A 576,716-nucleotide genomic window follows, 5' to 3' on the forward strand; every position below is an offset into this window, starting at 1 on the left:
TGTGACCCATGGTTGAGAAGCACAATAAAGAGCGGAGCTTTAACAGTTGTTGAAAAAACAAAGAAACAAAAGAAAACACGCGTTTGTAAGATGTCTCGATGCAGTAATTAATCTTTGGCCCATGGAAAAGGTTAATCATTTAGAGGTACTGTGGTCAGAGTATGATCCAGTGTCCATTTGCCTGAGAAAGGCAGAGATTGAAGTCATTGTGTGGGCAAAATACTGTCCCCCTGTAGACCCAGTGCAATTACTCTTCACTCCCCACGCTGTTTTATCTGCTCCCTCATACATCAAAGCAATAACTTCTTCAAAAGGCCAGCCTAGGCAAAGCTCTCTGCAGGGCTGCTTTATGGATCCGCTTTGGGAAGCTCTGTCAAGACATATTATCTTGGAGAATTAATAAGACAAAAATACTTTGCCTAGCACAAGCAACTCCAACTGACTATTTAGTTCCAAAAGAAATGTCACCGGTGTTGCATTACTCCATCAGGATCAGTCAAAAAAACACTGTCACATGCCTGTATGCCTGAGATAGGCAGTTAAAAATTCAATGCATGAGAACTTATTATAGAATCTAGGGGTCTAAGGGGAAAAAAATAATGTCATTCTTTCTTAATCTTTGTAAAAAAATTGTACAATTCAGTTTTATATATAATCTATATTGTCACAAAGTAGGAATGCATGTTAACTGGAATGTATTAAAAAAAAATTTATAGAAATTTGAGCGTAGACGTCATGTTAAAAAGTAAAAGTCAAGTCAAGGCAAATATATTTTTAAAACACATTTAACAAAGTAGAAGAGCAATGCAGTTATGTATACTTAACATCTCATTATTGCGGCTCATTATTTAAAAAAAAAATTATATTAAGATATTAAGATGTTAAGTGGAAATAATGACAATTATATTACTTACCAAGTTCTAATAATGAAATGTTTTTGTACTGTTTATAGCATCTTCGCATCTCAAAATACAAGCAGACAGCAATGTGTAATTGTGCAAAAGCACTTTAGAAAAATAAGATAATAACACAACAGATGATTGTTTTATGTCACAATATTTGCTGTGTCTTAAAGGCCACCCATTTTTAAGACTACTGTAATCCATCACCATTATTGCATCACATCCCAGACGTTCCCCCAAAACCACAGGCAAACAATAATTAATATCAAGGACATTTAGAGTATAGCATCGAAACAAGTTAAAAGCTTCCCTTGACAAAGTGAAAGTGGTAGGATCTCTGGGATGGCTGGGGGCTTATCGGTTGTGGTGGTGGTGATGGTGGTGTCGAAGGGAGGGCTGGGTTAATTGCAGGCGTCGCTTGCCTTGCACGGGCTGATGTGCACTGACTGGCTGTCGCTCCCTCTCGTCCACAGGACCTTGCAGTTTGTGTTGATTGGTGACGAGGGACACTGACAGCACCCCATTTTGTCAAAGCACTCTTGTCACAGCCCGCTCTAATGCTTGGTAAAAATAATTCCCCTTGTTCCACTTCTGAAGGTTTTCCATAAATATAGGTTTGTGGTGGATGACACTGCTCTTAGCTTTGTGGTCAGTCAAAGAAAAAAAAAAGGAGGGGGTATTTGTTGGGCAGATAAATACCAAATGAACAGTTGTCTATAGTGGGCTTTATAGAAGCATAAAGCCACCATAGATTTATTTTTTAAACCCTTGGGTAGACTAACCTTTGGGAGAAAGTGAGTCATCACTCTACAAGACTCAATTAAAGCATTTTACAGCTTACAGGGCGTATGTGTGTGTGTGCACGCGCATGTTCGCACGCACTTGTGTGTGTGTGCACGTGTTTGTTTGTTCGTGAAGGGCTTCTGCAGCAACCCGAAATTACGGTGCCACTCTGTGTGCTTGTAATTGATGCCCTACACTTATTTGCTGTATGAATACGCTGTTTTCTTTAACAGGTGGAATTGGTGTAATTCTTTACCATTATTGATTTGTTACTGTCTCACCAACTTGACTAATGAAGGCGATTAAGAGGCCTATTTTCCTGATGATACAGACATTAAGGATACCACAGGGAAGTGGTCTCAAGCACAAGCAACAGATGTGTTTAGTTCATCTTTTCAGATGATGCACTGTATCTCTCTCTCTCTCACACAAAATCATCTCCTTCAGTCATTATGTACATAGAGATTAAGGTATTTGTTAAACCTTGGAAGCTCCTTGGAACACATTGATATACAGTGGAAGATTTTCAAGAAGTTGGGAAAAGTTTCTGGTGTTTACAGAGACTACTGATGATAGCTATGGCTTCGTGCGCTTAAAAGCATTTCAGTGTAAAAATGCACAAGGGCAGGATTCAAAATCCAGACTAAAGACTTCTCACTGAAAGCAGAAATATATTATGGTAACCACTTATACAGACTAAATTATGTTTTTTCAAAACATTTGCTCACTCTCAATTATCATCTATACCGCTTTGTCTTATATTCGGGGTCGCTTGGGCCCTGCAGCCGATCGCAGGAGCATAAGGCTGGGTACACCTTGGATGGGGTACCAATGCATCGCAGGGCACACACTCATACACACTCATTCATGCACTATGAGCAATTTGGGAATAAAAATTAGCCTAATCTGCATGTTTTTGGACCGTGGGAGTTAAACCGGAGTACCCGGAGAAAACACACCAAGCATGGGGATAACATGCAAACTCCATGCACACAGAGCCGAGGAGGGAATCAAACCCTCGACCCTGGAGGTGAAAGGTTAAACTTTTGTCCATAAATGCAGATTCAGACATCTCCTTTAGAATGAAGCTGGAGTTTAACATGGTGGTTTAACTCATGGGTAATAAACAGCCTAAATCCAGAGTCAATTATTTTAGCTGAGCCACCAGGTCTACATGAGTGCATTTAAAAAACTGAAATATGTTTAGATTTATTGTGTGTATAATGCATAATAATTTACTCATGAACTGTCAGTATTAACAGTCATTTACTATTAAAAGATTGTTAATTGTATTCTGTGATGGTTATTAACAGGAGTTCATTTCCTGTGTTCTTCTCACTTCACAAATTAATAGAAGAGTCTGACGATAATAATAGCCTGAATCAGTTTATATTGGAAATATAATAATAGTTATTGTTGATAATCTCTAAACCCCCATGCTATCATAAGTTATTGAAAGTTAGTCATCATATTGTTTGAAAGTTAGTTTAGATACGTTTTATGTTGTTAAAGACAGAAATCAGACATTTGTTGAGAATTAGTTAATATTAGTGTTTTTGATCCTCCCCCTTAACTATGAGGGTGAGTCAACAATTTTAGGAAAAGTTTTATGGCAACTTTTATTGGCCGCACTGTCTTATTAGTGCTTTCCGTTCAAGGCTACTGTCTCCCCAGTCACTGCTGTCCAGGTGTGACCCTGTTACATCAGTTCATTTGTAACAAAAATGGACAAATGACTAAACAGAAGTGTTCGGATATCTGCAAACAAAATTTGTACTGATACTCTAAAGAAAGTTTCTTAAAGAGAATCATTACTGGTGTCGAGACATGGATTCATCACTACTGTACAAGCCTGGGAGTAGACGGCAGAATATAGAACAGAAACATTCTCGATCACTGACCGAGAAAAAGTTAAAAAGTCAACTATCACCTGGAAAATCAATGCTTACAGTTTTCTGGGATTCTCAAGGGCAAGTATTGGAACATTATTTAAAAAAAGATTTAACAATCAACAGAGCTCGTTACAGTGAGATTCTTATTAAAAGAGCTTAAACTTCTGATTAAACACAGAGGACTGCTATCCAAGGACAAATTGTTTATTTTTCTTTTCTAAAAGTTAATTAAAATAAATTCTAAAGCCAGACTGTAGACAACTTTTGACTTACAGTACCCTCATATATTAACTTTGGCGCGCTCTCCCTCTGTTTCTTCAAGTTCCTTATAATTCCTTACTATATATGGCAATGCTTCCCATGATTCATCACCAGATAACTAAAGAATATCCCGCTCCTCGTTTCATTGAGTTCTTTCGCATTCCTTAGATGGCAATACTTCCTGTTTTACCGGATATCTACAGAACATGAGAATAGCTCAGGTATGCTTCATGTAGTGGTGGATGTATCTCTCATGCTCCTTTTATGTAGCCTGCATGGGGGTCGGTAATAGGACAACATATTTTCTTTGCGTTTACTCAGCGCTTAAATTATTTCTTTATTTTTAGGTACTAAACCAGAGAACATTCCAACACTCCATTCTTTGCATGTGTGTGTTTCTCCCCTGATTGGTAAGCATTTTAATGCAAAGTGGCCAGAACTGGCAAATCCATCATAAAATGTTTAACCTAACAGTTAATATCTTGGCTCATAACAATCTAAAGAATTATGATGCCTATACATTTTTTAAAAATGTTTTAAACATAATCAGGCCTACTTGGCCAAGTTTATTTATTTATTTATTTTTTTTTTAGATTGCAATAATGTTGCACATTATCCAGTTTCATCTGTTACAAAGCTGTGTGGTGTTTAGTCAGCTTTTTTTTTTTTACTGATGCAAACAAAGATTACTTCTTATTATACAACAGTTATGTCCGACTGGACTAAATGATCTGATTTCACAAGGGGAATTCTATGGGTAGTGATAATGGATGCTTACAATACTGTAAAGTTTAGCTATATGTATCACTCCACGTGCCAGGTGTTTTACAGTCATAGGGGTAACTGGTCATGCTCTGGAACAGTACTACACTATGTATTTTAAAACAACTTTCTCAAATTTTCCAAACTGATATGGTCTTTTTTTTCTTCTTTTTTTTAGTAGGACCTCCTTTAGTGGACTCGGAACTAAATCCTGCAAGCTGCACCAGTATAATCAAATGGGGCAACTGGGGAAATTGTCCCAGACCTGAAAGCCTAGGGATTCAATCATCTGTGGAATTATGGAATTATGCTGGTAGAAAATGTAGGTGTTGTTGGGCTTTGGCATGATGCATGGCAGACCAGGTGCCACTGCAAGTTATAATTCTTACTAAGTCACTTTCAGTTTTTGCTTTATCCTGGTCTGAGTCATGGTGTACCCATCTACACTATACTGCAAACACTGGGCAGGAAGACACCCTATAAATGTAACGCCAGTCCATCACTGTGCTCCTTATGGACACTAATTTAAGTAACCTAGGGGGAAAATATCAATATTCAGTTAAATTAAACATCATTTAGCTTTAAGGAAAAAATAAATAATTCCAACTATAAATTTGTCCCAAATGGCGGCAAGGAAAGTCTTTGACACAGCATGAGTAACAAATCTTTAGAGAAACCTGATTCAATAGAAACCACCCTCATCATCTGAGAGATGACACATAGTGTGATTATAATTCGTTTGCCTTCTATATACTATGTAGTCAAAAAGTGTAACCAGAAACTGAATGTATTCTCTTTATTGCTGCTGGTCTCTGATGGCTACCAGACAATGTTCTTGTATAATTACAATGACAAATGAGTTATTCTTATAAGACTCCAGTAGAATCTGAAAAGCGAAAACGTGGGACATGTAACCCATGTGGAAAAGTTTAACTATTTTCTGTGAGTGTTATCCCTCCCATTGAAGCACGTATTAACACTAGATGATATGCAGATGGATTTGATGTAACATGCATCATCTAGTTTTACACAGACTTCTGGAGTCTGCCTCAGCTTGACATACCAAATATTAAGAAATTCTGAAATTATCATCAACATTTTCAGAATTTGTGCCTGATGATATAATTTATAATGAAACCCTTTGTGTTCACTTAAAAACAAACAACAATGAAAAAGGAAGCATTTCCACTAGTGGGCTCAGACTTTTGGACTGAAACTAAGCTTGTGTATTTCAACACAACATAGTTAACCTTTATAATGCCCCTATTCCCTCCTAAACCTACAGTTACACCCATTCAAGGGTCCTTCAATTTGTCCATAAGTAATTGAACAGGGACAACTACGAAATAAGACCCAAGTGAGTCCAGTAAAGTCTCCTATTGCTCAGCCTGTGTGAAACCTCGTCTGTCAGAAACTAAACCCTTCGATCCATGAATCTGTCTATAAATGGTACTAGACCCTGAGGAGTGAAAAGAAAATCGATAGCTGCTTTCAGACTGGGCATGCCAATGCTCAGATACACCACAAGCCAAGCTTTGGGAAACACATCTGAATGACATATTGCACTTAAAAGAGTGTTTTATGATGAATTTCACTAAGAAGGTTGGGGACACTTTCAGCATTATGAATGTGACAGTTGCACTAACATTGGCTAACAAAATGTCTCACAGTAGGGACAAGCTTAAGATGGATACGTTGATTTGCATATCTTGTTCATGCATTTAAGAAGAAAGCAGAAAATCCTTAAAAATATACTGATTATAAATAAATTTACATGGTCAAATACATACAGTTTTCATTTTGATGAGAGAAGTTAAATACAATGAAATACTGACTAATGAACACTTCAAACGTGGTTCTCCAATGCTCACCACTTTTTTCCCATAGTAAGAATGACATTTGCACAGAATTACCTTTAGTCTGTAATAATGCAAAAATAATGTTATATAAAATGTGACATATTAAGGATTTCCTCCATATACATTAATGGCATTTGGCAGACGCGCTTGTCTAGAGGGACTTACAAAAGTGGTTTGAAGTCTCTATCAATGAATATATCCTGATACTGGCTCACTAGGTCAAGTACTTGGAGTACTATCAGTCTAAAAATCATGCTGATTTTATATTATATATAAAATAAATACTACTTAAAAAAATAACAATTTTAAAGTAGTATTTATTTATTTCAAAAAGGTAATATTTGAAGGGCTTTGTTAAGAGGGTTGGTCTTTGGTTCAAAGACAGCCAACTTTCTTTGAAGATGGTTCCCAGTGTTCAGACATATAGAGAAGGTATACTTCACTGCCAAGGCACTAGAACAGAGAAGAGCCTTAATGCATACCTTTTTTTTACTTTAAGAGATGGTGCAACCAAGAACCAAGCAGCACTAGAGGATCAGAAGGTGTGTGGTGCGTGTATAAATTCTTTAAAGTCCAAGGTACCAAACATGCCTACAGTATATATTGTTGAGAAAGTATTTTGCTAAGTGTACATTTTTAGCCATAATCTTGAAATTTGCTTGGTTCGGTTACACTATATAATTATAAAATATGCAGCCTTGCATATCTATTGTTGGCATTGTTGCCAGTGATGGATGGCCATGATGTATATTAAAAAAAATAAAAAAATAAAAAGTTACCTACCCACCCTTCAGCATTACTATTATTACTGAATCTCATACATACTGTAGTCGCAACTATTGTTCATACACATAGAAACATGTTCCCTGCCAGATAGGGTGCCTTTTAAGTCAAATGATTTGTATTGAAATCATAAGCATGTCATTCTGTCATCATGCATTAATAGCATACAAAAAGGCTTTATTATTCATCTTTTTCATTCAAAACACACAGTACTTATGAGTCTTTTGTTTTTCTCTTTGTTTATTTGAACATTGATTGACATTTTAAATCTTTGAAAAAGTAATCCACCTTGTTCTTACTGATCATACTGTGTATTGTATTTTACACTTTGTTACTCATTACTGATAGTGTGTTCTGGATGTTTCAATAAAATGGGATTAAATCAATTAGCCCCAAAGCACATGAAAACCATGTGGCATTTTAAACTCTTTAAACTCCTAAACTCTTCTTCACACTTAGCCTTATCGTTTGGACTAATTATAAAACATTTGACTTAACACATTATGCACAATATAAAATTGTTAACACATGTAATAGATCATGTAGCCTGTCAGCATCCATAAAACTTTTAACCAATAATGAAAAGAATGAAGGAGACTTTGGACACAAGGTGGGGTACACTCTGGACAGGATGCCAATCTATCACAAGGCACACACACTCACTTGTAGACTACGGGCACTTTGGAAAAGCCAATTAGCCTAATGTCTTTGGGAGAAAACCAAAGTACCCAGTAGAAACTCACCAAGCAAAGAAATGAAACACACAAACTTATGCACACAGATGCGAGGTGGGAATCGAACCCTTTGACCATACAAGTGTGAGGCCATAATGCCAACCACTACGCCACCATGGACAGCATTGATCTTATTAATTAGCCATACTGTATACTTTCAGTTGAATTCATTGTATAGGCAACATTTAACTCTCTCCTTTAAAAAAATTAATTACCAAACAATGTGAAAATGTTTTATTTAGATGACTTTTTAACCTTGCCTAGGCCTAGGGGGAAAAAACACTCATCTAAAACCTTGAAAGGTGTTGTTTTCTCACACACTTCAATATCACACTTTCATCATGTTTGTGGATAACTACATGCCATAGTGAAAATCTAATTAGTTAAGTTAAAATGAGATACTGACTTTTTTTTTTTAAATATGTGATTTTAATTTTTAATATGGTGATTAAAATCTATTAAATTGTTTGTAACAAACAATATCACTTACAGATGAAAATATTTTATAGCAAAGTGGGAACCATCCAAAGGGGGAAAAAAAAAAACAATTGCACTATTTCTCTCTCACATGAATAGTGAATTGAAACCATCTGTTACTGCCATGGCAGGTACCCCAGCAGTCATGAGCACTTTTGATGAGGTGCTATCCTCCTGAACTAAAACTGAAACTAGTATAGGCGGAGGCTGCTGATGCATTGTAACCTGATGTGTTTGTGTTGTTTTTGTATCTAGTGTAGTGTTACAGTAGGTGACATACTGTACTGTATCTATCAAAGGAAATAGGATTTTTAAATGGGGTACTCTCTACTGTTTGTAGTAAATAATGCAACATTTTCCCCATGTCACATATTTATTATTAGTGTACATCTATTTATTTATACAATATAATTGGGATTGTTTTGAAAGAAACATAATTAAGAGTGTGATTAGTAAAAAAAAAAAAGTCAAGCAGTCATCTGATTCATAGCACTGCACGTGTCAAAACGTATTATTGTATTTATACAATGTCCAGTCAAAGGATACCTAAAGCTCAGACAATATAACATACATAATAATGTAAAATTAGTGTTAGGATTTTCTGATATTGTGTGACTTTCCCATGACTCTTAGTTACATATCATACAGTCTGTCTATAAACACAACCACCTTATTTTGCTTCTTCATTCCTTATATGGTAATACTCTCCACAGCTCACCGGAACCCTTCTGTTTCTATACAACATGAGACGGCTTTAATGTAGTAAACTCAGAAAATAGATTTGTGCTTATATACATCTTTTTTTATGAATAAACCAGAGAGAACATTCAGACACATTATGCATGCTCTGTGAACATGCTTGAATACAGTACGTGTGTGAGTCTCTCTCCTCGCCGACAAGTGCATCAACATATCGAGGTGCGGCAGAAACATCAGCATTTTTTAACTTAATTTCTCACAGACATTTTTCTTTGCTGCCAAATTGTTCAGTACAAGCAGAGGTGAAGTGGAATCTAAGTAGATTAACGTCATTAATGTACTTAAGTAAAGTTTTCACATATCTGTGCTCTCTCACTCATTTACCATCTATACCACATTATCCTGTATATAGGGTTGCAGCTTATCCGAGGACAATTCCAAAGCAGGGTACACCATGGACAGGGTGCCAATTCATCACAGGGCACATACACACACACACACACACACACACACATTCATTTACACACTACAGGCAATTTAGGAATACCAGTTAGCCTAATCTGTCCGTCTTTGGACTGTGGGAGGAAACCCGCCAAGCACCGGGAGAAGATGCAAACTCCATGCACGCAGACCTGAGGTGCAAGTCAACAGCGCTAACCACTACACCACCATGCGGTCACATACCTGTATTTTACTTGAGTAATTTTATTGGTTAATAATTTTTGTCCATAGCATTGCTTTACATAATAACAGTGGTGTAGCTTTTAAAAGGAGTAATATGTCCACCTCAGAGAGAGAGAGAGAGAGAGAGAGAGAGAGAGAGAGAGAGAGAGAGAGTTACTTTGAACTAATGCACGCTCAGTACTTTTGATACTTTAGTAAATACATTAGAAGTTTTTCTAAAGTAGAAATGCAAATAGAGAACTTGCCTGTGGTATCTCTACTTTCACTCAAGATTGGTGTACTTTGCCCACCACTGAGAGTATAAGGTACTTGCTTTTGTTCATGTGCATCCACCATTGAAATTCACTGACAAGATGTTCCTCATTTTGTTTAATATCACATGCTGCCCATGACACAGCAAGAAATACTATTAAAGACATCTGTGATGATCCATGAGAAATATCTGTAACCAGAAGCACCAGTCGTTACTGGTCAAATTGGTAATGAACCAATAGCACTGCACAGTAGTGCTGCATGACTTGTTAACTTTGAAACTCATTTTGTCCTCAGCTGGGAAGGCTCCCAACATGAGAGTACAAATTCACTGTGTGGTCTGGGGTACTCTCTTTCTTTTCTTTTCTTTTAAAAGCTGGATGATACCCAAAGTGGTGGAGAGAAGAAGTCATCAAATCTTTGTGGGTAAGTAAATATGCAATAATTTTAGTTTAAACATTTGAGTAAAATTAGGCAATCACATATAATTCTGGTCCATATTAGAGTCAAAGAGTGGTTTAATGACAACCATAAATGCATGTGTTTATGTAGGCTGTGTTTAGGATTCAAAAACGAATATGAAATACAAATAACTTTGAGTTTGAGTTATTACTTTAGTAAATTGATTTATTTCTTTTATCATATGAATGAATGAATGAATGAATGAAGAAATGGATGCATGAATGAGAGCAAATGGATCAGAAAAAAATTGTCAGAAAAATATGTTATTTTTCAAAATATATGAGCTATAATATTATCATTGTCAATACTGCTTAATCCTGCATACAAGGTAGTGGGGGCCTGGAGCCTATCCAAGAATACTTAGGACACGAGGCGGAGTACACACTGGACAGGGGGCAAATCCATCGCACACACTATGGGCACTTTGGGAACGCCACTTAGCCTAATCTGCATGTCTTTGGACTGCGGAAGGAAACGGGAAGAACATCCAAACTCCACGCACACAAACCCGGATCCTGGGAGGTGCAAGGCGACAGTGCTAACCACTAATCCACCGTGCCGTTGCTGTATTATTAATAAATTTTAATCATATAAATGGTACCAAACAGAAAAGTCTCATTTGAAATACTGTTACACTTTGTATGACTATATCTACATTTTGAGAACAGACTGAACCTGTTCGTTATACTTCTATAAATACACAGCAGCAGCATTTTAAAGAATAGTCTATTTGGCAATGATGTTTTCATTTATCAGAGAGAGAGAGAGAGAGAGAGAGAGAGAGGGGGGGGGCAGAGAGGGTGTGGAAAGCAAAATAAATGAGATTGAGCATCTGTGTAAAAAGGTTTATGAATATGATGAACAGGATCCTGCATGGTTTAACAAATCAATTGCACACACTTCAGAGGGGAAAAAATATGGGTCTAGATTGAAATAATATTTAATGAAAACCTTTTATGGTAATTTAGGTTTTACACATTTCAATAACTTGGGAAGGGCGGGGAAGCTTTTAATTCAAGCACAAGTTTTAAGGGCAGATTTAATGTATCACTGCCTCAATCTTAAGCACTTTCTTAGCTTTATTGCACTGTAAAATGAAATGTTGGAAATGTCAAGATATGGCTTGTGAAACTGAGGGGTACAATGGTGTTTCTTTAATCCAGGGTTATATTTGAGGGCTGAAGCGGTCTTCTTAGCTAAAACAAAGAGTAACAGATAGCGCAGACATGAAGACTCAGACAACAGTTAGAACAAACAGAAGCTCTCAGTGCAAACTGGACTGGTCAATGCACACAGGAACACTTGTAATGAACAAGAACAGCGAGTACGACGAGGAACAGTCGATATGAATAAGAAAATATTCATAGGAAACAGGAACAATCAATACAAAACGAAGCGGTGAATTTACTATTTAAGTAGGAACAGACAAAACAAACAAGAATAGTCCAAACAAACAGGACACATCATAAACAGAAAGTGTCAATAAAACAGGATTTTTCTAAGCAAATTTTTACAAATTAAACAAGAATAATCAAAACAAACACAAGCAATCAAAACAAACAGAAATGACAGGAAGAACAGCAATAGTGAGTACAAATGGGGAGATTCAATAAATTAATTCAGCAGGATTAGTTGAAGCTAACAGAAAAAGGCGATATAACCTGGAACAACTGACACTAATACTGTAGGAACAGTTATAAACAGGCTTATAAAAATAGGAACTGTTAAAAAAAAAAAGGATTAGTATAAGTAGCACATTAGCACAGAAACCCTTTTACAGAAATGTCACATTTCAACTCAATTCGATTTAATATTATTTGTATAGCGCATTAATAGTCATTGTCCCAAAGCAGTTTTACACAATCAAAAGAAAATTATGGAAATGTGTATGAATTGAAATGATAAGATTTCACTTTTTTTTTTGCCTGAAATGGCATGTGAATAATTTTCGATACATTAAGAAATAAATAAAAGAAAAAAGCATTACTTTAAAATGAAGGGAAAAAAGTAATTTAAATAAATTAATAATGTGACAAAAAAAAAAAACAGAAATAAAAAAAAAATTGATGTGGAAAATATTTTTGGTTTTTTTTTTTCTGCAATTTTAGTAAAACCAAACAGGGAATAAATTACCTAAACAAAATATCAACAAGGATCTGGAGAGTTGCATCAGGACCTGGATGTGATTCAGGACTCTTCCATTTCATCCTGGTGTCTGCCACTTAACCAGATGTCCAGCAACATGCCGCCACTCGGTTGCCGCCTTTGTGCCGCTTGCCAAAGGCTGCAGGAATAATTGAAAAATAGTGCTCATCTGGCTTGTCGGGGGGCCAGGCTGCTCCCATGTGCACATTGTTGCTCTGGAAAAAAACAAAAAAAAAAAAAAACACGCCTTGTTGATGTATGGAGCAGCAATGCTGAGGAACCGCACCATACTCCATCACATGGCTCAAAAGAATAAAGGAGTCTCTTCATCTTCTCCGTACACCAGTGCATACGGAAAATGCACAAGTTAGCATTAGAATCGACCTAACATTTTTGCATGTTCATCCTAGTGAAGGCCCTGATTTCATAATGCAATGGACAAGACCAGTATCCTGGCCGGGGTATCAAACATTATTTTGATAGAAATACCACGCAGGACAAAGCTGTTAATCAAATAGTAAATTGAAGCAGTGTCAGCTTATGGAACCTCAACATGAAGCAGCTAAATCGGGATGGATGGACCATGCCCGTCTTTATCTCTGCCACTATTATTCTTAGTCCGACAATGTTGTCCTGGATACCAGCCCTGCCATTAATCAACGCAACGAAAATAATGTCAGCAGCCTCTCGTAGACAGTAAGCAAGAAAGAGAGGGTAGAGCCAGTCAGCTCTGATTAATTTGCTTCGTTCCTTAGGACAGAGCTAATTGTAAGATCCATTAACTTGTTATTTAGGCTTGCTCTATATTGGGCTGATTGTCAATACAGTGCTCTTTATCCAGATCGAGTGCCCTTTCTATAGCTGACATCTTCGGAAAACATTCATTTATAGCACATGTGCCCACCAGATAATCACCGTGCTGATGTTTCATGGTTTACTCATCTCTTATTTTACATAGCCACAGTGGGTGTCACTATGAATAATAAAAAAAAAAAGCTAATATACTGTTTTTACCTTGCTAATATTTAGGACCTAAATAACAAGCAATGCAGGATAATATGTGGTAGTGTACATTTTAATGTGCTGTTTCTTTGCTCAGACCATGTCGTGCTGTATCATCTCCTTATCCAAATGAATGCTCTTTCATCTTTGGATCAAAGGACACCGTTCTGTCCTCTGACGGAAAGAGGATAAAAGGCTTCCTGTTGACCAATGTCATCCAGCCTTTAGAAATGCTGCTCTTACGGGCCTTTCTGCAAATATGAACGAAATGAGGTTCGATAAATTGAGATTAGATGAGCGTGCCACCCTGGTCTCCCCTCTTGGAGCTGTTAATGACTTACAGTAGATTCAGGTACTGTATATAGGACTGTGATGCATACAGTGTTTGTATCTAAGCTCTCCACTAGGAGTAGCTCCAGCTCTTGTGTAAGTTCAGCTCCTTCTCTGTGCTGCAGTGGTAGATAAGGATGTGTAGAATAAAATAAAATAAAAAAACCCAGACCTTTTAAGCTTCAGTGAAAGGCAAACTAAATAGGTGCAATCTTAAAGCAGTGGTTGTCAAAGTCACATTTGTGAAGTGTAGTCAGACGGTCGAGTGGTGGGAGTCACATCCCAAACTTTATTCATTCATTCATTCATTCATTCATTCATCTTTTATACTGCTTATCCTGAGTACAGGGTCACAGGGGCCTTGGGCCTATCCCAGGAGACAGGGCAAAGACAGGGTACACACACACGCAATTTGGGAATGCATAATCTGCATGTTTTTGGAGTGTTGGAGGAAACCTGAGTACCTGGAGAAAACCCACCAAGCACTGGGACAACATGCAAACTCCATGCACACAGTCCCAAGGTGGGAATAGAGGTGTGAGGGCAAAGTGCTAGCCACTATGCACATCCCATACTTACAGTATCAACCTTAATACACTACAGTAGGTTTCTTGCACTTGGTTTTTTTTATCACCAGAAGGACCAAAATAACCATTAAAAATGTCATCTGTTAAATTACTTTTCCAGTTTGTTAACATTACATATGACTTAGTTGAAGTGCATGGTTTGTTCATTTGGATTAATTCTGTAAATAACGGTAATTAAAAGGAGCCAAAATGTAAAGCCTTGCTAATGCATTTAATCCAAACCTCAATAACCCCAAAACAATAAGAGCTCAGGAATCAAAAAGCTGTACGGCTCCAATAAATAGCTACTGCTAAATACTATTGTGCACATTTAAATAATATTCTGGGTTATTTGAATAGCTTGATTAGGTTCATTTATTTAATATGTCCTGAGGAGATTTTTTAATACTTACAGTACATCCTGGCTGAATTCTCATCTTAGATTATTGCATATTACTGCATAAATGGCTAATCATACAACCTGATGGCATGATTGTAAGTATGCAATGACCTTGGGAAAGTACTGAATTACCACCTTAGGACTGTTTATTGAAGAAAATGTTTAATGAAAAATCTGTGGTATACTATTTTCTTCTAAAATGTACAGTAGATGCCAGGTGAGCACCATGGAGGCACTAGATTCCACCATGAGTCACATGTTTGTAATTGTGTGCACCTGGTTAGTCTTTATTTCCCAATTGGTTGGTGCTTTTTTTTTTTTAAGTCCTCTTAATGTCATGCGTTTGTCAGCGTGAAAGTGAATGTTTACAATGCGTGTTCTGTTTATTCCCATAGTTCATGTTCCCGTCATGTTCATCATGTGTTAACATAAACAGCTATAATTTGCATTTGCAGGTTTGCTGATGTTCACTACAGACAAGAATGTAAGACTTATATGCAAGACTCAGTCATGCATACCGTCTGATATTTGCTGCTTTATTTTTAGATAACCTAATAAGGAACAATTTCTCAAATCATTTTCCATAAATGCTCATCAAAACCTTTTTAACTTGATTTCAATAACAAAATGAGTTATTATCAGATGTCCAAAGTTTAAGCGCAAAGTGCCATTGTATTTTCATGGATATACAGTCTTAGAAAAACAGCCCTTTACCTTAATAAATTTTGTAATCTTAACGAATGTACACTTCTACATTTACATTTGACCCAGAATATATTTAATTTAATTCTATTATAAAATTTTTGGAGGAGGGCCCCAGGGAGGAATAATGCCAAATGGCACTAAAGAAAAAAAAAAGTGATTTAAGTTAATCCGTACAGAATTGTTACAAAATTCAGTTTATTTTTGTTTATTTAATTTTAATACCCGTGATGAAATTTTTCATGAATGAAGGGATAAAACTGATCGACATTTACAGACGACTTCAAATGCAAAATATAGTGATTAAACTCATACTCTTCAATAGTCTGACGTTTGAAAGGTGCGAGCGTTTTAAAGAAGGCCGTACTGTACGTCCGTAAATGACGATCCCGGCTGAGGTGGCTCGGAGCCCACTGCGGTCGTTCCCTTGAACATTCTGCGAGTGGATCCTTGAAAAATTTAACATACCAGAACAATACATCAAATGCATCCATTCACAGTGGCTGCGTTTAGGAGGTAAAGAAGGACACACATACGCAGTCGTGTACTGTTAACAGAGAACACCTGTTCTTCACCTTACACACAGCTTGTCTGAGCTGCTGTTGGAAGAAAACAGAATATAATAAACATATTTTACATTTGCAACAAATGTCTGCCTGCTAAAAACCCACTGCACTGGATATCCGTTCACGTTAAGTAGGAGTAATAAAAGGGCAACACAGACGTTTCAGATACAATATGCAATGACTTAGAAGCAGTTAATAAGGAGACAGAGTGTTATTTAAGATGGCGTGATGTTAGCAGATGTGATTTCTTGCTGAAAGTGTTACAGTGACCATCTTTATAGTGCTGGGTTCCCCCACTGAGTCTTTTAGCGGTATGCAGTAACGTTACCGTACTGGCCTACTTTCACCCATGATGATATCTCCGTAAGTCTTATTGCTCTAGTTCAAACTTCAGAAGCAAACATCATGCACCTAATACCCTAGCTGATCGATTACATCTGGATTGAAGAGGTAATTATGATTTAATATTTCATTACACCATCCCTTTAATACTCTATTACTGTGAATGAGGTGCCTAAGGATAAGATAATCAATATGTATGGTTTACATTTTTGTAGCGAAATAGTCAAAATGATACATATAGTGAAGAAAATGTTAGATTCAAGGACAATGCAGGTATTTTTCATAACCGTTATTGATCTCAGGATATCCACAGTAGAAAAACATTGTGTTCAATCTCCTAATTATTATTATTTTTTTATTATTATTTATTAATTATCATGGGACATAGCAAGTACTGCTTTTGCAATAAAACCTGACGGGAGATCAGGTATTCAGCAGTGCTTACCGCAATAAAGCAGGCTGCTGTATGCAGCATTTGGAAAAGGTCAGCCTCAGCTTGCTGGTGTGCTGCTACTGCTGGGCCACAGGGGGCACAGGGAGAGGCCGGCCTTTGTGTGAAAGACAGATAAGTCTACACCAGTGGCTTGCATGCATTTCTTTTTTTTTTTTAGCCATTTCACTGCTGTATGTCAGCTCATTAACTTTATCATGCCGTACTGCACTCAGGAAATGTCCTCTTGGCTGCTGTGGGCGAGCAGCGCTGGAGTCAGAGGGAGCTCCAGGACTCAGGCCACTAACACGTTCACCTTATTCTTCCTCATGGAGGAAAAGATGATGAGAGATGTGAATCAGAAGGCCTTTGAAGGTCTGTGGCTTAATTTAAGTATCAGAAAGTTATATTAAAGTGAGAGGGTAAATGTCTAGAAACGCTTGGAACTTGTCCTACTTTAGTGAAGAGTTCTACTAAACATGGTCCTGTATTTAAGCTGTGAATAGTGCAGCATTGTCAGATGTCTCTTTAAATTTGAGCTCTTCATATTTACACTCGGATGGCGTGATGGTGCAGCAGGTTGCATTGCTCCCTGACGGCTCCAGGGTCCCTGGTGCAATAACTGCTTATGTTGGCTTGGGTTCTCTCTGGTTTGTTTCTGCCTAAAAAACTGCCAGTATGTGGATTAACTGCTCTGAATCTTTACATGTGAATAGCTGTGAGTGTGTGTGTGTGTGTGTGTGTGTGTGTGTGTGTGTGTGTGTCTATACGTATAAGACAATGTATGCACTGGAGTGCCATTCAGGGTTTATTTCTACCTAATGCCTTTTGTACCAAGGACTGGCTTTGGATTCACAATGACCCTTACCAGGAGAAAGATGATGATTAATTAATATCTGTACTGTACATGCCTGAACAATAAACGGTCAAAACATTTTTATCAGATGAAAAGAAACATTTGCTAAACATAATTTCATGCCCCTTTATGTAGTATGCGTAGGTTTTTTTTTTTTTCCAACCTTTCAAATTACCTTAATTGTCATTCAGATGAAACTTGGCCAATTTAGATTTCACATGAAAAGACATAAACCTGAGAAAAGTGTGTTATTCTTAAATGCAAAATTGTTTAGATATTGCAACATGAATTTAACAATACAGATTTTTTTTTTAAGTTTTTACTAAAAAACTATTTTTACAAGCCATATGTTTCTACAAGCTTACAACAAATTTTGTATCAATACTTATAACATAAATAAACTAATTTTTCATTTTAGAGTTCGAAACGAAAGGTGGTGTAGTGGTTAGCACTGTCGCCTTGCACCTCCAGGGTCCGGGTTCGTTTCCCATCTCTGTGTGCATGGAGTTTGCATGTTCTCCGTGTGCTTAGTGGGTTTCCTCTGGATACTCCGGTTTCCTCCCACAGTCCAAAGATATGTAGGTTGGGCTAGTTGGCCTTCCCTAATTGCCCGTAGTGTGTGAATGAATGTTTGTGTGTGTGCCATTCGATGGATTGGCACCCTGTCCAGGGTATACCCTGCCTCGTGCCCTAAGCCTCCCGGGATAGGCTCCAGGCCCCCGCGACCCTGAACACAGGACAAAAGCGATATATGCACCATGAGTGAGTAAGTGAGTTTGAAGCAAGACCGTATAATGCTAAGAAATTTGCCATTTTTGTAGCACATATAAAAACATATTTACAAAATGGCTAAAGTTAGCAACTTAATTTTTTTAGGGAAGCTAAATTGGTCACTTCCATGCTGCATAAACTTTGCTTCTTTGGCACACACACATTTTCTTTATAAAAAATAAAACAATCACTAATACTGTTTTGGGCATAAAGAGTTCTACATTTGCCCCAAAACATCAAAAGATTGTACGTATTAAAGGTTGTGTGTTCTTTTTACCCCATAGTGTCTGGAGAATTAGTTAAATTCTACTACACATTAATGCATTTTATTTATAATGACTGTTACCTGGACTATCAGGTTGCTTATGACATGTCTGTCTGTAAATATGAAAAACTCATTAAAGCATCTGATTTTGAGCTAATTCAGAGTGGGTATCTTTAAAGAAGAAATGTCTATTTCCGGAATTGTACTTTACGACTAACTAACAGAGAACAAGTTAATACTGTTGAAGATCAAAATAATAATAATAATAATAATAATAATAATAATAATAATTCCATTTCAACTGGAATGCACAATCATAACATGCTGTGTGACGGTAAACTAGCAATGGCAAAAGGTCAACTTATGTTCTCCAACTAATGTTTGCTCTCAGGGTCTGCTGTTTCCTGTTTGTCATTTTGGAAATAACCCTTTATTCCCAGGACATTCTGCTAAGTCAGTGATTTTGGGTCTGCTTGGAAAAATTAAACATTACATTGAAATTCTCTAAAATCTGTACTACTTTGGAAAAAATCATGTAGATCAAAAATAAACCCCTTCAAATATTGCCAGTAAATGGCTTGAAACTTGATCCATAGAGAATTAACTGCATTTTACAAAGAAGAGGCAACAGTTTTAAGACCCAAAGTCACGGCATGCGCCAATGATGGGGTGCACAATCTTTTTTCATTCTTCACTCACTGCTTAGGCTCACTAAGTAGACGACCTTCCCTTCTGCATGTGTGCGAAGGATTGGGTCCGCGGGAAACCTGGCATGGCTGGATAATAATAAATCGGTAATGGATCTTGGGCTCCTCTACATGTTATAAAAACAAGGCGGGGAGTGTAGCTCAAAAAGTTCTGGAGGTCTACAAAGCAGAGTCGTGGCAGACGCTTAAAATGCGGAAGAGTGGCATGCGAGCAGGGTGATGTAACGAGCCCCAGGGACTTCAAAGGCTATAGAACTGAATACCGCTGTTTGATCTCCATGTTGAGGACAACCGTGAAAAAAAGACTGCGTGATCTCCTGCGGCATTTTCACGTTGCCCACGCAGGCCCACTGCCATCGCTTGCCAGCCTTGTGCCTGCATGCCAACTGGGCACTGCCTCCAGACCTGCATGTGCACACCTTCACAACTTACTTTCCCTTTTCCCTCCTTAAACTCTGTCCTTACCGATTTTTCTAAATAAAAAAGTGTCCATACAGTATGTCTATGGTGCCATCTGGGCGTTAAATCTGTTATACCAGTTAATCCATAAATGGGCAACCTATTTACTTCAGTTATCACAAGCTAGCTACATTAGCTTTTACTGTGGTTAAAGCTAATTTATATGCCAACTTACTTCACTTTTGTTCGAACTCCACCATTCATCCCCCTATACCTTAATAAGGTAAACCAAAAACATTAAACTGCATCCAATTAGCTGGTTATCAAAATGCATAGCAGCTGTCACTCAAAATGACCACACCCCTAATTATCCATAATTTTTTAAGCATATAAAATATTTTTATATGATTAATGTAAACTGTTAAATGATGAGACTGAAAGACTATAGCTAGCTATAAGACTAAAACTGTTTCCCCTCCCCTCACTCACACACATAAGAAAGGGGAATGGCCATATTTTAGGAACCTATGGATTACAATAGGTTTTCAATATTTTGCCCAGGAAAACCAATGCATCCATGTGGCCCTACTTTGCAATTTCTCCAGTAATCTATAGTTTATTATAGTTTTAATTGCTTTTTAATGCCCTGGTATTATGCTATGGAGAGAGCGCGTGGTGTTAGCGATTGTCTAAAGAGCCCGTATGCAGGGCGTCAGAGGGGAGGCCATGTGTGTGTGTGTGTGTGTGTGAGCTGCAGAAGTGCTTGTGCAAACTTTTCAGGGATGTTTCCCATTCTGAGGTAATGATGGATTTATCATTAATACTAAATGAACTGAAACACAAACGTGAACGGAACTCCCCTGCTTTCTCTAAACATGGTTAATCATTTTCTCTATTTTCAATTATATCTTTTCTCATTTCTTTTAAGTTTTATCATTTCTCTTTTTTTAAGTTTTTTTTAGCTTTATCTTTTCTCTACTTTTTTCTTTTTTCAGTTTTATCTTTCCTCTTTTTTCAGTTTTCTCTTTTTTTAGTTTTATACATTCTCTTTTTTCCTCTTTTCTTATTAGTTCGCTTTTTTTTTTCTCTCTAGTTGTCTCTTTTCTCCCTATACCAGAGCATTGCTCCATGACCTGGTGCTTCCTAAAGGTCCGCATGTCTACTGCTTTGTCTTGGGGACCTATATATACATTTATCCAGGTGTTGTGCATTGTCCTTAATTGCCATCATGGAAGTGCTGCCTAGTGACAGCATGAGAGGGTGGCCGTGGGCCTGCCTGACTGGAAACCCGTGGCACAGCTGCCCATGGGTGTGCCTGTCGCGAGATCCACTACGTTACAGGTATAATGTTTAATTGTGAAATGTACTATATAAATATGATTAACTTCTCATGACATCATTACTGGCATTAAGAATGTCCGGCCACTCTGACCAACTCACAACCTGCTTTTTTTTTCTCAATCTTTTCCCCTGAAAAAATAAAAATTGACTTTTTTTTATGTCAGCTGATGATAATTTGTTTATTGTCCTTCGTGTCCAACAACAATAAAACAAACAACATACAAATAAATCCTTTTACAAGTACACTTCATTAAGGAGAAGAACTATGTGTTGCTCAGTGCTGTCCCAATAATAATTTACTCACCATCATCATTTGTCATCATGGAAGAAAGAACAAGTGATCAAGTGAGTGCTAACAATTATTTGACACTTAAAATGATAAAAACTAATCTCGAATTTAACACAAGACAATGTTCATGTAATACTATTAAGCTTTAAAGTTTTTGGTAGTGTGTAGTTCACTGTTTTCCAACAAACACAGCTGGTATTATCTTTGCTTAGTCTTTAATATAGGTGGTTTCATATTCGATGCCAATTCAGAGATAATGAATGTGGATACTGTCTATGCACAGAACGTAGGACGTACGGTTTACAGCAGTTATTTTGCAACATAAAGCTTCATATGTATCCTATATTATAATCCAAAATTTGTTGGATCAGTTGGTCACAAGTGTTTTCCTGGAGCCTATCCCAGGTACCTTCGGGCATGAATCGGGGTACACCCTGGACTTGATACCAATCTATCGCAGGGCACACTCTCACACATACACTACAGGTAATTTAAGAATGGCAATTGGTGCAACTTGCAAGTCTTCATACTGTGCGAAGAAACCAGATTACCCCCAGGAAACCCACCAAGCATGGTAAGAACTTGCAAACTCCACATGCACAGATCCAAGGCCTTGTGTACAAGGCCACAGTTTTAACCACTAATGTTTTTATTTGAATTTTTCTTGTTAGTTCCTCTGCAGAGATGGTTGTCCGTAGGAAAATTTAAGCAAACTGCATACGTTTAAATCTCTAAATCGATAACACTTTCACGCTACATGACTTTATTTAAGGCTGTGCATGGGACGAGGTCCCTGACACTGCACAGTCTTTCACCCTGGGAGATCCCCGCCGAAGTGCGCCTGATCCCCAAATCACTCTTTCTCACAAAAAATAAATAAACACAAGAGCTCTTTATCATAAGACTTTGTCACTACTTTGTATGGTAATAAGATAAGAAATGTTGAGAAAACATTGGTTGGGGGTGGAGGTAGTCAGAATTGTCTGTTCTGCAAAGAAAACTGGAATTATAGTGCAAAAAATAGTTATTTCTGATGTGCACTGGGAAGAATCATGTCATGTTTGTTTTGATTTTTGCTGCTCCTAACAACCATTTGGATATGACACACCACTTATTTCCTAAGAGAAACATTGTAAATTATATTACTATAAACTGGATGCAGGGATCTCCTGCACATGATAGAGATGAATTTGATTTTCTCTCATTGGCTGACTGTCATTGCTGTACTTGCAACTGCTCACAGAGGGATTTACACAACATGAGACATTTACAAGAAAATCAAAGATACTTGAATATATTTCACACTTTCACACTATTTTTCAGGTATCTTTCTTCCTCTCATATACAACATCATATTTCTCATATTCCTGTGCGATGTGCAAATGATATTTTATTATTATTTCCTATATACAGTACAATGATTAGCCATTACTGTACCTTAAACTCACATGACTGATGTTGTGTAGGTCTTCCTTGTGCCACCAAAACAACTCGGATCCATTGATGCATGGACTCCAAATGACCTCTGAAAGTCTGCTGTGGTGACATTAGTACAGCACACATAACAGATGTATGATCTGGGAAATTTGGAGTCCTTGACCTCTTTTTCATGCTCCTTAAATCATTCCTAAACAATTTTTGAAATGTGGCAGGGCATATTATCATGCTGATAGATGCCTTTGCCATTAGAGGATACCATGTCATGATGGTCTGCAACAGTGGCTAAGTAGGTGGAACGTGTCAAAGTAACATCCACATGAATGTCAGGACTTAAGATTTCCCAGCAGAACATTGCCCAGATCATCACACTGCCTTCGCCAGTTTGCTTTCCTCCTAGTTCATACTGGTGCCACCACTTACACAGGTGGAAATGTGATTCATCAGACTAGACTAGTGGGCGTAAGTGCATTGCACCCTACCCAAACATGCCCATCACTCTGGAATAGGGTCAGTCTAGACACATCTGACCTCATGACTGGTATCTACTGCTCCTATGTTTCTAGCAAAATTGTAGCCTTTTTTATAGGCACAGAGTCAACTCTTTAGTTGCAATCCTGTAAATATTTATCACACTAGGTTTGCTATTAAAAATAGCTAGTTCCTACTGTAGTTTTTTTTTTTTTTTTTTTTTTACAATGCAACTTCACCAAGCACTTAAGTGACCTCTTTTCATGATTTTTTTTTTCACCACATTTTTTTCCATGACGCTCAGTGTTCAACACTATCCTTCTAGTTTGTAATAATGCACAGGTCGTAATCCGATTCCAGTCATTTCAGATCTCCTTAGATCTTCTTTGCATGAATACAGGATACATCTTCTGATATGGTTGTCTAAAAAAATATAAGCTACTCACTGCATCACTTAGGGTTTTGTTGTCAGCTAAAGCACTACAGTCACTGCAGTAATTATCCTATCACTAAAGTAATTATCCTATCAAGTATACCATCTGAAGTATTGTATTATTTAAATATAAAAGGTGATGTTTTTAGCCATAAATTTCTAAACAAATTGAAAACAATAATAACCTTTGGTGGGGAATGTTGACTGTCATAATACTGTATATCCAAGCTAATGCATAAATAATGACATGACCTTTCCTGGAAGTTCCAGTCCCACACCATGGTAAAGGAAAGTTCCTGTTCAAAAGCTACAGTCAATGCTGTGTGAAAATGCTAAGGGAACATCTCTTTGTTCAATCGATTGTGAAGCATGTGTGTATCAAACACGCCAAATTTTGGCTTACAGTATATAACCTCAGTCAGGTGACGTCATCTGATGAGGTGCACCTGCAGGTTATAAATAAGAGTGAACTGGAAGTTCAGTATTTCCTCAGGTCTTTTTGTCTTCAAGGACCGCATTATGTTTGCGGGTGTTTGTAAGCCAATATACAAACAAAAGAAAGAAAGTGTTAGATAACTCACCAATATGGCAGAGTTTGATAGGAGATGCGTGTCTCCACGTGACAGATCTCTTTCGGAGGGCGATCTCCACACTTTCTGTCTTAAATGTTTGGGGGAAGAGCACGCTCTCCTTGGGCTCGAGGGAGAGTGTGAGCACTGTGATCTTCTCGCGCTATTCATGGGGTTCACATGCCGATCTGGCAGAAGTGCAGGAGACGGAATCCCCCCTTTCTCTCGCTGGATCAAGAAGTTTTAGCATCCACTTCTCAAGCGCGCTCCGGTGCTTCGTGTAAATGGGCAGAAGAGACTTTCTCTCTTGCTTATGCGGAAAATGAGAAGTAGTAACACGTGCGGTCGAACGATTACACCTCGACTGGCCGCAGGAAAAAAAAATTTAAATCCCCCAAGCGCTCAAAGTTAGATGACAGGTTTCTGTCGGGTGGCCGGGGGAGGGGCTTTAATGACAGGCCCTCCCCTTCTTTGGCGACCTCTCTGACGAGTTAACTCATTCATGGAATAAGCCCTATTTAACCTGTGTTTTTGTGCTATTGACATTGATTTATTTGAATGTCCTTGATGCAAAAGCACGGTTTTATATGATGATGCTCCAGATTGAAGAAACGCTCGCCCACACACCCCACCAAACCAAGTAGACTAACATCTTCGTTGGTGGGAAAACCTTTTTTAGGCAGCAGGCTAGTGCTGCAGGCACCACTCATATTTCGGGGAACAGCGGTCTCCAGCGAAATGTCAGGTGCTCAGTTACTTGCTGTCAAAACTTGTCAACCTTTTAGAGAGGCTGGCAGCAGGGAACCTACTGCCAGGTATGTCTCCTTAGGTACAAAGCACTGTAGATAGAGGCTACAGGATTCGTTTTGCACATCGTCCGCGTTTTAATGGCGAGGTCTCCACTTCTATTAAACCGAAACGTGCTCATTTGCTGACATAGCAATTACAGTCTTTGCTGAAAAAAGGGGCCAGACTATTAAAGTCAGTATTTCCTGGTTTCCAAGAGAGACAGGAGGGGTTGCGTCCATTTTTACATCTTCATGGGCTGAACATCAAAATGTTGACTGGCAAAATGATTGTTTCTCAAATCCAACCAGAGGATTGGTTTGTGACAATCGACCTAAGGTTTGCATCTCCGTCTATATTTTCATATAGAAATATTGCCACAACACAAGAAGTTCCTATAGTTCGCTTTCAGGGGTGAAGCTTACCAGTATCGGGTACTTCCATTTTGCCTAGCCCTGTCACCTCGCACATATATAAAATGCACGAATGTAGCTATGGCTCTATGATTCCAGGGCATCAGTATTCTAAATTATAAAGACGACTGGCTAATCCTGGCTCAGTCTTAGCAGCAAGCGCTTCGACATCAAGATGTCATCCTAGCTCACCTCCATTCTTTAGGATTGAGACTCAACGCCGGGAGAGGCATTCTCTTTTCTGCTCAGAGGACAACGTATTTGGATGTCACATGGAATTTGATCGCAATGCAGGCACAGCTGTCTCCTACTCTAAAGGAAATCAGGCTAGGCCAGAAAGTGATTGTTCATTACATTCAGAGTGTTTTAGCTCTCATGGCTGCTGCATCCATGGTGATACCCTTGGGCCTTCTGTACATTAGATCGTTTCAGTTGTGGCTAAGCACCAGGGGATTTTATCCAAGGGCCAATCGCCAGAGGCAAATAAGGGTTATGTGGTTCAGACCCCCGGTTTCTGACTTTGGGTCACACTCTAGGTCTGTCTTGTTGTTGCAAGAAACTAACGACAGACGCTTCCCTCACGAGCTGGGGTGCAGTCTTAGATGGCTGTCCAGCCCAAGGGATCTGGAGAGGTCACCTTCTCGCGTGGCACATCAATTGCCTCGAAATGATGGCTCTATTTATGGCCTTGAAATACTTCCTCCAGCAGTTGAGAGGCTACCATGTACTAGTGTGGCGGGACAACACTACGGTAGTCACATACATAAATCGCCAGGGCGTACTGCGCTCACCCCGCTTGAACAAGCTAGCGCACCAGTTTCTGCTCTGGGCACAGGACAAGCTTCTGTCCCTCAGGGCGATTTACATTCCAGGGCATATAAATGTGGGAGCAGACTTGCCGTCCAGACGAGCTGTGACACTTGGGTTATTAAAACTCCACCCCGAAGTAGTCAGTCAAATCTGGGAGAGATTTTATGTAGCAGAGGTGGACCTCTGTGCCTCGCAAGAAACAGCCCAATGTCCCCTTTACTCTCTGACTCCTCCAGCTCCCCTGGGTCTGGACGCAATGGCCCATACGTGGCCCAGATTATATCTTTATGCGTTTCCTCCGATAGCTCTGCTCCTGGGAGTCCTGGCAAAGGTCTGTCAACAGGGTTTGCATCCTTATTGATAGCACCCTGTTGGCCGGATGTTCTCGGATCTAATATCTCTCCTCGACAGCTCACCATGAATGATTCCAGTAAGGAGGGATCCTCTGTCTCAGGAGCAGGGAACAATATTTTATCCCTGGCCCGAGCTCTGGAAACTTCACGTCTGGCCCCTGAGGAGGACCAGCTAAGAGTTGCTGGTCTTCCAACCAGCATAATTTAAACTATACTAAGTGCTAGGGCTCCCTCCACTAGAAGAACTTATGCTCTCAAATAAAGTGTATTTAAAAGTTGGTGCATGGCAAAACATGTAGACCCAGTCCACTGCCGAATTGTTTCAGTGCTGGAGTTTCTACAAGAAAAGTTGTCCTCGGGCTTATGCCCTAGTACTCTCAGAACGTACGTAGCCGTTATTTCGGCTTGTCATGTTCTGACTAAGCGGTTTCTTTGAGAAAGCACCCTTTAGTTGCCCACTTTATTCATGGAGCTAAATGGTTGAGGCTGCCCACTAGAGTGACGGCCCCTTCTTGGGACTTAGCGATTGTGCTCAAAGGTCTGATTAACACCCCTTTCAAACCACTAGAGTCAGCACCTGTCAGCACTTCTGACCCTTAAGATGGTTTTTCTTATGGCAGTTACTTCTTTAAAGAGAATTGGAGATCTGCAGGCTTTGTCAGTCTCCCCATCCTGCCTAGACTTTGAAATCAGGGCCTATTCGACCAGGGGGATTGTCTCATCAATTGCACAGGCAAGAGGTGTCCCCTTGCAGCAAGTGTGTGATGCGGCAGGTTGGTCCTCTCCACACACATTCTATAGTTTGGATGTCCATGCTGTCTGGGCTCGCGGGTCCTCGTGTCAGCATCTGAAAGTTATGTCGGAGACCCCTTTGGCTATTGTGCACATGCAACACAACCTTGGGGGTCCAGACACTTGCAGTGCGGCTGCGTTGGTATTCTCGTTCCCATAGCGTTTTCACGCAGCATCAAGTGTAGCTTTTGACATGGAACGTCTCGGGTTACTTTGCTGTAACCCTGTTCCTTTAAAAAGAGGGAACGAGATACTGCGCTCCAATGCCGCAATGCTGGCTTGACTGGACGTCCTTTCAGACAAAAAAATTGACCTGAGGATGTTACCGGTTCACTCCTATTTATAACCTGCAGGTGCACCTCATAAGATGACGTCCCCTGACCGAGGTCATACAGTATAAGCCAAAATTTGGCGTGTTTGATACAAACATGCTTCACAACCAGTTGAACAAAGAGATGTTCCCATAGCATTTTCACGCAGCATCTCTTTCCCGCTTTTTTAGGGAACAGGGTTACAGCTAAGTAACCCGAGACGCTTTAAATACATAATAATAATAATAATATAGTAACATTTGCTTCTAATAACCAGAGTGAGAGATGGAGAGTAGCGGTGACTTTATTCCTGAGCGCTCTGTCTGCATAGGTTTGGCAGCAGAACATCAGCAACGTCACACATCACTATTACACACACAACTCCCGCTGATCCACAAACTGCTTCAATAAATTAACTCACCTCATGTGTGTACTTGTGCTGCAAAATGTGGAGGTAAATGTTCATGGACTCCACCATACCAATTATCTGGATAGTTTGAACCAGACCTCATTGTGAAGACAGATGTACAGTACAGTAGTTACTGCTCCTAGTGGCTACCATGTGGGAATCAATGACACTAGCGCCAATGACAAGCAACCATTATTTACTCATAAAGGTTTATGTGGTCAAAACTACTTAGAAGGTGAGCGTAGGACGCACTAAAATGGTCCCATGGAAATAGCTTCAGTAAAGAGGGAATAATGATAAAATCACTAGACTTTATTTTTCCTTTCCTGTTAGCAGATTCTCGTCAGCTGGTCTAAAGTCCAGTAACTTAATTATATGTTTTAGCCCTACTTTGCTGTCCTGATATGGAACTGAAATCTGTTGTACTGTACACTCTTAATTGGTTATAGAACCATTGGCTTGCCTCTAGGGGTAGATGTTTAAAAATTATAAATAAAATGCAGGAAGAGCCTCTTTAGGATGCCAACAACCCTTAACTATACAAACAAAAGCATTAGATAAAGAGCCTATTTACTGTAAAAGTTTTGTACAAATAAGGAATAAAAAAGTATGGTTAGCACTGCCGCCTTGCACCTCTAGAGCTTGGATTCGAGTCCCATCCCGGGTCTGCGTGCATGTTCTCCCCATGCTAGACGGGTTTTGTCCGGGTTTCTCCGGTTTCCTCCCACAGTGCAAAGACATGCAGATTAGGCTAACTGGCATTCTCAAATTCCCCGTAATGTTTATATGTGCATGTAAATGTTGATCAGAGGTCTTACCATGGTCATAGAAATGAGAATAAATACAAGGGTCACTATTGTCCTCCATGGTGTATAGTTGGACTATAGAGGCTTCTAGATGCATTGAAGAAGACACAAGAAACAATGGACATGGAACAGTGATGTCTCAATCACTTACAAAGTAGGCACCTTGAGACCTCACAGACATCAGACATCTCCAAGTGCCTTTTTAACTGTTCAAAACTAAAATTCTTTGTTTGAATTTCTTCAATGGTCTTGAAATCTCTTCCCTTTTAAAGGTGATTTTAGTTTCGGGAAAAGCCAGAAGTTGCAGGGAACCGAATCTGGGCTGTAGGGGGGGCTGAGTCACCAGGGCAATTGGATGCACTTATTGCATCATCCAAGAAAGCCTTCTGAATCATCCGAATAGTTTCCACATGAAGAATGTTAAAGCTTATCGAAAAATCTGATGCAGATTTGTTGCCTTACTCAACCAGTCATTTTGAATACGACAGACACACAGTACATCTGCTCACTCATTAGTGCCCCACTGATTAGAAGAGTAAGGTTGTCATTGTCCACACATGTGCATTTCCACTTTCCACATTGTCGAACAGGTCACATCAAACCATTCTTATTATAGTATTAACAATGGCTGCATGCTTTCCATACAGACCTTGTATAACACCCAACGGCTATGTTCATTACATAATTCATTTATAGTTTCATGTGTTATTGAGCGAGCCTCGCCACTGTGGAAAAATATTATATTTAAATGCATCAATACATTAAATTAAATGTATTGGAATGAGCACATTAATATACTGTACACATTTTATTTGTCTTGGAGCCTAAACTACATTCAGAAATACTGTAAAATAAAATTAATCAGCACCTTCTGAACAAAATAAATAAATGCATCAATTAACAGCACTGTCATATATATATATATAGGACATACAATGCAAACAATCTTTTACTTGCACTTCTTCTCGTACTGTCACACTGACCATCGTCTTGTCCCCATTTTGCAATCACACTCGATATATTGCTCTCCTGCTTTTCCTTTTGTTTCCTAATATAGTCAGTGTTTTCTGTTCTCGTTATCCTGTTACCATGGTTGTCCTTTATCCTGTCTCCCTTGAAAATCCCTCAAATTTCACTGGTATTTGATCACACGGTTCTGCTATGATTCAGTTCCTCAGCTGCACTTTTATAATGGACTTCAAAAAATGGATCTGACCTTCACATCCTTGTCTGCCTGTTTTCACCACTGCCTACACTCTTACAAAAAAAAAAAAAGGTTTCCGCCAGGGTTTATTATAATGGGTTTCTATTACCCTAAAAAAATTACTTGAAACAGAGAGTTAAGGGCTCTCCAGAGAGATAATTGAAGAATCTTTAATTAAAGTTCTAGATTCAATCTATCTTTCAATAGTGTAGTGATTTTAGTATTAAGAATAATAAACACTTTTTAAATGCAGACATTGACCTCTCAGACATGGGTACAAGAGCATCCTAAAGCAAGAGAAACCTAATTATAAGTGCACGTTTAGCGAGGGGGAGAAAAGCATGTATCATACTTGAGCCAACTTCATTTGAGCCTCTGAGGAAACTCTTAAAGGTTAGATATAAAACATAAGAATTAACTGAGAATTTTCCTTTCAGAGAGGGTTGCAATTAAAACTTCTTTAGGATACTAAGATCACATGAGCATACAAAGGACCATTAAGAAGCTATTTCCCCAGAGTAGTAAAAGTGTGGAGTTTTGTTGGTACATGATTAGTTCCATAAAATGACATTATTACAATAATGCCATAGCTCTAAATACTTCTTTGTTATCTCTGAAGGAGCCCTTAGACTTTCTATAACGAGTGACTCTGCCAAAGTATACAGTAATAAAAAGTGGAAAACTGTGAGAAAGCAAACATCTCTTAAGAACACATTGTTCACTCATCTTCAACATGCACTTTATTATTGTCAGGGTTATAATATTAGGGTTATACATAAAATAGGGTTTTATATTTAAAAAATCCAGATGAGCCAAAAATGTTAGTTTTCTTCCAGTACACATGTAAATTTCCTCTGCCTTCTTAAGTTTAAATAATGCATGTGATGTATGTGGCTTGACTATGCTAAACTGCCCCAAATGTGACTCAGCGTGTGAACATAGTGCCTTGACCTTGAAGATAAACAAATGAATGAATAAGCTGGATTTAAGTAATAGAATGTTTACTTAATATACAATCCTAGACAAAAGTTTGGAAAAAGTTTGGTGTTTTGATTTTCTGGGAATCATTCTAGAGCAACTATGAAATAACACGTGAAATTATGAAATTAAGTAAACATTACACCAATCATCACAGTCATTATTTTACAATGTGAAGGCCAGCTGTTCTGGAACAGTTCCTGCAAGAACAGTATTGTGTCAAGTGCATTTGCAAAACCCACATCAACTGTTGAAAGGAAATTATTACAAATTTTGGATGCTTTCAGCACAGAAAAATTAAATTAAAAAAAGTCCACGGAATTTGAAGTGTTCAAACTTTTGACTGGTAGTGTACACACAGTATATATATTTAGGGAATTGGCAGATACCCTTATCCAAAGCAACATGTTTATCTTGTTATATATCTGAACAGTTGAGGGTTAAGGGGTTTTGCTCAAAGGCCCAACAGTGGTAACTTGGTGGTTGTGGGGTTTGAATAAAGTGATTACCTATATAAATGGTGTGACCTGTAGAAAGAAAGAAAGATGGATGGATGGATGGATTGATATGTGTGAAGCTGATGTACGTTCTGTGTTTTTTCCCCAAATCTTCAGAGAGTAACCTAATGAAAAAGAATTTACCTTATGATTTGTCAGAAAGTTTCAGCAAGATAGAACAATGTTTAAAATCACTTTTGAAAAACTTTCCGCACTTGTGTCTGTGACAGAGGTTCATTGCTCTATTCCTAAAGTAATTTGTAACGAGAACACTGGCTCTCCCTACTAATCTCAGATTATAGATTGCGTCTCGGGATCTGGCCTAGTACTGATGAAAAAATCACTGTGGCTCAGCAGGCTGCTTAGGAAGAGAATTTCTTGCACATTCATGCTTTTCACCAAGGGCTCTGTGACCTTCATGACACTAATAAAGGGAGGTGATTGCCTTTAAAAGGAAGGAATTATGGCTAATCGTTGAATCGGTAAATAAGACCTTCATATGACTCCAAAACACAGAGAAATGACTCAATCTCACACGTTCCTATGAAGCACCGCTCAGATCCAAAACCTTATATTGAGTTTAATACACTATTCCACCATCTCACTACCTGGAAATCTGTAGCAATTTCATGAATCAGTCTCCTTTTCACCTATTGACCCGGCGTGCACTGTGCAGAGGGCCAACACCATTAAGACCTTCTATTGTTGAAGTGAATGATTTCCACTTTCTTCCTACCAGCCATCAGTGAGTCCATTTAGCCCCTGTAAAGGGTAGTTTGGTGTCTATAGATGGCTAAAATGGAATTCATAACGTGGCAATTTGTGGCGACTCAGTGAGTGCTGGAATTATACCACTATTTTGTGTTATTCTGCAAGGAAACACATCTGAAAGAATTTAAACATGTATAGTTTCAACTCATCTTTATAAAATCCTTATGATGAGGGGAATTTGAATATGTACCTCTTGAATAAAAAGTCATGAGAAATGTAATAGTATAAATAGCATTGTTGGTAAAGCATGGCTACATGATGTTTTCTGTATGTACAGCTGTGGTCAAATGTTTACATATACTCTTCATGGACATGAATGTCATAGCAATGTTGGCCTTGCAAAGATGTTTTTAAACTGGACCTTTTTTCTTGTGGTCGAAGTACAGCAGAAAGCCAAAAAAAAAAAAAAAAAACTCCTTTAAACAAACCACTGGTTAAAAACTTTTTCTAAAGGCTTTTTGTCCATGTGCAAATTTTAAACCCCTGACACACTGAGCCACATTCCCACTACATCCTCAACCAATTGAGTGAATTGGGTAAGAACTTGCCCAACTTGGAAAGAACAGTCTCCTTTTTTGTTTTTCTGAGGACGTGGTTGAATAAAAATGCGGGAAGAACATAATAAGGTTGTAGTAATGATGGGATTAACCAGATAATGACGTAACTAACACCTCTTTGGGACTTCACTGACGAATCACAAGCATGTCGCATATGGGAAAGATTGGATGGCATTCTATTGGGATGTCACTTCGTTGTTGCTACATCTGTTGAGATGCCACTGGGATGCCATGGCGTATTTGCTGCATCAATGGAGTTCTCATAATGACCTCATCAGACTTGCTATGACCATGGTAGGTGCATGACATGGTGTAGCAGACTGAATTAACTTTATATTCTGTTGCTCTGGTGATGACCATGTTTAGACAAGCACTAGGTTATTAGTGGGTTTTTTATCATGTTTAGAGAATTTCGTAAAAATACGGAATCCAATTCCTGAAACTATCACTTCATAATGAGAAGTATAGGATGCAGTGGGAACTTCATGGTCTTCAACGGAGTGTGATGGGGCATTAGTCAAGGTTAAAAATTCACATTTTTTGGAATATAGCCTTTTAGTCCATGGTGATGCTTGATTGTATAGATAGTGCCACTGGTGTTCCTGTGCCTTGATAGGTCCTGGATGGGGCTGACAGTTTTTCCCTCACATACTGTAGCTTTACTTTCCAATAACTTTTATTTATTCTTTTGTAAATCTCTGAATCTGCAGTTGTTTAAAAATGACTCCAAGAGACATTACTAACTTGTGTGACTTTACAATCCTGAGATCTGCACTGAGCTCCATGGACTTTTCATTTGTACTATGAGTTGGCAAATCCAACAAGTGCTGTCGAACAAACTCTTTGTAGAATTTTGGCACAGACAGGATGTAGTCAATTAGGATCACTAACAGGAAGCCTATAGACCTTGGGCTAAGCAAACTTAAAGACATTTCTGGGCTTTCAGCATCACTGAATTCAAAGTCTAAGTATGTAAGTGTATATATATATATTTGATCCTGTATGTATAATTTTGCCCATATGTAGACATCAGTTAACCCTAAATAAATTAAACCTTATCCTTCAAAATCTTTTAGATTTTTCTTTAAATAAACATATATATGGTAAAATCATTTTCATCCAGAAAAGCTCCATGTTCAAAGAAACCACTGAAAGCCCAAAATTGCCATGACATTTTTTATAAATAAAAAATTTGTTTGTTTGTTTGTTCATTCATTTTACATACTGCTCGTCCTGTTTTAGGTGTGGAGGAGCCTGGATCTTATCTCAGGGAGATCAAGGCATCACGGATGGGGTGCCAACTCACCACAGGGCACAAGTGCACTCTGATTCACACACCCAGCTATACAATTGAAAACAACAATCAGCTTAACACGTACAGTATGTCTTTGGGCTGTAGGAGGGAAACCAGAGTATGAGACAGGTGTGAGACAACTACCGTGGCACCACACCTCCCATTTGACTTCATAAATATTTAAAATTATTAGTATTAGTAATAAAAGTATAGAAGAAGACGTTGTAAAATATTATGGAAAAAGGAATTCATTTCCCATTTAAGTTTTTTTTTAAGTGCAAAAATAAAATAATATTTTCTTGTTTTGCCACTTTCATTTCACCATAAAAATAAGCACACATGCCAATGCTACTCCACCCCGTTTTATTTTTTTAATTATTATTATTATATTATTTTTTGTATTTTTTTGCCATCCCACCATTTTTTTCTCCTTCTTTCTCTCCCGACTGGAGATGTTACCACCCGACATATGCTCAGGCAGAAACACCTTAAGAGTCCTTGCATCCAGGTAGAAGGTGACATTGAAATTTGGCAGTGTGACAACCCTGGTGCTGTGCTCATGCACAGGCAATCAAAACCAAGCATCATACAAACCAGAGAAATAAATAAAAATAATAATAATAAAAAGGCCAAAACTCATGGTCAGCATCCACCGAGTGATTTGCCGAGTCTGGCAGGGAAGCGCAAGGTTAAAACAGGAGCATGAGGCAGCTTGAGGATGGAGCACTGGGGAATTTTCTCACTTTGAGTGCTAGACTTTCTGTCATCTTTGACACTGTGCTGAAAACAGAGTGATGTTCGGTGCAGAGTGTACGACGGAGCCCCGTATAATAAACGCCGGATATCAGAGAGTGGCACTGCCGTGAAGAATCTTTTATTAATTCAAAAAAATAAATTTACGATGCTTTAAATAGTCACAAGGTGTTCTAACAAGCGTTAATGTTAGTGTTAACTGATGCTGCTGAATTATGTCTGAGGGAGCTCTCAAATTTAACTGGTTCCAAGAGAGCTGTAACATCACACAAGGAAAGGACAACCTTGAGACTTCTCCGAAACATAATAATACCTCATGGATCATTATGCATTATAACAGAGTGCTGTTGAATTCCTGAAACTGGTTAGTCAGAAATGTTGATTAATTTCGTGTAGTAGCAGCTTTGACGGTAGTTTCAGTTGCAAGGCAAATCACAGGTTTAGATATTGGTGCTAGATCTAGTACGTGATGTGTCATTTATGATATTGTGAAGGGTTTTGTGATTCTATTTACTGTTCTGGACAAAAATAAGATTTTTAGTAACTGTGATAGACGACATGCTACAACATTAAATGTACTGTGATTATGAACAAATAAAAGTACAAGTTATTGTTTATAAACAAGACTTTCTATGCCATAAGAGTAAATCGGTAATAATTATTTTTCTTTACCAGCATGCCCTGTTGTTATTTTTTTAATTATTACTTAAAACAAAGAAAGCACGATTATGTAAGAGTATTATTTCCACTTCAGATTTTACTCATATATGTCAGAAGTTATGTTGATGATGAGAAAAAAAGAGCTTTATGATAATTAATTATAATTAGCTGATGGCACAAATGGTCATATTTTCATGCGCTACTTTGATTTTAACACCATTTGATTTTAGAAACATGAAGCTGGTTTATGTACTGTAGGAAAGAAAAAAAAAAAGAAAACACCAAAAACAATAATTACTTTGAACATTAATATCTTTTCTTTTTATTAAGACAAGAACTCTCCATTTTTGTAAAAATGTCTAAAATGAACCAATACAAAATGTGTATGGGAATGTGGATATTTTTTGTTTTCATTAATACACAGTAACATTGCCCAAGTACAGCAGAAAGACAAAAAAAAAAAAATCAACCTAAACTATGGGTGATAAACATCCAAAACTTTCGAGTGATCCAACGCATCTGGAGCCAGACTGATAACTATGCTTGAGTTTGCTATGAGATTGTAACCGATGCTTGTCTTTCAGTCTTTTTACATAATTTCAGCAGTTGTTTCTTCATGAACTAGGTCTAAAATTAATACTCAGCATTTTGTGTACAGTGCACCAAATATTAAAGAACTACATAAAAATGTACAACTGTAATGCAAAAATTTTACCATTTCTTTTCTCTCGACTTCTGATTAAAACGTATCTACTCCATTAATAAAAGGGGGCTCGATGTTGCAATCTACCTGAGATGCAAACATAGCATTCATTTGTTGTACATGAACCTGAGGCAGGGCAGAAACAACTTAAGAAAAATCAAGCAAGAAATTCTGTACTGTAATTAAAATACATCATTAACACTGTTGCACTCTCTCTTTTTTTTTTTTTTTTTAAACAAGGGGACATTAGAATTAGCTGAAACGACGAATGTACCAATATAAAAGACAAAATGCGCAAAAAATCCAAATCCCCAAATTCACACTTCACCACAGGCAGTTCGCATGTTTTGGACCTTTTTTTTCTCCACTGTACAAATAACAGACAAAAATGGAGGTGTTTAAAAACAACAATTTTGCACAACGCTGCATTTCCATAGAGTCCTATTTTGGACATTCAAGTCCTTAAAAGACCACAACCGACACATTTAAAATAGGTCTAACATATCAAGTTTAACAAAATGTACACCGGCCCAGTCTAAACGACCACTGAATCAGTAGAACGGTATGTTTTTTTTGTTGTTTTTCTTTTTTTTTTCCACATATGCGAATGTCGAGTATGGACTCTGAGATCTTGCGTGAACTGAAGCCACCAGACTTTTTTTTAACCAAAGCTAAACAAAGTCCACTATGGAAACGTCATACAATCGCACATGTCTACTTACACCTTGGAGCTGTAAGACATTCTTTCTGTACTGTGCTATAAAATATTAAGAATAAAGAAGCTTTCTAATGGTCAAATACATACTCAAGGTTTAGTGAAGGTGTATTGTTTTAAAATAACAAAAGAAAGCGAAGCGTGACAGTAATATCTCCTTAACCTCATTTGTCCTATTTACACACAAGAGGTCAGCAGGGCATGGTCTCTACTCAACAGCACAATGTGACGAGCAAAAACCATAACTTTATTAAAAGTACCTTCAGCTTTACACTGATTGGTTTGCACTTGACATGAGAGGAAGAATCTGAGTTCTGGAAAACGACATTCACATACACTTTTGTCGGCTGAGCTACAGATGCCTATATATATATAAATTTCACATATGTGAAATGAAGCTTTTCTATTCATCCAGAGGGTACAGGATGCGCTAGGAAGAAGGCCCTGCTTTCTTCATGTTTTTATTTTTTTTTTATATTTTTTTTTAACCAGATGTGTTTGACGTGTTTGTTTTCTGTTAGCTTCAGCGATTAAGTGTAATACACAGAAGTTGAAAGACAGTGAGCGTTACATTAATGATGAGCATATATACATTGCGGGGCTGATCGATTCTACCAAACCATCTGGGATTTCCTAAAGTTAGTTCGCTTTCAGAGGTTGTGGAGCTGCACGCAAGGTTAAATACAGTACATTAATCCTGTTTGTAGTTCGCTATAGGTTCACTAGTCCAACTTCCCCTCTCACCCTTTTATGTTTGATTAGCATGCTGTCAGCATTCAAACACTTGTGGCTGTCTTCATCGTCATGCTGGTGAAGTGAAATTGAGGGCCAGGGCCAATTTATAAAGCTTTGACTTGTTTATTGATTTTGATTGTAAAAAAAAAAAAGAAAAAAAAGGACTTGCTCCAAAAAAAAAAAATCAATTTGGTAATTCACGCATATACAACTAATATAACGAGTTATCTACACACTCCAGTGTAAACGAGGTTGAAATCGAAAAATGGTATGTTCCTTATGCTAATGTTGAATCTATATTCTTAAAAATCCTGTGAAACATAATAATAATAATAATAATAATAATAACAGACTTGTTTTGCTAAAGCTAAACAATGTCTATTGTGGAAATCGATATTTATCCCTTGTAGAAGGAACATTGATTGATTGAACATTAATTAAACACGCAATAAAATGAATTTTATTTGTCTAGTCTAGATCACTAATCACCAACCATTTCCTGAAGAATTCAGTTCTAATCCTAATCCAGCACAGCAATCAGGTAGGCTGATTATTCACAGAGTGTGGAGCACTGGAACTGAATTATAAGCAAAGTCAAAAGTGATAGTTGTTCTGTTTATTTAATAATAGAATCAGTTACCTTTGACTGAAATTCCGACATTTTTTGTCCTAAAACATTAGAGTCAGCTTTCGGATTATCTGCACTGCTAATAAAGCTAGAGGTAATCACAGAAGTCATATGTATTGTAGCGGATCGATATGTACCTTATCACAGCAGGGGCTCGTCATCGTTAACATATAACTACAATGTCTACATGAGGAAACGTATTTTGGCTGTTTATGATTTGTCATTAGGTAGTATAATTATATTAAACAACATCCCACAGTCCAAAAGAAACATCATGGTTGCATCCTACACTGTCAAGTCATATATACTGAAACCAAAATCTAAAACCTAACTAACAGACCCACAGTTTGCGTTGACAATATTTTAGGTAGTCAGATAAGCATGTGCTACAGGACCATCACCACCAGCTCAAGAAAGCTAGAGCGTCTAATTTAAGAGACAAAATAATCCTAAAAGCATTTGACCTTTTTTATGCCGTGACAATTATTTCACTGGTATGGATTTTTTTTTTTTTTTTTTACATTCCTGGATGAGACAAAAAAAAAAAAAAAAAAAGACAACATTATACCAAAGCAATAAATATCCACAAAAGGCTTTCAACACCATCTAGCTGAGTGCAACCAAACAACGTGTCTCTGTAAGTGCAGCATGTCAAGATGAAAATAATTCGCCTGCACGTCTGCACATTCCAGACGAGTAGCAATGCCTCAAGAGTACTGGCACATGTAATTTGAAAAGAAACTGATGAAAACGAGGCAATGTTTCTTTTTTTTATTTATTTAAAAAAAAAAAAAAAAAAAAAAAAAAAGGAATTTTGCTTGAGGCCTGCCAGGACAGAAACAGGTGCAGTCCTATAGTACTAACATGTAACCAAGTGGGAGTTTAACGCATCATACTTTTACTTTTGCTCATTTGAATTCTTGGATATTTATAAAGTGATGCACATGTTCTGAAATTTACTAAAAGGATGCAGAAATGATGCCATATAACCTGGCCTTCTCACAGTATAGAAGATCGGATATGATGGGATTTTGGTTTGCAGTAGAAGAACTTGATGCCTACACAGTGCAGGAGTGTCTTGAGGCGCTGTGTATATTTACCCTCATAGGAAAGCAGACTGCGACACTGGTTAAAAGGAACACAGATAAAGGAACCGGTTGCGGTTATGTGTGGGGAAGCATGACACTCGGGAGTTCGAAACCAAAAGCTTGACAGAGAAAAGAAATTCAGAACAAGGCACAGAAGTTTCTGCAAATGGTCAGAACCAAAGGAGGAAGAATAAAAAAAGAGTACCAGCAGTTTGGGAGGTGTTCAATGGTGAAGCTTTCTATAGTGATACATGGTAACATCTAGCAACCACAGCCCATCCCTTTCCCATCCCTCCCACCCCACCACCAACCCCCTCAAAGACAATGGCTAAATCATCTCAGGTGTCCATGTAGTCTAGATTAAATCAATCCCCAGGAAGAAGAACAAAAATACAGCAAAGCATTCCCAGTTCTTAACCCCTCCATGCCCCACCCGTCCCGACCATCCAAAAACAAAACAAAATAATAATAATAATATTAATATTAATAACACCACCAGAGATTTGTACAATCAGATATAGTATTCCTTCTTTTCATCCGAGTTGTTGTGTCCGCCTTCAGCGTTGATGATGGCCGTGTCGGCATCGGCTGCGTCGTCTGCCCCTTTCGCTTCATGTGTGAAGTAGGTACCTGTAGGAAGTTAAAAAAAAAAAAGCATGATGATAAAAGTAATACTCCCCGCATACCCTGCGGCATCTGATTGATGCAACCGGTAGATCTTAAAAGACTGTCTGGAGTGGCTTCTTTTAATTTACAGCGAGTGTCGATCACACAGACTTTAAAATGCGACTGGGATGCCTGTAAGTAAGGTGTGCGCAGCGCTGCAGGCTGTATCACTACGCTGCTTTTTATATGCAAACGTAGCAGGCACCTCAAACCAATTTCAAATGATAAAACACGGGAGACAGTTTGATTACAGAATACATTTCCGCAGCTCTCATTTGCAATGGCAAATGAGCACCATTAAAACCTGCAAATCACTGCAAAACGGCCATGGCACATGTTTTTAAAGAACAAGCCTGTTGATCGTTTTGTTCAAAGTCACCATTAATTTATGAAAATATATTCTTCAATTTCCATGAAAAACCTCTCCAAATCAGAGACGCTGGTGTTTTCCATTCGCCGCGACTTGCGCTTCAAGATTAACCTTCAAAATGTAACAAGGTGGTGGGAATAACAACGCCACTTCAAACTTCATTTCCGAGTGGTATTATTCCTGTCCCTACAGTCTAGCGCTTGATAATGAAAGCAGTAGCCTCGATGAAAACCGGACTCTCTCATCATAATAAAAACACAGAACTACACCGAGCCTCCCCCCACGAGGGATGCCAATCTTAGCCACGCACCAGCCACAAAGAACCGAAGCTCTTCCACAGCAAGTCGAAGGACCTCCGCGGAATCCTTCCGACTGAAAATCTTAGCCTAAATAATTACTAGGTCTCTTGACCTCATCATGGAGAGATTGTGCAATTTGTGTGAAAATGAGCTGCCTACGTACCTTTGTGTCTTGCGAAGTATCGGCCCAAAATGATAAGAAGACAAAGCATGGCGAAGACCACGACCGCCACCACTCCACCGATGACGGCGTGATCCACCGCTCTTTGAGCTCCTGCTCCTGCTCTGGAGTCTACTGGGACAACGAAAGCCAAAAAAAGTGGATGTTTTAAAATGGACTGATAAAACGTTATTGCAGCAGTCTTAAAAAAGCCAAACGGTAGGGGTTTGAAGATTCTCAAAGGGTTTCATTCCTTGGAGTCTGTCTTAAAAAGCAATTTACAAGTGTCATAAACAATTTACAGTACTACAAAACAGACTCTCTAAAGTCCGGGAATTAGGCAGTATCTATATTCCAGGACAAAAAAAGTCTTCTTTTTAATGGAATTGATCGTTACTTTTTCATTGTGTTTAATTATTCATGTTTTTTCATTGACAGATTGGCTTTTGTAGTGGCCACTTCCATTCAAACGATTTTTTAATGCACCTCTGAGTCTTCAAGCACCTTTTCACACGGAAAGTTAGGAAAGTGGAACAGTTAGAATGTTATACATACAATCACATACAATGAGCATTTTCACACAAAGTAGTCAATTAGTGTTTTACGGAAATAGTATATTATTAGTAGTTTCATATGTCTCATGGACCAATTAGTTGAACCCTTTACATAAGCAAGCAAACAAACCCCCAGGGCTGTTGGGAAAAAAAAAAGAAAGTATCAGAAAAGCAGTTAACAGGGCACCGATTCTCATGAAACAGATAGGGTTTGACTTGAAATGCCCACGTCTTCATATCAGTGGCATAAAAGCCGAGTACTACACCTTAAACGAATGTGGCACTGAAATACACTTTGCCCTCGAGACTAAAATGTGAATCACAGGCAATTTTTAAGAAAGATTTCTACCACTTCAGGCCGAGAACAAGGCAGGCACCTCAGATGCAGCCCGCTGTAATGATATGTGAAGCTTATTGATCAAGTGTAGGGATCCATGACAACCCAAAGTTAACGCCGGTTTGTGGACTTGATTGGTTCTTTCACGGTGAGAAGGAGCCTCAAAATTTTTCATCAATATTTTACACTCGGCTCGGAAATTAAAGAGTTTGGTGGGAGATGGGAAAGGAAAATGGCTTGGAGCCTGCACTCTTGTCAGGAGCCGACATCATCTTCACCCCACATCTAAGACAGTTCAAGCTCACTAGTAAAACCAAACTCGTCACTGGTAAAAGCAAAGGACTGAAAATCATGAATCTTACAACAGACACATCCACTAGTGCATTTCAAAAGTCTATATTTACTGTTCCGTAAAGCCTGGCCAAAAATTCACCCTTCGAGTTGATTGAAAAGGACAGCGAGGAGAAGGAAGAGAAGCGAGGATTGCCGGAGCGGCCGAGCAATCCAGCGCTTGGTAATCCAGTCACGAGGAGTTGATCAGCCCTATGTGTTTACTCACGGCAATCTCCCACACTCATCTCTGGTCTAAATCTGAGGGCTGCTGGATTTCCTGAGGGAGTTCAAAAACAAAAACCGACAGGCCACAACTTATTAGAGGATAACAAAAACCGTGAAAACACACATCGGTGTGCTTGTACAACATCCCACCCAATCTCCCCTTATAAACAACTTGTGTGTGAGACTGGGAGCAGGGGGAATAATACCACAGCGGTAGCTGCCAAAAACGACCAAATATTACTTGATAAACCTGATAGCATTTTTTTTCTTCTTTTTTTTAAGGAGACATTTTTCCCTGTGCACACAGCAGATTCAATCAACGTGAGCAGCAATCTGCCTAACACCAAACTGGCACTTACCGATGAATATGGACAATGCTTTAACGCCCCTTCTTATTAAGATGTTAAACCAGGATCCAGGATTTCGATAGAATTATTGATTTCCAGTTTACCTACACCTAGACAGTGGATATTATATGGATGCATGAAGTCAGATAAATTTCAGCAAAAACAGCAGCTCAGACCTGAGCTAGCTGCAAGATTTATATGAATCTACTCATTATAATAAGTTTCTATGGTAACAGCGTGGACAGGTACTTGTATGTACCGTGACAGATACATAAACATAAACGTACATAAACAGATTCGGAAACATGTAATCAGAGATTGTAGTGCCATTTTCTGTAAAGAGATGTTTCTTTAGCTTTTTGGAAGGAGTTAACAGTGATAAGGTTTGGTAACAGCTACTGTATGTACGATCTGATCAAGACAGAGCTGTCACTGTTAAGATGAGCTTAGTGCTGTCATTCATTCTGCCTTGGTATATGGGACAGATAAAAATGCTAAGTGTGTTATTAGTCATTTGATATATTGCCAGTCTAACCATAAGCTCTGCTACGCTGCAGATTGAGTGAACTTGATAATAATTAACATAACAAATGGAGTTAAAGGTGTGGAAAGGCCTGTTCTATTGCATTCAACCTCCTCTCTCTCTCTCTCTCTCCAGTCATCCATGCACATAAGCAAACCAAATTCTCTTCACTGTCAGAAGATGAATGAATGGGTGTGCAGAGAGCAGCCACAACAATGAAGGAGAAGATTGAAGCTTGTTCTCTTGCTTCATGTAGCAGTACACATCCAGGTATCCACAGCCACTCTTAACACAATGAAGGATTTCTAATTCAATAAAGGTCCACTGTGAGCCTACCAGTTTGGGTAATGTGTAATTTGAGAGGCAGATGGTTTAGAAGTGAGTAATTCTCAAACAACCACATCTAATCTCATCTAGACCGTTTGCCTCCAGAATATTCAATAATTTTGAGAAATTGGCATCTTAATGAAAGCCCTGAAATTCGCTCTCATCTCAGTTGAGTGCAATAGATAAGATAATTAAATGTATTGCATGCTGCTTACTGGTGAATGATTACCACAAACAGTACTTGTGTTTAACAATTAAAACTGTAATAAAAGGGACTGGAAAACCTGTGGAGTTAGAAGAGAGTGCGAGGGTAGGTTGTCAAATTCTTTAATTTTATGTGCCGTTAGATCCTTGGGAAGGATATCACCTTCTCCTACATTGGCAATTTTGAAGTTGCATAAATTAACACCAAAAGTAACTATTAATGGAAGATTATTGGTGCATATTAACGCCTACTTCATCTTAATCTTCTCAGAATCTCCACGGAGAATCTTTTTTTTATATATATATATATTCACATATAAAAGCGTTCCATTATTTAAGAAAACCCTGCAAACTAATAAATAATTCCAAATATATGCTTGCTTTCCAGATGCAGTGTGGAAGAGATGGAAAGGCATAGCATAAACATAGCTCTATCCAGATTTGGAAGAGAGAACACCTTAAAAAATGTGTATCCTCTAATGATGTAGGATTGTCATGGTCTCCTTGCATCCACGCCAAAGACTAGCCTGAAGACTGGATGCACTGTAGAGACAACCTGTATATATATACTGCAAAGGAAAACCTATAAATGCACCAGTCAGGCCCAAGGCAGGCAATTTAAAGTAATATTTGTGAACATATTTTGTATATCAAAGTATTCTTCAGTGTAAGTTGAAAATATTTTGTTTGGACACATTGAAGGGGAAAGTTATGTCTAGAATGTACAGAGTTCCTCGGGGGGGGGGGGGGATTGGGGGGGAATGGCATTTAAAACAATCAGCCTTGAAACAAAGTTTTCTTTAAAAGACGGTGTTTTAAGACACAGGACACCTTGTTATTAAGATAAAATTTTCATTTAAAACACCATTCCTCAAACAAAATGATTAGGTTCTGATCACACAGCGGAATGGGTCACTTTCTGGTGTAGAGCCCCTCCCAGAACACAAAATCCAAAATTGCTGGTGATGTGGTCATGAGTTATAAAGTTGAGCAGTGAGGGAATGGATTTTCCAATTTAGCGCCGTTCCTTAGCAGACATAATGTCCAGGATGGTTTAAAATGGTGGTTACATTCATACAGAAAATATGTTTCAAAACTTGTTCATTCTTCTAGGTTGGACTGACTTATAGGCAAGAGCTGGATAAAAGGAGTCTGGAATACCAATTAACACTGAATAACACTAGACACAAGCCCTGTAACGAACCCAAATATCTGTGCATAAAACCAGTTTGTAGCAATCAAACCACTCATTTAAAATGCACTGGCACAGGTGTTTACATAACATCTCTGAACCTGAATGCTCTCTGCCATATGGTTTTCTAAATGTGCCTGCACCAATTCACTGCATTAGCTTTTAGATTGAGTGGAAAATATGATTAGTATCAATTTGGGCAGCTTTGCAAGAGGACTCACTTTTAGCTCACATAAATAGTGAATTCAAAAAGAATATCAAAATAAAAGCCGGGGCATCACATCTGTTTGTAAAGCTTCAAACTCAAACCCTTTGGGAGAATGATATGAAAGAGGTATGATGTAATGGACAGAACTAACAGCCGCACAAACTCTCCACAAGTCCCATCTCGCAGCGGCACAAAGGGAAGAGGAAACCTGAGGCTGACATTTAATTCCGGTGTTCAAAGTCCAAATGAAGACAACCAGCAGATGGAAGGCTACTGAGTAAACAAACAAAGCTGGGTTTAATGCCAGGACCAGTGAAGTACCAGAGCAAAAGCAATCTGGCCTGAATCAGAAGAGCACACACTTCGCTCCGAGGGTCTCTGAAAAGGTCTCGGGGGGGCATCCAGGCTGGTTCACATTGGAACTGGCTTCTCATGATGGAGTTCATCAGAGACACCTGAGACAATAAAGTTGATTTGTAGTTGGAGAATTGACCAGAGAAGGTCATCGAATAAATGTAGCACTGTCTCCCTGAAGCACATCTTCAGACATGCAGAGGAAACAAAAGGGATGACCTTGTCTGTCATCATGCTCACACTATTGTGGCCTTTAAAACATGGTGCACGGTGGAAAGAGAGATAAAGCAAGTCAAACTATCATGTATTGATCCAGGTATTCTCTTGCTTTATCACAATCCTACAGCATAACCCCAACATGTCTTTATCACCTCACAAGCACTTGTGAATGTCTTTGACATAAAATAAAAGAAACGATTCATGCAATATAAATTGATAATTGAATAAAAAAACATTGCAAGCTGACAGAAAGATCTGTGACCATAACCATACTGTATGTCACAGTGTTTTCAAATGCAGAAATACATAATCTTTCACGGTCATTCGATGCAAAATGCAGAGAGGAAATGTGGGTTCCTACAAGCCTGTAGCTACATTTGTTCCTGCTCTTGTAGGTAATTACTTAACATCCTGTGGGTAAGACAGCTGTTGTTTTATCAGCATGGATTCAGGCAATCATTGGCCAGTTCTAATAACATTCTCAAATGAAATTCAAGAAGAAAAAGAGATTATCCTCTAGTGAACAATTAGAATGGCCTTTGCTAAACCTTTTATACTAGTTTACAACTTGTGTTTAAATGTAATACATATTGGATCCATTTTATGCAGTTTGGTTATAAATGCACCAGTCAGGGCCAAGGCAGGCAATTAAAAGTAATATTCGTGGACACATTTTGTATATCAAAGTATTCTCCAGTGTAAGCTGGAAATATTTTGGATAATTTAAAGGGGTTGAAAATTTTGTTTCGAATGTACAGTATACCTGAGGGGCTAGGGGGACTTGTGTATTTAAAAAAATCTGTTTTCTTTAAAAGACGGTGTTAATAGACATAAGACAACGTGTTTTTAAGATAGAATTTTCATTTCAAACACAAACAAAATGATTTGGTTCTGATCATACAGCGGAATGGATCACTTTCTGATGTAGAGCCCCTCCCAGAAAAAAAAAAAAAATCCAAAATGGCTGTTGATGTGGTCATGAGTTATAAAGTTGAGGAGTGAGGGAATGGATTTTCCAATTCAGCGCCGTTCCTTAGCAGACATAATGTCCAGGATGATTTAAAATGGTGGTTACATTCATACAGAAAATATGTTTTCAAATTTGTCCATTTATTTTTTTTATGTGGATCTAGATCCCCTTATTTAGAAAATCATTATTTTTATTTCACTATATCACTATATCCACTAGGGGCGCTAAACTGCACCATAAAGCTGTTATTTCATGAGAAGTGCACTTACTCTTATCACATGGAAGTTTATAGGCAATGATTTGCCAGTATCTGTCAAAATGCAATTAAGTTAAAATGACTTTGAGCTGTGTTACGGACACGCATCCCACATCAAAACCCATTTGCTGGACACTGGAAGAAACGCCACCAGAAACACGTGGTATTCAGTAGTTGATAAACTTTTGTTACTTGAAAAGGTGCAAAAATGAATACAGATCTAAAAGAAAGCTTTCCCATAGCCATCATCTTTTGACTTTTAGAAAAACAACTGAATTATGACATTTTTTTTTATGAATGGTTTTGTTGCTGCTTGCCTTTGCTATGACAGACAGAAATGGCAATTCCCAGTATAGAGTAAGGCAGCATTGCAGTCTGCCACACTTGCATATTGCCTTGGGTTAAAGTGTACTATTTTTACACTAAGTAATGAGTAACACAAAAGAGGCTTGTAGAAGAAATGTTAAGAAAAGCCCATAAGCATGGCTGATACTTTTATTTGTGGTAAATGGCTTTCCAGTACCAGCTATGCAAATGTGCTTTCCATTTCTTCTAAGAAACCCAAATCTCTGTTGAAGGATGGCCTGGCCAGTGTGCCTACAGGCTGGCAGAAACCCATTGCACTCGCTCAGGCACAATCAAATTGACAAGAAGGAAATGGCGACCCTCAGGGCAACAAAAGTGTCTCATTTCAAAGGATGTGTTGATCTCTGAGACAGGAGATCTTCTAATTGGATCCTCTAATCTTCTAATTAAGCAATAGCGATTGCCGTTGTGAGCGTGTGAGCAGACTGTAATGAAAGAGCTCTGCTCTTGGGCCTATGGGCAGATGGATGACAGATGTGTTATTACAAAGCCTGTCTGCATTTACCTGTGTCCCTTCAGCCCAGAAGCAGTCCTGCGCCTTTGTGAAAATGTAATTAAAAATCTCATTGACCCAATCTTTTCCTGTCACTTAAAAGAGAGGTTTATGTATAAGGTTTTATCCCACTCTACCCACCCAAAGGTATGCACTGGGTTCTCACTGTAAATTTGGATTTGAATGGATTTTACATCGATATATTTCACCGAAATGGGACGTCATGTGTAGTTGAGGGAAATGGGTTTAAGTATAAAGCAGTATGCCACTCTCTAAGTAGCCTAGTTTATAGTTATTGCAGTCTGCAGCAATCTGTAGCTCCCATTTAGTGATTTACCATTATTCAACAAAGGCTATAACATAAGGCAATCATTGTAAAAGGCAAGCAACATTAAATCTGGAGAACCTTTTGAGTAGTCCTCATGGCACAACATCTGTCCAAATATGCCACGTGATCTGAATGCAAATGAAAACAACAACAGACTCCCGACAGGTCCGTGTTGTGAGAACAAGGGTCCCCATCTCACTTTTTCTTTGTTGTTCAGACAAATTGTGATAATTAGTGATTACACTACAGCATCGCCCATTGTCGGTGACAAACCCTGTCCAGATTCAATTCAATTTCTACTCAATTTCCTTCTATGAAATCCCTGGGGTTGTTCTGAAAGGTTGCTGGTTAAACATATTAAAAATGTAATTACATCAGAAATAAAGAAACTTGATGAGGATTTCTTTTTTAAATACAAGCACAAATCCAAACCAGAATGCTTCCTTATCTGATTTTCAAAACCACAACCTTTTTATCTGGCAATTTAGGCACAGCGACAGCAGTCTAACGGTCACACCAGCATTATGGGAAGGAACCCATTACTGAGCTGTGCTGCATCTTACACTTTCAAAGGGTCAGAACCTATCTTTCATGTCTCAGTAATGCAATCCTGCAGAGACGAAGAGAAAAACAATGGAGCCATAACTGACTTAGCTTCCTAGTTGCCCTTTTCTCTGTTCAATGTCTGTTCATCTTCTCCTTTATGCCAGCCAACCCTTTCTGCCTGGAACTCTATCATTACTGCCAGCTATGGTAACCCCCGCAGAGCCATATTTACAGTATGCAGGGGTGGACAGAACTGGGCCAGGGTGGGTGACAAGAGACAGGACAGCAGAAAGAGTACAATCTATACTACATCAACAGACATGAATTTTTTGTTTGGTAAGTGAGTTTGTACAGTATTTCTTGACATATGGAATTTAAATATAGTGTCGGTTTCTTCCTTTTGCTCACATTACAAACCACATTGCTCAATTCAGATTTTTTTGGCCAGATCGGATTTGCATGTCATAATGGTTTACATTCATAATTACACATGACTTTTATTTAACTTTAATGTGGCCACATCTGTCCTCTGAAAGGGCATGCATGCCTATATGTCTTTGCTTATGTCATCTGGGATGAAATGCACCATGAATTCATAAAAAAATTAAATAAAAGGAATTTTAGCAAAATCTTGGGATATGACTTGTAATTTAGATCTGTAATTTAGCTCTATATTTGTTAAGGTCCAGGAGAAGGAAGAAAGCCAGATGCCTCATTTTAGCTGCAAATGTTTAGGCTTGAAGTGACTTAATTTAGATTTTTACCCCAAGTCACTTCAGGCTGATAATTTGAACCTAGCCTTTGACTGTCTCTCACATGATGGCTGATCTGGTTTTGTAGATTAATTTGCATCCGTTTCAGTCCAACATTATGTAGTTCTCAGAACAACACATTTAACACAAGGAACTGTGGTTGCCCTGATCTTTAAGATGGAAGGAAGTGACGTTTGTCAGTGCTAATCCAGGATAACATGTACGTTCCAGGATGATACAAACCTAGGTACAGACTGAAGCTATTCCTTAGATGCTTCCTTCATTTCCCCAGAGTAGTGTTATCAGTTGTAATTTCTTCTCCCTGATTGACAAGAACACAGTCGTCCTCTTCAGCATGGCCAATTGCCACAGAGAGCTACCATCTTGACAAGCTGGGATTCAGTGCATGTTAAAGAGTTGCCCTAAATATCTTGCTGCCTTTTTTTTTTTTACCAGCACAGCAGAATACAGGGCTCAGAAGTCCATGAGAAGCCTTACACCATTACAGATTAATAAAATGTCAGCAGGTGCTTTATAAGAAGTCACTGCTAGCATGTGTCCTAAAAGGTCATTTTGTTGAGTTTTTACTAAAATTCGGGCTGCTTTTAAGCCTTGATTGGTCTAGTCCTTGTAGCAGGCCTAGCTCACAGTAGACAAGCCAGTTCCTGCAAATAAAAACCTTTGACTTTCTGAGTGGGTGGAAGCCTGAACAGGTGTCTCTGATATACTCTTCACATAAAAAGTGGTTTGGCTCACCAAAATTGAGCAGGAACTACAGAGCAAAAAGTTTTTTCCTTCCAGCACAAGCTTTTTGGCCAGTTACTAGCTTTTTAGGTATACAGTAGGTCCTGTGACAGCAGCTAATACTCCATAAGGGCTTTGTGACTTTGATCTACTGTGAGATACTTAACTGATAATAAAGAACATCTAATTTCCAGATGTAATAAGACAGGTAAAAGCTGTATTTACTGTGAGCCTTATAGCTTAGAAGTTGCAAAAAAAAAAAAAAAAAAAAGGCAGATATAGTATGATGCAGCATGGGAGACAGGGAAGCAGTAATGAGGCTTTCTGCCAGCAGCTCCTGCTCCAGCACATGAGAGCCTGCTAAAGCCAACAGACTGAAGATCATGAGATGGAGATTACTGTAGATTGAATTCCTGAACATATGGATAGAGCAGTGGCTACTGGGAAATCAGCTTAGTCTCAGACCTAGGTTTGTTCTGCCTCTCCAAATGCAACACTCCATCCACACTGTGCCTTTAAATTCTGCTGACCAGCTAGTACTGGTGAAGCAGAAAGCAGATAGGAATGTTTGTGTGAGGTCGTCCCAGTCCACCCTCCCAGACTAATTAGTGCAACATGCGTGTAACACCTTTGAGCGGGCTTCAGGCAGTCCTACCTATCCCACCTAAATGACACTCATATGACAACACACCAACCAAAAGCTCTTCTGACAGTCATACACACCGATCAGACATAACATTACATTCAAACCCACCCGGTTTTAGATTTCCCTTGTGCCACAGAGGTGGCTCTGGCCCTTTTGGGCGTGGCCCCGCAGGGCCTCTGGGGTTGTGGTGTGGTGTCTGGCACCAGAACATTGGCAAGGGATCCTATGGCTGCTGTGGGGTGCAGGGTGAGGTCTTCGTGGATCAGACAGTTTCATGAATGCTTGATGGGATTTGGGTCGACGGCTTTGGGCTCTCACGTCGTGTGCTGTAATTATTTTTTTGGGGGATTTTGTGCCTTATTGGTTTTTCCATGAGATTGGAATGCCCAGGCTGGTCTTTGGTCCCCATAAACATGGAGGAGCCTTAGGTGTTCATGATCCTGTCATCAGATTGCTTTTATATAATTTGGTGATCACTGTTGTGCACCAATGTTTGGACAGCTTGAAAAAGCATTTTTGAACCTACTGAGAAGGCTTTCCATTAAATCGATGAATTCTGTCTGTAAAGGCATCTGCATGTGATAATTCGAAGATATTAAAGGCGCAAACTCTTCAGCTTCACCTGATGTCGTCCAGCTGAGAGCAAAGTGGTCATTATCCCACTGCATTCTGCTATGGTGCTCCCTGTGGTTCAGAGACTGGTCAATTATCTTCTCCACACACGGCGAGCCTGACAGGCACGTTGGCAGGTGTGTCCTTTCCATCATGTTCGCCTCTCAGATAGAGGATTAGAGTGCCAACTGGGCATCGACATGCAACACCGCTCTGGTAACATTAACATCCTGCTCGCTTTCGGCCAGTGAACAGGGAAGAACATAAGATCAAATTCTAAGATGATCTTGGTCTATGATAATATATAAACTGTAACTACTTTTATTATTATTTTTAAGTGCGTTACAATGACATCTGATAGAGGTACATAATAGTAATTATTGTCCACTGAACTTCCAACCTGATTTATATACATTACAACTGTCCTTTTTACTTTTTCTTTTAAGAAACTGACTTATTTACCCTGATATCACATGGCAGCTTTCTATCCATTTATTTTTGTACAATAGTTAGTTAGTTCATCAAAATGTTTGCCAGTGGAAATGATGAAAATGACAATTGTTGGCAATGTGTATGGTCATACTGTATTCGAACAGCAAAAAATTACAATTATCTACCTAAGAATTATCATGTGACATGATTTTCATCTCACTTTTTTTTAAAGCAGACCAGCTGGAAAACGAGGGTGGCAGCAAAGCACGACAGCTGGTCAATATTTGATGAGGAAATACAGCATACCAAAAGGGCAGCTCCTTGTAGTTTGGTGTAACCAATAAAGCAGCTAAACACATTTTTCCCATCTTTGCATGTTCACTGTGAAGATAATACTGACAAGAAACTGGCCAATATTAATCAGCGCTCTATCGATTCTCTCTATTATGTTTTTCTCACCTTTATCCAGCAGGGATGAAAAAGTTGCGAACCCAAGGAAAACAAAACATTTTGATTTAATCATTTATAATTGTTGTTGACGGCTATAGTCGGGGGGAAAAAAAAGCAATTTCTTAAAATTTTCATGCCTCTGTTGATATATAGTCAGAATGTGCCCATATTTGAAGAAATTCATATTAGAATTGGCCGTAACTTTATATGTGAATTGTTTGAGTGGTTGTTCATGGAGATAGGGAGAAAAAAAATACTCACTAAACCCTTGCTTGATTTTGGTTTTGCATGTAGTACTAGCAGCTTTCTATTCATACGTTTCTAAAGCCCACTATTAATTTTACGTGCTTTGTTTCATTTAAAGTGACTTCTGCATTCAAAAGAAAATTTAAGTCATTATTCATGAATTGGTATTATCAAAGTCGAGGCAGAAATTTGGTTAAAGTACAGGGGGAAAAATTTAAATCCTTTTCTCATCCAATATGTACAGAGAACTGTTGAATTGAGAAGTAAGAAAGGGATTTTTCTTTCTTTCTTTCTTTCGCTCAGTTATTTTTGTGCACTCTTACTTTGCACTTGGCTAGAGTGCAGTAATTTCATATCTGGGAGCATCGGAAGTACCACACAGAGGTTCTTTTACACCTGGCTTCTTACCGATGCTCTCAGTGTCACCGAGCAACTAGCTGAGACATGCCAGCCCGGTGTTCGCTGGGTCTGAATGCATTGTGAGGTACTAAACAAAAGGATGATGCAATAAAGAAGAAGTGAATGGTGTTCAATCATCTGGTCTGAAAATGAGGAGGAGAATAAAAGGCATGCTTGGATGGGGTGGAATAATATTGGGAAGACAGAGAGAGAGAGAGGCACGCGAGTGTATGAGCAAGCTCTGGCAATCAGCACCCGGATGAGATCCCTTGGTTCTAATAGAAGGAGATAGATTGGGGAAAAGGTCCTGTCCATTTACTGCTCTGAATACAGTGACAGGATTGTGATAAATCAGACTATAAGGGACAAGGCTAGGTGTGTGTGTGTGTGAATGTGTTTGTGTGTGGCAGTAAATACTGTACATGCTGGCTCGGGTGAAAAAGGAGCGATTAATAGTGGGCACGAGCGTCAGGGTATAGAGCCAGTGGGAGACAAGGACTGACACGCTGATAAGGATTTGATCTATCTGACCCACAGAGCCATGTTTCTTCTCACCTGCTGCGTGATTCATATTCCAGCTGCAGCTCCACTGAATGACACGCTCATCTAAAAAGATGGGCATTTTTATTTATTTTTTTTTCCCCAACAAGGCCAAGCTCTCAAATAATACAAAGCCTTTTATATATCTCTCTCCTGACAAAGGAAGAAAGAAGTAGCAAAACAGCCAAAATACTCAAATGGGACTACTTTCAGTGGTAATGTGCTAGCTTTCTTTTGCTGAGGAATCCTCCCCCAATCACCCCTCCCTCAATACACACACACACACACACACACACATCAGTTGAAAACCTCCCTTATTCCTTGAACAGCTTGTTGCTAGGCTACACCAGAGAGACTAAAAAAGACTGTTATCAGAGAAGAGAGAACTCTCCCCAACAGTGAAAGTAGCACAGTCGAGAAAATAAGATGGTAAACAGGGTTTGTGCTCGGGCTACAAAAGAGAAGGGGTGTGAAAATGGACACTGATGCAAAAGAGAGTGTGAATGGACAAGATGTGAAAGAAAGATAGCACAGGTATGTATTACTCTGCACACATTCCCGAAGAATAAAACACACAAACAAACATGTATACAAACACACAAACAAACAAACGCTAAGAACACTGCATATTAAAACCAAACAATTTATTATATTTAATTATACTGTTAACTAACAAGGAATATATTAACTATTAAACAATATTCAATATAATTAATCATGTAGTTTAGTTTATTTCTACTTGAAATTCTTTTTAAATTATTGACTGAGCTCCATTAATTTAACAAATACCTTCAGGAGTGATTTAAAAGGAGAAAAAAAAAAAAAAAACGAAATGACATGAGGAAGAAACCTTCGGACGAACAAACCTCCAAAGCTCCAATTCGTAATGTGGAATTCTAAATTATAACAGCATACAAGTGTAGGAAAGTAAATCTGTGTATTAGCCTGTAAGCTTTTAATGAAGTTATGTTTTTTTTTTTTTTTTTTTTTTGCTCCATCGAGCAGACATGCAGGGAAGCCGGTAGTTTGAATTTTTGGATGTTGTCCATCACAATTACTTTTCTTTCTATTTAATATGTAGTTAATAACTTAATTAATTGGAGGAAAGCCAACATGCTAGTAATTATATATTTTCTGTGAGTAAATCTACTTATAAACTTGTTTGCATCACGGTACAATAAATAACACCAATTCATAATTATTAAAAAAATTATAATCAAACTTAGTATTAAACACTGAGTTAGTGTCTTATATTTCATACATACTATAAAATACCTCATCTACAGTATTACGTGGTGCTACAGTAGTTTGCTGATATTATATGCACTGTGCGATTATGTGTTATAATATCTATAAAGAGCTAAACCTTTTCTGTGGAGAATTGAGCCTACACAGTATGTGTCCATCTTTAAACTAGCTCTCTTTTTGTGTGTTACTTTTATATATAAGTAAACCTACTCATCAATTTTTCCCTGCTGCCTGATGTGATGCCAGGCTTAAATCCCAACATGCTTCTACTTCTTTGCCTCCTTTCGCCCTCCGGACTTGCCTGATCCACACTGATACTCTATTTCTGCTTAGAGCTTTCTGCACTTGTGTTTCTCTTTCTGCTGTTGTGTTTAGCCGCACATGGATAGCTTAAAAATTTGCACTTCCCTACACCAGTTAGTTGCTCAAGTCTCATCCTTGCTTCAGCGTTCAGAGTATCTCACTTGAATAGTGCTGATTTGTATCGAAGAACTGCTGCAGTAATCATAGAGGCTGTCATATGCTTATCGTATTCACAATACGTCTGTACTAAGCACGCTTTTAACATATTTTTCATTTACAAGTAAGTTTATGGCATTTCAGTCTATTAATAACTACAAAAAGATCCTGATACTGGGTTATTACGTCACAGACTAGGCCATTGTAATACTCAATAGAAAAAACAAAAAAGGTTTTACTACTCGCTAGTTACTACTAAATCTAGGACTTAATTTGCAACTATGTTAAAATGCATAGCGTCTTTTTTACATATTAGCTTTTTTAAGTGAATTTAGACAACAGCAATGACTAAAAATGCTCTTGTCCCCTTTTCACATACAAGTACAGACCAGAGCTCGATAAAGCAATAGCTCGCTTACGGAGATATAAAGCAGAAAATTTCAAACCCTGTAGATAAAAATCACATTTTATTTCACCTTCTTTCCTTTGGAGGCACTGGAAGGTGTGCGTGATTCGTTCTGTACTTTCCAGTAATCCTGAGAAACATGTAATGACACAAAGGAAGCTCTCTTCCAGGCATGGTACTGTACTGTATGTGACATTAAACTGTACCGTGTCTCAATTAATACCATGCACTCTGCTCTGTTCAGCATCCATACATCCAGGTCTGGGCATCTTTACTCCTCAAATACATTGCTTCTGCATTATAGATGTGTAAAAGAATGAACACTTCACATCTACCTCTTGTATGAGATTCAAGCCTTTTTTTTCACCCCCTATTTAAATATAAAATGGTGCACATGAATGAGTATGCAGCTCAGCGTACAGTATAAAATAAAATTTTCATGACGAAAATAACATCAGTGCGTGTGAGGTGTAACGAAAGGTGCGTAAATGAAAACAAATTCAATAATCTGAGTCATTAAACAGAAAGCTGACACTTTAGTGGAATATCTTTGCATAAGAATGCAATTATACATACGTTAAAAAGTCTTGATGAGATGATTTTGGTATTATTATTGAAACATTATAAAGCCTGCAAGTTATGCAAATGAAACTCTGTGTATCGTTTGGGATCATGAGGTACGGCTTCTGCGATGTGGTCCTGCTTTACTTCCTTGGAAATAAATGAAGAAATCAATAAAAAAATGATAATTGGCCATTTGGAGAGCACCAAACTTCATGGGATATGATGCAGGCAGATTAGGGGAGTGCGACAGGAGCAGCATGAGGACTCGCAAGGCTTAGAAACTCATGCAGCCTAAGACGGAAATACCTGGTTAGTGCTCTTGTTAGACGACCAAACCTGTAGGTGAGTGAAAGTCAAGTGCAAAAGACCAGGACAAAGACGAAAGATGATGACAATCACAAGACAGGCAGGACAAACAGATGGGGTAGATGGATACAGACAGATGGGCGAGGTGGACAGTCACACAACATGGCATTTTCGTCATTTCAGTGCCGCGCTTGTCTCCAGCTGCCTGGAGAGGCAGGGGGCACTAAGCGGTGCTCGGAGATCAGCTGGCATGCAGTGCCAGGCATGCTGGGCTAGCAGAAGAAGGAGGGAGAGGTACCAACCGTGAGCAGCGGGTTCAGTGCTGGGCGCAGCGTCTGAGCGCACGAAGAGAGGTGTGACAGGCGGTGGTGGGAGGAGGGGAACAGGAGAACGGCATGCAAAAAAAGGAGAAATGGGAGAAGGGGGGACAGAAAACAAACGTAAAACAATAAGCAAAAGACATTTACACACAACTAAGACCTTGCAACAAGCCCAGGAGAAAGGGAAAAAAAATCAAAGAAAGCACACAGGTTATCCAAGAGGAATACAAATATAACATCGTACATCAAAGTAAATAGAGCATCACTATCCAACAGGCAGCACAGTCAGAACACACTTGTTTGTTTTCTAGGAAAATGGGGCAGCATTTTTTTTTTTTTTTATATAGATTTGCAAACGAAAGGCTGATAGCTGGTATATGAACTGCAAACTGTTGATCTTTTTCAGGGCAGCATGATTACAGCACACCTGCAAAACTATCAAAGCATGAAGCAACATTATACCACAATATTATTAAACGATTGATTCTGGACAGAAGGTCATAGCCGCGCTGTTAGTTCAATCAAATCACAGGTTTGTAATAATGTACTCGTTTTAATAGGTTTTTGAAGGGTACCATAACAGCTAATTCACATGGACGTGTATAATGTGGTTTCACAAAACCACACGAGTTTTAAATGCATACAAAAAGATTTTTTGTTTTCTAAAAAAATTTGTTCTTATGGTGATATGGTGAGCTTTCTCTCAGGAGACATACCACTTTTGAAAGGAAGCAGTAAAATTGTGACTTTAAGTTTTTTCACCATGATAACACATAAGGAGTGAGAACTTTAGGCTTTGGGTTTATGTAAGTAATAACAGCAACTAATTTTATGAACTTTCCACAACCTTTAATGTTACTGTAAACAGATTAAAATTATAATGCCGTTCTCTCCTTATTAAAAATTGTAATCGTTGGTACATTACAGTGGTGTACAGTACAAGGAATAAAACACTGCAGGAAATGTTTTTATAAAGAAAAAATACTCAATAATCTTTAGCGTGCAGGGGAATCTTTAGTGTACAGAGGATGCAATTAATCTAATACACCTCAGAGGACATTTTACATCAGTGAATGTTTTCAAGTTTTCCAGATAATTAAATTAGGCAAGATTTGTTGTTCATTCCATCTACTTTACAGCATACCTTGTAAGTATGAATCCTTGACTATATCTACCTGTTACAGCAACACTGCTTTGGCGGTCATATTGACGCAAAAACACTGTAGTATTAATAGTCTACGGTGCAAATATGTGGTCATGATGAAGGGATATTACAGTCGGTAAAAGTGATGTATATGATTATAAGATGAAATGATCATCGAAATAAAATGGTCATCAAAATGGGACACACACTTGTGTCCGTAAGCATTGGCTAAAGTGGGACAGAACAGGCGTTCAGGTACAATTAATTAATTAATAAATAAACTGCCAGTTCATACCAAAGATTATGAAGCACTAGACTCTTAATCTTTAATCTTTGGTTCATACTAATGTTAAGCAAACTGTTGACACAATTAATGCAACCTGTTAACACATGAATCTAAGGTATTTTGAGATCATTTGTTCTTGCTGTATCACTAAGCTGGGGTTTAGGGTTCCCCAGTTCACCAGTCTGTATATATTTGGACAGTAACAGTTTTTATAAATTTGCATCTGTACATCAAAGAATTTAAAATGAAGCAATCATGATATGATTGATATGTAAACCATCGGTTTTAGTTCAAGGCAATTACCAATACAGCATAAACGGTTAAGAAATTTCATTCCATTTTCACATGCCTAAAATGTGAAAAAAAGAACATAATTATTGATATTAGGATGATTTTTAATACTTGAGTGTAAATCCTTCGGAGTCTGTATGAAATATAAAACCCATGGATATCCACAGATGCTGAGTCTCCGCTCTTGACCTGCTTTACCAGACCTTTACTGCAGCTGCATTCAGCTGCTGATTGTTTGTGGGTGTATGTGCCTTCAGTTTTGTCTTCAGTAAGTGAACAGCATCTCATTTGGGTTAAGGTCGGGTGACTTCTTGCCCCTTTATCAAAATTACATTTCTTTGCCTTTGCTATATATTTTGTATTGTAATTCATCTGTGCTGAGAAGCGCCAGCCTCAGTTTTAGCCATCGGTTTTGCAGCATTTGACTGAATTAGATTTATTGAATCAGCAATCACAGCATCAATAAACCCAGGTGACCCAGGTCCATTGGCAGCTATACAGTACATGTGCAGGCTACAGTATAATACTGCGTCCACCAAGTTTGACAGATGATGTGGGATTCTTCCGATAATGAGCCTTTTTTCCTTTTCCATACCCTCCCTTTCTATCATTCTATTACAAGTAAATCTTGGTGTTACTGAACCTGTCCAAGGAATCTTATAGCAGAACTCAGCAGGCTTCGTAAGATGCTTTGTAGTGATGTTATGAATTTCCCTATCTATCTATCTATCTATCTTTCTATCTATCTATCTATCTATCTATCTATCTATCTATCTATCTATCTATCTATCCAATCTGGCCTTTCTGTTTTTAAGTGTCAGTGGTTTGCATCTTGAGGTAAACTGACTCTTTTTGCAGTCATAGAGACGTTTATTGATTGAAGACAATGATATGCTTACCTACCCATGCCTATTTTTGACTTTGCTAGATGTTGTGAATGGGTTTTTCCTTCACCATAAATTCTGCAGTCATCCACTAGCTGTCTTTTGTGGTCTTCCATGCATTCTGTAATTCCAGTGCTCACCAGTACATTCCTTCTACAACACTGCTGATTAGAACTCCCAGAGTTTCTGTTATCGCTCTGACAAATCTTTTTTTTTTTTTTTTTTTACCTGCTTCACTTGCATCAACACCTCTTTGGACTGCACATTGAGAGTCCCCATGAATAGCTCCAAAATGCATATTTAACACTGGAATCAATGCCAGACTTTTTGTCTCCTTAATTTGTCCTGAAAGAACAAGCAAACAGGCCATGAATGTTCATCAAGCTGCTTATCAGCCAGTTGCCCAAGTACCAGAGAGCCTGTGAAAAATGAAGGGACTTGGTAAAAATTACTGTAATTGCTAAATGGTTAATGCAATATTTTTGTTCATCTTAAAGTCTACAGTTCAAGCACATCTTGACTGCTTCAATGTCAAATTCATTGTGGCGTGCAGAGGCAAAGAAAGAAAAAAAGCGTCACTGTCCAAATACTTATGGACCATTAGATGCTCTTGCACACTTGTTGCTAACAAGTCTTGAACAAAGCGTAATCCTTGAATGTGTCTTTAATGAGCAATCCTTAAGTGTTATCTAAGATCAGAGACTTTCTTTACATTCTAGTTATTTTAGGCCAATTTCTATCAGTAACTGTACAACTCTCCCCTTTGGCTTACATCTGAGCCGTGCTTTCCCCCTGCCATGTATTAATGATCTACTCTGAAATGTAGAGGTATGTGCGAAGAGCTAGAGCCCTCATTGCAGTGCATTACCTTAGGGCACAGAACACGTCAAACACACCAGGAAAGCTTCTCTGCAATGCAGAGGTGCTTGTTATGGGGTGGAAAAAAAACATTAGGGATGTCAGTCATTGTATGAACATCAGACACTTTGGCCTTGAAGCATAACCTAACGCTCCCTGCTCACTCTCTATTAAGATTAAGCTGAATGTGTTGATGGATGCAGGGTCGGTTTACCTCTTTTCTCTGTGTTTACTGGAGCTGGTCAAAGTACGGAGATGTGGGGGATGCTTAGCATCTGGAGCACAGCACACTGGGGGAGATGAGAGTGGTGCACTCTCTGCATGCTGAGATGAGATGAGGCAAACCTGTGGCAGGTGTGGTTTTCAGGTTTCAAGTCAACTGCTCTTCAATCAAAGCAGCATGCAACACTACACGGCTTGTGTCAGCAAGAGTGAAAAACTCGACAATGAAGTTGTGCCTGGAACATGACACCGAGTTGATGGATATTCTTAAAAATACATTATAGTAGTGTTTGGCAGCCATTTTAGGGCTCAAAAAGTATTTCTGCGGCATGAGACCTACGGTACTATAAGAACTATAAACAACTTTCATCCTCTAAGAGTTATTTAGTCACGTTCAATAATCTTTGTGATTGCTGCTGCAATATATCTTAATAATCTAGGTAGGTGGTTAACGGGAGCGAACCTAATAAGATTTCTCAAAGGATTTATGCTGCTGTTGGTCTTTTGCCTGCTCCCGTCAAGGGGTTGCCACAGCGGACCATCCGATTTATGTTAATGAAATATTTCTCTGAGACTTTTATGGATTTTCACAACCGGCACTGTTAATGCATGCTAACTGGCTAATCCTGTGCACTAAGTTTATCTAGTATCACTTCAGAGGAGATACATCTTTTCCGAATCACTCACTTACTCATCTTCTATACCACTTTATCCTATATTCAAGGTCGTGGGGACCTGGAGCCTATTCCAGGAGGCTTAGGGCACACCCTGGACAGGGTGCCAATCCATCTCAGGGCACACACGCATACACACACACACTCACACACTACAGGCAATTTGGGAACACCAATTAGCCTAAGCTTTGGATTGTGGGAGGAAACCCACCAAGCATGGAGAGAACATGCAAACTCCACGCACACAGAGACAGGAATTGAGCCTGGCCGGGAATCAAACACGGACCCTGGAGAGGCAAGGCGACAGTGCTAACCACTACACCATCATGCCGCCCTTTCCAAATCACAATAATGAATATTCATATCAACTCTAAGGTTAGCGCTAGCTGTCCCATTCTAAGAGGATTTTAGAGTTATATTTATAAATGTTTGTAATGCTACTGGTAGCCTAGTGTGAAAAACTAAAGCAAACTAGCCTGACAGCATTTCTAGGAGGAATATTTTCATCATTTTTCATTAATATTCATTTTTATTCAATTCTAAGTACAGCTAGCAGGCTAACATGAGGTAGTTTACTTTTTACAGGATTTCTGGGGAGAATGTTTTTCCATCATATTCAATAATATTCATAATATTTACTCCTAAATTTCAGTTCTACAGCTAGCTGGCTAATGTGGTAATTTTCCAGGGATTCTAAGAGGGAAATTCTGCATCATGTTAATTAATGTTCACAATATTCAATTTTAAATACAGCTAGCTGGAATACATGACATAATTTATGATGATTTCCGAAAGGATTTTGAAAGTTTGTTCATAAATGTGCATAATTATAATAATCGCCACTGCTTGTTTGCACAGGCTAACTGGAAATCGGTGTACACTTTACTGCAATCATAAGTTTCAATTCTGTCAGTCTCCATATGAACTCTATGTAAAGTCTTTACACTCTGAGAGCCACTGGATTGAGAGCACCTCTGCCATGTCCAAAAGCAGAGTGGTTATCAAAGACAAACAGCTGGAGCCTTTGAACGCATGCTTGGTTCACTCCAGGCGAGCAGTTTCAGCTCAATGTCTTGAGATAAAACATGAGTAACTGAATGGGGGGTGGTGATCAAAGTAACAAATAACATCTTTAGGTTATTATTTGACATTGAGAGGAATGAGAAAGATTCCCACCCTCTTATGTATGCTGAGATTTTCATCAAAAAGATGGTTTTGAAAAGACAGACCCAGAACAGATAGTTACACCGGAGAAGCCAGAGGGTGTGATTATTCACCTCTCCTATGGGATAGGAGGAATACAGAAGCTTGTCCAAAATAAGTATTGCAATCCACTGCTTGTCCTCCACCCCCTCAATCATGGGAGGGTTCCCTGGGAGCCTGCTAACTCTGTTACAGTTAAAGGCTGCGGGGCAGGAGCATATCAATGCGTCAGCCGAACAGCAGTGGCTATCCTGCCTCGGCACAGCCCTTTGTCTCAGCTCGGATCACCTGAGGCGCTGTCCTTGCTGACATCAGCAGCTGATATCAGCAGACATGACAGCAGACACATAGTGCCGTGGCTAATTGCAACAACGTATTTCCACCAGAGACTATAACAGAACATGCACCTGCAGCACCGGGAAAGGGCACGTGCTAAAACTCAGCAAAATTATGGCACTGTGGGCATAATATTATATTATTTTTATATACAGCCATAAAGATGTAAACCAAAATCTAATCAAGTGAGGACTGAATTAGAACAGAAGAGTAAATTTGGTAAAGCTTAGCCGTAAAACTTTTTTGCTTTGTCTGCCTGGGGTGCAGACTGAAACTGCATTATTATTATTATTATTATTATCATTTTTATTATTATTGTTCTATTTATTTATGCATTTTATTTGACAAACCGTGCCCTCCTCCAGCCACTCTCTAAAAAAAAATTATAAGGTGCCAATTAAAAGAAAGGGGCGGCATAAACTTGTCCCATGTTGGACTAATTTCTGGACCAACTTCTGGGTTTCAATTGAACAGCAAATTGTTTTTTTCCAAACCATCTTTACAATTATATGATAACAGGTTTAAGGCACCTTTAAAAAAAATCATTCCAACTGAATTCTTACGTTGCCTCAGCAGAGCGAGCTAATTTTGTGGGGGGAAAAATGCAAATGTGTATGGACACCAGAAAATATGTAAGAAATGTACTGTATGAGCCAAGGCTATAATTTTACAGCTCTCCTGAAAATTGTAGCAGTCACCAAATGAGAGTAGGGAAATGAACGAGAAGAAAACAAACTGAAATGAGCAAGGAGCACTTTAGTTATTACAGTCTTCAACTTTATACCAAGTTTGTGGGAGCTGAAATTGTGCAGAAGTGAAAGGAGTTCAAACAACAAAAAGCCACCTATGTGGTCAAAATTGAGACTGTGAGGAGGGATAAAAAAGACTCCAACAAAAGTGTGAGTCAATACCCTCAAGCTTCATACCAGGTTTGAGCGATCAGGCTTTGAAGTGGTAGAGTTGGAGAATTTAGTCAAAAGGATAAAAACCTCTCAGAACTGGAGTACAGTACACCTTAGAGAAAGCCTGTTAGAATTAGAAATGATGATTCTGATTCGGCCTAACGCCAAGATTGACAGGTGAAGCTTATTAGCTAAAATACCAAAATTAAAAATGAGTGGCGACTGAAATTAGATCATTAATACCTTAAATTTTTTACCCTCATCCAAATTTCTGACATGATGAGCATTACAGCCTGAGTGCTGAAGATATTACAGCCATGCCGATACTCAGTACAACAGCACAACCTCCAGTGTGTTATTATCTTTATACAGCTATTCCACAAATAGCATTTTTTTATCAACGTATTCATTTTTTAAAATATTTGTTTAACTAGTTCTTTTTTTGCTCCCCATCACATATCCTTTCACAATTGGTAAAAAATCTGTTAGTGTAATTAACAGAGATAAAAAGTTTTAAATTCTTACTGGTGAATAAACCATGGGGGTGGTAAAATTTCTGAGAAGCTAATGAGATTTACTTTATATTTCCACTTATTTCACTTTAGAATATCGGCGAACTTCCGTGGTTCTGAGGTTGAATCCCAAATAGCATTAAATGGAAACTAATTCGCTATGTAGGTATGTAGCTCATGTTAGCCTTAAACAGAATAACACGCCGGTTTAGATGCACTTTGGAACGACTTAGTAGCAATAAAGAGACAAAGTGTTGCTTAAGATGATGACATAACGTTTTCAGATGTGTTATCTTGCTGAACGTGGTTTTGTGACTGGTTTCGAATGTGGGTTTTGGCAGCTACATATAGTTAAACATCCCAGTGCTCTTATGCTGTATTATCAGCACTCGTGGAATGCTTCTCGTCCAATCAGATTATTCGGTTGTAACTAACTGTTGTATAAAAGAGTTAAAGAATTATTTGGCCAATCAGAAATAAGCATCTCTCGTAGAAATGGTATATTGTAGCTTACACAATAAAACTGCTGGTTTTCTGTGCGGACAACTTGACGTATGACATTTTCGGGAGAGTTTGTAACTGTGCATAGTAATCACTGCTAGCAAATGTAGCTACAGTAAATGGCAGTTTGGTCAAATGCTGATGTGCAGATGGGAAAATCAGGCTGAGCTGAGCCTCTTGGTTAAGCGTGTTTGTGTTTCTATGTGTGTTTACTCAGCCCGTAATGCCTGACAGATTCACACTTGGGGTGCTGATTACCAGCAGGCCGCCTTTATGATCCCCATCTCAGCTTGGCCATCATAGCTTGCAATCATGGCTCCCATAACAATACAGCTTTATATAAAAAAGACTTATTGGATGCATTTCTGTGTTTGCATGAGTGCAATAAATGCTAAGTGCAATAAATTCCAAAGGATGGTCTTCTCTGTGTGCCGTGTATCACGGCACTGCAGTCGTTGTTTTCCCGCTGGTAATGCAATTGACCTTTAGTGAATTAGCCTTTTCTTTGCCAACAAGCCATCCTTCTCTGTCTATGCTGTACTCCACAGCAGAAATCAAACAGCGACAGAAATGGACTTCTATCTTGCAAGTGCTTGTACAGGGCAATTCATAATTCCAACTTCAAAATAGGTTTACCAGATGGTGTTTATGCCATTTCCTACCCAGCATACTTTAACTTTTTTGTTGATTGCTGAAATGAATTGTTTGCCAACTCGGCTTATGGCTTTGCATCAATTAAAAAAAAAAGGCATTTAATTTAGCTGCATTTTATTAATGAGGGAGAACAATTATTTAATGACATTTCTGTTGTGCATTTTGGTGTAACCATTGTTTGGGTTGCTATTGTTTTCTTCAACAAACTCTAGTCATCCGGCAAATTGCTTTTTCTACGAGTAGGTTTAGGAATACACTTGTCATTTTTCCTGACAGCACAATTGCCAAGGTCATCAGTCAGCCACTGTACTTGTGTCTGTGAGATGAACGGGGATGAATAAGCACCTCTGTGTCTGGGCGTCACCCCTTTTTTTTTTATAGAAGCGCTGAACTAAAAATTAGTGGTGATAATAAAAATTGAAGGGGGAAAAACACAAAAGGACTATAATAAACTAAATGTGTATTTTGGGATCAAATTTGCAAAGGCCTTTTCAAAAAAAAAAAAAGAAATAAAGAAAGAACTCACGGAAAATCAATAAACATCTATTTCTGAGCTGTGTTTAGCAGGGGAAAAAAATTGGCAACACAAATAGCAATGAATGACACTGGCCCCCGTTACGTATGGCGCCCAGCAAAGCCTCTCCATGTAGCCATTTATTTTTCGGTCTAAATGGCAATTTAGTCATCTCTAAATGTCACCTCCTGAAGCTGCAGAGCACTTTAGCCTTCTGTTAGGGCTTTAATAGATTTTTTAAAAGTGCAGTATAGCCTATTCCATTCCTCTCATAGCCAGTTTATCAAAAATGTATTAAATCTCGAAGTGGCCTCTACCTCGGTGGACTGATAAATTCATTTGGTGTTCCTGATCTATACGCATCCCCTGAATGGATAAAAGAAATCAGAGCTTTACAGCAGGGTAGCAGCCAGCTCCTGGTAGTGAAATACGCAGGAATAATTTCTATACGTTCAGAGGTAAAAGCATAAATCGGGCCTCGTGTAGAAGACCTACAGGTACGCGCTGTTAGAACTGCGGAAACTCGACCTTACAGGATAAAATTTGTAATTGAATTGCATCGTCCACAGCATTGTCGAATTTCCGGATCTGATTGGTCAGAAGGTTTTGGTAGATTTTTCTTTAACAGTTCAGGTTTGACTGTAAGCAAGGTGCCATTCTAATACGTTATCATTTATGTAGGAACAAAATCTAAGACTAATAGACTAATTATAATACTAATTAAAAAAAATCTTAACTTGATAAAGAAATGATATAGTGAAGTTTTCTGTAGGGAGACATTTATATAGCCTTTATGGTAGGTGTCACCGGTGTCAGCTCATTGCAATAGTCATGAAGGTTTTTTTCTTAATAATAAAAAAAAAAAGACATGTCGGTGAGTGAATTGACTGTTGATGGTGGATATTAAATAATTACACAGACTAACTTGTCTCTCAAATGTTCTACAATATTAAATGATGCAGTTAAAAAGCATAATTAGATTTTTTTTGTGAATTGCAGTGCATAAAACTGCATAATAATTGCATAAAACACCGGTTTGACATAAAGCGATCAGCAAAAATTATCCCTAATATTGTGCCCCACCTGGGCAGCTTTGTCCACTATGGGCAGCATGACTCCACAAACCTCTGAGGGAGTGCTGTGGTGTCTGGCAACACCTTTGATCCTTTGGATGCTGTGGGTTGCAGGGTGCGGCCTCGCGCCTCCTATTGGTGCTTAATTCTCTGCCGGGTGTTCTCATCCCCTTCCATCCTGGCAAGCATCGACTTTTTCCGTGATTTGTGCTGCATTGGATTTTCTGTGGGATTGGAGCAGGCAAGCTAGCCTTTGCGTCCCACGGGAATAAATGAGCCTTGGGTGCCCATGATCCTGCCAGTTAACTGGTATATGACTGATTATCAATCATAATGCAGTAATATTATGGCTGATCAGTTTATGTAATTAAAACGGGTGTAAAAATGTATCAAGGTGACGTCTGCTTGCCGTATCTCTGAATTACAGTAGATGAGCCTAATGCAGGTAGATTGTTTGGTTCTGGTTGAGGGTGTTTTTTTTTTTTTTAATGCTGAGGACAGGGTGTGTTTAATCAGCATGCATCACTGGTGCTTTCATTAAGTGCAATCATGCAGCCTAATCAAGCCTGATTCATTTTTATGCTTTTTTACAGATTCACTCAAATCATCCGCACAAGTCAGCCCCGAATGTTTGATTGCACTTGTAGCTGAGGGCTGTTCTGCTTCGACTCAAAAGCGTGCACAGACACACACACACACACACACACACACACACAAAAGGCAGAAGAAAAAAGTGCGCATCACATCTCTGCCATACTGCGTAATATAAAGAACTGCCCTGAGGAACACTGAAAATGGAGAGCAAAATGATCTAACTTGCTCGCTTCAAAACCATAATTGTTATAGGCAGCAAATCACATCAATGGCCATTTTAGAGTTTGGAGCCAGCAGCAACATTGAATTTGCTTTCTATTATCAAAAGTGGTATTAGCTCACCATATTCTTTGAGAACCGAGCAAAGCCAAGGACCGGCAAAGGGTAATGATGGCGGCGGAGAGATCACAGGACCATTTGTATTACTCAGCGACTCCACAAAACAGAAAGCCAGTCGGTGGAGTTAGACCGTGAGTGATCGACAGAGCTTGGTTAATTGTGTAAGCTAGAACTGCACTGCATGCTATTTTTAGTCGAAGGCCTTATTCTATTAGATTTCGTGCAGCGTACGTGCAGCAAGACCAGGCGTTTGTCTTCTTTATGAGGACAATACAGCCTAATTTTTTTTAATGAACGTAGGAAATTTGGGCATTTAGACGAACAGCAATAACCATATATTTGAGGGGAAAAAAGAGATCCTATTAAACGTTAGTGATGCGCTACAAGTGGATGAGGCAATGCAGCTCTATGTACATGATTACAGGAATGCCTGAGTTTCCAAATGTGCCTAATCAACTAAGACATTTAATGTTTTTTTTGTTAGTTTTTTTACGTTTTTGCACTGGAGCTAGTGTGGAAGTCAGAAACACATCCACTGTTCTTCGCTGATAAATCACAAACACTGTGATGTAATTTATGATGATTATTAACTAAGTGACTTCTTACATCACTAATCATATAAACTGTATCTGTTATCATGATCTTGTGCCATCTAAGGAGTGCAGTTATAGATAAATAATCAGAGACAAGGTAATGTGACATGATACACTGTTACTATAACCACCACAAAGGTTTTTTTTTTAATCAATAACATGTCCCAAAATGTGTTATTCCTTTTATAGCACAGACATTTAATCTATTATTAAATACCACTTCACTTTTTACCCATTAATAAGTATAGATTTAGGTTTAGATTATGTGGCTCATCTGCCATACAAGTCATAGTGAGTGAGTTGTTACTAAAAAAAAGATCATATTAGAGCAGGTGCATTAATATAAACCCATGATTTGCCTTGCAGCTGGCAGCTGGCACTATTATCATAGCTGCTCTTATAAAAAAATGATCAATGCCTTTTAACAAATCAGAATTGAGAATTCTGAGCAGTGATAAAATCTTTTTTTTTTCTTCTTTTCATTATTATTAGCGCAACAATGTCTTCGGAAGATTTACGCCTGGATTTATGAAAAAGATTTTGGATGAGATAGACTGACTCACATTAGTCACATAGCTCCGGTGCAAATGTAATGAATTTGATGAGTCTTAGCTGGTGGCCGAGATTTTGGGCGTGATCATTGGGTGGTCATTTAAGAAATATTCTTCGAAGGGGAAAAAAAAAGAAGGGAAACTGAGCGCAAATATTATTGCCATTCTGCTTATCTATAAAAGAAACTCTATAACCGGACGGGGTCATGTCTGAAAGGAAGGAGGAACATGAATGCTTTTGTGTAACCCTTGCCAGACAGGGCCATCGTTGTCACCCCTCCAGAAACACAAAGGGGTTCTGTAATCCTGGCAGCAGACAGGCCAGGATACAGCTCCAGATCCTGATAAGATTAGCCTGCGAAAGGAGCAAACTGTGCTAAAAATTTGAGAGAAACATGATGGCTCTTGGACCTGGCGCTGCAGCAAGGCCGGGACTGGTCTGACCACAGATGGAAGCAGCAGCCACTCATTATCAGCAAGAGAATCTTATCAGGACTGACTAGCAACCAGCAGTTTTCTCTTTCGCCCCCCCTTTCTTTCTTTCTTTCTTTTATTCGCTCGCTGCCTCTTTTGCTCTCTCTCTCTCTCTCTCACACACACACACACACACACACACAAAGGTTGGTAGGCGGGCGGGCGGTTGGAGGTCATACTATACCTTGGGTGATACCAGGGAGAGAGGTGGTGGTATACATGGTGGTGGTGGCTGTAGTGGGTATAGGGGTGGTGGTGGGGGCATCTGGATGGGAAAACACAACATACACACACACAAACGCACACACATACACACGCACACACACACACACACAGGCAAAAATGAAAAACGGGGAAATAACAAAAATGAAACAAATAAAATTAAACTCAACACAATTATGGTAAACACCATCACTTAGCAAAGAATGCAACAAAATCAAAGTCTGCATTTCAACATAGCAACAAAGAAGCAAGTGTAGGTAATTACTAGCGCATTTGCAGTGATATGTGGAAAAAATGATTAAATAAATAAAAAGCGGCTCATGTGATCCACCACTCGCTGTATTTATGTTGCCTATATTTTTATTTCAATTAGATTTTTTTTTTATTATTAGCAATTTGTTTTAACTCGGACTCTAGTCTGAGTGCAGCCACAGTTAAAGTGGGACTTCACACCGCATACAAGTAACCTAAAGGCTACAAGCTTCAATACAACATTAGAATATTGTCCATAAACCTTATTATATTCGCTTGCAAATAAGACTAATGTTTACTTCCCTGCCTTTTGTCCTTCTTCTCGTCTGAGCTGTGACCCGATTGATCCAGAAACTAAAACATTCGATTTTGTCATTTGCCAATTCCCACCCATTCATTAGCTCTCCTCATCATATCGCAGCACCCAACAGGGGAGGGTGAAAACTAAAACTTGCTTTCTTTCATAAAGAAAAACACTCTACCCTTGTTCTTATATGCTGGTGAACGGCTAAGTGATGCTGTGATTGACAGGGGAGAGATTAACACCATCATCACCATCATCACAGCTATTTTCGCTCCTGTGGATTCCCGGCCATGGATATCTGTGGCACCATCACGATTCATACTTGTTATCTCCTGAATGTTTCTCTGTTGCGCCATTCAGGACCCAAAGTTGAACTTTTTTTTAACTTTAAAAAGTAAAAAAAAAAAAGAAGAAGAAAAAAAATCAAAGATACTGTCAGCAGCCACTAAATAAAAAAAGAGCATGAAAGCACATTGAAGATGAGAAGCCAAGGAATGAAGGCACAATGAAAGGAAACAATAACACAAAAGGATGAGAGTAAATGTTTGGAACAAAAAAAAAAAAAAAAAAGGGAGCCCATACCACCAAACCATGATGTTGAGGTATCAACTGTATCACTGACATGCTCTCTACAGGGGGTTGTACTGGTACCTTGTTAGGATTTGGTATGACCAGATGCAAGTTTATTAGCACCAGCAGTGCGAAAACTAATCACGCCATGTGTACTAATGAAATAATTCGTTAAATTAATTAGAGTTAGGTGACAAGATGAGTGTTAATTTGTCATTCACCATCTAGAGAGCTTGGTGATCGCATTCTTGAATGTTATTCTCAATTCAACTGGAGCATAATTGCACCCCATAAAAAAAAAAAATAATAAAAAAAAATGAAGGCTGCTTTGTCTGTTTCTGGAAATGTTCCTTTGCGTGTGGAGTAATCAGGACAGACAAACAGGTGATAGTTAATGAAACGAACAAAATGAAAGCATACGAGGCTGGTTCTGGTTAAGGGAGGCTGTTTGTGGATAGCGTGCTTGCCGCTGAGATAACAGGCGTGAAAAGTGACGCAGGCGGCGCCACTGTTTGCCCGGCGCATCCAGACAGATACCACTGTGTTAACATCTGTGCTGAGGAAATTGGCCGGCTGTCTCCCCTCCCAGCTTTGTTGTCCGCGCTCCATCAAAAGAGCGCGGCGGGAGCCCGGGAACACTTCCCTTCGCTAATGATAAAATATCCAGGAGGAGGGAACACAGCCAGGGATAGCGAGAAACATGCAGAGAGAGAGAGTAAGTTTCAGAGCTGCCTCCATCACACACATGGCACGCTGCAACAACTCGGAAAATGGCAGCCGCTACCTGTCTTTCAGTGCATGCCTCACACAGAGCTCGGTCTGGTCCCAAATGAGAAAGCTAAAATTCAATTCCAAAAAAAAAAAAATGATGCATAAAGACACTGTGTTTTTAATGATTATTATTTTAGATCCACATTCTATCAAAGGTTTGATCATTTATTCACCATGTGTGTGAAGGGCAGTTATAAATAAATTAAAGGCTGTGTGATGGCTTTACAGTACGTCTGGTCATATCTGGTTCTTTTTACATGCCAATGAAAAGTTCCTCTGAATCACAGGTTAGTAGATCAAATTAATTTCTGTCTCAAACTACAATGATTCAATCAACCACCTGTAGAGCTACTTTAATTTGGTTTTTACAAAGAGAGCGCGTCGTCTGAAGTAGGTGAGTGATTGACACTCGACACCTGCCTCTAAAGTAATTAATCTTTGATGTTATTACTTTTAAAAGAAATGGATAATATACTCAAACTCTTACTTTACATTTATTTAGAAAGCACGTCCAGCTTTTAATTTGATATGTCCGGGCCAAAAAAAAAAATTCATATATTGCGTAAATTCATATATTTTTTGGGGGAGGGATCAGGTTAATTCAGGATTTCTTTTAGTGACAACGTAATGTACCATACTAATAAAAATCCCATCCGATAGGACTATTGTCCTTCTTGGTTTTTGTGTACTGTCCTATTTAATTATTGTTTATTGTATTTTTACCCTTTGATCCACATTGTTGTTTATGCATGACTCTACAAGACCTCTAGGGGTGTCCCGTGGTGTCTGGACGTACTGTACAGTAAGTGGTAGATCCCTTGGGTGCTATGGGATGGGGACGCCATGGATCGCGCTTGTTTGTCCGGAGATATCCATGGTTTGTTCGGACTGAGATCCGGTGAATTTGAAGGGCAGATCAACAACCTTAAACTCTTTGCCTGTTAAGCCCCATATGTGACAAGCTGTACTGTAAATGAGCCTTGGATGCCCATGATCCTGTCACCAGTTTACTGGTACATAATCGATCATCAGTGATATTCACTTTACCTGGTGTATCTAAGTGTGTCTCTAAGTGTATACGAGTTATAAGAAGAAATGTCAATAAAACCCACTTGACAACAAATAATAGAGACTCATATGGATTACCTGTTCGATGCTTTTGCACATGCTTTTATGTGCAAAAACAAAAGGCATTCTTTCATAAAAATATCTATGTATCTATTACTATACTGTAAGAGTTTCACTGTTTACAGAGTGAACTTTTCAGATTCATATTTGCCAACGTTAAAGGAAAAACAACATCCTCACCACACTGTTCACGTCAATCAACAGAGGTAAACAAGCCCTGATCGGCACGGCCACAAAACCAGTTGGATTTTGACACTAATGAGCTATCATATGAGCAGCAGGTAAATTACAATTAGAGATTGATTACTGTGTCTTTAGTTTAACAAATAGTGTCTCTATTTCAGTTCTGCTCTTAGAAATTAATTATTTAAGATTCTCTGGGCTGAAATGGTTATGACCGACTGCTACTGTATGCTGGCACAAATAATTTTTTTTAGCCTTTCTTAATTATAACACATAAAAGGAATGTGTAAAGTAACAATATAAAGCTCTAAATGTTTACCCTCTATAAACATCAATGCTTTGCCAGTTCAGTCTATTTTTACTAAATAAATTTCTTATCATCCAATATTGCAAAATTTTGACAACGGCATGCTCTTATTTTAATTATCTACAATATTAATAATTAATGACAATAATTTGACCCTTCTGAAATAAAGCAACATCCTTTCCACGACCACTGGATGTGTCTTTTGGCAGGGGTGATAAATAAATAAAAAGCTACTCAAGGCATCAGTTAGGGTTAAAAAAAAAATGTTAATTGTAAAAAAATGGATTAATCACTGCAGTCATTTTCCAATGAAATGCTCTTGAGTTGTTCTGAATGACAACAATTTTGGCCATGTGCAAAGTGTACATATATACAAATGATCAGGCATAACATTTAAACATAATGCTTAATATGGTGTACACCTTGTGCCACTTAACCTACAATATGACCCCTTGAGGTGTGATGTCCCAAGACCTCTGGGGAGGCAGCAGATCTTTTGGGTGCTGTGGGTTGTGGGGTGAGGCCCCCATGGATCTGACTTGTTTTTTCGATTTCTTTTCAACGGTTCCGTTGAGGCCGAAACGACAACCTTGAAGTCATGGCCTGTTGAGCCCCATACGCAGCAGGCTGTAATGGACTGGGTGTTCTGATACACTTCTATTATAGGCAGCATTAGATTTTATGTTGGATCAGACCAAACAGGCAGGCATAAATAAGCCTTGAGTGCCCATGATCCTGGCACCAATTTACTGGTATATAATTGATAATCAGTGTTAATGCTATGGCCGATCGGTATATGCTTACATTTAAACAATTTAAACATATATTTCACAGTTTGACTCAAGGTGGATCAGGCAGTAGTATGTAAAGCAAATATTGAGAAAAAAAACGTAATAACTTAAGAACAAAGCTGGATTTTATGCACATTATTAAATTTCGCAAACAAGCAGCAAGGCCTGCCACCTTTATTGTTTATTTGCCGCCATGCTTAACCAATTACAGACACTCCTGTCACAGGGAAAGGTTTGGGCAAGAAAAAAAAACCCAAAATCCTGACTGACACACACACATGGGAAGCTGACTGACTGCGTAGAATATGGTGTGCTATGAGCTTAAGACCAATCTCATCCTCGGTGGTGGGCCAACTTAATTGGCTCGATCCTGTTACGAACTGTGAATGCCTAGCAGATGTTTGGGATTAATAGTGTCAGCGGCTCATTAAAAATGTGACAGTCCAAAAAAGAAAAAAAAAAAAGGAGCTCTAGTCTATGCTCCTTATCGAGGTCTACTAGGTAAATATTTAGCCATGTCTCTTTAAAGAGAACGCACTAACCCTGAAGTGAATCAATAAGTTTAGGGCTTTTTACCTTTTAAACAGCAGGCGCGCTCCTGCCGTGTCACGCTTGTGTGGGTTTATCATAGCACATTATGAATCATCTCAGCAGGCTGAGATGTGAGGTGTGTGAAGCAGGCTCATTAAACCTGGGCCATGGCAAAACACTGCCAGTTAAGCCAATTCCCCAGACGTGCGCACGCAGGAAGAAGAGCTCATCATACGGCATTTTGGAGTCCCTCCCTCGATCCCAGCTCTCTCTGCTTTCCCAGCGGACCACTTGCTAAAAGGGTGCATCTTCTACCCGCGATTAGGCATGCATAAACAGTGGGGAAGCGGAGGAGCACGGGGCACCGTCGTTGTCTGCCGCATAGCGGATGCCGAATGGTCATTTAGGATCGTTATGTAAAAAACAAAAAGGACACGTGCAAGTAAAAGAGTGATCAACATCTCTGGGCAGTTGATTTACCCGAGAACCACCTTCTATCCTGGGCTTTGTTTGTTTGTTCGAGAAAGGCTTTTGTTTGCGTGTAAAGGGCAGAACCTAATCCTGACAAATATTGCAATGGTTCTGATGCTCTGGGGGTATAAACACAGAGATACCCAGCATCTCGTCCTCTGTCTGTCATGTGCCTGTGAAAGAAAAAAAAAAAAGATATAAAATACAACCTATTTGGATCCGTGTGCTTTCCAGTGGCAGAGACAGATAGAGGCATATGCAGACAAATTCATCCCATCTGTTTTTGGCAAAACAGAGAAACGTTCCATCAATAAGTGCCAGACATAGCACACTTACTCAGTATAGGGAGTAAATTCAATTAGCTCTGTGCATTCTTCTTGCCTGTTTTTTTTTTTTTTTTTTTTTTTTTGAGGATCAATGGGTGAGACAGACGTTGAGTGAACGGCGTGAAATAACAATGAGTACAGTCAAATCCAGCATTGACAAGAATCCTGGAGTGATTGACTCCAATTAACGCCTAATGAAGGAAGGGCTGGGGGGAGTCCGCCCCCATTAATGATCCCGGCAAATAGAGTGAGATGAATGTGCTGCTGTGGAGAGACTCCTCCTGCTGGGAGATGCAGAGATAGAGAAAGGTAAGGGAGGGTGGGACCACCAAGCCAATAGGTGCCTCATAAAGAAAAAGAAAAAAAAAAAAAGGAAGGCACCCGCCCAATCCGCTGGCTGCATATCATGACAGGAGACTGATGAGTCCCCTCTGGCCTATTAAGTGATGACTCTATGACAAGGCTAATGATGAAAAAGAAGTGCATGCAGCATCCTGGCCAACTTCGTGACAATCAAGAGCGGGTGTACACGTTAATGAGAGTATTTACAGGTAGGTTGCATCAGTGGGTCAGCTGGAGGCAGTCGAGTGAGAGTCTGGCCGTGTAGTCATCATTCTGCTCATGTTTTTTGCAAACGGATATCCAGTTTGGGCTCTGCTAACGGGGCTTACTGGAGGATAACAATTGACACGAGAATCCAGCATAGTGCAGGTGTCTGCTTCCTCCTTTTCCAACCACGACTTATCGCACCCGGTGCGGACGCTCCGACTTTTATTGTAAGGATCTTCAATTGCGCACAGAACTGAAAGACGCGCTTGCACGTGCCATCCATCATAATGAATCCAAATCAGAAGCACAGGAAATCACTTGAACTCCTGATAATGTCAAGCAGCCTTGGTTAGCAGCTACCAATCCACCGGTTCATTGTTATGAAAGTTCAGCTCCATTGACATGCATGTAATTTGCCATGCATTGCCGTTTCTGACACTTCCGGAAGCGTTTTTTACATTACCGAGTCTGATACTTGTGCATTTGCATTTCCAGCTGGGTGATTTCTTGAGAGGCAAACTACCGCAGCCATGTTTGACAGCAGCCGAGATGTATCGTCGAAATCTGACTTTTAAATGCGAGTGTCACGACTGCAACAAATTGCGAGGGAAATATCGGCGGCTCAAATGTAATGAAAGTGAGCGGGGCTGTAAGAATGAAGGGAGAGTGTCGAGCGGGGCGAATTTACAGCTTCATTATAATGACACAGTGATGGGATTTGGCCCGCAATGGCAGGACTGCAGATCTTGTGTTTTTTTTTTTTTTTCAGAGCAGATTTTTAAAGATTGCTCGATTGAGCCTGGATGCTTGGGAGTTACTGTATGTGTACTTCTGGGAGAAGTGTTCTTGCCTGCTTCAAATTAGATGTTGAGTATGTGGAACAATTAGCTCTCTCAAGTAGTCTGTAGCTTGTTGCGAGACGAGGCGGGTTATCAATCACAGCTTTTGTCTCTGTTGCGAGAGTCGATCAGCGCTGGCTTTGTGGCTGGGGAAACGAAGCTTGTGCTGTGACGAATATCTTTTTATGCGCCCTGGCATTTACGGAGACATATGGAGCTCTTCGGTGGAAAGAGCCTGAGCCAGGACTGTATTATAAGCTGTAATCCACAACAACACTGCAAAACCCATTCTTTCTGGAGTTAGGCTGCATCTCATGCGTGTGCAGTGATCGATTTTTCGCAGGCGGCAGCACGATGACAGAGGAAAGCACTCTAAGCACTAGCGGAAGTGTTACGGAGCGGGAACGAGAGCGAGGGTGACAAGCGGAGGAGGAGGGTGCAATAAAAAGGGTCTGGGGCTGTGGAGGCGAAAGCTAGTCTCTATTAGGTTAACGGTGTGCCGTAAACTGGTTACAGCCCTGTATGCTGCCTCTCATTCCCCCTGCAAGGCTCTTCTAGCACTGGAGCTCTGGAAATGTGTCTCAGGGAATGTCGTTTTTTTCTGCCCATAACCTCTTTAGTGCCAGCCCTCTTCTGAGCGTTCTTCATCACTTAGCTTCCAATAGCTGCATTAGAAAGGCATGGCTGCTGCAATACATATGTTCTGGCGGAGCGTAAGAAAAGGCCACGAGAGCTGATGGCTCGGTCCATCTGATTTGTCCCTTTCGACAAGCAGTCGTTCAGAAATGAGCTCTAAGGTTACAGAGACTCTCCAATTATAAACGTGTGAAGTTATTCTTGGTGTTGTTAATCTCGCAGAGCGAGATGGAAAAAAAGAGAGAGAGAGAGAGCTCTCGTTTTCAACTGACATGCGCGGTTCTAATGGAATATTTAACTTAACGCATTTACTTTTCCATGACAAAACCTTGAAAAGTGTATTAAAACACTATGGAGATGGTTTCTATAAGATCATGCATCAATGGTTTAACAATTACTGTTCTGGTATGCTATTTAATGCATGTGCGGGATGTCTGAAAATGTGCCATGAGCTTGACAACTTGCTAAACAGCCATTCTGTCACAGTCTTTCTCTCTCTTTGCGTTTCAAAAGCCTCTAATTGCACCATTCTTTAACGGAATTTCGGACTATTTCAGACACTCGAGGTGACTTTTTAGACCACGCCGACGGAGCTCAGGAAAGTGACAGGACGGCTGTTTGTAATAAGCAGATGTCATTGCGTAAAAAAAAAAAAAAAAAAAAACGAAGGAGAATAATTATAAGACTATGAAGCGTGCAGATGTCATCGGTGGCTGTCTTTATGAGCGCAAGTGTGGCGCTTGTAAAATACTGGAGGGTGTCAGAGCGCTCTGTTAACACACTGTGTTCAGGTGGGAGGCTGTGCGGGGTTGTCAGAGCAACATGACGCAAGATTAAGCGCTGACAGCCCGGTCCCAGCTTCCAGGCTCCACACTCCATTTGCAATTCTAATACTAGGACAAGATATGCCCGTGAATTACAGTAGACATTTAAAAAAGTGGCGGCAGACATCAAAGCCATCAGGAGCCCGGCCAGACGGGACTCCGTAGGCCCACGCTGCTTTTAATAAGGCTGTTGATCTCACCTCAGTCTGGGTGAGAGGTGCGCATGGTGTGTGTAACTCCCCCTGTCCTCTTCTACAGGCTGGGTGCTTGTGAATTCTCCACCTGCAATGTCTGCCAAGCTTCTCGTGGGGGAGAAGTGCGAAAAGCCTGGCAGCTTCGCACAGCGTTCTAGGGAAAGGATTTGGAACACACCTACTGGAGCTGGATATCTGAGTTTACCACGCAAACGGCGCAGCATTCGGGAACTAAAGCAAGGCCAGTTTACCGCATGGATTATTGAACCGTCTGGTGACGGGATTATGGATCACTAGTGCAGCTGTCCTGTACCGGAGGATGCAGTTGCATGGTTGGGTTTCGCACCAAGAGAAACTGACGATACTAGACGGTGGGGTTTCCAGGATTGGTTGATGAGGATTAGTTAAGCATGAATCTGAATAATTATAATAAAAAAATTGAAATCTTATAGAATAGTGCTCCAATTGGCAATCATAAACTAGCTGACTTTTTCGTTTTCATCTTCTTACAGTACTTTTTTTCCTGAGACGTTGATAAAGTTCCCAGGTTTCCGCTCCCTTGTTGTTCTTCCTCCATTCATTATATGGTAATACTTCATACAGACCTCATCCGGATGGATCTTCCTCTGTCTTTCTTCTTCTCTGAACATGATAATAATTTATTGTTCTTTGATGTAACAGATATACGTGACACAAGGCATCCGACTAATATGCTTTCTTTGCTGTTAATAAACAGAGAACATCAGACAGTGCCACCAAGCCTACTGTGTGTATGTGTATTTATGTGTGTTTGCTGTCTCTCCCGGCCGGGAAGGATGTCAGAGCTAGCCGCTAAGCGTATCGAGGCGCAGCGGAGGTTACAAATAATTCTTCCCCCATTTTAAACCTAACGATATGGGCTTTCAATCTAGTCGCATTATTTTTGAACTTACTTTAAACTGACTTCGTTTTCTTTAACTGCTGGCTGCGGTACAAATCGCAGGTTTATATAAAGGCCCTTATTTATGCTAGCATTTGTTACTATATTTACAGGGACTATAAATGCATATATAATACAATAAATGCATATAATAACTGATATTTTTTCTTCTGTAAGGAGACATCAGTATAACAAGAGAATATGAAAAGGAGTCTCCAGTGTCAAAGTGTTGAAATATACAGTATTTATAATATATAATTTAAAAAGTGAAAACTTCCTGAAAAAATTCTACAATATTTACCGTGGCAAATGACTGACTAACTGAACAAAGTGCCAATTATTAATGAAAAACATTGTAATCGTTGGCAAATTGCTGTGAAGTATGTCGCAGTTATTTTACTCCTAATCTAAGCACTTTTTTTTTTTGCCAATACTTTTCGTGCAGCAAATATGAACCGAACAAAAAAAGAAACAATGTTCACCCAGGCACATCTTCCATGTTGAACCGGCACAGCTGCACAATGAAAAAGATACAGCCAGACACTTTCACTGTCATATTTTGAATTTCAATTGCATTTAGGTCCGGTCCTTGTTTCTAATTACGCAGTTAAAAAAAAGCAAAAAGAAATCCACAGACAGTTGCCGTAAGTACTTATCTATTACATCACTTACTTTAATGATTTCTCATAACGCTTTATTACAAAAATACAGCAAAACCGAATCAACACAGTCAACAATGAGGAGGTGCAGATGGTTTCCGACGAGTGCGCCTCTTTCCCTTTTTTACTCGCGCAGCTGTGCATTGTAAATACTACTATAGCTCACCACTTAAAGACTCTCCGCACAACACAAATCCTTTTAAACAGAGGTCGATTATTGCAATCTAAGACCAGACGCGAGTCATTTCTCCGCAGGCTTAGTGCTGTAAGCGATATCAGAAATGAGTTCTGATTTTCAGGAGAATGCTCAGATCGGGGTGTGATATCTTAAGGAAAAAGGAAGCGTTGTTGAGATCAAGCTTATTGATCTCGTATTCAGCGCCAGCGAGGGTGAGCGAAAGGAGCTTGAAGATTGCTTTCACTTGGTGAACTCACCGTACACGTAGAGGATGTAATCGTCGTAGGATTCTCCCACTGAGTTCGAGGCCACGCATCGGTAAGTACCGTTGTAGGACTTGTTAAGGTTCTCGATGTAGAGGTCCGAGCCGGTGATGACGGCATGAGAGGGCACGTCGTCATCCACCTTCACCCAGTTCACCTGCTGAGGCCTACGGTGAGAAAGAGGACACAGCAAACTTGCTTTAAAAAGAAATTGGGTGGAAAATATGCTCTACTTAAGTCAGCTGGATCGCTGTAAGCAGGGCCAAAAAGAGCAAAGGTTGATATTTTTCTCTTGTCTATTGCCATTAAGTGCCACTAACGGTCTTGTTTCTCTGTCCTAACAGCTATTGTAAACAGGCCATGAAACGGCCTTTCCCCATTTTCACAATGATGGGCAGACTGAGCTAAAGCCACTAAAAGCCTCTCTTTAGCTCTCTCAAGGCTCAGTGGTGGTGCTCTAGCCTAGTTATTTCCCTAGAGTTTTTTTTTATTTTATTTATTTTCTTTTTGAGGAAGGGGGCTTCTCTTGTTGTCGTGTTTCTGTGATTTTCATTTCCGAAACATTGAGAGGAACTAAAGAAAATGAATAAGTAAGTATGAATGTGGGCATGCTTTTGTGTTTTTTGTTTTTTCATGGAAATATGTCTTTCTTTTTTTTTTAATCAAAGCTGAAACTTTTGTAAAATAGCAATAACAACAAAAAAAAAAACTGAGAATCTGAGATTAAATATAAATATACAGTATATACACGCGTGGAATAAAGATGCAGGCATGGATCTCGCGATGGTACTGTAGAAGAGAAAATGACCTAGAAAAAAAGTTCTTTATTTTACTGAAAGGAAGAGAAGAGAGAGAAAGAGAGAGAGAGGCACAGTAGAGGGGCTGAAGAGAACCTGGGGTTAGAGGCAGAATACAAATGGCCCCTGAGCACCAAACCCAACGTTATATGACAGTAATGATTGCAGCCCCTTCTCCTGCATCTAATGAAAATGACTTCTAATTTTCGGGCTCACTGTATTGATTGTATTCTCATGCTTATTAAATGAATGCGTGAGGAACTCTAGCTTCCCGCACAATAAAGAGTTTGGAGGGAAAGGAGGTGCTGGGGGTGCATAGTCGCATATGAATTACCTCTCATTGTGTTTGCACACATTTGCCCAATTGTCTTGTCATCCACAGGTTATTCAATTAGACACTATAGATGCTTCTATGTGTGAGGTAATGTTTGATGGCGCAGGGTTTGATGGCACGAAAGCAAGAAACACAGTGTGTGATTGATGACATCATTTGGCTCGAGCTTGCCTCTTCAGTATGCACATGCAAATCACACTTAGGCTCAGAGCCTGGGCTCCTGAGGACTGATTACCATACAATTACCAGACGCAACATGTGCAGTCTGCTCCGGCCTGCGTTTCTGCTTTAGCATTCACACAGCACATGATACGATGTCTGATGGAAAGGATGTGTTAATTCCATCCTGCTAAAGATGGTGGAGATGCTGCTTTTTAACACTGGGCCTACGAACAACATTTACCTCTTTTCCACTACACTGGTGCTGGTGCCAGGTGGTTCTCGGCCGGTGCTGGACTGGGAACCACCGAGAACCGGCCCGCATTTACACTAGACAGGAGCTCAATGGGAGCTGCATGATAATACGTCACAGGCCACGCCCACTAAACAGAAACGACCATGGCCGAAGTCAGTTTACTGGTTATTCTCCAAACTAGTATGAAAATGTATTGCCAACTAACACACAGTATGAATGCAAATCCTCTCAAGGTTTCGGCCTACTACCATCTTAGGGAGTTTTTTCTTGCCACTGTTGCCCTCGGCTTGCTCCCCAGGGACTATCTGACCATTTTGATTCATACACATTCAAATTCCATACAAACTTAAATAATTCTTTTGATTGTGTGAAGCTGCTTTAGGACAATGCCAACTGTTAAAAGCGGCAGCTTATTCAACGTGTTGTAACCGCTGAGAGTCTTCCTTCAGTTTTTTTAGCTTATTCACTATTTGGTCGGTTGTTCATGTGAAGCCTGCGACTATTAGTTCTTCTCTTATTTCCTCATACACTTTTTTTTCCTTAAAGCACTTTCCAATTTCTGCTGAATCTCTGCGAATGTCCAAAATGCCAAAAGCGCTTTTGTTTCGCCCGCGCTCCACATTAACGGACTTTGGGTCTCCGCCATTTTTTTTTTACGCTCCCTATAACTAATATGCTTATTTTAGGGCACCGGCACCAATCTTTTTCTGTGGAAAAGCGCGGCACTGGTTCCAAAATTGGGAGCCGGCACGGGAACCAGAGCAGTGGAAAAGGGGTAAGAAAGCACTGGGGAATTCTCTAATCTATGTGGATAAATATATGGTTAATTATGGTTAAAATTAGTCTTTATAACTTAAAACCAGATTGCTGTGGGATACGTGTAATAAACTACAGGGGAATGCTGACATAGAAAACATCACCATACAGTAATTGTGCTTCAATGTAAATTGTATTAAACCACCCCATGATTCTTTATTTCCATATTAGAGCATGTTTTACTTCTTACTTTACTATCATTCACTCAATATCATTTCGATATATGGAAAACCAACAACTCTACCTTGACATTTATAGTACGTCAAAGGGATTTATGGATATTGAAAAAGAATGAAAACCCTCTCACTCTGGTTTGCCTTTGGTCTTGCACATCAGCTCCAGGTTTTCCCCCTCTCTGGTCAGTCCTTGAGGAAACCCCACGACAATCTTCACTTCTGGTTTATCTGCCGAGAAGAAAAACGTAAATCTTGAAACAGCCATACGTTCGATATACTTATTTCATTTCCATCTCCAGCTGAGAAATTCCTCAGCTGGGTTTTGTTTACAGCTTAACACCTGATTTCGAAACCTTCTTCGGCTGCCATGGTGGATATAACAACAAGAGAAGTGACGAATGCAATTTTGGCCACTGACAGCATGCCGGCATAGGTTGCAATAACACACCATAACCTCCTACACACAATGTTGACCTTTATGCTCCCTCACTACTGTCCTCTTCCTGATCCATTAGAGTCTGTGGCCAATGCAGGCCTTGCATCAGCCAGGCTTCTGTCATGGTCAGTGCTTTCAGCATGAAACGCGCATCCTTCCCTCGCCTGGCTTGCTTTTCCCCACAATTCTGCTGGGATTAGGCCTCCTGCTGCTTCTGTACCAGGCTACAGAAGCACTGACATTCACAATGACGTTTGACATGCACTGATACACTCTCGCACAATGACATTATGGATATGAGGCCATGAATACGACTGGGGGACAGTCATGCAGAATGGTCATTCACTGCATGAGCGATGAATAACATTTCATTCAGCCATCAAAGACTGTTTCAGTCTGCTTAATCCATCGACCAGAGTGGAATACACAGGTATCCTTCTGCCAAACTTCTCGGGCGCAACTCAAATTAGCCAGCTTAAAAGCGCTATTTGACTTAGTTCGCCTACTATGGTGCCGCTACCTTTAAATGTGTTTTATTGAAGATAAACGCTAATAAGACCACCCTACCGATCCGTTTCAGCAGGTGGTGCTTACATGCAGAGGACTTGGGGAGGTAAAAGAAAAAAAGCAACCTCTGTGTTTACACAGAGTGCTAACGAGAGCATGGAGAGAAGACATAAGGAAAAGAGTAAAAGAAGAAAGTGTTCCAGGCTTTTCATTAAGCACCAAAAGACCCAGTAAACAGTAGTTAGCCAGGGACCAAGGAAAAGCTACCCAGCTGAGAACTGGGGTCTAGGATAATAATATACATAAACAAAATAATAATAACAACCACATCAACATTAGGTTTGTCTGTTCCTGCACATCAATCCAAAGACTGGTCACTTTATTAAATACAATAATACAGTAAAGGAATATATTAAAGAAACATCATTGTCTATAGCGCTTTATCCTGTATACAAGGTTGTGGGGGACCAGGACACTTAGGGCACGAGGTGGGGTACACTTCGGATGGGGTGCCAATCCATTGCAGGGCACACACATACACACACTCATTGACAGGCAATTTGGGAACACCAATTAGTCTAATCTTCTTGTCTTTGGACTATAGGAGGAAACTGGATAAACCCACTAAGCACAAAGACAACATTCATACTCAATGCACACAGACATGAAGAGGGAATCGAACCTGGACCCAGGAGGTGCAAGGCGACAGCGCCAACCACTATGCCTCATGCCACCCAATAAAGAGAACAAATATATTATAATATAAATAGGCTATATTTTTTACGCCACAAACAAAGCTTTGCACACTCTTTGCATTCAATTGTTCTCGCTTTCTTACTCCTGGAATGTTTTTCTTACATTCTCCAACCACTTCCAGCTACATTTCTCGTGTTCTACAATGCAAGAGCATGGAATTTTGCTCCTTCATGAAATTTAGCTCTAGCTCTTGGCTGAAAATTGTTGTTGGGAGCCACTTGAAAAAGAACATTTGGCGAGATTGGTTATGCTGCTTACTTTTCCATGCATATAAACCTGAGAGCTACACGCTGAACAAATCATCAAAATTCAAGGCAATCTGCACACTAAACAGGGTGCCTAAGGGTACCTACTCTTTCATGCTTTTGTCACGTGACTCTCATAGACATAGCGTCTATAAGTCTTCTGGTCCGAATCAATCGTTCTTTTGTCTCATGACTCTCGTAGACATAGCGTCTATGAGTCCTTATAAGTTTATGAGAGTCACTTAACAAAAGAATGAACAAGTAGCTTTGTAAATAAATCCGAACCTACTCTGTTGTAAAAGAAAGACTTCTTCAATGGTTATTTGACTTCTTAACTATCTCAACAACTAGTTGTTGTTAGACTTTCAGAAGCTCCTGTCAAGAGGTCGCCACAGCAGACCATCCAATCCGCACACACACTTGCCACAGGTTTTACACCGCAAGCCCGTCTTTTCACAACCCTTCCATTTTATCCAGGCTTGGGACCAGCACTGCATCCAGTGACTGAGGTTTGGGCATTGGCTGGGAATCGAACCCGGGCCTACTTCATGGTAAGTTAGGAACCTTTCACTAAGCCACCAATGTCATTATTCCCAACAATTAATAACTGCTCCAATTGTGACATTTTAATATTAGATACCTCCTGGCTATGCAATGGTGCTGAAGCAATGCAACATATCAAACTTATGTTTGCAATCATGTTTTGTCTTTTACTTTGCATCCAAAACACTCTGGCTAAGATTGTGCATGAGACCTAAAGCGTTCTCCACATAAGGTCTATAATTTCAACATCGATCCCCTCAAATAAGAAAAACCATTTTCCTGACACCATGTTGCCGATGGCAATGTTACAGAAAACAGGAAAGAGTGCAGTGGAGTGCTGGCAAGATTAAGATTAAGACCGTCTCCCCACTCCCTAGCACTCTACTGTCTAACATTCAGTTAATGGACAATAAGATGGACAATAAGATGGACGAGCTGCTTTATCACATATACTCACAATGAGAGGTCAGATACTGCAATGTGCTGCGCTTCACTGAAACCTGACTAAGCCCTTAAATCCATGAGTCGGCCATGCAACCGCAGGGATATACTCACTACCACCACCTCAACAGAATGGCTGAAACCAGTGAAAAACCAATGGAGAGTTTTTTTTTTTCTTTTAAAGCATATGAAGAATAAATTTGAACTTGAACATGACCTTGTACACACCAAGCGTACTAATCATGGGAAGATCTGAAAAAAGGGACGGCAAGGTGGGCGTACCTATGATGCATTTCAAGTTTAACTTGGAGTAAAGTTCCATTCGTAAGCCTATTTAATGAGATAATATTAGAATAAGAACAGGTCCGTGGTCCTTTTTTGAAGCCAGGTAAAACTTTAACTGAAAAACAATGTCCATAAATATCCTTCTTCACATTGTTATATTTGATGAACTATTTCACAATGTACTTTATTTAATTTTTCAAATTATATTTTGGATATTTTTCTTTTTTTAAAGTACATGATCATTTCATTAATTAGGTTTTGGCCAATTCCCACCCATGGAACAGCGCACCTCTATAGGATCACAGCTACAAACTAGGGACACTGAGAATAACTTATATTTCCTTTAAGACACATGATGGCAGCATCTTTATGAACAGTTGCTCATACTTCTCTATATCTTGCATCAGAGGGCAAAGTAACACACCCAGAGTCAAGCACTATATGCCCTCTTTCACTTATATTAGGTCTCAGAGCTCCAAGATGGACAAGTGTCTCTGTGATTAATGGAGGAGAGAAAGTATTCCATTTTCCCCAACCAGATATCACATCCAATTTTGCTCTCTTAGACTCTTAGACTCACATGGCGACACTGGCTGTATTGGATGATGAAGAAAAGATTCCCAAAGAATGCAGTGCTAGCTACCTAGCAGACTCAAAGCATTGTGTTCATGTATAGTACATATATAGTACATCTGTACATTGTGAGTACATATATATTTACTTTAAGTAACATTAGCCAATTGGATTTGATTTGGAGATCACTTAAAGTTTTAGGGATTCATCAGGAGCTTCGGTACAGCGCATTGTGCTTTGGGAGAAATAAGAAAGTTTGAAATTTTGAAATGGTGGGAGGTAACATAGCACACGTACTCCCTACTTCACTTGAGTAGTTTTATTTGAGGATACTTTTTACGAATATTCTGCTTAAAAGTACCGCAGATATACCTGTACCTTTACGTAACTAAACTTTTGAAAGTTACCTAATGCCACTGATGGGTAGTATCTGAAGTGGGAATTTTACCACCTGCTGACTATTAAGCATAATTGCGTGACTTGTCTTTCCTTCGAGACGCGCCTAATAACGTAACAGGTGTTTGAAATCAGAAGAGGGGCTGGTTGCAGACAGAAAGGAAAACAGCACGTTCACAGTCTGGAAGAAAAGTAAGCAAGAGAGTGAGATTTTTTTTTTACTATGACGTGCTTATACAAGATCCCCGTACATCTGATACGTAAGTAAATTTGAAGGTGAGTACTTTTGTACTTTTATTCAAGTAAATGGAGCGCTTCTACTTTGTGTTGAGTAATATTTGCCCTGGGGAATTTCTACTTTAACAACAGTGCAGGATTTGTGTACACCTTTGAGTTTGAATTATTGTGGTTTGTTGGTGGTTCGATGGATTATAGAGTGCAAAAATATACCAAATCTCTTGACATGGACAGCCCTGATCTTGTGCTGCCAGGGCATTAGGGGGGAAGCTCCATGGGAGTTCTGAGGGTGTGATGGGGTGCCTGGAACCGCGACATTAGCATGTTTTGGGTGCTTTGGGTTGCGGGGTGGACCCTCTGTGGATCAGGCTTGTTTAACCAGAGCATCCCATGGGTGCTCAATCAAATTGGGATCTAGGGAATTTGGAGGCCTGGTCAACAACTTGAACTCTTTGCCCAATGTGGTTTCGATACCACTCTGCTTTGGCTAGTATTGATTTTTTTGGCAGTTTGTGCTGCTTTGTTGGTCCGGACTTTTGGTCCTGCAGGCATACATGGGTCCTGGGTGCCCAAGATCCTGTCGCCAGCTTGCTTGCATATAATTGATAATCAGCGTTATTCAATGCAGCCAGTGGGGGTGTTAGTTTTATGGCTGATCAGTATAAATATAACAGCTTTCTATATTATATTATATTATAAAAAGGCCACATTTACAGTGAAAATAATGAAAAAATAATGGATACAGCCACATAGACTGAGTGGCACAGCGCTTGGCTCTTGGCCTCTTGTAATGGCTGACCTGTCCTGCATTCCATAGGCTGGCCTGTAATGCATTCCACAGGCTGGCCTGCTTCCAGACCTGCAGTTTCTCCAAGGGCTTCAAATCTAATATTCGCTCCATAATGGAGCTTTAAGTGCCATGCCTGTGCTGTGATGCATTGTGTGCCCAGCTGTATGCACAGCCGACACAGTGGTAGATTACAATGTGAAAACTGTAATGACATTGATACAATTATGGGGCATTTCATGTGCGCGAAGCAATGCGTTCCTTGGAAAGAATTCTCGTATTTGTAACAGCAGGTTAATAATGTAAATTGGCCAGATTTCGCAGCATGCACTGTGAATTAGCATGGAGACACAGAGTGGTTTTGTTGAGCAACACCCAAATAGAAGGAATTTAGCTCCAGCTTGTGTTGACACAAGCTGGGAAATCTGGAGGTCTTAACAGATCAAATGGTGTATGATAGAACAGATCAGTAGTGTATGACTTGAAAGTTACATCTCTGCCAAAGTCAACAAAGACTTGTTGGAAAAACTGCATGTTTCATTACGTTTAACAGCACTGTGGACAGTACTGTCAATTCCTGTATGCTACATGGTTCCTTTACACTGTCCCACACACGCACCAATATAGGGAGACTTTAAAGATTAAAGGGATGTTGATTAATTTTCTAAAACAGCAAGTCTGGCAATAGCTTCATCTGTAATTCAAATCACAATTTTATACTAATGCATTTGTTCTAGTAGGTTATAAATTTTATAGTATTCGCTCATTTGAAGGGACGTTATACAGCTACCCCACATTCATATGCTCTTCTTTAAGAAATAAAAAAAAACAAATAAAGAATTTTTTATATGGTAAAGGAGATGTTTCTGTAACATTTATGACAAGCGGTCTCTTATGCCATTGCCTTATAACAGAAATAGAAGCTGAGGGAACAACTGTTTGGCTGCTATACCCTATAACAGTTTTAGACAAACCCTTAAAAAGTGCATAAACATTAAATTGATTTATAAATAGAAAAAAGCTTAATGTGCTAATCATTATTAACTTAAAACTGTAACTTCAATAGAACGGTGGCTTAGTGGTTTGCAATGTGTCCTCGCACCTCCAAGGTAGACGGTTCGATTCCCAAATTAGTTCTGTGTGAGTGCAATTTGCATGTTCTCCTTGTGATTGTTGGGTTTCCTTTGGGTCTTCTGGTTTTCCCCCACTGTCCAAAGACATGAAGATTAGGCTAATTGGTGTTCCCGAATTGGCCGTAGTGAGGAAGTGAGTGTGTGGTGTGTGTGTACCCTGCGATGGATTAAACTTGTGCCTGTAGTTTCCTGGGATAAGCCCCAGGCTCATAGAAGTGAATGAATGAATGAATGAATGAATGAAGAATTGTAACTTCTTGCAGATTGCTGTGGTATAAGTGTGATAGTTTAGGTTAGGATGTGCTGTTTTTGGAAAATAATCAACACTCCGAGGCACTGATTATTTTCATATAACAGCCCAAAGCTCTCTTCCATCATGAAATTTGTCAGGTCTTTTGGTCAAACAAATTTTTGTTGCCGTTATGACCTTTGTGGTCTCAAAAAAAAAAAAGATTCATCTGTCGCTTTCTGTCCATCTGTCCAAATTACATGCTGGTGGTCTGCTCTGAAGCTCTAGTTAAAATGGAAATTCACCTGTTTGTCTCCAGCAGTGCAGTGGAGATGCTTCTCGTTTCTCTCTCTCTCTTATCTTTAAGCTCTTTGCATGAAAGGCACAGAGCGAACGCTTCTAGCTTTGAAGGCGCCCCTGTATCAATTCCTCTGAGAAGCGTCCCTCTCCTAGGTGTTCAGGTGCAGAGACCGGCTAAGAGCGCTCGCTTTTGGATCAGCTCGCAAACCATGACTGGAGGGTACCAAACGAAAAGGTCAGCCTCATTTCAATAACACAACCATTTGCCGGCGCTCTCTTCAACACCACTGGCATTTCCCTCAAGTTGCCAAACTTCATTTCCCTCAAGCCAAGGGGGGTACAAAGGTGCTGACGAGCAACAGAGTGAAACTGTTGCAAGGCACAGCTATCAATATTTCTGGACTTATTTAATATCCAGAGCCATGCATTTTACAATTCTGTAAATAAACTCTCCACTGATGCTGCCCACACTCATAGATTTATTTTCTAGCTGATTATTTTACTGCTGCAGGAGCCAGAATTCAGAGAGAAAAAGTAGTGTTTAAACTCCATGGAGGGAATGGGTTCATTTTTCCTGCTTTAAGCTGAGTCAAGCCAAAGGGCAGTTGCCAGTATGATGATCTGGGCTTGTCTGTGCCAGAGAAAGGTCAGGCACAAGCACTGATTTGCAGTCAATGCTCTATGGACAGTGTAGTAGGAAGTGCTAGCCCTGTCTTGGCATGAGATGAAAACAAACAAATCTCTGGAGAGAAAATCAGCAACAGCGAGAAACACAGTTGGGTGATATGGGGAAAAAAAAACCTTGTGTTTACCAAACTTTGGACAGTAATGGTATTTTTGTGAAAATGCAATCCAAGAAAAATCTACCTACTATTGTCTCTGGAGAAACCCTTAAAGGTTCTAAGTATAAACCATAAAACAGAGTGCTTTCCTTGCATTAACAGAAAGAAAACCCTCTTTAAAAAAATAAAGACCCCCTAGGAGGAACCACATTCCTTAGGGAATTGTAGGAAAGGTATAGTGATCACTTAAAAAGAGTGATTCCCTTTTAGATGCAGTAACAAGAACCTTTTTAAGAACCAAAGTTCCCCTATGGGGAATCCTATTTGTTTAGAAAACAGATGGCATGTAACGAGTAAAGATAACTCTTTTACTTTACAAATTCTATACAATTATATATTTTTAAATATAAAAGCTATCCTTTTTCTATATTAGAGGGAAAAAACAGATGACTCAATGAACCCTTGGACAAAAATGCAGTGCAAAATAAAAGAATCTACCATCGGTCTCTGGATCCTAATACTAAACGATTGCTTTTCTTGCAAAGAGAACCAGAATAACCTTAAAAACACCTTAAGAAGAACCCTACTGTTTAGGGAATTTAAAATAGAGCATATTGTAAGGTTCCTAAGGGTAGCCTACAACAATCAGCAAACAAATTTAAGCCACATATCTTTAACCTTTTTACATTGATTATCATTTATATACCAGTAACCTGGACCTAGGATCATGGGTACCTATTCCCATGGAGACCAAAGACCAGTCTGTCCAGGTCCAGGCTAATGAATCGGAACCCACAGGAAAGCCAATGCAGCACAAACCAACCAAAAAAAAGTTAACGCTGACCATGATAGAAAGGTACCAAAACACGCAGTGCACTATAGCCTCCCTAACACAGGCAGGCTGGCAAAGAACCCAAGACCACCGACCTGGCTTCCAAACTCCCCAGATAACAATCCAATTTTGCACCGCTGCTGGAATCCGCTGGACAAACAAATCCGATCCATGGGGGATCCACCCTGCAACCCATAGCACCCAAAGGATCTTCTGCCAACATCCTGGTGCCAGACACCACAGCACAACCCTAATGGCCCTGAGGAGCAACACCCTGAGGGGTCATAGCCACCCTGGTGACACAAGGGGAACCCAAAACCTAGGTTGTTTTAATGTTCATGTTTTTAATGGGTAAATGTATGAGGGAAAAAAAAAAACAGATAACTCAAGGAACCCTTAAACAGATTATTATGTCTCTTTCACCTTTAGAAACTGAGCCTGCCCTATAAAGAACACTGTTTTGGACTGACAGCATACAGGATTCGTCAAACTTTAAACAGAGTTTCTCCAGTTTGGAGAGAGAATGGAAGTTTAGTATGTAAATGACCCCTAAAAGAAACCCTATTGAAAGATAATATATTCAAATATAATCAGAATGTGCCTGAACACCTGAGCACCGTGTCACTGCTGTACAAATGATTTTGGAACTACTCGGATCATCCACTCAAGACCAAACAAACTGGAATGCAAACTGGAGTATCAAATTGCAGGGGCATTTTCTGGTCTTAAGGAAAAATGAGAAGAAAAAAATGAGTTTCACCAGTTGACACATTTCCACCAATGTATCTCCCACTGGTAGCATAGAAAAATGAGGCCACTGGAGGCAAGCAGCATGAGATAGTGTCAGTGCTTTATTACTGAAGCGTGGAGGCCTGCTTAATTCTCTGGCACTCGCTCAGCGCTTGGTCTGATCTAATATGTATGTGCAGAGAAAAATGCAGACAACACCATTATTAAAATTAGTGGGAGAAAAAAAAAAGAACAAGCAAGCAAGTAGATCTTTCCCTTTCCTGACAAGGCATTTATTTCTGAGTTCCAAAAAAAAAAAAACCAAATTAGCACGATTACACACCACTAACCTCAAATTTAGCTAAACAGACAAGGTATGTTTAGTGTCTCGTGATAGTTTTTTGGTTTTCAGGTTTGCACTGAAACTACATTGATAATGGCTGTTGAAATGTGATTTACGGCACTGCATCACTTTTCGTAGTCTGTAAAAAATGACTGAAAGCTGCATGGTGCAAACTGTGATGTTATGGAGCAGCAATCTCGGACAAGCAGAATCACTTTGCTGTAGTGGATTTTGGAATCATTCCAGCCTACTGAAATTATGGAAACAGAAAATTCTGCTGATATTTACATAGTTTCACTTAAATCTGTAAATACCTAGAAGGGGCAAAATTGTTAACAAGCAAATCCTACCAGATAGAGAAAGAGAGAAAGAGAGAGAAAGAGAGAGAGAGAGAGAGAGAGAAAGAGAGAGAGAGAGAGAGAGATGTGCATTTATATGTGCACCAAGCAAGAAGAAGAAAACGGCAAGGCAAATAGTGTACCACTTATAAACACTTAATAATAAGCAGCTCCTTCACTGTTTACGCCAACCAAAGAGACCAGGGTCCTGCCTTCTTATTTGTATTCAGGTTTGTAAATTCACGAGATAAAGTTCAAATAGAGTTCGCACAAAAGTCAAAGTAATCGCTACCAGAACTAAATGTGCATGTCTTTCACATAAAGCATCCTTTCCCCTGAAATAGCCCAAAAGCGTAGTTTTCAAGTGTCTCCTGTGTCACCGTAGCAGGGAAACAACAAAATTGGAAATAGAGTGGCTTCACTCTAGAAGAGCACCACCACGTACAGAGTAAATCATTCCATTTAGTGAATACCTAATACTTATGGAAAAGCTTTTCTATGACATAAACATAACTCTTGATAAAGTACATGGTCAAAAAAAGTTGGTGGACACCATAGTCATAACATAATAGTCATCCTGTATGTGCTTTCTGAACATCTCATAAAAGGTTTGTTATAATAACCTCCATTCTTCTTGAAGGGCTTTCCAGCATGACTGTGAGGATTTGCTCATTCAGCCACAAGAGCATTAATCAGGTCAGGCCCTAATGTCAGTTGAGGGGTCCTGGGGCTCAGTTGGCATTCCAATTAATCCCAAACGTCTTCAAAGGGGTTGAGGTCAGGGCTCAGGGCAGGTCACTAGAGTTCTTCCTCTCTAATCTTGGCAAAGCATGTCTTCATAGAGTTTGCTTTGTGCACAGAAACACTGTCATGCTGGAACCAGGGAAACTGTAAAGCTATCAGCCCATGTTACACATATAATGCAGAGTATGTGTGAAGAACCAACTTCTGACGTTTATGGAACATGGAAGCGACCAGTCTTTTTTACAAGTCGCTAACCTCAGCCCTTTTGGAGAGATGATTTTATGTGCCCCAAAACTGGCAATTTTTCAGCCTTATACTGTCTCACTCATTTTTTAAACAATAATAATTAAAAATGCAGATTTTTCATACTTCTTTATGATACTAAAATTGGTATAAGTTTCTAGAAGCATATGAACTGTTACAATGCTGCTTAAATTAAGTCAAGCTAAAAAAAATCTGTAGTGTCTGTAACCATGTCAAATTTATTTCTTAACAATTTAGCATTTTTAAAATAATACACCTTTTAAGGTTTCATGTGAAATCTAAATTGGCCAAATTTCATCTGAATGACAATTATAATCATTTGAAAGTTTTGAATTTTAAAAAGTTACGACATTAAAGGGCATAAAATTGTATTTAGTGTATGTGATTCTTTTTATCTAATAAAAATATAAATGTGTAAGCATATTAACAAAGCAAAAAAAATAAAAATAATAATAAATAAAAAAAAATAAATAAAAAAAAAACCAGAAGCATTTGGTATTACGAAAAATGATGTTGTATGATCCTATCTGAAAATTTACTTTTTCAACTACGTGAGACACTTTTTAGCACTAATACCATGTTCTGGCCGTGTACAACTTTGTGGCAACAAGAACTACATTTGGGTGTAAAAATGTGTATATATATATATATATATATATATATATATAAAGTATAAGATAAAAAAAAACATGTTTTTTCAGATTGAATAAATTTGGAGAAAAATATCAAATTTTAATGTCATGTTGAATAAAAGGTCAAGACTGAATCAACGAAAAGCTATTTTAGTGCTCCAACAAGTAGTGTTTTCCCTATTTAAAGCAGATTTTTATTTTCGTTTAAAGCACTGCACACTACTTACACTGCACCTCCAGGTATTTCTGGGCTTGAAAGTCCTTGACTGCTGGGTGGTCTACAATGCAGACAACAGGAACACCATCGTCCTCCTTTGTAACAGTGAGCCTTACCGAGCTGGTTACAGTGTACATCCTGTCATCTGTGGCCTCTGCTTTGGACCTTCCTGTGAGAGCAACAGGGAAAAGAAAAAAAACAAAACAAACAGTGTATTTAAGGCCAATGCAGAATCTTCCATCCTCCTTTCCCTTTCTCTCATTTCGGTATATCAACTGTGTATTTATTCATCTGTTAAGGAGGAAAAACAGCAGCAGTCTTGCAGTGCTAGTTGCTATGCCTCCCTAAATTTATTCAGTCGAGTTAACAACAACATAAACAATGCACAAGGAGACTAAATGTGCCTCTCAAGGATACATAACACAACTCAGCACTTCGGTATTGTGTAGAGTTAATAACCCAGTGTAGGGGGAGTGGGCTGAAATAAGGACTGAACAAACTCAAGCTATGCCCCATCAGGGGCTGGGCCTGCTGCACAAAACCTATAGGGTTTCCGCGTTTATCATGGAACAGGAGTGTAGCGGCTCTGCAGGACACTCGGTCGACAGCAGAACTAGACCAGGAGCACATTAAGGGCTCAGAGCCACAGTACAAACTGCAACCACAGAGAGAGAGAGAGAGAGAGAGAGAGAGAGAGAGAGAGAGAGAGATGAAAGCCAGGTGGGCAAAGAAACCAGAAAACGCAAAGAAGCTATTGTGCTGTGCTGTGACTTTGTTCACCACAAATCCTGAACTGGAGAGAAAGAGTTGCCATGATAAATCATTATAATTGGTGAAGTATTAAACTTGCCAAGGGGGATGTGGGGGGGGGGGGGGGGGGTGAAGAAAGAATAGGGCAGGAAAAAAATAAGAGCACTAGAGATTAGGGAGGAAAGAAAGATGCAAAAATCCTCTTAAAACATACAGTACTGTGCAGAAGTCCTTCTTTATATTATTATTACGTTAAATTTAAAAAATGCAACAATTTTTTTTTGTGACTTTACCTTAGTAACCAACTACATAAAGATACAATTTAAAGATCCAGTTGTTTATGTAACAACCTCAGGCAGCAGCCTTGTTTCCCCTCTCATCTGTTCCCAGCACTCAGCACTCAGCATTCAGCCTCAGCGGTATACTAGTTACTTTATGCTTAAATGATTCATAGAGCACTGTGTGGCTTTTAAAAATAAAAAATCCTCTGGTCAGGTACAGAGACTGGACTGAAAATGAGAGCCAAGAAAAGTCCTTTAGGAAGCTTGGAGAACTATTCCTCATGATTACAGTACTGTACATAAAAAAAACAGAAAAGTCTGGCTCTGTGGAAGCAAAATATGAAGAAATAGCAGGTGATTTAAGACGTTTGCACAGCACTGTACTTCAACAAGAAGGAAACAACTGAATAAAAACTATTTCAGACCACTGACCTTTTCTGACCCTGACCCTGTTTACCTCACTTCCAAAATCTAATGAGTTTATCTGCTGCTTACAATAATAAATTCATACAAATACTATATTCATTTATTCATCCTTCACTTAGTATAATTAGGCGGAAAATAAAACAAGTAGAAAACTGATAAAGAAAAAAGCAAATGAATAAATCGTGCAAATATATTTACAGACAAATGCATAAAAATGTCTAAAACAATATTAACAAATTATTGACCAAAATTACAGAGCAAAAGACAAAAAAAATCAACCAGGCAAAAAAAGTTACATTACATTTGCAGACAAGCTAGAGAGTGAGGGAGAAAATAAAAAAAGAAAGAAAGAAAGAAAGAAAGAGAAAGAGTGCAGGTTTCACTCATTTTTAAGTAGTGAGTCTGTGATCCATATCCGAGTCTGACAGCTGGCATGCAGAGACGAGCCACGCTGCATAGCTGCACCTGCAAATCATCTCTAACACACTCACCAATAATCCATATCCATACACTTTTAATGAGCGACTTTTCACACCATATTAACAAATTACTGCAGACAGCGCTGTGAAAGCCTACAGTAATACGAACAGCTTTGCTTGTTTCTGGGCTCGAGCTGACTACCTGTAGCCTTCTTACAACCTGAGGGATAATCAGAGGGAGGAACATTTCCAGCCTGTGATTACGCACCGTGCTTCATGAGTGCTTTAATAGAGCCTGTGTTTTCCTCATTCTAATGTCAACCTCCCACAATGCCGCAATCACACCTGCTAGAGATATAATCACAGGTCAATCACTGTCATTCACAACTTTTCTTCATCTCAATATCAGTTCAGCTCTTCCCCCCCTTTTTTTTTTCTTTTTTAAATGCAAGCGTGTGCTCTGATTAGGTCTGATAACACGATGCTACAGTACGCTGAACATCAAAGAAGGCAGGCTTCTGACTGATTTCAGCACTTAGCCTGCTCAGATCCTGGCCTAGCTCATGCTCCCTTCATCCTCAGTTCGTTCTGATGCTCCATTGTAATTTTACCTCATTAGCGAGAATGAGCTGAGGATTTAGGGGTGAGCTTGTGGAACTGAGGAACCTCTTTTATTTTTTTATTTATTTAATGCTACACACCTTACTTAAAATAGATTTCTTATCCATTTAGCACATTTTAGCTTGTTGGCAGGTTAACTGAAATGGTAGGTTATATTTTTAGGTTTAGACAGCAGGCTAATGACTGTCTAGCCTCCCGCTGGCCATCACCCATCCTGCCTCTGTCTCTCATCTGGCAGCAGAAGATTAATAACTCTGAATTAAAAAAAAAAAACCTTTATCTTTCATTTCGCTCATCTTACTAGCACCGGGCATATCGTTGCATGTGCCAGTTGCAAATTAGAAATTTGAAAAGCAGCACAATACAGGACTGAGAGATGGGTGTGCATGTGCGTGCGTGCGTGTGTGTGTATGTGAGTCCAGAGCTTTGCATGGCAGGGCAGCTGAGTTTACATTCCAGGGCTGGATGGGTGTAACCTTTAAATGATATTTAAAAAAGCCTGATTATCCTGAAGGTAATTAGGCTGAATGATGAGAACATTTAATTAAAAATAAATCCGCAAGGCGCTGAGGCCAAAAGCAATTTCCAGACGGTGAGCACTGGCACTAGGCTGCTCGTGTTGCTTCCTTACTCCATTATTTTTCTTGCTCATTTCCCATCTTGCTGTTTATTCCTGTCTTTAAAAGAGTGCAGAACTGTCACATACATCTGTCCATTTTTAATAACATGTATATCTCTGACACTCATCTCAATGATCGCCTGCATGCTAAAAGGAAGATGAGCATGGATGGTGTAGGGCCAGGCTGACTTTATTCATATTCCATGGATAAAGCATCAATATTGTCTTTCCTGAATGTGCCATCACAAATCCAATTTTAAAACATAGTTATTTTAAATAAATATACCGTGGGGCACTAGGGGGCGCTAAGAATGGATTTCCAAGGCTTATTTGTAAAGTGCAATGTTGCTCTCTTCAACAGTTATGCCAATGACAAGAGTCTAAATAAAAATCTCTTAGATGGATGGATGAGTAAATGGATGGACAAAAGGAAGGAAGGAACAAAGATATCGGTGAACACATTTTCGTTTATAACACAGTGAAACCTCGGATTGCGAGGAACGCAGTTTGTGAGTGTTCTGCAAAACGAGCAAAAAATTTTTATAAATTTTGACTTGGAAAACAAATAAGTCTTGGTTTTACGAGTACCGAGTATCATGTATCACGCATGCGCTTCTTGTTTTGACGCTGAGCGACACATGATCATAACTGAGCCAACGTTTTTTCCCTCTCTTGTGTTGCGGAATTGTGGGTCATCGTCTCCCCTGCTGGGTCTTAGTGCTCGTCTCTTACTGGTATAATCAACATCTGTGCACACCTGTACTGTTTACTATAACACTGTAACCACGTGTGTGCGCGTAAAACACATTTTATTTTGTGTCTGTATGCAGCGCGCATGTAAAGCAAAAGCAAGTCTCATTAGGGAGGTTAAAAATCCATTTTCTCTCTCTGCTCAACACTTACTCTGCCCTTTGCCTGCTCTGTGTGTCTGTGTGCGTGCGCGTCATTGGACACCGTGCCCCCCCCCCCACACACACACACTCTTTCTCTCTGCTCTACACAGAAACACTGCTCTGTTCGCGATTCTTTTTAAAGGTAAAGTGCAGGTTAATTGGTTTTATTTTTACTTTACAGCAGTGATTCCGTTAGTGTGTCGCTCAATCGAGTGTCAATAGAGAGATTTCTTTTTTTTTTTTTTCGATGAACCAGTGTTTCCATTGTGTGTGCGCGTGTTTGTGAAAAGAGTGGAGGAAGGGTAACTGTGTAAGACGGGAAGGGGAAGAGGGGAGCTTACTTTAGATTCACACACACACACACACACACACACACACACACACAGCGCAAAAAATTTGTCGGGATTTATTTTTCCTTTATTTTAAGGGTAAAGTGCAGGGTAATTTGTTTTATTTTGATCTAATATTTTGTGTTAATTATTTTTATGTGTTGATTGTTCTGGGCTGTAAAACGAATAAATTAAGTTTCCATTATTTCTTATGGGAAAATATAATTTGGTTTATGAGTGTTATGGAATACAAGGTAAACTCAAAACTGTGGTAAAGTCAGGACTGATGTAAAGTCAGGATTAAGGGAAATTCAGGTTGACGTAATGATGGATTCGAGGTAAGCTGAGGTTCGAAGTAATATTACACCTGAGATAAATTTATACCCGCATTACATTACAGGAACACAGGACTGAGGTAAAGTCAGGATGAGGTAAAGTCATGTTTGAGGTAAAGAACGGACTAATGTATAAATAGGACTGAAGTTAAACAAAGTTAAATATAAAGTCAGGTCTGATGTAAAGTCACTGTAAATTTTGTAGTTTTATCAGCTCCTTCTCTTTTCTGCACTGTAATAGGCAACAGGTGGAGGAAAAAAAAGTGTTAGAACAGCACCTTTATCCAAAGAGCACGAAACTGCCAAATCAGTCAGAAGGAAAAACATGACTTGACTGCCAATTCTGTTCTAAAGCGTTAAAAGAGCTACTGAGTTGTGTTTTATGCGCAGGACACATACGTAATATCCCACCTTGCAGCTCTTTGTCTCCTTTCATCCATCTGATGGAGGCGGCTGGTTTGCTGCCCATAGCTGTGCAGGTCATCTCCGTCTCATTGCCCTCGCTTACAATTTCCTCACGTGACTCGATGATTGGGTTGCCTGGTGGGACTGGAAGGAACAAATGCAAACATCAGGACATTACAGCGTTGATCTGTTAATAACATACATGACAACTATGCAAAACACAGTCAAGAATTCTATATTAACCACATCTCAAGATTGCCCTCTAGAAGGTTCTTTAACCTATGTACAGTAGTATAAATAAAGTGCATTTGACTCTTTGTGACTCTTTGTAATAGTCGCTTGCATGATCAGTTAAAAGTTGATGGAGTTGTTTGGAAGAATCACAACAGTAATCATCCACCAAAAAAACAACAACACATTAACACAAAAAGTTATCACTCGAAAAAAAACATTTCATGATTGTTCTGAATTCAATAAAACATCAATGCAGCTTGTGAAATTAAAATGCCGTCCTTTGTCCTTGAGACTCCCCACAATGGAAAACAGAAGAGAGATTTTTAAATAAAAGTGCTAAAACTGAGACTTATTTTATAAATATTAAATTACCTTTGCTGTTGCAAAAAAAAAAAAAAAAAATCACTGCAGCAACAACCCTATTTTTTTGTTCAATTTACTCTAACAGCTCTATTTTTGAACACAATTTATTTAAACAATCAGTTTAGAATTATACAACCAGTTGTTTACTGTAATAAACTTTATTATTAATTATATTACTAGGACAGGCACATTAATATAAACATTATTTATTATTTACCTATGTTACCTGGAACATAAATAACAGTTAATTAAATTAATATCTTTTGATGTACAGCGCTGTGCAAAAATTTTCAGTCATTCCAATTTTTTTATATTAAATTAAAATCAATTAAATTCAATTATGTATATAACATGTAAAAAATAGAAATGTTTAAATGCAAAAAACAAATGTTTAACTGCAACAGGCTGGAAAGTGCCCAAAGATACAGTTAAAAAATTGGTTGTTTATGTAACAACCTCAGCAGCGACCTCATTTCCCCTCTCGTCTGTTCCAACCACTCAGCATTCAGCATCACCGGTATACTAATCACCAGCCTGAACATCTGTCAACATCTGCACCGGTTTCTCACTAGTTCATGCCTTAAGTCAGATGCTTTTTAAGGCTTGAGTTATTTAAAGGTCACTGTGTGGCTTAACAAACCAAAAACTTTCCTCTGAAACTATTCAGGTGCAGGGACTGGACTGAAAATGAGAGCCAAAAAGTCCTTCAGGAAGCCTGGAGAACTATTCCTGAAGACTTCATTAAAATACAAGAAGGTCTGGCTCCTTGGAAACAAAATATGATGAAATAAGGGGTGGCTCAAGACTTTTGCACAGTACTGCACGAGAATCAAAAATCCACGCGTTATATATATTTTAGACACTTTCTAACTTTCACTAAAGCAGCATTTTGCTTTAACGTTTTTACCGTTACGATTTTTACCATATTCACTCAAATAACTACTTGTGACACTTTCAAAACTGCATGCATGCAAGAGCTTCTGTCAAGCTTTTCAGGTGTGATGCTCATGCTCAGTTTAGCATATGCTCATCTTTGCAAAACTCTACCACCTAGTCCTAGTGTGTATACTGTAAGTATTTTTAGCATAAGAGCATACTCTTATAAGAAAAATGCTTCTCGTTATAACAAACGCAGACAGACGCAGGCCAAGTCTCATGATTCTTCGGCATTGTTAATGGAAACCAAATATGTGTTGAACTTTCTCAGCTATGACAGCTCATAAACACTGCTCTGATAAAACATGATGAAGCCCCACAGCTTGCGATGCTGCTTCATTACTGCTGTGCCCCGAACCTCAGGCTGTTAAAACGAATGAGACAAGGACATGTTCAGGGACAGAGGTGTGTTGCAGCCTGTTTGTTTCCAGCAGGATGGATGGCAGAGTTTGTGTATGTGTGTTTGGCTCGTACTCAGCACAGTGATGTCGGCGTAGGCCTCCTGCGGAGGGTCCGTGTAGAGCTGACACACGTATCTGCCCTCATCCGAGAGAGACACGTTGGACAGGGCCACGCGCAGCTCGTTGTCTGAGAAGTTGACCAGCTGAAAGCGAGAGTCCTTCAAGGCTGAGGAGAGAGAGAGAGAGAGAGAGAGGGAGAGACTATGGGTGAAAAAGCATAAGCAAACTTAACATCTTAAGGAAGTAAACATCATTGTACACCTTGATTTTTCTGTGTGTGGAAATTTGTTTAGACCTTCAGACCAAGTGTCCACTTGCAATATAATAACATGGGTGTACATTTTTTGAATTGTTGAGGTTAAGCTTAGTGTAATGCTCGGTTTAAGTGATGGGTCGTTTTCACACTGAGGTCTGGGAATCGTTTCCGAGAACACTTGTCTCCAAAAACAGTTGATTTAAGTCAAGTAAGAATGCAATCGTTTCGTGCTCGGGAACCGACCCCAGGACCACTAGCAGAGGTGGATTTTGGTGAACGATTCATGTGTTCCTGAGCACGGTGGGCGGGCCATGTGTTAGCAATCATTCTCAATAGAGGAAGTGATGCAATAACTATTCAACTCCGTCACCGTACACAAACAAATGTGGCTGTGAAATGATAAAGTACAATGTTTGCTCGAAATTTGGGCGGACGAAAAACATTCAAAGATGTTGGAACTGGACACTATATTTGTATGCATAGCTTACATGATTTTAACTAAAGTGAGAGTAATTAACTTTGGTTGGTCCATTCAAGGAAAACCAAACATAAACTACAGTTTTTCCTAAAAGAAAAAAGTGGTACTCTGGTTAATAAGTATGTTTACATTAACTCTTCCTAAGGGTGATAAAATAAGCATGTGATTATGTGTGAATGTGTGTTCCTACCACTAAAGAGATGTTTGAATGGTGAAACTGGTTCACCAAAATGCTGCTTCTATGGAACCAGAAACCAGCTTGATATATGACATGGACAGTGTGCTGTTTTTTTATTCCTGTTGCAGAATCATTATAGCAGAGAGCTACATGGCTAATCCTGTGAAAGAGCTACGCACTTGGCACCATCGACTAAGAGCAACAAAAGCAATAAAACCTGTGACTCTTAAAACTCTTCGCACCCACGAGACTCTTAAGAAAAAAACCTCAGCAGACACCTTTATGATCACAGCTCAGATTAATTATGCATATCAGGCAAATATGTACTCGCAGATTTATTTACTGGAGTCACGACAGCTTTTTGTTCCTGAACTCTCCGCCCACGGTCGTACTGCATTAAAATGTAAATGCAAAACCTTTTGAAATCACATAAACACTGTTTCATTTCATCCGTTTCATTTTTAAGGAACACTGCAGGTAGATTTGAGGAAGTTATTTAGACTTTTTTATAATGACTCCTAGGTGTTAGATTAAAGCCCATTTAGTTGGATAATTGTGACCAATTATAATTAATACTGTAATAATTAAATAACAATTTTTAATAACATTAGAAATTACTAAAATAGCCATAATAATAATAATAATAATAATAATAATAATAAAAAGACCTACTGGTGTTGAAATAAAGAATAAGACGTACTGTTTATCAGTAAATTCTCACATCATATTATTCACCAGTTTGGTTTAAACTAATATGCAATAAAAACAGGAAATTTATACAACTTAAGTAGTTCATGCTTGTTTATGTTGCCGAATTTAATTTTATGGTGTAAAGTAATATTACAGTACTCATGCTCACACTCATACTTTACTTTACTGTTTATCCTGTACAAGGCGAGGGAGATACAGTACCCTGGATGAAGTGCTAATCCATCACAGGGCACAAGCATGCACACACTCACACACTACGGGCATCTTGAAATTGCCAATTAGCTCAATATAAATGTCTTTGGACGGTGGGAGGAAAAACGGAGGAATCCCACCAAGCGAGGGGAGACTTGACAGGACACTTGAGACTACTGATGGGACAATCGCCTATTATGAATGATGATCGTGGATTTCCTGTGCATTTCAAGCAATCGATTAGAAAAAAAACAGCAATCAGAGGTTATGGTTACGAAATTCCTGATAGACGTCATGTTGCATTTTTTAATGTGTCCTCAGGAAACTGCTGTGCAGCGGAAAGGTGATATGCAAATTTAGTCACAAGCAGTATGTGTGCAATGGTATATACTGGTTGACCTACAAGGACACTTATACTTGAGTTTGGTAGCTGTCTGGTGTTTGTAATGTTTGTATTTATTAATAGATGCTTATGCGAGTAATTCTAGTCGATGTATGTGTAATGTACTCTGGGTGTAGTAATAATAAATGGCATTGGGATAGATTTTCAGGAACAACGAGTTCAAGAACCATCGCATTGTGCGGTTAAACTGATTATTAATCGATCATTAATTGGTTCGCTCAAACTGATGGTTGATAATGGAATCGTTTCTGACTGGCATCACTAAGATCACTGCAATCTGTACAAAATCCAGTAATAAAGTGCTCGCCCTATCATCCGGAGATCGCAAATTCAATTCCTGGGTGATGCTGTAGCCTCTCGCAGCTGATTGGCCGAGATCTCTCAGAGGGGAGGGACGAGAGATACTTAGTGCTCTCACATTAATTACAGCTCTACAGTTAATCAGGGGCGTCTGTGAGCTCGCGGAAGGAGTGGATAGCGTTGTCCTCCGAGTGTGTTACACCGCCCCAAGCGGAGCGTGAGCAGCAGTTAGAACAGATGCGGTCGGCTGGCATCATGAGGTTCAGAAGAAACACTTGATAGTCTTCGGCTCCCGAGAGGTAGTAGTAGCCTTAGAAGAAGATATCTATATATTTAAATGTTGTCCTAGAAGTGGCTAAAGCTTTGAACTGAAATGTGTTAACGTGACTGGCTCACTTCTTAAAACCTCCTACCTATCGTCTGAGTGAGCAAGAGCACTGTGTGACTATAGGTGTCCATGTGTTACTGGTTGTCAAACGTACTAGACACTTCCTCGCTCAGTCAATTTAGCAGAAGCAACCTCGTTTCTCCCTCAAGGAGGAAGTTCTAGTAAGAGGCACATGCTGATCACAACTTCGTGGTTTTCAAATCAAGTTCAGGGCCTCGCTCCTAATTATGTAGCATCGGGGAAACAAACTTTTTCTGAGTCCGCTCCCCCAAGAATAATGAGGAGTCCATTAGGCTTGTTTTCACGCTGAACATGATGGAGGCAAGCGCAGGGCATAGGGAGCGAGAGAGAAATAGTAAGAACAAACCAGAGAAAAATAGAGAGAGATAAAAGGATGCCCCCCACCGCCGAATAAATTCCTGCAGAACATTCATGACAATGAGAGATGTTCTCATCAGCACTGGATAAAATCAAAGACGCCAGAGAAAAGAGAAACGGGAATATATTTAATGTATATGTGTATCCAGGGGATATAAATAAAGAAATAATCAGTCATCATTAGAGCTTTTTGGGCCGATGAGTTCCTGCGAGCAAATGCTAATAGAGCGGCGTGTTGATTGTCCTGGGCTCCAGCTGGTTAACCATGCTCTTTAAATTTTATAGCCCAAAAGAGAAAAAGAATCCCAAAGTGTTCTACAGCTATTTGGGCTGTGGAATAAAGAAAGACGTCTTTATCGGTGCTTAAGTATGATTGGACTTTTTTTTTTACTTTTCCTTCCAATCCTTTCTTCCAAGCATGACCCCCACACACACACTTTGCCTGCAGTTGTTCAGCCATCCAGAGCACATGAACTGGATTAACCAGCCTCTTTGTCTGTATTTCTTTCTTCTCTCTGTGTCAGTCTTCCTTCTCTCCCATGGCCCGTAGCCTTGACATGAGGTGCCAGCACTGGAGGAGAAAACGTCTTTCTCACCTTTGATCGTGTCTTTGGATTGGTGTGATCTTCAGACGAATACACAAATAAATAAAACATCCCGGGTGTGTAGCTTTATGCGCACGAGCTCTCAGGTGAACGAGAGTGTCAGAGTGTAAAGCACAGGGCCTTCTTTGCGCTGCAGACTTATCTGAGCTCCAGCTCCTTTTCCTCCACCCCATGTGGCATGTCTTTTATGTGCTATTAGAATAATGTGGGACTAATTAGAGTGGCCGGCTTGAAAGCTGGAATCTGGCTGTCAGAGGGAGGGCAGGGAGGCGCTAATGATTTAATTTAATTTATTGATTGGGAATGTGCGGGGGGATTAAAGCAAACTGATAAGGGGCAAGCGGCCAATGCAGTTTGTAATCTATTGTGACGGAGCGTCAGGTGGAGAGACAGCAATAATTAGAGCGTTATGGATACATGAATAACTGCAATGTCAGCTCTAATGGGGACGGGATATGAGGCCTGGGGATAGCAGAAAGGTCCATGTCAGGACCGTGCGCCAGGCTGTGGGGTTTAGGAGTCAGGGGTGATGATGGAAATGGACCTCGCTCTACAAAAAGGCAGGGTCAACTCATAAAACATCCACCAACCTGTCCATCCTTTAATCTGTTATCTATACTATTTATCCTGTGTAGGAACGTTTGTGGCTGGAGATTATCGCAGGGAACAACCCGGGATGGGGTGCCAACCCATAGCAGGGCTCAAGTGCACAAGCACTCACACACACTCATACACAAGGGGCAATTTGGAAACATCAGTTAGCCTACACCACATGACTTAGACGAAACAGTGGGAGGAAACCCACCAAAGTACGGAAACGACATGCAAATATCCACACACATACAGGACAGGAAGTGGGATTTGAACCCCCAACCCTGAAGTGGTCCTAACCACTAAGCCACAATGCCATAATAATAATAATAATAATAATAATAATAATAATAATAATAATAATAATAATAGATAAATGCGTAAAAGAAGAAGAAGACGACTGGGCAGCTTGTATTTCAATAGAAAAATGTTCCTTCCGTTCCTATATTCCAGGATCATCACATTAAGTCATTTGATCAGCAGGATCTGGTTCAGGTTTTACACATGATGCTCTTCCTTTTGCAACCCACCCAGTTTTAGGTTTAGTGCCGAGCTTTGGGCTTTGATTCATATACATTTTAGCAGTTGCTGTGCATTTAAGTAGTTGCAGTTAAGAACCTTGCTCCAAAAGTGGAGACCTGGTGGTGGCGACGGTGGGGGGAGGAAGCTCAAACCCTGACCATCCAATCAGCAACGACCTTCACCTACTCGCTTCACGAGACACCAATGGACTTAATGTAAATGTAAACCGTACAGTAATAATTCAATAAAAATTTGAAATAACTTGTGTAACTAATGAGAGGTAATTAACTGGTAGTTAAACTACTGCACTGTCCAATACAATTCTCTATTGGTTGATTAATTTTCTTTAACAATAGTGCTGATGCTGGCTGATGTTTAGTAACATACAGTAATATCTAGTTTACGCGAACATGCACAGACAGACTTTCACATTATTTAATAATACATACATTAATAAATGTGGTTATATAACTCCGTAACACAGAAAAATGTTGCTCTGGTCAAGCATCCTGTAAGATGTTTAACACTCCTGAAAGAAGATTTTATTCAGTCTTAGTGTTTTTGATGTAAAGCTCAAGCTGTCTTTAGGATGAAAGGCTTTCTGTTTTCTCTGTAATATGACAAGCAGGATTTGGAATATATCTCAGAGAGAAAGACAGACAGAGAGAATGAGGGAGAGAGAGAGACCTGATAAGGAAGAAACTGTTTATAGCTGCTATGTATGATTTACGAGGGTGAGTCGAAAATTATCTGCACTCTGGATGTAGAATTTATTTAGAATCAACTTAAAGTTTATTTACCTACACCATTTTTTGACATGATCTCTTTGCCTTTTAAGACACTTCATCCATCTGACAACAAGCTTATGTATTTGCTCATTAAGAAATATTTTAGGCTGAGCTGTGAGCCATGAGAATTCATCAGAAGTAAAATCTTTGCTCTTATAGGGCTGCTTTCAAGGGGGCTTGGAGACCAAACTGGTGAAAGTCAGATGGAGCAAAATCAGGACAATAGGGAGGATGCTTTAACACTCAAAACAAAGTTTTTAGAGTGTGTCGACAGAGTGGACAGAAGACTCACAATGGGCATCCCACTGTAGCACTGTTGATTGTTCAACCTTTTTTGTTAATGTTCTAATGCTGGCCCTTGAGAATCCCAGAAAACTGTAAGCACGGGTTTTTCCAGCTGATGGTTGACGTTTGAACCATTTCTTGGTTGGCATTTGAGAATGTTACTGTCCCATTCTTTGCTGTTTACAGTACTCTCAGGCTCATTGTGATGAATCCATGTCTCGTCTCCAGTAATGATTTTCTTTAAGACGCTTTCACCGTCCTTATAGTATTTGTCCAAATTTAGTTTGCAGATATCCATGCTACTTTATATATTCTCGTCTGTGAGTTCTTTAGGCACCAGGTACGCCTTTAGACCACAAAAAAAATTACTGCACACTAATTTCCGAAAATCACATTGGGACATTGATTTTTGCTCGCACCGCAGTTACAGTACAAATGATCTGATGTAACAGGTTTTCACCTGCACAGCAGTGACTGGGGAGATGGTAACCTTGAACGGAAACCGCTGATAAAACAGTGAGTTCATCTTCTATACCGCTTTATCCTGTAATTAGGGTCAGATTATAAATCCTACATATTAGTACATTACTGAGGTATAAGAGGAATAAAACACATCATTACATGCTGTTATTTGTTGTGGGAAAGTTTGTTCTCTATCTTTCTGCATTCAGTATTTTTCTTAATGGTTATCTTAATGGTTTTCTTATGGTATCTTTTGATAACTTTGACTGCATGAACTACTTTACTAGAAGTTATCTAGCTGGATAGGTTATCTATTATCTGCTTAGCGATAATAGTCTATTTAAATAGATCTACACTACAATGGTACATCTCATGCTGTGAGGGTGGCTTTTGACTTGACAGTCCTGGCCTGACAGATGATGCTGCTTGCGTGATATCCCAGAATGCCACGGGGTGGCGGTCCCCCAGCGATAGGAGGATGGAGGTGCGTGTTGGGGCTGTCCAGCTCTCTGCAGGGGTGCAGGAGAATGAAGCCCAGCTTGGCACTGAATATCCCACTGAGAGCACACTGCCTCAACCCGAGTCCTCCAGAATTCCTTATTTTTCTCTTTACATTTGCAGGCTTTGTTTTTTGTGCTTTACTCTACAATGCTTTGAGTCTTATTCTGACAACAATCTAAGGGAATTGGAACAGACAGCCTGACCTATGCTGGCAGGCCACAGAAGTGGATGTCTGCTGAGGTTTTGATTATGATTAAGCTGAAGAGACTGAGGTAGCGACTCTGTATGGCACAGTGCAGCGCGACACAAACAAACAAGAGCGTCTGGGTAAAAGACACGACAAAAGCAAGGACAAACAGCCGGTGCGATAAGGCCTCAGAGCCGCTCGGCCTACCCAGCATGGAGGATTTCAGCTGGAGACACTCGAGTATTAGGCTGTTTTTCTCCTCGCATGTTATGAGGTGTTTTTTTGGTGAACAAGAATGAATCTGACCCTTTTCTATCTCCTCATTCTCCATGAAAGATTCCAAACGCAAGACAAATCCATAATTGGCACCGCAAGACAGCTAGCGGGACCAAACAGAGAACGAGAGCTGAAGAAAGACAAAGAGAAATTCAGCTGTGATCCAAGAGCTCTTCTCAGTCAGGTGGGTGTTGGTGTGTGGAGTAAGTTCCCAAGAGTCTTAGAAAATTTAAAATGTTTAGTTTCTCCCACTGAGCTATCTCTAATACCGCAGAGAATTTTCACGCTTCCCCCCCTTTTTGTTAATCTTGCCCACTCGCCTGTACTGATTTTCTAAAATATGAAGTAGCAAACCTGTACAAAAGACACATCAGAATTGATTAAGCCAAGAACGGAGTTTTTTTTAATTTTTTATTTAACCAAATACATGTCCAAACAGGTGACGATTTAAAGGGAAAACCAGCAAAATGTAGTGCATCCCGGCTTTACTTGTACAAATGCCATAATTTTTGCGTGTTTAATTGGTTCTAATTAATATCTGGCAACCATCAATACCATAATAGAAGATCTTACATTCACTTTTACATCCTCATGAAACCATTAAACTAAGCTTTGTCCCCTCTGAATAAGGACAGAGTCATCTTGAAGAATGCACTCCCATCCGAATAGAAGTGTTATAGTCGAATCTTGGTCTGCAAAAGTTTTGCAAGACGAGCAAAATTTTTAAATAAATTTTAAGTTTATAAATGAGCGAGGTCTTGATATTTGAGTAGTACACATGCGTTTGTCTGCCGAAGCGTCACGTGTTCACAAATAAACCAACGGTTCTTCTCTTTCGAGTGTAAAAGCAAGTGTCATTGGAGAGGTTCCTTGTTAAAGATCCAGAGTCTCTCTCTGTCAGAAAGCAGCGATTCTGTCAGTGTGTGCGTGCACGAGTGTCATTATAGAGGTTTCTTGTTAAAGAATATTCCCAACAGAGCAGTGTTACCGTTATTGTGTGTCTGTGTGTACACTAACAAAAACACTGCTCTGTCAGGATTCTTTTCAAATGTAAAGTGCAGGTTAATTTGTCTTATTTTTACTTTTTGTATTGATCATTTTTCTTTGAATATTTTTGGGTTGTGGAACAAATCATCAGTGTTTCCATTATTTCTTAATCACTTTGATATACGAGTGTTTTAAAATACAAACATGCTTCCCGAACCAATTATGCTCGCAATCCAAGGTTTGACTGCATATCAGAGGATAAAGAAAACAGTCCCATGCATTTCTTTGTGATTTTCCTTGACTGTTTCTTTTTGCACAATAAATGAAATGCCCTCTTAAAGTATATGAGACACCAGTTCCTTCTTTATTTGTTATATATTTGTTATTTGTAACTAAGAATGCCTACATTTTCAGGATTTCATTCAGGACATTATTTAATCCTGGTTTTAATTTCAAGGAAACTGAAAATAATTATTTATTTTGGTTTTCACTCAGGCCATAATAATGAACCTGCAGCTAAGATGTTTAAACACATATATATATATATATATGACTGTATGTATATACAGTCAAGTGCTATCCACAAAGGCACTGTGCTGCCTACAGTATTCTTATCATTATTATTTGATTTTTTTATTTTTTTTATCAACAAATTTAGCTAATCACACCTGGTGCAACTAACCCCAATTTTTCTTTTTATATTATTTTATTGTCATAACTCATAACTAATATAGTGATTATAACATTCTTCATTGCAAGACTAAAACGACGAGGAAAATAATCAGCTTAAAATATTTTTTTCTGCTCGTTCCTCTGATTGTCCGCTATTAACCTTTCTTAAAAAAAAAAAGCCCGGAGTCGTTTTCTAAACAAAGCAGCTGCAAACAAGCTCAATTTGAATCTCTTCCAAAATAATGGCCTTTCCGAGCTAATGCTTTCTCCTTAATTTGCTGTGGTCAATCTGATTGTATTTATTCTTCAATCATTTCCATTCATAACATTATGTAGCCTAAAGACACATGCGCACATACACGCACACACACACAGAGCTCGCGTTTGTGTTATCAGAAAGCAGAAGAGTGTGTGATGATGAAACAGCTAGAAAAGAAAGAAAGAAAGACAGAAAGAAAGAAAAAAAACACAGTTAGTTCACATTTTTTCCGCACTCCATCTAGCTGAGCCGAGGCCTGCAACTGAAATGATGCTGGCTGTAAACACAATGGCGAAGAAAGGAATTCCCAGAGAGAGCGAGAGACGAGAGCAACTTTCTTTGTGAGGAAATAGCTGATAGTTGCTGAGGTGATGTCTTATACGCGCATCTCCTTCAATCTCCCTGACCCCTTCTCTCAATCTCTCACTCATGTTCTCTCACTTTTCCTTCCCACCCCTCTCTCACTCCATTTTCTCCCTCACCCTTTCTCAAAGGGTTACAGAGTGCTTTATTGTCATGGCTGTTAACTATTAACAACAAAGCCATAACAAATTAAAATAACAGGGCATGTACACGGGCTATCTTTAACAAATTATAAGGAATAAAATATGAGTATAACAACTAAATACAGTTCCTGGAGAAAATGTAAAATGGGGGATATTGTAGTTAGCGTAAATGCTAAGTTTCTAGGCATTATGTTTACAAAGATATGACTGTGATATCAGGAAGTGAGTCGAGTGGGCGTGGCTTGCTGCAGCTGCTCCTCCCCTTTACACAAAACTCACAGGCACAGAGAATGTATCCATAAACATCAAAGCCACTGGCGCTCTGTAATACTTTTATTTAATACAGAGGAACCAATAGGTGCTAGAGAGGATGTCAAGTTTCATGTGTTTTTCAAAAATTGAGCTCAGGATGGCAGTTCTCACAAAGTGGCACCGAAGTGTTTTTTTTCTTTTTCAGTGTCTGTCCACTCTACAAATCCCCATTATAGTCTACAGTATGAAGTAATTTTTTTGCAGAATACAGAGCTATTTTCAAAGGTGTGAATTATTTTGGATCAACATGATTTTGACCAACCAAGTAGAGTTTTTCGAGCCTTTCATGCTCCGATCGGACCAAAAGAAAGAGAGCGCTAGGAAATAGGGGAGCAAAGTGGTTTGGCACAGGTACCACCAAACAGATTCTCATAAATCACAAAAGGGTTTTGTCTCTAGGGTTTTTTTCCTTTCCATTTTGCTTGGGAGACCTGGTGAAAGTTTTTATATTCACTATATGGATAAAAGTACAATACTTGGCCAAACCTGTTGATAATTTAATTCAGGTGTTTTGGTCAGGCCTCTTATCCCAAGTGAAGGGCAATCTCAATGCTTCAGCATACCAAGACATCTTGGACAATGGCCCTTGGCCTATTTCGGGGAAGGCCCTTTTCTATTCCAACATGACTGTACCCCAAGTGCACCAAGTACAGACTATAAATTTGATGAGTTTGGTGTGGAAGAACTTGACTGGCCCTAACATAGAGCCCTGACTGCACCTCTTGGATGAACTGGAGTGGAAATTGCGAGCCAGGCCTTCTCGTCCAACATGAGTGCCTGACCTCATAAATGCGCTATAAAATGAACGGGCACGAATTCACACAGAAACACTCTTGTGGACAGCCTTTCAAGAAGAGTGGAAGCTGTTATAGCTGGAAAATTAGGACCAACCCAATATTAAAGGATATGTATTTGGTTACAATACCACTGCAGGTTTGGCCAAATACTTTTGTTCATATAGTGTATGTTTTGTTGGGGTGTGTGCAAAATTTGCGGCCCAATCCTGCATTTGTGAATACCATCAGGCACACCCGATAATAATAAAAAACACTAGAATGAACAGACATTAGCAGGTGTATTATAGAAAGAAGTATCGATTAATTAATTGAAATGACATAGCATAGATAGTGTTAGAATTAGATCAGATTAGATTAAATTACACTGGAAGTGATCAGCGTTTATCACATGCTACAGAGTGGATGTACTGTAACAGTGTCTGCCAGCCGAGCACGTCCATCTTGTTCTCCTAAAACACATCTTGGTTTCTACTCAGTGCTCAGAGAGGAAAAGATTGTGATTTTGACTGTGAATTTATGGAAATATTCCAGTCAAATCTGGTGGTATTTTGGACAGATCACACTGAAATGTGTTTCGATTTCTACTTCCTGTAGCTTAGAGTGTTTACACAATCTCTGTTCTAGGGATTTATAGGTTTCGTTGTCTTCCTTTTTCAATTTTTAAACTGTGATCCCCTACTGTGTATGTAGAACTAAACTGAACTCTGAGTTTGAAAATTCTCTCTCACTCTCTCAAACCAAGACTTAAAAAAGATGTTAAGTAAAGATAATGAAAAGAAAATCTTTTATATTATTAATAATAAATGTAAACACATTGGGAAATGTATTGTATATCATTTAAAAAATGAAAAAAGTCTAAAGTCTTCTTTACCACTGTAGATAATAAGGAGCATACCCCCGTCTAAATAAACTGCTCACTGTATCTCACCTCTTTTCTCTCGCTCGAGTCTTTCTCTGTGCCTGTCGCCTCCATTCTCTCACCTTGTTCTCTCTTACTGTCTCTCACCCCTTTTCTCTCACTTCATTCTCTCTCAAAGTTTCTCGCTTTCTCTTTCTCATCCCATTCTCTCTTGCTGTCTCTTGTCCCGCTTTCGGCCTGCCTCTCACCTGCATTGCTATGTCTCCTAGCCCTTCCCTCTCGCCCTTTTTTCCTTTGTCTTTTACGGGTAATTGTCTCTCGCTCCTTCTCTCGGATTTACTTCTCTCTCTGAGTGTCTCTAGCCCGTTCTCTCTCTCTAACTATTTGTTGTCTGCTTATACTCTTATCCCTCCACTCTCTCTCTCTCTCTCTCTCTCCGTATCACCTCTTACACACTCATCCTTTCTCTCTCACACTCTTTCACCCTCTCTCATTCCTTCTCTCGCTCTTTCTCACACTCCCATAGTATGCTGTCCCGCTCTCCCTTGACCCCTTCCCTCTCGTTCCCCCGACCCTTCTCCTTCACTTCCCAGTCATTCTCTCACCCTTTCTCCCACATTCCCTTGCCCTCTCTTCCGACTCTCCCTTGACCCCTTTCCCTCCTTCGCTCTCCTCTTCCCTTCGACCCCCTTTTTTTCTTCTTGCCCCTTCCCTTGCTCACTCCCCCACTTTCTCCCCCGCTCTCATTTTCCTCAGGCTGCTCTTCTTCCGCATCTAATTTGTATTGTTTTCGCAGGTTTAATCCTCCAGGCCTTGGGGAGACATGCCGTTCCTTCTAAATGGCAGCAATCAATTTTGATTACCGGTCATGGCGATTTGGAGAGGAGCCCATCAAACTTTTATTAAGGCGTCGAGCAATAATGACGGCCTTCTCGGCGCCATGCGGCATGGATTCGGAGCTCCTCTAATGATTCGGAGCCCGGAGACGAACTGACAGCCGAACAGACGTGCGATCCACATGAAGAATTTACTGAGTGAGGGTGTGATTATTAGCCTCTCCTTCTTCTCTTTGCTCACAGACCGAGCTGGAACGTGGGTACAATGACTCAGTCTGGCACCACCTCCACGAGTGGAGGGATCATTACAGAGACATGCGTTTAAAAAAGAAATGAGCAGATCTCATATAAAAAAGTTAAAAAAAATAAAAAAATGCAGGCTGCACTTATGAGACTGTAGACTAGAAGCATTCATCCATGTGAGGATGAGGAGAAAGGAGTAAGCATTATCCTTGGAAAAAGAAAAAAAAAAACACTGCAGAGTGAATGCCTGATTGAGCCTGACTGGATTTCATGCTACTTTAATATGCTTCTTATTTCAAATCTTTGAAGGAAAACCATCACCGAGGCTCGGGCTAATTTCGCCTCAGAGGAGAAAGAGATGGCGCGGCGGCATCGGCTCTGATGAAACGAGCGCAGCTGCGCCGAGTGCCGGAGAGTTCTGAGCCAGATCACGGAGGATCAAGGCAGGCCACGGAGAACAACGTGCCCTTGGCACACAGCTGTGACGCTCTATCAGCTGTCCTCGAAAACATACTGAATTAGTCTGATGCTCTCAGAGCCCTCCTCGTGGAAATGGAACCCATCTCTTAGAGAGACATGCCAGACTAGAAAGAGAAAGTGTGTGCCGTGTGTGTGTGTGTGTTTTGGTGTGGCTGAGACTGAGAGAGTGTTTTCTACTTACGTCTGACATCTCTAAAGAAGATGGTCTGTCTGTTGGGGTTCAGGAGCTGGATGACGGAGTCATCATTATTTTTGACTCGACAGCTGATAGTGGCCGTCTCCCCCTCCACCACCGAGATGTTGTCTGTCACCAGGTTCTGGCTTTGGACTGCGGACGAAGAAAGGCAAAAAGAGAAACGGAGACGGCGGATGTGTTAGAGCCATTTCCTTCACACAGAGAAAAAGAAAAAAAATATGAAAAAAAAAAGCCCAAGAGCGGCCAAAAACCTACAATCTAACACTTACAGGAGTGCATGATGAGGAGTGAGTGACAAAATGCACCTGGGGCGAGTGTGAATACTCAACAGAGTGTGAAAGTGGGTTTTTGTTTCCCTCGCCTCCCAGTGTGGCGTTTCGTGAGCCAGGCTGTGTCCGTGATACACACGCCTGCGCGATCGTGATCGCAGCTCACCAGCTCGTCTCGGTGGTGGTCAGAGGACGCGGGTTCGGTCGTGACCCGAGCGCTCTGTTTTAACTAAGGACACATACTCTACTGTTGAGTGAGTTCTCGACCCAGCGCCCCTTTAAGGAACAAATGATCTTAAGATAAAATATGAGCCTGTCACATCAAATACACATTTTGGGTGATTTGAGTTCTGCATACTTTTAGATTATTTTTTGTTTAAGGTTTATTACTATATCATGTTCATCATATTATTATATCTCCTATTTTTTAAAAATATATTTGAATAAGACGCAGTAAGACAGAGGGAACCCTCAGCCTCATATTGACACCAGGATTTCCCTGCTAACCCTAAAAATAACTTCAACACCGTGTGGATTTAAAGGCAAAAAGCATGTTTTTCTATTACGTCAAAGAATTGAATCTAGGATTGAAATTACTCGCTCACTCATCGTCTATACCACTTTATTCTGTCTACATGATCACATGGGTCCTGGAGGACTTAGGGAATGAGGCGGGGTACACCCTGGAGACACACACAAATTCATGAATTTAAATTATTATTATTTTATTTAAATATACATAATTGGGATATTTAGAAAATAGTGACACTCGATACGAATGGAATTGGCGCCTAGGGTTCATGATAACGTTCTATTGGCTGGTCCCTGGTGATCCCCATCCCTAATGGATAGTGTTTATTACCAGTGTTTTAAAACAATGTTTGGAATTAAAACTTTTTCCCAATACTGCTGAAGGATCAGGAAAATAAAGGTTTATCAACAGATTTTTTATAAAATTGAATATTTTACACATTTCATATTGGATTTGCACTCTATAGGCCGTAGCCCAAAGCTATTCTTAAACCTAACCTAAACTTAAAATCTGACTTGATAGGACAGGTCTCATACTTCATACACAACTGTTTTACATGACACAAAATATAACGGATCAACCAAGACATTGTGTTTTCAGTTTCCTTCTTGTAGCTCAGAGACGCTTATAGTTAGTTATAGTTTCATGGGCTTAAATCATTCGACACACAACATACTGAGTTTAGTGTAAAAAATTAAAAAATAAACAACAACAACTTGTGGACTGTTATATTTATAAAAATGAAAAACCCAACATAACATCGGGTTACATCACACCACCTTGCTGCCGATTTCGTCTTATAACAGCACTAGTGTTTTATTCCTTACTTACTCTGCTGTCTTGTGTATGGCCGGTGTTCGTAAAGCAAGTTGATAAGTAACGAATAGGACGTGGAGCTTTCGGAGTAAAAGTTAAACTGTTACCATATTGAAGACGGAAACCAAGAAAACAGTGACTTAATTATCGTATGAAAGGGTAACCTAACGAGGTCTCTAATTTTAGAAATCGTCTCCGCATGGGGGTCGGGAGGGGGGGGGGGGTTTTCATGATTTGCATGCTCCGCTTGGCAGGCTCCTCTAAAGAGCCCTGTCAGTTTAAGTAGACGAGAAGAAGGCAATCGGATCCTCTGATGGCGCCCGATAAGGAGAGACAGTTTAACAAAACTGATTTCAATCAGGCTGCCAGGAGTGGAAAGTGAAAACAGAGCAAACAAATGAACCTCGAGAGATAGAGGGACAGAAAGAGAGGAAGAGAGAGAGAGAGAGAGAAAGGGAAAAAGACAGAGAGATCCTTAAGACTTGTCAATGGGAAGCAGGGCTATGAGGAGAGAGGTGGTACATCGGAAATGCAAATGTGGCCCGTGTTTATCGGTGAGGTTACAGATGAAGGTTAACACTCGGCGGGCCACTGCGGTTGTCATGGTGACGGAGTTAAACGGAGGCCACTCCGTGACGCTTTGCTTCTGAGCGCAAAGTGACAGAATATGCAGTGTACAGTAAACACACTTTAGCATCTCGGCTCTGAAGTGTGGCGTATAGCTGCTGATATCTAATCCTGTATGCTGGGAGCGTGTGCCAGTTTCTGTCCGTTTGACCTCAGGTTTATTACACAAATAGCCAAAGACCATTACAAAAATTAATAAATGGCATGAAGAAAGGAAGGAAGGAAGGAATCAAGCAGTGGACGAAAGAAGGATGCTAAGGGGTAAGAATGGGAGAAATGGAGGAAATACGTAAGGAAGGATGGAGAGAAGAAAGGAAGAAAGAAGAAAAATGAAAGAAAAAAGAACGAAGGAATGGAGTTAAGGAGGGAGATTATGGAAGAAAGGAAGAAAGAAAAAGAAAGAAGGATGGAAATGTGTAAAGGACAAAGAAAATTTGGAAGCAAAGGAACAATCAAATTAAGTAAGAAAAAAAGAAAGAAAGAAAGAAGGAGAGAAAAAGGCAGGGAAATATGGAAGTAAGGATGGAAAGAATTAAGAAATGAATGAGAGAAAAAGAGAGGAAATAAGAAGGATGCAAGCATGAATCCAAACATGGCTAGAGGATGAAGAACTGTGAAAGGAAAAAGGAGGAGTGTGAAATGAGGCAAAGCAAAAATTAAGAAGGGAAGGAATAAAAGTAAAGGGTAAAAGAAAAGAAAGACGAGAAGGTGGAAGGAATGAGCAAGGGTAAGAGAGGAGAAAAGGTAAAAAACAAGGAAGGAAAGTAAAAGGAACAAGTTAAGAAAAGTAAGAAGAGTAATGGATGTGATCAAGGAGAGAGAAAGGGAGGCAGGAAGAATGGAAGTGAAGGAAGGAAGGTAGGAAGAGAGGAAAGAAGAAAGTAACTGTGTTGCTGCATGACACACTACAAGGTACTGTAAGGTTCATGTTTACAGCTTACAGTAAATCCTATCTCCATGTGTGACATCACTGAGGAGTCCTGCTGAGACATACTTACTTTATTTACTGACCTCAAGTGAAACCGTGGAGGGAAAGACACCAATTATGTGTGGGGTGACTTGGGGTTGTGGGTAATTGTTATTTATATACTTATTGATATTTGTTTTGGGGGGTGTGAGTAGAATAGTTAATTTGTACTATTGACAAATTGTTATTTTAATGAAACAAAAGTAAGAAATCATATGTAAGGATTTGATTTGGGGGCGTGGTTAAAGGAAAATATCTTACGAACGGGGTGCTTCAATGCGTTATTAAAATCCGACCACATTTCATTTATAACTGCAGAGTTTGTGGCGAGATGTCACTTGGCTCTGTTGAAAAGTGATGAAACACGTGCAAATGCTCTGGAAACTCCATATGGCTCCCAGAAATGTGCGGCAGAACCTCGGCACGATCCGCAGCACACGCTACACCTGCAGCTTCGGGAAAGCATCAGGCCTTGGAGTGATAGCAGCAGAAACAGGAAGCGCCAGCGCTCGCACGCACACACACATGCACCCACACACACACACAGACTCTACTGACCCTCTGGTGTGTTCTGTTTTTCTCGGGAAGCGCGTACGGACACGAGTGTGCATTCGTATTCAGGAGGCGTCACGCCTCCTCAGTGCGTTGGTGCTTAGACGAGTAGTCTTAGGAAATTGCTTTTAATATACGACATGTGAAGTAAATCTCGCGCACGGATCGCGGTGAATAAAAGGAAGGATTAAACTTGATTAGCCTCTAGACTATTATTGATTATTGGCACGCAGCTCGGCTTAATTAAGATAATTGTTTGTGTCACCGCCTCCGAAATAGATGAACTGGTGATTAATTCCAATTCAAACAAAGCCTTCATTAGCCTTATTGCTTAGGCGAAGGCCGTCAGAAAGCGAGCCTCGGTGAAATTAGCTTGCAGCTCGTGCGCCGACAACCAACAAGGCATTGCGGAAACTCCGAAGAAGCGTGCACTGCGTATTTGCATAACTTGTTCAAACAGATCTGTGACATTATCTTTCTATTTAATTACCGGCATTCAAAAGCAGTAGCACAGAACACTGATCATTTTAGCCTAGATTAAAGCTGTCAGAGCAGGCTGCCGCGCTCATAGCCGGGCCGACACGCCATTTATATCACTGCGAGTCCAACGCCACCCGCACTGCCTCATACATCAGGCTGAAGAAAAACTCGCAGCAAGAACGCATGTGTGCAAGTCCGTGCGTATGTGTGTGCGTGTGTGTGTCACGCCCGGTGTGCCGATGTCACAGCAAACCGCTGTGCTGAGAAGGTCAAAACGGACTGGTGTCCCCCTCTAGAACCAGTATTACCTCTCTTCCTGACAGACGGAGAGAAAAGAGGAGCGCTGTCAAATCAGAATGTAAATGATGGCGGATGATAGAAGTGAGAGACGCACACACACACAGCAACACACATCACCAATACTGCAGATGTCTGTGTATGGATTAATATGTCTGTAATCTCCTTCACTATTCCCAGGCTGTGGTCCTGTCCTGTGTGGCCGAAGAGTCTGGAGAGGAACTGGGTTTTAAGGGATAACGGGCTTTATCACAAACATGTGCCCTTCGATCAGTCTAGCTGTTCTGCTGGCATGAAGATGTTATCTCGTATCTAGGATCATGTGAACACACGGGAAAGAGGTTTAAACATGCAGAATGATTTGTTTGCAATAGATGGACAGGCTACAAAAGATGGTCAGAACCAGAGATCGATTGGGGATGACTAAACGTCTTTAAAAAGTTTTGTTTTTTTAAATGCTAATGTGATGACCTTTTAAGGAGTCTTAATTTTCCGCAGACAACTCTGATCAATCCCCCTATCCTTCCATCCATCTATACATCAATAACTCAATCTATTCATTTGTCCATCCTTCCATTCATCTATTCCTCCATCAACTCATCCATCTCTATCCTTCAGTCCATACAACTATACAACTATGCAATCCTTGCATCCACCCCTTTATCTTTTTTTTCATCCATCTATTCATACATTCATGGATCCAGCATCCATCTATCCTTCCATCCATCCTTCTCTCCACCATTCATTCTATCAACCATCCAAAACTAAATCCATCCCATCTATCCCTCCATCCATCCTTCTGGCCCTCTAATCCTTAAACCATACTTCTGCCCATCTACTGTATTCACTTCTTCATCTATCTATCCCTCTATCTATTCATCCATTTAACCCTCCATCCATCCATCCATCTATCTATCCATCTATTTATAAATGCATTCAGCCGTCATTATTAACTACTTTATGTTGGTGTATCCTGAGACTAACCCCAGCATAAGGCATTTCATGAGGGAGTCCACTCTGGAAGGTGCCCTAGTCTATCTCAGGACAATGCACACGAACACACACACACACATGCACGCGCACACACATGCACGCACACACACATGCACGGACACACGCAGCATATTTCTGGATGAAATTGGAAAACCTAAAAAAAACACCAATGACAAAATCTACTCCAACTGTTATAGACACTTCCCCTTATCTATAACTGGATGTTTTTTTTTTTTTCAGAAAAACAACAACCCATTTGAATATATTCATGATAAGACTTAGATAATGTGGCGCATCTGCTGTAAAGGAACTACTGCTGTAGAAATGACACAATATTAGTTCTAGCACACTGAAATGAATAAACCTGTAGATCAATGAAACTCAAAACTACTGTCAGAGCTTCTGATACTGTATAGAAATGAACCTATAGAGAAATGAATTATAAAAATGTATCTCTCGAGCAGTCCGAATAAAGAATTCTACCGAGCTGTGGTTAAAAATACATGCATCAGAAACCCTGCATACCCTTTTCGGTGAACAGCGGGTCAGCAAAGCGGGAGCGCTAATGCCACTGTCGTCGTCCATCTGTGTGCTAAATGCCATCCCAGTACTCACTTCACCAGAAATAACCCTCTTAAGAAAGTGTCTCCTAAGAAGCTGCCTCTTGATGCTTTATTCCAAACGGATTTTTTTTTTAAATCAAGTCCAATTAAAACGTGATCTTTTAAAATTGGCTAATGATAAGTTTCATTATGGAAAAAAAAAAAAGTATAAATCTAAACTAGATTATTCTTATTGAAATTGCTCTTGCAGTTAATGTAATTATTATAAAATCTTTCCAATTAAGAATTATTAATGTCAAATGAAAAAGTCAACAACACGTCATATTTTTAACTTAATAATTAAAAAATAAGACAATATGCAGTAACGTACCGTAAAACAAATTTTAGTTTTTACATAAATAGGCATGATCTTTACAGAAGTCTCATCGTGTACAGTATTATTAATGAATTAAATTAATCACAGTTGTAGCAGTGCGCACTAATTAGAGAGGTACAATTAAAACTACAAAGGCAACATTAATAATATTTAATAAACAATCACATTCAGGGATCATTAGATATTGGAAATGATTAAGTGCAGATAGTTTTGTCCTTTTTTTTTTCTTTTAAGCGAATAAAATATAATTACAACATTCATGTCATCCTCATGAGCATAGTGGATCATTAGCAGCATGGTGGGCAAACATATGGCTCATTCTTTATACAGTATTTTTGTAATTGGTGATTTTTGAGGCTGGTAACTTTAAATGAACTTCTGCAGCAGAGGTAGGTTTTAGATCTTGCTTTCCTGGGATGCTCTTTATGAGAGCCAGTTTCATCATGGTGCTTCATGGGTTTTACAAATGCACTTATAATGAACGCGCAAGAACTTTTCCAGAATAACTAACCTTCATGTCTTAAAAAAAACAACTACGGTTGTTTTTGTTGTTACTTAATTACCTAATGCCGTACGCGTTATTTTATAGTACATTAACAGGTTATTAAATAAATTAATAAATCCAATATTGCTCTAGAATGTAGAAAATAATTCATTGCGTTTTTGACTGGCACAAAAAAATTTATAAACACTGCAGCAAAAAAAATAGTATGATTTATGTTTATATATATTGTAACAAGAATGACACAAATAAACCTGTGATTTTATTACCTTTGTTACAGTAATTTGTATATATCTAAGTTTATTTATCAAACTAAATTAATAGCCGATTGTATGCATAAATAAAAAAGAAAAAAATTGTACTTTAAAAGACATAGAGTTGCCCAAAGACTAAAATTTATGATAATTAATCCAAGAATGCAGGAAGACTTTTAGCAACACTACAACCTTAATGCCAAAATTAAAATAATACATATACATATATACAGAATCTATAAGACAGACATCATGCCTTTAATTTGTTTATTATGAGGCTTCGAGTATATGGCTCATGTGGCCCTTAATGAGCTGTTATAGAAATGATGTGAATCCATCGTTTATATTACGGTCTTAAATGCTGTTATATAAAACAATTAATTAACACTTTATGACTCAAGAATTCAACCACACTGTGCTATAAATATTGTGTTATAGTTAACACATTCCCTGACAAAATAAATAAAAAATACATTTGAGTGTGATGTTATAGCACATACTCATTTTAGCACCCGCAGTGTAAACTGTCTTGCCATGTCCCTCATGTACTCAGTTATGTATATATTTGTATAGTTCACTCACATTAATTTTAATATTAATACTAAAGCAGCATCAGAGACAATTTTGCTACCAGTTCTTTCCCCCCTGTACTACGGTTCGATATGAGCACCGTGGAAAGCTACGTACAGTTAAAAATAGTCTAGAATAGCACACATATATGTGCAATTTGAAACAGCGCTGGATAAATAAAAGATGCAATGCTGTGAGAAGGAAAAACAGACTACAGACTAAGAGAGGAGAAAAAAGAAAGAAGAGAGAATCTAGGAAAGAAAAGTGAGCAGGGAAAAGATTCATAAACAAACAGGTAAGGGAGCAAAGAAAAATTGCTGCTGGAGCCAGAAAACCACGGGAAGAAGGATAGAGTGCAGCAGAACGGAAGGGGACCTTTTCTGCCCTCTCTATCTCTCCTCCTGGATCATCATACCTACTCAGTAGGAGAGGGCGCAGGGAGGACCTCCAGCAGCTGTCCATCTCCTCAGGTCTCAATCTGCATCGCTCTCTAACTAAACAAACTGTCTGGACGAGAGATTGGCCCAGACGGAGCTTTGTTTATCCTGAACCATCTCTCCCCGTGGCTCCTGATCCAGTTGGTGTCTGAGCACACCCTGAACCGGCCTTTGTATATCGATCGTTGCACCTCACACACACACACACATATTCGGATGACAGCAAAGGCGAGGAGGAGGAAGAAAGCCTTCCTTGTGGCAGAGGCACGTCCTTGAGGTCAGCGGAGAGCAGGCTGAAGCTGTCCGACGACACATAATTCCTGACACGCTTTTGGCATTAGTATATTAGAGTTTGCCTTTAAATTAGCCCCTTCTTTGTTCCCTCTCTAATAACCTTCTCATCTAGCAAATCAAAAGTCCTCCCCTCCTCTTTTTCCTGAAATATGCTCAGAGGCCAGAAGAACGCCGATCTCTCCGTCACACGGAGCAAATGTTCTTTCACTGCAGTCGAGCTCTAATGTGCTTAGCTAACGCTCTGTTCCCGGGAGCCTTTTACTGTAATTTTACAGGAGCCGACGCTAATACCGTAACAGTGGCCCCATCAGCGCTGCTGCGGAATAAAGAAAAAGTCAGAGAGAGAGAAAGAGAGACAGAAAGAAAGAGAGAAATGGGTAAAACAGAGCGAAAGTGCTCTGGATAAACCAAAGCAAAAGGCCGATGAAGAGCTCGAGTTCTTAACAAGGGCTGGGTCTCATCCAAATCCCTAACAGAGAGTCTTTCTCTGCTCAATCATAATTTATATACATATAAATAACTTGGCTGCAACTAATAATTGGATTGAAATGTATTAAAAAAAAAAGGCAAACAAACCAGGAAACCTGCCAAGTGCTGTTTCATATGTGTGTGTATGTGTTTGAGAGAGAGAGTTTGTTTCCTCTCTGTCTCAGCATGGTTGTTCTGATTGACTGGGTATGGAAGGGTATTAATGGCAGAAATCTGGAGCAGTGTGGGCCGAGGCGGTGGATATAAAACATATTGGCTGAATCACTCAATTGCTAGCTTTTCCGCTTCTGCTTTTAACACAGCCTGCGCCACAAGAGTGCACCTATTCCTCCCTCAGTCTAGAGAAGTGATAGGCGGAGTTCAGGACAAGGTTAAATAATAATAGCCTTGCTTGTGAATTGTGCACAAGCTTAAATATGTGCTTATCCGACAGTCCTCATATTCACTTCCCTAATGTACATAAGAGAAATGTCACTGTATGTGTAATACTGAGAATACATTAGAGACCATTTTAGACCATCTCCAATGGATGCTCACCAATCCACAATCTCCCACATCATACAGTATACATCAGCCATTTCATTAGGTACACCTGTTCGACTGCTTGTTAACGCAGATATTCAATCGGCCAAATGCATAGTAGCAACTCAATGCGTTTGGGCATGTAGACATGGTCAAGACGATCTGCTCAAGTTTAAACTGAGCATCAGTTATATAGTTAAATAGCTAAAATCATCTCAAATGGATTTGATGAGCATGGCAATGAGTTCACTGTACTCAAATTATCTCCACTGCGTCTAGATCTCAATCCAATAGGAGCACATTCGGGTTGTGATGAAACCGCAGATTTGTATTGAGGACTTGCGGCCGACAAACACAGCAACTGAATGTGGCTCTCATGTCAATATCTTGTGAATGAACAACTCTAAGGAATATTTCCAGCACCTTCTTGAATCTATGGCATGAAGAATCGAGGCAGTTCTAAAGGAAATAGTGGGTCCAAGCCAGTACTAGCAATGTGTAAGTAATGAAGTTACCGGTGAATTTATGTCACCATCAGGGAAATTGCTGAATTATATTGATTAGGCAATAAAACAAAGAAATGAAACATGTGAAAAATTAGGTTTGGGCATATAGCTTGGTTTGATGTCTGACTTTTGACAATATGGAAATGTATTTTAATTTTTAATTCTAGCTGTTCATGGATTTCCTAGATCTTGCTGTAAAAACTGTGTTGGGGGAATGAAGGAGCGCTATAGTACAGTAAGTCCCCTACATATGAACGAGTTCCGTTCCATGAGCTTGTTCGTAAGTCAAATTTGTTCACAAGTTCAACAAACATTGTCTAGGTAATAGGATAGTAAAATAATTGTCTATACACAGTATATTACTGTACAGTGTGCTTTAGAATAATGCAGATGGTTGAACAATTCATGTTAAAAGAATGAGCAATATTTTTCATCTTTTCACCTCGCTCCATTCTCTCAATTATTTTTATTTACTGTCTCCATTGTTATTGCTTGCCGCTTCATAGCAGTACCAGCTTCATATTTCAGTTAAGGGAAATATTGTCATGTTTGTAGCATAAGTTAAATGGGTTGTTTTGATAAAAGTAGGTGAATATTAGCAAAAATGACACAAGATCGGGACCTGTGTGTGACCTGTAGTTCCAATTTGCTAGGGAGCATTAGATTAAACTTTTGTGCAATAAAAAATGTCATGTGGCCTGATGTGTTCAGAATCACCCTGTTCCAGAGTTATAGATGTGTCAAGGTCAGAAGGGAAGCACATAAAGCGATGCATTGTGCCAACTGTACAAGCCCCTGGAGGAAGTGTTATGATCTGTGGTTGCTACAGTTGGTCAGGTATAGGCTTAGCAAAGTTTTGTGGCAAAAAATGAAGTCAGCTAAAGACCGAAAAGCACTGAATGACCAGGTCAATGGAGTCTTTTCTTATGGCTGAGACATATTCCAGGTCTCAATCATTTTCACACAAATTGAGAGCTGAATTAAAGCTGAAACAATGGTCACTGAACAAACTGTTTGGGAGTATGAGGATTCTTTTTTTGGCCAGGCAGTTTAGCTTTATATTAACCCACTTTAAAGTCAACTTTTCCACTTCGCGGCTAAAAATCTCAGCTTCGGGAGACCGAAAGCCCATAGTGAAGTTGCCACAAAATCTGTCTTATCCCACATATTATAAAGTCATCTATTTCACAAGTTGTTCCATAAGTGGGAAAAAACACAACAAAGTGATGCACACTCTTGACCTTCGGAAAGGCTACATCAGCAAAAACTAGATTTAGAAGCACACTTGGCATTAGCTGTCCTTTAGGAATTTTTATCCTTTACATTGTGGATGGCCTTCATTTCTATGCGAACATTTTCAGTCAAGGCATTTAGTTGTAACTCTAAAGCTATTGTGGATTCATGGTATTCCCCTCACTATTAAAAACACACAAGCTGGTAGGATGATAGTCCCATAATTGTTCTTCTTTCTTAGATAGTTTTGACAAATTACGTTTCCATAAAATTTTTCACATTGTCAGTAATTATTAAATAAGCTCTAAAAGAGAGTGTCAGAGAGAAAATGTGGCATGCTGAGAAGAAAAAAAAATCTAGTGAAGAGCGCTGCTTAGGCAGGAATAAAGAGCTGTTCGGTTTAGTTGTGGAAATCAATGGCGTGTTCTGGGCCTTTTGATATCTGTCAGGTATGATAAAGTTACGAGCATGCTGGGAGGTGAAGCACAGGGAGCAACACGACATGCTTAAAACAGTAGTAGACTGCATAGCCAAAGGGTTTTCAGGGCAGTACATATCCCCTGTGCAGAGAAACAGTTGCGCTGTAGTATGATTTGGCATGAGCCTTATTTAATTCTAAGGAGGCGACATATTTTTGGCTGCGTAAGGACAAGAGTAAGGACCTCAACTAGGTAAAAAAAAAGAAAGAAAAATAGATCGAAATGCATTACAATTAATATTTTAATAAAAAGTCTGTGAGGTGGCACGGTACAGTAGGTTAGCATTGTGTCCTCACACCTCACGCCTCGATCTGTGTTTGATTCCCGCCTCATGTTCTCCCTGTGCTTGGTGGGTTTCCTTCGGCTACTCCGGTTTTGTCCCACAGTCCAAAGACATGCAGATTAAGCTAATTGATGTTCCCGAATTGCTCGTGGTGTGTGCATGTACTTACTGTGTGCGCTGTAATGGATTGGCCACCCTGTATGCAGGACACAGCGGTATAAAGTCTGCTGTCAGGTATCTATCCTGTTATACATTGTGACTATGAATGAAAACATAACATCCCTATTCTGTTGAAGCTTTTCTGTTCTTCTAAACATATCCGGCTAACTAGCAAGAGGAAGTTTGTTAGCATCTGCCACTTTATTCTGTTAACTTTTTTCTTCTAAATAACTTAGTACTTTGGAAGAATATATCTTTTCCGCTGCTTGCTGTATTGCTTGTTGTATCAATTAATATATGTCAGGTTCCATCTGATATCTTGGCTAGTAAAGTCCGGACTGATGATTTAGACGTGTTTAAATCGTTCGGTGCTAAAAGAAACAGCACAGCTAGCATTCAGAAGCGTGTTTTGATACTTTAATCTAGGTCTATAAGGGTTAATTAGTAAAGATTATGACGAAGGATTACAGTTTCTAAGACAATTCAATAGCGCTAATATTTCGTATTTTCCGCATTTACTTTGCTCGATCAGAGCTTTAAAGCGGGATCTGAATAGTGTTGACTGCAGACAGCTAGCACGGTAGTTTTAATCAGTTTCGTTTTTTTTGACCCCCTCAAAAAATTAATGACTGAAGGAGAGGCTCTCAATCCTTTCAAAATTTCATTAACTTTTACTTGCCCCTCATTAAAGTACAAATGATATTACGAGAAATTCACTTAGCGCCCCCCTTTCAGGGCTTTGCAGGAAAGGAATGTTATAGAGACTTTTTTAAGACATTGGTGAAGTCTTACTTTAAAAGGACACGTTAAAAGCAGGTTTTAATAGATGTAGGTTTTCGGGGCAATACACTGATGTGACACAAACAGAATTGTGCATTTGAGCAAAAAACGTAAGGCATCACCATGTTGACCAAAGACAAATTAAGATTACATTACATTTTTACAATAAATGTTTGCAACAAATGCATTTTTTTAAGCTATTAAGCTTGCATACTAGGTCATTTTGCATTGCCTATCACTTACTAGCACTCTAGTGCTGTAGAGGGCGCTATTAGAAATTCTTGAATACAGGAAGATAATCAAATGCTGCAAACTGCTGGATGCATATGGTGTAAACAAATGATAAAACATGAAGACAAATATCTGGTTATGAGAAAAGAAAACGATAAATGAGATGCAGGTGGTAGGGGATCAGCATGCTAGTGAAACCTGTATAATACTTGGAATGAATGAGCACGAGCATGCCATGTTTGTAATGTTATGTGGTTTGTTTGTCTATGGAGTTCACCCAGCTTCCAGGTATATGACTTGGCAAGAGTAGCCACCGCATGATGTCCGGTTGCCAAGTATGTCTCATTGTTTGTGGAAGCAGGTAGCATGGTGGCTTAGTGGTTAGCACTATCGCCTTACTTGGAGTTGGGAGTTCAAATCTCGCCTCCAGTCCTATGGGTGAAGTGTCCTATGGCACCTGATCCAGGGTGGGTCCTGATCCTGGAACCATCCCCAGGAAACTAACGGCACAAGTCAGGCTGACTTGTGGCATAGGTTCCCTGGGGATGGTTCCAATATCCCAACAGGCTACACTGATCGGCCATAATATTAAGATATAAAAAATAAAAAAAAAAACACCAAACTCAATATTGTGTAGGTTTCCCATGTGCCACCACAGTCACAAATGAACCTTAGGTGCCCATGATCCTGTTCTGTCAAGTTTACTGGTGTATGTTAACGTTATGGCTAATTGGTGTCGAAAATGGATGGATGTTTATGGAAGCTAAGCTACATCGCTAAACATATTTTGAGACAGAAGCATGGCAGGTTATTTCACTGATCACAAAACATACTATGCATGCTAAAATTGCCCCTACTTGGCACATAATTCACTTCTTATAAATAACCCAATGGTACCTTTAAATACCAAAAGATAATGTATCCTGTAGAAACGAAGACAATTAATGGATGAAACAGCAGGGGGGGCATGAGGGCTAAACTTAGACCTGTAAGGTGAGAAACGGAGTTAGAACAGTCTGCAGATGTGAAAAATGGAACGAACCAAAGAGCAGCTGCACTGCTGGAGGCTGAGGAGGAAGCAACAGCAGCAGCAGCACAAGAAGAAGAATGAATGAATTATAAACTCAAGAAAATGGAAGATGGTTTTGGTTATGTCAGGATGCGAGCTTTTAAGACCCGAGGAAAATGGGGATCTTAGGAACGGAACATACATGACAGAAGACGAATGGACACGCAGATAAAGGAACACAGAAAAGTAAAAGGTAGGCATACCTGGATACTGAGCTGCTCCTGCATCAAAAAAGGGGGAAAGGAAAGGGAGAGAAAGAGAGAAGTGTTAGCAGATTGAGATTCTTATAAAACCCCTGTGCAATTAAACACACTTGAACCAGCAAAGCAAAGGTGTCAAAGAGCTATTCATCCATTATAGCAGTCTTTAAGTGTGTGGGAAGAAAGTGCACTAGGGACATTATCCAAACATGAAAAGAGAAGACATTTCGTGACGTTCTCCTGTCAGAAGCGGAATACCAAAACCAGAAGATTTCATGGCATATTGTAATCAGATGATAAAACAGCAGGAGACATGAATTTTAAACTGGAGAGAGAGAAATTATTCAAGCCCTGCATGAAGTCTCCTGCAGAACATTACCTTAACACATTTGCTGCTTTTTCTCACTCAGGCAAACCCTGAAACTTCATTAATTACAGCGTGTCAACAGCACCTGGGTTCAGCCTCTCCCTCTCTCCAGCCACTGCCACAACTGAGAATCTAAGGGCTGCACTGGAATCCACGGCACCATTTTAAAAAGCACTTACAGCCAAAGAGAGAGTGGATGAATTGTGCTCCGAGTCAGAGCCTGATTAGAAAACCAATTTCCTCCTTCGCATTTTTGCCAAATTTGTGTCCTAGCGGTGCATCCATTAACATTCTTCCTGCAATATGCACAGAGACAGGGAGGCCACAGCTATTCAGTACTGAGCCAAACTTCATGCTCCAGTTCTGTTTCAGAGAATGTCTCCTCTCTTTTGTTACATAGAGCCTATTAAATCAGAGTGACGCTGGCCAAGATAACCGCTGTGGTCTGAGATACGTACCGCAGATATGCATGATGTCATAGGTCTGCCTCACTACTGGAATGCACACAGGAAATGATATTCCAGCCTGTTGCCATACACAGCGGCATTTGTAAAAGACCACGAAAGATCTTTTAAATTCACTAGATAAGGTGTAGATGTCCATTAATAATTTTTGCAAAAGATGCCAGGTACAAAATTACCCTTGCCATTGTGTGTCTCAGGTTGCCTTATTATTATCTTTTTTTTTTTAATCTGACAAATGCTAAACTTTTTTAGGATTCATGACATAGGCCTGAGTACAAACACTGAATGATTCAAAGCCACAGGAGATCAGGGGCCACCCTGGAAATCAGTCCCTATATACCCTGACTCTGGTCACGTTAAATAAATGCCACACCTCATAGGAATAATGTTGCATTGGCTTTTCAACCCGGGCCTGCTGGGGCCTAGCTGGCGCTGTTAAGGCCGAAAGATGGCCATGTCACTTCTTTGCACTTCTGCCCCCAATGTAAGGTTAAACGCTCCAGAGGAATGCATTAAGCATGAGTTAGCCCCACACGAGACCAGCTCCTTACTCCAGAATGATAGCTGCATTAACTTGGCGGTCAGCGTGCCTGAGCTGCATTAATGAAGCCTAGTGCTTCTCTTTAACATTCCCATCAACCCAAGAGCACTTCAGATAGACTGCTTGCATGAGGCCTGAACACTAGATACAAATAAAACCACACTAGCAAGAGCTTTGATTAAGAACAGAGAGAAGGGAATGTCAATGAGGCCGAATAGGACAGGGATGGATAACAACAACCAAACGTTTCACGACCACCATTAGCATAATAAATCAACATTAAAAGATACTACATCTAGCCTAACCTCTTTATACCATATCTAAAGATGCTTTATTACTGCAACCTCTTGAGCAGTCCTTAGGGGCATGGGCTATAAATGAGAGCAAAAGTTGCTCAGGCTTGCACCAGAGGTCTCATAGGTGATTAGTAAGTCCTTCTAGCAATCTCTAGATGAGGCCAAAGCCAAGGACCTGCATCAACCCAATTCGCACTAAGTGGTCAGTGAAGTGTGTATCATACAGCAGTATGAAGACGAAGATGAGGAAGAGCCTCCCCTCTCCAAAACTATCACGATTCCACAGCAGCGACTAGCAGGTGTTAAATTAGACGCGATAAATAAACTCCAACCCAATCATTAATATCATTCTGAAAAGTTTCACCTGACATTCAAAACTCGAATGTGACAAAGGAGAGAAAACAAAAGGAGTTTCCTAACCGAACAAGAAAAAACAAAAGCAAATCCGAAACTAAAGGCATTTAAAGAGTTCGACAGAGCCCTTGTGGCTTTACAGAGATCCCATCTTAAGTCGGAGCATCACATCCTTTTCTCTCCACCAGATTTTTTTTTGTATTTCTCTTTTCCAGTAAGTGAAAAAAAAAAAAAGGAAGAGATTAAGTTTGGCTGATTTGCAAAAGAGTAACGCAGAAGCTACTCAGTTTAGCTGCTTTAGACTGTGAATGACTGGAGCAAGTGTGTAAACCTGAGCCATAATAGGGAGGGATTTATGGTCTGTCTGCCGGGCTGTGATTAGACACCACTGCTGACACTCTGATAAGCTCCTCATTGATGGGAATATTCACCCTGGTGTCCTCGAGTCACCTCACAGGAGGGAGGGGTGAGGAGAGAAAGATGCTCCTCCAGCATCTGCAACCCCATCAGTCTCTGACTTTGAAGCGACTTTTGAGGTTTCGTACACTTTGAGGGCACTTATTCAGAGATGCCACCGTGTCTCCATGAGCTGAACTGAGACAGTAATCCAGCTGGTTTAAAATTCAGCATGCAGCACCCGTCTTCTTTTACCGTTCCAAATAATCTCGGGAATTCATTTCCCCAAGAAAATGAAGCCTGCTACTGCTGGCCAGTGGTATGGGGTGCAAACTTTTTCGAAACAGCTGGCCTTTTCAAAAATACTCCAAAGGCTAAAGGTCTTACTTGCTTTCTGGTCGGAATCTACATGCCCGGACCTATTCAGTCATTCAGCACACAGACTGTTGACAGTAGACTACTCACACGGACAGGGGGCTTGAATGGTACAGGCCAGACCTTCATGTAATTAAAAGGTTACGAGAACAGAATCTTTTTTTTTTTTTAACCTCAAAAGGAAAGTGGATAGAAAGGGCAGGGTTGTGTGGCACGGTCAGCATAGTCTCGACAGGACAGTTCAACCGTGCTATTCTCAAAACCATGCCAATGACAGCCATTTAACCACATCAATTATAAAGGGAGATTCACCCATCAGATATCTTTTAGTGAAGGAGAAAGCTGAGATCAGATCTGAATCTCAGTCTGAATTTCAATTCAAGGTGACATTTGCTATGTACTATACCTCAGTCTTGCCTTCAGAAAAGCCCTCTATAGGTGCTTTTACTTATGTAGTATTTATTCCATCTGAAACAAACTAGGGCGTGTTTTCCCCTTTGTTGTGGTTTGTTTCAGGAGGTGAGAACAAAGCCATCACACATGGGTGCAGACCAAACCAAGCGATCAGAGACTGTCGAAGTGAGGTGGTCTCTGTCCAACTCCAAGTGCAACTGGTTCGACAGGAATCGATCACGTAATTCAATCGGCCTTTTGTTGGTCGATTCAATTAATTGAATTGATGGGTTTTTGATTTAGAATTAATTCACACTTAACCTTTTAATTATTTAAGCAAACATACAAATGCTTAACGGTCTAAACTTCCTTAAATTCCTTAAAACTATAGGAACACAGCATTTTGCATGTATTTTTTTTCTTACCCTTTTTTTTGCCGTTATACTGTCTTATTTCAAACAATTATAATTTAAAATGCTAATTATTCACATTTTTATGGGCATTGATACTAAAATCGGTGTAAGCTTCCAGAAGCATATGACCTGTAAAAACTCTTGCTTAAATAGAAGCATTCTGTGCAAAATTAAGGATTTTTTTCCCCCAAAAAAATCTGTAGTGTCTGTAACCATGTCAAATTTATGTTGCAACATTTGAACAATTTAGCATTTTAGAATTTTCACGTTTATGTCGTTTAATTTAAAATCTAAATTTTCCAAGTTTCATCTGAATGACAGTTAAGATCATTGAAAGCTCGGAATCCCAAAAAGTTACGGACACTACATAAAAGTGCATGCCATCGTATTTAGTAAATGCGTTTCTTTTAATCTGCTAAAAATATAAATGTGTATGCATATTTACGTACAAAAAACAAAGCATGGATTGGGAGATAAGTTGCAATTAATATTATTTTTTAAAATGGTGTTATATGAGTCTGTCTGAAAATAGGGTTATTTTTCACCTACAGTAGGTGAGACACTTTTTAAGCACCAATACCATGTTTTGGCCAAGAGCAATAGTGTTTTTTATTGCCAGCCTCACACCCGAATCTCCTCCTCCTTTCTCATGCAGGCTTTGGGACCGACAACAGCAGAGTAATTTTTGTATGGCCATATTGTTAAGAACCTTGCCCACGTGACCAACAATGGCAACCCAACATTACTGGGGCTCAAACCCCTGACCCACTGAACAGCAACCCCAAAACCTCAACTGCCTGAACCACCACTGCTTATATTAGATACGTTTAGTTTTAAATGCTTTAAAACCTTAAGACAAATCAGACAGTAAGCATAATAATCGAATAAAAAATCTCTGTGCCCAGATGTCAAAATGAATCCTTTACAGAGATTCAAAGCTCTAGATTTACCTCTAAATCAATGCAAATGCAGGAAGTGACCCAAACAATTTGTGCATTTTTGGTTGCAGGAAGTATTTAAAAAATTTTTTTTGCATCCATCATTAAGAGAAAAATGGCCCTCCAGCTAACAAGGCCTGCCTAGCTTGAAGTGGAGGCACAGACACTTACTTTCAACAAGAGTACTTGATTTGAGTTATATTAGTTAATCGACAGCCACAGGTATATTATCGTAGGAACAACTGGCAAAGTTGTTGCTGTGTTGCCACTTCATAAATACTCATAATAATTTACAGCATACTGACTAAGGTAATGTACTATTTGAATGCATATTGTTCAGGTTTGTTGATATCCTTTACCAAAAACGGCAAGCAACATCAACCCCCTGGAAAATTACTTTACGTCTATGTGACCGGTGAAGGAGCTGCTTCATAGGGTTATAAGAAGCATATTTACGTCTATGTGTATTTACGTCTATGTGACCGGTGAAGGAGCTGCTTCATAGGGTTATAAGAGGGGGAAAAAAAATAAAAAGATTTTAAATGGAATGTCAGTCACATATTTTAAATGAGTGTCCTTGAGCTGGCACGAAAAACATGCTACATTCAGTGCAAAATCAATATACTGTAGCATGCTGAACAACAGACCAAGCGGAGACCATGAAGAGCCCACACTTGTAAGCTCTGTGACAGCCAAAGCATTTTTTGACTATTATAGCGAATGAAAAGGGTGGCACGGTGGTGTAGTGGTTAGCAATGTCGCCTTGCACCTTCAGGGTCCGGGTTCGATTCCCGGCCAGGCTCGATTCCCGTCTCTGTGTGCATGGAGTTTGCATGTTCTCCCTGTGCTTGGTGGGTTTTCTCCGGGTACTCCGGTTTCCTCCCACAGTCCAAAGCGGGTTAGGCTAATTGGCGTTCCCAAATTGCCTGTAGTGTGAGTGTGTGTATGTATGTGTGTGTCCTGCGATGGATTGGCACCCTGTCCAGGGTGTAAGTCTCCTGGAATAGGCTCCTGGTCCCCGTGACCCTGAATACAGGATGAAGCGGGATAGAAGATGAGTAAGAGTAAGCGAATGAAAAGATCAGTTCACTGAAGGGCGTGGGGTTATAATTGCAAGAAATATATAAATATAAAAATAACAGCTCCTTGAACATTTTTTCTGCATGGAAAAAAAAAACAGAAAAAGCGGAAGAGGACGAGTTTAAGGTTAACGTTTGCATTCTGTGGGAATTGAAACCGAAGGGGCACGCTGCAGAGGCAGCGAGACAAGGAAGAACCGCGAGGTCATTGCCATCATCATTCAAACTCTCCCACACGGCGAAACATCGTAAGCCCTGCATTTTTTTTTCCAGAGGCATCTGCATCTATTCATCAATGCATTGTCGAGAGGTTTGGATGAGATTCATTTTGTTCAAACATTCCCACGGAATTCAGCAGAGTAATGACTACGCTTGGTTCCAGAGCTCCTACACAATGCAGCCAACTCCCCCTTCTACTAACCACCCTCCACCCTTCCCCGCCCTCTATTGCTTTCACTCTCCGGCCTTGCTTTTTACTTAATTAAATCAGCCTGCCCCTCATATCAGATGTTCTTTGATGGAATACTAAAACATATCCAATCTTCTAATGCCATTACAGGGGCAGAGAGACGGACGCTTTAATCCCCAGGATCAGCCGGTTGAACAAAAAAGAGAGAGAGAAAGAGAGCGAGAGGGAAGAAGTGAGAGAAAGCGTGTGTGCGAAATAGAGAGAGGGGCTCACATTCTGCCATTGGCTACATATTTGCTCCTGAGATAGCAGCTCCAACCTTCAGCCTGTGTTCTCTTCACTGACAGATATGACAAGCCTCTCCCTCTGACACTCAACACGCTTTCACCCTCCCTTTTTTGTTACGGTGCACTGGAATGAATGATGTTTCTGACATGGCACAGTAGTTCCCTATCTGACATTGCCTCACCTGCACGTACTGATGCAAACAAAAACGAGACTTCCAAGTGTTCCCATCATACGGCTGAAGGAATGGCATCACAACAAGGTTTAAAAAAAAAAAAAAAGGATAAGAAAAGGAAGAAGGAGAAGAAGAAGACGACGACGAAGGAGGAACCGCACGCAGAGGTGGATGCATTTTATTTGCCGGATGAACACATCAACAACAGGTTTTAGTAACACTGTGACTATATTGGGAATCTCTCTTTCCTTTGATACGGAGGAGAAACTGCTGAACTCATACAATAAACCTTCTCGGTGACAGGAGCTGCCACCACCCGCTGAACGGAGCGTAAAGCAAGTCAGGCTTGAAACCCGCGTCTCTGTGATTGTGTGTGTGAATCCCGTACGCGTCACCACCATGGCACCCTGTAGAGGTGGAATGCAAAATCACGATGCGCTTCAGTATCTGTTTTGTGCTCCAAATAGCTGTCTATAATGCTGTATTTACTCTCACTGTGGGCGTGGTCTAAACCAGAAAGTATATATATATTTTTTTTTTACTCTACCACCATGGAAACAAAAGCTCTGATGGTTCCTCACCCTTAGCTATATCGGTACAGTCCATAATTGGTCCTTGTTTATGCCTAGGTTGTACGGTGGCATAGTGGTTAACACTGTGGCCCAGCATCTCCAGGGATGAGGGTTCTATTCCCGCCCTGAGTTAGTAGTTTAATTAGCGTTAGAATGTGTGGACTGGCACCTTGGCACCCTCATGCTCAAAGTCCTCTTGGATACGCTCTAGGGCCTCGTGACCCTGCACATGGTAACCGCTATAGAAGATGAATCTTTATGCCTACACCATATTTTTCTTGCATCCTGCAGGATCCCAATCCTAATACTCACCTCTAATCTAAACCAGATGTTCTGTAAACCTTTCTGGCAAAGCTTAGAAAAAAAAAAAAAAAAAACCCACACACCTTATATTTGTATCTATTTGGAGCACATTATCTGCTCGTTTTGAATTCACACTCCTAGTACCCTGGCACCATTTACAAAGGAGTCGTCACGTGGGAAGGGAAGAGACGAATGTGTGTGTGAGGGGACTACGTGAGGAACCCAGGTTATTCCTTGTGGCCTGTTAGCGCCCTGGCAGGTAGAAGTGTGTGTGTGTGTGTGTCGGAGAACCCTGCTGCTCTCTGTGCCCATTATTTCGTGCTCCACACATTCCTGGCTTAATCCCCTCATTTGGGAGGTCAGTGCAGATCATTATACAGTAGCGTGTCATTACAGAAACACTCCAGCGGACTTATTTTCCACCCAACATAAATACGCGGCTCTGGGGATCCGCTTGGACGCAACCTCTTTCTCTCTCAGCCTAGTCTCTCTCTCTCTCTCCCTCTCTCACACACACACTTTTTTTTTTTATATGAATCCAGAAAGGCGTGTAATTAAATCTGCAGAGAATGCATGAGCAGGAACAAGTGATGCAGTCAGCCAGAATGTGTGCACTGCTGTACACTGGGATGAAGAGAGGCAGAATGAAACGGAGGAGAGAGAGTAAGTTTGTACTGTATCTGACAAGGCAAATGACACGCACTCACACGTACACACAAACACACACGCACACATGCTTCGCTGCAGAGCGAGTTCTTTTTTTTCTCCCACTGCAACCCGACAAGAAAGAAAGGTACATTCATTTGCTACATTTTACACACACTGCAGCTCGAGAGTCCCCGAATAGCCTTCCGGAAAAACTGGCAGCCGATAATGGCCTCGCCTAATTTCTCCATATTTGAAAAAATATGGCACGGCTTGTTTTATTTCAAACGTGCGAAGGAGAGGAAGGCAGGGGCATGGTGACTTGCTTGACTGATTTGTAAACAACCGTGAATGCATTTTCATTGTCCTAAGTTTAATTGGAGTATAAAGGCAGGTCGTTAGTGGCGAGAGGCAGAGACATTTATTTCATCCCTGGAGTCGGTGCCACAGATGGGCCGACAGTCTGCTTTCTGACTCCGTTGTAACTCTTACATAAATGAATCAGTTTCGATCTCTGCGGGGACATTACAGCCGAGCAAGAATATGAAAGGCAGAATGAGGGGACGCTGGCGCTTGTCACAGAGGACAGCCATAAATACTTAATGTACACCAATTATCTGCATATATGTATGAGAGTGTGGCTCCAACCTATTATCGAAAGCGGCCAGAAAGCGTGAAAGATTCCTGACTTTAAACCCGGCGCTTGAAAGAGGTCTTGGGGGTGATGTTACACCATTCAAGACAATGTTCCTTCCACATGCATGCGAACTACAAGGTCTTTTGAAGACTTAACATGCATGATTTCTGTCCTTAGCGCTTAGTGCTGCAACGCACCATCCTTCTCGTCTCATTCCGTGTCTGTGTGCGCAAGTGTGACATTGTTTGGTTGGAAATGGGGCAGCTGCTCTTACACGAGGCATCATTCATCACTGGCCCCGGCTGTCTTCATCTCGCCTTGCTGCACTCAGGACTAAAACACATTTACCTCAGAGGATTACTGCGGGCTAGGGGCATGCTCATTCTCACGAGCTGCCTGTGTGTGTGTGTGTGTGTGTGTGCGCGAAAGTGTGTGAGTATGAGTCACAGAGTGAAACAGAAAGAAAGTGAGATTGGGAAAGTGTGACTTAAATGAATGAGAGACAACAAGCAGTAAAAGTGAGATAAAGAGTGGAGGAGAAATAAAACGGAGAGACGAGCAATAAAAAAAAAAAAAAAACAACAACAACAACAAAAAAAAACGCACAATAAAAGCTGAGAAATATGTCACCAAGCTCGGTTTTCTGCGAAGCTGCGCCCCTGCCAGCCACGATGAACGAAGGCAGGTGAGGCGACACGTATTAATCGTCAATTTTAGTTTTAAATCGCAATTAATCTACTGACATTAAGCTACAAAAGGACGGATTATGAAGGAAAGGTTACAGCTACACTGGAGCTCTTAGATGGAATCCGGAGCACCGCGTGATGAACTGCGAGCCCATGTAATTTAGATTGAAAGCCAAGCTAAAGAAGAAGAAGAAGACGTAGAAGAAGAAGAAGAAGAAGAAAAAAATGGAAAAAGGGAAATATTCTGCTCTCAAGACTCAACCAGTCGTGTGAACAAACAGTGCCGACACTTCACACCACCTCATTTCAGACTGAGGACTGATTGTATGTGCTTGTCAGTTCCATCTGAAGTGCTGCTTTGCTGCTATTATATAGTGCGGAATCTTCTCGAATAAGCACCGCCAGACCTGGAAAAAGCACTCACAAAATTGAACTTTCATAAACACTCCATTTTTACATGGAAACTAAGGTAAAAAAAAAAATAAGAGGCTGTTCATGGAAAAAAAAGTGGAATGAGGTGAGAGGGGGAACATAATGCGTGCCAGTAAAGGCTGAATAATGGATGTGTGGACTGGCCCATACCTAAAGGAGGTCGGAAACAGACATGAGACGTGGATTACATAGCTACTGCTGCAGGACATTTATATTGTAGTAAATGTGCCATTCTTATGCCAGCCTTGTCCGCTCTGACAGAATGGGCTGTTTGTTTTGCACCACTGGAGTAAGCTATTGCTCGTGCATTTGTTCCAGAAGGGGGGAGGGAAATAAAAAAACAAAAAAAAAAACCTACAGTTTACATTTAAAGTGCTGGCAGGCGTGTGTGCCAATGTTGACAAGTGCCACTGCCAAACAAAGTGATATTGAGAGTGGTTTGTTTGCTTGTCTCCACAAACCCACGATGGCTTATCCGTGTTGTCAAATGAAATAACACGAGCTGTGGTCTGATACCCGATTTGGACCACATAAGGTCCTCGTTCATGACGAAAATGCCATGGGCGGATGCTCCTCTTTTTAGATGTTGTCTTAGGGTGCAAATCAGCATTCACAGCTGCCACCAATCAACGGTGTCCACACAGACAGGAATGCGTGCACCTGCCATCCTGGCACATCACGCCCGTCCGTTAATTCAATTTAACGCTCAATCCTATTTCCATGGCATGTCATAGGTATGGCAGCCAAAACAAAAGACAACAACGCGGGGGAAAAAAGGAAGAATAGAAAGGAAGGAAATGCCCTATTGAAAATGCGAGGTGAGAAAGAGCTTGGTGATGTCTCAATTGGAAAAGGTTGTGCTAGAATTTAGAATTGGATTACTGAGGGAAGTCAATGCTAAACAAAGAGCTTTGGAGTTAAGGCACAACTTTACAAAGGTATTAAGATGAGAAGCGGTGATAAATGTAGAGTTGTTCCAGGCGTTGTTCTTTTGGCATGGAAGGAAGTCCGATTATTGCAGTCGAATGCCAACACTACTCTGAGGCTTGCACATGATTTCTATGGACACTGCTGTAAGCCATATGGATTTTTTTTTTTTTTTTTGCCTTGGCTTGGGCCCAGGTGCATCTTTGCAATCCAGTCGTATGCTAGGCAGAGGGAATGTGGTAGTATAAGCCTTAAAGAGGCCGATGAGGTGTCATTGTTTGACAACGGTACAGATTGTGTACATAACCCACCTCTGAAGTGTCATTTCTCCTCAATTCACTCTCTCTCTCAATACATGGTCAAGAAAAAAGAAAAGCAAAAAAAAAAAAAAAACTTGTCTTTTTTTACTCTCCACAAATCAGTCCAGACACCAGAGATCATCTTTTCTAATGTCACCTCTTTTTATCTAGAGCGGACACACACCCGGCACACTGCGAGTCATTTGTCCTATAAAGGTCACACTAACGCGGAGAACAAAGATTTCTCCGCTGTATAACTCTTACTTTAGAGTCTCCAGTATATGTGCATTTGAGGCGTACTGCAAGGCTGTATTGTGGCCGCCTGACAGCTTTGTCCTGCAGTTACGAGTGTTCTTTTTCCTCCTTTCCTTTCTTTCCACTTCCTCTGCACCCCTTCCTCAGCACCTGGGCTCTTTGGCCACTCAGCCTAGTCACTGCATCCCGAGCTAGTAACATCCATCACCCCTGACACCAATCACCGGAAAACTCCCCCCAAACACACACACACAAAACGCTTCCTCCAATTTGTTTCCCATTTCAATGTGTTTCAGCTGAGCCTACTTCAGACACCTGTCCCAGCCACCTGCTACCTACTTCCCTGGAAAAAGTGTAAACTGTTTATTATCAACATCAGACTTCTAATTTTCAGCTATATATATATATATATATATATATATATATATATATATATATATATAAACTCAGCAACATCCCCCTAAGGCCCTAAGAATAATACATATGTGCAGGGAGCACGTTCTCTTGCATACACTGGCAAACACTTCTATCGACGGGTATCACAGCTATCAATCAGCCTTAGCTTCTGACAGCGAAGCCGAGAGCACTTCAAAAGGAAAAGCGACATCTGCTGCAAAGCAGCTCTATTTGCTCGACATCTCGAAGGAGGAGCGCATGGAGTCAGAGGCAGGATTTCGTGACCAACGTCCTTTAACAGCTGAGACAAGGAGAAGACAGACGGGACAGACCAAATATATATTAGGAAACATTGCACATATTCTATTTTGCACACAGCAGCGATATATTCATTTCCAGAAAATGCTTTACACCAGATAACAGCAATGATGGACCAAGTAGTGGGTTAGACCTGGTACTGTATTTTGTATCTATGGAAAGTTATAATGTTCCCCTGACCTATTTCCGGAGGTAAACCCTTAGGGTCTACTACGCCTTTAGAAAAAAAAAATAGCCCATGGATTTCAAGGAAATAAATCTTACAGTCATGGGTTACTCCCTTTCGCTGTGTTTTTGCATTCATTTCCTCCTAGTTCTTCGACTTTCCCACCTCTCAAAGGTGGACTGGCAACACTAGATTGTCTCTAGGTGTGAATAAATGTGTGAATGTGTCTGTGTGTGTGTGGTGCAATGTAATGGTGTCCCAGGGTGTTCGGCAATTATCCAATCAGCCAATCATGTGGCAGCAGAACAAAATCAGGCGGATACAGGTCAAGAGCTTCAGTTAACTTTCACATTAACTATCGGAATGGGGACAATGTATTCTGTGTGATTTTTACTTTGGCAAGGACGTTGTTACTGGGCTGGCTTGAGTGTTTCTGAAATTGCTGATCTCTGGGAATTTTAACATAGCTTCTAACGTAGTTTAAACAAAATGGCACTCAAACATTGAGTGAGCAGTGGCTATACAAGCTGTGTTGATGGAGAAAGGTCAAAGAAGAAGATCTTGACTCGTTCTATGAGTCAGCAACTCAAGTTACCACTTTTTACAAACGTGGTTAGCAGAAAGGCATCTCACAACACATTAAACCTTGAATGTTGAATTTGACACTCACCAAAACTGGCCAACTGAAGTGTAGAACAACATGCCGATGAAGTCTTGGGATGGAATGTAGCTGGATTAAGTTGTCAATATAGAAGGAACAGCTCCTCAGTTACACTGTTAGTATTGACCCTCACTTTTAACCTACACTGCTGTTTCGTATTTCCTAATAGTCTACAGGTTTCCTTAGTGGCTGGTCACTTATCATGGGATTTATCTAATTCAGTTGGTATCTGTTAGGCAATAGTCTACTGACTGACTGAGATTTTCATTAGTGCATACACAGTTGTTAACCCATTGAGTGATGTTATAAATGATATTATTAACGTAATTAGTTTACATCAGAATTCAACTGTCTGCACTCACACCCCTATAGACTGCTAGTGTTTTCTATGATCCAAGCATCAGAGCTGGATAACGGCTGATGGAATCAGCTCATGTGTGGGTGGCTGGGAGGCTGACAGTGGCCTGACATTACAGCGCAATTCTGACATATTGCACTTCATTCCTGAACCCGAGTGCCAAAAACAACATCGGATGCCGAGTTTGAGTCCATCACGTCAACAGAGAGAGTTTCGGACAAGAAGATGTCACCACATGCTAAAGACTTTCAGCTGAGCTCTTGACAGGTTATGGCTGATTAAGACATGCTGCAGACACACAGGCAGACAATGGACATGGACCTTATTACCAGCCAAGCCTCTTGTCCTTGAGTGACCAGTGCCAAGCAGACGGCCCTCATACTGGGCTGGGAGCCACAAAATCTTGAGTCCTATTAATGTAAGTACCTTATATGAAACTTTGGGAAATTGGCTGTGTCAGATACAGATGTCAACCAGAACCACACTGGACCACAATATTCGATTTCACTAGAGACAACTAAATATGGACATGCTGTCCCTTGGCTGCTGCTGAGTAAAGTTGCCTGAGTAAGTCAAGAGGGTGGAATGGTCTAGGAAGCTGTATTATGGTGACATTTTTTAGGGTAGTTAAGGATCTGTGCTCCTGATATGAAGTTCAATTCCAGTGCTGGCAACATATCACTTCTGGACACCTGAGCCAGACCCTTACCCCTCTCTGAGGCCTGTGCCTGTGCTGTGCCACTTGTTGCACCCAAGCCATGTTTTATCCAGTCTGAATATAAATATATATAAATAACTTCATATATTTCAAATAACTGTTGGATTGTTTACAGACAGCACTGTGGTTCGAATCTCACCTTGGTCTGAGTCCATGGCCTTTGCATGTTCTCTGGTTTCCACGTGCAAAAGTCTGGGTTGATTGGCATTCCAAATTGATCATAGGGTGTGATTGTGTGTGTGGGTGTGTGCCCTGCAATTTGTTGGTATCCCATTTAAGATCTACCCTGCCTTGAGCTCTAAGTTCCCTGTGATAGGGTCAAGGGGGCCTAAAAACTATGGATGATAAAGAAAATGGATAGATGTATATTAATGTTTATGTGCAGAATGAAAAATATGGACTGATTTACTTTCATTTCTTCTGTGTTATACAAAAGCCTACTATTCCAATATTGATCAACCTCCTTTAAGGAATTAAGAATAAGACACTTATTGTGCAGCTGGTTCTTCAGTTTATTCACAAACTTGAATTAAGTTCTTGCAATACAAGCTCCTGTGAATTAGCTGTCAAAACTTTAAAAGCACTCTGGTACAGGGCCTTTAATTTTCATCACACATACACCTTTAGTGTCTATACAATGTCAAAAATGGCCTACAGTGGTTTACTGAAGTCAAAAGATCAGCCTGAGTCACCTAGATGAAGGCGAGTCTGTTGATATTTCAGGCACAGAACATTCAGGCCACAAAAGTGTTGTTATCACGAAGGTCGGTTGGAATAAATGTTAGGGAATTATGTATAAATCTTCATAGGTCACAGCATCAACTAGCACTATAAATTCTCTATGAACTGTGTATTCTAAATTGATAGCTTAAAATGGCAAGCCCTCATTGAGCAAACGTCCTCTGTGTGCTCCAATGAAGGGGCCCTTAGCGCATGGCACACTTAGTAAATAGACTTATGGTGTTGTGCATGACATTAAAATACAGCGTAGAGCTTGAGGGAAAGAGAAAGATGTGCTCGCTCTACAAGGCAAAGCCGCAGTGGGTTTATGTAATTGGGCTATTAGCGCTCGAACGGCTACAGCGGCCTACAGCTCCACTCGGAACGCGCTCCCTGGTGAAAACGAGCGACGGTTTCAGGTTCACAACAAGGATGTATTTATCAGCGTTTGAACCCAGTGACTGCTAGACCCTGTGAAGATTTGTAGTCTCCCCAGCATGAAAATGCTGAATTTAGAGGACTCTGTGGCTTTCTGTGTGTCTGCCATCTCTAGATCCTGTTTCAGCCAGGCTAATCCTCCATTTCACATTATGGGAAAAAACGAGGAGCCAACTTTTTAGCGGAGGATTATTTGAAATTCAAATTCAAATTGACTTTCCTAATTTATTGCAACCAGACGTGCCTGTTTCCAGGAGACAACAGGTATTCTGTCTTTCATCAAAAATGGGATGATCAATCAATTAATTGCACTTGGTCTCTTTCCTCTACACTCTACATACAATGAGAGACAACACTACAACTCTAAAGCGTGTTCTCGCTTTTACCTTTATTATGCTATGTTCTCTTTTTTATTTAGAACGCTGAAAATATATTTGAATTATTTTCAATTATTATACAGTTTATGTAGTCAGGGTTATGTAGTCAGGAAAAGTGTCAAGAAAATCCAAACCAATTTATATTTTCAATACTTTCTTCATATTATTCCTGATAAAGCTTTTCACATTCTTGGCATCGTCTCAACAAGCTTCATGAGGGACCTTCACCCAGAAGGCTTTTCTTAAACTTTCCAAATAGGCCAACTTTCTCGAATCTATCTTTAGTTTTTAGACCAGTATGTATATTTACGGTGGTGTAGTGATTAGCGCTACCCTTAACCCCAGGGTTATGGGTTCGAGTACCTCCTCGGGTGTGTGTTCTCCCCAAGCTTGGTGGGATTCCTTTTGGTGTTCCAGTTTCCGCCCACAGTCTAAAGACATGCAGATTAGGCAAATTTTTGTTTTCAAATTTCCTATAGTGTGTGTGTGTGAGTGCTAGTTCCCTGCAATGGACTGGCACCCGGTCCAGCATGTTCCCCTCCTAGTACTCTAATGCCTGGCATAGGCTCTAGGCCTCCTGGGACCTTGTACAGTATAACCAGTATCAAGAATAAACGATCGAGGGAGTATGTATTCAAGAACGCTAAACTACACCTGTAACTACATTGAAAAAAAAAAAAATTATTATTAAATTAGAATAATATTATTAAATTAGAATAATTACCAATATTTTTAAAGATTATACACATACTAGTTATTTAAAAATAAGCATATAATAATTAAATTAGAATAATATTATTAAATTAGAATAATTACCAATATTTTTAAAGATTATACACATACTAGTTATTTAAAAATAAGCATATTACAGTGTAAAAATATTATCATCAAATTAAGTGATTAATGAGTTAATTTTTTATATAGTCACATTTTTTAATTAAAAGTTTAAAATAAAATATATGTATTTAAAAAAAAATTTAATGCCAGAGATAATGTGTATTGTAAGATATTGTGTATTGTGACATTTTACATTTTTATCTTCTATACTGCTTATCCCTGTGCAGGGGTCATGGGTGCCTGAAGCCTATCCAAGGAGAGGGGGGGGGGGGGGGGGGTGGGGGGCGATGGGCTTTAGGCCCTCGTGACCCCTGCAGACGGGATACACCCTGAATTGGGTGCTAATCCATATCCATCGCAGGACGCGCACACATACTGTACACTATAGGCAATTTGGGAGCGCCAAATAACCTAATCTGCATGTCTTTGGACTGTGGGAGGAAACCGGAGCACCTGGAGGAAACTCACCAAGCACTCGGTTCTAGAGAACATGCAAAATCCACACACACAGACCGAAGGTGGGAAACAAACCCTCAACCCTGGAGGTGCGAGGCCACAGTGCTAACCTCTACACCACTGTGCTGCCTACTTTTAATCACAATATAGTAATAGTTTACTCGCAATAATAGTAATTAGTTTAGTTAACTTTTGCAAACTATTAACCACTGATATTTGGTTTCACAGTTTCTATTGAGGGGAAACAAGCAGATACTTTCGAAGTTAAAATGATAGGACCTCATATATTTCACAAAGAAAAGGGAAGTAATAACGAACCCCTTTTCCCTTCTTTTGAGCTACGTGTTCAGCCAGTGCGTCTCATCTTCAAAGCCTTAGTCCTGTACTACTTTGAAGACAAAAGCCAAGGGTATTTAAATATCACCCTTCGGAGAGGAAATGAAATTTTCTGACGTTCTGATAATAAACAGCAGCCGACGCAAAAGCAAAGAAGCTGAAGGAGCTAGTTAGAGGGTATGAAGAGTTTCTATAAGACCTCTGGCCTATGTATTGAATGAGGGAGGGAGAAAAAGAGAGAGAGACAGACAGAGAGCGAGAAAGAAAAAGCAAAGTCACATTCTTCTCCTTCAGTCCCATTGCACTGGGTGTGGGTGCCAAGATGATGCATATTACTATACTGGGGCTTAATTTATGGTCAATGCATTTATTGATCTGACAGAACTGAGTGGTTCCAAAGAGGCAGGAGAGAAACGCTGATGAATAGAAGGTCACTGACAAAAATGGACCATGATAAATCAACATCATTCAACAGCCCTGGCTATAATATGAATAAAGTCAGATAGGAGCTACACTGCAAAACTGTCTTATAATATTTATGCCACCGGTGCCATAAGTAGAAAGAAACCTTACATGAAATTATGTTTTGAACATTCATCAAGGTACACGTGTAAAGGTGCATCTATTAGTGTTGTGCAGTGTTGCAAGAAATACATCGAGTAGAACGAACAAATATGTCTTCCAACCAACCTAACCACATACACGACATCCACTGACGTAATTTACCGTAAGCAAGATTTAAAGCAATGCCGTAGCGCTATCATAGAAAGAAACACATACGCGTCGAAGCGTCTGCTTTGGTAAACACCTTAAATAGACAGGCGCGGCTTGTGTAAAACAAAACAGGGCGGTCATGTTCAAGGCCGAGTCTAGAAAATATCTGCATAGTTACTCCGCTGCACATTGTTTCTGCTGGAATACCAATATGACGCATGCTTCAGGAAAGTCTTTGCAATACGAATTTGCATTCTGTGAATAAACACCGCTGACCACATATCTGACACCAGGAGCACTTTCATGGGTTGATAAGAGTGAGCCACGGAAAATGGCATGCCATAGTTTTTTCTTTCTTAAAAAAAAGCAAGAAGTCGTCAAATTAAGCACAAGCCCTGTGTACACTAGCCACCCGCTGCTTACAGGATATGAATTTAAATGAAATCCGTGTTTGGTTTTATGGTCGAGGAGACTCGAAATGAAAGCGGGAGAGAGCAGAAAGGCAGCGTGCGGAACCTTTTCTGCAATCCACGTCCTTCCCTTGGGACAGGTAGAATTAATGAGGAGCAGATGGTCGCTCCTTTAAGGTCAGTGCTTTTGCTTCAAAACGCACATCTCTCTGAATCATTAAGCACGTCGGCGGGGCTCTCTGTTGCATAACGTGGACAACGCGTAGGAGTTGCGCTAAACATGAAAAAAAAGAAGTCCGGACTGGTGACGTGAATAACGCATGCAGCGGCGCTGTGTCATGTTGGCACAACGAATGGCACGCTGGCTCTTGCCGGGAATCGGTGGCTTACCCCGTATCGAGCTCCTTCAAGCCTTTGAAAGGATGCGAGCCAAGAGCCATGTGCTCGGTGGGGTGTGTGGGAAGTGTGTCTGGCTGCAGGGCTCTATTGGGTCCTCTGGGTGTCTTGAGCAGACTCTGCGCCAGTCCGCAGATTCACCACGTGACCCCTGAGCCAGCTGTCCTGGAGCCCTTGTATGCTCTTGGCTGATGTCGTGCGGGCACCTTTTCATTTCCCAGCGTTACACGACCCCCGCCTGCGATGTTTGCATACCGTGCATGAAAAATGGTGCTCGCTGAGCTGTACAGGTGTTTCGACAGGACGGCGCGATAGCTATAAATCAGCTAAAGTGGTGTGCGTTTCAGAACACAAACCTGGCGCGGCACAATAGACCTGACTGCTAAACAGAACTCCGATTTGATTAAGGTCCCATGGAGCAGCTCCAATCAATACTCCTGTGTTATGCATCTAGCCTTGAATAGTTAACTTACATAGTGCAATGAATAGCTTCGCTTTTTCAAGCCTCGAGAGGTGCAATTAATAGTTGCGGCATTTGCATTTTGCCTGTTTTCAACTCATCATGAAAGAGCAGAGGGTGCGATGCAGAGAATGGAAGCAACAGATGAAAGCTGACGGGGGGAAAAAAGAAAAAAGAACCTACTGTAGAACCTGTTCACAGGTTCTCTGAGGAGGAATAACTGTGTTTGCCTTTATCACACATGCTGCAGCCTCCTGACCTGCTATTGAATAGGAGAAGAGGGAGTTAGCACCATTCTTCCTTTTCTCACTCTAGTCAATAAACCCAGTGAATCACCATGAAGCTGCTCCGCCTGCTTAAGAAGCACTCGTGCATGGGATTTGATCAAACTGTGTGTCTTCCATCAGCAGACCGGAGCTCAATAAACCACACTGGTGACTAGTGGAAAATTATACAGTGGGAAATAGACCATTATATATTTCAGCATGTTTGATTAAAGCTGTGTCTTTTAACTTGCCTGGCTTCTCTGTCAACTGTATTTATAACAACTCCTCAAATACACAGCATTTATCTGTTCATCTTCCCCAGCACGTTGTTTTTCTTTTCTTTTAACAGAGACACACACATGCCTGTGCATGCGCGCACACACACACACAGACACCGTACAAGAGACCATATTTCTACTCGAACACGAAATGAATATTTGATATTGGCACACTACTTCTTCAGTTTCAGGGATAATCTATTATTTGTGTATGCTTTCCAGAGACAGGCCGGCTCTGCTTTAATAGTTTTGATGAATTGCCGAATAGTTTATATTAAAAGGGCAGAAGACGTTACTATCAATCATCTGGAGCTTTTAATTGAGGAGACTGGTTCCCATCTTTTATTCTGCCAGCCCCTCTCTCTCTCTTTCTTTCTCTCTCTCTCTTTCTCTCTTTTAGATCATGAGCGAAGAAGTCAATGCCAAAGCAAATTCCATTGTAGCCTCCACCAGCTGTGGAGCTCGGACCAGAAAACAGGCTCGCCTGCTCGCTGCGCTCTTTAATTTCCAGGATGAATGGAGCTGTGAGCAAATCTCTATGAAGAGATAACGTGACTCAGTTCGTCATTCAGTAGCTGAGTTTTACACGTGCTAGTCTTTGAACCATGACACATAAAACATTGCATCACCAGTGCAATTAAACAAGTCGGACACTAATTCTTTCTAATATCATACTGTAATATAGTGTGTGTCCAAAGCCGGATTTATGTTGCATTACATGTGTTAGACATGTTCTCGATACAGGATATGAAAAAACAAACTTGTGCAACTTTTATATTTATAATTAGGATTGTGCATGCGCTGGTGGAAAAAAAAAAACATTCAACTTGTGTGCAAAACTTGTTTTAAGTTGATTTAATGGGAGCAGCAGATAAATGAGAGCATTATTAGCAGTGAGAGAATTATCACTCACTCACTTACTCACTCATACCATTTTATCCTGTATTCAGGGTCACGGGGGTCTGGAGCCTATCCCAGGAGACGTAGCGATCAAAAGGAGTGACAGGGTGCCAAACCATCGCAAAACACACACACACACTTACAAACTCATTCACACACTATGGGCAATTTGGGAACACCAGTTAGCCTAATCCGCATCTCTTTGGACTGTGGGAGTAAAAACGAAGTACCCAGAGGAAACCCAGCAAGCACGGGGAGAACATTTTAATAAACAAAAAGTGACAAAGAAATAAAAAAAAAAGAAAAAAAGAAACATGTTTACACCTTGCAAATCTTACAAAACATGCAGTTACGTATGCTTTTTTGTTCTGATGGAATTTGGGGCTTTTTTTCAGACAATAATACATTTCATTTGTTTGTTTCAAATTTACATTATAGAAAACAACAGTGTTGGGAATAATGATCATACCAAAACAACAGAAGCCAAGTCAAGACGAGACAAAACCAGAATAAAACCAGACAAAACAAAAAGAAAAGGATCAAACAAAACAAAGAAATTTGAATGTGAGTCGTCCAAGGAAGAAACGTGTCACCTGCCCCCTGAACATGCATTATTATATTTTTATGCTGTACAGAGAAAAGTGAAAATGAAATAGCTAGGGCACATCTGGGAAGGTTTGGTTAAATGGGAATGAAGAGTTGAATGAAGAATATGAGGACCCTGACGATGTCACGAGGTGATGGATACTGATCACACCTATGCTTCACAGGCAGGCAACAAAAAAACAAAACAAAACAGGACAAAACAAAACAAAACAACAGCAGACAAAACAGAACAAGACAAAATAAAATATTTATTACAAAACCTGAGTTTAACTGTGTTGAAATATTTCTATTTTAAACCTTTAAGCAGGTTGTATTTCTATATGATTTAAAAAAAAATCTCTTGACAAAAATGACCAAATTTACAATGAATTATGTTTTATATGGTGGCACGGTAGATTAGTGGTTAGCACTGTGGCCTTGCACCTCCAGCGAAGGTGTTTGATTTTCACTGCGGGTCTGTTTGCATGGAGTGGGCATGTTCTCCCCGGGCCTGGTGGGTTTCCTCCGGGTATTCTGGTTTCCTGTCCTAAGACATGCAGATTAGGCTAACTGGCATTTCCAAATTGCTCGTAGTGTGTAAAAAAGTGAGGATTGTAACCCCCCCAGGATGTACCCTGCCTCGAGCCTTTAATGTCCTGGACTAGGCTCCGGCCCCTTATAACCCTGTATACAGTACAAAGTGGTATAGACGATGAGTGAGTTTACAGTATATCTCAATCTACATAGTTAACAGCACCTAACCACAACCAGACACCGAAACTGATTACGCAACGCTACAAAAAATAAATTAATAAATAAATTAATGAATTAATTACATTTGCATTAATAATAAGTGTATTATTTTGCTCTTATATGTAAGTTTACATATGTTACCCTGGGTTCTATGGTATGTATTGAACCAAGAGACATTAAACATTGTGACTCTGATGCAATTACACGAGTCGGACATTGACGCATTCGAATACCATTTACCTGCTGTATCTTAATGTCTGTCCAAATTGTGAGGAATGCACGCTGCGTTTTTCTTTTGTCTCCCATCCTTCTATGGTTGGTATTTAAATCCAGTGCCTTATCACACCAAACCAATGCCTTTCACTTTTCAGCATGGCTGAACATGGAGTCTGGCTCCCTAGAGTAAACGTAATGTCTGTGAAAGATGACAGCTGCTTTGAATACAGGGCTGCTAGTATGTCTGTCATGGCCAAGAGAAACCGCTCGGTCTGAGGTAATGACACTGCAGTGGTGCTGGCGCGTACCATGGAATGAGGCAGTGTGTCAACAGAATGCATTGCAGCATAAAGAGAGTCTCCTCTACTCATCTCTATCAGTCCGTGCAATCAGCCATGAGCGCTAGTTAGTGTCTCGGGCTTGAGGTCACCAACTATCCGAGAGCCATTAGTGAGAGAGGTAATTTGATTCCGTGCACTGATAACATATTAAATAGTTTAGGAATAGTGCTTAGGCCAAAAAAAAAGAGAAAATCCTGCTTACTCCAACAACAAAAGGACTCTTCGGGACGAGTGCCCGTACAGAACGCCGTTTGCTTGATAAAGGGGGGAAATTAAAAGCCGCGTGGCTCTGTACAGATAGTGCGTACAGTCTAGCCTCCTGCTCTTGCGCCGCGCTACGTCTTTTGGGGAATGTGGGCTTTCTGATCACATTTCTAAAGGAGTGGATATTGTGTCCATTATTCACCTCCGCTGCCAAAAGACTAACTGTAAGACTCGAATCTAAATGGCATGTCTGCTAAAATCCCATGCCACTCATACATGTCCTCTGGTATTTTCTTGTTTTTCATTTATTTATTTATTTATTACATCTTTTTTACACTTTTTTTTTTGTGGGTGAGGAAGGGAGTAGTTGTCCAACTCATTTAAACAAAGACAAAATGAAACAACATTTATACTGTATATCCCTGTGGCACTTTAATAGTAGGTTCAATAGATTTATTCTGTGCATCATGCGCATACAGTATAAGATGTATTTTATAGATCTATTTTTCACATAAAAGATACATTTTCATTGACTATGTGGATAACATACAGGCGAGCATAATGGAAAGGAAATATATCACAATACAGAAGACATTTTGTTAATACTAGATACTGTACTGTATATAACTTTGTACATGAAGAGCCGACTGTACTGTTATGTGTAAAGGAACCATTCAAGACAGGGGTAAAATGTGGGATAAGGGATAGAAATGATGAAAGAATGTCTAAAGGAAGGGTGGTATTGACATAACTAACAAAATTTTTGTATCTTCTTTATGCCCAGTCCCAAGAAAGCGCAAGTTACAATTTAATTTTTTTTACAGGTTTTTTAACAATTGTTCACTCTTTAACAACACGCGTCTCAGAGCGCCCCCAACATGTATATGTGTGCTAATGCTCTAGCGGAATCACCCCTCAAATAATGCATTTTACCTTAAACTCACTTTATTTCACTCCTCTTCCAAATGCGCCGGTTCAGTGTCTACAGCAGGAAACAGCAGAACAGAGCAACTCACTACGGGTATCTTCTTATATGAGGTCACAATGGGCTTGTTTAAGCCATGGCCAGTGCAATAATATGGACACAAAAGAGGGAATGCTGGACATAATGAAACCATAAAAAAAAAAATATATATATATATATATATATATATATATATATATGAGTGACTATTTAAAAAAAAAGGTTTTCCATGTCCTCCAATGTATGATGCTCTGGTTGTAGCCTTTATTTCCTCTCAGTGTTTTTTCCTCTACAACTGATACTTGCCATTTTCATCATCCACATCTGCAAATATTTTTTAAGCACTAAAACGTTTTCCCGCACAAAACCCCTCAAATTTAAACCTGCCCGTTGTCATGTTTTCACTCCTCCTCGGATCATTTTAGCTCAGATCCATTCTGACATCTCCATCCAGACGGACCATCTTACAGTCTGTCCCTTTTCTGGCTCCTTTTTTTTTTTTCCTCAAGCCCTGTCACTACCTAATATAAAAATTTGAAGCTCTAAATGTGTGAAGAGGTCCTCCAGGCGAATGCTGAAAAGCAATGGAGCTCTTTAATGCCACTGAAATGTGAATGCAACTCATCCACTTCTTGCAGCCAGGTATGACGGCGCATTTCATACTGACCACCCAGGATATTTTTATAGAACTTCAACCAAGTACCTATAGTAAAGGCTGTCCACTCCAGAGCAATCCTGGCAGCACTCCTGGGCAGTTATTTTCAGTTATACAGTACAAGAGGAGGGATCTATATCATAAATGGATTGACATCCTGACGTTTCATATATGGAAATGTAACAGGAGTTAAAATCCCCCCCAAAAAGTAGAAGAAACCTAGATCCTATGCCAAGAGATTTTGGTCAAGAGGCAAGGTACTTCCGGGACAGGGCGCCAATCCATTAGAAGAGGCATGTTTTTGGACTTTGTGAGAAAACCAAAATACCCAGAGGAAAACCACCAAGCACAAGGAGAACATGCAAACTCCACGCACACTGAGATGGGAATCGAACCCTCAAACCTGAAAATGCAAGGCCACCATGCTAACCACTACGCCACTGTGCCAGACGTACCCAATAAGAGACTGCGTTAGAATTACCCAAAAACTTAGAGAACAGCTACAAATACCGTCATGCCGATGGCGAAACTTGAGCGAAACAAGCTAATTGACGGAAGTATGTTTGAAGAATGTTAGTTCTTTACACCAGATCTTGGTGATTGATGGCGCAAAAATGTAGTCATTTCTTTTAATCGCAGGTCTTTAGATAATCTCCATCTGGCATTGAGAACATGTTACCGCACATTCTGTTAAGAGAATTCAGCCAAGATTTTATTAGTATGAGATTTTTATTAATCTTATAATGCTGCTTTAATCGCATAGTCTAAACCCACTTAACAGAGTGGTTAATATCAGCGTATGAGTCATTATAAGTATCTGATAGGCCGGGCAATACAGCTTTATGCACTTCCCATTTGAAGCAATGGGCTGTCTCCGCACTCCATTCCGTTTATTCAACAGACCGAGCTCCCAATGGGCTCCCTTATCATTTGCCTTGGTGGAAGTCTATGGTAATACGCTCCTGCCTATTGATTAGCTGCCATTTCCTCCATGCACTGAGCCAAGCCTCAATGCACTCGCTTCAGGGACCTAGCCACTGAAATGCCATCTCTCAAATAATTAAGCATATCCCATGCTTTTCCTGCTGTCTCTATAGATTTCTATAGATTGGTCAGTCTTGAGTTCAGCACAGTGCACGGAGCCCGTGGAAGTCTGTGAGCTTTGGGGCAGGCGGTAATGCGTGCCACGGGTTACTGCTAGACTCACAAACCTTCAGCCTCTCCATTCCTAATTGGCCGATGTCTGCAGATGTGCATTTTTTTTTAGACAAGACCACTGAAAAGCCTCCAACCTCTGTATGACAAGGTTGCCTAAAAACAAACACCTCCTGCCATATGGATTTGAGCACCTGTGCGTCTGCAAACACAGTAATACACACAGACATAAACACACACAAAAAAAACACACATTCACAAACACACTTGAACGCTCTCACAAAGGCAGCGTGAGCGCAGGCAGACGAGTGCAGCTTAACCCCTGCTCTGGCGCCATCCATCAGTGTGAAGAATCGGCACGCTTGCGTTGCCTCAGAAAGAGCGCTCACACAGACAGGTGGAATTGAGACAAGGTCCGTAACGGAGGCCTAACCCCTACCTTCATCCTTCAAGAGTCATTCTGGATAAAGAGTCTAAAGCCAGACTATAAAAGCATGTTCGGTGTCTACAGCGTGCTTATTTAACTTTGTAATAGATATATAAGGTTAGGGTTGTTAACAAGTAAGGAAAGCATACAGTTGCCTGCTTAGCATTGTGCAAACTGCATGTGAAAATATCAGTACAAACTGTACAAGAACAGTTTTGGTAGGCATGCCTTAAAAAAATCTATTTTAACTGTAATTATATTGTATTATTAACTGAACCAATATAATTAATTGAATCTGATCCTAGTATGACCTAATGACATAACTATGTGATGAGAAGTTTTGGCAACGTACTGACTTGTTTGCTACATTTGATGATTTTTTTAACTTTTTTTTTAATTTAATAAAAAAATCCTAATAATGAATCTTGGGTCTTTTTAGCAGATATTAGGACCTCTCTCTATCTATTTCATATCACAGCTGCTAGTTAATATGAATTATAACCACTAGTCTCAATGGGTCCCATCAGTAATCACCACTAATCTCAGTAATCAATCAGAGATCAGAACTAGTCTTAATGACCAATCAGCAGAGGAAATCTTAGTGACCAATCACGGGTCACCACTAATCTTAATGACCAATCACGGATCACCACGAGTCTCAATGACCAATCAATGATTCCCACTAGTCTCCATGACCCATCACTAATCACCACTAATCTCGATGGACAATGCACTTATCACAAATAGACTTAATGACCAATCCCTGATTACCAGAAGTCTCAATGACCAATCAAGGGTCACCACTAGTCTCAATGACCAATCACTGACCAATTAGGTCACCGTTACCAACAACCACTGTTCCTAAATGACCAATACACTAATTAAAATCGCTCCCATTGTTTTACAATAAATAATAAAAAAATAATAATAATTGATCTTCAATGTGTCCAATAACCAAATTAAGAGGCATCTCCAAACTCTGAGCATCTCTTTTCAGCTACTTTATATTAGCCTAGTATATGAAGTATCTTCAAAAACTTCCATGGAACAAATTCCATAATACTACACTTACATGGAAATATTGGCAACTTCTACATGAACAAGAAATAATTATTGTGTCATTTTTAAGGTCTTGGGAACATTAGGAAAGTTTCATGTCAAAAGTCATGAAACCACCAAACTAGTCTGAGCAACTGCCCAGACAACCTGCTCAACAAAAGTTAAAAAAGGAAAATATAAGCTTCTAATACACAAATTACAATCATAAAAAAGACATTTTAAGTGGTGCGCGGTGATGGCATGTTGTGCCGACCCAATTTTCCACATGCCACACCACTATCTTTACTCAATTTAAGCACGTATATCGCTCTGTCATTGGCAATCATCAAATTAATATGACGAGCAAACACAGGAGCAGCATGCAGCAGCACCAGGCCTACAGATTTGTGTGCAGCTGTCAAGGACAATCACAGAAAAACAGACCTGTGCAACTTGAGTATGCAGCTGTGATGCTGCGAGTGGCACATGCTGCAGAGGACCATATACGCATATAGTGTGTGTGCATGATATATTATATACAAAACCTTTTGAAAAAGTACTAGCCTTTAGTCATTTTTAAACTCCTTCTCTGTGTTATCTCTCCAGCGCTCCTGGGGTTCTTTCTTCCAGTCTCTAAATAATACAAAACTGAAATTATTACATAACCAGCCCAATAAGTGTTTCCTCTAGAAAAAAAAAAGAATTTGAAAAAAATAAATACATTAAGAACATGCATTTGCTTAAAAATGTTTAAAAAAATAATAATAAAAAAAAAGTTATGAGGAGATAAACAGTCTCCTAAACACTAGAGGACTGCAGATCATAAACATTTCATCTGAAAGTGCATCTGAAAGACGGCCACACCATGCACCAGACTTTTACAGCTTCTGTGGTAGAAAAAAATGAGGTTCTGACAGCTTAGAGTAATATCTGACAGATGAAATAAAAAAACCCAAATCAGAATAAGTACATAATTAAAGCCTGAATAGACTAGAAATAAAATAGTTAGGGTATTAGTTTCATCATGTTTTTGTCACGTTCTGTAAATGTCACGTTTGTGTAACATTGGCATCATGTTTGTATAAATCACTTAGGGAACATTAAGTAAAGATAAGCAGTGTTTTTGTATAAAGTAGGTATTGTTTTTGTGTAAAGTGAGCATCGTATTCGTGTAAAGTAGAAATTGTTATTGTGTAAAGTAAGCATCATCTTTGTATAAAGTAGGTATTGTGGTTTGTAAGGTAAGCATCATTTCTGTGTTAAGTAGGTATTGTGTTTTGTAACATAAGTATTTTTGTGTAAAAGTAGATATTGTGTTTGTGTAATGTAGGAATCATCTTTGTGTAAAAAGTAAGCATAGTTTTAATGTAAAGTAATGTAAATGTAACGTAAACATTTACATTTAAGCATCTGGCATCTTATCCTTTTTTTTTTTTTACATCTGAACAAGTTGAAGGGCCTTGTTTAAATGGCAACCTGGTGGTGCTGAGGTTTTAAACCTGGGACCTTCAAGCAATAGTCCAACACCTTAACCACTGAGCTACCCTGATCCCTCTGTTTAAAGTAAGCATCCTTTAGGGAGGGGGTTACTTAGCGCTCTCACATGAATCCCAGCTCTACAACCAATCATGGGCATCTGTGAGTGCACGCAAGTGGAAGGAGCGGATAGCGCTGCCCCCCATTGTGTTACAGAGCCCCTAATGGTGCTGCCATCACCAGGCCTGGGGGAAACACATGATAGTCGTCACCATCCCTTACTGGTAATAGCAGCTTTAATGTGGGAGCCCCCTAGCGACAGGTTGGAGTTGGACACCACTAAATTGGGTAGAAAAACAAATACAAGTTAGAAAGCAGCTCGGGTCAGCCAGGACATAGCACACCTGGGGCAGAGAGGGTTAAAGGCTAGCTCAAGGGCTCAACATTGCCAGCTTGGCGGTACTAAGGCTTGAACTCCTAACCTTCCAGTCAGTAACTTAGAGAGTTAATCGTTTGAGCCACCACTGCCCCTATAAAGTAAGCATTGTCCTAGAGTAAAGTAGGAATCCCATGACATTTATATTATACAATATATTAGCATCATAATTTAAGCTTTACATTCATGTAATGCTGTTGGTCTTTCGGCTGCTTTGGGCAAGGGGTCGCCGCAGGGGACCATCTGGTCCACACATACAAGCTTAGCACAGGTTTTACACCGTATGCCCCCTTCCTGACACCACCCTCACATTTTATTTAGGCTTGGGACGGGCACTGCATCCAGTGGCTGGGATTTAAACCCAGGCCTTCCACATGGCAGACAAAACACATACCACTGAGATTAGGAGTATTTCCACACAAAAAGTGTGTAAGAAATTACAGGATTGGGGCTAAACAGTTGTGTGGCCATAAAAAAAAAAACACTTGCTAATGAGGGCAATCAAAAAAGGGTAATTAACTAGAGAGCATAAAGATCAAACTTTGGAGTAATGGAAAAAGTTGTGCAACACAAATGCGAGGACTTGGGACCAATGTGACACTTGTTACAAAAAGTTGTAACAATAAAGTGATTATATATAACATACTGTATGTAACATACTGTAAGTGGCACATTCCTGTGACGTACATTAAATATCTCAATTGTGGCAGCTTCATGGACGAAATGCAGTCGTTAGACTCATATAGCGGTCATGTAAGTCGTCAAGCCACCTTATACTACCTGTGTTCTATAAACTCTACCAGCACGAATCAAGCAACAGTGTTGATGAAACAGGAAGTGTGTGGACAGTGACGAGACCATTCACAAAGATAAACAGCACATTTATTTTTATTCTGGATTCCCATATTGGTGTAAAAAGCATCATTACTGAACAACCCGTTGACAAATATTTCACAACATACAGTCGCACGGTATAGTAAGTAGGGATATGTGATATAATTAGATTTTTCATGGAGTTTTTAGTTTATGCATGTAGTCTCCACGGTCTCCACGGTCTCTAGTTGGAATACAGAGGTTCCTAGATGGCTGTGGAATACTGGTTAGCACTGTCACCTTTCACCTCCAGGGTTTCTGATGATCAAAGTATAAAAAAAAATATTTGCATTATACTTATATAGGTGTCCATTGAATATTTTTACCTCTGTGCTGGGTCTTAGGGTAAAAAAGTTTTAAAAACCCCACAAAAATCTCCACGTAAACTTGCTTGTCTTTTCATGCTGTATGCAGCGAATGAATCTTTAACAAGATCATAAGGTCATGCCTTACACTTCCACCAACTACCGTTGCACAATTACCATCTCCATCCCGTTTCGCCCCCATGCAGGGCCCCTAATAAACACCACTGCTTTGGATATGCGATGAGTCAACCCCTGAGGGCGGATTTCTCAACGACGAGCCTCGTGCATTTCAAATATTCTCTTCAAAAATAATTGGCACGTGTCACCGGCGATAAGAAAGGTGGTTTTTAGTAATCCTGGACATGTTCTCAGGACATATGGGAGCTTATCATGTCTGTTAAATGTCAAACTGAATTACACAGGGTCGTGCTATACCCGCGGCTACACAGAAAGAATGCTTTTACGGCAATAATATGGATTTGGAGAGATTAAGCGTGCTCGGAGTGTTTACTGTAAAGCTCTTAGTGCTTTTTTTGGGACGCCCATCTATGGAGTAGATGAAAATGTTTAAATCTAAGCAGCCTGTAGAGAAATATGCTTGTGTAGCATTACCAGGGAGTCATCTCCCCTCCTACCCAAACTGTACTCCCTCAGAAATATTTGATTAACTCGGAAATTTATAGCACGGTGTCCTAAACGCACCGCTCGAGTTCGTTTTTCATTTTCAGGCTGCATCCGTCAACTGCATGAATACAAAGGACAAGAACGCAGCCCCGGGCAGTTTCAACTACGCTGCCAACACTGCTAAATGGCCCCCGTGCCCATATGGATCGCCACGGTTTGCAATTAGCCAGCTGAATTGTGGCTCGAAAGTACCGCGCTGTTTATTCTGCAAAGCTCCAGGCTTACAACATGGCATTCATGTGAGTGTGAGTGGGTTGGGGAAGGTGGGGATGTGTAGTATGACCGAAGTTCTTCAAAGGAACTGTTGGAAGTGGTCGTCGTGCTGGCTGGACGCCAATGCATCAAAGGCCTGGCAGACCTGCAAGAGAGGTAGCTTTAAAAGAAAAAAAAAAAAAAAAGAATGGACTTGCACATCTCTAGCAGTGTATTGCCTTTGGGTGCTCTGGCTTTGCATTTGGGGACGAGGCCACTGTGTGAGACGAGGGACGCAGATGTAGAGATGAAAGACAAGCCAGACTGGTTCATACTGTGAGTCTACGATAGGTACAGTGCACATTGTAAAAAATCATTAAAGTGTGTGCTCTTCCAGCTGACCTCTCTCTGTAACAGTCTACCAGTGGGGGAGTCACAGCCAGAAGGTTTATGAGAGTGTGTATGTGTGTGTGTACGTGTGTGAGTCTGAAGCTAGTGCCGGCGAGGTGGACCCAAGCCAGTGTCATCTGGGGAGCATCTTTCAGACACAGCGAGTGATCAGACAGGACCGAAATTGGAGATGTGCTGCCCGTGATCTGGGCCAGTGCTACTGGCCAATTAAAAAACGTGAGAGTAAGGTAGACAGATGTGTGTCTCAGTAAGGCAGGACAGCGAGGACGCGAGAACGCAGGGAGCTGCCGAGCTTTGATCAGGCTCCGCTGGGCACGGCTCAGCCACTCCTGGGACACGACCATTACTTCCTCTTACAAGTCCCAATCTGACAGGTGGAACTCTGCAAACAGACGCCAATCCCACAGCAGTGTGCAAGATCTGCAGCCAATTATCAAATCAGGAGAATGGAGTCATCTCCTTGAGGGACTTTAACCAAAAAAGGACTCCTGGGAGATGGGGGTGGTGAGAGAAGCTGCACGGAGATGTGTGCCACAAGAGGCTTGACTCTTTTTTTCTTGTCTTTGGAGTAAATTATTAAATTTAGTCTGGTTCAAAATGCTAAAAGTAAAAACAAAACTTTAACATCACATCAGCTCTTTTTTTTTTTTTTCTTTTTTCTTTTAAATAAGTAAACACATGTTGTGTGTCAAAACTGATAGCATCCCAGATGCACAATAGCAAAACCCGGCAGCTGCTCATCTGTTGCTGTCTTGGTCACAGCATGAACCAGAACAAAATAATAGGGGGAGAAAATTGTTTGAACACAGTTTGTATGACAGTGTTCACTCAGGGCAATAAGGACACACTGATAGCATTATGGCTAAATACTATTATGTTATGTTAGCACTCATGATACTTTCAGGGATTATTGTAATACCAATACTTTCTAGATTGAAAAATCATAGCTGTTACAAAGTGCCCTTCTCAGTGCAACCAGAAGCCAGCTCTAAGAGCAGTGAAAGTTGTGTGTTCAAGTCCCAGGAACATTACGCTGTTATGGTTGGCTAGGACCTTGAACTTTTACTTGTATCCTGCAATAAACACATGCATTTGATTGTGTATTTTTCTAGACACCTTTACAATATTACAGTTGTTGCTGGTCTATTTATTCTGCACATTTGATTCGGGAGTTCGAAAGTTTTTATTCTGGATGCCTATTTTGTCCCCCGTCTCTAGATTTTACAATACTATACTACCAAATAGAAACTGCAACTTCAACTGAAACTTTGATGGTGCTCCTTATAGGCTCTCTTATGGTTGAGTTACCGAGGTACACATTGAGACCATTTGATTACAGGCTAATCACCGTAAAAACTATAAAAACCCAATAAGCCTGCAGACCCTTGGCTATGCACTTCCAGGCCCCTGTGCATCCCTAGACCTCACTTTAAGAGCCACTAGACTAGAGTCCCAGGGGCTACATCTTGTAAATCCTTTTATGGGCTGTTTTTCACTGAGAAAACAATGGCATGGTTAATCAGATTAGCTATTATCACACAAGTAGGCATAACGAGGCATATTTAACCACTACAGACGGTCTTGTGAATCTGAACAGTGCTATTCAGGCTGTAGTCCAGATCTGCACACGGCATGAGAGTGCATCATACTTCCATTTCATGAAATGATGAAAAAGCTCCTTTTTAACAGGAGAATGCAAGTGCGAAAGACTTTTCGAGGTGAAAACTCAATCTTTCCCCCCCAGAGTCTTGTGGCTGTGTGGAAGGACAGATAAAAACTCTTCACACTTCTCTGCATGCGCATACAGTACTTATCTGCAGGACCATAAGCAGCTACTGTAAAATCTGCCCTTTTCACTGTCTGTGTTGCATACGCTGACTGGACCAGCACTACTCATCCTTACTCTGCAATTAGTCACGGGTGGATGCAAAATCAACGTTTCACTTTTTCCTCAAAATCCTCATTTTTTAGCCGCTTCATCCTGGCCGCCAGACTCAGCAGCCAGGGCACTGGTTGAAGGTACTTAGCACATCTTAAGATGGCTAAAAATACCTTTTGCAGAAGTCTCGGCCTGTGTACAGGGAGCCGCTGATTGACACGAGACATGTCCGTGTGTAAGGAGCAGAGAGGAAACATGCCTTTACAGCAGCCTCTTGATATGAGTGGCTGTGTCAACCTCCGGAAGAGCATTCTTATGTCTGAGCCGACACATGCCAGTCAAAAGAAAGAGGTGTGATCTCAATCAAGTATAGAAACCCTGTACATACAGTACCCACACAGCTTCGTATGCATACGTCGCTCAACCACAGCACCACTGAATTCTCACTTGTGATTGATCAAAGGGTGTGTGTTGCTTTTCTGTGACACAGTAGCTCTGAAAATAGTTTACATTAATGCACCTATTATCGTTTCTATAGTAACCGCTAATGCACAACGACTTAAAATAGCAGTTGTTCTACATACTCTAAGACTACATATATATATATATATATATATATATATACAGTATATATATATATAGAGAGAGAGAGAGAGAAGAAACCTACATACATATAAGAAAAGAGAGTCTGGTGATGGAATAACTGTTTATAGTCATGTATACATATATACGTGAGAACAGGGAATAACATATTTCACAGATGTTCCACAACACTTCTAAAAATGCTGTCGTATTGTTCGTAAGTAAATATAGATGAAAAATGTTTGCAAACTGCTGTGGGTTGAAGATATAAGAACATGCAATTTGTTTAAATAATCAACTTTAGAGTGGTAAGTTTAACTTTAAGCTTCAAGTAAGGCAACATTACAACATGAATAATTTTTCCTTTATTTTCCTCTTTACATAACTATGCTCTATGAACTTGGGCTGCAATCTGACTGTGCTGCAATTTATTCTTGAGGTGTAAAAGGGCCAATATGTGTCAGGCCGAGGACATTAAAAACGGGAAGTTTAAAATATGATGTTGGCATCGCAAAGTTGGCTAAATATGGATTTTAGGAAGAAAAAAAAAAAAGCATAGTGCGGGAGTATGCTCTGACACAAATAGACATCTATTTCTAAGTTATTACAGCCTACATATTAAGTTTAAGGTTTTATAAGGAGGTTTATGACAGAAAATGAGGAAAAAGGAATAAGAATAGGGGTAAAGAAGGAGGTCATTAGAATGAAAATCAGTGCTATAATATTTGCCTGAGGCTTTATATCAAATTGACTGGTTTTGGCCTACAAAAGTGGGAGCATTTTGGATCGATGCCTATAGGAGCTCAATGAGCAAAACTATGACATGTGGGAGGAAGCAGAGTGAGACAGAAGTGGGCTAGCGTGATTGGAAAGGGTTCGCAAAACAATCACGCTTCATATCCCGTTAGTCAGTTGTAGTTTTGTGGCCTCTGTTTCTTCAGTTTGGCCCTGAAGCTAGCTAATCTACATAAAAAAATTAATGTTTTGTCTGTACATTATTATATATATTTACTGTACGTTTCAGTCATTGGTGGACCCAAAACCAGCCTCAGAAAATTTAATAATCTATTATAATCGATTAAAATATCTATAATAATCTATTGCAAGTAAGCTACTAATAAGCTACATGCTCAATGTAAACAAACACCTGCACCAACAGATATTAATTAGAGAAGCTAAACTAAATATTTTTACTGGGATTAGTTAACATTTTTGTCGTACAGAAAGACGTGGGCTTCAACGTGAAATAATAATATTACTGATTACATTAAAGCTGATCAGCTTATTTTTAGCTTAAACTAGTGGCTAATATGTAACATGAATACTACTATTGAGATTAACGTAAATCTAAATATTTCATGGTTTTTAAGTAAAATTTTTAGCATGGTTTGTGAAACTGTTAACTAACAATAAAATGAGGCAATGTCACATAACATAGCTTAAAGCTCTAACTTATTCCCTTACTTCTTAGCACGACTAGCATCAGAGCCGGAGCTGCCAAACAAAATAAAACAAGCTTCAGGCTTTAATTTGGACTTCATGAGATTTTTTTTATTTATTTTTTTTGCGCAAATGAAATTACTGATTCAAATAATGTCTTTTAAAATGGCTGTGTGGTGTGTGTTGATTTATTGTGTTAATTTACACAATGCTAACATGGTATCTATAACTGTTTAGCAAAAGGGGCACCATAGCTCCAGTGCCAAACTAAAGAATGCAAACTTCAGATGCTAAACATGTCATGGCTGATTGGCTATATTAAGGCTAAGGCTAAGGGTGCAGTTTTCTTTCTGTCTTTTGCCTTCTGTCTCCTTTTGGCTTTAATAAATATTGAAGTGTGCTGTGAGCTTCATATTACATTCAGCTTTAGCGCTGAATCAGCAGAAGCAGTTCTTCGACAGCCCATCCTGCACTAGGATTATGTACAAATCTGATTTAAGGAGAATCAGCAAATTAGTTATTCGGATCTAACAAGACCCTTAAAGCCTCTTTACTACGACTGAAAAGCCTTAGCATTAGGGTTGTGTGTACAGTAATCAGATGAGAAGCAGAGTCATTTACCATCCCGCAGCAATGGAGTGCTAATGTCAAAGCTAGCTGACAGGGGTAAGCAGGAAAGAGCAGCCTATCGTTAAAAAAAATTAGCCTGTCCGCCCCATCGCCATGTCCAGCACAATTACCAGCCCTGTGGGGTGCCGTCTAAAAAATGTTCCCAGCAGCCTGGGTGATGCCGAGATGGAGAGAGAGAGCGAGAGAGAGGGAGAGAAAAAGAGAGAGGGAGAGAGAGAAAGAGAGAGGGGGGAAAACAAGGAGAAGCTGGAGGCTCATGTGCAATGCTAACAACGCTGGCACGTCTCTAGGGATGAGCTGAGAGGTTTAAGTGGCCTAAAGGCTGTGTCCAGATCCACAGCCTCACACACACACCTCACAGGCTCCGTAAAAGCACTTCAGTTCTTACAAACTATGTGAAACAGACATGTGAGAGCAAGAGTGTGCGGTGATTAACAAGCTGAATGTGTCACACAGTAAAAGACAACCTGAGGAACTATGTGTGGGGAAAAAAATGAGCTCGGTTAAGCAGCTTAGGAATGTAGCAAGCTCGAGTAAATTAAAGTTTATGGAAATGTGTTAACATTAAAAAAAAAAGTTGACACTGGGTAATCTGTCTTTGCAAGCATGTATGGCCTGTATGTGACGTTGTAAAGTTCGCCAAGGAGATTAAATTAAACAAAAGAAAGCTGAATTAAATCATATTTGCAATTAACCGGCCATATATTGCAATCCTGATCAAACAGTCAAATAATTTACAATAGTTTTACTGGTCTTTCTTTTACATCGTGCACTATAAGCCTGTGTTCATTCATGTACAAATCCTTGCCTCACAATAAGACTGTTCCTTGTCGTCAACTAATTGTTTCCTTTATATGTTAATGTGAATACAATTAGAGTCTAAATAAATAAATAAATAAATATGCCAGTGCACCCAAACAGACAATTAAAAATGTATGAATGAGAAGCTTGTAAGGTGCCAGAGTTAGATCATGATTTAAGGGATGCAAAGTCCTGCCATAATCACAATGAAAAAAATCTTTTAAAAAAATAAAATAAATAAATAAAATAAATAAATATATATATATATATATATATATATATATATATATATATATATATATATATATATATATACTTTTTTTTTTTTTTTTTAAAGACACCAGAATGAAGCTACAACAAACTAGCTAGTTAGGTTGGTACCATGGTAGCTAGGTATAGTTGGTTACTAGGTTAGATGTTTAATTAAATTAACATCTCAACAAAAGTTTTAATATGGAATCTGGAAGAAAAAAAAAAAAAACAGGAAACAAACCATACAAAAAAACTATATCTACCATACCATATGCAAAATTATAACTAGCATACCATACAGTATGTAAAAATGATACCTAGTATCCCATACGCAAGACTATATCTACCATACCATATTCGAGACTATATCTAGCATACTATACCTATCATAGCATCCAAAATATGCAGTAATCTCTTTATTAACAGTTGATATTGAAATGCGTTTGCTACTTATGATCTGTAAAGCCTTCATAACGGCTCTTTAATCTGAGGTTTTAAATTGGTGAACTCGAAATGAACTTCTCCTCTGCAGCAGAAGTAAGTTTTGGTCTTGCTTTCCTGGGAAGGTCTTCGTGAGAGCCAGTTTCATTTTTACGTGGAACTTGATGGGTTTTGCAAATGCACTTGACAATACTGTTTTTGAAAGAACTCTTACAGAACAGGTAACCTTTATGTCTTAAAATAATAATGGACTGTTGTTGTTACTCAATTACCTAATGCCATATGTGTTGTCCGAGAATATAAAAAATAAATCCAAACTTTAAATTGGTACTATACAACTATACCTTGCATACTGTACCATATGCTAAACTGTATGTAGGAATGGCTAGTTAACTAATTTTACCAAAAATATAAAATTTTGCTAAATTAACTGACATGTCTAATATTTAGTCCCCAGGTAAAAAAAAAAAAAATATATATATATATATATATATATTCCCCCAATTTTACAGCGCTTACAAGAATTTCATTAAAAAAAATGCCTGATTCAGTTCTTGGTTACAAAATGCTGGAATGCTATTTTCGCAACCCTTATTAGAACCCGTTCAATACTTCACTAAACTTTCTGAAACTATTGCCAATGGCCTGAAGCCTCATGTTAGTTATTTTGGCTTACAAATGGTACGAGTGGGAGCAGTGTAGCATCCTAACACCATGGCTGACATAAATACTCTTTAAACGCTTGCTGCATCCAGGTGGAGATCTAAGATGTGAGATGTTTTAGCAGATGTCTTAGTGGACTCAGTGGTAGTGGATGGGCAGGGAGCAGAATTTTCCCCAGGGCTCCCACACACGAGCTGAATCACTGAGACTGAGAGAGAGAGAGAGAGAGAGAGAGAGAGCTGTGCATAGCCGTAGCTCTTTTAAGTATGCAAGAAAATCATCCTGTCTTCTCCAGGGCCCAGCGAGCATGGTTGCCAGGGTGGCTCCTATCAAGCAGGTGCCACTGAAAGAGCTCAAGCATGTGTGTGAGGGAGCATGGACAGGAAGGACAGGTCTTCACACGTGCTTTCACTCTTGGTCCTTGGGCTCTGTGGGAGAACTGGCTGCTAAGAATGTCATGTTAGCCACAGCCCAATGGACATGGCTTTTCCAGTGCCTCTGTGTGTGTGTGTGTGTGTGTTATAACTGCTGCTACTTTTGACTCTTAAAGCAAAGCACTACAGGTAAGCACACACAAAATAAATAACCAAATAAATATATATATATATATATTTTTTTTTTGCAGGTATCTTAAATTTTATTAACGCACTTTATACGTCATACATTTTTACAAATGATGCTTTATCTAATTAGACATGCATAAATGTGCACATTTTATAAAATGATTTTAGTACTTAAAAAATGTTCCTTTCTCTGTGAGCAGTTCAGAGAATGACCTTGATGGAATAGTGTTCACCGAATTATTGCTTAATCTAGAAAACATATCCTTTACCTGCACTCCTTTACATGTGCACATTCATGTAATCTAATCAGCCAATCATGTGGCACCAAATCACAAGAGCATCGTTTAAAGTTTAGATCAAACATCAGAATAAAGAAATAATGTGATCTCTGTGTCTTTGATTGTGGAACGATTGTTAGTGCCAGATGGGCTCGTTTGAGTATTTCAGCAACTGCTGATCTCCTGGGATTTTCACACACAACAGTCTCTAGAGTTTACCCAGAATGGAGCGAAAAACATTTAACGTCGAGTGAGTGAACATTGGTTGAGTGGAAACCCCTAGTTGATAAGAGAGGTTTAAGGAAAATGCCCAGATTGGTTTGAGGTGTGAGGAGGGCCATACTACAGTAAGTCACATAATCATTCTTTACAATAGTGGTGATCAGAAAAGCATCCCAGCATGCACAAAACATCAAACATTCAGGTAGATTTCTGTCTACAACATCATTAAACCACATCAGGCTCCACTCCTGCCAGCCAACACTGAGAATGCGTTGCTATTATGGGCCACAGCCTTGCCCAAGCTGGAGAGTTGAAGATTAGAAAACAAATCACATGGTCTATTTCCAGGGTCTAACTATCCAGTTATGCAGTTTATGCACATGATTTCTGGTGGGCCTCATATTTTTGTGCTTGACTGACACGACAGAAGTTTGCTTGCCGAGATGCTTTTTATGCTCACCACAATATTAAAAAAGTGCTTAGACCAAGTGTAGACCTATCTGGTCCCAGGATTTCCCTTCACACCACTGTGTGTAAGCTCCAGAGACTACTGTATGCGAAAATCCCAGTAGATCAGACCAGATTTCTGAAATACTCGAACCAGCCTATTTGGCACCAACAGCCATGAATATTAGCTTAAGTCCAGTGCTGCCTCAAATTCTTAAGGGCTGTAGGTTACTGGGTTTCTAATCAGAAGGTCAGAGGTTTGAGCCCTGGATAAGCCCTGAGCGTGCTGTAACATGACTGACCCTGTGCTCTGATCCCAGATTCCAAACTGGCTTATGTATATATAATTTTGCTTTGTTGTAAAGTACAAGTAAATAAGTGAATGTTACAGTAATCTGAAGCTCCTGTACTTGTATTATTTTTCTGTGCTGCTGCCACATGATTGGCTGATTGGATAACTACAGTGCCTTTTAAAAAATGTATGGAAAAGTCATTTTCCCCCGAATGTATCTATAAAAAAAGAAGTGAAACACATCCATAACTATTTGAACAGTCACAAAATGTTTGTAATTTTTGCCTCTGTATACCAGCACAATGGATGTGAAAGGAAGCAATCAAAATGTGATTAAAGTGTGGACTTTCAGATTTTAATTCAAGGGGTTTACAAGAAGAAAAATAAAGTAATTTTTTTTTTTTTTAAGTAAAAAAGTCCCTCCATTTTCACAGGCGCAAAAGTAACTGGACAACCGACTGATAAGCAGGTTATTGGCCACTGTTGGCCTGTTTCATATGTATTTCATGACGGATTAAATAAGGGGATTAAAGGTCTGAAGCTGATTCCTAGGGGTGAATTTGCATTCGGTGAAAATGAAGGAAAAAAAATAAACATTAGTAGTGGCCAATTTTGACTCATTGTCAAAGTCTACACTCACTTAATAGATGCAGATACAGCGGGGTTACCTCAAGATGCTAATGAGGGTAAGACTCAGAGCCAGATCAGAAGGCGTCAAATCAGACCTTGCTAAAAGAAAACAACAAAAAAAAAAAAACATTGTTTTTAAGCCTGAACATATCTGGAACAAGATTACTTGGCCAGATGAAACCACGATCAAAATCAAAATGACGGAAAAAGAACAGAATAAAGAAGGAAAGACAGAGCTCATGGTTCAAAGCACACACCTTTTGTGAAACATGGCGAGACAGTGGTATGGCATGGGCGTGCATGGTGAATTAAACTTATACAAGTGAGTTTTGATATTTCAAATACTACATCTTGCAGAACTACAGCAGAAAACATATTTTTTTTAAAATATATTATTTAGAAAAACCTAGAAAATGATTGACGTGACCAAAATGTAGTGTTTTGCCTTAGTATCTTAAGTGCCTTAAAAAATGAACTTGATTGAAGGCTTCTTGCAATATTCTTGTAAGGTAACAAGCAGCTGCGAGATGCACAACAGGTCTTTTATCTTAGTGCACACCAGGGATGACACACAGGGAAAAAAGCGCAGCTTGTATATACAATCAATACTCCATAATCCTTATATAAACTTGACAAGGGTTTCTGGCTCTGATTAAATAAGCCAATGTATATTTAATCTCCTCCAAAATAGTCTCTCATCTTTCATTTCCGCTATTTTCGAATGTCTGCTCGAAGGTGCAGTGTGTGTGTGTGTGTGTGTGTGTGTGTGTGTGTGTGTGTGTGTGTGTGTGTGATACTAAATTAAGTATGACAGACATAAAAGACTAATCACCTTCACAGCTTCAGCCTCGGCCTCATCTCCTCGCTGGCTTATGACCCGAGGTGTTGCTATGGCAACAAACAAATTCTCATTTATCTAGTCGCATTAGCATTCTTTTTCGTGGCGGCTGGAAAATTTGCTGCATTTTCATCGGCGAGTGTTGTGTCTTTCTTTCTGTCTTTTTTTGGAATTAATTATTTTATTTTCAGTTGATGGGGAGCACGTGGCATGCCTTTAGTTTGGAATAGTGCCTGAAAAAAAACTCAAAAGGAGGGAAGGAAAAAAAAACAAAAAAACAAAAACAAAACAAAACAAAAAAACACCACGACTATGACGAATCACACAGCCAGACCGGGAAATCATTGACAGCAAAACAGTGCGGTGCAAAAAAACAAAGACGACAGCCGCGACGAAACCTGTCTTTGTTTGCACAGTATGGCTGTTCCATCGTTTCCCCCCACCACAACTTTTTTTTCAAAGAGATCCCATCTAATCCGTGCTAATCCGGACCCTAATCCGTGGTTTGCAGTACGTGTAGCGTGGCAGGACTGGAGTACACGAGCGTGCTGGCGTGAGAGAGAGCGTTTGGCGGGGAGAGCTCAGTGATGGATCAGTGTCTGGGTGCCTCGTGTACACCTCCAAAACTGTTGTTATAAATCACAGCTCGGCGGGCTTACAACGCTGCCCCGGCTCCGACGACGCACGGAAGATGAAATCAAGGAGCGGGCTTATTAATACGGCCGCGCACGGAGCATACGGGACAGGTAATTGCTGCCCGGCGAATGCAAACACAGAGTGCATAATGGCTCCCACCCAGCACTTATGAGGAGCATCTCACAGACAAATTATCAATATTCATTTACAACATCATCTCCGAGAGGGCGAAGAAGTAAAAAAAACAAAAGAACAAAGACAAACGAACGAGACAACATAACAAAAACAACAACTTACTGTAAAGACCAGGGATAAGAACGCCACTTCATTAGCCAGAGGCAGCAGAGGCAATGGCTTTTTGTATCGAGACGTTTCCTGCGTCTTTTTCTCATTCAGTCACTGGGGGACGGATTGTTTTAAAAAGAACACGGTGAGCTCCTTTTATACTAAGAGTAAACCAGCGGCAATCATTTTTTAATGCAGGACAACAGAAAGAATTCAGCTATATCACAAAGCCTGGAGATGAGGATCAATGTACCATTATCTCAGTCGGTCAATATTCCACCTAAAGACATTCAAATTTCTTCTGCTTTGCCTGCTTAAGACGTATGAGATGCATTTTCACAGTTTTTTTTTTTTTTTTTGCTGACAGGGATCAGTTAATCCATTTCCCCTCCATACTTTTTCAACTAACTCCCTATATCTGCTGCCCCCACACTCCACAAAGGCCACTCATAACTCTCATTTATTTGCTAAAGACTGGCAGCATCAAGTGCTTCCAATGTCAAAATGATTCCTGGCTCGGACTGATTAAATCGGTCGATTGCACGAGCTACGTTTCTGTACAGCTACAATGGTTTTGTGTTGAAGCCAGCTGTCTTTAACTGCATTAGTGGAAACGTGTTATAGCGTTGTCTAATGCAGCCTAACTACAGATGCTGGTGCTCTCTGCATAAAACAAGTTTTCGACGGAAGGAAAAAAAAAAGCAATAGTTCAGCATTAAATCATACCGGATCGACCAACAGATCGATCCTAATTATGAGCGCTTGCACACTCTGGGTCAGGTCTGAGGGAGCACTGAGGAGACCCGACTATATCTACAGACCCTGAGTGAAAAAAAAAAAACAACAACCATCGTTCCTATCAAATCTTGCATCATCTATGATAATCCATCACCTCCCATGATGCATTGATCTAATAAGTATTCTAGCCCAAAGCTCTAGACTGGTGTCAAACCCCATTTTTTTATCTGATCTTTTATCACATGATCGTGTGTTATGTTAAAGCAATCTTACATGCGGAAAAATAATAAATAATGTCATGTATAATGCCACTTGACGTGGTTATTTTTTCCAGCACATATAATCCACAGTACACCCCGAAGTGTTTTATTCCTCTTATACCACATCAAGATGTTTTCTGTTTATTAAATAAAGGAATGTCATACGTATTTTATTTACAGAACTTATAATTTACAGAAACCTTCATCATATCAACAAACGCAAACAAACACAAATTGTTTTTAAATATGCGTTCAAGTCAAACAGGGACTTGATCTTTAAAAAACAATGGATAACTTGTCGCCAACATTCCTAAGAGACGCATCTGTCTGTAAAAACTGTACATATGATCATTAACACCACTTGCACGTTACAAAGGTATTGCCACATCCACTTTACAGTCCTGACCTTGCCCCAGGTGATTTCCACAAGTTTGGGCCATTAAAGGAATTCCTGGGAGGCCAGCGTTTCAGACATGAAGCAGGCAGTTCAAGTCCAAGTCTAAGATAGTTTTTACTCTCATAACAGGGTTGGCATTCTGCACAATCAAAAGTCCCTGTTTGACTTGAACACCCCTCGGAATTAAAATCACAGATTACCAGCGATTTTACTTTTATTTTATTTTGATTCTGTTTTAAGAGTAAATGTGTTTATTTGTTGCAACGTGGCAGCCGTGATGCAAGAATACAAGAATAAACAATTAGCCAGCAATCTGACAGATTTCTCAGCGTGAGGAGTTTCTTTTGCATTTTAATAGTCTCACTGAAGGTTACTTTTCTCTCTTCATCTTAGTTATCGCTGCTTTCTGTCACAGCGAGCGGAGTAATTGTCACTACTGAGCACCTTTCAGCCGTGCGACTGAGAGTCGCGGGTTCTTGTCAGTAAACAGAACTCCACTTAGAATACCTAATGCTCTTGGAAAGGGCTACGCGCCGATAGCGAACGGCACCTGCAACCAAAACAAAAGCAGCGGAATGAGCGAGAAACCTCATTTTGTAATCCATCTGCAAAGGACGACGCTGAAAGGGGAAAAAGAAAAAAAAAAAAAGGAGAAGAGAACAAAAAAAAGAAAACAACACAAACCCACAATTACAGTCGCTGGCTTTGAGGTGGTAACAGACGACGGAAAAATTCCCTTGAGGAATTAGGCAGGTGAAAACATAGCGCTGTTGAAAATATTGGGTTTACAAGCTCTCATGGATTTCAGATTCTAATTTGTGGATGAAGGTGTTTTTACACTTGACTGGCTTTAGTTTTTTTTTTTTTTTTTTTTCCTCCCCCTTAACCTCATTACAATGAGTTGGAGCATGGTTACTCAATTCCTGGCCTTTAGAACTATTGACCTGCAGAGTTTCAAGGTTTCCTGCCTCCAAACACACCCCAGATCCGACTGATCAGCTTATTATTAAACCCGTCATGAGCTGGATTCTTAAGAAACCTTGAAACTCTGAAACTTGAGTCTTGGTGTGCTGTTGAGAACAATGTTTTAGAGCTTTTACAAGCTGAATGCTCCCCCCCCCCTTTTCTCTTATAGTCCAGATTTGCATGTTAATCAGGACCGTAAGCTAATAACCTTGAACATTTGAGGACAAATGGCATGAAAGAAGAAAGGCTGCTTCATGCAGAGACACCAAGCTGACTATGCGCTATTAATTGATTCTCATCACGCACCAAGCCATGGCACTCTGCGTTCTAAAATACTACAAAAGCATAATACTCTCATATATATGCATAAAAGATATATAGACATCAAAGACACATGAACTAAAGCAATGCATTTTATAAACCACACACTGGTGTTGGGTCTAATATATATATATATATATATTCTGAACTGGAATCCTACATCATAGTTCATTCATAATACCCTTTCTCAATAAATCTTTGATGGTTCTAACAATTTTTGAACAGTAATTCAAAAACACGGGTTTGTATTACTGCGCCCGTTCAAGTGTGTTAATTCACAGGGATTTCTATGATGGACCTTTCATGGGATCTACTGTAAGGCATAGAATTACATTCTTTGAAGTTATTTACCCAAGAAAAGCATATAATTGTTGATACGATGCAACGTTTGGAAGAAGTCTCGACTGTCAGCACTTGAAGAATAAAAATTCTTTAAGTGCAAAGCTGTTTTTTTTCATGTTGTACTACAGTAACTTCAAGAAAAAAGGAAAAATGAGCTTTAGATGAGAGAATTGTTTATAACATAATTACATTTCTGTAAAAACACTGTGTATCGTTTTACCGCTTGCTGAACACAAGTAGCAATGACGCACTATGAAGCATGAACTTGATATGGTGCTGAATATAAGTCATGGGTATAGGTCAGCTCAATATTACGTGATGTTTAGGCTCGTTAATTTGGCTGCACGTACGTAATGCCAACCTTGTTCTCCGTTCATTACACTTTAAGGACACGCTGCGGTAACTCTTAGCCTGCAGCACTAAAATGAAACGGAAGCACTTTCTGACCCGAGATGCAAAACAGAACACGAGAGCGAAATGATTAAACGACTGAGCACGATATATGATGGAAGTGCTGAGCAAGCAAATAAACGCGCGCGATAAAACCGAGCACGCACCAGATCCAGTATGGCAACGGGAACCCCCCGAGGTTTCTTCTCGCGAAGACGACGAGTAATGAACGGCTACATCAGACGTGACACATCCTGGCTATGTGTAGGTGAGAAAAAGATGATAAAACACTTGACCTTTAAAAAAAAAAAAAAAAAAAAAGGGTTGAATCTAACAGGAGCCAGGCAAACCAGAAGTCTGTCTGGATTTATCCCTTTAAACGCCGGAGTCTGGAAAAGGGATGAAAAAAAAAAGAAAGCGAGGTCGGAAATACATTAGCTTATGGCCAAGGTCTGCCACTGTGCATTATTCAAATAGAGGATCGATACACTTTTGTTGTTCAAACACTACAACCTATTCTTCTTGCTTATCAGCAAACTTGTGCACTGGCTTTTCCCAGGAGTCATTTATTAAAATCAGGCTGGAAATCACTGACTTTGTAAACACGCACAAGTTTATTCTTCTATTTTGGCTTTTCATGAGGTCATTTATCATCTCACAGGCGCTTTTAAAATTCCTTATTGAACTTAATTACATTTATCCGCCTTTATTTATTCCGAGTAACTCAGGATTCATCACGATCAATAGGATTAGGTGATTGTATTTCATTATTAATGATTTTTGGTGAATTTATAGTAGCTAATCGGATTATACAGAAGTTACGGTGTCTATGACCACAGTGGTCACATCCAGTAATAAAAACATTGCGGGTTATGCTTTCAAACATAATAACAGTCTACTCTGGCGTACGTTACAGTAAGTGGTTCCTGAATTAGAAAGCCTTTTTGTATTATTTGCCAAATATTTCTTTACTGTACCTTCAGGCAACTTGAGTAAATCTTTGCTCTTAGGAGAACCTTTTGTTCATTTGGTACACCAAAGTCTAAAAACATGTGGACAAACACGGTGTCTGTCTAGTGTCTACCAGGCATGGCCATCATACTGTATTATTGATCAACTTTACTTAACCTGGACTGATTCATTGAGAACCCTGAAGCAAGTTTACAATTTTAACATTCTTGTTATTGGTTACAAAACAACTACAATTCGTGGAAAACGTTTGCAGACATCTGAGCATGATGGATTCTACCAGGAAGCCTTTCACTAGATTTTGAAGCATGCCTGCATTCATTCATCTACAAGAGCATTAGTGTAATCAGGTACTGATGTTGGCCAAGGAAGCTTGGGGCACAAGTTTAATGTATTTTGTGGTTATTCATAAATTTAAACATTAAAGCCATGCTGAATTGGTGGAAATGGCCAAACACAGAGCTGTCAAAAAGCTCTTAAGCTTAAAACGTTTAGTTTTCTAATGGACACACTAATGCCAGCAAAAAAAAGAGGCATCAATATCGCTCAAATTAGATTCCCATGTTCACAGAAAAAATGAGTATGGCATTACTGTATCAGTCAAACGTTTGGGCGCACCATTCAAAAGTTTTTAGACACAAGTTTGGATTTATTTTCTACATTCTAGAACTATACTGACTTTTTTTTAAACTACAGTAAAAAAAAAAAAAAAACACACATGGCGTTATGGAATTAGTCAGATGTTAGCTATTCTGGAATTCTTGTCTCTCATGAAGACCATCATAGAAAAGCCAAGGCCAAAACTCACCTCTCCTGCAGAGGTGAAGTTCATTTAGAGAAATCATCAATTAACAGCACCTCAGATTAGAGGTGTTACGAAGGCATTACAGAGCATACGCAGCAGATACTCTCAAATTCAACTGTTCAAAAAGTATTATTGCATATTTTGGACGCCTTCAGCAGTGTTTTACAATGTAGTTATAAGGGGTGTCAAAACTTTTGACTTGTCAAGTAAAATCATTAAAATTTTCTGGAATTCTAATTAGAAATGTCAAAAAAGGGACTGTTTGGTTTGTTGGATTTCTTTCCTAATTGTGAGAAATTGATATTTGTAGTGTATCTTCTATCACCAGGGTTGACAGCTCAACAGACAAATTAGACAATAGACGATTTATATCACAATAAAACAAATGCCTGTTCAACACTTTCAAAAATGTAAATGCATACAGATTTGTGAGGAAGAGAACATTAGGCACAACACTGACACCTGCTCAATCATTTGCTCGAAATCAAATAGAATATATAATCACCTTTGCATTTGCAACATTCCCATTCTTCTTCCTTTTTAAACTGACTGGTGTCTCGAAACAACATATAGAGGACACAACGGCTACGTTCACATTAACACCCTAAAGTGACTCAAATCTGTTTGTTTTTTTTTATCCCTGATGTGGCACAGATCAAATTTTTCAGGCTGTTCAAATGCACAAATCTGATGTTTTTCAGATCAGATCGAAGTCAGGCTACCTATGTGGTCCTGGATCAGATTTGTATCCAATACGTGGTCATGGGACTTGAATGAGAACAGTCAGATTGGAATTCAGATCACTTTTTGGCCTCTGCATCAGTCAGCACTGGCAGCGTGGGAATTTCATAACAGTCCTACCAATAGCTGCTAAAACACCTAAAGCGACTCCTCGCTTTTTTCTGGCTTTCTTCTTTTTTCTTTTTGGACCTCAACAAATACAGCCAACTAACTGCTTGCCATCCTCCAGAGCAAACTTTCTGTTGACTGCACATAAGCTACATTTTAAAACTCATACAGCAGTGTTAGCACCTAAAACAGGCAAATCGTGCCTGATATAGTATTGCAGCCTTGTATGTTACCCGGCTAAGAGCTAGTTCTGCTGGCACATCCCAACATACTACCAAAGCAAACTTACTCTGCCTGTTTCCCATGCGTGCACACACACGTAGACACACTAATACAGTATGGTCTGATCTAGCGCCTTGACACAACTCAGCATCACGCAATCATGCTCCAATTAATTTCTCGGCAAATCGTACTCAGTGGTATTATCAGGATCCATCCAGACATGCTTCTGATTATAACAGCCTGAACAGGTGCATGTTGCTGGTTCTACTCCACTCACTTGAGAAGGGGACGACGTAGGTGATGGAGCCACTGATGATGCAGTGTCTACGTTCTGTTCGTTTTCGTAGCGACTGACTGATTGCTACCGTTGTAGCATTGACCACAGTTTAGAGGTCAGTGAGATAGCGGCGGGAAAATTCAGAGCACACATACAGTGCATCTGGAAAGTATTTGCAGAGCATCACTGTTTCCACATTTTGCTGTTATAGCCGTTCTTGGTCACATTCCTGACTAAGGCCCTTCTCCCCGAGTCCTGGTGGTTCTAAACATCTTTAATTTATGGATGATGGAGGCCACTGTTCAATGCTACAAAAAAAATTCTGTACTCTTCCCCAGACTTGTGCCTCGATACAATCCTGTCTGAGAGATCTACAAACAATTCCTTGGTCTCCATGGCTAGGTTTGTGCTCTGACATGCACTGTTAACTGTGGGACTCCAATCGAGTTGTAGAAACATCTCAAGGATGATCAGTGGAAACAGGAAGCACGTCAGCTTCATTTTGGGTGTCATGGCTGTGAATACTTATGTATATAGGATTTCTTTTTTTTCTTTTCTTTTCTTTTAAATAAATTTGCAAAGATTTCAAACAACCTTCTTTCATGTCATCATTATAGGGTATCGTTTCTTTAGACCTATTTTGAAAGGAGGGGAACTTTTTTAATGGCGAACTGAGCCCTAAATAATCCTACAATAAGAATATTTTATAGTATTATATCCTATTTATTTTTTAAAAGAGTGGGAATTGGGCACAAAAGGCGTTTAAAGTGCTCACATGATTGCAGTTCTCACTCAGGACCCTTTAAACCAATTTTGTAGGTAACAATAATGATATTTAATAAAAAATAATTAGTAAATCCATCTATGAGGAAGGTATGTGATGATGATGATGATTTATTTCAAAATATCAAAAATTCCGAGCAAAACTAAACTTCTATTTAGCATAACCCTTTAATCATATTTTTGCATATCTTATTATGCAAAGAATGCAGTATGTCTTTCTTAAATTAATAAAATAAATTATAAATAAAAGGGATGGTTAAATATTTAGTCATGGTGTACCATAATCCACTTCTGTGTTAATAAACGTACTGTGCCACAGCAAGTTACAACTGAAATGAAATCCAGCACTAACCCCTCATTCATTTTATGTTTTCAGTCCTTACTAATTAAGTAATTGGGAATTTATTATTCAGTTCATAACATAAAATATTAGTTAGGACAAATGTGTCGCTTTTCACTCTAATCAGGCGATTCGAAATTCATTGAAATTCATTAGCTTCCTGAAGTCGTTCTTCTGTATTGTGGCCACAATTTTAAAGAGAAGGTCATGTAGTACAATGCCAGTCACAGTAAATAAGGGGAAGTAGTGAGTCTCTGTTTTAATGGAATGCATGCTTGGGTGCAAATGCTGCACCATTCGAGACTGCACTGAAAATAAATAAAGACATAAAATAGTAAAAACTTTCAGCCCTAGAAGGCCCTTGACTAACCAGCCCTCACTAACCCATAAAAAATTTAAAAAAACTGACCTTAACTAGATATTCATAATAAAACTCGTGGATTTATGCGTTTAATCCATAAGTTTATTCATGTTAATAATAATAATAATAATAATAATAATAATAATAATAAATATTATTATTATTATAATTATTATATTTTGTGTTACAAACTTTCGAAGATATAAACACACGTTTGCTCATGTTCAATCGCGGAACTTAGATCACATGTCCGTCATGCGCGTGCTAAAAAGCGCCAAGCAATAACGAGGAGGCAAAAGTGTAAGTAACTGAGAGAATGGCGCGAGGTGAAAAGACGGCAGACATTGCTCGTTCTGTTAACATGAATCGTTCAACCATCAGGACGATTCTAAAGAACAAGGACGAGATTATGGAGTTGGTTTTATACTGTGTATAGCCAATTGTGTTAGTATTCTAGTACCTAGACAATGTTTGTTGGAACTCGTTCGTAGGTTGGGGACTTACTGTACATTCACAATAACGCACCTCACCACAAATATAACTAAAACCCTACCCATGGGGCCATGTACATGTTTATAAGATATACCTATAAAACTTGTATTTGTAACAACCATGTGAGACTGAAAAGAAACTAGGTGTCCATGTATTTCAGGCTCAGCTTCCTGTTTTTGGCTGAACCCATGTGAAGTTTTTTCTTGTACAGTAGCTCATCTACATCATGGTATGACATGTTGCACAATGCATTTCTGTTCATCATGTTGTGTCCAAACTTTTAACTGGTACTGTAAATCCCAGGAAATCCACATTTGTGAAACACTCAAACCAGCCTCTCTGGCACTAACATCAACAAGTCTGGTGGCTATCATGTTATTTTTTTGATGCAAACATTAACTGAACCTTGATCTTAACACGTATCCGCATGGTTTTCTGCATCTTGCATGCAATCGCGCATACGTCGCCACCTTTTCTCTGAGCAAAAGTAGACGTCTTTCTTTTTAAGTAGCTGGTGGGTACATGTCACTTTTATTTTGCAATACTTTGACTACATATTGCAATATATTCCATTTGGTGCATCCTCTGGGGGATTTGAGTTCAGGCACCTAAAAGTGCCTCATACTTTTTTTCACGGCCACTCTTTTCACTTCCCAAACACCTCCAGCTGTGAAGAGAGCCGCTGTTGCCCAGGGGAGAATTAATCAGCCTTCATTTCCATTCAGCGCAGAGGACTCTCAATGAACTCCGACTGCAGATGACTGGATGTCAGGACCTGCCTCACAATAAACTCTCTAATCCACTGAGAACTCCCAACTCACAGCACCCACAAATCTCATGACCGCGTGTAAGAAAAAAGGACATTCTTCTTTTCGTACTTTTTTTTCTAAAGAATATCACTCATAACTTTTTAGCTGGCTTGTTATCTATGATATCTAACCTTTAGCAGCTGAGAAGCACGCTTGCCATTCTAAAGTCCTTTTTTCCCCTTTATGAATGATCTTTGCTGTAGGCCATGAAGACCTTTTCTAACCTTCAGTGTTCAAAGGACAGAAGCACCATTAGCTGGCCAACACCTCGCTTTGTATCGGCTGACTTCTGGGAGGAAGCTGACAAACAGTGGAGTGTTCGGATCAAAGGCTGAGACAGGTCTATTAATCACACTATTATCCTTAATGAAGCTAGTCAATATTCACTTTTTTATCTCCTCTTTTATCTCCTCTTGTCTGTCTAACTCTGTCCCGCAGCGCGCCTATCCCTCAATCGATAGTTCGGCTGGATGAGATCTTCAACCCCAGGCATTGTTTTCCTTCCTCTGGCTTTCTTGTGAACTTCACAAGATGTGCTGGAGCACTTGGGCCAGGGTTTTCAAGTCACTCCTTCATATTGTCCCTGATGCACAGACAACTCGCCTTCTCACATAGATGAAATGCTTAACACCCCTTCATCGCCACCCACCCCCCACCACCACAACCACCTCCTCCCACCCTTATGAAACCTCTCTAAAACTAAGCCTTGGTGGATCTGGTGGCTTTCCCAGCTTGCCACCCTGAAGCCTTTCCATCAGACAGCTGATGCATTTAATAGGGTTCCAGTTAGAGAGTGCTCCCCGTGGACCCTGCTGAGTGCTGGGAGTCTCGAGTCCCTGGAAGGTGGATCCTTTGCTGTGAAAAAGACTGCTTTTACATCGAATACAAACGGGGGAACACTCTGTATGAATGGGGGCTGGGGGAAACTATAATGAGATTTCTTACTTTAGTCACCGAAAGATCTACATTAGTCCGTTTGCTGCTGTGCCTTATACTCTGGCATGTCAGTGTCCACCGGCCAAATTATTATCGGATATACACTGGATTTAATGCAGTCCCTTTCCAGTAAAAAAAAATATTTCAACATAAACTACATAAAATATGTGTAACACTCTGGATTTACGGGCAGGCAGAGCCGCAGGCGGCCAAGCCAACCGGGCTACAGCGGCTCTGGTCGTACCGTATCTACGCAGTCATAGAGGCAATCAAGCAAATGCGGGACACAAAGGCAAACCTTTACATACAGTAAGCTTCCTAGAAACTACAGACATTGCATCAACTTTCCAGCTATGGTTGACTTTTGAGCTTTTTCTTGGTCTGCGATTGAGGATATTTCCATTTCCTGCTCTGACGTTTACTCTCAGGCTCATAGTGATGAATCCATGTCTTATCACCAGCTGTGACAAGACATGGATTCATCACTATGTATGTGTGGTTCTCTTTAGAAAACTTTCACCTTCCTTAGGATATCAGTCCAAATTTTGTTTGCAGATATCCAAATGCCTGTGTTTATGCTCCACAAAAAAACTAATCACTGCACACTGGTCGCAAATCACGAAGTCGGGCATCCGTTTTTGCTCGCACCGCAGTTACAAATGAACTGACGCAAAACGTTCACACCTGCACAACAGTGACTAGGGAGACAGGAGTCTTGGAAGGAAAATGCTGATAAGACTGCGCGGACTGCAGAAGTTTTAATATAACCGGGGTGCGGATAATTTTTTACTCTCATAGATGGACAGCCTGAAAGACTAAAGTGCTGTTACATCACTTTCCTTAGGTAAAGATGAAAGAAAGCACTAATATCGGGAGATACAGTAGTTGATCGGCATAGTGGGTAAGATATGGAACGCCGAACCAAACATAGCACATCAAAGATTTTTTTTTGCTTAACTGAAGATCACATACTGATTATGAATAATCCAGTGCAAGTCATTCAGAGCGGGTTTTCGCTTTAATAGATGCATGAGCCGAAGTGAATAATTACAATACAACCTATATGGCTATTAAATATGGCAATAGGTAAGGTGTGCGCTGTATGATTATAGTGTTTAAGCTATATCATTTAACATCCCTTTTTTATGCGGGTGTACAAAGACACAATCCTAGACGCATCCACTTTCTTTCTTCCTAGAATGGACCTGAACAAGCAATAAGCAGTGAAGCAAAGCAAGGGCAGAGCACTGGAAGTAATTAGTGATCCTGATAATGGGACGAGGGCATGAGAGGTTGCCACTGATCTGGCCTAATTGCCGAGATCCCTGGCAGCCATGGCTGACGCGCAGACGCCTCTCCGTGGAACGTCAGCGGAGCGCCTCTTAACCGGAACGAGAGTTTCTTTCATATCACAGAAATCTCCATTTCCATTTAAAGCTCCAGGAGATGAATGAAACGCAGCTGGGAAAACACATAAGTACGACTGGGGACAGATGCAAGAGCCTAGTGACTCAGGCATTATGAAATCATTAGGCATTCTTCATCTCAGCATCGAGACAAAATGTGCCTGACACTTCATAAGGCAGCTCCACGGGAACGTTCAACGACACAACGGATGCGAAGACGCGGGGAAATAGGTATCCAGCGCAGAGGCGCTATAAAGCCAAAATAAGGAGTTTCAACCTATTTTCTATAATGCGCCGAGGCATGTTCAAAGCAGAAAATGAAACAAATGTAAACGAGCACACCTGCGTGACGAGAATTTCAATCTGGGCGAAGCGGTCAGGGCTTCCAATCGGAACCTGGACGTCGCCTCGGCAAACAGTACCCCCATAATATCAAGGAGAGACTTACCTAGAAGCAGAAAAGCAAAGAAGGGGGAAAAAAAAGCAATTAGTACACAACTCGAGCACAACAATTTTAGACGGCAATGAAAACACAATATAAGGGTGTGACTCCAAGGGAAGTCACTCCGTTATGACGTTCTGCTCTGTGTTACTTCCCCAGCCTGAACGTTTATAAGGCCAAGTAAATGGGAAGAGCACGGCTTGAACAATCTGACTGCAAGGCACAATTAAGAGAGAACTTCTGAACCGCGTGGAAAATTGCAATAAGGCACCAAACACTTTATATTCTGCATAACATTATGGCCTTGACTGATTAATAATTTATCGTAAAAATGCTTCTCGAAATTAAAGTCTTTTTTTTTAACCCCTCAGCAGGTGGCTGCTGGCAAAGAGAGAGAGAGAGAGAGAGAAAGCGCGAGAGAGCGAGCGAGCTGTTTTTGAAAAATGGAAGAGAAGTTCCGGTACTTAATAACTCTGACACCTAGGGATTGCAATTAAGGGTTCACATAATAATCTGCAATCTTGGTTTATTAGGTAGATGCGACGGTAATGACTAGTGTTTTGCACAAACGACTCAAGCGCCTGTTAACCTGATGACTGTCTGGTTTTGGGGGATTAATGCAGCTTGCAAACCCATGTGGCAAATATGGCGGTTCGTCATTTTATGTACAAAAAAAAATAAAATACCATTTCAATTCAGTGTTTGAGCATGCAGATTACACTGGGATTCATGAATAATGACAAGCACAGTCGGTGAGCGAACACTCGTTTTCAACCTCAGAGAGGCAAAGGAAATGGGAACTCTGCAAAGGAAACGACTTTTAAGGCTCGCAGACGTGTAGGACGATCAGTCCATGGCCTTCGCCGATACGCACGTGTTTCAGATGTCTTTAAAGAAGCCCTATTTTACAGCTGAGTGACATTTCAGGCTTTCTTTACAATATCTCTAAAGCGGAAAAATCAATCTGGCATCTATGTATGTCTGGGATTAGGAAAAGTCAAAAAGTGTTGTGAGAGATGGACAGCGTTTCAACATTTTACGCCAGCGCTGCGGGATGCTACTTTCTGATTGGTCAGAAGGTGGCAATTCATTTTCTATTACAGCAGCTCTGACAACAATGCCAACTCCAAGGTTTATATTGATGTGCCCTTTGAATGTTGTTCTTAGTCCTTCAGCTGCTCCTGTTGAGGGGTCACTACAGCCGACCGACTGAACCGCACAACTATTGAGCACGGGTTTTACGCCGAGTGCTCTTCCTGACGCAATCCTCCCATTTTATCCAGGCTTGGGACTGGCACTGCATCCAGGTTTGGGCACTGGCTGGGAATCAAACCTGGGCCTTCCGCATTCCGCATGGTAGGCAAGAAACCTATTACTGAGCCTCCAATGCCATTTGAATGTTGTATCTAAATTATTTCTTTTGGATGGTAAACATAGGCAGCATGGTAGCTTAGTGGTTAGCGCTGTTGCCTTATATATCCAAGGCTGGGGTTTAAATATCTTCCCCATGCTTGGTACTTAGTTGACTGGCGTTTTACAGTTGCCCATTGTTGTCCATGAGTGCCCAACGATCGAATAAATGGCGTGACCCTGTGTATGGGATAAAGTGGTACAGACGATGGGTGAATGAGTGCCATCCATGGTGTACTCTGCCTTGTGCCCCAAGTTCCCAGCAGCAGGCTTAAAGCTCCCTGCAACCCCTTACACAGGACAAGTAATTAAGATAGATGTAAATATTTAACATATATGGAAGGAGGCTTCATTGTCAGAGTTTATAATAATCACAGGTGAAGCATTTTATAGCTTAATGACTTGGTAGTTGAGGGAATGTCTATTTACAGTGGTAATAATATAAACAATAACTGTAATTTAGGATGCATGCAGTGGTACGGTAGGAGTAACTCTCTTCTTATATTGGCGCAATACCACTCTGTCATTGCATATTGTCTTATAACAGCATATCCCATTTACTTATGCCTCACTTGGAACCACTCGAAGTCTAAACACCTTGACACTTCCAACCCAGGAAGTTCGCATTCATTCCAATGCTAGACTCAAACTGAGTGCCGGCTACAGGTCAGAACATCCGAGAACATTGGCATGCACACCTCGCCTGCCCAGCTTTCCTCTTTCAAGTCTGCAGCACGGGTTTCAAGGAAGCTGTCAGTTTGGAGCTCGAGATGCAGGAAAAGTGCACCCCGTATTGTGCAGACCAGAATCTTTACACAGCTTTCATGATTCATGCTCTTTGCAGGCTGCCTTGGCGGTGTGCTGTGACTACATAGGAGCTAGCATCAGATGGATCGAGAGAAGCTAGAAAGCAGAGAAAGGGTGAGGAGGAGACTGAGAACATGTAAAAAAGAAAGAGAGGGAGAAAGAGAGAGAGAGACAGAAAGCAGGGAAAAGTGTACGAACACCAGAGACAGCTCTGTGACAGATACACACTGCAGATGACAGCTTTTTGGAAGTGTGTGCCAAAACTACTTGTTGGTATTAGTACTGCAGTAAAAGTGAACAGTAGTCACACTGGATAAGGCGATTTTATTTGTAGCTGTACGCAAACACACTGGTGGTTTAAATAAGAAGTGAACAGATGCAACGTATTGTTAAGGTTAACCAACTTACTGGTGGAAAAAATTACTTAAGAATGCTATAGGAAGGGGACCTCCGGTTAGCAGCCACATGGAGTAGACGTGTTAAATAGGTGCTCTGACAATTTAGAATTTCTTCACTCCCTTATTCGTCTCTCAATGATAAATTAAATCTTTAGGACATAATAACTTTGTACCCCACCCAACGGTCATCACATTCTTACTTATAATGGCTACTAGGAGTGTTAAACCCGGGAAAAAAGATGACACCCCGATCGCTCCAACAGTTAAAGCTATTTCTTCGCTTTTAGATAAACACCGGGAAGCGTTAGCGGCTGAAATTAAATCCTCGTTTAGTTTATTGGAAAGTAAACTAGACCAAATTCAAGCCCAAGTAGAGGACCATGGACAGCGCTTACCCTCATTAGAACTCGCTACGGATGACCTGAGCCAGCGTGTGAGCGAGTTGGAGAACATCTGCTCCGGTCTTCGGGAAAACAACTCTAAGTTAACGGACAAAGTCGTAGGCCTAAGCAGGAGACAAAATACGGGTATCCTAGGTCTTCCAGAAGGTGGACTCCCTACCGAGTGCTTTTCAAAATTTTTGTGCGGGCTGTTTTGGAAGTGAAACGCTGACATCCCCACCTGAGATTGATAGAGGCCACCATATACCTGCATCCAAACCAGCTTCAGAACAGAGACCATGGCCGGTCATTCTCTGTGTACACCGGGTTCAAATTAAAGACCTTCTGATTCGGGAGGCACGGCGAAGAGGGAAGCTGGAATACCGCGGTCAGCAGATTCGTATTGTGGAAGACTACGCTTCCGAAGTTTTAAGCCAGCGAGCCGAGTACAGAGATGTAATGACTGAGTTATACCACCGTGGACTCCAGCCTTGTTGGTTTTGGGATCTCCAAAGCCAGTATTATGTTCATTCTGGCTACACGGTGTCTCTTTAATGTGTTGCTCTGTGTTTTACACTTTTGTTTTAAAGCTGACGCTAGGCATTTCAGTATTATTTATGTATATCTACCTGCATCTTTTCTCAAGGAGAATGAATAGTTTTTTTAAGGGTGTGACAGCACCTTCCTTCTCTTGACCGGATTCCAGCTTACAAAGTTTAAACAACTTAACACTGCAATAGCCTTTTTACAAAAAACTCACATTTGCAGTTCTGATAATTCTCACCTTATGTCGCGTTGGGGAGGGCAGCACTACAACTCTACCTTTTAGCCCAAAGCTAGGGATGTCTCAATTCTCATTAATCCAAACATCTCTTTTGAGCACCATAATGTTATTACGAATATACATGGCTAATTTTCTCTGCTCTACCAGATTTGAGCTCATACTCTCTCATATTAGGGAGAGACTTTAACTGCTGGTTAGATCCATCACCTGACAGGTCATCTCCCAATCCTATACCTCTGAGTAAATCCGCCACGGTGACATATGGTGCTTCCTTCATCCAAAAAAAGAGAGAATACTCCTTTTTCTCACATGTTCATCATACTTTCTCCAGAATGTATTGTTTCTTTATAGATAATCAACTGATCCCAATGGTTAATTCTTGTGCTTATCAGAGCACTGTGATATCGGATCATGCTCTAGTTGTTATGTCTACTGTATAAAGCTCCCTGATCTCCCTCAAATTAAAAAACATTGCCGCTTTAATTCATCGTTACTGATAGATGATGATTTTATTAAATAAATGGAAGACCAGATTTTTTTTAAACATAAATAAAACACCAGAAGTGTCACGTTTAACTGTTTAGGATGCTCTGAAAGCCTACCTCAGGGAACAGATAACTTCGTACACTGTAAATATGAAAAGGAAGACATATAAAGAACGAAAAGATTTGACCAACCAAATCAAAGAAATAGATCAGCAGTATGCTCTATTTAAAAACCCTGATTTGAATAAAAAACGTGTAGAATTGCAAACTAAGTTTGAACTTATCTCAACACGTAATTGAACGTCAATTATTAAAGAGTAGGAGCCATTTTTACATTCATGGTGTGGAATGGGAGTATTTATTTAAGGCTTTAAAAAAAATTCAATTTTGGTCCAAGTTTTATCACTTGGGTTAAATTATTATATTCAAGCCCTATTGCCTCAGTTCTAACAAATGCTCAGCAGTCTTAACCATTCAGCCTTCAGCGGGGAACTCGTCAGGGGTGTCCTCTTGGCCCATTACTCTTTAACCTTGCCATTGAGGCACTAGCAATCGCATTCCATAGTTGCAGGGATATACAGTATTTGGAGGCAGGAAGAAAAACATAAATTTCCCTTCATGCAAATGATCTTCTACTTTTATATCAAATCCAATCTTCTCGCTAGCTATAAAGGTAAATGTCGCCTATGGAATTAGTCCCGACTTCAAAAATCTAAAAGAAACGGTGGCATGGCTCTAACTAAGTTTTGTTTTTTACTACTGGGCAGCAAACATTCGATGTGTCATCTTTTGGGCATATGTTCATAAACAACCTAAACATCCTGCCTGGGTGGAAATGGAGATAATCTCTGTCAAAAACCTCTGTGCCTGCACTCCTTGGATCTGTACTCCCTATTCCCTCAATTAATGGGGAGCATTTGTTAGAACTGAGGCAATCAATAATTCTGTTATTAGGCATACCTTGAGAGTATGGGCTTAGTTCAGAAACACAGTGGTCTTCTGGGCTTTTCTTTTTCTAGTCCGATCGTCTCTAAACATCGCTTCCAACCTTCTTTACATGATTCAGTGTTTCAGGAATGGTACAATAAGGGCATTAAGCTTTGCCACTATCTGTTTGTTGATCATAGGTTTGCATCATTTGAACAGCTTTCTGAAAGGTTTAACCTACCCAATTCTCGTTTTTTCAGATATCTGAAAGACACTTCATTAGCTCTTCAATGCTCAAGTGCAGAAGATTCTAAGTGGCCCAACAGAAACATTTTTATGGCGTTACATTATCAAAAGTCGCACACTTTAAAAGCCTCTGATCTGCCTTTTTCTCCCAACTCTGTGAGTGAATTAGTCTCAAAGCCACTCATTACACACTCTTACATGAGTCTCAAAACACTGCGAGCGCTAATTAGTCAAAAATCACGTGTATTAGGTGCCCAGTGTCCCCATATTAGAAGCCACACGCACCTGCATGCTCGCAGGCACTTAACCCGTGCACTCACTATCGAGTTGAGTTTTAATCTTTGGTGGTATTTGAGGAGGTATAACGTCACTTTTTTTTATAATCCTACAGGTGCTACAGTCTGAACTATTGACCCATATTTACATCCCCTGTGGCAAGAGTGTATTAAATTTGCAACTAATTTTGTTCTGAAAGAATTATTATGGCGGATGACATAACAGATACTACTTTTTTGACCTCCGAGTGGCACAGTGCTCGCCCTATCATAAGGAGATCGCGAGTTTGATTCCTGGATGATGCTGTAACCTCTCGCAGCAGGAGGTTTAGAGAGAGCTGATTGGCCGAGCGCCACGTGCTTCGGAGGAAACGTGACAGACGTCGGCTCTCCCGTCTGAGTGGTACTAGCAACTTAATGTGGGAGCGCCCCTAGTGACAGGGAAGGAATTGGACACAACTAAATTAGGGAGGAAAAAAAAGTGGCTTCTTGCCTTCGCACTACTGTCAGTGCTGCTATTGCTTGAACTTAAGCTTGAATACTTTAATATGGTTTAATGAAAACAGAGTGATCATGAAAGAATGATAAATGCAATAAGGTTTAATTCCATCTCATCAAATGCATTTCAGATTCCAAAGTTAGAATACATATCTTTATGAATAAAAGAAAGGTTTCATCTGTACGTACATCGGTCAGAACTCACTCTTTTGAAGATATCTTTGTTTCACACATTGGAGAACTCGAAACCAGTTTCCGAAAAATCTCTGTTTGTATGTCTGTCTGTATATCTGTATGTCTGTCCAGACGATTTTGTCACAGTATCACGCAATACTGGCTTGACAGGATTTAATAAAACTTTGCTAATCCTTTTTTTCCCCTGAAGTTAAACCTCTGCCATAAATTAAATCAAAATGTTGAGTAGGAGGGACATTATGCGCAGTTTTGTGTCAGATCACCTCACATCGCCATTCCTTTTTTTTTTTTTTACAAATACAGTGTTATGCCCTTAAAAGCTATACTTAACCGAGCCAATGAATGGAATAGTTTACCGTAAATACACAGGATATTTGGAACACGACTGTAATGCCACTACAAAGTGTCCAAATCTTTACAAAACCCAAACAAAGGTGCAACACAGCATGGATTACTCCAAAAAGGTACGTAACTTTTGAAAACTGAATTTTTAAAGATGTATGCACAGATCATTGTTGGTTTATTCTTCCTGATGAAAGTTTAAAACCTGTTTGTATCATACGTTCCAAAACCGTGGTGCTCATGTTAGAGCAAAGATATCCGCATCCGTTCTGTCACAATTTCAATGTTGAAAACAATAATAAAAATTTAAAAAACGCTAAAGGAGAAGGTGTGTCGAAACTTTTGAAGGGTAGTGTACATTATAACATTATGTAAACATTATACATGCCCAGGTAGTGCCTTATGTATAGCATAGAGAACTCCCACCTGTACTGTACATTTGGCTATTATTACTCATCTGAATCATCCAGCCGCATCCAGGCTTGCTAAACCAAAATACAGGAATTGGCTACTCTAAGACCAGAACCAGGGAATACTGATGTATGAAAAAGGGGAGCTACGTGTAGTGTCACCACCTCCAGGGTCCATGGTTCAAACCTGAGCTCAGTTTAATGCACTTTAGGGTTTCTCTCATATACCCAAAACATGCTGGTAGGCAGATTGGTGAAGCAAAAAGTGCCACTATAATGGACTTGTGTCTCATCCATGCTGTATCCCTGCCTCACACACCCAGTGTTCCGAAAATAGGATTTCAAATTTTGACCAGGATAAAGTGCGTACTGATGACAATGAATGAATAATGTATAGATGTGTTACCAGAAATGCTTTTTATTGACAATGATGTAGGACCGAAGTCAAAATCAGACTTATCAGTTTATGTCTGTTTAGTTATTCAGTGATTTTTTTTTTTTTTGGGGCAGTCAGAAAAGAAAATTATTTATAATATATATTAAACAACAGTTAGTTCCGACTGAGTAATCTGATTTGACGAGAGGCATTCCAAAGAGATATTGGGGTGTTTAACTATATGTATCACTCCCCGTTACTGGTGTTCTAACAACCATTAATCGGGTGAACATGGGTCTGTACGGTCCACAGTACTGGAAAGAGGGGGAGAGCAGCTGTCTGACAAAACTCACGTTTAAAACCAGTCACGGAAGCATTCCTGCACATCTGATAACGTTCTGTCATCTTAAACAACACTTTGTCTCTGAACCGTTCATATTGTTCTGCTCATGGCCAATGCTAGCTACAAAGCTAACTAGCTTCTTAAACAAGGCTGAATCCCCAATCTAACTCCTGATCAAGGGCACTACCTAGTGTGCACAACAAGGTATTCTAACTTACACCCTACATAGTGCACTAGCTTTCCATTTTACACTATAACAATAAAAAATGATGATATTTTAATAATAATTGACCTTATTCTTTAAAGAGAGCTGCACCCTCATACCCATGACTGCATTCCAGCTGTGCTGATATTTTGCACAACAGCACTCCCTCTTATGCGATGTTGCTTAACTAGCAGTAACTACTTTGTGATAGACACTAAACATTTTATATAAAATGATTTGCAGCAAATGTAAAGCTGGGGCCTTTTATTCCAGTTTAGAGCTGCACGGATAACAAGGTTTAAAAATGGTCAACAAATCACATAAAAACTCTACTGCCTTGGAATTTAGGAAAAAAATAAAAATGAATGCTAACCAGTCTTAAATAACATCTATGCTTTATTAAAGGGTCAGGGGTAGCTGAGTGGTTGAGGCATTGGACTACGGTTTGGAAGGTCTCCGGTTCAAATTCCCATAACCACCAAGTTGTCCCTGTTCAGGTCCTTAACTCTCAACTGCGCAGGTGTATAACAAGATAAAAATGTAGGGGTGTCTTCTAAATGCTTAAATGTAAATGTATTAATGATCAAGAGAAAAGCGTTCATCGTACCATCCCAAAATTGTGAGTAGTAAACCTGATGATGCCACTGGGAGTCCAGGGAACTATAAATTATCCATGCCCTCAAGGTTAACGGGGTGGCATTTTCTTACTCCCCTACTGTACCAATCACAAAACCAAACACGGGCAACTGCAAGCACACACAGACAAAAGTGGATGGATAGCACTTCGTCCCAAGTGTGTTATGCACCCCCCTGACATGCATGAGCAGCATTTTGAAAAGATGCACTTGGTTGTCTTCACATGCCTTAGAGGAAACATGTAACAGCCTTTGACCTCCCTCCGATTGGTAGTTGCCACGTCACAGGGAAAGCTGTCTGATAGGTTGGAATTGGCCGTGACTAATATTAGGAGGAATATCAGAGAAGCTCCCCAACAAGCACATCCGAAAAACGTTTTATGTAAGCTGTTTAACATAAACCTTTTGTTGTCCATCATAGAGTGACTGACATGGATACGTATCTTACATCCCAGCACCTGAACCACTACATGACTGTTTCCTGATTGATCTGTTTGCTGTATGAATGCTGCTTTGTGAAGTATGCGAAGCTCAGAAATCCTCTCGTCTCAACGAGCACTGCAGGGCACAGAGGACGCTCGGTGAGCTGCTGAAATTTGGAACACTGCATTTCACAGACAGACAGAGAGCACTACATGGCTTGTCTTTTACACTAACACTGGTTATAGATTAGGTTCATTGTTCCTTTCAAACGGAGCAGCATTTTAAGGAGTAAGGCTGCTTTCACACTAGGTGCACGTTTTTACACGGAATCCTCTGGGAAGTGTTCACAAGGTGGAGAAAAGTGAGTGCTTTTTGGTCAAAGCTGAGAGCTTTAAGCAAAGATGTGCCAGGTGAAATCAAGCATCCGGGCCCCCCGCAACCCTGTATACAGGATAAAACGGCATTGTCCTTTTCTTCCCTCTTTTTTTTTCTTCTTTTCCTAAACTGGGCACTTAATGGCTTTGACCTTTTCTTATTTAGTTATTTATTTTTATTTGCTGAACATCGTGACGTTACAAACCCCAATTAAGAGTGAAAACAAAACGATTTTACCTTGCAGGTGTTTAAACTGATTATTTATATTATTCTTAATAATTTTACACAAAATAGAAGAATGAAATACAGTATGCTATACAGTACTGTATATTAAAAGTGTTGTTCATGAGCTATTATTATTATTATATATGATTTATTCATGAGTGATTTTACCACTAGCATTGCTGTACAAAGTTAGATGTGCGCTTATTTCCCTGCTTTTACCCCAGTCAGCATTCCAGTCTACTTCCTGTGTAAGTGATGTCCTCCTCCACCTGTCCACCCCCTTCCCCATCTCGTATAACTGTGTGGGAGACGTTCCCAGTGCAGTCCCCGCCGTCGCTCACATCACATTCAGAATCCCGGCGCTAACTAGATTAATTGACCCGCACAATCACGTGAAAAAAAAAAAAAAAACGATGACAGAACCGAGAGACAGAAATCCGATCATCATTTGGAATTTCTTTCCCATGGTCAGTGCCGTCCTCAGCAAGATGCCGCCCCCAAGCTACTGCCCATGTCGCCATATCTAAATCCATCTCTGTAGAAAAGTGTGTCCTGACAAGGTACCAATATTATATCATCATATTACCCAGCCATAGGTCTATTTTTTTATTATTTTTTTATCTTTATTATTGATAAGAAACTACTCCAGAGAGCAAAATAAGCTAGTCAACATAGGACTGGTAAGAGTTTTTTAAGCATCATTTTTGATATCTTATCAGGGCACATTTGATAAGGGAAAAAAAAAACAATAAGAACCAGAGGACACTGAGAAACAATTCATGGTAACTGTGCATTTGAGTTTTGTTTGAATGTCCTCATAACCATTTTTTTTAAAGGCAAAAACTAGTATACAGTCTTATGCAAAAGTTTGGGCACCCCCTGATTAACAGATTTTGGTGATTTTTTAATAAAAAAAAATATGTTAACACACACAGTCTTTCTATTTTCAGCAAACATTAATGCATAGTTACTTTTTATGTCATAAATTGAAAACATTACTGTGGCACTGTGCAAAAGTTTGGGCACCCTACTTAATCCGTACTTAGTAACACCTCCTCTGGCAGATATCACAGCTTGCAAACACTTTTTATAGCCAGCTAAAAGTCTTTTAGTTCTTGTACTTGGGATTTTCTCCCTATCTTCCTTGCACAAGGCTTCTAGTTCAGTAATATTCTTTGGTCGTCCTACATGCACAGCTCTTTTAAGATCCACCCACAAATTTTCAATGATGTTTAAATCAGAGGACTGTGATGACATTCCAAAACCTTCAGCTTGTTTCACTTATTCCAGGTATTCCATGGTGGATTTCGAGGTATGGTTAGGATCATTGTCCTGTTGTAGAAGCCATCCTCTTTTCAGCTTCAGCTTTTTACATATGGTGTAATGTTTGCTTCCAGAATTTGCTGGTATTTAGTGGAATCCATTCTTCCCTCCACCCGTGCAATGTTTCCTGTGCCACTGGCTGCAACACAACCCCAGAGCATAATAGATCCACTGCCATGCTTTATAGTTGGCAAGGTGTTCTTTTCATGAAATGCTGCTCCTTTTTTTCCTTCAAACATGCCTTCGCTTATTGTGACCAAAGAGTTCTATTTTAACTTCATCAGTCCATACAGTAGCACTTGTTTCCAAAACGCATCAGGCTTCTGTAGATGTTCTGTTACATACTTCTGACGTTGGAGTTTATGATGGGGACGCAGGTAAGCTTTTCTTCTGCTGACTCTTCCATGTTTTGGGCACAATGAAGGTCTTGTGGAACAGTGCACCACTACTCCTGAAACTGCTAAATCTTCCTGGAGGCTTTTTGCAGTCAAATGGGAGTTTTGATTTGTCTTTCTGACCAGCATACGAGCAGTTCTCTCCCAGAGTTTTCTTGGTCTTCTAGATCTCATCTTGACCTCCACAGTACCCCTGTACTGCCATCTCTTAATTACATTTCTCACTGTGGAAACTGCAAGCTGACAACGCTTTTCTGTCTTCTGGTAGCCTTCTTCCGCATTGTGGACATCAATAACTTTCATTTTTTTTATGAGTCATACACAGCTGCTTAGAGAACCTCATTTTTCATTTTTTATTTTTGTTCAATGTTTGGCATAAGAAATAACTATGCATCAATGTTGGCTAAAAATATTGTGCATTTTTTCCATTTCCAAGAGAGACTGTGTTAACATCTTTTCAATAAAAAAAAAAATCTGTTATTTATCAAGGGTGCCTAAACTTTTGAATAAGACTGTATGGAGTATGTATGTGTCTATATATACAGCCAAAAATGTATACACAACAAAAATATTATGACGTATATTATTATCATATCATTAAATTTTGTATTGAAATGTTTTTTTTATATTTCATATTTATCGTAAGTTTTTTTTCCTGTGCATACTGTAAATTTTTCAGGCTGATTCTGTATGTACTGTACTGGATATATAGATTATATATATAAACCATTCATGTGTTACCAAAGCCTGCTTGCTAAAGAGCTTCATTTGACATGTATCAGGCATGGACTTGCACTATGCAAATGCAACAAACCTTTCCTTATAAACTAAAGCGGCAATTTGCATCATTATGGATTGTGGAATCATCCTTAACAAATATTCATCAACCTCCGAGCATTCTCCTGCCTTTAAAAGTTACAAATGGAATGGGTAATAGATTTCCACTTTTATGCACACGCTGGAAAGTGCTGCATATTAACGACAACATTAATGAGATGTCATACGACATTAAAAACCTTCCTCATTTAAAAAGTAAATCATTACTTCTTTTTTTTTTTTTTTTCCTGTGTGGCTCTTGTGTATAAAAGAGGAGAATATTTAAGCACAGATCTCGGGGTATTTAACAGGAAAATGTCTTTGCATGTTTAACCAGATCATTTATTTGTTTTGCGCTGCCATGCACCGGATGGTACTCACATGCGTCCACACACGCTCTCTTCTTCTTTTGCTCCCAGCCTTTTTTTTTTTTTTTTTTCATTCTGGTTGGAGAGTGACACTAAGGAAGAAGCACGCCGCATGCAAATGATACCTTCAAGGGCTGAGTCGAAGTAAAAATGGCATACCTCATGACCTAAATTTCCTTGTCTAAGTATGAACAGAACCATTTGGTTTAAAGAGTACAAATCAATTAGAAGCATGTGCCTCCAATGGTAACTAAAAGCTGGTTGTTAATGAATTTAAATGAGATACAGAATAGAAACACTTGATAAAGGTTCACGTGCTCAGAAAAGCGGTACTTTAAAAAGGGGCGGAAAAACTTATTGAGAAAATTACACGGGAAAATTATACCTGCTGAAATACTACTCAAATTAAAATGCTGCTACTGAAAGTCGGGAAGATACTAGTTTTAAATACGAGGTCTGACAGGAAAGTATCCATCCATGTAATGACTGGATTACATGCAATACACTCTTAATTACGATTCTAGTTCTCGCACTGTCAGTCCTCAATCTATGCTGATTGCACCCTGTACACGTTCAACGTTCTCAGGTGTTCCGCTTGTTGCAGGTCTTCCGGAACGTCAACCACTTTCGGCTTTCCAACAGATTCCCGACCGCCCTTAAAGCGTTTGTGCCACACTTTTATTTGCTCTGTACTCGTTGCATCATCCTCTAAAGCCTTTTGAATCATGTGAATAGTTTCTGCTGAGAAATGTTCAAGCTTAACAGCAAAATTTCATTGTTCTACTCGCTCAGGCATTTTGAATGCGACGGCCACGCGGTACGCGTGCTCGCTCAACCGCGTCTAGCGCCCTACTGCCTGGTACAGTGAAGTGGTCATTGTTCATGCGTGCGCATTCCACTCTGCTCTCCTTGGCTACCAGGTTACATCGATGTCGCACAAACCGCACTCGTTATATTAACAATGGCTGGACTTTTTTTCTCGACAGACCTCATATACTATACTCTGGTATTAACAAAGAAACTAGCCTACATTTGATGTCTGTCTAGACTGGACTCTTTGGGGGATCGCATTATATAATTCAAACTAGTATTTAGAAATGGATCTAAATACTAGTTTACTTTTTTAGAGTTAATATAATCAATTTCCAGTGTAGCTAGACTCCTTCCATACACTCCATTAAACAATGGGACCCGAGTCAGTCAGCCAGTTAGTCAATCAGGCAACGGGTTAGTCAGGTAAAATGTAATGTATATTTTAACTGATATAATTACGTTTATGTAAAAAAGCTCCCCTAACGTCTGCTGTTAATGCTCCATGCTTTTTCACACCTACCACTCCTTTTACTTAACTCCTACTCTAAAATGCACCATTTCAGCATCTAACTTAATGAGCTGTTTCTATTATATGTGGGATAACTATGGCTTGTTTAGAGCCAGGCAAATTCAATAATCAGAAAAAAAAAATGTTTTGGATGTGAAGGTGCCATCAAACTGTGATGGTACGGCCAAGCTTTAGCTGTCGGACAGATGGCATGACATCTGCCTCTAAAATACTTAGAGTAGTTCATGATTGACTCAATGTCTACAAGGTGCCCAGGTCCTGTCACTGTAAAACCAGCCCAAATAACCATCCCACAAACATGGTCAAGTAACTCCACTCTGGTCTCGTCAGTCCAAAGAACTGATGCAGATGCAGTTTGGTAAACCATTTTTCTTCTGACAATCCTTCCAAAGAAACCATAGTAGTTCAGTCTTCTTTTAATTGTGCTGTTATTTACCATTGCATGGTCTGACCTCATGGTGAATGTGCTGAGACGCCCTCTCTTGGGAAGGTTAGCAACTGTCTTGACTGCTTTTCGTTTGTAAATATTCTTTCTCACTGTAGAACGTTGAACTCCAAATTCGAACTTAAAAAGGCTTTATAACACTTTGCGGATTGGTGTGCAGCAACAGTTGCTTCTCCAAGACCATTGCCTATGTCTTTCCCTCTTGGCATTGTGCTTATCCCCACCCAACTTACCCTCCTAAATCCTGTGAAAGCAATAAGTAAGGGGGTGCTTAGTATTGTTTGCATGTTTGTTTCTTTTTGGTTTTATTTTTGTTTAATAAATAATAGTTGGTAAAAAAAAAAAAAAAGTTTGATGCTGTTATTTATCTGAAGTTTTACTTTAATACTGAGACCCGCTACTATTAAATGATTTTTATTCTGTTTTTACACAAAAAACATTATTAAAAGAAGGGGTACTAACTTTTGAACATGGGCTTAAACTGTACTGCTCATTGTACTTATGTATCTTTTACCTAGAAATTGCACACAGCGTCCCTTTAAAGCATTGCTTTAAAAAGTAACACGGTCCAATTCAGTGTTTTTTCAAAAGGTACACTTTATCCATATTTTTCAGGGAAATATACGTTATAAAATGTACAAAAAAAGATAAGGGGAACACCTGAGGAAAGGTAAAATTTTTCTGAGGGTATAAATCTTCCTATGAATGTATTCCTATGAACTTCAAACAGTCAAAGAAACAAAAGCGCACATCCAGCTGCTTGAAATCTTCCTTCATTCTAAAAACCTGATGTTTAAACATGTGTATTTGGAGCAGGGAACTGAAAAAGAAGCGAGGGAGCTTTCAAGTAAGCGTCATTGCCTGCTTAGTATTCATGATAATGTAGCCTCAAAACGAACTGCAGCTTCACTGCTAAAACTGTGTTCAAGAGAAGAGAACATCGCTGAAGGCACAATGCGCACCAGTGGGTCTTACAACACGATTAGATGCCACTTTGACTGCTAAATGCTGGATGTTGGTCCAAAGACCCCTCAGGCAAACTGTCTCCACGTCAGGCCTTTGGCAGCAGAGGCGTTCGCTTGTTATCATCACAGAGCTGGCTCTGATCACTTGAGTGTGCGTCAGAAGAACTCTAGATAGGAGTCTATTCAATCGCTACCTACACTAGCACTGAAAAGATCTCATAGATGTACACTAAACAATATAAAGAGACTTGTAAACTTGGCTCTTAATGCCATACTACGTTAAATGACTGTTTACTTTCCTGGGAAACTCAAGGTACAGAAGATATATCCTTGTGGGTACAATCCCAGAGACAATAATGTGCCCCCTCCAAGGTACAGCTAAGTACCTATTCTAAGGATATATGTTGTCTGGTGTGTAGTGGCTCAGTGTTCAAGGCTTTGTTTGGCTCTTCCTAAGGTTATGAATTGGAAGCCTAGCATCGCCAACACCCCTACACCTCAACTTCTTACTTGTAAAGTGCTTTGTGAATGCAAATACAAAAGAATTGTCCAAACATTTCTCGAACAGAGTACGTCTAAGATAGCAGAACAACTCCCGTCTAAAGACAGTGCAAAGCAACTGGTGTTTATGTACCAATCAGCCATACCTATTAACACTATTAATATTAAAACCACCTAGGTTTTTGGTTCCACTCATGCCATCAGTCGTGCCTTTTAGGATCTCCCTAGGTATGCTGTGGTGTCTGGTACCAGTGGATCTAGCAGTGGATTGGGCTCGTTTGTCTGGTGCACCCCATAGGGGTTCTACCTGAAAGGTATCTGGGGAATTTGGAAACAGGGTCAACAACCTTGAACTTTTTTCCCCTCTAAGCACCGTGTGGTTCACTGGGTATTCTTTCTTCAGCTTTCTGTCACGGCCAACATTGACCCTTTTTGTCTGTTTGTGCTGCACTGGTTTTTCTGTGGGATCTGTTCAGAAGGGCTGACCTTTGGTTACCAGGGTCATAGATGGGCCTTGTGTACCCATGATCCTGTTGTCAGTTAACTGGGATACAATTAATTATCATTGTTATTCAGCTCACTTGGCGGTTGTACCTGTGTATCGGTGTACCAACAAGGAAACCATACTGGGACCCAGAGTGATAAGCAATGCAAAGGCACATCCCTTATTCCCACGTTCCAATGGCATGCCTTGTGAAAGGATACTACATTTACTTTCCCATCTTACCTGGCACAGAAGATAGCTAGCATTCCAGTGGTGAGCATTTCCAAACTCAAACAAAGTTCAGTTTAATTACGATATTTCTGCTAGATTGACAGCTCAGACCTGTGGGAAAAGGGGAAGGAACTCCCTCCAAGTTTCAAATTGCTACATGTTGGGTTTCAGGAAAAGCTGTTCACAAACAAACGCTAGGTCACAGCAAGGCTATTAGCGGAGGGACATAAATGACTGTTATGCTGCGCATTCATAATTAAAGAAAATTCGACATTTTCTTCATGGTGGCTGCGACAATCTCTCACAGCGACCGGCTCCAGTCCTTATACAATGTTCCCTGGATGTGAGGCATAAAAAATGATTGTAATGTGCTACTTTTGGAACCTCCTGTCTGCAATTCACAACACTCAACTCTCAGGGAATCTGAGAGATGTTGATTATGCGAACCTGAGAGCAGCATGGTGCTGATTAGAAGTAAGGGAAACCTTTGTGCTCTGAGCTCTCCCATGGCGACCTGGAGCACGGTCTCACACCCACCACCACCAGTGCCTTGCGGCCTCCTGACCCCTCCCACATTCTTGACACGTCAGTCAAGCCTCAGCAGCGACAGCATGGAGCCGGAAGCCGGAGACTGATGTGGGCAGCTGCCATTCACAGCAGGGGAAACTTATCTGAGGCCGGCAGCTTGTACAGGCAGTGTGACGTGCTCCGCCATCACGTCTATGCCTCATTTACCCTACGCCAGTCTTCGCCGCTTACTTGTCAGTAATTGCAAGAGTTAGACTGTCAGCGGAGCCGACTGCCACTGAAAGGTGCACTGTGATTTCTTCACGTACAAAATGGGTTCAATAAGGTGTGAAACGATTATTTACACATCCTGGCATATCATCATTCTCCCTCCTATGCATCTGAACAACAACAACAACGAAAAAATCTCATTCAATCCAGACACAAAATTAAATTACACACTGGATAGAATGTGTTGCCGTTGCATTTCTATTTCATGGAACGTATAGACCTTTCACAAGGAGATGGGTTGCCAGGGGCGGCATTGACAGTCAATTAATTTGTGCAGATATGAAAAAAGGGGGGAAAAAGACTGCATGCTCTCTTTTAATGCATTCCTCATAACAGCAAATGATCCTGAAATTCTAAATTTCTTTGTGGGTGGCTAATCCGTGGCACCGCCTGGGAGATGCTTTCCAGTTCCTGATTGATGCTTGCACTCTTTGCTTTTCACATGCAGCATCAAACTCGCTATTTCAGTGCATTAGGAGGCTCTTGTCACACAACATCCCCAGTCTGCAACAACGCTCCCTGCCTTTTTTTTTTTTTATTAATATTCCATAATCCGACAGCAAGATAAAAGGTCTCAGGTGTGGGTAAATATGGCTAGATTAAGGCCGAGTCAGAGATGGTGCCCTCATCTTACATCCACGCCTCACATAATGCAGAGCTTCTGATAAACACGCTATCAGCAGAATGGGGAATGTCCATGGCAGGGCTGAATGCACAATCAATTCTGCTCAGTCCTCCCTCCTTCTTCTACTCTCTCTCTCTGTCTCTCTTGACTGGGTCAGCCTAAACCTAAAGCTCAGATCTTCTGCTTGCTTCTGCAAACCGCAGCGCAGGGTTGACACAGGGATTGATGGATCTTTCCATGGCTATCAAGTGATCTCCTCGGTTGTTCTTCACTTCTGGACATTCATGTTAGCTTACACAACTTACCCTGCCAGGATGCTGACACACAAAACATTTATTTTTTTAAACACTTTATTGAGGCTACGTTTTTTGTTCGTTTTTGTTTTAGTCCTGATCTCTTACAGCATATTAGATAATTATTTAAATTTATTCCACACTGCTGTAGAATTCTTGATTCTGATTGGTCAGATGGTTAATTTTTTTTTTTCTAAAATGGTACCTCTAATGGTACATCTGGCAAATTTATATTAATGAACTCGTTCAGATTCATTATCCTTTTATAGTAACAGCTTATTCACATGTCATATGGTGGGCTCTTCATATAAATGGATTTTAAAGAATAATTATTGTGGATTGTACATGTACAGTAAGTAGTAGCAAAAGAGAAAGCTGTAACTTCATTATTTCTGCCAAATGAAGCTATATATTTTTGCTGTGAAGCTGTTAAAACAGGCACTAACGTGACAAAAAGGAATGAAAAAATTATTGAAAAAATAAGATCAGTTCTTCAAATGAAACTGATTCATTTATTAATAATAAACTTGTAGAGCGACACGGACGACTTGGTGGTTAGCACTGTCGCCTTGCACCTCCAGGGTTCGGGTTCGATTCCCATCTCAGGGTCTGTGTGCATAGAGTTTGCATGTCCTTCCTGAGTTTGATGGGTTTCCTCCCACAGTCCAAAGACATGCAGATTAGGCTTCCTAAATTGCCCATAGTGGGAGAATGAGCATGTGAACGTGTGTCTGTGTGTGTGTGTGTGCTCTGCGATGAATTGGTCATCCGGGGATGGGGTGGCCATCTAGGGTGTACCCCGCCTTGTGGATAGGCTCCAGGCCCCCCATGACTCTGTATACAGGATAAAACCTGGACAAAAAAAATGATGGTGGTACTGTATCAGTGTGATAAAGTCCCTTAAGAACCTGCTGTTAAACTCTTAGTACCCTACCAAGTCCTCGCTCAGCACCTCCATGCGTTTTTATTTCTCACGTATTCATTTCAGCTTTGTGAACTGATGATGTGATAATGGCTGTCATTGTGACTATCAGGTGTCAGGGGATATCACTGGGGGATACCGGGCTAAGTCGTATTAGTCATTTAATCCCTATTCAAGCTCTATTCCAAACCATTCCACAGGTTCATGTTGCGCTTAAGCACAAGCTGTGATTTGTTTAAACCAATTAATTTTCACTAAGGCCATCAACAAGACAAATCTGGCTCCCTTACAGAGCTTAAATTACCTCAAATTGCATCACATTTCATAATAGAGTCATGCTACTTTCTCATCTGCAGTATATTCCATAAGCAGTTCTGTTCAAGGTGTAGGATGACAGCTATGAGCATGTTTTTTCATTTGCAGCACAATTTCAACGGAGGTTATAGGTGTATTCTGTCTTTGTCTCTGTCACTGGGTCTGTTAGATCATAAACATCAAGGTTACCATGAGAAAAAAAAATGGTTAGACATCGGTAGACTTTTTTGAGCGAGGTCTCTGAATACTACTTCTTCGGATCCTAGACGGGTAAAATTAAAATGCATCAAATTTTACTTCATGTGTCCAGCGATTGCATGGGGTTACATAATGTTCATTGTATGCATAATTTGATTACACGAGGGGGGAAAAAATAAAACAATCCAGCCATTGATGATTTCCCTAACCATCAGAATAAAGACATGTTTCAGACTATTCAATAAATGTAAAACAGACAGCTGATTCGATTTAAGCACTTCACCTTACTTTACACACGGTGACAAGGAAGTGCCTCTAGCAGTTGAAACATTGTCAGTAAAGGAATATTTTAGTTTCATATCCCCAGCTCTATGTTCAGAGCATGTCAAATGCATTTTTCTTTCTGGGTTTTAATAGCTGAGACAAAGCTACACTGAATTCAAGGATAAAAGGATATCACAACGCCTCCTTATTTGCTCATCTGTTTCTACCGTCAATATATTGCATCATGCATATCATTATTAGTAAATAATTTTCCTCGCAAAAACATGTTCGTGTTTAAAAATATCGATACATTTTTGTAGTTATTAAATGCTAAATAAATAAAAAACATGCATGGTGGGGTGGTACGTATGGCTGATTCCGAGCGCCCTTAAGGGACTGGGGCCCCTTGAAATACTATGGCAGTTAAAAAGTGTTTGCATGGTCAACGTTAGGGGACTAGTACTGTATGTAAGGGGTCAGAATTGCTAAAGCATGTTTTTCCACAACAATTATTATTTTTTATTTATCTATAAACGACAAACATAATGTTATCGCCAATTTAAATATGTGAAAATGATTCTGGGTCTGAACAAAAAAACATAACCTGGTCATTTTATACATACAGATCATCATCTAACTTGATTGTATTGCTTCATATCGCTGCTGATCCTAGACCTGACCAACTGAATCAACCCAGATCATAACACTGCTTCCAGAGGATTGTACAGTGGGCACAATGCATGATGGGTGCATCCCTTCATGCACTTCCCTTCTTTACTTGAAACCTTGCTCCGAAGTCCAATCGTAATGCTCCCTAAAAAATCTAAATCTTTTTTTTTTTAATAGTCTCACTAACAAGTAGTTTTATTTTGTCTAGGCAGCTATTCATTCTATGAGTTTTTGTCATATTGTGTGCATCTGGAAATGCTATTACTGAATACAAATCATAAATCATGCGTGATTTCTACAGTCATTTTTTAATCAAATTTATTAATGAGTTTTTTTCTGACCACATTCTTTCCTACGAAGTTGACAGTGCAGTGCTATCCTTTCAGGTTTTAATATTTTTTTCAACAGTTCTTATTCCCAATGGCAGTAATTTTAACGTTCTCATTGCTTAATGCAGGCCAATAAATTTAACCCTTGTGTAACTGACTGGTATCAACTATTACACATTTTTCTTGGTTAAACAACACTGGGGGAAAAAAAAGCTTAAATAAGGTGCAGAAATATTCTAAACTATATTCTGGACTATTCTAATAGTTCTATATTTGTCCTTTATGGTATAAACAGTAAGAAGTCGGAATCCAAGCATATATTCTGCGTCTGAAGATGCTATGGTATAAAATAATGATCTGAATTCTAGGCGACATAAAGAATAAAAAATGAAAAGGCATGCTGTTATATGAAAATAACCAAGGCCTGTGTGGAGTGATCAAGGAGACAATAAGCACCTCAGCATTAATGTTTCTGCACTGCTGTGACTGGGCTTCATTAAAAAGATTAAGTTTCATTTATCTCAATAACTCATCACCTTCTATAATCTCCATGGAGACATTTCTCAACATTCTGCCTGGGATGAACTGAATTGTTTGCAAAAGACACAGCGCTAACACATACTGTAGTACTGTACACTGTATCATTACCCAGCATTAACCTTGTCCTCTTTATATTAAAAGCTTAGGAATTCTGGAATAGTTGCGCACACTGAAAAGTCACCAATTATTCATATTTGTATGGAATATTATGTCCACAAGACCTACATTAACCTCATTAGAAAGCAATTAGAACACATCAACTTCCCTGGGACTTTAAACATTCCACTTTTATCCAATTAATGCCTAAGAGGTTTTAGTCATATTAAACTTTTTTTTTTTTAAATATCAATGAGTTGTTTTCCATGCTGTGTGCTGACACATTACCAAACGATTACCAAAGCATGTGTTACCTGTTCTGTTTTTTTTTTTTTTGTTGTCTAATTCAAAAGAATTTGTCAAACCTGCAGCTAAAATCTCTTACTTTACCACATTCACATTCTTTCCTACATATTCTAGTACATTATACTGGATCTGGACACCAGGTCCTACGCCTACACTATGTGGACATTTGGCCAAACCTGTTCATTATTAAATAAGGTTGTTTCATTCAGCCCCCTTATCCTCAATGAAGGGCAATCCTAATGCTTCAGCATCCCAAGACATCTTGGACAATGCCATGTTTTCAACTTTGTGGCAACAGTTTGGGGAAGACCCTTTACCATTCTATACAAAGTAAGGGCTATGAAGACATGGTTTGATAAGTTCTTTGTGTTTCTCAGTCACATGACCCGCACAGAGCCCTAACCTCAACGCCATCGAGTACCTTTTGGATGAAGTGGACCCGACTTGCCAGGCCTTCTCGGCCAACATCAGTGCCTGACTCATAAATGCTCTACAGAATAAATGGGCATGAATTCCCGCAGAAAGACTCCAGAACCATGTGGACTGCCTTCTAAGAAGATACATATTTGGATACAATGTCAATTTTTTATTATATATGTATTTTTTTAGTTCATAAAACTAAAGTCGGCACTGCTTGTCATGTTACAGTGAGATCAACTTCTGCCCTATAAACTTTCCTGTCAAAAAACAGCTTTACCTCTGCCTGTCACAAAGCACTGACACTGGAGACTCCTTTCCTGAAACACCCACAGTATTGGAAGTCAACCATATCAACAAGTACAGGGCATTTTAAGAAGCAGATTTTGTTGAGAAACCAATGTCCTCATATGAAGACTTGAAATTTCTCCCAAATACATCGTCTGTATATCCGTGTACGATTTATACATGAGGACCGTTGGGCATAATTCTTTTGACAAATGTCTTCCTATTTAAAGACAATTATTTAGTTAATATGTATCAGATGCTAAAAAAGGGAAACAGTACAGAGAAACTGTGATGTCCAGAACAGTAAAGTCCGTTCCTCGGAAGGGTAAAACATTAGTTCTTTAAAGTCTGTTAGACAACAAGGACATAAGGTTGGTTCGAATCAAATTTGAACTCAAACTAAATCTTTAATCGAATCTGGGAGACATGATATTCTGACAGAACCCAAACTAAATGTTCAGGTCGCATTATTTTCGGACAAACTAACCTAGCATTCATCCAACAGCCTGAGCACTTTTTCTACATCAGTTTTTTTTTTTTAAAGCACACTGTGATTAAGATTTGGTCTGACAGCGTGGCACTTAATCTGAGATCTACACTCTTTATTCCTGGATCCTTTGTGAACAGAGGCCACGACTTCAGCAGTGCAGGTTTGCTATCTTAAATCGGACTTTTATTCTACCTGAGAGACACCCGACTTGCCGGTTTATTAGGTACTCGAAGAGGTGCACTTAATAAACTGGCAGCTCGGTATAAGAGATATAATATTCAATTCATAGTAAATATTGTTGGCTTGAAGTAATGCTGAGATTAGATGCTTCCAGCTGGGAAAACTCATTCAAGTGCCATTTCTGCTCAAAATTACTACTAAAAAAAAAAATCAACACATTACTTGGCTGCAATTTTTACAGCATCTTGAAGATGTTTCCATGAAGAACGAGTTGAGCAGAGCACATAATCTAAAAAAATGCACAAAACAATATTTCTGGCAGGACTAATTTAATACCATTGAGCTTTACTAATAGGGCTAGCCCAGTGGTTAATGTGTTGAACCGCTCAACAGAAGGTAGCTGGTTTGAGCTCGAAAGCTGCCACTGTAACATAAGTCTCTGGGATCCATGGAGGCACCGTCTTGCAACTTCTTGGACTTAAAGGATCACCTACTGACGACTTGGTGCCAGATATCAGAGCAAACCTTTAAAGGTCTAATGGAGCCCATGTCCTAATGGGCACAGCAGGTCTCAGTATTTGGCAGATTCAAACAACAACGCTTCAAACAACTTTTTTAAAATGTCAGTATGTTACAAAAAAGAAGCTAAAAAGAAAAAAAAAAAAAACATGTACTGTATATACAATTGTAAGTCAAAAATCATCTGCACTCTGGTCATATTACAACTTCTGTTGGCTGCACTATCTTATCAGCGCTTTCCGTTCAGGGCTACTGTCTCCCTCGTCACTGCAGTGCAGGTGTGAACATGTTACATCAGTTCATTTGTAACTGAGGTACGAGCAAAACTGGAGGTATTGGAACATTAGCAGGAAAAAGATGTAATAATCAACAATGCTTGTTACAGTAAGATGCTTATTGAAGTGCTGAAGACTAAACGTAGAGGGCCTGCTATCCAAGACCGTTCTTGATCTTGCATAACAACGCATGTCCGCACACTTCTGTCCACAGTGTCGACGCTCTGCGGAAGCATTGTTTTGAGGTGTTAAAGTATCCTCCCTGTAGTTTTGATCTTGCTTCATCGGACTTTCGCCTGTTTGCTCCTCTGAAAGCAGCCCTATGAGGACAAAGATTCAATTCTGACGCAGAAGTGGAGACAGCGGTGCATTTGTGGCTCGCAGCTCAACCTAAAACAATGCTAATGAGGAAATACAAAAGGTTTTGGCAGAGATTTTTGTATTTGTACTGTTAAAAAGTTCAATTCTACAGCCAGAGTGCGGTTATTTTTTGACTCGTCCTTGAGTGTGTGTGTGTGTGTGTGTGTGTGTGTGTGTGTATAAACAATATATGCCAAAAAGCAAAGGAGGGTTTAAAAGCAGAGTCACTAATATAATCATGCCTTATTCATTGGTTTATTATAACTCAGATCTTATTAGCATTCTCATATGTGACCACACAGCTCATTATGAACACAGGAAGCAGCAGCAATATCAGTTCCCCACTGCAGGAAATAACAGCTTCTCCTGCTAGGAGTCTACACTTAAGTGTATTTCTTCATATTTGTTTTAATATTTCAGCACACTTTAATGAAAAACTCTCGCTAAGGCCAGTTCTTTAACCACGCTCAGTGTCCTGATGAGCCGCACTTCACTGTTCATATCCAGAAACACAACATTTTCCATAAAGTTTTTTAAAACGAATAAATCACTGAGTTTTAAAACCGATAAATCAGAGGAATTCGAAAATTCGACGGGACATATATATCATGCTTTTATTCAACAGTTCCATAAATAAACAATAAAAATTCGGAAACCATGTCTGTTGATGATGTCGCTCTAACCATGCTAACAAGTGAAGTGATACACAAAGTGTGAAATATTTTATGGAAATCTTGGAAGATCACTTAGTAAGTAGTAAATTATGCAGGTGATTACAGAAAAAAAAACTTATTTTTAGGAACTTTAGCTCATTTGTTACCATCATACTGTCCAATTTCGTAGTTAGCATTTACAGTGGAACCTTCGATTGAGAGCATAATTCATCTGGAAGTGTGCTTGCATTTCAAAACACTTGTATATCGAAGCGAATTTCCCCCATAAATAATGGAAACTCTGACAATTCGTTCCACAACACAAAAATATTTATATAAATATAATTAATACAAAATAAAGTAAAACGAATTAACCAGCATTTTACTTTTGAAAAGAATTATGGCTGTAGTGATTGAGACCAAAAAGAGCAGAGGAGGAAGGGGGCTGCTGTGTAGGATGAATTCCCATGAGTGAAAATCATCCTACACACACATACCAACACAAAATAAAAGATGCTTTACACACACATGGTCACAGTGCTATAGTAAACAGTACATGCGCGCATGGATGTTGACTATATGAGTGCCGCACGGGCACCGAGACTGAGCATGGGAGATGATTACCCACAATTCCGCAGTGCAAGAGAAAGAATAACCATTGGCTCAGATGTGCTCACGTGACGCTCTGCGTCAAAACAAGAAGAGCATGCGTGATACATGATATTTGATGATGCTTGGTACTCGTATATCAAGACTCGCTCGTTCATCAAGTCAAAATGTTTAAAAAAAAATATTGCTTGTGGTGCAGAACGCTGGCAATCCGAGATTTTACTATATATAGCTTTTATTTCTTTAGCTTACTTAATTAATATGATACACTCAGATCACCTATTGTGCTTAGCACAACAATGCTTATTAGGTCAAACAATCACTTAGTTTAGTATTAATTAATAGTTAGTTAGGTGGTTAATAGGAAGCAACAGTTAGGAGCAACTGTAGCAATGCTACTTCATAACTTGTGTTGACTCGGCTATCCAATAAGATCCTTAAGGGTTTTTGCTTTTTCCTGTGTAAAAAAACGTATACTTAAAACTTTGTGCTATTTTTATATTCAAAATGTAACTTTTTTTTTTACATTTCAAACTTAAATTGAGAGAGGTCGCCAGTGTGTGTGTGTGTGTGTGTCAAGTGTAATGCAGAGTGTAATTATTAAAGGGGACCTTTGTTTATTCATCTTCTATACCCCTTATCCCATGTACAGAATCGCAAAGGGCCTGGAGCCTATTCCAGGAGGCAGCATACCCACTGGACAGGGTGTTAATTCATTGCAGGGAAGGAAACCCTCCACATACACAGATCCGAGGTGTGAATCAGGAACAACGCTGACCGCCACATAGTGTGTGTGTGTGTGTGTGTATATTTGTGCCCTGCAATGGATTGGCCCCCTGTCCAGGATGTACCATTGGTCTCGTGCCTTGGAAAGGCTCCAGTCCCCCAGCAATCCTATACAGGATAAGCAGTATAGAAGATAAATGATTAAATAATAACAAAAACTAAATCTCTTAAGTGTTGCATACTTCTTTCTTGAATGCACGTTTTTCTTTAGCAAAATAAACAAAAATCTAAGCAATTTAAATATGGGGAAATATAAAAGACAATTCTGTGGATCTCTCTGTGCTCCGTATGTGCTCGATTTTCTCACAATGTCATCACTACAAATAATCAGCAAACACTCAAACACTGCTGTTATTGTCTAGGTCTCCAAAATGAACATGCTGTTACATGTCATGCTGGGAAAACGTGATGTAGCTAAGCACCTGCAATAAGACGGGTATTTAAGTAGGGATGGAAAAAAACTATGATTAGGTTCGGGTTTTCTGCCCAAACTCGTGGGATCTGGATGTACTGGATGAGAACACACATTGCTTTTGATGCCAAGATCAGAGTGCTAATGGATTTCGTTCCTGTTATGAAAATGTTCAGCACTTTGTACAAAAACAAACATTAATCTAGTTTGAAATGGCAGGGGGAAAAAAAGGCACTAACAATTTGTGTGCCGGTATCAGATTGGACAATGGTACGCAAATACATAAGAAAGTCTTCTTCAAACATTTGCTAGATATACAGCCGCTTGGAAAAAACAAAAACAAAGGGAAAATCAGTTACAGCAAATTCAATTTCCTCAAAACATAAACTACTTGTCTAATGAAACCTAAAGGGATTAGAAGATTTTGTCGACGCAGCCCACACACTTCACCTATTCCAGGAATTTCTACAAGGTATATATCTTCCCATCGCATCTCTCCTGCACTCAGTCCTAAACCGATTAGACAAACAGACACACTTGCATGCGTGGACACAGACCCTCGCACCGCCTCCCTGTTCGTTCTCAAAACATTAATGCTTCCTCACGACTACACTGGTGTTAGGTGTCCTGTTGAAGAACACAAATGCTTGCAAGATGTCCGGTCTTCAGATACTGTAATTTTGTTCCAGGATGCACAAACACGCTACGAGACATTTCTGGAATCTTGAGCCAGAGTTTGACTGGTTTCAAGCGTGCAGTCTGACTCAAAGTGGCATTCATGTTGATTAACAAGACTCTGTGTTTCTGTGTGTGTGTGTGTGGGGGGGGGGGGGGGTGGTGCAAGCAGAAGGTGTGCAATCAGAAGGTGTGCAATCAGTTTCTACAACAGCAGCTCTGACAGCAGTTCTGGCTGTAACAGGTTTATATTAATGTGCATGTTGTCGTTTCTATAGTAACGGCCCATTCGAAGCGACTTGTACAGTGAATGATAAAAGGATAATCCAAAAATTTCAAAATGTAATTGCATTTTAACACAAACAGAAACATTCTGTTAGGAGAGTTACTATTTATGGAAGGAGTCTCCAGTGTCAGCACTATTTAACAGTAAGCCTTCCTGTTTCTCAGTCACATGACAACCTGTTCTTTTGTCTTTTTAACTTTCAAAGAAAAAGCAAAAAAGAAAGGCTTGTGATCTAACAATAAAATAAGAGAGGAATTATCTCGTTATACATAGACATTACATAAGAGCAATTGTACCTATTAACATTAGTTGTTGATAAGTACAATAGTGCAATGTGTTTCTCATGAGTAAATAGATAATCAAATTTGTACGATTAATTTAATTTAACTTTACTTTGTAACTTGGGTCATGTTCAGTTGTTTAAAAGTGTCCTCCCTGAATAATCTTCACACCTCAGCCATATTGCTTATGGTTAAAAATGCACCGATCAATCGCCCAGTGACCAGAAAAGAAAAGTCTTTGCCCTTTTGCCCAGTGATCGCGAGGTCGAATCCCTCCAGAGCCATCCATGGCTGGGAGTCTAGGAAGTACATTGGTTTTAATCTCATGGGGATGGGACACTAGCTGATCTTGCAAGCTTAGATGGAAAGACCTTTCCTCCTTTCTCCTAATGGTGCGTAAGCAGCAGTTTAAAAAGATATGGTATATACCATATATAGTAGATACTAGCTGGTGTCTGTCCCATCATTATTGATTAGATTTTATTTATACAAAAAAGCTCTGTCCTGTTGTAAAAGTTCTGTAACTCTGTGTAGTTTTGGTAAAAACTGTCCAGGTTTGATTATGAACATACAACAGATTTTTTTCTATTAAAGAAAACTTATAGTTAAATAAAGAATATCGACAAAAAATCGTCTTTACAGGTTGGAAAAACGAATTTTGAATCAGCCAAGAAGATTGTAATCAGTGGATCTCTGCTAATGATGCCACATTTAGGGTAGAAATTACGGATGGTATCACCAGGGACCCCCTTATACGATATCATCACGATACCTGGGTGCCAATTGGATTTTTATTTATTTTGTATGTATCACGATTTTGTAACTATGCAGATTAGCTATTCGATATATGACCTTGAGCTTCAATAGTAACTACAAATGCCTTAATACACGACAAACCTTTTGTAAATACATTTAAATTTGGAATCATTGGCTGATACATAACAATCATGAAAATAATTAACTTCATGTTGGCCCACGGTTCAACACTCATTCATAGATTAATTTCTTATAATAGCACAAATGTCTTATTTCTGGAGGATACTTTGCGTACTTACAATGTGCCCATCCACCAATCGGCCATAACAATAAAACATAAAATGTTAACGTTCCTCTTGGGCTGCCATGGTGGCTCTGAGCTCTCGGGGCATGAATTTGTAAGACCTCTGGGGGTATGCTGTGATGTCTAGCACAGGGCCATTAGTGGCCAATTGACTGGGTGGGTTGCAGGGTGGGACTTTCTTGGATAAGACTTGTTCCATGGAAAATTTGGAGACCAGGTCAACAATCTTGAGACCCACTGTGATGCACTGGGTGTCCTGATACCTTGCTATTATTGCCAGCATTAACATTCTACAGTTATTTCTGATTCCTTGGCTTATATTGATTATGGATTAATCATATTATATGGCTTATATATGATTCATTGGTGCTAATATTACGGCTGTTCGGTGTATGTGGTGAGTACACATGATGAAATAACACCTGCCAGGATAAGCAAGATCTTCTTGTTTTTTTTAATCTTGATATGCTGGATTAATATACTTGTAGGCTGAATAAATTGCTTTGGGTTTTTCCATGTATTTTTTTTATGATGATTTCGTGCGTCTTTAATGCTCTGTGCTAATGGTTGGATGTGAGACTGTAGCTCACATGCACACCGAATAAACAGAGGGGAAAAAACGAAAGAAAATGACATTCACCGCAATTAACATTCAATAATGCATCCCTCTGATTTGTAGGCTCATTAACAGATCTAAATGCGGCCCCAGGTGAAAAAGAGACGGCGAGAACAAGAGCGAGGAAGCGAGTTACAGAGACTCAGCATTGCAAACACAAACTAATGTGAAACAGCTGCTACAATCTTTACTTTGAAGCAGAGGAAATCTCAGCTTGCTATTCTGAGCCTGGGCCAAACACAACAATATGCTGGAGGAGCCAGGACTACCGCGCAGACGTACGTCTCCTTGCTCCAACACATTATGATATGTGTTCTCGCTTTTCTATATGGCTAAGGGAAGTGGAAAAAAAAAAGAACAGTGGCAAAAAAGTTCTCCTTTTGACAGAATGCCTGGCATAACAGAAGCAGCTGGGCTCTTCATGCTGCGGCGGCAGAGCCGCAATGGGGTTTTGCTGAAGCTTAAATCAGGTAAAGGCACAAGGCATGATGGGAGATTTTGTTTTTATGGCCAGTGTTCAGGCTGGGGCCATTACTCTGCAACACGCTGGTGGAAAAAAAAAAAAAAAAAAGGAAAGGAAAGAAGGAAATTTGAGATACCCAGAGTCACAGTGCTGCTAAATCTGCAATGATGGGCTTTTTCCATTTCTGGTGCTGCAAAGAAAAAGTGCCTGTGTTATTTATCCAGTAGACACACACATAGGGGAGAGGGTGTGTGGTGAGTGTGATATGTGATGCTGAGTGCGTTGTGGGGCACCAGCGTGGGGCTGGATGTCCCAGACAGGTAGAGTCGGGGCTACAGGGACTGAGGAGAAGGGAGAAAACTGCAGCACCACTCTGTCACAGGCTTTAATGCACTTGACTACACTTAGCAGGGGCAGCCAGGCATGGAGAGATGCGCATGGGGAAAAAAGAAAAAAAAAAAATTTGTCTGGATGGGTTCCTGACACACACATGCAAGAAAACGGTCACAAGTATGTACAGTACAGTAAAGCACCGTGTAATACGTATGGTCTTAGGCCATGTTCCTTTTTTTTTTTTTTTTTTTTGGAAACCTTCTTCATGTTGAAGTACAGAATGAAGGGAGCTGCACGGTCATGAAAAATAACAAGTAGGTTTTTTTCCCCTCTTCTCTCGCTCTACCTCTTTCTTGCTGGAAGACCATAAGGTCTGAGAGTTGAACAAGGAGACAGCTGTGTCCTTCCTACACTCAGAGTGTCCACTTCATATTCAGCCAGGAAAGCCTATGCCATGGCACTTCTCTTTTCAACAGTGCAAAAAAAAAAAAAAAAAAAATCCATCCAAGCCTCTGAGTTTTCTTTTTGACAGCAAACTGAAGACGAAAAATAAAAAAAACAGGCGTTCTGTGCTGTTCAAAAGAGTTGTGAAGGAAAAAACGGGCTTCTGCTAGAAACAATAGCAACAAAACAGAAAAAAAAAAAAACAGTTCCATTATGGTCCATTTTTGGCAGAATTGATATAACAATTAAACACCAGCTAGCTGATCTCAGCTAACCAAGTTAACCGCCGCTAAAGAAAAAGTTAGTAGACACGTCTTCCACAAATCTTCAGTTATTTCCATTAATCATACATTTATTATCCTTGTAAACCCTACCCTGGGAAAAATTCGAAACGAGGCAGGCATACTGTACATGTCTTCCAGGGGCACTTTATCCTACCCGATCCACCTACTTGCATGTTTGCGGGGGGTGGAAGGAAACAGCAGAACCGGTAGGAAACCCACATGGACGGTAAGAAGAAACCCACATTCTGCTGTTATTTCTTATTAAGCAGCAATCTCAGAAGCACATCATTTTTAAATAGGATGGATATTTACAGCTCATCATGTATGCTAAACGTCTTAGTACCTGTTCCATCACTCTCCTGAAAACCTGTCACCTAACCAGGCCACATGGGGCAAACATGGGCAAAAAGAATATACCAACAATTTGACAGCAAAATGCAATAAATAAAATTTCACAAGGTTGTTTATATCAATATATCTATATATCTATAAAACCTTCTTTTAGAAGCTTAAAACCAGCATGTTTTCAACAAACCACAAAATGTCGACAGGTCCTAAAATGCCAATCATCTCATTGTTTTGTTTAGTCACATGATCAGCGAAGCTACGAGATGTTTAAGGCAGCAGTTGTCCTGAGTGAATTAAATGTGTTTAATGGATTTTTGATAAATGTTGGAGTGAAGAAAAGGAATTTAAACTCGACCACTGCAGTTACTGCAGCTCCAATAAAAGACAGAGACGGGTCACTTAACGTCTATGGGATGTTCTGTGAAACAGGTTGTTATATTGATTTGGATGTTGTGCAAAAAGCATGTTATATAATTAACAAAGCCATGTGGGATGTGGGAAAATAGCTTAGAAACTTAAAAAAAAATATATATATATATATAAATTAATGGTAGATAGCTTCAAAGACTGTATCTGCGTATGTCGACTGTCTCTAAATTTGCGCTTTTGAACCATAGAACTCGAACGGTTATAACATAGAGAAGCAGAGGTTAGAACCTATGAGGCCACAGGAGTATGTTAAGTCAAACGATACATGAACAGATATTATATGGCACATACAGATTGATGATGCTGTATATAATGCTTCTCATGATCTTTAAAAATCTTTGTAATTAAAAAAGTTTTGTGCGCAACACAATTCAACACTTTTTTCCTTGATTTAATTAACTGACAGTGACTCACTACACTATAAAAAATCTCAATCAAAGCAACCAACATGTTATTAATATCAAAATTGCATACTTAAATGACCACAACACAATGCAGGCTGATTGATTCAGTGTGCCAAAACCATGGGAGGTGAATTTATAGCTTTTTGTAAAATCGCACAGAATTATCGCTTACATAACACCGTAAAACAAACATAACATTTTGTCATTTGTGCTCTTTATCACCCCTGTGAAAACAAAATATTAACAATACTTGCCTGGATTTTTTTTCTCTGAATTTATTTTATTTTGCTGAACAGAAATGATTAGATCAAGAGTTTCAATGGGTGATATTGTCCCAATGTACATATTATCAAAGATTTACAACGCCAAACAAAGTCCTGTTTGTTTAATAAATTATGAAACATAGATGGAAATATGGAAAATGATGAGTTATCTATTTTGTTTTTGTATTCTCCATTTTAATACCACAAAAAGTGCAATCAATTACACTCACTTATCGTCTATACTCATTTATCCTGTATTGAGGGTCATGGGGAGCCTGAAGCCTTTCCCAGGAGACTTGGGCTACATGTACACACTGGACAGGGTACCAAACCATCGCAGGGCACACACTTATTCCCACACCACGGGCAATTTAAGAATGCCAATCAGCCTAATCTGCAGGTCTTTGGTCTTTGTGAGAGGAAACCCACCAAGCACTGGGAGAACATGAAAACTCCATGCATACAGAGACGAGGATCGAACCTGGCTGGTAATCAAAGCCAGACCCTGGAGGTGCAAAGCAACAGTGCTTACCACTACACCACCGCCATCAATTACAATTTTTACAAAATTTTAAAAATAGCACATCAAACATTTTATACATTTCTAATTATCTTGTGGACTGTACGCAAAATGAGTTAGGTCCTGGAATTACTTATGGTACAGCAGGTATAATCAGTCGTTCCTTCATTAGACTTTCTTTTTTCTCTTCTTTTTGAAATTATTAAGACAAAAAAAAACTCAAACTGCAATGCACCAAGCCCAACCATTCTGCTGATTTTCCCATGTCTGAAGTTACAGCTTTATCAATGATGCTGGAGCCTCCATGCAGAAGAGTTCAATACTCCTCTCCTCACACCAGTATATAAACAATTCCACATTCAGTTCTGACCTCCGAAACGTATTAGAAAGTGCACGTTAATGCACGAAAACCTGTGATTTGTTTTGAAGCCTGAGCTACAGTACCAGAAAAAGCTCAAACCTTTTGCCCTTTTGATCATTCGTTTTGGCTGAATAAAAAGTAATTGCTCTTCTTTAACAGCAAAAGGCCTTATATCAACTTTTTATCGCTCTGTTTATTCGTTTTTCACATCAGAGCTGCAAGCAATGACCCCCTGTCCTGCTTTAACCAAATTCCTCACCTAAACACCGCCCAAACGAGGGGTAAAAGTCACGTTGACGGATGCGTGATTACGGTCATTTATTACTGCCGTCTTCGCAAGGAGACCTGCCTGGTAATTAATGTCTTATTTCTGTTATCTCTCATTTGTTTGAATTGTGTAAAGGTGACTTTTTTTTTTTTTTTTTGCCAAGAAAGAACAGAAGTCATCAGCCATGGTGTGTTTAGTGTGTGTGTGTGTGTGTGTGTGTGTGTGTGTGTGTGTGTGTGTGTGTATTTAGAGGTAGCAGGAAAAGACGATGTGACCGGGGCTGTACAGACTGTAAAATGTAAACATAGTTTCATCCATTACACCCCTCTCTAACACACACACACACACACAAATTTATACACCCAAAATGCAATCACCTTAATTCAGGCCATGGAAGACCTCCTAGGAAGCAGCCTGCTTTTGTTATATTACAGTATGTCCTCTGTGGCCTGAAAACTACATCCACACACAGACACACACACACACACACACACAAATCCATAAATCTCACTAGGCAACTAAAGGAATATTCAGCTCCCGTGACAGGAAAATTTTGGCGAGCCGTGATTAATGGGTTCAAGTGGAAGTCTAATACAAACACCCGTGCAAGAATGCGCCGATCCTACAAGAACAATGAAGCAGGCGTAAAATGCATCATCAGCGATTCTCTCATTAATACAAAAAAACAATCCCGCTTTTTATTTTCATTTTTTGGGTTGTATTTATCCCTATAAACAAGCGTACTAAGCGCTGGCTTGTCTGTCAAAATGCTAAAAGCCGTTCCACTCCAGCATCCAACATGGCTGCCTGCCGTCCTACCTTTCACCTGTGTTTAGTTAATGCTTGATTCATGCAGGAATGGGTTTGGAATGAAATCGCATTAAAGCCCGAAACCGTAACCACTGCCAGCTTGGTATTTATTACAGGACCTAGGATAATTATACATATAAAATAAAAATTTTATGTGTATATATTGACCACTTACTACCAATTAACTCTGAACTAACAACATAAAAGCCCTAGTGCTTTTTTGCCATTTCCTGATTGTGGCATTAAGACAGCTTAATAAATTGGTTGCAGTCATTAGAGCAACACTTAATATCACTTTAGCCTCAGCCTAATATAGATGGCAGGAATCTGGAGAGCACGGATGACTTTAATATGTTAATAACGTCCCTTGTGAAATTAGATCAGGATAAAGATGGTGTTTAAAAAAAAGAGAGAGAGCTTGTGCTGTATAGTTCTTTTCAGATGCAGGATAAACCACTTGATTTTAACCGCCGAACAATTCCGAACACCGCAGGCGAGGAGCGAAAAGACTAGACGAGAGGCATTGCACGAGTAGTGATATAGAGCAGGAGAGCAATGAGATCTTTAACTATATGTGTCACTCCGCATCACAGGGGTTTCAACAATCATTAATTACACTAACTGCCGGGCACAGCATGGGTGGAAGCGGGTCATTACCGTCTGCAGTACTGAGGGGAGAGCAGCTGCCTGCCAAAAACCCACATTTAAAACCAGGCGCCGAAGCACTTTCAGCAAGAAAACACACCTGACACCATTACGTCATCGTAAACAACACTGTGCCTCCTTAGTAGTTGCTTCTAAGTCGTTCCGAATTTCCTTTACAACTGCCCAGGTTGTTTTGTTCACTCAATCCTAAATACATAAACAAACTAAATATTAATCTGTGGATAACAAATAGCTGAATAAAAGCGATATCGCACTTGAGGTCATGCTGTTGTACTGGATATCAGCATGGCAGTGATATATATGGGACTCTGGCCACACCCTTGTGCCTACAGCCAGTCTGTTCCTCTCTGATTTTTAGCCCAAATATACAGTATGTAGGGTGCAAAAGTGACTAGTCTAGGAAAGTATGGTTTTGTGGTGATCTTGTTTTTTAGGCTGAGATGCATTCTGGGATTTTTAAAGAAGCACAAATAGAGCATTTATATAAGCTACCAAATAAGAAATCACTAATTTACTCACTCTCACATCATCTACACCACTTTATCCTGTATTAGGGGTCACAGGGGCCTGAAGGCAGGGTATACCCTGGACAGGATGCCAATCCATTAAAGGGCACACACACACTCATTCACACTCTATGGGCAATTTGGGAACACCAATTAGCCTAATCTGCATGTCTTTGGACTGTGGGAGGAAACCAGAGGAAACCCACCAAGCACGGGGAGAACATGCAAACGTTATGAGAATGGAGTTCTATTGACATGCAAACACACAGAGACGAGAATTGAGCCTGGCCGGGAATCGAACCCGAACCCTGGAGGTGCCAGGCGACAGTGTTAACCACTACACCACCATCCCATCCCCAAATATCGATCACATGCATATGTCCGTCCCTGTATAATTTGTTCTACAGTATATAAAAATAACGAAGCATTAGAGTGTATGTATTAATATGAACCTGTAATCTGTCTTGCAGATGAATTTAAAGCTGCTGTTCAGAAAAATGAATCAATACTTTCTGACCAATCGCATTCAAGTGGTGTAACAGATAATAGATAAATAAATAAGTTCAATTAAACATTTAAAATTGCTACAATTCAGCTATTTTTGTCACCGCAGCTCCTTTGTCAAGCGAAGTCACGGTACCTATAAGAAAGCGTGATTCGCGTTTGTTAAAAAGCTCTAAAGAAGTTGTGAAATGTGACATTCTGCTACATCTTGTGCTGTCTATAAACCTTTACAAAATAAGGCTGCCCCATAACACTGTGTTGGTCTGTCAGGAAGTACATTTAAGGCCCCACATCACACTGCTATAATCAGCCTTTTCCAGCGGTGCTGGGAGTCTCTTTACAAGCTTGAATGCCGCACAAAATATTGCCCACCGGTAGCACAACAGTGCTCAAAAAGAAAGAATAATTTGAGCCCCTGGAGGCACCGGTCTTGTTTTGATAGCTGGAAGTAAAATGTCAGCCGCAACATGGGTTTAGCTTTGTGTTCTTTCAGTGGCGGAGAAGGGGGAAAAAAATCAATCTGAATTCTGCTGGGCTTCCAAGCAGAATTCAGAACGAAGAAGCCGTGCCTCTTCCCCCCGCTGGCTGAGATGCCAACACAGTTCTCTGGTTCATCATTACCCTGGGAGAGGAGGGCTCCATACACGACCCCGGGTGCGAGGAGAAATAGCTAAGAGTAATTGGATGTCCAAAAAGAAAAGAAAAAAGAAAAGAAAAAAACGCTGACAGCTCAGGCCTCTCTGCTGGTGTTATCATCTCAAATGATGGTCATTGATTAGTCTTCGATCGTGACATTGATGGTCAAAAGATGCACACAAGTGGGGTGTCACTACTATTTTCTTGTAAAAAAGTTCTGACAATACAAAGGGTTAATGGAACCACTTAGGCATTGCTCTATTAGTAAATAAGTCATAAACAAGCTGCAAATTGGCAATTTTGCACCAGGATATTACAAATGTCCTATTTAAAAATGGAAGAATGATGAATGGAATTGAAGAAATAACAAGCAAGCTGTATTACTATACGTCTTATTTGCAAATCACAACAATAAGGATCGGCTCCTTATGCAGTCCTTGTAGAGTTTATAGTATGTGCTGCTATAATTTTCTCTTAAACATAGTCACTTGGATTGCTATCTATACTCTCATGTAAAATCAAACTTATAACACATATAAATCTTAATCAAAACATTTGATTATTACATAGAAAGCACTCTTCAGATGGGAGGCACAGGTGGTCGAGGCTCCGAGCTGCTGAGATGTAGATCACTGCTCATTTGCCACTGTTGGGCCCTTGGGCAAGGCCCTTAACAGTATGCTCATATAAGATAGTAAGGCACTTGAGATGCATGCACCCCCAGTGCCAGTCCCGAGCCTGGAGAAATGAGTGTGTTCTGGCAGGAAGGGCTTCCGCTACAACACCTGTGTCAATAACTTGCCGATCGTCTGATCCAATGTGGCGACCCCGAGAAAGTAATAAAAATAAAAAAAGCTCAAAGTAAAAGCATTCCTTATCTCTATTGCACTCCGTCCTGCACTCTCAGATCCACCAATGCTAGTCTACTGGTGGTGTCTATACTGTAGGACCGGAATGACTTCAAACTAGTGTAAATGTTACACTTCTATAACCAGTGACCTTTAAATGCCCTCCCTATGGACGCCCTTTTAAATCTACCACTTATAACAGACCTCTCATACCACTCTCACCTTTTGTCTTTCTTGTTTTTTTTTTCTTTTCTGCAATCGTAAATGTAACATGTCGCTGAATGTTCTATGATGTATTAATGAACGATAGGTTCAAATCCCTCTTTCTCAGGTTGCAAGTTGACTCGAGCTAAAATTTAATGCACACCACTGACACGGTGTAAATGCGCTAAGTGGATTTTTAATTATGACTACATGACTTAAAAGACATGGCAGTCATCAGACGGTAAGGACTCCGAAGGGATTTCGCAAGGTTAAAACAAACAGAGTATCACAAAACCTCACAGAACAGTCTGATCGTCTTTGAAGCTGTTGCTGAGATATTGCCTCATTTTCCTTCTTTCAGTAGCCCTCCCAAGATGCAAATGAACTTGAAATGTGTTTGTGGAAGTCTTCGTATTCGTGCAGGTGCATGGATGAAACGTCCTGTTTATCTCTTTAGTGTTCCGCACTGTTCTGTGTAACTTGGAAAGAACTGGCTTAACTAAGAGTGCCATTGGCAAAGAGTGATCAGGCTTCACAGATTGCAGCTTGTGGCTACGGTCATTACAATGATGATGATGATGATGATAATGATGATGATGATGATGATTATAGCTAAAAAACCAACTCAACACGCACTTCCAACATGCTAATGTTTCAACCATGTTCCTATTAATTTACTGCCCCATTATAGTGTTGTTTTTCAACATTTTCTCATCAGCTTGCTTGCTCCATTCCCCCATAATAAACTTTACGACACCATCTTAAACCTTCTCAGCCAAAGTTTCTTAGAGGTCCACTACACCAGTCCACATAAATACAGTCTCAGAAGCAGAACTTTCCGAGAAATCATTAGGATCTACTGCCTGGTGAGAGCCAAAAAATAATTACTTGCAAAATAAGAAAAAAAAGTACATAAATAGAAAATAAATCTTAACATTTGATTTGCTACACTCATGCATGTTGGTGCTTAGAGATTTTGTAATTTAGAACCTTAAAAAAAACAGTCCTTGTTGTTTCCTCCCTTAATTTGGCAAGTAGCCAATCAAGTGATTAGTGTTGTGTACTTCTGCGTGAAGGAGGGGAAGTCGGTTGGTCTAATTAGCCTAGACTTGGGGGGAATTTATCTGCTCTCTAAAAGACCGAAAAACATGGAAGTATAGTTTATACAAACAAATATTTACTCATTAAAAAAAATATCTTTAGCTGAGGTGCGAGCCACGCATGGATCACCGTCTTCACTTTCTTTATCAGAACTGAATCTTTATCCTCGTAGGACTGCTTTCAGGGGACCAACACGGTAAAAGTCTGATGGAGCAAGATCAGGACTAAAGGAAGGATAATTTTATAGGGATCAGGACTATCAAGACTATGGGCAGAAGTGTCAAGCAAAATCACAATGCAGTTGGATAGCAGTCCTGTGTGTTAAGGCTTCAGCTCTTCAATAAGCGTCTCACTGTAACGAGCCCTGTTTATTGTTAAAATCTTATCCTTATAATGTTCTAATACCGGCCCTTGAAAATCCCAGAAACTATAAGCATTAATTTTCCCCCTGCCGGTTGTCTTTGGAACTTTTTTTTGGTCGTCGATTGAGGATTTTTTTATTTCCATACTCTGCCGTTTACTCTCAGGCTCATAGTGATGTATCCATGTCTCGTCACCAATAATGATTCTCTTTAAAAAACTTTCACTTTTCTCAGAGTATCGGTTCAACTTTTTAAATACATCCAGCGCTTCTGTTTGGACTTGTCCATAAGTTGTTTAGGCACCAGGTACACCCTCAGACCACAAGAAACAAATTATTGTTCCCTGCCCTTTTTTTATGCAAATCACTAGTAGAACAACAATTTTCACTCGCACTGTAGTTACAAATGAACAGATGTACCACGGTCACACCTGCACAGCTTTGAACGGGATGCCCCGAGTGCGGCCCAAAGAAGTTTGAATATAATCCGAGTGCAGATAATTTTTGACTCACACTTGGAATAACAATTGCATGGGTCATTCAGAACATTAACACTATAAAACGTCAACACATTATTGTTGATTATCTATTATACTCAAGTGAGTATAATCATGAGCACCCAAGGATCACCCATGCGGGAACCTGTGGAGACCAAAGGCTAGCTGTCCGGTCCGCTTCAACACAAAAGCCAATGCAGCATAAATAATTTAAAAAAGGTTAATACTGGCCATGATAGCAGAGCACCAGACAAAAAAAACCCAAGGAGTATCCATAGAATGCACCTGACAAACAAGTCCGAACCATGGAATTACAATCCTACAGCCCACAGCACCCAAAGTATCCTGGTGCCAGACACCAGAACACCCCCCCCAGAGTTCCTGTAGAATCATGAGCAGAGGGGCCAAAGCGGCGCAGGTGGCACCGAGGCAACCTAGACAATACAGGGCTTAATATTCCGCATCAAAAATTCCAGCAAAGGTTTCAGCATTTTACAAAAACTCAACCCTCAACGGAGGAATCGAGTGGTAGCTTTATCTCCTTTAACTTGTTTAACACAAGCACAGTATTTTTAATCAAACGCGTTTGATGGCAGAGCAAAACGGGCACAGCGTCTTCGATTTCTGTAATCTTGTACGTGCCTTGAAACAAGTACATGACCATCTGTTTCTCAGTTAAAAAGTTTTCAACCTCATGTTTAGGTTACACTTATGGCCAAATGTTTTATATCCTTGATATGTAAAATAACAGTTCAATCCTCACTCTATATGAGCGTTGTTGTTACTATGGCAACTATTTTTTTTTTCCCTCAACTGCCGTATCAAACACTGTGCTGCTAAGCAGGAGGATATATTTGGTCCTTACTAAAGCTGTACAAATGTGCTTGTGTACATCTCTAGCTGATTGCTGATGATCAGAGACCCTCCCTCCTTCCCTGGCAGCATCGTCGCCTTGTCGCACAGTAAGAAGCCTCGAGCGCAGCTTCTTACGGCGAGAGTCACCTCATATGAAAATCCTCATCTCCTGCCGGCGACCTTGCTGCACCTGCTTACGTGCTCTCCTCCCCACCTACTCCTTTGTTGACTTGACCTTTAGGAAGTCCTCATTAGCTGACCCTTACTCGTGAAACTGCGCTGGATTGTCAGGAGAAGGCCAAAGTAACAGAAGGGGCACTGATGTGACTAATGCCTTGCGCCAGGACCATGTTAGTCAGTATGCTCCGTATAATTATTTCATCACCGTGAAGTAATTCTTCTAAGTGATTAATCTTGTACGCGTCCTCCTCCAGCCGTGTCTCTCGTCTTCCAGAGCTGGGCGGCTCGCTCAAGTTCATTATCGGCCCGTGAAAGTGTGCCGGCTGCGGCTTTGTCGAGGTGCTGCTTCTTTTGATGGCTGCCAGCCCCTGACACATGCTGCTCTTAATAAATTCAGAGATTTGGACGCTGCGTCCTTCGGGTGGTGTGGCATAGAGGGGAATTAAAGCGGTTAAGGGGAAAAAAGAAAAAGAAAGCCACCTACGTGCTAACAATGCCTTGGACATGGCCGGAAAAATGTGGGAGCGTAATTTGGTAAGTAATTAATTAGGCGTGACAAAACACAAGCAAGGTGGCGTGTTTGCAATCAGCAAATGCCTTCGCAAGTAGACGGAGTCCAGCACTTTAGGAAATGAAAAGGGGAAAGAAGAGAAAAGGAGGGGATGCTCCCCTCCAGGAGCATAATCATCAGCAGGCAGTGTGTAGCGTACAAAGCACAAAGACGAGAGCTTTTTGAGGCCCCAGCAGTAAACATGCACAAAGAGAGAGCGATACAGAGAGAAAGAGAGAGAGAATTAGGTATATGTCCCAGCAGAGGTCTTTCCCTCCAGGCGAGTAGTCACACACTGATGAGACAAAGAGGATCACATACATCCTAATACCCCCCCTTCAACCCACCATACCAGATGGATGGCTGAGAAACAGAAAAGGGGACAGGGACATTACGTTCATGCGCAACAATTTTATCTTTTTTTGTTACGAATCTGCAAATGTATTCCGGTGACAGACTCCTACACTGGACAATCTTAGTTAAATATGCAAAAGTCACGTAATCCGGCGCAAAGTTATGTGTGGTTGCGCTCGGAGCGACATTATCATCATTGAGGACATCATGCTGTACGCTCTCTGCTCCAGATGAGTGGCCTGTTCATCCTTATTATTTATTATCACATAAATGTATTATTATTGACCATCACACATGGTCACAGGAAGCCTGGTGCCCCAAGGTGGGGTACACCATGGACAGGGTGCCAATCCATTGACGGGTGCACAAGCACAAGCATAGTGCCAGTGTTACCATAACAACCACGAGTGTGCGAGTCTGGTCAGTGTGTTTGGCTTTTTAATCGTGCCGCTTGCGTTGTTAGAGAGGTTCAAAACGTCTTCTGTTTGAACAAAAACGTCATCCGAGTGCGATTTTTCAATGGCCTGCATTTCAGACTCGCTCACTGTTCGGGAGGTGTGTTGAAAATAACAAGCGTCTTATTAAACAGCGTAACGGCTTGACTTATTCCGCTTCGAAATGTTTCTGAGATTAAAAGACACCGTCTGCGAACGAAAAGCACATGGTGGTTCAGAGAGGCTTGCTTCTGGACGCTTCTGAAGTCGGAGCAGAACATGGCAGAAAAAAAAAGCCTGTGGTAAAAAAAAAAAAAAAAATTGTGTACTTTGTCCATCATTGAGCACATCATGCTGTATGCTCTCAGCTCCAGAAACTATGATTTCAGATGAGTGGCCTGTTTATCCTTATTGTTTATTATCGCTTTAATGTATTATTTATTTATTAAACTTATCATGCATGTTTAACCTGTACATGATCACAAGAACCTTGGGGCATTAAGGTGGGGTACACCATGGACAGGGTGCACAAGCTCATACACTATGGCCGATTTAGGAAACCGGCCTTAACCGGAGAAAGCTCACCAAACACAAGGGAAACTTCATGCATGCAGACTTGAGGTGGGAATCAAACCCTCGACCTGGTGTACATAGGTGTCACCCTATGTTATCGTTCCACATATTGAAGGGATTATCATAATACCAATATCATTCATGTGTATGGATATTAACTAAAGTGTGGGGTGTGGATTAACCCTTGTTTTTGGGTGGCACAAATAAAAATGCATAAAATACCACTCCAAAATTTTTGAAAAAGAAAGACAGATACACCTACAGGACTGTGTTTACAATTTATCAGTACCGGTTTTACTGAAACCTTATTAGAAGAGAGCAAGACTTAGGGCTGGCTAATGAATCCCTGCACTCAGTGTGTGTGTGTGTGTGTGTGTGTGTGTGCCCAATAAGGGAATGGCACGTGCTGCCGAGCTGAGCGGGCTCCTGGAGATAATTGACAGCTTGCCTCAACAGGTTGCAGCCTCCCTCCAGCACGGTGCTGTGCTGCAGGCTCGCTGGCGTTTGATAATTGGGTGGCGGGGTGGGTGAGCCGTCCCCTGACCAGGCTCTTCTTTTCAGCTGGCCTTCATTCACGCCTGTTTGACAACGGCTGCACTGATACGGAGGCCTGGCATCCCTTTGGGAACGACGTCAATCGGCGACGCTAAAAATAACCCGCACTGACGAGCACGTCATGCGACAGGGCGCTGTCGTTTTTTTTTTTTTTCGTGGCCATCATAACAAAATAAAAAAATTATAAAAAATGTATGCGATTAACCCGGTCAATCGATTCACATTATTTCGGGCGCAGGTATTTCAAAATACTTTCTAAGAATACATACATGCATGTTTGACACATAAGGAGATTTTACAGAGAGCCTCAATCAAAGGATGTGCTGGAAAAAAAATAAAAACCTACTGGCTGAAAATGTGCCTAAAACATAAGTGCGAAAGGAAACAGCACTTTGGCAGTGCATCTAGACTGCCGGATAATTGCTTTAACTGTCGTTTCCGCTGTGCCACAGCAATCAGTGGCAAGCATTTATTTCCGCATTTATTTCATTATACACAGAGAGCCCTCCACATGGTCGGCACGTCCCTCCTTACTATACCTTACCGCTTTCCTGATTCCTGCCCGAGATGAAAATCAGGTGGGTGAGCACGGAATAAATCAGTGTGCTTTCGAAGCATCCGCCCACCCTCCACATGGGCATGATCTTTATTCTGAACAGACAGCAGCACAAACAACCACCCCACGTGCACATTTATGCTGAGGCGAAGCCCATGAGTGATTCTGCATTTCCCCTGTCCGTCCTATTAAAGCCGCCGCTCATTCTAGCTCAGAGCTGGAGCTAATGGATTCGCAACCACTTTCCCTCCACAGTTATTTCCTGGCTCCCTGCCAACTGGCAGTTCAGGACTCTAAGGGTTTGGCTTTCCAACTTCCGAAGCTTCTATCCCATTTAACACACAGACTAACCGCGTTCTGAGTGTTAGGGAAGATCCAGATCCTCCACAGTGGTGCAGTTTATGTGGTGTTAGAAAGCGAATCTTCATGCTTTTAAGATGCCAAATGTAATCAGCAATGAGAGGAGAGTGCGGCTAGTGCAGCATTTTCCATATCCCATTAGCTAAGTCCTCGTCAGGGGTGTGCTAGGCGTGCTGGTGTTTAAAGAGCATCATAGCATAAGCTGATAATGACCAAGACATTTACCTCTGGACACGAGTTCAACAAGCGCAACAGCACAAGGTGTTAGCAATCACACTCTACCGACCATTTCACTGTAAACTAATAATGCTGTGACTATAATTAGGAATTCTAATGAATAAATATAACCCTAGGTTAAAATCAATTATACATGTTAGCTAGATTTTGCTCAGTGACAAATGTAGGAAATTTTAAAACAGATGGTAATAACTGACCTGTTCCTATCAGCCAATCACAGATCCCATTGATCCCAATGACCAATCACTGTCCCATCATCCCCAGTGACCAATCACTGTCCCATCATCCCCAGGTACCAATCACTGATCCCATCATCCCCAGTGACCAATCACTGATCCCATCATCCCCAGTGACCAATCACTGTTCCATCATCCGCAGTGACCAATCACTGATCCCATCATCCCCAGGTACCAATCACTGATCCCATCATCCGCAATGACCAATCACAGATCCCATTGATCCCAATGACCAATCACTGATCCCATCATCCCCAGTGACCAATCACTGATCCCATCATCCCCAGTGACCAATCACTGATCCCATCATCCCCAGGTACCAATCACTGATCCTGTTATCTCCAATGACTAATTACTTATCAAATTGTCCCCAATGATCAATCACTGACCCTATTGTTCAAAGTGACCACTTACTGATCCTATTGTTCTCGAGTGACCAAACACTGATCGCATTGTTTACAATGACTAATCACTGAATCAATTGTTTACAATGACCAATCACTGATATTATCATCCCTAATGAGCAATCACTGATCCCATCATCCCCAATGACAAACCACTGTTTAAATGACCAATCACTGACAATGACTAAATATGTATCCCACTTTTCCTAACGACTAATCACTCATCCCATGCATCCATAAAGATTTAAAAGAAAAAAAGAAAGAAAGAAAAAACATAAAGAATAACAAACACATATTTAAACAAACCTAAGTGTGCCAACTGGAGTGATTAACATAGATGAACATACTTTATCATAGGTAACATAAATAAATACATGCCTATATAAATAAATACCCACATACACACAGCTATAAGAAAAAAGTACAGTAATACGGCAGTCATGTTTTTTTGCTATAAATGATTGTACAATGAAGCAACATGATCAGCTATCCTGATATTTACCGTAAAAGTCAACAAATTATTTAAAAATGAGCTTTAGTGCTTTAGTTTGATTTTTTATACTTGACTAACTTACAGTACTTTTTTGCCAAAAAACCCTGACATGTAAACATTTCTTTTTATTCAAATGAGTTATATTTATTGCCCACATTAATTAGACAAACTCATTTCGCTATGGGCATCATTTTTCTGCCATCTTCATCAGTACATGTAACCATAGTAATTTTCCAATTTTACAGAAGAGGAACTTCTTTGTGAAGGATGCATAAAAAATGCCTGTTCCTATTCATAAGAGCCAGCCCGATGTACTAGATCTTTTCATCCTTGGATGTTCAATCAATGTTACCACGGGTTACGCTGACTGTAAGATATGCCAAAACACTTTACAAAAATCGCTCCTTTTTTTCCTCCACTGTCTGCTCCAATGAAGCCAGATTAATCCATTTGCATGCACCGATATGAAATCTGTTCCTGGGATTCTACTGGATGACGGTGAAGGGAGAAATAGAGGGGGCTTTCATTGTCGCTTTCAGATTAATCACAGTCAGTGTAAAATACAGTGGCCTTGGCTAAAACATGATACAACTGCTAATCAAGGTTCATACACACACTGCGTAAATAAGTCATGAACTGGAGTCACAAATAATAATAATAATAATAATAATAATAATGAAAAATAATTTCATTATTAAAACTTTTTTAATTATTTTTCAATGCCACAATAAAACTCGTTCAAAAGTAGCACCAAAAACAGTAAATGCATATATAATTGAGCAATATTGTGCAATATGATGACATAATATTAATATGATAATAAATTACGTAGCCATACACTTTTCAGTTATTGTATTTTTGTACAATAATATAATATGTATATAGTATTTTTTTACTTTACTTTTACTGTTAAACCTTGCCTAAGCATTAAAAAATAGGAGGGCTTGACAAATGTAATTTTTATGATTTTAAAATGTAGAATGCATGTTTTGTTTTAAACATTTAAATGTTAAACTTTTAAATATTAATAGGAAATTAATATTTAATATATTATATTTTTATATATTATACTTAATAGAAATATTTAATTAATAGCAGAAGAAGATTCGGAGATTTGGTGAGATATTTTGTAGACATTTAAAATTATAAAATAATTTTGTATGTGGCATGTAATTATCCTCATTTTTTGTGTAATATTAAATTAATACTTCATTTATTGATATTTTCTTTAATAAACAATAATTTAAAAATGATAAAATAATAATATTATTATATTTAACAGTTACCCCTCACTTTTTTTTATTAATTTTTTTATTTTACAGAAATGTCATGCTACATGCTTTAATGTGAGGAAACCAGAGTTTCCATCAAACATAGGAAGAATATGCAATCTTCATGGACATGGACTGAAGGTGATATTCAAACCCACATCCCGGGAGGTGCGAGGAAACAGTGCTAACCACCAAGTCAATTATTATTATTAGTGGTATTATTGCTGCTTAAGCTGGTTTTACTTAAATGTAAAATATATCCAGTGGCACCTCTGCATATGAACTTAATCGAGTTAAGGCGAGTTTTTTGGTAAATTTGGTATTGCGAAACGTATTTTTCCATAGGACACAATGTAAATGCAGATAATCTGCTCTAGGCACCCAAAAATATTATCAATATTACAACTTTCCAACACTATCATCATATTTTTGCATATAAAAACAATTAAAACATTTAGAATAGACATGTAAATAAAGTAAAATATTAAATAAATAAATATAAACCTCAGTTATTGTTAATATTTTATTGCTCTTGGCAACAGCTGCTTTAAAAACAAACCGTAAAGTGCCTCCCTCTTCTTCTTGCTACTTTCCTAAATAACATTCTTGTAGTTCATGGTGCTATGTCTTCAGTAAATATTACAAAATGCAAAAAAAAAAAAAAACACAAAAAAAAAAAACTTGCTTCGCTTGGCAATCCCCAATACGCAAAGTGTACAGTGCAAATGCCTGCACATATCGTTATGATATGATGTGATATTTTCACCACATCCCTCACCCTGGCACAGAGGAGATCAGTGCAGAGATTTACAAAGACAAATCATTATTAGACTGAGAATTAATACAAACAGTCCCTGATCAATGCTATTGATTCAAAACAGTGACAAACACACAAAACGTTAGAAGCAATTTCATAGCAGGGAATGATTGCGGGATTGCCATTTGTTGATTTATTTAAAAACAATAAACAGGCCTGTGATTTTGTCTTTCTATTACCCTTGTCGATTTACATAGCCTGGAGATTACTGTCAACAATATTGACATAAAGAAACTGGTTAGAGACTACAGTATCTGAGGGACATTTCAATTTTTGATTGAACACACACTAGGTAAAGAACTCTGTCAGGACTGGTAAAGCTAATGAAGTGATTTGACTTTAAATGCTTCAAGAGCGTATACCACGGCGGCACGCTGGCTTAGTGCATCTTTGTGCGTAGGGTTTGCATGTTCTTCACGTGCTTGGTGGGTTTCCTCCGACTCCTCCGGGTTCCTCCCACAGTCCAAAGGCATGCAGATTATGCGTACTGGCATTCCCGAATTGCCTGTGAGAGAAGATCACTCCACCCAGGGTGTACCCCATCTAAGTCTCCTGGGATAAGCTTCCCAGGGGCCCCATGACTCTGTATACTGTATAAAGCAGTATAGACTTTATATACCGCCTTTATATACTTTAGATATACCATCTTCCTCGATATCCAATCGTACTTTTTAACCACACTGCATTACTTACTGTTGAGAAAGAAAAAAAAAAGAAAAAAAAAAGATGCATCATCACACACAAGACCACCAACCATGAGCTAATGGCCAGAAATAAGAAGAACAGCCATGGACCCAGTGGTGTGCCTCTCCAAAGAATATTCTCATGGTCCCATATTACCGGCTTGCTGTTGTTTATGGCTTGCCATCACACTGGATTAGGTTTTTATTGGAGGCAAGAAAAGCAGCTGCTGTACAAAGGAAAGAATCTTCCAGGAGCCTGAGCTTTAGTTATCATGGTATAACTTTCTGTATCATGCTCCCGTCTATTTATTTAAATTGTTTTTTAGTTTTAAGGACAAATATGATGTTTCTTAGTGAGCTGTGCCTGTTAAGAAACATCAGAGGACCTCTACTTATAATTGGTTTAGCCAGGTCTGACTTTTACTGGGACATCACTATTACTCCTAGTCTGCCCTTTTATTTATATTTATATATATATATATATATATATATATATATATATATATATATGCATATAAATATATTAATTGTTACAGAATGTTTTTCCTCTTTTTTAGTGTTAATCAAATGTGAAAATCAAACAAATCATAGCAGACTGTTTAAAGAGGTTTCTCAATATAACACTTTTGCTGAAAGCTTGATAACAAACGTATCATGATCTGTATTTTGATTCATAGACAGAAATGATATTTCCATATTGACCACCACCACAAAAGGTATAGAATTATATATAGTATAAAAAGATTTCCTACTCCTTGAACCTTTCCACAATCAATCATTTTAAAAAAATAAATATTTGAAAAGTGTGGCATGCATTTGTGTTTAGCCCTCCTGAGTCAATACTTTGTAGAACCACCCTTTGCTGCAATTACAGCTGCAAGTCTTTTTGAGGTATGTCTCTACCAGATTTGCACGTCTAAGGACTGAAATTTTTGCCTATTCTTCTTTGCAAAATAGCTCAAACTTAGTCAGATTGGATGGAGAGCAGCAATTTTCAAGTCTCGATTGGATTTAGGTCTGGACTTTCTAACACATGAATATGCTTTGATCTTAACCATTTCATTGTAGCTCTGGCTGTATGTTTAGGGTCGTTGTCCTTCTGCAAGGTGAACCTCCAGTATTTTGCAGACTCTAACAGGTTTTCTTCTAAGATTGCCCTGTATTTGTCTCTATCCATCTTCTTACCAACTCTAACCAGCTTTCCTTCCCAGCTGAAGAAAAGCATCCCTACAACATGATGCCGCCATCACCAGATTATTAGCTTATAAAATTAACATACATATAATTACATGGCAGAAAGTCTTGATCGTTATAGATTTACTGAACCTCCAGTCTGTAACCCAGAACACAAGTGCAATGTAGAATCTACAACCCTCATTCTGTGCAAAAATGCATTCAGTTCAGCTGAGACTTATATGAAGCTAAATCAAGTTTTGTATTAACTACACATTTCTAATCATATGAGGGAAAGAAAGTGGGCCTGCATAAGCTTCATAGGAGTCTCAGCTGAACTTTGGAATGCATTTTTGCACAGAATGAAGAATGTGGAATTTAACCCAGATTATTTGCATTGTACTCTTATTCTGGGTGATAAACTTCATGGTCAGTGTGCAGAGCAGGAAAAATTATAACAACCAAGCCCTATTGTAATGTACCAAAAAAGAAATGCACCACAAGTATGGAAAAAAAAACAAAAAAAAAAACAGTGTATGTGAAAATGCAAAAACACACTCAAACCAACAGGAAGTGTTGCCATGTTGGCCGATCAGAGCCATGGGGGGAAAAAAGTTCTTACTACATTTGTTACACTCTGATGTCAAATACAGGAGATACAGCCCATTTGACACACACACTTACAAGCCATAAAAACAAGCCACTTTTCCTGTCCATGTCAACCCTGAAAACTGAGTTTCTTCATTTCCAACAGTTCCATTTTCAGTGACCGAAAACGGATTTGGCCGAAAAAGGCCAAAATCTAACAGCAGTGTGCACACAAAGGCGAATTGTGAGCGGAGACAGTGTATCTACAGTACAGTGCAGGGAAACATCTCTATTATTGCAAGATGCTGTATATTGCAAAAATAAATGAAGGATTATAAAGTGGACAACGTCAGCATGTTGAAATGTGCACGTACTGTACCATGGTGACCTTGTTTCCCACACGAAGGTTAAAAGAAACACTTAGAGACCATGTGTCTCTCGTTTCCAGTGCCTGAATCTTTGGGCAGGTTTCACACCTTTTGCCCTGACCTGGCAACCCTGTCTATTTATATTAACTCATCTCCTCTGTGTTCACCTGGCCTGCTAGGAAACACACATGCTATACTAAACACAGCTGAGATGAGGTACTTCTATGACCATTCTAAACAAGACGCGGGACCGGCGACTCGACTGTCTATGACGAGGTTAGTTTAAATGCTCACTAGAGAGCAGAAGTCAAGTGTGACAAGCTCTCGACTTTATTTTGTTTGAGGTTAGGTTGTTAAAAATGTCGTCCTGCGTCATGCATCAAAATATAGATTCAGGGCTGCTGCTGCGTTAGAAAGCTCTCTCAAGGTTACATTTCATGTATATTTATGAAGTCAACAATAGGATTATCGATAAAAATAAAAAAACACACAAAGAAACTAAAAAAAAAACAAATTGCTTTCAAAGTACCACTTCATATATTTTTATTTAAACGTTGACCTTTTTTTTTTCCTGAAATAGTGTTTGGAAACCTAGCACTTTTGAGGACTGAGCGTTTGTTTTGGACATACAGTACTACTGTATCATGCATGTTAATCGTGGTTATTACCATAAAGGCAGTCAGGTTTCATAAATAACAGAAGTGGTCGAAGATAGGAGCGAGTCAAGGCAGGGAGAGGGTTAATGCCGCTGCTCCATAACAACGTTATTTAAATTGAATTAGGCTTAGCAAAATGTAATCAATAGGTTTTTAGCTTGTTTACTCAATTCACAATGACAAATAGCTGGCCTGCTTGTAAGAGCAAGCCGGAAATCTCCCACCATATGGCCCGAATATTCACAAGCTACAGCGGAACGTAAATTTGCACTCTCTCCGTTCCTGACAGATGTCTAAATAAATATAATAGGACAGTTCCCATGAGAAGAGGATAAGAAGAAAAATAAAAATAAACCCTCGTTTATAAAGAATCATCCAAAATATCCATCCCTCCAGTACTGCTACTTTCACTGTGTCAGCTATTTATTTTTAATCAACTTATTCGGAACTTAAACATCAGGAAAAAAATGGACATGACAAAAATGACTAAGATACAGAAGCTTAAAAAAAAAAAACATTATCAAGAAGATGATGATGATGATGATGATAAAATACTACTTAAATTTATTGCATGTATTTAAAATTAAAAGCTTTTACACTGATCAGTCATAAGAAAACCTTCCTAATACTGAGTAGGTCCCGCTTTCTGCAACGAAAAGCAATAATCCACTCAGTGTGTTATGACACCTTTCTATGGGAACCAGTGCTAACCCTTTTAGCAGATTGAGCTACAGTAGCTCTTGGACTATACTCTACTCTGACTATAACCCTGACGCCAGTTCATTGGTTTTCCTTCCTTGAGCCTTTCTTTGTAGATCCCGACCAGTGCAGCCTGAGAACATCCCATTGAAGTTGCTCTGACCCACTTGTCTAGCCATCAAAAATTGGCCCTTGTCAATGTCGATCAAATCCTTACACTTTTTCTGCTTCCAACACACCAAATACAATAAAGAAGTAGAATGTTCTCTTGCAGCCTAATTTATTACTGTAGTAAGCTAGATTAACTGTAGCTACAGTGAGAAGGGACAAATTGTGATGTCTAGACGATTATGTCGGAACAAATCTGAAACAACAGGTCTTGCACAATGTTCCTGGTCTGCACTGGTCACAACCTACCAAAAGTGGTCAAAGGAAGAAAAACTGGTGAACAGGTGAGGGGGGTCATGGGCGGCCAAGGCTCATTGATGTGCATGGGGAGTGAAAGCTGGTCCTTGTAGTCTAATCCAATGTAAAAGAGCTAGTGTAGTTCAAATTGGTGGTAATCCTGGTTCTGACAGAAAGGCGTCAGAACACATGGCACGTTACTGTTCTGGTGGCAAAAAGTGGGACCTACTCTTTAGGTAGGCTCACATAATGACGTTGTGGATGATCGGTTTCTACATACAAAAGGAATAAACTTTAAGATTTTTTTAAATGTTTCTTTCTTGGTACATTTTTTTTCCCCAGGAGGATTATTAGAGAAATAATTTTTACATAAAAAGGAACGAAAATAAATAAAGGGGAAAAAAATAGATTCTTTGTCACTGGTACTACCAGGTCATGGCAACATTCATTATGCGAAATTCAGCTCTCATTATGCAACGCTGCCTGTAACCAGCCCTATAAAATCTGATTAATTTCCCAGCAGATCATGGTGGAGTTGTTAAAGCAAGAAACCGGACCATTTAAGTGGCATTACAGTCACCAGGAAACTGACACTTCGCTGAAAACCTTCACATTTCCCAACCAGAGGTGGCTGAAGTCCAGTGCGGGGGTTCACGGGCTACAATAGAGATTCAGTCTGTAGAAAGCAAGCCATAATCTATGTTTTCTGGTGGCCCTTTCTCTGTCCTCCGGTCTCCTGTTTGCATATGTCACATTAACTGGGCTAAGAAACGAACTCCCATTAGTGGAGTGATTTGTTTATGTTGACCTAAAGGTTATTGTTCTCCACGAGTTGTTCATTAGAGCCAGCGTCCGCTAAGACCACCTTAATCTGGCGCCTACTCTATCGGAATCGAGGCGAGTAGGCAAGTGAAGTCCTTATTCCATGCCAGAGAGGTCCGGTACTCACGAGTGCAGTCATTAAGCAGGCAGGACCGAGGTGAGAACATGTCTAATGAGCAGCTCTATGAGAAAAGTCTCCTCGAGATGAACCGCTCCAAATAAGATCCTTTTATTTTAGGTCAGCCTCACTCCTCGGCCTTTTCACTCTCGTTATTGGTTTGAGTAAAGAAATGCTTTTTTTTTTTTTTTAATAAGAAAAGAGAAAAGGGAGAAAGAATAAGCTACCCATTCTGACAGGGCTGAGAAGGAGGATACCCGATTGATGGCTTGCTGAAAAGAAGCCCAACTTGGAATACAAATACGAGCACACGATCAGCAATGACATTCGATTGCAAATCATTAAGACTCTGGCCCCTCAGGAAATGATTGCACAAGACCTCAGGGGGGGGGGGTGCTGTGGTGTCTGGTACCTGGATGTTAGCAGGAATGTTGTGGCACCTCCATGGATCAAACTTGTCTGTCCGGCATCTTTCATTGACGCTTAAATGTATTGGGATCAAGGGAATTTTGAGAAAATTTTGGCCTGTTACGCCTCATACAGGTATTTAGCAGGCTGTGATGCACGGGGTGTTATGATACCTTTCTATCATAGGCAGCATTAACGTTTTTCAGCTGTTGGTTATGGACTGGATCGTCCCCACAGGCACGAAGAAACCTTGAGTGCCCATGATCCTCCCGCTAGTTTACTAGTATATAACCAGTAAATTCACCTTGCAGTGACCTTAGTGTTGTGGCTGATCTATGTACCACAGGGAGATTTACATTATAAAGCGTTTTACATAGCAAGTACTGATGAACAAAAAATGTGATGAGTGCCTTTTTGGGAGCTACATCACTGTCTTTAAGTGTGGACAGACGGTACTGTGTGGTCCTTGTGGATGTTCGTGTGACAAGTTTCCAACAGCGCAGTGCATCATCCTTTGATAAGCCAGAAATATACTGTAAATAGCTGTTTAAATAATTACCCATTGTTGTCTTGATGAACACACACCGTAGGTTATGTGTCAGAGGCAGGCTTTAAGCACAACAGCATATGCAGCCATGACTCACACACCCCTCATTCATTATATATATATATATATATATATATATATATAGTCATTGCTTGTTTGGTTTATTAAAAAGTTAATATATAGCACATTATATTAAACAATAGTTTAAGACTGATTTGTTGTTCCTAATTGCAAGTAGGTGTTCGGCTCCTTTTTAAAATCCGCGCACGGCTGTCTGGTGTTGTTTCTCTCTGTGTTTATTCGTCCCTAGACTCGCCTGTGCTTCAGGTGCTTTTGTGAGATCTAGGCTCATTGGTTACAACAAAGCAAGAGTAGTAGTATATGTACAAATGCTGCAGGTTTGAGCTGGAGTGAAATGAAGGAATGAATGAATATTATGCTCATATTTTAGCCAGAAGAATGAAAATACATGATCTTATGCACCCACCTGTAGTACACTACCATTCCAAAGTCTGCACACACCTTCCAAGTTCATGGCCTTTCCTGATTTTTTTGACATTGCTGAAGGCATCCAAAATCTACAATAATCTCATTTGAACAGCTGATATTGAGATGTCTCTGGTGCTCATGCTCTGTGAAGCGTTTATAACGACTTTAGTCTTGAAGTAAGGCTAGTAAGTCTAAACTAAAGTTTTAGTCCTGCTTTCTTGGGATGATCTTCATAAGAGGCACTTTCATCATGGTATTTGATGGGTTTTGCAAATGCACTTGCACTGTTCTTGCAAGAGCTCTTCCAGAACAACTGACCTTTGTGTCTTAAAATGACAATAGATAACAAATTACCAAATGTCACGTGTGTTATTTTATAGTTTTGTAGTAAAAAATAATCCATTTTTGTTTTAGAATTTGTAAAATAAATCTAAACGTTTGACTGGTGTGCCCAAACATTCGACTGTTATTACTGTATAGAGCATGTCTACAGATGAAAAAGAAAAAAGAGGACTGCATTTGACCTAAAACAAGGTGAGTAACAACATCTTTACGGTTCAAAAACCGTAGTTTGGCCCAGTGATGATGATGTCCATTGATATCTAGAGTTTCATAAATAACCATTATAGCGGAGTTAAACTGCACTTGGGCATCGTGAGACAACTACATTATTAGCATCGAACCATCGTAAGAATGGTTTATTAGGCCTTGGTGCAGTCACGCATTATTCTCATAAGGATTTACACGATGTGTTCGGAATACAGCAAGACCACAATACTGGGGCGATATAAACTCCCTGGCTTTGGCTGGCAGAAACATAAGACGCTGTGGGTTTCGATAGGCTCTGACCATTACAGAGACCAGACAAAACCCAAGCCAGCATTATCACAGCTGAAAGGGAGGGGAAATGAATGTCAGGCTTTGACACAAGAGCACATAATGGCAGAGTGTCCACTGCATGCTTCTTCCATCATGGTCAATAAAATATCTCTTCATTTGGAGATGGTTATTGACCGTGTGGGTCTTGCAAAGAAACAATCTCTCTTAATGTGCAGTGCTTGCATTTTGGCTCATATTGTAATTACATATACTTTAGGTGATCAATGGCTAGTTCATAAATGATGTCTAGGTGCATCCAGAGTGCATCCTGGCTCTATTTATCACACATGAGTTACTCAGTAGGAGTAAGAAGTAGAAGTAAGAACGAATTGGACTAAGGTTTCTAAGTTGTAATCATGTCTCAGAGGCACAGACAAGGTTTTTTGGCTTTTTTTTTAAGTAATGGGGATATCGAGCAGTGAGCTCTTTCGCTCTCGCTTGTACTTTGTTGGAAGGACTTGAGGATTTGGTCTGACAGTGTAGTTCTCTAGCGCTTGGTCTGGATGAAGTGATCCTGACATATCTGTACAAAGTGCTACATAAAGGGTTCAAACATGCAGAGCCAAGACCCATGACATGACACTCAATTTGGAAAAGGAAAACCTGTACGTACACTGTGGACAAATTTCATTTTACACTATATTTAATGTGATATCATCAACCAGTGTGTTTTTTATAAACTGGATTTCCGGGACAGTCCTCATGTTTGGGCCATGAAATGAGTCCCTGGGAGGCCCAGTGTCTCACATGTGAAGCAGATAGTCCAATCATGGCTCAGGTGTACTGAGAAAACTTTATATCCTTATGTTATTTAAGCACTGATGAAACGCAATAGAATTATGAAACGCTAAAATAGGTGCATTAGTGTAGCAGGGGATTCACTCACTCACTCACTCACTCATTGTCTATCCGGCTTTATCCTGTATTCGGGTCGCAGGGAACCTGGAGCCTAGCCTAGGCCAGGAGGCTTAGGGCATGAGGCGGGGTACATCCTGGACAGGGTGCCAATCCATCGCAGGGCACACACACGTACACTCAATCAGACACTACGGGCAATGACGATTAGCCTAATCGGCATGTCTTTGGACTGTGGGAGAAAACCGGAGTAAACCCAACAAGCATGGGGAGAACATGCAAACTGGCCAGGAATTGAACCCGGACCCTGGGTGCAAGGCGACAGTGCTAACCACTACACCAACACTCCGCCTCAGCAGGAGATTATATAGAAGAATTAAAGGAAGTTTTGAACTCTCTTAACTGTGTTCTGCTACTCTGCGCAATCTAAAGTCCCAGTTTGACTTGAACGGCCTTCTAAATATAACTGACATCGGTACTGGTGAGGTTTGCTAAATATAGTCAACTGGTTGCAATAATGGCTTCATCATCTGTTTAGAGTCGAAGAGAGATAGAAATAATACAAATAATTAACATGCAATAATATGCAATAAAACTGTTTTGCTCCTGGATAATTTTAGTAACCAAAGAAAGTATTGCTTTCAAAATTAAACAAATAATTGTGTTTGTCATGTTCAGCACTATCTTTTTTTTTTTTTTTCTCCAAGAAGATTAGCAAAAACTGGGCGCAGCTAAATCTGCTGACTTATTTACAACCATCAGTCTTGCCTACTTGCCTCAATCTCTCTCAACTGCAGACTGATGAAAGAAACAATTAAGGAAATTAAGGAAACTATTCCTGACAGGTTTTAAATTAAAATGGAACAAGGCTGCAGGACTATCAGCTGCTCCCTGTCTGTCTCGCTTTCTCTGCCAATGTGCATCTCTCTCTCTCCGTCTCTCTCTCTCTCTGTTATCTCGCTTTCCCTCCCTTTCAGGTCATGGCTCCTTTTATTCTCTGCCCTGGTGGCTATGATGAGTGGCAGGCCTGGCCACTTCACAGTTGCCCACATGGCCATGAGCTTGCATTAGCATAGAGTCCAGCCTTAGCAGAACCCTCTAACCCTCTCCTTTCTTCTCTTCTCTCGTCCGCCTCTTTCTCGCACTTTCTCTCTCTCTCTCTTTCTCGTGAGCGCATCTGTGCCATGGCAACCCGACTTCAAACAGGCAGATTTCAGCCCCGCCGCAGACTGGATGCTATGTGGATGGGATAAATAAATCACTGATCCGCTGCCTCCCACCCAAACGAGAGGCAACAGTCGATAAGCATATGGCAGGTAATAATGTTTATGTGTGCATGCGTGTTATGAAGGAGCATATCTCCAGCAACCTGGAGAGTGGCGTGCTGGATAATTACTTAAGGAGGTACGAGACAGGGGAAATTATAAAACATAATCCATGTCACGGTGCAGTTAGAGGGTAAAAACAAACAAGCTCTTTTATAGAGCCGGGCAAAAACCCGCCAATGCAGCCTGTGATTTTTCATACAATTAGCGTCATCGCCTGATGGTTGGCTATAAATGATTCAGCAACAACATGCAAAACAAACACGGAACACGAAGAAGAAACCAGTGTTCATCTGGAGATAAAGCGTAATAAATCGAAAAAGACACGGTAGACAAAATAATGAAGGCATAAAACATGATGGGGTGTGCTATTATGGGGTAAAACATCCAAGCTGGAGTGCTGGTGGAATTATTGGGAAATGAGGATATAAAGTTAAGGAATTGCTAGAAAACGTGAATTTGATTTAAAAAAAAAAAAAAAAATTCTTACCAACTAATTTTAACAGGCCTGGAGTATAAATATCTGTTTGCTTTTCCACATGTTGGCCATGGAAGGCTGATTCATTTTCACACCATTTTTACAATCAGAAGGGGTTGATGGAAAGTCGTCATCTTAGCAGGTGCTGACTCGCTGGTTAATAAATTCATGCATTCATCTTTCCTATTATTTATCCTGTACAGGGTCACGGGGCATTGAGCCTATCCCATGAGACTAGGTGAGGTACCCCCTGGACAGGGTGTCAATCCATTGTATGGCACACACATTACACAAGTGGGGAATCTGCATGTCTGTGGGCTGTGGGAGGAAACCCACCAAGCACTCCGTCATGCAATGCAGCTGTTAAACAAATCAGCCACGCTTCTAATTATGCACCATTTTACAACTTAATGTCATGTAATTTTAACTGATGAATTACATACAAGTTCATCACCGTACAGGTGTCATGATTGGTTAATCTAGCTATGAAGACCATTTTTATATAAAAATGTTGCAAATGTTTATTTTTGTTGTAAAGTTAAGCATTTAAACCCTCATAGGGGTCTATGGAAATTCACTCACTTTTGGACCATTAAAGGAACTGGTCATTGAAGGAACCGCATGTTTTCCACATTGGACCAGAGGTTGTCCCTTTGGATTATACAGGCCAATCATAACACCATCTCAATATCGGAAATGTTTCGAAATGTTTCTGATCATCAATGCATAATCATCGTCTCATTGTTTTTAATAATAGTTGCCATGTTTGGAGCATAAGTATCCGCGCATGAGAATAGCACTGTTTAACCTTTAACTTATTACACACCAAGTTAAAAAAAACAAAAACAAAAAAAAAACAAGTTGATGAAATTGCAGATATTAAGAATTCGAGCGTGTTTGCAACTCATCCGAATGTCAATTAGGACATAAGGACAGTCTTCACACCCACGCTGTACAAGTAAATCTACTGCAAGCAGCAATTTTCCTACAGAAGGTCTGGTGCTTTGCTCAAATATTAAACTTTAGCTTTTATAGTTCTTCAAACACTTAAATACAATGTTCAAATAGTTGCAGAGGTTGAATTGTGTTTGCCGTCTGAGTTCATCTAAAGTGAATCTTTTGTGTGGGGACAGAAAAAGAGGAAGCGAAGTGTGGGAGGATGGAAAAAAATAAAAAAATAAATCAGGGCAGGCGTCCTCTCCCAATGCTATATTGTTGAGCTTGAGCACAAGGTCAGCACAGGGGAAGCCGTAATGTTTTAGGTCTCTGTATTGGCTGATATGTCGTGGGCTATTATTACTATTATTTAGAAATGTTAACAGGTGAATCTGCTTTAGCATTAATTATTTAGTCATGGCTAATACGGCAGGCGTGGGCTGTCAATCTGCGCTATAATCCTGTCAGGCCTTTTGAAGGACGTACTGTATGGCCTCTTATCTATTCATGGTAAAGAGGTGGTTGTCAGTCTTCATGAAAGGGATTTGACTTCCTACGGCTTTGAGTTCCAAGTATAAAAGGTGTGGTCTTCTTCCACTCTGAAACACCCCTTTAACAAGTCTTATACAGCATCCGAACAGCTCGTACTTGCTTTAAAGGTATCGAACTGCACATCACGTCGTCTCGGGAGGAGATACAGATCCCTAATGATTTCTCCATTTCAGTCAGAGTGATGAAAATGCCATGTCGTTCCATAGAGTGGTGTGTTCGTTGTTTTGTAAGCATTTATCTGCGGTGATAATCATTGTCACAACACCTCCATAATGAGAAAGCTTTGACACTGTCATCGAAAAATAAATATGTTTACACAGATGCTGAAATTGCAAATAAAGGGTACTGTGACCATTAGTGGATTTGCCAGTGACACTAAAAATAAGAGGACGTGGATAAAAACGGCATCTCTCTCTAGACGTCCGTCTCTCTCTCTCTCTCTCTGTCTCTCTCGCACTCTTTCTCTGCATGTTCGTGCTTTTAATAGACTGAGTGTTTCCTATGACATAAAGGCCCAGGGTGAAGTTTACTGCCTCGTCTTGCGGGCGCGCAAACGTTGCCGACACCGAGCACCTCGTAAACTCGCTTGTAAGTCACTCACTTACTCCAGTGTTTACATTTATGGAGTGGCTCCTGAAAGACTTCGAAAAATGTGTTTATTTTTTTAACATTATAACCCCAGCGGAAAGAGAATTATCTAAAAATACACTGGAAAAAGGAAACGCTTCTCTCCCTTAGCAGTTCGTTTTTATTATGGCAGAATGAATGCTGAAATCACAGCATCTTTTAACCAAGGTTAGGTAATGATCTTGAGCTGTCTGCGTTTTTATGACCAAATTGTTACTCGTTATTGAAAGCGACACATGACTGGTTATTAAAATGTACTTCCGTACCAACAGTTTCTCACATAAATGACAATACCTACATACTGTACAACAGAGTGTCATAAAAGGACCAGGAAAGATGTGTACTATATGTTGCAGTTCACTGCCAATCATATCTTAGCCCAGTTTATATCTTAGGTAACTATTAATAGTCATGTGCAAGTGTAAGTCCTGATATTCTTTTGCGTGTTTGTCTGGGACGATGTTTTTTCAAAAAGCTTTGTGCTTGCATTTGCCTGCACCTCTAATTCCTGACCCAGCGTTGTTGAGGTATTAAAAATGATGATGTAAAAGTCACCCACAGGGACTTATATGGTCAATACACAACGTTATACAAGTCATCAATTTACTGTAATGTGCTAATGACTGATCAGTGTATAAACTTCCTAAAACTAAGTATAACCTGCCTGGTAAAAAAAAAAGTCACTATTTCAGAAGGGTCAAATTACCATTGAGCAAATGCGATTTGAAATAACTGGAACTGTATTAAGTACCCTCTTATGCATTATCAAAACCTGGAAATGTGGTCAGAAAAAAAAATACATTATAAATGGCAATCACTTAAACACTCGGTGAAGTAGCATGGTAAAAAATAAACCGTAAAAGCTCTACTGTAAATACTGTGAAAGTAAGCGCTTCTCCATTCATATACAATTTGATGAGAACTCAGGATTGGGACTAAACAGCTGTGTGGAAGATCACATACACTTGTACTGTATGTGAGACTAATCCGAAAAAAATAAGGCTTTAATGTGCTAGTTAGCAAAAAGATTCGGTTTGGAGCAATGGTTATAGGGTAACATGGCCTGATGGGTTCAGATTGACTCTATAATAGAGTGATGGAACGTCAGGTTAAGAAGGAAAGCACATGAAGCGATGCACCCATCATGAATAGTGACCACGTTACAAGTCTCTGGAGGCGGTGTTATGACACTCCAGGCCACTACATCGTGTGCTATAATCAGAGCTAAAGATGACGAAATGAACTCTTAGCGTGTGTGTGACTTTTTTTGGCCAGGCTATGTGTGTGTTGTATATACTGTAGAGTTAGCTTGTCTATGTCTTTGTTTTAATTCTTGTTTGCATGATGATTTCGATATGTACTGTATTTTGCACAAAGTTAAACCGACAACGCGATTCCGCTTTACTTGTTAGAACTTTAGCCTTCTGGGTCAAACAGCAAATTAAAGAAGCCTCAGAAACTAAATGAGCTTTAGTTGATCAGCTTTATTTCCCACAAGGAAAAAAAATATAAGAATTATTCGTTCTTCTGGCCAAATCTCTGGTTTTGCTGGCAAATCACCAGGGCTGTTATGGAGGAGTTAGTCTTTACACTTCTGAGTCAGTGTAATTAGCAGCGTTTTTAGAACATCTACATCTCGTTTCATTTCAGAATATCTTGGTATAACCTGCGTCACCATTTCTCTGGATGGACCTCCGAAAGATTTCAAAGAGGCATTTTGTTTGTTCTTTCTCTCCCTACAAACCTGCCACCCCCCTGTAACACTCAGCCATTTATACTCTGTGCAAAGTCCCATGGAGGCTAATTACAGGAAACATGATCTGTTTACTGATTTATGTGGCCTTTGTGTGCTACCTAGTGCGTGGCTAGAGTAAACAGACAGGTCTCTATTACTGCTTTACTCCCCCACCTTCATATCTGTAGTCGGTCCACATCGATAACAAATCAAAGTTGAGTGCATTCATAATGTAAGAAGTGTGTTTTTATAGCAAAACCAACATAAGAATGAGAATGGTAACATTTATACCATACATTTCAATATACCTAGATACAAGATACTTTTTTCCTTTATGACTGATAAATCAGCATATATAGATATTCGTAATATTCATGCAATACTTTTCATCTAAGCCTTTTCGCGATGAGGCCTCGGCGCATCATCTCATGCCTTTCTGCTGATTAGGATCTAACTCTACGCCATCATTATTCCCAGACAATGGAGGTTCATCACTACGCTAATGCTCCCATCATCGCTTGATTGATCTGCTTTGTCCATGCACTTGGAACCATCGAGGAAGCGTTCTTCTTATCTTCCTGCATTTACGATAGAAGATTATTCAAAATTCTCATTTGGAGGTAGACTGGCTGACTGCAGCCCATTAACGCTACTCTTCAGATTTCAGAGCTTTTCAAAATCGAACTACGTCCAAATCCTCCAATCCGTGGTCTAAAATTAATATCCACCCCCTTCCAGATTGGCCGGTGGAGGCCAAATCCTGTTGCCTCCAAGATTCCTCATCCACTCTGGCATCGGATATTGACGTGAACCAGTTATCGTGAGCATATAAAACGGCGTTCGTCGATCAATCGTTGCAGACGCTATGCTGGAAAATTGGAACTTGAGAATCGCTGGCGACGTCTTACCCCATTTATCCCAGGATTCAGATAAATCTCTTTGGCTAGAGATCCGTCTTTATTTTTCACAATCTGGCCTTGTGCTGGACCTTGTGTGAGTAAGAACTATTTGCAAATCTTATGGCAGGAGATGCGCAGATAAACATGCAGTGGTAGTAATGTGGAGGAAATGCATGGTACAGGAGTTTCTCACATACGCAGGGGGTAACAGCCAGTCAGTCTGTCTGTCAGTCAGTCACGCAGTCAAGCGTCATTTCCACCTCCCACTACTGTTTTCACACAAAAAACACAGAACAACTGGCGGGATGAAACCATGACGAGAAATTTCAAGTTAAATTATCTCATATTGATTTACAAATATAAACAATATTTTGGTGCGTATATGAATGGATGTACTGTATAGTCCCAAGTCGTGTATACTGTGAGTGTGTGTGGGAGTATTGTATCGGCCTCACCCGCATCATGAGTCAATCCGGGCGAACGATGATAAAACCGCTGTCCTGTGATACTGTTCCAATGGTGAGTAATCCAATTTTGATGTATCCGCAAAGGGACAAAAGGATTCACAGTCTATATAGCGGTGGAAGAAAAAGGCAACCGGTTGTATGTGTAGAAACTACAATAGAGCGCTGGCCTCTCAGTGTATTCGCGGCTTCTGTTTAAAATTGCATCTCTTTGCATCACCAGGATTCCTCATATGGAATACATCATATGGGTAGGTTCATAAAGTATACAACACCATATAAAAAAATGAACGCCAGCTGTATAACAACATATAATGTGGCTGCGCTACATGTTATCAAGGACGGTATCAAGAAGAAAATGGAGCCACTTTCAGTTTCATTTTTAAAGCAGACAGTGAAAAGAGCAATCATAAATTAGGGTTAAATGAGGTTTAAGGTCTATTTATTCCATAATTTAATTGATTTACATGTCTTTTCCAAATGTTAAATTGTTTTATATGCAAAAATACAATTATAGTGTTGGAAATTGGTAATATTGGTAATATTTTGAGAGGCTGGAATGAATTATCTGCTTTTAGATTACTTCCTATAGGAAAATGCGTTTCCCAATACAAATGTTCGCCTTATGAACTTAAGATGCCACCGTAATTCTTAATCCTTATCCATTTTAAAATGGTATAAAAAAGTATCTGTTTAAGGCTTTTTTTTTTTATGAGAACGCACCACTTTCAAAGCTTTAAGGCCTATTACGTAACACATACAGTACTCTGCAAAAGTCCCCCTATTAGAATGTAAATCAAATTATGTAGATTAAATTAAAGAAATGGGAACAAAAGTTTTAGTGCAACCTGCAAAGTGCTTTTCAACCATTTAAAAATTGGTTGTTTACTTAACAACATCAAAAGCAACCTCATTTCCCCTCTCGTCTATTCCAACCACTCAGCATTCAGCATCGCCTGTATACTAATCACCAGCCTGAACATCTGTCAACATCTGCACCTGTTTCTCTGTTTGAGGTTTTATGCTTGAATGATTTATAAGTCACTGTGTCACTTCTTACCTAGCGAAAAACATTTAGCTAAAAAAAGGGGTCAGGTACAGGGACTGGACTGAAATCGAGCGCCAAAAACGAGACCCGAAAAAAGTTCCTCAGAAAGCCTGGGGACCCATTCCTCAAGAGTAAAAAAAAATAAATAATAATAATAATAATTATATATATATATATATATATATATATATATATATATATATATAAAATGGAAAAAGGGGTGGCTCTAGACTTCCACAGTACATACAGCAGTAGTGTTTAATATAGCACAGTGGTCAATGTCATGCTCTATTGCTAGGTCTATACACGTCCAAGTACTGTTCAGTTGCAGTGGGGTGCAATTAATGTCTACATGATTAAACTTATTCTAAGATGACACGTTATATATTAAATTACTTTCTCAAGTCCCGAGCACTCCTCAGCAATAAGGACCATTTACCAGGATTTTTACTGCTTACTTACTTTTCTAAAATCAACATTTAAGCTTGGCTGAATATCAAGATGCTGCAAACACTTCAAGCATCTTGTGCAAACCCTGCTGTTTGCTGTCTTCACATTTCTCTACAGGAAATTTCAACTGAAACGATCACTTACCTATGACATTAGATAGAGACAGAGGGGAAAAAAATGGGGAAACCTGCTACGCATCACATATTGTAAAACACTTCCCTTCCATCCCAGTTAATGCATGGATGATGCATGGATATCCATTATGAATTATGAATTGAGTTGTATATATATAATTTTTATTATTACACCCAATTAAATCATATGACAGCAATATAGTAACGATCCCGCCCAACCTGTTCACCCCTGGCGTGCTTTATGAACTCTTTCGCTTTCATATTTCATTATATTTTCAGCGAGGTCAAGCACTTGGCCATTAGTCCCGAGCTCTTGGGGTAAGTACTCTTGTTGAGCTGTCCTACGAAAGCCTGTTAAAAGGCACAACTGTAATTCACGGTAATACTGGTGGCACAAAGACGGTAAAAGAGAACGAGACAAAGGGAAAAAGAAATCTTTGGGGATTTTTTAGAACAAAGAGGTACGAAACATTTTCGCCTAGGAGCCGGCTGAGCACGAAGGCAGCAGAGCATTACTTTTAGACTCTGACTCGTACTGTTCTGGGTTTTGTTCTTAACACAATAATTTACAGAGAGGATCATCAGGGATCTATTAACGACGCCTCAGGTTTGACTTTCCAACACGACAGGCATGCCGCGCGGTTCCGCGGGACTGCAGCAGAGCCCCTTAGCACTTCTCCATTTGTCTCTCAATTGCTCTCATGACAATATCGCTCGCCAAACCCGGGCACACAAACACACACCCACACACAAGCAGCCTTCCTCTCTCTCGTGCTTGAAGTAGCTCAGACGTTCAACTGTATGAGAGGACGATGGCACGACGTACTGTACATCTAAGCCGTTTTATGCGTTTTCTTCCGTTTTTATTGTAATCTTCAGCCTTGAACGAGGTACACAATCACAGACGCTATGTCTTGCTTTTAACCCACTCTCTCATTGTAATTTATTGAATCCCTTCCAGGCGGTGGAGGAGATTCGGGGGAATCATTTTCAACCGAGCTGCTTAGGTAAGCAGGGCCTGTTGTCGCAGCGCAGCAGAAATGCAGGCTGAGCGGAGGTCGAGTAATACGGTGGGTGATGGGATCCACGATTGATGTGGTGAGAAAGAGAGAGAGCGAGAGAAGCCGTGCGCTATATATGCTGGATGCACTACTGAGCTGTTGAGCTACAAAGCTTCTTTTTAATATATTATTGATGAGTGAGGTCAGCGGCAGTGATTAAAAGTCTCAGGCCATCAGCGGCAGCATGCCGCCGCGCGCCGATGCTCAGTTTGCGCTCTGATTAGATGGGAAAACAGAAGGGGCTGAAATGGAGTGCCACGTGGCACCTTAATCCACGATCTACTGCTTCTTTGGTTTGATTGAAAAGAGCAATGAGTTGATCTGTGGTGCTGCTTTCAGACCGCAGATATCCTATTAAACACGGCTACACCCCGATCGATCACAGCGCACATATTCACACAAAGCTGAGAGGCTCAGCACAAAATTTATAATTACACACAACCCACCCACACACACACAGGTTTGTCTCACTAACTAAAAAAAAAAAGTAGTAGTAACATGTCTCCAATCAAAATTGTCAGATATGTCCATCCTTCTAGGTGTCCACTAATGATGCATCTAAGAGTGAGGTTACAGAATGACCCCACCTCCAATGAGATGCCCCCTTGACTTGTAATATCCAACCCATCAACTTGGGGTTGTCTCCTTAGCTACCGGTTCCTTTCAAACAATTTCAAATCAGCATGGCTGTTTTTTGTTTTTTTTTTTATAAAAAAAATGTGTTAACTTTACTCTCTTCCTGTCTTCGCCTTGGATCTGATATTAATGTGCTAACTCTCCCACACACTCTCTCTTTTTCTTTCTCTCCCTTCATTGAGCTAACACTTCCTGGTACGTCTCTGGACGGACATGTATACTTCAGGATTTCACCGGGACATGTTAAAATGGTTTTTGTTCTTTGTAGGAACAGACGAACATGACACCAGGCGTTCGGCTGAACATATAAAAATCTGTCTTTTTTTCTGTTAATAAATATAGAACTTTTTGACACGCAACATGTTTGACTGTGTCTCTCCTGACGTCCGTAATCTCATCGAAGCACAGCGGACGGTCTTCAGATTTTTACACTAAAACTACATTTTAAATCTGTACAGCACCCCAGCATTAGTTTATAGCAGTTACGTCTTTAGATTAGGTGTCTATAATAATCTAAAGACATGCATTTAATCTATTTAATTATAGACACCTTACTTAAATGACAAGTTCCACTTCAGTACATCAATACCAAAAGAAGCTCGGGCATGCAGGTGTAGATAACATAGGCAGACGAGTTGTGGTTGTATTAGGATAACAACTTACAAGCAGTGTTGGAGGACGTTATTTTTTAAAGTACCTAATTACATTACAAAATTACTGTCTTTAAAAAGTAATCAGTTACATTACAGCGTTACTTTCTGATAAAAGTAACCAGGTAGAGTACTCTTCCATTTGTGATTCCTCATGCATGTTGTTTTAGTCAAGACCTTTATAATTATTCTACCATCATCACTCAGCGAAGTTTGACCCATAATCTGTTAACTACTAATACCCCCATCTCATCTACGCGGTTTCGTGTGGTGGCCCTAAGTACGGTTCATAATGATTCACCATAATGATTAGGTTTCCATCTTTCCGCACGTCGGTCCTCACATAGTCAAAGCGCATACAGTAGGTGAGATGGGGTCTAACAGCAGGAATAACAGAGGGGGGCGGGTTATCGGGGGCGGGGCTTGTAGGACGAATTTCACAGATTGGGAATGACTGCCGTCTGACTCACTGATTACATTTAAAAAAATTAAAAAAACTAAGTAACTGAGTACTTAAATGGCGGACCTAACGCATTAAATTACTCGTTACATCAAAAAAAGTCATCTAACTACTCTAACGAATTACTTTGTAACGGGGTTACACGCAACACTGCTTACAAGGCACCAAAATGTGTATAAAATCTCATAATGCTGCGAGGCAAATTCCATCCTTCACCATCGCTAGTTAATACCAGTTAAAAAAAAAATCCCAGACGACAGCAAAATGCCATAGTCTGTCTCTTTCTTTCACAACACACAATGCACACAATTAAAGAGGTCAAAGTTTTCCAAGAGCATAAAATATCAGGAATTTAGCCACCCATACAACAAACACAGAGCACCAACTATTCTGCCCACACACATACAGTATTTTTGCACACATACTGTACACACTCACTGTACCGTCTCTCATTATATGCGTTCCCATACGCACGGCTAGCTCCCATCTGAATGGCTCTTTTACCAGCTACACAATTCTCATATGTGTTCGAGAAAGAGGCCCTTTACTGAAGGACTCCAGGCAGATTCACTGAACATTTCTATTTCCCACAGATGGGCACGGGAAGCATTAGCGAGCGCTGAGAAAAAGGACAAGACTTCCACAATGCAATTTCTGAAGCGCGCACTGGCTACGAGTCCCCCTCAGAAGCGTAATTGCTTGTTAGGCAGAGGCCCGAGCGTCTCCAGAAGTAAGGAGAGGCCTGAGGCGCCGGAGTTGGATGCGAATGAAGATGCTAATTGCCTAGATGAGAAGAGGTCCTATGTCAGCGCCCAAAAAAAAAAAAAAAGAGAGAGAACACGTCTCGACCGATTGTTTTAAGTCACTAATTAGCTTAGAGGCAACATTCTTAACACTTCCAAACACAGACTCTGGGCTTCTGTGGAAGAGTATATTAGCCTGAACAAAATAATTTGGAAATTCTCATTGGTTTCAGTGTAAAATCAACCTAAGTGTTGACTCGACCTTATTTGTGTTTTTGTTACCAGTTTGCCGCTGATACTGGGGTACCAGTGGGGTTTAGTCCTCATTATTTCTCCTGAAGAACGTGGTTGAAGCAGCGCTATCGTACTTTAGTCTGTCCAGAGCTCGCCAACAAACCTAAGCACATCACATATTTCTCTGTATAAAAGATGTATTATCTACAGTAGATCAATTTACAAGATGTTTCTAAGGAGCTTTTACTACTAAGGAACAGAAACATGACCTCTGACTTTGACCTCTGATTTCTTTTTATTTCTTTTCTTTTGAAATAACACCCAGCACACCACAACCAGCATTGCTTTGGGCCCAGCAGGCAAACAGCCCAAGCCTCCAAACTTTCCATGTCCCAATCCAGCACCCATGGGACGCACTAAACAAACAAGTCCAATCCATGGAGGCCCCACCCCGCAACCTTCAGCACTCAAAAGATCCACTTTCAACAACTTGGTGACAACAAGGGGGCCAGAGCTGCCTTGGTGGCACAAAAGGAAACCTGGGAGGTTTTAATGTTTAATGTTTGATGTTTTCATTGTTATGACTGTTGGGTGTAAATCATATACATTGCATTTTTCAGAATTTTATTTAAAAAGTGAAACTATGTAGTTAATTCAGTACATTTAATGTAAAATAGTCCATGCCTTTTTAAATTATATAATAATTTTAATTATTTTACAGCTCACAAAAACCAAAAATCCAGCATTTCAAAATATAAGAATATTTAATACAAGTTAAAGTACATTACTATTTATACAGTATAAATAATAATAATTACATTAATACCTCTTCTTTACTATTACATGTGTGGGTCAAAAATTGTTTGCACTCTATGTTGTAAAATTAATTTTAATCATCTTTTACATCAGTCAAACACATCATTGTTGACAGCATCTCATTGCTTTTTTTAAAACATTTTGCCCATGCGTCAAAAAGCTTTTGTATTCCCTTATTTAAAAAAATGTTTTAAGTTGATCTGCGAACCACGGATGCATGGCTGTCTTCACTTCTTCATCACAAGTGAATCTTCATCCTCCTATCGAGCAAGATCGAGCAAGACTAGGACTATAGGGAGGATGCAATGTTGTCATGAGTCGTACATAGACCAGCGTCTGGCTCCTTATCGATGGCTAACACTTGTTCGAACTTCCTTGAACTTCTTTATCCATTCATACACATTTCTTCATGACAAAACCTTTTCTCCATACGAAACACAAAATCTTTGGTAAATAACGGCACCAGGTACACCCTCAAACCACAAAAAACGAATCACTGCACTGGAGAGGCTGCTTTTCTTTCATGCAAATCACAAGTGAGGCAGCCATTTTTGTTCGCACCGCAGTTACGAATAAACAGATGTAACACATTGCCACCTGCACTGCAGTGACTGCGGAGACAGTAACCTTGGCGGAAAAGCGCCTATGGGACGATGGGAAAGTGCGGTCAACGGAAGTTTTTATATAACCGGTATATTATGAGTAATATAAGTAATTTTTGACTCATCCTCTTATTTATTATAATAAAATACATAACTGACAACAAGTTGAGGGAAAAGTTGTTATGCCCTGCCATTGTTCCTCCCACTGTGGCTGCTATGGACTTCTGCTGGACTTTGTGTTCTGTAACTCTGTCACTCATTGCCTTGAGCTTCATAGTCTTTGTCAGGTGTTTGGTATTGTCTCTAATTAGTAGTATTATTTAAAGCCCTGAGTTTCCTGAGTTCATTGTCTGGTATTGTGTGGTCTGTTCTGTGCATCAGGGAGAGCGAGAGAGAATAAAAGCGAAACAGAGACCCTGTTCTCTGTTTATTTCATGTTTGTTCTCTTTCTAATAACCTTGGCTCTCGGGCTGTCGCTGTAGTTCCCAGGGTGTTTAGTTTTTCAGTAATATGTATATTAATTCAAATCAATTCAAACCAATTGGATTTGTATAGCACTTTTAACTATTAAAGCGGTTTTACAGAATACTATTATGAATACTAATATTAATTAAGATTCATTAGCATCACTATTGTTTTTTTGTTTAGTTTTGTTTTTTGCTTTAGAGACCTAAAGAATGGGGGTCGCATGTTTGCGAAAAACCCCTTTTCAATCCATTTTAGATTAAAATCCCTTACAGTGTTATCTAAATGCACTTTCATAGACATTAGGTGTTTCATAGATTAGGTGTGAAGATGAGAGTGAAGACAATGTGACTTTTGGTACTAAGCAGGTAACATAGTAAACATGTACACTGCTTACATTTAAAGATAAACAAATAAATAAGGCAAAATCTTAAATGGAAAATATTGAAATGAGTGAAGATTAATTTTCTTTGTTTAAAATATTTCTAAATTTTAATGTTTTAATTGAAAAAAAATCCAGCCTTTAACCTGTATTTATTTATTTATTTTAAATCATTATAATATTATAATATTAGAATACTTTGGGAGTGACAAGGATGGATAGGATTAAAAATGAGTTCATCAGAGGGACAACCCACGTTAGATGTTTTGGAGATAAAGTCAGAGAGGCCAGATTGAGGTGGTTTGGACATGTTCAGAGGAGAGATTGTGAATATATTGGTAGAAGGATGCTGAGGTTGGAACTGCCAGGCAGGAGGTCTAGAGGAAGACCAAAGAGGAGATTTATGGATGCAGTGAGAGAGGACATGAAGTTAGTTGGTGTGAGAGAAGAGGATGCAGAGGAGAGGGTTAGATGGAGGCAGATGATTCGCTGTGGCGACCCCTGAAAGGGAACAGCCGAAAGACAAAGAAGAAGATTATAATATTATAATAAGTTGTATTATTATCGATTATTATTATTATTATTACACATATGACCTGTGCCTATGCTTGCACACATTTAGGTTTTATATATAAAATGACTTTTGTAATTTGATATTTAGAAATAGGTTTTATATGCTTAGTCTATTTTTTTGTGATTTTTTTTTTTTTTTTTACAGTCTAAATTGCTCACCAGGACACAAAAAGCGTGTTTGTGCGTTATTACTTTACAGCTCATGAGAGTGGCATAAAGTCAACATTTAATAGCCAGCCAAATTTTCATAATTGTGACAGGCCTGGTGTTTTTATGGTGATTATGCTCATTACATCAACATGGGGAAGCAGAATGAAAGTCATACATGCTGGCTGTTCACTCTCCCACTTTCTCGTGTGTTTTATTTATTTTTATCATTATTATTACTATTATTTTGATATTTTTTATTTTGGTTACAGCTGGCCCAGCCTCAACTGTTTCCACCACTATTGTCTACCGGTAGTCCAGCTGGTGTCAATACTCGGTTAAAGGCACAGCAGGACTATAAAATTTCATTATATGGCACTGGGTTTTATATGTGCATGTTTGCCTTTAAAAAAAAATCTACTGTGCTTTTACATGGACTCTTATATTCCACCAATAATGGGAATAATCGCCCAATCAGCACCAAAATGCATTGTGTAAACACCTCAGTCGGAACAGTCTGACCCGAGCCAGACCAATAGGAATGAATTTCCAGCACTAGTGAGAGAGGGTGGTGTAAAACCTTTGATAAGCTGTTCAACAGATAATGTTACCCATGTAAACACTTGATCTGATTGTTTCTGTCTTGCTGGAATAAATATATTCTTTCAGAGCATGTTCACCCCACTTGACTTTGCTCCTGTTACTCATCAGTAAACTCCCTGAGAGAAACTCTCTCCCACTAGGCTTTACTTCAGACTTTTCTCCTTTGGGACTCTGGCTGAGTAAGAGGCCCCTATTGGCTCAACATTTTTATACGTAATAAAGCATCCAATCAATCAATCATCGATGAGACTGAATTTCTGTAATCAATCCCATATTCAAGTAGGGATAACTGCAGGCTGGAGCAAAAGGCGCGCCGAAAGGTCAGGGCGTGCCGAACTGTAGGGGGCGTGTCGAAAGGGTTCTCACTGGTGAAGGGAGCTTCTGCGTTGGCCAATCAGCGTGCCGAAAGGTAGGGGGCGTGTCGAAAGGTTTCTTAATGCACACAGACCCCGAAGTGGGAATCGAACCTGGAGTGCTTGTCAAACAAGTAACATTCTGATTAAATGCTTAGTGCATGTTAATGCCCATCTTATAAGATCAGTGTCAATGCCAATGGTTAGGTATGAATCTATCCTCAGGTGCATATTTACTGTAGTCTCACATCCAAATGCACAATCACTGTCAAAACAAAAACTTCTCAAAAATGCACATAGAATGCCCCACAGTGCTGTTGAATCCTCGGTTCTGATTCGTCAGAAGGTCTTGACTAATAGCCTTAACAGCAGCTTAGTCAGAAATGTCAATCGTCGAGAAATGTATCAAAGAAATAAACCGCATTAGGATGCGCTGGTACTGCATAGCAATCTACTTAAAGTTACGGCGACTACCCCCGCATCAGGCATCATAACAGGCCACTACATCATATTTCACTTCTTATTATTTAGCATATCAATAATGCCACTAACTCTATTCTCAATCATTTCCTAGACATCCTGGATTCCAAATGAGCAATAAACAGCACCAAGTCACCATTTCAAAGTAAAGAAATATTACTCCAGCCTTGTGCAAACACACGTCCGGCAGCGAGCAGCATCACTTTAAACCAATAACTTCAAACGAACCTTGGAGAGAGGGTCATATTTTTTCATTCGCTGGCCTCCCAGCAGGCATAAAGAAAATATTCCTCCATCAGGCTTTTCAGTAGCGCAGGAGGGAGCGATCGACGTGGAGCAGGGACGGATCAGGGAATAGTACTGTTCTGAGCCTGACAAAACTATGTACTGGCAAAGCGACTTAAGGGATTTACCGAAAGGCGTTCATGACATTTCCTGTACCTTTATGTACAGGATAGAAAGAGAAAGAAGAATCACTACTGCATGAGGTTGACTTCTTCTTTGTTGCCAGGATTGTTTTACATGTTGGTTGGAATGTTTCCATTGTTGTTGTTGTTGCTGTTTTATAGAGAACTTCCCCTGGCATTACCTGAAATCTAAAGACGCAAATGCTGAGGAGGAAATTTTGGTAACTTTTCCGAGAGGTAAATTAGTACAGTTAATTGAGTTTTTTGAGTTCAGCCTCTACCTCTGCCAAAGTTCTTCCATTAAAGTCCCGGGCAGCGGGTAGAAAGGAGATCGCTTCAGTAATGGTAGGAACAATCATTTGCCTCCCGCATCCACAATCAGCACCATCTGGTTTTGCTGCCTCTAGCACTTTAATGAGCTTCCATTTATCAGTTTGGAGGTGGGAAGAAGTCTCTCCCTGGTTCAGGTAGCAAAATATCAATTATGCAAAGATGGCCGAGCATCCGAGCGCAGCCTGGTCGTGCCGTCGGCTTTCGTCAAGCGATACGACAACGCCGGGTATATAATCACCTAAAACGGAGGATCGGAACCTGAATTTTCTGCGTGTTTAAAAACGACCCCGGAGCAAAAAAACAAGATTTCTCGTTCGCTTTGTCAGTTTTAGGCAGCGATATGTGCGAGTAACGTCGGTGTGTGAGAGAGTGTGTGTAGGTGTGTTCGTGTTAGCCTTAAGCAGTGTGCACGCTCGCTCCTCTTGTGCGTTTGTTAGAGGCGTAATGGCAGACAGCTTGCTGACTCAGCAAGGCCTAAGGGCACGGGCTCCTTTCTGCCATGCAATAAGTGTTGAGCGGTGTGTTACATCACCTTAATCAGTCTGTTCAGTCTTCCAGTAGTCGAGTGCTGAGTGCAGCGGTCGCAGGAAAAAACCAAACCAAACTGACAAATACTGTATCTTGAAAACACAGAAGGAATTGCTTACCTACAGAGCAAGGAGAGAAAGAGAGAGAGAGAGAGAGAGAGAGAGAGGGAGGAAGCACAAGAGAAAAGGAGAGGTGATTAAAGCACAAGCTTGATGAGCTTTCATGCTACATTGCATGTTACAATTAGTAATCAATGATCCCGTTTACACGTGCTCGTTTCATGCGTCTTAGATATTGGGATTGTATCCGGATAGAGACCATACGCGTAAAAAATGGACCCAAGATGCATTTCAAACAGATTTAAACCCAACTGCTCCAAGCCACTTTTACACCAAAGCCTTCGCACACAACAGCCAGTACTTTTTAAACTGAACACAAGTGTTTTTGTGGATAGTTCACATATATATATGAATGTATACAGTTTTAAACTCTCATCAAAAGGCTCCTGAAGCAGGGATATTCAAGGGAAATGTGTAAAATTCCAACTACATACATTCCTTGCTTGCAAAAGGTCAAGGTATGAAATGTACAAAACTGAATGGTGACAACAGTTACCTTTTAATACCTGATGGTTACAAATACTGTAAGACACATTCATTTAAAAAGGTTAAGGGTATATGATTCATTTTAACAGTTTCAGTTCATGCACAGTGGGGTAGTGGTTAGCACCCACCCCAGGGTCAAGAGTTTGATTCCCATCTTGCGTGCATGGAGTTTCATGTCCCCCCCATGCTTGGTGGGTTTCCTTTGGGTACTCCAGTTTCCTCCCACAGTCCATGCAGATTAGGCTAATTGGCATTCCCAAATTGCCTGTAGTATTTGTGTGTGGCCTTTGATGGATTGGCACCCCGTCCCTAAAATTTCTACAGTAGGTTAGTGCTTAGGTTCTTAACTATGGGGGCATTACTCCATGTGGAGTCGTAGCAGTTAGGACTGTTAGCACCCACAACCTCCAGGGTTGTGGGTTCGATTCCCACCTCGGGTCCAAGGTACTACACCACCCAGTGTCTGAAAACATGAAAAACTGGCTAACAATGTTCCCAAATTACCTGCGGTATAAAAAAATTTACTGCTACGAAAACCTGAAATCTCATTAACAGTTATGTTTGCCTTGTTAAAATAAGGTAAAATTACTGTTATGTAGTACTACTGTTAGCAGACCCCACGGCTTCTTTAGGGGTGCCATACACATGCATGAAATTTGCCATCTGAATTTTTCAACTTGGTGCAATGGAAGCCGCCTTGACCAGACGGTTTGGAGCTTTCAGGAATACCATTGCCAGGAGATGGAACAGATTCCAAACAACCGAGTTCCACTGCTGACCGTATTAGGTCTGGAAAGCCAAGAGTGACAACGCCAAGACAAGACAGACTAATTCAACATCATCATTTGAGAAATTATTCAGAAAATACTGCCAGTACTGCTGCTGGTATTGCAGGTTTGCTCACGATAAGTCATCAGACTATTTGACGACATTTGGCTGGAGATTTGGACGGACTTGCAAGGAAGCCGTATTGTGGGCCAGTGTTGACTCTACGTCATTGTCAACCTCATCTGAATTTAGAATTTCTGGTGCTTATGGACACACAAGTTGTTTATCATGTTTTGTATATGTGCAACATTTATTTTATCCATGAGTATATTAACATGAGATGATCAAATAAATGAGCAGCCTTCAGCTCCCTACTAGTCACAACAGAAGATCTGTTCCAGAAGCTGAAGTGGTTTGTTCTGCTACAAGTATTTTTCTTACATTAATGGGTTCTGCTTCAATATTTTTTCATCCACTTCCTGGTTCCAGGTCAAGACCTATTAAGGTTCTCCATATAACAATAAGACAGAAAGTTTATTGTCAAATTATGTCTTCTTGTTAGACCTGCTGATTTTCTCTGCAAAAAGCTAAAACAAGCATCATACAGTATGGACTGAAGGAAGCACCTCATAGTGGTGCAACTAGACAGTAGATAGTAGATAGGATTTGACAACATAGATAAAAAAAAAAGAATAAAAATAGTTCTTACAGGACACACTCCAGAAACTAGATGCATGAAGTGGCCAGCTATAAACTGGGTCAAAATGCTTTTTAAAAAATCCAACATACTTCGCTGTACCTGGGACCAGATGGAATTGGTTGTAGAGGATTCATTCAGCCATTGGGACTTCAGGCTGAACTCGACTGACCACATCTTTTTTAGAGCTTTCTCTGAAAAAGGTGCCTCAGAGAAAACTCTTAACCCATTCCACTGATTTCTTGAACCCCCCCCCCCAAAAAAAAAAAATCAATGCATCAGAAGACAGTTGCCATCAGCAGAGCTTAGCAAACAAGCACGCTCCATTCACTTCTCTGGCCAATCTGTCTGACTACAGCTTAAGAGCTGCTCCCGCTGAACAATCAAGGACACCATCAGCCATGAGCGCTCATGGACTGAAATAAGCCTTAAAGCGTAATTGAGTATGGCTTTTAGATGTGAAAATGAAAAAATCGCTACCACCCAGCTCCTATTAATCATCTAACTAGACTAACCAAGGGAAACACCCTCACGACAACTACGGGATGTTGCTTTAACGTGAAAGCGTTAAACGATAAACCGTGAAATATGCTAAGCTCTGAGCAGGTAGCGCAATCAAGACCGACATCAGGAACAGGTTGCAAGGAACAGGCGCTAATGCACAGGCCAGGGGGGCAGGAAGCACACAACAGAGGCTGGAGGGATTGAATTATCAGGGTTCATTTATTCCGGCAGCTCCAGCTTTCCCCCCGAATCAAGACTGATCGGGATTTCATTTATCCAGGCCAAAAGAGCAGCAGAGCTAGCGCGCGGTTTCCCAAGGAAGAAGAAATATCCCACTATGAAAGGGTGTGTGGCAGGGGGGTTGTAGCAATCTCATGCTATGACCTTGTTTGTGAGGAAATAAAGCGGCTCTCTTGTAGTACACAATGCTACAGAAGATTAGGAATGCCTTGCATTCTGAAACGGCTTGGGTTGGTGTCACGACATGTCACACCGCATTGAGACTGTGGCAAATGACTCGACATAGACGAAAAGCAATTAGCAAATGAAGTTCCCAAAAGCTAAAAGTAAAGTCGAAGGGTTGCGGAGAGGATGGTGGCCAAGGTTTCTTCAGTATCGTAATTTTGATCGTTATAAATATTCAGCAAAATTATATGAAATAGGTAGGACTTTGAAAGAAAATCCATTGAACATTTCTGGATAGTTTTTTGGGGGGGAATTTGTTCATTTAAAAATATAACTTTTTATCAATGAAGAATATCAATCAGACATCAGTAAACAATATACCAATAATCTTAAATAATAAATTTGACTAAACGTAATAAACAACAAACAGAGAAAAAATTCTAATCGCATCCTGATTCAGTGGTCGTCTTGTCTCAGGGGGGTGTGACATCACTGAGATGTGGAGACAGAGTGCAGACAGGTCAGCTTTATGGCTCAAAACTATTATTGGCTAATCCTGCGAAAGCTTTAAAGACAGTCAATCAGAAAGAGCTAGTCCCTGAAGCCATCCAGCCAATAAATGATGGGGATGCAACTGAACGAGTAGCCTGCTGCCCTCCTTACCTTTTATAATATCACTGCACATCACAAAGGGAGACACACACATACACACAAACGTGCACACACACACACACACACACACACACACACACACTTCAGCAAAAGGCTTTATGAAGGTACATTTCTCAACCCAAAAAGGCGTACAAGTCTGTGACAAAGTCACACAGCTCTGCAAATGCTAATTAGCGGAACAGGATGGAGATGATGCGGAACAAGGCTTTCTCCCACTTCTGCCATAAATAATTCATGCTATTGACTGGTGACGCGATGCCACTTTAATGCACTCCACCACCGAGCTGGTGCCACTGTATGCAAGCTAAGGTGAGTCAATGAATCACAAGTGCCAATGTCATACACACACACACACACACACACACACACACACACACACACACGCACGCACACTCGCACGCACGCACGCACGCACACACACACACACATGCACAAATGCATGCACCTCTGTGAGGAATTGATGAAAATTCAATTTAATTTCCACAACACTCCTAACTGACATTGAAACAAAGCAGCTTTCAAGACATTTATTTATGAACAAGTCAAACAACAAGGATCACGCTGGCATTTGGGAATAATGGTGATCAGTGATCGGTTGTTGGGAACTATAGTTATCAGAGATTAGTTGTTGGGAAGAATTGTGGTCAGTGATTATTATTGGTTGTTGGGAACAGATTGGGGCGATTGATCACCACATCTCGATTAAACTTTTTAACATTTCACCTCGATTATGATTAATGATCCATCATTTTGTTGTTGTCATGTTTTGTTTAGTTTTTTTGCCCTCATAGTTCACTAACAATATTTGTACTGGTAATATTTTGTGAACTATTAAAGCTGGGATTTTTTTTTTTTCAAATGAAAGAAATCCTTGTTGCTTACATGTTGCAGACTGACAGGACAGCGTCATGTAACTACACGCACAGTAGAATATTTTTTTAAGGGGCCAGTACAATAACACACATCCTGTACTAAAGAAAGTATTACCAGACCACTTAAAAAAAGACCATGAAATAATTACGTCAAGATTACGTTGGATAGAGGTTCTGAATGTCGGTTCCGATTAATTATTAATTAATTGCCAAGGTCAATTAACTGCATAGTGATGATTAGAGATTGTTTTTTTTTTTTTAAGTGGTCATTTATCGATCATTGGGAACAATAGTGATCAATAGTGATTGGTCAATGAGAACGTCATTTCATGCAGCAGTTCTTATGTAAAAATCAATATTAGTGAAGCAAGATACACTGCAAAAAAAATATATATATATAAAATTAAATAAAATAAAATCTAGAACAACTATGTAATTGCAAATTCAGAATGCAAACTGTGAGTCTTCGGGTTTATTACTGAACATTCACCAATTGATCTCCTAATAAGCTGGCAGCTGTGTGTATATTGTTTTTTTTTTTTCTTCTTCTTTTGTTTCAAATTTTTCATATACACTGAGTTTATTAGTTATCATACACCAGTTCCTAATAAACTGGTGATTCAGCGCTTGGTATTCTGAGAGGATTGCATATTGCCAATTTAATATTCAAAGCCTACATACTGTAATGCACATACAAATCCAAGGGTACAATGTGGCCGCAGAATTATTCATAGATCACTGCACAACTCCCAATGGGTACATTAAAAATAAATTAATGCGTGCTCCTCCATCTGACCCAGTTTGAAATATATCGCTGTAGACACCATGCCAAAGAGATTCTGGCTCATAGTTGACTAAGAGGAAACACACGAACACGCTCATTTATATATATATATATATATATATATATATATATATATATATAAATGCTTCAAAGCAACCCCTTTTCAATGAGAGTGTAAACAAACAGCCTGGCTTATAGAAGGGGAACGAGTAGTAGATGGAGGAGAGGAGGAGGAAGAGGAGGAAGAGGAGGAGAGGGGTGGGGGGGGGGGCTGTGCATATGGTGGAGTGCAGGGGTGTTCGCACTCAGCTGAAATGCTCTCAGAGCCCGTGCTGCAGCACAGATGGCCCTCAGCACTGGACCAACTCAGCTAAATCTGATAGTGTCCAACTATCTCATAAAGAGACTCTCCTGGAGGATATAGCCAATCCAAATCTGTGGAGATTCTAAAAGAAAGCCTTTAACAACCAGGCTCGCTGAAATTGGAAATCTAACTGTCTCTTAGTGCTTAGAGGATAAACGTATTCATTAGCAATGCATTAGGGGTGTAACACAATGCCAGGGTTTGTGCAACTATCTATATTATTTATACTATTTATTAAAATAAATTTTAAATGATCAGCTGGTGTGAGGGAGACTTTCATTCACAAAATGAATATAAAAGAGAGAAATGTGCAGATTTTTTTTTTTCACTTTCTCAGTCTCTTGAGTTTGTAACTGGTTTCAACCAGACAAATTTTGCCAAGCTTTCGAAACAATGTCTCTCCCAAATAAAGGAAAAGTTTAGCGTTGGCAACAACCCGTCAGGAATTGTGTTTATCAAAAACGTTTTGCCAATGTTTATTTGATAACCTTAGAGGTTGTGGGTTTTATTGGTATAAGGTTTGTTTTATAACAGCAAATTATGTAATATAACGGAATAATGTCAAACAAATGAACAATGCAATGTTGCAAAAACATTAAGGATCAAGAGTTCGAGTCCCGCCTCGGGTATGTGTGGAGTTTGCATGTTTTCCCCGTGCTTGGTGGGTTCCCCCTAAATACTCCGGTTTCCCCCAACAGTCAAATGACATGCAGATTGGGCTAATTGCCTATAGTGTGCAATCAACTGAGATCAGTTGTGGAACCAGATGTGGTGCAGTGGTACCATATTAGAGTTACACCTCACTGTAACATTTAAAAAAAAAATAAATAAATAAATAAATAAACATTTCAAGACTTTGAGAATTTTCTAAGATACGATACACACAGTGTGTGCGGGAAGCTGTTGTCTCCATCCAAACATCCAAATGTTTAAAATCCCACTGGACATCGCAACATCATTACACCCACCAAACTTTGGAGTTTCCATTAGGAATAGTCATGCAATAATAACGAATCTGATTTACTTTCATCCCAAAGAGATCAGTAAAATGCACCGAGCACGCTGCTACAATCAGCCAGGGTGCTAAAGCTCTCTTCATACATACAGGAGACAGACAAGAAATCTCACAGACAGCAGTTTTTGGCGAGAAAATTGATGTACTCCTGGAGGTTTCCTGGAACTCCTGGGCTCTCACAGGGCTTTTTTTCAAACTTTCGAAGCTCTAAGCTGTTTCTTCAATCTTGACAACCTCAGCAAAAAAGCTACAGAATTATTAGACATGTCAATTCTTTCCGTAGACTTTTCACAAGAAAAAAAAAAACTAAATCAATAGATTTTTCTCGTATAGCTCTTCCTGCACTTGCAGACTTACTCCTGAGGCACTCCTGGGCGGTCTCCAAAGTCGTAGGGCTCTCCTGGTTCTCACGGGTGCAGGAGAGCAACAGCGAGATTGAAGAGTGACTGGGAAGATCATGGGGTAAGTACTGTAAGAAGAAGGCCTTTAAGATCAGCGAGAACATGTTTTCTACTTGTCGGGGGATCTGGCGAGACAGAAGACTGTCGGACGTAATCCAACGGACGTCTGAGGAGAATGAGGAGACTGATCTACATAATCCGGGAAAGAGTTGCAGAGATCGAGGAGAGCGTTGGTGGAAACATATGCTAGTGGTTGAGAGGTACATGCGCTGCTAGCTTCGTTCTTTCATTCCTCACTCATGACACCAGGCTCTCCTCATAGACGTGGGCCACTGCTTGAGCATTCATCACCTCCCCTCGTTCCTGTACAAACGCTCCTCACTGTCGCTGTTCACAAAACCACAAGATCGACGGATATTCCTTGCTTCCGCCTTACATTCACCGTACACTACGCCCATGATGTAACATTTTTATGACCATTTTCTTACCAAAAATACAAAATAAACCTATCATATATGTATGAAAGAAGGTTTAAGACACACAGTGCTGCTGCTAGTCCAAACGGGATCCTTTAATCAGCATTTCATTACAATGCCCGTGTGATTTCCTGGAAGGATTTGCTTTTAATAATGATGGAAAATTTAATATTTTTAAAATTAATTAAGTGAACTTTTTTTTTTAGAGACCCAGCTGAGTTATGCTGCCCTGTGCACAGACAGCGCATGATCTGCATGGACTTTCTCCAGAAATATGATAGAATTATGGCTTTTCTTTGGGGCTCATAGGGCTCATGGTTTCGGTTTAGTTACTGGAGCAAATTACTGGAAAACAAACAAGTAAACAAATGACGTGCCTCTTATTTGTAGATGTTTAAAACAAAGTATGACATCCTCACCTTAAGAAAGAACCGTGATTTCAAGAATTCTTAGAGTTAAGGTTCACTACATGCACCTTTCCAGGTAAAAGACACATAATTACGGTCCAAAAGAGGACCGCTCCGGTGACAAGGAAAAATCCCTGTATATCCGCGAGTGTAATAAACAGGCAACTCGGTCCTGAATAAGTCACTGAATACATTCTGGCCTTTGTTTTCATGGTAATCGCTTGAGAGATAAGCAAACAGCTCGTGAGATAAATCACCCAATTAATAGAACGACTTCTAACAGAGTCTCGGCCTGCACTGCTGGAGCCTTTGCCACGTCACTAGCTGCTGCGCTAATTAAAATCATCACCGTTTTATTACGATGCATACGGCCCTAAAAACGGCGATAGGTTTCCACTCTCCCGACGTCGTCCTATCAATTTGACATAAGCGGCCATCAAACGCAGGAGGCGGGACCGAGTTATTTCCAGGGCGCGTCTCCGGCGCACATCAAGCCATGACAGATGTCAATGAGAGGAGGGGAGGCTTTTATATGCAGCCGTTATGATTACTTCATCAGATGCGAGTTCTTTCGGGGCTTAGCTAGTCGAATACCCCATTCAGGCTCCGGCTTTGATAAGCGCGAGCGACGACTTTTTCGAGAGGCTGGGCGTCGTACAGCTGTACAGCATGTGGTCTTTGAATAAACATCTGCAAGAGAATGTCTTTGTTAAAGCGGGTTCTTGCAAAGGGCAAATCATGCTGCTTTCTTCAACTTCCCTTTCTATCTCGGGCTAAATATCAGAACTGACAGACTGTGCCCGGTGTTTCATAGGTGCCGATTTGCATAACACTCAAAGGTCAGCTCTCTTCTTAAGTGAACTGTGATAAGAATGTCAATATTGACTCCGCTTCCGATATTAAACGACTATAAAATAAAATAACAAAATATAACCGGCACGACCTTTTCTGCTGCTTTATTGCGTAATCCCGCTAAAAGGCTTGGGTTCGGTTTTAGAAGTTAGAGGTGAGAGCTATGTTTGAGCACTCCATCACTGGCCAGTGAAGTAGGGACAAGGTTAATGGAGACTTTATCGCCTCAAAATAATGACATTTCTCCCAGCCATGGCAAGAGCATGAAGTAAGACCATAAACCGCAGTCCGGAGAGACGGCTCGAGTAATTGAACCTCGTCATCTCATGTAAAAAAAAATTAACCCCCTATTATGTACAATTAAATTTAAACATCTGACATTGTGCGACAGGATGCTGATGAGTGTTCTGAATAATATAAGTGAACATGTGACCAAAAACAAAATCAAGTGAATCTGATAATAATCTGATATCAGCGAGTTTGCACTGAGTCCCCATTGAACAAACAGGCTGTGATCAAGAAGCTGGGAAGTATCGCTATAAATTACACGAGGCGCTAAGGACAATGTCACGTCATTGACTTAACTGTGCCGACATCTGGAGAAGGTGCTGAGCAGATATTACTGCAGCTGTGCTCCCATGCTGGGTGGCAGAAGGTCAGCACTTTGCCAAATTTGCATGTGACAGCTGCGCGTTCTGATACTCATCTGAAACGTACTGCCGGAGACACGGGTCAGGGGTGAAAACGGAGGAATCCCGCCATCCTCATTTTTCTCCATCGTTCTATCTCTCATGAGCCAATACATATCCTTCCCTCAACACAGTCATGCCCTAAAGGGGAGTGGAGGAACATCCTTCTTTGAGGAGGAACTGAGTATTTGAAGATGACACTGGCAAAAAACATTTGTTCTGTTCTGATGGGAGCAAAAAAAAAAAGAAGAAAAAAAAAGAGTATTATTTCCTTTTTTGAGTTCCTAGATCCATCAAAGACTTACAAAGGAGGCTCAGAAAAATAGCTTGGGAGGAGCATCGATTTCTGATGGATTATGAATCCTTGATAAATGATCTGTGGCTTTTAAAAAGCAGAGCTATTAAAAATAGGCTATTTGCGCATAAATGTTACAGTGGCTTAACCAAAGTGATAAATAAAGATGAACAAAAATGATGAACCGTTTAGAAAAGAACTATTATTTGATCGGTGGGAATAATAAAGAATCTACGGTAGCCTGCAAGTGCACATTAACAAACTGAAAGCGTAGCAGCAACAATGCAGACGCAACAACGAAATCGAGAACACAACAAACCAGAAAAGTGACAGCAAAACCAAAACCTCAACTTGCAGGTTTTTCTTTATCCAGGTTTTCAAATGTCCTTTTTTTTTTTTTTTTTTGTCACATACTGTAGTTAGGGAGCTGAGGTCAGATCGCAGGGTCAGCCATGATACAGTAGCCCTGGAGCACGTAGGGAACAGAGATCAGCTCAAGGGTCCCAGATTGGCAGCTTAATGGCACTGGGGCTGTAACCTCTAACCTCCTGATCTGCAAACTAGGGTACTCGTATTCAGGCTCATATTTCCTATTGGCCCTCTATTTTCTAAAACGAGCTCTAGTCAATCAGCAGCAAGAACACTGTAATGTTTAATAAGGACCTAGCCATTCCATTTTGAGTTAATGTATGTTGATGTCTATTTCAACCTCCTTTAGCTTTGGTTACGGTGTACAATCTTTCACAGTTGAAGTCATGGAATACACCCATGCCATCAGGGGGAAAAAATTCATTAATAGGATACCCAGGTCATTCAGTATATCAGGTCATCATCAGTTTATTGTGTCTTATGTATGGCAAAGTTCTCTTGCAAAGCCACTCGGAAAAAAAAAATAAGTATTAGGTTTTTTTTAATATACCTTTTCAGAAATATTAAATGAACTTCAGCTTCATGCAAGCAAAATAAGGGTGTATGTTCTTTAAATTTCAATATGTTTTGTGTGATATCCGAGCCATACAATGGCATTAAGTGGTACCCAGTAGTGGCTAGAAAAATGCCCCAGGGAGGTCAGGTCTAGACATATAACTTGTCTGTAAAATTCCAGAAAGCACAGGCTGTCAAGCTGTATAAGCAGGAGAGGCTCGATTTGACTGGCATTTACATTAGAATTAGTTTCACAGCAGCGGAATGAAAAGTGGAAGTAAAAAAAAAAAAAAAAAAACCTTCACTTCTCTTTTGGAAAGCCGATCAATCTTTCTACCGCTTAACTACTCTCGACCATGCCAGTCATCCACAAGCGAGATCACAGACACTGACCCATGATAGGTGCTCCATGCCAATTATCATTACTGCATCTCAGGCAAGCTAAGTCGGAGCCGATTCCGTCAAGGTTCCTTAAGCGGTTGAAGGCGGCGGAGGCAGGACCTTCCGGATCAGGCCACGCTGAACCTGATTATTAACTCATCCAAGTGATCTGCATGAGAGAAACGATTATGGGCACATTGTAGTGAAAACGTTATGCAAGAACGGCTGCATAGCATTAGGTCAATCATTTTTTTAAGCCACGATGTACCACGATGCTGCTGGATGTTTAATAGTCTATAACGGCAGATCTAACAGTTGTTTTTAAATACACAGTAAATCACAGGTTTATATTAAGGCTCCTGTTTTCATACGGTATTGTTTCTATAGTAACACCTTGCACTGTAAATTATACGTGTGAAATAAATGGATTATGGAATTTGTGCAATTGGTTAAGTCCTAAAGTTTGCTTTAAGTGATGTTTATTTTTGGAAGGAGTTTCCACTGTCAGGAAATTAGTAAAAATCTAATCAAAGTTGTAAAGCTGTCTTTAGCCAAGACTTCGAGTATAGGGTGTGTATATATATATATATACACACACACACACGCAAGTATATAAGCTTTTTTTTGTCGTAGTGACTTTAGTCCTACTTTTCACTAGTTTCTCATAATTCAGTCCAAGTCACTACGACAAAAAAGCTTATATATGTATATTAATAAAATGTTTTTGCATTGAAAAGGTACTATTAAAGTACCGAAATAAAACACTTCAGGATGCACTGTTATTGGAAAATAATCACTTCAAGTCATAACTCCATGTCACATTAAACCCCTACAGTGTTGATAATTATTTTACTATAACAGCACACTGCATTCTGTATTCCTTACAATCTCTTTTTTTCCATCCTCTTATTAAAAAGAAAATCATCCCAGGGTGGTGCACTTTTATTATTTGCTCACTGAGATGCGTGCCGGCTTTTGTCCAGTATCCACTATATTTATAGTCTAAGTATTGTCAAATATTGTCCTGAGAGCACTTCGACTCAGCAGGACTGTTACACACCGAGAAGCTTGACTGCAGGAGGCTGAAGGCGGGAGCAGATGCACATGTGGGCTGCTACAGTGGAGATTTGATGGAGGTGGTAATCTTTTTCCGTTTTGTGATGGGAGCACATTATTGCACTGCTGCGTTAGTCTGGGAGGAGAAAAACGTTCCATCAGAGACAGGCCGTGGCACCTCAGATGCTCTCCCGGTCACAGTGGGGGCTGAGAGATTAGCTCAACTTATCCTGCTGACAGACTCAAGCCACACAAGATAAATAGGTGCTATCTTGCTTTAAATGGGCCTCAGGACGATTTTGATCTTAATTGGCCGTTTTGGTCGGCAAAACACCAGTAGATCTGCTGGAACAAGCCATGAGAAGGAGGGTCAAGGGCACTGTGCAGCAGCCATCCCTAATTTAAGATCAATTCCTTAATTCCTGATAAGCCTCTAAGGCCTCGCAGTGACATTAGTAAGTCAGGGTGGTCATGGGTAATAATGAAGGAGAAGCTTTGCTAGTTCAACCTACTGTATCAGGAAAAGCATGGTATGTTGTATGAGCTTACGTTAAAAATTAAATAAATGAATTAAAAATAAATGAAAAACCTTGATTAATTAGATTCATTAAGGGATACGTTACACTAGCAGGAATTTAGCAGACGCCCTTATCTTCAGCGACTTCCATTTTATCTCATTATACATCTGAGCAGTTGAGGATTAATGGCTTCGCCTAAGGGCCCAAAAGAGGCACCTTGGTGGTGATAGGGTTTGAACCCATGACCTTCCAATGAGTAGTCCATGACTTAAGCACTAAGCTACCCATGCCCCATAGTCCACATAAGTAGTGCAGACCAAAACTAAACCTTCCTGGGCAACTATGTCACACTGTAGATGGACAATTTCTAAAATCCTTAGAATATAATTACACAACCAATCAAAAGTTTGGACACACCTTTTAATTCCATAGTCTTTCCTGATTTTCATTTCCTTCTACAGTACATATGCAAAATCTGAGGTGCTGTAAATTGGTGATTTTTGAGCCTGTTAACTCTATATGAACTTCTCCTCTGCAGCAGAGGTAAGTTTTGGACCTGCTTTCTTAAGATGCTCTTCATAAGAGCTAGTTTCATCATGGTGCTTAATGGGTTTTGCACATGCACTTGACAGTCCAGTTCTTGCAAGAAAGTATTATGCACTGACCTTTGTGTTTTAAAATAACAATTGACTGTGCTAGTTGTTGTTACTTTATTACCCAATGATGTGTATTATTTCATAGTTTTGAAAAAAAAATCCAGTTTTGTTCCAGAATGTGGAAAATAAATCCAAAATTGTGTCCACAACTTTTGACTCATGCTGTAAATATTCCTGATAAAAGCTTTGCTTTTTTTTTAATCAGTTGATGGTATTTCAAGCTTTTAAAGAGGAACCCCTTTGCACAAAATTCACTTTTCGTCACGTTTAGACATTCAAATGGGTCTCCAGTGTGTGCGTGTTCCAAAAAACAGAAAAGAAAAAAAGGAAACTAATTCTCTGTTGTTTTTTTTTCTTCGTCATTGTACCATATTGTATTGGCCTGGGCTTAAACAAGCCAATTAGACTTTGCCCCTATTGTGACCTCGTATAAGAAGAGCGGCTCCCCCAGCTTGTTATTCAGTGCTACTGTTTTCTCGGGAATGTGGCTCAGCACGAGCTTATTTACATAGACACTGAGATGATGCATTTGGAGGAGGAATGAAAAAAATGTTTTAAGGTTGTTTTTTTTTCAGCTGGAGCATTAACACACACATGCACACACACACACATGCACACACACACACGCTTTAAAAGGGCTCTAAACCTGTGTTTACTTGTTAAAGAAATAGTAAAATATGGGACCTTTAAAGTGTCTATGCTGAGTATGTACTATATGTGTACTATGTGTAAATAGCCGTGACATTGAAAGGAGCACATCAACTATCAGTCAGTAGAATTGCATATTTATTTTGACAGAATACTTCAGTCATAAATGACTTTCCTTTTACATATCGCAGTACAGCAATCAGTACAACGTAAATTAACAAATCTGTGTCTGGGCTAGAGGTGCTTTTGATTAGGAATGTTGATGGTATCATAATTCAGTCTAAAATTTCACACCTTCACAGAATTAATTTGACCGTTCAAAAACTAAACAAGCCTGAGTTATGGTTTTAGGTAGACTGCATGATGGAAGGTCTATACTTTAATGAACATTTGCTTTGCTTGCAGCAGACACATGCACATTAGAGAGTGGTGTCTTCCCTCTCTTTGTATTCAATTCTCCAAAAGCCATATTCTTTGACTTGTGTTCAATGGAAGTATTTAAATAAATGTTTTCTTACAAATTCCAAAGAACAAATAGGTAGACGGTAAAAGACGGAAATGCATCAAGCATCGTGATTAACTGTGATAACGTAACTCTCCGAGCGTAGACAAACAATAAGACAACTATAATAGGAAATTCCTTAGAGCCTTAAAATTCAATCCTCAAAAAACAAGATGCTATTCTCATTTATTTGCATCAGCTTTACAGAAATACAGTAGAACTACGACAGCACAGAAGTGTAAGTGACATTAACAAAGAAACTAAAGATCTCTGAGGAATGACAAGGATTGATGATAAAAGTCTATCATAACTGATACTGAAAACAGAACGGCTGTCACGAACAAAAAAAATTCAACTTAAAGAATGATAGATGAATATGCGTCCAAGGAAAAGGAATGAATGGTCCAGAAAGTGTTGAAACTTTATGCGGCGACTGCCAGTCAGGCTAATGCAGAGCTAATTATAAATCATAACATAGCTGGAGTTTTAAAGCTAGAATATGATAAATGAAGCAGAAACAATTATCTGAAACCAATTCTGTCTTCAGACATTTTCTTTAGTGCTGGAACAATGCTCAATCGGTGTCCTCAAATAACTTTTGGCTTTTTTTTTTAACCGTGAGTCGTCACTCAGCCTTTCTGCCATCTTTTAATAATAACCAGGAACAATAAAACCCGCTCATTATAATCAAAGCAGTGCCCTTAAACGAGAGCAGGTGGCAGATCCAAATATATGTACAGAAATGAAATCAGGCCATGGTGCAAGCATTAATCAGAGGTTACACACTGACCAGGAAATTAAATCAGAAGACAAAGAAATAGTGGTCATTTTGATGTTAAGGAGAAACGATGTACTTGTCTGGAGCTTCTCATCAATCTGACCGTTGACGCAAACGTAATAAAGCGCCAGAGAATGCTAAGAAACGATGACGGCCCCCATCTGAGATAGACAAAGGCTCTGGGCTACGGGTTCTTCCTGTAATATGTGGTAGACATCAGCTAATGAGTAATTAGGCCATTGTGTAGAGGGACAGAAAAGGTCACCAGTAATTTGAAGCCCTCTGACACATCTGTGGAACTAATTGTGTCCGTCAGAATGGCATTGATTCTCGTTTGAACTAAAACCGTCCCTGCTTTTTTTTTTTTTTTTTTTTTTTGACATGCGGCGTTGACAGATACTGTCTGCCACGAGGCTGGCTATTCAGCGCTCAGCCTTAATCCCTAGCCCTTACCGAGCCTCCAAATTGGCTCTGCTCTCCTGACAGGGGCTGGTGTTTCTGCCAGACCACGGGTGTTAGTCCAGAGCCTGCCCTCCCCTGCTGCTCTCTATGCTGACATTAGTCTTTGCTTTCTTAATAGACCTCAGAAAGCAGAAGCTGAACTCGCTGGCTTTAAAAGCACAGAATCTGGTTTCGTTTCTTTTCATCATCACCGAGTACAGTGTTGTGGAAGGGTTGGATATGTAAGCAAGGCCCTGGGTGAACCGTGAGGACTTCCAATAGACTGTTTGATTTACAAGCCACCTACTTTCCTTTCGCCAGAGCATGATCAATGCTGGCTTTAAAGCAGGCTATGGTATAGTTGCACTTGAGCTCACGTACAGTTGACGTGGATGTCCCTTAAGGTTTCGCTAATCATCAGGTCTGCCTTGCTCGTCCCTCCTGCCAAGACATGCAGGAAAGGAATTAAAAGCAGCTATTGACCAAATTGACTGTTGGCTTCAATGTTGGAAGACTGGCTGAATGTGTGGTGTACTAAGCAAGGGACTCCTGCCAGCTCCTACACTTTCAGCACTAGAGCATTCAAACTAGTTTCAGCCTCTCAGCGTGAATCTTAAGAGATATTCCACCACTAACAGCATGCTACTTTAAAAAAAAAAATGACTTAACCAGGGACAGAGACTAACAGGCAGCATTCCACCAAGGCCAGCTTCTTAAAGAAACCAGGGCAGCCTTTTTGTTTTTATTTTTTTTACTTTTATATGATTATTTTTCCCAGAATTTCTTTTATTTCTAAAAAAAAAAGACTATGAACAGAACTCACCATTGGCACATTAATAAACTCACTCTAAATCTTCATACATTGCGATATTACAGTTATACAACAGCACAGCATGTTAAAAAAATAATCACAATTTATTGTAGTATAAGAGAGAAAAAAACACCTAGCTGTACACCGTTATAGAAAAATAATAATCTCCACCAACCCACCACTGCTCACTTTCTTAAAATATCATATACCATCATGTTTCTTGCTCATCGCTTGAGTAAATATTTATAAATACTCACAAATTATATTCCTCAAGCACACAAAAGTGTTCTGTAAAACTTATTATATAAAAACTGCTAAATATCCTTTTTAACAGCTCTGAACGTACACATTTTTTAGCAAAACGAGATGCATCCATACAGAGCCAATTGCCTCTTTTTGTCATCTTATAAATCAAGCGACAGCACTGGCTGGGCGAAGTAGCAGCTGCAATAAACAAGCTAAATGCCTTCAATGGACTTTTGGAGAATGTTCAAGGAAAGTAAAAAGACGTTTACGGTCTGTCACCGCCTTTGCATTTTTTCTCCCAGCGCTGATGAACTACTATGATAATGTGGTGTCGTCAACTATTGAACAGTGAAACTCAAAGTGCTAGAGCAGAAGGCTGACCATGTAAATGAATGGGTATTGTTTTTAACGTTTTGCATGATCCTCAACATGCTTAGCAATTAACAGGTTTTATGGGAAACAAACCTCAAGAATTTGTATGACTAACATAAATTTGTAACATTAGGATTAAGTTTGCCATATTATTTTTAGTTGGTATTAAAACATATGATGGATACTAAATTGTATATTAACATTGTAACATAAGCCACAAAGATCACTGCATACGCATTTACTGTATCAATTGTGAGAAAATCTATGGGAGTTGGGATTCATAGCATTCATCATACAAAATTCACACAATTTGAACATAATGTTTTGGCATTTGTGACAGAATCCTGGGTATCCAAAGCCTGATTTTTTTTTGAAAAGCTTGTTGGCAATCGGACAAAGTTTACTGTAAGGCAAAGAGATTACATTAAAAAAATAATAATAGTTTTTCTAAAGATTTATTAAAATTAATTCTACAGCCAGATTCTGGATAATTTTTGACTCCAAATACATACATAGATACAGTTTTTGTTTAGCTTTCCTTATAATAAAATTGCACCTTCTCCTTAATATTTATTACTAAAATATTATTATTATATATATATTTTTGCAATAAAGCTCAAAACAATGTGCCATACAGGAACGTTTCATTGCGTATGGGTGAAAAACTCATGTTCAGTGAAATCAATCTTTCGAAAAGAAATCGCTCCATTTAGATTGAAGCCCCTCCTCATCCACTAAATTCCACCAAACACAGAAGTGGAGGTTAGGGCAGGATAATGTTTACAATCTGTAATAATAATACAGGGAACTGCCACCTTAAGCAGCCCTGAACTCGGCTTAGCCTGGCCTTATTGCAGATATTACAGAGGTAATTTACGCCACTGCTGAGAATCTCTGGATTTTATTTAAGCCTTTTGGGATGATGCTGAGCAGTGACAATGGCCATCCATCTTTCTAAACAGCCCTAATCTTAACGAAGGATCCCGGCCTCCGATTGTGCCGTTGATGGATAGCTCTTCATTTTTCCTCTCTCGCTCTCCTGCCTGAGGACTTTCTATTATCGCAGCAAGTAAGCTACGTGGCCAAAACCCACTCTGGTCTCGAGTGTGTGGTGTGACCATGGTAAGGACTTAACAAAGAACTGCCTTGATTAGACTCGGGATTTGTTCCTGCGGTTGTGCTGGTTGTATAATACATACCTTTTTTTAAACTCCACAAGAATAACTTAATATTTATCTTGCTGATCAACAGAGGAAAAGATCTAACATGTAGAAGTTACTACAACCAGAATTACATACTCAGTACTTGGAAACTTAATAAAAGTAAACGTGCAGATTTTTTTTTTTTTTTACTACTTTCCTGCAGCTGAATAGACCAAGCCTTTAGTCATGCCTCATAGACCAGATTTGATTGGACAAGTTCTTGTCCCTTAGTTATTCTCTGGCTTTGCACAAGGGACTTTTAGGGATTTGTAGGTAAGACAGACTTAAATAGCAGTCACAGGATCTCTGCCTTAGTCACACAGGAGTAGAGACACGACTCATTTATCCCAAGGGTGCACAGTAAGACTGCCTTTGATACAGGGATGTCAAGTTCTCATTCTACACATAAAACTAAATAGTACTTAGCCACCCCAGGTTTTTTTTTTTTTTTTTTTTTGCTTTTTTGAAAGGGAGATTTTCCAGATTTGGAGTGTGTTTATGCGCTTAGAGAATGCATCAGCCGAGATGCCAAAGGATCTGTGGGCAGGGGCACTGCAGGGCTCACGGTGCTGTCAGCCTGTCAGCCGCACTGAACCATCAGCGTCAGCTTATGAGCCAACCTCCAGCCTCCTTTCAGCACGGCCCAATAGACCCACAGAGAGGCAGACAAGGAGAAAACAAGCTTAACTGCTCAAGATTCAAGGTAAACAGCTCATATCCCCTCTGGATTTAAGGAAAAGCCGGCAATTTCTGTTCCGTCTCGTCCTCGCGAACAATGCTGGATCAACACAACGTGGCTGGTTAATGAAGGCAAACTCGCGCTGCTTTCGGCGGTTTCTCCAGGATCCGTACCTCGGTGCTGGTGATCAAAAGGTTAACCCTGATGGCTGGTACATGTGTAAAAATATGTACGAGCTGCAGATTATGATTTAACTTTGTTTGAAAAGAGCCCTGAATCCAGATGACTTTTCTATCGCGCAGTGTCACAGTCCTTGAACAGTTGCTTGAAAGGGGTTTTATGAGAAGTAAGCTGAAATCCCTAAGATTCTTTCATGTGGATCGCATGAATAAATCTAAGACAGATTTAAAGATCGACACTGGAATTTGCTATGCTTAAATAAGAACATCTGTGGCCCTTTAAAAAAAAAAAAAAAAAAAAAAAAGTGTGTTATTTCTTTAATTTTGGCCCATGGAATTGGATGAATGTGCTTCTTTGACACACTTGGAAAGATTGAAGCACTTTTTTGACAGCTTGATGAGTGATGCATGCTCCCTGAAGAGAGACCCATAACTGATGCACAATGGAAACCGTGCTTTAAAACACACAGGTCCTTCACAGGATTTCACGTGGCACAGTGTTTAGCCACTCGAGAACCTTTAACAAAATCTGCTTTCTACCGGCATGTGGTATGGCACTGTCATTAAAGAATTACAGCAAGCTTCAATGCCTAAGGAATTAATAACACGCGTTGGTGATAAAATAAACAGGCACAGAAACCCATCAGCCATCATCGGAGGCCTCCTGTCATCTCTCACTGTCTGCAACACATCCCAGCTGTAATTAACTCATTTATGGAACAACATGACAGAAAACATTTTGCAAAATGGTAAAGAACGCGGCAAGAAACAAACATGATGGCTTATATAGAGCGCTTACGGAAATAACACGAGGTCTGTGCTAGTGAAAAATCCCCTACTTTAAATGACAAAGATTAGCAGTCACGCTTTATGCAGTGAACTGCAGAAGAATGTCAGTCCCACGCACCTGTCACACTTCTGAAGCGTGTTTATTATATTTGTGGAAAAAAAAAGAACCTGACAGTAACAATCTCTCACCTAAATCTGGCAAAAGTGATCATGATGCATTACAATCAGGTGCGTACTGATGTGCCTGCAAACGAGGCATTTAAACGCTGGATTCCTGTCCCATCTGCAAGAAAGCGGTTGCGAGAATGGGAATTAAATGAGCTCGGTGCGGTTCACGCATCATCATCGTCATGGCTCCCTCTTCATCCCGGAATCATCGCCGGCTTAAGTGTCTCGCCCATCAATCATCTTTATGGTCTATCTAGGAATTCATTAAGCCTGCTATACCTGCAGACAGTCGAAGATGAGACACCCCCCCCCCCCACACACACACCTGAACACACACACATCGAAATAGAGCACAAAATGAGGAAACAGGGAGAAAAACATAAACACACTGTGTGACAGTAGCGAAGACAAACATTTAATGATCTATCATCCTTCCCTAATGGTGGTTTTAAGAAGGAACACAGGCATTCCCGAATCCCGACTGCAGGCATGACTGTGCTGCAAAGGAGGCAGCGCATAGCGCTATTCGAACGCCGGTTCAAATGCCATCACAGAATTATTCTGTTGGATGCACACAAAAGATATGATGATTTGGAGACATTTGGAGTCGAGCAGACTTGCGCTGGCAGATGAGAAACGCAAAAGGTCTACTTTTCCTGGCAGACTGAAAGAGCACTGTTTTGCATTTGCATTCAATATCTTACCCAGGCCATTTTCACATGCGGGTAATAGATGGAGGTCACGCGGAGGGAAGAAGGAAGGCTCGGGGCTGCACTTAACATACATTTGTGATGCATATGTTTCGAAACATATGATTAACCAAGTGTTCTTGGATCTGTAGATACAGTGAAACAAAATGCGAGGGAAGTGTGAGTGAAACACATTGTGTTATATAACGTTTAGACAGGACTTCCATATATATGTCTGATAAATGATATAACAATAGGATGCCTGTAGTAATTATGATGAATTATAAGGGTAAAGCCTAACACATGCTTTCTCTTTAGACATGTTAAACCAGCCTTTTCAAGCCGCTGCTTGCGCTGCATGGCCAAGCCGCCTGACACGCATCAAGGAAATGGCTATCTGCCACCTTCTACATACACGAGCTCAAAGAAACACATAATTGGCCTTTTTTTTTTTTTAAAGAGTGTTACATTGTTTCCAACCAGTTTAGACAGAATGGCTCCCCTATGATGTGTTGTGGCATTATGAAAATTTGAACTCATCATATCAAAACAATAGGAAAAATGCTCTCCTGTTGCACCACCTCATCAATGATTGGTTTGATTGCTTTATATATTTACATATAAAATATATATAAAATGCTTGTTGTAGACCTTGTGGATGCACAAGATATGCTTGAGCATTAGTAGGTCACATGGGCATATAAGGAATGTAGGTCATATAGTACTTGTGCCAGGAACCTAATAACGCTGAAAATCCTTGCTGAAAATCCTCCCTTCCTTCGAGAGGTCCTTATAAACACTATATATAGTTGAACGTTCTTCATCCTAAACTCTGGCCGTACTTGCTGTAAATGCAGGAGACCACAGTAACGAGAGTGTTGTTATAATAAGAAGCGTTGTGATTTTGTACTTAAAGCGCAAAACCATCTTGCTCACTGGATGTCATGGACGGGAATCACCAAAGACCACCCGATTCGATATCATCACAATACCTGGGTGCTGATTAGATTCGTATTGCAATTCTGATACTATCAGGATGTTATGAATAACCCAGATTGTATATATATTTTTTCAAGTTCAATCTGTCAATGTGTGAATAGTTTAGCGTGCACCACCTGCAGGATAAAAGAGGAACAGCAAGATTTCAAAAATAAATAAATTGAAAAAGGAAATGTAAAGAATCGAGTCAGTGTATGAAAAATAAATTTCCACACAAAAGTATTGCGATACGTAACTGAAACAGTTTTAACTTATCTCTAGTACAATGGTACCTTGGCATACAAAAGCCCCGCCTTGCAAATTTTCCGCTGTAAGAACAAACATTTAGCAACAAAATTACCTCAGCATGAAAAGCGAGTCGGACGTACCTATATTGTTGCGCAATCTTCCCATAGCCGATCAAAGTTCTTTGTGTCAGTAGAAAAGCCCAGCAAAAAAAAAAGGTAACATTTTGTGCAAGATTTAGTGGACAAGCACCATGAGTATCATAAATTAAGGTTAAGCGAGGTTTAATATCTTCTATATATATATCTTCTATATATATATATATATATATATATATATATATATATATATATCTTCATTTTTTTCATATTGTACTTCATTAACACATGTCTTTCCCAAATGTAATGAGTGTTTTCATATGCAAATATATGATTATAGTGTAGGAAATTGGAAAAAATTGGTACTGTTTTGGGGGCCGGAAAGGATTATCTGCATTTACATAAATTAATTTCGCAATACAAAATTTCACCTTTAAAACCTGTCTCCGGAACGCATTAAATTTGTATGCCGAGCTACCACTGAATGTGTGCACCTTTACATACAGCATATATTTAAAATACTTTGCACTTATTTCAGATATAATTACTGGCATGTTATGTGCATGCCTAAAGTACAAGAACATGTGGCCCTCACACACGTTCAACATCCTGTTTCTAATGCCGCCTTTGCTCCAAATCCCGCCTTTGTTCCACACTCCAAGGATTTCCACTTGATAATGAAACCCCGGCTATGAGGATCTATGTTCATATGATCTTAAGCAAGGAGGCCTGGCATACAGTCAGTATTCCAATTCATACCAAATCTGTTCGAAGGGGTTGAGTTGAGGGCTCTGTACAGGTCATCTGAGTTCTTGTACACCAACCTTTAAAAACCACATCATTATGGATGGACCTGGCTCTGTGCACAGTGGCTCTGTCATGCCGAAACAGGTTTGGGCCACTTGCTGCCAGTGTAATACTACAGCACATAAAAAGATATTCTAGACTACTGGACAACTCCAACATTGGTTTCACTTTTTTAGCGATGCCCAATTATAGATGGCATGGTCAAGTATCAACATACGTCTGGTCATATGGTGTACACGAAACAACAGTTAATGTTTCTAGAAACAAGCAATATCTCTATGTATGAGAAAATCTTATGATGTACAGAAACAAATCACAGTGCAACAAACAAAAATCCAAAATGTCAGATCACTGCAAACTGAGTAAAAATGTCAGTCTCGGTAAAGTGTATTAAGAGAAAGTGCCAGACACTTGTATTGACATGTTATACTGAGGAAGATGGATGACTTCTGGCCGTGCTGCTCTAAAAGGAAAAGAAGGAAAGGACCTGACCCATTTTAGCCAATATTTCATGGCATCTTCCTTACAGTCAGCATGACCCAGTTGTACACATTAACATGATGGCATAATGGTGTACAAAAAAAACAAAAAAAACAAAAAACACCCCTTGAGCCACAGCCCCATGTCAATCACAAAAGCTCTCCTTAAATAAATACCTTTTCCTTGCATTTATTTTATCCCGGTAGTGAACATGGGGGTTTTGTTGATCGGTGCAGAGCTCGAGCTCTAACTGTCTTTACAGTGGGTGGTGAGCTTCTTGCCAGTTCTTCACACTGACTTTGATAATAAGCTAAATGTGGAAACAGAACCATCTGGCTGACTCGCTGAACAGTGCAGGCCAAGCTAGAACAAGCCAGTGCAAAAAAAAAAAAAAAAAAAAAAAAAGGCCAAGAAAAATCTTATAAATTCTTTATTCCTGCTCATTGCAAATGCTTCAGTAGTTAATAAATGAATAGCAGATCTATTGTTTGCCCTCATGAAACCAGATAAGAGAATCTCCCTAGTAAAACATAATAGAGGTAATAACAAGTCGCTAAGAAAAGTTGCATCAAGAAAAAGAAAGAAAAAAAAGAGAGCTGTAGATGCATAAAGAGATGAGCTGTCCTTGGCCTGCAAATTCGTTTCATTTCCTTACACTTCGCTAACAAAAGACACATTCTTCATTTTTTGGTGTTTTTTTTTTTTAAGCCACCATCGTTGTTAAATGACAAACCTAGCTAGCATCAGTCAAAAGTCAGAACAGCTGAGTTCATGGCTGATTGACCCTTTTAGTGGCGGTAATTAATAATGACACCAGGTCTGGCATCTGGAACTCCAAGCTGATAGTGTTTCACTCAATTTGCAGCAAGGCTGCTGTCTCTTGGGCTTTCCGTCCATGCTAATGGGTCTACCTTCTAGTCACGGAGTCATAATCCTATCAATAATAAAACAGCCTGTGCATCTTTGAAAGCGCATCTCTCATACTCGCCTCTTTCCATTAACTGGAATGAGCTTCTCTGAATTGCCCAGGCTCTCGAAGCATATACCTCTTCCACTAACTCACACAATTTTTTCCAGGCCCCGGAGTGAAAGGATATTACGATTCTCTAAGAACAAAAAAAAAAAAAAGTTTTCTTATGTGGTACCATCAGTTAATAAACTTGTATCTTACCACTGCAAATTTGACCAGTCAGTATCTCTGTACAAAAGGCCCCACGTAGCCATAAACACTGCTGCCATACCAAGTGTAATTAAACACTGACCAATACAACAAAGTCACTCGGAAGGTCACGGTGGATGTCTCACTCTTTCATATGTAGCAATTTGACATGCTTCACTAGTTATCTGATACAATGTAGATCAGGACTGATAAAGTTTGATTCAGATATAGTATGATCCAGTAGGGACATAGAGTCAAGACGATACAATAGTATTATGATACCTAGATGCTGGTATTGTGATTTTATTAGTATCACGGTTTTATAAATATCTTGATTATATATGTTCAGTGATGTGAAAAAAAGTATTTTCCACGTTCTGATTTTTTGATTTTTTTGCATATTTGTCACATGTAGCCCTTTAAGCTTTGAGCATTTAGCCATTATTTGTCTTGCTGTTTTTTTTTAATACACAAATAAAGGCCTCAGGATCGTGCAGTATACAGTGTAATATACTTTTTTCAGCACAAATAGTGTCTAGTTATTTAGCTCATTTTGACTTCCGAGCTCAACATGACTGAGAAATAAATTCAAAACTGAATCACAAAGGCTAAGAAATAGCAGAAACATAATCACATGTTTTGCAGTTGTTCCTATGACCAAAAAATCTATAATAATATGTTTAGTTCTACATTTTTGCGATGTCAATCCCTTATTCCGGTAGTACTGTAGTAAAATTTACCCTTCGTAAAAGTAATGATAACTTTTGTTCTAGGCCACTCAGTTCATGACCTCAAGCTCAAGCCCACTTGGGTTATGCAGCAGAACAATGATCCACGACAAACCAGCAAGTCCACCTCTGAAGGGCATTAAATAAATAAAAAAAGGCAAAATTAAAATTAGTCAAAGTACAGACTTAAATCCGATTACCAGTTCACAAATGCTTGATTGCATTTTTACCAATACCAATTATCAGGTTTGGGGGCAATTACTTTTTCACATAGGGCCAGGTAGGGTCTGACAGGTTTTTTGCCCATTTTGGACAGCAAAAAAAATAAATAATAATAATTCAAATAAAAAAATAAAAAAATAAATAAAACAGAAATGGGCAAATAATTTCTCACAGTACTGTTGTTGAGAACATGTGTTGACAGGCTGGAGAGGGACAAGCTTTATATAGCTGCTTGAATGTAAGTGATCATCCCACATCATCAAATTTAACAATAAACTAATGGAAATGAGGAGATATCTTTGGACTGGGTTATGCCATGACTATTAGCCAGGCATCCATTTAGAAATTCAGGCCAGGTGTCCATTTAGAAATTCTGGCCAGGCGTCCAATACAAATAACTACTTCCCCCATCTCCTCTTACAAAGAATTAACTATCACTTTCTGTACGAATAAACATTCCTATTACTCTCAGTTGCTACGTATAGACAGAGCACACCCCGAACCAGCACAATAGAAGTCAAACGCCTTTTGTGCTCGGTAAGATGAAGCGCTGCCGCTATCAGACCTGCCATCACCATCCCTGCATCACAGAACATTGGGAGTCATTACAGAACCAAGGGGTGCCTAATAGACTGACTGACAGATATGAACTTTCAAAGACCATCTGGGGGAGCGAGCAATCAAAGGGATGGAAGCACAATACTACAAGCGTGCATGGATTCTGAAGACGATCCATCAGGTGTATTGGGTGAAAAGAAGCTATTATTACATGCTTCGGTGATATGATTTAAAAATTGCTTTTTATTTCACAATAGATAGCAAATGACTGTATGGGATTTAGCCAAAGGGTGCAGCTCTAGGAGTGACTTCTTTACCACTTGCCAATCAAGAGCTCATGTTTATCCAATTTGATGTTTGCTTTAATTTCTTTAATGAACATGCACATATGGCGGTCAATCCATGTGGTATTGGGTGACAAGCATAACGTGGCTGACGAACCTGGACCAGCTGTCCAATAAAACACTTTGGGGAACTCAGACCCTTATGCTTGGCCACGGTGACAATGAAGGGAACTGAAACGGAACACCACAGCACACTAGCCACGTGATCTGCTCTAGCAAGTTGCCATTACATGGCCGTTCAATTAGCCGGAGAGCCTGCGCTCATATGAGCCCAAATTGAACCAGACTGTGGTGCATTGGGGCGCCTGCTCTCCATCTGTGAGCCATAACAGAGATGCACAGGCAGTGATGGGGAAAGACTCCTGGTGGCCAAACAGAGCAGAGTGAGCGAGGAGGCCTCTGGTGGCCGGCTTTTACGCTCAGCTGCTTCTGTGCTAATTGCCCCACAAACAGAAGGGCCCAGACCCCCCCAGTGGCACACCATGCACTTCAGCGTGAGGGAGGGATTTACAGACCCCTGTCTAACTGATCGGCCTGGTGTTTGACAACAGTCCATTAACCACTGGAGAGAAGTCCAGACCCACTGCTGCCAGAGCTCACTATCTCCAAAGGGCCTCTGCTGGGACATGGCATGCTATCAATACAGCACACAAGAGCTAATAAGAACTTGGGGGGAGTTTTGACACCAAATGTCAGCATTTTCCTCTTTTAAGAGCTGTTTGCAATCCTAGAAATCAAACATTTCATAATGCCCCTCTAAAAATATCAATAAAACCTTGACGTGGCTTCGGTACATATAGTTTGTTTGCTTTAACTACAGCATTGCACTACAACGCTGCAGAAGCTTGGGATAAGAAAATACTGGCTGATGAAACACTCCCCAGCACATGTTCTTCATTATTTCTCTACAAGGAACACTGTTATAATTTGCAGAGGAACAAAATACATGTCAATCAAAAGCTCTGCCCTAGCTGTTACAAGCATAACTGTGTTGCTCGCACAATAGAATGTGGAAATTGGAAGTGACCGTTTTCTTGTATATATATCTCCAAAAACCCACATAACAAACAACTCTATAAAAAAAAATTGTGCCTGAACCACAAGAACTCTACACCATTATGAGAGTGCAATAAACATTAGCAGCAACCAATGGTTATTCCCTGTGGAGAAGACTATGAACCAGGATGCTTGTCAAGAGGCTTCATATTAAATTTATAGGTCATTATGGCAGCTAATAACACGCACGGGCAAAAGCAGGTCTAGCAGCTAAATCTGTAAGCAAAAAGCAAATTGTGTGTACAAACAGCATCAGTCATAAAGGTAGGGCAAAAAGTAAACAGGAGCGAACGGGAGCACTAGATTATTACTCATCTGTTTATGTTCAGGTGGTAAATTTTTCATGATCTCACTGAAACCCATTCTACAAAGTAAATACAAATGTTCAATAAAATAACACAGATACTGTATTAATTTTTTCCCCAAATTATCCTTAACATGCTAGTTATCCCCTGCTGCATGTAACATATAATATAATAAGGGTAAAAGCGAAATGCCAGTCCACACTGGGTATGTTACTGTTTTTTTTTTCAGACACACATCTCAAGCAGCAATTTCATGTCCAATTTTACCAACATTTCAGTCCACACCAGCTGGAACCCCTGCATTACGCTACTCTTATTTTATATGCTGCTCAATGCACTAATAACTGAAGAGCAATTCCATCGAAGTGCATTAACCCTTAATCAGGTGACTTCCGTGGGATTTGCTTATGTTGAATTATTTTTTTGCAATTTTTAAATCCTTGCCTGTGTTTTTAAATATTTTTTAGATATATACTGTTTTTGAAAAAAAAAATATTAAGAACTATATCCTTGTATAGGGCACTCATTGAAATACTTAAAAATTTCCATACTTTTTTCAAAATGTCTCACTGTTGTAATTCTTATATTGCAAGTCGAAATCAGTTAAGTAACTATGATCTTAAGCAGGTGTCAGAAACCTTAAACACTCAAAGATCTATTTGGACCCGTTTCCCACAAAAAAGAAAACACCGGGAGCCACAAAACCCTTCTGACATCTAAATTAAAGATAACACTGCATATATCGTATTTTACCTTTATGCTTTATATAAAAACTATAGCGTGTTGCATTTATGAAATCAATGAACTGCTACAGAGAAGAAGAAAAAGACGATAGGTTGAAGGTTACTTACTTTCAAATTTAATACACAATGTCTATTTGTCCTCCTTGTATTTATGAAATGAAAAGCCGAACTTAAATTATTCACCTGCGGCAAACCAAAAATGCCGTCTGCCGTACCGCGGTGTCTGCCATCATGCTGTGTACTGAAGCGTGCAGTCAGTGGGCAACCAAAAGAATGGAGCTCGAAAAAAGATTAATAGATTTATTAACATTATTATCGACGATGACATCATATTAATATGACACAATCATTTAGACTTTAATTAAATCAAGAAATCATGATTATATAGGCTAGTATCCTACTCTGGTGCAGTCTATAAAATAATAAATAAATCTCGGCACATCTTTAATCAATAATTATTAATATGAATAATACGTCAGCGTTGGTGACTCGCAGGGTGTACCGAATAGTGGAGTTTTGACGAGAAATGTGAAGTACACTTCGGAATGGAACGCAGCTCGGGGTTGTGATGCATATTTTAAGCGACAAAAAATTAAACACGTTTTATTTTAATGTGACAATATCACAATCAAATTTATAAATACATTTGATAAAACAATACTAACAAACTAAAATAAAATACATTTTAATTAAATACTCATTATTTATTTTCCAAAGCCACAGGGAACATTTACAGGCACGTGGATGAAAGAGCCACATGCGGCTCCGGAGCCTCCGGTCCTCTGATTTAGGGTAATAATTCTGTTCCCTGGAACAAAGCAGGGTACACTCTGTACAGGGTGCCAGTTCATAACAGGGTACACACACACACACACTCCCTAACCTACATCTTTGGACTGTGGGAGGTAACAGAAATACCAAGATGGAAACCCACCAAGCATGGGGAGAACATGCACGAAGACCCAAAGTGGGAATTAAACCCTTGATCCTGGAGGTGCGAGGCCACAGTGCTAACTACTATGCCACCGTGCCACCTCGCAAAAATACCCATAAATATATACAAATTCCACAAAAGTTAAAAAATGTGGTTCTTAGTCTAATTAACGGATTAAAAATCATAACTGGATCCTCAAAGAAAATTGTCAACCTTCCGTACCCATGTCTAAACTGTAGTTATTCTTGTAAATAACAAAAAAAAAAAAAGAGGCATTGTGTTTATTTACAGCCCCATGTCATGGTTTATTGAGCTGGCCCAACTTCAGTCAGGACATGGCTATACATCTGGGCGGTCAGGCCCATAGTTTATGTGCTGTGGCCTGAATAGATGGCAATATTTGAATTTGTGTTTAATCAAAATAAAAAATCAAAATAAAAAAAATCTGGTGTAAATTCAGGGTAACACATGCTTCCTCTGAGACAAGTGAAGCCAGCTTCCACAAGGCCATAGAATAATTGAGTGCCCTTGGAGGATAACTGTCCTCTTTAGTACACATGAGCCAACAGACGCCTACAGTTGGTTAGTGTCACTCTGATCCACCAGGGACAGATGAATGCCATCTTTCTCACTCTCCTGCAGTCTTGTGCATGGAGAGCTATTTGGATAACATCACCAGGATCCAAATGTGAAATCTCCATATAACACGACGAACACTTTTTTTACTATTATGGGATTTATTAATCAATAAGTGGTTATATTGGTTAAATTATTGACCACCTCATGCTGATGTTTAAGATGTTATGGATAATATTCCACAAAGCACAATCTGCCTTGGAAACAAATTGTGAATGCTTGTGAGGGATTGGAAAAGAACAAACACGAGTCTCAGTGTTCTCATAAGTGATACTCTCTCACATGTGACAGCTTCTCTGCACACTTCCAATATTATCTTGTGTGTATGTCATAATTTGTTCAAAAAAGAAACAACCATGGAAAACCGCACAAAAAAGGTAGCAAGGATATTAATTTGCAGAAGTTTGATTCGTTGTCATAACACAATTACCTTAGATCGTGTACAAATGTTATGCTAGCGATAGTCACTTTACTCAGTGTTTCTGTTGGAAGTGTGACTCTGGAATATGCTGTGCTTTACGCTTCGTAAACTCATGTGCAGGGAACGTTAACTAATATTGACATTTCAAGCTTTCTAATTAACAGATAACTAAGTGTTCCATGGTTGAATCCCAAACAGTGTAAAATGGAAAGCTATTACGCTATGCAGGGTGTACAGTCACCTGATTTACACACCAAGTAGTGTGTACCCTTAATCAGGGCTTAGAGAGAGATTTGAGATTCAGCTTTATGACAACTCAGAATGACTTAGAAGCAAATACCTAGGAGACAAAGTGTTGGCTACCGTTGTATTATACCAAGTGTTGGCTTTGAATGTGGGTTTCGGTACTGGCATTCTGTAATTAACATCCATTTTTGCTGTAAAGAAATCATCGCAGAACCCCAAGTGGCGCAGTGGTAAATTGCTCTCCCTATCATCTGGAGATTGCTAGTTCTATTCCAGGGTGAAGCTGTAGCCTCTCGCACCCAGGGACCTAGAGAGAGCTGATTGGCCGAGCTCTCTCAATGGGGTGGGATGGGAGCCACTTAGCACTCTCACATCAATCATAGTGCTGTCCTCCGAGTGTGTTACGCCGCTCTCAACGGTGCGTGAGCATGCAGTTTAAAAAGATGCGGTCGGATGACATTTTGAGGTTTGGAGGAAACACGTGATCGTCTTCGACCCTGCCTGACTGGGAATAGTAGCCTTAATGTGGGAATTGGATACGACTAAATTAGGAAGAAAATCAGGGGACCCCCAAACCCCAACACCCTCCCAAAAAAATCATTGACGACAGACATTGTGACATCAGATACAAAAGGTTTATAGTCCTATTTTCCGCAGAGCATATATTTACATCACGTCAAATAGTGTTACATGCTGTTAAACACTGCCAATTGGCTTTTTTTATAAGCATGATGGTGAGTCAAAAATTATTCACACTCTGGCTAATTAACTTTTAGAAAAGAAAGAATACAGAATTACTTGATTTGCTTTTCAATACACTTTGTCCACCTGTCAACAAACTTTCATATTCCCTCATTAAAAAATGTTTTTAGGCTGAGCTTGAGCTGTCGACTTCATCTCGTCAATCACCTCCCCGGGAGGCTGGTGCACTTACACGCAGCTTATTGTTCTGCTGAAAAGGATGGCTAAAATCGTATTCCCAACACATTAATTTGTTGATATCCCATGTATTTACTAAATGATTCTGTGTGATTTCGGTGTTCTATAAAAGTGGATACTGGCAGACAAACCCCCTTTAGGGTGCCATAAGAGTTGGGTCGATATATCAGGAGGTTAAATTTTGCTCTGGAAGACAGTGATGAAAGACTGCTTCAGGAATATAAATGAAGACAGGAGAAAACGGGTCAAGCCTGCCCGGTCAGAAATAGCCACTGTCCCTGAAGCTCATAGCGTTTATCACCAACGTCCGGTCAGGTCTTCCGTAGATTGAGTCTAGTAGATTACCTTGAGCAAGGTGCGGCCCCCGACTGTACCGGTGCACAATACTGCGCTAGTTCAAATGTGGGCTAAATGTACTTTTAGCTAATTATGCAACAGCCAGGGAATGAGAAGTGTCAATGGGGAATGGTGTGAGGAACGGCAGATGTACAAGAATTATCTGCTGATTCTTCTGTCAGGAGATTGACAGGGTGAAACAGCCATACGAAGAAAATCTGCAATAGAGCTGTCTCGAGCCGAGTAAATACACCCAGCAACTGAGACTTCATTTAACGCTAAATATATCATAATACTTATGGCAGAGGATTATTATAAAGAGTATGGGTTCGTTGTCACTGGAACTACAAAGTTCAAGTAATTACTCAACATACTTAAGTCTGATACTTCATATGCAAAATCTTTTCTTTCCACTCACTACACTGTGAACTGTAGTGATGTTAAAGGAAAAAGTACCTTTTAACTCTTAAACAGCTTCAACAAGCTTTAAATTCTTAACTAATATATAAACTTTATCATACTGAGACATAATCTTCATCACTGCAATTGATACATTCCTCCAAACACTTTGTATTTGTATTGCAATCGCTGGCTATTTGTTGGCTAGTTTGTTATCATCATGCTAGCTAGCAACTGAGAGATTAGCACAAAAACAGTTGATAGCCTCAAATTGCTGTTTCATAATACTGTTTTTAAAATACTGATTACAAAATACTGTTTTTAGATACTTATGATAATTTAGTGGCCTTTTACCAAAGTTAGCTTAGTTAGCTTGCTTTTAACAGTTTTTTTTTTTTTTTTTTTTTTTTAAATTAATATAGAAGATTCATCAAGAGTGCTAGGTAACAACTGAGATACAAGGAATGAGGAATTAAAGCTGTAGTTAATTTTCCCCATTTTTTTTATTCCTTGGTGGAATTTACTAAAAGTCAGTGTGTGATCTGAGGAAATTATTTTTTTTCTTTTGTAAATCTTTCTCACATATTTCTTTAAGTAAATATAATAGGTCATGCTATCATTTCTAACTGAACTAGACCGAAGATGTTGAAGCTGCACTTCAACTTTATCTGAAGATTTAACTAGATGAGTACTATTACTTTTATTTTAGGCACTTTGATGTGTATTACAGAGGACAATAGGAATGGCAAGGGGAAAGACAGCGCAGTGGAGACCATTAGCAATGTCCATCCTTAATTATTTTAAGTCCCCAAATCCCAGCCTGATAATGAAAAAGTCCCAAATTGATAATGACCAGCTTGATCCATTTTACAGCCTGTTAACAGAAGAATTCTTTTCAGACTCCTTCATAAGTCACTAGCTTAACATGTTCACCTTTTTCATTATCCTTGCTTGGCCATGAAAAGAAACCACTTGTATGCACTTATGTATATGTTCTGGAAACACAAACACCCCTCTGCCATGGTAATCACAAATAGTCCAACTGCAATATAACTGAACCAAAACTCAACCCTGGTATGTGGTGCTTGCCTTCTGAAATTTACCCCTTATAGAAAGTGACCTTAATTTTCAATGTCTCATTTTTTAGCCTCTGATACTATTAAAGCAGAAGAGCACCCTTTAGACTGACCTATCTGAAGGAAGCGAGGTTGGGGGGTTGGAGATGTACTGGTGCGTATTATTTGATTGGGTTGGCTGGGTTTGTGGTTATATAATGCCGCCCCTTGCTGAGTAAGTGTGGAATACCACTGCACACCTTGATGGTGGAGTAGCACAGGTGGCTCGAGCCACAGGGGCATCCCAAATCTCCATTTACTGGCCCCGCGGAGCAGGCGGCAGAAGGGAGCGGTGGAGGTGAGCTCAATATGGCTGGTTTATTTTCACCTGGCCACACAGTTTGACCCCTGCCAACGTGTCAGCCCTCAGGAAGAGCTTAAAAATAATTAAAGAGCTCATGAGCTTGATTGAAATGTGCTCTGCAGCTGGGGTCAGGAGAAAAGGGGACGGACTTCTAGTCAGGAACATGGCTCGCTCTCAATCTGCCCTGATTTGGTTTTGCACTTGGGGAAATGCTGAAACGCTGCATGTCACAGCGAATCTGTGCAAGTTGGAGACAACTGGCAACAACTGCAGCGCGTTACGCTTTCCTCAGATGTTCCGTCAGGTGAACCGTAGCTACTGCAGCTGCCAGGAGCACTGAACTAGATTGGCAAGCTCCACCCATTACTCAGTGAAGAGGAAGAAGCCAGGCTGCTTGTTCCTGCTGACCCCCTCCCCATCCTCCTGTTCCAAAAAACACACACAGGTGCACCTCACCTTTCTACTCCCCCACACCATCCAGGTGGCTGGTCTTCTAAGCCGTGTGCAGACAATCTCTCTGACAATGATGCTATCATATATCTGATACCATGAGTAATTACATGCAAGTAAATCAAAATCAAGTAATGCTATGCAATAAAATATCCTACATGGCTGTTATTTACTGCACTAATTAGCATGTACAGATGTTCAAAATAGCAATAATTTTTTTTAATGATGTTTTACCACACAACTGTTACATTCTCAAATCTTATCGGTCAGAAGTGGGTGCTTAATTTTATATAGCAACGATACTGACAGTTGCACCATCTGTGATTCCAATTATTTATTACATTTATGCACTTGTTCTGCTACACTTTCATTCTATAGATTTTTGTTTAAAATAACTTTTATATGACATTTTGGAAGAAGTCTCCAGCCTCAAGTCCCCAGTTTTTGACTGGATGGTGGACTTGGACGCCCAGCCAAGCTCCTGTAATGTGCAAGTGGTGTTTGTAAATGATTGTGTGTACAGGTCCCACGGAAGTTGGCGATAAAGGTATCTGTCAATTTTCAAGGATCAAATAATCGCTGCTGTAGGCTCTGAGCCACCTCGGCCAGGATTGTCATTCATGGATTATGACCACCTTTAAATGTTTTATTGCAGCTAAAAGCCTCATCACTGTAATGTGCTTGAAGTCTTCTGTAAATGTCAATCGGTTTTATGCCTTTATGTTATGCCTGAAGTTTCATTACAAGGCCCGATTTGATTTAAATGCCCCTAATAATATTAATTTATATTAATATAAATTATTATAAATTATGGTCAGAACTATGGCCTGTATATTGTGTCCGGTTTTATAAAAAAAAAAAAAACACCCTTTCTGACCAATCAGATTTGAGAATTTAACTGTGCTTAGAAAATAAATACCTAGAACAAACGCTGCTGAAATATAATCTCTTACTTTGTGCATGACTAATACTACAGGGTTACTTGATCAGTGGTAGACTGAGATTACTGGGATTTAAAGGAATTTGATTAGATTTTATCATGGAGGGATCTGATTATGTTGTGAAACTTAGAATTTCTTGCTTAAAAATGTTAAGATATACTAATAATTTGATGTTAATTTAAATTATGAACTGCCCTCTCGTAATGATGAACAATAAACAACGTCGCTTCACATGATCATTCATACAGCGACTTCACAGTAGGTTAATTATTTCCGCATCTGTTTATATTCTCTAGCATCAATTTAAGCAATTTGGTACCGTGATACCTTTCAAGTACAAACATCCAGACGAAGCCTCCTCCGCATTAAGATGATAGATTGTGACCACTTAAACACAGCATAACTGAACACCCAGTGAACAGTGCTAAAAGCAATGCTATGACCTCACTGTGTATGTAGGTTTTAAGTACGCTTGCTCATTTGACAGGCAATAAATGTCAAGCTTGCGTAACAGTGTGCAAGCATTAAAGTAATGTACACATCGGATGTTTCAGCGTCGTTGATTTAACTGATGACTAGCTTGCAAATCACGAATGGCCCATCATGTTTTACTGCGTATGTACTATACTATGGTGATGCATAAAAAATGCATAATGCATAATAAAAGCCATTGCTTGCACTCTAATGTATTCTTGCGAGCATTAACAACAAAAATAACCCTGCAAGTTAACAAATGTGTACGCTTAAATATGTTCATTCTTGCATCATCAAATATAAATGCATAACAATACAGCCTCATGACACTGACATCAATACTGGGCAACAGACAGTATATCACTTCACACATTCTGTTTGAAACAGGACCTCGCATCGAAAAACTGGTAGTTCGTCATGACCCGGACATTAACTGTGAATTCAACTGTCGACGCCACGTCATACTGATCTATTTATAGTCTGGAAATGACAAGAGTGGATTCTTAATAAAGAGACATGGTGTCTCGTTTTGGTCTTGGGGATACCAATATATTACTGTAAAATCTCTTATGTACCAATCAGCCATAACATTAACACCACATAACATTATCACATGCACATTGGTGATTAATTACTGTATAAACCAGTAAACTGGTCACAGGATCATGGGCATCCAAGGCTAGGTGGGTAAACTGTTAATGCTTTTAACGGTATGGCTATGAAACCATAAAAAAAGCAGCAACAGAAGTTCATCATATAGCAGCTGGAAGCGCAGAACCAGATGTCCTTGCTAAAATATTTCAAAGATTCTTCCCTCCGAGTTAGACATGTACTTCATCCAACCACTCTTGTCTCATGGGTTATGAGTCCTTTTTGACGCTTTGTGCAATATCATTTAAGTCGTGTTCTTCTATTACAGCGTCTGCTGAATGATTAAGCCTATACGCCTGACATCCACGTTGCCTTTCTTTGTACGCTCGTTTCTACGGACATTACCATAGAGTGATAAGACAGTCAGTTTTGACAGCCATCCGCAAGAACATGCATAATATCCCATTGAGACACGGTTTAATGGAGGATATGACTCAGGGGGCATCTGGAAAGACCAAACAAAAGCACATTCAACAGCATTCCCTCGAGATACACGAACATACAGTTCTTTTCATGGTGCTCTTCAAACCGCAGCAACTGCTGCTCAATAGGAAGTATGGCACGTTGTGAATGAGCCACTGCAAAGACAACAATGGCTTTCATTAGGAAACTCTGTCCAGAAGACTCACACCTACGCAACAAAGAGCTTAGAGTCTCCTGGCTGACTTCGACGCCATGGTTCTTAGCTAATTTGGAACGTTTCTTTCTTAATTGGTAGTGATTAATCCCTTGTTTTCACATGGACAAGCTAAGAACTAACAACAAGCCATGTGAAGATGAGTTGTTGGGTTGTCACTGATATTAGAAACAAAAGTTTAAAAGGAAACAATCGTGTTGCATCCCATTGCGTCAGATGGCAAAGCGGCTGGATGGGAGTTGCTTTAGCATTCATCCCCAAAACACTACCACTTCAAAAGTCAGGAGAAACAATGTTCGTGAATGATTGATCTTTTTGGCATAAACATCTCTCTTTCTCTTCTTTGTAAAAAAAAAGAAAAAGAAAAAAAAGTGACTTTGTGGAGCAAAGACATAAAAATAGGATGCCTCGTTTTAGCATCAGTGACTTAGCCACAACACTGAAGGGGATTAAAAGAGCGAGCAGAAGCGGATGATGAAAGTACTGGAAGGAAACAGGTCAGGGAGATGACTTCCAGAAATGCCTGCATTTCTGTCTGAAGTGCCACTTTGATCTCATAGTGATCTCATGCTTGATAATAGTTATGACAGCGTAAATGATTTTTGTTTCCTGATTAGTGGAACCACCACGACTGGACTGTTCCTATAAATGATAAGTACATATTTTGCAAAAGTGACTAAATTAAATCCTGAAATCTGATATAAACTAAACATTACAAAAAAAAAAAAAAAACAACAACAACAAGAAGAAGATTTTAATATAAAATTCTTCAGAGTGACATGACCCTCTAACAGTCCACCGCATCATCTGGAGGTCACATCTGTCATTGACCAGTATTCAAAGAGAGCATAATTAACTCTGCTGTCTGGGTAGAAAGGACATCATCCTCTATTTAATTCACACTGTAATGACATCTTGTTCTACTAATATAGACATATATTTATAAGCAATATCACACTCAAGGTCATTATGTTGTACTGAATATCAGCACGGCTTTGATGTGGCCGTAGACATGTTTGTAGCTCGCATTAGCCGTTAACAGAGCAATTCAGACACGGTTCAGAGGTGATCTGGACCGAATTCAAAGCAATTACTAAAGGGGAAAAAGTGTTGTTTGAGCTTTTCTTGCTGAAAGTGTTTCCATGACTGGTTTTGAATGTGGATTTTGGCAGGCAACTGGTCTCCCCTTTTTCCAGTACTTACATACTGGTTTATTTTCGCTCATGCTCTCAACTAACAGTTGTAATTAATGTGACATGGAGTGATTCATATACAGTAGGTACAACATACTGTACATACGGTTAAACTCGTGGAACGCCTTTATACATTACTAACAGTGGTCATACTCGACTAAAACAGTGAATGTGATCAGACAGTTTTCCTATTGGAAGCACTTCTACATTTAAAATTTAATGTACACTGCCAAACCATAATCAGAATACAGAACACAACTTAAAGCAAGTGGCTCTCATGCATTTTGCGAAAATCACCAACATGCAGAAAGGCAGTTTGGTTACTGTACATGTGTAGGAATTAGGCTTACTCTTTCTTAACTGGTCTGGTGGCTGAACATAAACAACAATCAATAATCAATTATCCCTTAATGATTCATGATAACCAGAAGCATATTTATTTCTCAATACAAGTTTAATTTAACCACTTATAGTGGCACACGCCAGTGCTTCCCATACATAGAGTTATTTCAGGCGGCCTGCCACAGTATCAGCATTGACCGCCACACATTGATTTTCTATTTCGTTGTTATTTAAAATTGGTAAAATCTAATCTAATTGTAGAAATGAGTGCAGCGCAGTGATTCGCTCACCCCTCACACAACACAAACAAACACAAAGACCCATCTGTTAATAGCCCCACCTCTTACTGAGCACACATCGGCTGCAATCATGAAACGCTCATGAATATACCAAAGTTCATGGTCTTAAAGGGTTGTTTGGCCAGTTTATTTATTTTAGTATTTCAGAACGACCTCAAAGTGTTTTGAGACGAATCTCCGTAAAAGTCAAGATGGGAGAAGGGAAATGGAAGGATCTCGTAGGCAGGCCTAATCAATCCAGAGCTCCCCAGCTGGAATTTTTGGTTGTCAGTGTGGTGATGTTAGTTCGATGACTTTACAGATGTTGGAACACTGTCAGTGTTAGGTTGTTTTTGAAAGGTAGAATCGCTTCGATGAAATGACATCGTAACAACATTGACTACACAATGTTGAACGAATGCCCCTAACACAATGGTGCGAAAAAGACTTCAATACAACATTAATACCAGAACAATAGCCTTAGCAGGACACAAACTCGGTCGCTGACGCAAGAGCAAGCAATTGACTTTTTCTTAAAAAAAAAGAAAAAAAAAAAGGGAAGAAAACCCAAAACATAAAAACCCTGCTTAACGTTAATTTGGGAATTAACATACGACACATTGGTGACATTTCTAAAAGAGAATGAAGCTTTTACAAACTTAATGTCATACGAATGGATGCTAATTAATCAATATAAATGCTCCAAAGGAAGGTTTACATTTCATAGTTATAAGGTTGTATTTGCAGTCTTGTTTTTGGTTCATTCATTCAACGTTATCTCAACTTCACTACATCAAAGTCACTATAAATTTCAAAAACAAGATTGTCCCAACACCGGACATCATCGAAACATTATTCTAATTATATCACAACGCTCATCCAACCTTGGGGGGGGTCACTGCTGATCAGACAGTTTAATCTGAAAGCCAGTCATAGTTTTAAGCCAGATATCCATTTTTTTCGTCAATCACGCACCAATCTAAAGGAATTAAAGTCTACCATGCTATTAGGCTGAATGCCTCATTCAGGCTTGTTAAACAGTGTTTTGATTGTTGCAATGGTGCTATGAGCACTACATATTACACCCTTCCTACCTTACCTACCTTGACGCAGTTTGATGAAACCAATTTCCCAGCTCATTAATTTTGTATTCCCCTTTTGGGGGAGGAAAAAAAAAAAGGACATTTTTCATCTAACACTTCTATTATGTATGGTCAGTTATGATAAGACTCTCAAGACAAATAACTTGTCTTTGGGTTTTTAAATCGTAATACGACAGCGTCGCTTTGTAGCGCTCAGGAGGGCGCAGTAAATTCAGGTGCGTTTGTTGACTTTACATCATCTGGGGGCTTCCTGCGTACTCGCTCATGTGTGTTCCTCAATCTCCAAATTTGCTCAGTCAGTCAAGTCCTCCATTTCAGCCTCTCAATAAATTTTTCATGCGTAAGAGCTTGTTGAACATTAAAATGATCCATACGAGCATGCACAGCTTCTCTGTTCCCATTTGGGAAGATGGCGAAAGAGAGAGAGAGAGAGAGAGAGAGAGAGAGAGAGAGAGAAAAGGGGGGGGGGGCTGGGTTGAGCTTTGACAGCAGTTTCGTTTCCTGTAATGTGGTAAAGTCAGGAGTATTTTTAAAAACCTGTGCTCCCTCCTGACGATGAATCACCTCGGGACCTATTTCTCAGAAGCATGTGCAGAGTCCAAAGCTCCAGCCAGGACAAGATAAAAAGCCAAGCATCCCCACTACTTACCTAGAGAGACAGAGACAGTTAGAGGGGGAGAGAAAGAAAGGGAGAAACAGAAATAAGCATAAATTTACATGAAAAGCAAAAGGATTACCCTTTGAAATAAACGAAAAAAAAAAAAACAGGGGTAAAGCATCCTCCTTCTGCAGTTTGTATGCTCACAAGACCGTCGCATATGGCAGCCATATGCCTGCACGTAGATTTGGACAGCTTGAGCTACATCGGTTACGCATTTCAGGTGATTTTCAGGAGCTATTCATGCTTAAAAGGAGATTTAGAGAGCGTCTGCTAAATGAAAAGTAAACCTAAACCTCTCCCTGAAGTGAGCGGCGCTGTTAGCATGCTGGCGTGACATCTGGGTTCAAATCAGTAAACATCCAGCTTCGAGCATCTCAACCTCAGGAGCGAGCAGGCCTTTTGTTGGCTCTGCCATTAGTTGAACTAACAAACTTCAATGACTGAGTGCCGAACACGAAGGGAAAAAAAAAAGGTAAAAGGAAAAAGGAAAGGTGTTTGCTGTTAGTAAGCTGTTCCACAGTCACGCCAAATCTCTAACAGCTACTTCTACTTCACTGCTCTTCAAAACGTTGTTTACTGTTGTACAACAGAAGGAAAGTAGCTGATGCAAGTCCTTCAGAGTGATGTCGGATTAAAAACCAAAGCCAGGCGATCTATACACGCACACTTCATCTCAAAAAAAAAAAAAAAAAAAAAAACGAGAGAAAGAAATAAAATCATGCAAATTACTCAGGGGTATGAGCTTCGATTTCAGTACAGCAGTCTGAATTAAGTGTTTAAAAGAGTTAATTGCGCAGAACAAGGTTATAATGTTCCCATTAACTAAATGAAACTCACTTTCTACATGTGTAAATGAGTGACTTCAGCCGAAATTATGCACTTATGCACAATATTCGGCAAGAGTCACTGCAAGTTTTTTTTTTTTTTTTTTTTTACAATTTCCATTCCCAACGTTCTTTTATTTCGTGCACTGATTTGGAAAGCGGCTTAAAACAAAGCCATCGTTCTGTCCTAAAAAACACAGGAAAGATTAATGACAAAGACTATACAAATTAAGTTTAATATTCTGGTCCATGAAACACTCACTGACCATAAACAAGGACATCTTGCAGCGATTCATTACAATCCAAAGGGCGATTAAATTCAAATTTTCATGTCAGAATACAGTACAATTGTCAGCTGCATGCCAGCCATATTTCCTGACGTCCAACCCAATTAATTTAGTCATTTATTTTCACTTCCTGTCGACTTGCTTACAGCAACATGAAATTAACTGCTAAAGCAGACTTGGAATAATAAGAACATAATTACCCACTTGACAAATACACCCCCCCCACCCCCCCAAAAAAAGGCAAAGAAAAACAAATAGAAGTGTTAGATCTACATACTCTAACACGTTAAGCGTTAAGCTCGACTCCAGCCAAGTCTCAAAAAAATGATAGTGGCAGAATAAATATGTAAGGTCATTAGCAACACTGAAATTCAATCCTGGCATTATACACATGCAATTTTGGATATATTCAGCCAATGCTTGAGTGTTATACCCGTCTTCTTGCAAGTCCACGGCCACATAAGCTATTAAAATACTCGTTTGTGTCTCTTTCACCCTATTTTCGAAATTACAAGGATAGGGACTGAACTGAAGCCAGTTTCTGCACAGTTTATTTGCACCATCACCTTGAAAAAAGGTTACTGCTGCTGTTGTTAAGGAACAGTGGATAAAAACAGGCTTTAATTTGTATAACGAATCAGGGGTATGCTATCAAGCTTGCGTTTGGGTTCCCCAGGAAAATATATAGTATCAGGATTCATATCATTATATACCGAATAGGTTTGCTGACAAACTGGTAACAACATAGTAGTAGTGTTAAAAAAAAAATTAGAACTGTTCAATACTTCTTGCATTATCTGCAATAAATACACATAGCTATCTAAATTGTATTAAAATCATACCTTCATCTAAAAAAAGTTAACTTTATCAAGTATTAAGTTCACAACTTTTTCCAAGTATCAAGTTCACAATTCTAACATCCATTATTCCAGTCAGTTTGCGATTATTAAAAAAGTGCTAAGGGCGCAGCCTGAGTGCTTAAGATATGTATTTATACTCGGATATATTTATACAACACTTTTACAAACACCATTAATTATTAACGGATTATGATTTGTGTGCTTTGTTCCACCTGCACATATCCTTCCACGACCAGAGGAACTAACTAAACGCGACTGGAAGAGCTGGCGACTGACAGTTAGTGTAATTAACAGCGGTGAAAGTAGTTAAAAATTCTCACCGGTACTATGTAGCCAAAAGGTGAGCAGAATAAAACAGTGACATTGTGGACAGTCCCGAGAAACTTATGGGAGAAACTCCCGTGTCTTCCGCAACAATGGCATTAGGGGTGTGTCTTTGCTGGTTTTACTGCTGAGTGGCGCTACAACTATATACTTAGTTCCTCAAGGAAGGGCTACGTGTACTGTAGTAGCAAATAAATTCAAGTGAAACACTGTAATTAAACAAATTCATAATAACAGTACTAAAAATTGTATTTTTCAAATTACAGAAAAAAAATAGAATTTTATGTAAAATGTGGACGGTTCTTATTTGCATGGAATTTAAGCACTTGTCTATTTATGTAATTGTTAACACAGTGAGCCTTTAGATTTTATCACCTGTTACACCATACCGTAGGCAGAAAGCTCTGGGTGTTCATCAGAAAAAGTGCAGTGCAGTGGGGAACTGGATTCAGAGTTTGAGGTGCGTCGCTCTACCATGCAGCGCATTACGTTTAAACACATAGATACCGATAGAGAATTTGCTTTGCAAGAATCAACAGGAAGCAGGCTTCATTTTCTTCCTGGCGAAACTATTTTTCCGTCAGGCAACTAACAAATAAGAAAAAACAAATTTGTCCAGAAACAAAATCTGCTTAGCTGCTGATTTGTCCACTTCGGCGAATGCACAAAGTAACACCTACAACTTAGCCTTGAAGTGGAATGAACAGAGACAGAGAGAAACCGACTCCTCTACATTTGTTAGCTCATGTTTCACTTTATATCCCAGGCTGGATGGAGTGTGGCACTGGGTCCCTAACAATCTGCGACACTGCCATTATTGCTAAGAAGTGTTTCATTCCAAGCCCATGTGACATCCCCTGCTTATCAGTACACGAGATGCTATATTGCGGCTGCTGCTTGAGGGGCCCTAAGCCACACCACGCATGCCACTATGCATATGCAAATATGCCATTAATAAATAAGAGTGTGTAGGGAGGCATAAATAATCCAGCACCCTAGGGCAGGTTGAGAGAACAGCTGTCCCAGAGGAGTGCCAGATGCCCAGCCTGGCACTGTCGACGCGCAAAATCCACCAGCCACATCCCACCCCCACTTCCTTTCCTGTCAAAGAGACAGTCACCTCTTCTTCACTTTTTTTTAACACGCCGATGAACAACAGATGGAACATAGCTCTTGTTAAGGGCTCTAACTAGCCTTCAGTCTGCTGCCGTTCCTTAGGCCATCTTGTGACCTCCAGTAGCTGTCTCCTGAGGTGCCACAGGGTCGCTCCCTCACTGACGTTTACAAATCACCATGTCACACAAAAACTGCTGACAAACTGCCTCTGTAGCTGAGCCTCTTCAGAGGCTAGCAGTCAGGCTAATTAGGTTTGAAGAAAACAGACATTTGGTTTGATTTTCCTTTAGTTGCTATTGATATAAACTTATTTTAAACTGACACAATAAAATTCGATAAAGATTTTTTATGACCATGTTTGTTCACCTTTCTCAATAATTCATAATACTGATTGCTGCATTTTACAATGTTTACAGATTTTATTTAGCAATTTTTACACTTTACACCTGTAAAATTAGTAAAATTGTTTACTCAACTAAATAAAGATTTTAAGCTTATTGTTCTCTCAAATTTCTCCCAATATTTTCTTTCAGCTTTTATTAATATGTGCAATGAAGGTTCAAGTCACACCAAGACTTGTGAGAAGATTTCTCATGAATGAAAGTGTAAAACCGACTGTATGGTGATGAGATCTTTAGCCACAGTAAAACGTCTGAACGGTGCAAATGTTTTAAATAAGGACGTACATCCATGAATGACCATCCTGGCCGAGGTGGCTCAGAGCTTACTGCAGTCGTTCCTGTGAACATCCTGTGAAGTGGGACACCTGATACCAGCTTGGTGGAGAGATGCATCTGTGGGAACTGTATACACAATCATTCATAAACACCACTTGCACATTACAGGATGTCGGATGCAAGTTTTTGCTATATCCCCCATACAGCTTCGACCTCAGTGCAAAAGATTACAACATTTGGACCATTAAAAGAGCGTTTCAGACATGAAACAGACAGTCCGATTCAGAAAACTGTCTACCTTGATGGTATCAAAGCATGAGTGAACTGCTGGGATAGAAGCATTACTGTAGCAGGGGATTATGCAGAGAAATAAAGGAAGGTTTTTTTTTTCTTATTTACGTTTTCTGTTTTTCTGCACAGTCAAAAGACCTAGTTTTACTTGAACCCTTTCACCCCTTAATGTGAATTATTAGCCCACTAGGCTGCTTGAAACTAGCAAATATATAGTTTTTGCTAATTACTGTGGTACTACCTCATTAAATAGAGGCACAACTACATTACATTAGCAACTTTCCTAATTAGCTAGATGTTATGAGAAACAACAGGCTGGCTTAAAAATCAATGAGTTAGTCAGTAGTTACCAAGATCAGCTAAAGTAAGTTATTGAAATATGCTAAGAGAATATAGCATGACTAGTTAAAATACAAAAGTAAATATTCAAGAAAGCAAAAGACTTTTTCTTCAAATAACACTAATTTTAATTACTAATGGTAAATCAATTGTTCTTTTTATTTTAATATGAGCAAAAATATTAGCTAAGGCTAACAACAGATATTACTAAGGATCACAACTGATGATACAAACTAGCTCAATGCTAATAGTTGCAATACAAACAGAACATGTACAAATATTATTACAGGAAAAAGTAGTGATGATGTAAATGCAGTGAAAAAGTTGAATTTTGAAAAAGTCAAAAGTTTTAGGTGAAAGGTTTGCTCAGAAAACCCTAGCTTAAATAAAAACCAGAAAAACACATTTGAAGTCAGTCCACACTTTTTAACCAACTCGGTAAAAAACGAACCTTAAATGGTACATTTAAATAAACGCTGTGTTAAAAGTTTAAAAAAAAAAAGCCCCAGTGTGAAGGTAGCTTTGGGATTGCAGTGCCAAGCTGAAGGTTGTGAAGACAGGTGGAAGAGAAAGTAGAGGTTGCTGCACAGAGCTGTCTCACGTCTGAGCTTCAGTAAATTGCATAAAGGTCGTTTCACATATACCCGAGGAAAGTGCTGATTGATTAAAGGGGCACATTAAAAAGAGAGAGGGACTGAACTGCAGTGGCGGGCTTTGCCAAGTATGCTTCTTCAGTGCCAAGGATTTGTGAAAAAAAGGTCAGTTAGTGAGGCAAGACTGAACACGGAGCATCAAAGGTACAGGTTCCTAGTCCCCTTTCTGCGGGCTACGAAGCTTTTTCATCCGCACCGGGTCCCACTTTAGGCATGCATAAAACAGAATTTAAAAAAGGCCACTTTTCTAGATCGTAGGCCTACATTCATAAAGTTTTAATGGTGGGATATATGCAGACCTCAACAGCCAGACATCTATTAAATTTTATGGACACATATTTTTTTCTTTTTTGCACTTGCACGGCTTTATAAATGTAAAGAATAAATCACTTGGGTCAGCATGCAATATAAATTAAAAAAATCATTGACAGGGTGGTGTGAGAAAGCCAACGTGAAACAGAGTTACCGTTACCACCTAGAAATCGATCAATGTGTTACTTCCATAAAACACGCAAGTTCCTTTTATCACAGCTGAAGACACTCATTCCTCTAAAATTTGATAAAAAATTTTTTAGTTGATAAAAAATTTAGCCTGTAGTGTTTCCCTATGGTGGTCAACTCACGACTCCTTAAGCTAAAATGTTAAACATCTCCATACAGATAGTTTTTTTTTTCCTTAATTAGTTTTTTTTTAGCATTATACACTAATTATGCATAACATTAACTTCACATAACAAACACATTAACACTGACTATTAATTATATACCAGTAAACTGGTGACAGGATCACATATGCCTCTGGGGACCAAAGGAAAGCCCATCCGGTCTGATCCCACAGAAAAGCCAATGCAGCAAACTCACTGAAAAAAGTAAATCCTGGCCAAATAGAAAGGTATCAGAACACCCAGTGCACTGCAGCCCACCCGCAAATGGGGCCCAGCAGACGAGGAGCCCAAGTTCACCCACAGGGCCTCCAAAATACCCCAGGTCCTAATTCAATTAAGCATTCACGGAATGCACCAGATGAACAAGTCCGATCCACGAAGGCCCGATTCATCACCCAAAGGATCTACCTCTAATGTTCAGGTGCCAGACACCACAACAAACACCCAGAGGTCTTGTAGACTCATGGCCCAGGTGGACTGAGCACCCCAGGCGGCACAACATTGGGCTTAATGTTTTGCGTTGTAACATTATGGCTCATCAAATGTATGTAGTGTTGTATAAGGATTATATTTGTCATAGAGCCCCAAATCAAGAAGAATAAACTCAAACGAAGTCATACATTAAAAACAAAATGGAAATACAGATAGTGGCTGATTTAATTTGGGGGTGTAAAACATATTTTCCTATTAACTTCTGATGATAATCGTTCTCCAGCTGAGCATTCCAAAGTCATCAGGAAGATTGATTGAATGAAATTACCGAATAAAATGTGCCAGTACTCGAGCAAAATTCCCCATCTGAGAAAAAAGAAAAGAGTCCTCTCTGCATTTTTTTTTGCCATTTATCCTACGGATAAACTTAAGATAAGCTCACGAGTTCAGAGCAAACTCCCAGCCTCTCTCATAAAACCAATGCCGGCAAGGTCATAAGACAACAGAGGTGGCGGAGAAGGACGAAGAGCGGCTGCGTTTCAAACGGAGTGGTGACAGTACCCTGAATGGTATCTATGGGGAGTAAATGAAAACAAGGTTAATGCATTCACTTCTCATTATCTCTGCTGGAAGGAACCACCCGCATGGCGTAAAGAGCAGGAAATCAGAACAGAACGTGAGGCACAACACGGCAGCACGCCAGCACCTCCACAGACAAGACACACTCTGTTCCTCTCTGCTCTAATGCATCTGAAAAGAGAGTGTGAGGGAAGGAAGAGGCAGGGGAAACTATCTCCCATTTACTAGAAGTCCCACAAGACTTCAGCTACAGAAACCGCATGGTTGGTGTGAAGTTAGAAATAATTACGCTGCCCAAAATTTCATAAAAATCCTGACTTCCTGTCACACACTCCAGTACTAGTGTTTCCTCGACCCAGGTTTCATTTTCATTCTCACCTTCCAACACATCTATACCAAGCTATTATGAACACTTTATAGCAGGTTTTAGTGTTTTAGAAACTGAGAAAATGTTTAGCCTGGGGATCCATAACATCTGGGGTGGAAAAACGCTGCTCCACTAGTTGCTTGGTACAAGCTAGTGATTTTATTAGTTGACTGCATAGTACATAGTGGAAATTATGTGAATCATCCAATAAAGATTTGGAGTTCATGTCTACCTGAAAAATATGTTGTGATCCACAAAAAAAGGATTTTTTTTTTTTTAGCTTAGATCAAGTTCAAGTAACAAGTCTGGTTGCATCATCCATACGTTAGCTCTTGTAAATTTATGGCGCTTTCTTTTACACAAACTGTCCTTCAACTGAGACAAGATATGATGTACCTGTCATGAGTCAAAAGGGTCTTTGTGGCAGTTTGGTGGTACAGTGGAACCTTGGATTACGAGCTTAATTCGTTCCGGAAGCGGGCTATTTCCGGAAGCAAGTATTTCAAAACACTCGTAAACCAAATCGATTTTTCCCAAAAGAAATAATGTAAACTCAAATTAAACATTTCACAGCCCCCAAAACAAATACGATATAAATATAATAAATATAATAATAAATATATAAAAATATGACAAATTCATTTGCACTTTAAAAGTTAAAATAAATCCAAACATAAGTGTTTTCGTTCATGCGCGCAGGCACTGTGTATGTGTGTGTGTGGGAAGCTAAAGTAAGGAACCCCTCCCCCTTTTCCCCTCCTCGTTACCCCTACCTCCACTCTTTTCAAACACACGCGTGCACACAATGGAAACACTGTTTTATCGGAAAAATAAACAAGAAATATCTCTAATGACACTCGATTGAGCGAAACACTAACGAAATCACTTCTGTAAAGTGAAAATAAAACAAATTAACCTGCATTTGCCTTTGAAAATGAGCAGTGTTTCTGTGTAGTCCAGAGAGAAAAAGTGTGTGTGTGTCTGTGAAGGTGAAAGTAGGAGGGGTCTGTCTGTCTGTCTGTGTGTGTGTGTCACGGTGTTCAATGGCGCGTGCCAACAGACACAAATAGCAGGCTAAAACAGAGAGAGAAAATGGATCTTTAACCTCTCTAATAAGACTTGCTTTTGCTTTACATGCATGCTGTACACACACGCATAGAGACACAAATTAAAATATGTTTTACGCACACACACACCCATGATTACAGCGTTACAGTTAACAGTGCACTCGCGCACGCATGTTGATTATACCCGTAAGAGCTGCGGACTAAGACCCAGCAGGGGAGCGATTACCCACATTTCCCCACAAAACCGTTGACTCAGTTGTGATCACGTGACGCTAGGCATCAAAACTAGAAGCTCATGAGTGATACATGATACTCGGTACACGTAAACCAAGACTTGTTCATTTTCCAAGTTAAAATTTATTAAAAATCTTCACTCACAAACCACATTACTCGCAATGCGAGGTTTTACTGTACTGAGATTTAACTACAAGATTTTTCAAGGATTCAGATTCCAGCATCCCAGTACTTTAACCACTGATCTAACCTTAAGAATATGCAGGCTTCCTAGCTTTCCACAAAATGAAAAAAAAAAAAAATACACCATTAAAAGATCTATTATATAGTCAGAGGTTAATGAATATATGTGGTGGCCCAGTGGCACAGTGTGGCTTCACACCTCAGTGTCAAGGGTTCAGTTCCTGCTTTGGGTCTGAGTACAGTACATGAAGTTTGCATGTTTTTCCCTGTGCTTGGTGGACTTCTTCTGGATACTTCAGTTTCCTCCCACAGTGCCCATAGCGTGTGACTGAATGACCTGAACCCATCCAGGTTGTTCCCGGTTTATTGCCCTAAAATCCCTGGGATAGACTCCAGGCCACCCTTGACCCTGGACAGGACAAGTGGTATAAAGAATGTATGAGTGAGTAATTGAGGTCTGACCATCACACATATATGAACTTTAAACATCCCAGTCCAGATTGTGATTTTCCTTAAGTGTTCAGTAAGGTTGAGGTCAAGTTCTTCCTGAACAATTATTGTTAAGAATGTCTTTAATGAGCTCCTTTTACATACAGAGACATGGTCATGCTGTAAAACGTTTGGGCACCGTAATTCCAATAAATGGAACTGCCACAGTGTACAAAGACATCCTCTACAACTGTACGTTTCAAAATTTTTGTCACCAGTCTGGGCCCAAATTTAACCATGATGGTCAGTGCTCATATGTAAAATTAAAGTGTATCATCTAATCAATTCTTTGGCCTAATTCCCTGTTATGCTGCTTCCATTTTATGGAACCACTTAAGATAGACAGAATGTCTAGTATTCTCTTGTCACTATTTAAAATGTCTCACACAATATAATGCGGATCAATCCCTGTTATCCGTTCACCCAAATGAGGATGGGTTCCCTGTTGAGTCTGGTTCCTCTCAAGGTTTCTTCCTATTACCATCTCAGGGAGTTTTTCCTTGAATTGAACTCTGGCAGACACTTGAATATTTGGATTCCAAGTCCAAGGCCAAAAACAAGCGGGATCCCCCTGCCCCTTGTGGAGAAGTTTATGTATCTTGGAATCTTATTCATGAGGGATGAAATTAGATTAGTGGAAGTTGGTGTACTGGCCTGTAGTGTTAAAGAGGGACCTCAACATGGCCACAAGTTGTGAAATAAAGTCTGAAAAATATGCATGAGGTTAATTCACAGAATTGCTGGGCTTAATACCCATAATTGAGTGGGGAGCTTAACAGTCCAAAAAGCACCACAGTTCAGCTGCTGGTCCTCTAAATCATGAGGAGTCAGTTCAGGTGGTCCTTCAAGGATGCCCTTCACTAGAGCTATTTCAGGCACATCCCACTGGATGGAGACCCGGATGGAGATATCTAATCCCACAGTAAACCTGGGAATGTCTGGCTCACAGGTAAAGCTGGAATCTGTGGTGAGGAATAAAAAATACTGGACTGACCTTCTGGTCTGTTGCCACCACAGCTTCTCAGAGAAAAACCTGAGCAAACAAACAATGTTTTGTGAACTGTAGGGTTCTATAAAATACACCAATCAACGCTCTGTTTTGTCTAACTGGGAGGAAACCTTTATGTAGTTTAAGAACATTACTATGAATTTGAAATATGACAGTCTAATTCCATTAATACATACAGAAAAGTTTGCATAATGTTCAGTCTTTGTTTAAAACTAAAACGTATTAGTGCCGCCACAGTACAGTAAGTGTGATAGTGATAAACAATCTGAATTTGGGTTAAAATTCAGTTCAATCTAAGCTGTTTTTCTCCCCTATCAGAAGTCCGAGAGGCATAACTGAAAATAAAAGTAAACGAATTACGATAAAATTAATGTACCTAGTCCTTGTTACATCTGTTTATATTACATATTGCACTGAACAGCAATAGCTTAAAAAGCATTAACATTAAAACCACCTTGGTTTTGGGTTCCCCTTGTGCTACCATGCCAGCTCTGGCCCTTTGGGAGTGGTTCCCCAGGCCCTCTGGGGGTGTGCTGAGGAATCTGGCACTATGGCATTAAAGGCAGAACATTTGGGTGCAATGGGTTGCATAATGGATCCTCTCTGCATCGGACTTGTTTGTCTGGTGTATCCCATGGGTGCTCAATTGGATCGGTGTCCAGGAAGTTTGGAAGACAGGTTGGCCCCTGGACGACCCTCTTTGCCTGTGCTTTGCTGTTGGGTATTGGGTGTTCTGTTGTATTTCTCTAGTGGCCAGCCACATCGTTTTTGGCGAAGTGCTGCACTTTTCTAAGGTATAAGACCGGACAGGTTAGCTCTGAGTGCCCATGATCCTGTCACCAGTTTGCTGGTGATCAATCAGTTTACCTGTCAGTGGTCATAATGTTATTACGTTTCTCTTTCGTGTACACACCATCCGTGTATTGTGTTGTATAAAATAAAATATGAATGTGACACTTCCAGTAATATAATAACTTAGTACTATAAAGCTGGTGAGACATAAAGAACACTTTCATCTGCAGGCTTTATGTATCATCTTGTGGCTGTAAATGCCACTGGAGCAGGATTGTACCAGGCTGTTTTCTGTCTAACCCATTCCGTAGTTCAGCACTAAAAGATAGAGTTAGGCGCCTAAACGACTTGGGCCACATCCCCACAGGCCGCCTCTGCAGAAGTATTACACGCTTGCACTCCAGCGAGGCATATCTGCATCCCAATGTTTAATGTTAATTTCTGTTAGAGCCCATGGACCACAGACACACAACCCAACTTATCCCAGCCCCCATTATAATCGACACGAAAGTGAGTAAAGGGCGATGACTTTGTTCTTAAAGGTAGCACCTTTTTCACAGACTTCGTTTTAGACTCAAGAAGGGTGATCTATTTCCTTTTGCTGAGAATTACCGCAGGTCCATTTAGCACAATCTGCGCCAATCAGCTAAAGTGCAGCTTTCCCCTCCACCCCTACGCTGCTGTACCTCTCTGCTCAGAAATAATGCCTGTTACTGCATTTCAGTAAGGAGCTCTCTGACAGGTAAATGTGTCTCCAAAGAAAATGTGGCATGATGGAAGCGGCCAGGCCCGGATGCGGATTATTCCACATTCATCATTCTTACAAGTTGCGCTGCCATGCTCATTTCTCCCCTCAGCTTATCGCGTATAGGCGCGCTACACTGCCATTGTATAGCAAAACCTCACTGCTAAATGTTTTTCTCCCCTCTCAAATCTAATGGAAGTTATCTGAGTGATGATTAATAGTGCAGTGGAGGCGAAGCCTGGCTTGTTCTTTTGTGCACTACTTTCCAAACACTAACTTAGGAGAAATCATATAATTGAGGGAAATAGAATGTGTTTTTCTTTTTTCTTTTTTTTTGCTATCCTAACACCTACAGGCGATGATATACATGCTTTTTTGGGGGCGGTTTTAACAAGTTTTGGTGCCATCCACGGCTGAGTTTTCCAACCATGCTGCGGATGAATCATTTGTTGTGATATTGTGCTGTATGTTGAGCAGCTGGTTTGATGGAGCTTTGACATAGCTGTAGCACAAGCCTTTCACAAACAATCCACTGCCAAAAGCCTTCCTGTGAAGCTTAACCTAGAACTTGTGGCTTGCAGCAGAAAATATTGCATTGTCTCCTCACAGATCCAGGACAGTGTAGCCTAGGGGACAGTCTGTAAAAACTGCCTGACTGGCGACATAGCTTCATGGCTCTCGGTGCAGTCATTCAGAGGAAATCCAATGCCTCTGGACACTTAATCCAACACGTTATCCTCTATGGGCTCCCTTCATGCATCTGTTACTACTCACTTCAATCCATCAGGCTGAAGATGCTGAGCTTTAGAGCTTCAGGGGGGTTAAAGTTACCGCAAATGCTTTAGTTATTGTGAATGCAAACTAACTTTAGGACAATGAGGGAGAAAAACTGAGCTTAATTTGAAAAAAGGAAACAGGATGCTCCAACTTAACAGAAACAAATATGATGTAACGTTTCCAGTTTTCATACAGGTACAGCTACAGCTATATAGATACATAATTGAGCCCCATTATTTTTTTTATATAAAATAAATTTACATTATGTGTTTAAATTAAAAGAAAACTATTAAAAATTGCTTTTTAAATTATTTTTTTTTACTATTTTTTGGGGGGGGATTTTTTCCTATTTTCTCCCAAATTTTAGTTGTGTCCTCCCCGTCACTAGGGGTCTCCCACATTAAGGCTACTACCGTGAAGTTTCCTCTGAACCACGCGACACCAGCCGACCGCATCTTTTTCGAACTGCTTGCTCACGCACCGTTGGGCGCGACGTAAAGCTCAGAGAGCGCTATCCGCTCCTTCCGCTTGCGCGAGCCTGATTGGCTGTAGAGCCGTGAATAACGTGCCATTTGGAGGCCCAACAATTGCTTGTTTATTTAACAAACGACAGCAGCAACCTCATTTCCCCTCTCATTTGTTTTAAGCACAAAGCATCCAGCTTGACCAGTATACTAATCACCGACCTGATCCCTGGTTCATGCTTTAAGTTAGATGGCTTTTATGCTTAAATGGTCACTTTGCGGCTTAATCCATAAAAAAAAAGATTTTCTCGGACTCTGTATATCTGAATATAGGGACTGGAGTGAAAAAAATTAACTATGCACATTTTAAGGACTGTCAAAGCCATGCATAAGGGAAGAAAAGAAACAATGCAGTATTTCCTACACATGGAGAATACTTGGACTTCAAAGTACGACTTGAGCATGCTGGAAATGTATTTTGCAGTAGACCACTTTTGTGGTGGCAGGAAATGCAGGATACTACTGAAGGTATATTTCAGACCTGTGGGAAACACTGCAATGGGAAAAAAAAGGTAAGGGAAGTCAAAGGGGAAAAAAGGTATTCCGAGAAAAGCTGCAGAAAATGAAAACAAATAAAAAAAAGCATGTGTCCATCAACTAATCAAATATCAAACACAATGTGACAGCTAAAAAGTAATGAATACATGAGAGAGAGAGAGACAGAGAGAGAGAGAGAGAGAGAGAGAGAGAGAGAGAGAGAAATAGGTTTCCAGAATTTAATTAATCCCCAAAGCCTGACCAAAGTACGGGCATAAATTCTTTTCCAAATCTCCTGTTCCATCATCCTTGTCACTTGTCAAAAATCCTATATGGGGTGCATCCCAGTCCACCAGGATCAGTTTAATTTCTGTTCTTCGGTAACTTAATTTCGGTGCAGCCTAATAATCTGACTAACGGCTCAATCAGAATCATAAAAAAACCTTACTAAACTGACTGAGTCTGCGGCATGAAAGGATGAATCATCTATCTGACCAAACAAGGCTCATAATCGTTTAAATAATCTATAGAAATGACAAATGTCAAACTTTGGGTCTTGTTACTTTTGGGTTAATGCGCTCCTGGTCCATATTAAGACTTTACTAGGAATCTGCGACTAGGAATTTTTGTTCTCAAAACGTTATGGACGTTAAAACAACGCTGGTATTAGGATGCTTCCGAAGTTAGATTCCCTTAAAACAACTGGACAGCATTAAACAAATGCCCCTGACACAATGTTGTGTGAGAGTTTAACTCCAGTCGTTGTGGTTGAAGCATTATATGCTTAACACTGGACCACAAGGGAGGATGCTGTTGATGCTTGTAAACATGCATACTGTACATAATAGTAAGCGCCTCAATCGCCATGCAATAGTAGAGTCATTTAAAAGCTTGGAAACACCTCAAGGTCATATTTGCTAAAGAAAATTAATCAAGGAGGTTACATTACAACACTTGTGTCCGTCCTGATCTCCGGGCGGAATTCTAAAGCCTGTGGACCATGGATGTGGATCGAACGGATGTTTTGCGAATGGATGTTAAGCAGCATGAACACTCCAAATAAAGGTTCATTGTTTCAAGGTTGTATTTGCAACATTGTTTTTGAATCGTTCATTAAACATCCTGATAATTTACCCAGATGCTAGCAACATTGTTGAATTAATCTGCTTTCTCTTTACAAAACCAAACATCATCCGGTAGAGTGATGCTCCCCGCGTACCTTCTCAAACGGCTGAATTACAAGCCCTTCCATGAGTATGTATTATAATTGCACACACAAAGTGTTGCAGGATTAGTAATACGGCAGATCTGTACAAAATAAAAAGGCCGGTGACGTCACCAACAGACCACCGCAAGCAAGCCAGAGGGCATGTATCGACTCTTTCGCTCCTGCGAGAGTGTGTGCACAAGCGATTCAGGCTCTCTCCCGTGGATCTGACTTCATTCCGTGTTTAAGTTACAAGCCACATTCAGGCCTGGGTAACGGCGAAAAAAGCTCGGCAATAACTAAGTTCTCAGCGGACCAAATTAGGACAGGACTTCCAATTACGCCAGCTCGTGCAACCCCCATGTAATTAAACGATCTGTCCGGTATTAAAGCTGAAGCTACTGCGGAGAGCACTGTGGATTCAGCCTCCGAGGCAAGCACGGAGCATGCTGGAAATCTATTGCACAGTCCTACTGCGCCGCAAATTTCTGATCGGCCCTCTGTTCCTATACAGCGCCAACCAAGATCTCCCACGGGTAAAATAATCGTGGTGAAGCAGCCTGACAGTTTATCCGCATCCTATAAAAACCAACCAGCTGCGAGTGACTTTCAACTTTTGTGCCTTTTCTTCCAAAGACAAATGTTGGGTTTTTTTTCCTGTTGTGGGTTTTTCTTATCAATCAATTTACTGAAAAAAAACACACACACACACATAAGAAGAAAGATAAGACCAAAAAAGAAATATAAGGTTATTTTTATATTTAAAAACAAAATGCATGCTAAAAAAAAAAATACTGACAACTAAATAGTTAATAATCAATGACAAATAATATTAATAATAATAGTGATAATAATAATAATGATGATAATAATAATAATATTAATAATAGTAATAATAATAATAATTATTGAGTAAATCACCAATTTGTAATAATGCAGGCTTATATACAGTAAAAGATGAAAGAAAGAAGGCTATTTTCGAGTTATGTAAAATGTAAAGCTGGCACAATATACTTTTTACTCTCCCGTAAGGATCGCACTATTTCCTTAATAAGACGCAGGTCTCAGTGCTCTCCCGAAGTGTGTATGTTAAAACTCCCTCAGGTAATGCATTCCTTCATACCTCAATCTGCCTTTGTTTCAGTCTCCTTCCGAACTGCCGTTTCAATGAGATCATGATATGAAGGCCATAAATAAAAACCCTTCTATAATACTCTTTCCGCCACGTTTTTTGTAAATGACACTGAACCTACGGATTTATCGCTAAGCCGCCTCTGTGTGTGATTCCGGCATCAACATCTTGTGTGACGTTCACCACATGCGTCAGAAATACCGCACATAACTAATAAGGGTGGGTGAACTAAACTGAATGTTGCATCACTAACCGAACACCGCGCTCTGCTCGGAGCTCCCCGTCTACAAGAGTTCTCAATGAGCCCAGTGCTCTCTATTACACTCTGAAACACTGAAACAAAATATTTTTCATCTCAATCTCAGCTGATCGTTTAGGTTAGTTTTCTTCATGCACTACGGCTTTGGCACTAATTAAGTTCGGTGGGGACGTCTGATCTACTGTACTGTCGCTTAAGCTTTCGTGTACACATTTAAAAAAAACGTCCAATCTGCATTTGTGTAATGGGTGAAGTTGTGATTGGGATTTCATCTACCTCTACTTTCGGGTTAAAGGCATGACAACATCAGCTCTTGAGGCAGAAGATTACAACCTTGAACTAACTGTATGAAGAGATCTAAGCAAAGCAGAGCATCTTCTTCTATGATGTCACATTAGGGTGAACATCTACAACATGGCCTTTTTTATTTGTCCACACACACAAACACACACACACATGCACAGGAGACCCATACGAACATTTACAAATAAACAAAAAGTGGATTTCATAATACTGTAGGTCACCTTTAAATAGGCACCCTATGGATAAACTGTAAATGGATTATTGTTTAAAGGATTATTGTCAATTTGTCTTGTTTAAGAGGAATAACACTTTGGGAGGAACTATAACTGTAACAATGAACAGCATGGCTATAGGAATAACCATCCTTCCTACCTGCTGGGCTGACTGGCTGCTATTCTCCTTAAACAGCACGTCCCATCTTCTTTTATTACTTAGTTAAGAAACATAAACGCACGGCCAAATCAAGATTAACACTAATAAATAAATTGCAACCGTGCAATATTCCCTTTAAGGTAGTTTGCCTGAACTCTTTAATACATTATGTGCACAAACGCCCAAAGGCAGACCCCCGAGGCAGGCTTTTTGGCTGGTATGCATAATATTTATATTAATATGGCCTCTGGGTAGCTCTCAATGCAAAGAAGAACTAATCCATAACTGATTAATGTCAAAAAACATATTCAACTTGCTTTGTTCGAAAGAATAATATGTTTCAGTAGAACATGATTATGGATAGTGTGGCATTGTCCTGATATTGGTCGTGGGAAGAGGAGTGGGAATTGAATGGGGAATGGAGCTTTTTTTTTTTTTTTTTACCACTTAGCACTGAATTTGGTGAACACAAGACTGTCATTTAAAGTTCTAGGCTACGGCTCTTTCAAAAGCAAGCTCAATATGCAGGGCTTTTTAAATTAAAGCTTTCAGCGTTCGTCAAAACTTTCTGTGGCATGATAATGCTTTAAACTAAGCCACTTATTTCCCTGTGCTTTTGGGACCCAATTAGAAAATAATATTAATAATCCACATTGCATTTGCACTCCACATAAAGGACGATATGTATTTTTGTACATTTTTTTTTTTTATTCCCCCTGCCCATCACTTGGCACATAACACTCACATGCGCCACCAAGTTTTATGGATTAATCCGAGAACGCGGAAAATAAAACAACGTCGTAATCAGCTTTCCTACTTCCGACATGATTGTCCTCACGCCAGTTCGGGAGGATTTCAGGGACTCCAGAGGGTATTAAAACAAAAATTAATTCTCAACAGTTTCAGACCAGGCTGCTTTCTTAATTCTGCAGGTTAACGGAAATAACATACAGTTGTATGTGCGAAACACTTAAGCCGCCCCATCATTTCCTCATATTCAATTTAATTAAATTATGCAGATTCAATTAACGAGATGCAAACAAATATTGTACTGCGACAGGCTGCCAAGTGCCTAAAGATATAAATGAAAAATTGGTCGTTAATTTAAACCTCAGCAGCAGCAACCTCATTTCCCCTCTCGTCTGTCTCGCAACCAATCAGCATTCGGCATCACCGGCATGAACATCTGTCATCATCTGCACTTAAGTTAGATGTTTTTTTAATGCTTGAATGATTCATAGGTCACTGTGTGGCTTCCGAAACAAAACACCTTCCTCTAAAACTGGTCGGGTACGGAGACTGGACTAAAAATAAAAGACAAAAAAGTCCCTTATGAAGCCTGGAGAACTATTCCTCAAGACAAGAAAGTCTGGTTCTTTGGAAGCAAAAATATAATAAAATGATGGGTGGCTCAAGTCTTCTGCACGGTACTGTTTATACAGAAAAAAATGTTACTGTTAAAATTCTATTCCCACTCTCCTTTTTTTAGAACTAATTTAATCCAATTGGAAATTTAATTTAAAAATCTCACAAATGAAATAAATCAGATCATGAGCTTTAAAGCTGCAAGGGATCACTAGACAAGGTGATGGATTGGACTCCCATTATTCACGATTTGTTATTCAATAAATCATTGATGCGTTCTATGAATAACTAGAGTGACGGCCCAGGGACGAGGGCTGGACTGTTCGGGCTGCTGACACAGCTGAATAGTACTGTACACTGCACGTGCATCTGCATGTGCGCGCACGCTATCTATATGTGCTTTAAACAGATCTGACAAGCGTGATTAATAGCCACACACAGGTTTACAGTCATAGAAATTTCATAGATGGTGCCACATATCCAAGAGGTAGCTGATGGCGTCTGAAGAGCCGCTTATAAACAAGACCCTATAATAATAATAATAATAATAATAATAATAATAATAACAACAACAACAATCGATTCCTTTTTGATTCTCCGCTCTAGATCTCATATTGATGTCAGTGTCATAACTCTGGGAACCCAAACTCCAACCGAGTCAATTTTGATCCCTCTAGCATTCAAACAGTTCAGAAAACTTTAAATATGACATCTCACATCAGAAGACTCTTGTTTTGCAGAACTACAGGCATAGCATAAGTTCAAGGATCGTTTGTCTCAACAACAACATGTCAACAGCAGAACTGAATGTTTCTAATGCCTGCACGCCGAGTGTTAGAACTCTTTGGATGAGTCACGACATTAAAAACAGAGAGTGCGTGAGAAGGATCTGACTACCAGTTGATCAAGGTTTCTTTCATCCTCTCTCTTACTGCTGTCCATTGCTCTGCCTTAAGGCTGTGAAATGCGGCGCTGTGGGAGCAGGTCGTCTCCCTAGCAACAGTGCAGCTAAGTGGCATGGAGCATTTTCGTCAACCCGGATCTAAAGAAATGCCTTCTTGAATCTCCGCCCATCCTCAGAGGCCCTGTTCACACCTGGCATTAACGTGCATCCTGGGTGATCTTGGATAGGCAGGTGTGAATGCGGCACATGTGGTCTGTATACCTACAAATAACCTCTGGATGTGTTATGGGTGACATTTTTAGGGAATCGGCAATGAAGGACCAAAAACAAGCAGACGCCTTAATATTGTATGATGTCACATACTGTAGTTCTTATAACTGTAGGTTGTGTGGTTGCCATGCCATCAACAAGACCCGACCAAAGACGGTTACTTGATCAAATGACGTTGGGATAATGTTGAATAAACGACTCCAAATATGAACAACAGAATATTAGCCAGTAATCAACATTCCACCACTGTATATATGATTTACGCTACTGAACCTCTGGTTGCATATCATCCGACTGCACCAGTGTCTCTTAACCCTCCTATTCTGTTCATTTCATTTAAATTAGTCCCTATTATAGCTGATCATATTTCATATATTATCAACTAATGTAGAGACAGACCTTTATATCAACTTCTTATATATTTTGAGCATTACACTTAGTGCTGTATCCGTGGCGATTATTCGTCTATTATCTTATCGATTCCCGCCTCTGTATGCATGTTCTCCCCGTGCTTGGTGGGTTTCCTCCGGGTAAACCGGGTTTCCTCCCACAGTCCAAAGACAAGCGGATTAGGCTTAGTTAGATTAGTGTGTGAATGAGCATGTGAGTGTGTGTATATGTGTGCCCTGTGATGGATTGGCACCTTGAGTGAACAAACTTAATGTGAGTTAATTCACAAATTACCACCTTCAATATTGCAAATATAAATGACTATTTATGGGAGTTAATAGTCCACCAGCTGTTAACAGCGCCCTTAAATGATCGACTGTTCAGGATTGTTGAGGCTCCACCCACCTCAAAATAATCAATAGTTTACACACGGGTGAAACTATAGATGTTCCTATCCATGAGACTATTTAATGACAAATCCAAAGCAGTCTATGATAAAAAAAAACAAAAAAAAAAAAAACTATTAAGCTACGAGCAAAACCTAAACCACAGGATGTATTGAAAGACGAACGGAAAGGCGAAAGTAATATCCCGTGAGTGTTTTCTATCCCGGATGTGACAGAACGTTGCCGCAGAGTCACGCAGCACAGCGACTATTATATAAAAAGTATCAGCTACCCCTGAACCGCTCTGCCAAACTACAGCCTCACTGAGCACAACCTGGCCTTAGAAACAGTCTGATGTAAGACATCACCGAGCTGTCGACACAAACCTGGGCTTCTGAAGGAGGGAAAATGCTAGAGAAAAAGTCAGAATCTCAGGCCTGGGTTTAATCATATAAAACCTATTTAAACAAATTGCTCATGTTAACAATACAATATATACAGTACCTGCCTGACCCAACATGAGGTAATCTATCCATACAGTACACACAAGACACAACACATAACACACCCAGACACAGTCTTGCACTGTCTATGACCGTTATTTAACATAAATGCTATAATATATAACATAACCATTGTTAGTGTACAGCGTTCAAGTCAAACCAGGACTTTACATTGTGCAGAATAACAGCAAACACCTATGAGAGTAAAACCTCCCTTTATTCTCTATATAATCCCCTACTACACTAATGCACGTATCAAAGTGTTTCACTGGTGCTTGGATACATCAAGGTAGAATGTTTTCTCAGTATGCCTGAGCCATGTCTGGAAGCAATACGCCTGATTCAGGTCCTGGCCTCCCAGGAACTCCTTGAATGATTCGAACATGTGGGAATGGTTTGGATTGATGGTCAGGACCGATACTGTATGGGGACAAGTTCCTATAACATGCAAGTTTTGTTCCTGCAGACAGAGGTGTCTCTTCAGCACATTTTCAAGGATTAGGCGTTCCACTCGCTAAATGTTTATGGAAACGACAGCAACGACTGTGCTCAGTGACCGTCATTCACGGACATGCGTTTCTTTAAAACATTTGCACCATCCAAATATTTTACCTAGGCTAAGAGTCTCATCATCGTACTGTAGCTGAAGTCTCCGTTCATAAGAAAGTTCATGACAAGTCCCAGAATGCCCCTTGTATTTTTGTGCTGAAGCAAGGTTCAGCTTTACTCCCGAGTGAAGTATGCTAGACCTGAAAGGCACAAGTGCGTATTTCACAGTGCAATCGCTTAGCTAGCACTAATACTAGCTGGCACGGATTCCAGTATGCTTGACCCCTGTATGTTGTAAACACTTTCGTGCCCAGGCATGGATCAGTGTACTGTGCTCAAGTGCACTTGAATCGTGGTCTCGAGCATGGTATGGCGCACTCGGGCATAGCTCGAATCAAATATGAAAGCAATATGCAGTTTAGAATGCAATGCCATCAATGCGTCTGTCTCTTCTGTGTGCTGCATGCCAATCCTCTGAACTACATGGCCACAGCAAATAAAGAAATAAAGTAGGAATGCAAGTGAGAGTTTTTTTTTTTTTGGGGGGGGGGGGATCAATAGAATTAATTAAAAACGAAAACAGTGTGAAGGTTGACATCATTGTACTGTCTGTTTTTTCTCTGTATTTATTGGCAGATCGCAAACTATCGAGGTGCATGCTGCCTCATGCTGTCTCCAAATGTCCTCAAATGTGAAACAGTTATTACCCATGTGAAAGCTCGCCAAATTCGAATCACGTACGAATCAATCAGGGCCAGTGTAAAGGCAGTTTTTCTAATGTAGCTGATTGCATTGGACTAAATAACTTTTCTAACGTTTTTCTACCACAACAGTCTGAGTCTTGCTTTTGTTCCTGTACACGGTGTAAAATCACATTAATTATATATATGCACTCGCTCTAATACATTATCGTTTCTGTAGTTAATCGCTTTTAATGGTGAACACGCCAAATAATCTGATTTTAAAAACAAGTGTTCAAAGCTGAGCAGACCTGATTACTGAGTCAATACGAAATTATTGTTTAAATATGAATTATTCAATGCTATATGATTTTACAATTTAACAGAGCCCGTTTCCATCCTGATGGCCAAAAGCACTTCGAGTTTAAAGACATGAACTGGGTTGAGTTTAAGTTAACATTATTTATTTATTTATTTTCTTTTGCGATAACTGGATTATTTATTTTTTTCAGATGCCATCTGCACAACTGCATTCACCTGAAGTAGTTAATAGGTAGCAGTAAGCCGCCCTCTTGAGTATACCAGATGCTCTTGACAAATTTATCAGTCAAGTTAACCGTTTGTTTTTCATTTATAGCTGATTATACAACTTGATATGCAATATGATTGACAAACGTTTGCCATGTGTATGTTAAAACCCATCTGAAGATGTTATGGCGTCACTCGTGAGTTTGTGTTATTAATTATTAGTTATGTCGTGACATCAAAAGCAGTAATTTTAGTGGGTGGATATACCGAGCAACACAAAGTGGTGGATTGTAAATGAATGTACAGCTGCCATTTTCTTATGGGTCCTCCTAGATTTGCTTGTATATTCCTTCGAAAAAATCTGATCCCCATAAAGAGAAATACGAGTCCAAAGAGAGAAAGGCATACAGAAACAAGTAGCAGAAGGAAAGAAGTAAACAGTCCTCCCACTGCACAACAATATGTGAAGATGTCGGAAGGTTTGGTTGGAATTACGCCTCCGCTGGGCCCTTGAGAAACACCCTTAACCTTCTACTGCGTTGTTTTCCTTCACTTCAAAAATAGGGCTGTTACAGTGTCATGTGTAGTCCTGGCATTTGATCAAATGGCTAACTTATCATTAACTTTTCAAATAAAAATAAAAAAAAAAAAACATAATTTTTTCTCCGATCATGTTTCTTACTTAAGAAATATCCAGATGTGACTCCCCAAAAAAAAAAACTGAACTTTGCCTACATTAGACTACAGCACCTTCTGTTTCACTACACAGGGGATGCCCTGTACTGAAACCTATTCATCTGTGTAATCTGCTACAAACATGTTATACCGCTTCTCTTCTGCCTCTCCTAGCACGCTCGTTCATCATAAATATCGGCTATGCCTCTAGATGAACCTGCAGCTCTGCATGGAGGACATTAGATAAAAACAAATCCTTTATACATTTGTAAAGTGTAATTAATGCATATATGATATAGTATATAAGCCAGTGGGCATGGTTAGGTGGCAGTGTGACCTCACGCCTTCAGGGTGAAAGGTTCAATTCCCACCGCAGGTCTGTTTGCGTGAAGTTTGCATGTTCTCCCTGTGTATGCGGGTTTCTTCAAACAGTCCAAAGACATCCAGACTCGGTAAACTCAAGCTCCTAAATTGCCCATAGTGATTGAGTGTGAATGTTTGCATGCTTGTGTGGCCTTCTCTGACCTTGATTGGCACCCCATCCAGGGTGACCTTCTCCTTGTGTCCTGGGATAGGCTCCAGGCCTCGCGCAACCCAGTACAGGATAAGTGTGTAAAGAAGACGTGAATAACTGAATAAGTATATAAACCATTTGAAAAAAAATCATTTACACGTGAAACACATTGAAGTACACCATTTACTTTAAATAATATCTCGTTTGCGGGACTGATTGTTTATTTAAAAAAAAAAACTCCTTTACGCAATGCTATTTAGATACCTTGTTTGTTATCACAAGCACTCTCTGTTTTGTTTAGTTTTTTACATTTAATGACATCATAATAAAGACTAATTTGGTCATTTTGCTTTGAAGTTCATCACTACCTTGGTGATTTTTAGATGGCTGTTTAATAAACCTGTGAATCAATTAGACTTTCAGTCTTCATATGCGATTACCAACGTTTACTGTCTGATTTATCTCGAAATGCTGTAATGCTTACAAGTAATTAATCATTAAAAACAACTAAAAATATTTCATAAACATAAAACACTGATGTACCTTATGAAATGGTATTTTTTTCAACCAATCTTCTCCTCCACACTCCAGTCCAGTAGGTGGCAGTAATGCACCAACAGCCCATAAACTCAAAAGAAAGCGAAGCGATACTCTTACAAAATCTGAGTATTTTTGGAAAATGGAAGCTGTTTCTATTTTCGACATAATAGAACCGTATACAGAATTTTTAAGGGTTTTTGTCAATTGAAGTAGACTATTTGGCCTTTGAACGTTTGCGTAAATAGTTTAAAAACTGTAAATCAATTCTGAACATTCAAACAACAATTCAATCAACTGAATAAACTAGCAAAATATACATTAAACTGTATAATTAATCAAACTGCATAGCTCTACACTGATCAGGTATTAAAAACCAAAATATTTAGCCGTATATTGTATGGGTTGCACCAGGCTGGATCAACAACCTTGTACTCCTTGACTGCTATGCCACATATGCAGCAGGCTGTGATGCACTGGGTGTTCTGATACCTTTCAATTGTGTCAAGCATTTTCCAGGAACTTGTGCTACACTGGCTTTTCCGTGCAATCGGACCAGACCTGCTGACCTTTCGTTCCCACAGGTATCAATAAGCCTTGGGTGCCCATGATCCTGTCTCCAGTTCAGTAGTATATAATGGATAATCTGTGTTATTACACTTACCTGGCGGTGGTGTTAGTGTTGTGGCTGATTGATGTATCGCTTAATACAATGCTAGTTGGAAACTGTGATATTTTTAGATTAGGCTTTCTAATGTGAAAATGCCAAACTGTTACACCTCGTCTTTACAATGGCTTTGAATAAAAATGTATTATTATTTATTAATTAAATGTATGGAAAAATAACACAAAATTTTTCTAATTACTCATCCATGAATGCCGCTAAATCTGCTTTTGCACATAAAGCGTAACAGTCTGAAATAAAGGGGGAAGTGGGCAAAAAGAATAAATGTGATGAAAAATAAAGTAATAGACTAGGTCGGACCGAGGCATATATCTGTGAGTCTGGAAAGCGGCGTCCCGATGCAGAATGGCCTGTCTTCTCACATCCATCTACACCTGCACACTTAAAACCAGGCCTATACACTGCTACAGCACGAGCTCGCACACTATATACTGCCTTGTTGCCCAACATCAGCCTGCTTTACGAGTGAATCCATGGTGATTCAAATAAATGGTCTTGTACACAGCCACCGGTGAATATTATGATATCACTACTATATTAAAATGCACTCGGGTAAGTTACGTTATTACCCGATGGGTCATAGCTTTTATACTGAATAAAAAAAAATGACATAAAAAGTCACGACAAAATGGCCAGCCTGAGTAGCCTTATAAAACTCAACAGCATGTCATATTTCTGAAAACTACTTCAAAACCTGCACTTAATCCATCTCATCATGTAGCAGTGTGAAGTTTCACATAATATGCTGTAAATATGCACGGCAGCATTATGGGAGCCCTCGTTCCGCTCAAGTGCCACCAAGGCGACGGCGCGAAAAAGAGCCCGCCATTACCCGCACTCATTAATAGAAACTGAGGAAAATTGAGGAGACAAAAAAATGCTCCATCAAGTCATTTAGAAAAAGGAAGCCGGGTCACTTTCCAGGACGGACGGCTTCGGGGGGAAAACGGCTGCTCACAGGTTAAAAAACGGAATCATATTCGCTATTCGACTGATCCTTCATTTCTTCGCTATCTGATCAAGGCTGTGGACTCTCTCGCTCTTCTTCGCGGCGTCTTTATGGAAATGCTATACTTCCTCTCCACATAGGCCCCTGCATCCTAGACAGATAAATGCAAGGGAGAGAGCCTGAATGAGCTTCTACAAATTATCCCCCATCCATGCCAGCCAACCAATTACCATGACTAAGATAACCCCATTTTTCAGGCAAGGGGAATATAGAACAGTGGCTATGGCTTCAACAGGATGGAGCAAGCCTATTAAAAGTCACTCACAGTTATTTTTTTGCCCTTGATATGCCATCCAACTGCCGTCTCATCCTCCCCTCACCAGCCCCCCACCGCACCCCACCCCACCCCAACCACTTCTCCGCCCCCGTAAAAACACATTAACACCGCCCTCATGCGCGACGCCTGCCGAGAGAAAGCGACATTTCTCCTAACAGCGCTTCATTTACATTTTTTTTCCTACAGTATCTTTAAGTGATAACTGTAATTTCTTCTCCTCCTGGCTATAAGTCATGCTGCGCTGTTGAGATGAGGAGCTCTTGTGTTGTGGTGTGAAACTTCAGCCGTATGCTTACTGCTTTGATTTATTTCTCCTGCCTTGTTCTGACAAACTTCCTGATTTATGCTTTGTTTGTGATGCTTTTTCAGCTTTTCTATAACGGAAGCACGGAATGTTCAGACATCCCCGCGCTCTTAAGGTATTCTCATTCAAAAGGCCAGGGAGAGAATTAGCAAACTCGAGTAGGAGCTTTCCGTCTGCGTTTAAAAAAAATAAAAAATTACTAATGTTAAAACGTGCCAATGTTCTAAGCCTGGAGATGACTGATTTATTAGTCACTTATGTTAATTGTTCTAAAGAACAGACTCTGTCTTCATACCAGGAAAAGCACCATCTAATAACCAGGACAGATGGGTGACGAATTCAAGAAAAAAAATCAGCATTGATGTTAAGTGTTGAGATACCATGTGTAACCATGGCAGTTTGTCTCTGGACAGATGAACATCATCATTCTAAATGATATTCCCCTAGTCAGGGTTTTATCATGATGACGGTGGTTAGCACTGTCTATACATCACTCCAAAACGTCCCACAGGTGTACAAATGGGGTTGATTCTGCTGACTGTTAAGACCGTAGCACAAGATCTGCATCAGTTTCATCCTCCTCAAACCACCCATTGACCCTGTGTGCCCTGTGGTTGTGGGCGGAGTCACCGTGGAAGAAACCACTCCTACCAGGGGCAAGGCAGTTATGAGAGTTAAAAAAGTCTTCTTTTTTTTTTGGATACTAATTTGTCATATCTGAGCTAGTCAGCTAATTTGGTCTCTTAGTTAGCCAGCTGGTTCCGGTAGAGTTGTGTTGTTGATTTATGTTGTTGGATGTACTGTATGTAGCATCCTGGTCCTGGAGGAACGTTGTTTTGTTTTACTGTGTACTCAACTGTATACTGTTGGAATGACAATAAAAGCCTCCTTGACTTGACTTAATGCATTTATCCCATTAGTGAAGTGCACTAGTGCCTAGATTCCATCAAGGTCGAAAGTTTGCTTAGTACACCGAGCTTCCCAGGAACTCCTTTAATAGTCCAGATGTGTAAATTGCTTGGAGTGAGATCAGGAGTCTAAGTGCCGTTCATGAATGATTGTGTGTATATTTTCCACAGACAGATGGGTATTTCCTGCAAGTTGGTGACAAGTTATCTACTGTATTGAATTTCAAAGATCAGGCGTTCCACTCGCTGAATGGTCATTTGAAGGGCTGCAGTGGGATCCGAGCCACCTCAGCTAAGACCGTCAAGATGTACGGCTCTCTTTAAAACGTTTGCACCATTGAAATGCTTTACTGCGGCTAAAAGTCTCATCACCATTCTCACTATTTAGGAGAAGTCCAAGTTTGTCTTGGATGGCCCTCTTGGCCTACAGCGTTAGCTCAGTAATAGACTAAATATTCACTTACTCACTCACTCTATACCGCTTAATCCTCCATAAGAGGGTTGGGGGAGCTATCATGGCGCAAGGCGGGGTACACCCTAGACAGGGTGCCAATCCATCAAAGGGCACGACAATTAGCCTAATCTGGATGTCTTTTTTTTTTTTTTTTTTTACTGTGGCAACCCACCAAGCTCGGGGAGACTCAAACTCCATGCACACAGGTGGGAATCAAGACCCTGTATAGACCCTGTATTAAGCAAACACGCGTAGCTTAGTTAGAATCATCAATTTTATCTTCCATTACTGAACCTTAGCTTCATAGAAAAATAGCAAGCATTCCATATTTTTTATTAGTTTATTCTCAAGAAGTTCATCGAGGTATTCATTCGCAAGAAATAATGTAACACAACAACGTGATCCATTCCCATTTCAAACAGCTGACTGTTTTCCAATAACAGCCTGAAGTGTTTTCCAATGTTCCTAAATGTTTTATATCACAGCAATTTGTCATTTCTTTCTTAAAATTCGCTGAAAACAGCACACTGTAATTTTTTATCTGTTTGGCCCTACAATGAATGTTAGGGAATGTCTACCATAAAAACTAGATTCTGTGACTGGGTTTCCAAAGTCCTCTGTCCCAGTGGTGAAACACTGTTAACTGACTACTGCAAAATGTACAAAAACATAATAAAAAAGAAATGCATTTATAAAAACAATTTGAACTACTGTCAAAGAAACACTCAGATCTGGAAATCCAACAGCATTGTGATTTGACTTTTTATAAATAAAAAAAGATCTATCAAAGAGATGGGGGGGGGGATTTTAATAGGGTATCCTCAACATTCACATCAAGGCAAATAAGACATAAAGGTCCATTAAGCAAAGGCATACATTCTAATATACGCAGCTTTGGACAGAGAGCCAACAGCTATTATTAAAAAGAGTGTGCCATTATACCGTAATTTTACTGTCATTTCCAACAAAAAAAAAAAAAGGCTTTCCCCCCCACCAGCACTCCTTCTCATTCATGCACAGTCTATCTGCTTCCTCTGACTTTTTCTCCCTGCAGTATAGTATCGTTCCAGCTTGCTCTCAAGGTTAAACGGGCCTACGGCTCTTAGAGGACTGTGGGACCTTTGCCAGCCCTGTAGATAAATAACCTGCACCAGATATGTAAACTCATTCATCTTCACTGGGTTCCACTGTAGCCTGTTTGTTCGACGCTGTTGCGCTGATCTGCTTTGATTGGCATGCTTCCAAATGTCCCCGAGAAATCGGCAGAAGTGCACTGAAAAAAAAAAAAAAAAAAAGACCTGCTGTTGCTGTTTTTCTCCTCCATTCTCTGTAAACAGTTAAAGTGCTTGGCTCATCACTCCAGAGCTTTGTTTGCAATGAGTATATTATGCCGCGCTCTACAGACACCATTACCTCGCATCTTAATGCGCAGGTTTCCATCATAACGTGGCAGAATAAAAATGAGTGCACTTCTGAGGCTGCAGGTTTGAACTCGCTGATCTTCAAGGCCGTGCGACGGGCGAGGATGCAAGCGTGCAGTTTTCTTGCAAAGTTAGCATGACACTTTCTGTTGTGTGTGGTGTTGTTTTTTTTTAAAGGTGTGAGGACCAACAATGCCCTGCTGCTGACTTTGGGCTTGTATGTAATTTCTAAAGCATTTGAGTCAGGAAAAAATAAATCCTCAATTTCTTTTTCTTTTTCTACTCCTCAACACCACAATCAAACTGTAAGTAAGTTACCAGTAGAGATGGGGGGGAGGGGGGGGGGGTTTACATGCATCACCACACTGACACCAGATTAAATGTTTTTAAATTCACTTTTAATCTATGCATGTTTACATTTGATGTGGTGAAATGTTGCTATTCCTCTGTAATCCAAGTCTATATTAATATTAATTATTAGTTCTTCATTATGGCATGGTGGTGTAGTGGTTAGCACTATCGCCCTGCACCTCCAGGGTTCAGGTTTGATTTCCGGCCAGACGCGATTCCCGTCTCTGTGTGCATGGAGCTTGCATGTTCTTCCCGTGCTTGGTGGCTTTTTCTCCGGGTACTCCGGGTACTCCGGTTTCCTCCCACAGTCCAAAGATATGCAGGTTAGGCTAATCGGCGTTCCCAAATTGCCCGTAGTGTGTGAATGAGTGCATGTGTGCCCTGCAATAAATTGGCACCCTATCCAGGGTGTACCCTGCCTCGTGCCCTAAGTCTCCTGGGATAGGCTCCAGGCCCCCCGCAACCCTGAACACAGGATAAAGCAGTAGAAGATGAGTAAGTGAGTTCTTTATTATTATAATTATTATTATTATTATTAACAATAATAGTATTGAATTAAGAAATTTATAAAATTGTGACACTCAATAGTATCGCAATACGAGTTTAATCGGCATCGAGGTATCATGATAAAATATTGTATCGTGTGATCCCTGGTGATCCCCTTCCCAAGTGACTATACTGTAGTGATAGACATATTGCAAAGAATTTCATCATACAGATTTCATCAGTGGTTAAGGCTATGGATTACGATTCGGAAGATTTCAGGTTCAAATCCCACAACCACCAAGGTGTCCCTGTTGGGCCCTTGAGCAAGGCCCTTACCCCTCAACTGCTCAGATGTATACTAGGATAAAAAAGTAAACTGCATTTAGGCATTCTGCCAAATAGCTGCACAATTTGATATGCGATATGTAACTACAATGTTCCTTTTGGTATACAGATATATTAATCTAGAATAACACTAAATAATTGAACGATCTCATTAAGTGGATGTGTGCAAATATTTATTTATCAATTCCAAAAAAACTTACATTATTGACAAACTCTACATAAATTACTGACTATGCCTATTACTTGTAATAAACTGCAGCCTTTAACGATAAAAAAAGTACTGCGATTTTGATTTTTATGCGAGTAATAGTGCAACGCTAGCTGAAACTAATAAAAATCTGTGGATTGGCACACAAAAAAAATATTAGTTCTGACGGTATGGAATTACAAGAACGAGGGCATGTAGTAGCCTAAACAGCGCCTTCCATTTGCTGTATCCTAATCTCCTGTCTCTGATGTGAGCCAGAATGATGTCTGAGGATGCAGCTGCAGGACGGATGCCTGATGATAAATCCCACTCTCGCTGACAAAGCCGGATAATGGACAAGCAGTGGCATTAAGAGTCTGTATACAAGTGGCAAGTGCTGCGTTATGCTTTAATTGATAGTGCTGCATGCATATAATGATGGAAATAATACCGGGTATTGTTGCATGGGGTGCAATATTCATTTAAAAACAGAGGGAAAGCGACAATGGCTAGAGATATGAATTCAGACATCAGTGGGGAGGCGAACAAAAAAAGCGGTTGAGAAAAAAGTAATGGAACCGAGCAAATTACGCCAACGTGTGAGATAAGTGGAAAACCGGTTGGAATGCAAAAGATTGAGTCTTGTGACAAAAGGAGACAAAAATCCGTCTGTCATGCTTTTAATATGGATTCGACGCGAAAAACAAGTGTAATATGTTTCCCAAAGGAAACGGCTATTGAAACGGACCTTTTGTTGTCGCACACTGTAAAATCCTCACGCGAATAAAGATTCCCTTGGCATGTACGGAATATGGATGTGTATCATTGAGTTGTAATCGCATTTCCTGCTGCATTTTTCACACCTCAAAAGGCCACAATCTACTCAAAATGCGAGAGGTGCCAAAACAATCCACTTTTTTTTCCTTTCTTCTTTTTCTTTCCTTTTGGTCTTTCAGAGTGTTTGAGACTGTCAAAACCTTCATTTAACTCCTTTTGCCCTTAACTACCAGTGAAGGAAGCTCTCTGCTGCAACCGGTTGTAAGCACTATTAATCTTTGATGCCTATAACCTTTGGAAGAGAGTCCCAAATGGTAGCCATGTTGGTATTATGATAGATCAAAGCACAAGAGGAGAAAGTTGAGGGGGGGAAAAAAAAGTTGCAATTATACAGAAACACATTTTGAATAGAAGAATTTTTTTCCTAGTACAGATGGGTAGCTTCTTATTAATGAGGTGATAGGTGAAAGAGTTGCTGTAAGCACTCTCCTGTAATGCTCGAGAAGGTTCTCCTGACACTCCGAGATTGCTTTCCCTTTTAAAATATGTTAATGTCTGCTCCGTTACAAGCAAGTTGTAATTACTTGCCACAGGAGTTAAGAAAGATATACAGTGCCGGCCAGAAGTATTGAGACCGAATTGAAATCCGATGTTTTAACGACCTTCTAAATTATTATTATTACTTTTTTTTAAATAAGGACAACATAAGAATAATTTGTTTTAATTAATAAAATATATATATATATATATATATATATATATATATATACTGCTATACAACAATCATAAATCATGGTCATATCAACCATTGTCATAAATACAATTGCACATCAAGGTTGCACTGCATTTCACTTATTATTCATTTATTGGATTTTTTATTATTATTATTACTTGTGACTTCAATGCTCTTTTTCATATATCTTTTACCTTTTTGTTATCATTTTATCACTGCACTAGTAATTTTGATCAGCTCTTCCATTACCTTCTGTATACTGACTATATGTAAGATATACAGTACAGGGTGGATGTAAATGAACTAGGTTACATTTAATGGAGTCTCACTGGAGTCATGATGAAATGCTGTTGGTCTTTCGGCTGCCTCCATCGAGGTGACGCCACAGCGGACCATCTGATATGCACAACAACTTGGCACAGCTCTGCCCTTCCTGACGCAATCCTCCCATTTTATCTGAGTTTGGGACCAGTTTGGCGTTTGGGCATTGGTTTTGGGCCTAAAGAATGTAAAGATTTGCCTTTATTTTTCTATAAGACTGTTTTCACCATGACTCCAGGTTGCTCAATGATAGGTTTCTTGCCCGCCATGACAAAAGGCCCAGCCAATGCCCATATGCCAGGGTTGCGTCAGGAAGCGCAGACCTATGCCAAGTTATGCCAAGATGGTCCGCTGTAAATAAAGTACATGTACAATTAGTCTTGAAAAATTTGTATTAGAAGTATGAACTTTTTAAAATCAATTTTAAGGCCTAGTTACATTTTAGCCAGCCTGTACAGTGTGCAATCACATCTACTCATTATTGCTGCCGGATATCTGGAATTTCCTTTGGTATCATTAATATATATTGAGCATAAAGTCGTTTATTCTTAAAACCCTGCTGCCACCGGCTGGGCATAGAGTCAAAAAAGACGTCTGCGGTACTCTGGTCTGGTGTCACATTCTTGATTGCTACTGCTTTCTTCACCAATGTCCAACAGCTTTCTATTGGCTTTAGGTCTGAAGATGGCTCTGGCAGTGGCTCCAGAAGCTGAATACCATTGTCACATAGCCAGTTTTCACTAGGTTCTCAGCTAATTAGCACAACTCTTCAGCCAGATAGGCTAGAAGTAATTAGTGACAGTTTTATGCACAGGGAGAAACTATAATACATGGCATATGTTTTCTTAATGCTTTCAGCCACCATTATATACCTGCATTGTTGAAATCTCCATGCATGCCTTCCACAGGGGTACTGTATGTTAACATGTTTGTCTGAAAAAAGCTAGTACGCCCATAGTAACAACTTACACCAGAGGTTTATCCATATAGATCTAAGCCTAAGTAAAAACAAACATGCTGTTGTTTAGACATAATAATAATTATATATAAATAATAAATGATGCAAATAATAATTATTAGTATATGGGAAAAAATCTATTCCATCATACATGGAAGGAGTCACAGCTGTTATTAACCTCAGGAGAAAAATATGACTGGAATCATCGTTTATATATCGTTTATATAATATATATCCGTTTATAGATATCCGTTTATATCAATATAACACAAACAATAAGGACTGGATCTTAGACATTCCACAATAATTAATTGCACAAAAAAGTCTTTAATAAATTGATTTTTTAAAGCATATAGCATATTCCTATGCTATAAAAAGGAATAAAAATACCAACACTTGCTGTAGTAGAAAATTAATCAACTTTATGATACCACAGCTGCAAGTTCGCGGTTCATCTCTTCTGATTTTCTTCTGTTTCATTCCTTACATCATCACCACAGGATATCATTTGTATTCTCTGACTCAGATGCGTTAATTATCCTCGGCGATGCCCCCGCGGTGTTAACCTACGCCTTTGCTCCTAACTTAACCCATTACGGCTGTCAAATTGAAGTAAAAGTAATTCAATTAGCAAAGCTTTCTCCCCTGCAAAAAAAAAAAGAAAGGAAGCAAGAAAGAAACCAGCATTATGTGCAGTTTGTCAACACTGTAACATAACGCACACACTAAAACATTGGCTGAAGGTCTCACAAAGCCTTGTGGGTAATTGATGGGAGAAAGGACCGCTGCTAGAGAGCCGCAACATCCTAATGGAAAGTAAACAAACCTCCAAAGCATCGGTATGGCCTTTTAAACAGTGCTTAATGCCGCATGCGTTTGTATTGTGGGCATCTATAGCTGCATCCATCATAATGCCCTTTTGTGCCTAACCACAAATGAGAACAAAGACACAGGACAAAGACGTGGTCTCTCCATAGCAACGCCACTCATCCTCCTCCATGAGTTAGAGGATTATCACTCGTGGTATAGATGGGATGAATGCTAGGGCTCGTGCAATTCCAGGGCAAGGACACGGCGGACTCCTACAGTGCTTTTCTGTCCTGCGTCCCGTGCTTGGACACGAGCGCGGCCAGTGCCGCAGTAACGGGGGAACAACACTCTCCCACATGATCAATTATTGTCCTTGTTTCCAAGCCATGCCAGCATGATGCTGTCTTTTCTGCACTATGCGCTGTCCTTCCTCTCTCCTCCAGTCTTAATACCAATTTGATCATCTTTGGGTCCATTATCTAGAATGCACTCTGGCATCAGGCTTAGAAGATGCCTGCTGAGCAAAAGGACCAGCAAAAAATAGAAGAAGAAATGAGAGAGCGAGAGAGTGACAGAGAGTGAGAGAGAGAGAGAGAGAGAGAGAGGGAGAGAGGGAGGGAGGATGGCCTGTGCGTTCCATTTCGCCACCGGCAGAATCCGACACATTCTCATTCCCATCCTTGATTCTGCCTTGGATAGAGAAGTGAGATGTCAGACTAGCCGAGCCCTTTGATGACAAACCTTAGTGAATATTTAAAAGCCTGGGAAAAGAGCTTATTTTTTCCCAGACTTCTCTATTTGTACACAAGCAAAAAGCTGATATACCAGCAGGCATGCATAATCACACCCACACAGTCCATTTTTCTTATCAGGAAAGGTGAAAATAAACAATGTGCCTCGCACATGCATGTATTAACTTCTACTTCTCCGCTCGTGAATGAAAAAATCTGGAACGATAAAATAATTTCTGGTGCATTTCAACATCTTACAGGGAAAAAAGTGGGATTTGCACTGCATGAATCACACACTGATTCTCTTCTGCTTGCATTTAAAACCAACATTAAGAGAAGGCTGACAAAGAATTCTTTATATTCGTATTACTTCACAGTACTGTTGAAAGCTTGTTTCTGATTGGTTGTTGATTCTTTTATTTTTTTTTAGAACAGCTCTGACGGGTTAATGTTCTCATTATATTACATTAGCAGTTTTATAGTAACACATGGTGTCTTCTGTGAGGAGGTGCTAAGTCTCTAGTTTCACTGATTGAGATGAGCCTTAACACTAACCCCACTACCATGTGAATTAAATAAAACTAACAGTATCAATTATATACCAGTAAACTGGTGACAGGATCATGGTCACGCAGGGCATCATGGGTACCTGTGGGGACCAAAGGCCAGCTTTTCTAGTCCGATCCATAGAAAAGCCAATGTAGCACAAATTGCTGAATAAATTTAATGATGGCTATGAGAGAAAGATACCAGAACACTCAGTGCATCACAGCCAGTCATGTATGTGGTTTAACAATGAGACTGTTTGATCCACTGTCGAAATTCTCCAGATCTCAATTGCATTTACATTTGCACCATGAAAAAGGCTTGAAGTGTACTCCTGGGTCCAGGTTCGATTCCCGTCTCTGTGTGCATGGAGTTTGCATATTCTCCCCGTGCTTGGTGGGTTTCCTCCGGCTACACCGGTTTCCTCCCACAGTTGAAAGATATGCAGGTTAGGCTAATTGGCGTTCCCAAATTGCCCGTAGTGTGTGAATGGGTGTGTCTGTGTGCCCTGCGCTGGATTGATGGATATGCAGGTTAGGCTAAAGGACAAAGTGTTTATGGGATGCGCCTGACAAATAAGTCAAATCCACAAGGGCTGCATCCAAAGGATCTGCTAAAATGCCGGTTTCAGGTACCAAAGCACACCCTCAGAGGTCTTGTAGAGTCTTGCCTCGAGGGGTCAGAGCTGCCCTAAGGGTACAAGGGTAACAAACACTACGGAGCTTAATGTTTTGGGTTTTATTGTTATCACTGATCAGTATACTGGGATAGAAAGAAAAAAGAAGAAAAGCTGTTATAAATATTTTCTGGAAAGTATTACAACACTGAAGGACTTAAAAAAATATATATGAGGCTGGAGAGGGATCAACTGTTCGAGCTGTTGTAGTAGGAGCTACCTGTTTTGGTGGATGTTCCAAACTTTTGTGGCAAACTACTATGGTACAGTATAACTCACCCTTTGGGATGGTAAATGTTACTGTGGTTTCATGCCAGGCTTTAATGAATGTAAAATCTATTATTCCAGCATCTTCTTTACATAGTTATATAGTATTAGGTTAAGGGCTGGTTCAGACATGTCACATACACATGTAAAAATGTCATGCCCATAACACCACTCACTTACTCACTCATCTTCTATACCGCTTCATCCTGTATTCAGGGTCGCGGGGACCTGGAGCCTATCCCAGGAGGCTTAGGACACACGGCAGGGTACACCCTGGACAGGGTGCCAATCCATCGCAGGGCACACACACACACACACACACACCCATTCAGACATAACGGGCAATTTGAGAACGCCGATTAGCCTAACCTGCATATCTTTCGACTGTGGGAGGAGATGGGAATCGAACCCGGACCCAGGAGTACACTTCATCTGTTTATTCGAGTCTTTTTCATAGTGCAATTGTACTTAAAATTCACAGTTTTCCTAACTTTTTCATAAATGTTTGTCTATTAATGTCCCATCTATAATGTTCATAAAATGATTTATATTTTCAGGATGTAAATGATATAATATGAATTTTGAGGATTTGTTTGTTTTCAGCTGAGAAGATTACATTAAAATTAGGCAAATTAATTCACTGATACTAAGCTTGTCCATGCTCTGAGGCATTTTGTTATTCAGCGGTTTGACTCTAATTGTCACATCCACAATGCTGGAACTGTAGCCATTACTTTTTTATCTACACACCTCACACACCACATCATGTTTCATTCTTTTCTTAGCCCTCACTGTATGGCCAAAAGTTTAGAGACATCTGAATACATTTAATACATGATTCTTCTGCAAATCTGTTACCCGAACTAAATCTGGATATGGATGTTGAAATAGTGCACAGGTGTCTACAAACCTGTCCAGAAAGGAACACATTTAGTTGTTGATGTTCTTTTGGCTGCATCCAATACACACATTTGGTTTGGCACAGGGTTTTTACTGGATCCCCTTCCAGATGCAACCCTTCCAGACTTTATTCAGGCTTGGGACCGGCACTAAGGATGCCCTGCATCCAGTGGCCAAGCTTGGGGAACTGGCCGTGAAATGGAGCTGGCCGTTTCACATAGCAGGTAAGATAAACCACCAGTGCTTTAAATGGACACCTTTAAGTTATGCTTATATTAAGGCCTTTATTTGTCACATATAAATTGCTGCACAATTAAATTCTTTCTTCGTATATCCCTACAAAGCTGGGAACATAATGTAGACTCGGCCACCCCTTGAGCAGCCCTTGCTCAACTGGTGGAGCTGGAGCTAAAACGCCGAACTTCTAATCAGTACCTTAGTGCCTCTGAGCTATCACTGCCCTTTAATACTGGTGGTAAAAGATTTCCCCTAAAGTATGTAACTTCCTGTTTCTGTCCACCATACATGCTGACTGTGATCAGCTATTTCAACTTGCCCAAGTTTTCTAAAAAATAGAATGGTAAAAAATATGACCCAAAACAAATGATTAGCAAACCACCTGCATATGATGTCAGGGAGCAATTTGCACTCTAGACGTGAAGAAGTTCTATCTGGGGTGTGTCTGAAACACATGCCGTCAACTCGAGCTGTATTCGGAAGCAGGCATGCCTTGAGTTATTTGCATTATTTGCATGCAGGAAGCCTTCATCTGAAAGCAGAATACACGCATCCTGGTTCTGCTAAATATTCCAGTCACAACTATCCTGACATCATAGAATGTTAATACAGTTTACGACAGTTTTATGACATTATTATATTTTATATAAAGTATTATGTTGTTTCATGACAGGGGTTAGTCTTTAGGAAACTGTTTATTCTTGTGAGGAGACATCCCAGGAATACTGGAAGGTGAGAAGACGCCCTAGAATGGACATAAAGTATTCTGAAGTCTGAAGTCTTGAGCCACCCCTCATTTCAATATATGTTGGTTCTAAAGAGCCAGCCTTTCTTGTATATTTCATGTATGATGCTGAATGAAGTTGCTGCTGAGGTTCTTACATATACAACCAATTTTTCCAATGTGTCTTTAGGCACTTTGCAGCCTTCGATATTTGTTCCCATTTCTTTAATCTAATCTACATTATTTAATTTAATATGAAGGAATGAGGGCTGGCTCAAGACTTTTGCACAATTCTGTAAGTCTCAACACACATCCCTCCACACAAGTTCATACCTACGGACAATTTACAGATTTCGTTTCTACCAGCAAGCTTTTGAAAGGTTGGAAAGAGCATGCACAGACAGTTTAGCCAGGCTTAGGGCTGAACCATGGGCTCTAGAGTTGAGTAGCTGTCTTGGCTCATAGAGTTTTGGGGTTTTAGCATACGTAATATACAGCGATGCAGCTTTCAAAGTCTGTCTCGAACACTTTCCTTGTGTGTAGCTCTGTAACAAAGTGTTCACTTCGAACACACTCTCTCCTGAGAGAGAAAAAACAGCAAGTTTAGTTTCAGCCCCAGCCATCAACTTATAAACATCGAAATCACTGGAACTGCTACAAATTCTTTAACTATATTCACAATTCTAAATAAAGATGTCAAGTCAGATGACGTTTTATTTAAAAGTTTAAAAGGTTGAATCTTCCTTCTTTAAATCCCTCATTGATTTGGACCAAAGAAGGGTCGGATCTTGTCAAAATGGAGCACACCTGGACCTTCCTTAGAACTGCTGCCAGACCATAACAATCCGGAGATGTTTGCAGTGAAGGTAAACTAGCATTGACGCCCTAACCAGCTCCCGATGGTTGACTTAATCACATTCCACAGACAGTTAACAGGAACGACGGCTGATTCTGGGAGACAGATTTTCCAATTTAGCGTTGGGGGAATAAGAGGTGTTGCATTTTGGCGTGTACATTACTGTCATTGAGAATGTGACCCACAACAAAATTGCTATTGATCTGTTGAAGCAATCATGTTAACAAGTGAGAAGTCCTACTGGGCAGGTGCACAAGCAATCCTGGGGTGTGTGTAATGATGTACAGTCCTTTTAGCTGCCAGTGTGTAATATCTAAACAATCGACATTCTGTACGTCCAAAATTAAGTCGCCTTTTGCAGCCTGGTCCTGAGGTGAAAAGACCTATTTGTAGTGCGACGAGAACAGCTGGCATTCGAGCACTAATTATGATTTCAATCACGTAGTTGAAAGCGTTTTATTGGAAGATAAAATCTTAAGTGGTAATGCTCTTGCCTAGGTGTTATGTATACGGTGCCAGGCAGGTCCGTTTCAGCCGCTTGGCAGTCTTTGACCATTTTTTTTTTCCACTCTACAATAAATTGCCCAACCTTAACTGTTCAGGTTCCAATGTTGGAGTGATTAGAAGTGTCCAGACTGCACCTTCTGCTCTCATTAACATTAATAGAGAACTATAAAACGGAGGGTAATCGGCACTGTTTATTGTTGGAACCCATTAACGATTCCGAGATGGCTACACTATGGTCAGCAATCAATACGACAGTGTTATTGCTTAGGTTGCAGTCTCTCGATTGGGCTTGAAGATGATAAATTCAGGCATCTGGCTGGCAGGCTAATTAAAATGTTTAGATAGGACCAAGCTGTCCACTTTCACAGTATACCATCAAGACCAACACACAAAGCCTCGTTTTAAATACGCTAAGCCCATGTGCTTATTTGCTTTAGACGTCCCTGAGGGCATGCTTGAAAATATTACGAATGTAGTTTCTTCATAACCGGAAGGTGATGCACACCTGAGCTCCCAAACGATAACCTGATAGGTAAGTGGAAGCTTAAAGCCGATGTTTTGGTGGACTGGAAACTACAGTGAAATGTTAGCGAACTTGATGTAATGTCAAGTTAATTCAATTGTCTGGTGTTAAACATTGTGTTTGCACCTTCAAAAAAAATCCTTATCCAGCATTTCCCTATAAGATAAATGTTTCCACATAGCTGCATTATTAATTCCTGTGGAACCATGCCCGCAAGGACCCCGAGCCACCCTGGTGGAACAAGGGGAACCCAAAACCAAGGTGATTTTAATGGCTGCTTCTCACTTATCTCAGAGAAAAAGTGATGTCCTATCATTTAAGATTTAGAAAGTAACCATTTTGATTATGAACTATTCACCAAGTTGCCATTACCGACCAATATGTGGCTCTGTGGACACCCTCGCTTTTAATTACAGCTGGCTATGAGAAGTTTACGCTTTAGATGGTGCGGAATGATCGGGTCGAAAGAGAAACAGACCAAAAATAGTTCCCTGTTTACCCATTACTCTTGGCCCCCTTTCCAAACTGTCCGTAAGTTTAAAGGGGTCAGAATAACTGAACTAAGTTTTAAATATAATCATCCAGCCCCAGAGAGCCCTTTTCCCTTGCATTTATTTCAGGAATACAGAATTCCCCATGCATGAGGAGGTGGAGGCATGCAATATTAATAGCATGGGTAAGAACGTAAAGTGGCTTGTCCTTAGACTTTAATTATACATATCCTTACACAGCTTTTCGGTCTCGCTGCTCTTATAAAGGAAGAGATTCAAAGACAAGGCTGATGTACCATGTCCCGACTTCAGGCCATCACTCTTGACCATACATTATGGGGAATATCAAAGGTGCTTTGGAGTTATAATACCATCGTTAAAAAAAAAAAAAAAAAAAAGAGCGAGAAAGCTGCACAACAGCAGACAGCCTTAAGGCACAATCAATCACAACTACACATCTTAAATGTTCCTTTTTGATTCATGTGCTGTAACTTTTGAGCATTAACAAGGAAAACACCAGCACTGAAGGAAACTTCCTGCTTTATAGATGAATGATATTCTTTCAAAGTAAACTGATTAGAACACAGATGACAGGTTAGCTACAATGGGGCACTTTATTGGTTAATTTAGCCATATTTTGGATTTTTCTGTGGTCTTAAGTGGTTAGCAAATTAAAACGTTACAAGAATATTGAAGAGCGACACAGCAAAAACAACATGCCAGAGCAAATTAATTGACCTATTTACACATAACAGGCAATGTTCCAATATCTGGATCAAACAAATTACAAAGTGCAGCCTGGTGGACTAGGGTAAGTGTTTACTAGGGATGGAAATCACCAGGGATCGTCCGATGTCATATTACCACTATACCTTGGTGATGATTTAATTTTAATTTAATCTATACCTTTGATATGATTTGTATTGCGGTTTTCTTAGTATCACAATTTTATAAATATCCCAACTCAGTATAAATTTTTCCTTTAGATCTTGGGAAAATTCTAAAACAAACTTTGCAAACAATTGCTCCTACCACACAGGGTGCTGTTCTGCCTGCCAATGTGTGAATAGTTTAGAGTGCGCCACTTGTAGGATTACAGGGGGTCTCCAAGTGGCGCAGTGGTAAAGTGCTCGCCCTATCCTCCGGAGATCTCGGGTTCGATCATCACCCCGGGTGATGCTGTAACCACTCGCAGCTGGAGGTCTAGAGAGAGCTGATTGGCTAATGGGTCTGCAGACATTGCAATGCAGCTTCATTTAACTGAGTTTGGCGTTTCTTATTCTTTTGATTCTATGGGTCGCTGGTGCAATACCGCCACCTACTGGACTGGAGTGTGGCGCAGCGTATTGGCAAGAAAAAAAGTAATCATTTGTTTGCGACAAGACATTTAAAACATCCACAAGTTACACAGCATTTCAGAGTAGCAACATTTCATATACAAACTGACTCGAATCGAGAGTCTAGTTACGATTCCCATCTTCTGTGCAGAAAGTTACATTTTGCCCTAAAAGATGAGCCCAGCCAGAATGACACCTTTTATCCACACAACTCTCTACACCGACTACAGCTTTGCTTTATTTTCATTGCTAATAAACGTTAATTATATACAACTGTAATGCATACGGATCGTAATTCTCATGGCATGAAATCCTAGCCCGAAGATTAACCCAGCCTATAAATGTCATGGGTTCACTATATTAATCGACCAGTTAAAGCATACAAGCCAGTAGTGACAATTAAGGCAAAAAATAAATAAATAAATAAAAAATTTGCAAATGACTTTTCCAGGAAATCTCTTTTTAAGCATTTATCATGTTGTCATTATAAGCTAAAAGGGAAGGTGCCAGCCAGGAAAGGTGGCACGCTAAGCCAAAACATATATACTGTATGACTAAAGCTGCACCCGGCCATGCTGCTTAGCCAGAAATATCTAGTTGCTTCTGGTAATTATCATCAGCAAATCCATTATCTTCCGAGCGTTTAATAGACGCCGTATATGACGAAGGTACATGCTCAAAAGTTAAAAGCAGTAGCACTACAACAAACATGACACTGTACAGGCGTGCATATTAGGATATATATATATATATATATACACACACACCAATATTATTCCAATAAATCACATTTGGTGTTAAAAAAATTTAAATAAAATTATCCATTTTTATAAGACTTTTCTTAACTTATACTGTGTATGACCTATTAATAATATTATTATTTTATTAATATTATAATTAAAAAGCAATTAACGAAGCACAGATATAATTACATAAGCAGTGATGTATACAATACATTAAATCCAATCCAATACGTACTGTATATCTGACGTCAAGTCAGTGCCAGCTTCAGTACTGATACCAAGACTTCTCGTAAGGCAGGCTCAGGAACAATAACACATTATTCATTCATTCATCTTCAGTATGTGCTTTCTCCTCCTCAGGGTCATGGTAGATCCGGAGCCTATCTCAGTGACACTGCGCGCAAGGCAGGAGAATTCCCGTAGGAACTACGTCTGTCCATTGCACAATGGCACAAAACAATCTCAAGTTGTATGGCAGTGTGGTACTAAAAACAGTACTTTTGTTTAGTGTTTTAAAAGTAGTACTACGAGAGCATTTAAAAAAAAATTATAATAAAATCCATTTACTATATGACTATCTGTTTGATCAGCCTAATATGAATCTGTCTTTTTTTATGCACAACGCTGACAGCAGTGACATGTATGGTGTAGTGCGGAAAAAAGTGAAAGGAAAAAAAAAAAAAAAAACCTGACCGAGTTTGTAATATAAGCCTCAGGAAGAGTTAAATGAATCGCCAGCAACAGTAGCGAGAGCAGATTTTGTTTTGTTCAGAGATTAGACTTGAAGAGATAGCCACAGCAAAGAGAAGGCCCGAAGTCAAATATGGAAATATTTCGGTTAAAAAAGGCAAGTCCCTAAACGCAGCGGCACCGCTGTGCCCACGCTGATCTAAAGTGTGGCAGAGTTCGTTTTATATTGGGATATTCACTGCGCATTTAATATTTCCACTTCAATTTCTAAAGAAAAATAAATAAACGCACAAAAAGGACAAAATGTGACCTATATGCATACAAGGTTATGTATATATGTGTAACAAGTGTCATTTTACATTATAAAGTAATAAGAACAATTTATTAGTTTATGCAGGTAAATTGCTGTAAAACAAACATTATATCATATGAAATCTTTTATTCTTCAAAACCTGCTGGATTCGTCTGGGCATGAGGACAAAAACCACGTCTGCACTACTCTGGTGTCATTTACTCAATCGATGCCTGCTTGATTCCTTCCTGAAGATTATATACAGAAATTTATCACAGAAGTTTACAGTTCACTAGAGAAATCCATACTGTAGTTTTAGGTGTTTTTGTGCAGAAGTGGACACCCTGCCCTCACAACATTCAAGTCCTGCCTCATATTTGTTCTATTCATTAACTAAATGAGCTGATTCTAATTAGCACAATTATTGAGCCGTAAGTTAAGTTCAGGCTTTATTTGGCACTGCACAGTAAAATTCTTTATTCTTCACACATCCCAGTGTTTAGTTAGTAGGCTGGGGTCAGAGCGCAGGGTGAACGTTTATATGCCGCCCCTGGAGCAGACATGGTTAGGGGCCTTGCTTAAGGGCCCAGCAGCAACCTGGCGGAGCTGGGGCTCGAACCTCCAACCTTCTGATCAGTAACTTAGAGCCTTAACATATTGAGCCACTGCTGCCCCCTAGGCAAGAACTATTAAGTGACATCACCGACTTTGTGCAAAGGAAGAACTACAATACTTTTGGCTACTACTGTATATCTCTGTAAATCTCCAAGCATGGATTCAATATGTATTTATTTCCATGACTGTTATAATAAATTATTATTTTGTATAGCAATTTAAACAGAGGGAGGTTTATATGCCTACAACTCCTAACTTTTTTTTATTTTTTAAATACAAATTCAACTCTGCTGGGACAAGTGTATTACCATAACGTTTCTAACTCTTCTTTTTTTCAGCTACAGATGTCTGATGCCCCTGACTCAAAGAGAAGGTTTCAAAAAGGTCTAAAAAGTATTGAAATTATTAAAAGTATCAGTACTTAAAAAAAAAAAAAAACTGTTACCATGACAACACTAATAGAAGCCTATAAATATCGGCGAGTTATAATTACACAAGTGTAACATCCTTGACGTGTAATCACCTTCACTCCCTGTTCCACGAAACTTGCATCAGTCTTCCTCTTTAAAGCAAGATCGTTTCATGCTTAGGTTATTTCATTTCTACTTATCCATGACTTAAAATACGGAAGAGATTAGAGCAGATGGGTGTCAGTCTGACTGTTCCACATAAACAAGATGAGCTTTAAATTAGACAGACAGACATACAGACAAACAGACATAGTTAAATAGAAACCAATTTGAGGAATTACAATTTGGTAGGCATTTACAGCACAAAAATTGATTAGACTATGTATCTTTTTTTTTTTTTTTTTTATATATATATATTTTTGTCTCTCCATGTGCCCTCCATGTGCCATCGGACACATCGGGTAAAGGATACTCCCCACGATGGAAATATATGCGTAGTTTCTGTGGCAGTTACTTAATAGGTCATGTTAATGGGTCGACAGCCGACTGTTATTTCACACACTATGGGCAAGTTGAGAACGCCAAATTCTCTAATCTGCATATCTTTGGACCACGGGAAGAAACCCGAAGTACATGGAGGAAACCCACCACGTGTGAACTGGTAAACTGAATTGAAGTGGAGCTGCAGGCCGACACTGCTAACCCACCGTGCTGCCTTATTAGACTATACAAATCTTACTTCACGAAGAACGCACAGTAATATACAACAGTATAAGCTTCACCAAAAGTGTGTTTTGCTCGCAAACTTATTTAATAATATCTACATTTTAATAAAAATAAAAAAAAAAAACTTCTGACGGTTTATTTATGGTCCATTTATAGACATTATACATTTGAACATTCATGCACATTTGCACTCACCCTGGACATTTTTATTTCATTTTGCACACATTGCACATTTTTCCATATTTTTCATATTTATACATTATTGTATATATTTTGTACAGCTAAGTTATTAATGTGGATATAAATATTTTTATATCCTATATTTTATAGATTGTTCTTCAATTTTTCTATATTTTATTCTTATTCTATTCCATAATTTATTTCTTATTGATAATCTTGATTTTAAGGTCACGCAGGAGCGGTCTTATAAGCATTTCACTGTATATGACTGTGTATGTGACAAATACAATGTAAATTAGAATTAGAATTTTTTTTATTATTATTGTTTGCAGTTTGAAAGAATTTACTGAATCCTTTTTACTGGAGAAAAAAAAAAAAACCAAAACGGAATGTTTTTAGGTACAGTGGTGTGAAAAACTATTTGCCCCCTTCCTGATTTCTTATTCTTTTGCATGTTTGTCACACTTAAATGTTTCTGATCATCAAACACATTTAACTATTAGTCAAAGATAACACAAGTAAACACAAAATGCAGTTTTTAAATGATGGTTTTTATTATTTAGGGAGAAAAAAAATCCAAACTTACATGGCCCTGTGTGAAAAAGTAATTGCCCCCTGAACCTAATAACTGATTGGGCCACCCTTAGCAGCAATAACTGCAATCAAGTGTTTGCGATAACTTGCAACGAGTCTTTTACAGCGCTCTGGAGGAATTTTGGCCCACTCTTTGCAGAATTGTTGTAATTCAGCTTTATTTGAGGGTTTTCTAGCATGAACCGCCTTTTTAAGGTCATGCCACAACATCTCAATAGGATTCAGGTCAGGACTTTGACTGGGCCACTCCAAAGTCTTCGATTTGTTTTTCTTCAGCCATTCAGAGGTGGATTTGCTGGTGTGTTTTGGGTCATTGTCCTGCTGCAGCACCCAAGATCGCTTCAGCTTGAGTTGACGAACAGATGGCCGGACATTCTCCTTCAGGATTTTTTGGTATACAGTAGAATTCATGGTTCCATCTATCACAGCAAGCCTTCCAGGTCCTGAAGCAGCAAAACAACCCCATACCATCACACTACCACCCCCATATTTTACTGTTGGTATGGTGTTCTTTTTCTGAAATGCTGTGTTACTTTTACGCCAGATGTAACGGGACACGCACCTTCCAAAAAGTTCAACTTTTGTCTCGTCGGTCCACAAGGTATTTTCCCAAAAGTCTTGGCAATCATTGAGATGTTTTTTAGCAAAATTGAGACGAGCCTTGATGTTCTTTTTGCTTAAGTGGTTTGCGCCTTGGAAATCTGCCATGCAGGCCATTTTTGCCCAGTCTCTTTCTTTTGGTGGAGTCGTGAACACTGACCTTAATTGAGGCAAGTGAGGCCTGCAGTTCTTTAGTTGTTGTCTTGGGGTCTTTTGTGGCCTCTCGGATGAGTTGTCTCTGCGCTCTTGGGTAATTTTGGTCGGCTGGCCATTCCTGGGAAGGTTCACCACTGTTCCATGTTTTTGCCATTTGTGGATAATGGCTCTCACTGTGGTTCGCTGGAGTCCCAAAGCTTTGGAAATGGCTTTATAACCTTTACCAGACTGATAGATCTCAATTACTTTTGTTCTCATTTGTTCCTGAATTTTTTTGGATCTTGGCATAATGTCTAGCTTTTGAGGTGCTTTTGGTCTACTTCTCTGTGTCAGGTAGCTCCTATTTAAGTGATTTTTTGATTGAAACAGGTGTGGCAGTAATCAGGCCTGGGGGTGACTACAGAAATTGAACTTTTAACTGTGATAAACCACAGTTAAGTTATTTTTTAACAAGGGGGGCAATTACTTTTTCACACAGGGCCATGTAGATTTGGAGTTTTTTTTCTCCCTTAATAACATAATCTTCATTTAAAAACTGCATTTTGTGTTCAATTATGTTATCTTTGACTAATAGTTAACGGTTTTTGATGAGCAGAAACATTTAAGTGTGACAAACATGCAAAAGAATAAGAAATCAGGAAGGGGGCAAATAGTTTTTCACACCACTGTATATGACTTGACAATTATTTGTAGCATTTACGATGTAAGAAATCAGTCGTTACTTTAACATAGCGCTATGTGTCTTGCATTTACATTAAATCATGAAAACTACACTTAAAACGGCCTAGAAAATGATTTTCCAGCCATTAAAGCTATAAATGAATAAAAAAACATACTTTTATATTTTGTACAAAAATAATGAACTGAAAACGTTAAACAGAATAAATAATCTATTACGGTGTTAACTACACAATGTATCTAACCCACATAATCCTCGCAGAATCAAGTTTCTTCTTTAAACTATAAACTGCTCTTTAAAAACAGATGACCGTTTTCACTTTACATCTGATTGCATTTGCGACAACCGAAAAGTGCACACGGTTATCTTTGCACTTCCCATTCAGTGGTAATGAGCTTCAAGAACAGAACATGTTCCTGTTTGAATGCGACCACTGGTCGAAGTCAAGGGTTCAGTTTGATTGAGTTTGATTGGCCTGAGAGTTCTCATTTAGGTCTCGGAATTGGGCCGTGTCCATCGGCTACTAATCTAGCGGGTCTTTTAAATGGTGTCCTTTTTCATCCAAGTCTTTTTTTGTTCGTCTAACTCATTCCGACTCATTCAGATGGCCTATTGTGCCCTGCCTGCTCTTGCATTTCATTTGCTGCCGGCTTTTGTCTACAGAATAAGCAGGAAGCATTGAGTTCGCCTTTTGTCTTAAACACGAACGACTTCACTCTGCTACTTTCGTTCGTTTTTCGCACGGAGGTTAAAAGCAACAAAGACTTTTAAATTATGTCGCAATTATCAGATAAGTGACGTGAAGGACTCCAATTAAAGGCACTCATGTGCTAAGAAAAAGGAAAGGTTTTTTTTTTTCCCAGCTCTTTTTTTTTCACTTCTTTTGGAAATAAGCTTTACTTTTTTGACTATGAAGTGTCATGTATTGATTAGCGCAGTAAACGCAATCTCTGCCATTTTGGTTTCAAGAGATTCCTTTAAATCTAATAGTCTGAACTTCTTCTGTCGTTTCAAAACCGTGCAATAAAAATTGCCAGAACCAGAAAACACCCATTTACTAATCAAACTTTGGACAGGGGTAATTAATTCTTTGAAATCAGCCCGTTAATTTGCATAATAAAGGTAGTATAATTATGACTTCTGTTAATCGAGCCCAAAAATGTAATTAGAGCTTTAGTCAGAATTACAACAGCACTGTGGTTTTTGGAAGCCTTTTCAGAGGCGTGCACAAGTCTGTTGCTTTGGGATAGAAATACAGTGCTAAAATTGCATTAGGAAGTACAAAACGTTTCTCTATGCCTCCTTTGCCCCAGTCGAGGAAAGAAAAAGAAAAGAAAAACACACTGTTGGAATGGTGGTGCTTCTAATCTGCAAAGTACAAAGCATCAGCTAGCATGGTTTCTGCTTTTTCAGTGGACACTGGGTGCACACATTCCATTTTATTATATTTTTTAATGTTGTTGTACTGCTTCTATAAAGCTAAAACTTACATTTACGGCGCACACGGACCTTAATAATCGAATCCCAATGGGAGTAAAAGTGCATCTCTAAAAACCGCAGTCGGAACAGTCTGATCTGATTCGGACCGATGAGAAAGAATGTAAACATTATATATGTAAACCCCCTGACCTGATTATTTGTCTTTTGCCCATCACGGTAAAATTGGTTGACAAGTTTCCTTAGGTAGAATTTTGCTTCCTTCTTTGATCAGAAAACCCCACGAGAACAACCCTCTCTTACCACTAGGACTAGGACTAGGACTGCCTCCTAGTTCACGGAAAAGCATCCAGCCAGTCACAGGTGAGACTGAATTTTTGCAACCAATCATAAAAACGGGAGGTGGGATTTATCTGAAAAAAGATGGCGAGCTTGACCTAACATATCAAGTTATACTTAAAGTTATATTCTGATTAAATGCTTTAAGCATGTAATCGCACATATGTTTCGGATTAGCAGCCAACCTAAACAGTTAAGTTTAATTCTACAATACGAATGATTTCACTAGGATTGAAGAAATATTGTCTTTTTAAATGTAGCTGATGTTAGCTACAGCTACAGAACAACAATTCTCTTATAACTGCTCCATCATCTGCTGCTACAATATTTGCTCTGATTATAGCTTCGGTTTTACACGTACTATATTATTCGTGTAATTTTGCCGTTTGCCCTAATTAATTGTTAAAACACTCTGAATCAAAAACACCAGCACAGTGTGTATTTGCAGTTACCACTGCTGCCAGGCAGTTCCCGACCTACTCCCTATCCGTAACCCATCACAAGTGGCATTGTCAACTCCACAAACTGTAACAGTAGCAGTCAGAGATAACAAGGCTACACAAAGGCAATAAGTACCTTGGCTTGTTTTTATATGTGTTTAATAGGCGTAACCAAAGAAACGCTTGTGTGCATAAAAAGTTGGCATTGTGGCCTCACATCTCCACATGTCTCAGGTCTGTGTGCATGGACTTTGCATGTTCTCCCTGTGCTTGGTTGGTTTCCTCCAGGTGCTCTGGTTCCAGGTACTTCCATAGTCCAAAGACATGAACATGAAAACACTAACTGGCGTTTTTTAAACTCCTTGTTGTGTGTTTTTGTGTCCTGCAATGGATTGGCATCCTGACCAGGGTGTACCCCTGCCTTGTGCGCCGAGTCCCTTGGGAAAGGCTTCAGGCCCCCACAAACCTGTACAGGATAAGCGGTATTGAAAATGAGTGACACGAGTGTACTGTATATAACAAGCCAATTCATTATTGATGCTTCTACACTGAAGTCTGAACTGTTTACATGTAAAACCTAATGACATTTAACAGTGCCTGTGGTTTTATTCCCATGTGTGTCATCTTTTATATGCATCCTAGATCATTAAATCATGAATCGAGACTTTTAAATGGTAAATAGTGATCAAGGGGAAATCAATATCGCACTAGTGTTAAAGCTCTGCTCGCTTGTTGGGCTGAAAGAAGAAGAAGCAGAAGAAAAAAAAAAAAAAGAAGTCAGACAATGCCACTTGATACCTTGGGACTACTTTGATCGATTTTAAATAATCAACCACTTTATTTGTTTCATGGTTCCAATTAACCGGCACCTTTATTCAGAGGATGGACTACACTGCATTGAAAGTAAATTAGTAAGCACTCTGGCGTGGTGGCTGGAATCGGCTCTGTCCATGTGGATCACTGATCGGTGTTTTGTTAAGCATTAAATGACTCAAAAAAAATAAAATAAATAAATGTCTTGTCCGGTCAGGATGTGCAAGTGGGCGTGTCGGCACTGTTGTTGGTGAATTTGCACGGATAGATGAGGGTGGTTGGAAAGTGAAGGCGAGAGCAGGCTCCTTTTTTTAAAAGGGGGTGCACGGCTTCCTGATGCGAGGCGACAGCTGCTGTTGCGTAACTCCACACATTTCACTTCAAATATGAGCTCAGCGGTGAGTAAATGAAGTGCTGCTGTTTGTATTTCTGCCTGTGTGTCTCCGGCTCTGTCCTTCTCTGGGTGACCACGGAGGCCTCGGAGGATTGGCTTTGGACTACTCTGGCCGTAATCCTATCTCCGTAGCACATCCGTGACTTCGGTGCTCTCGGGGGGGAATGTGGAGCATCGCTAATTCAAGCAGAATTCGAGCCTTTCCTTTCTCTCTTTCTCTCCATCTCTTTCTCTCCATCTCCATGCATGAGTACCGCTGGGAGTGCCGTGTGGTCTGGGCTTGGGAAGAAAAAAAACAACAAAAAAAAAACAGACCCACTGCCGGCTATAGAGGATGCTGTCACTGTTTTTCATTCTGACCAGGAGGTCTTGCCCACAAATTACCGGGTGCCAGTCACAGCCTTTTCATTTACTCCAGCCTAGACACTCCTATGTTGCCTAAAACCATTTATAAATATAGTCACCGACAAAAATAATAATCATCCACCTCCCGTTTCTCCTGCTGTTCACCTGACCCTTCGCTTTTCCACGTTTCAGAGATAGATTAGTTGCACAGTGGATGAATAATGTAAATAAAAAATGTAAAAAAAATGCAAAGGTAGGATTGATGAATAATATGAGCAAAAAGCACGTGCCTTGATGAATGGTACAAAAAATAAACACAGTGATTTGATTAAAGCTCATTTATTTCTTTTATTCGACATTTGTTATCCGGTGACGCCCTTTATCATTTATCATATCGCTATGAGTAATGTGTCACTCAAGGTGAAAATCAAATCAAATAAAAAATAGCTATGGATTGATGGGTTATTATTTATTTTTGTTTTTTTGGTATCATTCTTACGACTAGATTCTTCTCTACCTAGAAAATGGTTCTGGCCTTGACTGGTGTTGGCAACTGTTTCTCTGGGGACTTGACAGTTCGATAGTTCATGACTGGAACTTCTTACAAGTCTACCTGGGTCTTCAATAACTACCTGGACTCCATATTAACATCAATTAACATCAGCTATTATAGCTGAACTGCCTCCCACCCTACACACTGTATAAATGCAGATCTTTTACTGCTTTTTGTTTCACCCAAATGAGGATGGGTTCCCTGTTGAGTCTGGTTCCTCTCAAGGTTTCTTCCTCTTACCATCTCAGGGAGTTTTTCCTTGCCACTGTCGCCCTCGGCTTGCTCACCAGGGACAAACTGACCATTTTGATTCATACAAATTCACATTTCATACAAACTTAAATAATTCTTTTGATTGTGTAAAGCTGCTTTGCGGCAATGAAAATTGCTAAAAGCGCTATACAAATAAAATTGAATTGAATTGAATTGAATTACGACTAGAAATAATCAAGAGCTTGCAGACATTAACACTACACTGAAGGTGATTTCAAAGATGATTCAAATGAATAACCAGCAAAAAGTAGTGATTTTTATCCACATTGATGCACTTCAGCCAATTCATTTAAATTCAATTTGGTGGTTTTTTTTTTTTTTATACACCAAGTATTTATATTTGTTCAATTTATAAAGTCTTGTCCCTAATTGTGTTGGTACAACGTACAATCGCTCTCTTGCTGCCTCTGACAATAATTCCATGGCCGACGCGATGCTTTAATCATCTATAACAGTAATTGACGCAAAGGTTTGAACGTATTTCGCTGTTGAATAGTCAGGAGTAACTAAAAGATGTAAGCCTGTTCATTTAATGTCTGGTTGAATCTGTGGAGAACTGTAAAGTACATGTAGTTATGTGTCTGGGTATCATTTTGTGGTTAATGAATTACAAGAAAAGATTATGTTTCAGTTCGAGGTCGACCAGTCGATGGATAAATCGTTATTTCATGGCCTGTGAGAATTTATGAATAAAACCGCGAGCGGGATAAAGGCTGGAGCGATGTGTCTGTCTTGGTGTCAGGTTTTTAAAGCCTTTGATTCGTCATACAGGACTAAAAGAACATGCAAGCACCATGGACCCAATCATGATGATAAGGATTTGCATGAATTGCATTCAGTGATACACTATGAGACGTGTAGTATTCTTTAGGTTGCATTTTTCATTTTGAATAGACCTACATTATGGCTCGCTGATGTTATGCATACATTGATCAGCCATACCATTAACACTGCATAACATGAATACATTAACCCATAAGAGCACACCATTAAGGGACATTATGGGAGATATAACACAGACCAAATAGTCTACACGAAACACATTGTGAAAGACGTCACATGACATTTTCCCTGACGCTTTTAGGGTTAACAGCCCTGTAACATCTGTCTCCGCGATATTTTCTTAATCTATTCAAGAAACACTGCCAGAACAGTTTACATTTAAGAGATAGATGAGGTGTTAATAAATCATTATAATCGCTAAATAGATGAAAACTTAATTTCAGTAACAGTACCATCAGTAACATCCACCATTTCGGAAATGATGCCACAGGTACACACATTCACAGATGTTCATTAGATGACACAAGGATAAAGCTAAAAAAGGAACTTTTCAGAGTTTGTGACACCTGTCTCACCACTGATTATCAGTTATATGCCAGTAAACTAGTGACAAAATCATGGCCACCTAAGGCTCAAGGCTGGCCACGAAGGAGGGCACCAGTATGCAAAAAGCTCAAATCTCAAATTACCTACATCCGAATCGGATCAATGGAATGCCCCGGACAAACAAGTCTGATCCACAAAGGGCCGTCCTACAAAACACTTTCTGCTGCCAACATCTTGGTACCGGACACCACAGCACACTCCAAAGGTCTTATGGAGTCATGCCCCGAGGGGCCAGAGCTGCTCATGCAGCATAAGTGCAACTCGCACAATATTGGGCTTAATATTGTGCTTTGTTGCAGTATGGCTGATCGGTTATGCGTCCACGCAGGTTGCACACTGTATGCTGTATGTTGCATGCTACACTGCTAATCAGAGGTTGCTGGAAAGAGTTTTCCAAGGCATTATTTCCTCCTTGGCAAGAAGCCTACTAAAAATTAAAACAATCTGGTTAGAATCTTGTGCCAGCACTCTTGCATTGATTATAATTTGTATTACAGTAGCTGTGTTTACATGGACCCTAATATTTCACTAATAATGAGAATAAAGGCCCAATCAGAATATGACATGCAGAAAGTAAACACCTCAGTTAGAGCAGTCTGACCCAATCTGTATTTTCAATCGGTTTATGAAGGGTGATATAAAACGTTAGGAAAAGATCACCCGTGTGAACACTTGATCTGATTGTTTCCCTCTTTTGTTGGAATAAATATATTGCCGTGCCCCAGTCCGGATATAACAGGAGGAAAGTGCACCGGGTGTAAAACCTGGGCCAAGTTTTTGTGCAGATGGTCCGCTGTGCCGAACCCTTGACAGGAGCAGCCGAAAGACAAACAACAACATTCTTCCTGCCCCACATGGGGGTAACATTAGGTGACATACCAGATTTCCAGGAGAGAAATTATGCTTTCATTCTCGATCTGTAAGCTCTCTCCTACCTGTCTTTGCTTTAGACTTTTATCATCCGATCCTGGTCTTTGATGGAAGAAGGGGCCCTGATTGGCTTGAATTTCACATAGATGAGACTAATTTCTTATAACCAATCATATTGCAGAAGGTGGGATTTGTTGAAAAACGTCAGAAGTCAAACTTAACTTCAAAACAGGAAAAACACTTCTTCTTCCATTATATTTTTGCCAGATTAATGTTTTTACAGCACGTACCTGTAGAACCACTTGTGCATGTCCAAAAACATATATAATCTTATTCAATTTCAACTTTGTTGAAGCATGTAAGGACGTATAAGATCAAATCAGCATACATGTAAACAGTTAAGTTGGAATCTCTAATCAGAATGATTTGGATTGAAGAAATATGTCCATGTAATTGCAGCGAGTGTACCCATTACTGCTAATTAAATAATTCAATAAACATAATCCAATCAATTACATAAATCTTTGTGTATAAGGGCTTATTATCTGCTCACTCCAGACTGTAATGGGAAACAAAATAAACGCTTTGTCTTAGACAGTGTTATCGTCAATGGGAAGGCAAATATATCTTTACGTGCCTAATTAGAGTGATTTGGATCGGTTTCTTAATGTTTAAATAAAAATTGAAATTCACAAACAAATTTGATTATTTACAAATGGCTGATGATATAAATTAGTATTGGTATTAGTAATTATATATTAGAAATTGATGTTTCCATTGTGCAGTAGTCATCATGTTCGCCTTAGATGTGAAAGGATGCGCTTTGATACACACATGGTTTTTGGACTAGTGGTAGCTTAGTGGGTGAAGGTTCTGGGTTATTGCTCTGAAGGTCGGCGGTTCAAGCTCCAGTTCCACCAAGCTGCCACTGTTGGGCCATTGAGCAACACTCTTAACCCTGTCTGCTCCGTGGTACCGTATCATGGCTGAACCTGCGCTCTGACCCCTAAAGAATACCTGAAGAAGAGAATTCCACTGTGCAGTAATGTATACATGACAATTAAAGGATTCTTCTGAAAGATATCAGATGCAGTGCTTTTAGAAGGGCTCATGCATTTATTACTCATTTTAACATGAAATCTTTATGGAAAGCAGCTATTTCAAACTTTAACCCATAAGAGTCCGGAACCATTTCTTCTTTAAGGGAAATTCTGGGGGATATAACGCAGACCAAATAGACCAAACGGAAACACATTTCTCTTCACGTTTGTCTTATGTGATATTTTCTTAATTTATTTTATAGGAATTTGTTTAAGAAATGCAGTCTGAACAGGTTAAATCTATCGCCTGTACAATATAATAAAACTGTAAAGTCTGTAAATTGAAAATATTAGCAATAATAATTTGAGGGGATGTCATAGATGGGTAATACAACACAACAAGATGTTTTTTTGATTTTTTTCTGTTTGTTTGTGCACACGTCATGTAAAACTACCAAACAAATCTGAATGGGGTTTTTACAGGTGTATTTGGCCAAGCTTGAGGTAACATATAGGCTTTGCTTCATCTCAATCGACCCACAGTAAAGGAAGATATGCTGCTTTGTGATATAAGTAAAAATCTTATATCATTAAGGACTCGACCTTAAAAAAATCATAAGTTCATCTAAAAGTTCAACAGACGGCGCTATACATTTTTTTTCTACACACTTATGAGTCTGCAATTTAATTCCATGCAAATCCCAAAGTCATGGGCACATCTAATATCAAACATGAGATGTAATTAAATTATTACAATAGTTAAATACGGGGAAACTTGCTTTCATAAACAAGAAAAAAACAAGCTTTTTAAAATGAGCTAGTTCAGTCAGATGTGCTCCCCAGGCTCAACGCCATTATGGAATTTAATAATTCACAGATTGTCACTGACTGCACTAGAACGGTCTTAAATGTCGATGAGGGACTTTACATGTGTTAAAGTCATAGATAAAACTGAATAGGTAACTTCCCAGAACCTTTAAAAGGTTTGGAACACAGGGTCGCAGCGGGTTCTCACGGCCTACCTCTATGTCGTTATACGTCTAGGCGCGCATAAACAAACTGCCTACAGCTCACCAACACGCTGGAAAGCTGCGGTCCCTGACTGGCTGTTAGCATCTGCTCTGGAGAATCTTCAGTAGAGTTCTTGTCTGAAACGGCATTGATATGAGCACAGCGACTCCCAGGCACTGACACCCACCAGCACTCAGACTAAACTCACTCTGATACTCACTTAGGCTGCTAGCTTGTAGTTTTAAGGTCAGAGCGAACCAGAACACTTTCTTTTAAGATGTGTGTGCGTGCGTGCACGAATGCGTTAAAGCTGTGTTGAGCCATTTCGCTTTTACACAGTGAGCAGAGAAGCATTTTATTAGGTGTTTCTTTAAGGAATTACATGCCGGACGATCCGGTTCGGATTTTTGGGGATATAGTCTCCTATTCCACCAAGCGCCAGCATTTTTACGGCATATTTACCTTATCAACATAATTACGCCTCTGTGTAAACCCTTGTTGCATCTCTCTATTTTCAGTCCAAATATGCCGTGCATTCGACATGCTTTTCCGCTTCCCATAGTTGTAAAGAGTGGTTACTTAAGGTAACCCAGTCATCCTATCAACTAGGGCTGCAACTAACGATTATTTTGATAATCGATTAGTTGGGCGATTATGTTTTCAACTAATTGATTAATCGGATAAAACCTACCCGCTTCTTTAATTTGATATTTTGCTTATAACTATTAAAAAAAAACATAAATCAGGGTATTATTTATGTATAAAAATAAACTTTTAAAAATGCAAAAGCCACATATAAAGTAATTTTGACATTTTAAACCTTAAATGAAATGTAGTATATAATATATACAGTATATATATATATATATATATAGTTTAAAAAATACACTGATATATTCAGTTGTTAAGATATAAACAGCTAAAATAATGTAATTTTGTATAATAAAATGATGTATGCAAAAGTAAAACCACAGTAAATTACAAGTTAACTTTGTAGTGGACTATAAAAAAAAAACTGTAGAAATGCAAAAAGCTAATAGTCACAAATATACTGTTATTTGCATTCGCTGAAAACCACAACAATCACTAAATGTAATATTCTACTGTTATTCGCACCGTGTAATTTAAGATAATCTAAAATAGCGCCATTTAACTAATCACTATTGCTCATGAGGTGATTGCGCAATGTGATGCTAGCGAGTAGCACGTGAACAGATCTAGCGCGACTGTCCCGAAGTTAGCAAACAGTTTAAACAAAAGCACTTAAACTATACCACTTTTACACGATGAAGAGATACAGTTTTTACCGACCCTGCTGACGTTTCGCCATCCGTAACACCAACATGTTTTCTTTTAAAGTGTTCGTGCATGACATGCTGTAAAAGCTCGGTCCTGCATAGCGTGCAGGTTACCGTCTTCTTAGAGGCGTTTAATGTAAATCGCTCCCATACCTTGGAGGACTCGGGGCGCGCGCCTTTTCCTGCAGACGCTTCTGTAACCTCCATTGCGCGAGCGGCTGTGTATCTGTGTGTATTTGTGCATCTTGTGGTCGCGCTCCTCAGTGACGTGAGCAGCCCAACTAATCGATAACGGCATTCGTTGACAACGAATTTCATTATCGATAATTATTGATTTTATCGATTAGTTGTTGCAGCCCTACTATGAACATTTTTTCAAACCCCTCTGGCCATTCTACAGTATCCTAGGAGATCAGGCTTTACTGAAACACTCCAACCAAAACTTTTTTTTCAAGTATTTCTCACTCACTCACTCAGTCATCTTCTACACCACTTTATTATGTATTTAGGGTTGCAGAGGGCCTGGAGGCAATCCCAGGAGACATGGGGCGCGAGGCGGGGTACACCCTGGACAGGGTGCCAATCCATCGCAGGGCACACAGAAACTCGCACACTACGAGCCATTGGGAACACCAATTAACTTATTCTACATGTCTTTGGACTGTGAGAAGAAACCGGAGTACCCAGAGGAAACCCACCAAGCACAGGGAGAACATGCAAACTTTATGCACACAGAGACGGAGATTAAACCTGGCTGGGAATCAATCCCGGACCATGGAGGTGCAAGGGGACAGTGATAACCACTACACCTCTGTGCCGGCTCAAGTATTGCTATTGGTTTAAAGTCCTTTTTGGTATGAAGTCTATTACGAAATGCCAAATCAAAAGGTTGAAGCTTTTTAAGAAAAATATAATTGTTTTGTTTTTTTGTTTTTTTAGAAAAGTCTGCGGCTAGCATTATATTTTTCTTAGCTATACTGACTTACGCAGGTTGTAGGACATATACAGTTAAACAGGAGCATGCTTACAAAAGAATGAACTTCTCAAGAGTTGCTTGAGTAGAACATTGAAAAGAATATTTGCTTCTTATAGATGTCCTCTATGGAAATACGCAGCACCTTTTTAAATCTGTTTATTTACATGGCTGTATATGCAAAGGCAGTTTAAAAACTCAGCTCCTGTACCTGAACCATGCTCGAACCATAACCCAGAGCTAGTTCGCTTCCTTGCATATCTCCCCCACACACACAATAGTGAGGTATGAGCTATTCTAAGATTACAAAGCTCCCTCAGATGTCGATTCTTCCTGTTGTCCCTCTACTTCTTCCCATTGCCATTGTGAAGGTGGGAACTTGCCTGGGAAATCATTTCAACTTCTCACTGGTCACGTTTCATGAATGCACGTCATTCCGTGCGATGTACTCGATTATACGTGGCTCTTTGAAAACACACAATACAAATGGAGGATGTGTGTGAAAAGGAAAAAAATAAATAAATAAAAGAGCTGGCAATTCACTAAACTCGTGATGCCATGGAAGTGTGAAAAGAAAAGCAAATTAGTGTGAAGCTTATACTATACGTTAGCTAAGCTCCTTTCCTACTTATGTCAAAGTAATCTGGCAAGTTTGATTAAAATGTCCTCCAGTAACGCATGTAAAGTGAGAACAACACCATTACAATGCCTGGAGCTCATTTTCCAGTAGGCTGCATCAGAGAAGTTTTTCGAGAGCGAGAAATTAAAGCCCGGACCTGGACCGGAGATGGTTCTGGAGAGCCAATCGGCAAGCAATCTGGGCTAAAGTGCTCGCTGGCGGTTGTAAGCTCGTGTGTGGCTTTTGTGCTGCGTTCGATGCTGGGAGCTGAAAGACATAATCGTGGTAATGAGCGCAAATGCCAGACGTCATGAGGAGACGGGGCGGCCGCGGCCTCCCCGCTGGACCTCGCCCCCCCCCTTCCGGCTCCTTCGCCATACAGCCCTGCCTTTCATCTCGGCAGATCATGCGACAGCACAATGTTACAATTAGCATGCTGATTAGCACCTGCCCTGGCTCATGGGGAAAGACTGGGGCTAATGACGACGTGGGCTGATGCTGTGTGCCATGTTTATGGGTAAATATCAGGCGCTCTGTATTCGGCGTGTGGGCTTTTGTGGCCCCGCTGCTAAGAGGGATCATGATGGAAACAGGCGTAGTGGACGTGATCGCCTTTTATTCATGCTTCTGTAAAATTACAGCTGTAAACAATGAGCATCAAAGCGCTCGGATCATCCCATATTTGATTTAATGAGGAGCTTTCCATAAAATTAACGCTTTCCAACACTCTTAGGATGAAGCGTGCTTGCCGCGCATATGCCAGACATCAGATAAGCTTGATATCTGATTAATAACTGGAGGTAATAACAATCCAGTGTAAGCCTCTAATAGAGTTTTCCGAGCTTTTCAAGTTCACCAAAGTTAGGTGTGACGGCTGGAGTATCTGTTACGAGAGAGCTGTTGCATCACCAGTCTTGCTGTTGCCCACAGATCGATAGCTGGTCAATGTCTTGGCAGGGAGAAAGCATCGATTGGGTTCTTTTACACCGTACACCTTTAATCTCCTGAAACGTCCCTGAGCCCCCCCGGTGCTTTGAACACACTTTTACACCAGCCCATGCAGAAAGCACAAGTGAAGTTAAACTACAGAGGAAATCTATCTCAACACAAACAATTCGTCTGCTTCTGCCTAAAGGGCAAAGAGATAAGCGTTAAAGATGCTTTCTTGCCTTTTCAAAGCAATTACCTAGGAAAAAAAAAAATCTATAATAAATACTAGTACATCCAAGTATCTATTAATACAGCAAATTACATGGTGTTTTAAAAGGATTACAATTTTAATGTGCGGTCCTACATCTCTTAGCCACAACAAAAACCATTTCTGGTTGCATAAACCAGGTCCTCTCTCAGGGAAGGAAAAGAACGACATAATTATTTCCAAGAATAAAGAGAATATGCTCTTTCAGGCTACAACAAAAAGACAGCCAGGACAGGAAAATATGTGCAACCTGACAAAGGACCGAACTATAAGAACTACATCTAAACAGCTTAAACCATCCTGTTTACTGTGACCATGACAGCACTCCAAAAGGTCGTTACTTTAGACAATTATAAAATACTCATTAAAGCCCCGATGCTGTCTTTCTAATTACGCTAATGTTGATTGTGTTGAATCAGCGTGCAGTACAAGTATTAATTATTCCTGATTTCCGATGACAACATGCACTTAATCAGAATTTCGCAGTATGAGTACACTGTAACTCCAAGGTTGATGCCGCTTGTATTTTATCAAAACGATGTCTCTTCAGGTCTGAACAACCCGGTCGGACAACGGCCAGGCTCAGATGATAGATTTCAACCTGTGCGATGTTTTTCCTTGTGATTACGCATTAATCTGTTTCGTTGTTTTTCATTAGTCAGTATTAACTCGGGCAGCATTATCGCCTGGCGTAGTGGTTAGCGCAGTGGCCTCACACTGGTCCAGGGTCGGGGGTTTGATTCCTGCCTTTATTCTGTGCGTGTGGAGTTTGCATGTTCCCCCTGTGCTTGGTGGGTTTCCAAAGACATGCAGATGAGCCTAATTGGCATTCCCAAATTGCCCTGTGATTGATTGGCACCCTCTCCAGGGTGTACCCCGCCTCGTGCCCAAAGTCTCCTGGGATCGGCTCAGGCCCCTAAGACCCTGTACAGGATAAGCGGAATAAAAGACAAAGATGTACTAATACTGTAGCTAACTTCAGATGTTTCTGCATTACCTGATTTTTTTTTTTTTTTTTTATTCTAATCAATTATGTTTCCAGGCAACCAAAACTCAGGGCTCTCTATCACACTTGGCTCACACACTCTTTGGATCTAGGGGCTAGCCAATAAACTTATGGTTTGATACCTATAAAGGATCGTACAAACATTTTTAATATTTTACACTGAATGCTTCGAAACATCTGTATGAAATGTCCTATACGCTCCTGAAGCTTTTCATCTAAAACATTAGTAAGCTTTACAAGTACTTCATGTAAAGTCTTGGGCATTCTGCAAAAGCATTTTTTTTATTTTTCTCATATGTTAAAGGAAAGTTGCAACTTTGCTTGCTGGAGTCACTAAATTACCCAGGCCCTCATTAATATCACTTAGTAACATGCTTCACTAATTCTGAGAAAGGAAAAAAAAAAAAAAAACTTCTGTTTCTTCAGTGGATTTCAACCGGAGAGAAGGCATGCACCAAGTGAGCCTGGATAATTTGCTCATTACCTCACAATCTCACAAATCTATAAAACTTTGCCTTCTGATGACTCTGAAAAAGGTTTACTTTGTGCCTTCTATTTCCTTTTCCTGCACTGGTGTTCCTCTCCCCAGTCCCCATCTGCTGAGAATACATAAGCAGCATGCATTATTTAGCATTATATAACAATTAACAAAGAGCGTGCTAAGTGGTTGACTTTAATGATCCATAAAATCATTTTTAGTGCATATGCAGATTATCACAGCAGTGATGTACTGGACCAAAAAAAAATAAAAAAAACTGAAGCTTTAATGTACTTTATTAGTTAGCACAAACTGCTGAAATATTCATTTTGACTTACTGGAGAGACTTCCCAAAGGCAAGACAACAAATATTTCAAGCTAACGCCTTTAAAAACGTCTATGTGACTGTGTTGCTTTCTATTCGCAAATCATTACAATCCCAACATGTTATTATTGCATTACTGTACTCCGCCGTGCGTAGAATTCTTGATTCTAGTCAGGTGTCTTTGAGTTCCTTTAACAGCTGCTCTAACAGTAGTTCCACATACAGTATTTACTGTATATTAATACGTAGAGAATGGAATCACCAGGGACCAGCTGATACGATATTATCACGATACTTAGGTGTATAATTAGTTTGGAGCATGCCACCTGTAGAATTGTAATGATCGATTTCCCCCCCATCTCTACTAATATACACATTATAATCATTCAATTCCATCTCCATTTTATTTGCATGGTGCTTTTCTTTTCCCTGAGTGGCTGTAGAGCCGTGATTAATGTGGGAGCATTATATACCTTCTATCCCACTGAGAGAGCTCGGCCAATCAGCTCTCTCTAGGCCCTAGACTGCGAGAGGCTACAGCATCACCCGGGGATCGAACCAGCGATAGCACTTTACCGCTGCGATGTCAATTTAAAAGTGATACGTTTATCAAGAAAAAACTCTGAGAGGATGTGAGGGAGAAACTTTGAGACTTAAAAGCGAACTCATCCTCATCTTGGTGACACCAGATATTGCGCTAATAAATCATTTTGGCTCTTATAACTCTGTCAAAAAGTTTAATTGTATATCAATTAACTTGAGTTTATGAGCAACTTATGAGTAAGAGCCTCATCGTCATTAACAGAAGTTATTAACTGTTCAGTGATGCAGACTTGAGTGCAAAATTCTCTTCTGCATTATTGTTTCTATATCAACATCTTATACACAAACCACTTGTTTGCAAGCTGCATAGTAGACTTTTTTGGTACAAGACACCAGTGTAAGTGTTGATTTCTATGTTCCCCCTTGCGGATCACTAAAGTCCACCCATCTATCCATTTGTCCATTGCAAAATGTCCTAGAATATGGCCATGCCATATTCTAGGACAAAAGAGAAAAAAAAATCCATAAATGTGCAAACTTGGTCATCCAGTACATATAGGTCATCATCTGACTTCATTTTTACGCCACGTAATGTTTCCGAGCCCAAACCTGACCAAGTGAAGCAAACATAAATCATAAGACTGCGTCCAGACGCTTGTACAATGGGCACTATGCATGATGGGTGCATCGCTTTATGTCCTTCCGTCCTTATCCTGATACCATCAGACCACATGACCTTTTCCATTGCTCCACAGTTCAATCTTTATGCTCCCTTACAAACTGAAGTATTTTATTCTGACTAGTTTCACTAACAAGTGGTTTTCCTAAGACCACACAGCTGTTTAGTCCCAATCCTGTGAGGTCTTGCACACTGCGTGTGTGATTAAACGCTCTTACTCTCACTAATACACACATAGCTGTGATTTGTACTGTAAATGTTTTTATGATGCAACATTACCAAGCATTTAATTGACTTCCATTCATGATCAATTTAATAATAAATGAATATAATTTGATGGTTCTTTTTCAGTAAAATTGGCAAATAAAACTAATGCCTTAGTTGTTTTCTTTGCTTAATGCATGCTCTTCTGAAACACCATCACTTATAAACCAGACAGTCTAGCTATCCATCTAAAATAGAGGGTGAAAATATTCTACATCACAAGTAACCCTAAACGGAGACGCATTTGACTCGAACTAATGTACTGCTTTTGTAGATTTGAAATGCAGGACTTCAAGAGACCCTGTTATTGGAGAATAATCAACTTTTGGGTGGTTCCAGTAACCGGTCTTGACACCACACAGCTATTGATTATGTTGCTGTAACGGAACACCCGGCTGTGTTCTATTTCTTACCTAACAGCTGCATTTAGAGTGGGGAAACTCTGCAACGCATCTAATTATGGTGCTGCTGACAGGTTTTCCTGTTCGCTGTGAACCTTTAAAATATATTTATCCATGTTTAACGGCCCCGATCATGGGGACTGCTGATGCACGGTATGCTTTCGGGGGAAGTATGTGCCGATAATACAGCTGTATGCAGCAAATAGCATGGAAGAGTAATAGCCTGCCACTGTTTGCATCGGGATGGCTTTATATCGCCACATCAGCTCGCCCTCTCGCTGCCTCTACAAACATGCTGCATAAACAGTCTAGAGGACTGCATGTAGCAGCACCCTTTGTGTATCTAGTGAAATGTACCCAGCATTTTGCCTCACTGCAAACAGGTTGATGATTAATACAAGGTGTAAAATTTGGGATTTCAGCAAGTACGACACGGACACTTCCACTTTGGGTTAGCCAATGCTGCTTTGAACTCTGATCACGTCCCATTAGCCTCGGCATGGACGCAGCACTCTTAGCACTTTATCATGCCACTTATAGAGCTGCGGCATATAAAAGGAAGTCATTAGATTTAATTACGCCAATTATGTCCAAATAGAAGCACAATGATGTGGGCACATGACACTAAAGCAGTAAGGCACAGATACTAAGTGTCCTAATTGTGTTTCACTCTTTTCCAAATGAATGGGGCTATGACAAAAAAAAAAAAAAAAAAAAGATTTGAACATTTCTTTCTCCATGAACAAGTGCTTTCTAAACAATAACGATTTTTTTTTTTTGTTTTGTTTTCCAACTTTCTGAATGCATCAGGTTTGCCAATCCTAATGAAAAAATTGAAAGATTTCAGTCATTTTCTTTTTACCACTGATTATCCTCAATACCCGAGCTGCGCCATGATATCGTTGTTTCCAAGAGTCTTGATTGTATCGCAGCCCTGAAAGTTTGATTAAAAAAAAAAAATTTGAGGGGGAAAAAAAAACGACACTCTCTGCAGGGCCGGGAAAGGTTGGGCATCTGCTCTCTTGCGATTGCGGCTGTGCAGACGAGGGCATCGGAGCATGAATTATCTATTAGTGTGACTGATATAACGGCAGGGGAGCCATTCTGAAACTGGAAATAGACATATACATCATGGACGCCGAGCTGCATGGCACTTTTGGTGATGCCACAAAGCCCGCTGGGATTTTTTCGGTTGTCATGGAAACCTAGACGATTGGACACAATTCAATCTCGAGTCTGTTTTTCAGGAGTCCAAAAAAAGTTGGATTTTCAATTGTGAGAACATGGGAAATACTCCCGTGTAAATACAATACTTCTGGTAGATTTTTACTAAAGGAAACTCTTTGGCGAGGGGGGAAAAAAGAAAAAAAAGAAAGCAAAGCTTTATATCCTGAAAGTAAGGGTGTCAAATTAAGCCTGTTCGCTCTCAATCCCGCTGTGTGTCTCTCAGTCTTCAGTGCGCCATGAAACAGGACTGACACAGATGATCGAAAAAAGTAAAAGATTTTCTTTTTCAAGATAAATTTAAGAGGGATTGCTGTGAGAGGAAGGAAGTATTTTAGGGATCTGTTGAGAGATTCAGTCGCAATCTTGAGCTCAGGCTTCGTGGCTACAGAACGATGTGAAAAGGTTAAAGATGGTTTGGATGAGGCTGTGAGGGGGGATATGGGGGGGGGGTGGAAATGAGGTGCTAAGATTTCACTCGCGGATAAATGCTAGTTGTGGCTTCACAAAGGCCTGTTATATATTGCTGAAAGCTCACTGTGTAAAGTACTGTTAAAACAATTAGGGGTTTGAAGAACTAAAGTAGTGGTTAAAGTTCTTTAAGGGTTTCTGGATAACTGGATAATTATAGGCTCTTAAAGAGTAAAGCTGTTTATTGTCATTCAATCTATGGACAAGTCTGAGTAGTATGGTGTAGAGAATAAAAAACTTAATTCAGTTGATTTTTTCGTGTGCTGATATATGCATCACCTGACCGGACATGCATCAAACTGACTGCTAAATTAATTAGGTTTTCATTTATATATGTTTGAATTAGTGAAATGTTGCTGTTCCTCTATGATCCAACAGGTGGTGCACTCTAAACTATTCCCAAAGCACAGCATCCTGTGTGGTAGCAGCAAATTATTTGCAAAGTTTGTTTAGAATTGTAACACAAAAAAAATGGGATATGAATTGGAATACCTATGAAATCATTATACTAACCAAATCAATTCAAATTTAATCGGCACCTAGTCTTTGTGATATTATGATATCGGTGGTTACCGGTGATTCCCATCACTAGTAGAGAACCTTAAAATGTTTACCAGGATAGTATGTTTATGCTGCACAGTTAATCGTATAGAAATTACAATACAGACCTGGGAGGTTATTTAATCGCAACTTTATTATAGGTAAAAGGCATAGTCAGGATTTATGTAGAATTTGTCAATAATTTAGGTTATTTGGATTTTTTTTGTTTAATAATTATGATTTGACAAATAAACATCCTCTTAATGAGGTCATTTGTACCATTATTTACTGCTAGATAAATGTGTTTAAATACTAAATGGTACATTTAATAGTTACATATTGCAGTTTAAATGACAATCACAATATGTGTTAAAATAATCGCAATTAAATTTTATTTGATATCTATTTTTTAAATTAAATTGTGCAGTTTTACAATTTTGCGAAACGTCAATTGACCAGCAGGTTCTTTTTTTTTTTTAACAAGGTTCAATAAGTCTCCGTTTCGAGAGATCCAATTTGTTCGTAAGTCCAACAAACATTGTCTAGGTATTAGGATACTAACACAATTGGCTATACACAGTGTATTACAGTACAGACTTTCTATAGAATCCTGCTGATGGTTGAACAATTCATGATAAAGAACGAGCAATTTCTGCCTTCGCTTGCTCCAGGAAATCCTGGGCTTGTACTGAGCTTGTAGAGGATGTATGCAACGCATGGTTATATCTTCCAGAGCTTGTAACTCGAACGTTTGTAAGTAGGGGACTTACTGCATTAAGAGTTGTCTTCAAGATTTTAACTGGTTCTGTACTAATTAAATATTTAAAGTTTCTAAGAGACAGAGCAGATAGTTGTGTCTTGAATCTCACTGTTCGCTGATAAAGTTTTACAGAATCATAAAGGTTCCCCAAAGGGACAATCAAAGGCCTCTTAAGGGTTCTGCATTTTCTTAGAGTAAACACAAGACTCTATGCAAAGCAGCAGATAGAGAAAACAGAAAGAAAGGACATTAAAAACCAATTTAAAATGTAACATAAAATAGAAAATATATAACGGCATAATCTAAGGTCACATAGAGTTGACTAACGCTCCAAAGAACACAAAGTTTCCCATAAAGCCCAATTACCTTGGAAATAAACTATGTTTATTTCATTACTGCTGTACCAAAAAAATGTTGCTAATTAACTTATTTTCCAACCTCACCACTGTGCAAAACCCATACTACACACACACACACAATGCTCGCTGCTGATCCAACAAATAATAAGAAACCTTAAATTAAACAAAACTGGGTAACAGTATATACTGCAGGAATTTTAAGTGTCAAAATCTTGCAATGTTGCAGATCAACGCTGATCAATGTTGTATCAACGCTGATATGTTACAATTACTGATGAAATGACATTAAAACAACTTTGACAACGATTATGATGAGATGGCACAAATGTCCAAATACAAAAAAAAAAAAACCCTGAAAAATATTAATATCAAACTGATATCCTGAAATTATATTGCAGCTGAAGAAGTTGCACATGGGTTTAAGGGACTCGCTCATGGTCTCAACAGCGGCAACTTGGTGGTGGAACTGGGGCTTTAACCACCAACCTTCTAATAAGTAACTCAGAGCCTTAACCCACTTATGTACCACTGCCCCAATACTGGACAAGAGCAATTTACTGAAATATTACATTGGAAAGCAGCCAAAAGGGTAATAAAAACCCGCTTAACGTGATCTGAGATCTGTTCTGTGAAACCGGATGGGGTGCAGTTTGGACGCTGTTCAAACTCCATATTACAGTGGAGTAATTTGGGAGCTTAGATAGACCTCTTCCCAATATTTCCAAAAGAAAATTAACCATAGAGGTAAAATTACAACACTAAGAGATGCATGACTGCTGTGGACGTCCTGCTGTTGTGTCCAACCTGATCTCTGATTGAAATTTTTTAAAAAAGGACCATGGATGTGGTCGAACGCCGTGAGAATTAATGCTTCATTGCATATCATACAGTGTATGGTTTTACTGTATATATGATGAATGAAACTTTTTATTTGTTAATCAGCATTAATGCTTCAAAGAAATTATTAAATTGGATTCGATTCGCAACAAAAAACACTGTTGTCCCGGCAATGTCCAGATGGTGGACATCATCACAATGTCATTATAACTAACTTACAACGGTCATCCACCGTTGGGGCTCCTGCTGGGTATAATTGCTAATATCCAACCACACTCAGTGTGACACAGCTGCTTATTATATTTAGAGTATAATCTCTATTTGTGCAAAAATATATACTTTTGTAATAATTAATACTTTGTTCATTTATTTATATTCGTTATTATGTAACTACATTATTGATTATTGTTTATACGTATTCAGCTCTTATATTCAGCTTCTCAAGCTAATTAATTAAACAGAGTTGAAAAAAGTTCAAATGCATTAATCAGTGTGAAAATTGTGTACCTTTGTTGGCAGACTAGCAAAACAAGGCAACTGTAGTGTAGCTATGCAAACTCATAAGGCACCGATAAGTTCAGTTATTGCTTTCCAAGATGTATTTTTCTTTACAGCATCTCTATACGCACTTAACGAGAGGTTGGATAAGTGTGTATTCCTTCACAGGGATACATGTCTGATTTAAAAGTGTTTCATGGTCGCATTATCTGAGTGTAGCCTTTCACTGCTGTCTAAATAATGAATTATCAGAAGAAACATATTCATATAAAACCACAGTATGCCAAAAAATAAAAAAGATAAGTTAAACCTATAGCAAAAGGAAGTAATGTGCTCCAATCCATACAAATCGATCTCTAACATTAGCCAATTAGTTAGCTTCAGCAAAGCATACAAAAACCTCAATAATTAGGTTCAATGAACTGATTAGGATTCTACAACATTTATCAACATTACTAAGCGCGTTTGCAGCATAGAGCTGTGATTACATAAACAAACCAAAAGAAGGATGTTAACCTCTTTACATTTTCGGCGTTCTGTGCTGATTACGCATGACGACGAGTCAACAAGTCTGCGTGATTAGTTTGCCTGAGCCAGCCATTGTTCGGTTCCCTGGTCTTTATTCCTGGAATTAGTTTCAAGTGGAAATGGAAATTAAACGTGGAAATAAAACTGTGGTTTCATCTTATCCACCCTCTCGTTGAGTGTGTATAGAGACGGTTGGAAGAAAAATAAATCTTGGAAAGCAGTAACAGAAATTATCGGTGCCTTAGATGAGTTTGCATAGCTAGTTAGCTTGTTTTGCTAATCTGCCAATGAAGCGACAATTTTCACACTGATTAATGCTTTTGTGTAAATTTTGTTTAGTTAATTAACTTTTAATTTTAGAGTTTGCATGTTGTCCCCATGCTTGGTGGGTCCCCCCGCCCGCCCCGAGTACTCATCATCCCAATCCAAAGACATGCAGGTCATGCTAACTGGTGTTCCCAGATTGCCTGTAGTGTGTGACTGTTGACATGAGGTCCCACCACGGTCGTAAAACGGGATTAAATACAAAGGTAATCACCACTGATCTCCACGGTCCCTAGTTGGACTACAGAGGTCGCTAGATGGATGGATAGAAAGTGAATCTCAAATCTGACTCATTTACATTATAAACAATAATCTATAATGTAGGTAAATTAATAAAAATAAATAAACAACATAATTAACAACAAAAGTTATTAATTGAATTCCTTTTTTTTTTTTTTTACTCTCTGATTATAATAAACAGCTGTGTTACACTGAGTCTGACTGGATATCAGCAGTTACCCAGCGGGAACCCCATGACTGTTATAATGACATTGTGATGACGTCCACCATCTGAACAACATCGAGACAGCAGTGTTTTTTGAGAATTAGCACGGCTTTGATAAAATGTCGTTGACATGACATCGACTGGACGCCACTAAAACAAAATGCATATGCAACCTAAAAACAACCAAATTTTAACCTATGTTTGTAGCGTTTATGCTGATTAACATTCATTTACACAATGTCCATGATCCCTGAAGTTCCTAATAGGGTTTACAATTTTAATCAGAGATCGGAATGGACACAACAGCTTCCCGCACACCGTGAGTTCATACACACTTCCAAATATATAATGTACTTAAAATTTTTTGTTGTTGTTAAATAAAACAGATAAAATGTTAAATACACCATCATACCATATTCAATATACTGTATATACTGTAACGTTATTTGTAGTAATGTCCAATATAACTGAGATTGAGCATTCTAGTCCAGCCACCATTTTTTTCAGCCATAACTGCTCATTATACAAAGCTACCATGCCCATCTCTTCACAAATGCGATCTGTGATACGGCATGACTGTAGACATACGCCGCGGTGGCTGCCACAAATATATCCGGCTATATCGTCTGAAATTCATTTCGTTTTTCTGCTCATTCACCTCGATCTGCTTTATGTTCATTCTGCATGGCTTTCACACACAGTGTCGTGAACTTTAATCCCGCAATGCTACAGCAATTTCCTCTTTACTTGACCCAGAAAGCAGAGCCATCCTATCTGTGCCTTCTGTCTTGTTACTGTGCTGGGGTAATGCCTCCTGACCTGGAAAAAAAATGGGGGGAAAAAAAAGGAAATCCAGATGGCTCATGCACCCGAGCTCATGTCTAAAGCCCAAATATGTCTGGTCTCTGCACAGTTAGGGGCCAAAGCGAGATCTATTACAGGACAAATATATTCTGACTGAGAATTTCCCATGAAATAAATGGGAAAATATCTCTACATAAGGGTCACGTTTATTTCTTATTTGCCTTATTTGTCTGCATTTTCTTCAGATTTTATTGTAATATTTCTTCATTACAAAGAGCAGATAAATAAAAAAATTATTATGCAAGATTATGCATCATTATCTCTGTACATATCTCTTTGTGGTTGTCATCCTAGCAATCCCCTATACATTATATACAACCTTATTTTTTCACACCTCCACTCATCATGTTAAAGTTCCTTTAAAGGTCACCTATGTTATGATATTCTTTTTAAAACCATGAACATACTGTATGTCTCAAAAGTCCCCCAAAATGTCTGTTGATTTTGCAGCTGAACAACCACATGAATTCTGGCATGTGTGAAAATCCATGTGTTTCATGCGCTTTCCTAAAACATGTTTCAGCGTCTGTAGCTTTAAATGAATGAGCTACTGCCTCAGCCCGTTTTTTTCTTTCTAGCCAATCAGAGGCTGAGACAGAACAAAATAAGGGGTTTTAGTAGCAAGCCATCTATTGTGTGTGAATGTATGAACATCTATTAGCAATACCATCCACAATGTTAACCTGTTTAGGTTATCCAGGTAGCCATAATAGCATACTAATTCGATAACAGTGCTATGTACAGTAGGTGCATCTTGCTGATGTAAATAGTTAGTAGTCATTGTGAGTTTTCTCATCTTCATGCATGATCCAGACATGAGTTCTTCATAGTTGCAAGTGACTTAGTGGTTAGCACTGTCGGCTTGTACCTCCAGGGTCTGGATTCAATTCCTGGCCAGGTTCGATTCCCGCCTCTGTGTGCACAGAATTTGAGTGTTCTCCCCGTGCTTGGTGGGTTTCCCAAGACATGCAGATTAGGCTAATTGGCATTCCCAAATTGCCCGTAGTATGAGAATGAATGTGTGAGTATGTGTATGAGTGTGCCCTGCGATGGACTGGCACCATGGGATAAGCTCCAGGCCCCCCGCGACCCTGTATACAGGATTAAGTGGTACAGACAATCAGTGAAAGTGAGTGAGTAATTGTACAATCTTTTTTTGCCATATTTTTCTCAGTGAATAATTTAAAAAGTAAAGATACATAAGACTTTGATAACAGTCATTGTTCCTTCTATAAAAATAGATGTAGTTTTTTATAGTTTTCCATTTAATTATGGTTTGAAAATACACTGATTAAACCAACAACACTGTAAATTGCCTTAACTGTATTTTCACACTCTATAATAAATGTAATATTTGTTCTCTAATTAATTATTGAATTTTTTATTTTTATTTTTAATTATATAATATAAAAAAAATTTGACTTTTTTTTTTTTTTTTTTTACAACTATTACATCTAGATCATTCCACTAATGTTAAGAACTTGTGAAAGATGCAATAATTTATTAAAAGCTCCAATGATCCTGGATATTAATACCCATGCTGTGTTTTATATCTCTCTGTTCCACAGTGCTGTAAAACTGTCCTGCAGCTCTGACAGCACATCATCTGCAAGACAAATCGCACGCTTATATTCCTGCACTCGTTCTAATATGGTATCGTTTAGAAAGTAACAGCTCACTCCTAGGGGCTACTTTAGCAGATGATCTACATGAGCTACATCTAATAATAAATGGATTAAAAAAATGTTGCAATTTAAGAAAGCTGATGTGGTGAGGCATTTATGGAACAAGTCTCCAGTGTCTTCACTATCTTAAAGTAAGTTTTCCAACACAGGAAGGTCATCGGGATAGAGGGCTTTGCTTCTCCAGTTTCTCTGTAACATTACGTTACACTTAAAGTTTTAAGGAGAAAGGAAAAAGACTGGCGAGTGAACAATTACTATAACACAGTCAATAACAGTAACCTACTTGTTACAAGTGGTAAAAAATTATCATATCAGTTATATTTTAGTTAGTTATTAAATTAAAATTCACAATTGGTGGGCAAACTGATGCGGTATATTTGAAAATATTCTCCATTAAGGTAGTACATTTTGCTAACCCTGACTGACACTAACTAAAATGTTGATTCCGATCAAGTAATCTGAGTGGATGAAAGCATCCCATGAATGATGATAAACTATAGCAGCATAACTCATGCTACAAAGCTAACTAACCTCAAACACTAGACTGAATCCCAAATCCCTCTCTAACCCCTGAACAAGCATGCTACTTTTTGTGTGGAACAAGGGATTATACACCCAACATACTGCAGCACACTAGCTTTCCATTTTACGCTAACTTGGATTCCACCCCAGAAGTCTTGATAGTTATCTGATATTCTGAAGCAGATTAAGTGAAATATATAAAATAAAAAAAAAAACATGTTTTATTCCACTCATTGGCTGCATAGAATTTAAGACTCCTTTTGTTTTAATGGGGTTGCCAGACCCCATACTTCCCAGTATGCAGTGCCGGTCCCAAAACGGGGTAGCAAGATAGGAGGGTTGCGTCGGGAAAGGCATCCTGTGCCAAGCTGTGTGCGGACCAGATGGTCCCCAGGCGAACTTTTTGATGGGAGCAGCCGTCCAGAACTAACTGTTGGTTGCTTTGCTAGGTGCAGGTAGTTAGTTTTATCAGTATTACATCTGAGCAGTTGAGGGTTAAGGGCCTTGCTTAAGGGCCCAACAGGGACAACTTGGTGGTCGTGGGATTTGACCTTCCGAACTGTAGTCCAATGCCTTAACCACTGAGCTACCCCTGACTGCTAGTAGATGGATATGTTTTGGCAAAGTAAAATAACTGGTTAAATAAACCAACAAGATGAGAAAAAATGAGACCTACATTTGCCGGTAATAAAACTTACTGAATTCCAACTGCCGTTAAACAACAAAGAAGAAGCAAAAGAACATGTTTGTACATATTGTATACGGTGCAACGGTTCAAAAGCTGAAATCTTCCACTTAGACAGGAAAGAGTTAACGAGATCTTGAAATGTGTTAAGCCACATAGTGTTCGGAATGTTGAAAATAAGATGGATTACATGACAATAACAAAGCAAGTTTACTACTTGAAGTAGTCATATTTACATAAATAAGGTCTTAAGCCTGGAGAGCTTTTACAGCATGATGTCTCCACAGAGACAGTCATGACGTAAACCATCACAGAGCTGGATTAACTCAACGCTATGCTGAGACGAAAAAAAAAGAAAAAAAAAACAATTTGCCTATGGCATTTTTTTTTTCTTACTGAGCACCGAAGAAGCCTCTATAACGCATCATCAGTTTCTATATTTCACAGCTGATTATTTGTTGCCTTGGCATTAAGGTACGGCTGTCAGAGAGCTAAGTAGAACTAAGTGGGCAAGAGTGCTTGGGGCGCTTTTATGCAAAATAATGCATCCAGGCACAATCATGTATCACTTGTGACACTTGTTTAAGATAAAAAGCTTCGTTCTAAACAAATCCTTTCATTAGTCCACTGCATTTCCACTTGTCTGAATGCCAGTGATTTAGTCATTTAGTCACATTCACCAGACTTTCAGGAATGCATCATGAAGGGTAGTTTAGCTGAAGAAACAGCTCTGTTGTTCTGTTCCCAACCTCCAGGTACACAACACAAAAGGCAACTCCTCCTACTTCATGCGCTGGCACAAACATGTCATCACAGCTGGTTCCCTTCACACTTAAACACATACACCGGTTGCCAGACACCCGTGACCTCATTTCCCAGCTTGCCGTGTCCATTAATTTCAGTTTGGCCCTTGGTGGTATTACTCAAACTACAGGTGGGTAATATTTCAAAAAAGATACAAGGCACCTTGAAAACAATAGTACCACATTTATTTTTTTAACTGAGGTTTAACGCCATTTATTATCAACAAACAAATATATTTAACAAAGGAAGGAAAATAAACAGTGTGTACAAATATAGTTAGTAACGTTATAGTTCAACTTCGCAATTTTGTAAGCTGGATATCTTATAGAGAAATACAGAGAGAGCAGATCTGGCTGTAATAAAAAAATCAATACAGTATCACACTTCTATAGTAACAGCTAATTCACTGGAACTTGTAGAGCGTGTGCTTTTGGTAATCTACACCCAATGAAAAAAAAGGTTGATAAAAGTGTCAGTATTTAAATACTGACTGATAGAGTTAGCAATCCCTAACCAGCCCCCAATTAAATGTGGAGTTTAATGTAATGGCTTTATGTTCTACTTAAATACCCAGAGATAAGTAGTCACATGATGACACAAGGAAAAACAGGACAGACAAGGGTCAAAGAAAAAAATGCCTTTTCTCTCTTCACCAGCTTTTACATTAGTAATGTTGTTCTGTACTGGAATACACTTGCTTTTTAACCAGTAACGGAAATCAGGAACTGGTCTGTGTCAGCGGATCTCCTTCTCTGACATCACTGTAAAAATGGCCATATACAGTACATTCTGTTGTACTGCACTCATACTGTATGATCATGACCTTTCATTTTCTCTTTTATTAATATTTATTACCTACTGTAATATCTTATGTACAGTTACTTAGTTTCCACCTTTATATACAATCATCATGTACAAATACACAAAAACTGTATATTCTTTTTTTATTAAGGTACCTTAATGTGCAGTTTTTATACTCGCACCAGACTGCAATATTGTAAACAATGAACCAAGAACCAGATGTTATGGTATTACTGTGAAACCCTATTTTTCTCTGCCAATAACCAATTAATCCGCCAATTAGTTAGAAGAAAAAAAGTACTATGGAGTAAATATGATATTACTCTTGACATGTCAAAAACAGCCCTTGTTTTGCCTTCCTACTTCATCTGCTATAGCTGTGTAGTTTGAAGAATGAGATCAGCGCATGCACTGTGCATATGCAGATTTCGGAAAAGACAGGTGCCCTTAACAATATCACATTATAAAGAGCGGCCTAGTTCAATCTTATTGCCACGCTCAGCTTTAATTCCTTATTGATACTGTGCCCAAGTACATGCCCAAGCATCTATGAAGCTAGAGACCATCCATTCAAGTGACAGGTACTGTACAGTATAGAGAATTCTCACTGCTCGTATGAACAGTGTACCCTGAGATCCTTATCTCAGGGTACAGTGTACTAGCAGTCTGAACATTAGTAAAGTTTAGTTTACAGAAAACTACTGTTGTCCATACAACATGCTAAAGAGGGGCCAGTGTTGGCTTAAATGGTTAGGGCCTTGGCTTACTGATCAGAATGTCAGGGGGGTCATGACCCACACTACCAAGTTGCCACTGTTCAGCCCTTGAGTAAGGCCCTTAACCCTATTTTCTCCAGGGGGTGTTATACTCTGACCCCAGATTTCTTTCTGAGATATGCAAGAAAAATAAATAAATAACATTTCACTGTGCTGTAAAGTGCGGTGATGGATAACTAACTGGACTCTAAGCATTGTAAAGCAGAACAGATGGCAGAAAACAGCTTAAGTGGAAAACAGAAAAAAAAAGAAAAAGAAAAGATATATGAACAAGTAAGGGTCGAAGATCCATATTAACATTAGCGAGGCGTTTCAAAAGTGAACAGACCTCAGAGGGTTGAAAGCCATAAAAACTGATGCGGGGGTTAACCTGTTTCTACTTAACTCATGGGTAACTACCTTTGCTGCTTCATACAACCAGTCAAAATCAGTCAAAAATGTGAGCTACTGTATAGTAGCAGCGTATGCCTCATACGAGCTCATATGTCTGTCTCGTCTTCTGTTGTCCTCACACATTAGCTACAGTTGCTATCACAGTAGCAACTGTAGCTAATTCAAAAACTAGCTTACACAAGCTACAACAGCTGTGTTTGTATTTAATGTTGTTATTATCATAGTATCTACATAATTTATTCTGTATTGGGGTCCCTATGTCCCAATAAGGGTTTCATACCAGAAGGACCTAAAAACACAAGACCTAAGTAAGGTTAGCCTACTTGTTAGCTTAGCTACAAAGCTTTTTTACCTTGCTGTGCTAGTGCGCTTGCATGACATTCATCCAACGACATTTTAAAGTAATATTTGTCAGCTAAGTTTTGGCAATGATCATCCAATAATTTGTGTGCAGGGCTCTTGAAGGAGCAAAGAGAACACGATACACGAGGTGTAGTTATTTGGCTGTTGAATTTAAACATCAATAATCTTTCGCTAATATCATGATCTTCAACAAAGAAAACAGAATTGTTGTTCTGGCAAACATTTCTATATTTAAAGATATTTAAATTACGTCTATGTGGGTTTTCCAATTTCCGCCCACAGGACAAAAACATGCCGGTAGGAGAATTCGCTAGGCTAAATTGCCTTAAAGCATGAATGAGTGTGCAAAGGTGTGTATGCATGTTGTGTGTCTTGTGTTCCGTCTAAGGTAAATTCTCGCAGCACAACAATAACCAGGATAAAATACCTAAGACTAATCCGCAATATAAAACAAAGCTCAAATGGATAAAAACTCTGAGGAATTATGCTTTAACAAATGAACTAATTGGCAAATTAATGTGTATAAGAGCAGTAAGAAATTCTTCTGTTCTAGGCCACATCACACTCCATAGTTGAGTTATTTTCCTATAACAGATCACCCTTAAGTGCCTTATTCCTTATTTAAAACTTTCCCATTAAATTTAGCATGTAATGTCATCATGCTGCGTTCTTTCTCAAGCACTATTCTATAAATAAGTTATTCAATGCTCATACATGTGTCATGAAGTCCTTCTGAAGATACCTTGTGATTTCCAAGTAAATTTTTCATGGGGAAAAAAATATGCAAAAGCTTCACACAGAACTGGCAAAGGGTTCAAAACGTAATTCTGAACCCAGTAATTTTCCGTTCCCAGAACTGCTTTCCGGCTTTCTGCGTGCCTTACAAAAATGCCTAATGCTTTACTAATCAGTAAATGCGATCCTAACATGGCTCTGATAACGCCACAACACAAGACGGATGTCCCTCAAGGGCATATAGTGTACTCAGCCGTCAAACGCTGTGGCTATTTTTAATCTGCTGGTGACCTGAGGGATGACATTTCTAGAACAGCGAATTCCTGTGGTGCTGTTTAGACGAGCAGTGAAGATCATCTATGTGAGTTCGTCGCACTGCATTTTTTGACAGATATGAGAGATGACAACATGACCTATTTTGCTTTATCAAAAACATTTCTTGTGTTTAAGCTAGGTTGGAGAAACACAGCAAATATCTGCTTTTGCCAAAAATCTTAATCCATCAGTATCACTACGCTAGCAAAGAAGCTCTAAACCATGATGTGCTAAACGGGGAAATCTAGACTGAACACTCACGTGAACCTCATATTAAAAAGTTAATATCCCGCTCTGAAAGATAATCACTTTTCTATTCGTTGGGAGCCTACAACCTCCATTCAAATGAATCTCAAATGAGTTATCATCTACGGTACGAGCGCAATTCTGGTTTCCAACTTCTGTTATCAAAAGTGATTTATCGAGTACGAGGTATTGGTTAGATATTTCTCTCTTGTCCACTGACAGTTGTGTGAGGGCTAATCTTTAACAGCAGATGTAAATATAACACGATCTAAAAAATAAACTGCATTAAACGATGTTAGCAAAAAGCTTGTAGGTGTAAATTATTTGTACGTGTACTCACATGCTTAAATATAAAATGTTACGAAGTAAATAGATTGTTAAAGAATTTTAAAGAAAGTTAAAACAGTATGATGGAAAAATAATTGTAAAAAAAAATCTATATTTCAATCGAGACTGGTAAAAAAGAAAAATCAATATTTTTTAAATTCTGAAATGCCTGGGCGTTCAATTGAAGCCAGGACTTTCTCATGAATAAAACTAACAATACTAACAATTCAACTTGAACTTAATTATGTCATTACAGTTAAAAAGTGTAACTTACTCAAAGGAAATCTTCACAACTCCTAACCCATCAAATCCTTTCAACGCCTTTAATAAACCACATAAATCCCATCCATTACTATTTGCATGCATATTTGCATAGTATTATAATATTCCCAAATATACTGGACCAACAATGCCTTTAAAAAGAGCATGCTAATGGTTTTGTGCAGCTTGAACATTTTTCTTTTTCGTAGTCAACTTTTTAATGTACTACAAGACATGATTTGAGTACTGGAGCTTATCAGAGTCTCCACAATCCATGTTTATCCAGTTCAAAGATGAATGGATCCATTTGCTAAATGACTTTTTCCCTCATGCTGAGCCCATTGCTGTATGATCATATAATCATGTTTGTAAGAGCAGCGCATAGTTTGATTCTAATAATTCAGTTTCCTGACTTATTTTTGTGCTTTTTATTTGTAATCATACATAATTTCATCTAGACCCCCCTCATCGGAGTCTCTCCAAAGAGCTCCTTATGCTGTTAACACCAACGTCGAGCCATTTCAAAAACCTGTAGGCTGTAGGCTAAATACTATTATTTTTTCCTCCAACTTTAAAAGTTTAAAGTTAAATTTAAAAAAATTTGTCTCTCAAAGTGAGAGGTATATAGAGTTCAAAGAACAGTGTCCTTAAAATATCTTTTGCTAACCCTTTCTATGAAAAAAAAAAAAAATCAACAATAAGTATGCTAATATTGTTATTGTGCATAATGCACATTGCTGGAATTATTTATGTTTATTTTGTTAATGTCCAAAAAAAGCTATTTTAATTTGAATAATTTAAATAGCCTTTAATTACTGCAGTGATTAATATGTTTTAACTGATGCAATGAATAGCTTCTCATTTCTTAAACAACAGAAACATGTTAGAACATGTATCCTATTGTCATGGAAAAAACATTAGTGTGTTTCAGAAGTATGAAATTACTGGAATTGGGTTAAGAACTGTTCCCTGAATGGATAGTATTAAACTGTCAACCTTAAAGAAATGTTGTCAAAAACTATCTGGATGAAAAGCCATGATAGAAGAAGCTAAAAAATTGCAGAATAAAAAAATATCTACATTAAATCACAGCTCTGTTTAAAGTAATGTGATGAAAACTCATAATATTGGGACTAAACAGCTGTTTGACCCTAAGACAACCACAGGTTTATAAAAAAAATTGTTAGGGAGCATACAGTAAAGATTGGGCTTCAGAGCGATGGAAAATGGTCATGTACATGATTGATAGGAAAGTTAGAGTAAATGTATCGTATGACCAGGTTGTCACATCAATGCATTGTTTGTCTTCTCTTTTGAACAGGCTAATCATCGCTAAACGTTTTCAAAAATGAATGCAAATCTGGAAAAAAAATAAATAAATAAATGCTACTATGCATGCAGATAGTATTTAGAATTCATTATAACACCAATATAAATAAATTGAACACCATGAGACCTTCCTTGATTTTATTTATTTTTTTCTCTTTTTTTTTAACAGACAGTACCAGAAAATTACCTGATTTGCTTTAATTTACTAATTTATACTGAGTACATGTGGTGCTAGTCTTAACTAACCTTTCTATGGTGAGTTTATTTTTGTTAAATAACAATGCATTTTATGCATTATATTATTTAATATTATTTTTAGATTTCATAACCTTTATTTAAAATGTTTATGTATTAGAATGGACACATAAATCTCAACTTGTGATTTAAATTACAGTCAGTGTTATTTTCAATTTTTTAATCAGTGCTGTCTGAGAATTTGACAGCGTTTGCAGTAATATATGATGTTCCAAAATGTATTTATATGTCCTTTTACAAAACAAAGCAAGGAACCATGGCACATAAGAAAAAAAATAGAAAAAAAACCTTGTACATAGCATGTAAATGTAATGCTTTCTTATAATGTCCTGTAATGAGAAGTCAGTGAGTGTGAACAGTAATGTGATGTATGGTAAACTACAGCATTACACTCAAACTGCTTTCCAGCAGAGGCGTTAGGTGGGCGGCTGTACTGCTCCTGCCGCTGCATTTCAGAATTCAATTCCTCAGTTCATTAACTACCTGCAGAACTGATTTAAACCATCCGTTAATAAGATGGTTCCAATTTCCAGCAAGCGGGGAAGGTGCATTTCTGGTAATGACTGATCATGTGTACTTGTAAATAGGTGAAGTGCAAATGACTTTCCATTTAAATGGCTTACTGATTGAAATAAATGTACTTTGCTAAGGCTCAATCCATCACGTTTCCTAATCTGGCAGGAAGTGGACGGTACGGGTTCCAACGCATTGATTGAGACTTGAAAAACTGACATGGTTTTATTAATGGGCCTCAGATATGAGCTGAAAGCACCAATAAAACACTTGAACTCGTTTCGGCATTGGTTAACGCTGTATATGCAAGTCTTATGCACCTTCACTTTTCAGCGTTTGCGTTTAGTTCCTGTAATTGCTTAATAGTGGTTTGAGAGCTAGTGGTACAAAGGCAAGCAGTTTAAATACATCTTTTTTTAGAGTTTAACTGAAGGTCACTGAGGTCTATATGGAGCATAACGATCTATTCTTGATGTTGCTTTCATTTAGCCAAGATACATCTTTATTCCAGGAATGTGTGCAGTAGACATGAATAGGTCAATAACAGGACTTCACTCAAGTCCTTATCATCCCATTTCTTATCTATTTGTTTTTAAAAAATAAACTCCACCAACTCAAGACTATTTTTCTATTGATAATAGTGTTGATTATGTTCTCTACCTTATAGTGCCAATACTAAAGAAATAGTACAATTGATTGTTTTCTTCTACCAGATAAAACTTAAAATCATTCAAAAAGACAATCTAATTAAAATATAGTATATTTGTACAAAGGAATAAAGAAAAAATGCTGTGCCATGTTTTTATTTTATTATTGATGAAATGTAGAGACTAACAATTGGTTCAAAAATAATATTATGTTTAGGAATAATGGTATGAAAAAAAGAAGAATTTCTCTCCTATATTTTTTTGAAGAAAATACAACCAATCACAAGCAAAGGCAGGCATGGCAGACTCCAGCTGTAATCCCCAAAATATTCTTATGTGGATTTGCTGCTCCCCCAGCCATTTTTCATTTTCACTCTGTAAGGTATTAGTTTGACAGCTAAGTGGAGCAAAACAAATACTACACACTTCAAAGGGGAAGAAATGTCTAATAACCTCAACCTTGCCACAGGAACATGTGCAAGTCTTAAATATGTTCTATGCATACACACACACACACACAACACACACACGGGGCAGTTCCCTAGCCGTAGATTAGGCCTAGCCCTAACTATACTGTAAAAGCCTGCACTCTGAGGTAGAGTCCCTACTGACATAGTACGGTTATCCAACACTGGTCTTAATCTTAGCTCTGTGTCCTCATCTTAGCACATTCCTTAGTGACCACCATTCTGAGACTCTTGCTGAAACAGGGAGCTGTGGCTATTGTTCAATAAGAGCTTTTAAACATCGAGGTCTTTGTCTTTCATATGCAAATGACTTTTAAAGAAATCACCATGGGGGACTAAACAATAGCACTGAAGGAATGGTTCAAGGAGAAAATCAGACTTTCCTCTTTGACCAAATGTAGTCGTGTAGCTAGAACAGAAATATATAAAAAATAAAGCATTAATAACAATTTATAAAAATGTAAACTTACAACAACCTTTTAGCATCATGCAACATGCATAAAGAGTCAACCATCTCAGTCAAGCAGAGGATAGCATGAACAACTTCATCAGTTCACAGAATAAAATCTGAAAGTACCTTTTGTACTGTATAAGTGAATCAACTATCCCTTTTGAAGTCACAGTAACAAGAGACACATTTTAAAGTTACTTTGAAATTAATGAAAATCTCAATGTGGTTTAAAGGTTTATGTTGTGATTTTGGGGTAAATTGGTGGTCTTGCCCTTAAAATATAATACTGCTGCACAAATAATTCTTGCACTAAACTAAGATGTAGAAAACCAAAAACATGCTTGAACAGCTGCAATGGAGGTTAAAAACTTTCAGAAATCAAATCAAGGGATGCCGATCAGGTGTTACGCACTTGTGCACATTTCTAGGTCTCAAAAGTGAGTCCCTGTGCAATTAATTTACCGAGGCATGTGTGATAGTTTCAGCATGTGATTTGCCGTGGAAGTTTCTAGTCCTTGTTAACCACAGAAGTCATAATTCCAGGGAAAAGCCAACTTAATTCCAAGCACAAATCCAACTCAGCTCCAAGCAATGTTGTCAATTTGCAATTCTATCCTTTTTATTTATTATTTTACCCAACTCATTTATTGGCTTGGCTCAGCAAACCAAACTTCTGCTGTGAGTTTTGCTAACAAACCTGTGAATATTCTGACTAAATCAGCCAGGTTTAATTTGCGCATGCATTAAACCATTTATTTTTCTCTCCACAGCCGATTACCCTGAGCGAGAGCAAACCGACTAATGGTCTTTTAATTGCCCGCGATGTCTGTTTCCAACTGTGATGGCCTACTGTCTTCATAAAATCAGAAATTACTGCTGACACCTAAAAGCTGTGCGCGCTTTACAAAACGAACAAAACGCAGCCAAGATTACGGTGTCAGAAGAACTAAATAAGGCTTTGTCGATTAAAGTAAAACTGCTTAGACTTACGATAAATAATCGATTATAGCGGATAATCGGTAATGTAAGAAATACTGACTGATTACGTCACGACTTGTCACGTGAAGGTTTTAGCTAATTAGCTAACGGTTGAACTAGCACATAGCTTCTGAAAATTAATGGTTTCTTTTGTTCCTTTTTAATTACAACAAAGTTTGTGTCTTATAGGATTTAAACGAGTTTTTTTTTTTTTTAACGTGACGTTTTAACCCTTAAACGGAAAATAACCGTTTACATCCAGTGAGACTGTCTCACAGAAAACACGAGTATACGGGCTTTATCTCTTTATCTGCTTTGAGTGAACACAGCTTCGCTTAAAACACGCGCAATGAACACACACACACACACACACACACACTGTCTCATTGATTTCATACACGGTTTGGAGAAACGCCACAGACTATCGGAACAGAGCTGCTACTCGATTACACGAAAGTAGCCTAGAACATCTTATATCTCATATTATTACAGGGTTGTTTTTTCCCCATATATTTTCATTTTTTTCGCGATAACCTAAGTGTAGGAAGCGCAAAATTGCCTCCCAGGAGTCTAATAACAACAACGTATTTTGCGTTCATGGTTCCGTGTCGCACTATAACTGGATCAGCGCACACACTGCACACGAACTTCCATAAAGTAGCATACGCTTTTTGTTTTTTTAACAATTTTGAGATTTTGGTAAAGTGAAATCAAATAATAATTCATGACGTGGGTATAAACTTTGAATAAAACCATACCATAAGCAGGTTAATTCCATAGAGAAGGCACCAACACCATCGCGCCATCACAGTCAGTGCATATTCGTCTAACTTTCGCTTTGTACGTTCCACAACCAGACTAATCGATTAATATCCGATACAGAGATCGGGCACAGCATCAACTGCGCAACCAGACCGTTTCAGTTTCGGATCATGCCGCATAGCACGACCCGGTTCCGTTTCCACATCACCCATTTAACCCATCCATCATCCAACCGCAACGCATTGATGTATTTATTTATGACTGATTCATTCATTTTTATTTCTTTTAATGACCACATCAATGACTCGCATCATATTCACCGGCTATAAAACGAACTGGCAACATTGTAGTGTTACATGGAAGTAAAGAAACCCGAGCGCGAACTCCGTGCCACGACTCTTTTTCCTCTCTTTCCTCACTTCTCCAACATGCATCCAGGCTCCAGTACAACACCACATCAACATCTGCCCGCTTGGAATTCAAGACCAACACACGAGAACCGAATCAAACGCAAAAATGCACGAAGAAACACAATGTTTCGTCAACTCTTTATACTTTTTCCCCCCATCGTGACAATCCATATGGCGCATCCAGGCAGTGTGTTTATGTGCGCGCTGTGAGTGTGTGAGTGTGTGTGTGTGTTTCACGCCCCCGCTGCTTGTTTGCCGCTCTGAGATTGTGTTTCGCAAAAGAATCCGCAACGCCGGAAAAAAAGGAGGCATGTAAATAGTGATAGTGTACCTTGAAGAACAGCTGCCGCAATCGTTGATAAAAGCAGGAGACTTGCGAGAGCTCCGCTGGCCGCGTTCGCCATGTTGGACACCTGCTTCTTCTTTACCAACGCCGCTGCGAGTTTGGAGTCGCTTCACCTTCAGAGGGAGAGAGAGAGGGAAAGAGAGAGAGAGTGCGCGTGGTGGTGGGGGTGAGGGAGGAAACAACGGCACATTCACAATTTGTGTTTCTCACAGCCTAACAAAAAAACCCTTGTTTTTAATTCTATAGCGCGCTGACGCACGCATGCATGCTTTTTTTTTTACTAGGTTTTATTATTATTATTATTATTATTATTATTACCTTAAACAGCACATTCACACAGAGGAAACTGATAAAGTGGAGACGAGTTTGAATGAATGGAAATATAAAGTTTTATTTTTATAAGGCTTGTCCAGTCAAAGTGTATGGCGAATACTTTCGGTATCTTATCCCTCCTTCTGGCCTGACCGTTGGTCCTGTGAGAAAACAATGGTGTCGCACAATAGCGATTTGCATTAGTGATGGTCATCGTGACTCACTTGACTGAATCGGTTCCTTCGAATCAACCTGTTTGATTCGACAGGGTTAATAAAGTAAAATCTAAACGTAATTTCATTGCAGCTGTTGTTTTTAATGATCATAAAAAATATATAAATACAGTATAGGTAAATGTTTGTATATGCAATAGGCGGCACGTGGCTAAGTGGGTAGCACTGTCGTCTTGCACCTCCAGGGTTTAGGTTTGAATTCTCCCTTGAGTCTGTGAGCATGCAGTTTGGATGTCTTCCCTATTCTTGTAGGGTTTCCTCTGGGTATTCCAGTTTCCTTTCACAATTCAAAGACACACAGATTAGGCTAACTGGCGTCCCCAGTTGTCCATAGTGTGCGAGTGAGCATGTGACTGTGTAGTTAAAGCATTGGGTTATAGGTTCAAAAGGTCCCAGGTTTAAACCCCACTGTTGGGTCCTTGAGCAAGGCTAAACTCTTTCTCAACCACTCAGATGTGATCAAAATGGATAAAGGTGTCTGGCAGATGCTGTAAATGTGTAACCTGCCTTGTGCCCCAAGTCTCCTGGGATAGGCTCCATGACTCTGTATACAGAATAAAGCGGTATAGATGATGAGCAAGTGAGTGATACATGAACCTTTACATGCTGTATGCATAACGTACTCATTGTATATATTTAGGAATAATAAGAACACTTAGGAGTGTGATAAGAAAACAATCAACAAAATATGTGATGCCATACTGAAATTTACAATTTTCCTATAACACATTTCTAAGCATTTTATTTCTTTTATACCACAGTGAGGCAAAACAATGAAGTTTGCATGTGGTGGGTTTTCTCGGGGTAGTCTGTTTTCTCCCACAATCCAAAGACATGCAGGTTAGGCTAACTGGCATTCCCAGATTAGCCGTAGTGTGTGAATGACAATCATGCGTTGAGCTGGCAACCCGACCTCTTAAATAACTGCCACAGAAACTACGTATCTATCTCCAAGGTGGCGTGCATCTATCAGGCGAAGTGTCTTATGGCACATGGATGAACCAAAAATAAATAAATCAATAAATACCACAGTGAGTATCTATTGTACCATAGATTGGTTTATTTAATACTGCAGTGCATCAGTTAGACAAGTTATTATTTATGTTTATAGCAGCTAGAAATAGTAATTTCTTTATTACTGTACCCCTCAGTTCTCTCTTTCTCAAATTTAAATTAAAATTCCATTGTGTCTAGACTTTTAAGTGTCCGAAAACTAGGAATATTAATATAAAACTTTATATGAATGCCAGCTAGCCTGCTGTTTTAGCAAATTCATTTAATACTTTCTCACCATTTTAGTTCATTATAATCATGACTTTTCAATCCCGGTAGAACATACAAATGACATTTTTTGTCATTTCTGACTATTATGCCATACATACATTTATACAATACACTGTACTTGATATTAAACCCAAACTTGAAATGGTGTTGGCCTTATCGTAGACTTATCAAACACATTTATTTTATAATATGTTTTCAAGGTTACTATTTTTATTAAAACTCATCTCTGGCAAAATCCTTATTAAAACTTTACAACTTAGTTTCAATCATTCATTTTTATCTCAAAAATCGTGTTATCTTTGCTATTTGAAAATGTGCAGGTCAAGCACAACAACACTCCTTTTTAAACAATCGTTTGTGTTCATGAATCGACTCGTTTGAATAAGTATTTCATGAGGAATCGATTCCCTTTCGATTCGACCCCACACCACTTTGAACAAATAGACTTAGCGCCTCTACTGGTTATATCTAGGCAGTGATTTCTCTCTCTTTTTTTTCAAGTAAGGTCCTGAGCCTGTATTATTTATTCATCCATTTTATGCCAAACGTTGTGAGTAAGTGAAATTCGGTCATGTGTAACGTTAAGTATGTGTATCTCTACACAGTGCAATAATTTCATAGTTTATGTCTTATTTTTTGTAGTGTTCACCTCTGATGAAGAAAGATGTGCGCTTTAGCCAAATGCAGATTCTTCAACCCGTGAAGGATTGCTCATTACCAGATGAGTTGAATCAGCTAAAAATTATTCAAGTCAGTGGACAAACAAGAATGACTCATATCTGACACATCTTTAGTTTAAAGCATATGACATTATAAGAAGCAAACTCAAATAAATAATATGGCCAAATATATGATGACTCCTATTACAGTTATTATAGAGGCTTCTATTATAAAGGAGTCTTTATTATTCAAGAAAAAAATCTTTTATAGCATTGCCTACTGTATATACCGTTTTTTTCTTTATACAAAGTTGTAGGGGCCTGGAGCCTATCCCAGGAGACTTAGGGCATGAGGCGGGGTACACCCTAGATGGGGTGCCAATGAAAAAAAGAAAAGAAAATCCTAAATGTATTTATGCCTTGTTATTGCAGAAATGTCTCTTCTTAAGTTCAAACATATAAAGTAATTACCTATTCTGCACTTACCCCTCCTGCCCAAATGTAAAACAAGGGATTTCTCATCAACATAATTATGTTGACTTTCTAAGTAAATTAATTGGGCACTTTTTGAAATTGACTCGCGGTTGGAGCCACCGTTGCAAATTGATAAGGTAATGCAGGTACCTCAACCCTCGGAGGCTCATTATGCTAATTCACTACAGTGGCTCACAGGGCAATTGCTTTGATTGTCTTGAGATGAAGGGGAATTAAAGAGATGTTTATACAGGCCTCAACTACAAATTTTATAGGCCACGCACTGAGTGAAGGTATCAATTATCAAGTCAGTCATATCAATATTCTTTGCCAATACCTTTCCCCCAATAAGCTTATTAAAAAGTTTATTAAGGAAATATTCCAGGTGGTAATATAAGTCAATAGCAAAATCTAACCATGAGTTGGATAAGGATGAGGATTTTCTCATCAGAAATTAGCAAAAGGTTCAATCAATATGCTAGATCAATAGGCCAGAAACCGTACAGCTTACACAAACACTCATTGACAAGAAAACTAAAGGCCTATGTCAGTAATTCTTGTTAGTCTGGAAGTGAACAAGTAACCAAATGAAGTAAAAGGTTAAGGGTAGGTAAGGGATCAAAAACCTTGCTGTAGGTAGAACGAGAGAGAGTCTGTGCATGAGACAGAATGTATTGTCATCTTTCCGAAAATTTAACTCATTTTGTCCTTGGCTTTCCAAAAGCATCATTGTTTAGAACATCATTGTTTTGGTTTTATAAGTTGGAACATATTCTACAATATTAAAACTGGTATCAAACTTATATTAGGTTTATACTAAACATTCAGTAGAAATATTGGGTCACGGTTCAGAAGATCCCAGGTTCAAACCCCACAACCACCACCCTTGAGCAAGGCCCTTAACCCTCAACTGCTCAGATGTGTAATAAGATAAAAATGTAAGTCGCTCTGGATAAGAGCGTCTGCCAAATGCCCAAATGTAAATGTAGATGTAAATATACCAGGTAAAAAGATGACCTTGCTGATCATACCCATACAAAATCCACAAGGGTGACCCATTAATAAAGATAATACTGTACAAGAACTTTAGCCTTCTTTTCTTACAATAATAGTTTTGTTACATGATTTTACATATACATAATAAATATTCCATGTAAAATAACAAGTAAATAGAACATGTAAATGTAAATGTTAAGTGATCCACAAATGGATAACTTGAGATGCACAATGCAGTATATGGTTAAAATACACAAACTTTAAATCAAGCTCACTCATGATTTATTTGGATGTCAATCATGTCATTTGCATTTGTGCATCAAATATTACATGTTGAATTTTGGACTACTACCTTTAATTTAGGATTTCTGAATTTTTTTTACACTAATTCATCAAACACTAATTCATCAAACAACATAATCTTTATAAACCCTTCAGGAACTCTTTCAAACTGTGTTTTTCCCCTCATACTTTTTCTAAAAAAAAAAAAAAAAAAACTATAAATCATTCTAATATAATTATTCATATAAGTTTTAGGCTATAATACTGCTTTGCTAGATACAGTACTGTGGGAAAGTCTTCAGCCACTTTTAAATTCTTAATATGAAAAAAAATATATGTAGTTTTAAATGAAAGAAATGGTAAGAAATGTTTTACTGTGACAGGATACGAAGTGCCTAAAGATTCAATTAAAAAATTGGTAGTTTATGTAAAAACCTCAGCAGCAATCTCATTTTCCCTCTCGTTTGAATAATTAATAGCTTACTGTGTGGCTTAACAAACAAAAACATTTCTCTGAAACTGGTTAGGTTCAGGGCCTGGAGCTGGAAAATGAGAAAAAAAGTGCTTCAGAAATACTGGAGAACTACATTAAAAATACAAGAAAGTATGGCTCTTTGGAAGCAAAATATATAGAAATGCAGGGTGGCTCAAGACTTTTACACTTTGCTGTATATTAAGTTCTCTATATTGATATTTTGCATATTTTATAATATAAAGGAGCATATAAATTGTAGAGGGTTACATAGCAAAGGAGGCCTAATAGTAAAAGAAAATCATGAAATTAACTCCAAAAAAACTGGACAACTGAGAAATGTTTTAGGAACTACAAGCTATGCTATATGATGTGTGAATAAAGCGATCGAGCTGATATTACAAATAAGTGTTTAAAAATATTTGCGCAATATATAGTGTGCATTGTACTGTATGTGGATTATTTACTATGCATGTGCAAGATCAAGTGTTATTTTATTCGCAGACTGAATAACAACAGAATTAGCCTAACCTATTGTTTCCAATACTGGAAACAATATTGTTCAATTAAATACAATTAAAGTAAATTGAATTTGCAATGATGAGTATGACTCCAGCAAAGTCCATTTTTGTAGCATTATATTAACACACCAGACTACTGTCTTTTTATTCATAAATAATTCTATTAAGTTTTCTCATATTTTACATGAAATCTGATTACAATACAAATTTAATTACAACAACAGTTGAGAAAAAAAAAATGACATCAACTCAAAACGGAAAGGTTAGGTCTTTATTGATCACATGCTTGTTTCTGCCCCGATCGACCTTCAAATGCTGATCGGACTCTGTGCCAGAAACGATCATGTGATGTTCAGTAGGGACCTACCCTTTCTGTTTTGCATTCATGTAACCAAAAACACAACAGTAAAAGCAATCAACAGTGGCATCAACTCAATTTGAAAGGGTAAATCATTATTTAGTCAGTTCTGTACTACACAGTAGCTACACATTGTGTAGGTAATCAGAAATAAGCATATCTTGTTTAATAATGTCATTGTGTTGTCGCTTCTACTGTTTTTGCTCTTTTCTTTGTGTATTGCACCTTAGGTCAACTACACGCCTAGAAAACCGAGTTAAGCACATACGCAAACTGACTCTGAATACGAAAAATTTCCCCATGCAAACATAGATGTAAATTTAGGACCTAGATTACCACCTCTTCCACTGTGTTCACATGACCATCATTACAACACTATTTAAAAATATATGTTTCCTAGTGATTTATCTAACTTGTACTAGAATATACAGCGAGAGATCATTCAAAAGAAAAAGACAAGGCCAAGGACAACCATGATACATCAAATTTGTGATTTTTTAGCCAGAATATACTGCCAGCACAATGGTATCAAAGCCTGTGTGTCATCCCAACTCTCTGAGGATTACATGTTTATCACCGAGGATTTGCAAATAATTTCAAAAAAGTCTGGTTCCTTCCACACAGTAAACAGTAAAAGTCTGGTTCCTTCCACACAGTAAACTCCTACACAGACACAAATCTATACCTGACATTTTATCTAAAGACAGTTATTATTAATGAGCATACTTAGAAACATCTGGCAAAATTCTACATGCGTCTGTTTGTTTGTTGTTGTTTTTTTTCGGTTGCTGATTTTATTATAAGAGACATAAGCTGTAAATCAATCCAAGCGCATGCACTAGGTCAAATCCAGAATTATTCCCCTACAACACAGTGCCTTCCTATCAGAAAGCATACAGTACACTCTGAAGATCCATTTTCATTACTCATTCATAGGAATAACGATGGATCATATGCCATGATAAGGGAAAAGTAGAAGTTACATGGCAATGGAGTTATACTAGTTGGGCAATGATGAAAAAAGTTAAATAGTTGTGTTTTTTAATTCTTTAGCTATGAAAGCAATTTCTATTTTTTTTACAGTTTTGTTTGTGTTACAAATAATGCATCTGCTTGCAGTTAACAAATACACTTCAATGACATGCAAGACATACAGGGACTAGAAATGAAATTTCCTTTATCTTAAAAGATTTACAAGTTTTACTGAGAGCAACAAATAAATCGATGCAATAAATGTTCAAAATAATAAAACTGTACCCAGATCATTCATAACATTAAAACCCAAAACATTAAGCCACCAGCTCTGGCCCCTTGGGACGTGACGCTACAAGACCTTTGGGGGTGTGCTGTGGTGTCTGACACTGGGACATTAGTGGCGGATCCTTTGGGTACTGTGGGGTGCAGGTTGAGGCCTCTGTGGATCGGATTTGTTTGTACCAGTTTACTGGTATATAATTGATAATCAATGTTATTCCATTCACCTAGCAGGGGTGTAAATGTTACAGTTGATTGCTGTATATCATATTACAATTTAAAAGGTATTTGGACAAACTGATGGCTCAGCTCGTGGCTCATTGTTTATTCCGAAACTAAATGCATAGCCTTGAAGCTCCTTATAGATTAATGATGAATGGATGATGCAATGCCTACAGCAGCATCTACAAGGTTTTCCACTCTGTTAAACTCCGGCCCCAGATGCTTACAAATACAAGACTGGATTTGTCTCGGTGAACTGCCATGAGTCGCTGATTTGTATCTAATCTATCTGAGTGGGATTGGGCAGTGACGTGCAAACGGTGGCTCTGAAAGTATTTATCTTTCAAGGACAACAAAAATACCTGCGGGATGAATTTCTTCTGGAACAGGCAAGGAGTAGGATTAAAAAGAAGTGTCATACATGTGTTCCTTTCAGCTCGCATCATGCAAACTGTTAATAGTCCATTTATTCCCAGTGTAGTCTTGTGCATTTTACTGTATTATACATTTATTCTAAAAGAATCAGGCTAGAAAACTACAGTCATTTGTCATAAAATGTGATCTGATATTCATCTAAGTCAAAAGTATTAACAATAAATACAGCTCTGGAAAAAAAAGAGACCACTGCAAAATAATCAATTCTTGTGTTTTTTTTCTTTTTTTGAACTGCTGACAATATTTTTCTAAATTCAAAATATAACTTTTATTACTATTTACAGTGTATATTGAAAGGAAATGACATTTTTCAACTATATTCCAACATCTTTTTGCAAAAAAAGATCTTGCTTGATGGTTTGTGACCATCCATCTTCATCTTGATGACATTCCAAAAGTTTGCTGGAGTTAATTGCAGTGGTCTCTTATTGTTTTAGTTTTTTTTTTCCAGAACTGTATAAGGTAGTTAAAATAATAACACAAAAATACTGATATTTCATGTCTTTGGTAAGAATGACCACAAAAACCCTTACAGTGCTAGTGGGTGGAAAAAAATATGTGATTCCTTGAGTTAATGACCTGAAAAAAAGCTAATTAGAGTCAGGTGTTAGCATACCTGCAGTCTTGGTAATAAAATTAGTTTGAAGGTGTGGACTAGAGCTACTTTGACTGAGAAAAACCACTCAAATGTTTTGAGATTGCATCCACACCAGAAGAATATGCTTATGTGAGCCGTGCCTTGCCAAAAAGAGCTTTCAGAGGAATCAAGAATTGTTGATTTACTTAAAGCTGGAAAGTGTTACAAAGTGATTTCAAAGACTTTAGAATTTCACTAGTCTATACTTGGAAAACTTTGAGACTGTGGGTACTCTACCAAAAAGTAGACATGCAATCAAAAAGCCAAGGGCACAAAGACTCATCAATAAGGTAAAGAAACAATCACAAGTGACAGCCAAAGATTTTATGGCATACAGTAAGTGAAATTGACTAACATCTGTGTTCATGAGTCTACAGTACGTAAACCATTGAACAAGTAGGGCGTCCATGACTGGACACCAGGAAGGAAGCTGCTGCTTACTAAAAAGAACTTTGCTGCACACCTGAAGTTGCGAAAAAGCACATTGACGCTCAACAGCGGAATTGGCGAAAAGAATTTGCGCTGATGATTAGAACTATTTAGAAAAGAAAACACAGCACTACATCTGATGTGAAAAAGGCCACTGCATATCCTCATGAAACAACCCAACCGGAAAAGTATGATGAAGGAAACATTTGGTTGCAGTTATTGAGGGAAAGATGAGTTCTCAAGTGTATCAAAAAACTATTCAGGAAAGCATAAAAATGTCTGTTCATCAACTGAAACTCTAGAAGAAGTTGAAGTTGGGTGATGCAACAGGACAATGACCCAAAACACCGAAGCAAGTCCACAACAGAATGGCTTCAGAAATGTTCTTTCGGAGTGGCCAAGTCAGAGCCTATGACTTGAAGAGAGTCATACTCATGAGACGTCCAAAGAATATGACAGAAGTAGTTCTACCAAGAAAGAGAGAGCTAAAATTGTGAATGAATGATGTGCAGGTCTAATCCACAGCTACAGAAAGCGCCAAGTTGAGGTTATTGCTGCCAAGGGGGCTCAATCAGTTATTAATTCAAAGGGCTCACTTACTTTTTCCACTGCGGTTTTGAATGTTGAATGTTGAATGAGTGTGTTGTGGGTTTTTTTTGTGTCATTATTTTAGGTATGTTATATTTTCTCAATAACCTTGACTTTGATGAAGATCAAATTACATTTAATGACAAATTAATGCAAAAACCACAAAATTCCAAAATGTTCATATTCTTTTTCTTGCTTGCAGATTATCGTCGTTACTCTACAAACAGATACAATGTTAACCATTCATTTTCATGCAGATATTGTGCATACAGTATCAGGGTGAGTCAAAAATTATCCACACTTTGGTTATATTAAAACTTCTGTTGGCCGTACTTCGCCGTCTTATCAGCGCTTTCCGTTCAAGGATACTATCTCCCCAGTCCCACCTGTGCACTGTAGGTGTAAACATGTTACATTAGTTTATTTGTAACTGCAGTGTGAGCAAAAATGGATGGAAGTCTGCAGTGATTAGTTTTTTTTGTGTTCTGAGGGTGTACTCGGTGCCAACTCACAAAAAAGTATAAACAGAAGTGTTTGGATGTCTGCAAACAAAATTGAGAGAAAGGTGAAAGTTTCTTAAAGACAATATTTACTGGTGACAAGGTATGGATTTATCACTACGGAAGTAGTGATACTATGGAGTTTGCATGTTCTCCCCATGCTTGGTGGCTTTCCTCTGGGTACTCAGGGTTTCCTCCCACAGTCCAAAGATATGCAGGTTAGGCTAATTGGCGTTCTCAAATTGCCCATAGTGTATGAACGAGTGTGTGAGTGAGTGTATGTGTGTGTGCCCTGCGATGGATTGGCACCCTGTCCAGGGTGAACCCTGCCTTGTGCCCTAAGACCCCTGGGATAGGCTCCAGGTCCCCGCGACTATCCTGAATACAGGATAAGGCGGTATAGAAGATAAGTGTGTGAGTGAGGACTTTCACCTGTTTGGTTCCGTGAAACCAACCCCTAAGGAAGAAGATTAACTTCTGATGAAGGAATGAAGACAGAGGTGCATTTGTGGATTGCATCTCTGCCTAAAACATTTTATTTTTTTATAAAGGAATACAAAAAGCATTTGACAGTTGGACAAAGTGTATTAAAAAGAGATTATGTCAAAAAATGATGGTCTTTAAAAAAAAAAAAAAGTTTAAATAAATTCCACAGCCAGAATGCAGATAGTTAAAGACTAATATGTGTACATTATCCAATACATGTCCATATCATCCTAGGAATTGATCATTTACACTGCATTTGTTTTATTATATTAATTTACTCATTTTTTTTCACCAATTTCTATGCTTAGCAGACGATATGCCATGACTGAAGTACTGAAGTAAATGCAGGCATTTAAGTATCTTTTTTGAAAAGAGATGTCAAATCTGTAGGGCTTGCACAATGATATTGACTTTAGCAGTTTAAATTTATTGGCCGAAAAGGTGAGATTTTGAATCAGTGTCAGTTTAAGTATTGCTGGCTCAATTGTTCTGTAAAGGGTCAAAGACTAATCGTTAATCTTTAACAATTATCTAGGTGCCAAATTCCTTGTCTAAAGTGTGCAATAGTTTAGGCCCTGGTCCTTGCTTGGGTGATTCATTCTGGCACAAGTCTGTGTCTCATTATGCAGTAGCTGCCAAACTGTCTGCTTCACACAAAGCCTACATACGCATTTACACTGAATAACTAACATTCATGGCACAAGTTTAATACTGACTTGATGCCTGGTGTTTAATCAAACGTCTTAATACAAACCTTGTTCCCCATTTGCATCTGTCAACTCGCAACTTCATCTCTTACAAATATTACATGAAGTCTATTCATAGTATTTGGTCCTTCTAATGATGCCTTCACCATGGATTGTTAATTAATTAGGAGTAAACAGCTTTTACATGACACCCTCCAATATAAACTAGGACTAAACCATTTTCTAAACGTAACACTGTCAGATAGCAGACCGGCTCCACAGCAGATCATCAGCATATTAATAATTAATGTAATGTCTTTACAATTTTATTACCGTGGAGACAGATTATGAAAATGAAATGGATGGTGCCTAAAAATAAGTGTGTACTTGTGCTTGTGAATTACACAATAATGGCATAGCTTAAAAAGGAAATAAATAAATAAATAACGAGGAGAACTTTGTACAACCAAACAAATCAACGTTTAAATACATTTTATACAATACATTTATTTATATTTTTTAATGAATTAAGTAAACACGAAATGCAATACATTTGAATTGGATGAACTGATTAATACATTGTAAACTTGTAAATACATTAATTTTATATAAATTAATATATAATAATACTTATATATATTAAGCAAATCATTTAATAATTTTCATCACTGTCTTGAAAAGGCGGAGTGTATATGTGACAGATTGTGCTTGGCACTTTGATAATCAGCTATACGTATTTCTCCATTGCCTGCAGAAAACATTCAAACACGTTTTTATTTATTTATTCCTGTTCATAAAAAAATTATTTCCATAGTCAGCCTGTCATGCTCAGGATAACAAGCGCACCTATCAGAGCGCAAGCCTTTACTATCCTGTACAGTCGAATCAATTCCTGACTACTGCAAAGTTTTCTTTAGTTAATGACATCCCTGTATTATTTATTGATTGCCTTAAGGTGTTTTTTTTTCTTGTTGGCAAATAATGGATATTTTATTTGGTTTCAAAACTCTAGTGCACATTTCTTTCCCATGATATCAACACAGCCAGGACTTTTTTTGTATAGTTTATACACTGCTTCATTCAATGTGAAGAATTAAGACAGGAGGGAATTTGATTAATATTTACACAACAAAGAGGATTTCTGACAACTCCGTTGCTTTACACACCTACCAAGCATTATACAGTGGATCTGACAAAATCAACAGTTCATCATATGTGCATGTGGTGTGTGTTCACATGGGATATGAAGACACACTCGTTAACATTCAAACATAACACACTGTAATATTAAATAACTTAAACTTGGCCGTCAAAAACGGTCCCCATTTATAACCCAGATTCATATTTGATAATATTATAATGAAGCTTTTTTGTTAGGGATAAATAATTAATAAAAGCCATGAACCCAGTATAAATAAACAATTATACTGTGAATGTAAAATATGTTTTTGTGTTTTGTTTTGCCGTGCTGCAAGTTTTCTCCCAGTGTGCAACTACATATATTTAAGCAATGCTGCACAATCAAGAGTGCTGTTACATTGAAAAATGGCACAGCTCTGACTCAACTGTAGGCACAAAACTACAGGTAATCATTGTTTGCCATGTCCGGTGATGATGTTTCTAAGGCTGCTGTAAAAACCAGTAAAATATTATTATAATTGTAATTTTATAGACAAGTAAATTAATCCGCACTATGAAATCTACCAGTGTGGTTATACTAAGTATAAGCACACTATGTATGCCTCTTGTCTAATTAAATGAATAGAATAAAAAATATTTGTCATATACACTGATCAGCCATAACACTATTAACATTAAAAGCACCTAAGTCCATTAATTCAAATTTAAATTCAAAAACACTTTTTTTTATTCCAGGGGGCAATTTAAGGGCACTCAGTTTAATACAGAAAAACAATAAACCACAAACATTTTTGTCTCAAGATTTTTTAGATGGAATGCACATAAAATAAATTAAAACTGTTGTAATGATAATAAAATTTAATTGGTCCATTAGTGCAAAACAACTGCACTGTAAAAACTCCAACTAGATGAATGTTGAATGAATTAATACTGTAACTTCTTATGGTGATATATCTGATGACAGGTAACATTGTGTTCTTAAAAAAAGGCTAAATAAACTAAAAAGATTAGATGCAATCTTGTGATTTATAAGAGCCAGACTGATGCTATTAAACTGCATTACAGAGGAGAAGATTGCCATTTTGTGAACTCTTTATTCTGGGTATTTATTACCTCACTCACTCACTCACTCACTCACTCACCTTCTATACCGCGTTATCCTATATTCATGGTCACGGGGGCCTAGAGCCTACGGCTGGCCTTTTGGAGCTACTGGAGGAGCCTGACTAAGCTGTTGAAGTTGTAGTAGTCTTTGATAGCCTGGATGGCTATGCAGCTTTTGGAATGATGCGTGTTCAGGTTTGTGCTCTGTACACTGAATTTCAAAAGGACCGGATGGACACCTTTGGAGCATCCAAATGATTTCTATACGACTTGGAGAGACATGCTCCCTCTCAAATTCACATGTTTGAAAGACAAAATCTTGTTGCCATAGACCTTTATTTTCTATTTACTAATTAATTTCTTATAGAAAAACAATCACTTAAACCAACTACATCAATGGGCTACAATGGGAGACAACTTACTGTACCTTGTGAGTAGATAAAAATGTGGGTTAATTTAACCCTAGAGAAATATAATTAATTGAGCCTACAACCAATACCACTTGTACTGTACTAATATAGCTGACTTTATTTGCATGAAAAGTCAATTTAAGATGTTGTACTGGGTACATGTTGTGCCAACTCAACAGCAATGTGGAATATATATTTTGTATTTTGTTTGGACAGCAAATGTCTCTAAAAGTTGACTAAACTTAAAAATCTGTGCAACTTATTTTTTTACAGCGTGCAAATAAACAACTGTATAAAATACTTGTAAATAAATATGAACCATATAAATAATTAATGCAACAAAACAAAAAGAAGAAAACGAAGCAGAAAAGGGTAAAATAGATGGTGTAAAAAAGAATAAAAACTAATATTATACTAATATAAAAAAATTTAAATTAAAAGCACCTAGGTTTTGGATTTCCCCTTGGCCCCTCGGGGATTTGGCTATGCAATGCCTCAGACCACACTGAGCTAAATATTTTTGGCCATATTCATTCATAATCAAATTTGTTTGTGTAGGTGAATGGCAATCAGCTGCAAAATTTAAAATGCATACACGCAACACCACATTTGCATTTGATGATACCCACAAACCTCTAAAAATAGGAAAAACACACAAAGAGAAACGCAAGCAAAAAACGAAGACAAATGTAAAAAAAATCTGACAAATTAGAGAAAAGTTAAAAGATGTGAAAAAATGCCTAGTAGTGGCACAGAGCACACTAGGGAGTATACCATATTAAGACATACCAAATCCATCATTTAGTGTGGGTCTACAGTTTTGCACAGCATTAAAAGAAGATATGATAATGCCAAAAGAACATACCTCAACTTACATTAACCGAGCCATTGCAGCATATCTAAAAACATTTCTTCTGTCCTTAATGAATGACTCATCGTGAATATATAGTCAATTTATAGTAAACTTTAATGAATTACTTATTAGTCGTAATTTATGGATTTTAGTTTTCTTGCTTTTTTATTACCTTTTTTTATTTTTTCTTCTTTGTTGGGAAATTATGAGCTACTCACATTTGACATTATAAACCATATAAAATTTGCAATTACTGTATATGATTTGAAATCAGTCTTCTTACAGGTAAATTTACAAACTCATAAGCCTTCGTACAGTACAAAATTTATTCTGAACCGACAGGATTTTCATCAATAAATTTCGTGTGTAAATGCTCTGACAAATCTTACGAATGTTGTAGAATGTCATGGTATTATTTACGTTATTACAGTAGCAATTAACTGTAATTTCCTATATTGTCACAAAGTTATGAAAATCTAATACTGCAGGTTGTCATGTTACAGAGAAACCACAGAATTTGTTTTAAAGAGTTTAAAGCTCAAACTCACTACTTTATCTTGATTAACATAGTCAAATGATAAAAAAATAAAATAAAATAAACATATCTTTACAGAGTACTTCGCCATTTTGACGATTACCCCTCACTCTCAGGCTTATTTCCTAATGTTTGCCTGAATGATGTGAGGAGTTTACCATTGTTTGGATTTAGCTAGTTAATAGTTTGCCTGTTTGTAGTTATTTGCTGGTTGACATTTTTTTATAATTGCCTTGCCCTTTTGTTTTGAGTGCCTGTAATATCGTCCTATAAATTCAGCCCTGGTCTTGTATCCCACTGTCATATTTCTGTGGTATTTATTTAACAGCAGTTGGCTGCTCCTAAAATTCACACGCGCACCAAAAACACACTTCTGGAATATAAATGCAGTATAGATATTATTTTGCGTACAGTATATTATTGCATTTACCAAGTGCACTGTAAGAGGTTGTGTACATTGTGTACATGCTTGTATACTTTACATGCAACATTGTTATAATAACATTAAACCCATCCGTTTCTTCTGGTCTTCTGAGGACTAAAGGCAATAAAAGGAGACACTTGTGAAATTTACCATTCGATGCGTTTTGAATTTATTAAAGCACTATGAAACAGATTTACACTCTCCACGGAGCACTTAAGTAGAAACAATCTGTCCATATACACAAGAGGATAGTAATGAAATTGCCTCTGAAATTCTATGCCTTAACTATTTTTATGGGTCTCTGTAAAAGGCAGCTTCATCCTAGATTAACAGAGAAAATATCAAAAATGCCAGGCTGTCTATTCTCAGCTTACTATCCTTAGAAATCACAAAATGAGATCCCAGGGTGAATTGGAATTTGTTTGAATGGAAAAAGTTGGTGCTTGCTGCCTTTATCCATGCACCGTGGCTATTCCCACTTTATTTCCACCCTTAAAGAGTGGATATATCTCTATATATATAATATAGAGCGATGGAGCTTTCTTATTCACTGCTCATTTCATTCCAACAATAAGTGTGAAAGAAAAGCAAATGAAGTGAAACAGACCAGCACAAAGCAAAATTGTGTGTGATACTGTACACACAGTCTCATGTTTGAGGCCCTGATTTAAGGGCGCTTCGCATCGTTTATTGATTTTTTTTTCTCCAGTCAAACAAAGTGTGTGACACCAGTAACAAATTACAAAGGTGTAACAGAGACTGTCCAGAGCCCAATACATGCTGTAACATTTATCACTGTCAGCCAAAGAACAATTTATTATCAAATACACAAATCATTAATCTGTTGCTTGACATTGAGGCTTTCAGTGCTGCAAGTTAATGAGCATGGCAATCACTGTCATAACAGGCTATTTTATGGAAATCATGGTGGCCTGCTGCTTATTCATTTCAGCTAGAGACGAGGCGTCAGGCCATAGTGCTCCGTCACAAATCTGACAGGCTGCTGGCTGGAGGAGTTCATAGTTAACTGTGTCCCCTGAAGTCCAGCCAGCCAACATCTGACTGCGTTTCCATCCTTCCATCTGCACTCTTTTTTTTCATTCTCCTTGGTGGCATGGATGTGCGGTTGTCTGCATTTATAGACTTGGTTAGTGCTGTTTTACTCAAGCGCTACACAGACCCCCGCCACTCTCTGGCTTATAGCCTCCTTGGTAACGGGGCTCAGACTCCCTGAAGCGTATTCAGATTGTTTCTGAGGGTTAGTTATATTTGTAGCTGTGGACTTTGTCACAAGAGGTCCTGATAAGCCTTCCGCCAGTGTTATGTTTTGTTCTAAGTCCTATTAGCGAATTTACAAGTTTGCTTGTTAGCTTGTTTTTATACATGCTGCTGTGTGGTGGCATTAATTAACTTCATTCATCCTTGCTTGCGTGTGTGATTTTCTAAGCACTACTATATGTATCTTTTCAGGCTCAGAACTCATTAGCTGAACTGTTTGTCCAAGCAATAATTTCTGCTTATAAATTGGTCTGCTCATTTTCAAGTAGGTTTAAGGATATTTAAAACTTTTACTACCAACAATTATCAAAGTTGCAAGAAAAACAGGTTGTATGCATCATATTTGTTTGCTTTCAAATTTTTTTTTTTTTTTAATATTGCCCAGATTTCATTAGCCTCATAGTGACAAGAAGAATGTTACATTAGCCTCAGGCGCTCTGCTCACCGGCCACTGCGCATCTAATATGTTTTCACACATTGCAAAAAAATTATATCTTAGGAATTGAATAACGAATTGTTATCTTTTTTTTTTTTTAAACATTTAACAGGTAGATAATTTTACTTATTTCTATAAATAAATGCTTTGGGAAAAAAAGCTAAATGATTTGTCCAAATTAATTACAGAAAATTGTCTATTATTTATATTTTTTGGCCCAAAACAAACAAACAAACAACAGATTGTCATCCTACCAAGAAAGTACAACATTACCTATTTGTCAAATGTATTAATAAAACTAATAGCTATAAACTGGCTTGTGAGACTAGAGAAGCAAAAATAAAGAAATACTCCATGCAAACGATTGGCTGACTGAGCAAATATGAAGGAAAGTTTGTAAATTTGATTTTCACAAGGAACTTAATTTTCAGTGATTAAACTTAAAAAGTCATGCATATATGATTATTTAGTGTTAAAAATTATAATATAAATTAGGAAATCCCTATTTGTAAATAAAATTGTGTATTACTGTGTTATACCTACGATTCTTGGCTGCCATGTGGAATAATTTGGACTGTTGATCAGTAAAGAACATTGCTGCAATTGCATCATGGTTGCCAGAAACATAGTATTTTTTCTTATTAAGCTTTAACATTTCACAAACGCTTCATGCATAAGAGAAGAAAAAAGGGCAGATTTTTGCACTTCATGCCCTTGAGAGACAAAATCTTTCAAGGTCTCATTCTCCCAGTGTTTGTCAAAACCTATTTTATGGCTTCAACAATGAGTTGCAAAACAATGAGTTGGCATGCAAGTGTTGCAAACCCAGTTTAGAGTAGGTATTTCATGCATCACACTTCATGATATAAATAAACTATAGTAGTTCAAAACTATAAAATAACACTTATGGCATCAGGTAATTACAGGTAAGTAACAACAACAACAGTCAGTTCTGAAATAGTTCTTGCGAGAACAGTATTGTCAAGTGCATTTGCAAAACCCATCAAGCACCATGATGAAACTAGCTCTTATGAAGACCTTCCCAGAAAAACAAGACCAAAACTTCTCTCTGCTGCAGAGGAGAAGTACATTTAGAGTTACCTGGTTCTAAAATCACCAACAGCACCTCAGATTAGAGCTGTTATGAATGCTTTAGAAGGCATAAGTACCAGATGCATTGTGATATGCACTGTTCAAAGGAGATTATTGCATATTTTTTATACCTTCGGTATGTACTGTACAATGTAGAAAAAAATAAAAATTAGAAAAGTCTACTGAATTAGAAATTGCATTCAAACTTTTGACCCAAACTGGCACTTGTGATGAAATTTCTCATGAATGAAGCCATAAAACTGATTGACATTTACAGAAGACTTGAAGCACGGTGCTGTGGGGAGACTCTTAGCTACAGAATGGTGCAAATGTTCAGAAAATCAGCAGGCAGTCCGATCATGTCTCTGGTGAACTGAGAAAACTTTTTACCTTGATGGTATCCATACATTAGTGAAACTCTGTGCATTAGTGCATTGGTGTAGCAGGGTATTATACAGAGAAATAAATGTAGTTTTCACTCTCCTTACTACATTCTCATATTCTGCACAATCAGGTTTGACTTGATTGACTTGAAATTTAAATATTGCAAGCATATGTGCCCTCAAAATGCTAGCCATTGTGCTCTGGATTGTATATATAGCAGTAGATAAATTCCAGGTCTTATTTTTGGAATTAGCCACTAAAGTAAATTACCATGCAAGCTGACCCACTGTCTCACTGACCCACTGTCTCAGGAGGCTAGTAGTTCATGGTCTCTTCTTGTAGCGTGCACTTGTGAGGTGAAGCGAAGGGCAGTGCCAGCTTCACCGTGATGGGGAGGTCATACATGTGACAGCCTTACTGAGAAAAAGCCTTTTTTATTCACAATACTGTAAAATATAAACATACAGCAATGACACAGAATACAGCTCTTAAGTTACAGTGGATATTGTTCTGCCAACTGTTATTTCTTCCTAAAATGCTTATTCCATTTGCAACACATTGCTGCTTCTCTGAATAAGAGAAGTACAGCTTGTTTCTCCTGTAGCTCTGGTTTGTCAATGAGGATTGCTTCTTTCGATCATTTACACAATTAATGTGTTGAAAAAATGAGAGTTTGCCACCCTGCCTGGTGCATCACTCGATCATTTGTGTAAAGATCAATTTCAATCCATCATTTTTACTGGTGCTGTACAGAGTGACAAATTATACATATTTTTTCATCTGCTGTGTTTCACCTCAGGCAGTTAGTATGTGTATTTAATGGCATAGAGATGGGTGACAAATCAAAGGGAAAAAACAGTGGTAAGGTGCATTTATTTTTGCTGACATGTTTTGGGTGCACTTAGAGTGAAGCGTCAAAGCTAATCAATACAAAGTTCTTCGGGCTGATCATCTTCATCCATTAATGAAGCATTGCTGTCTTGATCAGAGTGGACTCCACAATGACTACCAATACCCCCCTCCCCATTTCAAGGGCATGAGCGCTCGCTGAATGATTGATAAGGATGAAAATAATGTAACATTTATGCTATGACCTCCACAGGCACCAGATCTTAACCCATTTGATCACTTATGAGAGAAACTGCATGGATGTGTTACTTTACTCTCACTCTACCACCATCATGGAAATACCAAATAAGGGAAGATTTATTTTCTTAGGGAAAAATTGTATTTATCCAGCTAATACAATTCCAGTACGTTGCAGAATTGATGCCAAAGCACCCTGAAGCTGTTTTTGGTGGCAAATTGTGGCACAACTTCTTATTAAATACAGTTTATTGTAGTTAATCTGTCTCACATCCACATCTCATCAGCTTTGGTTGTGTTGAATATATTTATACCACAATGCAATTTAATTATCTAGCCTAATTGGTCAGAGTTTTTAAAAGCTTTAAGAGTCATGCAAGCTTCAAGGCAAATTACAGGTTTCCTGTATATAAATGAGCTTATTCTCATATGCTCATCTTTTCTATACCTATGGAAAAGGGTTGTATTTAGTTACACTTTTGGTACCAGACTCCCGGAACACCACCTGTTGTTGATTATTTTTCCACAACAACTTAACCCCTTTTTATAATATAGACTCCCTAATCAAAAAAGGTCACAAATTCTTATTTTATTCTTATTACAGCACAAAATATCGTGACCAGTTCATGTATGAAAATTATTCCCCATACTACCAGCACCACTAGTTCACCTTTTGAGTCCTGGAATATGCCTGTGCCATCAAGAAAGAAAAACTCCAATGAAGTGATAACTTGATCATTCAGTGCTTTCAGGCCATCAGCCGAATGAATTTTATTGCCACTTAACGTTGTTGAGCCTAGACATGACCAACTGAAGCAACCAGAGATCATAAGACAATGGGCAAGGAAATGATGAGTGCATCGCTTCATGTTCTCCCATCCTTGCCCTGATGTAGCCATTGCTTTTGAATAGGGTCAGTCTGGACTCATAAGACTGCAAGACCCTTTTTCATTGCTTCAAAATCCAATTTTATGCTCCCTAGCAAATTGAAGCCTTTTTTTCTGAGTAGCCTCACTAACAAGTGGTTTTTGTTATGGCCACAACTGTTTAGTACCAATCCTGTGAGGTATAGAATGCTATTACTTTCACTATTAAACATAGTTATCGTTTTTGCTGTTGTTCTTTTTGTAACCAATTTTTTTCCATAAAGTTGAAGATTCAGTACTATCCTTCCAAGTCTTGATAATGTGTTGAAGGGTTCTTAACCCAGTTCCAATAATTTCAACTCTCCTAAGTAGTTTGCTTGATGCAGCCCAATATTTTGACCTTCTTTGAGTGGTGACATTTTGGCACTTCATGTCAAAAATACAAAGTAGAAGTAGGTCTCCTTGCTACCTTTAAACATTCATAGCTCATATTAAGTCATGCACCTTACATCTGGCTGATCTATGCTGCTCAGGGACCTATGTAGTGCCATTTGGTGGTCTAACATACATCAGAATTGAACCTCTTGACTTTTCTTGTTGTCATGCAGAGAAGACAACATAGCATCCTCTGCAATGGAAAAAAGACTGATTGATTTCCTACTGTAGTTTCTGTCTTCTTTGTGACATAAAAACATGCAGTGTCTTTTAGAGATAATAGACTCATGGAGAGGCACAGAAACATTTAATTCCCACAAAAAGATACTATCCCAGCAGGTCATTCCTCTCTGTCTCCCTGCAGTTACAAGCAAACCAGTCGAGCCAGGGTTGAGTGTCATGGCTGAGCAGTAGAGCACTACACTTAATCCTGAACAGGAAAGCAAGTCACAGTGTTGTAAGAGTGTACTCTGATTGCAGCCATCAAGTGGAATTAATGCTGAGAAGATCCATAAAAATGCTTGGGCATTTGCCATTTCTTTCTTTCACTAAAGGGGTGAGGAGTCATGAGATAGTAGTTAATAATTACAGCACAGACACTGATAGTTTTTATGTTTTCTCTTAATTTCCCTCTATTTTCTCCCTAATTTGTTCCTGACCAATTCTCACCCACCAGCCAGCTCTCCTCTATATAATATGACAGCTAATAACTGGGGAGGATGCATGTGCTTCCTCCAAGACATATAACGTATAGCATAACTGCATCTTTTCGAACTGCTGCTCATGCTGTGGAACAGGGCAGCATAACACACTCCAATTAAAACGAGCAAGCTAGCAGCCTTCTTCTGCATACATGAGCTTACAGATGAGCTCAGTTGACTGGTGCCATTATGACCGCCAGGGAAAAAGTCACACATCATTCCCACCAGCAAATACAGTCAGTAAGTTTTGCTCTTTTGGACTCCTGGGCCCAAGAAAGATGTTGCATTACTGGGATTTGAATTTGCAATCTCTGGCTGATAGGGTGAATGATTTTTCACTGTGCCACTCAGAGGTCTTTTTTTGTGTCAGCATCATAGATTGTGTAAAAACTGAACAAACCCTCCATGATGTCACCCATAGGTTTTTTTAAGAGTGATATTGAAGCTGAACTGTTAGCACTGGTTATCACCACTGATTCCGCCTATCATAGTTATTTCCTCAATACAATTGTCATAAATGGAAAATGTAAATGATGAGACCTTTTTTATTTTCACCAGGCTGTAAAAAAGTTTATTTCGGGTGAGAAATTCAAATTCGAATCCCCATGGAGATTAAAGTCAATGGGGATCGACTTAATTTTTAAGCCAAGACCTGCTGGTCATTTAGGAAACTGCATGTTTTGGCATGTTTAATTCCTTATTGTTGCTTTCACTTGAATGCTACCACAGGTTGTCTAAAAATACACATTTTTGTAAAATTTTATAAATTGTGTTTTTACTATGGGGTACCTGTACTATTCCCAGTGGGGTAGATAGTGTACAAAGCTCTAAATTACTCTAAAAGCTAATTAAAGGTACAAGTCTTGCCCTTAGGGTTCAGTTATGAACTATAAGCTATATTTGTGTTTACCTTGAAATAGATACACACCAAAGGTACAAAAGAGGTATCTTTGAGGATACCAAGCCAGGAAACAAAGGAAAGACACTATTTAGTATCCTTTGGGAGAGTGCAGGTTCCTTGAAACTGAGGTTGCTATCCAAAAATAATGGGCCAAAAAATGTTGGATTATGAAAAAGTTACATCACCGTAACCTTTTGAGTAAGTCCAACAAAACCCACTGGAAGTATTTTCATGTGTGTTTGCTCAGCTGTGCTTTTGCAGCTCAACATCACCATTCATGGAAGGGAAAAAAAAAAACATGTTTAGTTCCTAGGTAAATCATTAAGACAGTTATAAAATAATCTCAGCATCCAGCGCCGGAGCTTAAGTTGCTCTAGAATGGCACATGATTGATCTGTTCTGATGCTCGTTCTTATTACGACTCAGCGTAATTGAAGCTGAGCGACTTTTAACGCCTTGACAGCCATCAGCAAAAAACGCAAGCGGTTTCAATATTTACAATAAGCTTTCCTACTCAGCTAAATCCACTCGGCTTCCTGTACTTGGTCAGTTTCTTCTCATGCTGATTAGCTGAGGTGGCTTTGTGACAAATAAAGAATATGCATTCCATGGGTGTCACACCTTTTGCATGGGTTGATAGTTTTACAGTGAAGTGATGCGCTGTAGTGACAGCCATGCGCATCCACTCTTTCTTTATTATGAGCCCTTAGGGACATCACTTTGTCAGTTAGAGGCCTGATTTGACAGCACAGTATAAACTGGCAATACAATAAAAGCAGTGTGTCAGGCTTATGCAGGTGTGTAAGTGTGTATGGTTATGTGCAATCGTTCCTCTAAAATAATTTAAAGTCATTAGTGGCATGATTAATTAAGACAACACTACTGATTATAAATCGCATACATATTTCATTTACAAAGGAGAACGTTGTTGTTGTTTTTTTTAATTTCTGATTGTCCAGTGAGCCTGTGCCTACTTCAGCCTTAAAATTGGTTGACAAGAATAGAACCCAATGCAGTCATTTGCTGTTGTAGACCATCTGTCTCAAGGTTTGTCGTGTTGGTGACTCAGAGATGCTTTTCTGCTCACCATGGTTGTAAAGAACGTTTATATGCGTCAATATAGTCTTTCTGTCAAGTTAAAATAGTCTGGCCATTCTCTTCTGACCTCTATCATCAGAAAGGCATTTCCTCCCACAAGACTGCTGCTCACAGGATGTTTATTACTATTACTAATGATATTATTATTTGAAGCATTCTGTATTCTATCTGGAGATTCTAAAAAAACACAAAGTTGGCTTGGATTGCATTGATGCAACCATGTTCACTATCGTGGCTTATGACGCCAATCGCTTAAATAGGAATGAAATTGCCATAAACAGATTTGTAAGTGGACTTTTTTCAACTCAAACACATATCCTCTTGTACAATTACTCTTTCAACCTCAAAGCACACAATTCTAGAAGGGACTTATTTATGGTTGCGCTAACTGGTATCACCCATATAAGGATAGGTTCCCTTTTTAGTCCTTGGTTTCTCTCACATTTTCTTTCTCATGTAGTCCCAAGGAGGTTAACCTTACCACTGTCGCCTCCAGTTTTCTCCCTTTTTATTGTTATTCCTGATTTGTGACAATGTTTATTGTAAAAATTGCTAATCTAGTAAAACTTTATTGAATTGAGTGGCGTGTTGGCCAAGTTTTAAGCACTGTTTCCAAAGACATGCAGATTAGGCTAATTGGCGTTCCCAAATTGCCTTTTGTGTGTGAATGAGTGTGTGAGTCCAGGTATAGATGTTGAGTGAGTGAGTGGATTAAAATGTTCAGCCTGTTTCCTCTCGTACCAAACTACATGTCGTGATTAAAGTCACTCTGATCTTTTTAATTTCTTAGTCTGGTCTTAATAATTTGAACATTACATGCACCGGAAAAATATTCATGTATCAACATATTTAAAATGAAGAATAAAATTTCCAAGTTAAATACATTTATTAAACAAAAATTAATAATGGTAATATTTGGCTTGTTAAACTCGTTAAATACGAATATTTATAAACACATGGATGAGCCATAACATTACAAGGCAAATCATTATTGTGTAGTTTGTGTAGGATCCCCTTGTGCCACCCTGGCAGCTCTGGTCCCTTGGGGTATGTCTCAGCAGGGTCTGCGGTGGTGTGTGGCACAAGGATATTTAGGGATCTTTTGAGCGCTGTTAGTTTTGGGATGTAGCCTCTGTGTACCAGGCTCATTTGGTTTGGGATGTGGGGACTTTGGAGGCCAGGTCAGCAGTCGTCTTGGGCTCTTTGCCTGCTGGGCCACGTGCGTGGCGGGCTGTGGTTCACTGGCTGTTCTGGTGACTTTTTATTATGGCCAGCATTGACTTTTTGGTGATTTGTTCTGGATTGGCTTTTTATGGGAATGAGTCTCAGTTGCCCATGATCCTGTCATTTGTTAACATAATTGATAATCACTACTAATGTGTTAATGTTATGTGTTGTGATCAAGGTTTTATGCATTGTGCAGCTGCCACATGACTGCTTAATTGATCAATTGCATGAACAAGCAAGTTATGTGCAGTCATTCCACTAAAATAATTTAAATCCATTAGTGACACGAATAATTAGGACAACACTACTAATTATCAATCATATACATATTTTATTTACAAAGGGGAATGTTATTTATTTTCAGTCTCTAACTGTCCAGTAAGCCTGTGCTTACTTTAGCCTTAAAATACTGTTGCTAATTGACAGGAATGGAACCCAATGTCTTCTGCTTTTGTAGATATGAACATACATAATATTACATATATACATTACGAGCATACATTATCAATCCACTTCATCAAAAATTTCAAAGAAGACACAGTAACAAAAAATCGTGAACAGTAGTACACAAGGGTTCTTGAGAAACGGGATGTTATGAGACTCCTTCAGCTGAAGCACATGGTGCTTCTGAGGCTGTAAGAGGTAAAACCAGTAGACATTTAAAATGTCAAGACATGACATTCATTCAGTGGGGTTCTGAAGTTGCGAGATCATAGATGAGCTCTTTTCCCTTATGTTTCCTCACTTCATTGCTCCCAGAGCAAAATCTAGCAATGCAAACAGAGATGTCATTAATGTTAAGGCCCAGTGCTGTTGACATGTCTCGCCACTGAAAAGAGGAAATGCTTCAATCTGAAAGTTTAAAAAGAGAAAAAAAGGGTCAGCCAGTCTTTTGGTTTCTCTGCTGTTCTGATTGCATTTACTGCAGGAATCATTATGTAGGTAGGTTTGCTTGTATTAATAAATTTGCATGAAGAACATTTAAAAGGATTGCATGCAAGTGTGCCACAGATTTTATATATACTGTAATTAATGACATTGCCTGGTCTTATAAAACACTAGCTACTAGTACATTATTTAGACAGTTCTCTTTTTCATTCATTAGTGATTTATCTCACTCTTTTAAAATTCTAGTTAATTATAAGCATTAAAGCACTAAGAAAAAGCAAAGGAAGTAACCAAATTTCATAAGTTAAACACACACACACACACACACACACACACACACACACACACACACACACACACACGCACACACACACACACAGGAAAAATGCCTATTATTTAAATGTAACCAATGCAGTAGTGAGATCTGTTAAAATTTCTGCCTTGGGCTGAAATTAAATGTAATGGTGCCTTCACACACTCACTGAACAGTCCTGTTTCTCAATTGTGAAGCTGCAAGTGCATCACTAATGGTACCTTGTTAGAAAGGCTGATCTATTTAGGCAACATTTTCAGCAACTCCTTATTTGAAGGGTAACTACAGCCGGCCATCATACCTTCATTAGCATCGCATAAATATTTTATTAACCGGTGGTGATACAATGGAAGCAGAACAAGATTTGGTATTCATAAGCAGGAAGTCTTTAGTGACAGTACCAAATCCAAAACAATAAAGCAGGCAAGGGTGAAAACACAATCACGAGTCAAATGAGAAAAACAGAGAAAAGAAAGGTTTACACTCAAGACTAGCTATTGCTTTAGTTGATATTTTTACACAGATATTTTCGACTGGAATGGAAGAACTGTTACTGTTACATTGTATCCAAATACTTATATTTCAATATATTTTTGCAGTTATACCAGAATCCACTCTTCTTGGAAGGCTGTCCACAAGATTTTGGAGTGTTTCCATGGGAATTTGTGTCTGCTCATTCTGTAGAGCATTTATGAGGTCAGGCACTGACGTTGGATGAGAAGGCTTGGCTCACAATTTCCATTCCAGTTTATCCCAAAGGTGCTCGATGGGGTCAAGGTCAAGGCTCTGTGTTATGGCCAGTCAAGTTCTTCCACACCAAACTCATCAAACCATGTTTTTATAGTTCTCACTTTATGCACTGGGGTACAGTTATGTTGAAATAGAAAAGGGACTTCCCCAAACTGTTGCCACAAAGTTGGAAGCATAGCATTGTCCAAGATGTCTCGGTATGCTAAAACATTAAGATGCCCCTTCTCTGGGGATAAGGGTCCTGATTGAAACACCTGAATTCAATAATCAACAGGTTTGGCCAAATACTTTTGTCCACATAGTGTGTGTACTGTATACTGAATAGCTTTTTCAGTTAAATTACCACAGTTTGGCTTTACTTTTTATAAGATAAGGTGTTTTTCATTCTATTTTCCTTCTACAGTTTCTTACTCACATCATCTCAGTGAGTTTTTTTCCCCTCACTATCGTTACATCTGGCCTAATTATCATTTATTATCTAAAGATACATCTGTACATCTGCTTAGTGACAGTGTGTATTATCAAAATAGCTATATGTTAAACCTCGTGTTTAATCCAAATCCAAAGAAGAACATAAAGAAAATACAAAATTGCCAGGATGAACAAGGCTAGATAATGGGCAAGACAACATGAAATGTGAAAAATCACCACCACCACAAAAAAACAAAACAAAAAAAAAAACTGAAAATCAAGAGAGAATGACCTCTGGTTACAGGCAGGGGTACGCCAAGGCTGGCATAACTCCAATAAGGAGTGTTTACCTAGACTAATGCCAAATCCCATAAAATATACAGTATATATATATATATATATATATATATATATATATATATATATATATATATATATATATATATATATATATATATATATATAGGTTTTATGAATTATAGAAGATATGTCTGTCTGAGCTTGTTGGATCTGCATTATTATTATTATTTTTTTGCACATTCGTGAATTCAACAAATCTCCCTTTAACAGAACACCTGTCATTTTAGCTTTTAGGTGGTGAAGTTACTATACTTTCCTTTTTTTAATAAGAACCTGAGACTAAATTCTGAAACTTAAGTGCTGGTGGTTTATTTGCATTTAAAATCCCTGGTCATTAACCACTTCTCTTCCCTTGGTGACTAATAAAAACTGGTAACCCAGTCACTCTAATATTGTATTTTTCACCCTTAGCTTTGATTACGTTGGCCAGTTCATATGTGAAAATAATTAATTATGTTTCAAGAGCCACTCTTTTTCTATTCAAACCCTGGAATATACCTGTGCCATCAGGGAAGAAAAACTAGTCATTTAAGTTATCAGCTGACTTCATTTTATTGCCACATAACATTGCTGAGCCTAGACCTGAGCAACTCAAAATCATAACACTGCCTCCAGAGCTTTGTACAGTAGTCACTCTGCATGATTAATGCATCACTTTCTTGCACTTCCCTTCTTACACTAATGCAGCCATTGCTTTAAAATAAAGTCTGTTTACTGTGTCAGTCCTATTGCCGTGTTACTCATTGTGATCCTACTTAACAGTCGTGTATACCGCATATTATTGGGTTATTTCACATGACTGGTTTTCTGATAGATTCTGCTGTCGCGGTAAACCTTTATTTCAGATAAAGCACTTAGGATGGACCCCTAGAGAGTCTTACTTCTATCCAAATTAACTGTATGCATTGTTGGATGATCCTGGGTAATGCTGACATTACTTCAAGTACTTCATGTGGCATGCTGACATTACTTTGCCTGATTTGGTGCCTAATTAGAAAAGTGGAGTGTTAAAACATTGTATGTAAGGATAAAAACAAAACTCATAGTTAAATGGCTATCCAGGTGTCATGATGACCTGCATGTTGGGCAGACTGCAGCAATTAACCATGAGACTCTCAGCTAAGTCAGTTATCTTTCAAATAGCTCAACAGCTATTTATCAAGCACAATGCAAAAAAAAAAAAAAACAGGGCTTCAACTGGCTTCTCAGCTCCTTATAAATACTTGCATTTATGTACCATTTACTATTATGACACTTCATTAGATACACCTGTGGTCCACTGTCCTTTAAGGCAAAGATCTAAACAGCCAAAATGGCAGCAACTTAAAACCTTTAGGCATGTGGACATGAGAAAGATGATCTGCTAAAATTCAAATTAAGCATTAGATTAGGGAATAAATGTGATTTAGGTAACTTTGGATGTGACTTGCTTGTCAGTGCCAGACAGATTGCTTGGAGTATTTCTGAAACTGCTGTTCTACTGGGATTTTTTTTTTATTTTATAAACAACCATATATAGGGATTATAGAGAACAGTCTTAAACAGAGAAAATATCCATTGAGTGGCAGTTCTCTACACAAAAAAGCCTTGTTGATGCCAGAGGTCAGAGGAGAATGGCCAGACTGTTCAAGCTGACAGAAAGGCAACAATATCTCAAATAACGTCTCGTTACAACACATCAAACCTTGAAGCAGATGGGCTACAGTAGCAGAAGACCACAATGGGTTCCACTCCTGTCAGGTAAGAACATGAAACTGACACAAAAATTCACATGAGCTCACCAAATTTGGACAAGAGAAGACTGGAAAATCGTTGCTGGTCTGATGATTCTCAAATTCTTCAGCAACATTTAGATGGCAGGGTCAGAGCTTGGTGTAGACAACAAGAATTTATGGATCCATCCTGGTTTGTCTCAAGGTGTACTAGTGTAAGGGGTTATTTTCTTGGCACAAATTGGGCCACATCAGTACCAACTGAACATTGTTTAAATGCCACAGCCTACAAAACCAGACCTGACCATGTCCACCCCCTTATTGTCCAGCAGGTTAACTCGTAGGATGTGTGGAATGGGAGAGTCGCTGATAATTCTGCAGCAACTACATTATGCGATCATGCCAATATGGACCAACACCTCTAAGACTATTCTGAAGTAGAATATATACATACCTAAATAAAATTATTTTTAAAATAGTTTTATAATTTATAGTTTTTTATAATTTTATTTAAAAATAAAATAATTTTAAATCATCAGGTCCATAGCAATATAATATAATATAATAAGCAAATTTAATATCTTAGGCCACAATCTAACTCAAATTAGAGCTCCAAAGTTTAAAATGTCTTTTATACTATAGATTAAAGTGTTTTGGCGTCATTTAATAGCAACCAAAGATCCGTTTTTAAATGTTACAACATGTAACTCTTTGACCTACAAAGCAGATTGGTTGTTTGGAGCATGCTCTGGATATATATTATGTGTTTCTCTGATTGAGACTTTCAATCAACTAGTGTAATTGCATTGGATGATTAATTTACAAACCTTTTACATTATCTAAATCAAACATTCCAACAATACACATAATTAATTTGTCCCAGTTTGCAGTATCATTATATCTCTACATACAAGAAGTACAGAACTACACTTAATTGCCAGTTTATGATATATATTAAAATACTTTTATAATTGTAATAATTTTATTTATTAATTAAATATTTTTTGAATAATGAGTTCCATAGCAATTAGATTAATTTGAGTTAAAATGTCATTTGATAGTTACCAGGTTGGTGTGTATATACACACACACACACACACACACACACATATATATATATATATATATATATATATATATATATATATATATATATATATATATATATATATACACACACACACACACACACACATATATATATATATATATATATATATATATATATATATATATATATATATATATATATATATATATATATATACACCAACCTGGTAACTATCAAATGACACTGTAGCTTAGTTGATTTATCAATTTATTTATACATTTACCTTATTACAATGACTTATGAATCTTTCAAGAAGGTTATGGATTGCTAAGCACATACAGAATTCAAAATGATTAAACCTCACCTCCTCATGTGAACTCGTGACGAGTAATTAATATGAATGAGGTGTCTAACTCTGCTCTGATGTCTGAGAATAAATGACACGTATATATTATTAGTCACGTCATATTTTGAAACCTTCCTTTCATGATGTAATTATCAAAGGATCCCACAACGCTTAGACTTTTCATCAGCACTTCAGAATCCCCCAAATCCCCTCCGCCCAAATCACAACAAAGGACTTTGTACCTTGTGCTGCATAGCTAAACAGGGTTTCTCGGTGACCTTCAGAACTAATGGCGATAGGATATGTTGGTTGACTAAGAACAAAGAGAGGGATAAATCTATTGAAACATTCTACTGACTGGCACAATGCTTGTTTAGTGGATTTCTGTTAATCCACTCTAGTTAATCCTGCAGTGTGAACACTTGTCATCTGTGCAGTGCAGTTACACCTCCACAACAAGCTTGTTATTTAAAAGTTTTTTTAACCTCTCTCTCACCTGTAGCAGTATTGTATGTGCATTTTACATGGATCATAATTTTGACTTGTTTCCTGTTCCTAAAAAGGACTTACACCTGTTTACTCTTTTTTAATGAAAGTTAAAGTAGGTTTAAAGTCAGTGCGCATTTTAATACCACCGCACTGTTGAAATATCAAGTCTGATTTAGACCTTGAATCAAGTCCTTGATTGCTTTTCAGCTTTGACACAGTAATTTAGTCCTGTCCAATTCTTTTTCCCCGATTTTCTCCCCAATCTAGTCGTGTCCAATTCCTTACCCGTTACTAGGGGGGGCTCCCACATTAAGGCCAGGAGGGCCGGGGGATGTCATGCGTTTCCTCCGATCCACGTGACACCAGTCGACCTCTTTTTTTCGAACTGCTCGCTCACGCAGCTTTGGGGTGGGCATCACACACTCGGAGGCCAGCGCTATCTGCTCCCTCCACGTGCGCGAGCTCGCAGACGCCCCGAATGGCGTAGATGCAATTAATGTGGGAGCACTAATACCTCTTATCCCTCCCCGCTGAGAGAGCTCGGCCAATTTAGCTCTCTAAAGGCCTGCTGTGAGAGGTTACAGCGTCACCCGGGAACCAAACCAACGATCTCCGGATGAGAGGGCGAGCACTTTACCACTGCGCCACTCGGAGGCCCATTTATAAGACATTGATGTAAATGGTAAATTAAAAATTTTATATTGGAAGAAGTCTCCATTGTCAGTACTTTGTAACAACTGTAACATTTTAGCATTTCGTAGAAAGATTTTTTTTTCATGACACACAAACAACATGTTGTCTCCTTAGTAATTGCTTAAAATTATTCTAAATGGCCTCTAAACTGTCCATGTTTTTTTGTTTTTGGCTAATATTAGTTTCTAACACAAGGTTGAAACCCAAATCCCTCTCTAACCCCTGATCAAGGGCACTACTTCTTATACTTCTTACTACACCTTACATAGAACACTAGCTTTCTATTTAACACTGATATGGGTTCCACCCTATAACCCCAAATGTTAGCTGATATTCTGAAGCAGAATAATTGGATAAAGTATAGGGAAATTTACGAGATATACAGAACTGTCCACTACCTCCACGGTTTATTCTCATCTCCTTTTGGCAACAAAGTGGTGTAGCATGGTTAGTTAGTTCTGCCAGTTGCAGGAGGATATGTGTACGGACCAAACTAACTTGCTATAATGTATAAACAAAAAAAGGTTACAATCTATTGAGGGGTACACCCTATGCCTGAGGCCGCATGACAGCCTTTCTGATATTCAGCACAACAGCACTTCTGATATTGCACTATATCTTATCTTGCAGATATTATATGACTTTAAACTTAACAATAACATAAAAGGCAATATGGCATTATTTAATGAATAAAAAAAATTAAAGCAGTGGCAAATTGCAGTAGTGTATGAAAAATATAGCAAGTCAGTATATGTGCTGTTAGAGAAAAATGTGGCATTTTTACTTTTAATTTTGTTTGTAGAACTCATGAACTGACAACTGTTTATCAATGGTTCATTAACATTTTATTAAACCTAGTTATTTATGTAGCATACATGAAAGAAAAGCAGAAAAGCATCTGCATGTCACTCCTGTCAAATGCTCTATTTCGCTAATTTTCAACTTGAGTATGCATCCCATCAAATCCAACAACTTCACACTCAGCAGGCTTTTGTCAATGGCGACATTCCAGCATTTCTGCATTATTAACTTCGCAGCTGTTCATTACAACTTTCAGTTCAACTTTCATCTCTGCCTGTTTTTTTTTCATACAAGTAACAATACCAGATGAGAACGATCGCATATCAGCAAATCTGTGGTGCGTCTAATGCTTTCAGGATAGAAAGACTGCACCAAAGAAAGTGTCTCTCATAGTGATGTGACCTTTGAGGATGCAATCACAGTAGTGGCTGAATCTAATCTCCTAATCACATGAAGAGTTCAGAGGTGAGCAGTCTGTGAGATTAACTTGATGTTGTCTGTCACGAGACAGGACAAGATGCCAGTGTTTTTGAAGCATAGTCGAATGTTGCTTATTCAAGGTCAAACGAAAGGAGTGAAACAGAAAACAAGTGATTTGAATGAAATTTTCAGAATGCTAAAACAAGCAGATGGTATATACTACACATCGTTTCATCTAGAAACACACATGGGGCTACATTCATTATGCCTACACTTTACGAAGAAGCTTCTTGGAGTTAAAATGGGGTAAACAATAAATATGTTTCCGCCTGCCTACAATGAGCTCACTGTCAAGAACCAAATATATACTTGATTATTATCTCAACTACAAATAACTGGACATTTTAATTTGTTTTATATTTATTTACATTTTGATAAAAGATTACGGTTATGGAATTTAATTTTACACAAATGTAAATACACCAATCAGCCATAACATTAACACATTAACAACATTACTGCAATTGACAGGTGAACTCAACCATACACCTATAAACTGGTGACGGGTTCATAGGCACCCAACTTACACCCATGTGGGGACCGTAGGTCATTCTATCTGGTCAGATCCAACAAAAAATCCAATATAACACAAAAAACATCCCCCCATGCACAGCACTCCTTTATGAAAACAGTATTTTGGCAAATTTATTTGTAACTATATTGTTAGTATTTAAAATTTATTTAGAGTTTATAAGAAATTTTGGGGAATTCCTTGGCATATTTGGGGAAAAAGTTCAAGGAAAGCCTCTTAGCTGATGCTCTATTATGAAACTGGTTGAGAATATGCCATAAAATGTCCAATATGCCATAAAATGTCCAAAGCTTCACTGTTATTACTGAATACTGTTCCAACCTGTATGGCCAGAAGTTTGTGGACAGCCAACCAATTTCATCCATCCACATTTTATAACATTCCATTCCAGATACAGTATGTTCTATTCTAAGAAGGCCTTTCACCTTTTTCTGAAGCATGGTTATGGAAATTTCTGCCAATTGAGCCACAAGAGCATTAGTGAGGTCAGGCACTAATGTCAGGTAAGCGGCCCTGGGGCTTATTCAGTCTTCCAGTTCATCCCAAATGTGTTCAGCGGGGTTGAGGTCAGGGCTCAGTGCAGGGTACTCCAGTTTTAATACACCAGCCTTGGCACATGATGTCTTTATGGAGCTTGTTTTGTGCACAGTGACATTGCCATTCTAAAGGGAAATTATAAAGCTACAGCGTACAAAGACACTCTAAACAATTGTGTCCTTCATACTTTGTGAAAACAGTTTGCAGATAAAAGGGTGTGATGTTTATGTGTCCACATAGTTTAGGCATATAGTGTTTTTTTACATAGCGGTAATGTGTTTCATATGAACTTTTGACTTCATATGAATGGACTAATTGCACTAGGTTATAAGTCTAATGCTGATCTCAAATCTGTTGTCACATGGCCCATAAAGTCATTTATTCATTTTCAGTAATTGCTTTAAAGGTGGTGAAGGCTATCCTTCAAAAGTGGCATTGGACAACAATCCAACACAGGATACCATGTACACATATTCACACACTCACACATACCTATAGATAATTTGGATTAATCATTCTATCTACCTGCTTGTGTTGTGGATGGGAAGGGGACGAGAATACCAAGAGGAAACCTCCACAGACATGGAAGAATGTGCACTTAAACACAATAGACCCAAACCCAGAGGATGTGTGATTTGAGAAAATGTGGAGAAAATTATTTAAGGAGATGTGTGCTGCTTATAGTAAAAAGAAACACACATTTTATACTCTGTTCTGACAGGAAACATTGCACGGCTGACACACACATATTGCCGGCGTCAGCCTCAGAGCAGCATGTCTGACAAGCATCAGTGGAGCTTCTGATGTATAGTGCTCCGTTTTGCCAGCTCATCAAGCACCTCAGTTTGGTCGACTTTGTGGCCAACTACTGGAAGCCACTACCATGCATATCTGTTTAGGCATCCAAATCTTTGCAGAAATCCTGGCATTGCGAACATTTAGACTTGTACACTGGTGTGTCCGTGCTAGTTGGTGTTGGGGTTTCTATGCTACTGTGCAGAAACTCTTTGCCACAAAAAAAAAAAAAAAATTCAGCTAAGTCACTCGAGGTTAATTGTCAAAATGGCTATTAATGTCATTCGAACGGTTGATAAAGCTGCTAGTAAGGCACAACGCAGGTAAAGAGCACCGATGCCAGCTCATTACCAACTTTCATTAGCTACTGTAGTTCAGAAAATGTTCATTTGGGTTTACATTCAGCATCTGTTAAAGAATTACCACCATTTAATTTAGATTAATTTACATTTAATTTAGCTCATTACCAACTTTCATTAGCTACTGTAGTTCAGAAAATGTTCATTTGGGTTTACATTCAGCATCTGTTAAAGAATTACCACCATTTAATTTAGATTGCCTTCCGTGTAAGGTACACTATATGGAAAAAAGTATTTAGCCAAACCTGTTAATTATTAAATTCAGGTATTTCATTCAGGCTTTTTATCCCGAGTAAAGGTCAGACTTACAGTATTGTTTCAGCATACCAAGTCAGCTTGGACTACACTAAGCTTCCAACTTTGTGGCAACAGTTTGAGGAAGACCCTTGTCTATTCCAGCATAACTGTGCCCCAGTGCACAAAGCAAGGACTATAAAAACATGGTTTAATTAATTGGTAAGGAAGAACTTGACTGGTCCTAACACAGAGCCCTGATTTTAACCCTATCGAGCACCTTTAGGATGAACTGGAACAGAGATTGCAAGCCAGGCCTTCTCGTCCAACATCAATGCCTGTGTTCCATAGAAACACTCCATAATGATGTGGACAGCCTTCCAAGAAGAGTGGAAGTTGTTATAGCCTTGTAGTATACTGTATGTATTATAATTCAGAACAGAGTCATTGCATGGCATTGGCCAAGTATGTTTGTAATGTACATCGCTTATAAAGGTATCAGTCTCTCCAAAATTAACAGAACCACTAATATATATTTTTAACGCATAATAAAAATACTTTTATTTGACATTTATTTACCGAGGAACCTGCATTTACAAACAGCTCCAGATTCGTGAACATTTCTATATGGATTTTTCAGACTTTCCTGATGTGGATAGTTTCACCAATGCCCCCCCTCCAAACAGCATTCTCGGCAGCCTATCAAACATCTACAATTTTAGCCAATCACATGAACTTATATTTGAGGGTATGACTAAATGTGATGACATTGCATCTGTGCATTATGCCAGACAGACAGAATGAAGCATGAAATGAACAGATTTTGGGATGTAAATATGGCCACCAGTTGTTGCACTCCCCAGGTAAGTTATGTGAAAATCTGATAAGCCAGCAACTCTCAGCTCCAGTCCTGGAAGACCACCTGCCCTGCACATTTTAGTGTGTTCTCAGCTCCCAGCACACCTGATTGAACTAATCAGCTAATTAACAACCTTTTCTACATTGCATTATGTGTGATATAGCAGGAAACCACTAAAATTACCAGGGCAGGTGGTCCTCCATCACCGGAGTTCAGAACCAGTGTGATAAGCCCATTGCAGTCGTGGACGATTACACATATTAGTTAAAGATATTTAAGATTTGAAGGCTTGCATCGCCACAGTGCGCAGACGTAATAAAGTGTAGTAATATTTTTTAATTTATGTTCATGTGATTGGATAGTAGATAATCGTGATAGGCTGCAGAGAGTGCTGTTTGAAAAAAAGATTTGTGCGTCTAATTACGTCTGAGAAATGTTAACGAAAGTTGAGCGACTTGTGAATGCAGGTTCAAATGACGTAAAATATTTACTAAAAAAATTCACAAAAAAAATAGATTTTTTTTTTGGATCATTTATATCTGTATCACGTTTGTGAATTACTTTTTTTGTGAAATATGGCAATGATCTGACTTATATAACTTACTGCTTGCAACTCAAATGCAAATCGTATGTGCTACAGTATGTGTTTCTACACAGCATGAGATAACCAAAGACAAACACGTTTAATCTGGCTATAAAAACAAAATATATAAGTTACAGTGGTGCTATGATTAAAGATTTATTACTTAAAAAAAAAAATTTCCCCTTTATGGATGTAAGGAACAAAACCCGGACAGCGGGCTGCCTCGGCCTGTGATTTAATTCAATAAAATTTTATTTGTATAGCACTTTTAACAATTGTTGCAAAGCAGCGTTACACAGTCAAAAGAATGTGTATGAATCAGAATGATCAGATTGTCCCTGATGAGCAAGCCAAGCGCAACGGCGACAGTGGCAAGGAAAAACTCTCTGAGATGGCAATAGGAAAAAACCTTAAGAGGAACCAGACTCAACAGGGAACCCATCCTCATTTGGGTGATAACGGAAGGCAGGGATTGTTCTGCAGTAATACTGTTTGTGATGCTTACAATTTCTCTGTTTGCTCTTACTTTCTTTGTGTCTTTGTTAACCTACTGTAACCACCAAAACTAGGCCTCCTAGCTAGCTAGTTTAGCTTCTCTGTTAATTTATGTTGTAAGTTTATGTTGCATGTAGCACCTTGGTCCTGGAGGAACGTTGTTTCGTTTCACTGTGTACTAACTGTATATGGTTGAAGTGACAATAAAGCCTACTTGAACTTGAACCTTACCTTCCCTCCCTTAGCAGAATTCTCCAACCTCTTATCTGATGAGATTCAGCAAATCATATCATCTAACCCCACCACCTGTTCATTAGACCCAATCCCTTCCACAATGCTCCAGGCCATCTCACGAGACATCCTTCCCTTCACCACAACCATCATCAACCATTCCATATCATCTGGTCATGTTCCTGCCGCTTTTAATAAGGCAAGGGTTATTTCCACCCTGCCTTAACCCATTAGAAGTTAACAACTATCGCCCGGTATCACTTCTCTCTTTTATTTTCAAAATTCTTGAAAGAACTGTTTATAACCAAATGTCTCTTTATCTCTCACAGAACAACCCTAACGATCCCAACCAATCTGGATTCAAAGTTCTACAGAGACTGCCCTTCTGTCATTCACTGAGAAGCTCCATGCTGCTGGATCTGCTAAACTGTCATTTGTCCTCATCCTCCTGGACCTGTCAGCTGCATTTGACACAGTAAACCACAAGATTTTATTATCTATTCTTACAAGCTATGGAATTTGTGGAACAGCGTGGCAATGGTTTGCTTCTTACCTAGAAGATAGGTCGTATGAGGTAACAAGGAGGGAATCTACATCTGCCCTACGTAGACTCTCTACTGGTGTCCCGCAGGGCTTAGTACTTGGTCCTCTTCTTCCTCCTCTACTTGGTCCTTTCCTACCAATGTTATGCAGATGACACCCAACTTACTCTCTCCTTTCCTCCCTCTGACACTCAGGTTTCCACCCGGATCTCAGCATGTCTGGCAGACATCTCATCCTGTATGGCTCATCAGGTGAAGCTCAACCTCAGTAAAACCAAACTGTTGTTTATCCCTTGTGACTTATCCCCATGTCAAGACCTTGTGATATCCATGGACAACAACCAAATCACTCTTTAAGCCACTGCCCGCAATCTTGGGGTAACCTTGGACAATCATCTGTCATTTTCCCCACACATCGCTAACCTTACTTGCTCTTGTAGATTTCTTCTTTACAATATCAGAAGAATTCGCCCATTTCTTTTTTCACAGGCTACTCAGGTGCTTGTTCAGTCTCTTGTTATTTTAGGACTGGACTACTGCAACTCACTCCTGGCAGGCCTGCCTCTGTCCACAATTCGTCCTCTGCAACTGATCCAGAATGCAGCAGCACGTCTCATTTTTAACCTTCCCAAGTTCTCCCACACCACCCCACTTCTCCGCTCTCTGCACTGGCTTCCTGTAGCTGCCTGCATCAAATTCCAAACGCTAATGCTTGCCTACAAAGCTAAAAATGGCCCAGCACCCATCTCTCTGCTCTAATCACACCACGCTCTGGACCACGTTCCCTCCGATCCTCCAGCACTGCTTGCCTCATCCCACTATCTCTCAGGAATCGAAGGCGGCATTCATCCAGGCTCTTTTCTGTTCTGGCAAGTTTTTTTCCATTAAAACACAAAAGAGCAAACGTTTGTCAGTTCAAGCCCCAGCTCCACCTGGTTGCAAGGCCCTTAACTTTATGTGCTCCAGGGCACTGTATCATGGTTGACCTCAACTATGCTGGTATATGCAAGAAAGAATTTATGACATATACAGGATGGATATTAACTAGGCAATATTTATTGGCTACAGAACTTATCTTTAAACCCTAACTCTAACACCACTCCATTTTGCTCTTACTGTGCGAGCGTGTTTAGACCAACATTTTCCAGGATGTTGGCTGGGATGGTGTGGACCTAATGAATGGCCACCAAGAAGTCCAGAACTCACTCTAGGCATTTAGGATTCAGGAGGTTCTTAGCAATATCCTAAATAATCTCTTTTAGAATTCCATCCATGGCCATTTGAGGAAAGTGGTTGGTGCCACCGGTGCCTACGTTGAGTTTCTAGTAATTCCTCTATGTAATAAAGTAAATGTACAATTTGTTTTAATATTTGTATTGGAAATATGGATTACCAATTTTAATGCCTAGTTATTTTTTATCCACCTTGTATGCTGTTGTCCAAACATCATCTGGTAGGCATTTTTAATTTAAGTCTCGGCTGACATCAGCCAGATGTATATGTGCTGTTAGGGAACAACCATTTGGATATGACATGCAAATAATTTCTTATAAAAGCAATATTATTGAATAGAAATTGTGTAAAATCAGTTTTTGTCTAAAACATCAGGGCTATAACATTTATAAAAAGATTCCATAGTGCTAGCTAACAGACAATGTTTGGAAGAAAAAACTTCTTCTTTGTGTTAAGTCACATCATATTCAGTCTTGGCTCATTTTCCTAACAGCACTCTCCTTCTAATTGTCTTAATACTCTTACTTTCACTTTAAAAAAAAAAATACAATTCTTATGGACTTTTTAATTTAATGAAAATGCTCCCACATCTGCTAGCCATCAAAATCAGAATCATTTCAAAATGAATTGGTTTAAAAAAACTTTGAAGTAAATCTTTGAAATTACCGATATTGGAAATGACATTTTAATGTAGTACAACCTAGCACCAGATGCCCAACTTCCTCAAACAAACTTAATTTCCCTGGGGCTATATTTGTTTACAAATGTGTGGAACCAATGCAAAACCTTTTCATAAGTTTCTTTTCATTATATCAGTGGTGAACCTGCGGCAGGGAATTTCACATTGCCTTTGGGCTGTTGTTAACTTTCATTTTTGCTCAAAACATACTGGCACGAATTATTAAAAAAAATAAAATAAAGAAAAGAAAAACTGTGTGTGAAAAGCAAGAAAATTCTTAGAAATATTATAGTTTCAGTCTAGGATATTACACATTCTCAGCAGCGTGTGTGTCCTGTAAACCATGAAGTCACTATAAGAGCAGAATAAGGTCAGCCACCAAAGCCTCTAGTCTGTGGATGGACCTGAACTGAACCGAAAAATAAAACTGCACTGAGAAAATAACCAGAGAAGGCTTGGACAATCCATCATGCTGTGAATTACTGTGAAATATTACACTAGATTTCAGTCTCACCCCAGCAAGAATATTGAATAAGTTCAATAACAAAGGAAATCTATAATAGGTATCTTCAAATTATAAATAAACATGGTCCAGTTTCCCATTGTAAGAAGTAGTATTTCATAGTGATTCTTAAACTTGTAAGATCTTGAACTGTGTGTGATACTAATAAGCATTATAAGTTGGCAGCAGCTTGTTGCATGTACACTTATTGAGCCACTTTAACACTTTATTAGGTGCACAAAACTTTGTGGTGAAGCTGTCCAATTAATTAAGTATATATTATATATTAGCAGTTACGTGTGTATATATAGTCTATTCTTCTTTACAACAGAAATGCTTTGTTTAAATGCATAACTGCAAACCTCAGTCATGCTTTCATGTTATTTTAAGATTGTTTCTTGTGGCAACCCTTCCAAGCAAACTTATACCAAACTTATTTACATTTAGGCATTTGGCAGACGCTCTTATCCAGAGCGACTTACATTTTATTCCATTACACATCTGAGCAGTTAAGGGTTAAGGGCCTTGCTCAAGGGCTCAACAGTGGCAACTTGGTGGTTGTGGGGTTTGAACCTGAGGAGTCCAATGCCTTAACCACTGAGCTACCCATGGCCTTACCAGTGCAACTCAAAAAGTATTTTAACTTTGTATAGCTTTAAATTCAATTAAATTCACTTCAATTTTATTGATATAGTGCTTTTTAACAATGGTCATTCTAGCAAAGCAGCTTTACAGAATCAAAATAATATTGTGTAAATGTGGATGAAATGTGGGAATATATATGTATAAATATAATTCATAATTGTCAAATAGTCCCTGATGATCAAGCTACTGTAAGGGGGACATGGACAAGGAAAAACTCACTGAGATAAGCCATAAAGAGGAACCTGACTGAACAGATAGCCGATCCTCATTTCGGTGATAACAGATAGGAGAAACTGATTCGTAGTCATAATGAGTTCTAGGCAGCTGGAAGTTCAATATAACAGAAGATGTTTTTAAGTTATACAGAGTCCACTTTCATTATTGGAGGCTCAGGTACAAAACAGCTTGTAGGTATTTCAAGCCTAATCCAAGACTGAAATAGTCAGGGTAAGTAGAACTGTGCCCATTCACCACATGCATCCAGACAGACCACACAGGGGGCCTACATGCATCAAGCTTCAACCAGAAGCGGGGCACCGGGATGAATCAGACCAGCCCGGAGGGTAGAGGGAGTCTGGATCACTAGTAGATCAGGAACACTATGAGAGAGAAAATAGAGTTAGAAGAGAAGAGAAGAGAAAGAGAAAGAGAAAACAGTTAGATACAGTATGGTCACAATCACATCTATAAGGTTAACTTATATTTTATAAAATGTAGTGTGGCTATAGATATAGATTATGTGCTTGTATCTACTAGTTCTAGTGAGGAGCTGGCAGTTGCATTCTGTTTATGCACCTAATTAAAATCCACCAGGTTGCCTTTGTTGGGCCCTTGACCAAGGCCCTCAACCCTATCTGCTTTAGGTTTGCTGATCCCACTGCTGGGATACGCGAAGAAAGAATTTCAGTGTCTTGTAACATATAAGGAACAAATAAAGGCTTAACTTACTTTCTTAAACATACCAATTCTTACCATTATTATGTTTTATTTTACCTAGGTGGAAATTCTGCTCTTAATCTAAATATGCTAAATATAAGTGATTTTTTTAAAATATTTTTTTTATTAGTGCACTACCACATCAGTGCATGTGTGTGGTTTGTTCGTCCATTCCTTTTGTTCCTACTATTTTTCTCTTCTCACGTTGCCTTCCAGTCATGTATGTTTCAGGAGCCACTCAGGTGCTTGTAGTCCCTTGTCATCTAAAAACTGGACTAATGCAACTCAGTCCTGGCAGGTAGGTCCCTGTCTGGTAATTGACCTTTGCAACTGTTTCAAAATACAGCTTCATGACTTGTTTTCCACCTCCCCAAGTTCTCCCACAACACGCCATTGCTGCTTTCCGTCATTTTTTTAGTAGCCTGCCTGCATCTGATGGAAAAAACTAACGAAAAAACAACAACAACAAAAACAACAACAACAACAACAACTTACAAATCCAAGGGCATAAATATACTATTCTTTGAAATTTAAGTGTTAAGCATGGCTCTACTGGCCCAACCAGCTCTCCAAAATACAACGACGATATGCATCAAAACCCTTCTCTGGCCTGATACCCGGGTAGTGGAATGAACTTTCCCTGTCTCTCTAAATAGCTAAGCCACACAATGTCTGCAAATCTAAAGACCTAACTCTTTACCAATTACATTAAGCAACACTTCTGATAATAGTAATAAAACAATACTTTCTTTTCATGCTATACTAACCTCCTTCAACAGGGTTCAGCTCAACTGAGCAAATGAACATAAGGATATATGTTTAATAGACAACAAAACACTTCTAAAATCAATCTGTATAAGGCATCTGTTTAAGAGGAACAGATGGACTACAGTCAGTAACTGTATGGCCACTTAGTGAAGATCCTTGCTGAGAAAACCAAATAAAGTTGTATTCATATACAGTATACTGTAAATACACCAGCTCTATTCTAATGGGCTTCCAGAATTACCCAAAACTGAAAACTCAGTGTAAATCCATCATCCTCGCCAGTCCAACCCACTAGCACGTTATCACACATTCACTCCAGGGTGTTTAATATTTTTGGAAGGATTCTCCAGTGTCAGAGCTTTGAAACCGTCAAAAATAAAGCTGTTCGTTTTTTAACATGGGAAACTTTCCAGGACAGAGTTTTCACTTTGAATGATTTTCTGTAATATGACAAGATCCCTTTTTTTTTTTTTTTTTTAAATCAAGAGACAGAAAAATAAAAGGTGTGTGAGGGAACAACTGTAACCATAACATCAAATGTACACTGTAACACTAAAATAACTAACAGTATCAACTGTAACTCTAAAGTAACTAACAAAAGATACATATGTGCAATATAATATTTTTCTAAAAGCGAAAAAAAAGAAGTAGATATAGAAAATGCTAATACAAAGAAATTTTTATCTCCCACAGATCTTGTATAAACATGAAAAAATAATGCATACTCTACAACTTAAATCTATATCTCATATAAAGAGTTTAAGGCCTAAATTAATAAATTTCTTGTAAAAATCTTGCAGACATATATGGGTACAACATTTAAATTTCCAATGATGCACACAATCTACGAACGATGCACACAATCTAAAACATCACCACAACATCAAGCAGCCATTATGCATGTGTGTACACATAGTAAAAAGCAATTATACAACAGTTACTTTATACTGAGCAATCTAATTCGATGAGAGCATCCCACTTGTGTTGGTAAAGCATGGTACAGTAACAACACTGGGACATTTACGGTTCTCAGTACTGCCTGCCAGAACCCACATTCAAAACTAATCATAGAAGCATTTTCAGCAAGAAAACTGAGAAATCTGATAATGTTTTTTTTTTTTTTTTTTTTATGCCCAAGCTGAGCTACAAAGCTGTTTTTGTAGATTTTGGCTATAGCCCAAATCTTTCTCTAATCCCTAATCAAGGGCACTACTTAGTGTGTGGTGATTGTACACCCCAGTGTACTAGTTTGACATTTAACACTATTTGGGATTCACCCGCGGAACTGAAAAGTTAATGGAGCGGATATTCTAACGTGCAATACGTGTAAATATGAAGTGAAACTTAAGAGATTTGCAGAACTGTGCACCGCTTACATGTTTTATTCTCCTCTCCTTTTTGGCTACATAGTACAGGAAATAATTTTAAAGTACTTTTCCCACCCCTTTTAATTACAATAACTGCTAACAGTTGGTCAACAGCTTTGCTAGTTGCAGTTAGTTCGTTCCATTAGTTGTGGAAGGATATGTGTTGGCAGGGTAAAATAACAAACTGGTTAACTAAACAAACTAATTATAGTCTGTTGATAATAAATGTTTTTTGAGGAGCTGTTGTATAAAAGTGATGTCACACACGAGGTTGTGTTTTTGTGCTGAATAACAGCACAGCTACTGTATGATACCTTAGGCACTCTTGCACCCTTGTGCTTACGGTCACGTCAGAGCCATGCTGGTATTCATTACAACAGCACCCCCCCCCCCCCCCTGCGTGATATTATTTAAGTTTTATTATTTAATTTTCACCCTGAATGTCCCTAGTATTGTTGTCTCAGGTCCAATGAGCTGCCTTTAGCTAAATAATACATAAATGCACATAATTAATAAACCTTAAAAGAGATTCTTACATCTAAATTTATTTACTGCCTCTTGGAAGATTAGTTAATTTGCCAAACATTACCAAAAAAGAAGAAAAATACCCTAAAATATAATATACTGTACTACAGCTACCTCTGTGAAAACCAGGATACTGACCCATACACAATGATACATGGATAGCCACTGGTCAGAAACAATCTCCTTGCTCTTTATTTACTATCATATATTATTTGGTGTATTTTTTCCTCAGTGCTTTCCGAAAATCCAATAGTTTGCTTGCAGGCATTATGAGCCACTGGAATTTTCATGCCAATCATTTACTGTTGTTTGTCCGAACTAAATACACACATTTCCTAGTCCTTGTCTCCATCCTCAAACTTTAGGTCATAAATGGATAATCCTTAAGGGTAAGCCTTGAGAATATATTATCCAAACTGTAGAGTAGGTGAATGTCAAAACACAGTCAAGTCACATAAACAGTGTTAAGATGTGTATCTTGGGAACATCCCTACCTTCTGTATGTCATATGGGAATGAAGAAAGTCTATAATGCACGGGATTGCGTGGGTAATTTGTTTCATATTCACACGGATGAGGGAGGGACTAGGGGGGTTTGGGTTGTTGAGGTTTCACCAACTCTGCAGCTTTGTTGCTCAGCAACTGGTGCTGTTTATGAGCTCAGTTTTTCTGAATTATTGTCTTTTTTCCCTCCCTCATATTTTTCGCAGTTTAATCCTCCAGCCACTCCCAAAAAATTTTGAAATCCATACTTTTGGGTAGGAACGACTCTTAATTAAAATAATAATGGAAGATGACAGCTGCTGCACTCTAGGAGCATCGAAGGTATTACAGTTACATATGTTAATTGCTTTACATGCCATATGTTTAAAAGGAAAATGAGCGGGCATCTTTTGCTTTAATTATAATGCCTGAGCAGGTTTTCAAAAGGGTTTAAAAAGAAAAACATATTTGGATAAATAAAAATTCAAATTCCTTGCCCATACATGTGTATTAATGATGTGTATCAATATGTAAAATTTGTATATTAAAGTAAATTTAATTGATGTATTAATCTAGACCAGGGGTGACAACCTCTTTTGCGGTAACAGACCAAATTACATTTTGACTAATGTTAGGCTGGACAAAGTAATTAGTTTAGCAGATCAGTAACACATCAACAATTCACAAACAATGTCAACAATATAAATTAACCATAGGAGGCATCCCAGCAGGGATTTTTGATTGTCAAAAGATCGTAGTATGGTTAAATTGGCAACATTATGGACATTGGGAGACATTGGAAGTTAAGGAAATTACGTCAGAACAATGTTGAGAACATGATGATATGATAACTACTTTAGCACCCCTTACACAATGTTTCAAAAATAATTTCAAAGTTAATAGGTAAACTATAATGTCCTCAACAGGACCTGAGCTCCGGTCACTGTGGTGGTACTGTAATTTGGGAACTAATGCACCTCAATGCCTTTAAAGGTAACTTTACAACACTAAAAGATGTGTGACATGAGATACATTTGCTGAGTGGAAGCTACAGTATCTGCTGTCTGCCAATCTGCCATCGAAATTCTAACCCCTGTTAGAAATTCAAGAATGTGATTGAGCGATGTGCAAATCAATGTTAATTGTTATACATGCTCTAAAAAAGGTTAAAAATTTTTATTTTGATGTTGTATTTTCAATGTTGCATTAAGGACATTCATTCAATGTTATGTGAACGTTGTCACACCGTTCAACATCATTGCAACATCAATATACCCAAGTTAAAACTATCGTACAATGTTAGGGCTCCTGCTGGGAAGTCAGCTGGGCAGAAATTAGGAAAAAAAATGAGAATATAAATATATATAATTCAGACATGGGTCAGTGATCAACAAATAACATGAACTACAATAATCAGAAATTTGGAAAGTGGAACTAGATTGAATAAAAAAAAAAAGGCTTGGTAATGACAAGCAATGAACACTGAGCGTGTTTATACACAGATTAGTCATATCATTATCTTTGATTATGACTTATGTACCAGTAAACTGGCGAAAGGATAATGGGCACCCTTGGCTCATTTATGCCTGTGGGAAGCAAGGGCCAACCTGTCTGGTCTGATCTTACAGAAAAGCAACTGTATAACTTGCTAAAACTGGCCAAGATAGAAGGTATCAAAAGTATCAGTGCATCACAGTTTGCTGTATATGGGGCTTAGCAGGCACAGAGATGATCCAGCCTCCAAATTCCCCAGATCTCGATCCAACTAAGCATCCATTGTATTTGCTGGATAATCGAGATTGATACATGGTGGCCCCACATCGCATCATAACCATCCATGTTATGTTTTGATGTAAGTATAAGCTTCAATATCCAGTGCTGTAGGGTTTTGGCAGGCACACGTTTGGTGCAAAATCTCCCAAGTAAAATGTGTAGTAGAATAAGCTGAGATGGTTCATGATACTGTACATTATTTTATTCCAACACCATATACATCAGTTCAGACAAGCTGTGTGAGGTGACGGTCAGGGGGTCTCTGTAAATGGTACAATACTGCGCATGTGTGTCCTTCTTTAATTCATTGAAAAAAAAGTGCCTGTGAAAAGGTGCATTTGATTTATTGTTCTGGACATAAAATTTTTCCACAACGAGACCATGGACTTTATTAATGTTGTTTGTACTGGGATAAGACGAATAATAAATGATTTCAACAAACATTCTTGTGGTCAGCATATTTGAAATATACAGGTGTTAAAATATTGAAATGTTTTGTTTTTCAAAGATGCATGAAGCCGAGAAGAAGTGAACAATATGAACCCATGAAGATTGTCGTAGTAATAGTACTGGCGAGAATTTAAAACTACTTTCACCCCTGGCTAAAAGGAAGGCTATGGCCATGGTAAGCAGAAGAGCATCTAAGAATGCATAATATATGCTAAACCTTGAGGTGAATATTTAATTCCACTCCTGTCATCCAAGGATGTGAATCTGAAGCTACATCGGAGCACAGGCTCCCCAAAACTAGCAGCTGAAGTTTGGAAAAAGACCAGGCAGTGTTTATTCAGTCTTCAATTGTCCATTTTCAGTAAGCCTGTGGATAAAGATTTGAATCTGGCCCACGAAATGAGTTTGGAATCTGTGTGCTAAATCAAAATTATCTTGGGGTTCGTGATTGAATTGAAAGGTTAAAAAGACAAACAAAAACTAGCTTTTGTTATTCCACACAAAATAGAGCAAAAATATGGCTATATGTTAAGATATTCATAAACTGAGCTAATGATATGGAATACTTTTTATTCATTACTTATATAATAATTATATTTATTGGAACAATAGGGCTTTTATATTGCCGTACTTGTTTTCTAAGACATAAGACATTAGACATAGGATCTATAGATCTTTGTTGTGGTAATAATAGTGTTTTTATTCAGTGGTTTTAAATTCAAGTGACCAAACAAGCAAACTAATTTCTGTAAGAAATGAATAATAAACAACTTTAATCATGGTGGAGTGTGATCTCCACCCAATATAAATACACACACACACACACACACACACACCAAAAAAGTGTAAATGTAGTGTAAAGTGAAATATTTCAATCCTTTTTTGTTTAAATTTTGATGATTAAAGCTTATAACCAATGGACATCAAAAATCCACTATCTCAAAATATTAAAATACTCTTGTGAGTACCCGTTGTTGACGGTAAAAGAGTTTGTAGAAAGAGTTAAAAGGTTAAAGCTAAATATAAGCTGATCAGCTTTTATGTTATCAGTGATGTATTAATTTTAGGTTAAAGCCTATGTACATGTCTGGCACATAACTGCTCTTTACGTTTTGATTTCATTTATGGTGCAGATTTAACATTAGGTAAATGCTGAAGGACTGGCAAAGTTTCATAAAAATCTGTTTAGCCAGTTTTGCGTGATGTTGTGTGGATCTATAACAAAAGATCACCAACTGTGCAAAATGTATCCTGGACTTTAGGCAATTAAATGCTAATTTAGTTTTGTACCAGTGTGCAATGGCTGGAAACAAGTTCGCAGGGGACTGTGTACTTTGCGAGGACCGGAAGTATGCGGGTCTTTTTTTATCTGTTTCTAGTGATTAGTCTCAGGTGTGCTAAAACTCAGGTGAGTTAGAGCGTTGCTGTTCTGAGTTATAGTTCTTGTTCGTAGTTCTGACAATCTTAGACAGGTAAGAAGCTTTTATAAACGTCTCTGGTTGAGGAGTGGCTTGATTGCAGCAAGAGTCCTCACTAGAACCAGAAGATATGAGCATATCACCCCCATCTTATCGTTACTGCATTGGCTCGCTGTAAAATTTCGCATTGATTTTAAAATACTACTCTTGACATATAAAGCATTAAATGGTCTCGCGCCGCAGTATCTGAGTAGTAGTCTTACGATCCGCCACGCCTACTTCGATCAAAGGATGCAGGCTGCTTGTCAGTACCGCGTATTATAAAAAATTACAGCTGGGGGCAGAGCTTTTTCTTAAAAATCCCCAAAGTTATGAAATAGTCTTCCAAATAGTGTTCGGGACTCAGACACAGTCTCAGTGTTTAAGTCTAGACTAAAAAACTATTTATTTTATCAAGCATTTTTATAAATAGATTTGCCATAGGTAAAGGAGCAGATCCGGGGGACGTAGAGTATTATGGTGAACTGGTATGTTTAGATGCTGTCTTCCCTACTCTCATTGATCACTCAGGTTTGCTGATGGTGAGGTGATTGCTTTAAACGGAGCCCTCATGTTTGTGTTTCCTTCTGGCTTTCCCTTTTAGTTATGCTGTCATAGTTAGTCCTGCCGGAATCTCTGCTTGCACTCTACAGTAAATATACATTCACATTATACATTATGTGACTGTGACCAGACCTAACTGTTATTTCTCCTCTTCTGCTCTCTCCCCCCCTCTTTCTCTTTCCCTCTCTCTGTCGAGCTACACATGTCATTCCTGAGCTGACTCCCTCTGCCCTCCGGACCTGTCTGACCCATCCTGGTGCCCCGCTTCTGCTTGGAGATCTCGTCACATGGATGCCCCGTGTTTCTCTTCGGGATGCGTCTGTTGTCTGATGATGGTTTCTCCTTCTACCCAGAAGACGGTTCTGGCCTTGACTGTGTTGGCAGCTGTTTCTCTGGGGACTTGACAGTTCGATAGTTCAGGACTGGAATTTCCTACAAGTCTACCTGAGTTTTCAATAACTACCTGGACTCCATATTAACATCAATTAACATCAACTGTTATAGCTGAACTGCCTGCCACCTAACACACAGTATGAATGCAGATCAATTCTTGCTCTCTGTTTCACCCAAATGAGGATGGGTTCCCTGTTGAGTCTAGTTCCTCTCAAGGTTTCTTCCCATTACCATCTCAGGGAGTTTTTCCTTGCCGCTGCCGCCCTCGGCTTGCTCACCAGGGACGATCTGACCAGTTTGATTCATACACATCTACATTCCATACAAACTTAAATAATTCTTTTGATTGTGTAAAGCTACTTTGCGACAATGACAATTGCTAAATGCGCTATATAAATAGGATTCAATTGAATTGAATATTAGGAATGAAACAGTTTTAACCCATTTCTTGAAGATGTTTGTGCATGGTGACTCTTGATGCATGTATTCCAGCCTTTGGTGAAGCTTTCCCAAGTCCTTTCATTGGCCTTGCTTGACAATAATCTTAGGGCTGAAGTCATCACTGTGGCTTTTGCACCTTTTTCTCCCACACATTCCCTTTCAGGCAACTTTCTATAAAAATGATTTGATAAAACAGCTTCTGTGGCCCACCCGCCTTACCCTAACATCTTCTGGACAACTGTCAAATCAGCACTGTTCCCCATATGTTTACATGTTATTTATATTGTATTAATAGTAAATTATATAAAAATTATATATTACAATATTTTACTGGATGAATCCTGCACTGGATACTGGATGATTAAATCCGATTAAATCATAGCTAAGCAGAGAAGGAAAAAGTTATGCCAGAAGAAGTTACGTAGGCTATAAGTCTTTTCTATTCAAAGTGAGCCACATAATTTTTTTTTTGTTAAAATAAGTAAAAGTTACAACCTACCTACTACTGACTGCAAAATAGTTTCTGCTAAAAAAGAAAAAGAAATAGAGTACCACTACTGTCATGAGTCACCCTAATGAATGTCATGTAATTATAAGATATGAAGCTTCGTATTGCTTTATTAAGTTCGTAGAAAGTAAGCTTTGCACCAAGTCATTTTAATTATGGCCAGATGCAATTATTTAAAATAGTTTTGTCAGCTCTACTAGTCAATTAGGCTACTACTTGACTGGAACTTCTGTGCTTTTCTTGAACTTGGATAAAAAAAAACAGACACTTTCTGGTCTCTAGGGACCTTGCATTTTCTAATGTCTGCACCTTTTTCTCAATAGTGCATAATTGGACTGGTGTTGTTGATTATAATACCAGTAAATCCTTAGCTTTGGTGCAATTCTTTCTTTTTACATTCAAAGCAGTGTGAAGTTAAATTTTTTTTATTTAAGTTTTAAAAATGCTGTAAATTAAATATGACTAAAGTTAAGGTCTGTACTAGTCTAAATTATTTAACTTCAGAAAATATTAGACTTTTATATTTTATATTTTACAGAAAATATTACATCTATAAATGAATAACATATGTGGTTGAGAAAAACATACATCAATAAAATGCTTTATTAGTAACTAAGTTTAAAAGTAAGGGTATCAGTGTGTTTTCTGTATATTTTATTAACAACCCTGTCAGAGTTTGGTCAAACTCAGAATATCTAACATAGTTTTCAGTAAGGGTGTTTAAACAATTAAAATTTAAAACTATTCGAAAGGGTAAAACAAAGTTGAAGAATAAATGCCTTAATGTTACTTACTGTTACTAAATCTACCTAATGTTGTATTATTAATTACATACATGGTACATACTACTATATTTACTCTGCAGCAGTATTTCTCAAACTTTTTAAACTTAGAGAAAATAAACTTCACATACACTCATATTATACTTATTATTTATTCCTTATTTTTGGTGAAAATAGTGATCTACACAACTTAATGCACTAAAAAATAAATAACAGGCTATCTACCTGTGTTCATATTTGGACCTTGAAATATAGCAAACTAGTGTCAAAAGTCTAGACAGTTTTTTCTTATAAGCGAACTCTGTCTTGGCTTAGTTTTGGTGATCGTCTTCATATTTGCATACCCCATTGTTGTTTTCTCTCATGTACATCTTTAGGTGTGGAGACAGTACGTAGCTGGTTTGTTTTCCCAATTCTCTTCCTCTTAAGATAAAAGAAAAAATTCAGAATCATCTTCTAGCTTGTCCTCTGTCTCTGAACTAGCACCTGTTTCTGAAACCTCTTTTGCAGTTACCCCTATTACACTCTATCAGACTTCTTTGGCTGTCAGTTGTCAGAAGTTGATTTCTGATCATCCATGTCTAAGAATGTCTGTAGTAGTATGAGGAAAGAAGCTTGGGAAAGTTTACTTTATTCCCTGACCAAGTGCAGTCAAACCCATTAAAAATAATGTCAAATTACATTACAAGTTTTAAATACATATTTATTTTCTTTCTATGTAGCTATCTGTAAAATAAAATAGGTCAAAACTACCCACATTTTTTTAAAATAAAATTTTATTCGGACATTTCACAAGCTGATTAGTGCGATGATATTTTGCTCACCTACTCATGACCTGAGATTAAAAAAGCAATACAATTACCTGGACACAATTAAACATTAACAAGTACCTTTGACAGCACTAAACAAACAAATGAACAAAGAAATCAAATATGGTTTGAATCAAATATGGTTTGATGGTTTGAAAAGAATTGTTACATACTGTATGATCAGTATGTTCAATCACATTTTAGTTATTTTTAAAGCCGTTATTCTTAAACCTTCCATTATCTGATATGATGATGAGCTGATTATTTATAGTCCTACTTGCTAATGAGTTTTTTTTTTAATGAGGTTTGAATTAATTACATTCAATTTTAGTCAGGTAGACTAATACCTCAATATTACACGTAATAACATTGATAATGGTTAAATTACAAAATAAAAAAATCATGAACATCCTGACTTTGCTTGATGGACCCCTGGCTCTCACTTTTAAAAACCATGGCCCTCTAATAAAAAAAAATAAATTAATTAATCAAGAATGCAGAATTGACTATAAATTTTTAAATCTAAGACATGCACGTTATAATTTAAGAAATGTTCATACTCATTATAGGTATACATTAGGGAAACGTAATTTTAGACAAATGAGGAGGACACAGTTCACATAAAGTGCACATGAGTGAATTGGACAACCTACAATCATTGTGGGAGGATACGTTAAAATGTCCATTTGATACTTTGCATATCAAGACACATAAAAGCCTTGTGTTTGAATAGATAGAAGCCAAAACAGATTTTGATATCCATTGGAACCTTTAATCAGTAGACATTGTTGTTTGATAAATTTGTTGGATGGCTGCTCCTCAACTTCACTTGCCCCCTAAGAAATGATTTGAAATAATCACAGCCAGAACAGCGAGATGGACCAAAGGAAATAAATTTTCTTTTATAATAAGACAGAATTTGAGAGGCATACTTGAATGGAGTGCTTTAATGCAGTATGGCTCATTAAACTCTGCTGACTGGGCCTGGGTGGCAGATGAACATTAGCTTTACAGTCCATAACACAGAGCTGCAGTCTTCAGGCGACTGTTTAGTAGGCGTTCTGCAGAGCCGAGAGAACTCTTCCACTCTACTTTCCAGATGACCTACCAAGGCAATGTATCAACTTAACTTAGATATGCTGATCTTAAAGAAAAACTCCAAACTGAAACACATTTCAGACATTTATATTGGGACATTTGTGATGGGCTTAGCAATTCTGGTGCTAATTTGTAAGAAGTTAGTGCTGTCTGCTGCTCTAATATCACAAGTGGACGTTGCTAGGGCAGTTACAATCGAAATTAATAGTAGAAAAAGGTTCAATAATCTTGAACATAGTGAAGACGATCAGGTTTTACAGTTTGCTCTTACATGCATTGCAAAAATACTTCTTATAATTTTATCACGTTACAACCACAAACAGGACAAAATCCCATAAAATGTGTTTTATGGGATTTTATGTGATAGACCAACACAAAGTGTGAAGTGGAAAGAAAATGCTATTTTTTCCCAGCCCCCTTTAATCCTAACGAAAATGTAGTAGAACCAATTCCCTTTAGAAATCACCTGATTAGTAAATCTTAGTATAAATTTCCAGTATAAATCCAGCTGTTCTGTGATGCCTTCAGAGGTTTGTTAAAGAACATGTAGTGATAAAAAAAGCATCATGAAGACCAAGGAACACATCGGACAGGTCAGGGATAAAATATCCCAAGCTTTGATCATCTCATGAAGCAATGTTCAATTTGTGACAAAAAAACAAAAAAAAAGAGAAACAAGTTGGGTATAAAAATAATGGAGGCAGCAAACACTAAACTTAAAGACTGAGAATCAATGCAGCTATATGCCACAGCTTTTAAAGTGGAGACTTGGGATCTCCCAGATAACATGCATGATGGGGTTTTAATGGTGGGACGAGCTGAACATGGGGTACTAAAGAAAGCCCATGCCTCTATGCCAATAATACAAGGCTCAGAGGGTTAAGGCACTGAATGAGGTTGCTGTTGTTGGGCTCTTGAGCAAGGCCCTTAACCCTGTCTGCCCCAGGGGAACTTTATCCTGGCTGACCCTGCGCTCTGACCCGAGCTATGCTGAGATATGCGAAGAAAGAATTTCACTGTGCAGTAATGTACACGTGACATGTAACTTAACTCACTGTGTTTCGTAACTCCTTATATGGTTATACTTTCTATAGCCTGTATTCAGGCACATGTACATAAAGCAGCACTGCATATATTTTTTGCTGGAACCCTTTTTTAACTGGAAAATGCTAATGTATTTTCTATCGTCTGTCTCCTGGTTTCTTTATTAATGACATACTAGTGACTGGTTCTTTTGAATACAAAATAAAATATTGGACACAATTGAAAATCCCATAAAAGACAGTGCTGTACTGCTAGATATACTGTAGCACATCTGTGATGTTGTCATAGGCATGAGGGCACAGCCTGAGTATACAGCACAACCTCAAAAGTTATATTGCTTTTATCTAACAGGTCTGCAAAAAACATGTATTTTGAACAGATTTAGTTTCTTTATTTAACATTATTTTGTTTCACCAAAACTTATCTTACGCAACTGCATATCATACACTTTCACACATGCAATCATTTTTCCACTTATTCTGCTATAGAATATCAGGTCCGTTATCTTCCAGGTTTAAATCCCAAGTGGTGTTAAATGGCAAGCCAATAGGCTAGGGTGTACAATCACTCACCAAGTAATGCACTTGATGAGGTGTTGAAAAGCGATTTGGAATTCAGCCTTGTGTCAGGAGCAAGTCAGCTTGGGAATAGTAAATAAAACAACACTGATACTTCAGATGCAATTCGGAACGCCTTAGAAGCAATTATAAAAGAGTAGAGGAATTATTAAGTCTGTGACTGGTTATGAACGTGATTTTTGAACTTTGACTCGTGTTATGACCAAGGGTAAGTGTCATTAGCAATTGTAAAAAAGCTGGTATGCAAAGTGATGCATATAGTCAAACATCCCAGTGGTGTTACGGTCCATAATCACCACTTGTGGAATGTCTCTCGTCCAGTCATATTGCTCAGTTGGAACTGTTGTATAACTAACTTCTAACATAAGGCCGAATCCCAAATCCCTCATGGGAAATACTTTTTGTGGAACAAAAGATTTACACCCTATATAGCACACTGGCTTTAAATTTTTTAGTTTTACAATTGCTTATGTCCTTATCACAGTCATGCTGATATGCAAGCACAACAGGAACCTTTGTGATTAGCATAAAGAAAACTAACGTCAAAAAAACAGCTTTAAGCTGAGTTTTCTTTTTAAAAAGCAAAACCATGCCTCCGTTGTCCCTCTCTGTCTCCCTATTACTGTAAATTAAGTGAAAGTCTGCGAGAGAGCTTTTTTATATAAAAATTACATAAACGTCACCACGTAAAAGTCAATACTACAATTATAGCACAAAAGGATTTAACGATGGGATAATGTTTCTTTTTTAAATGATTTAGACACACACATTGCTGTGTAATTTTTTTCATACTGTCAAAAAGTCTTTCCTGCTGTGTTTAAATTAACTTCAACTTTATTTACCGAGCATCAGAAGCCTCTTGTAGCTAAAGCAATTTTTCTTTTTCTTTTAAAATCAGTCTGATATTTCTCAATTACATTTTTGTTGCTGCATGATTTTATTTATGTTTATATCCACCTATTCAGTTTTTGTTTTAGAAAAGCTATGCCAAATTTTTTATACTCTTTGGAGACATTGAAATTAGGAGTTAAAGGTCTTGTAAATTAACTGGGTTACATTTCCTTTTCACACAAGTAAATTAGGCAAAATAAATTCAGATTTTCTATATTCTAATTGCTCCAAAGACATAAGTGTATGGAAACAGATGACTATATTTATGTACATTTAATGCTGATGTTAATTATTAGTGATCAAAATCATCGGGTCAGTGCACGTGGAGTTTGCATGTTACCTTTCAAAAGCTACACTCGATGCCGCATGAAAACGCTATGGGAACGCTCTTTGTGCGACCGGTTGTTGAAGCATGTGTGTCAAACGCCAAAAATTTTGCCATATATGACCTTGGTCAGGTAACGTGATTTGATTAGGTGCACTTGGAGGTTATAAATAGGCATGAACCAGAAACAACCTCAGGTCTTTTTGTCTTCAAGGACCGCATTGTGTGTGTGCGTGTGTGCAAGCACTTTTCAAAGCGTAAAGAAAGCGAAAATAGAAAGTATCTTATTATTCACCAGAAAGATGGCAGAGTTAGACAGAAGAGCTGCCTCTGGGTAAAGATATCTCGCTGAGGGCGATCTCCACGCTTTCTGTTTTCAGTGTTTGGGGGAAGAGCACGCTATCCTCGGGCTTAAGGGAGCATGTGAGCATTGCGATCTCCTTCCTATTAAAGTCCCTCGCGCTCGGCTCGCACTTTTTAAAAATGAAACCACGAGCCGCAGCGTATTTCTTGCATGCAATTCTGGCGGAAACGCATGAGACGGAATTTTCCTTTTCTCTCGCTTTCTCACCGATCATGAGCCTTTACCGTCCCCTTTTCAAGCACGCTCCGGCGTTTCTTGTGAACGCTCCAATGCTGCACTGTATGCGTGACTGGACTTTCTTCCAGACAAAAATTGACCTGAGAACGTTTCCGGTTCATGGCTATTTAAATCTCCAAGTAAACCTAATCAAATGACGTCAGCTGACCGAGGTTATATATGCCAAAATTTTGGAGTGTTTGACACACATGCTTCAACAACCACTCGTGCGAAGAGCGTTTTCATAGTGATTTCATGCAGCATCTCGTTCCCGCTCTTTCAGGGAACAGGGATACAGCAAAGTAACCTGAGACGTTCTCTCAGTGTTTGGTGGGTTTACTGTGTGTATTACAGTTTCCTCCCACAGTGCAAAGGCATGCAGAAAAGGCTAACTAGTATTTCCAAATTGCCCATAGTGTGACAGTGAGTGTGTTTGTGTATCTGCTGGTGTCCTGCGATGCCTGGCGCCCTACCTTGGTATACCCTGCTGCCTGGAGTCCCCTGAGATAGGCTGTACAAGCCTGTACAGGACAAGTGGTATAGAGAATGAGTAAGTGATTGATAGATTTAAGTGCAACATAAGTGAAATTTGGCCGTGCGATGTTGAACGAGATTAAATGAATAGACATCATAATGTTGTTGTTTTTTTTTTTTTAAAACATGGTAACCAGTATTTAATGATACTTGTAACTTTGCTTCATATTGCTCCACCACTGTTAATTGTTTTCCTGTTACATCATGTGTTAATTCCTCACATTTCCTTCATTTCATGGAATTAATCAATTAATCAGTAATCATATGTTGTTTTTTTTTAGTTTTTTTGGTTTGATCAATTTTAAGTTATTATACACTTGATTTAATAACACTTGATAGTTTTGTAAATTAATAGTTTCACTCTTGCTGAGAGTGATACTGGTTATATATTCAATCATTCCAGGGACAAAAGCTCGAAATAGCTTTATACTCAACTGAAACATTATTTTATCCGGTATAAAAGAGACTTTGGTTAATAATAAAATAATTCCAGCTTAAAGTTTCAGCATTGCCGATGTGATTTGTCTTCATTGAAGTGATGCATTTATACATTTCTTTCAGCTATTATAAATTTTCCATGTGTGTAAAATATTCCTATTATTTTGATTTAATGTTTTAAAGTTCTGTGAACATATAATTTCCATTGCTTAAATCTTTTCCATATAGCCTTAAAGAAATGTGCATGGTTCTCATTCAAAATACTAAGCAGAAAGTTTTAGAAAATTTTTGATTGTACTGTAAGTCTCTATAGAATATAAAGAATATATACAGTGTATATAAAATCTCCACATCTATTGAACTAGGCTGAGACCTGGTGACTCCAGGTAATAGCATGTAATTTACATTTTCACCAGTTTAGTCCCCCAATGAGTCCTCATGCCCATCAAGAAACTAATATTTCTTGGTGATTTGGTCATGTGTAATCAGGCAGTGGTTGCTTCATCCATGTGTGATCAGAAACTAAAAAAGAAAAAAGGTAGATGACTTCTTACTGGTGTGGTTACTGGGTTGGTGTGGCCCATGAATAGACAGAAAACAATGCTTCTTAGTGGTCCACATGTTATTCTGAGGCCAGTGTTTTTGTGTAGTTCACCCTCTATGTACACTATCTGGATTCATCTGAGTTCACCCTCTATGTACACTGTCTGGATTTAAATAAGCAAATTTAAAGCCTTTAATCGGATAATTGCTGTATTGATTCATGTGTTTCAGCTGGCAACAACCTTTTGAGCCCCAACTAATGACCAGTGATGGAAAGATGAAGTGCATGAGTTGGTGCACCCATCCCGCAATAATGCCTACTGTACATGCCTCTGAAGGCAGTGGTATAATCAGGGGTTGCTTTATTGGTCATGGCTAGGCTCAGCAATGTTACTGTATATGGCAATAAAATGAAGCCAAAATTAATCCATTGGACATTTTTGTTTTTGATGAATGGGCATGTTATAGGATGACAATGGAAACATTAATTGGATGAAAAATTGTGAAAAAGTGAGTTTGGAAAAATAAGGAATCATTTTAACCTACTAATTGGCCACCACAAGTGTTAACCTTGTTGAAAATTTTTGCAATGTGCTGGAAATGACTGTAAGGACTGGCTTGGCTCTCCCTTTATTAGTACAAAATCTTCAGCCAAAACTTATTGCAGCTCTGAATGGAAATAAATGTTGTGATGTTGCATAAGGTTGTTAAAACAATGCCATGGTGCACACATGGTGCATTTAAAACTAAAGTCAAACCAACAAAACATTAGAGTGCAAGAATTTCTTATTTAATTTTATTGACAGAAGTCAGAAACTATTTTGGCCATTTTAGTCTACAGTATGTGTAGAAGCCATCTCTTCTGACTGGTTTAGTCCAAAAGTTTTTTTTTGCCCACATGTAATCAGACATCATTCAGTTTACTATCTCGGTAAAGCACTCTTGATCCTAAGATTTTTTTTTTTAAGATAATGGAAAAGTAAGATATTTTGATAAGGGCACAAAGAAAATACAATAATAACAAATGGTCTTTCTGACCTTCTGTATTAAACACTTTATATGAAGAACAGCACATTTTGTGAGCTGTGTGAAATATAATAAATCACATAGTAATGCAAGTTATTATATTTTGGTAGCTACAGGGTTCTCATTCTTCACCTGAAATAAAAGCACACACACCGTTATGTTTCTTTTCTAATAGATTAAGCTGTACTGTGTCTTCAGAAACATTACAGAAAATCAAATGGTTAGATTTAGTGTCTTGGTGATGCACCCAGTATTATGGATTTGTTTGTTTGTTTGTTTGTGTGTGTGTGTGTGTGTGTGTGTGTGTGGCTGTATATACACACATACAGTATGTCTCTCAGGAGCACATTAAATTAAATTCAGTATGTAATAATTCCCATATAACCCATGGATCATTTTATCTTAAAATTTGTTGTACTTATACAGAAAACAGACAGCCCCAGGGCTGTTTAGGAACTTGAGCTTCTCTCAGAAAATGCATCCTTGTCCAGACTAATGTAGGACAGCAACAAATGGTCCTGGATATTGATTCTAAATTGTTCTCTGTAGCAATGCATGTGATGGTATATTGAGTGTCAAAAGAATAACAAACAGTGTTCAGTCTCTGTCATATTCCAAAAGCACATGGCATTTTTGATAACAGTGTGTGTGTGTGTGAGAGAGAAACACACACAGAGTCTCTCTCTCTCTCTCACACACACACACACACACACACACACACACACACACACACACACACAAAAGGGGACTTGGGTACATGGTACTGTATGGAAGAATGACTCATTTGTTTCTGCGTCACTCTTGGCTGTGAGAAACAGGTCATCTTAGCAGCAGTCTCAGTCATCTGGAATTGCCCTTAAGACCTTTGTTACAGAGAGTAAGCTAATCAAACACCATAGCTGCTAAACCACCGACCCACCAAGGCAATGCTAATTAACTATAAACTAATTATTGCCATATATCATTACCAATGACTATTACTAGGTGACTGATTATATTAGATGGGATGCAAAATACATTCCATTTGAGGGCATAAGTTCTTCTAGAGGACTGACTACTTCAGGGTGGGGTTTCCAAAGCTTGCCTGGACAGCAAGTCTGCTCCCATATTCATCTGCCCTGGAATGTAAATCGTCCTGAGGTACAGGAACTTGTCCTGTGCCCCAAAGCAGAATCTGGTGCGCTAGCTTATCAGCGTAAGCACAGTCTGCCCAGGCGATTACTTACAAGACTACCGTAGTGTTGTCCATCCGCAGTAGGACATGGTAGCCTCTAAACTGCTGGAGGGAGTATTTTAGGGCCAGAAATAGAGTCATCGTTTCGAGGCAATTGATGTGCCATCTAAGAAGATGACCTCCAGATCCCTGGGGCTGGACGGCCATCCAAGACCGCACTCCAGCCTGTGAGGGAAGCGTCTGTCGTTAGCAGCTCGCAACGACAGCACGGACCTAGACTGGGACCCAGAGTCAGGGATGAGGGTCTGAACCACATAGAAAGGGTACAAAGCTTTCGGCGCGTAACTCTTATTGTCTCTGGGGATTGAATCTTGGATGAAATCCCATGGATTTTCATCACAACTGAAGCAATCTCATGTGCAGAAGGTTTAAGGGTATTACCGTGGAAACAGCTGCCATGAGACCTAACACTTTCTGAAATTAGTAAAAGTTACTTTCTGGCCTAGCTTAATCGCCTTTAGGGTATTAAAAAAAGATTCGACACAAGCAGGAGGCAGCTGCACCCGCATTGTGGACAAATCTCATATGACACCCATATGTCGTACTTGAGAAGGAAAGAGAACGCTTTTCATGGCGTTGAATCTCAATCCTAAGAATTGAAGTGAGCCAGGATGATATCTCAATGTCGAAGCGCTAGCTGCTAAGACTGAGCCAGAATCGGCCAGTCATCTGTGTAATTCAGGATACGGATGCCCTGAAATTATAGAGCCAGGGCTGCATCCGGACATTTTATATATGTGTGGGGTGACATGGCTAGGCCAAATGGAAAAAGATCCGATACTGGTAGGCTTCGCCTGAAAGCAAACCTCAGAAACTTCCTGTGTTGTGGCAATAAAAACATGCGTCCTTCAGGTGGATTGTCACAAACCAAAGCTCTGGTTGCATTTAAAAAAACAATCATTTTGGCTGTCAACCTTTTGGTATTCAGCCTACAAAATGTAAAATTAGACGCAACCCCCCGTGTCCAAGAAATACTGACTATAATAGCCTGATTCTCTGTCTGGCAGGGAAACATGTTTTATGGCCCCTTTTTCCAGCAAAGCCTGTAAACTTTGCAGTCTAAAGAGACATACCTGGCAGTGGGTTACCCACTGCCGGCTTCTCAAAAAGGTGCACAAATTTTGACACTATGGCTAGATGGGGGATGGGGTTGTATGGGCGTTAGATGTTCGGCATCCTGAAACACGGGAGGATGGACCGAACACCTAACATTTCACTGGAGACCGCTGCTCCCCGAAACACCAGTGGTGGCGGAGATTAAACCACGGCCTCCCTGAAGCAGACTGCGAGGCGTGGCGGTCCCGCCCCAATCTACAGTATGAGGGGGTGCTTGGCTCAGCACACCCTTTGCGCTTCACGCCTGGCAAAAACCAGACCTGGTCAGGACTGGGTGGCCAACAGTCCCGACCCCTGAGCATGGCGGGGAGAAACCCCACTAAGGCCTGCTCATAGAGCCTTGTCTTCCGGAAACCTAGTGGCGGCGGTGTCCACGACTTTGCCAAAAAGGGCGGAAGGCGAGATGGGAGCATCAAGGAGGAAGACGTGATCCCCATCGTTGATGTCCATGAGATTAGGCAACAGCTATCTCTCCGTGGCGACCATGGCAGCCATAAAACAGCCGATAGCACAGGTGTCTGCTTGGTGGCACGGAGAAATAATCTGTGGCTCGGCGTTCTGCCGCAAACTCCACCGACAGACCCACCAGTGCTCAGATCTCTCAGTAGGTCAGCCTGGTATGCCTGCAAAGCCATTGTGTGCAGGGCAGCCCCAGCCTGACCCACTGCCTGAAAAAGCTTTTTCCACCAACGAAGATGTTAGTCTACACGGCTTGGTGGGGAGTGGGGATTTTTTTCAGGGAGGATGAGCTCCCAGGAGAGAAATAGCCTGCAACCGTCTCTTCAATCTGGGGCATCATCATAAAAAATTGCACTTTTCACATCAACAACATTCGAGCAAATCAATGTCGATAGCACAAAACACAGGATGAATACGACTTATTCCATGAAGTTGCCAAGAAGGGGAGGGGCCATCATTTAAGCCCCTCCTCCGGATGCTGTCATCTAACTTTGAGTGTTTGGGGGATCTTATTATTTATTTATTTATTTTTTACGGCAAATCGAGGTGTACGCGTTAGACCGCACGTGTTACCACCTCTAACAACAACTAATACACTTGCTCATCATTAGAGGCGCGCTCTGAAGTGATAGTTTCCATCTCCACGGAAGCGAGAGAAAAAGTTCAATTCAATTCAATTCAATTTTATTTGTATAGCGCTTTTAGCAATTGTCATTGCCGCAAAGCAGCTTTACACAATCAAAAGAATTATTTAAATTTGTATGAAATGTGAATTTGTATGAATCAAAATGGTCAGTTCGTCCCTGGTGAGCAAGCCGAGGGCGACAGTGGCAAGGAAAAACTCCCTGAGGTGGTATTAGGAAGAAACCTTGAGAGGAACCAGACTCAACAGGGAACCCATCCTCATTTGGGTGAAACAGAAAGCAGTAAATGATCTGCATTCATACAGTGTGTTAGGTGGCAGGCAGTTCAGCTATAATAGCTGATGTTAATTGATGTTAATATGGAGTCCGGGTAGTTATTAAAGATCCAGGTAGGAAGTTCCAGTCCTGAACTATCGAACTGTCAAGTCCCCAGAGAAACAGTTGCCAGATCCATCTTCTAGGTAGAGAGAATCACCCCCAGTCACCAGACGCATCCCAGAGAGACACACGGGGCATCCATGTGACGAGATCTTCAACCAGAAGCGGGGCACCAGGATGGGTCAGACAGGTCCGGAGGGCAGAGGGAGTCAGCTCAGTAATGACATGTGTAGCTCGACAGAGAGAGGAAAAGAGTGAAAGGGAGAGATAGGGGAAGAGAGGAAAGAGAAAAAGGGAGAGAAAGAGAAGAAGAGGAGAGATGGCAGTTAGGTATGGTCATAGTCACACAATGTATAATGTGAATGTATATTAACTGTAGAGTGCAAGCAGAGATTCCGGCAGGACTAACTATGACAGCATAACTAAAAGGGAGAGCCAGAAGGAAACACAAACATGAGGGCTTCCTGAGATGTAAAGCAAACAATCACCTCACCGTCAGCAAACCTGAGTGATCAATGAGAGTGAGGAAGACAGCATCTAAACATACCAGGTTACCATAATACTCTACGTCCCAGATCTGCTCCTTTACCTATGGCAAATCTATTTATAAAAATGCTTGGCTAAATAAATAGGTTTTAAGCCTGGACTTAAACACTGAGACGGTGTTGGAGTCCTGAACACTATTTGGAAGACTCTTCCATAATTTTGGGGCTTTGTAAGAAAAAGCTCTGCCCCCAGCTGTATTTTTCATAATACGCGGTACTGACAAGCAGCCTGCATCCTTTGATCAAAGTAGGCGTGGCGGTTCGTAAGACACTAGCAGTTCGCTTAGTGTCTTACGGGGGTTCTTCCCCCCTTTACAAGAAGCGCCAAAGCGCGCTTGAGAAGTGTACGGTAAAAGGTTTATGATCAGCGAGAGAGCGAGAGAAACAGAAAGTGTGGAGATCGCCCTCAGCGAAATATTCTTCTACACGGAGGTATGGACTCGTGTCTAACTCTGCCATCTTTCTGGTGAGTGATAAGACACTTTCTATTTTCGCTTTTTTTTTTTTTTTTAAAGTGCTTGCACACACACACACACACACACACACACACAACAATGCAGTCCTGAAGACAAAAACAGCTGAGAATGTTTCTGGTTCATGCCTATGTATAACCTCCAGGTGCACCTAATCAAATGACGTCACCGTCAATGACCGAGGTTATATATGCCAAAATCTTTGACACACATTCTTCAACAACCAGTCACACAGGAAGCGTTTCCATAGCGTTTCCACGCAGCATCGAGTGTAGCTTTTAAAAGGGAACTGCTAGTGTCTTACGATCCGCCACGCCTACTCCCGATCAAAGGATGCAGGCTGCTTGTCAGTACCACATATTATGGAAACTACAGCAGGGGACAGAGCTTTTTCTTAAAAAGCCCTGAAGTTATGGAATAGTCTTCCAATTAATGTTCAGGACTCAGACACAGTCTCAGTGTTTAAGTCTAGGCTGAAAACCTATTTATTTAGCCAAGCATTTTTGTAAATAGATTTGCCTTAGGTAAAGGAGCAGATGACCCCTCAGCCCCTGGAGCTGTCTGACTTGTCCTGGTGTCACGCTTCTGGCTGAAGATCTCTTCGCATGGATGGCCTGTGTGGTCTGTCTGGGATGGGTGTGGTGATTTTCCGCTTTTCCATGCAGACAGTCCTTGGCTGATGCTAATGAGTCATGATTGCAATTGCTTGATAGTACAGGGCTGGAGTTTCCTATAGTCTACCTGAGCCTCCAATAACAAACTGGAATTCATATTAACTTAAACATATCTTGAACTTCCAGTCTCACACAGTATGTTGCAGATCGAGCCCTGCTATTCACTTCACCCAAATGAAAATGCGTTTTCTGTTGAGTCTGGTTCCTCTCAAGGTTTCTTCCTTCTGCCATCTCAGGAAGTTTTTCCTTGCCGCTGTCGCCATCATCATCGGCTTGCCCATCAGGGACAAATTTTATCATTTTTCTTCATGCACATTCACATTTCATACAACCCAAATAATTCTTTTGATTGTGAAAAGCTGCTTTGCGACAACATCAATTGTTAAAAGCGCTTTACAACTCAAGTTGAATTGAATTGAATTGAACAGTGTATTATATTTGAAGGTCTCCTTGATCGCATTATAAGAATCCTGACTCTATTAAACACCCTTACACAAACACACTTTAACACAAGCAGTGGCATTCAGGATTTTGGTATTTTTTAAAGGTCTGTTATGCTCCACTAGGTTTCATCTCAAACATTGCTGATGGCATGTTAACAAATTTAACAGCAAAACAAGCTCAAAACCATATTTTCAATCTACAGGATGAGGTAAAAAGAAATCAACCCCAGTAATGCTTTTTTCGAACCATTCTGGGCAATTGTCTTATTAATCCACAATTATTTAACCGTAAGATATTACTTAATAGTAAGTGACCTGATCTAAATGCCAAAATTAAACATATTGTGAGTTTTTTAAGCTTTGCAAGTAAGATAGGCCTAGCAGTACTAGCACTACTAATTAAGACAAATGATTCCTGACTATCAATATTAAAATACAATATTTGTACTTTAAGCAAATGTCCAGGAGGATGCATGCTGCTTTTTAACTTACAGCAATTCCTAAGGTGATGGCCTATTTGACTGTGGTTCTGTAAATAAAATGGTGAAGAACTAGAACGATCCTCTAGCATGGGTGCTTAAAGTCAATATTCGGCCAATTGTCTCTCTTCGGATGGTCACATGAAGGCATCAACATTGGTGTGACTACTGACATCTTTGGAGAAAAAATAATACTACAAATTGCTATGATAATTTAATTGGATTTTTAAAAATAGGACAACTGTTAAATTGTTTATACATGTTTTGGGCCGCTCTAAAATTATGCCAGCACTATTGTGGGAGATTTTTATCTTCCACTGTTAATGCCAGTTTCACTTTAGCACTAAAACATAAGCTCAAGTTATAATATTATTAAAAAAAGACTTAGCATTCGGTTAAAGTTAGAGTTTATTGCAGCAACAAAGCCCAAGTAAGCCAACCCAATGGCAGTACAAAGAGCAAACTGAAAAACAATTAAATGCACATACTTTATATACTGTTGACCAAGGGAGGGACTCAAGCACTTGCTTTTTTCTTATTTTTTACTTCCTTTTGCCAAATTTGGTACACTTGTTTCGGTTACTTCCAAATTTGGTACCCATTATATACTTGCTCTGGAAAATTTCCCCATTATAATCCAACCCTTCCACCAGCCACGAGTTTGTTGTCCTTTTGTTTGCCTTTACCTGATAAGAGATAATGAGTGCCACTTGGCACGGTCACACAAAAACCCATTCATATCTTGTGTCTTTCCCTTCTCACCACTTATGTTTCAGCATGGCCTCCCTTTTGCAGAACACCTTATTTAAGGTCTTCTGTTCATTGTTTGTATATTTCTTATCTGGGTCAGGTCGACCTCTCTTCCTATTCATGCAGGTGCTATGCTCACTTTGATCTAATGTGAGAAAGGACCCAGCTTCTCTGGGCTCTCTACGTCTTACAGTTCATCCCATATGAGTTTTTAAAGTTTTAATAGCAAACCTTAGTTTAGAAGTTTACATAATTGTATTTAGTACTTAATTTATATGAATATATTTGGTACATATGTGGTTAATATTTGGTTAATGTGAATATATGTGATTTAATATTTTTTTTACCTAAAAACACACTTGCACTAGCTAAGAGTTAAATTCAACCACATTCACTTATTTTCCTAATCTGTTAGACCACTGTTTCCTAGAGACGGGGCAGGAGATTTTATTTGGTTCGCTATCATTTCTGCAGTATACCTGTCAGTCACATGGAGTTAGTTTTCTACCGCGTCATGATTTCAGTCATATAATTCTGCTTGCAGTTAGAGTCAGAGTAGAGGAAATAAAAAGAATCAGGTAGTCTGTGAACTCTACCTATAAATTCATTTATTTGGTATCTGTTAGGATGTACTGTACCAGCAGTCAAAGGTCTACAAAGGCAACAGGGGCAAAATGCACAGTTTAAGATGGTTTGTTTTTATTCCCAAGGTGCAAACATGTGGCTTTCCAAAAGTGTACAAAATACAAAAATACCAAGATTACCTCAAAATAGAAGAAAATGTTCAAAAGTACAAAACAAACAAAAATAAATCAATACTATTTACAATTTTTACATAAACAAAAAAATTGTCCATACCAATCTACGTTCATGAACGTTTTTTTCTTTTTAAACGAGTCCTTAACATGACTGGAACGAGTAGTCTTAGAGAGTGATTCGTTCATTTTTTACTAGGTACGCATGTGCAAAGCATCGCAAAACCTCCGTAGATCATGTACAGTAAACAGTAATAAGTAGTTACCATTGAGTCTTTCGGTCCGAATTGTTCGTTCTTTTGTCACATGACTCCCATAGACGCTATAAAGTGCAATACACAGAAAACAGAATTGAATGGTTCTTCTCAACCGAGTCATTCGTTCTTTTGTCATGTGACTCTCACAGATGCTATGCAGTGCAGTAGATTCAAAAGAACGAATGACTCGAACCAGAAAATGCAAGTGGTGAGCTGCTCATTCTGTTTATCATAATATCTCCTTAGCTGCATTGTAATGTTTTCATTACAGGATCTATAGCCAAAATTTGTATATGTAGACGTATTGGGGGTCTGTTTATTGCAAATGTAAATTTTTATTTTATTTCAGAACAAAAAAGTGAAATGAACTAAATGACGCAAACAAAGATTTGTTTATTTTTATGAACGAGATTTAAAGAACTGAGTCACTAAACTGATTCAAACTCCCCACCACTAGTGCACATAACCTTCACAATAAAAGTCCAGGGTCACAGTCAGACTGTAACAGTATGATTTGTAAAGACTTGTTTTCTGTTGACTTTTTAAATTATTATGTTAACACATGCATACAAATTTGCGAATTATCACATGTAGCTTATCACATAAATAGCTAATTTAGCATTCAAAGTAATAGTCATGTGTAAGTAACAATAAAAATGATCCAGTAACATTATTTTCTCATGAATAATAGATAATGCCTGTTGCGAATTGATTTACGATGGTTTTGTTTTTTAAAAAGTGGATCACTAGAAAAGAAAAAAAAAATGCTTTGGAAAACACTGTGTAAGACAGTTAAGCTAAATTAGATCTCAATAGGTATGATTTATTGTAAAATGTTCCTCATGACAAATCTTACCCACTGCTTTACTGTGCTGCCTGGGACAAAAGTTCCACAACTGATGTTACAACAGCACCAACTGGTCCATGTTCTCTATTTTAGCACAACTCAGCTCTCTTTGACACTTGAACCAAATATTCCATCTAAATGAAATTTGTGTGCACCAAGCACCCCATTTACAAACTAAAGCGAGTACATTTCCATTAACATTAATGCGTGCAATTTTTTTGCATGCTACTCTTGGACAGGTTTATACAGTAGTTGAGCTAATATACTCATAAATACTGTATGTTTGAATAATAGCTATTTCATAATGCGGTTTATAATGGGAAAATATAAATGGAAATTCTCCTTCCCAGACATGTACTGATCTCAGCCAGAGGCATCATTCATCCTCTGGATTCTGCTATTCTCACGAGGGCCATAATCACAATGCATCAACTGTCAATCTCTATGGTAAATATAGATGCATCTTACAAAAACTTTCACGATAATATGCCTGGCCAATTTTCGTCAGGTAGCCAGTCAATTATGTTCTTGCTTCGAGCAGTAAATTTGTGCTCACACATTATTTAGACAAGCTGATCAAAGTTTCATCTTGGCTTGTGGTATGGCTGAAGAAGGTATTGATCAAAGACCTCGTCAGATTTAAAATATTGATAGAAAAGTAGTGTTGCAAGGCCAAATTAAAAGTAAAACATACCATGGATATTGGCAGTTCATTATTAATGCAAAAAGGAAAAGGTCAGTGGAACTTTTTCTTAATGTGGGAGTGTTTTCAAAGAATACTAAAAAATAGAGGCAACAAATATGTAGTTTGGAATTAGAGCAAGAGAGATGGTCTACATTTTTAAACTTTTTAAATGAAACATCAAAGTAGACTGGTGGATAAATAGATAGATGCCTTTCAATAGATACGTTTCTGTAATAAGAATTAAGCAGTAATGTATTTTTGAAAAAGACATAACAAAGACATGGCACACAAGTACACACACTCACTTACATGCACAGAAACGCACAGCTATTGCATATCTTTGGACAAGTTAAGGAAACCAGAGCACCCAGAGGAAACCCTCCAAGCACGTGGAGAACATTCAAACTCTCCAACCTTCAACCCTGGATGTGCGAGACCACAGTTCTAAACATTACAGCACTGTGCAGTCAGTAGTTATGTTTTTTTTTTATTAAAATAAAATTCTAACCACATCACTTTTGCTCACTCATCAGGTTTCGTTGATACACATTTATTTAGCAAACGTTTTAGGCTTTATAGTCACAGAAAACAATGCCTTATGTTTACATCAAAACTCATCAACTCACATTAAATAGTATTCCCAATGCATTCACAGATTCTTCACTTCTTATCTCTTCATCCAGTAAAAGTGAAACATGCCTCTATTTAAAATTGAAGCCTTTTTATTATGGGATGGATGGAAACATGTCCAAATCTCTTTTTTTTACATTACGCATTATTCAATAAGAAGTTCAATATAAGTCAATGTATGCCTTGCAAAATGCAGGTTTTGTGTGTTCATTGGTCAAAACTCACTCGTTCAATGATATGTCCAGCTGATTTTGTGACAACATCAGGCAAAATTGGCTTGACAGAATTTAATGAAACTTCGCAAGTCCTTCACCTGAAGTTAAACCTGCACTATATATACAGTAAAATCAAAGTGCTGAGTTGAAGGGATGTTATAAGCAGTTTTGTGCCAGATTACCCTAAAGCAGCCATAAATTTTTTTAACAAATTTAAATAATAGAGTGCTTTTGGCCTCAAAGTGGGCATGGCTATACGCATCACTCAACAGAGCCAATCAACACTATAGTTTACTGTAAATACGGAGTATGCAAATAACACAGAAATGACCGTAATGCCCCTCCAAAGTGCCCAAATCCTCATGAAATATAGAAAAAAAATGCAGGACACAACATGGATTACCCCAAAAAAGTTTTTTGAAAACTGAATCTTTAAAGATGTATGGACAGATCATTGTATGTTTTTTCTTCCTGCAAGACATTTAAAACCAGTTTGTCTCATATGTTCTGGAACCATGGTGGTAATTTATGGCATTAATGTGAGGAGATACTATGAGATAAAACACAACACGTTGTTAAAACAAACGTATCAACAGCAGTTCGTGGTGAGGCCGTGTAAAATACTCAAAATAAGAGTGTTAGCCGCTCAAAGCAAAATGCTGAGTAAAAGTGATGGTATGAACAGTCATGTGCACAATGTAATAATCTACTTTAAACAGGGAGTGTATTTGGCCCTCAAACTTTCAACATCTAATTTCTTGGTATTAATTTTAAAGTTAAACGGAGAGTTCTGCTGCACAGAAAGACAGGCATTTATACAATAATGATGATCAGCTTAATTTTAGATTTAATCTTTTAACTATTTCTAAAATCCATTTACTCATCAACAACGGGTACTCACACCTTGTCTATAATAAAATAAACTGAAGAAAGATTTTTATCAGGACTCATAGCAGACAAATTTATAAATGCATTACCCTTAATTCATTTTCATACAACAAAATTACATTTACTGTAAGTTATGCACAGAATAGTTAAATTCCAGACAAGCTGTTAATGTTTTTGCACTCCTGATGAACTCCTGTGGAGTAAAGGTCAGATGTGTGTGTCTGAACCCTGCTCTCAGGCAACCCAGAAAGTGCTATCCTTGGCCTGTATGGCGGTAATGTAAAGGAAAGTTTCAATCAATTCCCAGCCAGTGAATCTGGAGACCTGCCACACGCAGTAAGGGCCACTGTATTCATTGGCACCAATGTTTGGCTTGTTTTCTATTGTTAGCACAGCATAATTGAAAATATTGACCCTCTCTGTGACATTCCAGACACTCAGCAAGACTCCTTGACACGATATAATAAGAATTCATTCTGACATAGAGGTTATGGGTCTATACTCCCCGAGAGGTCGTAAGGAAAACAGGTTTGTACATAAAAATGAGAAATGTTTAGAATGAAAAAGCATGTGTCCGCCAGGGTTTGTATGTTTTAAGACTACATACCTACAGCTAAGTGCAAAAATTCACATAAACTTAATAATAAAAGAACACACTGTCACTTGGGGTCCATTTTGAAAAATAGCTTTGTTGCAGGATACTAATTTATTCTTATTTAATTAAATTTTTTGTTTGATTGCTTCCATGGAAGATGCCCTAACCTGCAGATATTGTATACTGTGTAGATGTACAGTAGATGTAGATTCATTACCAGTATATCTACCAGTGTGTGTTTGAAATTAGATTTATTTTGTTTTATGCATTTTCTTAGTGTCTTCCTATACCTACATAGTTTATTGTCCCTAGTGATTTTTACTTAAAATGAGAATGATATTGCCATTTGTGATTAAGCTTAATATTAAAACTGAGTAATTGTCAGGCTACAAGGTGAAAAGGAATCAATATATTCTCATTTCCATGATGAATACTTCCTCGGTAAGTAGGAAATAAAGCAAACACACACACCGACATAACACTGAGTTCACTGTTTAAGTATAGTAATAAACAGCACATCTCAAAGTATTCTATTCCTCTTACAACAGTTTGCCAGTAAACGTTTTTTTAATCTATTAAATAATCACATGTTATAATAAATACATTTATTGTTACATCTAATCAAATTCTTTTTCGCCTCATTATCCTATCCTATTATTATCACACGATACTCAAAAGTTAAAAACTAAAATAGGTGTTTGGAATGTTCTATTTATTATTATTATTATTATTATTATTATTATTATTAATGATAATAACAACAATAATATTAATGATAGAAATATCCTATTTACAAAAGTATTCAGAACTATCACTTACAGTAGTACTTGGTTAAGCACTTTTACATCTTAAACAGCCTTAATTCTTCTGGTAAATAATACCAAAAGTTTGACAATTTTTTTTGGAGTTTCTTTCATTCTCCGTGGCCCAGTTCTGACGTTCATTTGCAGTCTGTAGCAGATTTCAACTGATTACAGGTACAGCATGAGCGCCCTGTCCAGTCTGTGGGTACACAGTTCCATGCACACCAAGCTGTGTTGCATTGTGGGTTCTGACACCTTCCTATCATAGATAGAAATAACCTTTTTAGCAAATTGTGCTACAGTAGCTCTTATGGGAGATTGGCACAAACAGGCCTATCTTTGGCTCGTGTTGGGAACTTTTTTCAGAGACCAGGAGACGTTGGGATATCATTCAAGCAGAAGTTACTCTTTATTGAGAACTCGCAGACGTCGCTGTAGTCATCCAAGTCTTACTGAAAACTCCGGAGAGTTTATACTTTACAAGAGGGAGGAATACAAAGAGGTGGAGACAATTTAAACAAAGCATAGTGTAGTACAGGAATCAGCCTGGTAACGGAAGTTCCCCAGCCCTGATCTCATCAGCATAGCAGTGGCTTTCAAATGCATACCTGTAAGTGCTAATCTAATCAGCCTGACAGTATCACCCAAACCTTTACATTCTCATAGAGACAAAGGCACAGCCTGGCCTTGAGATTAACATTCACATTGACTTTGGGACCCTACCCAGTGGTCAGGAAGTACATAAAGACAAAAGGTTAATGTCTCTGACACCTGGGGTACCAGACTTGATCTTCTTAGAATGTCCAAGTTCAAGTTCAAGTAGGCTTAATTGTCACTTCAACCATATACAGTTAGTACACAGTGAAACGAAACAACGTTCCTCCAGGACCAAGGTGCTACATGCAACATAAATTTACAACATAAATTAACAGAGAAACTAAACTAGCTAACTAAATGGCCTAGTTAGCTGGCTAGCAGAGACAAAACAGATAGTCCTAACATAAATTACAACATAAATTAACAAAAACTAACTAACTAAGAAAGACGATCTACAGGTCACCAACTTTACCTTAAAATTTAAAACCCAATGTCTGTAACTTGTTCAGTTTATATACTGTAGCGTTTTCACCACTAAGAAGGATGTTGGAGAGGTGAGTGAGCTTACTTGCTGCCCAATGCAATGGCTGGGAGTACTTTATTTTACACACGCAGTCATACAAAAGCATGAGCAGCACATTCACACGAAGCCTACCTCCCATTCAGCCTAAGCATGAACCGAAACACATTCCACACATCACACACACAAACAGGGCCGAAGACACTAACCCAAACACCCTTCCCCAACATGGTGAACACACAGACATCCCCGCAAGGCATGCTGGTCGTCAGCCGCCGCCTCGCCCACGCCACACTGCCCCCACCCGAGCTGCGACCGTCCCTGGTCACCATGACGAACTTCGTTTCGGAGGCGTAGAGGCGGTCGGCGCTGGCGTTGGGAACGCCGGAGTACTATGGCAGGTGAGGGATGAGCGTGAACATTGTCCTGAGGTGGTCCGGCCTCCACAGAGTTCGATGTTTCGTCGGCTTGCGGCTGGTAAGGCGCAAGATGGTCCCGGTGGAGCACAACTCGTGCCCACCCTCTTCCTTCCGGAGGAACACACCCATACCTGCTCTCCAGCAGCAAAATCTCGCCCCCAGCTGTGACTGTCTACGCCCATACGCCCCATAGGTGCCCCCACCCGAAAGTCTTACAGTGGTGCCCACGAGCACTGGGTGGGGCCCTTCTGCTTGGCGATAAGCAGATCACGGTCCAGCTGTGACACCGGCGAAGCGACTGCGGGTGACGCTCTGGGTGATGCAGTAACTCGGCTGCACGCTGGCTCGGACAGCTGATTACCGCCGTACAGCCTGGAGGACTGCACGGGGAGAATGTTCGGCATCGGGGGTTCTACAACGCCCCGGGCTTCACTTGCCCGCAGTACCGACCACGCGCTTTGCTGCCCGGCCATCGGGATAACGTGCTGGCGTTAGCGTGTAGGTTTCCCGCTTGGTCTGCTTCCAAAAGTTCCGCCCCTCGGGTGTGCGCTACCAACCTGTCCGGCCGTGGCTTGGGTCCCAGCAACCTGGCTACCCCGAAGTTACCACGCAGAGTTCCGCTAGACAAATTCAGCACCGCACCCCATCTCTCCAGAATGTCCAACCCCAAAATGCAGTCCTTCTCGATATTCCCCACAAAGAACTCGTGTGTTATAAGCTTGACCACCCACCTGAACTCGCACCGTGCGACACGCCCGTTCCTTCATGTAGCCCCCAGTAACAGTGCAGACGTTGAAGGCAGCATCATGCAGTCTGCAGACGCGCTTGCTTTGCCCCAGTAATCCACAGCGCAGCAGCAAAACAGTGGAGCCGGTGTCCACAAGCACACATAGTAAGACGTCGTCCAGCACACAGTTGACGTAAATCCCAGCGCGGCTTCCCAAACGTCCCCCCGACGCTAGTTAAGCAGCTGCTGGTGTACGCTGTCCCTCAGGCCTGAGAACGTTGCAGCAGTAGTCCCGAGGTCCCGTGTCTAGGCATCGCCTTGAAACCTCGAAGACTTGCTTGTTGCCTAGCCCAGTGCCGGCATTTTCATCTCGCCGCTCCGCTTCAGTTGCCGTGGTGTGCTCGCGCTAGCTCCATCGGGAAAGAGCTTTTGCTATTTAAGTAGTCACTCCGCTACTCAGCGGCCCGCTTGGATTTTTAGAAGGTCCTCCGTAGTGCGTTCTAACCCATTACTCTCCATCCCACTTCTGATGCCAATGTAGCGTTTTTACCACTAAGAAGGATGTTAGAGAGACAAGTGAGCTTACTTGCTGCCCAATGCAATGGCTGGGAGTACTTTATTTTACACACGCAGTCATACAAAAGCATGAGCAGCACATTCACACGAAGCCTACATCCAATTCAGCCTAAGCATGAACCGGAGCACATTCCACAAGTGACACACACACCACACACAAACAGGGCCGAAGCCACTAACCCAAACACCCTTCCCCAACATGGTGAACACACAGACATCCCCGCAAGGCATGCTGGTCGTCAGCCGCCGCCCCGCCCACGCCACAATACTATTGTGTTGGAAGCTAGATTTAACATTTTATAAATTTGTAATCCTACACTCCTATACAGATTTATGAGCCTTGGACACCCATGACTCACCAGTTCACCAGTCTTTCCTTGGACTACTTTTGGTAGGTACTAACCACTGAATACCATGAACACACCTGAATACCATGCTCTAACACAGCTATTTAGCCAACAAAATGTGGCCATTGAGAAACATTGAGAACTGACTGATTACTTGAGCCTTTTGACCCCTCGACAGGTGTCAGTATAAGGACACAATCAACCTTATTCACCTAACCTCTCAGTGCTTTTGATCTTATGGCTGATCAGTGTACATAGACAGGTGTGTGCCTTTTCTAATCATGTGAATTAAGTGAATTAATTCACTTAAGCACAGATGGACTGGATGCAAGTTATAGAAGCATGTCACTGACTGTTAATAGAACTAGGATTCACCCAAGCTTAATTACAAGTGTCATAACAAAGGGTCTGAATAACTACAACCATGTGTAAAAGTTAGTGCCCCTCTTTTAATTTTATATGTGTGTTGTGTGTGTGTGAAATCATAATAAAAATCACATGATTGTTGCGGGCCTTTGTATTAGACAAAAAATACAACAACTGTTTTTCGATACTAAGCACCCCTTTACAGTTTCCACAGGATTTAAAATACTAAGTTGCAGCCAGGTTCTGCTAATCATCAGTCTCTGATTAACTGATCATTAGCAGTGTGCAGATCTCTATAAAAGCAGACGTTTTGGCAGTTTGCTTATTTGGAGCATTCAGGTGTGTTAACACAATGTCAAGAGGAAAGACATAAGCATTGATCTTGGATAAGCATTTGTTGCATCACTTCAATCTGAAAAAAAAAAACATTTGGATTGGAATCAATTTGAAATTTAATGTTTTACAGGAAGAAAGATTATTCACTAGTGGAAAGCATTTAAGACAGTTGACAAAAAAAACATCAGACCCTACAGACCTCACTGAGCATGTTAAATGTTAAAGTCCATGACAGCACAATTAAAAGAAAACTGAAGGGTTGCCAGGGGGAAGCCTCTTCTCCATAGACCATAGTGGAATTATTTGGCCTTAATGCCCAGCACCATGTTTGGGAAACCAAACAGCATCTCAGCAGAAACGTTTCGGGTTACTTTGCTGAAACCCTGTTCCCTGAAAAAGTGGGAACAAGATGCTGCGTGAAAACGCTATGGGAACATCTTGTCATGTTGCCGGTTGTGAAGCATGTGTGTATCAAACACGCCAAATTTTGGCTTATATAACCTCGGTCGGGTGACGTCATCTAATGAGACGCACCTGCAGGTTGTAACGCTTGGATTTAATTAAACCACTAGTTACTTTGCTACGGGGTCGAGAATCAAAATATGGGTTTTTAAACAACACTTCCGGTATTGCGCAATCAAGACAGGACAAGTAAAGACGCGACACAATAACTAGATGTAAACCAAACCAAAGTGTATTAAACCAAACAAACCAACAAACAAACAAACAAGGTGCACCAAAACCAATATATACAAAATATATACAAATATAAACAATGTGTGTGATGTATGCGGGTGTGTAAGTGCGTGTATGATTGTCCAGAGTCAATGTTTTTGTAACGGGTGAAATGATGCACGGGAGAGATTGGCTCGGCCTCACCGGTATAGATGACAAATCCGGGAGCTCGAGCAACAGAACGAGAGGTGAATGGTTAGTGTCCACGAGGAATAATCCGACCAGGGAAAAGTTCTTCTTCAGACTCATCTAACAAACTCTCTCTCTGTGAAAAATCTCTCCTCTCCCTGTGACCAACACTGTCTATGGGGACGAGTAAAACAGATCGGGCATATTTCCGTGCACAGGTGAGCAGCATTAGCTTCTTAATCCATTTCCCTGTTATTTAAAATGCCCCTTTATGTGGCTGCGCTACAGGGTTATAAATAGGAGTGAGCCGGAAACATTCCTAAGATTGATTTGCCTGGGCAGCTAACTCGGGGACCCATGAGCCCGGACAAACCCTCTGCGTCACCCACTTGCTGCAGGGGAATACCTCTTGCTAGTGCAATGGATGAGGCGACCCCCCTGGTTGAATTAGGCCTGATTCCTAAAGGCGAAGTGAGCCCTTGCGCCTCATAGGAGAGGGCAATAGCATCTCTCACCCAATGTAGTGAAGGCTGCTTTGACTTACGCCACTGGCTGATGCGGTGGACGTAAATATGGAGAGCACGTACTGGACACAGTAAGTGAAGTCTCTCCTGCTCTGAAGCTGTAAAGGCGGAGGACAGAAGGCTTCAAAAACAATAGGGTGCATGTCGGGTTTATGGAACTTTCGGGAGGTAGTTCAGTGAGGATGCAGTCACGTACGTCTTGAGAGTACTAGGACACATGCCCGAGAACAACTTTTCCTGCAGAAGCTCCAGCACTGAAACAATTCAGCAGTGGACTGGGTCTATCTCCTTCGTCATGCACTAACTTTCAAATACATTCCTTTTGAGGGCATAAGCTCTTCTAGGGAAAGGGAGTCCTAGCACTTTAGAATAGTCTTAATTACGCTGGCTGGATAACCAGCTTGATTTAATTGGTCCCATTCAGGGACCGAACCCCATGCGCCTGAGCGCCAAGACTCCCGGGAGCAGAGCTATCAGAAAAAACGCATAAAGGCATAACCTGGGCCACGTACGGGCCAAGGTGTCCAGACCCAGGACGGGGGGGATGCTGAAAGAGTCAGAGAGTAGCAAAAGGGACATTTGCTGATCTTACGAGGCAAAGAGGTTCACCTCTGCTACATGAAATCTCTCCCATATTGATTCACTATTTCGGGGTGGGGTTTCCATTCCCCGTGTGTCAGAGATTAAATGGACAGTACAACTGCTCCCACATTCATATGCCCTGAGATGTAAATCGCCCTGAGGGAGAGGAACCTGGTGCGCTAGCTAACTAGCGGCGCGAGCACAGTCCGCCCTGGCGATTTATATATGAGACTGCCATAGTGTTGTCCACCCGCACTAGGACATGGTAGCCTCTCAACTGCTGGAGAAAGTGCTTTAGGGCCAGAAATAGAGCGCTCATGATGTGCCACGCAAGGAGAAGGCCTCTTCAGCTTCCTTGGGCTGGACGGTCATCTAAGACCGCACCCCAGCCTGTGAGGGAAGCGTCTGTCGTTAGCATCTGTGACGACAGGACGACCTTACAGTGGGACCCAAAGTCATAAACCGAGGTCTGAACCACATAGGAAAGGTACGGGTGAGCCATACCCCAGTCCTTACGGAGGGGTGCTCAGCTGCTCTCCTTCTGCGCCTCTCGCCTGGCGAGACTCAGATCTGGTCGAGGCTGGGTGGCTGACGGCCTCGACTCTTGAGCATGGCGTGGGAAAATTTTCCCAAAAGCCTGCTCGTATAGCCTAGCCTCTCAAAACCTGGTGGCGACGGAATTAACAGCGTCGCCAAATAGGCCGGAGGGTGAGACGGGGGCATCAAGGAGGAATGTTCGATCCTTATCCTTGATGCCTGTCAGATTTAGCCATAGGTGTCTCTCAGCGGACACCAAGGAGGCCATAAAACTGCCGATAGCACGGGCTGTTTGTTTAGTCGCGTGTAGGGACAAATCAATAGCCCGGTGTAATTCTGTGAATGGTTTCTGATTCACAGTGCTGCTCGTCCTCAAATCATTCAGCAGATCAGCCTCGTACGCCTGCAAAACCGCCATGGTGTGCAAGGAAGCGCCGGCCTGACCTGCTGCTTGGGTTGGCTTTTTTAATGAGGATGATGTTCCAGGTATAGCCTGCAAGCGTCTTTTCTATCTGGGGCATCACCACATAACCTCGTGCTTTTGCATCAACAATGTTCGAATAGAACGAAGTCGAGGTACAAAAATACGGGATGAGAACTTCGTCATATGAAGTTATGAAGGTCATCAAAAAAGGGGAGAGAGCGGCATTGTGGCGCCCTCTTCTGGCCACCCGACAGAAATCTGTTGTTTAATTTTGCTTGTTTTGGGTGAGCTTGCTCCTGTGGCCAGTCAATGTGCAGTCATGTGTTATAACTTCAAGCAACTCCTCATACTCTTTATAATTTTTAGAGGAGCATTCTGAGGTAGCTCCTTCCATTTCTATAGAAGCAGGAAAACGAATCTCCTCCATACACCCACGAGAAGCACCAAAGAGGGCGAGATAAAGGAGGGCTCCGTCTCTCGTGCCTCGGCCAGATCTGCTTGTGATCCCCATGAGTGCAGCGCGGCTCGAGGTTCCCTAAAGAAGCCCCTTCATCGGAAGATCATCACGGTGCTCACACTCTACTCTAAGTCCTTGAGAGCGTGGCTCTCACCCAAACATTCAAAGCAGAGAATATGTGAATCGAAAAGGAGGGGGACATTTATGAGTTTTATGCTTTTATCTGCTTTTAAATGTATTTTAAATGTATTGTATGCTGACACGCACACGCGCACAATGTCGGTAAAGACAAAGAATCTAAGGAATGTTTTCAGCTCACTTCTATTTATAACCTGCTGGTGCGTCTCATCAGATGACATCACCCGACCGAGGTTATATAAGATATTCCTATAGCGTTTTCACGCAGCATCGAGTGTAGCCTTTGAAAGGGAACACCTTATACTCACCTGTCAAGTACAGTGGTAAAAGGGTAATGATTTGGGCTCGTTTTCATTTATTGAATTGACCATAAACTTCTCTGTATACCACAATATTCTAGAGACAAATGTGAAACCATCTGTTTGACAGCTAAAGCTTCAGTAAACACAAAAATAATCCAAAGGAAACTAGTAAATCTACATCAGAATGGCTGAAAATTTTTCAAATTTATTTTCTTTAGTTTTTATGGAAAAAAAAAAAAACAGAATTAAAAGTGGGAGGAAATGGTTGGTAGACGCTTCATTGTAAATCACTACAAGGCTGATGGTCAAGCGCTTTTTTGAAATGGTCCCTGCTGTATTAAAGCTAGGGGAGGGTGGATGTGGATGCAGATCCCATTCAGGAAAATTTTGTCTCCCTGTTTATAACTTCTAATTCCTGTCCTGTAATTTTGTGGACTGTCTGTAAAATAGGTGAGGTTTGTTATCACTTACATTGTATCAGCTACAGTATAAAAATATAAAAGTTAATTGGACAAAACATGCTTATGTTACTAAGAAATTGCAATTACTTTTTTTTACCAAGCTGTCATGTGTCAGGAATTGGCAGAGAAGTTGGATGCATATGTAGGTAATTTACTTGAGAAGATAAAGCCAAAACAAACAAAGGAGTAAAAGGAATACCATTAACATGAACTACTAAATGGATACAAGGCAAGACACGTAGACACATATACCAAAGCACATTACTGTATGTCCTTAAGAGGGGTTCCTGAGCAACCAAGCCTAAAGGAGCAGTGTCCTCTGTGAGTCCAGACAGGGAGAGACATCCTTTGTGAGGCCAGAGGCAGGAATGGTGTCCCGCAGGGGGAATGAGCGATGTCCACAGCAGAGCAAGGTGGCGACATGACATCATTAGGCAAGCAAGGAGACAGAACAAAGCAAAGCAAACAAGGAGAGCAAGGAGGTGGAGCAACATACTCAGCAGAGTAGGAAGGTGGAGTAATACCCAAAGCTAAGCAGGATGGCATAATGACATCCAAAACAGAGCAAGGAGACAGAGCCACATCATATTGAGGCTATAAGCATTAATGCTTAATGATGTCTTCTGTGCAAATGAAACATAGTGGGGCAGGCTTTGAGACATTCCAGTCTCCATCACACAATCCTTTCCCTTTTCCTTGTTACTCCACATTAGGTTGTTCTTCTCAGGGAGCCTCTGTTGGAGCTACATCCATTGCATCCATCTGCTTCATCCATTGCACGGACAAGGTTTTTATCAGGAATTAGTAAAGAAGGCAGATGACTGCAGGAAATTTCTTGGAAAAGATAAATCCCACACAAACACCAATAACAACAAAAACGTAATAGTGACATGACAGTGACATGACAGTAAAGACTGCTTCTAAACCTTAAATAAATGGCTCCTGAGAGAAGAATTCACCATATCAATTATTGCATGTTTTTCTTGTTTCAGATAAATAACATGTTTTTTTTTTCTTATAACAAAGTTATTATTCTTGGAACATGCAATGTAAGTCCGTACTGTATCTTTTACTATATTACTGTACAAATGATAACATATTATACTAAACAAATTCATATTCATGTTGGGTGTCAAGACTGTAAGGGCAGGCATGTCTTTATTTATATACATAATAACAAACACAAACAACACAAATGTGAAGCTAAGAAAACTAGGCTAAGCTAATTGACTGTAGTAAAGGCTAAGGCTAATGATAATTAACTAACAACAACAAGGGAACCGTATGGCGTGGTTTTTAAATAGTGAGAGTCATAAACACAACACAGCTAAAAAAAAGATATTGGGATGCAACTAAACACAAACAATAAACCATAAAAAGCACAGATAACACTGGAATGCTGTGAGATTAGATAATGATAAAAGTACTGTAAACCAAAAAAAATTCTAAAGACAAGCAGAGTCAAGGGGGAAACTGTGACAGAAACCCTATTCTGAGGCACAGCTCCACAAATAACCCAGGACATATAGTTTCACTTTATGTTGGGTTTTCTAATGCCATATCAGGGCTTAGCATGAGAGATGAAACAGAACTTGGCATAGGCTTGTAATGGGCCTTGGCATGGTGACTGGCCCTGGGTCACACACAGCTATAGAACAGAGTACATCTGGTTGGAGCTGAGCAACAAGCAGGTAACTTCTCATATGAGGTTACAATATAGTAAGAATCTAATTGGCTCATTGAAGCCTTGGCCAATACAAAAATGTATGATGGACATACAGTAAAGCAGTGAATGTTTTTTTTTTTCTCTCATTTTTTGAAATGTAAAATGATGAAAAAATGATGAAAAACAAAGAGAACGGCACTCTTTAAGTCATTACTCATTAAGATCAAACATTCAAGCAAAATGAAACTGGTATGCAAAAACAGAAAGGAACTAACTAGAAAATTGAAATGCTATGGACTCAGGTCACAGTAAAAGTCGAGAAAACACAAATGTTGAATGGCATGAAGTGCCTAGGGGGAAACTGTGACAGTGAACCTGGGATTCGCCCTGAGGGCTGCATTAATGTCAGAGCTACTGTTACAGAAAACTTATCAACACTTTCTGGCAAATAAAATAATTCCAAAAAATGTATTGTGTACATAATATCATGAAAATCTTAAAGTCATGGCAGATGGCCACTTCTAGTATTATCCACTCAAAAACAAATTACTTTAATTGCTTAGCCCATTTAATTATTTTTCACAATGATTAACTAAATTATTTCTATTTTCAGTTAAATTAGAAATGATATACTGTGCAAAAGAGCAATGATGCCTTCAAAAGCATAAAACCCACTTAACAGTAATTAATGAAAGAAAATCAATATTGTTGTGCCGTCTCTTTGAAGACCCTTTAGTTTTAGGTGCAATTTGTGCAATTTTATAAGGAAAGTTAGATGTGCCTGCAACTTATAAGAATGTTTTTTTTTTAAATGTACAACGCTATTTATTGAATTTTGGAAAAACTAAAATTTTTATGTGTTATCGTAAAGTGGGCGAAATGAAAGTGTGAGATTGGGTTTACAGTATTAAGTAGATTTCAATTCCAGACCTATTAGCGGTTATTAAAAAATGTATAGCACCAACTGATGAATTTTGAGATGAAATAATAATATTTTTCAAGATAATTCTTTTTATGATATATGGTCATTTCAAATGGGCATATCTTCTTATTATATGACCCAATTGCGATAAAACCAAGCCTATATATTATCTTAAGCTCCACCAAATACAGCTGCAAAAACCCCATTAAAATTCATTTAGTAGTTTTTATGTGATGCATGTACAAACAGACAGACAAACAAAAATTCCAAAAAACATCTGGATTATCTTATGTCCCCCAAAATAATTTTTTCGTAAATATCTTCAATGTGCAAACACTTCACAGTTTCGTTATATGTATAGATTAGCTATGATACAAGCTTCTATTTCTAGTAATAGTTTGCATTACAGTGAAACCTTGGATTACAAACATAATTCGTTCTGGAAGCGTTTTTCAAAACACTCGTTAACCACAGCGAATTTTCCCATAAGAAATAATGGAAACTTAAATTATTCATTCCAAAGCCCCCATGCCTCCCACCAAAAAAACATAAAAATAATTAATACAAAATATAAAGTAAAAATTTAACAAATTAACCTTCACTTTACCTTTTTAAAAAAAAAAAAAATCCCGACAGATAAGTGTTTCCGTTTATGCGCGCAGGCGCTGTGTGTGTGTTGGTGTATGTGTGTGTTTGTGTGTAAAGCTAAAGTAAGAGAAGAGGAGAAATCAGACCCTCCAGTACAGTATTTAAGTTTTTTACACACACATTGACAGAAAGGCTGTTTTAAAAAAAATTTAACTCATGAACGTATACTAACGGAATCACTGCTGTAAAATAAAAATAAAACAAATTAACCTGTACTGTACATTTGAAAAGAACCGAGACAGAGCAGTGTTTCCATTAGAGAGAGAGAGAGAGAGAGAGAGAGAGAGAGTGTGTGTGTATATGTGTATGTGAACGGTCACTAAAGACGTGTGCGCAAAGTCCAGGTTGAAACAGAGAGGAAGAGAGAAAATAGATCTTTAACACCTATGAGATGCATGAGACAAACAACCCCGGTCTGGGAAGTCCCACCCCACAGCCCACAGCACCCAAAGGATCCAATGGCAACTTTCTTGTGCCAGACCTCCAGAGGTCTTGTAGAGTCATGCCTACACAGTCCTGGGCTTAATGTTTTGCATTGTAATGTTATGGCTGATTAATGTACAATTAGAATTATGGGCAATGTTTTTCCTTGGATTTATTTATTTTCACATATTTTCCCCTCATTCACTTATCTTCATATGTGATATTTGCATAAATGATCTATTTATTCTCACAGTTAAATTCTCACATAATTCATGCAACAAAAAAAAAAATCACACAATGTATTTATTTTCACATGTAGCTTTTCTCCTCATGATTAATTTAGATTCACATGTGCTATTTTCCATTTTCTCATCCAATTAGTCTGATTAATTTCTTGTGTGATATTTCCACATGATTCATTTATTTTCACATAATTTTAAAATTTTCACTTTTTCACATGTAGGAAATATTTTTCAGCTTGTATTATTTATTTTTTTGCAAGTAATAAGTAATAAGTAATAAGTGATATATACTGTATATATATACAGTATATATATATATATATACAGTACTTGGCAAGTAAATTAGCAAATTTTGGGCATAATATAATGCTAATTCACATTTTCACTCATGTTATCACATGTGAAATGAGGATTTATTTTTTGAAAGGACAGAGACTTACCTCATATATAAAATGTGGAAATTAGATATTTTAGAGATCTTGTGTGATCTGAATCTGGATTGTGGCACATCAACTATCTTATAATTTTATCAACAGAGATTATATTAGTTGGAAGAATGTTAGAAAAGTGTTGATTAGCAACTTTTCAGTTGGTTGTTAATAATTTTTGAAAGTCTTTAGCATATTTAATTTTAATCTCAAGAAATTATATCAGTAAACTATATATATATATATATATATATATATATATATATATATATACAAATTAAGTTGACTGAGTTAACTGATATTATTACTTGTTGACAGATATAATTTATTTTATTTCCCAGAAATTATGTAATGAGTCCAAATAATAAGAAAAAGAGATTTGGTCCACATGGATATTGGACCGAGTTGATATAAGGGGGTAGAGGATAACAAAAAAGCCAGCTGGTATAATCCAACAAAAAATGATGATGAAATGGAGTGAAATTCCATTTGGACCGGAATGTAATACTGCATGTAGTCCATGGATGGAGGATGGAGCCTTTATTTCCCCAGCTCTATGGACTGACCACATGGCCGAAGGGCATCTGTCGCTAAGCCATTACCTCAGCTCAAAATTGGATATACAGCAAATCACTGACATTTCTTTTTTCTCCCATCCGTTTTCATTTATTTACAATACTTTGAAAAATATCTAATAATGTGTCATTGTTTGTTGTAAAGCTAGTGGTGGGTCTCCATATTTTCTCAAACCAGCAAGAAAAAACTGTCCATATCACATTGATTTCTGTACATTGCTATTAAGTTCAGCATGAGACAGCACATTTGTGGGTGGCATTAGAATTAATTTAGTGAGAAGAGTGTGCTCCTGAGTGCCATAGCTCTGGCATCTTGATGGTGAATCAGACACCAGAGAAAGTGATTTTTGGGTACTCGTATCTTATTCACATGGCAGCTGAAGATTTTGCACTATATTTCAAAAACTAGGGCCAAATGTCACAAATATAGGGATAATGTTTGAGAGATGTTTTTTTTTTTTTTTCTGAAAAATTTTCCCTAGATGGTATTAAAAACTCCAGTGGTTTTCTCTCTTCCTTCTCACTCCTTATATAGTTTGTTTACCTAAAAAAAAACTTTTGTAAAAAAAAAAAAACTTTTCTCCTGTGAATGAACCAGAGAACATTCAGTAACCATCATGTGTGTGTCTCTCCCAATTAGCAAGTGTGTTGGAGCCAACCGACAAGCTTATTCAGACTAGGATACATCAAGAGGTTAAATTATCTTTATTTTGATATAGCCCAAAAGCTTTCTTACCATTTATGCACAGAAAACCACACAATCAGGCTAGGCATAACTCAGGTTAATTTTCTCGGCAGACCATTGATTTTTAAAATCACTTGCTAGTTGTACATTTGTCATATTTTTTCTGCAGTAATTGAAACCCAGGCACGCCTGTTTTTTTAAATGCAAATACTTGCTTTTTACTGTATTGGAAAAAAAACAACGGACAGAAAAGGGAACTTTTTTTTCCATTATTCTTTTGAATGTATTTAATGAATAGGAATTAAGTTCGACCCAAGCTTAGGATTGAACGAACCAGGGAACATAGAGCTACTTGTGAGACAGCAATTTTATTTCTGAGAGACAAAACTCCCAAGATATTAAGGATAATTAAGGACATTATAAACAAACACACCTGCTAATAAGCACTTTATGTGAGTGTTTTAGTCTGGTAGTCATATTGATCCTGTTGCATGTTTTCCCCCTACTAATTGACCATCTGCTACCATAGGTCATAGACAATATTGGAAAGGCTTGTGGGTGCAGGAACTCTGTCAAGTCCACATCAGTGCAGGGCTACATGACTTAGAAAGTGCTTTCTCAGGGGTGCATAGAAAGCTCATATGAGCAAACTTTTGTATCTTAAAATGAAAAATGGGAAGTGACTTCATAGGCATAAACAAATGAATGACCATTAGAGTACATTTTATACTGAGCCACAGGGGGCTTCAATTTACATTTAATCATTTCATTCATTTATTTGTCTACAGTAATCACTCAATCCTGTTCAGGATGGATTGAGAGCCAGTCATTCACAGTAGAAGAGATTCCAGTACATCATGGACTCATGGACAAGATTTGTATTTCATTCTTTGGCATATTGCACCTACAAATATCCCTGGTAATTCATTTTGATATATCATGCAACATCACTAGATGGTTATGCATACATGACTAGACACTGCTAGATGTTTATGCATACAGGACTAGACACAGCTAGATGTTTATGGATACAGGACTAGACACAGCTAGATGTTTATGCATACAAGACTAGACACAGCTAGATGTTTATGGATACAAGACTAGACACAGCTAGATGTTTATGGATACAGGACTAGACACAGCTAGATGTTTATGGATACAGGACTAGACACAGCTAGATGTTTATGGATACAGGACTAGACACAGCAACACACTCACTGAAATCAACGAATATCATGAGATGCAAACCACTCATCAGTCATTTGCAAAGTAAAGAATAGCCTCCTCCAAGTCATTGAAAGACCAACATGTGGAAAAAGTAAGGATTTGCTCATAATTCAAAACATACAAGCTCATATTTAAATCATGGTGGAAATAATGCCATGGCTTGGGCTTGCATTGCCGTTTCTGAAACAGTCTTGCTAATCTTTAATGATGATATAGCTCATAAGGGTTGCAGCAGAATGAGTTCAGAAGTCTACAGAAACATTCTGTCTGCAATTTTACAGAGAAATACAATCTAATTGGAAAGAACTTCATAATGTAGCAAGACAGCGACCCAAAATACACTGCCAATACAAAGGACAAAGACTTCAAAGGACTTAATCAAGGGGAAAAAAGTGGAAGGCTTTAGACTGGCCAAGTCAATTACCAGACCTTAACCCAATTGAGCATGCATTTCACCTCCAGAGGAGGGGATTGAAAAAAAAAACAAGACAAAGAAAAAGATCCGAAAGGAGCTGTAGCACAATCGTCAAATAGCTCTTAATACTTGATGTCTTGAAATGTTATTTATTTTAATTTACTTTAGAAAATCCCTCTTTCAATACGTTTGCCATTTTTGCCTAATGATTGGGTGTGCCATGTTTTAAGTTTTTCTTAACACATTTAGACGTACATATTAGAAAAAGAAATCTGAAAGTTTGATCTATCCCCTAATATTTATCTTGTGACTTCAACTCCAAATGTCCAGTGCAGAACAAAAAATAAAAGAATTGACCTTGTTGTTCCAAAAATTTTAAGTAAGACCTATGGTGGTTGAATTATAGGCTGGTCCTGGCTATGATAATAATTTGAAAATTTTAAGTTGGGGAATTAAAAGAATTTGTAATGCCAATCTTTATACATTTTTATTGCTGAATATGAAAAATTATCTCAGATTCTTTTGGAAATATCAGAACCTACATACAAAATACAGTGAAAGGACATACCTGTATGTTATGACCATCTAAGTATATTTGTTCATTAGCACGTTAGCATGCCAGAAGCAATAGAAAGAGCATGTTAGCATGTTTTATGCTAATTAAGTGCTATGCATTTGCGAATATTCCTGGTAATTCATTTTGATATACCTTTTTTGAAAAGCTTGTTTTTTTTCTCCTGTAATCCCCATCAGTTCTGTAGTATAAATGTGTGGAATGTGAGGTGCATGCAAGTCAAACTGGCACTTTTGATTGTGCAGAATAACAGAATATGTTTATATGATTAAGTAAAAACTACCTCTATCAATGTAGAATGTTTTTCTAGTATACTAGAGGCCTCCCAGGAACTCCTGTTGTGAAAATGAAAATGGCTTGGACTGTATGAAGGATGTCAAGTTCCGGTAATATGCAATTTGTGTTTGTGGATGGTTGTGTGTACAGTTCCCACAGACAACTAGGCCTCTTCCAAAAGTTGACGAAAAGTTATCTGTCGATCTTCAAGGATGTGCGGTCTTTTTTAAAATGTTTGCAAATGTTTTACTGCAGCTGAGACTTCCATCACCCTACTGTCCTTAAAGTTTTTTGTAAATGTCAATCATTTTTACGCCTTAATTTATGACAAAGTTTATCAAAAGTCCCGGTTTGACCTGATCGCTCATTGTATTTTTGCAAACACTGCTGGACAATTAAGATTACGTTTCTCTGTAGAAGCCTAAGGCTGCTGTCTCATCATGCAGTTAGCATTCCTGTCTCGTTAATGACTTAATTAGTGATTTAATTTGTCACTAACCAGTCTGTCTCATTATTGGGCTTGTAATGGTTCCAAGAAAATCCCTGTTTTAGAACTGCGACTCCTGCTATTTTACACATGATACGAGTTATAACCATAGAACCCAAATATGTTATTTCAAATCCCTATTAGATTCACATTTTGCATACTTTATATATTTGATGAATATATGCTTAATGAATGCGTGCCATACTAATAATTTTACATGTGCATGAAACTGTGTATTAAATCACCTATGTTCAGTTGGAAGTGTTAATTAAGATTTTTAAAATATCTTATTTGATTCAACACAAGAAGCTGTACTAGGTAAAATAAAATCCTTTCTACTTACTGATGCATGATTTTGAAACTGCAAAATGGAAATTAGGAAAAATATCACAGAATAACACAAATGGTGCATGGATGCAAACGTGTGAATATGCTGGAAGGAGCTGCCAGACTGAGCAGGCCCTGCAGAGCTGTTTGTTGGCTCCTGCCTCTTGTTATTGCAGTCAGTTGCTATATTCACACATACAGCTATGACTTGTTTCTCATTTTTCAATGGCCGAAGTTCAATAATTTGCCAAGTTGTTTTGATAAATGCCATTTTCCAAGATAAATCTGTCAACCAAATGCATACTAGCGCCTTTGAGTGTATATATGAGCAATGAATTGCCAGTCCTCTGGGCATTGAAAGAGATCAAATAGACTAATCCTGGATCTCTGTAGCATTTTCTCTATATATTTTTTTCAAGTACTTCATAATGTGAGAAGAATGCCACTGCCTTAACAACCCTGAGAAGTGAGAAAAAATGAATATATGAAATACAGAGGACTACCACTGATAGCTGCTTTGATGACACAATTTTTTTTTTCATGCAGTAATAAATTACTCAATTAAGTTCTTAGTTCACTTAAAAAATTTTAAGTTCTATGCCACCACCATCTGTTTACTGCAAGGCTAAGAGAGTGTAATTGGCTCAGTTCTCTGGTAAGAAGCACAGCCATCCTTTTTTTTCCTCCTGTGCATCATAGTCATTCTACAGTAGTTGCAGTCATTATTTTTCTACTAGTTTATATGTATGGAATAATGCAGTGAGTTTTAATTGATGTGGTGTATGGGTAACATTTGAAGAAGATGGAGAGCCTTTTATGTAACAGATGAAACTTTGTTTTCTCACTGTTGGTAGCAAGGACTTAGTGGACCTACTGTAGTTTGCACTAGATGAACTACAGTTATCGTCTAATCACCATTATTGTTTGTATGTTATAACCAAAAAAAAAAAAGGCTAACGATATTTTTTTATAACTTACTACATACACTTAACGGCCACTTTATTAGGAACACCGCTTAAACTACAAGTCAACAGGAATTTTTTTTTAGCCAATCACATGGCTGCAAGTCAATGCATGTAGACATGATCAAGACAATCTGCTGAAGTTTAAACATGAACAACAGAATGAGAAAAAAGGTGATTTAAGTGACTTGGAATGTAGCATGCTTGTTTGTGCCAGATGGGCTGGTCTGTGCATTTCTCAAACTGCTGACCTACTGGGATTTTCACACACAACCATCTCTATGGTTTACAGAAAAAGGTCTGAAAAATAGAACATCTCCACTTGAATGGCAGTGCTCTGGACCTTGTTTATGCCAGAGGTCAGACAAGAATGGCCAGACTGGTTTGAACTGATAGAAAGGCAACGGTATCTCAAATAATATCTCGTTACAACACGTCAAACCTTGAAGCAGATGGGCTACAGCAGCTGAAGTCCACACTGGATGCCACTCCTGTCAGCTAAGAAAGGGAAGCTGAGGCTACAATTCATATGGGCTCACCAAAATTGGACAAGAGAAGACTGGAAAAAAACATTGCTGGTCTGATAAATCTCAGTTTCTGCTGCGAAATTTAGATGGTAGGGTAAGAATTTGGTGTAAACAACATGAAGTATGGATCCATCCTGCCTCGTATCGACATGTCAGGCCTTTGCTGGTGATGTAATGGTGTGAGGGATATTTTATTGGTACACTTTGGCCCCCTATAGCACCAATTGAGCATTGTTTAAATGCCACAGCATACCTGAGTATTGACATGGTCTTTATGACCAGCACGGTGTGTGGGATCTGGTGGAACAGGAGATAAGCAGCATGGATGTGCAGCCGACAAATCTTCCGCAACTGCATGATGCTATCATGTTAATATGGACCAAAATCTTTTAGGAACGTTTCCAACACCTTGTTGAATTTATGACATAAAGAATGCTTGTTTGGAAGGAAAAGAGTGTCCATCCCAGTACTAGTGAGGTGTACCTAATGAAGTCACTACTTTTCTCATTCAGCAAGAAAACGCTGTAACTCAATCATGCTTAAATACAATTGTTTCATTATGTTGAATTCTTTCTCACACCCTCCTCTGACTGATTGCTAGCTCTTGCCCATCACTATGTTGCTGGACTTCTTTTGGGCCAAAAGTTTGGACGTAATGACGTTTGATGTATCTTAGCTGGTGTATTATGTATGAATTCCTGACACTCTTGACACAGTGCTGAGAATTTGCTATTACAGGACAGCCAGGGTGACTCACAAAATCTCAGAATTATCAAAATATACTACATTTTTCTGACCTTCTTTTATTATTTAATAAAAAAAAAATTAAATGCCCCAGATTTTAATAAAATTTGGCTAGAAATTGTAAAAACATCACTTTGTAATAGATAATTATATCTATGATTACTTTAAGCATTTCCAACAAAATGGATTTGGTGTGTCCCAAATTCTATTCAGCAATTAAGCAATATCACACTCAAAGCTGTGCCATTGTACCATGCTTATCAACTAACTAACTTGTGTGCCTTGTTCCACGCACCAAGTAGTACGCTTTAATCAGGGGTTAAAGATGGATCTGGGATTCAGCCTTTTGTTTGACACTAGTTAGCTCTGTAGCTTGTGTTCGCCATGAACAAAGCAACAGACAGTTCAGAGGCAATTCAAAATCAATGGGACGCAATTATTAATAAGACAAAGTGTTGTTTAAGATGACATAATGGTATTGGGTTTATTGTTGAAAGTGCTTTTGTGACTGGTTTTAAATCTGCATTTTGGCATACAGTACAGTTGCTCTCCACTCTTTCTTTACTGCAGACCGTACGGACATACTTCCATACTTTTCATGCTGTGACAGTCTAATTAATGATTGTTAGAACACCTGTGACATGAAGTAATACATATTGTGGTTAAATGTCCTAGTGCTGTATCACCACTCATGTAATGCCTCACATCCAATCAGACTATTCGGTCAGAACTAACTGTTGTATAATACTTTACCACTTGTTTTATAAACGATCTTTAAAGATATTAATTGCTTAGTGGTTACTTAATTTTTGTAGCTCTGTCTTTAACTTTCTTCAAGTTGTAGTGTTTTCTGGTCCTGACTGAATATAATTCATAATATAATTATAATAATATTGTAGCGTTTTACCGCTAAAAGAACGTTGGAGATACGAGTGAGCTTGTTTGCTGCCCATTGCAAATGGCTGGGAGTACTCTATTCAGCACACAGAACAGCATGAGCAACAGATTCACTTCGAGAACCTATAATTCAGCCTAAGCATGAACCACAACACATTCAACAGGACACACACACCTAACACACACACACGATATGGCCGAAGCCACTAACCCAAACACATTTCCCCAACAGGGTGAACACACAGCAACCCTTCCCGCAAGGCATGATGATTGCCAGCCGAAACCCCACCTACGCCACAATTAATAGGATAATTAATATGGATTTGCTTGTCACCATCTTGTCTTTATCTTTATCTATGGACTATGTATCTACTAGCCTCTGGCTATATCACATATATGAGTAAAATTGTTATTATTATTACAGTACTTATGGATCTCTACAATATTATATTACCCATGACAGAGGTGCAACTCTTAAGCATCAGCCATGATTTTTTTTTTGCCCAGTCTTCCAGTTTCCAGTGGTCTACAAGTTTGTTTTTAAACTTTAGATATTTTTACTTTTAGCCAATTCCCAGTGTACACAATCTCTCCCATATTGCATGACAGAACCATCAATCAGAGAACACCTCTTCAAGCCTTATACTCTCCTTACAGAAATTCAAACCCCTTTTGTGTCAATACATAATAAAAGAAGTGCATTTATATCAGTGCCCCAATCAGTTTTTATATCCAGGATTCTTCTGCGCCAGCTGTAAGGCTTTTGGGTGCTCCAGCTGTAGTTTTTTTTTTTATTTTATTTTTTTTATATAATTGTACTCTTACACGTTTAATCTAAGCCTATCATGATCATTAATTACTTAAATGATTTATATTCTGCTTCATGTTGGTTGCTTAAGAATATGAAGGGGAGCAGTCCACTGCCCTAATCAAAGAATCTTCAAAAGCACACTTATCTACACACACAGATAATGAATAAAGCCCATCTTTTAAGATTCAGAGATCATGACCTCAAGTTAATTTGCAAAAATGATTGTGGCATAATTTTTTCTGTCTGTATTAAAAAAGTATACTCTAAAGAAAGCATTTAGTCTGTGTGCTTTGTGGAAAATAACACTTCATACATATGGATAGTAGCACTCATCTAGTCTTCCAAATGAAAATGCTGATAAATGAATGAATGAATGGACTAAATTATTTTATTCGGCTACTTAATGACAGAAGACATGTGTCAAAGAGAAAGGTTCACTGCCCTAATCAAAGTATGTTTAACAATGCACTTATGAAAACAGCAAAGAGGATAAATTAAACTCTCCTTCGTGCACAGAGACATAGGTCACTCCTCAAGGTAATTAATAATTTCTCTCTGATTATGACCAGATCACTTCAATATTAGACTGCATTTTTTTTTATTATATCTTGCAAACTAAACAGAGCACAAAACCCCAAGGGTCTTTTGTTAACACAAAGACACTGCACACATAATGGATGCTTTTTTTCCTTCTTTTTTTACATTAATTAATGAATGATGATGATGATGTGTATTATTATTATTATTATTATTATTATTATTATTTAGCTCTGACAGTAAGACTGTCCACACATTCAATGCTGGCTCTAGTGATCCAGCCCTTAGCTCAATAATACAGTATGTGCAGTACATCTACAATATATCTCAGTATAAATGCAGATCAATTTCTGCTTTCTGTTCACCCAGATGAGGATGGGTTCCCTGTTAAGTCCGGTTCCTCACAAGGTTTCCTCCTATTGCCATCTCAGGGAGTTTTTCCTTGCCAGTGTCGGCTTCATACACATTCACATTCCATACAAACCTAAATTATTCTTTTGATTGTGTAAATCTGCTTTGTGACAATGACAATTGTTAAAAGCGCTATACAAATAAAATTTAATTTAATTGAATTTAATAATATCGTAGTGCTTCATGTAGACCTTTTAAAATGTGATGTTTAAAATATGAGGCTTTGCAATTAAAGGTGAATTTGACTAGGCCATTTCAAACCCTAATTCTTTCACCCATACTGATGTAGCTTTACGGATGTACTTCGATCATCGTCCCGTTGCATGACAGAATTTCGACTAAGTTTTAGCTGTTGGACAGACGGCCTCACATTTGCCTTTAGAACACTTCTGGTATACACTGGAGTTGACGGTCAACTCACTGACTGAAGGCGCATGGTCCTGTGGCTGAAGAAAAAAGCCCAAATCATCACTACTCCACACGACAGTGTGTATAAAATGTTTCTACTAAAATGCTGTTTGGGTTTTAACTCCACTTTGGTCTCATTTGTCCATAAGACATTGTTCCAGAAGCCTTGTGCTCTGTTCACATGCCGTTTTGAGAACCTCTGTTATGCTTTCATGTCCTTTTTAGACGGAAGAAGTTCCCCCTGGCAACCATTCCAAACAATTTGTACTTGTTCAGCCTTCTTTTAATTCTGCTTTCATGGACATTTAACATGCTCAGTAGGGCCTCTAAGGTCAGCGATATGTACCTCTGTTTTTTTTTTTTGTTTTTTTTATTTCGTTGAGCTTTGCATGGACTGACCTTGGGATAAATGTGCTGGCATGTCCACTCCTGGGAGGATTGGCAACTGTCTTGAATGCTTTTTGCATGTGAATAATCTTTCTCACTGTAGAATATTTAACAACAAATTGTTCAAAAATGTTTTTATAACACTTTCCAAATTGATGTGCAGCAACAATTGCTTCTCTAAGACCATTGCTTATGTCCTTCCCTCTTGGCATTTTGTTAACTTCAGAATGCTCCAGACCAGCAAACTGCCAAAACTTCTGCTTTTATATTGGTCTGCAAACCTGCTGATGATGAACTAATCAAGGGCTGATGATTAGCAACATTTGGCTGCATATATATATATATTTTTTTTTTTTTATATGTGTGTGTGTGTGTGTGTCAGCTGAAAAATGTGATACACATTTTTAAAAAATAAGAAAGAGTTTATTTAAATATTTAATCTACATATATTTGTGAACTGTATTTTTTTTTTAAAGTTTGTATTCATTTTTGCTTAACTCTGTATATATAATACAAGGCCAAATATTGTGGAGAATGTAATTCATATGTACTTTCTAAATCTTTTTTTTTTATCTCATTGCAGATATAGTACTAATTTGCTGTTATAAAAACCTCTACACTTACCACTGAATTTTGGAGTGTGTCTAAGATGATTTAACTAATTTAACATCACAAGTGCATTATTATGTTCAAACAATGATTTGAATTGGACTTTTTATGTGAATTGTTTACAGACACCTGCTGTGTCCATCCCAGGCAGCCATGTTGGAATGGTGAAAACAACAGTTAATGGAGCAATACAATTTCAGTATATTAGTGTAGTTTACAGTTGAGTGGTTTGGAGGTGTAATACAATAGTATACATAAAAAAAACAGTATCATATAAATGATCTATGAATATAGACAACATTACCTGGAATGGGTAAACATTAGGGAATCTCTGTTTTGAATCTTTTTTTCTGGATTATATTCAGTCTAAACCTTGTATTTAAAACAGTGGTCATTTAGACCTCTTTTATGCTTGCTTATGTGATATGTCTTGAGTATTAAGTGTACATCTAGGTAGAGATTATTTACATAAAAATGTAGATGTGAGTGCACCCAAGATGCATGTAAGATAGAAATAAATCAGTTCGCTTCCACAGTAATTACAGCTTTGTGTTTTGTAGATCTTTTGCAGACAGACTATATAATCACAGAACGAACGAGACTACATTTCTCCTGTCAGTCATAAAACACTAAGTCAAACTGTTTTTCTCCTAACAGAGCTGATAAAAACAGCTCTAGTGCCTATGCATATATTAGACCCTCCATTTGGTTGTGTGCAACCTATCATCTCCACAAGGCTTAGAAATGATACATTATCCAAAATGTCATTCTTAACATCAATAACAAATCTGACAGACATCAAATGATATACAGTACTGTGAAAAAGTTTTTGTGTTTAATGTTTTATTGTGTTTAAATTTGTTTTTAAGCTTAATAAAGGACTTTTTTTGGTTCTCGTTTTCAGTTTAGTCCATGTACATAATCAGTTTCAGAGGTGTGTTTTTGTTTGTTAATAAATCATTTAAAAAATCTATTACAAGTTGTGAACCATTTAGAAACAGGTGCAGATAATGACAGGTGATCAGGTTAGTGACTGGTGGTGCTGAATGCTGAGTGGTCGAAACAGACAAGAGGGGAAATGAGGTCGCTGCTGTCATGGGTAAACACCAGAGGGCGCCATGTTCCCGGACTCCATTTTGTTTTCATTTGTAGTTTTTAAGTTTTCTGTAACGGACTTCATTTCCCAGAGTGCACCTCGGTCAGGTGATGGGAGCGCACCTGAACCGAGGAAGCTAATTAAGTTCTTTATAAATAGTCTTATGTTTGGTTTCATCCTTGTCTATCTCCTATTTTAGGTTTCTTGTGTTTTGGTTTAACCTCGGTTATGTTAACCTACTAGCCTGTGTAACCTTCTAGTGCTGTTTAGCACATAGTCTTGCATATCTCCTTGTCATTGTAGCTCCCAGACATGTTTAAATCTTGTTAATGTCAATCGCTAGTAATGTTTAGTTTAGCTATTCTAGCTTAGCCCTGGTTCTGTTTATCTCTTGGTTTTATTAAGATCTAGTCTTGTTTAACTCCCTGTCTCGTATAGATCTAGTTATGTGTAACTTCGTGTTATGTTTAACTCCTTGTTTAGTTCCATGTACTTAAGTTTCTGTTCTGTTTAGCTTCTGTTTTGTCTCAGGTCGATGTCAGGCTGGTCTCCTAAGTTCTAGTTTAGAATGATAGTCATGCTACTGCTATTTTGGGTTCTCTCCTAGTTTCTTCCTTTTAGTTCCTGGATGAGACTGAGTTGGTTTCTGTTTTGGTGTCTTTATTAAAGACTATGTCCCTCTGTGACTATGCCTCATGTCAAGTCCACACCCTGTACACGTAACAGCTGCTGAGGTTGTTACTGTACATAAATAGCCAAGTTTTAAATTGCATCATTGGTCACAGGGAAACATTTGTTCCCATTTCTTTAATTTAATTAACATCATTTAAAGTACAGTAGTATGTAGAAATTAAAGGATGGCTCATAAACAATGCACCAGATATCTAGAAACATTATCAGGGTTGCTGTTGTTTTTATTATGATTCACAGAACATAAGCTTAAAATTCGTTTCTAAAGAACAATATGGCCACCATATTCTGAATACAGAAGCAAACCAAACATTTTCTAGATCCAAAATAAATTTTAGCTGTGTGATACAAGTGTGAAAACATCCATGGCTCCAAGCCGCAATTGAGAACAAAGAAAAATCCTCCTAGTGCGTTAAATCCTAACAAACCTAGCAACACAGGAGAGAATCCTTGCTGTTACCGAACGTGTGTCCTTACGTACTACGTACTTTCAAAATAAAAGGGCTGTTTCACTACGACAACCAGTCACCTATGTTTCCTTGCCTTTTACCGTCTCAAACTAAACTTTTAAAAAAGTTATGCTGTTCTTGTTTTTTTTTTATTATTATTCGACCATATCATTCCGATTGTTTCATGTCAGAGAGATATGAAAAAGTTAGTTTTCAGTCTGGAGCTGTTTTATGGAAGTGTGTTTAATTCAGAAATCTGATTAAAACCTTGAAGATTTAAAAACTTGAGATGAGCTAATGTGCAAAACATACCTAGAGCATCCGTGAGCTGTGAGCAGAGCATCATGAGTGAAAACTGGTATGGTCCTCGAACAACAAATTGGCTGCCTTTGGGGAAATTGAAATATCACACAAACCTGTAATTTTGATGCATCTTTCATTTAAAACAACTGGAAACAATGTACTACCCAGAAGCTGGTAGTCAAATGCTGTGAGCTGATCCACATATTACTTGCAAAGCAGCAATTTCATTTCAATCCACCTGGAAAGCGACAGCATGTGGTTAAATACTCATCAGGAAATAAAGTAGATATAACGCAAATGGAGCTCAAATTAGATCTCCTGAGTGTCTGGTTTTGATCCTGAGCTCAAACTACAGTATGAGAAGGATGTTCTCCCAGTCTGTGTGCCTTCCCTCCCAACCTTTTAAAAACATTGCCAGGATAGACAGAGTGTATTTTATACTTACTCCTGGTGCTGCTGGGATAACTTTAGCTAGTCCACATCTTTGGTCAATAAGCAAACTTACTGAAGAAAGCAAATAAATATCAGACATACAGTTCTGTGAAAACGTCTTTAGCTACTCCTCATTTCTTAATTTTTTTCCTTGGGCCTTGTACCTTTTATCCTGCATCAGATAATTTGATCCAAGATCTGGCACGTTGGATGCTCTTTCAAACTCCTCATTTTCTAACTGGATACTACATGCATGGGTCTTGCACAAAGACCCAACAGCTGTGAAGGGGCTCCAACCCCCGACCATCTGAATAACAACCCACTTCTCAAGTCTCAACCAACGAAGCCACCCCTCTTTTCAACATATTAAATTTATTTAAAATACATTTTAATTATGTAGATTAAATTAAAGACATGGGAACGACCTTTTTACTGCAACAGGTTACAAAGTGACAAAAGGTACAATAAAAATAATGGTAGTTTATTTAATAACCTCAGCAGCAACCTCATTTCTGTTCTGTTTCAACCACTCAGAATTCAGCATCACCAGTAAACTAATCAAAGGCTGATCATGTTTCTAATTGGTTTATTTTTTAAATTAGATTTATTGTTTGCTTAAATTATTCACACTGTAGGTCAGTGTGTGACTTAACAAACAAAAATGATTCATCTGAAACTTGTCGGGTAAAGGGGATGGACTAAAAATGATGGCCAAAACCTTGCCTAAAATTAGAGCCAATAAATTCCTTCAGGAAACCTGGAGAACTTTTTCTAAGACTACATTAAAACTACAAGAAAGTATGACTTTTTGGAAGCAAAATATTTAAGAAATATGGGGTGCCTCAAGACATTTACACAGAACTGTATACCCTCCAATTGTCAAGAGTCCTTTAAAATTAGATAATGAAATAAAATGCTTTTCAAATAAATTACATTGGAACATACAGACACTGAATATTGTGTTATGGACGAAAAAGTTTTTTTTTTTTTAACCATTCAAACAGCTGCAAGACTAATGACCATCATTTTCTCAGAGTGTACACAAAATGTACAATTGTATGCCGTTAACGGTGACAGTGATGGCAGAAATATTACAAACAGTTCATTCTTTGTGTGCAATCAAGTGCATTCACTGTGTGCAACCAACCTGTATTTACAAACGCTCTCTCATTTGTCACTGTCAGATTCGGCCAGATATTTATTTAACACCCAATTTCATTCCAATTTAACTAATCCTGCCATAGTGCATCAAGTAGAAGTAGGTAAGACATCAATCTATTGTGATTTCTCTGCTTATATATAGCTTCACCTGTGTGCTAGTGCTAGAGCCCTACCAGTGGGATTTCATCAGCTAAAACTCTGCCTTTACATGTACGTGCATGTTATTCACAGTTCTGGCGCGTATCTTTCTCGTTACACATGGTTACTCACGACTCCAGATTTCTTTGTCTCTTGTTTTATTTTCAACATCAAAGTACAACAATTGTTACAGTTTCTTGCATAAATCCACTGTAGTCACGACAAGTCGTTTGCTGTGTTCTGTAACTTAAGGTAGATTACGATATTGCATGTCGTCCCTCTGACCTTGTGCGAAATCAAACATTTCATAAACTGTTCTGTTAATAAAATTTTTATACTGTGTGTTTATAGGCAGCATGGTGGTCGCCTTGCACCTCCAGGTCCTAGGTTCGATTTCCGCATGCATGAAATTACATGGAGTTACATGTTCTCCCTTTGCTCGATGGGTTCCTTCGGGTTCTCTGGGTTCCTCCTACAGTCTAAAGACATGGAGGTTAGGCTAATCTGAGTTCCCAAATTTCCCTTAGTGTGTGAATGTGCATGCAATCATAGAAAATTGGAATAGATACAATGGTCACCACTAGCCTCAATGGTCCCTAGTTGGACTAGAGTGGTTCCTAGATGGTTGGATATGTGGAGCCCAAATTATAAATACAGCTGTTTGCACTTGTCACATTTACCTCTCTACATTACATGTCATGACATGTGCTATTGTTTTGTTTTGATCCTGGCTCTACCTCCAACATGATAACCTAATCTGCTTACCTGTTCCATGTCCTATTTTCCCATTTGCACCCATCAAGCACCAAGATGAAACTGGCTTTAATGAAGACCATCCCATGAAAGCAAGACCAAAACTTACCTCTGCTGTAGAGGAGAAGTTCATTTAGAGTTACCAGCCTAAAAAATCACCAATAAACGGCATCTTAGATTAAAGCTGTTCTGAAGGCTTTACACAGCATACAGTTAGTAGGAGACAAATCTCATAATCAACCATTCAAAGTAGATCATTGCATATTTTGGATGCCTTCAGCATCATTTTACAATGTGGAAGAATAAAATAAAATCAGCAAAGGTAAACTTTGAGAATACTGGTATAGTATTTATTATATATTTTGTGCTCATCTGACCCAGTCCTGTATCTGTATTTTTTGTAGTCCTGTGTACAGTATACTCTGTTATTGCATTGTTAGGTTGTTGCACCATGACATTTCTTTTAAATACTGTATATACAAGTTCTATAAAGACATGAAATTTTACACCCTTAACAAAGTTTATAAGAAAGTGTAAGCTGTGAGTCATCCCTAGCATGGGGTAAAGCACTTATTTTTAGTGTATTTTACATTTTTAAATGCAATGATATAGTATTTTACCAGCAATTAGGCATTATGTGTTTTGTTTCAGTTTCCCTAATTGCAGTTGGTTAAATGGTTGTTATTATTCTCAATGACTGTGATAGCCTGTGCACCTCTCTTCATGCTTTAATATATCAGAAAATGGGTTTTACCTTGGATAAATTATTAACTACAATTCAAGAATTTGTGAAAAATAAACCTACAATTCACAAACAATAAAATAACCTCAACCACAGAGGAGCAAAAAAAAAAAAGCCTTTTGTTATTGTGCTTCAGATATAGATAACAAATGCATCTGAAAAGCATGGAATTTTGTGCAGATGGAATGAAAACAAGCAATTATAAACGCTTATTAAGTATCCAAAGATGCCAAGCATATCATCACATTTGCGAGAGAAAGACAGCTTCTGCTGTCCTTTCATCATGACTGCTCATATGAATGTTGATGGAATTTTCTACCGACCCTTTATAAAGTTTATAATGGTAAATTTACTGAGTGATTATCAACTTCTTGTTGTTTTCCCCAGGCACAGGATGCAATTACTTGCCTTAATGGCAATTTCAATGGTGACCTTTTGATTTATAGAGAAAAGAGATGCTCAACTGACTTTACAGCTTCTTTAGACAGTCGGAGCTATGATGGAGATTAGGTTACAACTGGGCTTCACATTATTCAACAGAATATTAAACCGTCTTTTTTAAACTTCACTGAGCCTGCAGACAAATACACATTAATATATAACAGTCGCACGTCCATCTGTTTCATTTTTATTCACATTTACATGTATCTAAAATAATCCAGCACATTCTATGCTTTAATATCAAAACTCATGTGTTTAATAAAGTGCGACTGTAGGACTTTTTTATACTTTATAAAGTATCAACTTTTTTAATTTAAAAAAGTAGAGAACTGCAAGTGTCTCCTCACGTTTGAGGTGATTTTTTTCTCCAGTATAACACTGGTATTTGAACGTCAGATGTGAAAGGTGTCACTGCAAAATACTATAAATGCTATTTTTAGACTTTTACTCTATCTGGAAAATTATGTTCCTGAAGCACTTTAAAGTCTATAACCAAACTGTTTATTATTATTATTATTATTATTATTATTATTTTGCAAACTGCCATGCATTCTTTTTTTAGATGCCCTAAATTTTCATTCCTTCTTCTTCAAAATGCAACATGGAACAGGCATATTTCATCGTAAAAAGTGACACATCTAAAAGATACAACCATACAGTAGCAACATGGCATAGTAGTAAGCACCATGACCTCGCACTTCCAGGTAGTTTGCATATTCTCCCTGTGCTAGGTGGGTTTCCTCTGGGTTCTCTAGTTTTTATTGCAAATTGCCTCCTGTGAAACTGTACAGGATAAGTGGTATGAAGAATGAGTGACTATCATAGATGTCTATGACAAAAGCATAAAGTATGTAAGATACCAAATTTGTAGGAGATCTGATCATGCATTGCTGATGATGCATTGTGAACTAAGCATTATCTTTTTTCTCTCTTTTCTTCCCTAATTTGCTGGCAATATAAACACAAAGCATTCCCTATTCAATTAAAACTCTAGCAACATAATCATGATGTTAAATAGCATATTTATATACAAACACAACAGCAAGGAGATTTATAAGTTAGACAAAACTGTAAGAGTTGGGTTTATAGTGTTTTACAAAATCATGTAAAAATGACACTGATATGACTAAAAACAATTTTGACATAATATTTTGGCATTTATATCAATTAAACACACTTGTAAGAAAAAAAATATGGACAAAATATTAGCTCCCAGTTGATAATATTTTGCACATTTTTTTAAACCTGTCAGAAAGTATTTCTCTTATTTTGCAGTGAAACCATTAGTTTATGGAAGCCCATGACAACAGTTATGAAACGTGAAGGTTCTCACATCATTTTAGTTACTATTAAATGTGAAACGGAAGAAAAGCTTAAAAAAAAATAGAATGATTTCATTCTAATTCCACTAAAAGCCACTCTGCTTTCTTCTACATTTATAGACTAATCTACTTATGACAGAACAACATTGCTAAAAAAATGTCAAAGAAAGTAACTTTTTCACTGGAAAATATAATTCATATCGCCATCATTTATGTCCCTTCTCCTTCATCCTCTGAGCTATAAGTCACTTGTAGTATTTACGCTTAACATAAGCTTTATTGTTATCTTTTTCCTTGACTGATCCGTGTTTATTATTGGTTAGAAAATAATCACTGATGACTTCAGGCAATTATTTTTCTGCTCAATACATTTCTTGCTACGAATATCTTTTATTTTGCCGGTTAATTACTTTGAAACTTGGGTTGTACATTCTTAAAGTAGAGATGCCAAAGTATATTTGCTTTTTGGATGTTTTCCAGAATTTAGCTTTTGTGACTTCTGATTTTTTTCCCCCACAGACCTCATTACATACTGTATATTATAGGTTGCTTGGCTTTGGAATAAAGAGGAGAGTTTGAGGGAGAAAAAATATTATGTCTATCCAGCAACCAGAATAATTCTAGGTGCTTATTGTAGAATGCCTTAAAAAGCTGATTAGGCTGATAAGACTAAAACATGATCAAGTTGTGACACAAATTGTGCATGGATTATTTGCACTACAGTCTCTCAGTGAAAAGACAATACACATCTATCTATCTATCTATCTATCTATCTATCTATCTATCTATCTATCTATCTATCTATCTATCTATCTATCTATCGTTTGTTTGTTTGTTTGTTTGTTTGTTTTTTAATTAGGGACATTTAAAATGCTCCAAAGCACAAATCACACTTCTTAACAAGCCTTAAGCATCTAATACTTAATGATTGTTCAGTTGCTTCCTCTGCCTGAACCGTTAGTGTGACCATGATGTGTTGTAATAGGAAAATAATCAGTGGTGGAATTGGTGTGATGTGGTCAGATGCAAAACGGGGCAAAAAAAGCACATCAACATAAAAGCACAGCATTAAAAAACACAAAAATAATAAGATAAACAAAGCATAAATTCCCTTATTAAAATGGCTAAGTACACACACGACTGAAAAAAGACACACAGATACACAAATAAAAAAGATACACAACTCAAGGAGAAATTATCGGTTTTAAGGTGAAATTAAGCTTTTCAAACAGTCAAAGCAGATCTTACTTTAAAAGGTAGCTAGGTATAGATCCTGAAAATGCAATTTAATTAATTGTGATTTTAATCAGGAACATGGGACTTTTAGCAGTATAAAATTTCTAACATTAGTTTACATTAAAGGTCAGCTCATTAAAATAATATTGTGGTTGTAAAATGTTAATAAAGGTTCAGGAAGTTATTAAAGATTACAACCAACTACTGCTGTAGTGTTGCTTGTGAACTTTTAAACTTTAAATAGGCTGCTCAGTTCGCAGTGTTATTCTACTCAGCTGTGTTTTCTACACCCTTAAGGGGAAAAAAGTTCTCAATAATCTCATAAACAGAGAAAAAATAGCTACAAATTGCACAGATGATGGAACGTTCCAGAAATGCAATAAGCATACATAAGCAGAGATTTATGCATTAACTTTAAGAACAGCAGCATGTTAGGGTGATCCATGTGTTTCTTTTTTAAGCTGCTTGTCATTATGGCAATCCTTAATCAAGAGGTTCAATGATCTGTGCATATGCAAGATTATATGAAAAAATAATAATATGAGTCAGCATCTTTGGCTGTTTTAAGTCAATTTGAAATGCAATATAACACAACCCAGTGCAGTGTATGCTAAGGAGAAAAATGGCCCTGCTGAAATGACTTATACAACCTAACGTAATTTTTGTATGTATATTTAATATGAGCACCACTAAATTTTTAAATATGATTGGTTGTTGATTAATTTTCTATAACAGCAGCTCAGACAGCTGTACCAGTTATAAGTCAAATGGCATGTTTCAACCAATGTGATCATTATGATATATGTTAGTGTTAATTATTAATATTATTAGATAATATATAATCATACATATAATTAAAAATGTATTGTTAATTAACATTGAAAAAAAAGAGATTTATAGGTTTATATAAAATGTTTGGAAGGAGACTCTAACGTCAAATCACCCTGGGGTAGCGTTTACTGGATAACTTTTTGTCTGTTCACTAATTTATATATGCAATATTAAATAATGCCATTAATGGCCATCATTTAATGGGACCTTCTTAGCGCTGAATAAAGCTTGCATGTGTATGCGCATATGCAACGATGGCTGCCTTGCATATCCTGTGTACGTTTGGTGCACAGCTTGTGCACACCCTCAGACATTAACATGACTTGCCCATATATGCCCTCAAGGTGCAATGTGCCTGTAAAGGGTAGGGGCGGCGTAGTCAGCAGACACATGAAAAATGGACATTGACCAACATACATGTCAAAACATTGACAATGGGAAACAGGATAAGTTTTAAATGTGGACTTGAAACTAAGCACTTTCAGTGTGGCCATGTTTCTTTACTTTATGCAAAACTGTTTGATTGAATTCTCCAATGTTCCCCCTACTGGAATCCTCCAGTAACATGCATAGTACAGTATAAATGCAAGTACTGTATATAAACAAACACGCTCACAATGTTGCTGGTTGACTAAGTGAATGCATCCAGTACTGTATACTGTATTTCCACCCTTCCTGAGTTATTACCTGAATGATGGGAAATCCTGTCACTTATCATGAACAGATAAGAGGATTTTTCAGATTTCAGGGCAACTTAAAAATTTCCTTTGACAAGCACAACATCAGTACCTGGATTATTTCTTATTAAGATAGGTTTATCTACGAAATCCCAGCTCTTCAATATAATCCCCCCTTAATTTATGACCTTTTCTAAGGCCTCTTGATCACTAAAATACAGGTCAATATTAATATCTGAATTGCAAGCAGGATCGGCTTTCATTACTTAGATCTCTCTTATTAAGGATTCTTCTCCTCCTTTATTTATTGTCTCATACTTATGATGTGCGCATGCCGATCTATGCTCCTTTTTGCCTTCAAAGAAATCTAAATAAGTTTAAAGTCTAGGAGCAAGAGAATGAGAGAATGCTGTAAAAACAAATGCACCACTTTTTTGTTGTGTGTGTGTCAAAACAACCCATGAGCCCTGGTTGATGTTCAATTCTGCTTAGATACTCCAGTGCTGGCTCTTGACGTTTTAGCCGGAACTGGAACGGACATGGATTAGCCGTGTGCCTGGCAAAGAGATGTGTGTTCTTTTTTCCTGGATTTCAATTTCCAGGAGAAAGCATGCAATGATGGACACAAAAGTGGACAGGTTGACAGTGTGGGTGCTGAGCAGTGTCACCGCACTCCCGACCTGTGCATTAAGAAGGGTATGTGGCACTTTTCAATGGACAAGATTCACTCGGTTTACAGCTGTAGGTGTAGACTGTCAGAGAGCCAGTGCCACAAAGAGCTGCTCCAACACTCCAACTTCATACACAACAATGGTTATTTTGCTAAACCCTGTTATAACGGTGAAAGGTATGTGGATGATGAGGCTATTCACAAAATTGATTGAATACCTGCTTCACCATTTGAAGATACTTGTGCTTTCTAAGCCGTCTAAAGTTCTGAAGTACGACTGTGCAGATCTTTATTTTGAGAGGTGCCCTTCAGTCAACAAGGCTATGGTCTTAAATTTTATCATCCAATTGTAAACTTTATCATATGACCTCAAACAATAGTTTCCCTTAGTGTTACATGGATTTCTAATTAATCTGGTTTTAATAACTTAATATACAAGTTAACAGTACAAAGTTAGCTACTGTAAGGTTCACAAGGTTTTATTACACATTACTATTTATGAAATGGCATGCTGGTGCAGGAAATGAATCAAAATGAGATGTGAGGTGAAGTCACGGTGGTACCACCCTGTAGTGGAGTTCTGGTAGCATGCTGCATTACTGTTCAAATTCAAATTGAATTTGTCACAACAACAGCAATACACAGTATGATATACCGTGAAATGTTCATACAAATGCCTGTGACCTAAACAGAAAGATACAATTTTATATGTTTCCAGGACGAAATTGTATTAAAATAGAAGCTTGTATGTATAAATTATTCAGGATTTTCACCCAGAAGTTGAACATTTTTCTTTAAATAGCAAATAACATTTTTATTTCTCTTACACCACATACATTTGTTAAGGATTCCTATTTTTTATAAAGGGATGACTGCGCTCTCTCTACAATTACTGATTGTTAGAGCAGTAATTGTAGATAAGACTTCTTCCATACTGTAGATGCTACTAGACACAGGGAGGTCCTTATAGAAAGCTTCATCTTATTTACAATTATATGGCTTTGTTAAATAACAATTCACTTTCAAAATAAATGTGCTTACACCAATATACCATCCACACCAATCAGTCGTAACCTTTAAACCACAGACAGGTGAACTGAATTACTTTGATCATTTCATTACAATGGCACCTGTCCGAGGATGGGTCATCATTTCTTAAAGATGTTTTGTTTTTTTTGGGAAGCAGGAAAAACGTGCAATTGTAAGGATTTGAGCGATTAGAAAAGTGCCAACAATGGACATGTGAGTATGAGAACCAGAACATGGGCCAAAGAGAGAAGGTGGCCTGGTCTGATGAATCATTGGTTTTTTTTTTTTTTACAGCATGTGGACAGCCAAGTGCATGTGTGTTCTGCTCTGGGCTACAGTCTGCTGGGAAATCTAGGCATTCTGGTGTTCATATGGATGCTATTTCATGGCAATAATACTCGCTAACGGCAGCAGTGTCACACCACGATTAATTAAACAGAGGGGCAATAGTTTTCTTTTCTTTTTATGGGGAAATATAAGCTTACAATACCAATCTATTTTCATTTAAACAATTTCAATCAATTTTTTAATGGTTTTTCGCCTAGAAAAAAACCCTCTCTCCTCTCATCAAGATCTCAGATGAGCTTATACAGCCTGATGAGAAAAGCAAACCAATCAGAGAATGGAAGAAGGCCAATTCTGATTGACTGGTTTTGATTGGCAAAGAATACAGCAAGTTAAAATTAACCATCATCCAGCTATCATCTTCAACTGAGAGATGTTAAAAAAGTGTAAGGATTTGTGCGAGCCAAAATACAATTTGAGCATGCCTGAGAGAAAAAGACAGAATTTCAGCAAGTGAAACCTAATTCGTGTGCCTGAAATCTTTCACTCAAAAGTGACAGACCATTTATTTAAGGCTGTATTTGTCAGACCTTATGAACACACACACTAGCTGATATCAAAGCATTTAACATATCCTCGGACTCTTAGACATGATAATAAAATGACAATGATTGTTTGCATCAGTGGTTCCCAAATCTGGTCCTGGAGGTCCCCCTGCCCTACACATTTTTTTTGTGTTTTCTCTGCTCTGCTGCACCATCTTTTATTTAGAAAAGCTTCTTAATTAGCTGATTAGTTACACCAGGTGTGCCGGGAGCATAAAGAAAACAATAAAATGTAGGGCAGGGGGTCCTTTAGGACAAGGCAGGACTGGTTTGCTTAGCCTCATACTGGTATTATCTAGCCAGAGTGGGGCATTGCGCACCCCCGCTTTGAAAAGAAGGGACCTTTCTTAGCAGGATAATGCACATTGTCACACTGATTTGAACATGAAAAGTCCCAAATTTCTTGTTCTCCAAATTCTCCAGATCTCAAACTGATTTGAGAACCAGTGGTTTTAAGTATGGTCAGGGGTGGGCAATGCCCCACTCTGGCTAGATAATACCAGTATGTGGGCTTTGGGATGTGCTGGACCAATTAACATGTTTAACTCATAGTGGTCCATACAGGAGTTTAACTTAAAAGGTCTGTTGCTAATTTGTAAATGACAATGCATAAAATATGATCATGTATTGTAAGGCATGGCTTATTAATTAGCAAGCATGCAGAATGTTCATGGGTAATTTAAACAACCATAAATAATTTATACTTATGAAATATACAGTGCTGTAATAAATGTAAATAAAATTAAATTAAATCTATTTTTAATAATAATGGTGATAATAATGATAATACTACTGATACTAATATTAATAATACAAAACAATTTGATTACTTTGATGTTTGAAAAAACATTATTTTAATATTACTTCATTTTAATATGCAAACTTTAAAATCGATTGGTAATGATAGTCATGACTTAGGACTTTTATGTTTGGAGATTTTATGTTTTGGACATTGGTTTTTTTTAACATTATTTTAATTTGGGTTGTGTAATTGTAATTTAGACAATGTTAATTTGTTAATGTAATGCTTACCTGACTAATGCCACTTTACAGCTTGTTTTTTCAGGACTGCTCAAAGTGTATTCATTCACTTTACTCTGATGCTGATCCAGTAAGGTCCACTGGGAAAATCCTTCTGTTACAATAAAGTCAATGTAGAACCAGACGTTAGTCAGCAATGGCACAATGAAATCATTTCACAATCCAAATCTAAAGCAAGCACGAAAATTATGAAAAAGCTGTTTTCTCTCTCCTGAACATTACGAAAGATTATTCCAAAAACGGAAGAAAGTTGTTAGAGCTTATTCAAACATTTATCATGCATAGGGAAGTTGTCATGGCTTCTATTCCTAGCTGCGCTGCTACCAGGCCATGCATATGAGTTATGGCAAGCCAGAAGTACATATTATGATAAAGTGGAATAATGGCATGCCAAACATTCATATGATATATTTCTACTTTTTGGTACCGGCAGCAGTGAAGCAATCAATCAGTGCTGGGAGTGAAAGATTAGCCTTACCGAAAAATGAGGAAGTACTCTGGGAAGTCTTGTTTGTATTTCTTCTTTCTGTTTCTGTGAGAATTTGGAAAGATTTCCCTGTAGCAGAGGGAAAGAGATGTCATAAATAACCGTATTTAGATTTTACCAAAGAGCACAGAAATATTAACTAAGGTTGGTCTTAAAACTCTTCATAAATAGTACAGAATTTTTATATTAACCTTTTTTAAAATAATCATATATAAGGTTTTCCAAATTTTGTTATGTTTCATCCAGCCTGAGATTTTGAGTACTCAGGAACTCAGAATATCTTTAATCTATTTACATCTATTTTTCCCTCTATTTGGACTAGTCTCCCTATCCCTAGAGAAACATCTCCACAGCATGATGCTGCCACCACCGTGTCTGACTGTAGGGATGGTTTTAATGATGTAATGCTCAGTGCCTGATTTCCTGATTCCAAATAGTTCATTTTTTGCATCATCGGACCGGAGGGTTTTGTTTCTTATAGTGTTAAAGTCCTTCAAGTGTTTTTTGGCAAACTCCCAGCAACTGAAGGCTGTCATGTGCCTTTTAGTAAGGAATGGCTTCTCTCAGGCCACTCTACCATAAAGATCTGATTGGTGGAGTGCTGCAATGATGGTTGTCCTTCTGTACAGTATCTCCCTCTCTGACCAAGGCCCTTCATTTCCAATTATTCAATTTGGTTGGGTAGCCAGATCCGGTAAGACTGTTGGTTGTCCCCAATCTCTTCAATTTGAGAATAATGGAGGCTACCTAGGCTATCCTGCCTATTCGCTTGCTACCGCGTTTGGGTTTACCATCCACGCTACAAAGGGCTAACCGCTAAAGCTACGTCTTCTGGTCAACTCAGGGAACTACCGTGCTCTTGGGCACTTTTAATGCTGCAAGTACATTCCTTTCTTGGATGGTAGACTGGGAAGGCTATGGTCCTGAAGAGCGGTCTTGGATTCCCGGCCCGGTTCATCCTCGACCCCGAGCTCATCAGGGACTACCGTCGTCGGGTATCCTCCACCCCAGGACCGTCGGGAGTCGGTCCTGGACAGGGGGGTACTGTCACACACACTCGCACCGCGACCGGCACTAGGACCCGACAGTAGTCAGGAGCATAAAAGGAGTAAACAAACCATGGCACAGCGCTCGGTCATTGAGTTTGCCCATGTCGGTTCAGGCTGTTCGTCCATCATTTCGTAAGTACTTACTTTCTTGGGTTATCTTTCTGATTCGAGTGTGTGTTTATAGGACGCGGGTTAAATTTGTGTTTTTCCCTTGCTCCCCTTCGTGAGAGTCCTTAGTCAAAATCGCGTGGTTATCCTGCCTATTCCCATTTGCACTAGTTGCAGCGGTAGTCCGGCGGTCCCTGGCCTCGGCGTCGTCGCGGAATCTTGGAGGCTGGGTTGAGGCCTAGCTGCGACGGGTAGCCCTGTCCCCGGCTAGGTTCACCTACCAAGCGGCCCCAAGCCACAGGAGATCGCTCGGCTCTTTCGCCATGGTGTTCTGCCATGATGGGCTCAGCGCGCTTGGCCTCCCGCAGCGCCTCAGACAGGGAATGTGCTCGGATGTGCTCGCGAACCGGGGACCAGCCTGCGAAGACGGTGGCTAGCTCCACTTGGGTGAGAAACGCGTGGGGTTCGACGGCGCCGTTGTAGGAAGGCAGGCACAGCTGCAGGTCGCCTTGCCGGCTGACACCGCACGGAGCTGTAGCTTGCCCCGGTGCCTACGCTGCGTCACCGTAGGAATCCCCTCCAAGGTCCAGTGCCGGAATCTGAAACACGCCACTACGCTCCAGTCGCCGCTCTTTGCTCGCACTGGGCCTGTCAGGGAGGGTTTTCCTCCTACTTAACTGTTCTGCTATTCGGCGGCCTACTTGAATTTTCCGGATGTCCTCTGGGGTGCGCTCTAATCCGTTACTCTCTATCCCACTTCTGACACCAAATGTAGCGTTTTCACCGCTAAGAAGGAACTTGGAGAGACGAGTGAGCTTCCTTGCTGCCCAATGCAAATGGCTGGGAGTATTTTATTCAGTACAGCACGAAAGTAACACGAACAGCACATTCAACAGGTCACACACGATCAATAGAACACACATCTAACACACACACACAACCTGGCCGAAACCACCAACCCAAACACCCTTCCCCAACAGAGTGAACACACAACAACCCCTCCCTCAAAGCATGATGGTTGCCAGTCGAAACCCCGCCCTCATCACATTATTATTTTATTTGAAAAAATGAATTTCTTTTATTTTTGTGAAGCTGCTTTGAGACAACGACCATTGTTAAAAGCGATATATAAATAAAATTGAATTGAATTGAATTTAAATAATTTCAAGGACAAATGATAGGAGTGTCACTTGAGAAAAATATTTTGTGGCATCTTAACATTGCAAAGGTCCCAATACTTATGTAAATGGCATATTTTATTGTATGTAGATTAATGGGACAACATTATTGTTACTTTATTGTTACAACATTATTTACTATTTAAAAGACTGTGTGTAATGCATGCAATGTTTTTCTTTTTGTTAGTTGGACCTGTTTGCACATCATGGCTAAGTTTTGCAAAAAAAAATGTTTATTTGATTTCCTGTAGTTTTGTGATTCAGAGTCAAATAATTTTCTCCCTACCGTACTACTGTACCTGAACTGCACTAAAATTCACTTGAAAGTAGACTAAGTAAACTCAGACAAACAATTATTTTGGTCTATCTCTGAGTGATTTCTGTGTGTAACCTATTGCATCATGGGGTAAAACATACTGTACATATGCCTTAATTAAAACTATCATGGTGTGTGTGTGTGTGTGTGTGTGTGTGTGTGTGTGTGTGTGTGTGTGTGTGTGTGTAAAAGAACCATTTAAAAAGGCATCTGGCTTTTGCACCCAGATGAATTATGGATATGAAAAATGCGTACAACTCAATTTTTTATGTATTTGCTTCTATAAAATCATTTAATTAGCATACAACTGACATTTCTTCATGGGCAGTGAAAATGATTTAAAAAATATATAAAAATTTATTAAAAAGCAAAAAATATGGAGATTAAATAGAAGATAGAAGCCAGTGTTGATCTGATACAGGGTGAGTTTACACAACTAACTAGATCACCCATACTACAAAGATTTATCTAAATCTCTCTTTTAAATAAATAAATAATAAAATTTAAAGTTCCTAAGTAGTAAAAAAAAAAAAAAAAAGTCATCCATACATTTGCTTATGGCCTTACTCCAAAAGTTAATATAGCCATCTGTTTAGTAACAGAAACTAAATTTGTTCTCAATTATAGATTTTCTTATTCACGCCCCCTCTGATTAATTTAAGACTTGTGTTGACAGTTAAACGTGACATTTAACAAATTCAACCTTACCCAGATTTCCAAAATTAATATTATAAATGGAGTCACGTTTATTGTATTGGACAAGAGCTAATATTGAAAGCCCACCCAGATATATATATATAACCACATTCCGTTCTGCAACAAAGTGACACAGATTTGGTGGTGTGGTTTAGGACACAATGCAACTGAAATCCATTAATTCAAGCTAAACTTTACTGTGCAGCTGAATGTTCTAATTGTACCAAAATACATGTGTACCGAAAAGTTATAGAACCAGAAAAGTACAGAAAAGTGATAGAAATAAAAGGATCCTATTTTTTAGTTTTGTTTTACTTTGTAGACTGGGCATGTATGTATAGTTTATATTTTGTTATCTAAATAAAGTCTAAATTAAATTTTCAACTCATAACCAGTAGGATTTCTAGTTAAAGATTTCAAGTTAGAATTACTTGGTTCAATACATGATGTTGGAATAATGTTAAATTAATAACCTCAATACATTGCTGCACATAATGTACAACAACTGAAAAGCTTATACTAGGGCGTTTTTCTGTTGTTGTTGTTGTTGTTGTTTTTTCTTTCAAAAGCTAAGCCGGCACAAATATTGCTTGTCAAGAAATTAGTGTAAAAAAATAATATTCAAATACAAAAAGCAAAAAAAAAAAAAAAAAGCAAGAAACAGCTCAAGTATGTATAGGGTGCACATGTTTAGCGAAAAACTAAACAGCTTTTCAGCAGAAACACTTCATACAGTACACACTATCAAGCATGGTGGTGGTGTGGTGATGATTTGGGCTTGTTTTAGTGGCCACAGGACCAGGGCACCCTGCAGTCATTAAGTTGACTATAAACTTCTCTGTATACCAGAATATTCCAGAGGCAAGTGTGAAGCCATTTGTCTTATAGGTAAAATAAGCAAAAAGATTTGGTCATGCGACAAAACAAAGACCAAAAAAAAAAAAAAAAACAGCAAATCGACATCAAAATGGCTGAAAAATAGATGGAATGGCCTAGTCAAAGTCCAGACCGCAAATCAATTGAAATGATGCATCAAGAGAATGGACCAAAATGATTTGAGAGACTGATAAAGTCATAGAGAAAAATATTACATCAGATTATTGCTGCTGAAGGTGGATTCACAATTTATCTCGTTGGTTTAATTTTTGTCGAATAAACAATGGCACTGTAAAAAGCTATACAGTATGTTGTTGTTTCTCTGAGGTTGTATTTACCTATTACCGAAACCAGCTACGATCAGATAATCTTTATTTTGTTTTTACAAAAAAACACATATAATTAAAAGAGAGGGTACTTACAGTACTTTTGGACATAAGGGATCAGGTGGCTAAACTGCATCAGCTTTGTAGCCCGAGTGTAAACCAGTGCAAACATCAGATGGTGAACAAATCTGCGGGTCACAGTGGGATGTTGATGAAGTAGAATTCTGTTGCCACCCACATCTTGAGCAGTTTGTCATCACCAAGAAACTAAAAAGCACTCGGACTTTACCTCTGACTGCTACCCTAGATACAGAAATAAACATGTGACCATATCAATAAGCACACATCAGTTTCTGTCAGCATCCAGCATACAAGTCCTATTGAAATGATAATGTATTAGAATGAGGGAATTAAAATAAACCTTGCAGCTGAACTGCTGTCAGAGTTGCTGTTATAGAAAAGACTTCCTGATCGATCAGACTTCAAGGATTCAACAGCACTGTGATATTGTAACCGTTAATAATCCTTTTTTTTTTTTTACTCTGAAATCTGTACAAACTCTAAAATCCTCCGTTCTTATCTGAAGTTTGCCAGTGACTCATGTCGAGAGGTCTTCGCTGTCATGCTGTCAGTGTCCTCTTGCTTTCAGCCTTTAATCTCTGCTGCAGGTCTTTGCGCCAAATTGGATTCCACCTTCGCAGACCCACCACCTGTTCCGCTTGGCTATGCTGATGTTCCCACACCTGACGATCCATCCAAAACTCACTGCTGTTTTCAGACACTCACCCCCGCATCACCACTGCAGGACTCAGCCTTTGGCACAGTGCCACCTAAACTCTGCTACCTCGATTAATCATTTAAAGACTTTTTGTATATAAAATATTCATTCCATACTTGATACTTTGCTGTTGAATATGCTTGAAAGAGCGCAATGTGACCACGTGCCAAGCAGTGAGGATGCGAAGATGGACTCAAAGGCAGAAAATCAATTTTGGGTAAATATAGTCAGAAGAGCAAGAGTTTTCCTTTAGCAGTAATGCACTTGAGAGGATTAAATGCATACACTCAGAAAAGAACAAATTCCTCCTAATCACTGAATTATGTTTAAAAAAAAGATGTAAATTTAATGGTGAACTGAAACAAGTAATGCTTAAACACAATAACTACTTAAAGTTCACATTCCTTGGGAATAAAAATTATATATTATTTTTGGGGTGTGCAGTGATGAGAAAATAATTAACAACATGCTGATGTGGTTTTGCCCACAACCAAGCAGAGCATTACTCATCATCTGAAATGTATTATTTTACTGCAACATACTCTATGAAGTCTTGTAATTGACTTATACTGTACATAGATAACACTTACATTTTTGTAAATATTATAATATTGTTCTCTATGTTAAGTTAGATAAGTTTTTCTTACCAGAGTTACTAGAAAACTTCACCTAAGCTAGTTCCTTAAAGACTGAAGGGCTGTTCTACAATATCAACAATGAAACAAGATTTTTTACAAAAATGCATTAAAATGAGTTCACTGATATAAAACAAACCTGTAATTTTATCTTCTGACCAATCAGAACTGAACATTCAGCAGTGGTATGCATATAAAAAAAACAGGTAGAAATGTGAATGTAGTGAATTAACAAAATGTACCAGATATACACAACTATGAGTGAAAGGTGTGTCATGTAATTGCATATCCGCATTATTCAAATAATTCCTGCAAGGTGCAATTACACAGATGTGATAGAGCCATCCTATTCAGAGTTGTTAGTGAAAACTATTGCTTGTGGGAATAAGCTTTTTTTTCCCTTCTCTTTCTATTTTTCAACATCAACATTTGTTTCAGCTTCATCCAGACATAATTTACCCTATTCACGGATTCTCATTTTAAAATCCATTGTAGGTGTTATCCGCTTATGTAAAATCAAATTTGCACAATTTTAAATTTCCCACAAATGTCAAATGTGTACTGCATACATTATATATATATAAAGTTTATTATACATTTTTTTTTTTTTTGCACTAAAGCCACAAGACTAATGGTGCTAGCAAGTAATGGAAATCAATTTCAGACCAATGTGTCCACCGTGTTATTTACTTGCTTTAAACACTATTTAGGCTCCCCAAACATTTTTAAGAAATGTATGGCTAAGTGTAAGATTTCCATTTGGGCATGAGCATAATTCTAGCCTGCAATTCAACTAGTTAATAATACCAACTAAAAACAAGGTGGCAAGTAACAAAGTACAACTACTCCTATTCCTAACTACTTTCAAGTATCTTTTTTTAATATGTGTTACTTTTTACTTCTGTTCACTACATTTTTCAATAACAAAATTGTACTTGTATTACCTATATTTTATACCTCCACTCTACCAAGCCGAATTTGCTCCCAAATCAACACCAATGCAAATTGGTTACGACCTCTGGCGAGCACGTAAGTAGATGGTAACTGCTGCTTACACACTTTTTTGGGCTCGGTATAAATTCTCTTGTGTGCGTCAGCGTCATTAATGTCAGGGGAAAAATTAGAGCATGGTAAAAAATTTTGGCTGCCTCATCTTTACATTAACGCCTTGTTAATGTCTTGGTATCAATTTATAAGTGATGTAATCTAGTCATTATTGATTTTTAGGCTCATTTAGGGAGTCATTATTGTTTTTTATCACCTGCTTACCTGTTCGGCAGCCAAAAATCCTCATAGTAAATGTAGATTGATGTAATGACAAAATTAACAAAGTGTATTTTAACCAAAATAATGAAGATTAAACATGATTGAAAGACGTTAAAATCTGATGCACAATAAAAATGTTTTAATCTAAAATGTCTTTTGACAGGTTTAACAATTTCTGTTAATTTTATTTTAAAAAACCTAACGACAAATTTACCATATAATTTTTATTCTTATAATATATATATATATATATATATATATATATATAATAAGGGCATGGTTTTGCACCTACATGCATGTGACGTCCCCACCGCGCGTACACCAGACACCGTACCATGCATGGATGAGATTTTGTACATTCTAGGAGGACTGAGAAAATGAAAATATCTGCAATAAGGTTAATCATACAAAAACAGTGCATCACTATTTATACTTACAGCAACATTCAGGAGCAAACACACTTTATTAAGATAGATCCTACAAAACAGGCAATATTATGCATGATGTATGATGGCTCCTGGATACACTCGTACTGCCATAGCTTAGAATCAAGTCACAAAATAATAACATAAATAAACTGATTAAAATATAGCACGCATTTAACTGTGCAGTCAACCATAAAGTGACACTAGGGCTAAAAAATACTAAAGAAGAAAGCAAAAAGCAAAGATAATAATAATAAAATTAATAATAATAATAATAATAATAATCACAGCACTACTACTACTACTACTACTACTAATAATAATAATAATAATAATAATAATAATAAATGGAGAAAGTACAGTCAAAGTAAAAATCATTATTGATACAAAAGAAGAAGAAAAAAAAGAAAATGTAAAATAAAGATCCCAAATATTAAGTTAGATTGTCATGCTATGTATGATTGTAAATCTCTCTATCTATCTATCTATCTATCTATCTATCTATCTATCTATCTATCTATCTATCTATCTATCTATCTATCTATCTATCTATCCATCCATCCATCCATCCATCCATCCATCCATCCATCCATCCATCTCAGGCATCACAGTGATGTTCTTTGATCTTGTTTATTTGCTTCTGAGTGTCTTATGAATATTAAAAGTGCAACATGATTAAACTCAATGCAAATATGTTAATGTCACTGTAAATACTGACATTTATTTCTATCTTTGCATAACATAGCCTATAACATACTATATCACAACCCCCACTGTTTAATGTTATAGCAGGTGCATTTGTTTGCAGCTTTCTCTTGTGGTTAATTTCTGGAGTCTCATGCCAGTGATAGTATATCAATAGTAATACTGTGTATGTGAAAAGGTTCAGGCAGGACATATGTCTATGTCAGTAGACAATGTCTATACTGTACCTGTAGATCGACATCTGTCTGTTAACAGGACGATATGAGGTCATTATCATATTGTTACCACCTCCGTAATAGTTTAATTAATACTTTTAATTTCGCTTTATTTGGGTAGTGACGGTAAGATTTCATCATCAGTAATTAAAGTATCAGTAGAACATTAATAAATTACATTACAGCTTGCTATTGAAACGTTATTACATGTGCTTATTGCTCAGGTCAAAATGCACTGTAGATTCATCTTTATGTGCTTACAAATTTGTTAAAATCCTTAAGGGCTTGATGTGGGGTCGCCGTGCTTAAAAAATTAATCGATTTGGTACCGCCGCAGCGATTTTAGAGCCAGTTTTATTGGGTGATTGTCCCACATTGGGGAAATTTAATTTTTATTGTCAGGAGTCATCGGTTGCAAATTCGGCTCAGTGGAATGGGGGCCTTAAACAGGGGTTGATTACTTTTCAGCAGACAATTCCACAAAAACACATTGATTTTCTAATCTAAACCTAAGTTTTACAGTGTCACTCACACCATATCACTACTAAGCTACAGTACAGTACAGCCCACACAAGAAGAACCGAATAAAAACCAGAACATTCCACCAGTCAATTCCCAATCCAAGTCCAAGTTTACAGAAGCACTGACAAATCATTATGAAAGCACGGATTGGTTAGTGCACCAATGTGATTGACCGTTACCTGGCCAATGGATCCCACCCATTTGGTCTCTGGGCTGTGGATTCTTCTGGCTCCTTTTGCAAGCCTCTCAAATGGCTTAGCTAAGCTAGCAATGTAAGAAAAAAAGGCTAACAGTGCTACCCGCTATTTGTTTAATTCATGTTAAATTTTGTCACAACCAATCTGTGCTAGACTTGCACATTAATATTATCAACGTCATCAACTTCAATTATGTTAAAATGTTGTTTATTATGTTTATTTGCAAAGTACTAATACTCTTGCAATATAACATTACATTACATTTTAGATAATATACTTAGTACTTCAACTTGGGTATAAATTTTAAGTGGTACTGTAATTCTATTGTAGTGGAGTATATTTTTAGTTGTACTTGTAATTTTCCTTACTATGTTTGTGTAGTTCTGGCACTTCTGAAAATATTACTACAGATATGATCACTTGAAATATGTCATTATCCTTATTTGATTACCATATGTTGTTATGTTGTTATTTTGTACTATGAGCAATTGGTAGGACTGCAACACAATTATAGTGTATTTAATTTATTGTAGTGTACAGTATGTGTATCTGTATTATTTGTGCTCCTTTCTGTATCTCTACAGACATCATTTTGCATTGGATTGAATTCCATGCTATTGTTAAATATCACAATATTGCCTTAAAATCAAATATCATATCATATCCTATCATATCATATCATAATTGTGTGTAATGTGCGACCCTGACTATTTTAACCCTAATTACTTCAAATTACTAACCTCCATTACTGTAAATGCACTGTGCCTCCTATTTATGTCTGTATAATTGTCTCTTTTGTCTGAATAGTATACCCATATTCGGTTACATGTCAAGCATACATGGACCAGTAAAGCAAATACAAGCAACCAGTTGACCATGTATTGTTTTGTTCATGTCATTAAAAAGGATGTTTAAGAGTATTATAAAAAAAAAAAAAAGCATGCTTGGTAACATGGTGGATATTAATCTGACTAAAGCTCTGGGGAGTGCTAAAACACCTCCACTTTATCTTTGTATTTTTCACTTAACAATATTTTGGATGAACTTTATGATCGTTGCATTAAATTTTTATGCCATGTGGTGTCCTTTCGTGTCACCATTGTGGTAAACAAAATGCTAAATAGGCTGACCTTGATAAGTATTTTCCCCCTGCTGCATACACTTAATGCTGTTAAAACTATGTTTTTTAAATAGTGTTTAAACATGTATTTACTTAAGCCATAATAATGTAATGCAGGGTAAAAGCATTTATTTATTTGTGATAAATATAAATATTGAATTCAGAAGTTAATCGGCGATATAAAGGGAATATTAATGTTTCATATACAAGATTTACCTTATACTGTAGGTGTTGCATTCTTAATGAGTACTGTTTCTAGTAAAATGTTCAGGTTATGTAATGTTGAGTAAAATTATAGTAATTGTGGTTTCAATCCACTTTCTCAACAGAAGACATACAAAGAGATAATAAATTATAAATCACTGCTCTGAGCTGTATGTGTTCACTACAGAGCTCTATTTACTCTGCAAACTTCAAATTACTGGGCCGTTCTCTGACAAAAAGATGTTAGATACCACAGCAGACAAACTCTATTATAGTGAAAATGCCTGGCAGGTTTTGGGTATTAAAATTGGAGGCATAATGAACAGTAGTAAAATGAATAAAATGATACGTAAAGAAGATACAGTATTCAGATAGAATATAAAATAAATTGTTAATAAGCTATCGACAAGCCAACTAATTACTGTATTCACAAGAGACATATTTGCTATGAATTAAGTAAAGAGGGGAAAAAGCACTTATCAGAGTACTGTTATAGGAAAACAAATCAATTGATGGCATTGTGGGATGATACCCCCAGACATGAAGAGGAGTTATTTTACCACCACAAACCTGATTATTTCTTCCAATAACAGCATTATTAATTTATATAAGTTTATTCTTCCCTTTATACCTCGACAACATGGCAATAGATTTATTAAAGGATAACACATTACATTTTTTTTATTTACAGTATACTGTAGTTAAATTTACTGTTAATTGTTAAACGAGTTAGTCCTATTATCAGTTATTTTATATTAGCTATAACAGTCATTCCCTCACTGATTTCTCATTTTTCTCTTTCTCTTGAGTTTAATAAGTCAAAAAAACAGCTTTTTATGTTATCCAGAAAGCAGTAAGAACAAAGCTGTCTGGCCTGAAGATTTTCCTCTGTGAGAAAAAGCAGCGAACCCAAAGACCCTTTAAATGTATGCTAAATAAATGTTTTCTTAGAGAAAGCTATTATTATAAGTAGTGGTAGTAGTAGTAGTATAGTCACTACCTTCTCTATCATGCTCTATAGCGCTTATCCTGTACAGGGTCATGGTGGGCCTGGAGCTCAGGGGACTCAGGGCAATAGGCAGAGCACACTCTGGACAGGTTGCCAGTCTATCATTGGGCAAATGCATGCACACACTCACAAATTCATGCTGCCTTATGATAATTATGATGATGATTATTATTATTATATTCTATTAAGCATCCATCATCCAAGTCCCTGCAAAGCATTAATTTAAAAATCTAAGATTTGCCTCGACTCAGGACCTGTGTGAGCTGCTGTTATAAAAAATTCATCACCTACTGATCAATCAGTATAACAAATTCAGTAGTGATGTGGTGTATTATCTAATGTCTAACCCCATATACTGATTGGTAACCAAAGAAAATAACGTTAGACTTAAAAACAGCTACTCTGAAGGAAAAAAAAAATCTCTAAACAGTAAAAGAAGGCGTATTCTAGTGAAAATCAGGGTTGAGAAATATTAATAAAACCCTTTGAAAAAAGTGCTGAACATTACCATGTTCAGAATCTATTTTTATTTTGGAAGCAGATACACTCAGTTCCCTAGGAGACCATTATCAATGGACGAGGTTATCTGCTTTGATAAATTTTTAATAGAAAAGCTGTTTTCGGTGGTACTAAAGCACAGAAAACAAGTGAAACTATTCGCTAAAATGCTAAAATCAGCATTGTTCTTGCATTTGAATGTCTTGAAAGTATCTTATCTTTTCCATTATGACACAGATAGCATGTCTTTAGAATATAGGAACAAGTGATAAACCTGTAACCTTTATATTCACATTGCATGAACAGATATAATCTCAAGCCATGTTCAAAAGGTCATGACCATACTGTAAAATTCTGCACTGATACATGCTGGATACAGGAGTCAGACACACACACATGCACACACACACACACGCACACACACACACGCACACACACACACACGCACACACACACACACACCTGCATATCAATTCACACATTTTCTCATTGTTAGACAGTGGTATTAAGGGATGATTATCAGCTGAATGATGTATATAATACAGTCAATGAAGTGTGCAGTTTGCTCATCAAACATGAAATTCAGCCTGCAAGACATATTTCAATTCGGATACAATGCAGTAATGTAAAACAAAGACAGTGGATCATGACCTGCATTAATTGGGACAAAGCAATTCCCGTCTATCATGTTAGGCTACTATCTTAGAATATAGGACACAGAATAGGTGGTGTGATATGATCTTAGTATCATTAGGGCAACCAAAATGTCATTAGTGGAAGGTTTTCTAAAGATTTGTGGTCAGTCAAAAGTTTGGACACACCTTCTCCTTCTAGTGGTTTTTGTTTATTTGTATTATTTTTAACATGGAACACGGATACTAAAGACATCTACGCTATAAAAGAACACATATGGAATTGTGTAGTTAAAAAGGGTTTAAACACCCCAGAATACGTTGTTTTAATTTTTTTCTACTGTCCAAAGTGGTAACATTATGCTTTGATGACAGCTTGCCACACTTATGGCATTCTCTCATTTTATTTACCAGGTAGTCACCTGAAATGATTTTCAATTCACAGTTGTGTCTTGTCAAGTGTTCATTTGTGACTTTTTTTGCCTTCTTAATGTGCTTTAGACCATCATTTGTCTTGTGCAGAGAACCTACTATGGCAAAGAAACACTCATTTAAGTAAATAGAAAAGACAGTCCATCATTGTAGCATTTTTCAGGGACATGCCATCCCATCTGGTTTGCAATTAGTTGGATCATCATTTGTTTTCCAACAGGACAATGACCAGGACAAACACACCTTTAGGTCATGTAAGAGTTATTTTTAGCTCTTTTCTTCTTGGGAAGAGCTATTTTTCCAAATATGATAGTGATGTAGTGCTGCATCCAATGACCTGGCCTTTACAATTACCCAATATAAATCCACCTGAGATGGTTTGGGATAAGTTGGACCAGAAAAAAGCACAAAAGCAGCTGGGAAGTACTCAATACCTTGGAGAACTCCTTAAAGATTATTGGTAAACCATTTCAGGTGACTTCTTGACTGATAGAAAGAATGCCAGGAGTATAAAAAAGGTATAAGAGCATTTACTGTCAGTCTTCTTTTGTCATGGTGGCTATGCTGGTTTACCAATTTGTTTACATTTTTGGAAATTAATGTCAATTAAATTTGTTCAAAATATTGGGAGCAGGTACAATCAAAAATAATTACTGCAAGACAATAATAATAAAAAAACAACAACAACACATATTTCTTGTCTTGTTATTAACTCGCAGAATCTTAAGCCTCAGTATGGCCTGGGTAGTATTCATCCTTTTTACACTGCATTAGACAAACAATGTTGTTGATTGTCTTCCAGCTACAGTGCTGGTCAGAAGCATACACTGAATCGCCTGAATATGAATGTAATGGCAACATTGGGCATGCAATAGATCTTTTGAACTTTTTCTGGGACAGAATAATTGTACAACAAACATCTTTAGCATCATCTTTAGCAGATCTTTAACATCAATAGCAGAAAACTCTAAGATGTCGGAGCCAATGTTTCATTTCCTCTTATGTTTCATTTATTCCTATTTCTTTCTTTTATATTAATACAAGGGCAAAAATATACATACAGGGTCAGAAACATACATACACCCACTTAGATGATTAAATCAATGCCACTGAAAGTCTGAAATGTCTATTCATTTGCCAAGCCCATGGCCTCTCAATTTGTTAGTGATCATTTTTTACTATATTTAGTAGCTCCTCTGTGCCAACACAAAAAGGTTTTGTTTGACAGCACTTACTGGATTGACTGACTCACAGTACAATGGGAAACTCCAATTAAATCTTAGGAGGAGAATGGTAGGGAATGATTCTGGGCGACATATTTAAAGAAATTAAGAATCCAAGACTGGTTCAAACAACTGTAAGTGGGTAAAACTATTTGGAGGTGAAATTATTTAACTGTCAAATCCTCAAATTAAATTAAATTAGTTTGCATGGTCAGGAACAACCCAATGCATAGGCCTACCATGAACTGGAAACTACCATAAGCCCCTGGTCCAACACCTTTTAAGCTAGATAAAAATTTAAAGCTAACCACATGAACAAAATAAAAGCCCTTTATGTTTGGAATAGTAAAGACGAGGCACTCAACCCCAATACCACTGAACCATATGTTAAGCATGGTGGTCAGCAGTTTTGCAGCCAGTGGTCAGGACAATTACTCCAATAACACATTAAAGCAGTTTCTGAAATGGAAAAACCAACCTTACTTTAAGCATTTAATTCTTCAACCCTTTTAAACATTTAAGAACCTTGTTTAAAAGTTTTGTCCACATGAATAAATAATATTGCTTCAATGAAATGTAATTTTAATTGAATAGCACTTTTAACAATAAACATTGTCACAAAGCAGCTTACAAAATTAAAAGAAAATTATGGAAGTGTGCATAAAATGTGGGAAAATATCAATCAAAATGATCACTTTGTCCCTGATGTGCAAGCCCTGGGCAATGGAGGCAAGGAAAAACTCCCTGAAATGGCAATAGAAAGAAACCAGACTCAACAATGAACCCGTCTTCATTTGGATAAAATCAACAAATTAAACTAAAAACAATTAATTCTGCAAAGATATGTAGTCAAACATTTGTGGATAGTTACCAAAAGCATCCACTGAAGATGATGCCTGCTAAGGGGCATTCAGCCAATTAATACGTGTGCTCTATGTATATTTGAGCCTGTGCACCAAATTATTACGTTTTTTTTTACTATCACTGATGTATGTTATACAATCATTCATACAATAACAAAGTCCAACATTGCCATGATTATTTTGAGGATATGTAAACTTCTGACCACAAGTGCATACACACTAATGTGTTATTTTCACTTAAAATTAACCACAAATAAGAAGTAGAACTTTTTATGAACTTATGATAATGGTAACGAGCTTATATGTTTTTGTACTGAGAAATGTATATATTTTTAATATATATAATATATATTTAATATATATATATATATATAAGTTTTATTTTTAATTGTTAACAAGCATGGAAGCACAAATATATGTCAGCTACCAGACTTTTGAACTTAAGTTCACTCTCCATCTTGCTTTCTCTCTGTATTATCTCTCTCTGTATCTCTCTGTAATAAATATTTTAAAGAACACAAAGAGGAAAAGTAAAACTCTGAAAATATTTAATTGGTTTGTGATTTTTCTTTACAGTCTTATACCATTAACAGATCTCACTTATACAAGCATGGAGTTTTTTTTCTGTTCGCCAAAATGTCAAAAAGTTGATGCCTCACATCTCAAAAGAAGGATCTTCACAATTCATGCTAAACATTAACGACATTTTATCCGATTATTTTTTTATGTAGCTTGTGATAAATGGTACTGTGAAATTCAAATCCAAGATTTTACCACAGTCTTCAATTTATTAATATACATGTAGAAGACTGTGGGAACTTAGTTAGTAATACAGTCCCTTAGATACATGTATTCCCTTGACACCAGAAAACCAAGAACACTATGCACGGGGTTAGAAGGCTCCTGGTATTAAAGCGCTAAAAGACACAATCTGCAGACTAGATATCTGGGATCGTGATAAACTATCCAAAAGTAAATCCATGACACCTTTTGAAGCAATCTGCCAGATAGCCGATGGCACTAGGGTCAAAACATAATGGTGGAGCCATAGCATATAAAAGTTTTGTGAAAAGACAACATTTACTTTCAATCAATTTACATATTTTTAATTGCAAGGAAGTTAATTCATTCAACTTCTTTACTGCTTATTCTGCTATCATGAGGCAGGGTACACCCTCGATCAGGTGCCAGTCCATCACAGGGCACACACACACACACACACACACCCAATGGGTAATTTGGGAACTCCAATTCACCTGATCTGCTTGTCTTTGGACTTTAAGAGGAAACTGGTGTACCCAGAAGAACTTCACCTAGTACACAGAGAACATGCAAATGTACACAGAATCGAACCCCAACCCTAGCGCAGCAAGGTTAGGGCAATGGAAATCCATCTATCAGGAATTAATAACCTTAGAGAGGTGTTTTTAACCTTATAACCGAAGATGTTTCATGGGAGCTTCACTGAAGAATTGTATCCATTGAGATACTGATGATCTCTGGTGAAATTAACTTTACTCAAGCCATAGACGGGGGTCATCAGTACAATTCCATTTGAAATCTGTCTACTCAGATTCATAGGACCCTCATTGTGATCTCTGCAGTTGCTGACTCAGTGCCATGGCCAGACAATGAACTATGCAGCACTGAGTCATAAAACCCTCTTTCTTTCTGTGATCTCCATTTTTGCTTTGACTGACTGGGCACTGAACACGGAAAGAATATTAAAACAGAACCTAAATATTGAGCTAAAAACTAAGTAACTGTTCTTTTTTACCATACATTTTATTTCAATGCCAAGTAAGACAAGCTTTAATTTGGCTAGGCAAAACTTTTAAGCAAGGGTAAATATTAGTTTTTAACATGTACATATTTTTGTTTATGAGAAATTTATTGTTCATCTGTGTATAATTTGTCATGCATATTACCCATAAAATTACAGAATAAATGATTTTTAATTAAAATCATGTTTTTTAGCGGTAATAAAAGTTGCTTTTCACTTCAAATCATGATGAGTGCATAATTTGATTTAACATATATTAAAACATCTACTTTTTTCTTTTTAAAACTTGAGTACATTTAAATTAATTTACTTTTGCAAGTACATTTTTGGTTGAATCCTTCCACTTTAATTATTTAAGAGTTTGACACATTATATTTTCTTCAATACTTTTTTAACCATTCATGCAATTTGTTAGTGTTGACAAGGTAGTTTAGCTGTAGTCCGTTCGGTAAGTAGATCAACTATTGCTTAAAGGTATTTAAAAATCTTGTTAAGTAGCACAGCAATGAATAAATTTCAGATGTACAGTAGGTGAGAAAATGTGCTAAATACAATCACTGCACCGTTTGTACAATTAAATAGATATGAGACACACTCACACATTTTCAATAAGACAATCTGTCAATAACAGATATGGCTATTTAAATAGCATTAACAGGCGTTGGAACTTTTGCTTCGTTATTCTACTTTTTATTCTTTTGGCTGTTCCTGTGAGGCGATTGCCACAGCAGACGCATTCAACCGAAAAAGAATAAAATAGCATGCTAGTAATTGGAAATAATAAAATTATTATTATTAAACCAGGTCTACTATTCAGTTTTTCCTCCTTTATTTAACTTGCAGTACTTTACTGACTCTCACCTCAATATCCCTAATCTCAGACTGCAGCTACATAGCTACAATAGATGCTTTCACAGTCCTGACAACTTCATCCTCTTTCTCACCTTAGCAGCTGGTAGCAAATAAAAAGTTAAACAAACTAAGGGGTGCTTTCTTTTGCCATTTGTGGCCCTTAAATACAGATGGACAGGTGACTTTATTAAACTTTTATAAACATGAGTATAACGCAATTATTGTGTAAAACTGTGTTATTTGACGCATATAGTGTATATTGAGCTGTGCTACATGTGTTATGTTCACCACCCACGAATAGGCATTTGGACCTGTCATGAAATATTTCATAATATCCACCCAACCTACGCCTCTGCTGCTGTTCATTCAGCTGGTTATCCAATTGTCATTTCTCTCTGTTATCAGAAGTGCATTTGTAGATGATATATTTTCCATTCTTATATTATACACTTTTTGTTCTACTCTTATCACATCATACAATCACATACTAAATTTGTCACAGATATTAGCCAAATCACCATTTTTACTTATCTTATTTGAAAAGAAAAAAAAAGCATTATTGTATTTACCCATATTATCTCCTACAAAATAAGCAATGCACTTTCCACATAGACTTGTACAAGTAATTTTGTATTTGAACACGAAGAGTTGATCGATTTCTGAGCCCCAACAAAAGAAAACTAAAATCTACAGTATGTGGAGCGTTCAAGTCAAATTATGAAATGAAGGCATAAAACAGAAGTCTTCAATAAAGCACAATATAGTGATGAGACCATTACCATCAGTAAAACATTTAAATGTTGCAAATGATTTAAAGGACGCCACAAGTCTGTGAATGAGGATCCTGGCTCAAAACCCACTGCAGTCATTCTCGTGAACATTCAGTGAGCAGAATGCCTAATGGGTACCAATTTGCAAAGGAGACTCATCAGTCTGTGGGGACTGTACATCATTCAAGAACGCCACTTGGACAGTAAAGGAACTTGGATGGGAGTTATTGTCACATCCTTGTACAGACCACATGTTTGGGCCATTAATGGTGTTCCTGGGAGGCCAACATTACAGATGTGAAGCAGGCACTCCAATCATGGCTCCGGCGAACTGAGAAAACCTTCCACCTTGATTGTATACAAGCAAAGTGAAACGCTGGAATAAGTGTATTAGTGGATTATATACAGTAGAGAAATAAAGGTAGTTTTTATTCTCATGACAGTGTTTTGTTATTCTGCACAATGGAAATATTCTCTTGTAATTTAGCAATGATTTTTTGTTAAGATGTACACTACATGCCCACATCAAGTGGGTGCAATGAGGCTTTTTATATTACCCTCAAGAATATTCATGTGACTCTTTCTTCCTTGTGCAATGCAGCCATCTACTGGATGGTGTGATTGCTGCTGCAGTTCTTATTTGTTTTAATACATTAAACATTAAATCAGCAGCCATGCTAAATCATAAATTAGACATATAGAGATTTCTAGTGTTGTTGTTTTTTTTTGTTTTTTTTTTACATTTTAATAATTTCTTTCACATAAATAAAAAAAAAAATAACATGCATCACTTATTACAAAGGTAATTCATACCAGGTATCACACAAAAACAACTAGTCGTATAGTGTACTATTAAAGATTATTTATCTAAATCCCTACCTCCAGAACTAAGAATTAAAAGGCATGGTCTAGTTCTTTTATATTTCATTTTCTATGAAACATTTGAATAACAGAATAAGCTATCTGAATACCATTGTAGTAAAATTCACTATTAAACACTGGTTTCCTAAATTTAAACAGCTAAACGGAGTACATATCTATCCTGTAATTGTAGGATTAGATTAATAATATTATCAGTACCAGAACCCTAATACATACAAATTACACTAGGTAAGCTAATGACAGGGGGCCAGGTCTATTAAAACATTATCATTATAAACCCCCTTGTGATTACCTCAGATCAGTATAAAAAATAATAATTATAATAATTTAAATGTATCAAAACATTTTTCTAATTAACAGCATTTTTTTTGTATTCTTTATTTTCCAGAAAAGAATACAGCATGAACACATTTTTTTTTTTAAGTACATACCTGCATACTTTGATAATGTCAATCTGGATGAGTGTTTCAGTACATGAAATCATCCAGAAGTAACTGCCCAAATGGAGTTGCTGATTATAAAAGAAGAAGCAGTCTTCACAGATTTAATTCATCATAATTGCCAATTTTCTAAGCAGCAATAAGATAGCAGTCATGGAAATTTTGCAGAGACAGATGGCACTCTTCTGCGCTTGTTAGCACATTAATGACACATTTATACTTAAGTAGTACAACATAGGAAATCAAACTTTGGGTCAATTATTTAAGTAGTAAACATAATGTCCCTTCTCTATTATATGTTACGTCATAATGATATCACTTTCCCACTGAAGAAAAAAACGTTAGACTTCTCAATGAAGCAATGCTATAATGTGACTATATACTCATCAGCAACAACACTAACACTGCCACCAAGTGAGTTAAATAAAATTGATTATAAATCATATACCAGTAAACTGGTGGCAGGATCATGGGCACCCACTGCTCCCCCACTTTTCTTGTGAAGTCATGCTTCAAGGGGTCAGAGCTGCTTAGGTGACACAAGGGGATGCCATAGCTAATTGACGTAGTAATGAGATACAAAGTTAAAGAGAAAAAAGCAAGATGAGATTATTGTTAAATGTTAGAATTTTTAATTTTTTGGCAAAACATAAGATTATTATTTTGTAACAAGTATCTTACAATGCAGTATTTTGTAACTAAGCTCGAAAAAATATTCAATAGTTGTACGAAAAATACACAAAATGGCATGATAAAGTGAGGCACGCAACTGATCACCAAACATCTTGTCCTACTTAAATGCAACCTTGTTTGGTATTCTTATATTGATAAACCTCAGACATTTTACTAACAACTTTAGCCCTAATCACCACCTAATATCACAACCAGCCATGACTGTTTCCATTTCAATGTATTTGCCCCCAAAGGGTTAAGACAAATGTAATTTCAAAGGGTCTTTACAAAATTATAGCATTAATTTACCTCAGGTCAGATAATTTATCCACATTTATTGGTCTTAAATGTTTAAGGATTGTTGATTTAATCCACTTTTATTTAATATTAACAATATTTGCTAAACAAGTAAGAATAAATATACTCTCATGAATCATGCAGGATGAATTAATCATGCTACAGTATGCTGTATGATGTCATGAAGGTGTATTTAAAATATCTGCTTAGCTAACAAATCAAAACATGTAATGCATCTGATGATTTCTTAGAATTAATGTTTGGAAAAAAAATATCATTAAGGCTAAAGCATTTTAAAGATTAATTCATTAATTAATATTTTTATTCTCCGATGATATAGGCTAATGGTGATTATTTATAAATAAACTAAACAATGCACTGATGTAAACATCTGCAAAATTAAATGCAACCATTTCATTTAAACCAAAAAAGTTTGATTACTTTTTCACAAACTTGCATTGCCGGTCTTAGCCTTTGTAAAGCCCTAAGCCAATATTTCTTCCCCCTCTTTTATTAATTAACTAACCTAACCAGCTAATTCTATTTAGCACATCTCTAAATGTGCACATGGAGAACTATAACATATAACACTTGTCTTAATACTTTTGTAAACCACTGTATAAAACTGAAAAGCATTCATTATGATATGACGAATGATAATTTACAAAGAAAAAGAAAACACTTTGGTTAGCAGGACATGAGAGTATTAAAAAAAGGAAATCAAATTGCTTGTGTTGGCTTTATGTCTTTAGTCTAAAATAATAATTTTATTTATGAAAATTTAATTTATGCAGGAAAAAAATAAAATTTTAAATAAGTCAAAGAAATGTCCTGAGGTACCAAACCTGTCTTAAGTGCCTGTCATGAATTTAATTATTTACATAGGCAAAAGTAAACAACATCAACAACCAAAATTCCAAGTTGATTCTATTAGAAGGTTATTAGTGTTGTACACATTTTACATTTTTCTGCAAAAGTTCCACAGAACAGAAGTTAATTGTATATTGAAATGTTTTGAATCAGTCATTGTGGCTGCGTTCAGTTAAAATGACATCATGTATCAGTTATACCTCCATGTGCGAAACAATAAAAATTTACTGAACAATTACGTGAAGCTTAGACTGATTAGCAGGGCAAAACTTATATGTTGTCTTTTTTTTTTATTTTGCATTCCATTTAAAAAAATAAGTGTTTCAAATTACAACTGATAATTCTGAGCTCATTTTAGCATTAACAAATGCAAAAAGGTGTAAAAAATAAAAAATAAAATCAACCTTCTGCATTATGATTACAAGAATTCAGTCTTATCTACAATTGACTAGATCGTCACAGACTGTAAAATGTGAGCTAATCCTAGAGCACAAAGCCTCAAACCCAGCATGTGTTTAGTGCAGTTAAGCTTCATATCATATAGATTTCTATCTAGTAAAAATGTTCAGCTCTTTCAGTTGCTTTTTTTGAAACTGATGTTCTTACAGGTCGAACTTCTTTAGACTACAAATAATATTACACTTGTGTAAGTGGCAACACCAATTATTTAAATATGTTTAAATAATTTTTAAAACATATTATTATTTTTCTTCTTTAATAATACAAAAAATTGTATCAAAGAAGCTATGACAATATCTTAAATCTAAAAGTTATAAATATATATAGCTGCATTCAAAACTACAGGACTCTAAGGTAGAGGAGAAACAGTGTCCCTTGTTCCCCTGCTGTCAAAAACTATTGACCGTACAGTTGCTGAAACTACAGTATAAGTCAAATGATCAAAGAGAGTAGTAGAGGAAGTCAAGAGAGCTGGTAAGTTTTTGGTACAGCTTGACACAACACAAACCTATCTTCCAAGTAACAATGCTCAGTAATCCTCAGGTACGCCATTGATGCTATCAGTAAGAGGCTTATTGCTGCTGTTGACTGTGATAAAACAACAGAGGTGGCATTTGTGAAGCTGTAGGTTCTGAAGAATGTTAAAATAAACATGACTAAATGTGTTGCCAATGCAATTGATGGAGCTACAAACATGCAGGGTAAATATCAGGGCTTCTCCTCATTGTTATTTAAGAAATCAGATCAGTTGCATAGTTGGTGTTATGCACACATCCTTTATCCCACATCCTGTTGTCAGACTCTACAAGGTTGTCATGCAAAGTGCAACATTTGTTTTCCTTTGTTAAATTATGACTTCATACACGAACCATGGAAAAGTAGTAAGAAGAAAGCCACTGTTGAAAGGAAGCCATTAGAAAATCTGTTTGCAGTTTGCGACAAGCCATGTGGAATTGCAAACGGGACTTCTTAGGGCCAGATTTGTGCACAACAATAGTTATACTGTTGACAGATTCTCCCACCCGAGCTGTGGACCTCTGCAGCTCTTCCAGAGTTACTATGGGCCTCTCGGCTGCTTCTCTGATTAATTCTGTCCTAATCTACTAATTAGAAGACAGACAAATCAGCGCTTTGGCCACGTTATTCACACACCAATCCGCGTTCTTTTCACCAAGAAGTTGAACAAAAAAATGCAAAACAGAAGAAGACGTTGCTGAAAATATGGCATTGTTATCTGCCTTTAGATAAAACCCTAACCGCAAGGGACAGTGCGAAACTCATTTGTTCAAAAAGTAAATTGTACAACACATATGAAATATGCAGTAAAGCTGTCCGTATTTTCACTTTTTTGCTGAAGGGGTGGATTTTCCCACCTATCGCAGCAAAGTCAGACAAGCTTCGGTCAATAAATCGATTCCCCTGCCATGCTTGTACAATGGGACAAAGACAGAAGTCCAGTTAAATGGCCTAGTCGAGCTATAATCAACACCCCGACTTAACTGTGCATGTAATCGCACTGACTCACTTTGAGGTTGAGATTCAGGGTGGTCTGCCAGAAAAAAAGAATGAGAGAAGAAAGCTGTGGCAGGTGAATTGGCATCAGATGAGAACCCAGAGTAACCTGAATATGAGATAGAGGGGCAGAACAAACCAGGTCTCTGTTTAAATCAAACGAAACACAGATTTTGCTTACATACAGTAAGAAGATCCAAAGTACTTCGCTGATAGAATGGAGAAAAGTCATTTAGAAAACAATCTCAGAAAGATTTAGCAGGTATTTAATCAAGTTTGATGATAGCTGAGCCCATCAAACTGAATTAAGAAGCCTAACAAGACACTGTGAAACTCTGAACCTGCCCCCTTCATAAGGATAAAATCTCAGAGATGATGAGCCTGATGAAGATAATGGATGATGAAGAATTCTGTCAGTAACTCAAGCAGGCTGTGAGAGGAGCTTTTCAGCAAATGAAATTCTTCAAGTATAGATTGCAAAGCACCATGTCTCAAGACCATCTGGAGGCTTTTATGTTGATGACAACTGAGAGGAAACTCTTGAAGGGCCTGGATAGTGGTGATGTGACAGACCATAAACCAGAAAGAAGTGTGTTGCTGTGCTGCCTCCTGACAACTTGAGGTAGGTTTTCCTTAGTCCTCCTTTGCCTTAAAAAGTCAGTATCTGACTACAGGTTTGTAGTAAAAAACAGTGGCACATTCAAATGTCATTTGTTTTTTCTGTATTCAAAAGATACGTGTAGGTCTGTGGGAAAATATTGTTTGTGTGGTTGTGTATATTTAACCTTAACCAGGGCTTCCATAATGGACATCAAGAGTCCAAAATCTATGACAAGTAATCAGCTACGTGATGCACATGCAAGGAAGATCCACCTTACAGATTTCTCCCCTGGACCGGTATGTTCTCACCATTCATGGTACGATCTCTTACATCACAAATACATAAAGTCCATTGTGAAAATAGTGTGATAAAATTTGTGCGATATATCCTGAAGTTGCTTTGTGTGATATTGTGTAAATATAATGCTTATAATGTGAATATAGTTTGCTGTGAATTATTTTATTTTTTGTGTGAAGATGTAGTGTATACATAGTGTTCTGTTGACTGAATCTGCAGTTTTTGTAATATTTTGACGGTTTTGCATTTGTTGAAAATGATTAGATTTGATTTTATAAAGTCAAATTACATGCCATAATTTTTGCTGTGTAAACACAAAAATGAGTATGAAAGTTTTATAATTTTACATCTTAACCTAATACAAATATCATGAATTAGCAAATTGTTTTCTCATTTATTTATTTATTTTATTTTATTTTATTTAATGATTCATTAATTGACAAACAGTCAGTCAGTTTAAATTTGGTCAAGGAATTTAGGGCTGCTTTTTTTTTTTTTTTTTTGCCAGTCTGTCCCAGCCAGTAACTGCCTCTAAGTTTGTGTAGCATAACACTCCTGTTCTTTTCACTTTAATACTGACCATTAGCCATTCGTAAGACCTCCTCAAATTCCAGGGTTGCCAGATATAGCTGATACTTTCCAGCCTCAAAACTATTAAAATCCTGCAAAAAATGCATATAAAACCACCTGTAATATTTGGTCAATGGTTAGTTTGCACACACCGTACAGTATATTTTAATTTGCACAGTATATTTCTATTTTGTACATCATATTTCTATTTTTATTTTAGTTCTATTTTTCCTAGTTTAATTTAATTTTTTAATTAAATTTCTATCGTATTTCTTTTATTCATATTTATTTCTTATTTGTAAAATTTAACTCTCTTTTAGGGTCAATGGCAGTCGTATAATGCATTTCACTACATTTCGTACTGTGTATGTTTGTGTATGTGAGAAATAAAATTTGAATTTGAATTTGAATTTGAGTTCAGTATTCTAATGGACACAATGACTTAGCAGTCTAACACTCTGGTGACAAGGGGTGTGTTACGGCTAACCAGAGGCTTATGAAATAATCTTTTAGACAGTAATCTGACAGTTGTGAGTATATTAAATAAATAACAATACAGTAAAACCTTGCATTACCGAGCATAATTCGTTCCTTCCGGAGGCGAGATCGTATTTCAAAACACTCGTAAACCAAAGTGAATTTTTCCATAAGAAATAATGGAAACTCAAATTATTCGTTCCACAGCCCATAAAAATAAATAATACAAAATGTAGAGTAAAGCAAAAATTATAAATCATTATTATAATATCATTATAAATAAAACAAATTAACCTGCACTTTACCTTTAAAAAAAAAGGAAAAATAAAAACACAACCCTTAACAACATACCCCTTCTTCCTCTCTTATTTGAGTTTTTTACACACACACACACACACACACACACACACAAATACACGCAAACATACTAACTTTTTATCGGAAAAATTTACAAGGAACATCGGTAATGACACTCGCGTGAGCGCAAACTAATGGAATAACTGCTGTAAAGTAAAATTAAACAAATTAACCTGCACTTTACCTTTGCAAAGAATTGTGACAGAGCAGTGTTTCCAGTAGAGAGACAAAGTGTGTGTGTGTGTGTGTGTGTGTGTGTGTGTGTGTGTGTGTGTGTGTGTGTGTGTGTGTGTGTGTGTGAAAGCGAGGGGGAGGACGTGTGCGTGAAGGCAAGAGAAGGTGTGTGTGTGTGTGTGTGTGTGCGTGTGTGTGTGTGTGTGTGTGTGTGTGAAGGGGCACTGTGTCCAATTACGAAGTGCGGGCTGATACAGAGAGGAAGAGAGAAAATGGATCTTTAACCTGTCTAATGAGACTTCTTTTGCTTTACACACGCACACATGTGTGTTATAATAGCCAGTACATGCACAGTGCATACAAACACAAAATAAAAGATGTTTTATGCGCACACACGTGGTCACAGTGTTATAGTAAACAGAACACTCACAAACCGCGTTACTCGCAATGCGAGGTTTTACTGTAACAATACAATTGATCTTTAACAATAAAATTTTCTGAATGGCCAAAATCAGTTCGTCTCATCTTAAATTCTCCAGAATTTTTTTTTTTATTCTCACTCCCGTGCATTTATGAACCTGAAATGATCTTCCAAAGTGAAATAAAATTATTTTCTGTTATATACCATTTTATTACTTTTTTGTTTTTAATCTTGAATTTCTTGATTACTCTCTCTTTATAAATTGTATTGTTTTGTGTTAATACAACTTAAAAACTATCTGATTGTGGCGGGCCTTATTATTAGAATACAACCTTAGATGAGCAGCAACTTGTAATTTTTTTTTTTTTTGCCGTTATTTCTTTAACAAAAATGAAGTCGAAAACATGCAGGTAATTCTAATTACTCCCTTACTGCTTCCTGTGGGTTTAAGAGGGTAAGTTGAAGCCAGGTGCTGATAATCATTAGCCCTTGCTTAATTGAGGATCAGCAGATTTTTAGTAGTTTTATTGTCTAAAGCATTTAGGTGTGAAAATGCAATGCCACAAGGGAAAGACATTAGCAAATTGTCCTGAGAAGCTATTGTGTTACTGTAAGTAGCCTTAATGCAAACCCTTATACCCACTGTTAAGCACAGTGGTGGAGGGGTGAAAATTTGGGCTTGTTATTGCAGCTGCAGAACCTAGGCACCTTGTAGTCATTAAGATGACCATGAACTACCCTGTATACCAGAGTATTATAGAGGCAAATGAGAGGCCATCTGTCCGAGAGGTAAAGATTTGGCAAAACTGGGTCATTGGGTCAACAGGACAATGAAACGAAGCACTCCAGTAAATCTACATCAGAATGGCTGATTTTGGAATGGCCTAGTTCACACCTCAACCTACAGTAATTGAAATGCTGTGAAGGGACATTAACAGAGCTGTGGATCTGCAAATTCTCCCCCAAAAAGCAATGTTTTAAGAAGAATGGGGCAAAATTCCTTCACAACAATGTGAAAGACTTGCAGATAGGTGGATCTACAAGCTACTGAATTATTTAAAATCATACTCACTAGACGCCTGCAGCATGCTTTTTCTATTAATGTCATCGACAGGGCAGGCTGTCGCCTTTAATTGACCATCACAGCCTCAGTTAAAGCATAGTAAAATGTACACACCCCAGTGGAGGTGCAAGAATTCCCCAATTAGCACCTCTGCAGTGCAGACAATTTCATTAATATCATAAAGGAGATTTCATTAACAAATGTCCTAAAAGGAATGCTGGAAAAGTTGGTAATTATAGCACATACATTGAAGACCTACTTATCTACAGTATGTCCAAACCCTACCATGTGAAACTCCTGACCAATTATCTAAACATTAGTTATATGTTAAGCTTGAAAATGCTCATTTGATATGCAAGTAATCTATTTTCTGAACTATATTATTATGGGGTTTACCATTGACCAACCATGGTAACTGTTCAAACTAAATGGCCCAGTTCACAGGAATTTAAATGCTTTCGAGGATTCGTCAACTTTCATTTGAGGTTTTAGCTCCATTGCAAGACCTCTCAATTCACTGTTGAAAAAGAAAATGAAATTGTCTTAGAATCCAGCTGCTAAAACAGCATGTGGCCAACAGTCTTTTCCCAAAGGTTCAGTGAATGACCCAAACTTTGTACAGCAGCATTCTTTTTAAAATGTACAGTACAACAACAGGGTAGAACTATAATATGGAAAACTAAGAATTACTAGTCAGCAATCTTGCACTAGAAGAATGGCACAACTGATAAGAGGAATAAACACCATCACCGGGTGGATCCAGTAGAAGCCATGTGTATGCTACAGTACCAAGCAGAAGCTACACCTTCCAGGTGTTGATCAATTGATCAAGTGATCTATTGAATGGCAAGAATTACTTGAATTCTACTTGAATGGCAAGAATTACTTGTTCTATGATAATTCTTGATCATGGCATATGCTAGACTGCACTCACATGGCCCTTTCTGGGTCCATTTTGACATGCCTGAATTATACTGATCACAAAAATAAACTAGAATATCTGAAAACCACCAAAAGATTGAACCATTGTTAGGAATGAAGCTAAAGTAAGAGCTTCTCTTTGTAAAGTTATAAAGAACTAAACCAGTTAAACCTAGTTCGTGTAATATTTGCCAAATGTGATTTAATAATGATGGTTTGTGTTATCTAAAGTCATTCGTTAAAGGGAGTGCATCACATAATTAGCCAATAAACTATTTAAAACTCCAAAGCACAGAGCCTGCAAACAACTATTATGCCCCTTTACTGCCAGATTGGGAATACATCAGATCAAAAGATCACTTGGAAAATAAGATGGACACTAACGGTTTTTACATAGTCAAAGTTTATACACTTACGTGTAAATATTATTAACAACTTTATCTCTCTCTCTCTCTCTCTCTCTCTCCTTTAAAATGCACCACACACACGACACAGACACACCTGAATCTCACTTGTTAACTCGTTCAGCTAACTCTTTATAAAGAAACATTAATTAGGCATATTCTCATCAAGTGCATGTTCCATGTCACTTATTTGATTGTCACTTTCCCATGTTGTATGTAAATGAACAGCATGACTTCTCATTCTCTGTGATTTACAGGTTCTCCGCACAACAAGGGAACGCAGATGCCCTCTCACAACATCACGGCCTGCACTCACCTGCAAGTGTGAGCTCCAAGACGGGCCACTCACTGCAGGCGCTTCTCGCTCACACACACTGTGTACACTGTGTAGGGTGCGCAACTGCGGAGTGCGCCTAACATGGAGATGGACCGATGAAACTCACCTGGATGGTCCTTTTCATCTAGGAAAAAGCTGCTGGCCACACACTCTTGCTCACGCTCTGCTGTCTCTGCAGACATAGCACAGCCTGCCTAGCACCACTGGTCTCACCTGCTTTGCACAAACCTGCACCACTCCTACTGAGCTTCAGCCCATAGAACCATGACATTCACAGAGACCGCTCTCGAGCCTGTGCTTGTACTCAGTAAAACCAAGGAATTGCATACTAATGTTTGCTTGAAAAGTGTTAAATAAAAATAGTTGTTGAGACACTGACCTCTGACATCCTGTGTCTTCTGTCTGTGTGCCAGACCCGTAGAATCATGAAAAACAGGGATTTGAATTTATTTAATTGAATGGATAATTCAACATAGTGTGGAAATCCTGCAAGAACCAGTCACCAAGTTGACCACCATACAATAGGAAGCTTAGCTGGAGGTGCTGCTCTGTCATCCTCCCATCTAGGCCACACTGGTTGGGCCACCTTCTGATATGCCAGCCAATCCACTCCCAAACAAAAAATGTTGAGAGGTGATTTATGCAGGTTAACCAGAAGTAAATAAATCTAACAATAAAATAAATTAAACATTATTAACCAAAACAAACAGGAGCAGTAACTAGACTGTGAGCTCAGATGCGCATGACGGATGGTGGATTAAAATTCTCATTATTATTCTCATTATTCTACACACAAAGTTACACAACATGGAATTCATTACAAAATAACAACGACAACAGAACGCGAAAACATGAAAATATAATACAATCAAAATTCAACACATAATAAATGTAACTGTGGCATGTGACCATTGGTGCATGTATGGAGTTGCAGTCCAGCACCACCCTGCCAAATCTGGAAATTTACCAAACCTTGTGTAAAAATGATATTCACAGTGAATAAACAAAGAGCATTCAATAAATGGTTGGGAATACCCCCTGGATGGAATGCCAGTTAATCACGGCACCAAAACTTGTGGAAAATCATGATGGACCTTACTTACGGCCTCCACGCGAAACCGCGTGACATGGGGGTATTAGGTAACAGATTATGGGCCAAACTTTGCAGAGTGATGATGGTAGAATAATTATAAAGGTCTTGATTATAAAGGTCAACTTGCATGAGGAATCACAAAAGGACTTTTTTATTTTCTAAAAAAAAAACAACCTCCAACTAGTTACTTTTATTAGAAAGTGACACTAATGTAACTGATTACTTTTTAAAGACAGTAATTGTCACCTAACACTGGTCAATACAGAGGTTTTTGATATGATTTAGTTCTGGGCTTTGAGAGCATGCTTCCAAAACATTGAGCATATTCTTTCTGTAACTATTCTTGACTTACCATACCTTTTGTGCTTTGGATTGTTATTGTGCTGGAAGGGGATTTTTTTCATCTTTAGCTGGGCAACAGAGACCTGCAGTTTTTGTGCCAAAATAGATCCATGACTCACTATGTCTAGACTAGAGCCCCAGTCCCAGTGCAAGAGAAGCAGATCTATAGCATGCTGCTGCCACCACCATGTTTCAATGTAAGTATAGTAGTGTCCTTTGAGTGATAAGCTGCTTTGTTTTGGGGTCTAAACGTTTCACCTTGGTGCCATCAGCCCATAGAACATTCCAGAACATGGTTGGATATGGTTTTATCAGGTTTGTTGATATTGGCCTTCATTGTGTTCCATGGTACATCTATTGTTTTTGAGATTCTTTTATACACCTCTCGTGATTGATGTACCTGACCTTTTAGTAGTGAAATCCCTTACATGCTTTTTAAGCTGTTCTGTAGGCCATGCCTTTAGCAGTTGCATAAAACAAGTCTAAGCAGGGCAGGCAACCAATAACTTCTCATGAAAATGCAGCATTAACCAACAAAAGCATCAGAACAACTCAACACTTTACAGATAGTTTAATATATACATATTTAATGTGTTTTTTCTTTCAGCGGAGTTCTTGTTTAAGTTGCAATTTATGTGTAATCCAGGGTTAATTTCTTTGCTCCAAATGTAACTCTTTACATACATATGGATTATACATGAAAGCACATAAACACACACAGGCACATATACATTCATTAGGATTGAAGTCTCTGCGTTCACTAAAAGCCATTCGTGCATTAATCCTCTTATTTCGAAGTCTATTCACGTAAAAAGGGGTTGTAATTTGCATTAGGCAATACTTTGCAGCTGCATAGTTTTTACTTTAAGAAGCAATGCACAGCATGAACAGATGTGACCAATAACGCATACAGTAAGCTAAATGCATTTATGATGACAGACAACATGGTAGTTCATGAGGGCAATAAATATAAAACTATATCTTAAAGCTGCATGACAATTGTTTTTGTTAAAACTTAGAGTCATATTGTAGAGCGAATAAAACTATCCAGTGTACTAATATAAAAAACTTTGTTGTATTCTTCTGGAATTTTACAGCAATAGCATATTTTTTCCTAATATCCAAATCCATACATTTTCAAAAATTATAGTATATACCACTTAAAATTTATTTTGTGCCACAGTGTGTCCTTTTTGTGTTTACTATGGTTTCTGCCAATTACCTATAACATAAACATGTTCATAGTATTTTATTTTAAACATGTTTTAAAAAAAAAAAATGTATTTTTCTTATGTATGGAAAGTTATGCCCCACCCTGGAGTATATCCTAGGAGACTTAGAGACTTAAGAACTAATGTAAGGTGGGGTACACCTTATAGGAGACCAATCCTTCACAGAAGACAGAACACACACACACACACACACATGCACACACACGCACACACTATGGATGGGATGCCAAATAAACTGCAAATACCCTAATCTATCTTTGGACTGTGGGAGGGAACCATAGTACCTCACCAGCAACCCACCTAGTACGGGGAGAACATGCAAACAGACCCAAGGATTATTAGTTATACTGTACAAGTAAACTGATACAGAGTCATGGGCACCAGGCCCAAAACCATGGAATCTGGTCTAATCTCCAAAAAAAAGTCAATAACGGAATGGCACCAGAACACAGTGCATCCAAATTCAATCAAGCACCTATGGGATGCACTGGACAAACAAGTCTGGTCTATATAGACAGTGAGATCAATAAGTATTTAATCACCCTGTGATTTTGCAAGTTTCTCTTACTTAGAAATCATAAAGGGGTCTATAATTTTTAGCATACGTGCATTTCCACTGTGAGAGACAGAATCTAAAAAGAAAAATCCGGAAAATCACATTGTATGATTTTTTAACAATTTATTTGTGAATTACTGTGTCAATTATGTATTTGATCACTTGCTTATCATCCAGATTTCTGACCCTCAAAGACCTGTTATTTTGCTTTTAAATAGTCCACCTACACTCTTCTTATGATTCCAAATTAGTAGCACCAGTTTGAGGTGTTTAAGGTAGGGATCCATTAAATCCCATCTTTAATGCTCTGAATGTGGGAAGGAGGTTTTTGCCCAATATGTCACAATACATGGGCGCGTTCATCCTCTCCTTAATACAGTGCCATCGTCCTGTCCCTTGTGCAGAAAAACATCCCCTAGAGCATGCTGCTTCCAGCCCCATGCTTCACTGTAGGTATGGTATTACTGGGATGCTACTCATCATACTTTTTCATCCAGACACTGCTAATGGAGTTAAGACCAAAAAGTTCTACTTTGGTCTTATCTGACCACAGGAATTTCAGACTTCAGATGGCCCGGACATGTACTGGCTTAATCAGGGGGACAAGTCTGCCACTGCAGGATTTGAGTCCCTGGCAGCACAGTGTGTTACTGATGGTAGCCTTTATTACTTTGGTCCCAGGTCTCTTCAGGTCATTCACTAGGTTCCCCAAAGTGATTCTGGAATTTTTGCTCACAGGGTGAGATCTTGCATGGAGCCCCAGATCGAGGGAGATTATCAGTGGTCTTGTATGTCTTCGATTTTCTAATAATTGTTCCCACAGTTGATTTTTTCACACCAAGCTGCTAACCTATAGCAGATTCAGTCTTCCCAGCCTGTTCGAGGTCTACAATTTTTTTCTGGTGTCCTTTCACAGCTCTTTGGTCTTGGCCATAGTGGAGTTTGGAGTGTGACTGTTTGAGGCTGAGGACAGGTGTTTTTTATACTTATAACAGATGCCATTAATATAGGTAACGAGTGGAGGACAGAAGAGCCTCTTAATGAAGAAGTTACAGGTCTGTGAGATCTACTTGTTTGTAGGTGACCCAAATACTTGTTCCTTTTGAAAAAAGCTACACTCGATGCTGCGTGAAAACACTATGGGAACATCTCTTTGTTTAACCGGTTGTGAAGCATGTGTGTGTCAAACACGCCAAATTTTGGCATACATAACCTCGGTTATGTGACGTCATCTGATGAGGTGCATCTGCAGGTTATAAATAGGAGTGAACCGGAAACATCCTCAGGTCTTTTTGTCTTCAAGTACCGCATTGTGTTTGCGTGTGTGTGTGCAAGCAAATATACAAACAAAAGAAGGAAAGTGTTAGATAACTCACTAAGTTTGATGGGAAATGTGTGCCTCCATGTAATAGATCTCTTTCGGAGGGCGATCTCCACACTTTCTGTTTTGAGTGTTTAGGGAAAGAGCACGCTCTCCTCGGAGGGAGAGTGTGAGCACTGTGATCTCCTCCCGATTAAGATGCTTCACGCGCAGCTCGCCTTCTTTAAAGAGAAACCGCGAGCCGTGGCGCATTGATGGGGATCACTTGCCGATCTGGCAGATGCGCATGAGACGAAATCCCCCCTTTCTCTCGTGCTCTTGCCGGATCAGGAAGTTTTAGCGTCCACTTTTCAAGCGCGCTCCGGCACTTTTTGTAACTTGCTCTCTTACTTTAGTGGAATAGAGATAGCCACCTCAGAGCGCTCCTCTAATGACGACAGACGCTTTCCTCCTGGGCTGGGGTGTGATCTTAGATGGCCATCCATCCCAGGGGATCTGAAGAGGTCATCTTCTCGTGTGGCACATCAATTGCTTCGAAATGATGGCTCTATTTCTGTCCCTGAAATACTTCCTTTAGCAGTTGAGAAGCTATCATGTCCTAGTGCGGGGGGACAACACTATGGTGGTCTCATACATAAATCGCCAGGGAAGACTGCGCTGGCGCCCCTTGAACAAGCTAGCGCACCAGTTTCTGCTTTGGGCACAGGACAAGTTTCTGTCCCTCAGGGTGATTTACATTCCAGGCATATAAATGTGGGAGCAGACTTGCTGTCCAGACAAGCTGTGACACATGGGGAATGGAAACTCCACCCTGAAGTAGTCAGTCAAATCTGGGAGAAATTATGTAGCAGAGGTGGACCTCTGTGCCTCGCAAGAAACAGCACAATGTTTCCTTTACTACTCTTTGAAGGTCCGTCAACAGGGTTTGCGCAACTTATTGACAGCGCCCCGTTGGCCGACCAGAGTATGGTTCTTGGATCTAATATCTCTTCTCGACGGCTCACCGTGAGTGATTTAAGTGAGGAGGAATCTTCTGTCTCATCCCCGGCCCGAGCTCTGGAACCTTCACGTCTGCCCCCTGAGGGGGAAAAACTAAGAGATGCTGGTCTTCCAGCCTGCATAGTTGAAACTATACTAAGTGCTAGGGCTCCCTCCACTAGAAGAACTTATGCCCTCAAATGGTTCAAAAAGTTGGTGCATAGCAAAACATGTAGACCCAGTCCACTGCCGAATAGTTTCAGTGCTGAAGTTTCTACAAGACAAGTTGTCCTCTCGGTTATGCCCTAGTACGCTCAGAACATACGTAGCCGCTATTTCGGCTTGTCATGTTCTCACTTAGGGGATTTCTGTTGGCAAACACCCTTTAGTTGGCCGCTTTATTTCGTGGAGCTAAACGGTTGAGGCGACGGTCTCTTCTTGGAACTTAGCGATTGTGCTCGAAGGTCTGATTGACACCCCTTTCGAATCACTAAAGTCAGCTCCTGTCAGGCTTCTGACTCTTAAGATGGTTTTTCTTAGGGTCATTACTTCTTTGAAGAGAATTGGAGATCTGCAGGCTTTGTCAGTATCTCCATCCTGCCTAGACTTTGACCCTGGGCTAGTCAAAGCTATTCTGCATCCTCACCCGAATTATCTTCCGAAAGTTCCATGCACCCAATTGTTCTCAAAGCCTTCTGTCTTTACAGCTCCGGAGCAGGAAATACTTCACTTACTGTATCCAGTACTGTATGTGCTTTTCAGATTCTCCTCTAGCCAGTGGCATAAGTCAGAGCAGCTTTTCATATGCTATGGGGGCCGCAACCAGGAGGGTTGCCGCCACTAGACAAACGCTATGACATTGGGTGAGAGATGCTATTGCCCTAACTTACAAGGCGCGTGGTCACACTTCACCTCTAGGAATCATGGCCCATTCGACCAGGGGGATTGCCTCATCAATTGCACTGGGAAGAGGTGTACCCTTGCAGCAAGTGTGTGATGCGGCAGGTTGTTTCTCTCTGCACACATTTGTCAAATTCTATAGTTTGGATGTCCATACTCCGAGCTTACGGGTCCTCAAGTCAGCATCCCAAAGTTATGTCTGAGACCTCTTTGGCTATTGTCCACACGCAATATAAGCTTGGGGGTCCAGACACTTGTAGTGCGGTGGCGTTGGTATTCTTGTTCCCATAGCGTTTTCACTAGCATCGAGTGTAGCATTTGAAAGGGAACGTCTTGGGTTACTTTGCTGTGATCCTGTTTCCAGAAAAAGCGGGTACGAGATGCTGTGCTCCAATACCGCACTGCTGGCGTGACTGGACGTCTTTTCAGACAAAAAATTGACCTGAGGATGTTTCTGGTTCACTCCTATTTATAACCTGCAGGTGCACCTCATCAGATGACATCACCTGACCGAGGTTATATAAGCCAAAATTTGGCGTGTTTGACACACACATGTTCACAACCAGTTGAACAAAGGAATGTTTCCATGGTGTTTTCACGCAGCCTATCATTCCCGCTTTTTCAGGGAACAGGATTACAGCAAAGTAACCTGGGACATTTTCCACCATAATTTGCAAATAAATTCTTTAAAAATTCTACGGTGTGATGTCTCTCATAGGTTAGGTATACCTATGATGAAAATTACAGGCCTCTTTAATCTTTTTAAGTGGGAGAAGTTGCACAATTGGTGGCTGACTAAATACTTTTTTTTGCCCACTGTATATGTGTGTATATATATATATATATATATATATATATATATATATATATATATATATATATATATATATATGGAAAGCTATTTTTTTGTTTACGAAATTGTTATTGCAATATTATTGCATTTGGTTTGTTCAAAAAGCTACTTTTAAGTTTTCATCTATCATTACTTCCGTTTTTAAATGAGATTCATTTTCCATTCCCTGGTCAAAAAATTTCAACCTTTAAAGGTGGTTTTAAGTCTGTTGAAAACTCAGTGATATAATTGAGGTATATTACTCCCCATCTCCACATTGTATTTTAAAATAGTAATCATTTTTTTAATTTGAGGTGGGGAATTAAACACTTAGAGGCATGATTAGAAAAATTGCCAACAATGGGTTAGTGTAATGTGCCTTTTTGTATTTTCCATTAAAATTAACATTCTATTAGCATTATTGTGTAGTACTTCATCTTTTTCTGATAGAGCTATTTTCCATGTTATCAAAATATTATCAAAATTTTGTAAGAAAACCTGTAAAGAAAGTAACACATTACGTGATTATCAGATGGAAACAAACACCCAATGTAGGTTCCTGGAATTTGTATGAAAATAGAAAACAGCAAGTATGAAAAAGTTATCAGAAGAACTCAGTCTTCAGCACGGTCAGTAAAACAACTGTTTTTACTTAAAATACTGTTCAGATGTCTTGGTATACAAAAGCAAAGCCACAAGAAAATATGCTGTAGAAAAACATTTCTACATGGAAGAAACTTCTATAAAGAGCACTAATGTGTAAAAAATAAACAGTCACTATTTGGTATGAAAACTTGCCTAAAATAATTAGTGGAGTTCGATACAGATTTGAGAGCTGTCAGGTTTTACTGAGTGTGCTGGAGAATAGGCCACAGTTCTTCCTGTAACTTTGTCTGTCCCGTTCCTTTGTATTGTCATGCAAAACCCAGGAACCAACATTAGGTTTTTTTGTTTCCATCTGAAAACCGGTCTATGTGATATGTTATTTTCATATGTTTCATATGTTTTTCAATGTTTATTTACAGGCATGCAAATATTATTTTGGAATGTTGTTTATTTATGTTTGTTTATTTATTTTAAGTTCTGTTTAGAAATATTGACTGGTTTTGCATATAATATTGCAAGCATGATAATCATGCAAAACAAAATTTGTACTAAAGATAATATGGTGAGGCTTTTACACAGTACTGTAGATAGGTTGTTTAATATTTTAAACAATTTTTTTTAATATAGTACAAAGTACCTCTTAAACCAGTGATTCTCACCCCCAGTCCTGGAAAACCACCTTCATAGTTTTGTGTTTTCAGCTAATTAACAGCCTTCCCTTAATTGAAGAGGGTGTGATGGAGCAGGGAAAACAATAAAATATTCAGGGCAGGAGATCCTCCAGGACCGGGGGTGAGAACTGGTGGTTTTTATTTTTATTTTTTAAAGCACATTACCGTGATATTAGTGCTAATTGCCCATCTTGCAGTACTCTCTACTAACCACAAGGTGGAGACATTTTGAACAAAGCATGGTTTAAAAAAAAACATGCCTCAAGCAGCAAAATTCCTCTCTGGTTCGCTTTATTAGAACTTTGTCATTGCAAGTGCAGATTAACTAATCAGACTGGGCACAATTCTGAAAAAGGCATGAGGAGAGTTATTCCTCTAACATTCCCCAGCACCTTTTGACCCTTCGCAATCCTATGTGATATTACATTAACAATTATGCATGCATGAGTAGGAAAAAAGTTCCACCTTAATGAAAGGGAGAAGGACTGTGGTAATTTCTTTCCTTTGTTATTGACCTAAAGCTCTTGGCCCATGAAAGGAAATGATGAATTGATCCTGAAATATAAGCTAAGGAGAAAAATGTACTCAACTTTGTGAACAATAGATGGCAGCAAACATCTGCAGAGGAATTCTTTATTGCTTTTTCATGAGTCAGTAGTTTCCAGTTCTGATATTTTAATCAGAACTGCACATTCATTTTATTTATTTTATTGTTTGCCCTTTAGTACATCTGATCAAACACAATTAATATACTTTTTCCTTTAATATACTTTTTTTTTTACATCAGTATTTCTAAACTGTTCTTCTATAAACTCTATTGTTCTAGTGCAAGCCACATTTTTTTAAAGGGCTTGAGTGCCTGCACTACATATGTTCACCACTGCAAAAGCAAATGTGTATACATGTTTTCCGCACCTGTCCCGAACCAGAATTTGCTATGCTTCAACTGATCTGTGAATGGCAAAGAGCAAACCTAAAACTGAGGTGACAGCCATCTGTAGCTAATCACTAACACAAAATCACTGTGGAGTGTTCAAGATGATGGCAAACTGGCTAAGATATCATATTAACTATCCAAAGGGTATGGATGCTTGTGTTATTTGCAGCAACTGTCATACTGTAGCTAACAAGCTACTGTTGTGTTCAAAATAATAGCAGTGTGTTGAAGAAAGTGAGTAAAGCTCCATATCCATATAATAACTATTTATTTAAATCATACAAATGCATTGGACACCCTGCACGTTCTATTCTGAATCACAACATGAAAAAAATGTGCTAAATGTATTATTAGTTTACAGAAAGTAAAGAAAAACAAATATTAGCCTGTTCAAAAAAATAGCAGTGTCATCATTCATCTTTAAAAACTGATGAATTTACTATTTAAACAAAAATGCTTGAAGTTTAATCTTTCTTGTGCATCTCTGAACTAATATTTAGTTGTATAACCATGGTTTCTGAGAACTGCTTCACATCTAAGACACTTGTACTACACACCACAATTCCTCTGCATTTCTTGGCTTTGCCTCAGAAACAGCATTTATATTATCAGGCCACAACTTCCCTATTAGATTAAGGTCTGGGGATTGGGCTTGCCACTCCATAATGTCAATCTTGTTGGTCTGGGACCAAGATACTGCTTGCTTACTGATGTGTTTAAGGTCGTTGTCTTGTTGAAACACCTATTTCAGGGGCATTTCCTACTGTATTCGGCATAAGGCAACATGACCTCTTTCAGTATTCTGATGTACTCAAATTGATCCATGATCCCTGAAATTTGATAAATAGGCCCAACACCATAGTACGAGAAGCATCCCCATATCATAATGTTTGTCCCTCCATGCTTCACTGTCTTCAAAGTGTACTGTGGCTTGAATTCAGTGTTTGGGGGCCTGACAAACTGTATGCGGCCTCTAGACCCAAAAAGAACAATCTTGCTTTCATCAGTCCACAAAATATTGCGCCATTTCTCTTTAGGCCAGTCAATGTATTCTTTGGCGAACTGTAACCTTTTCAGCACATGTCTTTTTTTTCAACAATGGGACTTCTTGCTGATAGCTCGGCTTTACATACTGTAGTTGTTTTCTAATAGTAACAGTACTAACAGGTAACTTTAGTTGTTCTTTGATCATGCTGGAACTGATCATTGGCTGAGTCTTTGCCAATTTTGTTATTCTTCGATCCATTCGAATGGTAGTTTTCCGTTTTCTTCCACATCTTTCTTGGTTTGATATCCATTACACCATCTGATATCATTTTAGCAGAGCAGCCTATCATTTTCTGCCCTTCTTTGTAATTTTTTTACCATTTTTAATTAACTTTTAAATCAACATACGTTGTTCTGAACAATGTCTGAAATGACCCGTTTTACTCTGATTTTTAGAGGGAAATGCACAGGACAACCTTTTCTGCGTTTATCCTTAAATAAAACGAACTTGTTTTTCACAGAATAATTTATCTCTCCAATTGAACTCCACACTGCTATTATTTTGAACACACCCCTTTTTAATTAATGATTACATTACACAGAATCAGATGCATCCAATCATGACTGTTGGGTCTGTTGGTTTTCTATTACTCCACTACACCTACAAGTAAAATATTTACTACGAAGACATACATTTTCTCCCAAAAACTATTTTTGATCTGGTTACTGATGTTGGACTGCTATTATTTTGAACACAACTGTATATCTTGCCTCGTTAGCCCTATTAGCAACACATTAGTAGCAACTAGCAAGTGAAACCTGAGAATATAGCCATGTTTTTAAAGCATTCAGCAAAACTTCACAGCACTTTTTAAAGCGATTCAGAGAGATGATAGAAACATTAATGTTGGTCTCACACTGAAGTCACCTAATAACAAAAAAAAAGGTTCAGTACCTGACAGATAGTGGTAATTCTGACTGTGCTCAGTCTGGCACTGCATTTCTAAACCTTACTTTATATAGAAAATAAAATAAAAAATAATGATTATACTGTTCTTGCACTTTGATATGTTTAATAAAAAATTTGTTTCATTAAAAATAAAAAATAATAAAAATTAAATTAATTTAGACATTAGAGTTTAATTATCTTCTGGTTTACTAAATGTATTTTATAACTGTGATAACCCTCATGATGTAAAAGGTGTTACTGCTGTAAGTATCTGATCATCAGCATGATTCTTGTATTTTTTTTCTTTCTGTACATCACCACTATGGATTTAAAATGAAACAATCAACATGCAATTTCAAGTGTAGATTTTATCTTTAACCCATAGAGTTGAAGAAAAATATTGCAGTAACTATTTATGAACCAATTAGGAAGCCTTTGGCTGATAAGCTAAGTACCCCGTTTCCGAGATATTTTATCACAAATTAAGAAGATAAAGGGTCTGGCAGAATTTTCAAGTGTTTAATTTGCATTTGAAAGCTGTTCATAGGAACTCTCAATAGGCAGTCCAAAGAGGGGACTGAAGAAACAAAACAGTTTAGGTCCGAGCATGTCTTCTCAGGCGACAGTGTGGCCACATGCATGATACTTTATAACTGGCCGAATACATAGTTACTTAAAGGTGACACCTTTAATTTTAGACAGGGGAATAAATTTATGAGGCTTTGGATTGAGAGAGCACTTATATTGAGAACACAGAAGAGAAGGCACTTGGGTTTTAAGGAAAGGGAATATATCCTGAGGTTGAGTTACAAATTTGCATACTTTAAATTAATGGTGACTTGCCTCTAATCATCCAAGCTCCTTTAATTCTGCTTGGCTATTCCACACTGTTTCACACAAGAATTCCCTGCACGTCTTCATCTGCCCCACTTCCGCACTTGATTTTGTAAGCCACAATTCATCCTTCTGGAAACAAATGGGCCGCATACTGTTCTTCTGTTTATACCTAGTGCTGAACCCTGTAAGAAAGATTAACTGTATTGTACTGGAATGATTGAAAGAATATGGAGAAGAGAAGGAAGAGCTCCTTTTCCAGAGAATTCTACATCACCTGTCAAACATGGTGGAAGGCATGAGAATGTATGGCTTCGAATGGAAGTGAGTAACCGATATTTATTAACAATGTCACTGCTGATAAAAGACGGAAGATGAATTCGCAAATGTGTAGAGATTTACGTTCTGCTAAGATTGAGTCAAATGCAGCAAAACTAATAGGATAGCGCTTCACAGAACAGATGGATAATGGCTCAACATGTACTACAAAAGTGACCAAAAGCAAAAAAACTGGAATGGAATGCCATGTCAAATCACCTCAAGGGAGAAGCAAACATTTTTCAATGTCCAAGGCAGGCAATGACTGCAAAGCTTTGGATAAAACTCTTTAAAATTAGCCTACTATTACTGGCTATGTTAGTTGGTCGAATTACTATTGAGCCTGTGGAATTGGAGGAAATTTGATATCATTTCTAAATGGGTAATGTAATTTTTAAAACACCTTGAATTGCAGCTAAAAGTGTACACTGATCCACACATCCATTGACTTAGTTTCACATGTACTGACGTGGTGTACCAGGGGGGGGGAAAAAAAATTGTCACTGTCCAAATACTTTATGGACCTGACTGTATGAGAAGTACAGTAAACCATTATTTAAGTAATTTGGTAACTTACAACACAAGCTTGTAACACTGCAAAAAAAAAAAAAAGTATAATATGTCTATACGACATCTTATAGTATAAATATTTAAGTTGGTTTTTATTTGTTGTCATGAAGACATTGTTTTACATTTAAGTTGACCTTAGGGAAAGTTTTAACTAGTAATTTACAATATAGCCTAAACATTTGCAACAAGTGTACATCCTCTACAAAAAATGAGAGATTGTCTACAGTTTTTGAATCACTACTGATTACTTTTAATTATAGTGGTACCAGCTCTGTGGCTGATATCTTAAACATATACAATTAAGAGCTTAGCTCTTAGTCATAGATAGTTATAAACAGACTCTGAACTAGAGGGATCAGATAACAGGATGGTTTTGGGTGCATTGAGATTAGGTTTTGAAGATTCAGGCAGAAGATTGGTTTGGCATGCTATTAGAGCACATGAAAATGTTGTGAGAATGTTTTGGTATACATGGAGATAGGGCAGGGATTAGGTTATGTATTGTGGTATATGGGGATAACAAAATTCCAATGTTGGGCTACACATGGTGTCTGTTGAATCACATGGTAAATGGCATGGATTGACACTGAAGCACAGAAAGATGTAATTAGGACAATAATGGCGTATATGGGGATAGCTTGAGGTACATGAACATGGAGTGGGGCAATGTTAGGTAAAACATATTGGGCCACATGGAGATTGACCAAAGATTGTTTTGGCATAGCACATAACTATGTCCTGGAAAAGGAGTTTGTGGAAGCGCTCTCAGACCTCATTTTTTTTGGTCATGCTGTAACCTCTGGCAGCCAGAGGTCTGATTGGTCGAGCCCCCTCTATCCCTTAATATTAATATTAATATTCCTAATTTTCTACTCCGAGTCATTTGTTCTTTAGTCCCGTGCCTCCCATAGACGCTATACAGTGCAGTACACAGGAAACAGAATTGAACGGTTCTCCTCAATAAGTCTTCAAGTCCCGAGTTGTTTATTCGTTTGTCACGTGACTTCCATAGACGCTGTGCAGTTCAGTACACAGGTAATAGAAATGAGCGATTCTTTCTCAGTGACTCTTCTACTCCGAGTCGTTTGTTTTTTTGTCACGTGACTCCCATAGACACTATGCTATGTGGTACACAGGAAATAGAATTGAACAGTTCTCAACGAATCTTCAAGTCATGAGTTGTTTGTTCCTTTGTCATGATACTTTCATAGATGCTACGCAGTGCAATAGACTCAAAAGAACGATTTAGACTGGAAGATACGAGAGGTGAGCTACTCATTCTATTTATTATAATATGTCCTTATCTGCATTGTAATATTTTCATTACTGGAACCAAAATTTGTGTATTGGGGGTCTTTTTTTATTAAAAATGCAACATTTTAGTTTATTTTTAATCAAAAGAATGAAATGAACTAAATGACTCAGAAAAAGATTGATTAACGAGATTCAAAGAACTGAGTCACTAAAATAATTCAAACGTCCCATCACTAATGGACAGGGATGTGATGTTTAAAGCTTTTTGTGATGTGAAATTGGGCTAGGAAAGGAAGCACATTGGGACATGGAAATGTGGTAAGGGATTGAGCCACATAGGGATGGGATGGGTAATGGTTTGTATCACATGGGGATAGTTCAAGGAAAATGTTGGGGCAAAAGGAGATAAGTTAGGGATGCTGTGAATTTGAAACATTTAAAACCCAAGGCAGTCAGCAAGTTCTGTTTGCACTTGCTGACAATCCCAGTTTTGACAGGACTGGCAAGTGCATTTGCCTGCTGTCATCAGTTGTTAAAAAGAATTTAAGTTAAATTAAATAAGTTTTGATGACTTGAAAAGCATCTCTAAGATTTAAAACATTACCAACTATACTAAATAGTCTTCAAAATTGCACACTACTGTACAAATTGGCATCATTTAAAATGCCACTGTAGGTACTAGAATACCATTATTGCTGTTTTATAATCCGTGTTGTTAGTGTCTCAGAACAAAATCTGCATGAAAACCAGTTTAACAACACAGTGTACAGATTTAAACTACATTTATTTAAGCATTTTCATGTCTGGCATGTTTACTGAAATATCACCTCAAACTCAAATCTGTGTTAGGCTTCCTGGGGTTATTTAAGGTGCTCATAATTATCACAAGGCATTACTTATTCATTAAAGTTGCTTGTGGCATCGGCTTTGCAATCTTGCTGTGCCAGCAGGGCTAATGTATGCAGCACATAAAGGTTACAGTATTGAATTGGGACTCAGCTGCAAATCCATGCTTGGGATGTGATAATAAAATACATGATAACTTGATAATCGTGAGTATAGATCTGTATATCTCCTTAATAAGGCTTGGGACTGGGATTACACTACATATGCTTATTACTTTGTTTTACTGGTTCTTTTAAGAGTCATAAAGTGTAGTTCAATTCATACATCCTTGGGCACAGTGTAAACAGCAGCAACAACAAATATGTGTAAATGTTGAACAGAATATATGTTAAGAAGCCTTGGGCTTCACTTGTTGCCCAGTATACTCAAATGTAGACAAAACCAAGTATGGTGTCTGTCTCAGTATGGTTTCTTTAATATAAATGATTGCTTAATCTAATTTGTAAATTCTTTTATATTTGCTTGGTATTCTCTTTCACTCTTGATTTTAGTGCTGAGATTCCCAAAAGCACAAAAATCAAGTTTCACACTCTCTGTGCCATTTAAATGGATTTAAACTTCATAATGCCTTAAAATTTGTGACAAATCTAAGATATTTTTTTTCCAAGGTAACAGTTATCCTTAGATAGCTGAAATGATATCACATTGCTGTTAACCTCTCAAATCTGATTGGTTAGAATGTTTTTAAATTTAAGTTCTATCACAGTGGCTTTAATGGTTGTACTGACTGCCAGAAAAAAAAACAAAAAAAACATCAAAGGTATATTTTTCATTAACTTGTTTTAGTAGATTTCATTTCTATCATTTCTAATGATTTCTATATAAGTAAAACTTATATATAGTAAATTGCTGTCATGTAGACTTTAGATACAGATTTGGGTGCCACAATTCACAATCTTGATGAGGTATGTCTAAAGCAGGATATCAACCAAAGCTTAGGTTGGGTCAGTTTGACCTACAATAGATTTGCCATTGCCATTATTAATTTTTAAACATTTGTCCCAGATGTAGCTCACCTGCTACAGTATCTACTTGAACAAATAACTAAGCAGCCGCACCTTAAACACATACAATAATTGCTGTGTCTTTTCAGGCAAACATAATTATTCCAAATAATACAGTTGTGTTCTCCACATTTTATTTAGTTACTGTGTAGCTTTTGTAGACAGAAAAGGACTGAAATAAACTGTCATCAGAGTTATCAGAGGACACTTAGCTTGCTTTGTTTACTGTGAACATGCTGTAGCTTCTGCTCCAAGGTGCTGCCCATGGTTACAGCACAACAGTGCCACTGAAAGCCCACCTCTGGAGGTTTAAGCCATACTGGGCCAATTATCTAAGCTTCCATGCCCCTCTACCTCAACATGCCAAATAAGCGCTGAGCAGCTGAGCTGAAGATACACCGAGGAGAGGACAAAAAGGACAAAAAAGACAAAACTGCACAGCATGATGCCAAATTGAATTCTGAATAAATAAAAACCATTCCAAACATTTCAGGGCAACAGGGCTTTAATTTGCCAAAAGTGGTTTAGCAAGCAGTTTTTATTCTTAGTAAATCGATTGTAAAACAGTGCGAATTGACTGCATGTCAAAGTCTTTACATCAGGACAAGCAAATTCCCCGAAGCATAAACCTTTTCATCAAATGTGAGTTTGGCATCACATTTACTACAAGGATTGGGATGTGTTCTGGTAAAATATTACATGGGACAAGAAAGCCAGTAAATGTGGGTGAGTGTGTCTGTAATTATTTGACCATTTGCATATATATAGGAAACCACCCAGGCATAAAAAAAAGGAAGTGTGAAATATCTGCTATATTTCAATAATTGTGCAAGTGGCAAATTGAAGGAAAAAACAATAGCTGTTTTATGCTGGGAGCATTTATTTATTTTTGCCGACATGGTTTGACTCGAGAAGGAATCACAGACTAAATTGTCACTGCACATTAATAAAAATAGGCTCGAAAATGTTTTAGTATTCGTGAACAACTAGAAATGTAAACAGTTTAACAATATTTTGCATGTAAAAATCCCAATATAGCTGACATAATTGTTCAGCTGTTATATTGGTAATTATGGTAATTAAGACATTACTTATTCATTAAATTAGCTGCTAACACTACAACCTCTCTGACTACATGGGTTTACATATTTGTTGTTACAGGTTTAAAAATAATAAAACTTGTCTCCTTACACTAACCTTCAGGTTTTAGGTTCCATTTTCACCTCAGATCTGTGGGCTTGGAGTTTGCATGTTTTCCCTGTGCTTGGTGGTTTTCCTCCGGGTACTCCAGTTTCTTCCTACAGTATGGTCCACAGATGTACAGATTAGCGTAATTTCCCTTCCAAAATTGCCAGTAGTGTGTGAGTGTGCATATGTTTGTGCCCCTTGGGCCCAAAGCACAACTAGCACATTGCGAAATATGTCCACCCTGTCATTGACAAAAAGTAAATACATTTTCATTGCATAGTAATTGTGTAAAATGTACACTTTTAAACAAAATATAATTTATTTAATGGGAAAAGTCTGGTCATAAAAAAAAAATCAATCCAAAAGATGGAAAAAAAACTATGCGTAAATATCCACCCTATCATTGAAGGATTGATTTTAGGGTGGACATGTCATATATTTATTAATATTTGACTATGACTGGGTGGAAATGTTAAGCTCAACAACATCTAACTCCAGTATAAATGTAAATACTTAATATACACACAGTTTTACCCTCTATTAGAGCAAGATAAAATTATGACCCTGATATTGCTGTTTGCATCAGCCAGTTTCTCAAAGGGGCAGTTACCCCAAAATGACAGGGTGGATATCACTTTTAATGTTTAATGTACAAAATGTTTATTCTTTTTTGTAGAAGAAATAAAAAAAGTCAAAATGATTTGTTATATTGATGAACTTTGTTGAGAACATGAGGATATGAAAAGTATTTTAAGTTTGAGCCATTTTACCACCTATTACACCCAAGCCAAGAAAATGGTATACGGTAAGAAAAACACATGTCAAGAGGCGTATAATTGTACTGATATGTGTCTAAATGTTTGGTCATCTATAATAAATCCTCGGAATTTCTTTATTTTGCAATATGGTCATGATCACTTGCTGATTTTAATGAGGACACCGAAGACACTTTATAGTGATATTAATCCATGTTTTTAAAAACATTGTTTAAATAGATTAAATATGGCCTTTTTGTACAATGTATTAACAGTTATGACATTTGATCAGAATGATTACATTTTCTGTGTTTGAGTTCTGTATTTACTATTCCTGTTTATATCCTGGTTTAAAATAAGCTCAAATGTTTGTATTAAATTTTTTGTGGTTGTATTTTTATAGATATCTTTGCAAAGTTAAAAAAGGTCTGCATCTACAGTATATCCAGCCTCCATCTCTACATCTATGACAGAATACCCAACCAACGTTTTGGGGTTTTAGTGTGCAAAATGTAACTTTAAACACTGTACTGTATACATTTTAGTAATTATGTTATTATAATAGTAGCTGTAATATGCTTTAATTATTTTGCACAATTGTATAAGACTGATGATTCATTCATGCTAATGCCAGTTTGCTAACAGCTAGCAGTTTTGTATGAACAGTTAAGAAGCATGCATGCTTTTAAGGGTTTAGTCACAACTGATAAGACTCCAATTCCAAGTAGCCTTAAAGGCATCTGTGTTACTAGTTTATATGCAGCTTGTCATCGTCACAGATTTCCATACATATTGGACAACAAGGCATACCCGATATGAATTTGTCCTTTTTGACAACATTACATTCTCATATATGAATTAATCATAAATAAGTCAAAGATTCATGTAATGTAATAAAAATCCATAGTAGCTAAGGAAAATTGCCATAAATGCCCTACTCTCTGTCCTATAGCAGTAGCACCTTATTCCTGTTGAATATTATTTGTTTCAGACCTGAACTTGTGTTACTCTCAAGCTCAAAGAAACTCAACTTACTCCTGAGTGTGTTTGTGTGTGTGTGTGTGTGTGTGCGTGTGTATAAAACACGTTACCCCCCCCCCTTCACTCCCTTGGGCTAACACTTCCTGGTTCGTCTGCAGACAGACATCTACTGTATACAGTACAACTCTATCGTTCTCCTGTGTTTCACAAGCACATATTGAAATATCATTTTAAAAACACATAAAACCTCAGTCTTTTGCTGTTAATAAACAGAGAACTTTTTGACACACAACATGCTTGTGTTTTTGACTGGTTCTCATCAATAAGCTTATCAAAGCACAGTGGACAGACCAATGACTGGTTCAGTCATATTCAAAAGAATTGCATTTAAATCTTTCTTTTTGACTGTGGCGCATGTGCATCACAAACACTTTGACAGTAGATATATCATTACAAATTAAATTGGTTTAACTTAGTTCACTGTGACATACTGTAGCTAGAGCAAAAGTTATGTGATTTATGAAAATCTGAAAGGCAATCACACTTAACTAACAAAGGCACATTTAAGCAGACAGACTGCTCTAACAACCACATTGGTAAAATATTTATTGCTTAAAAAGTTTAAGGATCCCTAAATGTGACATTTTTTAAATATTATTGATAGAAGTTTTAAATATTCTTGTAGGCAGGGAGCACCCTATTATAAATGTTACTTACATATGGTTACTTACAAACATATAGAATGAAATAATGTAGCTCACGGAAGGTGTGACTTCTTTTCTTGGTAAATTTCTACATAATGTGATATCCATGTGCAGGCACGCAGTAAAGGGGGAAAATACAGTAGGGGATGTAAATATGGATTATTCCAGTGGCCCCTAGTGACAGGGGCTTCTTAAAAATGGTATGATAATGAAAAAATGTCAGCTTTTTCAAGGTTGTGGGCGCAGTATATTAAGTTTTCAAGGGGCTCAAAGCACTGCTGTTCAACTGCACTAGATATCTATCTACATAAATTAAAGTGTCTCTGTCTCTTATCCTCATTTCCTTGTTAAACTCCTCTCCTCATATTAGATTATGAACTTACCTACACTTATTGCACCTGTCCGTGTTTTGACTCCTGCCATGGACTCTGGTGGTGATTCTAGGATAACACCAAATAAAAAGATTTTGCAAGCACACACACACAACAGCCTCATTTAAGAGATTTATTTCACCCTATCATTATTCACCAATTGCAAATCCCAGAAAAAAGGAGTATATTTTGCAAAGTTACTGTAAGTTCTACATTAGGGATATTCCATGGTTTATCCATATAATGGTTTAGTACTTAAATTAAAAATTTATTGTTGTGCATGACTCTATCATTTTAAAATTTAATTATGGGGTACAAATTCAATCCACAAAATATAAACTGGACAAAATATAAGCCAATATTTTTGGCCAGTTACATTTTACAGTGCATAAAATAAACCATCAATATAAGGCAGCAAAAATGTATATACACACTTTTTTTCACATTTTGTTGAAAATATCAGATATGCTCCTTGATACTTGTTTGTCCAGCCAAGTCACATATACACATATATGCATGCATGTTCTTCTCCTATAAACAAACGTACATATGCAGTAGTCTGTGGTGGACTTCACAACCATACAAGGCATAAAAATATCATATAATATCATACCAATTTTATATACAGTATATATTATAATATGACGTTATTATGACTTGTACGGTGAAACTTTTAAAGTTAATTTTAAAGTTACGCAGGGATTCTTCACTAGCAACTTTATTTAACAGTCAGAGGTTGACCTGTAACATCAAGTTTTCCCACATGAGAAAGTCTGCAGTATAGAGGATTTTTGCAACAACATAACAAGAAAGAATGACCTTTTCTAGCGTTTCCCCTATTTTATTTCTTGTAGCCTATTGATCTTTTGCAGTCATGTCATCACCATAATGTCAATCATAACAGAAGTACTAAAGTACAGCTGAAGTACTGTTAAACTATGTATTATTAATTTTGGTCAAGGTGTATTGTGGACCCCAAAAAAGCAGAAAGATTACCTGATTACCTACTGAATTACCTGATGTTTTTTCACACAGAAGAAATAACGCCCTAGCAATTGCTAGCTGCTGCTCTGCTAAACATTTACATATGCAGTATGTTGTGGTGGACTTATTCGGACAAGATAAAAGCATGTGAAAACAGATAAAGAAGGTAATAAGGATGGTAATTTTATGTGTTTTTATAATATGATTACATCAAGCGGTGTACAACGGTATAAGTGATTACAGTACTTCTCTATTTGGTTGCAGTTCTTAGAATTAATGTTAACTCATTCAGTGCCTCTGTTACAAATGACAGAGGCACTGAATGAGTTAACCTGTGGGGGCAGTGTCGGAGGCAAGATGCTGTGGAATATTTACATTTTATAAAATTATGTGCAGGTAACAATAACTAATAATGTCATTTCAAACTTTCTAATTAAAAGCTAACTAACTGTTCCAGGGTTAATTCTCAAATAGTATAAAAAGCTAGTGCACTATATAGGTTGTACAAATTCTTGTTCCACACCCCAAGTTGATCAGGGGTTGGGTAGGGAATTGGGTATAGTATTCTGTTTAAACACTATCTAAATACATCTTTCGCAGTTAGCCAGTGTAAAGTTTGAATGTTATACATTACTTCAGCATGGGCTAATTTTGACATCAATAGAGGAAAAGCATGAGACAGAAAAGGTTGCGGTGATGTTCTTTAATTCTTCAGGATAGCCATGTTTGCATCAACTTCGTATTACTCTGTTCATAAAGGTTACATCACAGGGTATTGATTTCACAAAAGCAATCACGCAAAACAGATTTAGACACGAACCATCACGAGCCACATTGTTTGCTCTATCCCAATTTCTGTCCAATATTGAGCACTGCTTGATCGTTATCAGTCTGGTGTGTTGATTGTTTTCGGGTCTGTCAATACTTTCTCTCTCTGTAATGTTATACAGGCTACAAGTTTTAATACTTATAGAATGAATACTTAAAAATTGTCCATAATCATCAATATAAAAGGTAATTTAATAAAAACTTATGTCATTCATGCTGTGCTTGTTCTAAGTCATGGTGTAAAATAAAATTAATTTCTTACTAGTTTTTAATTTAAAACAATGGTGATTCCAGTGTGTAATATTTTTGCAATTTTTCAGAAAAATCAAACACATACCTTTTTTTTAAACTACTTCACACAAACTTTTTAGTTAATCACAAATAAGGACAAGTGAATTATATTAAGTTGTGCTGTTCTATACACTAGATCACTTGATGCTCTTACAAAAATGAATAAAGTTCTATTAAACTATGCAAACTATTTAGTAGCTCTTTTTTTTTGCTTTTTTCTTAATAAATATATGTAGGGCTAAGGATTGTGCAATATTGGGTGACATACTTTTTTTAGGCAATATAATGAAATGCATTTTATTTCATTTCAACCAACTATACAAACATGACTGAGCAACAAATAATAAAAATTGTTCACATATGCAAATAAATAGCACAAATACACATGATCACAATTTTAAAAAAAATTTTATGACCCCCAAAAATGATATGCTCATTTTGAGAGTTCCTTATTTTTGTGATGACATTCCCATATTACAGGAGGGGTAAAATTTTTAATTCATAAAAGTGATGATAACTTTTTTGTTCTACCTGACATACGGCATCCTCGTGAACACAAGACATCCATATAAGCACATACAGTGTATATATATATATATATATATATATATATATATATATATATATATATATATATATATATATGCAGTATCAATCAAAATATAGCATATAAAAAGTATATAAATAAATATATGAATGAAACTAAACAGATTGACATACCACTTTATTCTGTATACAGGGTTGCAGAAGGGCCTGGAGTCTATTCTATTAAACTTAGGGCACGAGGCAAGACTGGGTGCCAATCTATCACAGGGCACACACATACACACACTCATTTATACACTACGGGCAATTTGGGAATGCCAGTTAGCCTAATCTACATGTCTTTGGACTGTGGGAGGAGTACCCGAAGGAAACCCACCAAGCACAGGCAGAACACACAAACTCCGTGCACACAGACCCAAGGCAGGAATCAAACCTGGACCATGGAGGTGCAAGGAGACTAAACACTAAGCTACTGTGCCAACTTTTGGGGCCTGTGGGGTAACCTTTTGACAAATCAAATTCAAATTTTATTTGTCACATACACAGTCATACACAGTACGATATGCAGTGAAATGCTTACACGACTGCCAGTGACCTTAAAAAAATAAAAGCTTATACATAGGAATGCACAAATGAACTTTTTGCTTAAAAATTAAATAGCACGCGGTAATAAAATTCATTCATTATCATTCATGTTTTTTTTATGATGAACAGTATATACTGACTACTTTTTGCCTTTGTAAACTGCGTTTAGCTCTTGTTAGCTCAAAAGCACATGGCGCAGCCCACTTTAAGTGAGCTAAAAGCATGATTAGGCCATAAACCTAATATTTGAAAGCTTTGCCTAAGGCTAAGCCATGCAATGTAGCAAATCTAGAATGCTAGTAAGTACCAACACAGAAGAATGCTAATGCGTTGCAACTATGGTACATATCCTTGATTATGCTAAACACATGTCAACATAACTTTAATTCCCTGGGGAGTGTTTTCATCTTTAAATGGCCTGCGAATGAGATGATAATTAGGTAGTAGTTCTGGATAAAAAAATATCGCTAAACATTTCTTTCTCAGTCAGAGCATTATAAGTGTTGAGGTATCCGCATATTTTATAAAGCTATGCTTGATTCAAATGACTCCAAAACCCCAGCTGTACAAAACCACTTAATGTCATAATCGAAGAAAGTGAGCGTGCTCTGCAGCTAAAAGCATCCAAATGGTTTGGGGGATGAAGAGTAGCTACATCTGTCTCTGGGTTTGGATGCCGGTCATGTTCGCCATTAGGCTGCGAGATGTCTATGGGACACCTGGGAAAATGCACCTGCTGCACACGGACAGGAAAGTGTGTGCTACTGTGTGGCGCCTATTAGCAGACATACAACATGCTTATAATGGCAGCACCTGTTACACACTCATGCACAAGCACTCGTCCAGACGTAAGCGGATGCAACCTAAATAGTTGTCCAATTATATGTATAATTTTTGGGTAGCTGCAACCTCTGTATCAGTTGTACATTTAATCATTTAAGATGCGCTTTCAGTTTTCAGTTTCAGCCCAGGATCATGGGCAAAAAAAACAAAACAAGAACCTCTTCAGGGAACCGGTTTCATTTATGAAAAAGGTAAAGCTTGTAAAGCTCAGTCTTTTTTACTTTTTCCTTATCTCTGTCACTGCAAAATCATCTACTGTATGTATGTTATGGAAACAATACACCAATACTAATAGATATTGGGCCTCATACAGCAACATTTTCATAAATTTCTCTTTAATTCTCTCTGAAATTACTGTCAGGATAAAAAAAAAAGGAGAAAGCACTGCCAGATGCACCAAACATTCTTAAACATCCCCTCCTGCTCTTACCCGGGTGAGCTGAATGATAATTCTTACATGATCTCATATTGGAAGAACATAGGATTAACATAAGTTTAGCATGTAGTTAGCATAAGTAATGCCCCTAAACACTGAATAGGTGCATGTTGTGCCATGTGCAAATCAGATGCTAGAATTTGAGAGATGCACCGAAAAAGCTAGTAAGAAGAAGTACAACAATAGTAAAATCAAACTACTGTATAATTAACTTAAACAAAGTAAACATGTGATCTTTCTGAGGGTTGTCAGAGTGCCATGCCATGTCAACTGAGAGGCACAGTGAAAGAAATTTAACAATAACACCACAAAAGTGGTTTGATGGCAGACGTAGTTAAGGGCATAATCCTCTTCACCTATAAACTGAACAGTGGTTTTCATAATTATATGTTTTAGAGTCCTCTTGTCAATCCAAAATTCATCCATCTCATCAAATCTGTGTGATCTCTAAAAACACGCTCTCTGCGTAATGGATGACCATAGCATCTAACAACAATCTGTAAGCCATTTCGAAGCAGAATGCACACAAGCATAAAAGGGTTTTTATAGTCCTAATTGGTACAAGTTGACCAAAAAGATCTCTTTAGCCCACAAATGATGCAATCATTATTTTTTTTTAAATGCATTGCATAAACAATTTGCGGACTATGAAAATTGGATGTTTTTTTTTTTGTTTTTTTTTAACCTAAGAAAAGAGCAAACATATAAAAACATTGTTTAATTTTTTATTAGGTTATGAACTAAATAAGAAAAAAGCATTGATACAGTTTTTTACTGTTGAAAAAAATTGTTCGTATACATCACTTCTTGCATGTGGCCTATTCTTTTATATTTTTAAAAAGTACAGTGTTACCACAGCATACAAATGCCCTAGTTCATAAATTTTCACTTTAAGAACTGAAATTTTGCAAGAAATGTTTGGTAAATGAGCAAACAAACGTGTTAAGTTGTGCATACATTCATCTTGTTTAATTCAGCGGAAAGCCAAGTGAAACAAGTACATCCATTTTTGTGGGTTCTTTGGCATTTTGTGCAAGATTTAGTGAAGACATGGCACCATGGGTCCCAAGAATGTTTTTTTTTTCCCCACTTTCAGATTTTGTTGTTTTGTTTTTGTATAGAGCTTCTGCCAAGAGGAATCATAAATAAAAGTTGAGTGAGGTTTTATGTCTATTTATTTCATATCTTACTTCATTTACGTTTCTTTCCTAAATGTTTTGATTGTTTTTATATGCAAAAATATGATTACAGTGTTGGAAATTAGTAATATTGGTAATATTTTTGGGTGACTGGAATGAATTATCTGTATTTACATGAATTATTCCGCAAAAAGGATTTTCGCCGTAAGAACTCTCCTTCAGGGTGGAAATTTGTATGCTGATGTACACTGAACTTTGCTCCAATATTGACAGCTTCTGATAGTGTGCATTTGAGAAAGCACCTTTTATAACTCATTTACTCACTCATACACTGCTTATCCTATGCAGGGTTGTGGAGCCTTTCCCAGGTATTCCAATGCACTAGGCAGGGTACAATCCATCACAGAGCACAAATATACTCACTCACATTCATACAATCATTGTGGGCAATTAAGAAATGCCAGCAAATATTTGGACTGTGGGAGGAAACTGGAGTACCTGGAAGAAACCCACCAAGCTTATGGAGAACATGCATGCACAGGTGGGTTTGTATCTCTGGATGTGTGAGTCTACAGCGCTAACCACTGTGCCAATATGCTGCCATCTTTTATATGTTTAATTCAATAAAATTTGATTTATATAGTGCTCTTAACACTGGTCATTGTTGCACAGCCGCTAAGCAGTTTAGTGAAATGCATAGAAGATTTTGCTTATTATTCTCACAAGTCTACACATTATAGGATACAGCAAACTGCCATACTGCGATTTGCTGCTTTTCCATAAAACTTTACAAATGCCAAGATCTCAGTTAATGAGTCAGTAAATAATAGAAGAAGGAGTTGATAGTCTGACATTTTATCACAGAGCCATAGACTTCATTCTCATTTGGCCAGATCCCATCTAGAAGGTTTTTAATTATTTTAGGGGCCATGACCCCAAGGCCACTGTGGTGACTTAAATGATTTGCATAGATTATAAGCGTCTCATATTGAAGAGCTGCTAAATTTAATCTTCACGTTTTCTAAGTACAGGTGTATTTGCGCAAAAGGCAGCAAAAAAGCAAAAAGACTCTTGACTTGCAACTTTGAGACTATAAAATTCAAAATATCCCCTCCACCTGAGACTTACTAAGGTTCTTGATGCTAATGTAAGTAAATCACATTTAAATTGGTATTTTTCTGTTCAAAAAGACAAATTGTGCTCTTAGAATGTTAAGGTTTAATCTCAGCAAAAAGCCATTGTTGAGATAAGGGATGACCAATGAGATGGGCTGAGATCAATGGTTTGACATTTGAGCCAGAAAATACAAAACTAACGAATGTGTGTGGGTGTATACGTATATACTGTACACACACGCGCACACACACATATACATCTCGAGCGAAAATGGAGAAAAACTAAATTAGAAGTTTTCGAATTGCGTTTAAAGACAGTATGTGCAGCTACAGTATAGACAGGCTCTAAAAACTGCTAGGACCGAGCATCTTAGCCAACTGATAGCAAAAAACCAAAACAATCCCAAGTTCTTATTTAGTACAGTGGCTCGCCTAACAAAACCTAAGATGCCTGCAGAGAGTACTCCACAACATTTTAGTAGTGAAGACTTTATGGACAACGTGCCTGTTAAACTCAATCCCAACCAGATTTTTGAAAGAAGTGATGCATACGATTGGAGAGCCACTTTTAAACATTATTAATTCCTCATTATATCTAGGTCAAGTCCCTAAACCTTTTAAGTTGACAGTTATTAAGCCGCTTCTTAAAAAATCTAATTTGGACGCAAATAAAATAACAAATTATAGACCGAATTATAACCCCTTTATATCAAAAATATTAGAAAAAGTAGTACAGCTCAAATATGCACATTCTTGCAGGAAAACATCATCCTTGAAGAATTTCAGTCAAGTTTTAGGCCGCATCATAGTACAGAAACTGCACTAGTTAAGATTACAAACGACTTGTTTTAAACTTCGGACCAAGGCTGCATCTCAATACTAGTCTTGCTTGATCTTAGTGCTGCATTTGACACTATAGATCATTATATTCTCATAGATCGCTTACAAAATCACATAGGTATTTAGGGACAGGCATTAAAATGGTTAAGATCATACCTGCCTGATCGATACAATTTTGTGGATCTAAATGGAGAACTGTCTGGTTTAATGCCAGTGAAATATGGGGTCCCACAAGGGTCAGTTTTAGGACCTCTGCTGTTGTCAATATACATGCTTCCCTTGGGTAACATCATTAGAAGACATGGATCCAGAAAATATGATCATATAACCCCAATATTATCATCCCTGCACTGGCTACCTGTTCAGTTTAGAATTAATTACAAAATAGTATTACTTACATACAAGGCCTTAAATGGTTTAGCTCCCACATACCTAACCAGTCTTCTGATACGCTATAATCCACCACGCTCCTTAAGATCACAAAACTCTGGTTTTCTTGTAATTCCCAGAATTTCAAAATCTACAAAAGGGGGTAGGGCTTTTTCATATTTGGCTCCAAAGCTTTGGAATAGCCTTCCAGACAGTGTTCGAGGCTCAGACACAGTTTCCCAGTTTAAAAGTAGACTCAAGATGCATCTCTTTAATCTGGCATACACGTAACTCATCCCATAACTTCATACTTCAGTACATCTATCCTGAATGGCAACTACACTAATTCTCTCCATCTGTTCTGTACTTTTCTACCCATCCCGAGGCATCTGGAGATTGTGCCTGCTTCAGTAGACAAAGGCCAACCCTGCGAGGATCCTGAGGCATCCAGAGAAGGACCAGCTCCAGCTGAATTCTGCCTTATTATGATTGGAGCTACACATCCTGCTCCTGTGCTCCCAGTGATCCAGACCCCATCTGCCCTCTGCACCTACTGACTCCCTATGCTGAACTGGACTTCATGTTAATTTAAAGAATTTCTGTTATATTGTACTTTCAGCTGCATAACACACATGATGTTATATCATCTCTATCTGTTATCACCCAAATGAGGAAGGGATCCCTATTGAATCTGGTTCCTCTCAAGGTTTTTTCCTATTGCCATCTCAGGGAGTTTTTCCTTGCCACTGTCGCCGTCACTCTTGGCTTGCTCATCACAGACATTTCATTCATTTATCTCATTATTATCTAGACACATTTTTTCTCACACATGCACAATTTATTATTATTATTATTTCTTTTTTTTTTCTTTCTTTTTTTATTATTTTTTAATGAATTTCTTTTATTTTTGTGAAGCTGCTTTGAGACAATGACCATTGTTAAAAGCACTATATAAATAAAATTGAATTGAATTGAATTAAATATACTCAGCAAAAAAAAGAAACATCCCTTTTTCAGGACTGTGTATTTCAACAATAATGTTGTTAAAATCCAAATAACTTTACAGATCTTCATTGTAAAGGGTTTAAACAATGTTTTCCATGCATGTTCAATTAAGCATAATCAATTAATTAACATGCACCTGTGAAATGGTCGTTAAGACCTTAACAGTTTACAGAAAGTAGGCATTTAAGGTTACAGTTCTAAAAACGCAGGACACTAAAGAGACTTGTCTACCGACTGTGAAAAACACCCAAAGAAAGATGCCCAGGGTCCCTGCTCATCTGCGTGAACGTGCATTAGGCATGCTGCAGGGAGGCATAAGGACTGTTGATGTGGCTAGGGCAATAAATTGCCATGTCCGCACTGTGAGACGCCTAAGACAGCGCTACAGGGAGACAGGAAGGACAGCTGTTCATCCTCGCAGTGGAAGACCATGTGTAACAACACCTGCACAGGATCGGTACATCCGAATATCACACTTGCGTGACAGGTACAGGATGGCCACAACAACTGCCCGAGTCACACCAGGAACACACAATCCCTCCATCAGTGCTCAGACTGTCCGCAATAGGTAGTCCATGAGGAGGAGATGCACTGCAGTAAGCAGCTGGTGGCCACACCAGATACTGACTGGTACTTTTGATTTTGAGCCTCCCTTCATTCAGGGACACATTGGGAAACATTTTTAGTTTATGTCCTATGGTGTTGACTCTTTTAGTGTTCATACAAATATTTACACATTAAGTAAAAACAGTTGAAAGTCAGAGGAAGTTTCTGAGTATATATATATATACATACATCATTAAATTCTATAGGGATAATATAGAAATTAATGTTAATCCATAGGGTTTAATATGATGTTGGCCCACAATTATCAGCATTATCAAAATATTGGGACTGGACTGACTAATCAACACAAGTGCAGACACACTGACCTACACCACCAAATTATCGTATACACCAACCTGTAAATGCTTCACTGTTTATCTCTTTTGCACAATGATCATTACTGGACTACTTTTTGCACTAATTCCTCAAATTCTTGCTGCTGTTTTAAGGAATGTTTATGTTTACCCACTACCTCATTACCATATTTTATGTTCTGTTATGTCGTGGTTGAGCACTGTCACTTTGTTGTTGCTCTTGTTATACTTAGCTAGTTAGTTTTTGTTAATTTATGTTGTAATTTATGTTAGGCCTCTCTGTTCTGTCTCTGCTAGCCAGCTAACTAGGCCTCTTGGTTAGCTAGTGTAGTGTCTATGTTAATTTATGTTGTAAATTTATGTTGCATGTAGCACCTTGGTCCTGGAGGAATGTTGTTTCGTTTCACTGTGTACTAACTGTATATGGTTGTAATGACAATAAAGCCTACTTAAACTTGAACTTAAACTTCCAAAGAGTGTATTTATGCAATTTTTTTTTACCATCTTCCAGAAGCACATTTGTGATGTCAGACACTGATGTTGGACTTGAAGGCCTGGTTCGCAGTCTCATCTCTAATTCACCCAAATGTGTTCTATCGGGTTGAGGTCAGGTCTCTTGCAGCCCTGTCAAGTTCTTCCGCTCCAAACTCGCCTATCCATGTCTTTATAGACCTTGCTTTGTGCACTTGTGAGCAATCATGTTGGAACAGGAAAGAGCCATCTCCAAACTGTTCCCACAAAGTTGGGAGCATGAAATTGTACAAAATGTCATGGTATGCTAAAGCATTAAAAGTTCCTTACACTTGAACTAAGGGACAGAGCCCAAATCCTGAAAATAACCCATTACATAAAGCTTTCTATGCACTTTTCTTGAGGTCATCTGAAGGCCACATAAAGTATGGCGGTCTGTAGCTATTGACTCTGCAGAATGTTGGCAACCTCTTTGCACTATGCAACTCAGCATCTGCTGGCCTCGCTTTGTGATTTTACGTGGACTACCACTTCATGGCTGAGTTGCTGTCATTCCCAAACGCTTCCACTTTGTTATAATTCCACTAACCGTGGAATATTTAGTAGCAAGGAAATTTCACTTATTGCACAGGTGGGATTTTATCACGATACCACACTGGAATTCACTGAGCTCATTAAAGCATTCTAACAGAAAGGTTTGTTGAAGATGAACAAGAAGAGAAAGGCACAAATTCCAAATTAAAAGTAAATAAGTGGATATTTAAATAGTTTACGTTTTTGATGAATAACAGAATCACAAAAAAAGTAGAATCCATGTTCAAGTCAATACACTAGTTACAGTACCTAACAAATATGCATGGTGAACAATATGCACTGGTCTTATCTTAAGGCAAATGCTTTAACTATGGTGAATGAGAAACTGGTATAAATAAGAGCAGCAACATAAAGACTTAAAGTAAATCTGCTTTAATTCTCTGGCATGTCATAAAACATCAACACCAGTCACTGTAGTGGTAAAACAGTTCACCTTGCATTAGGCTGTGGGATGAGTCTTGTCCAGAATTGACTACTATTCCACCATCAGAGCTTCCTTAAGCAACATAGAAATGGTACCAGTGTTGCAAACATAAGGGCCCTCAGGAATTCCGGTTATGTTAATGCTATTTTGACATGATCTGCTTCTGATACTTTTAAGTTTTCACAGGTATTCTCCAGATTAACAAAATCAGCAGTGAGATGTTCAATCTTATTTCACATCGCAGTAGTACAACCAGTGAGCAAGCACTCAATTTCTCTTACAATACATTTTAACGCAGACAGTCCAGCATTGATGGCAGCTTCATTGTTTACCAGTTGTGTCTCTTCAACCCAACGTTTTAATTTAATTGTCAAAAAGTTGTCTCTGAACACTGTGTGTGGTATCACTTTAAACAACTTTTTATTTTCACGTCTCAAAGAACAGCTTGAGTGTTCTACAGTATCATTATTTCCTCTATGAAATATGCAAACAAAACTTTTAAATGTGCTGCATAGGTAAAGTATGAGTAAAACTGAAATGCACAAATGAATAGCAATTTTGACAGTAATCTGTCAACCCAAACCCAAATTTTATGGCAGGGTAAACAGCACCACTTTTTTTCACCATTCTTTACAAAGAGACTTGTCCATTGTGAAAATCACATACAATCTGCAACCTCTGAAACATTTAACCACATACAAAAGTAACTGCATACAATTGTTTCTTGATCCTGAAGCTCTTGATCTGTATTTATTTATTTATTTTTTTTTATGCAATGCACTGCAGCCAAATGATTGGTTGATTGGATCATACATGAATGAAATGGTTTAGATGTGTTCCTGGTGAGTATTATAATAAGGAAAAAAAATCTTTTTTAAAAGGAAAATACTGTATTTACATGGATTATATAGAAATTTAATTTGATGCAGAGTCTTAGAGTTTGTGCAAGTCACACACAGCAACTCCCAACACACCTGCATTAAAAAACACAGAAGATGGAATGTCCTTTCTGTTCATTTCAGCAAACAATCAGTAAAGCAATGCCCTTAGTCAAAGTTGTCCCAGTCTGAGTTCTATTTTAGTAATTAATCAGTTATATATGGTACATTGGAGAAAAACAGAATAATTAATAATGAATGAGTCATCCAGCCAATACAACAGCATAACAAATGGGCTATTTATCCCACAGTTATGGTTCCACTAGAAGGTTCCTTATGTTAATACAGCAATACAGTGAAGATTTCAGGAATGATAAAATGCTGCATAAATACTGTCTCCTTTTTTTCAGTTTTCTCTGCTGAGCATGGCATCAGCATCTTAAATTGTACATTAATTTGTGATTCAGAGGTGAGGCTGGAGCATGGGGATTAGAAAGATAATAACAAATGAGGATCATCTGCGCAATTTATCTTCCCTCATTCTGTTCGAAATGAGCCCTAGAGATCAAAACATAGCACTCTTTCAAACAACTGAGATACTCTCTGAGACACTGGTAAATTCTGCCCTGTGCATGCATAAACTATTCTCAAAAAAGTATTATATATAAGGCATTGTGGTCTGTTCTATTGTTCAAGCTATTAAATCCCGGGTGCTACGTATATAAATAGACATAAATAAATTCTTCATATTAAATTTTAAATTTAAATGTATTTATGTAGATTATATGGAGATAATGGGAACAAATGTGTTACTGTGACAGGTTGCGAAGTGCCAAAAGATACAAATGTATTGTTTATGTAACAACTCCAGCAGCAACCTCATTTCCGCTTTCATCTGTTCCAACCACTCAGCATTTAGCATCATCAGTATATTAATCACTGGCCTGATCATTGTTCATCATCGGCACCTGTTTCTCACTGGTTAATGACTTAGGGTAAGTTTTTTTTTTTATGCTTAAATGATTCACTGGTCACTGTGTGGCTTAACAAACAAAAACCCAAACCCAAGTCGGTGCCCATTATGTCTGACTAGTTTACTGGCAATTTTCAGTCTAGGCCCTGAAACGGGTCATGTACAGGGACTAGACTGAAAATTGCCAGTAAACTGGGCAGACAATAATGGGCACGGATGGCTCACCCATTCCTTCCGGGATCAAAGGTCAGCCTATCCGATCCAATTCCACAGAAAAGCCAATGTAGCACAAAATAAATCTCTGAATAGCTCGCTATGATAGAAAGGCACCAATACACCCAGCGCACCACAGCCCACCATGCACAGGGCCCAGCAGGCAAAGAGGAAAAAGCCGCCAATCTCGGTCTCCAAACTCCCCAGAACCTAATCTGATCAACAACCAATGGGATGCACCAGACAAGCAAGACTGATTCATGGCCGCACCACGCAACCCACAGCACTCAAAGAAACGTCCTGGTATCAGACATCACACCACACACCCAGAGCTCTTATGGAGTCATTCCCAGAGCTACGTCATCTTAAACAACACATTGTCTTATTAGTATCTGCTTCTACTATATGTTATTTCACATTGCCTCTAAACTATTACATTGTGTTTTGATCTTTCATTAATGCACACATTGACAGAATCATGACTCATCTCACCGCTTTAAACATGGCTGACACGAGCTATAAAGTTTCCAACAAAGGATTAATCCTAAATCCTTCCCAAACCCCTGAACAAGGGCACCACTTGATGTGTGGAATAAGGGATTGTACACCCTCCATTACATAGTGCACTAGCTTTCTATTTTATACTAATTTGGATTTAACCCCATAACAGTGAGTTAGCTAAAAAGAACTAAATGAAGAAATAAAGATAAACTTGGACGTCCCTCCAATGTCCATTATATATTTTCTTCAGCTTTTGGCTACATAATACGATTAACGATCACCCCTGAAAAAAACTTTCACCCCAGCCTATACGTTGCATAAGATCACTAAAACCAAGTTTTTTAGATTTATGTCATCACTTATATTATAGCAGCTATAAACATTTGGTTCGTGACCAGGTTCTCTTTTGTGCTGCCTTGTGAAGGTAATATTACACACAAAAAGCACACCTCATCATGTTACGGAGAAACCTGAAAGCTCAAAGTCATCCATCTTTCCCTGGAGTAAATTCACACAAACACAAGGAGAACAAGAGAAACTCCACTCAGACAGTAACCTGAGCTCAGGATCTAATCAGAGACCGTGGAACGGTGAGACAGCAATGCTAGTCATTCTCGCCACTATGCCGCCAAGATGTAATTCTTGCCCCCATTTCTCCTGACACAGAGTATCTGTTCTAAACCTAGCATTTGGCGTGGCTCATTCTTTAGCTTTCATATAGACTACCATCTTCTACTCGGGGCCAGAGCATTATATGGTCATGGAAAATGTGATGATTGATTGAAAAGCTGTTGATTTTGATTTGTGCTTTGTACAGGTATCTTATTTCAAGATGCATTTACATTCAGTTACACTCTTTATAGTGATACATTTTCATTTTGTTCATCTAGAAACAATAGGGGTTCAAACTTTGGCACTCGTGCTTGAATTAGTTGAACTGCTAGAACTTGTACCTTTAAAAAGCTCTATAACTACTACTTGTCACATGTGGTGCAATTAGCTTCTAACAGTCAGAACCCATCGAGCCAGGTTCCTTTCATACAGCCAGTGGATAAAATACGAGCTTTGAGGGAACAAATATTTCCTTTCTTCACACTGCCTTTGTGTTTGTCAAATTGCACACATATGGAGGTAAAAAACTGATCAGTTTTCCTACGGATCACACTTTGAAGCCCGGTCCTGCAAATTATGATAATTAGCTTGAAAGTTAGCTTGCACTCATACTAAGACTTTGTATTGACAAGCAACCTGCTGCTTATGTAGATTTACCTTATCACAGCTTTATGGGAAATGGCTGTCTTTTAGAAAATAGTTATGTCACCTACACTAGGCAGCTCCTTTAGTGTTATAATTTCTTAGCTGGAATGTTCATATAGTACCTGTATGACTAACCGTGTGTTAATGCTTAATAATAATAGGTCTTTATCATGTCTACTGTACATATATGGTTAAAGTCCACATGCTGCATTGCAGGGTAGGATAGCAAACTGAGAGGTGCGTGCACTAACCATTGGCTAGTCTTGTACTGACTGACAGTGGAGATGGTACAATATCCTTCCCAAGCAGAGTATACAGGCAATTTTGCTTCCTTGCCTCCTCACCATGAATGGCTGTTACCCTGACAGGACTTGAACTCACATTTGCCAGTTATAGAGGTGAATATTTTTGTTTTGTTCAACTCATAAGCACTTGACTGATTTTTTGTTTTTGTTTTTAAGCAAAGATATTTCAATAGATTATGTAGAATAAAATAATTCTTAAAAAAAGAAATTTCTTGTGAGTGAATGCATAAAACCGTTTGACATTTTCAAAAGACTTGGCTGCAGTAAAACATTTAATGCATACATATTATGCAAACGTTTTTAAAGAAGCCCATACATCTGTGAATGATGATGCAGTTGTTCCCATAGAAATTCAGAGTGTGGAACACCTGATCCTTAAAAACAGACTGATGACTTGACACCAATTTGTGGAAGAGATGCCTCTGTCTTTAAGAACTGTACAGACAATCATTCACAGGAGTTATTGTCACATCTCTCATACAATCCTGTACGATATACAATATATACGATATACAATCCCATACCTGTACGATTTTACGTGTTTGGGCTACCAAAGGAGTTCATAGGGGGGGCATTGTTTTAAGTGTGAAGCATCACGCTTAAAACGGCTTTGCCGCTTTGGCGTACCATAAAAACTTTCTAGCTACATTCCACTGGTGTGACTGTGTTTAACTGTGTAACTGTGTTCTGTTATTCTGCACAATCAAAAGTCCCAGATTGACTTGAATGCCCTCGTATATCCATATATTTTATGTGCTGCATGTCATGAATAGTAATTTCCACCCTCTGGGTTTAAAAATAAACAAATACTAAAGACAGCACTCAAAGAGTGAGTTTTGTCTGCTTATTCCCAAAAAAAGCATGAATTTTAAATCCGTCTTAAGAATCCTTAATAGACTTTGCTGCCTCTCCACTTTAGTTTTGGCTTTTAGGCCTGCCTTTACTGTGACTGACATTTCTAATGAGATTTATTTAACCAACAAAGAAAGATGAGCCAATATTGACGTAGGTCCAAGGTCAGGTATTACCAATCTGCTGTATTAAACACGAGGTTAAAGTGCTGCTTGTATTGTACATTGTTGTATTCTGATACATTTCTTTGGTAACACATTCACATTTCATGACTGTTTTCCAGCCGTTCTTGTAAATCATACTTTACACACAAGTCCTTTGTGTCTGAGGAAAATTGCTGTCTATGATGATGAAAGATATATTCCGTGTTTATTATTATGCATGTGTTTATTATTAACCCAAGACTATCTTACGTATAACATCTGTCGTACAAGACCCTGCGAATGAGCTGTTACATTAAAATTTATAACATATAAATAAAAAAAAATCCATCCATCCATCCAGGAACCTCTGTAGTCCAACTAGGGTAACCATTGTATTTATTCCCATTTATACAACCGTGGAAGGACCTTCAGTCAAAATTCACACGCTCATTCACACAATATGGGCAATTTGGAAATGCCAGTTAGCCTAATCTGCATGTCTTTGGATTGTGGGAGGAGGACCCGGAGGAAAGCCACCAGGCACGGGGAGAACATGCAAACACCATACACACAGGCCACAAGGCAGGAATTGAACTCGAACCCTGGAGGTGCAAGGCAACAGCGCTAACCACTAAGCCACCGTGCTGCCAAAAGACAATAATATTAGCCTATAATTACAGCTAGAATAACTGTCAAACCTGCAATTATAGAAAATAGTTCAAATTTGCAGAATTCAACTGGACTGCTGTAGAAAAACACAACATCTTGCTTAACCCTGGATAAAAAGGCCTTAATTATGTTTCTCCTGCTAGACTATTCTTAAAGTTGCCCACAATTATACACAAATCAGTCTTAATGCATTGTGAATATTGAAACCACTTCTATGCATACAGTATAATACTACAGTAACTAATTATATCTTTGTCTTTTCTTTTACTTTTTTTGTTACACCTTGAAAGTCTGCATTTTTTGCTTTGATTTAACGAGGTGCCTGATTTATGCATTAATCACACAGACTCCCAGGAGTTTACAGAAGATTTATCAGGGCTAGATTATAAACACATTCAATGTGCTTGAACGCTGGAGAGGATGTGTGGCCACCACAATAAATAAACATGAACTTGGTCTTGCCGAAGCCAGAAAAAAAAGACTTTATTTAGGTAGGTTAGACTTTATTTCTTCAGCTGCATATGCTTCTGATAGTGGTATTTAAACAAACATTTTAGGAATAAACAAGAAATTGAAGTCATCTTATCTTGAGTTTTTAATAATTTCCTCCCAGTGTTTGTTTGTGGGAAGACTTGCTTTCTTAGGCCAAGCCATTGCAGAGTTTGTATTTCAAAGGTCTGGATGAAATATTCTGGTAAATATTAATGACTGGTTTCAGCTTAGAATTTACAGAAAAGTCAGACAAATATCTGTGATGAATATGTTAACATGTGGTTTTTAGGCACGTCACGTGTTACATTTCACACGTGTTTTACACATGGACTTCTCATACTTGATTTACTTCTCACATGTTTTTCATTAATTTTTTCTTTCCCTAAACAGTTCATTTCTTTTTCACTTGCATGATATTTGCGAGTCAGATGTGTATACATGCATTTGAGTAAGTAATTTCAGGGCATACCGTGTTGGCATGCACTTTCACGTTTTATTTATTTCAGAGAATTACATTGCAGTTTACATTAAGTGAAACTTTTAGAAAGAAGGAATTACTGTATAGGATTAAGAAATGTAAGAAGCCTTACATTTAAAGGGCCAATAAAGAACTCAGCCAATGGGTTTATTACAGTTGCAGCTCTACACTATTATTTGAACAGAACCACATTTACTGACGCAAACCATCTTTTTATTAAGCATGGAAAGGCTAGGTGCTTTTATTAAGCAGTTAGTCTTTCCAGCAAAGACCTATAAGTTAAATATTCTAATATTTTGAGTTACTTTTTTTAAACAAGCCATAAGCTCTAATAACCAAAATGGCAAGGCTTAAAATTTTTCACTTCACAGTTTATACATCTTAAATATATCAGAGCTTCACTATTAAAATAAAATTTGGAACCTTTTCATGATATTCAAATTTTTTAAAATGCAGTATATACCATGGCTACATTAGGCCTACTTCTCAGCCTTACAATCTACAGCTTGCTCTGCACTTCTTGTTGAGTGAGTGCTGAACATATCACTCTTTCAGCATGGTCAATGTTTTATATCTTTAAAAAAAAAAGCTGGATAGCTAAAGGGCAGGGCAAAGAAACAACTTTTTTTTTCAAGGAATTCCATGGCATCGTATAGAAATTGTTCTTTATGAATTCTATAGAGGATTTTTGAAGGGGCAGCAATGCCTGAACTCAAGATAAGCACATATTTTTTGGTTAAAGCATGCAAAGCTCTTTATGCATTTTCATCTGTCCACTGGGCTACCAAACAGGAGTCGAATCTAATAGCCTACAGGAGCAATGCCTGAGTGTCTGTGTGTGTGTGTGTGTCATCAGAAAACTGTTTACTTGCTAGGAGACAGCAATTGCCCTTCCTTGACCTTTGCTAGCACTGATCCCTGCATTTATTCTGAGTTACTATTCTGCCCAGCCTGTTACTTTTAACATTTTAGCTATAAGGCATGTGCTATCTCACTCTACTTCCAAAATCTGATCAATACAATGATATATTAATCTGTTCAGTGAGGAACAGACCTTATAGGCATGAAGCAGATCTCAAAGGAAGAATATTTTTACTATAGTAGTTCTGGCTGCTTTCTCACCAAAACAGACCTACTTTTGATGCATCAGCCAGACGTCTTCAAAAAAATCCATAGTGTTATTAGAATCTCTGTATGCAAAGAAATTTTATTGACAAAATATAATTTGGGTAAAAGAGGACAGAATAAAAATCTGTGGGTGGTCGATCCTTGTCAGCAGCGGAAAATGCAATTTTCTAAGTTCTGTCAAAACCATTCACTAGGGTAACCAATCTATCATCAGTGGATTTTGTATGATAAAATGGCAGTTTGGACAGTAACTCTTACTCTTAATTAGGATACATTGTGCAATATCACCCAAGCTTTCTTTATTAGCTTGACCACAGAACTACAAATGTGTTGTCCTTCAACCTTACCTTGTTGCTTGATAAGCTTGTTAAGCCACAAGCCATAACAATTTTGTCAATGTGAAAGTTGTTCAGATCCTGTTAAAAGGTGAGGATTGTTAAATTTGATGTGTTACAAACAGTAGTGGGTAAGGGTGGGGATCTGAACAGCGTTCATATTGGCGAACTTGTGATGGCAAGACAACAGGGTCAGGGCATCTCCAGAACTGCTGCTCTTTGGGATTTGCCTAATGTGCAATGGTTAGTACCTAACACAAGTGGTCTAAGGAAGCACTAAATAGGCAACCAGGGCTTACTGGTTTTATGGGCTAGCTGATGAAGTTAATATGCTAGCTATCATATACAGTAACGATGATGGCACCTCAATACACTATGGGAAGAAGAGAAGCTAAGTGGATGGTCTGATGCTCTGGGCAATGTTCTGCCAGGAAATCTTGGCTTCTGGCATTCATCTAGATGTATGGAGGAAGAACAGTGCCAAAACTTCTCATACCAAAATAGCATGTTGAATTACATTAACTGAATAAAAAACAAAGAAGTCCCTTATTTTAGGCAGGAAGTTTTATGTTATGGCTGTTTGATATACAGTGCATGAATGGAACAGTTTTTATTTTACTTTCTTACAGTTACTTATTGTGTACCTCCAATGGGCATATATCTTCTATAAATCTTCTACAAAACTTAATTTGAAACGTAAGAAAATTAAGTAGCATAGTTAAATGTATTGTGCATTACCATTCATGTTAATATTTTTAAAAAATAAAAAATAAAAAAAGGTTGTCCTTTTTTGGACCGTGACCTTAACAGATGGCTACTTGCTCACATCCACATTAAAGTAACAACCTTGATCTTGCTCAGCTGTCTTTTGTTGTTATATTTTGTTTATCATATTTAAATGGTTTTTTAAAAAAAATATTTTTAAACTCCAAGGCACTTTTAGGATTTTTAAATGCCAGAGAAAACTATGGTTGATGTTTTTTTTTTTTTTTTACCTTTTCTCTATTTGAAAAATATATTAACTTTATTAAGTTCTGGAAAAAATGACTAAACACCATAGAAAAGATGAAATGAAAGATTTAACAGTTTACATCTAAAAGCTGTCCGCATATAAAAAAAATCACTCATATCCACTTCAAAATCATAAAAAAATGCACATTTTAAATGCCTTGAGTGGCCTTTGTTAATTAAGTGTCCTTTTAACTAGTTTTTTTCTCATGTTAATAACCTTGATAAAAGTTGCCACTGGCTTTACAACTCATTAAAAAAAATTGCATAGTTTTGCTAATGCATTTGCATATATTAGAATCATCGCCATTCAGTGAGCTCAGCAGTGACGCAACATAAATGTCCCCTCAACTACTGCAGCCATTTATCTTTGAAAGCAGGCTGCTGGTTGGACTTAACATAATCAGGGAAGGCTGTAAGGAAAAAATTACATTTTTATAAATCTCATGATCACCACTAAAAGAAATAATTAGGTGGTTTACTATGAAAGCCACCAAGATATGTGAAAAACGGTAGATATATGATACAGCAGTTTAATGCCAAATGTGATAATTTTTTTGGGTCTCTAGGATAAACACAATAAAATACATGATAAGCACAGGTGGACAAAGTACAGTACTGTACATAAATCTTGTACTTGAGAAAAAGTAAAAGAGATACACCAAGTAAAATTTAATCAAGTTAAAGAAAAGTCCTCTTTTTACATTTACTTGAAAAGAAATACAATAGTACTTATCTTTAAATTTACTTAAGTATCAAAAGTACTGAGCTTATACTACAATAACATTTAGGTCATATAGTCTGTCTCTTACTCTCTCTCTCTCTCTCTCTCTCTCTGCCTCTTCTTCCAGGCTGTGAATGTGCCGTTTCATGGCTGCCTACAACTGTCTCCCCTTCTGATTTCAAACACCTGCTACATGATAAAAGCTGGGTTCCTATTGGCAAGCTAAATCCCTGCAAAGTAGATTGCACAGGGTATTCAGCCATGTTAAGTATGATTTCAAACTGCTCAGTTCAAAGGGAAATGTGAATGGTGTAGGGAACTAGTGAACAATGGTTCATCACTTCTCTGGAAGAGGACATGAAAAATTTCCCATCAGTCAATGCATCTTGCCTGAAATGGAGCTTGAAAGGGGATTTTTATTTGACTCACTCACTCACTCTGTATTGCTTATCCAATACAGGGTTAAGGGAGGCCTGTAGCCTTTCCTTGGGGACTAAAGGCAAAAGGCAGGATATCAATCTAATACAGCACAGGGCACAAGCAAGCACGTGCTCACATACTATGGCCAATTTGGAATGGCCAATTAGCCTAACCGGCATGTCTTTGGATTGCAGGAGAAAACTGTTGCACCCAAAAAATCTAGAAAAGCATGTGGGGAACATTTATTTAAGTAGTGTAAAATTTTTACAGTAGCGGCAACATGTACCCAATGTGCTTATGTTTCCATGGTAATGCACGGAGGGAGTGATGTCTGTACTGGTGATGTCGCAAGTCTTCTGTACAGTGGAATTTTGCTAAGAGAGGTTCTCTTAACCAGCATTCCCTGCACAGGAGGCGGGGAGAGGGGACCACTTTAAAGTACACTGTAGAATGGAACGCAGTCTAAGCATTTCACAATGAGAAGGCATATCATGCAATTATGCATAATCGTTACCATATTACTGCTGATGATTTTGCCATTTTGTTTTCCACATGGTTCAAATAACTGATCTAAAAAAAAGATATTGATTTATAATTATATTTGTTATATAATCATTTTAATGTTTTTTTTTCATTAATGTTGATTTGCTCTGACCATCAGTAGTACAGAACTAAAACAAACTTTTCTTACTTACTTTGTTATGTATCACTTCGTTAGATAGTTATATATTTATGGCAGTTATTCCATCAAGAGGAAAGTGATTAAAAACACTGTTTAACTGGGTACTTTTCCATATGGCACAGCTTGACATGATAAACAGTATTTGACACATTGAAATATTACTATAATTAATGGAGTGTTCTTATATAATGGCGCTTGAGCATCAGTTTCGTTATGAACGCTTCATTAACAACAACAGATCCTTTGACTTTAAAATGCAGGATGTCTGAATCTTATCCATATAACAGAAGTTTTGTTCTCAGTGGTGTTAGAATTTAGGAATAGGAAATGATTACCAAGATCGCTACCTAACAGCATATGACCAGAGGCAAACCCTGAGGCCCCCCTGGGTCTTCAGGAAAGTTTCAAATATTACTGGGACCAAGGGGTGTGGCATAATGACACTATCTGGATCTGGATCAGCTTTGTATCTGTATTCGGATTTAAAGAAGTGGTGGTGGAGATATTTGACCAGAGGCAAGCCTTGAGGGAAAAGGGCTAGAGAGGCTGCAATGATCTCTGAGAGCTAAAAATAACAGATGGATTTGCTGTGCCTTTACCACAAAATGGTAGGGCATTATATTTTATTTTCTATCCTTGCATCCCACTGAGATTTTCTTCAAGCATGACAATTCATGAACAATTGGTTGAATGTGTGTAAGATTTATATGCATTTGGCCACGTAAACAGCAGATGAGCTTTTTACAATTTGGAAAAGGGTCAAGGTCACCACAAGATCAGATGTCCAAAATAATTTTTCTTCTTTTGCCTTCTTCCTATTCCGAGTGTATTTTACAAAGCATACAAATGTGTTAACCCTGCTGGTAACGAGTTCTACAATTTTTATATATTTTTTAAAACTTTGATACAGTAGTATCACTGTAGTTCCGTTAAGTTTAATTAAACCATCATTAATATTAGTGTATTTGAGCTCAGAAATTTGTAGTCCCATTTCATCACTAAAATTTTATTTGTATGATTAGATACAATCATACAATAGCAAATACAGTATATAACAAATGTATAGGTCAGATTAATCACCAACATAATCAGGAAATGAGTTTGAAATAAACTAACCACACATTTTAGCTTCAGAAAACGGATATATCTATGGTAAGCATAAGCCATGTACCAAAGTAGGTAAACAAACTAGAAACTTAGTTTAGAAACTTAAAACAGACATAATCATCAAAGTGATGAAATGGCCAGAGGGAGTCTAGTTACATTTGCTCATGGATTTGCTCTCCATTGAGAAAAAATGGAGATAATTAGCAATAGTCAATTATTGCCTCTGTTAGCACTGACTCCTTAGTGAATTGCAATAGGGTTTTAGATTTCTAAGCGTTTCAAGTTTTCTATGTTGTTGGTCAGTAATTGGTGAGAATCATGCATTAGTTTTCATGATGAGTTTTCATTCTTGTGATGATTGCTGAAAAGTAAAAATGTTGAATTGTTTTTGCTTGGTTTTATAAAAATTTAATTAGATTATTATTATTATTATTATTATTATTATTATTATTATTATTGCATACATAAGTTTTGATGTGAGGCAGTGATGACTAGTAGTTGAGGCTCTGGGTTACTGATCGTAGGACTGGGGGTCCAAACCCTCTCACTGCTGGGTCACCACTATGGTGGAAGAGCAGAGGTTAATTTACACAGCGCTGGACATCTCTGTTACACACATCGCAAAAGCGTCTGCAAGAGGGATGTAATATTCCACCGGAGCAGGTCATGGTGACATTTCATAAACCACACAATGTTTAAGAAAACAACAGAGCTGTTTCCTTGGGTGTTGATAAGCAGGCAAGTAACCCTGCTGGCGCCCTGTCCGAGATCTACGTGTATACTGTAGATCAAGGCCTTTACTCTTTGTACATCTTGTTCCTTCTTACACGTACGCACATTTTAAATCTTTGACTTACCTGTGATCATGTAGACTTTTAGTACAACAGTTGATTAAAACTTTTCTACCACACCACTGAGGAGGCCTGGGACAAGACCCTTAACCCTACTCCCCATACAACCCAACTTTTGCATGTAATGAAGGCTTGTATTTTAACTCATTTCTCCTGGGATAGGCTCCAGGCCCCCTGTGACACTGTATACATGATAAAGTGGTATAGACAATGAGTGAGTAAGTACAGTAAGTGGGTAAGTGGTTAATGTGTGGCAAGCATGTAGCATGTGCACCAAAAGTTTGCCCAACCTTGTACTGTAGCATCAATTACAAGATGACTTTTATATGAAGTATAAACCAAACCTAACCTTATTAAACCCATACTATATCAAAAAAAGTTTATGGACACATGGCAATTGCAACCATATACAGTACAGTATGAGCCTTTATCAAACTGTTGCTGTAAAGGTTTTGAGGCAAAGCTGAATGCACATTCACATTGTGTTAAAATCTGCATAACCACAGTCCAAAATCTAGTTGTTGTCTGACACTTGTAAGATCATCATGATAAGAGATAGCAGCAAGTCTCCAGAGGCAGACATCATAGCTAGATTAAACGCAGTTTTTCCTTTTTAATAATTACATTCTCTGAGCAAGCAGACATCCAATTAACTTTGAGCCCCATAAATTAAACACACCATGTACTATGTAGCCCTGTTTCTTGTAAAGTTCACCAGAGATGGACTTACTGTACATGCCCTCAAATTGAAGCTTGTATACTGTTGCTCCTATGAGCAAGTTTCATTTATATTTGCGCATGCACCTCTTAGATAGCCTAATTTACATATTGTTTCATCCCAAAATTACACTTTGCAATTACTCTTTGCATATGACTAACAACATTCACGCTTAGTGTGTGCAGTTCATCTCGGTTTGTTGCAGCGATGAATTACTGTGCATTATTTGTGATTTTATCAAATCAGGAACTTACTGAATAGCATTCGGAAAAAACAGATATAAATAAATGAAAAGTCCTGGGTAAAAGTCTATGGTACATGTAAAAGAATGCTGTAAAGCAAAGACTGTCAAAATACATGGTACAGTATATACTCACTTACTCACTCACTCATCTTCTATACCACTTTATCCTGTGTTCAGGGTCACAGGACAGTAGATACTGTACAAAAAAAAAATAAAAGAGCAGCAAACAACAATAAACTACAACTACAAGTGGCAAATCAATTTCTGGCCTAATATACGTTTGTCTAGCAGTATGCTGTATAGTCAGAGGTATATGCCATACCAATTCGTGAGAACACTGAAAGTTTTTCGAAGCTTTTTCAAGAACCTGACAGAGTTCTTTTGGAGACTTTGTCTGTCATACTTGTTTCACTTTTTACAAATAATCCCGGCAGGTACGTCTTTATTGTGTGTGTTTTTTTCTTTTGGCAAAATCTGCAAAGTGGTGTATTATGTAATATGTTACTTTCTCTACTGACATTTTTGAGAAATGATTTTTATTTTTAGGAAAAATATGACATTAAATATTTTCAATGATCTTTGAAATATAGTGTGCCTAAGACTTTTTCAGAGTACGTCTTATCATTTTTCCTCACCTTCAAAGTTTATAATGAATTTATCAGTTAAAGAGGGCTCATTGCCTGCTGAGCGGTGTGTGTCGCGGGCTGTGGTGCACTGGGTGTTCTGGTGCCTTACTGATTGCTAATCAATGTTTATGTGGTGTTAATGTTATGGCTGAAACACAAATACTGTGGTGAATGGATGAATGGATGGATATTCAGCAGCAGTAGAGACAGTAACACAAAGGCAGGTTGTAGATTGCATACTGTACAGTATATCTTACAGTACATATGGTTAGTATACAGTACAACTGGGCCAGAGGTTACTGCAATGCTAAGAACAAAAGATAAAAGATATACAAGAAGTGCATGAATAAAGCATTTAAATCACAAGTTAAAATAAATAAAGAAATAAAAAAGAAAAGTAATAAAGTTAATTGCAGTGCACTTTGTGGCACACAGTGACAACAGTGCAAATAGTCTTAATTGTGCAAACACTTAAGTACTTGTACAAAGAGCAGCATGAAAGTGACAATGAAATTGAGTCTGTGTGTAATTTATAAAAGTAAGAGTAACTGAGCAGATCCTGAAGATAACAGATAAAAGAGTTATGCTTGTAACACCGTGATGTACAGTATGTACAGTAGCTGATGAGCCTAGATCTCCCAATACACATTCCAATGCCCTTGTAGTGAGGTGTTGAAAAGCTAAATGGCTCTGGGGACAAAGGATTTCCTAATGTCAGTTGAGTAGCTTTGTGACACAGGTCTGATACTGATAATCATAATGTAATGATTAGTCGTAATAATTCTCCTGCCAGTTCATTGGTTGGCACTGTATATTTTTTTAGTTACTTGTGGTTGTAGTTGTGTCGTTATCATTGTGGTTAGTTGGTTGTGTGCTGTTTGGGTGTCCCAGAGAAACATTCCTATTTCAGGAATCTGGTTTAAACAAAATAAATAAATAAATCTCAAATATTATGGTTATTGGTCAGGTTTAATGGAGACAAAATACTGAGAAATCCAGTATAGAAACTAATTTCCAGGATGCAGCATACACTACCAGTCAAGGGTTTGGACACACCTTCTAATTACATGTTCATTCCTCATTTTTTATCTAAAACCATGCTAAAGGCATCTCCTTTGGAGATAAAGATGTATCTGCTACTTATGTTCTATAAATCTTTCATAACAGCTCTGATCTGAGGTACTGCTAATTGGTGACTTTTGAGGCTTTTCTGGGATGGTTTTTATGAGCTTCATCATGGTGTTTGATGGGATTTGCAAATGCACTTGACATAAATTTAAATAACAACGAACTGTTATTGTTGTTATTTCATTACCTAAGGCCATATGTGTTATTTCATAGTTTAAAAAAATCATTATTTTTCTAGAATGTAGAAAATAAACCCAAACTTGTGGCTAAACCTTTGAGTGGTGTGTAAAAGAATATAATTAGTAGTGTAGCTATGTTTATGGGGCTGTTTGCCCCGTCTTATCGCAGAGATTCAGCTCAGGTAGTTATCTACCCATGAGATGATGCACACAGAGGCAGTTCTTAACAGAAAACTTTGGAACCTGTTCTGTTGACCAGTAGAGAAAAAGCAGGAGCTTTTTAATGCTATGTCGGTGCCTTGTCGATGTCGAATTGCATAGAATAACAATTTCTGACATTGGCACATTCAATATGTAAAGTGTGTGTGGGGTGTGTTGGTCGGCAAAGATACCTTCACAAAAGCAATCTTGGCTTTAGTGAACTTTAAATATGTATGTTACATTTTGCACTGAACTTTCAGAATAATGGGTTATTTACCAAAATGTTTTTAATTTTCCAAATATTTGCAAATATATAAGTGCAAAATGCGAGAACAAAATGCAAAGAAATGTTACTAATAATATCATTGTGGGATTTTAAAAAAATAGTCTCAGAGATATGTGACTCTCTTCTTTCACAGTGTCAAATCCATTAAAATATGAAAGGTAGGTTTCGTGAGTGTTTATCTTGATTGAAAAGAATTAACATTTTATTATTTTTCACACAGTTTTTCACACAATGTTCCCTTTGCATATAAGATTGTGTGTGTGTGTGTGTGTGTGTGTGTGTGTGTGTGTGTGTGTGTGTGTGTGTGTCTGATTTTTTTGTATGTGTGTGTGAAAAGAACAGTTAGTTACATCTTTAAGACTTTCATTTAGCCTTGAACAGGGGATAGTATTCAATGTAACAATCTTTGTGGAAAATTATTATATTATATATTCATGCAACACATAAAATTGTAAATTATATATTACTTAGTAAGTACTTCTGTAAAAAAAAATCCATTATATCAGTTGTGCAAAGAGATTAAAACAATAAGTTTTTTTTTTTTTTTTTTTTTTTTTTGCAGATGCTATAGCACCATCTGTCATATTTGTTATTACAACCTTGGGTTCATGCATTAAATTCAATTTAGCTTCACTATTAACAACCCTGGCTTCAGAAAGTAAAAAGCATATCATATTTGTTCCATCTTTTAACTAAAACAGCTTTCTAATTAACACAACTCTTTAGCCAAATTGGCCAGAGCTAATTAGTGAAATCATGGCATATGTTGTCTTAATACTTTTGGGCAACACTGTAGAGTGCGATGAAAAGTTCATGAGAGTTTGTCTCAATATACATTGAGAGACCAGCTTATTTGCTATACATACCTTGTGCATTACACATACAAAACCACCTAATAAATGAGTGCATAGTGTAAATTTACAAATATACTTTGGCCCATCCGTGGCTGCACAGTTTCAACATCGCCTCCATCCTACTTATCATGGATCAGTTTTTGATCAAAGGACCACTGCCAAACAAATAATTACAGTACAGAACAAAAGTGGTTCTAGGTTGGTTTCTCTCCATTACTTGGTGTGATAGAGGGCAGATGATAAATTCCCCAGCAACATATGGGCTACAGTTTGTACAGTGTAGTGGTGGCCAAAAGTGTTAAGAGAATATATGCCATGTATTCTAGTTCTTCCTGTGCACAAATCAGGTGATTTGACTAATTAGTTTTAACCTAATTAGTTCTAATCTGGCTAAAGATTTGTGCTAATTAGATATTAGATGGAACAAATATGTGTCAGGACTTTACTTTCTAAACCTGGGGTTACCACCTCTGTTGACTGTTATACATCAAAAATGCTCACTTGGGTTTTTTTCTGTTTTCTTTGTTATATTCTAAAAAAAATCTTATTTTATCTGCGGTTAATTTTGTAAGTGTGCTACCTTGCCTTTTATTAGAATATATCTTGTCAAAATCCCCTGTTGCCATCATGGTTCCTGCAACAACCTCCATAAAAAAAAGTAACTTTCTGATTTTTAATCATTTATTGATGCCAAAGCCTTCTGAGCAGAAAAACAACCTTGTCTCAGAACATCAAAACAGCCCTATTAAAGTGGACCTAAGTACACATCTTTTTATCAAGTTCAAACGAATTTTATTGGTCTCTAAATGTGTCTGACCGTATTTCGGCTGAAATATCAGATCATTCTTGAATTTCCTCCTGTTTTCCTCCATTTGCACTGTTGTGCTGTTTCAGTCTCTGTAGCTTTAAATTGTACCAAATGCCCTTCTTTTTAACGCACTCAAGCTTGGAATTTCTGCTATTTCTCTGGCTTTTCCCAACCATATACCTGACAAAAAAATTAAGGGGGATAATAAGGATTTTCTGTACTGTAGCAGCCGCTGTTTGTGCATGGGTGTAAAAGTTTTAATTTGTGATGATGTCATCACTGTGTAGTGGCATAAAAGTGAAAACACAGCTATTAGCAGTTACCTAGCCTTATTTTGCTTGAAAAAACGAGCCAGTCTGGAAAATTTTGCTCGATATATTTATATTTTTATTTATTAGTATTTAACTAATATTCACAGGGTCAAGTTATGGATATTATGAACTAGCCCTTACATCCACACACAATAACTAAGAAAACACACAAACACAATTTTGTTCCACACATGTTATAGATTACCTCTGACAAAATTGTGTCAAAAAGTTTAAAACGGATTTTCTGGTAAGTTTTGAATATTTCTCAAAGTGCCTAACCTAAAAATTCATTCTACTTTAGTGGTCAGTACATTAGCAACAATAGCCTCATAGTGTGACTGCATTTAACAAACAAGCCTTAAAGAAATTTTAAAAAGTATCAACACTCAGCCTAAGCATCTAAAATTGACTCACAGTTAGAACAAATTTACTCTTGATCTTCAGCAATGATGCAACTCAGTTGCATCAGTTTTAAGGTGAAATTTTCAACAATATCCACACTATATAAATGATAACTGTTTCTTTGTTTCCTAAAAAGATGGGAGTAAAAAAGGGTTTGGTGTTCATGTTTACAGCCACTATAGAGAATTTAGGATGGCTTGCTATTGAAACTGCCATGTTAATGCTTTCTTATGTTCTATTTCAAAACACAAAACAAACTGATGAATCCCAGTTAAAGCTGAGCGCTGAGTCGGAGGAGGTTCTCCACGAACAATAGAACATCATGAACATAGAAAAAAACTCTGATGTGTATGTTTGAACTGCCTACATTACAGCAACAACAGCCATAGCAAGACAATTAGCAGCAAGTTAGCCTAGTTTTCCCAGGTAGCCAGTTCTGGTCACCTCAACAGGGTGACCACCCTCCTCCTGTCTCATCTGTGTGTGAGATCAAAAATTGTGGAGTTAATCAATAAGCTATCTTGCAAACATTAGTTATCATTCTAATGATTATTACCTTTTTAAAACAGTGACAACTATAATCAATGTTATAGATTTAACCAGATATTGTGTCGGTATAATACCTCATCTAAAACCAATCATACTATAAATTAATTTAAAAGTAGACAATGGGTATTTTACACTGTTCACATTCATACATTTCTATTTACAGTTCCGTTAATTCTAATTTAGAATAGTCTTAGGTAAATAACTGTTCTGGGGTTAAATCCCAAGTAGCGTAAAATGTAAAGCTAGAAGTGGGTTTTGGCAGGAAGCTGCTCTACTGTCTTTCCAGGACTGTGTACTGCCACTGAATCTTTTTAATGGTGCCGGACTGTACCGGCCTACTTTAATTTCCTTGAAATTTCTATTTAACGGTGGCTTAGTGGTTAGCACTGTCAAACACTTCAGAGTTTCAATGTACTTCAATTTCCTCAGGTTACCCACAAACATGTAATGTACGCTGATTGGCGTTTCCAAATAGTCCTCAGGTTATGACTGCGTATGTAAGTCTGTGTGAGTGTGAGTGAGTACACAGGATAAGTGGCATAAATGGTGGATGGATGGATGGATAAATACTGGGTGCAATTAAAGATCACTTGGTAATTATTAAGATTGATATTAAAGTTGTTCAGGGAAGATTCCTTAAGGGTTAAACACTAATTTACAAAGACCTGATTGATGATCTCTCCAATAAATGCTGACACAAAAAGCCACTTCTGTGAATCAGAATCTCTGCCCTTGTTTGGATTGACAAAGTAGCTGTCAGATACTGCCTGAACTGCCAGAACACCCACGTTAGCAAACAAGCTTT

The 576,716-nt window shown here is 38.7% G+C and overlaps 1 protein-coding gene across 6 annotated transcripts; it reads right to left on the reverse strand.

Annotated features, from left to right (window-relative positions):
* Positions 1 to 39,536: 39,536 nt before the first annotated feature.
* cadm1a (cell adhesion molecule 1a) lies at positions 39,537 to 385,640 on the reverse strand. Of its 6 annotated transcripts, none has more exons than XM_053478290.1 (13): positions 385,544 to 385,640; positions 385,211 to 385,338; positions 130,248 to 130,265; positions 115,750 to 115,896; positions 102,130 to 102,282; positions 100,129 to 100,266; positions 95,055 to 95,213; positions 83,427 to 83,523; positions 80,752 to 80,924; positions 70,025 to 70,105; positions 57,218 to 57,250; positions 41,333 to 41,461; positions 39,537 to 40,464 (listed from the first exon to the last, which is right to left on the reverse strand). In XM_053478290.1, the coding sequence occupies exons 2-13, from the start codon at positions 385,281 to 385,283 to the stop codon at positions 40,346 to 40,348; spliced, it is 1,320 nt and encodes a 439-aa protein (XP_053334265.1). In that variant the 5' UTR covers positions 385,284 to 385,338; positions 385,544 to 385,640; the 3' UTR covers positions 39,537 to 40,345. The 6 variants fall into 6 exon arrangements, with proteins under 6 accessions (XP_053334265.1, XP_053334264.1, XP_053334266.1 ...); XM_053478289.1 differs by having other exon boundaries at positions 41,333 to 41,464; XM_053478291.1 differs by lacking the exon at positions 130,248 to 130,265 and having other exon boundaries at positions 41,333 to 41,464; positions 385,544 to 385,639.
* Positions 385,641 to 576,716: the final 191,076 nt, after the last annotated feature.

The sequence above is a fragment of the Clarias gariepinus genome, chromosome 19 (assembly GCF_024256425.1).
Source record: "Clarias gariepinus isolate MV-2021 ecotype Netherlands chromosome 19, CGAR_prim_01v2, whole genome shotgun sequence".
In the NCBI taxonomy this organism is placed as follows: domain Eukaryota; kingdom Metazoa; phylum Chordata; class Actinopteri; order Siluriformes; family Clariidae; genus Clarias; species Clarias gariepinus.

What these genes read in the sequence shown, in the direction of transcription:
- cadm1a (XM_053478289.1), bottom strand. Translation starts at nt 385,283, where the DNA reads ATGGCGAACGCGGCCAGCGGAGCTCTCGCAAGTCTCCTGCTTTTATCA. An exon ending in CTTCTTTAGAGATGTCAGAC is followed by an intron (nt 102,283 to 115,749) that starts GTAAGTAGAAAA and finishes CTCTCTCCTCAG; the next exon opens with CCTTGAAGGACTCTCGCTTT. An exon ending in TCTCCCTGGTATCACCCAAG is followed by an intron (nt 57,251 to 70,024) that starts GTATAGTATGAC and finishes TCGTGCGCTCAG; the next exon opens with ACGCTGCGCCCAGCACTGAA.